The following is a 576,716-nucleotide window of genomic DNA, read 5'->3' on the forward strand; positions in this document are numbered from 1 at the left end:
TCCATTCTTTCACAAAACATTACTTTTAAAACTGTGTCCATAGAGTAATTATCATTGACGTAATTAGTCGTAATATTTCTAACTGTGTTACACATGCACTAAGTTTCAGCGATGGTTTCCTGTTAGGAATACGTCAGTGAAACATTTAAAACAGCTCAAACAGTAATGGTAGGAAATAAACAAAACTTCAAATATATCAAAACAGTATACACTTTACATAAACAGCAATAATTAAAACATTAATTTATTATATTTACATAAGATTATCCTTAGTTACACGTTGGAAAACTTATCATCATAGGAATGAAATTTTCTGTTACACATTGCGTTGTATAACAGTGGTAACAACCACATGAGTATGAGATGTATATAACAGAACATATAGTGGTATCGTTAAGAAGCTGAAACTTATGTAAATACATTAACAATATTTTTACAGCAAGTCTTAACAACAGTTGGTAAGAATAAGCTTTATATAAAACAGTGCAAATTATTGAGTTCATACACTCCTGGAAATGGAAAAAAGAACACATTGACACCGGTGTGTCAGACCCACCATACTTGCTCCGGACACTGCGAGAGGGCTGTACAAGCAATGATCACACGCATGGCACAGCGGACACACCAGGAACCGCGGTGTTGGCCGTCGAATGGCGCTAGCTGCGCAGCATTTGTGCACCGCCGCCGTCAGTGTCAGCCAGTTTGCAGTGGCATACGGAGCTCCATCGCAGTCTTTAACACTGGTAGCATGCCGTGACAGCGTGGACGTGAACCGTATGTGCAGTTGACGGAGTTTGAGCGAGGGCGTATAGCGGGCATCCGGGAGGCCCGGTGGACTTACCGCCGAATTGCTCAACACGTGGGGCGTGAGGTCTCCACAGTACATCGATGTTGTCGCCAGTGGTCGGCGGAAGGTGCACGTGCCCGTCGATCTGGAACCGAACCGCAGCGACGCACGGATGCACGCCAAGACCGTAGGATCCTACGCAATGCCTTAGGGGACCGCACCGCCACTTCCCAGCAAATTAGAAACACTGTTGCTCCTGGGATATCGGTAAGGACCATTCGCAACCGTCTCCATGAAGCTGGGCTACGGTCCCACACACCGTTAGACCGTCTTCCGCTCACGCCCCAACATCGTGCAGCCCGCCTCCAGTGGTGTCGCGACAGACGTGAATGGAGGGACGAATGGAGACGTGTCGTCTTCAGCGATGAGAGTCGCTTCTGCCTTGGTGCCAATGATGGTCGTATGCGTGTTTGGCGCCGTGCAGGTGAGCGCCACAGTCAGGACTGCATACGACCGAGGCACACAGGGCCAACACCCGGCATCATGGTGTGGGGAGCGATCTCCTACACTGGCCGTACACCTCTGGTGATCGTCGAGGGGACACTGAATAGTGCACGGTACATCCAAACTGTCATCGAACCCATCGTTCTACCATTCCTAGACCGGCAAGGGAACTTGCTGTTCCAACAGGACAATGCACGTCCGCATGTATCCCGTGCCACCCAACGCCCTCTAAAAGGTGTAAGTCAACTACCCTGGCCAGCAAGATCTCCGGATCTGTCCCCCATTGAGCATGTTTGGGACTGGGTGAAGCGTCGTCTCACGCAGTCTGCACGTCCAGCACGAACGCTGGTCCAACTGAGGCGCCAGGTGGAAATGGCATGGCAAGCCGTTCCACAGGACTACATCGAGCATCTCTACGATCGTCTCCATAGGAGAATAGCAGCCTGCATTGCTGCGAAAGGTGGATATACACTGTACTCGTGCCGACATTGTGCATGCTCTGTTGCCTGTGTCTATGTGCCTGTGGTTCTGTCAGTGTGATCATGTGATGTATCTGACCCCAGGAATGTGTCAATAAAGTTTCCCCTTCCTGGGACAATGAATTCAAGGTGTTCTTATTTCAATTTCCAGGAGTGTATTTGTAGACACTACTACTTTTCATTCTGCTGTGTGGGCGGATGTTTCAGGTCCACTATATTAGGAACACAAAGCGCCTTCTTTGAGTTTAGATACACCAGATAGTATGCGTTGAAGTGAGGAGTTCCTTTCACTTCAAATGGGCCCTTGTGTACATATATTTGGAGATTTCGTTATTTATTTCAATTGATTTTTTTATGCTTTTTGATGAGATCATAAAATCAGTTTTGAAGATCTCTTCTATTGTGATCTGATGGCAATATGATGATAACTTCAAAATTCTGAAACAAATCTGACATTTGCCCTATACCTGTGGTGAGAGTAAGTTCTGCATACTCTGATTAGATCACACATGTAGCATTCAAACCAAATATTTGCTGGGTTGTAGGCCGAAATATATTTCACTTGGACAGCGTACTGGTCCATACACTCTTTCCGAATCCTTGGCACATTACCTAGTAGCACTGATTTGGGTTCTCCTATTGCCTTAAACTTTACTGCTATCCTGTTGAATACCGTTAGCTGTTGTCTTTTTGATAGGGAAAAAGTCTTATAAATTTTGGAACTACTTATAATACTACTAAAATATATGAACACTTTTCTAAATTTTTTCGGAAGAGGGATGTACAAATCCACTAACACTAAACCCATTGTATCGATATCTTCGATTTGCTGCCTTTGTTCTTTGGCAAATGTAACACTACTTCCTTCGTTCGGTTACCTTCTTTGTCACACTACTGATTACACTTTAAAGCTTTACGACAATATTTCCTTTCATCTGAGTCCTAAAACTGGGTAAAGTGGTGTATCACCTCAAATTCGGATTGAGATGGCGAACATACTTTTCAATCGTATCGATATTTTTCTATTTATACAAAACGCCTTGGAAGATCCAATAGTATTCAGCAATTTGGAGTTAATTTACGCTATAAAAATTAGCTTTTCAAACTTTGACTTCATTTTGGTAACGCCTCAGTTTTTACATATTTGCCCAATTTCAGTTTTCTCTATTAATTCTATAATTAATGTCATTTGGAAAATTTCGACTTCATTACTTTCTTTTTGAGCACAATTTAGATATTTTGGTAAGCTCTATGGATTGTCCGCTACGTATTTGTCAGTGCCTTTGATATACCATATATCGTAATCCATCTGTTTAAAATCCAGTACCCAAAGTATTAATCTATCGGTTAATAGGCTAAAATTTTTCAGAAATTTTAATGCCTTATGGTCTGTATGGGTAACTCTTTTATGTCCCTATAAATGTTTTCTGAATTATTCAAACGCCGTATATGTAAGGGTCCTTTCTCTTATTTTGTGTTTTTAGATAAAGTCCTACTTGCGAAGGCTATCATTTTGTGACCTGATTCTTCTGCAATAATGGTAACTTGAAAAATTGCAAAACAGCATTTCTCGCTGGTTCACTTTTAAATCTTTTGAAGTTATACTGACATTCTACAGTATACATAAAAACACTATTTTTTAAGTGCTTTGTTTAAAAGAAGACTGTTAAATGCTTGGTCCATAGCAAATTTGCAGTACAGCGTATGAAGGTCAAGCAAGCTTTAAAATGCCTTTTGTTCTGAAGTGATTGTATTTTTAAATAGAATTTAATTTTGGTCGGTCTCTGCCAGACCTTGAAGAAATAATGATACATCCCATGAACTTATTCTGTCTTTTAACGAATTCACTTTCTTCAGCTTTGATGTCATTTCTCTAGCTATAAGAGCAGAGAAACCTTTTTTAACAATTCACGGTTTTCTTGTCGTTCTTCTGTGGTGATAAACGAACCATCTACATATACTGTCAATCTAGCTCTTTGTTTCCAGATGTCCAAAAGGGACAAGTTTCTACTGGTAGCACTTTCTGGAATATGTAAAAGCTGTATATTTGCGAGATTCTGCATTCAATGGTGTCTGCCAGTATGCAGTCGTTAAATGAAGTCTGGTTATGTACTGCACATTATGAAATTTTTGTGTCTCATCAAAATTTTCGGGATGATCAACTTCGCTTATGACAATCTTGTTTAAAGTTCGTTCACCACTTGTGAAACCTCGTCTTTCTTATCTACAATAAACCATTCTATCTTTATCTTCATGTACAGCTTGTTTTTTAGCCAACAGAACTGAATAAGTTCTCAGGAAAAACGATTCGTGAGTCAATGCTTCGATACTGTACTCAGTGTTCCTTAGAAGCCCAGTTGTGACCGGAAATAAATCCTAGTTTCTTTTTAATACGTTAAAGAGTTGAAATTTTATTCTTAAGATATTTGATTTTAGTTCTCAATGAGTTCTTTAAAATCACCCTTCTCTAGATCGGCTTAATTAAACTTTTAATATGGTACAGTTCGAAAATGCCAGAAAACCTTCATTCTCGTTTCTAATTGCATTGATTAAAACTTAATTTCTCGTGAAGCTTCAATTTCTTCAAATCTTACTTTCAAGACTACCAGATGTACCTGTAATTTTCACAACTACTTTACCACAGTCAATAATTACTTCTTCTTTATTTGACTAATCGATCCCAAAGATCATTTCGGCGCTGAAATATGGAACTCCCAGGAACGCAAGTAAAAGTTCTCATTCTTTGGTTCTGAATTCTGCCGTTACTTACTTTTAATTGGCTTACTGGTTTTACCAAAAACCCCTGCGACTTTGACGCCTATTATAGACATCATTTCTTCCGATACTTACTTTTAATTTTCTTATCTGTTTTACCAGGAACCCCTACGACTTTGACACCAATTCTTGACATAATTTTTAATCCGGATTAGTCTGAAGTGTACTCAAAAATGACTATGAGATGGCACTGCTTTCTGATCCAAACTCTAATAGGACTTGTAGTTTAATATTCTAAATATTGACATAAATTTAGATAAATAATTTAATAATGTATTTACATAGATGTTGAATAAAAGAGCTTGATGATGCAGAGGACCCATTAAGCAAAAACACGCAAGGAATTTAGATAAGATAAATATGCGTGATATAGATAACAGTCTTACACATTATCACCTTCCTTGTCTATAAGTTCTTTCACACAGGAGCGATGTGCAAAAATAAACTGAAATATCGCCAACATTCTTTGTTCAGATTTCTCTTTCAGGGAAAAGGATGCTAACCTAAATTGAACTATTCAGAGTACTGACCTGAGACAATGGATGTTGAGAACAATGCGTGAATACAGGGGCTCGCTTATACGCATGCAGTTCCCAAGAGATGAGTTGCGCGGAGGTCGTCACAGACTCAGATCCCTAAATTGAATTGGGGAAGGAAGCCTCGTCTCAACACTGTCTCAAACGAATGACAATATTGCATTGTACCCCATGGTGAAAATACTGATTTTGTGAAAAGCTGGGCACTTGTGGTAATGACAATACCTTGAATCACTATGTTTCGACCATGGTGTGAAGTTGTTTTCATTTATTTTCAAAGTAAACAGGTCTCTCTTTTTTATGTTTTTGACGGACGAATCACAATTGACACTGTACGTGAGAAATGTTTCGCTTCAGTAACCATGTCTAAAATTAAATGTTCGTACTTGATTTATTTCTATGGACCAGGCTGACATCGTCAACCGAATTAGACACATGTTTTTGTAATCGAAATAATAAATAATATTTCAAGCTGAGGAATACATGCAAAGTCGTACTTTTAAAATCTAATTACTGATCTAGAACTATTGATTAGTGAGTTTAGTGAACAACATGGGTTGGTTTGGGGTTTATTATTAAATCTTCACGTCCTCAGTCAACAGATGTCGAATGTAATACAGTGTACTGAAGGAAATGTACGTATGTTTGTGTAATCACTCATACACGTATCCTAGAAAATGCCTTGTTGATGCAACCACTCTCTTGTGTTGCTTGTTGTTGTTCGTTTTAGTTTGATGTAACTGTCACATCTTACCATTTTCTCGATGCCTTACAAATACACCTTAAGGCAAAACAACCATACACACTACGAAGAAATTATTCGAATGGGACGGAAATCTGCAGATGTGGCGTACATGTAGTGCCAAATATTTGAAGAGAATGCCAGAAAATCTGTACGATTTTCTCCAGAGAAAGAGCTTACTTAATAAATCGAGCAAGCCAGCGACGCAGTGGTCCATCTCTGACCCTCATGCAAGCAGTTTTTCCGGCAAGCCATTGATCGATAAGTTGTTCCCTGTCCTCCATAGAGAGACCGTGCCAGATTCTGTGGGATTCTCGCATTATGTCGTCAAAATACCGAGCTGATTGGGGGGCACTGTCCATAATGCTCCAAACGTACTCATCTGGGTTGAGATTCGGCGACTTTTCTGGCCAAGGTAACGTTTGGAGAACACGAAGAAAATTGCATGACGCTCGAGGTGACACTATATTATTGAAATGTAAGCCCAGGATGGCATACCGTGAGGCGAAACAAAAGAGGGGTGTAATACCATCGACGTACCGCTGTGCTGCACGGATGCTGTGGATGAAATTCTGTTATGAAAAAGAGGTAGCTGCTTACATCATTATTCCGACGGCGGGCGACAGTCCGACAGGTGTCTCTCCACTGTATCAAGACATGTCTCTGCTGGTCAACAGAGATCTGTTCAAAGCGAGACATCGGTGGAGACCATTCTACTCCAATCAATTTAATACTAGACCAGTTGTGTACGAAGCACTGGAAACGGACTAGTTGGTGAACAGAAGTCTGCGGTAGTCGGCGCAAGGGGGACCGTGTGATCAGCCCCCTTTCTGCGAGCCTTCTATTAATGGTCCTCGTGGGTCCTGAAATACCAGTTGCCAGCAGGATCGATGGTAATAATGAATGTTGGGCTCTAAGGGCCTTACATTCTAACGCCAGTCGCTTCCTCTTCGACACTGTGTCCACCAATGATCGTCCCATTCTTGCCAGCGTCATCGAATAATATCGCTCCAATTCAAATGTCGATCGATTCGTTGATAACTCCAGCCAGCTTGCATGAGCCCAACTACACATACCGTCAGCGAGTCATAATTACTGATCAGCTGAGTACACAGAAATAAATTCACAAAGACCTCGTGCCCTGGTATCGACATATCTCCTGTTAACAGTACTTGCCATCTGTAATGTTATGCATTAATCCATCGGCCGCCAAACTTTACACTTTCTTCATTTTCCTCCGTGGAGCATCTTTTTCTCTTTCTTAGAGTGTACTTCATCCTAAGCCGTCCTCCTCCTTTCCTTCCCAACACTTTCCCTTCAAGTATATTAATAATGATGTTATTGGGTCTGATGGCATTTTCAAAAATTTCTGTTTTTCTCGTCGTTATTTTCTTTAATAACTTTCTCTCTTCGATAACTTCCCTCAAGAATTCCAGTTCGGTTTTTCTTTCTTGTAGCTCGTACTTGTCGTTTTTTGCCGTATAAACATTTCAGTATATTCAAGCTGGCTTCTTCTCAATTCAGTCAGTCAACTTCCACTTTCAAAGAGCAGTGTGCTCAGATCATTTTAGAAATGATTTTCTGAGATCTATATTAACATGTTTGCTGGTTAAAATATTTTTCTTCCTCACAAATGCCTGCATTATCAATGCTATCCTTCTTTTCACTTCTGTTAAGCATGTATTGTTCTCAGTGGTTAAACTACCACTTCTGACACCGTCTAATGTTATACTGGTTTAGTACCTCCCGTACCTTTCCGTATCAGCATTACTTTTCTTCTCCTTTAGTTTCCACAGTTGAAGAGCGTGTGGGAAGGTTTGCAACATTCTGTTCATTGCTTTTTTCGGAGTCTGCAACTATCACGGTGTCATCAGCAAATCTAGCATCATTTATGCTCTCACCATTGGCCTTAGTTCCCTTTCTCTTCTCCTTCGTGATCTGAACTTGTTCCTCAATGAACACCTTAATAAAATTTGGGGATATTGGACAACCTTACGTAATTCCTTGTCTACTCGTCGCCCCTTTCTCTTTGTTACTGATGTTTATTTTTGCGAATAATCTAAGTTTCCTCTTAGAGAAGTTTTATTTCCCGGATTGCATTAACTATATATATGGACTACTCGTTTCCGCAAATTTTAATTCTGACCTGCAGACCATCTACACTATCTAACATTGTACCAATCCGTGTCGTACACTTTCACCTAATCATGAACATACAGTAGCTCAACTAGCGTCATACGTCAAATAATAAAAATATAACTGTGATAAACACGAAAATGCCACAATAATTGCGGACGAAAGGCATCACACAGGCATGCGCTCTCGAAAAGCTCAAAACATTTTAGTGGACTCCTATTCCTCATCCAACCTACAGCCCGGCTACATCACATTCCAACTCCCACCTCTTTGGCCCATTGATGCATCCCGCGGGGAGGAGTTTGTGGAGGACGGGATGGTTATTGATGCAGCGAGATGTTGGCTCCGATGTCGACCAGTAGAGTGGTACCATGGAGGCATAAAGGCCTCCGTTGTAAAGTGGCGTAAGGCCGTCACACTGAATGGAGATTATGTTGCAGATAATGGTTTAGCAGCCAGATGAATTGGGAGCAATATGGTATGCTGGAACCCTGAATAAAGGAATTGGCTTTTAGAAAACAAATGTGTTGCGTTACTTATTGAACGTCCCACATATTATAAACTGGCTTAGACCAGTAGTTGCCGAGAGGAGGGTGGATAATTTGTATAGCGAACTCCGTACGTAACACCAAATCACCAACATATTAAGCGATAACACGCTCTTCACATCCAAAACAAAATTTCTTCGTTTGCTATGTTACTTGATGCTGTAGCTCCAATGGCCTTCAGTATAAGATATGGACCCCTTAAGCTTATGTTCCAGTTTTACTATGAAATCGTTCCCTCCACTAGTTTTCAGTGAGAATACAGTCTGGGTCCACCATAAAGGAAGAAAGCTAGATGTAGCGAGATGTCTTGGAACACAGAAATGAGCGGGGGTGCTTACTGATCTGTTTGGACGAAAATAGGGTCAATATTAAGCGCTAAACTTCTTGAAAGACAAATCGCTACCAGATTTTAGTTTACGGTTTGAAACATAATCGTAATATGTGTTACTCTCGGTAGGTTTCCTGTTCCAACGAGATCTGTACGCATGGCCAGCGATGACGAATTAGGCAGGCAGATAATAGGAAAGTGATTTTTTTGTTTGCGGTGTAATAATTTTATGGTGAATATATATTATATATTAATACTTATTGTTTTCTGTCCGTTAACGTACTATTCCTAGTTACCAACCAAACAGAAATACCCTAATCTAGTGCTCATGTGAGCGCCAGTTCCTTGCGTTCCCCTATCTGGAATTTAAATGGGAACACTTTTTTGCTGAACATTGTTTTGTTATCTCAGGTTATTTGGTGTCTTCAATCCGAAGAATAGTTTTCTGAAGCTCTTAGCGCTTGTCCGTCACGTGTAAGCGTCTTTCTGTCTAAATCGGTATGAATCTGCTTACTGTATTCTTTCCTTGGTCTCCCTTTAGAATTTGTACCCAGCACCTTTGCCTGCAGTACTACACTGCTGGAATTTTAAAAAAGAACACATTGTCACCGGTGTGTCAGACCCACCATACTTGCTCCGGACACTGCGAGAGGGCTGTACAAGCAATGATCACACGCATGGCACAGCGGACACACCAGGAACCGCGGTGTTGGCCGTCGAATGGCGCTAGCTGCGCAGCATTTGTGCACCGCCGCCGTCAGTGTCAGCCAGTTTGCCGTGGCATACGGAGCTCCATCGCAGTCTTTAACACTGGTAGCATGCCACGACAGCGTGGACGTGAATCGTATGTGCAGTTGACGGACTTTGAGCGAGGGCGTATGGTGGGCATGCGGGAGGCCGGGTGGACGTACCGCCGAATTGCTCAACACGTGGGGCGTGAGGTCTCCACAGTACATCGATGTTGTCGCCAGTGGTCGGTGGAAGGTGCACGTGCCCGTCGACCTGGGAACGGACCGCAGCGACGCACGGATGCACGCCAAGACCGTAGGATCCTATGCAGTGCCGTAGGGACCGCACCGCCACTTCCCAGCAAATTAGGGACACTGTTGCTCCTGGGGTATCGGCGAGGACCATTCGCAACCGTCTCCATGAAGCTGGGCTACGGTCCCGCACACCGATAGGCCGTCTTCCGCTCACGCCCCAACTTCGTTCAGCCCGCCTCCAGTGGTGTCGCGACAGACGTGAATGGAGGGACGAATGGAGACGTGTCGTCTTCAGCGATGAGAGTCGCTTCTGCCTTGGTGCCAATGATGGTCGTATGCGTGTTTGGCGCCGTGCAGGTGAGCGCCACAATCAGGACTGCATACGACCGAGGCACACAGGGCCAACACCCGGCATCATGGTGTGGGGAGCGATCTCCTACACTGGCCGTACACCTCTGGTGATCGTCGAGGGGACACTGAATAGTGCACGGTACATCCAAACCGTCTTCGAACCCATCGTTATACCATTCCTAGAGCGGCTAGGGAACTTGCTGTTCCAACAGGACAATGCACGTCCGCATGTATCCCGAGCCACGCAACGTGCTCTAGAAGGTGTAAGTCAACTATCCTGGCCAGCAAGATCTCCGGATCTGTCCCCCATTGAGCATACGATCGTCTCCATGGGAGAATAGCAGCCTACATTGCTGCGAAAGGTGTATATACACTGTACTAGTGCCGACATTGTGCATGCTCTGTTGCCTGTGTCTATGTGCCTGTGGTTCTGTCAGTGTGATCATGTGATGTATCTGACCCCAGGAATGTGTCAATAAAGTTTCCCCTTCCTGGGACAATGAATTCACGGTGTTCTTATTTCAATTTCCAGGAGTGTATAAATATTAATGATTCTTGACTGCTACATAATTTATCCTATCAACCGATCCATTTCATATGCACAAATCTTAATCCCTGCAATTCTTACCTCCTCACTATTTATTCGATCTATACATATAATCTTCAGCATTCCTGTAAAGCACTTCCCATAAAAGTCTTTCTCTTATTGCCTGAACTGGTTGTCGATAGGGTCTCAACAATCGACAGCTTTACACTAGGCAAATACCTTCAGAAAATATTTCGTAAAAGTTACATTTTGTTTCCAAGTTCGATTCAGTACTTCCTCATTCATTATCTGATTTACTCATGTGATCTTTAGCACTCACGTTTATCACCAAATTCCAAAAGCTTCTTCCCTGTTCTTGCCTGAACAGTTTATTCCCCAACGTATCTGTTTCCACAAGGCTGCAGTAGAAACAAATGCCTTTAAAGAAGGACATCTCAACACTAAAATTTGTAGGCGATGTTTAGTAATATCTCGTTTTGAAAAACCTTTTCATGCTATTGACAGCCAGCATTTTATTTCATCTCTACTTTTGACATCGTCAGTTACTTTGCGAGACTCATTCACTTGTTTTATCATTCTCTCATATAATTTATTCTGCATAGCATGATTTAATGACACTACATTCGATTACTTTTGTTTTACTTTCGTTAATATTCACCTTTTAATCTGCGTTCAATACACCATCCACTCCTCCCAGTCGCCTTTCCCAATCGTTTTCGGTCTCTACTAGAATTACGAAGTAATTAACAAAAATTACAGATTTAATTTCTTCTTCCTGGACGTTAATTCCCTTTTGTAGATTTAGCCTCCGGTTTCTTAACAGCTAGCACCAATGTATAGACTTAGTAACATTTGGGATAGGCTGCATTTCACTCTCTTCTCGACTACTGCTTCCTTTCTATATGCTTGACGCGACAATTGCAGTCTTGCTCCAATATAACATACAGATAGGCTGTTCCTCCCCACCGAGCGAAGTGGTGCAGTGGTTAGCACATTCTGGATGACGACGGTTCAAACCCGTCTCCAGCCATCCTGATTTAGGTTTTCCGTGATTTTCCTAAATCGTTTCAGACAAATACCGGGATGGTTCATTTGAAAGGGCACGGCTGATATCCTTCTCCATCCTTCCCTAATCCGAGCTTGTGCTCGGTCTCTAATGACCTCGTTGTCGACGGGACGTTAAACACTGTTCTCCTCCTTCTCCTCCTCCTCCTCCTCTCCCTATCCTTAGGTCGTTTTATTTTGCGCAAACTTTTTTATTTCAAGACATACCTCATAATCGCTTCGTATGGGAACTGCTTTACCTACATTCTATCATACATTACGGTCATTCACGTAGAAGGTTCGTGTAATTTAACAAAGGTAGCAGGAATCAATGACGAGCGTATAAACGGAATTCCCGTAACATTTATCTAATATAGTGTGATTGTTTCCTTATGGAAGAGAGCCGTGTGCGTTTTAAAAGCATCAACACACGATGCCGAACAAGCATACAGTCTAAATAATGGTGTTAGATTTATTTAAAGTATTTTCCAGGAAAAATCTCAGATATGGGTCCGAAATTTTACTTGTTAAGTGAAAAATAAAATTGGCTGGTAGAACAATGTCGGATAATGTCATTTTCGGAGCCTAATTTCCCATGCACCACACACTACGTCCATTTGGTGTTGTCGCTCTGGTGGTATTTATTTTACATTTAAATTAGGAGGGCTCTTATGAAATCAACTTCTGTCAAATTATAAATGCATCATTAATCTAAACAGTCTGTCTGTCTCTCTATCTCTCTCTCTCTCTCTCTCTCTCTCTCTCTCTCTCTCTGCGCTCGCACGCGCGCACCTTTGTGTGTGTGCGTGCATGCGTGTGTGTGTGTGTGTGTTTTTCTTGCGAAACTCACTTTACTGAGGCAGCACTTAGAATGTCGTTGAAATTCCTGCCTGACCATCGGGATATAGAATTATATTTGGTTTTCATATAGTCTAAAGGAAATATTGGTACTTAAAGAGCGACATAGTTTCCATCAAGGATTTACTCTAAAATAGTGGTCTGCGAAGCACTACTTGCTAATTTTAAGACTTTGTCATATGCATAATAGCCGAGTAAAATATTCCTCGTAAATAGCATAAAACTATATCATGCTTAAAGCCGCCATTACCTCACTAACATTTAACCTGTGAATACAATGCATATCCTATTCCAGATTTTAATGCCTTCAAGCTCTCCTCAGTTACACAAAATTCTAGCCGCAAGTGAACAACACTGTAGTGAGGGTATTTGCATTGAAAGAAGAGTTAATGTAAAAAATTTTAAAACTCAATGGACCATAAAGGGGCCTTTACAATAAGTTACATCAAGATAAATTGCAAACATGGTCTTTTAAGTGTTATAACACACTCTACTAGTATAAATGTATCCTTCCTTTATAGGAAAAATAAGTGCACTGCAGACGTAACATCATACGGTGTATTGTAATGCCCAACGAATGGTAAATAAATAATCTGTAAGCAAAGTGTCCAATTGAATTTTCTCATTTTGAGAGAAAGGATGGGCGAACTGTTTACTTATTGAATGCCACGCAACATCCAAGGTCGCATAAAATATTTACTGTAGACAACCAGTTTTAACAGACTATGCTCTGATTTTCAGGTCTTAAAATATTAAAACATTTTCTTACAACAAAAGTATTTTGAGATCTGAAGATGAGAGCATAGTCTGGTGAAACAAGTCTTAAGTATAGAAATATTTTGAATGATCTTGGCTGTTGAATGTCTCCTCCCAAAACGGTTCAAATGGCCCTAAGCACAATGGACATACGATCTGAGGTCATCAGTCGCCTAGACTTAGAACTACTTAAACCTAACTAATAATAATATCACACACCTCCACGCCCGCGGCAGGATTCGAACCTGCGACCGTAGCAGAAGCACGGTTCCGTACTGAATTGCCTAGAACCTCTCGGTCACATGACAGGAGAATATTTCTTTAACAAAACGTCAGTACATTCTTCGTTCCAGCACGTCCTTTGAAGATGACAGAAACTTCCTGTTCAGTTACCTGAAAACTGAGTATAATTCAAGAAAATATCGCAGCTCATTCTAGCGAATGCTTTGTGTGTTGCAGAGAGCTCAGCCGAAGAACATTTGAAATACATTTGAAATACATGAAACAGCTGAAATGAGCTACTGTGTTAATAAGCATTAAATCTCCCCCATCAACCATGGATCTTGCCACTGGCGGGGATGCTTGTGTGCCTCAGCGATACTGATAGCCGTACCGCAGTTGTAACCACAATGGAGGGGTATCTGTTGAGAGGCCAGACAAACGCGTGGTTCCTGAAGAGGGGCAGCAGCCTTTTCAGTAGTTGCAGGGCAACAGTCTGTATGATTGACTTATCTGACCTTGTAACATAAACCAAAACGGCCTTGCTGTGCCGGGACTGCGAACGGTGGAAAGAAAAGGGAAACTACAGCCGTTATTTTCCCAAGGGCATGCAGCTTTACTGTAGCATGGAGAGCTACATCAAACCAGTCTCAGGACTGAAGACCACAGCAAAACAACAACACAAGCATTAAATATCGAAGGACTAGAAAATGATATCGCGAAGAAAGAAATGCGTGAGAGACATGCTTTTAAGTTGAGTTATTCTTCAGAAAATAAACACAGAGGCTCATAATTAAGACTTTCATTGGAGCACTTATGACTAACTTACAAAAGATCTATATTCGCAGTAAACCCCTAGTATTACATAAAGAGCAAGAAAATAATGAGTGAAATGCCTGATATGCTCGGTGACTCATCGAAAAATAGATGTTAATCCACATGTGTTCTAGCATCATGGGATTCTAACAGAGACTCATCATCCCTCAAGCGAAACTACAATTCACTAGTAGGGGAACGGAGCTGGTTGTCCCGTTCCATATTTTTCTCAATAAATTTCGGTACAGGAAAATTCCAGAAAGAGCGTTTTTACACTGAAGAGGTAAGTCTGTGAGTAACAAGCAGAAGAGAATGGACCAAGCGCTTTTTATTTATTTATATTTTTATTTATTTATATTTTTTTATTTCGTGTGCGCCACGTTTCCTTGCATCTTTTCCCTTTCTGACCTTGGATTGTATGAAAAAAATGGTTCAAATGGCTCTGAGCACTATGGGACTTATCTTGTGAGGTCATCAGTCCCCTAGCACTTAGAACTACTTAAACCTAACTAACCTTAGGACATCATACACATACATGCCCGAGGCAGGATTCGAACCTGAGCCCGTAGCGGTCGCACGGTTCCAGACGGTAGCGCCTAGAACCGGTCGGTCACCGCGGCCGGTGGACTGTATGAATGAGATATTAATTGGTCAGAGGTCGTAGCATAGCATGATGAGAGAGGTTCTGTGGTAGCATAGTACCAACCCCTAAATACGAACATGTTTGGCAAAGATAGTGTGCAAGTCAGGTAAGAGAGGTCGCGAAGGCACGAGTATTGGCTCTGTCAGGTTGTAGAACCATCCCCTCCACCACGTTTTGAGCGAACAATGGTTAGGCGCGGTGTGCACAGGCCCACTTGTTTCAGGGTAGCGGCACTGGACAGAAGTGGAGACGCAGATCTTGATTTAGGTAATGTTAACAAAGGTATCAGAATATCCAGATGTTGAAATCAGGTGTGAGATTACCAACGAACCCCCATAAAGGAGTTTAATTTCATAATTTACTCCAATTTCATTAATATCTTTGGATTTGTGCTATGGCCAGCCCACGCGCAATGCGCCTTAGGCTCGAGGTCGTATTATTTCTCGTTGTTTAATGGAAGTTTATTCATCTACTGTATTTTAATGTAGTATTTCTCTTACAGTAATATTTTGAGGAATTTTTATTTATTTTTCATATGTTCTCTTTGTGTACTTGCTTTCCCGCCACGTGGTTGGTTGGAACAACTGCCACATTGGTAAATGGCACTATCGGTCTAAAAATGTACAGTAGACGAGTGAATAACCTTAGTAGTGGGAGAGTGTAAGACAGGGAAAGAGTAATCTATTGTGCCTGTACTTTTCTGTATTTCTGTTGGCTAGCGCAACTGGGCTACATGTGTGGAACAGTATTAATGTGATAATTAGTTAATGTTTACATCCCCCCCCCCTGCATAACTAATACGTGTTAAACTCTCGTAGCCAGAACAGTTCAGGTTTTAATGGCTATTGATGGAATAAAGACATGCACAGTTTTCCTGCCATAAGATAGTACCTGTTCTTCCCTGAGCTCAGTAACGTGGGGTTGTTTCTGAAAGATAGATTCATTCATAGTTAAGTGCACCACTTGCAACCGATTCTTCAGCGTAACGTTTAAATCAAAATTGAAATATTTGTGCAAATGCTCTTCCACCCTGACCGAGTTCACTGGTAGTGTCTATGCTGAACTTTATCTGTATGACCTTTAGTAATTGGTTGCAAGAAGCATGAGTTTAGTTATAATTTTTTCAGCATAAAATTACATTGCAGTCAGGTCTGCGCTCCCCTTTCGCTTTACATAATTATGTGTCTAAAGTGAATCATGTTTACTGGAGAGACCAGTTGTGATTATGTATATTCCAACAGACACACGGCTAGTTATTAAATACCATCGGTATTGAATAAATATCAATTAACCTATACCCTATGACTGATTATTTCCTCCTTTCATCGTAAAGAATAGGTGGCAGTCAGTACCACAGTTCAATGCTGGACCATGAAAGTAAATAATAGCTGTATGCTCCGTGTTAAGCCCTGCTTAGGTGCCTTCTATAGTGATTACTAAAAAAATTGTGTTATCCGTTGTGTTCAAATTTTTACCGGCTGGTTAAACCCACTGGCTATAATTTACTTGTACCCCAGCAGTAACTCGCAGGGGCCTGTAATTTTGTGGACCATACAAATTTGTTTAACCATTACTACAGAGGGTAGCTTGAAGCAGCTGTAGGACATGACAAGCGACGGTAATCTTCGTACCATGTTGAGTTATAACTTTAACTATACCACCACCAGTATGAAGGTTACTTTGCAGTAAACTTTAACTATACCACCACCGGTATGAAGGTTACTTTGCAGTAGTAGCAGGCAGAACAATACCCACAGCAAACACGCGGAGTGGCCTCGCAGTTACAGACGCCATGTCACGAATTGCGCGGACCCTCCCACCGGAAGTTCGAGTCTTCCCTCGGATATGGGCGTGTATGTTGTCCTTGGCGTAAGTTAGTGTGAAAGTCTAGTGACCGATGACATCAGCAGTTAGGTCGCTTAGGAATTAACACACAACATTTGCTGCCCACAGCGTCAAGGTCAGAGATGAAAACAGAATGAGAGTAAATGTGCAGCAGACCTCGATGCCCAACTGAACACAAATCCCTGGCACCTAGCATAATGGCTGGCCAATTAATTAAAGCCATACATTACACTACTCAGCCAAATATAAGATTTGCATACGAAAGCACTGACTAGAGAGTCTTTGAGTCATACACATGCTTTACAACACGCATTCTGGTACATAAAATGAAAGTCCCTTCTGACAGATGACTTTCAAGCCATGCACAGTTAAACTTAACAAGTATATCACATCAGTGTACTTTCGGATTAAAGTGCTACGTTCGGTCGATTTAACTGCGGTAGTACTTGTGCCTACTATTTTTACTATTTGTGTTATTCATATCTTTCCCTCGAGTTGCTTAATAGCATACCTTATCATGATAATAAACGCTGCACAAAAATTTAATACAGCAACGCGATAGGGTCCAACAATGTATTTTATACCACTGTAACAGTCAGCTCTCATTCATACGAAATGGTTGCGTAGCCCGCACAAGGTCCTTTTGGACAGAAAAACTTACTGCCATCATCTCTACGTAACCAGGGTGGTAGTCTGCACTTGGTAAAAATACAAAGAGCATATGATAAGTGTGCAAACTGATTTTTGAATTTTGGATCGATTTGTGGGTATCCAGGTCAAGTGAATGTGACATTAATTTACATTTTCCGTTGTGATACTAAACAAAATGTTCTCGAGTTTATAACCACGTCAAATGATTAAAATTAGACCAACTTTCGGCCACTCTATGTCCATTGTCAAGTGGTATGACTGCCAGCGGGCAGCTGTTAGACCCGTTGTAAACACTATCTGTGACATCATCTGTGCATACGTTTACTCTGCGTTCAGCCGGCCGTGGTGGCTCGCGGTTCTAGGCGCGTATTCCGGAACCGTGCGACGGCTACGGTCTCAGGTTCGAATCCTGAGTCTGGCATGGATGTGTGTGATGTCCTTAGGTTAGTTAGGTTTAGGTAGTTCTAAGTTCTAGGGGACTAATGACCACAGCAGTTGAGTCCCATAGTGCTAAGAGCCATTTTTTTACTCGGCATTCAACGCGTCCGCTTCAACAGCATGATCCCAGCATCCCACGCCGTGCTGAGATACAGGCCCTCGTCTCTTTTTAGGGAGTTTCCCGTGATTTTTATTTCAGTGGCTTCTGTAATTGCACAGTAATAGAGGCCGTTACTGCGAGCAACCGAGCATGTTTCGTGAAATATTATCGGGTGACCGTTTTCTATAGAATGACCAGCTACAGCAAATTTATCGTGGTAGCGAAAGCAACAAAACTTCTCATTCCTTTCCGGCGTTGTTCCACAGACTGTACTGTTTGAGTGAAATAAGATTTTCCACGCTCACACTGTTGTAGACCAAGGGTTTTCTGAGATCTGTTACATCTTTAACAGGTCTCAGTAGTTGACGAAATTTTATCAGAGGCTGAAAGATCGATTTCGTTCTGTGTCATTTGTGCACGCTGCTTATTTCACCTGATATGGAGCTGCAGAATAACAATAAGGCAAGTTTCCTTTCCTTCTCTTCCTTGGTGGCTTTATTGTGATTCTTGCTTGAATTCCCTTCACTGATTTGAAGGACTTTATAGCCATCGTTTCTGGAGACGTAACGTAGGTGGTACAGCTCATGGGGTAGGTATCAGCGTCCAATAACATTCTTGAATGATGCACCAATATTTGCAAAATAGTGCGGTTCTGTCCCGGATGCTCACAGCTCATGGGGCAGTTATCACCACCTACTATCATTCTTGTGTGCTGCACTAATGTTTGTAACATAGTAAGCTTCTGTGCTGGTGGATTATGGCTGATGACTTGCAGGTAGAGATCGTTATACACTCCTGGAAATGGAAAAAAGAACACATTGACACCGGTGTGTCAGACCCACCATACTTGCTCCGGACACTGCGAGAGGGCTGTACAAGCAATGATCACACGCACGGCACAGCGGACACACCAGGAACCGCGGTGTTGGCCGTCGAATGGCGCTAGCTGCGCAGCATTTGTGCACCGCCGCCGTCAGTGTCAGCCAGTTTGCCGTGCCATACGGAGCTCCATCGCAGTCTTTAACACTGGTAGCATGCCGCGACAGCGTGGACGTGAACCCTATGTGCAGTTGACGGACTTTGATCGAGGGCGTATAGTGGGCATGCGGGAGGCCGGGTGGACGTACCGCCGAATTGCTCAACACGTGGGGCGTGAGGTCTCCACAGTACATCGATGTTGTCGCCAGTGGTCGGCGGAAGGTGCACGTGCCCGTCGACCTGGGACTGGACCGCAGCGACGCACGGATGCACGCCAAGACCGTAGGATCCTACGCAGTGCCGTAGGGACCGCACCGCCACTTCCCAGCAAATTAGGGACACTGTTGCTCCTGGGGTATCGGCGAGGACCATTCGCAACCGTCTCCATGGAGCTGGGCTACGGTCCCGCACACCGTTAGGCCGTCTTCCGCTCACGCCCCAACATCGTGCAGCCCGCCTCCAGAGGTGTCGCGACAGGCGGGAATGGAGGAACGAATGGAGACGTGTCGTCTTCAGCGATGAGAGTCGCTTCTGCCTTGGTGCCAATGATGGTCGTATGCGTGTTTGGCGCCGTGCAGGTGAGCGCCACAATCAGGACTGCATACGACCGAGGCACACACGGCCAACACCCGGCATCATGGTGTGGGGAGCGATCTCCTACACTGGCCGTACACCTCTGGTGATCGTCGAGGGTGCACTGAATAGTGCACGGTACACCCAAACCGTAATCGAACCCATCGTTCTACCATTCCTAGACCGGCAAGGGAACTTGCTGTTCCAACAGGACAATGCACTTCCGCATGTATCCCGTGCCACCCAACGTGCTCTAGAAGGTGTAAGTCAACTACCCTGGCCAGCAAGATCTCCGAATCTGTCCCCCATTGAGCATTTTTGGGACTGGATGAAGCGTCGTCTCATGCGGTCTGCACGTCCAGCACGAACGCTGGTCCAACTGAGGCGCCAGGTGGAAATAGCATGGCAAGCCGTTCCACAGGACTACATCCAGCATCTCTACGATCGTCTCCATGGGAGAATAGCAGCCTGCATTGCTGCGAAAGGTGGATATACACTGTACTAGTGCCGACATTGCGCATGCTCTGTTGCCTGTGTCTATGTGCCTGTTGTTCTGTCAGTGTGATCATGTGTTGTATCTGACCCCAGGAATGTGTCAATAAAGTTTCCCCTTCCTGGGACAATGAATTCACGGTGTTGTTATTTCAATTTCCAGGAGTGTAGTTTGGTTATCACTTGCATGAATATCAAGAGCTCAGGTAGAAACCCAGTTCCAAACAAAGAAGGGAAACCAGGTAGGTGGAAGGAGTATACAGAGGTCCTATACAGGGGCGATGTTCTTGAGGACAATATTATGGAAATGGAAGAGGAAGTAGATGAAGATAAAATGGGAGATATGATACTGCGTGAAGAGTTTGACAGAGCAATGAAATACCTAAGTCGAAACAAGGCCCCGGAGTAGACAACATTCCATTAGAAATACTGACAGCCTTAGGAGAGTCAGTCCTGACAAAACTCTACCATCTAATGAGCAAGATGTATGAGGCAGACGAAATTCCCTCAGACATCAAGAAAAATATAATAATTCCAATCCCAAAGCAAGCAGGTGTTGACAGATGTGAAAATAAACAAACTATCAGTTTAATAAGTCACAGCTGCAAAATACTAACACGAATTCCTTACAGACGAATGGAAAAACTGGTAGAAGCCGACCTCGTGGAAGATCAGTTTGAATTCCGTAGAAATGTTGCAACACGTGAGGCAATACTGACCGTACGACTTATCTTAGAAGAATGATTAAGGAAAGGCAAACCTACGTTTCTAGCATTTGTAGACTTAGAGAAAGCTTTTGACAATGTTGACTGGAATACTCTCTTTCTAATTCTAAAGGTGGCAGGGGTAAAATACCGGCAGTGAAAGGCTATAGACAATTTTCACAGAAAACAGATGGCAGTTATAGTAGTCGAGGGACATGAAATGGAAGCAGTGGTTGGGAAGGGAGTGAGACAGGGTTGTAGCGTCTCCCAGATGCTATTCAACCTGTATATTGAGCAAGCAGTAAAGGAAACAATAGAAAGGTTTGGAGTACGTATTAAAATCCATGGAGAAGAAATAAAAACTTTGAGGTTTGCATATGACATTGTAATTGTGTGAGAGACAGCAAGGGTCTTGGAAGAGCAATTGAACGGAATGGACAGTGTCTTGAAAGGAGGCTTTAAGATGAACATCAACAAAAGCAAAACAAGAATAGTGGAATGTAGTACAATTAAGTCGGGTGACGCTGGGGAAATTAGATTAGGAAATGAGAGACTTAAAGTAGTAAAGGAATTTTGCTATTTATGGAGCAAAATAACTTATGCTGCTCGAAGTAGAGAGGATATAAGAGGTGGACTGGCAATGGGAAGGAAAGCGTTTCTGAAGAAGAGAAATTTGTTAACATTGAGTAAAGAGTAAAGTGTCAGGAAGTCTTTTCTGAAAGTATTTGTATGGAGTGTAGCCATGTATGGAAGTGAAACATGGACGATAAATCGTTTAGACAAGAAGAGAATAGAAGCTTTCGAAATGTGGTGCTACAGAAGAATGCCGAAGATTAGATGGGTAGTTCACATTTCTAATGAGGAGGTATTGAATAGAAATGAGGAGGAGTTTGTGGCACAACTTGACCAGAAGAAGGGATTGGTTGGTAGGACATGTTCTGAGGCATCAAGGGATCACTAATTTAATACTGGAGAGCAGCGTGTACTGTAAAAATCGTACAGGGAGACCGAGAGATTAATACACTAAGCATATTTAGAAGGATGTAGGCTGCAGTTGGTACTGGGATATGCTTACACTGGATAGAGTAGCATGGAGAGCTGCATCAAACCAGTTTCAGAACTGAAGACCACAACAACTACAACCTACAGACCCTGTGGCCATGGTATACATTACGTTTGCCCCGGAGGAGGAGTCCGAGGGACGAAATGAAGAACGTATTCTCAACGTATCGACAGAAAGAACTAGGTTTTAATGGCTCCGTGTCTACGGCAATATTCTCAAAATTCTCCACAAAGACAACCGACGAGGTGCTGGAAAAGGTATTTGCTTTCTGGCCCTTCTGTGGATCTAAGTAGCACGATATAAAACTCGTGCTGAGTGACACGTTAAACTGATAGTTCTCGGATGGAAATTCATTAGTTATTGAGACCAGTTAATGATGCAGGAGGTATCAGGACAGCTGGTTTTTAGAAGTACCTGAAGAGTGTGGCCAGTCTTACGTCGGACAAACAGTACCCGCTATAGCGCAACGACAGGAGGGAGCATGAGAGGTTTTATCTACAATGCTTCCCAAGCAAACCCGCTTCCTTGAGTAGGTTTTGGATAACTGTTACCGGATAAAATTCGGCGGAACATCCGTCGTGGCTCTCACTAACGGCTTCTGTGTAATGAATAAAGCCATTGAAATAAAATCATCGATGTTACTCGAAACAGAGACTGTTGTCAGCAGCTCAGCTTGGTTTCGGATACAGCGATCGTGCGGTTGAAGCGGGCCCATCAGACACTAAGTCAACGTTTGTGTGCGCCCACATATGACGATGCCGCGAGCACCAGTGTTGCCACAGGCTGTGGATAACGTACATAAGGAGTGTACCAGCAACTCAATGGGAGTTATACAATTTGACAGTGCCCAAGGGGAGCTTGCCCGAAAACAAGTGTAATTTTAATTACTTGATGCACTTGAAAATCTGATAACGTTTCATTTATATTTCCATCCCGAGCCTCTTCATTCTTAAATTGTGATTTTACTTACTGGATCTGCAGGTGAGTGAATTGTTTACGTGGGAACTTTAGGATTATTTTCCTGTCTTGTCGGAATAATCCAAACTCACATCTGACAGTTTCAGTAGGAACCGAACTAAATTAAGCGATTACTTACCATCACTGTTTCTCTTTTATTTTCTTTATAGTACTCTGCCTAACATTAATGTTTTTCTCAGGCCTTCTCCACTCACATATTTTGGAAGCATGGTTACTCTAAATCCTGTTAACCTGAGCAGGGAAAGAAGACGTATCAGATCAACTTGTTTGGTGCACCCGCAGGTCTGGTTTGAAACATGTCTGTAATTAGGATGTTATTACATTGAAGTATTTCAGATTTTAAAAGACTGCGCGACTGATCAGTGAAAAACCATGTTATTTGTTAAATCCCAGTGCCACCAATCTATCATTCTACAGTTAAACACAGCCTTTCCGAAACCAGTAATTTGCAGTGACTTTGAATAACAATTGCAATTACAGCACATTTAAAGTATACTAGACCTGTGGGGATAATCTCAGTGCATTTTTTATGTTTTTTTGATTCGTCAGTCTTCTAACTGGTTTGATGAAGCCTGTCACGAATTCCTCTTGCAACTACCTACTTCTTCAATATTTTCGGGATTTAATCCAATCTCTGTTTTCCTCGGTAGACTTTACGCTCTACAGCTCTGTGTTGTACCATGGAAGTTACTCTGTGATGTCTCAAAATATGCATTACCTCTATGCCTACATTAACGATAAGAGCTACTCTGTCGTTGTTAAGCACTCCGTCTTCAGGCCACGAGTGGCTCACCGCGACCATCCGACTGCCGTGTCATCCTCAAGGGAGGATGCGGATAGGAGGGGCATGGGGTCAGCACAGCACTCTCCCGGTCGTTATGATGTTATTCTAGACCGAAGCCGCTGCTATTCGGTAGAGTAGCTCCTCAATTGACATCACTAGGCTGAGTGCACACCGAAAAATGGCAACAGAGCTTGGCGGCCTGGACGGTCACCCATCCAAGTGCCGACCACTCCCGACAGCGCTTAACTCCAGTGATCTCACGGCAATCGGTGTATCCACTGCGGCAATGCCGTTGCCTGTCGTTGCTAAGGCCCTCACAAAATTCTGAGTAGAATGTTGAATACATAGGGATGCAACGGACACTAAGGATCCATGTAGCAAGGCACTGAAGTATCGTCTGACACATAACCAGATTTCAAGATAACTACCAGTCGTGTTAATAGGAATGTAGGAAAATTAACATTAATACTGACATGTAGATGTTCCACACTCGGTTACATACATACAATATATGCAGAATCACTCTGTGAGCATCATTGTTTGCTAGTTCAGATCGGGAGAAAGTCTACGTAAATAACTGCCACGGTGTGTCATTAATACTGATTTAGCGTTCGTATCAGTGGTCCACGAGTGCATCCACGTGAACTCTGTTTCCTGGTCACGGCACTTCGTTTACCCTTCGTCCGTGCTGAGTGGAATTTTGTTGGTAAATAACGCATAGTCGTCTGCAAACTCGATGCTTGCTTGAATGTTTGCGCAAATAGCCCGAGTGTGTGTACTTTCTGAGCAGTCTAACACTGTTTGCGTTTCAATGCACATTACGCATTCTGGTGTTGGAACAAGTCACTGCTTATCTTTGAATGTGTACAGCTGTCAGGAGTTTTCCTTGTGCCACCGCCGAATAATTGGGTAGAACAAGCGAAAGCCAAATATTTTTCATGAACTGTTTTTTCGGAAGGTTGTAGTTATGACCAGTTTATGAATATCACATCATCTAAATTTATTTGTAATAGTGAATACTTACGCTGGAGATGCACCTTTACTCAGTATCACTGATCGTAGCCTGTAATTGATGTTAAACCAAAAGTGTTTCGCAGAAAGGTTAATATGTAGGCCAATAAAGTAATGAACTCTTTTTTAGAACAGTTTTTAAGGTCAAATGAAGCTTCTCTGTTACTCCAATGCAGTTGGTTCATTAGAAACATGAATGGATTCGCAGATTGCGAAAATTATTACACATCAGCTGCACCATTTACTGCAAACACTTGAAAATCTATGCCGAACCTGAACTCGAACACGGATTTCCACTTATCCCCAGCAGTCGCCTTAACCACTTCGGCTATCTGTGCACACCTGAACCGATAGGAACATCCAGTAGTAGCCGACAGAGACAGACACAGCAACAGGGAAGTACCCGCATTTGTCATTTACGAGTTCCTAACCAGGAGCGAATTTTATTATATCATATGCGTGCTTTAAGATTTCAGTTTCTTTTGTTTCTGCGTGTAAATTTTAATATCTAATAGCCACAGTTCTCGAGTTTCCGTTTGCATCAGAAAGTAAACCGATTTTGTGACATATTGCAAGTTCCTAACCAAGGGCATTTTGTTAGTTACAGATTATCAAACAGTTCACTTTGTGATTTTTGGAAAAAAAGGAATTACTGACGATTTGCTGATCTGTGTTTCCTCACATCTGGTATAGAAGTCGCACTACCACTTTTATCACTGCCATGGCTGGTGTTCGTTCTTTCCACGTGCTATACAAGATTTGAATGATAGAGAATTGTGAAGGTAGTTCGATGAACCCTCTTCCTGGTACGTAAATATGATTTGCTCAGTATCTATGTAGATGTAGATGTAGGTGTACACTCACATCCTATGTTTCTAATATTGTCAAGAGAGCACTGGCTTAAATATTAATTCTGGGTTAAATTTCCTGAAGCCGACCAAAAATTCAATTATTTCACTTTTCTGCAACCAAAAAATCACTTTGCCTGTATAGGAAAATCTAATTTCTACATACATATAACTGAAATAAACGGAGTTGAGCTATTTAAAAAACAGCATAGAAAATCATAGTAAAGGATATCTTAGTTTGAGTAATGAAAAATATCAAATTTAATAACAAATGTTCATTATATGGTCTTTGCTCAATATGAAAATCTAAATTTGCAATGTTGTCTAATTCATCATGATCATTTATAAAGATTTTTATATATTGATCTGGATGAGTAATTTTTTATTTTTGATCTTAAAGTAGTTAAATTTTTTCTCCAAATACAGTTTATAACAGTTCAGCTTTTCAAATTAAATAAGATTTATATTTTCTACACTCAGTTAATTTAGTTAATACTTCTGATTAACCATTAATGTAATTGTTAAGTTCGTTTAATAGATTTTCACTGCTGTTACTGGACATTATTATTCACATTGAAAAAATTTTAATAACGTTCTAAATTTTCAAAAGCTTAATTTTGCAGTTTTTATCTTCCCTAGTCTTATGAAAATATTTCAGGAGGAAACAAATACAAGAAGTAAAATTATATAAATTTATTTCTAATTTGTAATTCATTTACACAAACAAAAATTTTCAGTGAGCACTCTATGTTGTGTTGTCATAAGCTAAATTCTTTTTACCGTACGTAATAACATAAGCAGTTGCATCATTTGGAATGTTTTCATTAAGGAAAGAACATAATTTCATTGTTGTTCCTTAAGTAGTTAAAGCATTCATTCTTCTTGTCATATTAATTACATAGAGTGGATAATTTATAGTAAAATTAAATGGCACTACATTTACGCATGTACTTAACTTGGTTATTCTTTAAAAATTTCTAAAAGAGCAATAAACCTTTAAGAAGTTACTTGGTGGATCACCATTCATAATTCTTATGAAAAGACTTCAAGTCCTCCATTTTTAACACAGACATTTTATATTTTAAGACGATCGAATAATGAAGAATCAAGCAGCTGATTATTTTTTCAATTAGTCTGAAAAACTATATAAAGAAAGGCATATTAAATTGGTATACATTAATGTGACATATTTCAGGGTTTCGTTCACCAGTTTGAATATCTTTTAACGAAATTTTGAAGTGGGGATGAATTACAAAAGGTACATGCAATGAATGATTATAAATTTGAAATTCTATTTTCTGACCCTTAAAAGATACAACTCTTTTTACTTTCTTTTTTATCCACAGCCATTTTCAAGAGTGCTTAATTTTTCTTGCAAATCAGTATATCTTAAACATCTGTCACAAACGTAAATCCTTCAGTTGTGTTTTTGTGTACTAATTATCTAAAAAAACATTTTAACCAACAATAATTTGAATTACTTACATTTTGAATGAAACAAGGTTAACATGTTTTTATTGCTTATTTTGTGTATGGTAAAGATAATATATAATTTTTTCTTCCTTAGTGATTTCATATACATAAACATTAATTGAAATATTTTATTTCTTTTCCAACTTTGGAATATCTCTTAACTGAAGAAAAAGATAATTTTGTCTTTTTCAAAAATTTTGCCTAATTACAGACTAGTAATTTTATAATTACTAACTCTTTTTAAAGGATATAATGCACATTTTATGGCCCACAATAATTTTTTTCTGTACTTCTTACATTAACTACAGATCTTTTGTCTTTAATAACTTTTGGTATATCGATATAAGAAGAACCAAAAGTTGCATTGTGTCTATTAACATTTAAGTGTAAACTATCTGTATAAATTAAGGAAGAACCAGATTTTTTCCTCTGCATTTCTTCCATTTCAGGTAATAGTTTATTCATTGATTTTTGATCATATCTTCTAAATCTGTTATTATTAGTAGTACCTGATTAGCAGCTTTAAAATTAAATAACTATATTTCATGTTGTATTTTAAAATTACAATAAAATTTCAACTAACTTTATTTGCACATCTTTGAATTAAATATTCTGGTGACTATACCTTCTTAAATTTGATTAAAAAATTCTTGTTGTTCCAGAATATTAATTATATTTTTAAAGGCATAAATTATTTATCATAATTTGAAAGCAGAAGCTTTTCTATATATGTGTTTATCTGATTTGCGAAATCTTTAACTTGTAGAAAATTGAAACCTGGTAAATTTTTCTGACAGTATTTTGTTTAATTTCTTCATATTTATCTACAGGAAGTTTCTGAAAATAAGTTACATTACCATTATTGTTTTTAATATTTTACTCAGATTAATGGATTAGGTTAATTCTTTATTCAGATAAGAATAATTTTTTAAAATTTTTTATTTTTATTTTTTATGAAGTTCACTTAATGAATTTTTACTCAGATCGTTTTCATTATTAATTTTACCTTAAGATTCTTAATAAGATCAATTAATTGAGTTTTTTTTTTAAATTTTGAAGAATTTTTGTTTTCTTTTCTGGTTTCATGAAGTTCTTTCACAAATTATTTACTGAATTTATTATCATTATCACCATTGTTAACATTGTCAAGAGGTTTTACAATAAGATCAATTAATTTTTGTTTATTAAGTCATGAATAATTCTCCAATTTTTCTACTTTAGTAATTGTTCATTATTCATTTTCTTCCTATAAAATGAATCAATAAATTCAAACAGACCTTTTTTAGTTACATTTGACTATCTATTTACTTTATAATTATTATCTAAATCTTAATAACTAAAACCAAATATGTTTGCAATAATTTAGCAAGCTTCTAAATGGCACAGCATTGTTTCTAGGTTTTGTCCATTGTGATTGTAGAGACAGAAATTAAATTTTTGTTATTTTAAACATTTTTGATTGAATGTACCTTTTGATATGTTACATTAGGAGGTTCTTATTTATAAAGATTAAATTGTGATACAATTGAAAATTTTATAATGAGAAAATCAGAATTTCATTTTTTGATGTAGGGAAATGAGATTTTTGTTCTAATTTCTAAAGAATAACTGTCATTAAATTTCAATATTTTTGAATGATAAAATGAAAATTAGTTTTCTACAAAACAAGCAAATCAAATTTTTTGGTTCTTATTTGTAAAGAATGAGCTCCATTAGCTACAAAAATTTTAAAATGAGAAACTGAGAAATAGATTTGTACAAAATACGCGAATGAGAATATTTGGCTGGTGGAAACAGAGAAACTGGATTCTTGGTCCGCTCTGAGAAATACTCTTTGTAGGAGATCTCTCTTAATTATGATGGCCGTAGTTTTGTCTTTCTGTTGTAGTGAAATACAAGTGTTGTGGTGTCTGCGTAGTTAGATGCAAATGTCCTTCAGATATGCCACCGATTAAAGGTTATGGAATGTGCTGAAGAAGCATATTCTACTGGAAGACATTTTCATTATAATGGCCTCTCCATATGTAAAGGAATTCGCATAAAGATCATTTCCGAAGGATTTCTCCAGTCCTCAGTCTTATGCAGTGGAAAAGACATCACAGGAATTCAGAGGTGCGCTGTCAGAATCTCAACAGGTGGTTGAAGTCGACTGTAAGTCAGTCGATATATTGGTGAAATATCTTCCAATGCAGAGACAATTTTTACGTGAAGGACAGGTGGATATGTTTACGGTATTTGGGGAGTACTGCATGACAGTTCTACTGCCTTCGACGTGTTTTCTGTGGGAGTTTATGTGAACAACATATAAATAGTTAGTGCACATACAAAGAAATGGAGTAAGTCAGTTTTCCCCATCTCAAATAAACGAATGGAACAGAAAATACTATTACGAAGTACGTGGCTTGTGCTGTATACACGTAGATGTGGATGTAGTCTTTGATAGTTCAGTAATCGATAGTTACATCACATTACAGAAATCAAACATTTTAGTGTTCAAAACTATTATTGATGAGTTGTAAGTGTTCATACATAAAACGAAGTAGCGGATACCCAACAGATGACGCTATGGGACCCAAAATTCTGCTTCGTATCAATGACATTTGTGTATGGTAATGGCTACATTTTTAGACGTCAATAAAAGAAAAAGACCTAATAGACGGCAAGTCGCTATAGATACACCCAAAATACGACCCTAGCACTAAACGTCCCCGCTATTATCACATCATTACCACGCTACTAAGCGATTTTGGAACAGCCATTGTGCTTTGATCAGTGGCTTTGCAGTATAACAGAGAACCAACAGATATGACGCATATGGGAAATGCAGCACGACTTCTCAAGCTTTTCCGCTGTGACCCACTTATGAAACAATTTATTTTATCCCCTCCCCCCCCAAAGGGCACTTATCATGCCTGTCACCAAAATGGCACACAATATTTATTTATTTATTTCCCTCTAATTAATTCCACTATCATTTACAACAATAGTATGTATGTGGATTAAATCCGGGAGAGTTGTACTACTTGGTGAGACAAACCAGTGGTGTAATTCACAAAGCACAGCTAGCGATTAGTTCCAGATACTAACGACGAAGCTCTTCTGTGAGCGAACGTTGATCAAAAGTGTTGCTGTTATTTCCACGTTAATTCTGGAGGAAATCGTATTCGCTGTTGTGGTAAGCCAAAAAGTTTATTATGTTGATACGTAATTTTAATTTTTAAATGTTAGTTTACTCTGTATGGTTGCACCTCTTTTTTTGTACTGCAAGACTGACGAATGTAAAAGCATGAAACTAACGTAAAATGGCCACTGACTTCGGTACATGCAGAAGTCATAGGTTGTCAATGTCTCCCAAACAATCAGGACAGATGTACCCATGTTATTTGCGACGGATGTACCATGTAACTGTATGTGAGAAAGACATGGAGCACAATGAAATTTAGTTTAGATAATAATGGAAGTTTAATGTATATTTTGAAAAAGCGCTGAATGACATGTGTTTTTTTTCGTGGATGGTACTGGTATTGTTTAAAAACCGATTTAACGCCCAGAAGCCAGCTGGAAAATTGGTAATTGTGCTTGATAACATACGTCTCACATAAGCTGCTTGAAAACATTAGAGTCTGCAGAGGAACGAGGCAATAGTTTAATTTAAAAGCCTTGACACATACATTCGACTGCTTGCCGCTCCCTGGACCACTTATTTTTCCAAAAATGGAGAATTTATTGTTACAACTTTACAATTTGTACAGAAACCAGATGGCAGTTATAAGAGTCGAGGGACATGAAAGGGAAGCAGTTTTTGGGAAGGGAGTAAGACAGGTTCGTAACCTCTCCCCCATGTTATTCAATCTGTATATTGAGCAAGCAGTAAAGGAAAGAAAAGAAAAATTCGGAGTAGGTATTAAAATCCATGGAGAAGAAATAAAAACTTTGAGGTTCGCCGATGACATTGTAATTTTATCAGAGACAGCAAAGGACTAGGAAGAGCAGTTGAATGGAATGGATAGCGACTTGAAAGGAGGATATAAGATGAACATCAACAAAAGAAAAACGAGGACGATGGAATGTAGTGGAATTATGTCAGGTGATGCTGAGGGAATTATATTAGGAAATGAGACACTTAGTGTAGTAAAGGAGTTTTGCTATTTGGGGAGCAAAATAACTGATGATGGTAGAAGTAGGGTGGAAATAAAATGTAGACTGGCAATGGCGAGGAAAGCGTTTCTGAAGAAGAGAAGTTTGTTAACATCGAGTATAGATTTAAGTGTCAGGAACTCACTTCTGATAGTATTTGTACGGAGTGTAGCCATGTATGGAAGTGAAACATGGACGAGAAATAGTTTGGAGATGAAGAGAATAGAAGCTTTCTAAATGTGGTGCTACAGAAGAATGCTGAAGATTAGATGGGTAGATCACACAACTAATGAGGAGGTATTGAATAGGATTGGGGAGAAGTTTGTGGCACAACTTGACGAGAAGAAGGGATCGGTTGGTAGGACATGTTCTGAGGCATCAAGGGATCACCAATTAGGTATTGGAGGGCAGCGTGGAGGGTAAAATTCGTAGAGGGAGACCAAGAGATGAATACACGAAGCATATTCAGAAGGATGTTGGTTGCAGTTGGTACTGGGAGATGAAGAGGCGTGCACAGGATAGAGTGGCATGAAGAGCTGCATCAAACCAGTCTCAGGACTGAAGACAACAACAACAACAACAACATTGTTACAACGCCTGTAGCACGTTCATAATGAATAACAAGCATGGAATTTTATTTTATTTTCTCTTTTTTTATTTGCTCTTCTCCTGCGCAAACCTCTTCGCCTCAGTGTAGCCCTGACAAACTGCGTTCTCAATTATTTAGTGAATGTATTCCAACCTCTGCCTACCTCTACAAAGTTCGCCCTCTACAGCTCCCTCTAGTACTACGGAAGTGATTCTCTGGTTTCTTTACACATGTCCCATCGTCCTGCACGTTCACCTTGTCAGTGTTTTTCTCATCTTCCTTTCGTCTCTTATTCTCCACAGAACTTCCTAATGCTGTACTTTACCAGTCAACCAAATATTCACCATTCGCCTGTGCTACCACATCACAAACGCTGTGTGCTCTTGTTTTCCCACAATCCAAGCTTCCCTACCATACTACGCCATGCCCCGAACGCTCATCCTCAAAATTTTCTTCCAAAAATGAAGGCCTACGTTTGAAACCAGTAGATTTCTTACGGTCCTTTCGCCGGAGCCCGTCTGATTTTGATGTCTTCCTTTCGCTGTCTGTAATGGTTTTTTTGCTGCATAGACAGTAGAATTCCTTAATTTCATCTACTTCGTGACCATCAATCTTGAAATTCAGTTTCCCGCTTTTCAATTGTGCTACTTCTCATTACTTTCTTCTTTCGTCGATTTACTCTCAATCCATATTCTGTACACAGATCATGTAATTCGTCTTCACTTGCACAAAGCATACCAAAGCGAATCGTATCATTGATATACTTTCGCCTTGAGTTTTAATTCCGTTTTAGAACCTGCACTTGATTCTTGGTCGTCGACTCGAATAGTACCGTCTTGGTTCTAATACATGTTGTATATTAGCCGTCTTTCCGCACAGCTTACTCCCATTTTTGTCTGAGTTCTGAACAACTTGCACCATTTTATATTGTCGAACGCTTTTTCCAGGTCGACAAATCCTATGAACGTGTCTTGATTTTTCTATACTTTAGCTTACATTATCAAGTGCCTCTCTCGTGCCTTTGTCTTTCCTAGAGACGAGCTTCACATCCTTCATTCCATATTCCATTTTTCTGTATATTTCTCTTGTCAGCAACTTGGATGCATGAGCTGTTAAGTTGAGTGCGCCATAATTGTCACATTTGTCAGCTGTAGCATTCCTCGGAATTTTGTGGATGATATTTTTCCGAAAGTCGGACTCTTACACTCAGCACACCAACGTGAATAATCGTTTTGTTACAACTTCCCCCAATGAATTTGGATATTCTGATGTAATATTATCTACTCCTTCTGCCTTATTTGACCTTAAGAGCTTCAAAGGTATCTCAAATTCTGATTCTAATACTGGATTCCTTGTCTCTTCTAAATCGACTCCTGTTTCGTCTTCTACCACATCAGACAAATCGTCACCTCCATAGAGACTTCCAGGCTACTCTTTCCACTATCCGCTCGCTCCTCTACATTTAAGAGTGGAATTCTTGTTGTGCTCTTAATGGTAACAACGCATTTAATGTCACCGAAGGTTATTTTGAACTTTCTATATGCTGAGTCATTCCTTGTGACAGTCACTTCCTTTTCGATTTCTTCACATTTTCAATGCAGAGATTTCGTTTTAGCTTCCCTACTTTTACTATTTAATTCATTCCTCAGCTATGTATATTTCTGTATTCCTGGATTTTCGTGAAAGTTTCTGAACTTCCTTCTTCCAGCGATCAACGTCTTCTGTTCCTTGCGTCCATAGCTTCAGATAATTTGAAAAATGGTTCAAATGGCTCTGAGCACTATGGGACTTAACATCTGAGGTCATCAGTCCCCTAGAACTTAGAAATAATTAAACCTAACTAACCTAAGGACATCACACACGTTCATGTCCGAGGCAGGATTCGAACCTGCGACCGTAGTTGTCGCGCGGTTCCAAACTGTAGCGCCTAGAACCGCTCGGCCACACTGGCCGGCGTCAGATAACTTCAATCTCATCTCTTCATTTCATAGCACCTCCAATCACTCTTCTTTGAAAATAGATGCTTCCTGATTAATCTCTTAAACCCCAGGGAAATTCTATTTCGAATACCACGGAACTCAGCGTGGGATAGGCCAGTGGCCAATGGAATAATAATACCGAATATGGCCGCAGTCGCTCACCATGCCCATTTGCTAGAAGATTTGTACGAGGCAGCAAATGGAACAGCTGAATCTCACACACAGCCAGCCAACCACTTCAAAGCTGATCAAGAGATCTAGTGAATATAAGCACATCATAACAACAGAGTTACCTGGATAAGTCAAGTTCCTTCATTTACACAACTTCGGACTCCACTCCTATTAAACCTAAAATTTCCAAGATTACAATTTCGAAACTGACTGTCCTTAAGCCAACATCTACAAAGCGTTTGGGACACATGTCACCGGTTCCTATTGTTGACACAATTACTAATTTTAAGAGGAAGGCAACAACTGTATCCAGAGAGCCAAACTGCTCTGAAAACATTGAAATGGTAAGGAAATGGAGGTATTAGAAAAGAAAGGAAGCGCTAACAGACGCTACGAATATCACCAAAGAAAATTACTGGAGAAAAGAAAAACAAAGCGAAGAAGCTTAAAAAAGAAAAATGTCGCAAATAATTCATCGTGATCATAAGATATTGAGCTCTGATGACATGGTGGAAGGTAAAGAATATAGTCTTGAACAGTGGAGTGAAAACTAATGTGTTGGATGTAGTGATATCTATTACTGAACTAATAAAAGGGACGACTGGATTCAGTGTTTTTCTACGAGTGTTGTCCAATATTTGGTAATAAACATAATTGCTGTGGCAAGAGGAAGAGAGGCTACTGCTTGAACAAAATCAAAAATTCATTAGGAAAGCCAATGATCACTCAAGCTTTACAATAAACTGATAAAACTGTTTTTGGCTAAAATATTTCATAGTATAATTCTGCACTCATTACAATAAATAACAAATAGAAATATGTAATATTAATTGACGCATTTATTCATGTATTTAAAAAAAACTACTAAACTCGGCCCGAAAGGGCCACGAACGTCCGAACGGCACCGACTAGCCACCGTGTCATCCTCAGCCCACAGGCGTCACAGGATATGGATATGAAGGGGCATGTGGTCAGCACATCGCTCTCCCGACCTGTGGCTGAGATGGAAAATACAAGAATATTTTCATACTCTTGCATTTAAAATGGCAGTTCCTCAGTAACATATTACACATAACTATATGTGACACTCAGTATGAGCATGCTGCCGGAGGTCAGGATATTCCCAAGGCCTTAGGCTATCTGAGTGGTGCCTGTCCAGTTGAAAATGTCCAACAGAACAGACACCACTCAGACATACTGTATGCACTTCTGGAAAAGGAGGAAGCAACCTGTCGACATTTGTTTCAATGTGTATACACAAATATCAACTGAAGTTCTGTAGGAGCCAGATTCGTCGGGTAGAGAGTTTAATGGATTGTGGACGCTACACTGCAGTGCGATAAATTGTAAATTTGAGTTGATCAGGGGCTATACACGGATGGACGAACCATTAGTTGGTACGGTAGCTCAGTGTGTTCGGTCAGAGGTATGCCTGTCTTCTACAACAAAAATAAATAAATAAAAATAGAACGAACTAAGTGCAATATTTGTCTGTCAATTTAAAGAAGTGTAATGTGACGTGCACTCAGATAAAGTGATGAAAAAAAACGTGAACCAAATTGAAAAAAAGCCGTTAAGGTAACCACTCATGAGAAGCGTAAATACGGGTTCGTGTCTCTGCCTGGCATATATTTCCAACTTTCCCCAACGCCCTGTGCAGCCAGCCACCACTATTAACCACCAATTCCTTTCTCCCCTTTCCTACATTTCGACAACAATACCAATAATAATTAGGGAACGTCAATGAAACAGATAAGATATAAGCTTTAAAATTAAACTGTCATACATCTCCTTTATTCAATGATTATGAATAGACACGCCTGCAGGTGCAATTATTGGAACTATGAAGCTGTGTGTATTTAACACCTTACTTTTAAAAATTAGTTCAGTAAATGTTTCACAAATTAGATAAAGTTTAACTACTTCCTTGTAAAATTCTTTTAGAATGTTTTGACAATTGAAAGTTCACATTGAAAATGCGATATTAAAATCTTTTTCATTCAAACCGATCGTCCAAAACGGAAATAAACAAAAGTAAAAATGCACATGTTTTAAACTTGGGCTATTTCCTGACATTCACACAATTATTGCGATGCGTGTGCTTGAATCAGTGAAGAGAGCTGATCCAGACTTGCTGGAACTTTGAAACGGTAATTCACAGATTCCCTTGCTGCTGCAGACGGAACTGATGTGTAGTTTTGATTACTCGCAATGCGGGAAACACAATTTGATGCGAAGGGTAATAATACGTCGAATTACTTGCACGCTGAATTGGCATTTTCTTTCCGAGTCTGCGTCCAAAAATTTTCAACAGTCTTCGATTTAAATTCATTTCGAAATGTTCTGTTACTTGAGACTTCTATTAGTTCCTCCTGTTCTACTGTTGACATGTGGGCCCTTATGATAGCGTCGAACATAATGTGGATCCCATCATACCCTATTGAAAGATCTACAAATTTCTACTCGAAATTTTGACAAAGATTTTAGAGACGAATTATGTGAATTCTACTTCTCATTTTACCTGCATTAGACTCATTTAGCGTTACGAAATCAATCAAGAAATAAAATATTTTTCAGTTACACTTCTACATCTTGGTTTTGTCTTGAAATGGAAGCAAATTCTCGCTTAAACATGTGATATTACTATTTCGACTTTCAAGTAATACTTAAAGATCATGCAATTTCACAAAATCGCCGACCAAGTAACGCAATAGTGGAGGCCAATTTTCATTCAGAAAGAGAGCTGTGAATGTAGGACTGCCACTCTGTAGGAAAGACGAAGTTCATCCTTCAGCTCCACAAGACGCTTAAGAACCTTACTGTAAGACAACTGTGACAACTTCCTGTGCTATAGAACAGAATCCTGAGTAGAACCCATCTCCTCACAAAGAATGGAAAATGGCCTACCGGTTAAGGCTCACGCTTTCACGAAAGCCACCTACGATCATGGCGGGAAAAACGGACCTGTCTCGGCCTCCAACTGGCTTAGCTAATATTGGTAAGAGAAGGCGTTCGCTACGCTTTCAACCACCTAGTTTCAACTACTTTTCAGGACCAGACAGCTGAGTTTGAATTCTGTCTTGCGCTTTTACTACCAACCTACCAAAATTGTAGCAAACCAAGCTCACCACCACTAATCTAAGCCTTCAGGGCGCAACCTCCTCGTAGGGGCTGCTGTTAAAAGGACTCATCCCACACTTGGCTGATGAAGAGAGGGAGGAATGTACATTATTTATTTGGAACCATTTTATTTAGGGGTGGAGTATATGTATCTCAGAACACACGCACTGCCGTGCCCCACAGCATACAGACCTGCTAAACACTCCTACATAATTAATATATAAGGCTCAACACACATGCTTCCTAATAGTAAACCGTCAAAAATAACACATTGCGCAGCCTACAGACATGCAAAACACTTCTAAATAATGCAATGCATTTACATTGAGACAGCCAAACAACTCTTAAATTGTCTAGCTAAGAATCCATCTAAAAGATTCTTCTTGCTATTCATCAGCTGTCGAAATCATACACCAGTCCTTATTTGAACAATTAGAGGCAGCACCACCACCAAATGTATTCGACACTGAGACCAAAGCCCAACTCACTCATGGCATGTAGTGTAGTGATGCAAGTACTGTAATCTAAGATGGCGTCAACTAGTGGGTTCTCTACAAGCTCCAGAACCCAATTGGCTTATTACATTTCGTCGCCATCAGAGGACGCCACCATGACACCAGCTGATGACACAACTACTGTTATCCATGATGGCGGCAGAAAATATGTTCTCCACGAGGTCTAGTAAACCAAGATGGTGAGGGAAAACGACTCAGCCTGCTCTGTGCTGCTGGGGAGAGCAACGAATGACTGCACTCTATTTTCGAACATTTTATTTAGGCATGGATTATATTTATTACACTGTCACAAAACACCTACCCAAATGTGCCTGAGGCCATATTGCACAGCCCACAGATGCGCAAACAACTCCGTATTTCAGTACACTATAGCAAACTGCTCCTAAATAAGGCAGTACACATATTTGCAAACATGCTCAGTACCCGTAAACTGTCCAAATAACGCATAGATCTGACTATAGGGCCGCTCACAAAACAATGCAACAGACGCGCACAAACACTCTCTACCACACTCTGCCACCCTCAAAGCCACACGTGCGTCAGGTGTCAAACCTTGCACAGGTCCCTGCTCGGCTTCCGCAAACATGATTTGGTGACAGCCACCTTCATACTTCACACTCGTGAAATTCCTATACAAATACGTGTTCACCTAGACGCCTTCGATGACGCGGGTGAAGCTGGTCCAGAAATGCACCATTCCTCAAGAAGTCAGGCAGCCGCAGTTCTGGTTCTGCAGCGTTGTCGATCACTGGTGAAAGTTGCATACCTCTATACAATCACCATTATACATATGTCATAGCATTCTAAAGTGCGTTCACAGCAGTCACATATTTGAGCCATCTCCAGGCGCAACTTGTCTTTATCATTGAAAGCAGAATAGCACAGAGCGTGTTGACACACTTTCAATTGCAGGTAGCTGCCTCAGCGTGACGGACTCAAGAACGCCAAGTGCACACCTATAATTACAAACTCATCTAACAATGTTCCCAATCTTATTCTTACGTCATATCACTTTGTAACAAAATAAGAGCCACGTCGACCTCTTGGGAGTTGTATAGTATCCCAGAAACAGTTAATGCTGGGTTTCTTGATACCTCCGCTTGTATGGATGGAAATTTTTACCCTAACAGAACCTGTTTATGAAAATATCACCGAATGCAGTCTCCCCATATCTCCTAGCGTCTTACCCTTCCAGATTTCAATATACACAAACGTTCCCTCCGCTATGTAGAGACTCCTATATCACAGCACAAACGATGTCAATGAATCAAGCTTTCTGATTGGCTCTTACCGACATTGCACTCGGAATTACTTATGCCGTTGATATCGAAGTACTATCCATCTATTCTTTTTCAGACTTCGAGCAGTTATTTTACACAGATCTCTATATTGCACTGCAGTTAAACCCGCAAAATTGTCTCCATCTCATCACATACATACCACATTGACAAGAGTATTCAAAGCTCCGAATATACTTACCAATGTAACTACAATTAAATATCACCATTCCTGCTACAGTCTGACACCAATCATTGTACACGTAACTTCTCCCCTTGACAACTGTGCATCGCTATCTTTAATGCTGATAATTTTCCACCTAAACACTCTGTGTCATACCGTTTTCTTTATCCTTGTGCCCAATCAGTAAGTCCCTGACGATGGAACACACAGTCACCCTCTCTAGTCATGCCTTAACATAAACAATATTGACTTTACAATGCAATATATACATATTTTGAACAATGTAAGACACATAAACTTTACACAACGAAATATACACATTTTACTGAAACAATGCAGTTCCCTTTTGTACCTCTATAGCACCCAAAGAATTTTATATTTCGTGAATAAGTGTTTGCCTACGATACGAAATAATACTAACCCAAAATCAATGATTCGTGTACATGTGTCTTACGTTATTCTTGCCAGTCCTACCACCATGTCATAGACGTAATCGACTAGATGTTAAAGCAAAAAACTCTATCCCAGAAGCAGCTACTGCATGTTACTCTCACAAGTGCTCCTCGTTCTACAGTTGTGTACAAGTATCCATGTTAAAAGTTATATACTTGCTTTACAAATCTAGATACTACATTACCTCCGAATGAGGTTGTGTTTTCCAGGCAAATACCGAAACAGTAATAGTAGGAATGTGTATTATCAGACCAACACGTAACCCACGATGCAACCTCGTGATAAAATCGATGAATTTTGAAAGGCCTTCTGCTAAGGAACGTTGTATCTGACCTGTATTGGCAACTCCCTCACGCCGCTAGATATTTATCCAGTTTGTATGACGTGTTCTGTCTCGATACCATGCCAGAGGTTCCGTTGTATATCAACTGATTGAGAATGATCATAGCCACACGTTAATCATATCTCGAAACGAGTTACCTTTCTCGAACCTATTTGCTACAGGAAAGATCCAACTTGGTCTGAGTTAGTGCCTACACATCTTGCAACTGCTTCCATTTCTACAGCTTTGCGCATGTGATCATTCAGTTTTAAGTCGGAACTGAGCAGAAGTCAGACAAAGCCGTATCCACAGCCTTCTGCAACGCGTCTAGAAACATAGCGAACTGAGTTAGTGGGAAAGTACCGTGTTTTGGCCATTCAGCGGAAGTACTACACATCCACGTCCGTTCAAATCTATCAGCCCAACATTCTATCATCGTTATTCTCTACCCCACAACAGAGAAAAATTAACGACTATAGAAGCTCAAATTACTTCATCTGAAATAAAACTCACATAGATTCGATTAAGTGTGCGATGACTCAAAGCTGTATTTGGGGCCCAGTGCAGAGATTGAGAGAGAGAGAGAGAGAGAGAGAGAGAGAGAGAGAGAGAGAGAGAGAGATGTCGCAATGCTTCCCAGAACAGCACAGCGTGCTGCCCCCCAAGCATTCCTAACGGCATACTTCGTTCCTCATTGACTTTAACTGTCAAACTGCTGTTGTGATTGTGTCGAACGACCTTATTAAATACACGTGTGTTGTTTAATGTTTCATCACCTCTACTCTAGCAGAATGATCATATTCCACGTACTACACCGTATATCGCAGGAAACGCCCACTGTGGTCATGTTTACTTGTCTGAAACAATGTTTTTTAACACGCTTTCTACACTGCCTAACATTTCGTTTTTATGCCACGATTTCGAGGCCTGCACCAGGTTCTAAACTGACATTAAGAACTTCAGATCCACGGGCTTTCGTAGGAAACTAGACGTAGCACTGTGTAAATCATGTTCTAAGGGCTGATACTATAACATGCCACACATCGGATGATTTTAAATAAAAGAAAGCTACATCATAAGCAAAGTAGAAGACTCTGGCTGCGTTGTGGAGAGTTTCCAAACTAATGTACGAAACATATTGATGATCACTATATTTAAACGCTTCTGTCACACTGACGGAGTAGCTTATAACTCTGTATTTTATTTCGAGTAAGCCCTCATTTTGCACACATGTATGCGATCTCTGTTCCGGTGCTAACCTCCCCAAAAGGTATAACCCAGCCACGAAAACTCTCTCTCCATCTCTCCAACTCAAACAAGCATTGTCACTCAATCTCTGATTCGTAACCAGTAGCATGTCAGCAGACGGATGGGATGGAAAAGACACCATTGATATATATTCTAATAATAAGCATGATAGTTGATTGTGTACAATTTTAATACTTTTGCTCTAATTTCAACACCGACCATTGATGTGATAGCATTTTGCCTCAATTTCGATATCATAGCTAAACAAATGCTTCTTTACTTTGTGAGTATAATTGCGAAGATGGATACATCATTGCTCATCAGATCCACTGACTCTTAATTCTCAAACACATAAATCATCAAAGTAAATCATACAAAATTACATATTTTGTAACACTTTGATCATAGTGTCTCATTTACGATCTATCTCTCAGCATATGGGAGTCACAGAGCATTCTCCCCGTCTTAGGGTAAAAGACCAACTTCACACAGTCATTGACCAACACACCCTGCAGCACCATTACAGAATTAATCAGAAAGCGATCAGAAGTAGAGGGCTACACTCCCCGTCTCAATTTATGAATATAGCGTCCCAAGTCCGAACCGATTCTAGTGCACAAGATTTCTCGAGATATGACCATGTCGGGGAACTAAACACTCCTTATCCACGTATACTAACAGAATTCAACGTGCCGTAATGCAACAGCGTACAGTTAAGAAGAGCAAGAAAAGAATTATTTTTTATACGCGATGGAGTTCAAAACAAATTGAGCTGAACACAATTTTACCTAAATCAACTAAGCTATCAACTCTAAATTATTGTTATAGAGTCTAGGATCTGTACCTGGAAGGTACTGGTAAGGTAGAGAACATAAACACACACACGCATTCCTAAGACTACAACGTTCTGCATTTAAAACGGACTATAATGTTAGATCTAATACCTTTCCGGCCTATCAGACATACATCCTTCCTCACACTTTCTCTACGCTGAACTATTTTATCGATTGGTAAAAGATTTCATTTGCATGACACGAGAGCAATATAGCTTTGCAGAGACGTATAGTGTCCACTGTTCATATCCGATCACGATTCAGCAATTATATGATGCCTGCATAAGGCCTACATAAAATGATAGTTAGTAGCAGGGCTTACATCCTACAGGCAAACAGATAAATGCATAGCAGCAGCGTACGACATGTGAAAATGACAAGTCATTCCCTCACTAACTCTGTAAATAGCGCATCAGTTGGGCGAATGTGTACACAGGGATTGCAGCGCATCATAAGCTCTTACCGCAAAGTTACTTATGGCCTTGAAGTCTCGATGTTACACCCAAGATGCGATAGGGGTGATCGCATAAATCAAAACACCTTTAGAGGAGTTTGTCAAATTTCTTGACACATGAGATGGAAGTCCTCTGATGACCGACAGGTTTACCGTTAACGATCGCAAGTAGACAGTGCTTTAAACCGCATACGGAACTGTATTCGAGTAGAATGCAGGCTTTGTCACATGACTGACGCAACCTAAATCACTGGTACCTCAATAGACATACAGTATAATGCAGACTCAATGGGAGAAAATTGACTGCCTCCTTTATTCCCTTCGTTTCGATGTCAACGTTATCCATGATGCCTCCTGTTGCAGCATACTTGGTTCCATACACAAATTGTTCGTCATGAACCAGATGATGGCAAAGTACTTCCTCAATTTCACCGCATTACGCTACATATTCGGTCAATTTATAACTACTGTCTCGTCACTTTTCGCAATTCTATCCATTTGAGTTAAGATGTATGTATGCGACTGTGACATAACATCTCGTTCTGTGTTCTACAATTGATTGTAAATGTAGCACAGCTGCCACCAATTAGCCCAAATGCATTGATCGAGATGTGTAACACAGCACTGCACTCGACTGTATCCAGTCACCTCCACATTCGGAGAGCGATTGCTCTGCTTTCTGTATGTCTGATGTCTGTGGCAGGCTGAGACATTCGCAAAGCATAGTTGTGCCTAAAATCTCATTAACTAAAGTAGAATTATCTTCGTCCCACTTCGAACTCAGCCCCGACGACAAGCGAAGGAGCGTCTGGAGAAGGCCCAGAAATGGAGAGGAAGTGACGCGACTGTTGCCCGCCATATGGCCCGACAATCATAAGCCATTTGATTTCGTAGCAGGACGCTTTGGCCATCGTCCACGGCACCCTTACGACGCAGCTGTGTGTCGAAGGTATTCTACGTCCTGTTTCGTTGTTTCTCATGGCAAGCAAATTTGGGATGAAGCTTCAACAAGATAAAGCCCGCCCGCATATGGGGACAGTTTCTGCTGCTTATCTTCGTGCTTGCCAAATCCTACCTTGCCAGCAGGTTCGCCGGGTCACTCCTCAAATGAGAACGATTGAAGTATTACGCTCAAGGAACTCCCCTCCAAGGAATCTCTGTATGTTTACGATATTGAGGCGCCAACAGGACAGAATTTGGAATGATTCCCTGAGGAGGCCACCCAACAACTCCATCAATGCCGAGCTGAGTAACGGCTTGCATAAGTCGCCAGAGGTGAACCATCGCGTTATTGACTTGCTCAATTCGTGAAGTTTTTCCTTTGAATAACTATTCCCGTTTTTCTAAAATGGTAACGATATTTTTTTTGCACATGTATATCACGCCCACTGACTTCCGCCGCATCCGGATTATTCCTTTGTGGTGCATCGGTCCTTTTTTTCCCCTCAGAGTAGTTATCACAGATGGTTCTATTATAAAGAATCACCGAGTAGAAAGAGTTGCCAGGTAACCGTATATTCTAGGTCCACCACTGGACTCTCCATCTCGTTAGAAAAGAAATCTAAATTGGTATTGTGCCATACATGTTCGATGCTGTCCTAGATATAGGGCTGTACTGTACGTTCGCTTTTGGCTCAAGCCCGACATTTCTAGCTCGGTGTACAACGCCACTTTTTAAAAAAAGAAAGTGACGTCAGTAATTTTTTCCTTTACATATTAGAACCTTAGGGTGGGTCGAATCAGATTAATAGTGTCTGACATGTAATCTCACTTACAGACAGTCAATAATCGATCCACTGCCCATTTTTTTTTTTTTTACTCTGTTTAAGTGTATGCAATTCCCGATATTCAACCCAACGATTTTCGAAACCGATGGGGCTGTACTGTCCGTTCGCTTTTGTCTCGAGCCCGACATTTCTAGATTGGTGTACAACGCCACATTAAAAAGAACAGAGATATCAGTAATATTTTCCCCTTACATATTTGAACAGTAGGGTGGGTCGAATCGGATTAATAGTGTCTGAAATGTGACTTATAGACAATTAATAATCGAACCACTGTCCCAATTTTTTGACTCTGTTTAAGTGTATGCAATTCACGACACCGACCAGACTAATTTCGGAACCGTACTGGTCATAGTCTTCAGTATTTCCCACTAAACACATTGAAAACTTAAATTTCCTTGCATATTAAAACTGTGTGCCGGACCGAGACTCGAACTCGGGACCGTAGCTTTTTCGTGGGCAAGTGTTCTACAAACTGAGCTACCCAAGCACGACTCACGCTCGGTCCTCACAGCATTACTTCCGGCAGTACCTCGTCTCCTACTGTCCAAACTTCACAGAAGCTCTCCACCGAACGTTGCAGAACTAGCACTCCTGAACGAAAGGATATTGCAGAGACGTAGCTTAGCCCCAGGCTGGCGGATGTTTCTACAATGACACTGTCACTTTGAAGCGTCCAGCACACAGCTTTAATCTGGCAGAAAGTTTCATATGAGCGCACACTCCGCTGCAGAGTGAAAATCTCATTCTGGAAACATCCCCCAGGTCGCGGCTAAGCCATGTCTCCGCAATATCCTTTTTTCCAGGAGCGCTAGTTCTGCAAGGTTCGCAGGAGGACTGCTGTGAAGCTTTGAAAGTAGGAGACGAGGTACTGGCGGAAGTAAAGCCGTGAGTACAGGGCGTGAGTCGTGCTTGGGTAGCTCAGTTGGTAGAACACTTTCCCGGGATTGTGAGGGTCCCGAGTTCGAGTCTCTGTCCGGCACACGGTTCCAACTTGCCAGGAATTTTCATATCAGCGCACACTCCGCCGCAGAGTAAAAATCTCATTCTGGAAGTTGAGAATTTTTTGACTGAACAGTTAAGACTGAATGTAAGCTGGTTGAATCTGATGCATAATCGTGCGTGATTTCTAGGTCAACTGCTAGCGTGACAAACTCCAACAATGCGTTCACTGCCTGTAGAGTGAGGCACTTCAGATAACACGAACTCTACGTTAATCAAAGCGAATATCTGACAGCAACGCAATTGTCTGCCGAGTTTTCCAGTAAACTGACCAGGTTTTCTGCTGGTGTCATAACACCCACCAGCAATAGTACAAGTCCATTCCTGGATATTGATGTATCTCGAGATGAGTACTAAATTGTACATAAAAAATACTTATAGGGAGAGTATCTTCCATTACTGAACAAAAGTTTCAGTTAATGCTCTCATACCTTAGTACTTAAGAGTTACTGTAATGCTGATACAGTACTATGTAAGCACTATCGAAATCTGTATACTCAGTTACAGTATAGCACGCTGATCAGGGAAGTGTAGAGTTCGCAGTACAGTGATTTAGAATTTAAGAACGTACGATAAGCATGAAATCAGGTGTAAATGTCAACTGACGTCTCCAGTAAGGAATCGCGAAAGAGCATTTAAAGCAATTTAAAATTAAACTCTTCCACCATTATACTGTATATGAATGCCGTTTGCTACACACATAGACACAAGGAATTTAGAACACTGAACAGGCAGGTTGCCAATTATGAGACTACTGAGTTAGAATTATTTCCAGAGAGAAATCCTACGCAAGATCGTATCTCAGAAAAGCATGCTGTTATTCCAATGTAAACTAAGATTAATTTCACTGCCTGCAGAAGATTATAATATAGAAACTGTCGGTTTGTATAAAAAATTATAGAAAAAGGTAGGAATATTTAATAGTTCCCATGACACTGAAGAATACGATTCATATTGTTACTGGTCAGCCATATAGTGTAGGAATATGTGTGGTGTGTTGTAGAAGAAGACCTAACTACTTGCTACAACACGACAGGTAGTGAGACTCGCTTGGACCTGAATACACTATCGTCTGTGACGTTTCCCCTTTGAAGCTTACCTTTGTTTCCTGTTCTCAAGTGTTGCACCAATCTGGAGCAATAGCCGTCACACGATCTACCATGCAAGCATGTAATGAATGACGCAAAGGTCGTAGCAGCGGGAAAGTCGTAAGAATATACAGAGGCAAATTACAAGTTTGGTGTGACATATTCAGATACATTGCGCCATTCCTAACCACAGAGAACAGGTCATCGGCTCCCACAAAATAACTATTCGGGCAGTAGAATTTCAAGAGCACATGTGGGTTCTTCTGGAAAGAGAGTCAACAGTACCCTCGAAGTTGCCCAGTTATGCACACCTCCTATAATACACCATGGAAGGAACTGCTGGATCACTAATTACACCAGTCCCTAACGTTTATATAGTTGAAAAGTAAACTTTGTTGATTTGTACCGCCGCAACAGCCGTATTGCAGCTAAGAAAATACATGAACCACGCTGGTCTCTGAGTACCGAATATATTATTCTTTGTCTACATACGGCCTGCAGTTCGACATGTACTAATGGAACGTTACTCACCGCCATCATTTTTAATGCACACGCTGTCTGGCGTTTATTCAGGATATGCTGTGTTTGCCGGTTACTATAGCTCTATTTGTCAACGTAAGGACATAACTTCAACGTGACATTCACCATCTTACTATTTCACCAACTTACTAACTTACTACGATGTTAATACCGGTAATTAATTAATGAATATATACCGCTATTACTAACTTGGGATCAGACGTCCTGTAGAATTATCAGTCATTCCTCTGATCTTTATGTAGATTCTCATAGAATGCTATTGGGTTTGATGAAGTGTTTAGTATACAGAAGTACAGTGGCATCTCTAGAGTAGCTGATTGTCAACGACTGGTCCACTTCACTGCTTACACTACAAACAAAGGTGTTGAAGAGACTGAGACAAATAATAATCATTTTTAACACATGCACAGAGACTGCAGTACATAGTTGTGAACAGTTGCTGTGAGCTACAAGAACTAAAATCTTTATGTTAGCAAAAATCTAAACATTAATTTTTGACTATTAGTTTCTGTCTGAATGTGCTCCAATTCCTATTCCGAAGTATTGGTATAAGTTTTACCCTAAATGTTCGTTTTACCACGAGTAGCTGCCTGCGTACAATGTAACGACTCTTACAATGTTAATTTATTACAACAAGTCTTCTAAAATAATTTGTATAATGTTTGAATATAACTGTACTTAGCTATGTGTGCAATTATGTTACCACTCTTTGCATAGTGCTTTACGTTTCCTTTTCAGCTTCCTTCTCAACTTCCAGTGTTGCTCTAGCTGAGCAGCAGGTTCCCAACTCAGCTCCTATTTTGTTTTTTCTTAGTTTAACTCTGAAACCCCATGCCTGTTTTCTTATTCAATAGGTACTGTATCGCGTTTCAGTAACTGTAAACTTTAGATCTGCGCAGTCTGTAGCAGAGTGGTCATTTCTTCTGACGGTCGTCTTAACCACACTGTAAGGGATTAGCTTACGTTAGTGGCATATCAGGGGAGCCAAAGTGAAGTATTTAGCTTCCTCTGTGTGATTTTACAGTTACTTCATAAGTTAGTGGTACTAATGTCAATAGCATGCGTGAATGTTGCCTGCGTACGGAGAAGCAAATGGACGCAGTGCGCTAACAGCTGAGACGCTTTCGACCCCAGTCACCTGGTGTAGCGGTGGTGGAGAATCTGCACATCGTATGGTACACTTCAGGTATCACCCACAGGGTCTGCTTCCAAGGCACTTGCTATTGCACCCGACGGGGTGGGTACGTCTTCACGGCGGGGTGAACATCGGTTGGTAACGCGTTCGCCTTGCTAGAGGTTGTTGGCCAATGTTGAGGCTGGCCGATTGACCTTGCCCTTTCAAGCTGAGTGGGCAAGTGGCCCTCCTTCTGCAATGTCCTAGCAGGAACACTGTGGGTGGAGTTTGCTAGAGGCCAGTAATTCCGATGTTATGGAACCTCTTAGGGAAACAGCGACCTGGGCAGGAAAGAGATCCATTGTGCCCTCGGTGTGTCTGCAAGAGGCCCTCACGCGGGATGTGGAGGTGTTACCGCCTGCGGCTATCGAGTGTGCAGAAAGTAACATTCTGCAAGTTTTGGCTTATATCGGCTCCAATGACGTCTTTCTTTTTTGCGCTGTGAGGCATTCTCATTCGATCATGGGGTCCCGGCAGAGACCACAATCTGCAGTATTGTCCCACGACATGATCGGTGTCTGTCAGTTTGGAACCAAGTGGAGGGTCTTAACCAACCTGCGTTGTGAGGTGGAGAACATTACAACTCCCATTGGTAGTTCAGGGAACTCTACACAGAGGAAGGAGTTACTCGAGTAGTAGAATAGTTGTGGAGTACACATGGTTTTTCTTTTAGGATAGACGTTAGCTTGAGGTCCTCTGATGAACGTCCTCTAGTTAGTTCGTAGAGATGAAAATTAAAGTTGAAACACTTTAATCCTCAAAATTTGTACGCAAAATATCTAAGTATTCGTAAAAATGTTCCTGAACGTACTGCCCTCCAGGAAAACTGTCGTGCTCAGTTACCTTCGGAGATGCGAGTTGCCTGAAACCATAAGTAGAAAACTCTGACATATTTAGCGAGGTGTGGAAGGTATATCACAAAGACAGATTCGACGTCACGGGACGGAAAGCGTTCACTGCTTTCGGAAAAAAGAACTCTGTTAATTGAGGTTGAACCAGTGTCTGACTGTGGAGTTAACTGGACGAGTGCAAAACTCCTAGGTCAAACGAAGTTATTATTCAGATGCTTTTACTGGCCAGCCGAGTTTGTGGTGAAAGTCTTAGAATCACTCAAAGGAAGTCTATAGTTAGTAGCGTGGAGATACCCCACATGATGCGCTATCAGCTGGAGGCGGCTTTGACCTGTGGAATATAGACTGGGACGTCTATGGACTCATTGGGGGCTATCTTGTGAAGTACGTTTGAACACAGGTAACGAAAACTGTTCTGAGCAGAAATTTCGACAGGCCTCACGCAACAAATATGTTTTAGACGTTGCACTATGTAGCTTGAAACAGTGTAAGTATAGAGACGTGGATTGGTGACCATAACATCTTCATAGTGTCGATGGCACTAAAGGTAATAATTCTATCGAGAAGGCAAGAAAGATATCGTTGCTAGAAAGAGCAGACACTCAGTTTTTAGCATTCCATGTAGACAATGAATGGACATCATGTACTTCCGGTTTGACAGCCGTAAAGGAATTATGGGCAAAGTTTAATAGGATGATAAATCACGCTAAGCAAGTGGGTTAACGATGGGAAAAAATACCCACCGTTGGTTGATAACAAACTTGGAAAATTCTGAGAAAACAGAGACGGTTTACTCTTGGTTCAAAAGAGAACACACAATTGACGACAGACTAAACTTCATACAAACACGTGGGGCCGTATAAAAATTGTTTCGCTAAGCTTTAAACAGCTATCACAATCATATATTAGGAAAAAGTCTAGCAGAGTACGTGAGAAAATTCAGAATCGCCAGGCGCGCCGAAGGTTTCGTTGACGAGTCTGGTGAGGAAATGGAAGTGAGAAAAGGAAGGCTGAATATTTAAATTTCGCATTTCGGAAATCATTGACGCAGGACGATAGTGCATAATATCGTTTGACTGTCCCACTGACTCCTGTGTTGCGGACATAGTTGCAGGCATCTCTGTCTCTGAGAAGCAACGGTAAAAGTTGAAAACAAAGCAGTCTGTAGGTTACGATGGGATCCCATTTCGGTTTTGCCACTTCTGAGTATAAGACGGGCCAAATCCTTGTCATAGGTTTGATGCACAATTGATGACCGTATTCCCAGTTCGTTATTAGAAATTTCCTTTAGTCTGGAAGGTTTTTCTCTACGAATCCGCATGGAATTCAAAAGCTTAGCTCGTGCGAAACTCAGCTTGTCCTTTTCTTGCACTATATTCTTAGAAACATGTTGATAATAACAGGCAGTTTCCATATTCCTTGATTTTCATGACGCGTTTGACATGGTTTCGCAAAGCACACATTTGGCGTAGGTACGGACGTACGGTGTAGGTTCCCAAGTATGTGAGGATCTCGAAGATTTCTTAAGTAACAGAACGCAGTACGTTATCCTCGATGGCGAGTTTTCATTAAGGACGAGGTTAAGTCAGGCTGCATTGCTCTTATTCTTTGTATATATAAATATTTCGACAATCAATGTGAACAGCAATCTACGGTTGTTTGATGATGACTGTGCAGTGTGCGTGAAAACGTCGTTCTTGAAACTGTAGGAGGATGCAACATGATTTAGGCGAAATGTCTTGTTCCTGTGATGAATTGCAGCTTGGTCTAAACGTAGGAAAAATGTAAGTTATTGCACAACAGTAGAAAACACAATCCCACAATCTCCCAGTACAGCATTGTTAGTGTGTGAGTTGCTGACTCACGTCAATTACGTATCTAGACGTATCGTTACAAAGCGTTATGAAATGGAACGGGAGTGTAAGGACTTGTAACGAAGGGGAATTTTCGACTGGGCTTTATTGGTAGAATTTGAGGAAAGTGTGGTTCACCAGTAAAGGAGACCGCGCATAGAACACTAATGAGGCCCATTCTTGAGCACTGGTCAAGTGTTTGGGATCCCCATTAGCTTGGATTAAAGAAAGTCATCGACGCGATTCAGGAGTGGGTTGCTAGATTTGGTCCCGTTGACTGTAGAATGATTCTCCTGCTGCCAATTTACATTTCGCTTAAGCACCACAAAAGTAAGCAATGAAGTTTCGTCCTGAGGCGTACAGACAGCCGTTTTTTTCTCGCAGTGTTTGCGAGTGGAACAGGAAAGGAACTTACTAGTGGTAGCAGAAGTTACTCTTTCCCATGCACCGTATGACTGCACGTATATTGCAAGCTGTAACGCCACAGGGTACGTTATAATTTGTATCAGCTTTCTTGTCAACGTCCGTTGCAGTTTGTGAAAACACACAGAACATTTTAATATATCCTCTGTCTGGTCAGAATGACTAAAATCGTCAGGTACTTTTTGTAATACAGAAAGGAAAATTTATAGATTACGTTCACCAAATCACTACGGTTCATCAACACATAATTACTGTTGAAAATAAGAACATCAGAGTAGCTGACGACTTTCTGTCTGGGTCCATCGTTCAGTAACAGTACTGACACCATTGTGGAATGGTACTCACCTATACACATTTAGTACTTTCGTTATGTAGCAGGAAAATCCTGTTTCTTGCTCTGAGCACTATGGGACTTAACATCTATGGTCATCAGTCCCCTAGAATTTATAACTACTTAAACATAACTTACCTAAGGACATCACACAACACCCAGCCATCATGAGGCAGAGAAAATCCCTGACCCCGCCGGGAATCGAACCCGGGAACCCGTGCGTGGGAAGCGAGAACGCTACCGCACGACCACGAGATGCGGTCTTGCCTGCATACTTGTAGGTTTTACTGTCATATGTGTGCGGCCTGAGAAACAATTTTAGTTGTGCACATTATTATTCAGTTGGTATAACAGTCGCTGATATATAAAAACACTTTCATAGTCTCCTCACACATAATTATTTGTGTCACGTAATTAATCTAGAAAAGAGATAAGCGCATTTAGAATGGTAGGCGTTTCTGCAGTGAACAGATATTTTCAAGAGTATTTACTGTCTACTGTTTGCGAGACCAGACTTTTACTATAAAAGACTGTGATATCATAAGCATCCCGTTAGATGTATACGTGATGCCTCGTTGATATTTGTCAACAAAGAGTTCACACATTCACGTTCGTTACAGTTCACTGTTGCGAGATTCCAGTACCTGCCGAGCGAGTGGGTGCGCAATAAACAGATGCTGTTATCATCGACGTAAATCAATAACACCGTGAAATATAATTAGCACGTGCAACGATGACATACTGATGCATCGCGTAGTGCGTCAGAGCATATTAAAAGCGGAAACTGTGTACAACACAAACTCAGATCAGAGATACTTGCTCATGTCACCTGTTTACTCGTACGCGACGTTATGCACGATGAACCACGCAGCCTGAGCACACACAATATTCAGTAACCGATTCTAAATATGGAAACAAAGCGTTCGGATAATCATAGTACGCAAGATGTCTAGAGATTTTATTTCACTAACATTTCCTTTCTTCTTTATTTAATGAAGTATTGTCTACGGCTGAAAAGTGAAATTTTCTGTTGTTGGAATTAGCCTATTCATCTCAGAGACGTACATTCACCCAATATCCTGAATTATGTGTTGTATATGTTACAAATTTTATCCTCTAAACTGCCCTCAAGTACCAAAGAAGTGTTTTGTTAATGTTCTGTCAACCCATCCTCAACTGTTTTCAATGTTTACCATTATTTCCTCTTTTCACGATTAGAGAAGCACATCATTTTTGCTAGTCAGACTAATTTTCAGCATGATTTTACAGTATCGCATTTCAGACGCTTCGATTCTCCTTTTTTCAGTTTTCTCTTAGCCCATGATTCACCTTCACACAGTACAGGGTGATTCAAAAAGAATACCACAACTTTAAAAATGTGTATTTAATGAAAGAAACATAATGTAACCTTCTGTTATACATCATTACAAAGAGTATTTAAAAAGGCTTTTTTCACTCAAAAAAACGTTCAGAGACGTTCAATATGGCTCCCTCCAGACACTTGAGCAATATCAACCCGATACTCCAACTCGTTCCACACTCTCTGTAGCATATCAGGCGTAACAGTTTGGATAGCTGCTGTTATTTCTCGTTTCAAATCATCAATGGTGGCTCGGAGAGGTGGCCGAAACACCATATCCTTAACATACCCCCATAAGAAAAAATCGCAGGGGGTAAGATCAGGGCTTCTTGGAGGCCAGTGATGAAGTGCTCTGTCACGGGCTGCCTGGCGGCCGATCCATCGCCTCGGGTAGTTGACGTTCAGGTAGTTACGGACAGATAAGTGCCAATGTGGTGGCGCTCCATCCTGCTGAAATATGAATTGTTGTGCTTCTTGTTCGAGCTGAGGGAACAGCCAATTCTGTAACATCTCCAGATACTGTAGTCCTGTTACAGTAGCACCTTCGAAGAAAAAGGGACAAAAACTTTATTGGCTGAAATGGCACAGAAAACGTTCCCCTTAGGCGAGTGACGTTCATACTGAGTTGTTTCCCGCGGATTCTCTGTGCCCCATATACAGACATTGTGACGGTTGACTTTCCCGTTAGTGTGGAAAGTTGCTTCATCACTAAACACAATCTTTGAAACGAAAGATTCATCTGTTTCCATTAGAGCAAGGATAAAATCACAGAAATCGATTCTTTTAATCTTATCAGCTGCAGAGAGTGCTTGAACCAATTTCAGACGATAAGGTTTCATAAGTAACCTTTTTCGTAGGACTCTCCATACAGTTGATTGTGGAATTTGCAGCTCTCTGCTAGCTCTGCGAGTCGTTTTTCCTGGGCTGCGAACAAATGCTTGCTGGATGCGTGCTACATTTTCATCACTCGTTCTCGGCCGTCCAGAATTTTTCCCTTTGCACATACACCCATTCTCTGTAAACTGTTTATACCAACGTTTAATACAACACCTATCAGGAGGTTTAACACCATACTTCGTTCGAAATGCACGCTGAACAACTGTCGTAGATTCACTTCTGCCGTACTCAATAACACAAAAAGCTTTCTGTTGAGCGGTCGCCGTCTTAGCATCAACTGACACTGACGCCTAGTCAACAGCGCCTCAAGCGAACAAATGTACAACTAAATGAAACTTTATAGCTCCCTTAATTCGCCGACAGATAGTGCTTAGATCTGTCTTTTGTCGTTGCAGAGTTTTAAATTCCTAAAGTTGTGGTATTCTTTTTGAATCACCCTGTACTATGGTCCAAGGGTACATTATCAGAACTTTTTGCCCCGGCTTAAAAATTATTTTACATACATGTAAACTTGTTTTCCGGCGAAATGCTCTTTTATCCTGCGCTACTCTGATTTTTATGTCCTCATTGCTTCTTTATCCATGTGTCATTTTAGTTAGAAGGTAACGAAACTCATTCACTTCTTCTAATTCGTAGTCCCAAATTTTGATGCCAATTTTGTCGGTAACTGATTTCTCCTAATGTGCATTATTTTCATCTTTATTCTGTTCACTCTAAATCCGTTTCATGTGGTAATCATTCAATTAAACTGGTAGTATGTCTACTGCGAAACCTGTCACTAATACTTTTTCCCACTGAATTTTCATCGCATTTCTGAACTCTTCCTTTGTTTCCTTGTTGTGCTGATTGAACAACAGAGATGAAACACTACAATCGTGTATCCCAACCTTATGCAGTATTGCATTCTAATTTTTTCGTCCTGTTTCTTATAAGTATTATGCATTACCAGTATTTTCGTTTAGAGCACATCTATTTCTCTGAAAAACTGATTTTTTCTACAAGTCCTATGAAAGTATCTTTATTTTTCTTATGTCTTGCACCCACTAGCAAGTGAAACATCAAAACTACCACTCTGCTGTGTTTACTTTCCCTGGAAACAAAGATATCAAACAGATCCTCAGTTTTTGTTCCCTTTCTTTTGTGTATTATTCTAGCCATCAAGTTAGATGTATCAAACGTTAAAGAGATCGTTCGAGAGTTCTCGGAGTTCCCTCCTCTTTCTATTTTCAGGTTTGTTTGGACTCCGTTTTCTGTGTCTGGGGGCATGTTTCCAGATTAACTGACTACACAAAAGAGCTTGAAATTTCGCTTGGGTAACGTTTTCCCCAAAGTTTCTCTTAAGTATCGGCAAACTTGTCCGTCTCCCAAACTGACTGTCTGCGTCTCTGTCATCTGGAAATATGAAGATTAATTTCCGGTACAGCCAGGCTGTATTCAAGGATGAGAGAACTTACCGAGGCGTTCTCAGCCACGTGTTGCCACGTAAGAAGCCAGCTGAAATTGAAGTAGGGCCACTTAAGAAGCCAGCTGAGATTGAAGTAGTGTCTGTAAGGTACAGGACACTGATGACGCCTCTGAGAGCTGTGTGCCATTTACGTGCAACACGACACCGCACCCAAATCAGGATATTGGCAGAGGACGACAGGAGCATGATCGTGAGGTCTCCAGCACCATAGTGTATAGCTATTTTGTGGCAGCAAACTTTGATATTAGAGGAAATTAGTGCGCAAAAGAAGCAAGAGAAGTCGCCTGCAAGACGCATTCTGCAGCACAGTGTATACATGTCATTTATCGTCTTGTTCTTGAGGCAGTCAATCATCCGTAAGAGGAAAAGTAGTAATAGGTGAGAAGGAATTAGGTGCAGCCTCGGCATACATTTCTTAAACCGCTGGACTGAAATAAGGTTACATTGTCTTTAGATCTGAGCGCAGCAGTAATTTTCGTGGAATTCTTCTCCGAAGAAATTTCCTACTGTATGCGTGTAGCATACAAATTTCATTAGGCATATCGTAACTACACATGCTTTGCAGCTTGATCCAAGTGTGGCAGTCGGGTTTATCAGCTGATTTGCTCATAGTTTGGTGACACCTAGAGAATTTAGTGGGTGTTTAACACTGTCTGTTGTGTGTGAGGCGTCCTTCCAGAAGTTTTACGTAGAAAATTGAAGCGAATGGATCATACAGTTTTTGTAAGACTAATTATAGCACAATGTTGACTCTTCTTGCCGTGCATTTGCAGTTAAAAATATACTTTATGACAAAGAGCTCCGAACTGTTTTGAGGTTTGTAAGCTAGAACGTAATGACGTGCTAGTGAGACGACTTGTTGAAAAAAAATTTTGTTCGTGGATTGAACTCGTTGTTGGCTTCTTAGAACAGAAATGTTGGAAGACTTTTTGCTGAGTCTACTGCATTCAGTTCGATATAAATGTCCAAAAAAAAGAAGTCTTCTTCATCTAGTTTCTTTTGATATGTTTTCTATGTTTCGATCAATTACATCATTATACGTAATTGCCTTTTTCCATAGTTTCGTGAGCACCTAGTATTTTCCTAAAAAGTCGGTATTTTTACTATTCTTAATTTATATAAATAATATTTTCATGCTAGACTTTCGCTTGTATATTTTTACTTTAGCAGGTTAGACAGGCATGTTTTGTTGTAAAAGTTTCTAGTTACATATGCAAATTCCCATTTCTCGTATCCTTTCTTCTACAGCAGCTTTTCTAAATCATTCTCCTTGATTATCTCCCCAAATATTTAATTTTTTGTACCTTGCAAGTGCAGACAACGTCTGTCTTGGAAGACTGGGTACATTTTTGATCTTTGTATACTACGTGGTATTTTTCTACTGAAATTCTTATGCAGGTCCTACTAGCTTCTAATTGGCTAATTCTTTTAATCGATTAGTTATCATTACAGCGGATGCAGATGTCACCTTTTGAGAAGATACACGAAAGTCGTATGCCGATATGAGACAGTTTCTTCCAGTTCCTTCATTTCCCATTCCGAACCATAAGAGTGAACCCCTACATTCATTCAGTTCTTAAGCCCTATTTATAGCAGTTTTTTCTAGAATGCTATTAAAAAGAATAGGGATAGGCTGTACACCTGGCCATACACCTCTCTTTATTTCGAAGGTCTGAGGCTTTCCCTGACAAATTTCACCTACGATACTATGTCCTTAAGTTTTACACAAAACAGATTCGCTGCTCTAGACTTTCCTCATATTTATTTTATCTATAGTCCGCCGAAACGCTCAATTAACATTTGTGATATCATCATGTTACTGTGATATGTCTTGAATTCGGTAATCTATGGCGGATGATTGATGTGAGATGAAACATCTGTTCAGAATATGATCTGCCCTTCGAAGAAACACCTCGATATTCACCTAAATGATGATGCAGCGTAGTTTCTGCTCTGTTTAGCGAATTCATGGAAAATATTTTATAAGATATTGTTTGCAAGTTTCTAAGTAATTAATGCGCAAAGGAACTAGGCTGAAGTAGGTGTGACACTTTTCTTAAAAATTCATTACACTTTCATTTCAAAAAACGTCAATTACAACGAAACAACTTTACTCATAATTCTTATCGAATCAGTTTAGAAGAATATATAATTTTAAACAGTTGAATATATATACCTCCTCGGCATTTGAAAAATTTGACTACAATAGTTTTGGTAAAGGCAAAACAATAATTTTTTTTTATAAATACCCCGTCATCTGTGCAAGAAAAAAACTTCTGCGATATGAATGGCGTACATCCTTCCAACAGCAACGTATTTTTCATAACGTGCGGTACCAAAGGGGGCGAGGGAGGTTCAAATGGCTCTTAGCACTATGGGACTCAACTTCTAAGGTCATCAGTCCCCTAGAACTTAGAACTACTTAAACCTAACTAACCTAAGGACTTTACACACACGCATGCCCAAGGCATGATTCGAACCTGCGGCCGTAGCGGTCGCGCGGTTCCAGACGGTAGCGCCTAGAACCGTTCAGCCACCACGGCCGGCGGCGAGGGGGATTCGGTACTTTCCGCCCACAATAAAAAATATTTGTCTAAAATTTCTTTAATTGCTGTTGACCTTTGTTAACTAATTATTGTATAAAGAGCTACTGATGTGATGTAAATGTACAGAAAGTGTAGATTTCTTTTAGTAGTATCTAAAAAAACGTATTAATTATTTTTCATCCTTCTCAGTTTAAGATTATTTAGGTTTATTTTTCTTGAGTACTATCTCTTCACATCGACGGTAAAAGTCATTACAAAGTAATGTAATATGATTTTATTATAATTGAAAACATATCCTTTCTTTCAGAAGTGCTAGTTCTGCAAGGTTCCCAGAGAGCTTCTGTAAAGTTTGGAAGGTTGGAGATTCGGTACTGACAGAAGTAAAGGTGTGAGGAGGGGGCGTGAGTTGTGCTTGGGTAGCTCAGGTGGTACAGCAATTGCCCAGGAAAGGCTAAATTCCCTAGTTCGAGTTTCGGTCCGGCACACAGTTTTAATCTGCCAGGAAGTTTCATATCAGCGCACACTCTGCTGCAGAGTGAAACATCTCATTCTGAAAAAAATATTACATTTTGTTCGATCGTGTCAACGCCGCCTTTCGTCTCATTCTGATACAATTTATAACTTATTAGTGTCAGTAGGCGAACCCATCGTCATAATGTTGCGTCGATAGCAACAGATGGATTTCACTGAAAGCAAATTTATTAGAATGCATTTATATTCTTGTGAAGTCTTTCAGACTTTGAGGTATAACCTCCTATTATATTTTAGTGTCATCACCAGAGTTAGCTTTTGTTTCCTCCACAATTCTTCGGCCTAATCAACTAAACTTTCTTTCTAACTTTCTAACGTGTAATCCTGGAATCCTAAGTGGTGGTGGTGGAGGGGGGGGGGGTGTCTTTGGTTAACCCTACAGGTATTAAATAAGTTTACTGACGAAAAATTACAACATTCAAAATGGTTTATGTATTTTAACTAAGGCATCGGTTTATAAACATTGTTAATTGTTATAAATATTGAATTGAGTGAATAAAAAATTGACATATTGCAATACAAAATACAGATGTGTTCACATTCAATAGACTACTCTGAGTCCTCAATTTCAAGGCAAGGGAAACACTTCACAATTTTTTCTGAATGTGTGCACACACATTTTTATGACACTGTCCATAATACTGTTTTGTTTTACTTGGATTGTTGTACTTGTACTTCTTTTTTTTAGCTTTTCTTACACAAATATGGCACCGACCTTTCCCTGCAGGAGGCTGTGTGCTTGTGTTGTCACTTCTTTGATTTTCTTTTGTAGAATAGCCTCCATTGATTGAGCAGTTTGGTTAGATAACCCTCTTGTACGGGTACTTCTTTCTTCTACCTGCAATTTCATTAGTTCCATCCCAGCATGCAGAAGATAAAGCTTCCATTTGTTGTGTTTCATTTCATTCCATCTTGGATGGTGCTGGATGTATATGGTGGTTGCATTGATAGCACAAATGTCAGTGAGAGAGAAAAATACAGATAGAGGCCATCTCTTTGTTCCCCTCTTGCAGGTGTACATACGCGCCATTTGATCAATGGTACCAATTCCTCCAACAGTGCCTTTATCTTGGTGCGCTGTTGCCAAACATTAGTAATTTTTTACTTGGTTTCGTTTTTGCTGTGTAGGACACCAAAGTTACTGGAGGCCTACGTGTTGGGAACTGCACTAACTCACTGCAAGTTTACAAGATAAGTAACAGCTGACTGACATCAACAATCACTTCCTCTGAAAGTAAACCGATAGTTGTGAATATCAAGAATACCAACCAACAAGAAACCAACTTGCATTGTTGTAGAGATGAGAAATACGAAATCCTACTAAGGGAAATTTTCTATAGCATGGAAGCCTAAGGGGGTGGGGGGGGGGGGGGTTTGTTGGACCCATAATAAGTTTATTTCTTTTTTCGTTCAAAGCAGGGAATTTCTCTAAAATATACTGACAATAACGTTTCATAAAATAGCTAACCAATAATAACTCAAAGGGAATAGGTAGTATGAAAGTTACTTTGGCAAGAGCAGGGGGCAAAAACATTGTGGGTTCAACGAACCCGCCCTCCCCCCCCCCCCTTAGGCGTCCTAGGGTTAAGTGTGTAAGAATACGTCTGTGGTAACACTGCGCCCTAAATTATGTACACGAACAACCAGGGGTTTCACTATAGCTGTTGCGAAATTTGACTGTCGTGGACAGTCATTTTTCTCTCCTGAATAAGGCTCTATGCTGAGGACACAGCTATTTTTAGAGTCTGCGTGCTTTCTTTTAAGTATACCATATATTCCGTTTCTTCATTCATGAAGACTTTGAACAGGTGCCAGCCACAGAACACTGACAACATTTCACCAGTAGCAGTTTGCATCACAGCAGAATAATATTATTCTTTCAGTAATTAATTTATTTCAAGAAATACTTTTCGTATTGCAGAAAACGTGTTATGTTCCCAGCGCTGAATTTACGTCTGTCTGACATCCAACCTTACTAGTTTTAGTGAGATTACGGAATCTAGCTCTACTCACAGTAACAGTATAAACAAACCTTCCTGAACCGTTAGACCATAAATGAGGGAAAAGTTACTTATTACCGCACTCAATCCCCATAATAGTGAGTAACCCAATACATGCCATGAATTCAAGACGGTTTTTGGTAACAGCATGCTGTCCGTTAATACAGTTTTATACTCTGCTTATTTAAACTCAAATAGTCTCTCAATTAACACATCCTTTAATTCTTCACCTATGTCTACGATCTGTTTCCTTAGATTAGCTGGTAAATGTTAAAGATGATAAATTAGAACATTGTTACCAACTTAACTAGTATCATTATATTAGAACAAATAAGCCTTCGGTAACAAATATTAAGTCAAAATTGACCAGGTTTGGACGCTACTATGAGCGTCTTCTTCACAATTAAGCTAACTGTTCTAATACATAGTAGGTATATAAGACATTAATGATCTAAGGTGTGTACTGACTGAAAAGAGATGCAGACCTTAAAAGTCATATTCTAAAAAGAAATCTAGACCGGAAAGGCCACGTCACGAAAAGTTGTAAATAAGATAAGATAGTGAGCCGCTAAGGGCCGCTCGTACCTGAGTGAACACGGGTCTTATCTTATTTACAACTTTACATGACCTCCCCTTTCCGGCTTAGACTTTTTGTTTGAATGTGACTTGTAAGTACTGCATCACTTTCCATTCAGTACACACTTTAATTCATTAACGTCTTATATACCTATTATGTTTTTGAAGTCAGTGTAATTCGGAAGACGACGCTCATAGTAGCGTCTAAACCTAGACAATTTCGACTTAATATTTGTGACCGAGGGCATATTTGTTCTAATATAATTCTGATACGGTCACTGAACCTTAGCAGCTATGTTCAAATGAATTAGTATCCTTGTTTTGACGTCATGATCTTCCATTCGCTGCCTGATTATGAAACGGAAAAGACTTTCATCCGTCAAACTCATAATAAAACTTTCCCTCATTCCATTGACTAACTATCCGAACGTTATAGATGAAGTCAGAACCTGAAATGGACAACAAATACAGATTATGTGTCACTTTAAAAACTTGGAATTTCCACGTAATAACAGTAATTTGAGTCTTTAGTAGTGCCCAAAAATCGGCATATTTGTGAAAGTGGGTAACTTGCAACACTAAGCCCCACTGTACAATCCCAAGATATTACAACGCTATCGCCAAGCGGATGCTCAGTCATCACAGAACGTCCATTGTCGAGAAGACCACGAATGGGCTCGTCACCTATTGTCAACACATACAAACGTGACCGTATCACTAGGAATAGCAATAAACCTTCTGCAATGAGGCCTCCTCCCGGAATTTCCCTTAATTCACCGTGAGATATCGCTTAAGCTTCTCAGACCTATAAACTTCCTTTGTGTGTGCCCAAGCCCTTTGCACCTGAAACATTTTATTGTTAATGAATTCTGACGCCGGCTTACGTTACTACCTTCTGCTGTGTGCTACTTAAGATCAATATCCTCCTAGGGTTAGTAATCGAATAGCAAACTCTTTTAGTGCCCGAAGCATCATGGCTGATCACAAAAAGCACCCTGGAGCTTTCACAAGGACGCGTTTCTTCAAGGATATTTTCGACTGTTTTCCTTTACTATAATCCAAACACAAACTTCTAGAGCTTTCTTTGATTCTGTAATTTACTTTTCTTACTGTTCCGGCGCTCAGATGATATCGACATATTAGCTTGTTGTTGGTGTGATCTTCAGTCCTGAGACTGGTTTGATGCAGCTCTCCGTACTACTCTATCTTGTGCAAGTTGCTTCATCTCCCAGTACCTACTCCAACCTACATCCTTCTGAATCTGCTTAGTGTATTCATCTCTTGGTCTCCCTCTACGATTTTTACCCCCCACACTGCCCTCCAATATTAAATTGGTGATCCCTTGACGCCTCAGAACATGTCCCACCAACCGATCCCTTCTTCTTGTCAAGTTGTGCCACAAACTTCTCTTCTCCCCAATCCTATTCAATACTCCCTCACTTGTTATGTGATCTACCCATCTAATTTTCAGCATTCTACTGTAGCACCACATTTCGAACGCTTCTATTCTTTTTTTGGCCAGACTATTTATCGTCCATGTTTCACTTCCATACATGGCTACACTACGTAAAAATACTTTCAGAAAAGACTTCCTGACACTTGAATCTGTATTCGATGTTAACAAATTTCTCTTCTTCAGAAACGCTTTCCTTGCCATTGCCAGTCTACATTCTATATCCTCTCTACTTCGACCATCATCAGTTATTTTGCTCCCCAAATCGCAAAACTCGATTACTACTTTAAGTGTCTCATTTCCTAATCTAATACCCTGAGCATCACCCGACTTAATTCGACTACATTCCATTATCCTCGTTTTGCTTTTGTTGATGTTTATCTTATATACTCCTCTCAAGACACTGTACATTCCGTTCAACTGCCCTTCCAAGTCCCTTACTGTCTCTGGCAGAATGACAATGTCATCGCCGAACATCAAAGTTTTTATTTCCTTTCCCTCCCTTGGATTTTAATACCTACTCCGAATTTTTCTTTTGTTTCCTTTACTGCATGCTCAATATACAGATTGAATAACATCAGGGAGAGGCTACAACCCTGTCTTACTCCCTTCGCAACCACTGCTTCCCTTTTATGCCCCTCGACTCTTATAACGGCCATCTGATTTCTGTACAAATTGTAAATAGCCTTTCGCTCACTGTATTTTACCCCTGCCACCTTTAGAATTTGAAAGAGAGTATTCCAGTCAACATTGTCAAAAGCTTTCTCTAAGTCTACAAATGCTTGAAACCTAGGTTTGCCTTTCTTTAATCTTTCTTCTAAGATAAGTCGTTAAGTCAGTATTGCCTCACGTGTTCCAGTATTTTTACGGAATCCAAACTGATATTCCCCGTGGTCGGCTTCTACTAGTTTTTCCATTCGTCTGTAAAGAATTCGTGTTAGTATTTTTCAGCTATGGCTTATTAAATTCATTGTTCGGTAATTTTAACATCTGTCAACACCTGCTTTCTTTGGGATTGAAATTATTATATTTTTCTTGAAGTCTGAGGGTATTTCGCCTGTCTCATACATCTTGCTCACCAGAGGGTAGAGTTTTGTCAGGACTGGCTCTTCCAAGGCCGTCAGTAGTTCCAATGGAATGTTGTCTATTCGGGGGACCTTGTTTCGACTCAGGTGTTTCAGTGCTCTGTCAAACTCTTCACGCAATATCGTATCTTCCATTTCATCTTCATCTACACCCTCTTCCATTTCCATAATATTCTCCTCAAGTACATCGCCCTTGTATAGACCCTCTATATACTCCTTCCACCTTTCTGCTTTCCCTTCTTTGCTTAGAACTGGGTTACATTCTGAGCTCTTGATGTTCATACTAGTGGTTCTCTTGTCTCCAAAGGTCTCTTTAATTTTCCTGTAGGCAGTATCTAGCTTACCCCTAGTGAGATAAGCCTCTACATCCGCATAACTAATAGATTGTGGTCAGAGTCCACATCTACCCCTAGAAATGTCTTACAATTTAAAATCTGTTTCCTAAATCTCTGTCTTACCATTATATAATCTATCTGATACCTTTCATATCTCCAGGGTTTTTCCATGTATTCAACCTTCATTCATGATTCTTAAACCAAGTGTTAGCTATGACTAAGTTGTGCTCTGTGCAGAATTCTACCAGACGGCTTCCTCTTTTATTTCTTAGCCCCAATCCACATCCACCTACTACGTTTCCTTCTCTCCCTTTCCTACACTCGAGTTCCAGTCACCCATGACTAGTAAATTTTCATCTCCCTTCACTATCCGAATAATTTCTTTTATTTCATCATACATTTCTTCAATTTCCTCGTCATCTGCAGAGCTAGTTGACATATAAGCTTGTAGTACTGTAGTAGGTGTGGGCTTCGTATCTATCTTGGCCACAATAATGCGTTCACTATGCTGTTTGTAATAGCTTACCCGCGTTCCTATTTTCCTATTCATTATTAAAACTACTCCTGCATTACCCCTATTTGATTTTGTGTTTATAACCCTGTAGTCACTTGAGCAGAGGTCTTGTTCCTCCTGCCACCGAAATTCACTAATTCCCACTATATCTAACTTTATCCTGTCCATTTCCCTTTTTAAATTTTCTAACCTACTTGCCCGATTAAAGGATCTGACATTCCACGCTCCGATCCGTAGAACGCCAGTTTTTTTTCTACTGATAACAGCATCCTCTTGAATAGTCCCCGCTCGGAGATCCGAATGGGGGACTATTTTACCTGCGGAATATTTTACCCAGGCCGACGCCATCATCATTTAATCATACAGTAAAGCTGCATGCCCTCGGGAAATATTGCCGCCGTAGTTTCCACTTGCTTTCAGCCGTTCGCAGTACCAGCACAGCAAGGCCGTTTTGGTTATTGTTACAAGGCCAGATCAGTCAATCATCCAGACTGTTGCCCTTGCAACTACTGAAAAGGCTTCTGCCCCTCTTCAGGAACCACACGTTTGTCTGGCCTCTCAACAAATACCCCTCCATTGTGGTTGTACGTACGGTACGGCTATCTGTATCGCTGAGGCACGCAAGCCTCCCCACCGACGGCAAGGTCCATGGTACAGGGGGGGGGGGGGGGGCATATTAGCTTACAGAATTCATATTAGCTTACAGAATTCATTAAAAGAACCCGCCACATGGCTCAAATAATGCCTGCTCCTGCTAACTGCCCACTATTGCGCTTAACAAGTGATAGATGTTCAGTACTTCAGTTAAATTATTACCCTCAATCCCGTAATGAAAGAAACATTGATAGAAAGTACAAGATGCTATTCTAATGAAATGACAGTTTCTGAGAGCATACTGGGTTCATACAGATATCATTTTATGTATATAGACTGAAACGGAGAGTGAAAATTTGTACCAACGCTGGGACTCGAACTCGCGTCTTCTGCATACTATGCGTCTGCTTTAGCCACTGAGCCAGCTTGGCGAAAAGTTCACATCTTGCGCTGATTACGCTGCCACTCCTCGCTCCACGATCCAAATTCTCACTGCCGCCCCATCAGACTGAGAGGCCGAATGCATCGAAACACTAGCAACTTTTGACCTTCGCAGTTTCTTGCGTCTTATTTAGTGCCTTTCTTTTGGAGTGGATGTAAGAACGCTACCTATCACTACCGTGCGAATTTTTGTGTTTCCCAAATTTCCTCAAAGATTTATCAGACCTCACTTTTTATTTTTGTTAGACATGTGTAGAAAAATTTCTCCACTATTCTCCACTAAATTAATTGACTATTAATGTTCATATTTTACGTTTTTGTTTGAAACTTATTAAATTGTATTTTATTTTTGTGACGGATTTTGGGATCACCGGTTTCCTATCTGTAGGTACCATCTATCGGAAATGTTTTTGAGCAGGATATGCAAAATCTTCCTTGCTATATTTTTACTGTATTGAGGCCCAAAAAGTATGAATTATAAGACTTTACCAAAACCGTCTCCACTGAATGAATTAAAATATCCCTTTTCTTTCCGTTAGTTCACAGTTTAGTCTGTGCAGCCATTGTAGATGTAGCTATTGTGGAAGTAGATCGGGGATGTTTGGCATCTACTGTAGGTGATGGAACTGGGTTGCCAAATGTCACTCCCCTCCATGGATTGTGTAATAGTGGAAAGAGTGAGTGTGCTCGCTTGTCGTCCAAAGTTTCATTAAGATGAAAACAGCACTTTTAAAACTATCACGTAGTCTTTAGCAAATTTCAGCAGTCGTGTGATAGTTTGGAGAAGCCAACGCCTCAAAGATGCGAGCTATACATGGTTAGTGAAGAAATCCTATAGCCAGCATGCATCTCGATTTCTCTGTCCGCCTGAGGCGTCGCATGGCCGTGGAAATGGTAGTGAAAGTGAGTCAACAAGGACCTTGCTTTCGGCAGCGGATGGCAGCTCACGATGACGCACCGAGGGGGAGAGGGGGGGAGGAGTGGAGAGTGAAGGGGTTCGCAGAACCACCATCCTAGAGAAGGCCCCAGGCGGCACTCAGTCCCTGTCCACGCCAACTGAGGTGGACAGAAAGGTGCTTGAACTCACTGGCGATAGCAGCTGAGCAACTGCTACGTGCCGACCTGATGCCGCTTGTGGCTAAATTAAGCCTTCAACCGACCCATCAGTCCCCATTCGGAGCTGGTGGCTGTCAGACTCCTATATACTCCTATATAGAAATTAGGTGGCAAAATCTTGTACATAGTTGCACGTTCAGAGACCGTGAATAGTTACAAATGAAAGAAAATCAGCCCTCGGTCACTATTTTTAACAAATTAACCTGGTTTCGAGAGTGCTGGGAGTGTCTCCCTCAGAATTTAAAACAAATAATGGTCTACTTTATATAACATGGTCACAAAATTATGACTAAAATGTATGATAGGGTATAAGTACGGAAAAACTGTCAGCACTTATGTGTCATTTATAAAATAATGAATATGTCAAAAGGGCATTAGTCACAAAGATATTTAAGATAAAGGAAACTATGATGGCGAGCCACTAAGGGCTGCTCGTATACGACATAACATTTTGACATGAAAGCTTATAATAGTAAGATAAAACATGAAAACATCATTATGAAAATGTAGACAGGACTGAATGACAACTTGTAGAAAGCAGTTTTGACGTGAAATGCAGCCAACAAACATTTGATAATTGAAAAACATAGGACTACCTTAGAAGGAAAAGAATATTTCCACAATCTGCACAAGAAGACCCGAAGTCAGATATCGAGTAACGGCTTTATAGCACTGAAAAAATTTTTGTTACGTAGCTGTAGCTGTTCGTTAAGATTGAGGCTATCCTTTCGAGCAAAATGCTTGAAAATCTCTAATTGTTCTAGAATATCTAGTCTAAGCTATTTTCTTTTCGGTGTGCAAAATGTTGTTATCACAGATGGCTTTAGGTGAATGAAACCAAAGACAGAGCTTTGTCTTCTTTCTAAAGCGGTTTGTTCTTGCGGCGGAGCCGGGCGGTGTGGCCGAGCGGTTCTTAGCGCTTCAGTTTGGAACCACGCGATCGCTACGGTCGCAGGTTAGAATCCTGCCTCGGGCACAGATGTGTGTGGTGTCCTTAGTTAGGTTTAAGTAGTTCTAAGTTCTAGGGGACTGATGACCTCAGATGTTAGGTCCCATAGCGCTCAGAGCAATTTGAAACACTTGAATCTGGCAGCGTATGTCGGTGATTCTCCTGGATTTACGCATGGTTTACGACGCTTATGATCTTCAAAATACGTATATCCATTTTTTAGCACCTGTCACTATTCGATGGAGAAAAGACTTCATTTAATACCTGGGGAGCAGCATTTCACAAGTAGTCTTTCGATTTGCTTGCTGTCTTTCATTCAGTTCATACGGAACCTTTTTTTTCCACTTTCTGAACGTTTCCCATGATAGCTTTCAACCAAAGAGAAACGGCTTTCAGCGTCACATTCAGTTGTTCTGCTAGTTTCTGTTGCGTTTGAGTATCATCTTCATCCATTCATCCAACAGGGCCTCCAACGCGTTGTCTTCGAACTTTTCGTTGGTTTCCCATGCGCGTCGTTTCTCACGTCAAAATCAGCACTTTTTAATATTTTGAACGACTCGAAAGACTGTGTTTTCCGAAGAGCATGTTCGCCGAAATCTTCGACAAGCGTTTGATATTATTCTGCTGATGTTTTGTTCAAATGATAACGGGAAACAAATTCTGTGCACAAATCGTAGTTTGTAGGGAAAAAATATACATGTTAACGGGTTTGCAGCAGATACCGACATACAGAACTTGGGTTATTGTTAATTGGCATTCGTCGTCAGCCGATACAGGAAGCATATGGCGTTGTAGAGCCGTCTCACGGGCCCGACATTGATGGCTAGCACCATCTATAGGAAAATTCCGGTTGCATACTTCTACACCTGCTAAGTGAGCTTGAACGTGACGTTATAGTCGGAATACGAGCGATGGGACACAGCATCTCCAAGGTAGCGGGGAAGTGGATATTTCACGAGTATACCGTTAACATCAGGAATCCTGTAAAACATCAAATCTCCGATATCGGTGCCGCCTGAAAAAGATTCCGCACGGGACTTAAGACGAATGAAAATCGTTCAGTGCGACAGAAGTGCAACCCTTCCGCAAACTGCTGCAGATTTTAAAGCAGGGCCATAAACAAGTGTAAGCGTGTGAGCCATTCAACGGAACATCATCAAAATGGGTTTTCGTAGCCGGAGGCCCACACATATACTCTTGATGACTGCACAAAACTAATATTTATGCCTCACCTTGGCCCATCAACACCGACATGGGACTGTTGATGACTGGAAACATGTCTGGTCGGCGAGTCTCGGTTGAAATTGTATCGAGTGTGCACGGATACATAGACAACCTCATTAATCCATGGAACCTGCATTTCAGCAGGGGAGTGTTCAAACAGGTGGAGGATCTTTAACGGTGTGAGGCGTGTGCAGCTGGTTTGACATGGAATCCTTGACAAGTCTAGATACGACTCTGACACATGACAAGTACGTGAGACTCCTGTCTGTTCATCTGCAACCATTCATATCCATTGTTAATTCCGACGGACTTGGGCAATTCCAGATGGACAATGCGACAACCCATACCTTCAGAACTGCTACAGAGTATCACCAGGAATACTCTTCTGAGTTTAAACAGTTCCGCTGGCCACCAATCTGCCCAGGCATGAACATAGTTGAGTGTATCTGGGATGCTTTGCAATGTGCTGTTCAGAAGGGATCTACACCTCCCTCGTACTCTTACGGATTTATGGACAGCTCAGCAAAATTCAGCACTACTTCAGACATTAGTTGAGTCCATGACACGTCTTGCTGCGGCACTTCAGAGTGCTCGCGAGAGCCCTACACGATATTACGCAGGTGGACCAGTTTCGCTGAATCTCCAGTGTATTTAACCATCCACTGAGGTGGAAAGGTCTTTCCTTGGAGCCAGTACTGGTTGGAATACGAAGCACAACACGTGTCACATGATGAACTTTAGAGAGTTTACATGTAGGTTACCCAAGCCACTGTAGTTACATTCAAAATTACACTAACACGGTTTAATATGAATGACGTATTCCACATTACTAAACCTCTAACTTCACCTCGCGATTCTAAAACTTCCAAAACGAATAAATTACATTTAGATCAAAACACTCGACATTTCGTTTTATGAGATGAAACTTATGGGAAGCATTGAAAAGGGACCGGGAAGGATTAATTTCCGTATCACTTGCAGTTGCGGAGAGTAAAAGCTTCAGGAGATGAACTCTGAATATATCAAATAAAGTAGTACTTTGGACGCTCAGATGAGGCACAGGAGAAGAATGCGTGATGGGTCCCTAGGAATTACTGAAAACTGATGTCTCCTCATTGTTCATTGAAAATCACACTTCAGTTTTCTGGGGAAAGCCAACCGGAAGTTTTTAATTGAAAATAGCAACGTTTTTAAAGCATTCCAAATATACCTCTGTTCTCTGAAAGTGACCTCAAGAGATATGGTGGAGGGTCCTTCCTCTTTCCTATCCTATTCCATTCATCAAGGCACGTGAGAAGAACGACGTTTCGCATATGATTGGTGGCGAAGATCGATATGAGCTTTGTAAGCTCTTTGTATGTATCAAAACATGTGGTGTGTGGTAGAAATCTTCTCAGTGACATATCCAAAGTGTTCAGTGAGAACAATTTACGTCTGCAACCATAAGAATGCAGCGAGAATGTATCTACATCTGCTGGACGAATGTTACGAAAACAAACACTGCACACCGACGTTGCACGACAATTAATCTGTAAAAAACACACCACATGTCATAAAGAAAGCGAGAAAACCGTCTGAGGATGAACCCCAATGATTCGAAACCGGTAACTGTAAACTTACAATAAAGGAACTGAAAGTAAATTTGTGGCTGGTTGCTGTCCTAACAACATCAATATTTGTCTTCAAACAACATCCGCGGTCTCCATCATGTCATCATATTACAAAATTGCATTTACACAAGAAATATTCTAAGAAGATCTTTTGAAGCCCGTTTTTCCGTGGGTTACTTAAATTTTCTTCATTATCCCAATGCATTCTTCTTAAAATTTGTTCCAGTTTAAGAGCAACGTGTGTTCAGTTTGCTACGATGTCTTGATTCCACTCATAAATCTAGACAGACACAAATTACCTCTGGTTTACTGAACGGCAATGTGGAATTGTGCCTAATGCCTTTCCGAATTCTAAGAATACGACATCAACTAGGGCGCCATTGTCTTCCGCATTGGATCTTACTCATAAATAGAGTGATATGCGTTTCCCTTGAGCTGTTACCGTAACGCAAGTTGATTTTTGTTGCTTTAACATCAATGTGTAACCATCAACAATGGTCCATAATTTTCGAACAGATTAACGACAGTAGTCCGATAATGAGAATCCGTCCGACAAACTTTCAAAGCGGCAACGAACTAAGCTGTTTTCAAATGTAGGTACCGTTTCTTGCTCTAGCGAACTACAGTGAACGACTGATAGAAGAAGAACAAGTTATTTCACGTAACCTGTCTGATCTACGTGCCTTTCTACTGTTCAGCAATTTATTTTACTATACCGCTTTCTCTTATCTTATTGCAAAATTGTTTCACAGACGTTATGACATCTACTGTGACCATGGTACCTACTGAAAATCGAGGTAAGACTGCAAACTATCTTAGACTCTACCTAAGCTTATGAGCTTCTATCTATCGTTTCCTAGATACCAAACACGTAACGTTACAGGATATGGAGTAGACTGGCCGCTTCTCATCCATGCGTTTAAATCCGCAATGTAATTTTTATGTTTTCACGATTTAATCCGCGTTGACTTGCCCGTGCTCTGGTTCTATGGCAATTGGGACAAAGTTCTTCAAACGCTTTCGGCTCTCTAATCCTGTACTTTAATCAAAACAATTTCGAGAGACGTATGGAAGATCCTAAAACCCATGAAAGTAGTGCTGGTACCTATCAAAATGGCGGGAACCGACCTCTTCTCCCTCGTTGGCAGTCTGAAACACGGCGTGACCAGAACACAAAATCAGTGGCACTGCCGTACCTTTCTAAATAATACGTCGACACATTACATATTATTCTGAAAGTAATCCGATAATATCGAATTCTGCACGTCTGATCATAATGTTTACCCGAGCTCCTACATAAATTACGTTTCGGACAAAAATCTCGGCATTAAATTATATGAGTTTTCCCTGTTATCTAATATTTATTCTAATTCAGTCTACTGATACACTCGCTTCGTGATTCGAGCGAGCCTTACTGTCATGCTATATATATATATCGCTGTAGTCCTAACTTATTTATTTATAGACACGGACCGTTGCGCAGCATTTTAGCTGCAACATCATTTGCAATAAAATCAAGCCATGTTCCCATTGAGAAGAGAGACTGGGATGATCCAGCGTTCGCTGCCAGTTATTTTTGCTAAGTAGGTGACGTCAAACAGAAAATAACATAGAACACTCCCGTAATACCGTGAGTAACAGCATCCCGGAAGTAATGGGGTCCCCATGTATCGAAATAGCGATCAAAGCACCGACTGTATTGATCATCTACTGGATAATGTGAAATCTGAGCAGATAATGGTCCCTCATTTGCCCACAGCAAGAGCGGTCACAGGATTTTGTTCTTACAGCTTGCGTGTCAGGAATAATATATATTTCGCTGAAAATACTCATACGAACGTATTCCACCGCGTGGGTTCCTAATCTGATATTCGTCTTCCGTATTTCTAGCATTCTTCTTCTACTAATTAAAAACGACTGGCGGGCTACGCAGTAGAAGCAAACGAAGCGAGAAGTACTGGAAACATCTAGAGACCTTGCTAGTATTTGCTACATCATCTGCGATAAAATTGACAATTTTAATAATTCGATGTCGCAAAGAATTATTAAGTTATTTTGAGAAACAATTATCACGTTATGAATATATTTGCCAGAATAAGTTACATCACAAGGAAATTTAATACTCATGAAACACAAATCAGAGGCTTTCACTTGTAAATACCTGAACCACTGCGTGTAATGTCATTCATAACCGATTTAAAATATTACTCAGCTTTCTGTCAGTACTGTCACAACTAGTATCAGATCCTTTTTTATCATTAGTGTTGCTGCGTACGAGGCAATGTACTAGACACTAGTAGTGCCGCACGAAATGTTCACTAATTTTTATTGCAGCTGTCACCACTATTCTTTTCCTGTTCACATAAATGTTAGCAAATCCGACACACGGTACTCGTAAACAGCTCCCTTAATAAATTATTACCTTTGTTCGACGCCACGAAAAATTTATGGATGACGCGGATTGTAAGAAATTTTCATTTTACCAACAGGCAATTGATCTGAACACACTATTATACAGGGTGGTCCATTAATAGTGACCAGGCCAAATATGTCACGAAATAAACATGAAACGAAAACACTACAAAGAACGAAACTCGTGTAGGTGGAAGGGGGAAACCAGATGGCGCTATGGTTGGTCCGTTATAAGTCGCTGCAATAGTCAAACGGATATCAACTGCGTTTTTTTTTAAAAAAAGAGCCCCCATTTTTTATTATTTATCTCTATTCCAATTTTCAATACAGGTTCCTAAATTCTCGCAACCGAGGTGATGGAAACCATTTTCTGATGTGTGGAGAATAATATCTTACGGTGGTTCTAAATATTCGTAGTTAATGTCTTTCTTTAAATTTGTAACCCATATTTCTTATACGTTTTTAAGTTTATGAGACTGCCTATGTCAGAAACGTACAGCTTTGTCCCAAGTATCTAGGCAGAGACAAAGGCGTAAAAGCTTTTATAATGTAGCCATGCTTCACTCTTGAAGTCACAAAATATTGTCACTTCTTCCTGTCAGCTACATTTGGATCCAGAACGCTTACTGTATGCAGTGAGGAGCGGAAGTACGTATCAGCACTTGCATAGTAAATATTTTTCCACTCCTCGATTATTTGCACTTGTCAGATTGTGCTTGTCTTCATATTATCAGACTGCCGTTTCAAATGGAAAGACGTGTCACATAACTGTTTCTTGTTTAGTACAGTAACGACTGCCGATTCCTTTATTTCGCCCAATCTCTGTACATTTCCCCAAACTGTGTTTTTTTTTTGTTTTTGTTTAATAGGCACTTAGAAACTTAGACAACAGCGGATACAATTTCTTCATCACATCGTTTTACGTGCAAAGTGAACGAGATTCAGGTGATACCTTCTTGTTATTATTCGTTGGATGAATAGAACATATATTAGTGTTGTGATAATGTCCGTAAAATTAAAACTTTTGGAAGAGTATGAGAGCCACTCACAATTCGTACGAAATCGACAACTGGGTTTAGCACAGAGGAATCCTACAAATTATGACTGAAGTAACCGTAGAGGAGTTCACACTGAAGAAAATGCTTGCCCAAACACTTGAAGAAGATGAGCCTATCAGCATGTTGAAGCAAACGGCCTCGCCGCAGTGGTAACACCGGTCCCCATCAGATCACCGAAGTTGAAATCTTGTTGGGTGGGCTACCTATCATATGGATCGTCCAGTCTGTCGAGCGCTGTTGGCAAGCGGGTTGCATTCAGAAATTATGATTCAAATTGATGAACTACTTGATTCAGAAGGGCCGGACGCGGTGGACGAGCGGTTCTAGGCTCTTCAGTCCGGAACATCGCAGCTGCTGCAGTCCCATGTTCGAATCCTGCCTCGGGCACGGATGTGTGTGATGTCCTTAGGTTAGTTAGATTAAGTAGTTATAAGTATAGGGGACTGTTGACCTCAGATGTTAAGTCCCATAGTGCTTAGATCCATTTGAACCATTGATTGAGAAGAAGCGGCTCCAGTCTCGTAAACTGATATCCGAAAAGGAGAGCGTTGTGTTGACAGCATGCCCTCCATATCAGCATCCGGTATCGCCTGTAGGCTAAGGATGACATGGCTGCCGGTCGGTGCCATTGAACCTTCATGGCCTGTTCGGAAGCTCCGTAAGTAACAGCCGCTGCGGAACTTTAGTTACGGAGTGAAGAATAAACTCACAGGTAGATGTGTACTGAAACGCACATTGGCAATGAATCAAACCTTAGACAAGTATCGGAGCAAAATACTATCAACGAACCTGAGTAAACTTCAGAAGGTTGAGTTACAGAAGAAGCAGAGTGTTGGCTCCTTTCTTCATAGAATTTCCATTAGTTCCTTTGAGTCTGGGATATATTTTTTGAGATTTGAAAAGAGCAGAGGTCAGACCTACTTACACAAATAAAACCGAAAGTGACCCACGAGCTACCGTCCTATACATCACATTTACTTGTAAGAGAATATTCGAAGATGCTCACAGTTCATACACTATGAATAATGTGGAACAAAACAGCTTTCACCGTGAAAATCACTATAGGTTACAGAAACATGAATCACATGAAACTCAGACGAGCTCTTTGCACCCATACTGACATCAGTAATATAGCACATGGCATCAGGTTGATGTAATGTTTGTAGCCTACAGAAAAGTTTTCGATGCGGTACGCATCATCCATTCTGAAGAAATTCGTACCCAGGTTTGCGACTAGATCAATACTTACCGACAAGCAAGACGCACATCTTTTTTATGGGCGGCGGGTCTTCTAAAGGCAGTGAAGTGATGTCAGTTGTGTCCCAGTCCTGGCGTCCTTAGCCGCGAATGCGTTGCTTGGATATTAATGAACGCAGCACAACAGGTCAAATTTGGACCTCTAGCTCTTCTGAATTAGCCTTTGTGAGTTCCTTGCTCCTACTTTTATTTATCATACATTACACTTTTATCCTACGAACTTCTTTACTCAAAAATTTAGAGTTTTACAGATGTACAAGATGTGTTAGCACTATTTTTTTGGAAATATTATTTGGTCTCCCTACTTTTTATTAGCTGTAGCGATGACGCTGACGATGCAGTTATTCGAATTTCCTTCTGAACCATGTGCAATTCGGCAGTGTTTTGCCTCCATGTACTGTCAACTCTTGAAAGCTAAGAATAACAAAGTGGATTGTATCATTGAGGTACCTATTGCGCTATGTAATTTATAACAAAATGCAGTATCGTGATTGTTTATTTCAAAATGCAGTGTTAAATACATCTTTGTGCAATAGCCGAGCGGAGTGGCCTTGCGATTTGAGGCGCCATGTCAGGGATTGCGAGGCCCTTTCTGCCGGAGGTTCGAGTCCTGTCTTGGGCATGGGTGTGTGTGTTGTTCATAGCATAAGTTAGTTTAAGTTACTTTAAGTAGTGTGTAAGTCTAGGCATCGATGACCTCAGAAGTTTGGTCGCTTAAGAAATCAGACAAAATTGAACATCTGATTTTGGTCCAACACAGGAATCACGTGAAAATCATCAGATATGGTTGGCGATAATGTAGAATGGAGAGATTATTAGCAATGTCACATAAAGTTGCTTCGGAGATTCCAATAGTAGATCCCCTTTTTAACCCTGTCTTCACCAAATACCAAGTTATTCGTATCAGTTCATAATTTTACCTTACATCGGTTGTAAATAGAACCTAATTATCAATAAATTATTAATTTAATGATCACTTTCATATTTTGTTTATGGGTGTTTCTAACGGTGGGCGATGTATGGCCGAACAGGGTTAAAATTAAAAATGTGAACTATAACAGATATTACACACATCACACACTGGTCTCCATTGACGGAGGGTAGTTTTCAACAAAACACCATTTGAAATTATGTCATCAAAGCACATTCATGAATATGTTCTGCATGTGTTACTTTCGTGCGTAACTTACGCGTATTGATTTCAAAACCAAAGTTACACGTTTCACCCTACGCTAAAACTATTATGCAATAACAGTGATGTCTTGCCAGGAGAGAGTACATGTGCAAGATTTCTCTCAGCCTAAGTTCTGTTCGTATACAGATGACGGGTCTGTCACAGTGGCTCAGCGATTGGCCACATACTCCAAATGGGAATCCACGGGCCACTACGATTCTTGTTGGTAAACGGTTCCGCGTAAAATAGAGATCAAATTCAAACCCATTCATCCGTCAGGTGGTTCCAACAATTTGCCCTAGGGCGCACGGACATAGATGAACCTCATCTAGAAGTCCAGTTATTTTCAAGTGTTTGGCGATGTGGAAGAACATCCCGGGAGGGAGTGGGATTGGGTGGGGGGGTGGGGGGGGCTGGAATACATTTACCAGCAATGAGGACGTTCACAAAGCTGCCATTACATGACTACATGACCAAGGGGAGGATTTCTACCGTAGAGAACCCTAACGATTAGTAGTACGTATCCATCGTTGTTTACAAAGAATTGGTTACGATGTTGAAAAATAGTGTCACATTTCTTTATCTTTTTGAAGTGTAGTGCAGCAGTCATTAAAAGTTAATTGGTCCGCCATTATAATGTGTAACTTACTATCTGAAGCACTTCGGACATCCAGGCAGAATACCTGTACGAACTATAAAGCGCTTATGTAGCGGAGAAGGTTAGTGTTTAACACTCCGTCGACAAGGAGGTCATTAGAGACGGAGGACAACTCGGATTAGGGAAGGATGGAGAAGGAAAGCTTACGTTTCGAAAGAACCATCTCGTCCCTTGCCCTAAGTCGTTGTAGCGAAATTATGGAAAACCTAAATCAGGATGGTTGTTTGAAATGTCGCCCTCCGAATGTAAGTCAAATGTGCTAACCAATCTGCTGCCCCGTTAGGTGCGTATGTAGCAGCAGCATACGTAGCACCAACACTGCACTAATAAGACTGAGCCTGTCGGCAAGCGCCCCCCCCCCCCCTACCAACCACCAGTACACCTATACACCTAGCACTCCTTATACAGCGCGAATCAAGGAGACCCCATATGAATGGAATATTGTACGTGAAATTCATTGAAATTTAGCATTTACTGTTTTCTACTCCATAATGTTCTATGAACTTTCCTGAAAATTTTGGTATACAATACATTAAAATAAGACAAGTGTGAGACTTTGAAATAGTACTTTGAACGTTGACGTGTGACTATGAAATTTCGTGGTTACACATATACTTCACAGTTCAGCAGTCATGCTTTGCAACTACAGTTTAGAAGGCTGTGAATTGCTTTGCTTTATCTCTCCGCAAATAAGGCACTCTGTCTCAAAACTGTACTCCCTTCTTATCCTCCCTTCATCATAGTTAACAAAGACGAGCTTTCGTTTTGGCAGCGTCTGTGAAGTCTTCTCTTTACTTTCTCTATTTGAATCAGTAACTCGTTCCTCTCTCTTGAGTTGTTTTCTCGCTTTCTTTTGTTGTCGTCTGAATCGTATGGATATCAATCTGTCACTTCTTTCTGCTCTTCTTCTCCTTTTAACGATCTTCCTCTTTGAATCATTAGTCACCTGCACCAAACACTTGGTGTAAATATAGGCAACCTGAATTCTCTGGGACCCTGCATGAATTTACACATAAACATTGTCTTCCTTTGGCAGTAATGGAAGCTACAAAACCTATTTACAGAGATTAGACAATTCCTGAGATACTAAAGAAGTGTTTACATGGGAAGACCTAAAATGTGAATGAGACCTTAAATAATGTTGTGTGGTGCCGTGTGCCTAAAAATGTATTTTTTGGCCTTATTACTCTTAAGATATCAATGTCTGATGCTGTAATAACTTTTAATGGTGGGAAATATGAAAGACTTAAGGTTCTAGAGAAGCTAAAGGAACACAGCAAATGACTCTGGGAAATGATGGATGAGCTTCGTGTACGTGAAGCAGAGTTAGCATCCCAGCAAATTACAAAAGACCCAAGAAAGAAAAGGAGGGAATAAGTACTGGGCTGTTATGACACTGAAGAAGACACAGACTGTGGGCCAAGGCAATTCCAGTGAATAAAAGACGACGAAATCCAAGTTTGTATTAGAATTTGTAATGAAAAAGTTTTAAACCTCAATATCTCTAAACTAAATTTTTTGCGATAAATAACCCATTTTCTAAAAAAACTACTTATGGTAGAAACTTGGTGTTTTCATAGCATACCAAGTGTGAGATTCAACACACATGGAACCAGAATAATTAAAATATCCTTAGCTGTTTTGTTTTTATCTTCATTTATTTACAAATTTCTGTAATCAATTGAGTGTTTTTTTAAAAAAAGATAACATGCACCATAATACAATTTTAGTAATAATCTAGTTCAGTGAATGTAGGAAACTACATTCAATGATTATCGAAAACTGTAAATTGCTGTCTTAAATGTTTCACAGAATTCGATAATTTAAGTTTCGAGGCATAGGACATACAATGTCCCCATAATAATACACCATGCGCTCCCAACGCCACAACGGCCGACGTTATTCTGTTTGACGGAGAGTGAGTGAGTGAAAGAGAGAGAGAGAGAGAGAGAGAGAGAGAGAGAGAGAGAGAGAGAGATCGTGATCGTCCAATCAACATTTGTTCGTGACAAGGAAATGTTCAATGAATACTATTGATAATGCAGCTCACACTGCAATCAAAATCAGTGTAAAAAAAGGATAAAAGTTCAATTACAATACTGTAGTACACACTGTGACAACTACACACAATTTCCCAATTAAACGTCATCTGTAAAGTTTTTTCTCGTAACTGAAAAGCTAATCTAAGCTGTTTAAATCTCTATCACAGCTCTAATGTTCCGTGACGTATGGACTGTCATCTTTCTGCACAGGTTGGCACAGCCACTACCACAGCAACCACCTCCACCATCCGGACCACCAGCACCATCACCGCCACAAACAGCACGAGCACCATTACGGCCACTTCCAGCCGCCTGTGCCGGACGGCATCAGTCACCGCCTCCACACTGGGGACAGCGACGGGGGCGGCGACGGAGGCGGAGGTGGAGGCGGAGAGCTCGTTAAGAGCAAGCAGTGGTGGCCGCCGGACAACGCCATCGTGCTGCCAGCACCACGCACGGCCGCTGAATCTCCGACAGACGAGAAGGACGGCGGATCCGGCGGGGGCGGTAGCGGGGGCGGCGGAGCCGTGTTCCTCTCGGAGAACTGCACGGTGGTGCTGGCGCAGACTGGCACCACGCCGCGACTCCACTGCGAGGTCGCCGACGTCGGCGAGAGCGTCGTAAGTAACCCCCAGTTTACATAGTCGACTAATCATACAGTGCTTCATTACAACTGTGTGATTGACAAGAAACGTACAGTGATAATTAGCGAATTCTCAAACAGAGACGAGAGTGCATGCATGAAGGAGGCATAGTAGGCAGTCGAAGGAGGCATAGTAAGAACCCACATGTCCTTAGCATATCTAAAAATTGGCTAGATTCAAGAACGGTATTAGACTTCTTGCTAACGATTCTGCTGTCTGTAGTACTGCATAGCCATTCGGACGATCGCAAAGAAGGTCAATAAATGAAAGACAGTATTTTTAACACACAAAAAGATCCCGAGAGTATACAATAACAGGATAAGTGACAAAAATTTCGAGCACTTCACAGTGTTTAAACTGAGCTTCGACATGAAATGACACAAAAACATAAAGCCAGTAACAGAGAAGGTGAATGGGACACTTGGGCTTCTCAGAGTGCTTCTGCGAAAGCCAAGGCATCTGTTAAAAGAACACTTATCGATTTCCTCATGCGATCAGTTTTGTTATTCTAGAATTTAGCGCATTCATCAGAAAAGCATGACAATAGACATCGAAGGAATTCAAATTATTGCTGCTAGGGTTATAATAGACCGTTGCATCCGACAAAAAATTACTGTGTAACAGAATCTGGTTGAAAATACGACCGAAAAATGGAATCTTCGAAAGAAATGCGATATTTTCCGTGTTGGCTCAGTTCAGAGAACCTGCCTCCGTGGGAGATGGTGAGTTTGCGACAATTCTCGTTCCTCCATCGTAAATCTCGCTTCCTGATAATAAGAGTAAGATAAGACTGCGACATTTTTGACAGACACCGTTCCCTCACTTAATAAGCAAATACAATAGGACGATAAATTCCTATTATAGGTACGACGAAACTATATCCGAAAGGGACACCAAGCGGAGTCCGCAGCTGTGATACATATTATGTAAACTGAAACTGGGGATAAACGAGAGGAAAGGAACTATTGACGTCAGCCGCATCGGAACTTTAATCTGCGCGAGGGGTGACATTGTTTGCAGGATCGGAATTCGAACGGGGGATCCCCTGCTTACGAGGCAGTTGCATCAGCCTCAGCGCCACCTAGAGACAGTGTTTATCGCAAATGCAAGCAGTATCCCGGCACGCCTATGGGCATACTTACACTCCCACCCAACTGCTATCACCATCCATGTCCTCCATGCTAGCTAAATTTAGATTCCCCGCTAGAGGTCGAACTTCTATCTCTGCCGAAAGTGGTGGATTCATTTCACATGCGTAGAGATTGTTCTTTCGGACGTGTCCGAAAGGACCCACACCGCACTTTCATATTATTCATAAAGTCTGCGCGAGTTAGACAATTTTATTAGCACAGTATCAGCCCAAGCATAGCTTATCGTTAAATCATGATGGAGCCGCACTAGGCACAAATCCTCTGGTTTTTCCTTTTCTTTTCTTTCGAGTTATTGCCTTTCGGTTCGTGTCGATTTAGCCATTTCAATGGAAGGACTATATGACAGTGTATTGAAGACGATAATCTTCTCAGTTAAAACTACGATAGGAAAGTAAGGAAAGTACTTCTTCAGCGGAAATAATCTCCAGTCTGCCAGGGAATCGAAGCACCCCCCCTTCGGTTACAAATCTGCCGCACTGACCCTGCACCTACAGAGGCAGACCATCCACTGTGCCCAACTACTGAGTCGCGTCTCTTCCAATCATGGCTCGTCGCCCCAATGCCCAAAATTTTTGGTGACAGTGATGTCAGTCACTACAGTTTACCAAATATGGTCTGTTCATATTGATACCACTGTCAACGTTTCCATGAAATCGAGACAAGCTCTAAACGGTACTGATATGGATCTTCTGAATTCGCTACTGACCACCACGATATAATATAAGGTGGACTATTTTTACAGTTACCGTATTCAGATGAAAGACTGGTCTGCAGGAAACAAAATGAAGGGGGTGTCCTCCCCATGAAGCTACGACTTATCTTCGAGTTCTTTCTCAGTATCCTTGCACCTACTTGTACGCTCTGCAGATCCCGCTGGCTACACCCACCATGCTGCCTGGCGATACTGAGGTCTGCTAGCCGGGTTCACCTTTCCACGTGCCTCTTCTCGTTCAGTCACCTCTGATTAAATTCTGTTAGGCTCTCTGATCAATCAGCAAGTTTTCCTACTAATTACTTTCCTTAATTAGTATACTTTTGTGAAAATGTTTATTTCATATGTGTTTGAAATCTTATCGGACTTAACTGCTAAGGTCACCAGTCCCTAAGCTTACACACTATTTAACCTAAATTACCTTAAGGAACAAGTACACGCACCCACGCCCGAGGGAGGACTCAACCTCCGCCGGGACCAGCCGTACAGTCCATGACTGCAGCGCCTGAGACCGCTCGGCTAATCCCGCGCGGCTGTAAATGTTTACTTCGTTTAATTATCAACTTGAACTTGCACAGTGTTACGATATTGCACAGCTGTCTCTCATGACGCTAAAATTTCCAATATGTCGCTTCCTCTACACTCCTGGATATTGAAATAAGAACACCGTTAATTCATTGTCCCAGGAGGGGGAAACTTTGTTGACACATTCCTGGGGTCAGATACATCACATGATCACACTGACAGAACCACAGGCACAAGGACACAGGCAACAGAGCATGCACAATGTCGGCACTAGTACAGTGTATATCCACCTTTCGCAGCAATGCAGGCTGCTATTCTCCCATGGAGACGATCGTGGAGATGCTGGATGTAGTCCTGTGGAACGGCTTGCCATGCCATTTCCACCTGGCGCCTCAGTTGGACCAGCGTTCGTGCTGGACGTGCAGACCGCGTGAGACGACGCTTCATCCAGTCCCAAACATGCTCAATGGGGGCAGATCCGGAGATCTTGAGGGCCTGGGTAGTTGACTTACACCTTCTAGAGCACGTAGGGTGGCACGGGATACATGCGGACGTGCACTGTCCTGTTGGAACAGCAAGTTCCCTTGCCGGTCTAGGAATGGTAGGACGATGGGTTCGATGACAGTTTGAATGTACCGTGCACTATTCAGTGTCCCCTCGACGATCACCAGAGGTGTACGGCCAGTGTAGGAGATCGCTCCCCACACCATGATGCCGGGTGTTGGCCCTGTGTGCCTCGGTCGTATGCAGTCCTGATTGTGGCGCTCACCTGCACGGCGCCAAACACGCATACGACCATCATTGGCACCAAGGCAGAAGCGACTCTCATCGCTGAAGACGAAACGTCTCCATTCGTCCCTCCATTCACGCCTGTCGCGACACCACTGGAGGCGGACTGCACGATGTTGGGGCGTGAGCGGAAGACGGCCTAACGGTGGGCGGGACCGTAGCCCAGCTTCATGGAGACGGTTGCGAATGGTCCTCGCCGATACCCCAGGAGCAACAGTGTCCCTAATTTGCTGGGAAGAGGCGGTGCGGTCCCCTACTGCACTGCGTAGTATCCTACGGTCTTGGCGTGCATCCGTGCGTCGCTGCGGTCCGGTCCCTGGTCGACGGGCACGTGCACCTTCCGCCGACCACTGGCGACAACATCGATGTACTGTGGAGACCTCACGCCCGACGTGTTGAGCAATTCGGCGGTACGTCCACCCGGCCTCCCGCATGCCCACTATACGCCCTCGCTCAAAGTCCATCAGCTGCACATACGGTTCACGTCCAAGCTGTCGCGTCATGCTACCAGTGTTAAAGATTGCATTGGAGCTCCGTATGCCACGGCAAACTGGCTGACACTGACGGCGGTGGTGCACAAATGCTGCGCAGCTAACGCCATTCGACGGCCACCACCGCGGTTCCTGGTGTGTCCGCTGTGCCGTGCGTGTGTTCATTGCTTGTACAGCCCTCTCGCAGTGTGCGGAGCAAGTATGGTGGGTCTGACACACCGGTGTCAATGTGTTCTTTTGTCCATTTCCAGGAGTGTATAATATTCCATTCAAATTTGACGTTAGTATGAGTAGCGGTTAGGTACTCGCAACTTCGTTTTTGCAGTGTGTACCTGGAGACAGCTCAAAGAAATGCCGCTCCATTCGACAGAGAACATTTGTTTTCCATTTGAAACGATATGATTTGTCAAGGTAAATTTCATGTGCCAATTCAATATAATAGCCAGAAATTACTTTAGTGCGATATTCGAATGGCGTGGAAATCGGTAGATGTGACGTATATAGGGACTACATAGACAAATTAGATGATTAATTCAACAGAAAGAGCTTTATAAATTGATCAAGTCAGTACCGCGTTTGTTCACCTGTGGCCAATATGCAAGCAGTTATTCGGATTCGGGGTAATTGATAGAATTATTCGAAGTCCCCCCGAGGGATATGGTGCCAAATTCTGTCCAACTGAATGGTACTTCGACGATATTGTATGCTTCGTTTTGTTGCCCTTCACAACAAGCCATCGTGGGCTTACAGTTTGATCAAGATAACGTCCGTCCGCCCACAAGCAGACAGAATTCCTACTTCTTGTCTTCGTACTTGCGAAACCCTAACTCGGCCAGCAAAGTCGCCAGATCTCTGCCCAGCTGAGAAAGTTCCGAACGTTATGGGTAGGGCTATCCGACCAGTTCGAGGTTTTGACGATTTCACGCGCCAATTCTACCGAATTTGCCTAGATGTCCCACAGGAGGACATCCAGTAACTCTACCAATCAATGCCAATCCGAATAACTGCTTGCGTAAGGGACTGAGGTGACAAACACTTTATTGACTTGCTCAGTTTGTGAAGCACTCGATCTTGAGTGAACCATCGAATGTTTCAGAAACTGTAATCATTAGACTGTACATTAAATCTCATGTACCTGTTTCCGTCCCATTCGGATAGTTACTTCATTGTGTGCTTTTTTATGTTCTGGAGTGCGTCGACAGGGACAGTTACATTGGAGAAATGAGCTGCACTCCAGTGGCGACCTAGTTGCACTGCCTAGTGGCGATAGCAAACAGCGCGGTACTGAGCGGATTCCAAATAGCTGCTGGCGTAATAGTTACTCTTCCTGCTGTTCTTTAAATGGAATATCGCACTAGCCTAACTTGGGGACGTATTTTGATTGTATATGGAAACAAAACCATATTTCCCATTAACACTAGGCGTCACGTCAAAGATCTGATGAGCAGTATGTGTCTGCACTCACGCCAGCTACGTATTACAAAAACGAAGTTGTATACATACGAGCACCAACAGCTTTCCAATGTTCTAATTCAATCCGCTCCAGCAAAGTGCTTTCACAACTACACAGAACTACAACTACGATGGCAATATACGTTCGTAGTCAAGCACCACAGCTCAACCCGCAGAATTAGCTAGAACCTTCAGTTACGTTACGTTTAAGTTGGCATTTCTCGCAGTTTGTTCATACTTTTGTCAATTTTTTTCCCTTTATAGGGTTGCGCTGTTGCACTTGACCACAACAGAATTTATACAGTAACCTCAAAACGTTGCTAGCGTAGTTCTGGTTATTTGTAGTTGTGAGTGCGCTTTGCCGGAGCTGAGTGAATTCGAACACGGACTAACTGTCGGTGCTCGTATGGTGTGTGCTTCCGTAACCAAGGTAGCTAAATTGTTTGGTGTTTCAAATTGCACTTTAACGAAAATCCTCTTCTGCAAAGTCATAACACTAAAGAGAGTGTTAGTTGAGTGATCATGACTGACGATTATCGAAGAAGATTGTGACGAAACATAAGAAGACGACAGCTGCAAAAGTCACTGCAGAACTGAATGTCTCTGTTTACCTGAGACCCCGCTGTCCACCGAATGTTGCCTGGGGAGAGGAAGCACGCTTATGACGTTTGAGCTAAGTACAGCTAACGACATGGTACTCACGTACCGTTTATTTTACATTTTATGCGAGTCTTTTCCTCATTTTGGTGCTGTGTATTAATGTTGGATCATGCTTCTTTAGGCAGTTTGTAGTTTTAGTGTGCTCCAAACAAGGCGTTGTTATCCGCGCTGAAACCTAGGTCAACATCCGGTTTCTATTTGCAATCGTGGCGGATTCTTTATAAACATTAAATTATTCACGATTGCTGAGGCGCTACAATGTTAAAAGTTCTCAATATCGAGACACACTGACAACTGTTGTTGGCCAGCTTGCCACGCGAGATGATAGAAAGGCTTTATGCAACTCTTCCAAACCAATCGAACCAGTACACCCATTAAAGTCAGGGAGAGTGTACTGACATAGGATACGTAGGCTCATGCTTTATAATTCTTAACTAATCTGACTAATTTTTGAAATCACTGCAACAGCATCACACATTCTCTCAGCCCAAGAAATTTTATTCCCTATTCTCTCCGTCCCCTGTGTGTTTCGCTATTTTTATCCGGCAGAGTGTGTTAGAATAACTCGAAGCTATCGTTCATTGAATGAACGCATCAATGGGAAGTCAAGTACATGAATTTTTCAATTTGAGTTTAAACAGGAGCCTTAGTCGACCGCAAATTTAAGCTTATGCAAAAGCTGTACAAGCAATATGAAATACAGCGAAGTCGCATCCGCTCTTTAACACTCACGGCATGGGACTGTTGTAGAGCGAGGTGGAAAAAATCATGGGATAGCTCTTGATTTCGTGTTGGACCTCCTTTGGCCCCGAGTAGTGCAGCAGTTTGACGTGGCATGGATTCAAGAACTACTTGGGAGTCCCATGCAGAAATGGTGAATCTGCAGTCTCTATACCCTTCCATAATTGCGAAAGCGATGCCAGTACATGATTTTGTGAACGCATTGACCTCTCGGTTATGTCACAAATATGGTCTATGGGATTCATATCTGGCGATCTACCTGGCCAAATCATTATTCTGAATTGTCCAGAAAGTTCTCCAAACTAATTGTGCACAATTATGGCCCGGTGACATGGCGCATAGTAACTCATGAAAATTCCATCGTTCTTCGAGCACTTGAAGTCCATGAATGGCTGTAAATAGTCTCCAGGTAGCCGAATATAACCATTTCCCGTTAATGACCAATTCATTTGGACCAGTGGACCCAGTCCATTCCATATAAACAAATTCCACACCATTAATGAACCACCACGAATTTGCTCAGTGCCTAGTTGACAACATTGTTCTATGGCTCCGTTGCGTAGTAGCCACACTAGAACCCTACCAACAGCTCTTAAGGAGTGAAGTCGGGACTCATTTGACCAGGCCACAGTTCTATAGTCGGCTCAGGCTCTGCAGGCGATGTCGTGCTGTTAGCAAAGGCAGTCGCATCGATCGTCTGCTGTCATAGGCCATTAACGCCAAATTTCACTGCACTGTCGTAACAAATAATTACGTCGTATGTCCCACATTGATGTCTGTGTTTATTTCATACAGTGCCCCTTGTTCGTCAGCATTGACAACTCTACGCAAACGCCGCTGCTCTCGGTCGTTAGGCGAAGGCCGTTGGCCCCTGCGTTAACCGTGGTGAGAGGTAATGCCTGAAATTTTGTGTTCTCTGCTCACTTTTGACATTCTGGATCTCGGAATATTGAGTTACTTACTAATTTCGGAAAAGGAATGCTCCAACTACTATTCCGCTTTCAACATCCGTTAATGCGCGTCTTGAGGCCAAACTCACATCGGACACATGTTTACATAAAACACCTGAGTACAAATGACAGCTCCGCCAACGCACTACCCTTTTATATCTTCTGTACGCGATATTACTGCTATCTGTATACATGTATATGTCTATGCCATGTCTTTTTTCACCTCAGAGTACCATATCTATGTGTTGGAAAGTAGATGCCATTTCGAAAGTTACTTCAGTTGAATTTATCAAAGTATTAACTCTGAAGATGCCAAGTGCAAGAAAACTGATTTAAATTATTTTTCTTTCTTAATTACTGTCAAGTACTTTCTGTAGCGAATCACATAACAACTAGGAGACAATTACCAGACTACGTAAACCCCAGTGATGATATTGTCATGCTCAAAGATTACAATACTTTCTTTCCATTGTAAATGTACTGTTTTAAGTTAATTTATTTATGGCTTTATTACTATTCCGCAGTTGTCATACGACTCCATGCACGTCTTAAAATGTGTATACATTTCCTTTGCACGTGATATTTATATCGTTATAGGACACTTCAGACACTTCAAATTTTCACTTCTCCGTTTTAATGGCGTTACTTCTTTACCGTGTTGTACTTCAAGTATAAACAGACAGGTTTCCGCGGCCGGTGACAGTCACATTTAATTTCTTCCACATGTGCCGCTGCGTCATCTTATGAACCACTTAATATTCGAACATAAGAAAATACTAAAAGTCCTTCATGGCAAAATAATAAGAAGAAGTACCATGTTCAACAAGAATCCAAAGACAGAAAATGAAACAAAAGAACAACTCGGTGGGTATTAGCGTTCCAATAGGTAGGGTTCTTCCAAGAGGAAGCATCAAACCAATTTTCCGGATTGCCCGCAGGATCCACAGTGCAGCATATTTAATTACAGACGTAGTAGAATACATCAACATTGATATATTGTGAGGACGTGGCTGCCTTTATTGGGGAAACTGAAATGGATGTTGGTAGCCGCATAGCAGAGTATCATCGCTACGTGAGGGCATCACACCAGCTATGCACAGGCGATTACGACCAGCTCATAACTTTCCAGGAAGCACGAACACAAGCTAGACGGACGTGGATGCGTGCACGCATTATAAGACAGGCAACTTACATCCAGAGCCAGCCAAAAATCACCAGAGGAAGGACTATAATCTCCCGTCATCCAGGTTGCCAGAAATCGCAGCAAAACAAGAAGAGTTAGACGGCAGGGCTACGGTCTCATTGTCCAATGCCGCGACAGGCTTAACAATCGGCGGCTGCGTAACTAGCCCTGCCGCCGTTGGATAAGCAGCTGCAGCAGCAAGTCGTATAACCCTAGCTTACTTATTTGTTACATAGTTTAATTAATTTCTTTGCGTGTTTTTGGGTACTTGCATTGTTTAATTCGTATATTTCGGGCGTATTATAGTATTTGAGGGTTGTAGCATCGCGCCTTAGTACCTGAATAGTGCAAATTTGCGTAGTCGTCTGTCTTCTGTTTTTGTTGTGAACGGCCAGAGTCGGTTGGCCAGTCAGTGTGCTCCCTGCCGCCGTTGGATAAGCAGCTGCAGCAGCAAGTCGTATAACCCTAGCTTACTTATTTGTTACATAGTTTAATTAATTTCTTTGCGTGTTTTTGGGTACTTGCATTGTTTAATTCGTATATTTCGGGCGTATTATAGTATTTGAGGGTTGTAGCATCGCGCCTTAGTACCTGAATAGTGCAAATTTGCGTAGTCGTCTGTCTTCTGTTTTTGTTGTGAACGGCCAGTGTCGGTTGGCCAGTCAGTGTGCTCCCTGCCGCCGTTGGATAAGCAGCTGCAGCAGCAAGTCGTATAACCCTAGCTTACGTATTTGTTACATAGTTTAATTAATTTCTTTGCGTGTTTTTGGGTACTTGCATTGTTTAATTCGTATATTTCGGGCGTATTATAGTATTTGAGGGTTGTAGCATCGCGCCTTAGTACCTGAATAGTGCAAATTTGCGTAGTCGTCTGTCTTCTGTTTTCGTTGTGAACGGCCAGAGTCGGTTGGCCAGTCAGTGTGCTCCCTGCCGCCGTTGGATAAGCAGCTGCAGCAGCAAGTCGTATAACCCTAGCTTACGTATTTGTTACATAGTTTAATTAATTTCTTTGCGTGTTTTTGGGTACTTGCATTGTTTAATTCATATATTTCGGGCGTATTATAGTATTTGACAGTTGTAGCATCGCGCTTTAGTGTTTACTTCGTAGATTCTTATTCAAATTGCGTGTGAGTTTCGTATAGGAGGTGCAATTTCGAGTTTTAGTTACTGTAATCGTAAATTCAGCAGATTGTAGCGCAGTCGTTAGGCATTTGTACAGGTTAGTTGATACATTCTTTGCGTGTTCCGCTTGCGTTATCTAGGCACCGACTCGTGTTTCAGTAACTGTTGTTAAACATCGATTAGAATGGACAGGGACTGCGATTGCTGTGTTCGGATGAGGGCTGACTTGGCATCCCTTCGCTCACAGCTGCAATCGGCGCTGACTTCGGTCGCGCAGCTTGAGGCTGTTGCCAATGGGCACCACTGTGGGGAGCCGGACTCGGGTATCACGGGGATGTCAACCTCATCCCGTCTGTCCCCAGATCGGTCTGCCGCTGTGGTTGCCCCGGTTGCTGCCCGCAGTGGGGCTGAGCCCTCGCCTGTGGTTGATTGGGAGGTCGTTCCAAGGCGTGGCAGGCAGCGAAAGGCGTCCCCGGAAGCTGACCAGAAAGCCTCCCCGGTGCGTCTGACAAACCGGTTTCAGGCACTGTCTCTGGCTGAGCCAGATGCAGCTGCCTGCCCTGTTTCAGAGGATCATTCTCAGCCTTCAAGGTCCGGGCAATCGCAGAGGTTGGGCTTACTGGTAGTTGGGAGCTCCAATGTTAGGCGCGTAATGGGGCCCCTTAGGGATATGGCGGCTAAGGAGGGGAAGAAATCCAGTGTGCACTCCGTGTGCATTCCGGGAGGAGTCATTCCTGATGTCGAAAGGGTCCTTCCGGATGCCATGAAGAGCACAGGGTGCAGCCAGCTGCAGGTGGTGGCACATGTCGGCACTAATGACGTGTGTCGCTTTGGATCTGAGGAAATTCTCTCTGGATTCCAGCGGCTATCTGATTTGGTGAAGGCTGCCGGTCTTGCTTACGAGATGAAGGCAGAGCTCACCATCTGCAGCATCGTTGACAGAACCGACTGCGGACCTTTGGTGCAGAGCCGGGTGGAGGGTCTGAATCAGAGGCTCAGACGGTTTTGCGACCGTATTGGCTGCAGATTCCTTGACTTGCGCCATAGGGTGGTGGGGTTTCGGGTTCCGCTGAATAGGTCAGGAGTTCACTACACTCAGCTGGCGGCTACACGGGTAGCGGAGGCTGTGTGGCGTGGACTGGGCGGTTTTTTAGGTTAGAAGGCCTCGGGAAAGTGCGGGATGGGCTGCAATGTCAAAGGGTGCTTGGCAATTACAGGACGTGCTTGGATCAAGGAACAGTCGGAATTATAGTTGTAAATTGTTGTAGTTGCGCTGGAAAAGTCCCTGAGCTTCAAGCGCTAATAGAAAGCACAGAAGCTGATATCGTTATAGGTACAGAAAGCTGGCTAAAGCCTGAAATAAGTTCTGCAGAAATTTTTACGAAGTCTCAGACGGTGTTCAGGAAAGATAGATTAGGCAGAATTGGTGGTGGAGTGTTGGTGTCTGTCAGTAGTGGTTTATCTTGTAGTGAAGTCGAAGTAGATACTCTGTGCGAATTGGTGTGGGTGGAGGTTATACTTAACAGCCGAATTAAGTTAATAATTGGCTCCTTCTACCGACCCCCAGACTCCGATGATACAGTTGCGGAACAGTTCAGAGAAAGTTTGAGTCTCGTAACAAATAAATACCCCACTCATACGGTTATAGTTGGTGGGGACTTCAACCTACCCTCGGTATGTTGGCAAAAATACTTGTTCAAAACCGGTGGTAGGCAGAAAACATCTTCCGAGATTGTCCTAAATGCATTCTCCGAAAATTATTTAGAGCAGTTAGTCCACGAACCCACGCGAATTGTAAATGGTTGCGAAAACACACTTGACCTCTTGGCCACAAACAATCCAGAGCTGATAGAGAGCATCATGACTGATACAGGGATTAGTGATCACAAGGTCATTGTAGCTAGGCTCAATACCATTTCTTCCAAATCCATCAGAAACAAACGCAAAATAATTTTATTTAAAAAAGCGGATAAAGTACCACTAGAAGCCTTCCTAAAAGACAATTTCCATTCCTTCCGAACTGACTATGCGAATGTAGACGAGATGTGGCTCAAATTCAAAGATATAGTAGCAACAGCAATTGAGATATTCATACCTCATAAATTGGTAAGAGATGGAACGGATCCCCCGTGGTACACAAAAAAGGTCCGAACGCTGTTGCAGAGGCAACGGAAAAAGCATGCGAAGTTCAGAAGAACGCGAAATCCTGAAGATGGGCTAAAATTTACAGACGCGCGAAATTTGGCACGTACTTCGATGCGAGATGCCTTTAATAGGTTCCACAACGAAACATTGTCTCGAAATTTGGTAGAAAATCCGAAGAAATTCTGGTCGTATGTAAAGTACACAAGCGGCAAGACGCAGTCAATACCTTCGCTGCGCAGTGCCGATGGTACTGTTATCGACGACTGCGCCGCTAAAGCGGAGTTATTGAACGCAGTTTTCCGAAATTCCTTCACCAGGGAAGACGAATGGAATATTCCAGAATTTGAAACACGAACATCTGCTAGCATGAGTTTCTTAGAAGTCGATACCTTAGGGGTTGCGAAGCAACTCAAATCGCTTGATACGGGCAAGTCTTCAGGTCCAGATTGTATACCGATTAGGTTCCTTTCAGATTACGCTGATACTATAGCTCCCTACTTAGCACTCATATACAACCGCTCGCTCACCGATAGATCTGTACCTACAGATTGGAAAATTGCGCAGGTCGCACCAGTGTTCAAGAAGGGTAGTAGGAGTAATCCATTTAACTACAGACCTATATCATTGACGTCGGTTTGCAGTAGGGTTTTGGAGCATATACTGTATTCAAACATTATGAATCACCTCGAAGGGAACGATCTATTGACACGTAATCAGCATGGCTTCAGAAAACATCGCTCTTGTGCAACGCAGCTAGCTCTTTATTCGCACGAAGTAATGGCCGCTATCGACAGGGGATCTCAAGTTGATTCCGTATTTCTAGATTTCCGGAAAGCTTTTGACACCGTTCCTCACAAGCGACTTCTAATCAAGCTGCGGAGCTATGGGGTATCGTCTCAGTTGTGCGACTGGATTCGTGATTTCCTGTCAGGAAGGTCGCAGTTCGTAGTAATAGACGGCAAATCATCGAGTAAAACTGAAGTGATATCAGGTGTTCCCCAGGGAAGCGTCCTGGGACCTCTACTGTTCCTGATCTATATAAATGACCTGGGTGACAATCTGAGCAGTTCTCTTAGACTGTTCGCAGATGATGCTGTAATTTACCGTCTAGTAAGGTCATCCGAAGACCAGTATCAGCTGCAAAGCGATTTAGAAAAGATTGCTGTATGGTGTGTCAGGTGGCAGTTGACGCTAAATAACGAAAAGTGTGAGATGATCCACATGAGTTCCAAAAGAAATCCGTTGGAATTCGATTACTCGATAAATAGTACAATTCTCAAGGCTGTCAATTCAACTAAGTACTTGGGTGTTAAAATTACAAACGACTTCAGTTGGAAGGACCATATAGATAATATTGTCGGGAAGGCGAGCCAAAGGTTGCGTTTCATTGGCAGGACACTTAGAAGATGCAACAAGTCCACTAAAGAGACAGCTTACACTACACTCGTTCGTCCTCTGTTAGAATATTGCTGCGCGGTGTGGGATCCTTACCAGGTGGGATTGACGGAGGACATCGAGAGGGTGCAAAGAAGGGCAGCTCGTTTTGTATTATCGCGTTATAGGGGAGAGAGTGTGGCAGATATGATACACGAGTTGGGATGGAAGTCATTACAGCACAGACGTTTTTCGTCGCGGCGAGACCTTTTTACGAAATTTCAGTCACCAACTTTCTCTTCCGAATGCGAAAATATTTTGTTGAGCCCAACCTACATAGGTAGGAATGATCATCAAAATAAAATAAGAGAAATCAGAGCTCGAACAGAAAGGTTTAGGTGTTCGTTTTTCCCGCTCGCTGTTCGGGAGTGGAATAGTAGAGAGATAGTATGATTGTGGTTCGATGAACCCTCTGCCAAGCACTTAAATGTGAATTGCAGAGTAGTCATGTAGATGTAGATGTAGATGTAGATGTTTCCTGCGACTACGAGCAGGAAGCCGCGACTCCCACAAGCTGGTCGCCTATTCGTGATGGGCTACCGATTACCAGGAAGCACTGTAGCCCACAAACTGTCCGCTATATATCCTTTGGCTCACTCCTAACATGAACGGTGTTATTCTAGGATCAATAAAGAATTTAATTGTGACAGAGCTCATCAAATAAACACATATACACTCCTGGAAGTGGAAAAAAGAACACATTGACGCCGGTGTGTCAGACCCACCATACTTGCTCCGGACACTGCGAGAGGGCTGTACAAGCAATGATCACACGCACGGCACAGCGGACACACCAGGAACCGCGGCGTTGGCCGTCGAATGGCGCTAGCTGCGCAGCATTTGTGCACCGCCGCCGTCAGTGTCAGCCAGTTTGCCGTAGCATACGGAGCTCCATCGCAGTCTTTAACACTGGTAGCATGCCGCGACAGCGTGGACGTGAACCGTATGTGCAGTTGACGGACTTTGAGCGAGGGCGTATAGTGGGCATGCGGGAGGCCGGGTGGACGTACCGCCGAATTGCTCTACACGTGGGGCGGGAGGTCTCCACAGTACATCGATGACGTCGCCAGTGGTCGGCGGAAGGTGCACGTGCCCGTCGACCTGGGACCGGACCACAGCGACGCACGGATGCACGCCAAGACCGTAGGATCCTACGCAGTGCCGTAGGGGACCGAACCGCCACTTCCCTGCAAATTAGGGTCACTGTTGCTCCTGGGGTATTGGCGAGGACCATTCGCAACCGTCTCCATGAAGCTGGGCTACGGTTCCGAACACCGTTAGGCCGTCTTCCGCTCACGCCCCAACATCTTGCAGCCCGCCTCCAGTAGTGTCGCGATAGGCGTGAATGGAGGGACGAATGGAGATGTGTCGTCTTCAGCGATGAGAGTCGCTTCTGCCTTGGTGCCAATGATGGTCGTATGCGTGTTTGGCGCCGTGCAGGTGAGCGCCACAATCAGGACTGCATACGACCGAGGCACACAGGGCCAACACCCGGCATCATGGTGTGGGGCGCGATCTCCTACACTGGCCGTACACCTCTGGTGATCGTCGGGGAGCACTGAATAGTGCGCGGTACATCCAAACCGTCATCGAACCCATCGTTCTACCATTCCTAGACCGGTAAGGGAACTTGCTGTTCCAACAGGACAATGCACGTCCGCATGTATCCCGTGCCACCCAACGTGCTCTAGAAGGTGTAAGTCAACTACCCTGGCCAGCAAGATCTCCGGATCTGTCCCCCATTGAGCATGTTTGGGACTGGATGAAGCGTCGTCTCACGCAGTCTGCACGTCCAGCACGAACGCTGGTCCTACTGAGGCGCCAGGTGGAAATGGCATGGCAAGCCGTTCCACAGGACTACATCCAGCATCTGTACGATCGTCTCCATGGGAGAATAGCAGCCTGCACTGCTGCGAAAGGTGGATATACACTGTACTAGTGCCGACATTGTGCATGCTCTGTTGCCTGTGTCGATGTGCCTGTGGTTCTGTCAGTGTTATCATGTGATGTATCTGACCCCAGGAATGTGTCAATAAAGTTTCCCCTTCCTGGGACAATGAATTCACGGTGTTCTTATTTCAATTTCCAGGAGTGTAGATTGTTCTAAAAACATTCACAACATTCAAGTTTCTACGATGACTGCTAAATCAGCTTCCTTTACTAAGCATTCCTCATTTATTTGTTTTCCTAGTCTGGTAGTAACTGCCCTCCTGTGCTATATTTCATCATATACAATAACAGAACTATTATTCATTATGTTTCTACAATACCGAACTTCTTTAACGATGTAGTATGTAACTTTTTGATTGTGATAAATTGTTGACATAACTAACCCACAGAACTGTTGTAGTGGGAAACAGAGAAATTTAAACCACTTTACTTTACTGAGACGAATGCGTTTAAACCACTGCACTGTGTTAAATGCAATGAAAATCTATGACACACTCATATGTTGTGCTGGGAAGAAACAGGTTCCCCTTTGCATAACCACACGAGAACTATTTTCGTCCCTTATGTTCTATACTTCTCCTAAGCTGAGGATTTGTGTACAGACCCATTTGCGTAGACATAGCTTTAAAATTCGAATCCAATACCATAATTTTTTTCTAATTATACACTTATCATCTCCAAGCTATGTGCCAAGTAACATTCAAAAAGCGAACTAATAGGCAGTCTTGAGCAATGAATTAGTAAGAGTTGTCGTATTCTCAGAATCCATATCCTCTGAGAGTCCAAGGAATATCTCTTTGTTCCTTAGTATTTCCGTATCACTCTTCTTTGGACTTAGATTCTTTCCGACTAGTATCTTAATCTTCAGCTTACTCTTCATCATTATCAGATTGTGATCTGAGTTCATACGGGCTCCTGGGTACGCCTTACTGACCAGTACCTGATTTCTGAATCGGTGCCTGAGCATGTTATAAAGAAAAGTGAATCCGTCGTATATCTCCCTACCTTCCTTTAGTGTACTTCCATTTCTTGCACTCTATGATAAAGTATTTGGTTCTACAGGTGGAAATTACTTTCAGAACTCAGTCTTTCTTCTCTTTCATTCCTATTCCCAATTCCATGTTCCTCCGTAGCAGTTTTTCTATTTCTTACTGTACAACCGCGTTCGATTACCCCATTACAATTACATTTTCATTTTCCCTTATGTACTGACTAGCGGTTAACGGTCCTCGTACAGTTTCTCTATTTCTTCATGTTCTGCTTGCCACGTAGGCATGCATACCTGTTGTCGGCGTTGGTTTGCTGTCGTTCCTCAGAGAACAACCCTATCACTGAACTGTTCAGAGTAACACACTCTATTCCCTACCTTCTTATTTATAAGGAATGCTATTGCTGTTATACTGTTTTCTGCTGTGTTAATAATACTCACCTAATCAGAAATTGTTATCTTCTTTCCTTTCCGTTTCACTGACCCCCACTACATATAATCAGAGCCACGACTCATAGGAAATTATCTTGTCGTGGATTATTCAATCTTTTTGTGATGGTCACGTCCCTTTTCTAGGGGCAGTTTCTCATCCCAATGGCAAGTGATTGCCCTCCGCATCATTTATCGTAGCTGTTGGCGGACTTAGTATGACTTCTTATGGCGGTAGTATTTGGCCATCATTGCTGATGGTTTGTATTCGAAATTTAACCGTTCCCGAGGTCTAACCAGGGAGTGAAAGTCTGTTGATTAGTAGTGCCCCTCTCCAACACTTTTCTTTTTTCTTGAGTCATCTGTATTCTGGCTGGTTTGGTGATTCTCGCCACGATTTCCTGTACCCACCCTTATATCTCAGAGCAGCACTTACAATCTGCGTTCTCATATATTTACTGAATCTCTTGCTAACTCTTTCAGTCTCTGTTTTTAACCTCTACTTTTCCATCTAGTACAATGGAAGTTATTCCTTGACGTGTTACCAGACGCTCTATCATACTATTCCCTACTTCCATACAGTGCATTCCACATATTCTTTCTTCGCTAAATCTGTGGAAAACCTCCTGATTCCTTACTCTGTGCGTCCATCTTATCTTCAACGTTCTACTGTACTACCACATCTCAAATGTTTACAGTTCTTATATTGTAATTTTCCCACAGATCATGTCTCACTACCTTACAATGCTGAGCTCAAAACGTATATTCACAAAAATTTCTTCCGAAAATTGAGACCGATATTTAATGTTACCAGACTTCTTTTGGCCACGGATGCTCCTTTTGCCAGAAATGGTGTGCTTTTTATGTGCTCCTTACTCCGTCGGTCATAGCTTATTTTTCTGCCTCGGTACCAGAATTCTTTAATTGTGTCTGTTTCGCTGTCACCAACTCTATTGTTAAGTTTTCGCTGTTCTCAGTTCTGCTACTTCCCATAAGTTTCGTCTTTCTTCGTTTTACACTCAGTAAATATTCTCTACTCATTACAGTGTAACTGTTCTTATGTCTCACTGAGAATAGCAGTGCATCAGCGAATCTTATCATTGATGTGCTTTTGCCATGAATTTTAATCCCACTCTTGAACCTTCCTCTTATTTGTCCTTGGTTCTTCGACGTACAGATCGAGCAGTAGAGGCGAGAGACAACATCCTTCTCTTACATCCCTTTTAATCAGAGCACTTCTTTCTGCATATTCCACTTCAATTGTTCCCTCTTGGATCCTGTACACACATTGTACACCTAGGAGGCTACAATCGTTTACTTTATCTCACATCAAGACCTCCGAGGCAGCTATCCCGAACTTGTTTGAAAAACTAGCAACTGCATCCCTTCATCTCACGTTTCAAATTTGAAGTGTTTCCCAGCAACATTTTCTCCCTAAGTACCCCTTAATGTTGGAACAGAAAACATGTAGCTGGATCGTGAAGCCGACCAGTCGGGGCTCACGTATGATATAGGCATCGATGGCATATTAACGTCTTATCACCTTAAATTGAAAACTCAATTATGCCTGTTTTCCATTTCAAACATATTTCTTTGTGTTTCAGAGAAGAACAACTTAGGTGTACAACGGATTATATTTGTAATTTGGGTGTTCCCTAAACATGGAAAACTTGTAGGACAATAGAGGAAGCTTGAAATCTACGAGATTTTTATTTGCTCTTTGCACACTCAATTCACATAACAGTGCAGAGGGCAAAATTCTATAAAATGATTTCAACAGGAATTACACAAAATGACACCAACTTTGTTGTGGGACCGCAAATTCTATGGAAGACAGCATGGAGAAAATAAAGCAAGATTTCCTCATATGGGCAGTTCGTGAAATTGAAGTTAACTATACAAAAGAGGTCAAAACTTATAAAAAATGGCCTATAAAACTTGAAGGGCAGAGCAACTAATCTGTGAACTTCTCCGAATATGGATCATGCTACCACCACTGCGACACTTACATTTCCCTAGTGGCCGGGAGACGAACAGTACAGCAACTTCCTGCTCCATTTTCAAATGTCAACTTAAAAAAAAAACTAAACTAAATGAATATAAAATAAAAAATACCTCCACATCAAGCGGCTACTCAATGATTTTGTCAGTAAGATACATATCACGGAAAAACGGTGAAACACACCAGAAATTTGTCACACAAAGCTTACCGAATGCACATTAACAAACAAGAGTTTGGTACTGACCTAGATTTGTATCCCATCGCTTGTCAAGGACGGAGGCCGGAGAGACTCATTCAGTCCGATAAACCAAAACTTTCTCACGCCGCTCAGGCCCCTAAACGGAGTCCCGTCCTTCGGTGACCACAAAAAAATGGCTGAAATGACTTACACATTAATTCTCTGGGGACTGCAGTCGTGGCAAGGCTGTCCGTGTCCTAAGGGGCAAGCGGCGGCTCTAGCCAATAAACGCCCACAGTGCGCCACGGCCTCATTTCCGCGAAACTGCTCAACTCCGTGTGGATGGCTGACCCTCCTAATAAGACTTAGGGTACTCCGCTCCCGACAGACTGGCACTCTTAACCGCACCGATAGTGCATGTTGCCAGCTAGAAAACCGTAAATCTCTCCTCCCAAGCAAACATGCACGGTACTGTCACTAAAGCAACCACAGAATAGCGGCGGGAAAGTGGAACAATACTACACAGTGATGTTTGACAATTACGTCACAGATTTATTGGGCACTGGTCTCTCTGTATGGCGTGTGGGTCGTTAACAGAATGTAAAGCCGTTTATAAGTGTTGTACTAGCCACATTCCAGAGCAACGATCAAACATCTGTCGTTTTCAATCATCCAGACGAAAGGCGTTCTGTGGAATGGTCATTGTCAACAATAATTCAGGAAAAGGCTCACATTATCGGCGAAATAATGTAACGACAAAGTAGTGGCCATTTCATATGGAAGGACTTACATGGTGACCTACCATCACATCTCATGATTTATTAATACATCTTCTTTTTCTAATTGCTGAGTACGCCTGAAGGATGAGTAATTTACTAATGTACCTAAAGCAAGTGGGTACAAGGTACAATTAATTGTATGAAAAAGTACAAAAATCCATACTTAGAGATATAAGAGCTCAAATTGTCAACAGTTATGCCCACCATAAAATGATAACAAATAAAATTAGAAGTGAGTTAATCAGCTGTGATTTATCAAGTGACATCATTACGGTTACTACATCACCAGCAAGACACAAAATTGAGAAACACCTGCAATTCAAACCTACAGATTTTTCCCAATACTGTTAAGGAAATTGAAAATCACTTAATAAGGTCTCATGTCTTTGAGAAACAAAACAGATGCTCATTGAGGAAAATGATATCACATGCCCAGAAATGCCTTCAAATTTCCAGCCCGTCACGGTCAAATTTGGGACACGAAAAGGAGATGTGGCTTACATCAGCTACCGATTCAGAACCACATTCACGTGCGGGAGGACTGTAAATGTTGATTCGATGTAGATGGATGGGAAAAGAGGCGCCGTTGAAGCAGTGCCGAATGATGGTGGATATCACTGATCGGTCCAAATCCGTAGACGTAAACCACAGCTTTACGGGAAATAAAGGTTGTAGATACCTTTAATTTGGTGAACATTTTCTGTATCTCTTGTGACTGATGTTTTCGTGACTCTGTATACGACCATTTTCTTAAAAGACATCTGTTATCTTCTTCTTGTCAGTGTTTCCCATATACTGTTGTCCTCGGCGATTCTGCGGTGGACCTTCTCATAGCTTACCTACTTTTCAACCTTCCTTTGCAGCACCACATATAAATCGTTTCGATTTCCTTCTGTTCCGATTCTCCCAAAGTCCATATCTCAATGCCATACGATTCTGTACGCCAAACGTACATTCTCAGAAACTGTTTCCTCAACTTAAGACCTATGTTTGATACTAGTTGGCTTCTCTTGGCCAGGAATTCCCGTTTGGCTGGTGATAGTCTTATTTTTATGTCCCCCTTTCCCTTCGATCACGGGTAATTTTGCTGCCTAGACAGAGCTTTCCGTAACATCATCTACTTCGTTATCACCAATTGTGATGTTCAGTTTGTCGCTGTTCTCATTCCTGCTACTTCTCATTACTTTCACCTTTTTACATTTACTCTCAATCTATATTCTGTACTCATTACACTGTTCGTTCCATTCAATTGAACCTGTAATACCTCCTCACTATGACTGAGGATAGCAATATTATCAGCGACTCTTAACATCGAAATGTTTCACCTTGAATTATACTCCCACTCTGGAAACTTTTTTTTATTTCCATGACTGCTCATCCACATTTTGTATATCATCCATCTACCCCTATAGATTTTTCTCAGAATTTCGAATATCTTGCATCACTTTACTTTGACGAAAGCTTTTTCCTGGTCGCTATATCCTATGAATTTGTCGTGCTATTCCTTCATTCACGCTTCCATTATCAACTGCTACGTCAGAACTGCCTCTCTGGTGCCTTTACCTTTCCTAAAAGCAAATTAACTGTCATCCAACAGATCCTTTAATTTCATTTCCATTCTTCTGCATGTTATCGCTGTCAGCAGCTTGGATGCATGAGTTGTTAATCTGACTGTGTGACATTTCTCGTACATATCAGCTCTTGTAATCTTGCGAATTGTGTGGATAATTTTTTTCCTGAAGTCTGATGATATATAGCCAGTCTCATACATTCTACATATCAACGTGAATAATCGTTTTGTTGTAACTTCCCCAAATGATTTTAGAAATTCCTATGAAGTGGTATCTATACCTTCTGCCTTATTTGATGTTAAGCATCTCAAATCTTTTCTGAATTCTGTGCTAATACTGATTCTCTCCCTTATCGACGCCTATTTCTATTTATAGCACGTCATAGGGTAAGTCGGCCCCCTCATAGACGCTCTTTGTCTACTCTTCTCACATACCCGTTCTAACATCTGCTTTCAAAAGTGGAATTCACATTGCACACTTCATGCTACAATCCTTGCTTTTAATTTCATCAAAGGGCCTTTTGATATTTCTGTGTGGTGTTCCAGTCCTCCCTACAATCGTTTCTTTTTCGCATTCTTCACGTTTCTCACCTTAGCTTCCCTGAACTTTCTGTTTATTTCATTGTCACGTGACTTGTATTTCTGTATTCATTAATTTCTCCAAACATCTGTGTGCTTCCTTCTTTCGTAGCTCAACTGAAGTATTTCTTGTATTACACATAGTTTCTTCGTTGTTACCTTCGTTATAATACGTTTTTCTCTTTAGTTTCTGTGACTGCCTATTTTAGAGACGTCCATTCCTCTTCATCTGAGCTGCTTCCTGAGCTATTGTTTATCGCAATATCTACAATTTCGCAGAACTTCAATAGTATCTCTTTATTCATTAGTATTTCGGTATTCAGCGTCTTTACCCTTTGATTCATCCTGGCTAGTAACTTGAACTTCTACTGAAGCGTCCCTTAGAAAAATTAATGAATTAATGTGCTGATTTTCAAACTACTGATCAGAACTGAACTTACTCAGACGTTTCACTCTTTACTCATTCTGATCACCACTAAACTGACACGCAATATTTTTAGCGAACCCAATCTGAATTTCAACGATCCCTACAACAGAATGGCCCTGACTAACAATAACCTATAACTATCATGAATCACTTACCTCACAAAAATCTTCATTACTCGAACTACTGCAACAAGCGAGCGCCAATAATGCCAGCTAAATGACGGATTCTATCTACTAAAGACACTAACTACTGATAGGCATAGTTAACAAATGAAAGATTTTGATACAGAGCAAACCATGTATTTACCTTAATATTGTCGAAAACTCAAATTTATTCTTTATGATGATCCCACGTTCCGACCGTCCGCTCTCAAAATTCTGCCATCTCTCTCCCGACATCCACCACTGCTGGCGAATCACCTCCAAATGTGCAACGCTACGCGCTGTTCACATCCAACTGCCCAACACTACAATTATGAAAAGTCCCATTACAAAAATTAGTGAATTACTGTGCTGATAAACCTCTTACGTTATTTGATTTTCAGACAGCTGAGCAGAACTGAACATACTCAGACATTTATCTCTTTACTTATACTGATCAACACTAAACTGACGCACAATTTTTTAGCGCAGTGTAATGAGACTTTCAAAAATCCCTACTAAAGAATGGCCCTGACTAACAATAACCTACAACTTTCATGAATCATTTACCTCACAAAAATCTTCGTTACTCGAACTACTGCAATACAGCGAGCGCCAATAATGCAGCTAAATGAAAGATGCTAACTACTAAAGTACCTAACAACTGATAACCATAGTTATCAAATGAATGTTTTTGATAGAGAACAAACCATGTATTTACCTTAATAATGTGCAAAAGTCATCATATATATCAGTTCATGATATCGCATATTACAAATTTATTCTTTCTGATGGACGCACGTCCAGATCGTCCCCTCTCAAAATTCTGCCGTCTCTCTCCCCACATCCACCACTGTTGGCGGCTCACCACCAACTGCGCAACGCTACGCGCTGTTCACATCCAACTGCCCAACACTACAATAGCAAATGTTCCAACAATGAAAACTAGCCACAGACTTCACACAGCACAGTCAGTGATTTCCATATACGGTGCTACGTGGCGTTACCAACATAAAAACCTAAACAGCCTACTTCCACAACCTACTCTTTATCATTACCGAATTGTGTTGTCAGTCTATATGTGCCCCTGGGTACATCATACAATCCAGTACCTGATTTCGGAATCTCTGTACAACCATGATGTTATCTAACTGAAATCTTCCTCTACCTTCCGGCCTTTTTCTGCTGCACCTTTCACTATAGTGGTTCTTGAGCACAGAATTCGCTATTACCATCTGAAACTTTCTTCAGAACTCAACTAGACTTTCTTCTCTGTCATTCTTTCTACCAAACCCATGTTGTTGCGTATCCCTTTCTTTTATTCCTTCCCCTACAACCGCATTCCGATCCCCAGTGACTATTAGATTTTCATATTGTTTTAGGAACTGGATTTCACGTTCAGTATCCTGATATACTTTCTCCATTTGTTCATCTCCTGCTTACGATGTGGACATTTCTACCTGGACTGTTGTTGTCGATGTTGGTTTGCCGTCGACTCTGATGAAACAACTATATCAGTGAATTGTTCACGGTAACTCACTCTGTGTTCTACCTTTCTATTCGTAACTAAACCTACACCCGTTACACTGTCTTCTGTTGCTGTTGATACTGCTCTATGACTATAAGATGTGACCAGAAATCCTTGTCTTCGTCCCATTTACTTCAATAACGCCCACTATTTGTGGATTGAACCTTAGGATTTCCTTTATCAGGTTTTCTAGATTCCCTATCATATTCAGACTTCTAACATTCCACTCCCAGACTAGTAGAAAGTTGTACCTTAATTGATTATTCACTCTTTTTCTCATAGTCACCTCTCCCTGTGCGGTCCTCTACTGGAGATTCGAATTGGAGATTAGTCCGGTGACTTTTGCCACTGGAGAGTTCAGTACGACACTATTTCAGGCAAAGGCCCCAAGTCCTGTGGATGATTTTTATTAAGCAATGGTGGGGTTCGAAACCGAGACTGAGGATGTCTGGAGCGCGAGTGGCCTAAAAATACAAGCGTCTAACAAATGCTGCTTGTATTCAACGAAATAGTGTTGTGATCAGTTGAAAGTATCATATCGAGTTAATAAGAGGTCTTACAGATATCCATTGGTACATAAAACAAGTCAGAAAAGTATTACATAAGTAACGAGGAAAGGACATCAGATTGAAAAAAATACGGAAAATGATAAGGATTGTCGATGTTTTATAGAAGCCCGAAACTTGGCACCGACTTCAGTGCGGAATTCTGTCAGTAATTTCCGCAATGAATCTCTGTCTCAAAATCTGGCAGCAGAAAATCTAAACACATTCTAGTCGTATGTAAGGTACGCCGTGACAGGACACAATCACAGTCTTCATAGGACGATATAGATGTTACTGACTATAGGGCCACTCAAGCAGAATTACCAAACTCAGTTTTCCGGTTCCTTTCACCGAGAAAAATGTTATCAGTTATCCAGAATTCGAATCAAGAACAGCTGCCAAAACAGATATACTTGGTGCAGCGAATAACCTAAATAACATAATAAATGCAAGTTTTTCAGTCCAGATTTTATAGCATTTAGGATCATTTTACAGTATGCTGTTACAACAACTACACTTTTGGTAATAATATGCAACCGCTCTCTCGACAGGAGACTCGTATCTGAAATCAGAACAGCTTCACGGCTCACACCGAGTGCACATAAAAGGAAACAGAAGTAATCTTCTGAATTGTAGTATAATTACACTTACAATAGTATCCATAGCCGAGGTCGTAGATGCACACTTAAGCGAGATAAGCCGCTTCGAATCCTGGAAATTTTTCCCTACTAATATTTGGCCGGCAAGATGAGTGGGGTACACTTCCTGATCACAAGTGTTTGCACCGAAGTCCTGGATCCAGCTCCAAACCTCTATGCAAGTACTTAGAACATGTGACACTGTTGACGGTGATCTGCACGTCGGATATGGAAGTTAAGCTCATTCGACCCCTTGGGGCTAATGTTAGCAGTAGGCTATGTGGCGGCACGAGGCTTTAACCTTTCCCCTCCTTTCAGCCATAACAACTCAAACTCATCACTACACCTTCAAGTCATTCGTAATATGCGTTCCCAGAAGATTTTTGACTGCGTTTCTCACAATTCGTATCCAATCAGACAGCTTATGGAGTATCTCAGTGGTATGACAGAGATCGTAATTTCTGAGAGACAAGTGTTATAGATGATCCGCAGTTATTAATCTACATACGCTGTTTAGTAGACTATCTGAGGAGCCATCTTAGATTTTTTTCAGACGATGCTATCGTTTAGAGTCTGGTAAAGTCATCAGAAGGTCCAAACGAAATCGACAAAGATTTAGGCAAGATGTATGTACGATAAGAAAGATGTAATTCAACCATAATAAGGACTGTGAGATATTCTACACATGTACTTATAGAATCCGTCGAATTTCGGATATACGGTCAACATACAAATTTAAGGATTGTCGATTCGTCTTAATATCCAGGGATTAAAGTTACGAAAAAATTTAAAGTGGACTGCAGAAAGTTCTGATTTAAATTAGAACTAGCACAAAGAAATTTTGTGTGGAAGGTGAACCGAAGACCTCGTTATATTGGCAGAACACTTAAAGATGCAACAATTCTGCTAAAGATACTGCCTTCACTACGCTTGTCCGTTCGCTTCCGAAGTACTGCTCCACAATATGGGATACTTAACACTTAAGATTGACGAAGGGCATATGAAACGTTGAGAAAAAAGCTGTGTGTTTTGTATTATTGCGAGAATTGATGCGTAGGTGTCAAGGATATTATCTAGTTGGGGGTGCAGTGATTAAGACAAAGGTTTTCTCGTTGCTACCGGATGTTTTAAAGAACTTCCAATTTTCAATTTTCTGTTCCGAAGCGAGCACGTTTTCTTGACTCCTACTTGGGTATGGCGAAATGAATGTCGTAAAGAAAAGAGAAATCACTACTCGAACAGAAAGAGCTTATTCCTCCCTCGTGTTACTTGAGAACGTAAAGCGCAAGAAAAAAAAACTCCAAGTGGTTCTATGAACCACCTGGCAGGAACGTGAGTGAGAGTGGCGGAGTAATCATGTAGAAGTAGCGAAACTCATGCCCCACAATTGTTTTATGGAAAAATATTGCTCCTTAACCACTCTACTACATTACTATGTTTCATATATAAGATTCGACGGATCTGTGATATAAAACCATTTAAATTAACACCCGAGTAATATACGTCATTAATTCGGGGCTAATATTACCTATTTACATCAACAGCATTCGGACGTACGAAGCCCCCATTCACCTGACTTGTTTGTGAGTGTAAAGTTTGTACATCCGTACTGCATAGCATTCAAACCTTCTCGCATGATGTGCGCTGAGTTAATTTGCTCGCCGGAATAACATGGCTTATTACAGTGCGGTTCAAAATAAACACGAGAATCCATTACGCACGTGGCTACGTTTATGACAACAGTGTAGCAAATGCTTTCACGTGTAACATAGCTCGGAACTTATGTAGTTTGTAGCAGAGATCATCAATCACCGTAAAACAAATTAGCCAGTCCCTTTGGCAACACAGTGTGGAGTTAAACCAGAGAATCAGTATAATTGTATAGCCCTTGTAAACACGTGTAACGCTATTGTTTATGCCCTGGTAGGAGGTAAATTACTTAACGGCCTGTTAACTCTAAACTACTATTGCTGGGTCCGTGTACCCTTGAAAATCTGTTCCATACACTGGTAGCACCTCTTAGATTACGCATTTCTTAGCCGATGAAAACCGTCTATAAGTAATTCTCTTGTGTTTTGTGATTCCCCACTAACAATTTCTTTCTGTCCCTTGTTTCTTCATTCGCTTCTGACTGAAATGGTTCAAAATGCTCTGAGCACTATGGGACTTAACATTTGAGGTCATCAGTCCCCTGTATCTTAGAAATACTTAAACCTAACTAACCTAAGGGCATCACACACATCCATGCCCGAGGCAGGATTCGAACCTGCCACCATAGTGGTCGCGCGGTTCCAGACTGAAGCGCGTTAGAACCGCTCGGCCACAGCGGACGGCTAGCTTCTGGAAACTATTTGCCGATCTGAAAATTACTAAGGCTCACTGTGTATCTGATTACAGTTTCAAATATGGGTTTTCCGGTAACTGACCGTCGAAAGAAGGAAACTGCACTATGCATAGTACAAGTACAGTGGTGTTCAACCCATCCTGCTAGTTTATTACAGTTTCGCCTTACTCTACTGTAGAAAACAAAAGGCGAAAGTTCTGTTTAATGTAATTCATTGTCGATGACCACGTCACTAACAAATGTACCAGGAAGCGTTCCGTCCTGACTTGTAAGTGCAAAAATGTTGAACTTCCTGAGTGTATATTGTGAACAGCTTTTCAACGTACCTAATATTTACGCGAGCACCAATTTGGTTCCTGCTTAGTCCCAGTAGTCATAGATCTATTATGAATACTACTTTAGAAAGCATGTAACGAGAATAATGAAAACGCTTTACATTCTAGAGTTCTCGGAATAGACTGGACAGACAACAATTGAACTGCAAAGTCTCTGAATGCGATTGCGTCATAAAATTTTTTATTCACAGGCACAGTCATGCAAAATTCCAAGAGAAATTTGGGGTTTCAGTTGTCTTCAGCTCAAACGTAAAAAAAGCATATAAATCACGAGCAGTTTAATTGAAATTACATTCTCGCAGATAATGATGCAATGATAATAAGTGGTTCTTAACGTTGTCATTAATGTTCTGTTGCCTCTTCTGTATGGCATAAAGGGGGCCGCTGATACCCATAAACGGTAAGCACTATTGAAATTTTTTACGAATATAATAGTGAATAAACACTTCAAAAACTAGTTTCGTCAACTATAAAATTACCTTATTATAACAGTAGTACAGTAAAGTCACAATAGTATCAGGATGGTTGTGGGCACAATTTATGATTCCTATCGTACAACTCAATCAATTAAAAAGATCATCAGCATGTAATAAAAATTCAGTACTTGTACGAAATCCTTTTAGATTTAAGGTCCCATCCAGTGGGCGACTTAAATAACAACTAAATAGCCGAAAGCGGATGTTTCGACTAGACAGCTGTTGACTTTGGAGCGAGGATACTGAAAATGGTCCCTGCATACATTGAGTCCTAATTTGATTGTCACTTTGGGCTCTAGCTGCCTGCTAATTAAGGGCAGGAACTGTTGAGGGAGTACCAAAGTTAATCGGCACCAAAGTTACCAGAGCGCTTTGGGAATTCAATGGTCCGATACTTGTTGGTAATAAGACGTGTCCAGAATTGTAAATTTGCTTCTGGCACACTGAATGCCTGTGACAGCATCAACAGCAAGTTTTAGCAGGATGCGTTTTCGACAGATGGCACGATTCCTTTACGAAACGGTGGGACAGGTCCTCAACAGTCGTAACCTGGTATTTGTGTCCGATACCCAAAGTAGTGCCAAGCAAAGATGATCAAGGTAACCGACACCTGAGGAGTGTAGGAGATATAGGGATAATAACAAAAGGTACAAAAGTAAAGACGAAAGCTGCGAATGTGGTAGATGAGGGTTAGCTGCTTTCGGGAGTTAAGGGACTAAAGAGACTGTTATGACGTTGCGCTTGATACTGGAAACACGACTGAAGAAAAATGAAGATACGTTTGCAGAGCTTTTCAACCTAGGGTAATCTTTCAACAATGTAAAATGGTGAAAGTTCATCGAAGTTCTGAGATAAATGGAAGCTACAAGTAAATAGGGGAAATATGCAATATGTACTGGAACCAAGCGAAACAGACTGGAAGATGAAGAACAGAGAGCACGGATTAAAAATCTGGAAGACAACGATACACTCTTTCGCAATTTCTGTTCACTTTTTCATCGAAGAAGCAATGCTGAAATTAAGAGAAATTTCTAAGAGTGGGAATGAAATTTGGGAAGGATATCAATGACACGACCCGCTGAAGACATTGCTATCCTCAGTGAAAGCGAAGCGGAATTACTGGATCTCTTGGAAGAAATGAACAATGTAGTGGGTACAGAATATAGATTGGGAGCAAACCGAAAAGACATGAAAGTGATGAAGAGTAGCAGAAATGAAATTTGCGATAAAATCGACTTCAAAAGCCAGCCGGTGTGGCCATGCGGTTCTAGGCACTTCAGTCCGGAACCGCGCGACCGCTGCGGTCGCAGGTTCGAATATTGTCTCGAGCATGGGTGTGTGTGATGTCCTTAGGTTAGTTAGGTTTAAGTAGTTCTAAGTTCTAGGGGACTGATGACCTCAAATGATGTCCCATAGTGCTCAGAGCCATTTCAAAATTTTTTTTGTACATCAAAATTGGTGACCACTAGGTAGATGAAGCAAAGAAATTGTGTTAAAATGAAAACCAAATAACAAACGACGAAAGTAGTAAGGAGGGCATAAATAGCATTCTAGCATAGCAAACGGTGCATTCTTGACCAAAAGAGGTGTACTAGTATCAAACATCGCCTTTAAATTGAGGAAGAGCTTTCTGACTTCGTTTGTCGCACTGAATTGTATAGGATTCCACGACGTACTATGCCATGGCCAGAAAAGATTGATACCGAAGCGTTTGATATGAAGTACGCTAGAAGAATGTTGGAACTTATGTAAGGAATGAGGCATCTTTCCTCAGAATAGGAGAAGAAAAGCACACATGAGAAACACTGACAAGAATGCGGTATAGGATGACAGAATATGTGCTAACAAGTCCGGAGTAGGTTCCATTGCACTAGAGGAAGCTGCAGAGGGGAAAGACGGAGAAGACAGAGAATGGAGTTAACCAACTTATAATTTAGGACGTGGGGTGAAAATGTTAATAACAGATGAAAAGATTGGCACAAGAAAGAAATTCAAGGTCGCCATCATCAAGCCAGTTACAAGACCAACGCAAGAAATAAAAAAAAAAAAAAAACAGTCAACCGTAGGTCACAGACTGAACACTAAAGGAAATGCAAGGAAAATTCCGATGAATGTGGTATTCAACAGCTGTCGGCCAAACATTTCCACGGCTGCTGTGTCTTGTCATATGGTAACTAACGTCGCTTTTCAAAGACTATATTGTTGTACTGGTGGTCTACTCTCAAGAAACTGGTTTGATGCAACTCACCGCCTCACTCTAATCCGTGCAAGCATCTTGATCTTAGGTAACTAATGCATACGACGCCTTTTTGAACCTGCTTACTGTAGTCGTCTTTTGATCTCCCTTTGCAGTTCCACCCCACATCCCTCCATTACTAAATTCCTTAATGTCTCAGAATGTATCCCGTCAGCAATCCGATTCAGTACCTTCTCATTAATCGCAGTATCTGCACTTCTAATCTTCTATATACAGCAACGTATTTCGAAAGCCTCTATTCTCTTCTTGTCTCAAATGCTTATCGTCGTCTTTCACTTCTGAGCAACGCTACACTTCAGAGAAATTCCCTCAGAAGAGAGTTCCTGAAATTTAAATTTGCATTCAATCGAAGTAGATTTGTTTTCTTCAAAAACGCTTTTCATTCCAGTACTCCAGCCATCGTAAGTTACTGTACAGTCCAAATAGCAAAACTCATCTACTATTTTTAATGCCTAAGTTCCTAATGTAAATTTCTCAGCATAACCTTATTATAGTCCATTACGTTCCACTACCTTCGCATTGCTTTTGTTAATTTTCACCTTATATACTCATTTCAAGGAACTGACCGTTCGTTGAACTGCACTGCCAAGTCCTTTGCGGTCTCTGGCAGAATTACAATGGCGCTAGCTAACGGCAAAGATTTTGTCTTTTTCCTTACTTTTAATTCACTTTCCACATTTCCCCTTGCTTTCCTTCACAGGTTGCTCAATGAACAGATTCAATAACTTCTGGAATAGGCTATAGAAAAGTCCAACTCCTTTCTTAACCAATGCTTCCCTTTCATGTCTTATAAGAGCTGTCTGCTTACTGTACAATTTCTAACTAACTTCTCACTCCCTGTATTTAACCCATGCTGCCATCAGAAGTTCTATGTACTGACTTGGCAGAAAATCCTAAGAAATTTTGGTCCTATGTCAAAGCTGTAGGTGGATCAAAACAAAATGTCCAGACACTCTGTGACCAAAATGGTACTGAAACAGAGGATGACAGACTAAAGGCCGAAATACTAAATGTCTTCTTCCAAAGCTGTTTCACAGACTGCACTGTGCCTCCTTCTCTAGATTGTCGCACAGTTGACAAAATGGTAGATATTGAAGTAGACGACAGAGGGATAGAGAAACAATTAAAATCGCTCAAAGGAGGAAAGGCCGCTGGTCCTGATGGGATACCAGTTCGATTTTACTCATAGTACGCGAAGGAACTTGTCCCCCTTCTTGCAGCGGTGTACCGTAGGTCTCTAGAAGAGCGAAGCGTTCTAAAGGATTGGAAAAGGGCACAGGTCATCCCCGTTTTCAAGAAGGGACGTCGAACAGATGTGCAGAACTATAGACCTATATCTCTAACGTCGATCAGTTGTAGAATTTTGGAACACGTATTATGTTCGAGTATAATGTCTTTTCCGGAGACTAGAAACCTACTCTGTAGGAATCAGCATGGGTTTCGAAAAAGACGGTCGTGTCAAACCCAGCTCGCCCTATTCGTCCACGAGACTCAGAGGGCCTTAGACACGGGTTCACAGGTAGATGCCGTGTTTCTTGACTTCCGCAAGGCGTTTGACACCGTTCCCCACAGTCGTTTAATGAACAAAGTAAGAGCATACGGACTATCAGATCAATTGTGTGATTGGATTGAGGAGTTCCTAGATAACAGAACGCAGCATGTCATTCTCAATGGAGAGAAGTCTTCCGAAGTAAGAGTGATTTCAGGTGTGCCGCAGGGGAGTGTCATAGGACCGTTGCTATTCACAATATACATAAATGACCTGGTGGATGACATCGGAAGTTCACTGAGGCTTTTTGCGGATGATGCTGTGGTGTATCGAGAGGTTGCAACAATGGAAAATTGTACTGAAATGCAGGAGGATCTGCAGCGAATTGATGCATGGTGCACGGAATGGCAATTGAATCTCAATGTAGACAAGCGTAATGTGGTGCGAATACATAGAAAGATAGGTCCCTTATCATTTAGCTACAAAATAGCAGGTCAGCAACTGGAAGCAGTTAATTCCATAAATTATCTGGGAGTACGGATTAGGAGTGATTTAAAACGGAATGATCATATAAAGTTGGTCGTCGGTAAAGCAGATGCTAGACTGAGATTCATTGGAAGAATCCTAAGGAAATGCAATCCGACAACAAAGGAAGTAGGTTACAGTACGCCTGTTGGCCCAATGCTTGAATACTGCTCAGCATTGTGGGATCCGCACCAGGTAGGGTTGATTGAAGAGATAGAGAAGATCCAACGGAGAGCAGCGCGCTTCGTTACAGGATCATTTAGTAATTGCGAAAGCGTTACGGAGATGATAGATAAACTCCAGTGGAAGACTCTGCAGGAGAGACGCTCAGTAGCTCGGTGCGGGCTATTGTTAAAGTTTCGAGAACATACCTTCACCGAAGAGTCAAGCAGTATATTGCTCCCTCCTAGGTATATCTCGCGAAGAGACCATGAGGATAAAATCAGAGAGATTAGAGCCCACATAGAAGCATACCGACAATCCTTCTTTCCACGTACAATACGAGACTGGAACAGAAGGGAAAACCGATAGAGGTACTCAGGGTACCCTCCGCCACACACCGTCAGGTGGCTTGCGGAGTATGGATGTAGATGTAGATGTAGATGTAGAAGCTTGAATAGGTTTTTCCCGCCAACATTGTCAAAATCTTTCTGCAAATCTACAAATACTGAAAATGTTGGCTTTTCACTCCTTAATCTATAATCTAAGATAATTCGAGGAAGGTCAGTAGTAATACATGTTTCAACATTTCTCCAGAGCTCAAGTCTTCTGTGAATAATTCGTATTAGAATTTTACAACCATGACTTATTAAACTGTAAGTTCCTTAACATTCTCATCTGTCATCATCTACTTATTTCTAAATTGGAATTACTACATTTTTTTTAATCTTTGGTTATTTCCCCTGGCTCGTAGAGCTTCCACGTCAGTTGTAATAGTTTAGACATGGCTGACTCTCCTAAAGATACCAGCATTTCTGAATGAATGCCATCTATTCCACGGTCTCTGCTTCGGCTTAGCTCTTTCAGCGCTTAGTCGAATTCTTTTTTAAGTGTCATATCTCTAATCTGATATTAGTCTTCGATCTGAGTTCTTCATTTTCATACAGCTGCTTCTCTTCCTCGAAGGTGCTCTTTACTTTGCCCGTAGGCGCTATCTGTCTTACACCTAGTTATCCATGCTCCTATTGGGTTACATTTGTTCTCTATCCTTCCCTACTTAACCATTTTGCTCTGCCTGTCATTCTACACTTATTAAACGTTTCTATACCCTTTCGTCTGCTTAGTTAGCTGCATTTTTTTTTGTTTCTTCTTCCATCAATTTTGATGAATGTATCCTGTGATATCCAAAGATTTCTACGAAGCCTTATAAGTTTACTTGTTTGTCCTCTGTTTCGTTGACTATTTCATCCCTCAAAGCTACTTAATTTTCTGTTTTAATCTACAGTTTACGATGAGTAAATTATGGCCAGAGTCCACATCTGCCCCTTACAGTTTAAAATCTCGCTCCAAATTCTCCATCTTGCCATTATATACTCAATCTGAAGACTCCCAGTGTCATCAGGTCTCTTCCACAAATACGGTCGTCTTTCATGTTTCTTAAACCAAGTGTTAACGACGATTAAATTAATCTGTGAGCATAATTCTGCCTGGCAGTTTTCACTTTCATTCCTCTCCCGTACTAGTTTTCAATCTCTTACGCTTCCTAATATCGAATTCCAGTCACTTATAATAATTAACTTTTCTCCCCGTTAATACTGTAATTGATATCATCACGCATTCTGTCAATTTCTCCATTATCTGCAGAGCTAGTTGGCATATAAAGTTGTACTACTTTTGTGGGTGTTGGTTTGGTTTCTGCCTTGGCTATAATAATACTTTCACAATGCTCCTCACAGTATTTTATCCGCGTTCCTATTTTCTCATTCGGTATCACAACTAGTCCTCCATTACTTCCTTTTGATTTTTCATGTATAACTCCACACGCACATGACCAGAAGTCCTGTTCATCCTACCACTAGATTGCACTGATGTCCACTGTATGTAACTTCAAACTGCAGATTTCTCTTTTCAAATTTTCTAACTACTTACCCTTTTAAGAGATATAACACTCCACTCGGTGACTCGCAGAATTCCAGGTTGGCTGCTCCTGGTAATGACATCCTTCTGAGTAGCCCAAGCCCAGAGATTCGAATAGGGGACTCTTTTAACACCGAATATTTTACCCATGGGGATGCCATCGTAACTGTCTGCATGTTCTCGGGAGAACTGATGGATGCAGCATCCCCTTGACTTCAGTTATTCGTATTACGAGGAGAGTGACACCAGGTTTGATGATATTACAGCCCATATCTGTCAATCAACCAAACTGTTGCTCTGCAGAAACTGAAAAGTCCACTGGTACTCTTCAGGCGTCGGAAATTACATCCCACTTCTCTGTTCATATTGCCGGAAGCTTAAGTACCTTTGCGTCCTGTCTTATTTTCTGCCCGTGTGTCTATGATTACCCGAAAGCTCAGTGACCTCTTGGAAAATGATGGCGATGCAGTGTTACTGGTTGTGTGTTGTTCCACACAATTGCACGTAGCGCTTGTCCTCCGTTGGGCAATTGCTTAAAGATCTCTCCCTTTCGCTAGTAGAGACACCACGGAATTAATGCCCCAACCGTAGTGCATAAATAGCCTCTATGGTATATTTTTTGTTGTTCCGATAGGTATCAAACCTTTCTGGATCTAAGAGATGATTCTTTTGTATTTTCATGGCTTATACTTGCAAGAACATTCGCTGCCACACCTAGTACAGAATTTTGTCTTCAACTCATTCACTCCTCATAAGAAAGAGACTGGTGTTGCTGAGCGACACATGTAAGGACGGATGCAACTGCCTCAAGTTGTAGATGTGGCAATATCGAATTTGATATTATAACCTAGGATCTCACGTTTGAAATTAATTTTTGTGTTCTCGAACTGCACCGTGTCTTTCGTAACGTCAGCTTTTGTGGCACCTTTCATGTGTAGTTTACAGAATTATTTGCTCCCCATCGCCAAAATGTATTTCAGTCAAACACAGATTTCCCCTAAAAACTACGAACATCCCGTAAAATAGGTATCCTGTTGCACCCAGCTTTTAGTTGAATATTTTTCCTGTGCATGTATTTAATGCTTAATGGCTGTTATTCGACTGCACCAACGTTATTGTCAGATCGCCGACCATTAGATTAAACGTATTCCTTTTCTGAGTCCCTGGTTGCAAATAAATTTCGACTTATGCGTTTCACAACGAATTAAGATATTCGTAGTCCATGAACAGATCTCATTAAGAAAAACAAAAAAAAAAAACTAACAAAAAAAACGTACGCAAGGGGAGATTTAAAGTTGTCTAGCCACTATACGAAACAGAACATCACATCTCCCCTTTGTTACACAAAGATTTTCATTGTATACAATCAGTCCATTGGCGATTTTTTGTTATCCACCTGTCACACTAAAGTAGCACGTAGAGCACCGATAAATGTACGAAATGTCACATGTTTGTTGCTCAAAATCTACTGTAGTTTCATTGCGGTATTAGTTTAACATAGGATATTCGAAAAACAGGTAGTTCTGGCGGCCAGACTATTTGCACCATACGACAAAATGAGAAATTAAATTCTACCGAGAAGTCAACGAAGAAGTTTCCTGGTATGTTTCTATGCTTCTTAGTTCTTCCTACGTTTTAAAATTGTGAAATTCTTCTCACATGTTAAGACACCAGAGCATATAGTATACTATTTTTTAAACAATGTTTAATACAATACTACGAGACTCGGATGACTCAGTTGATTACGCTTTTAAAAAATGGTTATGATTTTGAGTTTAATTTTGATATAAAAGCAAGGTAAAAAACTTGAAAATATCATATCTATAGGACAAATAAATGTTTTTAAAGTGACCCTACTAGTTTGCCATTTTCAAATGTTTTTGGTTGTAATAAAAATTCACTCAGGTACGAGATAGCTGGAAAAAGTAAAATTACTAAACGGCATTGTATGTTCTAGGTTTTTTCCGTTTTTCCGAAATTAAGTACTAGTGTGCATTAACAACACAAAATACTTTTTCTAAGGACATCAATATATCATGGTGATTCTATCTAGTGTTGGATTTCGACTGATAAAAAGTCCCGAGAAATTAAATGCTACCGAGAAGTCAACGAAGAAGTTTCCTGGTATGTTTGTATGCTTCTTAGTTCTTCTTACGTTTTAAAATTGTGAAATTCTTCTCACATGTTTCGACACCAGAGCATTTAGTATAGTATTTTTTAAACAATGTTTAATACAATAGTATGAGACTCGGATGACTCAGTTGATCACGTTATTGAAAAATGGTTATGATATTGAGTTCTATTTTGATATAAAAGCAAGGTAAAAAACTTGAAAATATCATATCTATAGGACAAATAAATGTTTTTAAAATGACTCTCCTAGTTTGCCATTTTCAAATGTTTTTGGTTGTAATAAAAATTCACTCAGGTACGAGATAGCTGGAAAAAATAAAATTACTAAACGGCATTGTATGTTCTACGTTTTTCCGTTTTTCCGAAATTAAGTACTAGTGTGCATTAACAATATAAAATACTTTTTCTAAGGACATCAATATACCATGGTGTTTCTATCTAGTGTTGGATTTCGACTGATAAAAAGTCCCGAGAAATTAAATTCTACCTAGAAGTCAACAAAGAAGTTTCCTGGTATGTTTGTATGCGTCTTAGTTCTTCCTACGTTTTAAAATTGTGAAATTCTTCTCACATGTTTCGACACCAGAGCATATGGTATACTATTTTTTAAACAATGTTTAATACAATACTATGAGACTCGGATGACTCAGTTGATCACGCTTTTAAAAAATGGTTATGATTTTGAGTTCTATTTTGATATAAAAGCAAGGTAAAAAACTTGAAAATATCATATCTATAGGACAAATAAATGTTTTTAAAATGACCCTACTAGTTTGCCATTTTCAAATGTTTTTGGTTGTAATAAAAATTCACTCAGGTACGAGATAGCTGGAAAAAGTATAATTACTAAACGGCATTGTATGTTCTACGTTTTTTCCGTTTTTCCGAAATTAAGTACTAGTGTGCATTAACAACACAAAATACTTTTTCTGAGGACATCAATACACCATGGTGTTTCTATCTAGTGTTGGATTTCGACTGATAAAAAGTCCCGAGAAATTAAATTCTACCGAGAAGTCAACGAAGAACTTTCCTGGTATGTTTGTATGCTTCTTAGTTCTTCTTACGTTTTAAAATTGTGAAATTCTTCTCACATGTTTCGACACCAGAGCATTTAGTATAGTATTTTTTAAACAATGTTTAATACAATACTATGAGACTCGGATGACTCAGTTGATCACGTTTTTGAAAAATGGTTATGATTTTGAATTCTATTTTGATACAAAAGCGAGGTAAAAAACTTGAAAATATCATATCTATAGGACAAATAAATGTTTTTAAAATGACTCTCCTAGTTTGCCATTTTCAAATGTTTTTGGTTGTAATAAAAATTCACTCAGGTACGAGATAGCTGGAAAAAATAAAATTACTAAACGGCATTGTATGTTCTACGTTTTTTTTCCGTTTTTCCGAAATTAAGTACTAGTGTGCATTAACAATATAAAATACTTTTTCTAAGGACATCAATATACCATGGTGTTTCTATCTAGTGTTGGATTTCGACTGATAAAAAGTCCCACTTAACTCAGCGTGCAGGCGGAACATTACGTAAGGCAAATCTTGCATGATAGTCGAAACTGACAGACACGCTTTTAATAAAGACATCTGACGAATTCACCAAAAGGAACCAGTTCTGCAGTAACTTGTGTCCAGCTCTTGTAGTAGCAAACAACGCTTTTCAGGAACTTGTAAGTCTTACATCCAAAGGTTATCTTAAGATGTACTGCCATCAGCCTGCCCCACAGGGTCAACGTTTCGTAAAAATTATGTGGATTAAATTTACGCTGACGTATTGCACCGATATCGAGAATATATTGGGGAGTCTTGCTTATGGATTTCTGATGCTGAAACTATTGGCCGTCTTGGCCGATACAATGCCAGTCTCATTGTTGGCAAGTTGGACCCACATTGCCGTCTAGGGCTTATTTCATTTGTTCAAAGACGCTCCCAAGGACTAACCATCAAAAGAACCAACTGTACTCTTTGTCAAAAATGGGCTGAAGGTACTATGTCCAAATGGTGTGGATGAAACCAAGGTGTTCTACTCTTCATAGATGCTACTGATTATATGGTTGCAGCGATTCAGTTGCTTCTATTATACCATCCTTTCATGCTTCATGTAATTGTTTAGAACATGGTATCAATCATACAACAGTGCAAATAACGATTTTCCTAAACAAAAGGAAATAAACGTCTACGGCAAAGAAAGTTGCTACAAAGACACCATCTAAGATACAGGGATTGAAACACCAACTTCAACATATCCCTTACCAAGTAAACCTGTTGTTACCCGCTACAGAACGTTGTTAGCAGCAGTGGAATTCTACAGTAAGCATCTGCCAGAAGTCCTGAAGGTAACTGAAAATCCAACAGAGGATGCAACAAAACAGTTGTTGCAAAAGTCCCTCAGTCCAACGTGTCTAAGCTTATATTAGGTCCAACTGCATATTTATGGGACGAATTACTTTGGCTACGTACGATAATATTTCTTTACTGGAGGAAGAATATTTCTTTACTGGAGGAAGTTAAAAAGAAAGTTAATGAAGTGCTAGATCAGTTTCGAGAAAATTTACGGGGGAAAGTACAGCAGTTTTGCAGAACTACGGCCTGAAGGACGGTTGAGCAGCAACATTCAGTGGAATTACCAGCTTTTCGTATTGCCGAATTACTAAAAGTGCCACCCTTTACTGTATAACGTTATTCAACATATACATTTATAGTGAATGAGAAGCGACATAGTTTTACTCTCGTAAACTGTAAAGACAACTACGGTCTAAATGCTTGAAACCATTGGTTTATTCGGTATTTACTAAATTAGCTATTACAAGTCTTTCATCACGTGGCTATCCGTTATTTATATTGGAAAAACTAATAAAAGGTTTGGGATAAGTTTGAACATTAAGGTAGTACTACCTTTGCCTTCCTGTGCTACTGTGCTTATTTTCCTTTTCCTTTTATTGAATGAATATCAATACTCTCATATGTGAAGACAGTGTATTTCGTATTATGTATAGCTTTCGTGCTAATTTTTAGGCCTGTATAGATTCGTATAACCTACATGGGGCACTGAAAGCCTGTTCTAGGCCCCTGAAATTCTCCTTTAACGATCTAAAAATCTGCGGTCCAGTTACTAGGTAGCCATTTTTGTCACAATCATCTTCTTTTATTTTCTTCCCCCCAGCCTGTGACTCTTTTTCTCCCCCAAACCGTTGACTTTAACCGCATCTGCTTCTTGCGTATGACTCCATATTGTCGGGGTTGCAGGTACTTCTTACCTGGGGATAAATATCAACCATCTGTTCCAAAGTAAACCGTAATGCCTTTTACGAGAGACAGAATGAGTCATTCTACAGTTCTCTGTCAATAAATGTTGAGTGTGATTCCAGTTCTCCGAAAAGCATGGAGTAGCACCTATACTTGCCTCGTTAGTCATCTCCAAAATCATCACCACTTCCCCAACAGAAAACTAATACTTAAAATCAGAGAAAACTAACCACTAATGCAATAAGGAATGTGGTCTCTTGCCTTACACAAGAAAGTTTGTGATATAGCTGAACGTACGGGCGCTTTGTGTTAAATTACATTTATACAGGGTGGTGAATTGATAGTGACTGAGCCAAAATCTCACGAAATATGCATCAAACGTAACAACTACAAAGAACGAAACTCGTGTAGCTCGAAGGGGGAAACCAGATGGCCCTATGGTTGACCCGCTAGATGGCGCTGCCATAGGTCAAAGAGATATCAACAGCGTTTTTTTTTTTTTTTTTTTTAAATAAGAACCCCCATCTTATTGCATATTCTAGTAGTACGTAAAGAAACATGAATGTTTTAGTTGGACCCCTCTTTTGCTTTGTGATAGATGGTACTTTAATAGTCACAAACAAGTACGTGGTGTCACGTAACATTCCGCCAGTGCGGACGAAATTTACTTCGTGATACATTACCCGTGTTAAAATGGACGGTTTACCAATTGCGGAAAAGGTCGATATCGTGTTGACGTATGGCTATTGTGATCAAAATGCCCAACGGGCGTGCGCTATGTATGCTGTTTGGTGTCCTGGACGACATAATCCAAGCAACATGGCCCTTCGCGGAATACTTACGTTATTTAAGGAAACAGGAAGTGTTCAGCCACATGTGAAACATCAACCACGACCTGCAACAAATGATGATGCCCATGTAGGTGTTTTAGCTGCTGTCGCGGCTAATCCGCAAACCATTAGCAGACAAATTACGTGGGAATCGGTGTTGAGAATGCTACGTCAACATCTGTTGCCACCGTACCATACTTCTACGCTCCAGGAATTCCATGGTGACGACTTTGAACGTTGTGTACAGTTCTGCTACTGGGCATAAGAGAAATTACGGACGATGACAGATTTTTCGCACGCATTCTATTTTTCGACGAAGCGTCATTCACCAAAACCGTTAACGTAAACCGGCATAATATGTGCTTTAGGGCAACGGGAAATCGACGATGGCTGCGGCAAGCGGAACATCAGCGACCTTGTCGGGTTAATGTATGGTGCATTATTATGGGAGGAAAGATAATTGACCCCCATTTTATCATTGGGAATCCTACGTAATTTTCTATCGATGTTTCTATAAGATATTTTACTGCATGACAGAATGGCGATGTACTTCCAACATGGTGGATGTCCGGAACATACCTCGCGTGCGGTTGAAACGGTATTGGATAGCATATTCCTAGACAGGTGGATTGGTCGTCGGAGCACCATACCATGGCCCGCACGTTTACCGGACCCTACGTCCTCGGATTTCTTTCTGTGGGGAAAGTTGAAGGAAATTTGCTGTCCACCGACAACGCCTGACAACATGTGTCAGTGCATTGTCAATGCATGTGCGAACATTACGGAAGGCGAACTACTCTCTGTTGAGAGGAATGTCGATACAGGTATTGCCAAATGCTTTGAGGTTGACGGACATAATTTTGAGCATTTATTGCATTAATGTGGTATTTACAGGTAATAACGCTGTAATAGCATGCGTTCTCAGAAATGATAAGTTCACAAAGGTGCATGTATCACATTCGAAACAACCAAAATCAAATGTTAAAACGTACCTACGTTCTGGATTTTAAATTAAAAAACCAACCTGTTACCAACTGTTCGTCTAAAATTGTGACCCATATGTTTGTGACTCTTAGAGTGCCATCTATCACAAAGCAAAAACATGTCGTCCAACTAAAACATTGATATTTCTTTACGTACTGCTCTAATAAGTAATAAAAAAGGGGGTTCATATTTAAAAAAACGCAGTTGATATCCGTTTGCCCAATGGCAGTGCCATCTAGCGGGCCAACCTTAGCGCCATCTGGTTTCCCCCATCAAGCTACACACGTTTCGTTCTTTGTAGTTTTTTCGTCAGACGCTTATTTAGTGAGAAATTGGGCCCGATCACGATTTATGGAACACCCTATATACGACCGATATTTCTTGGGGACTGTGGAAGATCATTTGACAATATTCTGCACGGTAGTCATTGAATACTGGCAAACACCTTTAATTCAACATCTCTATACGTACAACCCTATGCGTCTTTTTATATGTACTATGCAGTAATCTATGTTTCTTTAGAGGTTTATTTACAGTGACCCTATACCGTGGAGGGTCTCTAGCACTATAAACTGTTCTAGTGGGTACATATCTATCTAGCGCATGGTCAACTATTCTTTTAAGCTTGAGTTATAGTTTCCCTACATGTTCAAGTGCAATGCTAAAAATTTCAAGTTCCTCATTGAGATACCACACTACTTGCTAGTTTACTAAACACACACACGCACACACACACACACACACACACACACACACACACACACACACATATATATATATATATATATATATATATATATATATATATATAGTATCATTTCATTTGCGTTATATCACTGTCATGATTTGGATTACAAACTATCTGTTCTAATTAGTATTGATAGACGTCATTTAATAATGTTTCACAGGACCTTTTGTCATGACCGTCACTAACAAAACTGCGATTTCCCCAACAGTTTTTCGGATGATTATAGTCTTCATATTTGATTACGGCACGATTGGAGAACTTAGGTACCAGAGGATTGAGGTTTTCTGTGAAATTTTCGATTTATTAGGAGGCGAGATAGATGAAGTAAGAGTTTTACCCAAACCTGGTAGTGAGTCTTGCAAAAACAGTCTCCCGTGAAGCTTCAGTTCCTATCTCAGTGGATTTAGGTGCTTCTTCTACTGCGGTAAATGCATCTCCTCCAAGGCCTTCGGCATACCCCTTCGACATACACTTAAATTGTCCCCGAAAACTTCACAATTATCGGTTTCTGTTTCTAAGTGTCTTTGTGTACATATTATTATGTGAGTTTCATTGCTGTCCAGGAACGGTCCACACTCTGACACTTTGCAACGAGAGCTTCGGGTGTTACCTTTTAAGTTTTTAAAGCTTTCGCCTATGGAGGGCATTCCTTTTGATACGTCTGTTTACCCTTCAGCTGTCTTTATCTGGAATGACTGGAGAGTCACCTAATTTACAAATTCTTGCTCGCACCCCAGATGCAGTTAGCTTCCTAGGCAGCGGCCTCTGAAGCGTAAAACACACCTAACCCATGTAACCCTACATTTCACAGTTCTATTACCCAAGTCCAGAATGTCGCAATCTATCTTGTCAATTAACGTTCGCAGTCTCTCTGGTCCAATCCTTACATTCGACACAGAACCACTGGACTGTGATCAGTTCAGGGGACAATGCAGCAAATTGTGAGCTTTGTTGGAAAATGTGTGTGCAAGGCTGGTCTTCTCTCCGTCGCTCACTGGAGTTATCAAGTATAAAGTCAGAGCTTAGACGACTGGCATCGTTTGTTCGTTACGTCATAAATGGCAGTTGGTTGCACCTGTTCCCTCAATGGTTGCAGGAAAACGTCTTCAGCATGTTGAATGAGTGCTCCAGGCGTACTCTTTGACTGCAAACTGTGTTCCTTCCTCTCCCTTACTGTCATTTCCCTAAGGGGTACCGTTATTCATAGTACGGGTATTACTGAACTGCCGACAACTATAGTAGACGCTACTCTTTTGAATCTACCTCCTCTTGACACAGGAAAGAGCAGGTGACAACTATAAATGGCTTAGTATCAGTATCATTGAAGAGGCAGCTTTTCTAACTAGTTGGTTATAGGGATCGATACAACGCCCTTACTTCTCCCTGGAGCCTGAGGGCGTCTAGCCCTACCATTGTGACGCCATTCACAGTCAAGTGGACGAGTATTAACAGATTCTCTAGTTCCGGAAGAGGAGTCAGGATCGACAGGAGAGGTCAGCCGTCAGCGTGATCTAAAGTTGCTTATTGTCTTCAACTAAATTACCTAGTGTTCGGTAGAAGCGTTCACAATGGGACTGCATTGTGACTGGTGCAGTGTTTTGCAGGACAGTGAACAAATAATTTTGAACTAAACCCGCTGATTATCTTTTAATCTACTGAACTAAAAATATTAATAATTCCCTTTAATAACTGAGGCAGCTAGGACAGAAAAAGAGATTTCTGTTAGGGCAACAAAAGACCAGCGGGGAAAATTACCAGTTTTCTAAAACTTTTTGAGATTTACACTCCTCTTGAAAGGGGAAAATTAGATGTAAAACGGTATGTTACTTATAATACATGCAGTAACTAAAGCACAATCGCATATTTACCGTTAAATAGCTTTTGAACACGACAATATAAGTTCCAAAAATTCTCATATAGTTTGGTTCTTGACGCAGTAATACATTGATAGCCTAGGTGAACTAGGTTTTGGTTGACCTAAGTTTCCATATTTCTAAAAATATCTTTTTCAGTGGGAGTGAGCCTTGTTAAATTGCATGAAGGCACATTAGGTTACCTGAAGCTCAGCTGCTCCTGCCATCTACAACAGTGGTTTCCAACAGGTGGTCATCGGACCCCAGGGGTCCGCGAGCTATGCCAGTGGGGTCCGCAAGAAGCTATTAGAATAAAAAATATATTAAATACATTTCCTATGATAACAGATTTCTTGTTTTGGCCGCTCAATACGTCAATCTTTTTTCCCAAGTACCAAAAATAGAAAACGTATAAATAGAGTCTCAATTACGCTTTTTTAAGTACTTTGTTCTGTGATATGACAAGGCACCAATCATGTTCGATGAGGGGGACCTCGAGGAAATTTTGTTGGGAAGCCCTGATTTACAACATAGACTAAAACAGATATTATCCCAAGCCATTTATTTAGATAGCTGCTAGATTACACTTAGCGTGCTTCAGAATTTCTGCACAGTGGTTAAGGTTTTGCACCTCTGTTCTCGGACTTTTGGAACCTCCTAATTTATTTGTAAAGAAACATGCTAGCTGGACGGATATTTTTTTACAAAGCTGATTCGGTGGCGTCCTTAAAATGAACACTAAAGCGTCAGTGTATCTTAGTCGCAATGGAAAAGATTCTGCAAAACCAACAGATCCTCAGCATCTTGCCGGTCTGCAAATTTTTCTCAGGGCATATCTTTCAACAGTGGGGATATATTTGACGTCTCGCTTGTTTGTGCTCCAAAGCTAACATAACGTACATGACTATCCAGAGGGAGTATAAGGCTATTGTAGTGTCTTGTTGGAGACACCCGCTCCGAAACCTCAGTATTTGGTCAGAAGCATTTATCACCAGCCTCCAGTCTGGCTTAACTTTATATTTCACTAAATGTGAGCACTTGCTTCCGCGCGGCGGTTGTCACAGTGAATTAAATCCTTCTGCGTGCGTTACTCTAAAGTCAATGTGCAAAATTCTGTTACGTTCCGGACACTATTGCAAATGGCCTTTCTCTGGCTGTTTTGGAAGATTTTGTTAACTATGTTATACTAGTCTGTCAGATATCCACTAAAAGCATTGAAAAAAAAATTCGGTAATAGAACAAAAATGCAGTCGTCACAGATAGTAAGACTAAGGTTCACAGATTTCACATTAAGGATATCATGAATAGAGACAACAGAGCAAGTAGTTGGAGAGGAGAAAGTAAAATTTAAACGTCATAATTAAATAATTAAGACTGTGTAACAGTTACGTTGTATAAGAATCAGGATACCCCATGGGAATTAATACCAGCTAAAATAATTTCAACGGAAGAAATATTCTATTAAACTGGTGAAGGAGTTACGGTGATTTTTTGTGAGACTGTGCACCAAAAGTTCCTTATTGTAACCAAGAACGTGTACTAGCAAGTGATGAAAGAATGTGTACTAGCAAGTGTTGAATTTCACTGCTTCTGTAAAAAGTATCGTGATACTACAATTTTAGTCTTCTGAAACCGTGAAGTTAAATAAAGTAACGGTAGTCTACCATGAAATACTTCTTACAATGTGTGCGTTTATTACAAAGCAATAATGCTCTTCATCTGGAAATGATATCTCATCTGTAAAGAACACTGTAAATTGTTGAAGGCATATTCATTTTGATTACAATATGTCAGTATACATTATTTCTCGTGCATTAGAACAATGACACGCACTTTATCCTATCTGGACGATGCACTCATGCATGAACACAGTGTCTATGACAGTCCCTAGGTAATGGTTCAGTTGGGATATAAATCGTGTAGGTGTGTTATTGTCCGTTCATCAGATTATCAGCTCAGCAGAAAGATGTTACACTCGTCTACATAACAAACGGTTGCTTTATCGTTAACAAACATACCCCTTCATGTGTCAGTGCAGGATGTAGCTATGATGTGCAGAATTTAAACACTACCTGTCAGCGATCACAAACGGAAAGCAGTTCTGTTCTACTAGCAATCATATCCCGACGGGAAACACTGATTCTACACCTGTCGATTTACGGTCAGCAGCTGACGATCGTACTAAATTTTCACGTGTAGTCTATATGACTGTACCGGATAACCTATCATCGGATGATGCGTTCTGTTGCCAGATTCACAGCATGAATTATAGATACTGTGGTTGTTGGAAACCTAAGGCTATTGTTCGCCATATGACAAAAATTGACAGGGAACTGTGGCTAAAGAGATTATATTAACACTTATTCTCTTTAGAAGTAGGTACGCAACACTGTGTGATAGGTCTGGATAAAAGAGGAGAATATGGTATTTGTCATGTTGTATATTCAACATTCTAGACCGTAATTTCTCTTTACAGTCAGTAAGGAAATGTTGTTAATTGATAAAATGTAAATGATGTTTACTGAGTAACGGACTAAACAGTCCTCATAGCGAATGTAGTAGAATCATCTAATAAATGCGTGGTAGGTTTCGAGACATTAAAGTTTCAGTAGCATGTTGGAATTAATTGCTTGCTGCCAATTATAGTCACTTTCGTTTAATACTATAAAGTGGAATTGCCTCAACTGACGTACATTAAATAGTGACAAGATCTCCACTAGATGTTGTAAGCAACCTACTATTAATATTTCAGGTTTCCTGGATTCGGCGTAAGGACTACCGACTCCTCACTGTGGGTCTTGCCACGTACAGCAGCGACGACCGATTCTTCACAGCACATGTCAGAAGTCAGCAGGTAATTCCTATCTTTGCATTGAAATTATAGCTGTATCTGGTCAACTTAAACGTAAATTTGATCAACAATATGTTGATACAGTTTTCCTTATTTGGGGCTCATCGAATTTTCATATTATTTGAAGTCGCGCTATTCTGTAATGATTGCAATCTATAGCTGACTCTCTTCAAGATCTCGTCCTCGTTAGTAATACAGTAAGCTACATTTGACGCTATCCACAATTTGTGTCACTCTGTACAATTTTTACCAATAAGACAGTTTCTTGTGATCTACTAACAGTCTGCTCCGAATGAAAATATTTTACATTAAGCGTTTCTGATAATCTCTCTCTTCTTGCACATCCACTCATCATAGTTATTATGACCTGTCTTTCACTAAGTTCGTCTTCCTCAGTGGATTGTGATTATGCAACACTTTTTTTCTAAAATTACTTTGGTGTTATCCAAAATTACAATATACCATATTATTCCCTTCCCTTTCCACTACAAAACCCTGTGTTTCTACACAATTTGCAATCAGTGGGACGGCCTAGTTGGAGGACCTATACGCCGCAGGGGTTCCACTCCATTGGTCGACGATGGATCCAACGTCATGGTACATCATTACCCTCCCCATTATCCACATACTGCTCCTAAGGAGTGTATCCTTCAGTAGGCCAAACATATGGGAGAGGTGCTAGATAAGGGCTATAGGGTGGATGAGGAAGGAAAGTCAAATGAAGATTTGTGACCTCCTCTCGGGAGCCCAGAGTTGTGGGAAGCCTTGCGTCGAAATGGAGAAGAAAAAGTTCGTTTGCAATTCTATGGCGACGAACAGGCCGTGGATGTGTCTCCAATTTTGTTAGTGTACAATATAACACTTTAGAGCTGACTAACGCACCATAAAGGACGACTTCAGAGTAAAACATTTACAGTCCCAGAAGACCGTCGCCATGAATTTACAGTCTGATAGTGCTGCTTTTAACTTTTCCTTTGGTTGAGAGGTGGTGTGACGCTACTTCGTGAATTGGCACTTTCTTTGCAGCCAAAGTACGAACCCATGTTTCATCGCCTGTGACGATGTTTGACGAAAGTTGTCACCATCACCCTCGTAACGTGCAAGCAGTTCTGTAAACATGGTACTTCGTTGCTCTAGGTGCGGAGGAACCCAGTGGGCATATACTGGGCCAGTCACTAACTAGTGCCACCAACAATAACTCTGATAGTATGACAGGATCCGAAACGTTTGTTGGACAAAACTTGCATGAGACAGCATGGACCATAATATGACGTTGGTTTCCTGTAGCTAGATTCAAAAAATGGCTCTAAGCACTATCGGACTTAACATTTGGGGTCGTCAGTCCCATAGCCTTAGAACTACTTAAATCTAACCAACCTTAGGAACCACACACATCTATGCCCGTGGCAGGATTCGATCCTACGACTGTAGCAGCAGCGCGGTTCCGGACTGAAGAGCCTAGAACCGCTCGGCCACATCCGCCGGATCTTTTGCTAGGTGGGGTCTCTTCAGACGTATGAAGGTAAACTTTCCTTTTAATGGGACTCTATAGTTTGGTACTTATTTTCTTATAGCGGCTATCGAGACGAGTCCAGTGATGTGTAACAGTAAGGCCTTTGAACGTCAACGAAGGTCACAAACGTGGCATAAACGTCCTTTTACAGCAGGTGTTCGAAGTGATGACCATTGTTATCAATGCAGTGCTGCAATCATGTTATCATGGATTGAGTGGTAATCCTTATCACATCGGCGCTCATCGAAGCACATGCTCTCACAATTGTTTCTCGCATATCTTGAGGTGTCGTTGGAACCTCGTTATAAACAATGTCCTTTACGAATCCCCGCAAGAAAATATCCAGAGGTCTTAAGTTTGGCGAACGAGCCAGTTAATGGTTGGTGGAAAGTGATATGGTAAGGAATGATATTTATGATGATGCAGAACACGAACAACACTAATCTGGCTCACGCCAGATGCCCTTGTGATTTGACGTGAACTAACACAAGGCTCTCGAACCACAGTAGCAAGAGTACCAATTTCTGTTTCCTCGTTAGTAACTTTCCTTTGACGGATATGTTTCCGGGGTGTTAATGATCCATGTGTTCTCAATTTATAATACACATTTTTAAATGTACGACGTATAGGGTGACTACTACGAGAATATCTTTCAGCATATGAAACTGCCAAATGGTGTTTACATGTCAATGGCTCATTAGATGGATACGCCATATTCGGCAAATATTTACTATTTGCACGATATACGAGAGAGAACAGTGAGAGAATTTGCTTCGATTAGTGCCGAAGTGATATGAAATGTCACTCAATCCATGATAAGAACATTGCACCACTGCATTGATACCAGTGGTCATCACTTCCAAACACCTTCTCTGAATGGACATTCATGTCCCCTTTCTGATCTTCGTTGACCTGTTAACACCTTAACGTTACACATCATGGGATATGTCTCGATAGCTGCTATCAGAAAATAAGTACTAAACTGTAGGAAACCATTTAAAAAAACAAAGTTCACCTTTATATCGCTGACGCGACCCCACCTAGAAATAGAAAACCAACATCAAATTATGGCCCCTGTTGTCTCATGCAACATTTGTCCCACAAACGTTTCAGTTACTATCATACTTTCGCAGTTATTCTAGGTGGCAATAATTAGTGACTCATCCTGTATATTCGAGTACCCGACTGGTGGACGAGTGATTTGGAACTACAAACAGAGACGTCCAGATGAGCAACGTGGTATTACGTTGTGATCTGTCGATCACATCGGACGGAGTGTCCGCGCCTTCCAGCACTGCTGGAGTCACTGCCGCGTGAGTCCAGCCAGTACACGGGTGGTATGGCACGTTTGCGCGACTTTGTTGAGAGTATGAGAGGCACCTCTCACTACGACTTGCCGTGCTTTTGTTCACTGTCAGGCGTCTGTAGACGCTCTACAAGGACTCATGAATATCAGCAATGCTCTGGTTCTCCGCCAAAGGAACTCGATGACAGCTCTTTGCATTGAACGCCCCTCTATTACAAACACCATTTCAAGGCTACGTATAGAGCCGCGACCAATCGGAACTTCAAGAAACTACAGGGACTCAAAATCTGCTTGTGGAGTCCGCCGATTTCGCCGTATTTTTGTTTTTCTTACTGAATAACAGAAATCAGTTCAACGTTCATAGCGTTGATCTGCAGCACATCATTTTTTCCTATGTATTTCTATTCACACGCATTTTTCCCTTCTATGTTCTTGTAACTTATGCTGAACTGGAACTTCCTGGCAGATTAAAATTGCGTGCCGGACCTAGACTTGAACTCGGGACCTTTGCCTTTCGCGTTAAGTGCTGTACCGACTAAGCTAACCAAGGACGACTCACAGTTTCAATTCCTCCAATACCGCTTCAGTAACTGAAGATTGCAATGTAAGAGACGAGGCACTGGCAGAATTCAAGCGCTGAAGACGGGTCGTACATTGGTAGCTCAGTCGATAGAGCACTTGCCCGCGAAACGCAAAGGTCCCGAGTTTGAGTCTCGGTGCGGCACACAGTTGCAATCTGCCAGGAAGTTTCATATCAGCGCACACTCCGGTGCAGAGTGCAAATTTCGTTCTGTTTATGCTAAACTTTTGCCCCTCATTTTCAAAGTAACTAAATCATTTCGTGGATGAGTAGTTCTTGCACTCGCAGAATGGCTCTAGTCACTGACAATGGACGATCATCTTGATCTTTGACCATTTTGGTACAATGCATCAGTCATCACGGTATTCTTCATCAGTATCATGAAAATGCAGGCCCACACCTGTATCCGAAACTACATTGCCACTAGCAGAAACCCCGAGTTTATAATGATCTTCAAGATCAATGCATTTAATATTCCTATGGTTCCGTCACTAGGCGGTCCAACCCACTTTGTCGAAATCGTGTTAGCGGTAATTGTGACTCACATGTAGGGGACACCGTCAAGCTGAACTTCTTTGGTATGTTTTGTACACTATTACTTGAGCTTCAACAAAACCTGCTACTCATTAATATTGAACGATCTTCGACAATAGAATTAAAAGTTGAGCTGTTGTTGACGTGAACTTTGTTGTATATACCTTAGTGTTCTGCTGAGTGCCCTCACACGGGAGAACGCACCCACCATGTCTTCCCCTTATGCTCAAGGCATATCAAAGCATGTGCTATTGGCGGACATGCGTGTCAGTACAGTTTCAACCCCACTACCACACAAACTCCAGATGTCAACTTGAAAACGCCAAACTGTCATGAGTTAAACATTTTAATTTTCTAGGAACGATCAATTCAGCATGTCTATCAGCTAACACTTTATAACTCTTAGCATAATACATGCTATGATAACGCGGTGTTTGCTTACGGGGGATTTATGTGATGAGGGGTAGAGGGAGAGAAGGAATAAAGTCAGCCGTGCGCCCCCAGAAAGTAGGTTCTTCAGCGTACATATGATGGCGACATCCCCCATCGCCGAAATGTTGTGTACGTTGGACTATGAACTGGCAGAAAACCCGTGAACTCTTCGATTATAACGCCGTCCCCATAAACGGAAAACTTTCGGAATCTAGGCTGAAATGGTACGGACACAAATGACGCAGACATGAAGGACATGTCATAAAAAGAGACTTTACATGGCTACAAACCGGAGAGAGAAGGATGGACCTCAAACATGCTGGTTGAGAAGTATCCAACGTAATATGATGAAGCTAATCCTCAGTGAAGATGACGCTTACTAACGGTATAGAATGAAAGCCGACCACTGTTTATAAGATGTAGAGAAGATCTAAATACTGATTTTTCCGTGGGATGTACTTTTTCGTATAGACTTTCAGCTGGTCTTTCGTGATATTTCTCTGGGCCCTAGACGGAGCTCAGCGTTCTGATGTATATCGGCCAGGTAACTAGTATGACGTCAAAAATTCGTTCCTTAAATCTCGTGAGTCCCGCATCAGACAACAGCACAGTGACTACCCGGCGATTCCCAGCTCCACATGAAGTCCAACCTGCCTCGCCTCCGTGAACAGAGACTGCAAATGATGGAGATGGAGAACAAACCGCCGGCCGTGGTGGTCTAGCGGTTCTAGGAGCTCAGTTCGGAACCGCGCGACTGCTACGGCCGCAGGTTCGAATCCTGCCTCGGGCATGGATGTGCGCGATGTCCTTAGGTTACTTAGGTTTAAGTAGTTCTAAGTCCTAGGCGACTGATGTCCACAGATGTTAAGTAACATAGTGCTCAGAGCCATTTGAACCATTTTTTTTTTAGAACCAACCAACAGACGACTGGTTTTAACATAAGCAGTTTAAACAATGCCAGGTTCCATTTCCTCAAAATTTTCATGCAGTTCATTCTCTAACATTTGAGTACGCGGTTGAGTCCCCTGTGGGTCTGCGGGAGTCAATCGTGTGTCCACACGTAGAAAAATCGAAGAAGATCAATGATTCAGCAGAGTGGTGCACCAAGCCAGCTTCACATTTCGAACTTACGTCTATTCGCAGGCTCTGCTGCAAGGCTGATCCGAGCAAGTACACCAATAATCGTTAACGTGAATGCGTTTGTAATTACAGGACCGTACATACGCTCTGCCACTCATCCACGATTAGGAAAGTAGGAAAAGTACTTGGGATGCCAAATATCAACCGTAGCAATAGTGAAAGTAAAGCTCACGTAACTCGGTTCTCAGCGTGGTGTTCTCCACTGGCATGGTAAAAATATGAGAAAACACAGAGAGAGAAAAGACGCTCTGCAGATCTTGGTAATAATAGATGTTCTCATGGAAGGTGTGTTTACTCGAGCCCTTCAACATTACGCCACGTGATTGGCAAGGCCTATCTCGAGTAACGGGGAAAGGCGAGTAAAAAAAAGACGACTGAAGGAGAGTACGGAAAGCGAGATACTTACAAAAATCAGTAAATCTACTTTGTCTTATTTTTCAGGTACATATGTTTCTTAATCAAATGGTTCAAATGGATCTGAGCACTATGGTACTTAACATCTGAGGATAGCAGTCCCCTAGAACATAGACCTACTTAAACCTAAATAACCTAAGGACATCACACACATCAATGCCAGAGGCAGGACCGTAGCGTTCGCGCGATGCCAAACTGAAGCGCCTAGAACCGCTCGGCCACTACGGCCGCCGTTTCTTAATGTTATAAGTTGCATCCTAGTATTTCAAGAGCCAAAACGTAGAGGGTTAACATGTTTAACTCCAATAAACAACAATTTCACCCCTTGAAAAATGTCGTTACTTAAATGCTATCGAATTTGGCAGATTAATCTTTCACTATCTGGCATTTTAATGTGGACAGACACGTGAATAATGTCTGCATATGGGCGATTAACAGTAAGAAATGGATGGAAAGTAATGAATGACGTTGTGGTAAAGCAGCATTCATCACACGGCACTCTGAACACCTCTTCTGGATATCACTAGCATAAAATCTTTATAGGTATGTAGCAGGTAAACTTTCCACCTGTTTCATTTTTGTCACAGGAGATAGTTTATGTTTATCTCTTGTAAACACTTTAAAGTTCTTTATTCATAGTCTCTTTTTCATATCCCTTGACATTGTTTATTTTTTTCATAACTTAGTTTTGTGCATTTTTTTGCACAGACAGGTTTTACTGATTCCGTTAATTTCTCACCTTTTTTCTTCCTAATTAAATTTTTGAGCTCTGTATGACTGTAGTTCATCGTCTGAATTTTTTTATTACCTTACTTGTACCAACTCTTGTTCAAATCCTTGTATTCTTTTAAGGCCTTCCATTCCGTATGCCCTAGTTATGTTTCTGTATTTCTTTGGTGCAGATTCCATCTGCGGTAGCCATTCATCCTAAATAACTGTAGTTAACACCTTTTTCTTTAACAGTGGTGATGGACTGTATTGCTATTTCCGTTACTTTTGTGTAACTGAAATGACTGCTCTGCTTTTCTTACTGCCAGAGTCATTACCTTATAATCTTCTTCAGATAGTAACACTTGTTTAGTAGTAATACTTAATTAGTTACAGACTTAGTAACTCCCACTCTCCATCCATCTATAATCATTCCACATTTTTTATACAAGTCGTCGTCTACACGTTTGTCTCCATCTACATTAGACTAGGCAAGAAAATGACAACAACGTGGTCGCATATTTCTTTTAAACACTTCTCTTATCCGTCTCTCTGTTTCATATGCACTTCCTGCATCAATAACCTTTCCTTCCAGTCTCCTGTTGCTCAATGTAACGTTTTGTATCTAGTCGTCCACTTCACTTCATCGGAAGTACACTCCTGGAAATGGAAAAAAGAACACACTGACACCGGTGTGTCAGACCCACCATACTTGCTCCGGACACTGCGAGAGGGCTGTACAAGCAATGATCACACGCACGGCACAGCGGACACACCAGGAACCGCGGTGTTGGCCGTCGAATGGCGCTAGCTGCGCAGCATTTGTGCACCGCCGCCGTCAGTGTCAGCCAGTTTGCCGTGGCATACGGAGCTCCATCGCAGTCTTTAACACTGGTACCATGCCGCGACAGCGTGGACGTGAACCGTATGTGCAGTTGACGGACTTTGAGCGAAGGCGTATAGTGGGCATGCGGAAGGCCGGGTGGACGTACCGCCGAATTGCTCAACACGTGTGGCGTGAGGTCTCCACAGTACATCGACGTTGTCGCCAGTGGTCGGTGGTAGGTGCTCGTGCCCGTCGACCTGGGACCGGACCGCAGCGACGCACGGATGCACGCCAAGACCGTAGGATCCTACGCAGTGCCGTAGGGGACCGCACCGCCACTTCCCAGCAAATTAGGGACACTGTTGCTCCTGGGGTATAGGCGAGGACCATTCGCAACCGTCTCCATGAAGCTGGGCTATGGTCCCGCACATAGTTATGCCGTCTTCCGCTCACGCCACAACATCGTGCAGCCCGCCTCCAGTGGTGTCGCGACAGGCGTGAATGGAGGGACGAATGGAGACGTGTCATCTTCAGCGATGAGAGTCGCTTCTGCTTTGGTGCCAATGATGGTCGTATGCGTGTTTGGCGCCGTGCAGGTGAGCGCCACAATCAGGACTGCATACGACCGAGGCACTCAGGGCCAACACCCGGCATCATGGTGGGGAGCGATCTCCTACACTGGCCGTACACCTCTGGTGATCGTCGAGGGGACACTGAATAGAGCACCGTACATCCAAACCGTCATCGAACCCATCGTTCTACCATTCCTAGACCGGCAAGGGAACTTGCTGTGGCAACAGGACAATGCATGTCCGCATGTATCCCGTGCCACCCAACGTGCTCTAGAAGGTGTAAGTCAACTACCCTGGCCAGCAAGATCTCCGGATCTGTCCCCCCTTGAGCATGTTTGGGACTGGATGAAGCGTCGCTCTCACGGTCTGCACGTCCAGCACGAACGCTGGTCCAACTGAGGCGCCAGGTGGAAATGGCATGGCAAGCCGTTCCACAGGACTACATCCAGCATCTCTACGATCGTCTCCATGGGAGAATAGCAGCCTGCATTTCTGCGAAAGGTGGATAAACACAGTACCAGTGCCGACATTGTGCATGCTCTGTTGCCTGTGTCTATGTGCCTGTGATTCTGTCAGTGTGATCATGTGATGTACCTGACCCCAGGAATGTGTCAATAAAGTTTCCCCTTCCTGGGACAATTAATTCACGGTGTTCTTATTTCAATTTCCAGGAGTGTATGTTCCCAGTCGGCGAAGTAAACCTGTTACTTCTTACTGTGTAGAATTTCAAAGATTTGGTATACAAGGTGTCATCTAGTAGTCATTATAAACGTTAACCAGGGCTGGACATATGTAACAATAATGTAGCGAACGTCTTAATTGCGGATTTATTTGATTTCTTATGTTGAAGTCTCCGTTTTATATATCCTCCCTTTTCGGTTCCTATTTTTTTAATTAAATATTTCAAACTTTACTATCCGTTCAAATTAACCTCAAACATTCTTCTGTTCAGTGAAACAATCATGCATCTCAGTTTTGCAGTGAACATTGCACATTTGGTGAACAATACGTCTTCTACCAGTCTGCCGTCATACACTTCGAATATTGTTTTCTTTCCTCTAGAACTCTCAGACATAATTTTCTTCCCAGCTATTGTATCGTAATTCATTATTTTAGACTATCATCCAGCTTCCCTTGATCAAAAGCACTATTCCTATTGAAGAAACACGCATCTCCATTTGCTACAGAATTTCACAAATTGCTCATATTACAATGTCATTTAGACTAGTTCCCGCAGGTATTCGCTGGAGCCGACGAAGTCCCTTCTTCGCACAGTCCTCCGAGTATACTTTACTATGTTACCGACAGAAAGCCCGTTTCTGAAATCGCACAGTAATTACGCACTGCGGCAAGTGGCGAGTCGTTACGGCCTGATACTGCGACACACGCCGGTCGTTTCTATTACTGTTATTCCTTGCGCAATATCTCGCAAGCTTTATTGTGTCGGACGCATGGCTGTTTCCCGCCTAACGTCCCCCACGGGGGCAGTTGTACGTCCGTTCGAAGCACCCGCAGCCCTGCTCCACGAGAGACACGAGTCCTGATAAGATCTCACCGACTGTATGCCGTTCCGGCGAGATTCCATTCCGTGTCTGCCGCCCCCTTCGTCATGTTACACACAGCTCGCGCGTCGCTTGTCTCACCACAGGTATAATAGCGCGCACTCCTGTTACTGCTCATATCCATCCCTCTGTGCCTAGTCCACAGGAAGCTACGAATGCTGTGGCGTTACCTACGCTGGTAATCTCAGCCCCATTCAGTACACCTCAAGTACCCCACAAATCCAAGTTGTGTACTTTAGCTGTGTGGTATGACGAATTTGATTGAAGTAGTGAGTTCCAGGTTATGGCCATGAAGTTCACTTGTACTGTCAGATCTCGTTACTACGTGCAATGTGAACATTGGTAAATCAAAACGTATCTTCACGGATCCATAAGTATTGTGTAATCAACCCTCAAACGTGGCTCCTTAGTGACATCATACATATTTTTACACCTTTCCTAATTTACGCTTAGTTGACATAAACAGATATTATAGGTATTTCCATTCCAATTGGCGTACGAAAACATCAAGTCACTCGCTAGTGAATCGTGACATGTATGTAAACAAGTCCCTCGCCCCTTCATTTTAAAGGGCGTCATGTCACAAAACAAAGTATAAAAAGTCTTTAACAACATAATTAAACAGCCTGATGGCAAACTCTATTTGTAACTGTATCAGTTTAAGTCTTCTGTTACACATTAAATTTGTCTGTATGTATAACGAAGTGGTATCAACCCTACTTTCGTCCACTACTACATCAACAAACCGCTCTGCCATTTGGAAAGATAAAGTAAGGGATTTTTTTACTCTATTTAAAAGGATTGAATTGTTATGTGTCTGTCTTCTTAAAGTAATTATTCACCCAAAAGTGCTGTCAGATGGCGCGTGTGTAATATTTCTGAAGTTATGGGAATTTGAGGAGATGGGACCTGGATAAACTGAAAGAACCAGAGGTTGTAGAGAGCTTCAAGGAGAGCATTAGGGAATGATTAACGAGAATGAGGGGAAAGAAATACAGTTGAAGATGAATGGGTAGCTTTGAGAGATGAAATAGTGAAAGTAGCAGAGGATGAAGTAGGTAAAAAGACGGGGGCTAATAGAAATCCTTGGGTAGCAGAAGAGATACTGAATTTAATAGATAAAAGGAGAAAATATAAAAATGCAGTATATGAAGCAGACAAAAGGAAATACAAATGTCTCAAAAATATGATCGACAGGAAGTGCAAATATGGCTAAGGAGGGATGGCTAGAGGACAAATATAAGGATGTAGAGGCGCATATCACTAGGGGTAAGATAGATACTGCCTACAGGAAAATTAAAGAGACCTTTCGAGAAAAGAGAACGAATTTCATGAATATCAAGAGCTCAGATAGAAACCCAGTTCTGAGCAAAGAAGGGAAAGCAGAGTCTATACAGGGGCGATGTTCTTGAGGACAATATTATAGAAATGGAAGAGAATGTAGACGAAGACGAAATAGGAGATATGATACCGGGTGAATAGTTTGACAGAGCACTGAAAGACCTAAGTCGAAACAAGGCCCTGGGAGTAGACAACATTCCATTAGAATTACTGACAGCCTTGGGAGAGCCAGGCCTAATAAAACTGTACCAGACATCAGAATAGGTAACCAAAACTTAAACATAATTAAAGAAGTATGCTGCTTTGGAAGTATAACACCCACATTGAAGGAAGCAAGGAGGATATAAAAAGATGATATCCCTACAAAACAGGGCATTCCGGAACAATAGAGATCTGTTATTATCTAAAGTAGAACCAAGTTTCACCAATAGTCTTTTGAAAATGTAATTTTGTAGCTCGGTGTTGTATGTAGGTGAAACATCCACTGTGGGGGAAGCGGTACAACAAGACAACCGAAGCACTTGAGATGTTAATAATTTCTGACGTTATTGACTAATCACAGTGACCTTTCTTCACATTTCAACAATAAATTCTGTGCTGATCACTATTAAGTATTGATTCTTTACTCCGGTAACTAGTTTGACTCTGTACGGTCATCTACAGACCAAAGGCTCTTAAATTTACTTGTATGACATTCATAATGAGTCATGTATGACACAACGTATCTGTCTAAAAACTGACATAAGTGAAATGATAAAAGAAAAAGGCGCATTATACAGATTAGGTGTGCAGCCCGTTTACAGAGTCGATGTGAAGCATCTTCTGGCGCCTGTCACACAGAAAGTGTATTTCAACCAATTCAGCATGAAATATGTGGACAATATTCGCAGTAAAAGGTATCAATATAAGTTATGTCACCAGAAATGCTTTAGAGATGAAACAGAAACAAACTTAGCTAACCAATGACATAATTTTTACCATCCGGTATTCACAATATTCACTTTTACATCTGTGATAAACAGTAGAGGGACAGATACACCGCAGTTTCCTTATCTGGTTCAGGAACGTACCACTGACGTAGCAAGAAGCAAAGCTATACAAAGTTAGCACCTTTTCAAAGTGAATATTCTGTAATCACAATAAATGACATTTAGAATTATTAGATAACCGTCAGTAAAGTATGTTAATGTGTACATCAGATGACATAGAAATTCAAACCTATCTCAAGCGTGCGCCTCAAAATTTGTTGAATGACCACGTAGGCTTCATTTACATGTTGTTGTAGTTTTGACGTACAGCCCCTTTGTTTTTACATTTTACGTGTTGAACACCGTTTGGGATGCAAATGGTAGGACAAGTGAAAGAAAAGTGGTTTTCAACTATACTTTGATGTCAGTTTTAGTACATCATAGTTTTATAATGAGGTACTATTCTGCTAAATTTATAGATTGGTTCGTTGATTCGCGGGGAGGCGACCATACAACGAAGTTTGGGGAAGGAAGTCGGCCGTGCTCTTACACAGAAACCTTTCAGGCATTTACCTGAAGCGATTTAGAGGAATCATCGGAAACCTAAATCAGGATGGCCGGACGCGGGTTTGAACCGTCGTCCTCTATTATGAGTCCAATCCGTTAACCTCTGCGCCACATCTCTCTGTGCTAAATTTATAGGGAATGGTTAAGAACGGATAGTATAACCCTTAGAACCGTCATCAAACCACTATATTTGTTTATTATGTTTCGTTGGAGCCGTAAATATTTTAGTATAGTAGCATTTAATGAAATTGGGTAGAATGGTAGCGAGTATGAAAGTTTTAGGTAGACAATGCAGTGGAACGGCGTTCGCAAAGCGAAGCACTGGGTTTCAGCATTGCTACACTGGCCCAGTAACGACGGTATCTGCTACTTTGTTACGTGACACATAGCAATATTTCTGTGCGACAGTTATTATCTTTCACTGTAATATGATTCTAACTTTGTTTGTGGCACTTATAATTAGTTGACTGTCTTGAAACTTCCTGGCAGATTAAAATTGTGTGCCCAACCGAGACTCGAACTCGGGACCTTTGCCTTTCGCGGGCAAGTGCTCTACCATCTGAGCTACCGAAGCACGACTCACGGTCGGTACTCACAAATTTACTTCTGCCAGTATCTCGTCTCCTACCTTCCAAACATTACAGAAGCTCTCCTGGCAAAGGTCCCAGGTTCGAGTCTCGGTCGGGCACACAGTTTTAATCTGCCAGGAAGTTTCATATCAGCGCACACTCCGCTGCAGAGTGAAAATCTCATTCAGGAAACATCCCCCAGGCTGTGGCGAAGCCATGTCTCCGTTATATCCTTTCTTTCAGGAGTGCTAGTTCTGCAAGGTTCGCAGAAGAGCTTCTGTAAAGTTTGGAAGGTAGGAGACAAGATACTGGCAGAAGTAAAGGTGTGAGTACCGGGCGTGAGTCGTGCTTCGGTAGCTCAGATGGTATAGAACTTGCCCGGGAAAGGCAAAGTTCCCGAGTTCGAATCTCGGTCGGGCACACATTTTTAATCTGCCAGGAATTTTCATATCAGCGCACACTCCGCTGCAGAGTGAAAATCTCATTCTAGTTGACTGTCTTGTCACTGCATAGCACGAGCCAGAGACCAGTTTTTAATAATTCGGCTCTTCTTATCGGCCCATTACATGTTTTTTCATATATTGGTAGGCTTTGTGGAATATTGTACTACATTTTCATTTGCAGCATGATGTTTTTCTGTTTACAAATACATGTATGTGAAATTTAATCGCTTTTGGTAAGGATCTCGTAAGAAATAGCGGGCAGACATTTCCCTCTATAACGCCTAACCTTCCATAGCTAGATTTCGCAGCATTTTATAACACGATCATCTCAACGGTTTGCTATTCTGAACTGCAGCAAATTTTCGAAAATCCCACATTTCATCAAATCTCTCAAACTCTCTACCGATACCTCCCTTTACCGCATCGTCAAACTCACCTCTCTGCTTAGCAAGTCCTCTGAGTCCGTATTTACCGACGAACCCACCAATATCTGAACCAACACAATCTTCCTGTTAACCACTGTGAAGACCATCCCAATTTATCTTCTGTTAACCATTTCCTGCACCTTTTCCCTATTCCATCAGCTCCACACCCTAAAATCCGCCATTTCTGTCTCCCTCAACCTGGAGAAATCCGTGACCACGTATGGCATTCCGGTCTCCTTCTCGAACGATACTGACATGGAATGCCATTGTTCACATTCAAGACAATATAGGAGGAAGGCATCAAGGGATCACCAATTTGATATTGGAAGGCAGCGTGGAGGGTAAAAATCGTAGAGGGAGACCAAGAGATGAATGCACTAAGCAGATTCAGAAGGATGTAGGTTGCGGTAAGTACTGGGAGATGAAGAAGCTTGCAAGGGATAGAGTAGCATGGAGAGGTGCATCAAATCAGTCTCATGACTGAAGACCACAACAACGACAACGCATAAATAATGATTGTTACTTGGCAATATGTTAATATAAATGCGTACTTCGACGCGCCTCCTTAAATCTGCCTCTGCTCAGTGTATAACAAAATGTCTGGTCTTATGGAACTATGATAAAATGCGTTCGTACAGAAACAGATTATCTCACGATTTGGATTAGCGCAAGAGGAGTCAGAGCTGAAGTAGAATATTAAAACATTTGCTTTTGTTTATCGACAGCGCTTCATATCATGTCTTTGATAGTGAGAAAAACTATATTGTCGCTTTCGCATGCAGATGAGCCCTCGCAGAACAGTCAGTAAATAAGAGGCTGAAGTTCATTTCGACTCCTCAGCTTTCCCTCCTCGGGCCCTTCACGTCAGCTCTCTTCTTTTGAGAAGTTTAAAGTACAATTTGGAAACAGCAATGGAACTGTACCTGGTTTCAGATGTGGTTTTCTGGAGTGGGTCATTTACTAATTGCCCTGTCCTTTCAACCGAAATTTGTGTTTCATAAAGAACATCATCCTTTTGAAAGTGAATGTGCCTTACCTCATCATAGAATGCATAAATAATGAGAACAGCACAACCAGGTGTTTTCATCAAGGTTGATATACTTTTTAACAGATTTAACAGAATACTGCAACATTCATCCATGAATGATCACCAGATACTTTATAACTGTGTAATTGCTCTACACAGAGAAGGTTAATGTGAATCTCAAGAAAAGAACGATAAGAAAACACGACTCTCACTTCAAACCCAGGGAGATACTGAAATATACTGAAATGTGAATCATGGTTAAGGGACACAGCTACTCCATAAACTATAGAAATTCAAATATTTGGTCTGGGGAATAGTCTCTACTAAAAAACTGAAAACAACTGGAAGACGAAACAATGTGACTTGTCTTTAACGAAATTACTGGTATTCAGTATACTAAAGAGCCAAAAAATTGTAAAATAATGATGCAGTTAAACAGATGTAATACACACACACACACACACAAACACAACCTCTCCCTTTCTCTCTCTCTCACACACACACACACAAAATCAAACACAGTCATTAGACAGATTCAGAAATATGCCATAGGAGCCCTGTGGTGAAATAAACTAATGTAATTACTAAAAGTCGGGGAGTTGTGTAGCAGTCAAAAACGTTGGTGTACCCTGTTTGACAATGAACTATTTAAAATGATATTGCTTTTCAACAAATATCAGCAAATCCCTTTTAAATCAGCAGCAACATACGTATACTGTTATTTTAAAACAGTTTAATTGCGTATTTACAAATGAACTATAAGGGACTTGCATGTATTTTGAAATTCACAACAAAGAATTAACGGAATTTTCAGAAACAACTGACAAGCTACACTTTTAACTTTTTTCACATGGGTTCCCTGATTAGTATTTTCTTTGTATATGGTGACTGACTATAAATAGGTATAAGAATTTTTACTTTCTACTTAGCTATATTTACATACTCATGCCTGATGCATTTATTCCTTTTTCAAACATATATTTAAAGATGTATAGTTATTTAAACATTGTAAGTTCAGGAGTGTTTTTCGCTTAGTGTGTTGTGCCACGAATTACTAACAGGGATTTTGAACATCATGTTTCTACATACACATTTGCGAAACAAGTACTGACACTGTAACTACTTTCAATTTTTTATTTACTTTTGATGTTGTGGGATGGATCCACACAGAATTTTTTGCATTCTTCAACAGACAGCTCACTGAAAGTTTCTGTAGCAGAAACCAGAACTGAATACTTCAGCTAGTTCGTGCGTATACCACACTTCATCATCATCATCACTATTATTATAATAATAATAATTATTATTATTATTATTATTACTAACTTTAATTCCCTGTAAGGGAAGGCCCTATGGCACAAACAGTTTTCGTGGCATTTTCTGTCTTTTCTTCTAAAAAACCTCTCACATATTGACTGTGTTGTTCTTCCTCTCTTCTATCCAGTTCTTCCCTTTTTTCGTCTCTTTGGTGTTTGCCAAAATTTCTGTTTTCTGATTTTCTTCTCTGTATTTTTCCCTGTGTGTCATTATTCTGTTGAGATTTTCAGTTTCTTGAGTCTTCCATGGTTTCCCTAGCTGAGTTAGTTTTCACTTTATTGGTTGTCACTATGTACAAATTGTCTTGGTCAATCTTTTCGTTCATCCTATGTATATGTCTGTTGAGCTTTGTCCTTTTCCTGATGTTGTTTCAAATGGTCTCTGTCTGTTTGTACAGTTCTTTTGTCGATCATTTTAGTCAGGTCCCCTCTTTCTGATCTGCCCATAGAATATTCTCAGTATTTCATCTCTTGCTTCTCTGTCTCCTTAATTTTGGTTCGTATCTTGATTACCAGGCCTCTGGTAAGACTACTGTACTGTAATTTGGCATTGATGGAAATCCTTACTTTGTTGTAATGGTCCCATATGGGTTAGTATACTTTTATTGTTTTATAGTCCTTTCTTCATTGGATTTGCGCTTAGTCCAGTTTTCTGTATAGTCTCCCCTGTCTGCTTGTGTTATCTGTCCATACTTGGCAGTGGGTGTCTGTTGTCTGTCTGTGGATTTTGTGTGCGTATATTGAGTTTTTTCGTTCGAGATTTGTAGTCCTGTTTTGGCTGAGATGTCGTGTATTGTCTCTAGAACTTCGTTGTCTTCCTTTCTGTTATTTGTTATGATGGTTATATTATCACCAAAGACCACGTTTCTTATGTCGACAGTTTTACCCCTTTGTCTCCCCAACTTTACCCATTGACTCCTTTGTCCAATACCCTGACTATTTTCTCCATACCCGAAATAAATAGAATGGGTGATAGCTTACCTCCCTGCCCTACCCCTGTCTTGATATTCAATGGTTCCGGGACCTCACCAAAGAATTTCACTTTCTATGTTGTAGTTGTTAATCTTTCCTGAATTATCTATGTCTGTGCAGTTGTAGGTTTTCCTGAAATCGATGAATGGTATTTTGGTGTTCCTGGTGCCAATATTTATCTCAGGTACCATACCTATTCACTACATGATGTTCCCTTTAAACCTTCCTTGTTATTCTCCTTTTTTCGGGTCTACTAGTATTTGAGGCTCTAACCTATTTAATAGTGCTATTGATAGAATTTTGTATGTCAGAGGCAGTAGTGGAGTCTGTCTCTAGTTGTTATGGTGTGTTCTCTCTCCTTTCTTACGGATGAGGTGTACGATCGCTGACGTCCGTTCTTCTGGTACCCTTTCTGTTTCCCAGATGTTTTTGATGATTCTGTGTATTTCGGGTGTAATGTATTCGTGGCCTTATATGCACATTTGTGCAATCAGTCCATCTCCTCCAGCTGCTATGTTATTTTTGAGTGAATTTATTATTTTCACTATCTACTCATGTGTTGGCGGTTTGGAATCGATGTTGCGTTCTGGCTTCACGAACTGTAGGTTCTGCATTGGTTCATCAGAGATCAATAGTGTGTTAAAGCACTGCAGTAATATTTCACAAGGTCTTTTTTGGGTTGGCCCCTGTTTTACGTCTTGTCTTTTGAAGCATAAGCTCAATGGTAGGTATCCCGTCTTATTTTCTCTGAATGTTCTGTAAAAATTTCGCGTGTTTCTGTCAAAGCCGTATTTCATTCAATACATTGTTTTCATAACCTCTTTTCTCTACATACTATTTACGAAGTGGTCCTCTGCATCATATTTCATTTTTCCCATTTCTCGGGTGTTCTTTGACTTGTATTCTTTCTTCCGCGGCTGCGTCACGCGTGATGTTCCACCATCTGTGTTTCCCTTTTCTCGGTGTTTGTTCCAGTTTTATCAGTTTTCTTTCCTTTAACATTTTCTGACAGTTCTGTCCAGTCGTTACTGTCGGTTTTCTTACTTTTTCTATTGTTGCTTTCGTGTTTCTTTATAGGTACTCTGGGTATGTTTGGAAATTTCTGTTGATTCTCTAGATCTGTCTGATGGGTATGAATTTTGCTTTAATTTGGAGTAGGTGGTGATCCGATTTCAAAAATCCTTTCCTTGTTCTTACATTCATAATTTCTCTGGTATTTTTCATGGATGTCGCAATGTGGTCTACCTGAAATTCTCCTGGGGTGTTGTTGGGGCATTTCCAAGTTCGGAGTTTCTTGTGTAATTTCTGGAATTCCATAGACAGGATTTTGAGGTCGCAAATACTAGATTTTTTTGAGAGACAACTCTGTTCACCTGATTGTCCAAATTCTTTCACGTCGTCTCTCGTATTTCTTGCCCAAATAATCTTCATTGGCTGCTGCATTAGATGTCGAATTGTTATTGTAAGCTAATACTAAGGTAGATCTGCGTCATGAGAACAGAAATACGAAACAGTGTGTAACAGAAATACGCGGTGGTGTGTGAACAACGGGACAAATTGAAAATAATTAGTAAAGTACTGAGAATCATTGAGAGTGGAGAATAACGAGGAAATAAAAGTGGTAGACCATAAGAGAACTTTACAAAATTACCCACTGTATTGGTGTAGAACTAAGACAAAGTTTTGTTCCTTGCGGGACAGTGATTGCAAAGCTGGTCATGGAACTGCAAAAATAGGTTTATTTCATGTAAGTCTGCAGACGTTCGTGCACGTTTTCACTGAAATTAAAGTATTCATAGTTTTTAGGCCGCGTCATGTTTACTTTGCTTCTCATGGCATTAGACAATGCCTCGCTACAGTAAAGTTAGTTTACGAGTAGATGGCATGTAACATCTTCTTGTAGCATCCCGATACGGTGCCTCTGATCCGTTAAGCACTGGTATAATGAGAGGGACGATACGGGAGAGATGTCCAGAATATTGGTTATCGAGAGAGGTATTTGCATCAGTTACCGGGGAGCTGCACCTATAGTTGTCTGCCCAGAAACGCTCACTGGCATAAATGCTCTCTAAAACATGTTAATCTCGTAGTTTTAGTGTGGGCATGAATAATTTACCTTTTCTCCTCAACGACATACAACAACGCCGGCGTGGATGTTGCGGCTATCTTTGAGTTGACTTCCTCTACGAAGAGCTGAATTTTAAAATTCAAGTCCACCTCTCTTGGGGAAAAGAAAATTAGGATGTGGCTCCGTTTTAGGATGAAAAACATGAGACTCCCACATGTCAGAACTTTTACTTAACACAATACTGAGACAACTCGATTACATACATCATTCTCGCACCAGCTCAGAAGGCTGACTGACAGCGAGCTCGCTGGAAAAATACAAATCAGGCACATAAAATAATCGCTATTTTTATTCTATCACTTTTTTGTCAGTGGAGACATAATCACACATCCAATCGATATCTTTGCCGTTCGGAGACGGCGCGAATATTTATTTATATGTGTAGGCCATTTGAAGAACCTACACACTAACTGTTGGGAAATATATTCATCTAGCAGTGGAAACTATTATATCTTCTTCCTTCAGTCAATCTGTGCCGAGTCCACTTAAAAGTTTGCCATGGAGGATCTAGGCTTGTATAACTTGTGACGAAGTACTTGTATAATTTTCTATTATTCCCTGCACAGTAAAATTTTCATTCTCTGTTTTGGCATCAGTCTCCACATGGACACTGTGAAAGCCAGCGTAGACCGAAGAATTGACGTGTACAAGCGCTACATAGGGACGCAAGAGGTCGATTCCATTGATAAAACGGCGGAAATTGCAGACTATCTCAGCGACTCCATAGCTGAAAAAAATCTATGAAGGGGAAGAGAATTTCTAGAAGGCTTTAATAAAAAAGCATTAAAGCGGGTACGAAACTGGAGTTATAACAACACAGAGTTATTAAAGACCGTTAGATGATACTACTCCTCCAGGTAAAAAAGGTTTCGAGGAAAGTATCTGCTTACTCAGTTACAAACAGATCGACGGCTACACCACAATGGATGTAGAATACGCATAAACTGCCGCCATACGATAACCCAGGTGCAAATCAACCACGACAAAGACTAATCAGGTACTCTCTTGACGAGGATAACGATACTGTCCATTATCATTACATGCGAATGCATCCACGTCGAAGTCCTGCAGGAATTAGCCCTGTGGAGCATACCTTATTTAACTAGCATACACTGCTGGAAAACAATAATACACCCTTTTAGAGGTTCCCAAATCAACCAAGATTTATTGTCGCAACAGTGCATATGGGTACATGTAATGGTTACACTTACAAATCAATAGAACAAGCGGTTCTCAGGAGCAGGTGCCGGCCAATCCTAAAACACACATATTAGTACGTGCTGTAGACTCCACGTGCGGCAATGCCGTCACTCAGTCTGGAATCCCTTCGGTTATACAGAGGGTGCCCCCATGAACCATACACCTACCTGCTAGTGAGGAGGCTTCCGTCCCTCAGTGATACAGACAGCCGTACCGTAGGTGCAACCACAACGAAGGTGTATCTGTTGAGAGGCCAGACAAACGTGTGGTTCCTGAAGAGGGCCAGCAGACATTTCAGTAGTTGCAGGGGCAACAGTCTGGATGATTGACTGATCCGGGCTTGTAACACCAATCAAAACGGCCTTATTGTCCAGGTACTGCGAACGCCTGAAAGCAAAGAGAAACTGCAGCCCTAATTTTTCCTGAGGATATGCAGCTTTACTGTATAGTTAAATGACACTTAAAAAGGTAAAGGAGTTTCGCTATTTGGGGAGCAAAATAAGTGATGATGGTCGAAGTAGAGAGGAAATAAAATGAAGACTGGTAATGGCAAGGAAAGGGATTCCGAAGAAGAAAAATTTATTAACATCGACTATAGATTTCAGTGTGAGGTAGTAGTTTCTGAAAGTATTTGTATGGAGTGTAGCCATGTGAGGAATTGCAACATGAACAATAAATAGTTTGGACAAGAAGAGAATAGAAGCTTTCGAAATGTGGTGCTACAGAAGAATGCTGATAATTAGATGGGTAGATCACATAACTAATGAGGAGGTATTGAATAGGATTTAGGAGAAGAGGAGTTTGTGGCACAACTCGGCTAGAAGAACGGATCGGTTGGTTGGACATGTTCTCTTGTATCAAGGGATCATCAATTTAGTATTGGAGGGCACCGTGGAGGTTAAAAATCGTAGAGGGTGACCAAGAGATGAATACACTAAGCAGATTCAGAAGGATGTAGGTTGCAGTAGGTACTGGAAAATGAAGAAGCTTGCACAGGACAGAGTAACATGGACAGCTGCATCAAACCAGTCTCAGGACTGAAGACCACAACAACAACAACACACAGAGTGTGAATACGTATTGGTCTACGTTATGTCATGCTCACTAGACCTGTTCACGTAGTTCTGCAACAGTTGTTGGTTGACGAGTCCCACGCGTCACTTTTCATCCCATCGTCTGTCACACGTGCTCGGTTGGAGACAAGACCGAATATCGAGCTGGCTACGGATGTTGCTGTACGTCATGCAGAGCCCGTTGAGATTTACGGCCAATGTGTGGGAGAGGATTATCCTATTGGAACAAAGCATCACCTTCCTGTTGCAAGAACGGCAAAAGACCGTGCCTAACAAAATTCTGCATGTACCTAGCGTTGGTTAGCGCCCCTCCAGAAACAAAGGTGAACATGAGTTGAAGCTTATCGCAAGCCAGACCATAAGGCATGGGATATGAAAGTGTGTTTTGGACGAATGCCCACTGCGAGACAGCACTCAACAGGTCTACAGGCGTAAGCACGAACGACAATCACTTAGATGCAGGCACAATTTGCTTTCATCGCTTTAGACCGTGGCGCTCCATACCGTCTTCCGCGTGATCCCCTTACGCTACAAGTCGAGCCGTGCACGCCGATGCTGTGGCGTGAGTAAAAAACGGGCTAGATGAGTGCATGCTCGTAGTCTCACTACCACTACTAGTATTTGGATTGGAACAGTTCGTGTTGACACATGTGGGCTGACAAGCCGTCTCTGTTATCCACGCTTAGGTAGCAGATGATCTGCTCTTACAATATAACGACCCTGGCGGGCATCTGTGCTACGCAGACGACTAGAAATGCGTGCACAGCTGTGAGAATGTTAACGTTGGAAAGTTCTTAATAAGCCTAAATACTTAGCCGAAGCATGAAAAGGAAATGCACACAAAACAGGAGTTATCCTGTACCATGTTGTAGCTGCATGTAGTGTGTTATTCTGTGTTATTGTTGGCAAAACGTTATAGGAATTGATTGGACAACGCAACTCCCGGTACCAATAAAGAAATACAGTCAATGCAAAATGCATTCAGCCCCTTAGCTACTGAATCCTCTCTCCCTGCTCAAAACTGATAACTTTGGTCTTTGTGTATGTAACAAATACGAGGGCTATTCTGAAAGAATGTTTCGATCGGCCACGAAATGGAAACCACTGTGAAAATTCGATGCAGCTCTGCACATATGTGCAGGGCAGTGTCTCTAGTACGCTCGTCGATCGCGTCATGTAGCTCTTTTCAATTCTTAGCGCACGCTGAGCACGTAAGGATGCCTCGAAAACAGTATGTCCCACCCTTTATGAGCACCTGACGAGATGTTCCCTCATGTCATGCAACCCACACAACATACCTGTCATGCAGTTCCTTCTTCGTGAGAGTTATCCGCTACACTCTGCAGGGGCATTGAAGATGTTCCTGCAGCGTTTTCGAAGGGAAGTTTTTGGTCAGCCACAATACAGCCCGTAATGAGTTTCATCCCTGCTCATATGTACTGCTGACTATTAAGACGCCGTTTTGGGAAAGGCAACGAGCGTAGATAATTGGTCGAAAGCACTGGCGGCTGCCTCCTATGGCGGGGGTATTGGAAAGTTAATACAACGCTACAACAAATATCTAAGTTGGAGGGGTGACTATGTAGAGAAGTTGCTGTATGGTGTAGTTAGCTGTTGCAAACAAATAATTTTTGGTATTAACAGTGATTTCCATTTCGCGACCGACTAGAAGTTACTTTCTGAATAGCTCTAGTAAATAAAGTTGTCTTACCTCTAATGCAGCAACGGTGGATCGCGATCTACAGTATTCTGCTCTCATTAACAAGAATAAAATATACTAGCTGCAGAGTCAGTGGTGTGCAATGTTGACTGTAACACTTTGAAACTTACAGGAAATTCTTGCTGCTGGTAAATGAAAACATTTAAGAAAAATTGAATGTCCTTTAAAACATATGACCGGGACAGGGAGGTGGTAGTGCTGTGGGTGAATTACTAACACTGACCTTTTCAATAGCGAAGTTGTGTTCGAAGTTTAGTTTGGCTTTTCAAAACATCTGACAACTGAAGTTACATCGTTCAGAGAAATTACACACTTTTTACTGAATGAGAATCTTCCTCTGCTGACGTAGCCACAAACAATGCGATTAGTACAGCAAGTTTTATCTAATATCACTAAAAAGCATAAAGAAAAATCATGAAATGACTTATACATGTGTTAACAAATCTTAGAGACATTACGAAAGGGAATATCCGACTATCCTATACAGCAAATCTGTTTACGTACATTCTGGGGTTACTCAATATATAACTCACTGTTACGAATTATCCGCCAACATATTTGCCGTTACGCGTTGGCAAAAGGAAAGTAATAAAATTAGCTTCTTTACCTTAACTGCGAGAAGACTTCAGCATCCACATCTATATTTCCTATAATACACGTGCTACTAAAGCTTCTTTGTAATATCAGTCCAGTAGTCGTTTCTTGTAAGAATTTAGTTTTAATTTCATTGTGAAGTCTCTCATCATTTCTAACTACCTATTTTACGTGTGGTGTAGCAAAAAATTTTGGAATGAGAAAACTCCTACATTACAATCTAACACTTGGTGGCTTTACAGAGCACACCACGAAAACTGCCTACTGCATTATCTTTCACCAACAGACCGACACACACACCGTCCGCAAAACGTTCTATTTCTTCAACGCTACAGTCTCAGACCATAAGCTGTATTGTTGGCTCTGTGGTCGTGCAAAGGCAGTGATCCACTTTGTAGAACTCATCAAAGACACACGTCGTTTACAGTATATTAGTTTCATTTTAATTTACATTAGTATCATTACATATTCGGGTGCCACTCATAAACGTACCCCAGTAGACTCCTTTCAACGAGACTATTGATACCAGTATCGCTGCACAACTTAGGCAGCGCGTCCAACTTACTTGACAATTCTCTTGAAAGTACCAGCTCTCCGCTCCGAAGGCCACAAATTGAGCCCTTTCTAACCCATTGAGTTGGACTGTAAGACGCACGTTGAAAATGTTACACCATGAACCAACACTCAAAAATTTTTAACTTTCTGTTGGTTTGGATGGCATAACAAATATTAAATGAGTAAACTTTCATTCCATTTGGATCTGATATCAATAGTCAATACCAGCATACTATGTTGTATTCGTCGCGGCCTGAAAGCAAACAGTCTCTGACTTTGTGGAGTATTTTGTCACGCCAAAAACAAATGCTGTGTTACTTTATATACTTTCCTATCTGGAGAATGGTATGAAAGTGGGTGTTTTCGAATAGTATCACGTATCTGTTGTTGACATATTCGGGAACTGGGCAGGTCTCAAGAATCCACATATTCCTCAGAGTACTTCTTATGTGAAATGTAGTGTGGATGATCTTACTGGAATGTGCCGTCGCTTACCCTCGAGGCGAAGGGCACGGAAGCACTCAAGCTGCATACTGCCGGGTATCCCGCCTCCCTCAACAATGTACCAAATCAGTCCAGTGGTGAAACCCGTAACGTTGAACACCGCGATGTCTACAGTTCAAGACTTGCTCGTTTTCAATCCACGAACTGTGTCATCTACAATCACGTTGGCTTCGATATGACACAAACAAAATCCACACAAATTGCTGAACGCCACAAAATGCCGCTCAATAAATCTGATGACTACACCATACACGGCTCTGTTGACTGTTTCATACTTTCAGTACTACACGGCGCATGAAAACTCTAAACCGCAAACCAGCTTCCAGCAATGTGAACCCAACAGTTCGTCGTGACATTCTGCCTGTAACGCCTACCTGGATTTCAGCTGTAGCGATCCATCTACTCGTCGCAGCAGGTCGAATAACACTACTGTTTTGTCGTGGTGTATTCATTCTGGAAGGACCGGTACATAATTTTATTTCCACACTTCGTGATTCCACCTGGTCAACACTCGTTCTGCAGCCTCTGTACCACAGCCAGCTGTCTGCTATATATCTTTGATGTTCCCCGTTCCCGATGAGAATGATTCGACCTTTCTGAAATACTGAACAATATTAGGAAGCTGGGTGTGCTGTGTAGCGATATCTATCTGAAAAGTTCCAGTAACACAGGAACAACATTAGAAAGGCCTAATCAGATACGCACTCCTTTATTCACCACTACAAAATGAAGTTGTTACTTTGCAAGTGCCGGACGCTGTGGCCGAGTGGTTCTAGGTGCTTCAGTCCGGAACCACGCTGCTGATATGGTCGCAGGTTCGAATCCTGCTTCGGGCATGGATGTGTGTGATGTCCTTAGATTACTTAGGTTTAAGTAGTTCTAAATCTAAGGGACTGATAACCTCAGATGTTGCTTAGAGCCTTTTGAAGCATTTGAACTTTGCAAGTAATACACGATCATGCCACAAATTCCGCGATATGGCTTATTATAATTACATTTAAGGAATGTGGTGCCGAAGGATTTTCTGGCAATTCCCTCCGGATCTTTGTGTGCGTCTGTGGAGCAGTCCCCCTCTCTATCCCGTTCGCAAGCACGCGCGCGCGCGGCCTACCACATCCTCCCCTCCCCCCCCCCCCCCCCCCCCACCACCACACACAAACTTGAACTGCTATCATTGTTTTTATGCTGCTCAGATACCCGATTCTAGAAGCTACCACGTTTCTTACACAGGTCAGTTTTCCGCTTCCCTCTGTATATGGCGCGTTTCGTACTTACTGATCTGTAAAAATACTGGGCCTTTGGGGATTCAGGCCTTATTTTACTGGGAAAGCCTGTCGAAGTTGTGGCAAGGGCGCTGTGGTTCGCGATACTGCTCCGATTTCCGCCAAAGCTCTGTCGATGAACACTGACTCCTACAGCATCTCTGAAAATCCTGAGCGCCCCTTGCGTGAAAGGCTTGTTGGTATTGCTCTCAAGAATATGATTTGAGCCAGGGGTTCCACTTCAGTAACGCTAGCTCTATTAGCATTTTCATCGCCCATGTTCATTCGTCAAAGTATATACGTTTTATGCTGTCTCAGGTAGTTTCCCACACTATCCCTTATAGTGATGTGCTGTAAATGACTAAAATAGGACCAGTTCGGATTTTTATCCGACTGCGCAAGTCACGGAAATTTCAAGAAATCCTCAAATTTCAAGGAATTTAACTTATAGCAGATCTACTTGTATATGTATATGTCCTCAGTACACTGCGCAAATTAAACTGTCAGCTTAGTACACTGCGTAAACGAAGTAAAACGTTCTATGCACCTCATTAGTTCAGTGAAAACCGTAGGCAAAGTAGAACTGTCAGAACTTCCTCTCCTCTCCCAATTTATCTACCTCCCACTATCGGGTCAAGTCCCCCAGATAATTCTAAGGCTGCGTGGTACTCAATCTTACATGAAGTTTCGTCGAAATAAATTAAACTTTGGCAAGGGACCATACAGGATGCGGTGGAACCACATGCTGCTCACTGATGAATGAGCCGATCCCCGTACAGAATCGTCCACTCGACCATATTTCTGATATCAAATACAGTCAGTGTGCCATGAAAGGCTAGCAGGCCGGTGTGGCCGTGCGCTTCTAGGCGCTTCAATCTGCAACCGCGTGACAGCTACAGTCGCAGGTTCGAATCCTGCTTCGGGCATGGATGTGTGTGATGTCCTTAGGTTAGTTAGGTTTAAGTAGTTCTAAGTTCTAGGAGACTGATGACCTCAGAAGGTAAGTCTCATACTGCTCACAGACATCTGAACGATTTTGAACCATAAAAGGCTACCCTGGCCTAGACACTGTTGGCTTTCTTCACTGGCCAACAAACAGCAGCGACATAGGCGTCCGCCACATTCATTGACACGGGAAAGGATCCCATTGTCTCGTCTGGGGCCCAAGCACTAATTCGCCGTATATTTATAGCGTTACGGAAGTTCCTTGGCACTCTGGAATCTCTCTGTAGGAATATGACAATCATAGAATAAGTTTCAGTTGCCCCTCACAAAACTTGTTTACGTCTCGTGATGGCATCGCTTCGCCTCATCCGTCCTGTTCGGTTCAGTTGAGTGTTCCACGCATTATCATCAAACAACTCTGAACTAACCAGCTCATGGTTATCTCTTGTGACTCCCCGTAGCAGTTGTCAGGTATTGTAGTTCCCATAGACCAAGAGCTTTATGCAGTGCTGTTACTATGTGGTGTTACTACAAATTCACAGTCGATCATTATTCTACCTCTTCTGATCTGTAGTAAAATTGAACCCTTTATCGTTAATTGTTCTGCCGTAACATGTAAGGGAAAAGAACTATAAATATCATAATACATTGGTCACATTGTCATGGTTTGCATATCATAACCTCTGTTAGATTGCCCAAGTGTGAAGAAGTCCTCCGTTACTGATACTCGAAGAATAAATGTTTCCGGATGTAATAATTAATTCATTACTATAGTAAAGCTAGCAACACGGCTGAGTGATGTAATTATGAATTTAAATATGTTGGACCACTCTTAACCAGGCAGATTCAAACTGTGTGCCGGACCGAGACTCGAACTCGGGAACTTTGCCTTTCGCGGGCAAGTGTTCTACTAACTTTTTTTAAACGTTTTTTTTATTCACCAGGAACAGGGTAAATAAACAGAAGATCATTATTGGTACTAACTTAAATGCAACAAAAATGCCATTCTTCCGACGAAAATAACACAAGACATGATACTCGTACAAGGCAGGCAATTTTTTTATGAACAAGGTGAAGGAAATATAACTAACAATACTGATGGAAGCTAAGAGGTGTAGAGCAATATACAGTTGAGTGAGGGAAAAACCAGTGTTTTCTGGTGTAGTGTACAAAAGAAAGGAGGCGCGTGTTCATGCGTCTACTCCACTGTGGGTTACAATGTAGAAAGCAGCGCTAGGGGTCTCAGATGTCAGCAGGAGGGGGGCGGGAGTACTGTCGGCGTGTGGCACCATCCAACTGAGCGGGGGTGACGTAAAGATCGCGTGTAGGTAATTGGCGAAGAAGGCGAGGTAGCGCGGTCGTTGTTCGACTTCACTGTGGGCGGTTTGTAAGTACTGCCAGAAATCAAGGCGTGACTTGTCGCCATAATTATACATATAGATGGTGGTCCACCCCTTGACCCATACAATTACATGATTTTTGGTAGCGGGGAAATGAGTATTCTCAGGATGGATAAAAGTCCATGGGTCAATCCAGTCCGGCAGAACACGGAGGTAACAGGCAACGAACTGTCGGGCAAGTTTCCAGACGTCACTGGTGGCAGCACAAGTCAGTTGATGGACATCGTCATCCATGAGGTGGCAAATGGAACAGAGTGGAGAGTCCTTTAGTCCGATGGCGTGAAGACGATGATTTGTGGCGAATTTTTTTCATTTGCGACTTTGTACCACGTTGCACGGACGTTGGAGGGAAGAAAAGGCTGGTGGATGTGACGCCTTATAGTGGGCCGCCGCGTGGACGGATGTCGCAGTTCGATATTGTTGCTGGATATGGAACGAAAGGGTGGGATGTAAAAATCTTTAGGTCGAGGAGAACGCGTGGTCGGTTAAGTGTGTGTGAGCATAACTGAAGTCGACAATGAAATCAGGAATGTGCGTCTGATGGTGCTAGATGTGTCCGACTGGTACTGGTGGTGTTATGGTCACGGGCACAAGAATTTCCAGCAAGCTCCGCGTAAGGGAGCTGCCGCCGTGCCACTGCTTGTGCATGGTGGACAAGTACAAGGACACCGTGCGGAGTCGCACATTGACAAGGCCGCGGCCCCCCGCTAGCGGGGGAAGGATGAGCGTGTCGTAGCGGACCTTAAAGAGCGTACCGGTCGTAAGGAGGTATCCGAAGGCAGCCTGGAGGCTGTGTCCAATAGTTGATGGCAGCGGGAGGACCTGTGCAATGTGGACCATTCTGGACGACACATATTGATTGAGGTATTGGACACGTTGTAAAGAATAGAGTCGCCGGAGAAGATTTTGTCGCACCGTCGTGCGGATAGCTTGGAGAGCACGCCGAAAATTGATGGCAGGGGAGAGGCGCACGGTGGAGGTGAAAATGATACCAAGGTATCGAATTTTTTGTACACACGGGAGAGGTGCTAAGTCGTCGTGGGAGAGGCCGCGTCCAATGGGCATCGCCGCGGATTTAGCCACCTTTATGTTACTTCCCGCTGCAGTGCCGTACGTTGATATCAAAGCAAGTACCGTGTGTGTTTCACCCCGTGAGCGGATCTAGAGGAGGAGGTCGTCCGCATACGCACGACATCGAAAACTGTGCTGTCGCAAAGTGAGACCAGAAAGGTGGCTCGTCAGAATCCCGATGAGTGGCTCCAGGCTGATGGCATAGAGTAGGGTCGAAAGTGGGCAGCCTTGCCGTACGGAACGTCGGATCGCCACTGGTCCCGCTACATGGCCATTATCCTGAATAAGCGATTCGGCGGTGCCGTACAGGCGCCGGATTACGCCGATAAAGGCTGGTGGAAAACCCATGCGATTCATCACTGAGAACAGAAAAAGATGCCGCACTTTGTCGAATGCGCTGTCAAAATAAATGGCAACCACTGCGGCGCGGAGTCGGCACTCCGCTGCCAGTGCAACTACATCGCGACATTCTCCTGTGGCCGTTTGTATATTAACTGAGCCGCCCGTAGTTGTCTATTCCGGGGACAGAATGCTAGGCACGACCTTGCGGCATCCCGTTGCCAGGAGGCGTGTAAAAATTTTACAGTCTGCGTTAAGCAGAGTCAGGGGACGGTAATGTGCTGTCGTCACACCTGGTGTCGGTTTGTGGATGGGTATAATAATTTCCATGACGAAGAAAGGCGGTACGGCGTTCCCCATCTTCAGCAGTTCATGACACATCGTTGTCCACCGTGACGCCATTAGTGTGAAGAAAGGGCGATAAAATTCTATCGGCAATCCGTCGACACCAGGTGACTTATTCAGAGCAACGTTTTTAATTGCATCGTGAATTTCGTCACACGTAATGGGCTCCATCAGCTCCTCCGCTTCGTCGCTGGCGAGAGTGCGAGTTACGTGTGGTAACACAGACTCTTCCGCGTGGTTGTTGGTAGTCTCCTCCTGGTACATTGTGTGGTAGTGGTCGACAAAGGCACTGACGATTTCGGCCTGGCAAGTGACGTGCTGGTGATCTCGGTGATGAGTTGTCGCCGATGTTTCCTATCGCAGGCGATATGATGCATGGTTGGATGTTCCTGTTCCGCCGAATTTTGATATCGGGTTCGCACCATAGGCCCCTGCAGTCGACGGCGTGTCAAAGTTACAATTTGCCCCTTAATCCTGCTTCGTTCCCTCTGGGTGTCGAGCGTGGGCGGTTGGGCGTCCAGGTTGCGGAGAACGGCGTACAAATAGTCGGTAGTGCGCCGAGGCCACAAAGCAACTTCCTTTCCATACTGAATCAAAGTACGTCGAATGGCAGGTTTGGCACATTCCAGCCACCAGGTCAAGGTCGTGCAGTATTTAGGTAGGCGACGTTCACAGGTGGCCCATGTCGGGTAACACGTTCGGGATCATGAAGATGGGAGGTGTTTAGCTTCCACGACTGCGCCAGACCACTTGCTTGAGGAAGAGAATGTTGCAGATGTAGGCACAGTGGTCCGAAAAGAGCAGGAGCCAAAGTTCTGCACCTTGGACTGCAGGTGTGATTTCCCGAGAGACGTAAATTCTCTCCAGGCGGCTCGCGGAGTGACTCGTCTGGTATGTATGTCCAGGTGCGTCACCGTGCTGAACTTCCCAAGTGTTGAGGAGCCACAGATCTCGGACGACAAGACGCATTTCTTGACAGGTGTTGTAGTGGGGCACTTGATCTTTAGGGTGCAAGACACAATTAAAATCACCCCCAAGCAAGTAATAGTCGCAGCGTGCAAGAAACAAAGGAGCGATTTCTTCTGAATAGAAGATTGCCCTGTCGCGTCTGCGGGTGGAGCCTGACGGAGCGTAAATGTTGACGATACGTGTCCCCATAACGGTGACGGCCATGCCTCTGGCAGATCGAAGGTATGTGATATCGGTCCCTGGAATGCCTTCTCTGGCGCAGATGGCTACACCGCGTCCCAGGTGGTCACCAGGAGAAGAATAAGTGTTATATCCCACGACGTCTGGAAGAGTGGCCAAGTGTACTTCCTGTAGTTGTGCGATATCGACGTTCGACGCCCATATCATCTCTCACAGTTGTTGAAGTTTCACGGATGAGCTAATGGTATTAGTGCTGATAGTCGCTATTTGGTAGGTTTGGAGCCGTTCCCCTCCGTGGAGGGGAACTCCACCGGCGGAGGATGAAGAGGGGCGAGGCAATGGCGAGTCGTGCCGTGCGCCACCTGACGGCGTTATCAGCGGCGTAACGATGCTTCCGTCTGGGGTAACTCTGTCCCCAACGTGTGGTCCGGGTCCTCAACGACGTCCTCACTCCAGATCATTGAGGGCGCTGTCGTTGTGATGGTCGTACGTTCCACTTCAGTCGTCGGGGTGGAGGACGTCTCGGCAGCAGTCGCATCGGTGGAGTCCATTGGTTCAGGAGCACTTGAGCGAGCCGGTAGAGTTGGCATCGACACATCCACAGTCGGCGTCCTGTTGTCGTCATTCGTATCGTCGTGTAGGTTCTCTAAGGCCTCGTCGGGTCGGACGGCCTCTGGAGTATCAGGGGGAGGTGATCCGTCTCATTCCGAGACCGACGGCGCCTCCTCTTGCGCCTCTTAGGTGAACATTCTTTGAGGATTCGCCCCTCTGTGTCAGAAGACGGAAGGGAGTCACGTCGGTCTGAGAGGAAGGCCGTCGCGGGAACGTCAAATGAAGGGGTGTCCACATGTTCATGCGGGTGGGTGTCGGAAGTCGTCGCTGTTGTTAGTGGCACCGGAGTAGTGTCTGGCTTTGAGCGCGACGTGTCGGCCCCGGCGGTATCCGTAGCACCTGGAAGGGTCACCGGTACGTAGTCCGATGAGGTGGCCTTCTTTTCCGCACCAGGAGCAGGTCTTGGGTTGGCCGTCGTATATGACAACAGCGCGGCACCCCCTAATTTGCAGGTAAGATCGCACGTGGCGATGGAGGTCGATGGTGATCTGCCGTACACCGTTAAGAACGGGGTATGTTTGGAATTGAGCCCAGCGTTCGGCAGTGTGACCATGTACAGTGCCGTAGGGGCGGAAAGCCGCGATACCGTCTTCCGCCGGTAGCTCGAACGGGAGTCCAAGAAAACGTATGGTGCGCATTCCTAAGCCGGCATGGTCGACAGTGACCGCTCCCACAATGCCTTCGTCATGGCAAAAGCGTAATACATGGTTGGTGTCACGAAGTATTCTTTCACATACCGCGTCATTGACGACTTTCACATACACAGTACTGCTTAATATGTGCAAATGGACGCCCAAGACGTCGGAAGCTGGGATCTTAGCAACGTCGCGTTGGAAGCGTTCCACTTCCAAGGCCTTTGGTCGTACGTATTCGTTGCAGAAGTTGAATCGTAAAGTTGATTTTCAAAAACGGTTGGCCATGGTTCTGCACGTAAGCGACACGTAAGTGACGGCCGCTGAAATGTAAACAACAGCGAGCACGCGCGCTCCGCAGGTGGAAACAACAACACGTCCGCACTGCACGGCGGCGAAAGCCGGACTGACCAAGTGAGCTACCAAAGCACGACTCATGCCCCGTCGTCACAGCTGTAGAGTGAAAATTTCATTCTAGAAACATCCCCTAGGCTGTGGGTAAGCCATGTCTCCGCAATATCCTTTCTTTCATTAGTGCTACTTAACAACATTCGTAGGAGAGCTTCTGCAAGGTTTGGAAGGTAGGGGACGAGGTACTGTCAGAAGTAATTCTGTGAGGACGGGGTGTGAGTCATGCTTGGGTAGCTCAGTTGGTAGAGCACTTGCCCGCGAAAGGCAAAGGTCCCGAGTTCAAGTCTACGTCCGGCACACAGTTTTAATCAGCAAGGAAGTTTCATATAAGCGCACACTGCGCTGTAGAGTTAAAATTTCATTCCAATCTTAACCAATTTCTTTAAACGAGAATGCCGTCCTGTACTACAATTCATTTCAGAAAACCTTCCCTTATATACACCCCTCTTTTTTAAATCATCAGTCTTCTGACTGGTTTGATGACGTTGCTGTGCCAAACACTTCATCTCAAAGTTACTGTGACAGTTATTTTACAAGGCTTGGAATCACTCAAGAAGCGACAGAGACAGGCAGACCAGCGAAAGTCATCAAAAACGTTTCACTGATAAATGGAAAAGCCGTGTGGCTACGGCCTCCCGTCGGGTAGACCCTTTGCCTGGTTCAAATCTTTCGAGTTGATACCACTTTAGTGACTTGCGTGTCGATGGGGATAAAGTGATGATGATAAGGGCAACAGAACACCCAGTCCCTGAGAAGAGAAAATCTCCGACCTAGCCCGGAGTCGAAGGTCGGCCATACTGGCCAAGCGGTTCTAGGCGCTTCAGTCAGGAACCGCGCGACCGCTACGGTCGCAGGTTCGAATCCTGCCTCGGGCATGGATGTGTGTGATGTCCTTAGGTTAGATAGGTTTAGGTAGTTCTAAGTTCTAGGGGACTGATGACCTCAGATGGTAAGTCTGCTGAGAGCTATTAGAACCACTTGAACCTGAATCGAACCCGGGTCGTTAGGTATGACATTCCGTCGCGCTGACCACTCAGCTAGCAGGGACGGACTACGATTTGCTCCACGTGGACAGGAGGGCAGGGATAAGAGGAAGACGGACGGTGCAGATGCTACACCAAATTAATAAGTCTGAACGGGAATCCAAGAGCGAAAATACAAAGCGCAGCGTATCTAGAGATCAAAAGAACTCTGTATAGGGACAATGGTAGAAGGCTGCAGAAAAATCACAACTTCAGACAGAGCCGCCGCTAGGTTTATAGTGCGGCTGTGGGCATTAATTATCTGGCAAGATAGGCATGGCTGTGCACCCAGTGCTTCATTGGCAAGGCTTTCGTTTCCATTTGTAACTTGCCACGTAACGGCCGTCCGGCGGGCTTTAAAAATAAACAGGCTGGGAAACCAGAAGTGTAGTACTTGCAAGTCACATCCTCATTTGTTGGATATATTCTAGGATCATCTGTTTACCTATACATCTCCATCAGGTATCATGGAAGCTATTCCTTTGCGTTTTATCTCCTATCACCTGTCCCTTCTTGTTGTAGGTGTTTTCCTTATATTCCTCTCCTCGCCAATTCTACGCAGAACCTTGTCATTTCTTATTTTATAGCTCAACCTAATTTTCAGTATACTTTCATAGAACAAAATTTCAAACGCTTATATTCTCATATTTTCTTTTTTCCCTACAGATCGTGACAGACATACATTATTCTGTGGTCAAAACTTACATTATCAGGTAGTTCTTCCTCAAATTAAAGCCGCTGATTTTATACTGGCGGTGTCATTTTGGACTTAAATGCCCTCTTTGCTTGAGCTAGTTTGCGTTTTATATCCTCCATGTTTCGCTCTCTATGTATTATATTTCTTCTACTGAAGAAGAATTCATTCACCTCATCTGCTTTTTGGTCGACAGTTTCCAAGTTAAGTTTATCGCTGATCTTATTTCCGTAACTCCTCATTCCTGTCAATTTTCTTTGGCTCACTCTCAACCGGCATTCTACACTCACTAGAACATAGTATTTAACATGTCCTACAATGTGTCCTCACATTCACTGATGACTGGAAAATCATTTGCGAGTTTTATCGTTAATGTACATTCAACATAAGTTTTAACGTCACTCCTAAGCTACTCCTTTACTTCTATTACTGCTTCGTGATGAACAACTTCAACAGTAGGGGTGAATTACTAAATGGCTACATTCCATTCTTACTTTTCCCTCTTGGTTCCTGAACTTGTTGCATATCACCCTTCTTTCACTACAGCGTAAACCTATTATCCCCAAACGTCTCAAGTCTTGTACTATTTTACGTTGTCGAACGTACTTTTCATCGTTCGAAATATTCTATGAACATGCCTCCAGGTTTTTAAGCATTGCTTCCACCATCAAGCATTAACTCAATTACACCTTTCACGTCCTTTACTTATCCTAAATTCTGATCGTCATGTAACAGATCCTCGTTTCCATTTTCCATTCAATCGCATGTTAATATTGTCAGCAATTTCGATCATTGAGCTGATTACATGATATTTGTCGCACTTATCTACCATTGTTATTTTCATGACTGTAGTGATATTGTTCTAAAATTCTGGTAGTATATTCACAGACTAAGAGATTCCACAAACTAAGTTAAGGACATGCTAACGTATTCTGTTCTCGGTACTATGATTTACCACCACAGTGGTTTCTCGTCGTGGGAGGTACAATGAATGTAAAGCAAATACGCGTTTACCTGTGAAGTAACACTAAATAAATATTTGTATATGGGTTTGTGTCATTCGTATATCACGTAATTTTGATATTTTTTTTTCTATGAGTTAAGGTCATGTTTTCATCCTGTGCTGAGGAGGTGGAAGCATTTTATTCAGAGCACGAAATTAGTACCTACACAATGTGCTTGTGTCCTACATCCACATTTCATTATCTCACGAGAGAAGTTAATGTTCATTTGTCCATACTATTCTATCTCTGAAGTTCGCATTAAGCTGTGCTGAAGGACGGAAATCAACTGTTCCAAATTGTTTTCACTGCTTAGGAATTCTGTAAAGTGCTATAAGTTATGCTGCTGCATATACAGGGTGTTACAAAAAGGTACGGCCAAACTTTCAGGAAACATTTCTCACACACAAAGAAAGAAAATATATTATGTGGACATGTGTCCGGAAACGCTTACTTTCCATGTTAGAGCTCATTTTATTACTTCTCCTCAAACCACATTAATCATGTAATGGAAAAACAAAGCAACAGAACGTACCAGCGTGACTTCAAACACTTTGTTACAGGAAATGTTCAAAATGCCCTCCGTTAGCGAGGATACATGCATCCACCTTCCGTCGCATGGAATCCCTAATGCGCTGATGCAGCCCTGGAGAATGGCGTATTGTATCACAGCCGTCCACTATACGAGCACGAAGAGTCTCTAGATTTGGTACCGGGGTTGCGCAGACAAGAGCTTTCAAATGCCCCCATGAATGAAAGTCAGGAGGATTGAGGTCAGGAGAGCGTGGAGGTCATGGAATTGGTCCGCCTCTACCAATCCATCGGTCACCGAATCTGTTGATAAGAAGTGTACCAACACTTCGACTGAAATGTGCAAGAGCTCTATCGTGCATGAACCACATGTTGTGTCGTACTTGTAAAGGCACATGTTCTAGCAGCACAGGTGGATTATCCCGTATGAAATCATGATAACGTGCTCTATTGAGCGTAGTACCGGGGTTGCGCAGACAAGAGCTTTCAAATGCCCCCATCAATGAAAGTCAGGAGGGTTGAGGTCAGGAGAGCGTGGAGGTCATGGAATTGGTCCGCCTCTACCAATCCATCGGTCACCGAATCTGTTGATAAGAAGTGTACGAACACTTCGACTGAAATGTACAACAGCTCCATCGTGCATGAACCATATGTTGTGTCGTACTTGTAAAGGCACATGTTCTAGCAGCACAGGTAGAGTATCCCGTATGAAATCATGATAACGTGCTCTATTGAGCGTAGTACCGGGGTTGCGCAGACAAGAGCTTTCAAATGCCCCCATCAATGAAAGTCAGGAGGATTGAGGTCAGGAGAGCGTGGAGGTCATGGAATTGGTCCGCCTCTACCAATCCATCGGTCACCGAATCTGTTGATAAGAAGTGTACGAACACTTCGACTGAAATGTGCTAGAGCTCCATCGTGCATGAACCACATGTTGTGTCGCACTTGTAAAGGCACATGTTCTAGCAGCACAGGTAGAGTATCATGTATGAAATCATGATAACGTGCTCCATTGAGCGTAGGTGGACGAAACTAAAATGAGCTCTAACATGGAAATTAAGCGTTTCCGTGCACATGTCCACACAACATCTTTTCTTTATTTGTGTGTGAGGAATGTTTCCTGAAAGTTTGGTCGTACCTTTTTGTAACACCCTGTATATATTGCAATTTTAGTAATGTACTTGCGAAACAAACAGCATAAAAGCCGCTTACTACTTGTTTGACTTTTGCCGCAGAACGTAACTGGTATGAGTTCTGTATTAATGCCCTGAAAATATTCCACTAGAGATGCAAAATTTTGACCTATAAGTGAATGAAACGCACCTAACTGCTGTTAATGTAATGTTCGGTAGAGGACAAAGGTTTCATAACACAATGCGAAATAAGAGTGTTGTGTAATTTTTGGAAGTGTTTAGGTTATGCTAAATTACGACAAAGATTTTCACTTATTCGTATGCAATCTGAAATGTTTAAAATCATTTTATCGTTTAAAGAAAACGCATTTTTGCATATGAAGGTTACACTTTGTGCATGAGTCACAAAAGCCATCATCAACATATTCAGTGTCGCAGCACGTACCTCGAAGTCCTCTACAAGTTAAAATTATGTTTCATTGATGGTAAAATGAACGTGAACAAAGAAAAGTTTTGTCTGACAATGGTGTTTTATAATGGTAGCAGTCCACTGAAGGCAGAACATATTCAGTGAATTGTACTCCATTCAACTACGAAGGTTGGAAGTTCTTAACTGGTAGAACCATGTTAGATTTAGTAGCTTTGGGTAGCGTCCACCCACAGAAGCAGAGTACAGCCAGGCCCAAGGGAAATCGGAGTACCACCATTGTGTGCTAACCCACATGGTCAACCGAACCCATACTTAACCACCATGTTATCTGAATATTTCTTTCTGATGTCGTAAAAACTGTAGCTTACTTCATGGGACCCATTATCAGTTCCTTTTCTGTGCCAGCTTCCATCTCAGAATAGCACATGCACAAAATGTCACCAATTATTTGTTAGACATACACGATTTTCGAAAATACTTTTACAGAATTTAGCAACAGTTTCCTAACGTAAAAAACAAAAAACAACCATATAAATATATGTCCGAAGATGAAAGGTGGCGTTCAACAGGTCTCCAGCTGCAACCCAAAAACCTCATTGTCTATACATCCTTTTGATTCATTGTATCCTAGATTATGTTTTATTGGCATGAAGCCTTGTCTGCATTCGGTGTTATTCTGTCTTCAGCGTTTCTATTGTACACATATGCTAGAGATAATGAGTTAACTGAAACTGCTCCGTTAAACCATCAAACAATATTCTTTTTTTGAGTAGGCAGACATAATTTTCTGCTCCGCCGCGCGAATGGTAATGGACACTTGTTGCACGGCTGTATCAGACAGCGTTTCGGCATTTGCGTACCGAAGACAGACGACTAATCCAACGTTTGTCGACGAAAGATGAGACCATCCAATTGCAGTTGTTGAAAAGCCGGGCAACGTGTGGAGGAGATGGAATAGAAGATTTCCACAACCAACACATATGGCCGAACGCAATCCTCGTTCTACAGTCTAGACTTCAGCGTCAGTTTAATGAGAACAATGGAATTGTAGTGGAATATTTGGTAGGGCCATGCGTCCTCACAACACATCTTGCAAGTGTTGTCCACAAGGATTTTATTCAGTACATTTTCTAAGACTTACTAGAAGATGTGCCTTTGGCACTAAGAAGTATGCATGATGGAGCTCCAGCACTCTTCAGTCTCAGTGTTAGAGGTACACTGGATGGTACCTACAATGACAAATCGTTAAAGAGTACCAGTTCGATGGCCTGCACATTACCCTGTCCTCAATCGTTTTGACTGTTATGTGTGGGGCACCCTAAAAAATTTGTCAATGCAACAGACCACCCCGACGCAGAAACGTTTTATCTGTGTTTCATTGTAGCCTGCAAAACCATTTTCAACCGTCAGAGAGATTTTCAGTGGATTCAATAGTCCAAGATGCGATGAGTACATGGGTGTTTAAAAACAAGGGGAGAATATTTCCAGCATTTATTATGAATTTATTTGCTGATGGTTTCCATTCACCGGAACTAAAATAGCTCGAAAACGGATACATTTTCGGACATGGATTTATACGAACTTTTCTTTCTTTTGTTGTCAGGAACCTGCCCGCAAAGTTTGAAAAATACTTTTGAGACACCGTGTATCCAAATCTTACTCTTCGTCTATAGTTTTTGCCTTCTTACCCGCCTTTAATACAGAGGACGTTAATACAAAGGATGTTAATCCTGGATACCTTAACTCATGAGATAAAAGTTTAGCAAAGGAAAGGAAATTGTGGCGGGCAGCATCAAACCAGTCAGAAGACTCATGACTATTTCTTCTATTGTTACATGTGGAATCTATTCCAGAAGTTATGGCATCGAGTTTTAAAACACCCTGCATAATACTATATGGCTGGCGGACTTGCTGCAGTGGTCACACCGGTTTCAGACAGATCACCGAAGTTAAGCGCTGTGAGGTTTGGCTATCACTGGGATGGGAACCGGCTGGGTCTGCCGAGTGCTGTTGACTAGCAGGACGCACTCATCCTGTATGAGGCCAATTGAAGAGCTACTTGAGTGAGAAATATTGGCACCCATCACTAAAAGTGATAACGACCAGCAGAGTGGTGTGCTGACCACATGCCCCTCCGTATCCACATCTGGTGACGCCTAAGGACTCAGGATGACATGGCAGCGGGTCGGTACCGTAGGGCCTTCAAGGCCTGTTTCGGACGGTGATTTTGTACAGAATTAGATAACACCCCTCCCCTCAACGGCGAAGCCTGTGTTTTTACTTAATCTAGTCCTCTACTAGACCATCTCCTCCTGTCCCCTCTATCTATCAGTCTCTTCCTGCCCCTTATCACAGTCTAGCTCGTTCTCTTCCCTCTCTCTGTCCATGATATTTCTTCTCTTCTACTAGTCTCTCACCTTATCCCTCTCTCTGTATATCTCCTCTCCCCTGCTTATTGTTAACCCCCTCCTATTCATCATTCTGCTTCCTTTTCTATCCCATTGCTCCCTATTTACTCCTCCTTCCTCTTAGTACATCTATTCCTTCCCATGTCCTCTCCATCCCTCTTCCCCCTACATTTCGCCAGCTTCATCTCTCCCACACATTTGTCAATATATTCAGGCTACTGTCTCTACCCATCTCTTCCTCCCACACCGTTCTTGTCCCTATCACCACTCTCTGTTCATCATCTCCTTCTTCCTCACCTTCTCCTCCCCCTTTTCCCATTCCATACTACCATTTCTACTTGTCGACACCGTCAACCACCTTTTACTATTCATCTCGTCTTCCCCTCTCTCTATACATGTCCTCCTCTCCCACTCCAAAACCACTCTTCCTCCCCATTTCACTTTCCTACTTACCTTCACTCACTGTCTTTCCCTCTTGTGTCAAGTTTCATAGCCCTTGGAACTTTTTTACTTAACACATGCTATGTTTAACCTTTAAATGTAAAGCGAATGGAAGGGCTGACCCAATAAAGTGAACATTTCAATTCCACTGTGTTTATTAACTACCAAAAGCCATCTCATATAAAAAGTGACAGACGCAACTCTGGCAAGATTATTTATCAAACACTCATTACATATGCAAGTTAATAAACCATTAGCCAACGACCTCCCACGAACATTGAGAAAAGCCATTAAGGATGAATTTGACCATAACTTTAACAAAACAACTCTAGTTAAGACAAGTTATTTAAGACCCTTTCAATTCGAATGATTTAAAATTATATGTAAAATAACAGTATATATACAGCCTCAATTTTAGTACGAGTACATGGAACATATTTATTAAAACGTAACTTAAGCAATATAGCAAATTACTAGACTAGAATACATTGCAGAGCGAACCACGAAATAATTCAAATGCCCATTGCCTTGTAACACCGGCTTTTAGGGCATAGAAGGTTACAACTTTGCACAATCATGAATGAGTAGCAACAGAAGTAAGGCCCAAGCTTGCAAGACCGAAGTTTAACCACGAACGATGGAGCCGACTGAAGAAAGTAATACTTAGTTTGATCCAAGACGTGGCTCCGTTTGCCACCCCACATCGAATAGGTCACCGAAATGTGTAACTAGCAAACGCTACCGAAGAGGAACACACGAGCTCAGGCGACGTCCACCGCCCGTAAGCGAAAGTTGTAATGTAAAAGGAAGCTCTGCGCTTCGGTTGCCCGCTGCCTCAGCTCACTGAAACACAGACCGCACCCGACTGTAGGAGGCGCAAAAAACTTTTCCTAACCTTAACATTCAAGATTGACCAGTAAATTAACATTATAAAATCAATCCGAAACAGGAACTAATTTCACCTGCAAGTTCTTTCTTTAAGTGAAACACCTCCTGGAAAACAAACGCTACGAGTGGGAAATGAACGGGCTGACGAGAATTGACACTCACTAGAACTTAATGACACACGTATTGGCCACCTTAGGTGGGCCTGCAAAGCTTAACACGGTAACCTCTAAAAAAAAAAAAAAAAAACTCAGATTGCCGGTAGAGGGCATATTGACATGGATTAACCTATACCGTAAGTAAATTAAACACTTGCTAACAATAACTAATGAACTAACATTCTCCAAATACGTCAACATTATGCGGGAGCAGAGCACACGCTTAGTAAGACGCATAAAATGAAATCGAACACATATAACATCATGCGTCCGGCAACGTCTTACTATACCAAGAGCGAACAGAATCACAGTTAACTAAGCGCTCTTAATTATTAGAGTACTTACCTAAGTGTCTTGAACCTGGGGCGATTTTGTGAAGATGTCAGACCATCACTTCTCAAGACCTTAACAGCAAGTCCCTCCAATGAAGCGGGCACATCCACAGCTCACGAGGTTGTCGGAGAACGCACAGCAGCGAACAACTCCCGCCGCCTCCAGTATAACCACGTGACAACCGCCGCCCGGCCTCAGGTGCGCCGTCTCCGTTTCTGCCAGCCAGCCAATCGCCGCCTTCCGTTCTCAAAGCGTTGTTCCATTACTCGCGGTCGGCTCTCACTTATATCCCGACGTTGTGCAAGCCCCAAGACAAAACTCTGAACTAGGAAATCGATTTCTTTCATGTCACAGATACTACTGGCGCCGGTCCCACCATGGCTCAGCCCTACTCTTTCCATCTCCTCCTTCCCCTCTATGTCTTATCTCATCCTCCTCTCTCAGCCGACAACTTCCTCCTTCTTTGTTGTCCTTCTCCAAGCTCTCTCTCTGTCCTGCTCATCCTCCCACCTACATCTGCCCATCACATCGTCGCCATTTTTCCTTTTCTCCTCCCCCTGTCGCAGTCAATCTTCCTTCCACCTCTCAGTATCCATCTTCCTTCTCTCACTGCTCAGCAGTGCCCAACCGAATGAATACTGCCTAAAAGACATTCTAATACTACATGCACAAAGTGCCTGTCATCCAGGACAGCCTAGATGTCAGGTATTATCAAAAATTACCACCCCCACCATATTCCTACGGGTGTTAAGTGGTCCTTGCATCTGTAGTATTTCTTGCCAGACAGTAAGTAGTATGTGTTCTTCCAAATCACGTTCAAATCCATCCTGTAATTTTGGAGAATGTGTAGATTATATAAACAGGTACAACTACCTAAATCTATGCAGAATGGCGAACTAAAAGTTTCGCAGCTCTGTTACTCTCTATATCTTATCTTCTTAAAATACCGCTTAGAAAAACTATGTATGATGTTAATTATAATTGTTTTGATATTTATGATTAATTGTTGTAATTATTTTAAAATATACTACTATTGCTGATGGCAAAGTAGTGGACGCAGTACCAATTGTATTTTGCCCACTGCAAAGCGCAGTTACGTGCAAATTCGTCTGACCAGCAAAATGATGACAAGAAATTTAATTAATGTATAAACTGGGTAGAAAAACCCATCATTATTTTCAAAACGTGAAAATGTGGTTGGGCGCAATAGCACACATAACATTAGTGGTCAAAGACCTGTGGTATTATCTCTCTCTTCTTAGACTCCCTCCCTCTCTCCTCTCTCTCTCTCGCTCTCTCTCTCTTTCTCTCCCTACCGCCCCCCCCCCCCCCGCTCACACGCACACACACATCTACATATCTCCATAGAGAATGTTAAGAATTTATATATTGTACCATTCATGTGAGTTTTTAGTCAACATGTTCTATACTGACCATCCAAGCCTACTCTCTTCACAAGCTCACAAAGAACACAACTCCACATGTGAGACACGCTTTAAAGTCATGAATGAATCCGTGTAAATCTCTAATTAAAATGTAACTATAGGAAACTAGGAAACACGTAAACTACCCAATTTCTGTGAACGGTTAGTACACTCTACATCTATATCTACAACCATACTCCGCAAGCCACCTGACGGTGTGTGGCGGAGGGTACACTCGTAGTGTATATTTGCCCATCGCCTGCATCTTACGATACCGTTGGATTCCACTGATTAGTTGAAGCGGACAACCCAGGCAAGACTTAAACTAGACCGGTTATTATGTGCTTTAAAGACGCTGACCATATATAACAAAACAGTCAGCTGGGACAGGAAGTCAAAGAATACTTCTCGAACACATTACAGACTCTATCGTGTTCGCTCAAATCGATAAGCAGGTACAGAAATATATATTTTTAGTAAAGCTGTGAGTAATTAATACGCAAATATATTTATATCTGAATGTTACAAAGGTGACACGAAAATGTGTAACTTGTTTTTGTCCTATTCTTCTACTTATTTAACTAGGAAAAAAACGAATGCCGCAATAAAGTAGTGGATAATTGCTTTCCAGCGTAGGTGCCCTCCCAGTACAAGCAGTGGTTGTTTACCTTTGTAACCTTCCAGCAACTTTAAGCCCTGGTTGTAATGTGCGGCTGTTACAGAGGGCTGGCCCATGCGGGGACGCGGGCAGCTAGTCAGCGGCGACCACTGTCGTGTTATTTACTCGCCAGCCTAGCAGCTCCCACGGACCACCCTGGCTACTGCGGTCTTAAGCGGATTCCCCAACCACCGCGTTTGCTGCAGACGGCAGTTGTGCCCGACTATTGTCTCAGGCGGACCGTAGTCCAAGCTTCTGTCTGTACGAGCGTGTGTGTATGTGTATGTGCACATTCCAAGCGCAGGCGCTACATGCAAAGTAAGGTGCCAGGGAAACCAGTGACTCGTTTTGTACTAAATACACTGTTGTACTGCTGCCAGGTTTGACATTCCAAAGCTAATCAAATTTTCTCGTAAATCTGTGACACAAGAAAATTGATGCTTTTTCGATAGATTTTGATGTTCATTTATAGTTGCAGACTATTATACGGTAATTTGTAATTACTTTATATCTTTTTAGTATTGATGGCATCATACTACTACAGTTCCTATAATGACGTCACACATACTTTTCACCGAGTATTCATTCTCCGTAACTGGCATGTTTGAGGACTACACGAAGGTGTTTTTATCGTTGTTACCTAATATACAATGATATTGTAACTAATGATAAGAGTATATCTAGAAGTCGGCTATACATTAATTTAAGGTCCAAATAAATCCTGCTATCTATCACACATGTGTAACAGAGTCTCGCCGTTAGAAGTAAAGTTTAGGAAAAGATTAAAAGAAGCGTTTTCTTGCTTCTTCTTCTAGTTTCGTTACGTGTCAGCTAAGAACCAAACTTAAACCACTAAGAAAGCTTCACATTTTTCCCAATACATCTTCATTTCTTCTCTTTTCTCTTTTCTACGTTCTGCTTTCCAGTTTCTTCCCTGGATTTCTGAAAATGTCTTGTCTTGTAACATTCCTACCTCTTAATTAAATTCGTATATATTGTCCCGCGTTGAACATGCTGCTAATTTATACCAAGCTCTTGTAGGTCTTTATGCAGTAGGGGAATGAAGTGGCGGGAAATGTTGATACCCCCATTCCAGAACAATAATATCTGAATATGTTTACTTGTTTATCTCCAGTGTTCTAACTGGTTTGATGCTGCCTGCTGTGATTTCCTCTCCAGTGTCAACTTCATATAGGAGAGGAAGTGGCATCAAACGCCTTCAGTTATGGGGGTTCTCAGTTTTTGGGTGTAGGGCAACCTCTGTTTTCCCCAATAATTTTGACCACCTACAGCTTCGGAAAAGTGAGGAGGCGACTGAAGACTGGGTTAGGAACTGGGAGTGGTTTCTGGGCTCGGGTGGCGCTAGTCAGTTCTGAGGTATTGACTAAAGGATGTCGTAATGCTTATGTCGTTTTTTATGCTGCCTGTTTCATCGCTTATGAAAAGAGTTTGAGAGCGTGCAGCACGATAAATTGATGCAAATCTAAAGTGGGGCTGGATGGTTGTGACGACGTTTTAATCGTAAAGTACTGATGTTCGAGTCGTTAGTCAGTTGTCACAAGAAATATCGCCTTGAATGGAGTTCGCTAGAGTTGCATACTCTCCTATTTCTCCCCATCACTTTTCAATACCTGTTCTGAAAAGAATTACCGAGGCCCTCTTGACGGAAAGTATCAATCAGCGGTGGCATCAAGCAATAGTGTTTAATGAGATATGAACATAACGTCAGTTACGCTGACGATGCAATATTACTTAAAACCATGCTGGAAGATCTACAGAAGAACTGCTGGACCCTAATACTGTAGAGAGCAGCAACATACGGTTAAGTTGAAAGTTTAGGAACACAAAGTCAATGACTTTCAGCACAAACCAAGACCAATTTCAGGCTACTCTTACACTCTTAAATGATAACATCGAAAAGTATTTCCATGCATTTGGTGTGTCAAAAAATGGCACTATGGGACTTAACATCTGAGGTCATCAGGCCCCTAGAACTTAGAACTAGTTAAACCTGACTAACCTAAGGACATCACGCACATCCATGCCCGAGGCAGCATTCCAACCTGCGACCGTAGCAGCGGCGTGGTTCCAGACTGATGCTCCTAGAACCTTTCGGCCACACCGGCGGGCGTGGTGTGTCATATCAACAGTAATTCCTCTCAGGAAATTCATTGCAGAATTTAAAAGCGCACAACTTACGTTAGCTTTCGGCCTTTCTCAGACGTTGCCATGGAAAGTCAACTACGTCAGGTCGAATTTTTTCTACACCATCGATGTTTCGTCTTCTCTGCTGGATGAGCCTATGGTGTTCATGGTTAGTTTAATATCGTCCAGGGACAGTGCCACTTTTACTTACAAATGGAAGCATTCCCTCGGTTATGGTCAAAAAGTGGCGTTATTGAATATTGTTTATTTCACGGGCTGGATAGAAAGCGAAACACGCAGAACACAAACTACAGTATTAAAATACTATAATCATTCCATAGAGGATGCTTCCCGGTAGTTGTTTGTGTACCTCATGCACTGTGCCCGCATATTTACTTTCCCGATGACGCGAACCAAGAAGCTAGAATCCCGTATTCATCTTCCTTGTTCAAGCTACAATGGTATAGTCACTCCGACTTTTCTTCTATGCAGGGTGATTGAAACAGGTATGCAAATGTTTTAGTATGTTATTCTCTAAGTAAAACTATTGAAAAATGTTCATTTAAATCGCTATTAAAATATATTGCATAAAATTTAGTAACTTCGCTAATATGAATCCATCGCAAAACGGTACGAGGTTAAAGTATAGCTGGACTCTCGTTTATTAGTTTATGACTACAATGTCAATACACGTGAGGCATTACTTTATGGCATTATGAATGCAGTAGGCGAAATTAAGAACAACCTGTGAAACTAACAATATTAACAACATCTGTCATACACGTGAAGCTAAATGCGTTGAACTCAGTGGAGACATTTTTGAACATTTATTATGAATGTATTGTGAAATTATATGTATATTGTATAACTTCCTTAACACTGAGCTTTGTTTTTTCTGGATTACCATCAGTTCACATGTGCTACGGTATGAATAATAGCAGATTATCTCACATATTCGTACAGATTCCGTTAATGCTATTACCATCATTTTTCCAAAATTAAATTCTGTACAGCTTCTTTAGAATACTTTGTGCAATTGTCTGGAATTTAAGGAACGCCTGCCTAAAAAGGTGGTCACGTGCTTGCCTGCCATGAAAGCAGGCCCGGGTTATATTCCCGGCCGCGTTGGAGATTTTTTTTTTTCCGCTCGGGGACTGGGTGTTGCGTGGTCCTCGTCATAATTTCATCCTCATCACCTGCGCGCAAGGCTGCCAACGTGACGTTGACTAAAATAAGACTTGCACTTGGCTACCAAACTTCCTCGGATGGGGCCTCCCGGCCAACGATGCCATACGCTCATTTTCATTATTTTGGGCCAAGAGATTAATGAATCAAAAATTGTACCAAATTACATTCTGGACAACTACTGCAGATAAATGTGGGGGACATGTTTTATTAGATTCACCAGATTACAACAACAAAATATATCGAAGTCGTGCTCCAGCCTCGTACAGCTTTGCGATAGATTCGTATTAGCGAACCTGTTAGATGCATGAAAATCTCTTACTAGCCGTAACTCCATAAATAACATTTTCGGAAATGTGTTTGTATGAACATATTAAAATACTAGCATATCTACGTGAATCACCCTGTATATGCTGATTGCCTTGAGATGAACATGTACGTTGTTGAAATCAATGTCTTGGCTGCAAGTCTCCTGATGTTCTATTACCCCTGATTTCAAACACTGCTTTAGCAGTATGTGGCGTTTGTGTTTGTTAACACGTTCTTCTACCCGAGCTCTAGGGGCAGCGTCTGCGATTAGAAATCAAAAAACGTCCTCGAGACAAAGTTCGAAAATCATAACTCATTAAATTCTGAATTAAAACTTTCAGCAGTGGCAATCAAAAAGATCCAGGATAAGAAGTCATTTGCTTCCTGTCGAGGACCGTGTCAAAGAGGGTGAATGGGAGGACAGAGGTTCAGGGCATTCTATTGCCCTTGGAGCGGGAAACTTCCCCTAAGAGACGGAAGAATCAACAATGATCAACAACATGAGTCACCTCTAGTAACATGGAAGTCATTCCAACAAGTCTTAACAGATGTTCTATTATACTGTCCCTTCTCCTTATCAGTGTTTTCCACATATGCATATACTCTCCTATTTTCTGCAGAACCTCCTCATTCCTTACCTTATAAATATACCTAATTTTCAACATTCGTCTGTATTACCACATCTGAAATGCTTCGATTCTCTTCTGTTCCGGTTTTACCACAGTCCATGTTTCACTACCGTAAATGGTTTACTTGAGACGTACATTCTCAGGAAGTTCTTCCTCAAATTAAGGCCTGTGTTTGATACTAGTTGTCTTCTATACACCTGGAATCAACTTTTCGCCATTGCTAGTCTTCTTTGCTCCACCCGTGATTGGTTATTTTACTGCCTATGTAGCTGAACACTTTAACTTCTTCTACTTTGTGACCATAAATCATGATGTTAAATTTATCGCTGTTCTCATTTGTGCTACTTCCCATAACTTTTGTCTTTCTTCCGTTTACTCTCAGTCCACATTCTTTACTCGTTATATTGTTCAATCCATTCAGTAGATGATGTAATTCTTCTTCACTCAGGATAGCCTTGTCATCAGCGAGTCGTTTCATTGATATCCTTTCACCTTGAATTTTAATTCCATTCCTGTACCTTTCTTTTATTTCCATGATTGCTTTTCGATGTATAGAATGAACATTAGCGGGTAAAGACTACATCCCTGTCTTACACCATTTTTAATGAGAGTTCTTCGTTCTTGGTCGTACACTCTTATTATTCGATCTTGGCCCTTGTACATATTGTATATCACCCGTCTCTCCCTATAGCTTACCCATATTATCCTCAGAATTTCGAACATCTTGTACTATTTTACTTTGTCAAATGCTTTTTCAACGTAGACAACGTGTCTTGATTTTTCTTTAGTCTTGCTTCCATCATCAACCCCGACTTCAGAATTGCCTCTCTCTTGCCATTACCTTTTCTAAAGCCAAACTGATCGTCGTTATGACATCCCCAATTTTCGTATCCATTCTTCTGTACATTATTTTTGTCAGTAACTTGGATGCATGAGCCGTTGAGGTGATTGTGCGATAGTTATCGCACTTGTCAGCTCTTGCAGTCTTCGGAATTGATTGGACGATACTTTTCCGAAAGTCATATCGTATGTCGCAAGACTGATACATTCCATTGCCATTTTTCCGAGTGATTTTAAAAATTCTGATGGAATGTCATCTATCCCTTATTGGATCTGAAGTCCTCCAAAGCTCTATTAAATTCTGATTCTAATACTGGAATCCCTGTCTCTTCTAAATCGACACCTGTTTCCTCTTCTACCACAGCTTGCAAATCTTCCCGCTCATAGAGGCTTTCAATGTATTGTTTCCACCTATCCGCTCTCTCCTTTGCACTTAGTAGTGGAATTCCAGTTGTACTTTAATGTTACCACCCTTGCTTTTAGTGTCACCGAAGGTTGTTTTGACTTTGCGGTATGCTGAGTCTGTCCTTCCGATAATCATTTATTTTTCAATTTCTTCGCGTTTTTCATACAGCCATTTCACTTTAGCTTCCCTGCACTTCCTATTTGTTTCATTCCACAGCGAGTTGTATTTCTGTATTCCTGAATTTCTCGGTACATTTTTGTACTTCTTCCTTTCATCAATCAAGTGAAGCCGCGGTGGTCTAGCGGTTCTATGCACTCAGTCCGTAGCCGCGCGACTGCTACGGTCGCAGGTTCGAATCCTGCCTCGGGCATGGATGTGTGTGATGTCCTTAGGTTGGTTAGGTTTAAGTAGTTCTAAGTTCTAGGGGACTGCTGACCTCAGTTTTAAGTCCCATAGTGCTCAGAGACATCTGAAGTTTCTTTTTTGTTTTTTTTGTTTTTGTTTTGGATTCCCGTCTCCCATGGCTAATAGATTTTTGTCTCCCTTTAGACCTTTAGATACTGTATTCCCCTCTCAAAATCCTCATCTACTTTCTCTATCTCTTGATCTTCAGATTGCGGCGGTGGCATTTATACCTAAACTATCGTTGTTGGTGTTGGTTTGCTGTCGATTCTGATAAGAACAACCCTATGACTAAACTCTTCAGAGTAACACACTCTCTTCCTTACCTTCCTATTCATAACCAATCCTACTCCTGTCATACTATTTTGTGTTGCTGTCGATATTTCCCTATACTCATCTGACCAGAAATCATTACCCTCTTTCCATTTCACTTCTTGACCCGTACTGTATTAACATTTAGCCTTTGCATTTCCCTTTTCATATTTTCTACACCCATTCTCATAAATTAATGATGACTGCAGACTGTGGTGCCACATAACGTGGCAGTAAACAGAACTGGCGCTAATAGCTTAGGCACATAGAGAGCAAACACGACATATATGTACAAGTCCACGGTATTGGTTGTAAGTTGAGACAACGTCCCCGAAATACATGTGCTACAAAACGCCACTGTTTCCTGCGCATGTACCCCGACATCAATATGGTATCTGATCACCATGCACGTGTACACATGCCGCACCACGGGTTGGTATACTCTGGATCAGGTGAGCGAGCAGCTGTCTGTCGGAGCTCCTGAAGTGTCGTAGAGGTTTGAAGACTTGCAGCGATACGTCGACCGAGAGCATCCCAGACGATCTCGATGGGGTTTAGGTCTGGAGAACAGGCAGGCCACTCCATTCGCCTGATATCTTCTGTTTCGAGGTACTCCGCCACGATGACAGCCCAGTTGGCCCGTCGCTATCATCTATCAGGAGGAACGTGGGACCCACTGCACCCCTGAAAAGGCGGACTTACTGGTGCAAAATGACGTCCCCACACACCTAATCTGTTACAGTTCCTCTGTCAAAGACATGGAGGGTTGTACGTGCACCAATAATAATCCCACCCCACACCATCAAACGAAGAACTCCATGCAAGTCCGTTTCAAGGGGGCTGTTATTTGGTTCCTGGTTTACGCCAGATGAAAACCCGGCGAGAAGCACTGTTCAGACTATACCTGGACTGGCCTGAGAACATAACCTGGGACCACTGTTCCAATGTCCATGTACTGTGTTCTCGACACGAGGCTCTACGGGCTCTCATGTGACCAGGGTTCAGTGGAATGCCCCTTTCACATATCTGGGTGAATAAACGATGTCTGTTCAGTCGTCTGTAGACTGTGTGTCTGGAGACAACTGTTCCAGTGGCTGCGGTAAGGTCCCGAGCAATGCTACCAGCAGTACTCCGTGGCCGTCCGCGGGCCCTGATGGCGAGATATCGGTCTTCTTGTGGTGTTGCACACTGTGGACGTCCCGTACTGTAGCACCTGGACACATTTCCTGTCTGTTGGAATCGTTGCCATAATCTTGAGATCACACTTTGAGGCAAACGAAGGGCCCGTGCTATGCGACCTGCTGTGTTTGACCAGCCTCCAGTCGCCCTAGTATTCTATCCCTCAAACGTCATCAATATGTGTTCTTTGAGCCATTTTCAACACACAGTCACCATTAGCACGTCTAAAACGACTGCACACTTAGAAGCTGCACCGTACCCTGACATGCCCCAACACACCTCTGCGTATGAGGACTGCTGCCAGCGCCACCGTGCGACGACTGCAGGTCAGATGCAATGCATGGTCATACGCCGAGGTGATTTAAACCCGAAAACCGCCCTGCAGAGCGTTGTTTCACCATGTATCAGCATTAAGGTTAATTTATGAGCATGAGTGTACTTTACCTACCAAGTTCAAGCTTCTGACATTCCACGCCCCGATTCGTGGAACGTTATCATTCCGTTGATTTTTCAATCTTTTTCTGATGGCCACCTCCCCTTTGGCAGACTCCTCGCGGAGATCCGAAGGGGGAACAATCCTGGAATCTTTGGCCAGTGGAGAGATCGTCATGCCACTTCTTCAATTACAATCCATATGTCCTGTGGATACACGTTACGTGTCTTTAATGCAGTTGTTTCTATTGCCTTCTACATCCTCACGCCGTTGATCATTGCTAATTCTTCCGACTTTAGGGGCCGTTTCCCACCACAAGGACAAGAGAATGTCCTGAACCACTGTCCGCTCCTCCGCCCTCTTTGACAAAGGCTTTGACAGAACGAGGGTGACTTCTTAGGCCGGAAGTTTTCGGCTGCCACAGTATTAAAGTCACATAATGTGTAGCCACAGGAAATGTGCCCTATTATTAGAAAAGTGTCATTATCGTCTCTCCATTGGTACAGAATTGCGCCCGCAGCTCGTGGTCGTGCCGTAGCGTTCTCGGTTCCCACGCCCGGGTTCCCGAGTTCGGTTCCAGGCGGGGTCAGGGATTTTCTCTGTCTCGTGATGACTGGGTGTTGTGTGATGTCTTAGGTTAGTTGGGTTTAAGTAGTTCTAAGTTCTAGGTGACTGATGACCATAGATGTTAAGTCCCATAGTGCACAGAGCCATTTGCACAATTTTTTAAAGAATTGCACACTCGTCCGCCATTGGGATCTCTGGCAGCGAACAGCCGGGGCGGAGTTGACCATGTCAAAATGATTGAAAAACAAGGGAAATGGTAACGTTCTACGAGTCGACGCGTTAAATGCCAGAAGTGTTAAAGTGATAGAGGAGATATAAAATTAGAAAATGGAAATGCTGTCCATCAACGTAGATTTTGTGGTGGTCAGCGACGTGAAATGGAAGGAAGACGGTGATTTCTTGTTGGAAGAGTATATTTTAATATCAACAGCCTCAGAAAATGATATAACGGGAGTAGGACTTGATACAAATAGAACGATAATGCAGAGAGTGAGTTACTGTGAACAGTACAGTAATATGGTCGTTCTCATCAGGATAAGCACCAAACCAACGCGGATAGCGATACTTCAGTTATACTTGCCGTTGCCGCTAGCATATGGTAACGAGATTGAGAAAATGCGTGAGGACACTGAACGCGTAACTCACTAGGTAAACGGAGATGACAGTCAGTAGCGGTTGTATCGGGAGGATTCTTAATGGAGAAGACTAGGCTGAAATACAAGAAACTAGATAAGAAGAAACAATGCACAAGGAAGTTAGATAAGTAAGTATTAAGTAACGAAGAGATACGCTTTAAGTTCGCTGGGGCTATAAATATTGCGTTAATGATTAACTAAGTAGACAGTTCATTTGAAGGGAAATGGACATCTCTAGAAAGGGCAATGACAAAAATAGGAAAGTAAAATAGGACTGCGAAATAACTTCAAAGAAACCATGGGTAATAGAAGAAATACTTCAATTGATCGAGAAAACGAGGAACTACACTAACTTCCAGGAAATTTAAGCAGTACAAAAATGTAAGGCGCTGAAGAATGAAATACATAGGAAGTGGATGAAAGATAAGGGGGAATGGTTACATGAAAAATGTGAATCAATAGAGAAACAAACGAGTCGAAACAGCCTCCGAAGAAACTAAATGCAACGATGGTGACATTAAGTGTGTAATGGATATTCCACTATTTAAAGCAGAGGAGAAAGCGGGTGGACGGAAAATAAATTTACATCTACGGCGATGGTGGTTGGGGGAGGGGGGTTGGCTTGTGTGATAACGTGATGAACGGAACACGAGACGACAGTGAAGAAACAGAGCATCCATTCTTTGATTAATAAATTTAAAAGAGCTTTAGATGACTTAAGCCCGAAAACATTATAGGCGATAGATAACACTCCATCGGAATTTTAAAAAATCAGTGCCGGAAGAGGCAACGAAACAACTATTTACATTGGTGTGTGCAATGTGTGTGACTGGCGGTATACCATCAGCGTTGCGGAAAACCATAATCCATACAATTTCGAAGATAACAAGAGCTGACTAATGCGAGGATTATCGTACAATCAGCTTAACAGCTCATTCATGCAAGTTTGTGGTAAGAACAATATAAAGAATACTGGGAGAGGTAATAGAGAATTTGTTGCATAACGTCTGGTTTGACTTTGGGAAAGGTGTAGGTGCAAGGTTTCCCACACTTATTACATAACCTCAACAAAATTTTATTATAATTCAGATGGTCAGCTTGACTAGGTTATTTAAATTAAGAATTCCACCAGATCAAATTACAAAAAACGAAAAAAAGCACAAAAAAACCACAAAGTGACGGATGATGTTGGTGACTGGTAAAGTTATTAAAGGGAACGGGTCAAGCTAAAACGATACCTGCCTCAAAATAACAACGCTTTGTAACTATATGCGAGCTAGTAACCAAGATTGTAAACTACTAGCTGAACGTCAAAACGACATGTGATGCTTGAAAAGAATAACTGTAGATTAGATGGACTTCCTGCATTGAAGAACAAATCATCAAACAAAGTTTGCTAATAGGACCGCGTTGCCGATATGCTCAGCACTGAACTTCCGAATGGGTGATATGGCCTGCGTACGTTCTCACCGGGATGTGCTGAGAAACACGAAAGCACGACTGGCGCGCCGGAAAAGCAAAAACTGACCTATCTGGCGGTTCTCCGCCAGTTTGCCGATTCTGCATCGTATCTCCACCAAAGAGCCCGACTATCCTCCACGATGGACATCCAACGTATCCCACAAAAATCTGTCCTCTTTTCCTTCCTGTGGCGCCTCCTACTGCTGCCTACAGGCACTTTCGCTATCAGAAAAGGTGTAATGTCGTATTTCTATGTGCAATGAGTATTCTTTACCTTGTCGAGATACGTGAAAGCGAAGAGACGCAACACTATCTGCCATTGCAGTCAATGTTTGTTGATAAATAATTTTAAATTCAAATTATTACCATCAACTAGCTACGTTGTTTAGCGGTTGCCGCCAAAGATAGACATTAACAGATACCATGCGGCCGATTCGTGTTTGAAAACGTTGTGATATCTTTGATATTGGGTAGCACATGTGCACCGAATTATTTCCTTCAAAAGTCACAGGGTTCATTTAACACAGTTTATTTGATATGATCCACTACGATGGGTAGTCACACTTAAGCCCCATAATAAATGTCTAAACAGGGTCATCAATCGAAAGTCAAAGAAATTTACTTTTAAGTAGCTCATCTTCCAAAGAGGTTAACTATTCCACGCAGTGGCCCATGAACTTAAGAGTCGCGAATATTCAGAAAAACGACGATGAAAGCTCGGACACTAAAATCTCGAATATAAAGACACACAGATGCCAAAGGCGTTGGCAATAAATGTGTTGAGTTCACATAATAGTTCGTTAGAAACTGTTTGAATAAAGCCCCTTGCTATTTTGCGTGTACGAGGGTTGTCCAGAAAATTAGTTGCGATCGGTCGCGAAATGGAAACCACTGGGAAAATCCGGTAAAGCTTTGCACAGATGTGTTAGACAGTGTCTCTAGTATGCCCGTCGATCGTGACGCGTCACTCTTTTCACTTTTGAGTGCACAGTGAGCACGTAATGATGCGTAGGGAAAAGCGTCTCCCACCAAGTATGAGGGCCTGGTTACAGATTTCGCCTGTCTCATGTAGCCCACATACCACAACTGTCGAGCAGTTCCTTCTTCATTCCAACTCTCGGCCGCACACTGCAGGGGAAATGAAGACGCGCCTGCAATGTTTCCGACGAGAGGTGTTTCATCACCCAAAATAAGAACCACTGGCTATGAAGACAAAATTTTCCCACAGACAACGAGCTGCAGACTAGTGCAGATAACTGGCCGAAAGCACAGGCGGCTGCTTTCTATGACGAGGATATAGGAAAGTCGATGCAACACTACGACACAACTCGAAGTTGGAGCGCCCACTATGTAGAGATGTAGGTGGAAGGTGTACATAACTGTTGCAAATAATACGTTTCTGGTTTTCACTCTGGTTTCCATTTCGCGACCGATCGGAACAGGCTTTCTGGACAAGCATCGTAATACCCTAGGCCGTTGGCACTTAATATTCTGTTATTTACTTTTTATGCATTAAAACGAGACTTCGTGATTTAATATGAAATATGAGAAACTTTCAAGCCCAGTTCGTATATAGCTTCAAAAAAGACTCGAGATGTCACGAGAGGTTTCGCTCCTCGACACCAAAATCAACGCGGAGTCGCCATAATCTGTCCTCTCCTATGGCCAAGTTGCCCGCGGAAATTGCGCCAATGGCATACTTATAACACCGCGCCAAAACTACCGCTATAAAAGCCGTAGCCGTATTCCTTCAATGAGAAAGTTTTCCGCCGTAATCTAAACTTGGCGCCAGAGAAAACCTCGCGCATTCCACGCTTGCGGTGGACAATGCACTCCCTTCCAGAGCAAATCATAAAGCTCGGCGCCCGTCGTTCGGTCTCAGACCCGAGATGCACAGTACTCCCCCTTAATGCAAGCCTCTGGTCATTATCCTGTGCAAACCGGGCCGCCCTTGTGGTCCAACTTAATGGTGAGGTGCCACCACCTGCCTTCACAAGCAAAGCGGGTACGCTTTTATAGAAACCGGAATGCTTTCCTAGAATAGCATGCGGCTCCTTCTTTGACTTCTGCAGCCCTCGACACGATTCCCTGCTGCCCTGGCCCACACAGATAAGACCTGGTCACACAACTATTATTGCAATGGCAATCAAACCGTGTCACTCGCACTCGTACCTGCAATGGCCTGATGGCTCGCTACGGAACTAAGATGGGTACACTGCCTCTGCAGGTATTACATAATTAACAATGCTTGAAAAATGGCTTTCCCAAAGAGACTCCACCTTTCACTATCTCCTACTGGCAGGAATTACTTCTCTTACAAAGTGTCACAATAGGATGATACGGAAAAAGGAAAAAAAATAATAATGTCGTACTACTAGTCTTGTTCGGTTTAAGTAAAAGCGGAAAATGTGGGGAATGCTTTGCTAGTCATCTGATTCTGCATTCTTAATACTACCCTATAAAGTTACACACGCAAGGAGATCAATCGACTCATTACTGTCACACTTGTCGTCTGAATACAAGGGCCTAAGGCAATGTAGGAATCTGCAATGCATCAATTCATGCACGTTTTGGTCATAGTGAGAACTTCTAATAATTTTTGTTGTTGACAACCAGAATTAACATGGAATCGCAAAGGTGTCCAGGGAGGAAACACTCACTCACTTATTGAAGCCAGTGCTACAGTTATTCCAATACGATCAGACATATTACGTCTACGAAAATATTAATCCGCTTTGAAAATGATTTCCCTTGAAAATCAAAATCAGTACATAATTTATCCATTTCATGCCAAATACCTTTGACAAAGACGCTGTTGTAATTCAATTTACCTTGCCATAAAATAACGAAGAATAGCTTGCCTAACAGTGCAACAAATATTGAATAGTTCATGTGAACATCACCTGTCACTGTGTTGTATGTGAGAAGGAAAGCATAGAATGACAGCTACAGAACAGGATTTACATGAGAGACAACTTGGTTACATTATAAGTAATGCAGACTCTTCCAAAAGCTGACACGTTATCGCTGTCACATTGATGCAGTAGGCATGGAGAGAAATGTTACCGACTCAAGAGGTTTCCGTCACTAATTCACACGTCACACAACACTTCTTTGCTTCTCACTTACTTACAGCTTTCGACGAAATTTGCCCCTGGATGCGATGTTGAAGGAAGAGTGCAGATCTCACAGGAAGAGGCAGTACTGTCTGCGGTTCTACCACAGAGTGTGATGTATTCATAACGGTGCCGGACCACCTTTCTCCAGTCGTAGGAGTAGGCTCAAATTGACCGTGTGGTTCTCGGTGGAGGCGGGGCCGCACATGACGTCAGCAAACAGCGAGGCCGACACTTTCCTTGGCACTACAGGGGTATTTGACAATTATACGACTGAGAGCTTTTCATTTCATGTTGAAGTAATTGGTCTTGTCTGGGAGGTTGGTGTTAATTTTTGCTGTCACATGGCAGTGAGAAGGAATGTCTTTCGGGTGAGTGCATACGCTGTAGGTGACTGGAAAAGTTCTTGAGGTGTCAGAACACTACCATACGGTTTGAAAAATATGTTGATAGTAGTGATCGAAAAGGACTTCAGTAAGGCTGATAGTAAGTCTTTGTAGACCCAAGGACAAATTGGGATTCGGTAAGAAGTCTATTCCTAGCACAGATCTGTGTAACAGTTTCAGTCTGGCAAAGTAATCACTTGCATATACACTTAATGTACGGATGTTGTGCTGTGTCCTTCTTCACTGTAGTCGAGCCAGTGGTCCTGCAGTGGGCCTTTAGCTGAGAAACCAGTCTACATCAGGGACTTTGTAACGTAGCAAGCTATAACTGAATAACATTTATAACAGTAGAGCATGCAACCGTATGGCTCGGTGGCTACAGGATTTTGTCTTCCCTATGACTCACAGTGCAGCTGACACTACTAGCCGTCAGAACAGTCTGAAGTAGTGTCTAGTAGGAATGTAAATTCATACCCCCTACGGATCTAAATAAACTATAATAATTATCATCCGATTCCACCATCTTTTGTTATTAAGTAAGGGATCCTGTAAAATTTTCATACTTTTATCTTTTATGGTTCCAGAGCTTGAGAAATTTACTTAAATATCCAAATGTTTCAAAACTCAGAAAGGAAGAATAGCAGTTTGTCTTTTATTATCATCTAAAAGTCATAAACAGTGTTCTCAGTGCATAAGATTACTTAATTGGAATTATTCTTTCGAAAACTTTTACACTGCAATTTCGCAGCGTACAAATCATTCAAAATTATTATCTGCTTATTATTTTGTTGCGTGTATACATGGGAGTGAATGAGAGAGCGTCTGTGGGACATACATTAAAACTTAATATTGTTATATGTAAAACCTGATAAAAGTGATATGTGGGAAAATTGTGGTGCAGCCACGAAGTTGATGACGTATGTCGATGTGTGCTTGCTTTGGTCAGACAGCAGCCGGAATAGAAGTCGGGAGTGGAATAAGTTTCAAAATTAATTAAAGATTATTTACCATTTCGGTCTATTTTCTTAAATAATTATATTAGAAATTGTCATTGGAATGACGTAAATGATTTTCTTATTAGTGGTTGGCTCAGGCAAGAATTGTTTTCATTGCTGTTAGGAAGTGTCGTGACTCCGGCAGTTTAAGTTACGAACATTTTGATGACAATTGGATTAATTAATTGTTGTGTGATGATCGTGTGATATTTTAGTATTAGTGAAATTTCGCGTGGCGTATTCCGTATACTTTATGGAATACTTGGGCGAGAACTTCTAACTTTGAAAACCACTGATACGACCAAAGTTTCAATTCTCTAAAGTAGTTGGTCAATAACTGCCCGATCGAATATTAATCCGGTCCGACTGGTAGGTATTCTGGCTGTTTCCTTCGTGTGATAACATTTTGTACAGACTGTGAGATAGTAGAGCAGTTAAGAATAGTAAATTCGGACTTGATAGCATGTTTATGTGCTTCCTTAAGAATAAAAACATGTTTCCTAAGATTTCCGAAGGCATACTGCAGTTGACTGCATTTACCCACCACCCGAAATTTGTTAAAATGAACTTACAGGAACAGATTCTCAACTAGAGTTAGGCGGCCTGTGTGTGGTAGATATTAGGTCGTGGTTTCATCAAAGCTGCTTTACACGGCCTACTGAGTAGCTACTACTGCAGAGTGAAGGGACGTCGTAAGAAGCCGTACTCAGGTTGTTGGAAATGAATGTTAGAGACTGTACGAACAAACAACGACGACCAAACCCTTGTTGTGATGGGTGTCCCATCATTCTCGCGTGTGTCATTCCACCTCGCGTCGTCTTAGCTGCAGAGCCGGTTCGGCTCGTGGCTGCGAACGTCTCTCATCATGTCGGCCAGGGATAAGTGCTGCCGTCTCCTCAGCAGGAGTGCTTCTTGTCGTGGAGGCCTCCTGCACTCTTTAGCATCCCTGCCTTGCCCGTCTCTATAGTAAACTGGTCGCGTGTTGAATTCTCGTGTCGCGAAACTCCCGGACGCCGCCTGGACAAATCTTCGGCATGCCACATAAGCGATAGGTCTCTTACAGCTAATGTACATAAACCAGATGACTGCATGTCTTACGCTGACGTATAAATTCCTTAAGGGAGATTCAAGTACAAGCCTCCATGATTTAACTTATTCCTAGTAATACCTTGTAGGATTCAACTGGTGCACATGTGCAGGCTTTATGCCATACAAATAATAATAACGTCGTGGGAGTAGCTATGAGTGGTGTACGACTTCAGTAATTGGTTTAATCTTAAATATTCATTCTACTAGGCCAAAATGAGTCGAAATGACCTCAGTCTCAAATTTCAGTAACCTACCCACCACAGTGCCTGCACCTTAAATAAAAGAAATGTAGTTCCGTTGAACACTAAGCATTGCGACTTAGCGTAACTTGCACAACACCAAATCAACGTAATATTAGATGGGATCCCACCTACTCTAAATGTATGGGGCACCTAGGCAACCTGCTATCTCGGATCTCTAGACAACAGTTCAGGTACTACGTATTAGCGAATTTTATTACAAAAAAGGAATGATTACAATATATAACTTTGTGTTAAACAGATGGTTCGCAAGCAAAGGGCGACAGACCAAATAAGGAACCTCAGTGTAAACAATACCACATTGTAGAAGCTAAATGACTAGTCTTGATGCTAATCTGGAAGTTGCTGAATTAAATTGTCGTAAAATTCGCTTGTCTGTTTGGGGCGCGGGCAGGCGGCGGGGCGTTTATGTCCTCTTCGCGTCGAGGGCGCTGCCGTCGGGTTGTCGTCCTAGAGATGGATCGGTCCGCGTGCAGTTGGCTGACGTCCTCTTCACAGCCCTCTCTGATCTAAAGCTTCCGACCGGCGTGCCGACGCTTGGCTTTACGCCGGAAAACCAATTACACAGGTTGCACCTCTGTTCCCAACTAATCGTTGTCTTCCATGGGCAATCCCAGATGATTCCGTTCCTCTGTGAACTAAATAGGCTAAAAAATTGTAAGTCCGAATATCGTACTTGCCCTCATAGGTTCTGGTCGACATTCTACTCCTACCTGTTAACCTTCAGTACATAGTTACCGACTAAGAACTTTCATGTGCCTTGGGTGGCTAGGTCACTGAAGTGCCCATTTGTATGTAAGTTGATGACTTGCTCACCATGTCTTGTTTCTGAAACCCACAAAGCTAAATTAGCCAAATGCTTCACAATTTAATTCAGCAATATAAAATGACGGTGTTCATTTGTGCAATGCAGTAAATGCTGATCCTCCCATGGGAACCAAACCATCGTACTCCTATTAATAGAAATATTTTTCTGTCGTTCGGTTCATGAACTCAGAACTAAAGGCGCCCTCCCCTCAGTGTGCGATAAACGACGTCTACGAGTATAGAGAGAGAGAGAGAGAGAGACCGACAGTGTGCTATCCTTACGCAGGTACTGAGACTTGGGGTGTTCAAAGATCTGTCTTGTCCGAGTGAGGTGTCGCAGTGGTAGCAAACTGGACTCGCATTCGGAAGGACGGCGGTTCAGTCCCGCGTCTGGCCAGCCTGATTTAGGTTTTCCGTGATTTCCCTAAATCGCTCCAGGCAATTGCTGGGATTGTTCCTTTGAAAGGGCACGGCCGACTTCCTTCCCCATCCTTCCCTAATCCGACGAGACCGATGACCTCACTGTTTGGTCTCTTCCCCGAAACAATCCAACCAATTAAATCCACAGTTCTCTCGCATATCAGCAAAAACGCGGTCTGACCACTATTGTTGCGGTAATCAAGCCCCGTAGGCTCGCCTCGAGTAATACGTGCTCCCGCGGCGCTGATCCATCAACGCATCTACGGTGGAAAAAATCAGCGGCACAGTCCCTCAGCGGCGTGATCACATTATCACAAAACGGAGTACCAGCTATTCTATCACCCATAAATGAGGAAGCAAAACCCTTTGTGCTCATCTCGAATAACATGTGCATCCTCGTAGAAACTGCTGAAACACACATGAAAATATAAAACACAATATTGAGTGGCATGGCCAGACGCAACGACACGAACGAACTCAACGCTGTCTCTCAGCGGAATTACGACAAAGTCATGGAACCTAAACAGTTTGAAACACGGAATGTGTGTCATGGCAACGAATTCCCTCATGGAACACCCGTTGTGAGTAAAATGTAATTGTCCATCTCACTTTCCTGAATCATCTCTCCGGAAAAGTAACACCAATGACGTCTGACTATGATTTCTGCACGATAACTGTTTCTCGATTGATGTAGTTAGGCACAATGTACAACTACCGTGGTGAATTTAGTGCACTGGATCAATACCCAATCTCTTAATAACACAATTTCACACTGTGATCCATAATACACTGAGGAGCGACCTCAAATTTTATTTAATCCCATAGAATTTTGTTGAACAGTAATCTATATCATACCTTAAAACTATTAAATCTAACACCATAGCAAAAAATAACATCTTTCAGCTTCTCCTTCATTCGATGAAATTTTTCATTTCGTTGACATGGTGGAATCCTATAGTCTTCCTAGATTTTCATGTTTCAAGTTCAACAGTATCCTGGTGGGCAATTCTTTCGATGATTTCTGGTATATTGTAGACAGTAAAGACTTTTTCATATAGCTGCGTCTGTTTGTTGGACATGGGAAACTTTTTGTTCAATGACAATTTCTTGTTCTCCAGCTTCCCTTTCGGAGCGTTCCTTCCTTCCCCTACTTGCAGTCTGTTTCCTGTGCAGTGCATCACTACCTTCTTATGCTATTCTCGGTTTCCTATGGAGAGAAGGCAATGACTTCTCATATCAGTTCCTTAGGATCAGAATTCTTCAGTAACTGGGGACAAACTTATTATTCCTTGGGGTCCTTCGTCCATAATATTTTGAAACTCTTTCACGAAGTTATCGCACAACGTTTTTTCTCTCTCTCTCTCTCTTTTTCCCCTAAACGTATCTGACTAGCTAGCTCAATTCCTTCATCATGCCTTCCACCAGGTTTGAGCACCGATGATGTAATCATATTTAGGGCGACTCGATCCGATGTCTCTTAAGCACCTCTTGCCACGTCTTTGATCGACATTGCGGCCTGTTCTCGGGAATTAGGCTGTCCGAAAACCTCACCTCAAGCAGAAAATCTTTTTCAGAAGGTCCTTGCCACCGCTAGTTCCGTTTCCCTGCTCCAGCAGCAAGTCATATACTCCTACCTCACTCATTTGTTACATAGTTTAATTCTTAATTTCTTTGCGTGTTTTTGGTACTTGCATTGTTTAATTCATAAATTTCGGGCGTATTATAGTATTTGAGAGTTGTATCATAGCGTTTTAGTATCCGAATAGCGTAAAATCGCGTAGTCTCCTTCCGCTGCCGAGCAGTGTGTCAGCAGTGCGCAAGTAGCAGCATTACTGCATTTACTAGGGAAACTTGTATTTTAATAACCGTTTAAATTATGTGTCGATTTGTTTGAGCTCTCTGTACATTAGTTCAGACGTTCTTTGCACAACAGTTTTGAGCATGGATAGGGACTGCAACTGCTGTGTTCGGATGCAGGCTGAGTTGGCATCCCTTCGCTCCCAGCTTCAGGCAGTGTTGGCTTCGGTCACACAGCTTGAGCCTGCTGCCAATGGGCATCACTGTGGGGGTCCGGATGGGGGTTTGCCGGGGACGGACAGCTCGTCCCACGCATCCCCCGACCGGACTACGACTGGTTGCCCGGGACACTGCTCTCATTGAGGCTGATCCCTCACCTGTGGTAGAGTGGGAGGTCGTCTCAAGGTGTGGCAGGGGGCGAAAGACATTCCAGAGGACTGAACGGAAGGCCTCTCCAGTTTGTCTGACGAACAGGTCTCAGGCTCTATCTCAGGCTGATACTGATCTTTGGCCTGACATGGCTGCTTGTCCTGTTCCAGAGGTTGCCCCTCAGTCTGCAAGATCCGGGCGGTCGCAGAGGGTGGGCTTATTGGTAGTTGGGAGCTCCAACGTCAGGCATGTAATGGGGCCCATTAAGGATATGGCAGCAAGAGAGGGGACAGAAACCAATGTGCACTCCGTGTGCATGCCGGGGGGAGTCATTCCAGATGTGGAAAGGGTCCTTCCGGATACCATGAAGGGTACAGTGTGCTCCCATCTGCAGGTGGTCGCTCATGTCGGCACCAATGATGTGTGTCGGAGGAAATATTCTCTGGCTTCCGGCGGGTATCTGATATCACTAGGGGGATGAAAGCAGAGCTCACTATCTGCAGTATCGTTGACAGGACTGACTGCGGACCTTTGCTAAAGAGCCGATTGGAGGGTCTGAATCAGAGGCTGAGAGGGTTCTGCGACCGTGTGGGCTGCAGATTTCTCGACTTGCGCCATAGGGTGGTGGGGTTTCGGGTTCCGCTGGATAGGTCAGGAGTCCACCACACGCAACAAGCTGCTACACGGGTAGCAGGGGATGTGTGGCGTGGGCTGGGCGGTTTTTTAGGTTAGATGGCCTCGGGCAAGTACAGAAAGGGCAACAGCCTAAAAAGGTGCGGAGCAAAGTCAGGGCGTGCGGGGACCAAGCAGCAATCGGTATTGTAATTGTAAACTGTGGAAGCTGCATTGGTAAAGCACAGGATCTTCAAGCGCGCATAGGAAGCACCGAAGCTGAAATCGTTATAGGTACAGAAAGCTAGCTGAAGCCAGAGATAAATTCTGCCGTAATTTTTACAAAAGTACAGACGGTGTTTAGAAAGGATAGATTTCTTGTAACTGGTGGTGGAGTGTTCGTCGCTGTTAGAAGTAGTTTATCGTGTAGTGAAGTAGAGGTGGATGGTTCCTGTCAATTATTATGGGTGGAGGTTACACTCAACAACCGAGCTTTCAGACAGTCATTCTTCCCGCGAACCATACGCGACTCGAACAGGAAAGCGGGGTAATTACAGTGGCACGTAAAGTGCCCTCCGCCACAAACCGATGGGTGGCTTGCGGAGTATAAATGTAGATGTAGATGTAGGTTAGAGGAGTCAGTGTGACTTACTATCATGTCAGCTCGACGACTACATACATAATCCTCGTCAGGTCCATGGAATGGGTCCCATCAAACACGTCGCGGCTAACTGCTTCAATTATTTGGCATTAGCTGATATATCAGGGGTAGGAACCTCACCATGGTCTGCTTTGCCTTCTGGAAAGACATACATTTCGGCCACGTTTCTCTTGTCGTTATTTCCATGCTGATAAAATAGCACAAAGACCGCAGCTTTAGGTAACATTTTTTCTGTGTTTTTAACGGGCTGCAAATTTCTTATAAAAGTTTATAATTCCAAGAATACCTCTCGACAACGTTTTGTTAGAGGGCCATGCAAATTGATCGATATTTTAATTTCTTTCCGTGTTTGGTGCTACACCTTCAGTGGAAATGATGTGGCCGAGGAATTATACCTTCCCGGACCAAAAACTTACATTCTCTATATTAGCAGTCTCAGCATGTTCCCGAAATGTCCACATAACACCCCTCAAGGCTCTTTAGTGTTCCTCCCAATTTCTTTGGGCTATTAGCAGACCGTTCACATAACAGGTGACTCCTTGTTTAAAATGTTTGTGGTCGAAAATCAGGTCTTCAATTACGTCTTTCTGTCCACCAGTTGCCTCCATACCTCTTTTGCTTCGTCTGCTTGCCTCTTGTACGTAGATACCTCTCCTATTAAATACTTGGTTCTTTGTGTTGACCTACCTCAACATTCTACCAACGCTCATCTTGTTTCCTCTGTTTCTCTGCGCTACTCATCTGCTTCTCTTCTGAAAAAGTCAAGGATGCTGTTCGTCGCACTGCTACTTGCGATGTTTGTTCTCAGAGATGGGACAGTCTTTCCACCGTCAGCCACTGACATGTTTCGCTTCGACATGACATGTATCTTCCATACCTTAGTCCTTCACTGACGGCTTTAGAGTCCTCTAAACGTGACTCTTAACCGTGCCTATTAGCTGCACCTAAATTTGATTGTTCCATGAAAAAACGAATCGCCCCTTCTTCTGATTCGTCCCAATCTATACTCAGATGGTTCTCGATGTTAAGAGAGCCTACTACTTCTTGCTTTGCCTTAACGACTCTCGCCCTGCTCCTATTTATCATTCAGACGTCAAGCAAGCATCTGAAAACACGAACCTATAGTGAACACAATTCCTCTATGTACCTCCGCTATTCAAAGCACATCAGGAAATTAGCCCTCCCAAAATTCTCGACGCCATTCTAAAGTACATTAATAAAACAACACAGGAGGAGCAGAAACCGTAAAACACAAACATACAATAAATTAAACACCTGAAAAGAGAGTAGATGTATTAATACAAATCGTGCCAGCAACTTAAGATTATTGCGAATGTAATTTGTTCCCAATCTTTTTCTGACATAAAACATTGAAAAGCGACCGATAGCTACCTGACTGCACACCATTCGATTCTAGCGGCAACATCCTTGCAGGCGTCGCCAATTTTTAAGGTTTCGTGTCCTTAATACGTACCCTCAGCTCACAAAAATTTATTACAATTGTAATGGTCAAGATGAGCCGGTTATAAAATTATATATGCTCTTTCAGGACAGTCTATTACAAATCTAAGATGTTCATTCAAAGAATTAGAAAATAGTTAAAATTACAGAAAAGTGCATGGAAACAGGTAATGCTGATGTTCAGCAAAGTTATTTAAGGTGAAGGACGTCAAGTTAAAACGATGCCTCCCTCAAGATAACAGCAACAACGCATTATGGTTGTAGGTGAGGTACTAACTGAGATTGTGAACTGCCAGCTGAAGTCAATACCACATACGTTGGCTGCAATACAGAGTTGCACAGCAGATGGTCTCACTGCAGTGATGACTAAGTCTTCAAACAAAGATTAATAATCGGCCTCGGCTGCTTATATGCTTACCTCTGAACTGCCAAATGAGGTGTATGAAGACTGGACATAGGTAACGAAAGTGCAACCGAACTGTCGAGACCTTCCTCCACGATCGACAACCACGGAACACCACGAAAATCCCTCCTCTCCTTCTTCCTGGACACCAAACCATTGTGAAGTCACCAAAAATTGTCCCCTCCAGTGGCAAAGCTGCCCACGCAAATTGCACCAGTGGTTTAGTTATAACACTGCGCGGGAACTCCCGCCTAGACACGCCATAGCGGTTTTTCCTGCAATGAGAAAGCTTGCCGACAAAATCGATGTTCTCCTCTACTTAACTTGGCGCCAGAGAGACGCACACACATTCCAAGCCTGCTTTGGACAATATGCCATGTTCCAGAGCAAATCATAAACCTCGCCCCTGTCTGTCACTCACACACCCAAGATGGACAATACGCCTCAGGAATGCAGGCAGCTGGCCACTGCCATATTGAGGGCTGCCCTCGTGGTCAGACTTTATGGCGAAATGCCACAATATGCGTTCGCAGGCAAAGCAGTCACGCTTTTGTAGAAGCCCAGATGTTTTCCTGGAAGAGCCTGAGGCTGTTGATTTGATTTCTGCCACCCTGGCCACGTCTCCCTGCCGTTCTCGCCGACATAGAAAAAAATCTTGTGAGAGAACTAGTATTTCTGCCACCAAACAACTCTGTCACTCCATGTCATACCTGGAAGTAACCGTCCTGATGGCTTGATATGTATCTGAGATGGCTGAAATGCCTCTGCAGGGACTTCTTAATTAACAAGGGGAGATAGATGGCGTGCAGTTGGAGTCGCCACCTGTCAGAAGCACCAGAGAGGCAATTCTGTTGTTTCCACTGAAACTGGAAGCAAGACTGAAGAAATAACAAACGGCCTTCATAGGATCAGTCGACCTGGAATAAGCATTCGACATTCTACAATGGTGCAAGATGTTTGAAATTCTGATGAAATATGGAGTCTCTTTAGGGAAAGACGGAAATCTACAATACATACAACAATGAAGGTGGACAAAAAGAGTAGAAGACCAAGATAGATGTGCTTGGATTAAAAACAGTGTCTGACAAAGAGGCAGTGTTTTGGCTTACTGCTCAAACTATACATCTTACCTTCTACACCCTGAAACACTACCACTAATCTTGTGCTGAAACGATAAGTGCCGACTGCGCAAGCAGCTCCCAGTGCTGGAGCCACAATCTCATAGTACAATGTAGAATCTTTAAATAAGTACCGTCAACTTAATAATGGCAAGTTATGTAAGGTTCAGAGTGGTCAGGCATAAATTATTATTTCAAGTCATAACACAGCTCGAAACACTTGGGAGAAAATTGTTGTTTTTACATGAATCAAAAAATGTTTGTGACTTCGTAACGGACCAACCTACTGAGGTCATCGGCCCCTAGACTTACACACTAGTTAAACATACCTAAAGTAGCTTATGCTAAGAACAAGATACACACCCATGCCTGGGAAGTACTCGAAATCCCGGCGGGAGGGCCGGCCGTTCATGCCGAAAGGTTCTAGGCTACTTCAGTCTGGAACTCCGCTGTTGCTACGGTCGGAGATTCGAATCCTGCCTCCGGCATGGATGTGTGTGATGTATTTAAGTTAGTTAGGTTTATGTAGTTGTAAGTCTGGGGAACTGATGACCTCCGATGTTAAGTCCCATAGCGCTTAGAGCCATTTCGAACAGGCGGGAGAGGCCGCGCAGTCCGTGCCATGGTGCCTGAAAGCGAGCGGCCACTCTGCTCGGTTTACATGAATCATGCGGCATTCTGTACATCACAGAAGGGACTTACTCACAAAATATCCAATAAAGTAACGAAGATACCAAGAATATATAGCCGACTGAAGAATGGATTCCAGAATTTGAAACACGAACAGCAGCTAGCATGAGTTTCTTAGAAGTAGTTACTTTAGGGGTTGCAAAGCAACTCAGATCGCTTGATACGGGCACGTCTTGAGGTCCAGATTGTATACCGATTAGGTTCCTTTCAGATTATGTTGATACAATAGCGCCCTACTTAGCAATCATATACAACCGCTCGCTCTCTGATAGACCTGTACCAGCAGATTGGAAAATTGCGCAGGTCGCACCAGTGTTTAAGAAGGGTAGTAGGAGTAATCCATCGAACTACAGACCTATATCATTACCTTCGGTTTGCAGTAGGGTTTTGGAGCATATACTATATTCAAACATTATGAACTACTAAATTCAAAATTAACAGCCTCAGTTGCGGAGTTACCTAGATTTACCTAGGTTTCAATTGGGATAACCCAACCTTCTTTAGAGTTACACATACTAATGTTTGTCCATAATGGACATTGTCAAACTAAAAATACAAATGCACCAAGTGTCGTCATATTTTAAAAACTTAACTGAAGCTACCTCAGTTCCACTTCCCGACCGCGATACGGCAGCCACGAGTGTTGTACTGGAACTGACAGTAACATCATGAGGCCCGTCTAAGCGGACACATTACTTCGGGCCTGCGCATAAACTGTGTGATGTGTACGTTTTGGGGCAAGAAGCAACCTAACTCTTAAATTAGAATTTACCAAAAAAATGTAATAAAATAAAGGTGCAAGTGAGGAAAAGGGCGTATATATTAACCTGTGCAGAACGTATTTGGAACTACTGTCTTAACATTTATTGATTATTCTTTGATCTTGATATGAAAGGACATCACGTGTTTACAATGTGTGACCTGTCTAGGACAATATTGTGCTTAAGCACGAAGTTTAATAACCCAATAAGATAATGGGTGTGGGAAGGACATTAGAATGCCAACATCCTCATTATTATGCCTAGGTGCATAATTTTTAAGACGTAAAGGTTAAGCATTTGCTTAGCTATAGTTACAACGCATGGACATCCTATTGACTGAGCACACAAATGGTCATGAATGAACTTATGAACAGTGTACATCTAATCTGTAACAGCCGGAAATACTGGCCATATAAAATAGTCACTATTCAAGATTAGTATACTTGACCTGATGGGCCAGAAACAAGCCAAAACAATCTTATGTACATGCCAGATTGAGCTTCAAGAAGTTATGGTTATAAGTTGCAGAAGAGACTGAAGTTGGAGAAAATATGGCGGCAATGGGGCACTATTTCCATGAAGGTAATCCACACACGTACTATAAAAGCCTGCGTGTGGATTACTGCCGTCATAATTCAGGCCTGGTGACCTCTGCCATTGAATTTAGGACATGACAGCGGGAATTATTTAAAGCTAACGTGTAACTTTGCGAACATCGCTGCAGTCAACACACTTAAACTATTGACCAACAAAGGTAAATCATGCTCGAAGCTAAAGTGTGACTTGGCGTACAGCGCTCCAGTCAACACACTTAAAATAATTGACCGACAAAGTTCAATATGTACTTAAAGAACTAGTCTAAACTATGGGAGGATGACGAGAAATTGGTTAAATTGTAATGTGATTAGGTAAGCATCGCTCCAAAGGAAGTCATTAAACGTCATTGAGTAAGATCAATTCCATCTGATCTAGCTAGTCTAACCAAACTTACGTATCCAGTAGATTGTGGTGGGATGACGTTATCCTCCCGAGATACTTATATCGATACGACTGCCATTAATTAAGTTAGTAATTTCCGGTCATATTGAAACACTAAGTGGTAGCACCTATATTCTATACTAGAGTAGTGACTTGGTGATCGTCATTCCGGTTACTACACGTACACGCTGTTGGTCGATTAAGTTATTATCCACTACTTAACTCATGTGGTGACACCGTTCTTAAATCTAGAACGTACATACCGAATATCGGTTAACCATCTGTGTGCAAGTTCAACGTGCTCGATACGCCAAATTAACCATTTGCGCTGCTCCTTACATAATAATGAAAATTAATTAGGTAACTGAATTTTTTTTGTAACTAATAGACACCTTCATAGATGGGTCCCAACTTTTACGGAGTCAAACAAATACACTTAGCTATTCAACCTACGGGAGTACAGGAGTACAGACATATGCTGCCACAGGTAAAGCATATCCCACTTTAACATTACGGTAGATGAAATAATGGTTGTAAACCTTCAAAGAAGCTTTTATTTCGCAGTTGTAGTTGGTCATTAAGAAGGTTGTTTTTGTCATGTAGTAAATGTTTAAATATTGGCATTTCCTCTAAAATGTCTAACCTTCCACCTTTTCCTTCACAAATAAAGAGCTGAATATTGTGTGTGGGGTTGGGTGCATGAGCCAATTGCACTAAATGTTCAGCAAACGTCGAACCGCGTGTGCAATCCCCAGTTTTAGTTGGAATATGCTCCTTGTACCTTGTTAATAATGCTCTTCCTGTTTGGCCAATATAAAATTTCGGACAGTCGCCACACGTGATCTTGTATACCCCGGACAATGACATTTTATCTTTAGGATTTTTTAAACTATGAATCAAATTCTTATGAAGACTATAATTAGTGGTAAAAACTGTCTTAAATCCCTGATTTTTCAAGAGACGCCCAATTTTATACGAAATTTTGCCTATAAAAGGAATAGGTACTATGGCAGACGTAGTAACATCTGGCACGGTAGCTAACGTAGAAGCTGTCATCCCTCTGTCATTGTTCACTTTCATGTTATACAGCCGTCTCACCATTTCGGGCTCATATCCGTTATTCCAAGCTATTGCTTCAAGAGTTAACTTTGAATTTAATATTTATACAGTTGCGGACAGGGCCGCGAAATGATGAAAGTATTGATTATGAATTACCTCGATGGGAACGATCTATTAATACGTAATCACCATCGTTTCAGAAAACATCGTTCTTGTGCAACGCAGCTAGCTCTTTATTCGCACGAAATAATGGCCGCTATCGACAGGGGATCTGAAGTTGATTCCGTATTTTTGGATTTCCGGAAGGCTTTCGACACCGTTCCTCACAAGCGACTTCTAAACAAGCTATGGGCTTATGGGGTATCGTCTCAGTTGTGCGATTGGATTCGTGATTTCCTGTCAGGAAGGTCGCATTTCGTAGTCATAGACGGCAAATCATTGAGTAAAACTGAAGTGATATCAGGTGTTCCCCAGGGAAGCGTCCTTGGACCCCTGCAGTTCCTGATCTATATAAATCACCTAGGTGACAATCTGAGCAGTTCCCTTAGGTTGTTCGCAGATAATGCTGTAATTTACCGTCTAGTAAGGTCATCCGAAGAACAGTATCAGTAGCAAAGATATTTAGAATAGATTGCTGCATTGTGTGGCAGGTGGCAATTGATTATAAATAACGAAAAGTGTGAGGTGATCTTCATGAGTTCCAAAAGAAATCCGCTGGAATTCGATTACTCGATAAATAGTACAATTGTCAAGGCTGTCAATTTAACTAAGTACCTGAGTGTAAAAATTACGAATAACTTCAGTTGGAAAGACCACATAGATAATATTGTGGACAAGGCGAGCCAAAGGTAGCGTTTCATTGGCAGGACACTTAGAAGATGCTACAAGTCCACTAAAGAGACAGCTTACACTACACCCGTTCGTCCTGTGTTAAAATATTGCTGTGCGGTGTGGGGTCCTTACTAGGTGGAATTGACGGAGGACATCGAAAGGGTGCAAGAAAGGGCAGCTCGTTTTGTACTATCGCGTAATAGGGGAGAGAGTATGACAGATATGATTCGCGAATTGGGATGGAAGTCATTAAAGCAAAGACGTTTTTCGTCGCGGCGACATCTATTTACGAAATTTCAGGCACCAACTTTCTCTTCCGAATGCGAAAATATTTTGTTTGCCCAATCTACATAGGTAGGAATGATCATCAAAATAAAATAAGCGAAATCAGAGCTCGAACAGAAAGGTTTAGGTGTTCGTTTTTCCCGCGCGCTGTTCGGGAGTGGAATGGTAGAGAGATAGTATGATTGTGGTTCGATGAACCCTCTGCCAAGCACTTAAATATCAATTTCAGAGTAGTCATGTAGATGTAGATGTAGTTCGCCAAATCTTCAGATGCATAACACACAGAAAACGAATGTTGGTACTTGTAAATCGGAACTTGGTACCCCACAGTACGCAACGTGTTGAATTGTGCCACTTGTAAGACCTCAGTACAATTGTGAATTCTTTGCACTGATATAATACCTGGCAAGCTGCACAATGCGAAGAGTTTCGTCAATTCTTTTATCTTGTAACCAGAGAATGCAGGAAGCAAACGTCATTGCAGGTTTTCACGTACAGACCCACTCTGGCAGGGCTTATCTCCTTCTCCGTCTACATTCATCCGACCAGCAATGGACCAAGAATAAGACGAGATGAAATGTTCCATTCGAAAGCTTTCTTCACTATAGGCACACATTACCATAGCAGAATTGCTAACGAGTTCACAGGCGGAAAACTGACTGCTTGAAAGTGACGAATGTAATAGGGAACTCTCAAGTTGAGTAATCGACACTGACTGCAGTATTAGGTAAGAAACTGGTGGCCTTGGATACGTACGCTTATCGAAAGATGTAACACATACCGTGGATAAAATAATGTCGTGAATGTGGCAGTAATGCGGCGTATGAAAAAAAAAAATTAAAATTCCCAGTACCAACAAAAGAAGATAACTCGAACACTTTGTCCATACAATGCACAAAAGTCAAATGCCATCTGTTGCAACTAATACATCAAAGAGAGACTTGATGGCATATGTGCTTCATGACGTAGAAAATTACCCTAGTTAATAACCTACAGCCCGTTGTTAGGCTTGAGCACAGAATCGCCGAGCAGCAAACCAACTGACTGATTGCCAACTTTCCTGGAGGATGAGAGTCTTATAGAGGGAGATTGCTTCTTCTAGTAACATAGAACTTATTGCTTGATGTCCTTATGTTCTTTTTGCGCACCAACTCTGCCTCATTCCTTGCTAGTCTATATAACTTTGAACACCTTTGTAAAGAACCACATCTTTTCTTTTCCATTTTCTTCTTTTACGACTCTCGCACTGTCCTTAATTCAATCCCACAGAATGCTGTACGCCAACCATATATTATCAGAAAGTTCTTTCCCAAATGACGGCCGATTTTTGATACTAATAGACTAATTTTGGGTAGGAATACCATCTTCATCTTTACTAGATACCTCTTTCTCCTCCTTGCTTTGTCCATCATGTGTTATTTTTCTTCCACTTTAGCAGAATTCCTTCACTTCATCCACTTTATTGTCATGAATTTTGATAATAATTTTACCACTGGTCTCATTTCTGCTACGTCTCATCTCTTTTAACATTCTTCAGTTTATTCATTAGCCTTAGCGTGGGATAATTACAATGTTAATTCAACAGGACCTGTAATTCTCCTTAACGTTGACTGAGGATAACAGTAAGTGTACAATGATGATGCTGTCAGAGGAAGCATGGCAACCAGATTGATGCAGAAGTATTGTACAGCATGATGCTGCTGCAGTGGCTCAGTAGAAGCCCAGTTATGTTGCAGTGTTGACTTGACTGGGACCACAAGTACAGTGGGAATGCAACCTGGTGGAAGTGCAGATAGAGTGGCAGCACTAGCAAGAGCTAGTGGCGTTGGCTATAGGAGGTAGTGGCTGATTGGTAGTTACGCTTGACCAGCAGCAGATATGTGAGAATTGATGACATTGGTGGGTAACTGAAATGTGTGTTGCAGCGGTGTGGTGAAGCCAATGACCTGGCAGTAGCACTTGCTGGTGCCAACTGCCAATGGCGGATGTTGCTCAACCGACAGTGCCCATTCGAAAACTGGCTATGCTGATGGGCCAGCAAAGCAGGTGATAAACAGTCGATGATGTGCCACAAAATATGCCCAGTCAAAGCCCAGAGTGACACCTGTCTCGGTCCTGCCAGTCGTAACACTTTGTAAATAGGAAGGTGGACGTATGACTGCATATGGAAGAAGAACCACCTGCACTAAGAATGGTTCCATGATCACAGTTGGTTTTGCGTGTGCAGCTAACAGAGAAGAGGGCACCTCTGGTGTGGAAGTGCACGTCACTCATGCAGCTAGACTATCTGCAGGTCACAGGTATAATGCTGACACCTGCAGTGGACAGGCAGATGTCCACACAACCTGCCCCTCTCCTCCCCAGGCCTTGAGGGAAACATGTAGGTCAAATCTGAAGATGACAAGAAGGGAAGGACATGTTCAAAGGCCAGACATGTATCCCTAAGCAAAGGGTGAATTAGGAACAGTATGTGAGATGAGTTCAGGTCAGAATGGACCTGGTGGGCGATGGGACGTAAGGTTCGACCAGTGGGGGCCACCCAAGACGTGACAACTCTCTGGACGGCATGACGTGCATGGAAGACTGCAGGCAGGAATAGAGAGGGAACTGGTGGGAAAGATGGGCAGCATAAGTAGGAACATGGGAAGTACAAAGCATCAGGATATGTACATCAGAAAGGGAATGAAGTGAATAAGTACATTTACCAGGCATCCAGATGAGAGGAATGGACAGGAATATATAGTGCTCCTTGAAGGGTGCACAGTTAATTCAGAATGTAGAAGTGCTAGAGATGGCAAGGTCACATGGAGGAGCACAAGAAGAACCAGTGGAGGTCCTTTGTCAGCGATGGCATGGTAATGGTGGCCAATAGAAACCTGGGGCTCTAACAATGGCGGTCACCGAAGGTGCAGCAGTGCAGCCAAGATGGAGAGGCCATTATGGGTTTGTCAGTGGCTACAGTGAGGGAGAACTTGCCGAAGGGCAGCCCCCTGCCGAGGCAGCAGAGACAGAAAGGCATCTGCTACCGATTTGAAGCATGACCTCGATCAATGACAGCTGCCGAACATCAGAATCTGCCAGCACAGCGTGACAACCGGCGTTATGGTTGTGACTGCCCTGTCATGTACCGACAGTCAGGTGGGGCATCAAACGCGGTGCAGATGGCCTCAGCTGACTACGGATCGGCAGAGCCCAGGTAACAAAATTGCTGCAACTATATGTGGATGCACCAGATGAAGAGTCTAAGAATGCTGACAGAAAAGCCTCTGAGCAACTTTTGTGTACTTCTATAGTCGCAAGGCCACCTTCAAATGACAGCTGTTACCAAAAATGGCACGTAGTTCAGTATTGCACAGCCAGAGGCTACAGCTCATATAGTATGACATATGGTAAATACAACTGTCATCTGAAAGGCAATTCTGGTGGCTTCAGTGTGAGCTTTGCAGAAAACAGCACAGTGCTGCGGCATGGGTGCAACTGCTGCCCACTGTGATTCACAGCATGTGTGCAGTTGGCACCCAAAGTGACTATTTGGTGTCGGCGTTGCTGGCGCCACACTAGATGCTCTGGAGTGTGCGATGCCAGTATGATGCTGAGGCAAGTACATGGCTGGCGCCTTGAGGGAGGCTGTGATGTTGGCTTGACAGGACCCCTTTAATGGTTGGCTGAAAATCGACATGCAGCACCGGTTAATGCAGTGGAAGCTCAGCAAGAATAGCAGCACCATGGAGGCCAATGAGTCAGCAGCACTAGCGAGATGCGGTGGCAGCTGATGGGAGATAACTCTCGACCAATATTGGCTGCCCAAAATGTAATGATACCGACTAGGCGGCGAGTTATTCAGTGTGAGGGAGCAGTGAGCTATTGAGCCAATGGCAGTGCCGACAGGCATTGGAGGATGATGGGAAAAGATTGACGACCAACGGTAGCTACAAATGACGCGATGATGATGATAATGCTGACGGGCCAGCAAAGTGGGTGATGTGGCTCTGATTGATGGGCCTTACGATGAAGCCAGCGTAGAGCCGAAGTCGGAATCTGTCTGTCTACTGGTGGTCATGCCACAGGCTATGTAGAGGGCAGAAGGCTACTTGCATGTGGTAGCATGTAACCCCAGATGGAAAAGAGTTGCCGGCTGTGATGGCCGAGCGGTTTTAGGCGCTACAGTCTGGAACCGAGCTACCGCTACGGTCGCAGGTTCGAATCCTGCCTCGGGCATGGATGTGTATGATGTCGTTCGGTTAGTTACGTTTAGGTAGTTCTACGTTCTAGGTGACTGATGACCTCAGAAGTTTAGTCCGATAGTGCTCAGAGCCACTTTTTTTTAAAAAACAGTTCCATGATCTCAGAGCATGTGTAGCCAGCAGCGAAGCTGGCATCCCTGGTGGGGAGGAGCTATCAGGTCTCGGGTATTGTGCCAGCAGTTGTAAAGTCCAGGCGATAGTAGAGGCTATAATACTTGTTGTAAATAACTCGAAAATACATAGTATGGTGCTTGCTGATTTCTGTGAGAAGAAGGTAAAAAAATTATAGTTGTGTAAATTTATACTTCTGGAGCCACACAATGAGTTGTGAGAGACTGCTGAAGATATAATTTGGAATATTAATTGTTACTTTCACGACCACACTATTGTAATTCAGAATGTTTTAGGTATTTTGGTTATAGAATGCGACAGTCATGTGCCACCAACAAGATAGGTCTGTGGAACATCCATAACAATATGTTAGTTACCTGGGAGCATTTAGAGTACGAAATATTTTTCTAGGACTCTGCATTTCACCATAAATATTATATCCTTGTGGTAGAGCATATGAAGAGGGTATCTGTTCTTTCGGACATATCTGAAAGAACAGATAATATCTTCATATAGTTAAGGCAAACCAGTCATTAGGCATCTTCTCTGCGGATGCACACGTATTGCCCAAACTCTTACAGGACGCAGTAAGATTGTCTGACGCGAGTAATGAGTGTAATGGGCAGGGGCACTACGAATGTAGTGTGCGGACATTAAGTTGGGAATGTGGATCGCACCGCGAGCGTGCAAGTGATCAGTTCCCGCAGTCTCACTACCCTCCTTGCACAATGTGGCTCAGATGGATAGAGTGTCTGCAGTGTAAGCAGGATATCCCGTGTTCGAGTCCTGGTCGGGGCACACATTTTCAACTGTCCCCGTTGATGTATATCAACCTCTGTCGATAACATAGGGTCTCGATTTAATTATCATTTCATACAGGTAGAGTGGTTGGCTTGGCCAAAATATCATGATAGTATCTCAGACTTTCAAATGAGTGAGAACGGAACAAATATTACGTGTTTTCAATTACGGTTTGATCGTATTATGGCGTTACTCCATTTTAAATTATTGGCTGTATTCGCCGAACATGTTTTACTTTATTGGAAGAACATCATGTACCACTACATTAATGTTTACACTGTAATCCAAGTACGTTCGTATTACTGGATTTTATATACTCAGTTCAAAATGGCTGCAAGGCTACAGCCGTTTTTCACTGACGATTGCAAACTAATAAGGAACATTTAATGAAATCAAATAGAGCCAATGTGACAGATTTTAGCATTCATAAAAGTTATTTTCGATGTGAAAAATTTGACAACCATCATACATGAGGCTGCACTAGTAGTGGTTAAAGTTTACAGCTTCTTGTTACACAATATAATGTTTGTTACCGTTTTCAGCTGTTGCTAGGTATGGTTTTAGATAAGAATCATGTTTTCATGCATCCTGTCGGTGTTTCTTTAACAGTATTTGGATTTTTCCACACTTCCCTTTAATTTGGTAAGACTTGAGAAAAAAATTATTTCATAAAATTCTGCTGTACCATATCCTTTATATTTTTATATAAATATGGAGCAAATGGTAGCCATTGAAACAAAAGTAGATCGTACAACTTAATTGAACGTTATTTACACTGTTTATGGTTCTACCAACGTAAAACACTTCCTGATAACCGGTGAATTTTTTTGTAAAGGTTGGTTTTGGTGTTCTAACAAGTATTGCTTTGCATCATGGCATGCTGGCACTCGTTTCTACACTGTTAAAGCACAAAATTGATGTATCTGTAAACATTTGAAATAAATAATTCCTTAAAGTATATAGAGCACAATAAATATACGAACACTGCAGTCTACATGTTGATACTATGCAGAAAATACATGCAAGACCACTCAAGAAAATAACCCACAGCACCGATGGCAAAATACGTAATAGCAGCAGTTATATTTCGTGTAACACTAATTTCGAATGAAAAGAGTAATGCACATAGAACGCAAATACAAACACTATGAAGATATTTTTTACTTCAACTTCCGCTGACAATAGAGAGAAAAATCGATTTTTCAGCTAGAAAAATCGATTTTTATCCGTTAGTATGAAAAACAATTTACCAAATTCTGTAAAAAGAAACTAGCAGAACGTAGCCCATTAAGAAAATACAAATGTTTTCACAATATGAAAACTGAATTGAGTAATATTTTAAAAAATTCTAGATTTCTACATAATCATCACTCAGGTTACTTTGCGTAGACACCAAAATGCTTCTGCTTTGCACCGGCAACATTTTCAAGATCGCTTAGGACACATAATAACAAAATAATATTTGATTGTCTAACGTATCCACAAAATTCGCTGTCTAAGAGTAGGGCGTTTGTCTAATAATCAAAACCTCCTTGGTCTCGGGTTTCCAATGGCACCACTGCTTCAAGTTTAAATAAAAATCAACATCAGTGGCAGCCGGATAAAAAGTAACCCTCATTCTACCAACGGTATTGCCAAAGAGGGCAGAAGAACGGACAGGGGTTGAAGGCCCTCTCTAGCCTTTGAGGTGACAGACAGCGTCTGAAAGGTAGAAGAATCAGGAGTGATCACCGGCATGAGGAGCAGAACATAGTACAAACCGCTACATTACAGTCGCCTTATGTACACTGGCAGTCCTGACCTGTAATTAAAATGGTATTATTATGATCTCTCAACTGGCAAAACATACGGGTCTGCCAAGGGGCAGGAGACCATAAGAAAAATATTCAAATACCAGCAGGATAAGACTTTGCAAGTCAAGAAGTGGAATGTTAGAAATTTGAACTTTGTAGGGAAGCGAGAAAACCTGAAAAACGTAATGCAGAGGCTGTTTAGAGATAAACAGGGTGTCGGGGAAGTGAAATGGAAAGAAGACAGCAGCAGAAAATGATGTAACGGCAGTAGGCTTGGCTATGAATAGGAAGGTAAGGCAACGAATGAGGTACTGTGAATATTTGAGTGATAAGATTGTTCTCAACACGACTACAACACTTGTATACCAGCCGAAATCGCAGCAGATGATAAAGAGACAGATATAGTATATGGGGATGTTCAACGGATAATTTGGTACATAAAGAGAGATAAAAAGGTATTAGCCACGGACGATCGTAATGCGTTTCTAGGAGCCGGAGAAAAAGAAATGGTTACGGGAGAATGTGGGTTTGTCAGTAAGAACGAGGAAAGAGACTAATTGAGTTCTGCAATAAATATCAGTAATAGCGGAAACTCTATTCATGAATCAGGCTGAAGTTTATGAGACTCCTGAGGAACAAGTACTGCTCAAAGAAATTAATTGCGGAAGTACTAAGGTAAGGAGAGACACAGTTGATGTTATGTGAGGTTACAGATACTGCCATAATGGACAACGCAATAGGTGGTGTAGCTGAAAAGGAATGGACGTCTCTAAAAAGGACAGTCACAGAAGTTTCAAAGAAGGCCTTACGTCCAAGGAATGCAACTGCTAAGAAACGATGGATAACAGATGAAACAGACCTGCTGGTCAACGATAGAAGGAAGTACCAAACTTTTCCGGGATATTAAGGAATATTGAAATGTAAGTCAGTTAGGAATGAGATAAATACGAAGTACAGTGTCAGTGAGAGAAATGGCTGCATGAACTGAAGAAATCAAGAAAATATGAATGTCGGAACGACTGACTCAAAATATGGAAAAGTCAAATGCAGCTGTGTCGAAATTATATTTAAGTAATGAAACATTAAGAGTACAGTTGGAATTTTACTGTTAAATGCAGAGGAGACAGCGAATACTCGGATAAAGTACACTGAGGACGCTTACGAGGGGGAAGATTTGTCTGATGATAAGTTACAGGAAGGAACAGTGGTCGACAGGGAAGACACAGGAAATCCTGTGTTGGAATCAGAATTTAAAAATGCTATGGAAGTCTTCAGATCTAAACAGGCAGAAGAGGTAGATAATGCGAGACATGTTCACTGGATTCATCTACCTGGAAAAAGCGTTCGACTATGTTTCACGATGCAAGACGGTAAAAAAAAAGCTGCAATAACAAAACAGCTCAGTAGGAAGTTATCTTGAAGACGAATTAACGTATCTAAAAAGGGCAGTCATGGAATTTGGCACGACAGACATAGGTACATCGAAGGGTACTGCGAAGAATGGAACTATCTCTGCAGAACTGCTTCACTTGTTCGTCGAAAAAGGAAGCATAAAATGGTTGAGGGAAATTCAGGAATAACTACATGTAAGTCAATTAGGTATGAGACATATACGAAGTGCAGGGATAGTAGGGCAAAATGGCTGCATTAAAAACGTGAAGAAATCGAAAAAGAAATGATTGTAGGAAGGACTAATCAGCATATAGAAAAGACGAAACAACCTTAGCTAAAATTTAAAGCATGGCTGATACCATTAATAAGAGTACAATGGGAATTGCACTATGACATATAGAGGAGAGAGCTGGTAGGTGGAAAGAGCAATAGCCTCTATGAGGAGGAGGATTTGTCTCAAGACTTGATGGAAAAAGTAACACGAGACGACAAGGAAACGACAGGATATCCAGTATTAAAACCAGACTCGGAAAACACTTTGGATGACTTTAGGTCATACAAAGGAAAAGGTACATTTAAAACACCGTCAAGATTTCTAAAACCTTTGAGGGAGGTGGCAACAAAACGAATTTTTACTTTGGTTATGGAATGTATGAGTCATGCGATATACCACCAGCCCTTCGAGAAAGTATCATCCACACAATTTTGAAGCCGTCTAGAGCCGACAGCTAAAGGAGATGTCTGTCAGCTTAACAACGCATCCATCCAGTCTGCTGACACTCTGCACAAGAACACCAAAGAAAATTGAGGATCTTTTAGACGACGATCAGTTTGGTCTTTGTTATTGTTGTTCTTGTTGTCTTCAGTCCTGACACTGGTTTGATGCAGCTCTCCATGCCACCCTATTCTGTGCAAGCTTCTTCATCTCCCAGTACTTACTGCAACCTACATCCTTCTGAATCTGCTTACTGTATTCATCTCTTGTTCTCCCTCTACGATTTTTACCCTCCACGCTGCCCTCCAATGCTAAATTTGTGATCCTCTGATGCCTCGATGTTAACAAATTTCTCTTCTTCAGAAACGCTTTCCTTGCCATTGCCAGTCCACACTTTATATCCTCTCTACTTCGACCACCATCAGTTATTTTGCTCCCCAAATAGCAAAACTCCTTTACCACTGTAAGTGTCGCATTTCCTAATCTAATACTATCAGCATCACCTGATTTCAATTCGACAACATTCCATTGTGCTCGATTTGCTTTTGATGATGTTCATCTTATATACTCCTTTCAAGACACTGTCCAATCCGTTCAACTGCTCTTTCAAGTCCGTTGCTGTCTCTGACAGAATTACAATGTCATCGGATAAACTCACAGTTTTTATTTCTTCTTCTTGGATTTTAATACTTCTCCAAACTTTCCTTTTGTTTCCCTTATTGCCTGCTCAATATACAGATTGAATAACATCGGGGATAGGTTACAACCCTGTATCACTCCCTTCCTAACCATTGCTTCCCTTTCACATCCCTCGACCCTTATAACTGGCATCTGCTTTCTCCACAAATTCTAAATAGCCTTGCGCTCCCTGTATCTTACACCTGCCACCTTCAGAATGTGAGAGTATTCCAGTCAACATTGTCAAAAGCTTTCTCTACAAATGTTAGAAACGTAGGTTTGCCTTTCCTTAATCTTTCTTCTAAGATGAGTCGTAGGGTCAGTATTGTCTCACGTGTTCCAATATTTCTACGGAATCCTAACTGATCTTCCCCGAGGTCGGCTTCTATCTGTTTTCCCATTCGTCTGTAAAGAATTCGCGTTAGTATTTTGCAGCTATGACTTATTAAACTGATAGTTCGGTAATTTTCGTATCTGTCAACAACTGATTTCTTTGGGATTGGAATTATTATATTTTTCTTGAAGTCTGAGGGTATTTCGCCTGTCTCATACATCTTGCTCACCAGATGGTAGAGTTTTGTCAGGACTGGCTCTCCCAAGGCTGTCAGTAGTTGTGATCGATTTGACGTGCATTCTAAATGCCGTCTGTGTCTAATTTGAGAGATGTCCAGGCATTAGTCCTAAGCAACTTGCTCTCTGAAACAAGTAAGATTTATTGCTACTGATGGTGGCGGCAATATACCTCATCAATCTTACAAAATCTCTATTACTGCTGAGATACGAGCTTCGTGCTGTTGAACTGAGTTATCCGGAGACAAGTGTGGACTGAGAAGTAATCATGCCTATAAATTATTGTCGATTCCAAGAACCAGATAAGTTTTCAGCACTTCTATATCACTCTGGTGCTATCATATCTTGTTGGTATAGGAAATTTCTTTCATCTACATCAGTCATAAACAATGGATTCTTCTTTTATCCCATCAGGAACACGTTTACTGGAGGTTCTTTTAAAACAGTAAAAGGCCCATTTTATTACGGTTGTAATAGTATATCAATGTCAACTCATCACTTCTTTTCATCAGATATCTTCGCTTTGAACTAACGTTAATCTACGGATATTACGCTTTTAATGCGTGGTTACCCAGACTTGTGTATCTGGACAACGGGTGCAAATAACAGTGCCTATGAACAGTTTGCGATAATGAGTCTCAATGACGCTGTTGGATTTACCAGGCGTCTACATCTGGACACCTAGATCACCCTGATGACGTGCAACATTTATATCTGACAACTAGCTCTCCTCGGCCACTGCATCTACATATAAATTCCTCAAACCATTCTAATGTATGTAACTGAGGGTTTTTCATACCAGAATTTATGAATTCCTGTTCCGTACCCACTACGTATTGGAAAAGGTAAAAATATATGTGCATCTGGTTTAGTCTCTCTCTTCTTATTCTCGCTTCCCTAAGCGGCGATGTACTATGATGGTTACATAAATGCTGACGTGTCTATCTCACCTCTTCACCTCTCTCGGTGTCTGTCTCCGATTATGTCTGTTACGCTTTCGTACCGACTATACTGATCTCTTACGATCCCAGAAAAGCGCTTGTAAATTCAGTTTCTGCTCTTACAAGGTTTCCAAACACTTGAGCAGCTTTCTGGAAATGGTCATCCTAGTGAATGCAAAGTTCCGTGCTCATCTCAGAGAATTGAATGTTTGCCACGTTTTCTTTCTCATGATCGGTATCTGTAAACCGTGGCTGTTGCCTTTCTCTGAAAAATGACGTCTGGCTGTACCACTCTTAGTGGTTCATTCCGACGTATTCTTTTTGAAAATGATTGATTGTGTTACAAAATACAGTGTTACCTTAAGGGATGTCTGAACTTCAGTTTTAACCGTTTCTGAATTTTCAGTTCTCTCAGAAATATTTTTCCTTTTACCGCTAGCAGATCTGATGTGAGTTACTTGAACTGCTCGGTTACTCTCTGAGCTGAGGCACCCAGGCAACGCAGGTTTCTTTCAGATACTTTCCGATAGTAAACAAAACTACACGAGTGTTCTTTTCCTAGAAGGTAGTTGCATCTTCTGTTGCAGAAAGAACTACAATGCTAAGTCCTATGTCATACTATAGTATCCGCTGGTAACGATGAGGTTCGTAAGGCCTCTAAGTCTGGTCTCATCAGTCATGGTTTCACCTTCATGAAATATGAGAGCACTGGGCAACGTCGACTTAGATTGTTTCCGACGATGCCATTTAGGTGTCACAGAAAGGGCAGGCAGATTAAAACACGAACTAATTTCTTATACACTTTCTTCCTGTATCTTTTTATGCTGTGGTCGACATAAAGTTTATCAGTCCAGCTATTTATCTGTGGCAGCTTCTAATATTCTTTATTAGTAGAGGTTACTGGCCCCTGGGTTAACCTCAATTCCTAGGACAGCGAAATCTGATCTCGGCTGTTCTTCCCCTAGAGAAGCAGCTTTCACAACGGCTGACGAATCTTTTCCAGCCGTTGTACTCCTGTCTTCGAAAAATATCACACAAATAAGAGGAAATGATTGCTATATGTAGATATAACTGCATAAGGTGGCTATCATAGGAAAGTTTTGCAAGATATTCAAAATGGTAAGGGATGTTAGTAGACCCAGGAAGCGGTGGAGCTATGACAGTGAAGCCGGAACAGATTCCTCGAACCTTATCCACATATAGATGATTGTAATAACTAATTTCTAATCAATAAATATTCCTTCTATGAAACACATGACACGTTCATAGGATGTTTTGACATATGAAAAGCGTTCGACAATGTAAAATGGTGCAAGGTTTTACAGATTCTTAGGAGAATGGGTGTAATGGGAAACATAGGAATGGAAGACCAAGAGAACAAAGAGCTCTAATTTGAAAGTGTATAAACAGGGATGTAATCTTTCACCCTTACTATTAAAACAACAAGCCGAACAAGCAATGACGAGAATACAAAGAGAATATTAGGAGAGTGACAGAAATTGCAGGGAAAAGGATATCGGAGATGAGTTTCGCTAACAGCATCGTCATCCTCAATGAATGTAGATAACAACTACAGGATCTCCTGAATGAACAGTCTAATGCTAGCTTGAAAGTAACGTAACACATGACGTACTCCGCAAGGACGACACTAAAGGCACGAACGTACCTGCTTTTTGGCGTGTTCTTAAGTGTTAACACTTATGCTTGAAGGTGTATTTTGTGCATGATTACAGGAGTCCACTAGACTTAGCCTTGCAATGAAGATGATCACACTGTGGAACGAATTGATACAGAATAACAAAAACGGTTTAAACTGTACGTCCAATGCTAGAACTTTTGTTGTTTGTAAAGGCAGACTAGTACAGGGGAATATGGCATTACAGCACAAACAGGTTTCTTGGTATCAACTGTTGGCCTTTATTTGAGGAACAGGTCTACGTGAATGGACGTTTCAAGTACTTCATCAGCTGCAAAAGTATTATGGGCTGGGGGAAAACTGGAAAAGAGGGTATCGCACAGTGTGAGATGTGGTGCTATATAGAAGTAAGCTGAAAACTATGTGGTCTGGCAGGAAATGGGGCATAGGAGGGGACTTCGTGGCGGGACGCATCTAACCAGTCAGAAAACTTATGACAAAAATAAATAAGTAAATAAATAAATAAATAAAAATGGGAAGGAGGAGCTTCTTCGCAGAATGGGCGAGGAAGGGACCATACGCAGAACACTGACAGGAAGAAGAGACGAGATGTTAGGAAATGTATGAAGACATCAAGAGGGAATAATTCTTATGTTTGTAGTAGGAGAAAGCGGACTGGAAGTGTGATTTTTAAAACTGCTCCTATCATGGAGCACAAACGCCATTGGCTGGCCACTCCTCAGAAGCACAGACGCCTCCAATGTTGCTGTTTTGATCCACCCAGGCAATTTCGTTTTCCCGGTGCCACCCACATCTGGGAGGCTTTGCCGTTCCGCTATCTGGGGAGGCGCCAAATGGGGGATCTAAAAACCTCGCACGGGTTGAAAATGAGAGCTGGATTGAACTGGCGATGGGAATCTCTAGATGGTAAACCCCACAGGGATCCTACACCGCACGCCCCCTGAAAGAGCCCACGTCATAAGGTGATCGAACTCGCCGATGATTTTTTATATATTCCAAAACTAATAACTTCAGATATTGGAGACGAAACAGCTGTCTGATGCAATTTATCACTTAATGAAATATTTAGGATTGCATATAATTTGTAGTTTCATGATCGGCTTCGGCCTTTATGCAAGCGATGTACAGATAAAGATGCCATATGTCTGAAGTCGATGGTGCACAGAATAACTGCGTGATGCCACTGTCACTTACAACTCACAGCAATGGCAAGCATGAAGTGTGAAGCCGGTCGTCATATTTAAATAAACGATTATATGCGATCTTCACTGTCTCATTAAGGATTCATAAATAGTATCTACCCTTCTCAAAGATTTCGGGCGCTGGTTTCCCTTTGGTGCCTTTAAGTGGGGAAAGTCAAGGATGGGGTTGTCAGGAGGAGGACATATGTGGCTAACAGTTCACCTATAGAGGATTGGAACGTCAGAAGCCGTACGATCTGAAATGGGTGATGGGCTGGCTAAAATTAAGCTAGATAAGGATTAGTTCCCCTCCATGAACCATGGACCTTGCCGTTGGTGGGGAGGCTTGCGTGCCTCAGCGATACAGATGGCCGTACCGCAGGTGCATCCACAACGGAGAGGTATCTGTTGAGAGGCCAGACAAACATTTGGTTCCTGAAGAGGGGCAGCAGCCTTTTCAGTAGTTGCAAGGGCAGCAGTCTGGAGGATTGACTGATCTGGCCTTGCAACATTAACCAAAACGGCCTGGCTGTGCTGGTACTCCGAACGGCTGAAAGCAAGGGGAAACTACAGCCGTAATTTTTCCCGAAGACATGCAGCTTTATTGTATGATTAAATGACGATGGCATCCTCTTGGGTAAAATATTATGGTCGTAAAATAGTCCCCCATTCGGATCTCCGGGCGCGTGCTACTCAGGAGGACGTCGTTATCAGGAGAATGAAAACTGGAGTTTTACGGATCGGAGCGTGGAATGTCAGATCCCTTACTCGGGCTCGTAAGTTAGAAAATTTAAAAAGGCAAATGGATAGGTTAAAGTTAGATATAGTGGAAATTAGGGAAGTTCGGTGGCAGGAGGAACAAGACTTTTGATCAGGTGAATACAGGGTTATAAATACAAAACCAAATAGGGGTAATGCAGGAGTATGTATAATAATAATGAATAAAAAATAGGAGTGCGGGTAAGCTACTACAAACAGCATAGTGAAAGCATTATTGTGGCTAAGATAGACACAAAGCCCATGCCTACTACAGTAGTACAAGTTTATATGCCAACTATCTCCGCAGAGGATGAAGAAATTGATTAAATGTACAATGATATAAAAGAAATTATTCAAGTAGTGAAGGGAGACGAAAATTTAATAGTCAAGGGTGACTGGAATTCGTCAGTAGGAAAAGGGAGGGAAGGAAACATAGTAGGTGATTATGGATCGGGGTTAAGAAATGAAAGAGGAAGCTGCCTGGTAGAATTTTGCACAGAGCGTAACTTAATCATAGCTAACACTTGGTTCAAGAATCATAAACGAAGGTTGTATACATGGAAGAATCCTGGAGATACTAAAAGGTATCAGATAGATTATATAATGGTCAGACAGAGATTTAGGAATCAGGTTTTAAATTGTAGGAGATTTCCAGGGGCAGATGTGGACTCTGACCACAATCTATTGGTTATGACTTGTAGGTCAAAACTGAAGAAACTGCAAAAAGGTGGGAATTTAAGAACATGGGATCTGGATAAGCTGAAAGAACCAGAGGTTGTAGAGAGTTTCAAAGAGAGCATAAGGGAACAATTGACCAGAATGGGGGAAAGAAACACAGTAGGAGGAAAATGGGTAGCTCTGAGGGATGAAGTAGTCAAGGCAGCAGAGGATCAAGTAGGTAAAAAGACGAGGGCTTCTAGAAATCATTGGGTAACAGAAGAAATATTGAATTGAATCGATAAAAGAAAAAATAAAAAATGCAGTAAATGAAGCAGGCAACAAGGAATACAAACGTCTCAAAAATATGATCGACAGGAAGTGCAAAATGGCTAAGCAGGGATGGCTAGAGGACAAATGTAAGGATGTAGAGGCTTATCTCACTAGGGGTAATATAGATACTGCCTACAGGAAAATTAAAGAGACCTTTGGAGAAAAGAGGCCCACTTGTATGAATATCAAGTGCTCAGATGGTAACTCAGTCCTAAGCAAAGAAGGGAAAGCAGAAAGTTGGAAAAATATATAGAGGGTCTACACAAGGGCGATGTAGATGATGAAATAAGAGATACGATACTTCATGAAGAGTTTGACAGAGCACTGAAAGACCTGAGTCGAAATAAGGCCCCCGGAGTAGACAACACTCCATTGGAACTACTGACGGCCTTGGAAGAGCCAGTCCTGACACAACTCTACTACCTGGTGAGCAAGATGTATGAGACAGGCGAAATACCCTCAGAATTCAAGAAGAACATAATAATTCCAATCCCAAAGAAAGCAGGTGTTGACAGATGTGAAAATTACTGAACTATTAGTTTAATAAGTTACAGCTGCAAAATACTAACGCGAATTCTTTACAGACAAATGGAAAAACTAGTAGAAGCCGACATCGGGGAAGATCAATTTGGATTCCGTAGAAATGTTGGAACACGTGAGGCAATACTGACCCTACCACTTATTTTAGAAGCTAGATTAAGGAAGGGCAAACCTACGTTTCTAGCATTCGTAGACTTAGAGAAAGCTTTTGACAATGTTGACTGGAATAATCTCTTTCAAATTCTGAAGGTGGCAGAGGTAAAATACAGGTAGCGGAAGGCTATTTACAATTTGTACATAAACCAGGACGCAGTTATAAGAGTCGAGGGACATGAAAGGGAAGCAATGGTTGGGAAGGGAGTGAGACAGGGCTGTAGTCTCTCCCCGATGTTATTCAATCTGTATATTGAGCAAGCAGTGAAGGAAACAGAAGAAAAATTCGGAGTAGGTATTAAAGTCCATGGAGAAGAAATAAAAACTGTGAGGTTATCCGATGACATTGTATTTCTGTCAGAGACAGCAACGGACTTGGAAGAGCAGTTGAACGGATTTGACAGTGTCTTGAAAGGAAGATATAAGATGATCATCAATAAAAGCAAAACGAGGATAATGGAATGTAGTCGAATTAAGTCTGGTTATGCTGAGGGAATTAGATTAGGAAGTGATACACTTAAAGTAGTAAGTGAGTTTTGCTATTTGGGGAGCAAAATAACTGATGATGGTCGAAGTAGAGAGCATATAAAATGTAGACTGGCAATGGGAAGGAAAGCGTTTCTGAAGAAGAGAAATTTGTTAACCTCGAGTACAGATTTGTCAGGAAGTCATTTGTGAAAGTATTTGTATGGAGTGTAGCCATGTATGGAAGTGAATCATGGACGATAAATAGTTTGGACAAGAAGAGATTAGAAGCTTTCGAAATGTAGTGCTACAGAAGAATGCTGAAGATTAGATGGATATATCACATAACTAATGAGGAAGTATTGAATCGGATTGGGGAGAAGAGAAGTTTGTTTCACAACTTGACCAGAAGAAGAGATCGGTTGGTAGGACATGTTGTGAGGCATCAAGGGATCACCAATTACGTATTGGAGGGTAGCGTGGAGGGTAAAAATCGTAGAGGGAGACTTAGAGGTCACTACATTAAGCTTATTCAGAAGGATGTAGGTTGCAGTTGGTACAGGATAGAGTAGCATCAAACCAGTCTCAGGACTGAAGACCACAACAAGAACAACAACTGTATTCAAATATTATTAATCACCTCGAAGGGAACGATCTATTGATGCGTAATCAGCATGGTTTCAGAAAACATCGTTCTTGTGCAACGCAGTTAGCTCTTTATTCGCACGAAGTAATGGCCGCTATCGACAGGGTATCTCAAGTTGATTCCGTATTGCTACATTTCAGGAAATCCTTTGACACCGTTCCTCACAAGCGACTTCTAATCAAGCTGCGGGCCTATGGGGTATAGTCTCAGTTGTGCGATTGGATTCGTGATTTCCTCTCAGGAAGGTCGCAGTTCGTAGTAATAGACGGCAAATTATCGAGTAAAACACAAGTGATATCAGGTTTACCCCAGGGATGCGTCCTGGTACCTCTGCTGTTCCTGATCTATATAAATGACCTGGGTGACAATCTGAGCAGTTCTCTTAGGTTGTTCGCAGATGATGCTGTCATTTACCGTCTAGTAAGGTCATCCGAAGACCAGTATCAGTTGCAAAGCTATTTAGAAAAGATTGCTGTATGGTGTGGCAGGTGGCAGTTGATGCTAAACAACGAAAAGTGTGAGGTTATCCACATGGATTCCAAAAGAAATCCGTAGGAATTCGATTACTCGATAAATAGTACAATTATCAAGGTTGTCAATTCAACTAAGGACCTGGGTGTAAATATTACGAAGAGGTTCAGTTGGAAAGACTACATAGATAATATTGTGGGGAGGGCGAGCCAAAGGTTGCGTTTCAATGGCAGGACACTTAGAAGATGCAACAAGTCCACTAAAGAGACAGCTTACACTGCACTTGTTCGTCCTCTGTTGCAATATAGCTGCGCGGTGTGGGATCCTTTCCATGTAGGATTCACGGAGGACATCGAAAGGGTGCATAAAAGGGCAGCTCATTTTCTATTATCACATAATAGGGGAGAGAGTGTGGCAGATATGATACGCGAGTTGGGATGGAAGTCATTAAAACAAAGACGTTTCTCGTCGCGGGGGTAATCTATTTACGAAATTTCAGTCACCAACTTTCTCTTCCGAATGCGAAAATATTTCGTGGAGCCCAACCTACATAGGTAGGAATGATCATCAAAATAAGAGTAATCAGAGCTCGAACAGAGAGGTTTAGGTGTTCCATTTTCCGGCGCGGTGTTCGGGAGTGGGTTGGTAGGGAGGTTCGATGAACCCTCTGCCAAGCACTTAAATGTGAATTGCTGAGTAATATTGTAGATGTAGATGTAGATATACCTGAACTATCGTAGTCGGTGTTATTTTGATGTCGATTGCGATAAGAGCAATACTATAACTGAACTGTTCATAGTAATACATTCTTTGCCCTACCTTCCTCCTCATAACGTATCCTGCACCCGCGATTCCCATTTTCTGCTTTTGTTGAAATTACCCTATACTCATCTGAACGGAAATCCTAGTCTTCTTTCCACTTCACTTCACTGACCCCTATTATATGTATATTGAGTATTTGCATTTCCCTTTTCAGATCATCTAGTTTTCTTACCACTTGCCCACTTTCCACGCCCCGACCCCTAGAAAGTTATTCTTCCGTTGATTATTCAGTCATTTCTCCATAGTAATCACCCCCTTGCCAGTCTCCTTCCAGAAATGCGAATGAGGGACTATTCCGGAATCTTTTGGCAATGGAGATATTATCAAGGTACTTCATCAATTACAAGCCACGTGAGCTGTGGATACAGGGTACCTGATTTTAATGCAGTGGTTCACAATGGTTCAAATGGCTCTGAGCATTACGGCACTCAACATCTGTGGTCATCAGTTCCCTAGAACTTAGAACTACTTAAACCTACCTAACCTGAGGACATCACACACATCCATGCCCGAGCCAGGATTGGAACCTGCGACCGTAGCGGTCACGCGGTTCCAGACAGACGCGCCTAGAGCCGCACGGCCACACTGGCCGGCTTAATGCAGTGGTTTCCATTGCCTTATGCATCCTCATGCCATTGATTATTACTGATTCTTCTGCCTTTAGGGACAGTTTCCCAACCCTAGGGCAAGACAGTGCCCTAAACCTATGTCCGCTGCTCCGCCCTCTTTGACAATGCCGTTGACAGAATGAGGGTGACCTTATGCAGGAAGTCTTCGGCCGCCAATGCTGATTGTTAATAAAAATTTAAGCAGCGGCGGAATTTTAAACCGCGACCAAAGACGTTTTGACTATGAATCAAAGAGGTTACCCCCAGACCACAGTAGCTGGAAAAGTTAGTTACACGTTACTTACGGTGTCTATCAATTTAATGCATAGTCGTAATTGCTTATAGAATATTTTATTTTCCCTTCCACGTGGGTGAATACATCTATAATCCGCAAATCACCTTACGGATTGTGGCGGTGTGTACTTTCTGTACCAATGTCACGTACCCTTGCCCTGTTCCATAGTCTTACATTTCGCAGGAAGAACCGTTGCTGGAACGCCTCCGTGCGGGCTTTTAATATCCCTAGTTTTGTCCTCATTGTCTTTTCGCTAGGTATGAGTAGGAGTAATCAATATATTGGTTATCTCTATTATTTATGTACGCTGACAGAACCTTAATAGTAGACCATATAGTGATGCAGAAAGCCTGTTTTAAATCTTTCGCCAGTGTAGCTGGCTCAGCATCTCCGTTCAAAATGGTTTAAATGGCTCTGAGCACTAAGTGACTTAAATGATGAGGTCATCAGTCCTCTAGAACTTAGAACTACTTAAACCTAACTAACCTAAGGACATTACACACATCCATGCCCGAGGCAGGATTCTAACCTGCGACCGTAGCAGCCGCGCGGTTCCGAACTGAGCGCCTAGAACCGCTAGACCACCGCGGTTGGCAGCATCTCCGTGGTCCTTTCGCTTATACTACATGAACCTGCCGCTCTTCTTTGGAGATTCTCTATCTCCTCCGTCAGTCCCATCTTGTACGGATCACGTAGTGACTCGCATTATTCAGGCATCGGTGGAATGAGTGCTTTGTAAGAAATTTCTTTGGTTGATGGAGCAAGTTTTCTGAGGATTCTTGCAATGAGACTCAGTCTGGCAGTTGCCTTATTCAAGATTTATTTTATGCGGTCGGTGCATTTCGAATCGGTCTGTACGCATACACCTAGATATTTTATGGAAGCAACCGCTTCCAGTGATTGTTGTGCAGTTCAGTAACCATACAATTAAAGGCATTTATCTCTGTATATTAACAATACGTTACAAATTGTTTCTGCTGAGGATCAATTTGCCACTCCGTGCACTAAAGGTTGTTCCCCTGCAGGTCTTCCTCTGTTTCACTACAACTTTCTAGTGTCGCTACTTCTCTCTATACAAAGAGCCGTGTCCCTTCAGAATGACATGCTTTGCTCTCTTTGTTCCGTTCACACAGTTAATATTCCGTACGCTTGTATTTTGTTCATTAGGTGGCAGAACGAAATTGTATGAAATGCCTTCAGGAAGTAAAGGAAAGCGGTATCTACCTGGACTTCCGTAGATACAGCTTTCTGAGTGTAGTGGACAAACACAGCGTGCTTTCGGAACCAATTTTGATTTCTACTGAGGAGATTTTCGGTCTTTACAAATGTCATAATACGCGATCATGTTCCACAATGCTACAGCTGACAGATGTGAGGGATAAGGGTCCATAGTACTGTGCGTCTGTTGGACGACAAAAAAAAAACAGTAATGATCTGTTCCTTTTTCCAATCATTAGAGAGGCTTCGCTTCTCAAGAGATTTACGGTATACTGCTACTGGAAGAGGGGCAGGTTCTTCACCTTTCCTGTATAAAATCGGATTGGCATTCTGTCGGCTCCCATGGCCTTTCATCTGTAATTTTTCTACCTCTTGGTAACTTATTTGGATATCTGTCACGTTGATGTTTGAGCGGCTATTTAATGGAGGAACTGTAGTGTTGTCTTCTTTTGAGAAACAGTTGTGGAAAAGACTTTTCTGCGCCATTCTCTGTTTCCGTCTCGGTATGGACACCGAGTGTCTGGAGATTAGATTAGATTAGATTCGTTTTTCGTTCCATAGACCCGTGTTGAGGAGATCTTCGTGGATGTGGAACATGTCAATTTTTTTTAAAGCTGAAATAACAATACAGATAGTATGAATATTTACAACCCATCATTTGTTTCTATTAAAACTTTCGTGAATGGAGTAGAAAGAGTTGGCTACTAGTAAGTCTTTCAGGCTCCTTTTAAACTGCTCTTTATTTGTAACTAATTTTTTTACGTTTGCTGGCAAATTATTGAAGATGAGTGTTTCTGAGTAGTGGACCCCTTTTTGAACTAAAGTAAGTGTTTTTAAGTCCTTGTGCAGATAATTTTTGTTCGTGGTATTGTATGCATGAACTCAGCGGTTTGTTGGAAAAAGAGATATATTATTTAGGACAAATTTCATTAAGGAGTAAATATACTGAGAGGCAGTAGTTAGTATACCCAGTTCTTTGAAGAGGTTTCTACAAGATGTCCGTGAGTTTACTCCACAAATAATACGTATTACAATCTTTTGGATGCTGATAACTTTTGTTTGACTTGAAGAGTTACCCCAAAATATTATACCATATTACATTATGTAATGAAAGTAGGCAAAGTATGCAAGCTTTTTCACTTTTATGTCGCCGGGTCTGCTAATACTCGAATTGCAAATGCAGATTTGTTAAGGCGTTTCTGCAGTTCTGTGGTGTGCTCCTCCCAACTGAATTTATTATCAAGTTGTAATCCCAGGAATTTAAGACTGTCAATCTCTTCTAAATGCTCTTCTTCGTACTTTATGCATATGCTGGGTTGAAAGTTGGCTTCGACTTATTTACTGAGTTACTATAGGACCAGAACGTTTTTGGATTTTTTGTCGAGTTAGTAGTTAGAATTTCACTTTCGTGTGCGTTCAACGCTTCACACTTGGCGAACTTTATGGTAGGTTTTGCTTCGTACGATTTTTCTTTATCTGTGAAGCTTTGACTGCTCTTAAACTCTTTGCCTTCGTAGCAGCTTCCAGAGATGGTTGTCTAAAACAGTTAAGAGGTTTTTCTGAACAAAGTGTTGAATAAGGAACATAAACGTGGGTTAGTATTTCGGAACAAAGCCACATCCCATCGTACCGCGAGAGACGTTAGATTTCGTAGGTATTATCACCAGTCATTCCAGTAATTCTCCGAAAACTGTGAAACCGGCACTGTAATTCACTTTCACGAATACCTACATTCCACACGATTCATATTTGTACCCCATTTCCTACGGTACCAGGAATTGTTTAGCCACAGAGTACATTTTCCATGGAATAAAGCGTTTCGCGAACTCGTTTAACAGAAACCGCTTTCGGAACAATGTTAAAGCTTACGCTCCTGCACGCATACATACATACACACACGCACACACACACACACACACACACACACACACACACACACACACACACCCACACACACAATGCGCGCAACCGCAGATGCACTCACATATCAGCGGATATCACGCACATTCTTGCTTATACATGTACGCATAGCTTCTTATAATACCTTACTCAACATATTGAAGTGTAGTCCGTGAACTGTTCGAACTACACTACTGACCATTAAAATTGCTACACCAAGAAGAAATGCAGATGATAACCGGGTATTCTTTGGACAAATATATTATACTAGAAGTGACATGTAATTACATTTTCACGCAATTTGGGAGCATAAGTCCTAAAAAATCAGTACCCAGAACAACAACCTCTTGCGTAATAACGGCCTTGATACTCCTGGGCATTGAGACGAACAGAGCTTGGATGGCTTGTACAGGTACAGCTGCCAATGCAGCTTCAACACGATATCACAGTTCAAGAGTAGTGACTGGCGCAATGTGACGAGCCAGTTGCTAGGCCACCATTCACCAGGCGTTTTCAATTCGTGAGAGATCTGGAGAATGTGCTGGCCAGGGCAGCAGTCAAGCATTCTCTATACCCAGAAAGGCCCGTACAGGACCTGCAACATGCGGTCGTGCATTATACTGCTGAAATGTAGGGTTTCACAGGCATGGAATGAAGGATAAAGCCACGGGTCGTAACACATCTGAAATGTTACGTCCACTGTTCAAAGTGCCGTCAGTGCGAACAAGAGGTGACCGAACATGTAACCAATGGCACCCCAAACCATCACGCCGGGTGATACGCTAGTATGGCGATGACGAATACACGCTTCAAATGTGCGTTCACCGCGACGTCGCCAAACACGGATGCGACCATCATCATGCTGTAGCCAGAACCTGTATTCATCCGAAGAAATGATGTTTTGCCATTCGTGCTGCCAGGTTCGTCGTTGAGTACAACATCCTGTCTGTGATGCAGCGTCAAGGGTAACCGCAGCCATGGTCTCGGAGTTGATAGTCCATGCTGCTGCAAACGTCGTCGAACTGTTCGTGCAGATGGTTGTTGTTTTGCAAATGTTCCCATCTATTGACTCAGGGATCGAGACGTGGTTGCACGATCCGTTACAGCGACGCGGATAAGATGCCTGTCATCTCGATGGTAGTTATACGAGGCCGTTGGGATTCAGCACAGCGTTCCGTATTACCCTCCTGGACCCACCGATTCCATATTCTGCTAATAGTCGTGGGATCTAGACCAACGTGAGCAGCAATGCCGTGATACGATAATCTTCAATCGCGATAGACGACAATCCGACCTTTACCAAATTCGGAAACGTGATGATACGTATTTCTCCTTCTTACAGGAGGCATCACAACAACGTTTCACCAGGCAACGCCGGTCAAGTGCTGTTTGTGTATGAGAAATCGGTTGGAAACTTTCCTCATGTCAGGACGTTGTAGGTGTCGCCACCGGCGCCAATTAAGTGTGAATGCCTTGAAAAGCTAATCATTTTCATATCACAGCATCTTCTTCCTGTCTGTTGTACTTCACGTCTGTAGCACGTCATCTTCATGGTGAAGCAATTATAATGGCCAGTAGTGTATCATGATCACTTAGTTGGGTACATCTACATACCATTTCAAAGCTGAGTGTGTCTGTAGATCTCAGTTCAAAATATGGGAGCAGCAGCGAAAATTTACTTCGCTGACAGCCACGTCGACTTGCTGTCACTGTCATACTTATTAACGATGAGAAATAAGTAAAAATGTTACGGAACATGCAACCTAAATATTATACATGATAGGTCGATAGTGTACAAACTGTGACCGGAGGCAGTTGATAAAAAAGATGACTGAGTGAATTATGCATAATTTCCAAGACGATATGATGAAAGGTGTAATCAGTTAGCAATTTCTTAAATGTTGTGTAGATCACTCTGGAGTATACTCACCGTATACTGTAGCTCATAGCATACAAAGAATATTGAGAAACCAATTGTTTGTCAGGGTTAAATTTTTGTGCTTTGCAGCTCAATGCCGAATAGACTTGTAGCACGTGCTTGCGGTCCACTTGTAAAATTATCGGAGTATCCTCTGTTTAATACACTTCTTGTTTATTGGGTATAGTAATAACAACGGTTATTGTTGCTTTATTCATCCGTGGACCATTTTCAGGTGGATATTGAACGTTTTATGGTGTTGCTATTTAAAAACAACAGAAAAGGTGGAGATATTAAATAAATATATATGCATTTACATATCTGGAATTGGTGGAAAATGTAGTCGGACCATGAGCTTGTAACTGGGTAAACCTCGGCTTTTGTCGGCAATGCACGACACACTCATCAAAATACCTTCTCCTGACTTTACACGCACTGTAATTTAATAGTCGACATAGGGATATAATCTAAGTACCTGATGATAATAGAATGCTGCCAGTACTCGGCGTGCCAATAAATATTGTATAAAAAAGGTGGTACATCAGAGATATTATATTATATACGTTATAAATTTTAGGAAACCACATTTAACTTAAATCAGGATGGCCGCACGCAAACTTTATCTCTATCTCTCAGAACACGACGCCAACCTCATTAAAACAGCACTGTCTTTAAATACGTACAGGACCACCACCTTCACTTGATCTCGCCTGCTCGCTTTGGCAGGAAATCAAAGTCGTACGGGTAAATGACATTTAGATGTGTCTAGTAGACCTCTAATGCAATCAGTTCTTAGTTGGTTTATGTGTCTTGTCTCTCCAGCGGCGCAGCGTTTTCTCCATTTGTATTTCACAAAGTGCCCCTCGATCCCCTTGTGGACACCTGCGACGCCGCATTTTTGTAGAACTATTTACCGCCATAAAGTGACCATTCGAACTCGCATTTCTTGGAGAACAGGGGGCCAGCTTTGGCGCGCTGGTGCGAGGCCGGCCGGCGGGCTGGCACGCACGCCTTACCTGGTCGAGGCGACCGCCCTTTGCAGGAGATTTAATTAAAAACGCCCCACGGTGCGGCGCTAGCGCCGGGGCCGTAAATAGTCGGAAAATGAGCGGATGCGGGCGTAATCCGGCCGCCGCGCCGTACCGGGTAGCGGGCGGGATTTTCAGGAGCCGCCTGCGTGCGCTGCCCGGCGCCCGTGTCTGGCTCTGCCGGGGCTTTAGGACGCGCGCTCCTGCAGAGGCCAGCGCGCCGGCGAAAGCGTAATGCGCCAGTGCGTCTGTGACAGGTGGCTCCCTATTATATGACATTCCACACGGAGGATCTTACACACGCTGTAGCGCCACTAAGTCTCTCTCTCTCCCTCTCTCTCTCTCTCTCTCAGCCTCGCTCTCTCTCTCTCTCTCTCTCTCTCTCTCTCTCTCTCTCTCTCTCTCACACACACACACACACATACATACCAGTAATTAGACAAATACAATTTCTGAAAGTAAATGCACAGTTGATGAGTTATTTTCCATTATCATAAATACACACAGTGCTTCACGAAGGTAGCTTGCATAATGATTCTAAACGCGCATCTACGCCTGTTCAGTTTGCGGCTAGTTACCATGCGGCTGTGCTTGCGCCACAAAGAGGTACATGCGGGTAGGTGCTTGCCTTTCCCACAGCAAGTGAATCCATTCACACCTGCCCTTGCACTGGGCACCTCTACTTGCGTGTTGGGAAAGCACATCCGCACGGCGCTAATCGCAAGGGGCACATATGTAAACGCACCTTAAAAGTGGTGGAAGAGATGCAACACTTATACATCTACGAGAGCAGCTCAGTTAAGTAATGCAGTATATTGCCGGTTGCTTTTAGTCAGGTTTCCGATACGCCGTGTTATTCCCTACTTTTCTGGCTACAAGTTCCTATTTTTCAATGCTACGGCTTACGCCACCTTGCTGAGAGGGCCTCTATGCCAACGTGTTACCACTGTACTGGTTGCTGCCCAATAACATTCCCATAATCCGAGTACTACTCTCCGTAGAGTGCTTGCTTCATTGGGCCACACAGATGGAGGACGACAGGTGTGAATCTGGGCTGGATGGTGGGTGATAAAGACGACTCCAATGAATTTTTGTGAGCTCCTCTCGCGTGTGCAGACTTGGGTGAGGCCTTGCGTTGTTCTACAGAAGGAGAAAGTTTTCAGTCTTGTGGTGACGAACAGTCTGAAGTAGTTTTTTTTCAATATCCTGTGGACAGCACAATGCATTCCATAGTTGATCGTTGCAGCATGATCGAAGGCATTACACAGCGTAACCCCTTCAGAACTCTGGAACACTCTCGCCATGACTTTACCGACTGAGGGTGTGGCTTTGAACTTCCTCTTCGATGTTGCGGTGGTGTGGCTCCACTTCATGGACTGTTATTCTTTGACAGTGTCACTGGAGGGATACGTGATATGTTAATTTCGAACATTCCTCGATAAAAACCCTACGTCACGTTTTAGATTGAACTGATGACGGCTCGTCAATGAGAGAGAACAGGCAATCAGTAAAGAGAATTTGTGATCTTGACAAACGCTTTTTATGCGCACATGTTTTACTCTATGGATTATCCGTTTTTTTTTTCTACTCAAAGTGTTGAATCTGCATTTCACCGCGTGTGACGATGTTCGACAATAAATTGTCACGATAAGCGTCGCAAAGCGCAAGCAGATCCGCACAGATGGTCCATTGTTGCTCTTTATAATCTACTGTTAGGCGACGAGGAACCCAGTGACACACACCTCTACTACGTAGACGTGCATGTAAGCTGAAACTGCAACGCGCTCAGCAGAGCTCCCCACTCAGTCGCCGATTTTTTGTGATGCTCTCCCAAATCTAACGTACTTAAATCAGCCAGCCGATTAGTTAAATGCGCCAACTGTGATCGCACCCGACCCAGCTGACTGTCACTAGGCTCCGTTCCTTTTAGAAGACCAATAGTATCCTCAAGATCTTTAAGGGCCTCACCAAAAAACCGTATGGCCGCACCTGTCTCACCGGTCACTGCCGAGATGACGTCAACCTTCTGCAGCACGGCAGCGCGCAAACGGGCTACGAATTCTGGATCCCGGCCCTCCGTCGTTTGACGCCTTAATGCCAACTCGTGAGCGAGATGGTCTCTTCTCAACAGGCCGATCCCCGGACACTGTCTGACTGCATTATTTAACACCTGAAACAATAAAAAACAAACAATATAATGCCACAGACACAATCGAAACAAGAGTGGAAGTGACCGTCACCAAGTTGGTAAGCATATGCGTAACCACGCTCTGCTATCAGTGAAACACCCGCTAAACTCGCTGGTAAGAAAAGGTGGTTAGGATTGGGGAAAGGGCCAAATATGGTGTCTATCAGTTTCACCTCAACATCATCATCATCATCATCATTTAAGAGTGATTATGCCTTTCAGCGTTCAGTCTGGAGCAAGCCCCATTATAAAATTCCTCCACGGTTCCCTATTCCGTGCTAATATTGGTTCCTCTTCTGATGTTAAACCTATTACTTCAAAATCATTCTTAACCGAATACAGGTACCTTCTCCTTGGTCTGCCCCGACTCCTCGTACCCTCTATTGCTGAACCCATGAGTCTCTTGGGTAATCTTGCTTCTCCCATCCGTGTAACATGACCCCACCATCTAAGCCTGTTCACCGCGACTGCTACATCTACAGAGTTCATTCCCATTTTTTCTTTGATTTCCTCATTGTGGACACCCTCCTGCCATTGTTCCAATCTACTAGTACCTGCAATCATCCTAGCTACTTTCATATCCGTAACCTCAACCTTGTTGATAAGGTAACCTGCATCAACCCAGCTTTCGCTCCCATACAAGAAAGTTGGTCGAAAGATTGAACGGTGCACAGTTAACTTATTCTTGGTACTGACTTCCTTCTTGCAGAAGAGAGTAGATCGTAGCTGAGCGCACACTGCATTAGCTTTGCTACACCTGGCTTCCAGTTCTTTCAGTATGTTGCCATCCTGTGAGAATATGCATTCTAAGTACTTGAAACCGTCCAACAGTACTAACTTTGTTCCTCATATTTGGCACTCAATCCGTTTATATTTCTTTCCCACTGACATTACTTACGTTTTGGAGATGCTAAACTTCATACCATAGTCCTTAAATTTCTGATCTGGATCTGAAATATTAATTAGCAAACTTTCAATAGAATCTGCCATCACAAGTCATCCTCATAGGCAAGACTGCTTATTTTGTGTTCACATGTCTTAATCTCACCCAGCCAGTCTATTGTTTTCAACATATGATCCATAAATAATATGAACAGCAGTGGGGACAGGTTGCAGTCTTGTCTTACCCCCGAAACTACTCTGAACCATGAACTCAATTTACCGTCAACTCTAACTGCTGCCTGACTGTTCATGTAAAGACCTTTAATTGCTTGCAAATGTTTGCCTCCTATTCCATAATCTCGTAGAACAGACAACAACTTACTCCTACGAACCCGGTCATATGCCTTTTCTAAATCTATAAAGCATAGATACAGTTCCGTGTTCCGCTCATAACACTTCTCCATTATTTGCCGTAAGCTAAAGATCAGGTCCAGACAACTTCTAAGAGGCTTAAACCCGCACTGATTTTCATCCAATTGGTCCTCAACTAATACTCGCACTTTCCTTTCAACAATACCTGAGAAGATTTTACCCACAACGCTGATTAAAAAACTACCTCTGTAGTTGTTACAATATTTTGTGTTTTCATGTTTAAAGATTGGTGTGATTACTGCTTTTGTCCAGTCTGATGGAACCTGTCCCGACTCCCAGGCTATTTCAGTTATCCTGTAGAGCCATTTAAGACCTTCCATTCCACTGTATTTGATGAGTTCCGACTTAATTTCCTCCACCACAGATGCTTTATTCCACTGCAATCTATTGACCATTTTCTCCACTTCCCCAAATGTGATCCTATTTCCATCATCATTCCTGTCCCATTCTACCTCGAAATCTGAAACATGGCTGATCGTATTTTCACCTACTTTTAGCAACTCTTCAAAATATTCCCTCCATCTGCCCAAGGCATCAACAGGATTCACCAGCAGTTTTCTTGACCTGTCCAAAATACTTGTCATTTCCTTCTTACCTCCCTATCGAAGACTGCTAATTACACTCCAGAATGGTTTTCCAGCAGCTTGATCCATAGTCTCCATCCAGTTTACAAAGTCTTCCCAAGATTTTTTCTTGGATGCTGCAATTATCTGTTTGGCTTTGTTTCTTTCTTCAACATACTTTTCTCTGTGTACCTGAGTTCTAGTATGTAGCCATTTTTAATACGCTTTCTTTTTCCTTTTACAGGCTGCCTTGACTGTATCATTCCACCAAGCTGTTTGCTTCATCCTACTTTTACACACTTCTGTTACAAGACATTCTTTAGCCACTTCTAGTACTGTGTCCCTGTACCTTGTCAATTTTTTTCCGATGACTGTAATTGAGTACATTCAACTAACTGGTACCTTTCTGAGATCGCTGTTATGTACTTGTGCCTGATTTCCTTATCCTGAAGTTTCTGCACTCTTATCCTCCTACATATGGACCTGACCACATGCACGTTCGGCCTCACAATCCCAATTTCACTGCAGATTAAATAATGATCAGTGTCATCAAAGTATCCCCTGAATACACGTGTGTCCACGACAGCCTTCCTGAATTCCTGATATGTTATTATATAGTCAATGACAGATCTGATTCTCCTACCTTCCCAAGTATACCGGTGAATGTTCTTATGTTTAAAAAAGGATTTAGTGATTACTAAGCCCATACTGGCACAGAAATCTATGAGTTGCTTCCTGTTCCTTTTGGCCTCCATATCCTCTCCAAATTTACCCACAACCTTTTCATAGCCTTCTGTTCGATTTCCAACCCTGGCATTAAAATCACCCATCAGCAGAACACTGTCCTTGTTCTCTACTCTAACTACTACATCGCTGAGTGCCTCATAAAAACTATCCATCTTATCTTGATCTGTCCCTTCACAATGCGAATATACTGACACAATCCGAATTTTCTTGCTAGACACTGTCAAATCTATCCACATCAGTCGTTCGTTTACATACCTTACTGCAACTTTGCTGGTTTCCATTTCTTTCCTATGCCGACGACCTCCAGCTCTACCTCAGCGTCAGACCTGAAGACGTAAACACTGCAATCGCTCTGATGAATGATGATCTGTCTTCAGTAGTGACATGGGCGAAAAACCTGGGGCTTAAATTAAATGCAAAAAAGACGCAAGTAATCTTAATAGCCCATCAGAAATTAATAAGTTCAGATTTCCGCGAACGGCTACCTCCTATTCTGCTCGAAGGTACTCCAATACCATATCAGAAAACAGTGAAGAACTTGGGTGTAACTTTGGACGAGCATCTCAAGTGGGCGGAGAATACAGTCGCAGTGTGCCGAAAGACGTCTGCTTGTCTCTATGCTCTCAAAAAGTTTCGGAACATATTCCCACAGGACTTGAAACGCCAGCTCGTGCAAGCACTCGTTCTACCGAACCTCCACTATTGTGATGTGATTCAACAAGGCATGAGTAGTGAAAACAAAAGACGGCTAGAGCTAACCATGAATGCCTGTGTGCGTTACACCTGCAACATTCGCCGATATGATCATGTTAGCGCTTCATACTCCGAGCTAGGGTGGCTGCGGCCGGACAAACTGCGTGACTACCACACTCTATGTCTACTTCACCGACTCCTCATCGCGCAAGCACCCCAGTACCTAGCTTCAGAGATTAAAATCCTGTCATGCCATCATAATCGAAACACGAGGTCACTCTTATCTGGTATCCTAACTGTACCCACTCACAAAACAAAAACTTTTGCAAACTCCTTCTCAGTTGCCGCTGTCCGCCTCTGGAACAAACTGCCCCTTACATTGAGGAAAATTCAGTCTCCTGTTGCTTTTAAGAAGAAGTTGAAGCATTTCCTACTATCATCCGCATAAAATTCTCCACAAAATTAATGTGCAAGGCCAATCCTCTCATCTGTCAAATAGCAAAGCTAGTGTCTCCTATCTTGCTCCTGAGATGCCTTCCTCTTCATCTATCTCTATTAGACACGCAGTCTCCTTTTCCTTTATATTTTCCTTAATTATGTTTCATCATGTCTCTCTATTCTTCTCCTCGCTTCACCATGAGTCTCCCTCATACTCCCTGCTGCCAGCACTCCTATCTTAAATCTTTCTCTTCAATAATGTATTTTTCGAGGTGTACCTTTCTAATTGTTTATCTCACTTTTTGTATTAGATGTAGTTTAACATGCCTACTGAAACATATGACTGTAAAATAAGTAGAATGCCTGGTTACATGTAAGAGAGGGCCTGATGGCCCTAATCTTGCCAGGTTAAATAAATAAATAAATAAATAAATAAATAAATAAATAAATAAATAAAGTCCTACACCCCATTGTGTTATTCCTGATTTGACTCCTGTCAGGTACACCTTGTATTCTCCCCCTTCCTCTTCTTTCTCACCCCTTACCCGAATGTTACTAACAGTTAAAACGTCCAGCCCCATCCTGTAGTCATGTCCTAGTTCATGAACCACGGGCAACGTATGAGTGGCCAAGTAAGTGGACCCGACAGTCGGGATACCAGTTACTTTGGAATAAGGCAGGCCATCTCGGACATATTTGTGGTCACCTATGTGCTCATACGGCAAAGACTACCAAACCCACCACTTAGTCCCTCAACTGTTACCGTAAATACCCAATGGGACTCGGGGCAAGTAAGGCTAGCAACGGGCGTCCCTGGTACTTCAAATATGATGCTGCTAACAATCAGAGCAAAATGCCTCGGACCTTTGGAGGTGACGGAGTCCCACCTCTAACTGACAAACCAGGGATTCTTAAGATACTACTTGGCAAACAAATGGTTATGAGATGGGGAGCTACTAATATCAGTTTCACCTTAAAATTGTAATTTATTGTAATTTAATAACACTTTTAAACCAAAGCAGCAAATACCTCATCTTAAGAACTACGAGTTTCAAAAGGCAATTATTTCACTGCTGAAGGCCACCAAACAAGAAATCTTAAACCAACAAGATAACACTCAAGTGGTAAAAACATGCATTTAAAATTGTAAATAAAAATTTAATATTTACCTATATTTGTACATATATACAGCGAGGGTGAAAGCCTCAAGGCAATGGTGAATAGACAAACATAAATAATATGCAATACGAACGGCTGATGCCCCACAATAAAATTTTCAAGATCTTTAAATAGATTACCATAATAATTCAATGGCAGAGGGCCGCAATGTTTTTTGTTGTTGTTTTCTTTCAGAAACAGGATTTAAGTGGCTGAAGGCACACACTTGTTTTTCCGGAATTCAAAAGTACATACAAACCAGAAGAAATAAGAATTTTTTAAATAATTGCCAATGATAAATTATGAACGGACAATTACACACCGATGAGAAGGACACTCAGAAGACTCCAGGGAGGTCGTTCTGCCCTCGTTCACTTACCTGAGACAGATGGTGACCTCAACTGTACATGATCTGTCGGAATCCAACCAGGGGACAGCCAGGGACCGACCGACAAAACGACTTGCTTGCCACCAATCGGTACATGAGAACTCAAACCCAAAATGTTACAAACGTGGTTATACACAATGAAATATGTGTTAGCTGACAAAACTACACACCATGTTGACAGCGACAACAGGTGAGGAAAGAACGCTTCCCGAAATTCCGTTAGTGACCAGGGCAGGTAACCGGAATATGTTTCGTGCTCTGTACGGAATACTTTGGCGGGCACTTCTTTCAAAGAAGACATCTGAAACGACCGAATGTTTAACTCGCGTATAGTTTAGGGTCGGTACCTGGCACAACGTGAAAATTAGTCGGGTTGGACTTTCAAAAATTCTGGCTGCTTTCGAGTGAAACTATGTTGTACAGACAGTGAACTTTGAGTGATAGAGCATTATCATATTAAATAGGGACTTGATAGCCATTTCATGTGTTTCCATATGAATAAAAAATCTAATTTTAAATGCTTTCTGCATGCTTAGAACGCAAGATTTTTTTTAAAAAAATGAACATTCACAAAATGACTCTCAACTCGAGTTACGCGATCTCTATGACGTAGGTATTAGGTAGCGGTTTCATCAATGCTGCTTTACACTGCCTATCACGTATCTGCCGGTACAGAGTGAAGGGACGAAGGAAAGAAGCATATCGAGGTAGGTGGAATTTCGATAAGTGAAAGAGAGAAAGCAAACGACCGACCCCGTCCCGCCACACCATGCTGCGTGGTGTGACGCATCCTGTGTGGACGCGACGTCAAGGCACTAGACCAACGATAGGTGTAGCACGTGATGACGAAATATTACTGGCGTGGATACCTTATAGTTTTATTTATATTTATTAACAAGCCTTTAAGATGGATAATGCATATTTGGCAACTCCTCATACAACTTACTTCACCCACAGGCTCACTCAGACTTATTGCAGATCTTGTGGAGAGACAAGCCAGTAAGTTAACATATTTTGTGTAATTTAACTAATAAATATGGCGTTGAATAGTCTTCTGGGTAACTAATGTTTTTAAAAGATATTATTCTTTACTCAAACACATGCAGCAAGTATATTATATGATGTTCACAACACGATCATCTCGTAAACATCTTTTTTTAAGAGTCGGGCACTTTAATTACCACTTAAACTTAATTTTTTCTCTCATGAACTTTGTTAAAATAACCTACTTGAGTTGCAACGAAACATTGATGTATGTCGTTATAGTACCAGAAAACATGGCATCCAATATTCCACGTTAAAATTGTCTTTTGCATGAAAAGAGGTGCACAGTGCTGCCACCAAATGTTTTCTTCACATATCCAAATACATTACTATAAAATGTTAGAGGGTCAGTAAATTTATATTTGAACATATACTGAAAGATTTCCTCCTCGGCAACTCTTTTCTGTAGAAGAATTTATTACCTTCCTGTAATGTGTAAATGGTGGTAATACGGATCTGAATATGAAAAAATTAAAAAATACTATTGTAAGTGCTCAGTATAAAGCGATATTTACATATGAATGTGTAATGTGGATTTACAATGACTTTTTTCTTATTCCTACGATATATCGTACAAATGATCTAAAGAACACGAAACTAATTAACTCTTTTTGTCGTCTATTATTGAAAAAAGAAAAAACAGCGAGTAATTTCGATTACTTCTACGTCAAAATAATTTTACCCATGATAGACGCACATTCACACACACATATTCTCATTTTTTTTTTTTTTTTTGAGGCAATATACTCCAATCAGAACTGAAACTGAATACACTCCAAAATTACCCTTTTCTCCACTCCTGCCTTACAGGGATAATCTAACCAATCCACTTTGCTCTAACGGAGAAATAAGGAGAGAGAAGACCACATACTGCTCTAAGCTACAGCGCTTGTGCCACAACAAAATCTTGTAACGTAGATTTAGAATTTTAGTCCTTGTGGCTAAGATCAATCCGTTCTGTTCCTGCAAGATGGCTCACTACTTAGTATTTTGTATAATAACTACAGACATGGTAATTTACTAAAAGTCGTTCTACAGTTTCGTGTTCACGGATTGGACGCCACAATTCATTTAAATAAATCTATTTTGTTTAATCACAAATACCACAAGTGAGTATATATTTAAGATACAACCTCGAAATGCTGTGACAAGGGTGGGTATAAATTTTTCGTGTTGATATTGTACATCGATTTGACTTCCTTTAGTTTGGCTGCTATTTAGCAACGGGCTGAGCTCATACTACAGGATATGAAACAACCTAAGAACTGAGAATGAACATAATATGGAGTTTCGCTTTCAATAAAGTTCCATTTACTTACTGTAAATATTACTGAAGGCCGTTATTCATAGAAAGTTTTGTACTGGTGTTCCGTCTCTAGAATTAGATACATCCGAATTCCCTTATTATTTATACACAGAGTGACAAATAAAATAAAGTTCCTGAAAACTTCCATGCAGTAATGTTTATAAAATTTGTTTTATTGCAAGAAACTGTCAATCAGTTTCGTGTCACACACAAGCTGACATTATCCACGTTATTTTCTAAGTAAATTGTACAACATTCCACTTCTTCTTAGTGTAAAATTTGGGAAAATATCATACCAGGGTAAGACTATTAGGTTTCCGCCTTACGTGTTAAGAGAACAAGTGTGTAACTGATGCAAAGGAATGCAGGTACTCTCGACTGCATTCCGTTCCAAAGGAAGCGTAGCAACCTAACAAAATTTAATCACAATACAAACTAATTTAGGGAAGTACGACGATAGCTAAGAGTGTCTAATGTAAAGCGGATGCCATCATTTTAGTTGTTTGAGCGGCGAAGGCTTCTTTAGGAGTCTGCTTTGACCACTAAAATCGCTGAGGCAATAACAGCACGGCTGGTGAATGTGCGGCCACGTAGAGTGTCTTTCATTGTTGGAAAAAGCCAAAAGTCACTAGGAGCCAGGTCAGGTGAGTAGGGAGCATGAGGAATGACTTCAAGAAGAAGCTGCTGCGTAACGTTAGCTCGATGTGCGGGTGCGTTGTCTTCGTGAAACAGCTCATGCGCAGCCCTTCCCGGACATTTTTACTGCATTGCAGGAAGGAATTTGTTCTTCAAAACATTTTCGTAGGATGCACCTGTTACCGTAGTGCCCTTTGGAACACAATGGGTAAGGATTACGCCCTCGCTGTCCCAGAACATGGACACCATTATTTTCAGAAAACGAATGATTGCACGCTGTTCAAGTAAGGGAAACGTCGCCATTTTAAGTATTTAAAACAGTTCTCATTCTCGCCGCTGGCGGTAAAATTCGATCTGCCGCACGGTGTTGCCATCTCTGGGACGTATTGACAATGAACGCGGCCTCATTTTAAAACAGTGGGTAAGTTTCTATCTCCTTCGAGTCAGGAGAAAAAATATCGGAGGCCTTAGAACATGAATGCACCTCGTAAGTGCAAGACTCTGAGTGCAGTGCAGTTTAGTTTTGCGTTACCTCCGGTCTTCTGTTTGATTTCAAACCACTCGTCACATCGTACTACTACGTTCCTACATCACTTACCGCCAATATTGTGAATTATTTCATGCATATATTCTGTTCTCTGACCTGTCCTAAGATTTTTGTCTTTGTAACGTGATCGCTACTTCTGGATGCAGTTTTGTGTGTCGGCACGGAGTACGGAATGCAAGAGCCATTTGTACTTCCCTTATTGTCTGACGATTCGGTACATCAACAGTGGTCGGTGCAACAACACAGCTGTAGTTCTCAACATCCTTACGGTGTAATGCTGCAGGTGTGCAACAGCTGCTGCCATTGCAGCGGCTTGATGATCCATTAGCTTGGCAATGAAATGAAATGATCGTGTGGCATAGTAGGCCGGGAGGCCCCATATGGGGAAATTCGGTCGCTTAGTGCAAGTCATATTTCAGTCGACGACACATTGGGCGACTGGCGTGCCAGTGATGAGGATGAAATGATAATGAGGGCAACACAACACGCAGTCCACAAGCGGAGAAAATCTCCACCCCGGCCTGGAATCGAACCCGGGCCCTCTCAGATAAGCAGGCGGACAGCGTCGCAATTCCCCAGTGCAACAGAGGAGCTGCTGTACTGTACGTTAACTGCAGCTTCTTGCGTAGCGTAGTGCGCCCCTTCAGTGCCGTATGTTTAATAACTTGTCCTTACACCGGAAGTTAGTCACTACTATGAACTGAGTTGCTTCGGAGAGAATGTCCACTTATGACAATATGTAATTTTGCTTAGCATATGATTTTGATTATGGCTTCGTTGTCTTCTTTGTAGGCGTGATACGTCGTATGTTGCTTTCTAGTGCCGGGAAATTAACTGATGGAATAATAGAGCAAAATGGGTGATCCTCCAAATTATTAATGAAGTAAAGTATCAGAATTTTTAAACGTCTATTATCTGCAACAATTCACATAGTATGGCGCCAAAATTTGCTTTTTCAACCTCACTATGCGACTCAACTGCTGTTCACAACCCATTCCCCAAAAGCCTATACACAATGGGTAATGGGAATACTATAACGGGTTTCGATCTTTCCCACAGATAAACCTGGTACATATTTAGCAGCATTAATAGAATAGCATATACAATATTTATGTTAAAATTTGAATATTATTTTAAATAAACCCCGGTTTCCAGAACTCCTGAAAATAGACGTTCACTGTGAATATTGTATCACAGACACAACACAATCCCTTTGACTGTTCAGACATGTCATTAAACCCGCCCAAAGATGTATACAACCATGCATGAGAAACGCCTATTAGACGGAGGGGTCCGACAGCCGATCATTTCGTCGTTCCATCAGGAAGGAGGTACACGGCTTGTGTTGTCTGTTCAACAATGGTTCAAATGACTCTAAGCTCTATGGGATTTAACATCAGAGGTCAGCAGTCCCCTAGACGTAGAACTACTTAAACCTAACTAACCTATGAACATCACAAATATCAATGCCCGAGGCAGGATGCGACCGTAGCAGCAGCGCGGTTCCTGACTGAAGCGCCTATAACCTCTCGGTCACGCCTGCATGCTGTTCAATTATGAGCAGAACGTTAGTACGGTAGTTCGATCGCGTCCCCATTGATACTCGTGCCAGGAAGTGCTTCCAACAATGGAAGAGCAAAAGTATCTCGGAGTGAACCAAAGCGATGTTGTTCGGACACGGATGAGACACAGAGAGACAGGAACTGTCGAGGACATGTTTCGCTCAGCCCGCTCTAGGACTGCTGAAGCAGTGGATGACCGATACCTACGAATTATGGCTCAAAGAAACCCTGACAGCAACGCCACCATATTGAATCATGCTTTTCGTGCAGACTCAGGACGTCATCTTACGACTCAAACTACGCTCAATACGCTGCATGATGCGCATCTTCCCTTCCGATGTCGATGGTGAGGTCCATCTTTGCAATCACGAAACCATGCAGCGTTGTTCAGATGGGCCCAACAGCATGCTGAATGTACCGCTCAGATTTGGCATCACGTTCTCTTCACCGATGAGTGTCGCATATGGCCTCAACAAGGCAGTCGTCGGAGACGTGTTTGGTGGCAAATCGGTCAGGCTGAACGCCTTAGACACACTGTCCAACGAATGCAGCAAGATGGAGGTCCCCCGCTGTTCTGCGATGATATTATGTGGGGCCGACGTACGCCACTAGTGTTCACAGAAGGCGCCGTAACGGCTGTACGATACGTGAATGCCATCCTCCTATCGATAGTGCAACTATATCGGCAGCATATTGGCGAGGCATCTGTCATTGTGGACGACAATTCGCACCCCCTTCGTGCACAACTTGGAAAAGACTTCCTTCAGGGTAACTCGACTACAGCGACCAGCATGTTCTCCACACATGAACCCTACCAAACATGCCTGGGATAGATTTATAGACAACGGGACACATCAACCACTCTGAGGGATCCTCGCGTAATCGCCATTGACGAGTTGTACAATTTGGACCAAGAGTGGCTTGATGAACCAGTGGACAGTATGCCACGACGAATACATGTATGCATCAAAGGAAGAGGTCGTGGTACTGGGTATCAGAGGTACTCGATCGGTACTCGACCACCACCTCTGAATGTCTCGCTGTATGGTGGTACAATATGCAGTGTGTGGATTTGATGAGCAATAAAAATGGCGGAAATGTTGTTTATGTTATCTCCAATTTTCTGTACATATTCCGGAACTGTCGGAACTGAGGCGATGCAAGAAATTTTTATGTGTATATGGCATATACAGTGACGGGAAGAAATCGCAAATTCAAGAAGGAGCTGTGGGACGCAGCGATAGTTTATAGGCCACATTCGACTTCTGAAGGATGATGTTTATTCCAGTATCATGCTAGTCACACAAGGGCGGTGCTAATAACACCACTATGAGGCTGCAAATCAGATTAGAGCGAGGTTGTGTAATAGGGCTACGTGAAATCGGATGTACCTTCTGCGATACTGGAGGCAGATGTATAACGACTGTACATGGTTGGTGGCAGTGGTTGTGGCGAGAATGTACGGTCGCAAGAACACAGGTCTTCTAATGATCACGTGGCATTACCGAGAGGGAAGACCATCATGTCTCGCCAATGGCTCTGGTGCGTCGTGCTGCACTTGCAGAAGCCATTTGAGCAGCATTTTCCATCACAAAAGCCAGAACTAACTATTTCAAATCGTCTTTGATTCCATCACCAACCGCTTTGCACAAGACCTTCTGCCTGTACGTCAGTAAGAACATATGGTGACATGAACTGCCATGAGTTTGTTGAATTGTAGCAAAAATACGCTGAATAAGGCTATTTATAGCCGAAATCTAGATTTACAACCATCATAAAAACTAACTCAATTGCGACTGACTACTGTGTTCCTCTACTCCGAACAAGAAGTCCTGCATCGTGCATTCCCCTAACCCCAAGCCACCACAAATGGTACTTAGATGGTGTCATGAGAGAGCTCATAGGCGAGCAGGATTTCTGTAGTGTTCTCTGATGAACGGTGATTCTATCTCGGTTTCTGTGATGGCAGTGTGTTTGTTATCTGCGTGCTAGACACATTGGCCCTGCACCTGTAGCTGCTGCCTAGGGAGTGATTTCTTATGACGGCAGGATCACTCTCGCAACTATCCGACGCATCCTGACAGCACATATGTACGTCCATCTGGTAATTCAATCTGATCAGCTGCCATTCACGAATAGCTCTGCAGGGCATGTTTCCCAACAGGATAACGCTCGTTGACATCGTTGTTGCAGTCCGAAATGCTGTACCGAGAATCAAAATATTGTCTTGGCCTGCGTGATCACCAGATCTGTCTCCAATCGAGCACATAGGGGAAATGTTGGACGACGACAGCAGCGTCGTCCACAAACAGCATTAAGCCTGCGGGGTAATGACCATCAAGTGTAAATGACATGGAACACTGTGACACAAGGTGACATCCGGCACCTGAACAACATAATGAATACACGTTTGCATGTTTGCATTCACATTGTGGTGGCTACACGTGTTATTAATTTTCCAGCATTTCACTAGTAACGGTTTATCTCTCGTTTCCATTGACCGGTGCTCTTGCAGTGTTAATCGCTTACATATGTTTCTTACAGACACGTAATATGAAATTTGCATTACTCTACTTTAATAATTTTTGTTGTTGTTGTGATTCAATATTTCTTCTGTTACCCAAGGATTTCTAGCAGCCCTCGTCTTTTTACCTACTTTATCCTCTGCTGCCTTCATTACTTCATCCCTCAGAGCTACCCATTTTTCTTCTACTGCATTTCTTTCCCCTATTCCTGTCAATTGTTCCCTTATGCTCTCCTTGAAACTCTGTACAACCTCTGGTTCTTTCAGTTTATCCAGGTCCCATCTCCTTAATTTCCCACATTTTTGCAGTTTCTTCAGTATTAATCTACAGTTCATAACCAATAGATTGTGGTCAGAGTCCACATCTGCCCCTGGAAATGTCTTACAACTTAAAACCTGATTCCTAAATCTCTGTCTTACCATTATATAATCTATCTGATACCTTTTATTATCTCCAGGGTTCTTCCATGTATACAACCTTCTTTCATGATTCTTAAACCAAGTGTTAGCTATGATTGAGTTGGCTCTGTGCAAAATTCTACTAGGCTTCTTCCTCTTTCATTTCTTAGCCCCAATCCATATTCACCTACTATGTTTCCTTCTCTCCCTTTTCCTACACACGAATTCGAGTCACCCATTACTATTAAATTTTCGTCTCCCTTCACTATCTGAATAATTTCTTTTATTTCATTGTACATTTCTTCAATTTCTTCGTCATCTGCAGAGCTAGTTGGCGTATAAACTTGTACTACTGTAGTAGGCATGGGTTTCGTGTCTATCTTGGCCACAATAATGCGTTCACTATGCTGTTTGTAGTAGCTTACCCGCACTCCTATTTTCCTATTCATTATTAAACCTACTCCTGCTTTACTGCTATTTCATTTTGTGTTTATAACCCTGTAGTCACCTGACCCGAAGTCTTGTTCCTCCTGCCACCGAACTTCACTAATTCCCACTATATCTAACTTTAACCTATCCATTTCCCTTTTTAAATTTTCTAACCTACCTGCCCGATTAAGGGATCTGACATTCCACACTCCGATCCGTAGAACGCCAGTTTTCTCTCTCCTGATAACGACATCCTCTTGAGTAGTCCCCGCCCGGAGATCCGAATGGGGGACTATTTTACCTCCGGAATATTTTACCCAAGAGGACGCCATCATCATTTAATCATACAGTAAAGCTGCATGTCCTCGGAAAGAATTACGGCTGTAGTTTCCCCTTGCTTTCAGCCGTTCGCAGTACTAGCACAGCAAGGCCATTTTGGTTAATGTTGCAAGGCCAGATCAATCATCGAGACTGTTGCCCCTGCAACTACTGAAATGGCTGCTGCCCCTCTTCAGGAACCACACATTTGTCTGGCCTCTCAACAGATACCCCTCCGTAGTGGTTGCACCTGTATCACTGAGGCACGCAAGCCTCCCCACCAACGGCAAGGTCCATGGTTCATGGGGATATATATATATATATATATATATATATATATATATATATATATATATATATATATATATATATATCCACTATTTTACACATTAGGGGGCGTATGGTTTATGGTACATTGCTACTACTCTGTTTTGGGTCTGTTGGGTGGGTAGACAACTGACTTCGCCGACAGGATGTATAGACCAAGCTTACGCTTCCGAGTTCGACACCCCCATACTGTTACGTACCCACAGTGGTATTGCAGAACAATCTGGAATAAATGTTCTGAGTGAGTACGTCCATTCTACACTGCTAATAATCAGTCAGTGGGACTAAGCAAAACTGAAGAAGGAGAACTGAAGGGTAGTTTTATGTACGTTAGGTCCTTGGCTAGCATGTTTGAGAAAAGAGCAGCGTGTAACTAAAAAGTCGGATAAGACATATCACACTGAGTTCCATTTAACAGAATCGCTATCTTCCGTAATTTTGATCTTTCCGTACTCTCTGAGCATCCCGGCACGTAGCAGATGATGATAGCGGCGAATGAGTCATGCACTGAGTACGTCCGCTGTTGTCCCTGTTTCTGATTAAATGGGTGGGTAGAAGGGTGAGGCTGGATATCCCGTGGGCATCAACCTGTGTTTCTTCTCACGAGGCCACGAGGTGTGACTACGCGGTTTAGGACGCCATGTCACGGATTGCACGGCCCCTCCCGCCGGAGCTTCGAGTCCTCGTTCGACATGAGTGTGTGTGTTGATCTTAGCATAAGTTAGTTTAAGTTTGTTTAAGTAATGTGTAAGTCTAGGGACCGATGACATCAGCAGTTTGGTCCTTTAGCAATTCGCACACACTTGAACATTAATTCTCACGAGGAACAGTTTCACATGTCCTTATAACAGTTTCGACCATCACAGAGAGGCATCTCCTCTTGTTTTCCTGTTTCCATTAGGACAATGAGTCTTCCCAACTGATGCATCTAACAGTTCTACTTCGCATTAATTGTGAGCATCTCCCTCTTTGTAAGGTGGTCAGACATCCGTAAGGTCACACATTTTATCGAATATGGATCTGTTACATGATATTGTTATCTGTCTTCAGCGCCTGTTGAAGGTGACCGTTTCAGTACGGTGGGTTGGGCGTGATCAGCGCTCAGATCCACTGTTGCGAGAATTTAGTACAAACGCTGGGAATGAAGTTAGGAAACGTCGCCTCAGCAACATTCTGTTAAAGACACTGTAGCACAATCAAATACAGTCTGCCTAGGTTGGTGCAAGTGCAAGATCGAGACCTTTTTCTTATATTCAGTCTTCTGACTGATCTGAAGCAGTGCGACACCATTTCCACTCCCGTGCCTATTCTTTTACCTCTACGAAGAAGTTACGGGCTATCTCTTCTGTAATGTTGAATATACGTATTATTTATCTTCCATACACTTCTTATCTGCAAAGGTTCTTCGTAGTATCACATGAATTAACTGATGAATTTTTAAAAGTGGAACCATCCTGTCCTTTCCTTTAGTTCTCGTTCCCCATTTCTGAACCCTTATTATTAGTGGAATCATCATGTCCCTACCTCTAGCTATTGATCTCCACATATTTCGTTTCCTGGTAATTCTTCAGAGTATTTGTTCATTTCTTGTTAGTCAAACTTCTGCATCTTATACCAAAAACGCTTCGCAGCTTTCCTTTCAGGCCCCCTCGTCATCCATAATTCTTTAATCTGTTCAACATACCTTGCAATCCTTTCTGCCTTTGATTGATGATTGCTGAGTTACAAGTGAATGTTGTCATAGAATCTCTCTTACCTTGACTTTTAGGCACAATATTTTCTCAGCTATAGTTCCACTTTATTCATTCACTGTTCACATATAACAGCTATATGGCATTCAGTAGCAGTCAACTGTCAGTCATCAATGGTTATAATACTATATACATGCAGACTAAAGCGACGGGTGGGACTTTGTACCACGACCTGGATTCAAACCCAGATCTTCTGCTCACCAGACAGATCGGCTAACGACAAACCACCCTGAGACTGTGACTTTTCACATCTGCACTGACAACCCTAGCACGCCTCCCTCCCCAATCCCAACTCCCGTTCACATTGGAACACTATAGTTTCGTTTGATTAAAGTTCCTAGCCCTGACATAAGCCAATACGTCCCGTTTCTTTCAAAGTAAGATGCTATCCAAATTGAGGTGGAGAGCATCTGCAACGATGTTTGAGTTGAGAGGGCTGAGGCGTAAAAATGAATTTGGATTGAGGAAGGAGGCGTGCTAGGTCGTCCGTGCAAAGGCACTGTGTGAGGGTGGCGTAGTGATTGGCTGATCCGCCTAGTAAGACGCAGACCCAGGGTAGAATCCCAGCCTGGGTACAAATTTTCGTTCGACGCTTCAGTTTGCATATGACTGCTACTGTGTGCCTTATCAGTACTATTCAGGAGCAACGACCTTCATCTTGTGCTGTAAGACGCACCATTTCAAACAAGTGAATCTTACCAATGGACTCGCTCATTGTAGCTGTAGTTTGTGGTCCTCACCTGGATGTAAATACATATAGTTCCGTACATGAACTAAGAATACAGCACTAATATAAAATACCCCATCAATTCAAAGCAGCAGCATGTTATGAAACTTGGAAAAATATTCTCTTAAGCTGCTAATTGGCCCAGTTGACTGAAGACAAATATATTTGATTTCCTCTGTTTAGCAGACCTCCGCATGCTAACCGCACACTCCAAGTTGAGCTTTTAAAGCAGATTATACATCCGCAGATTATCCTGTTAAGCGGATCATTCTTCCAAAAGAAGGAGACAGTCGCGCTCTTTTCAGGGAAGGAGCTGGGTGGCGCTGCTTGCTCACTGCCTCGTTAAGATGGCCATCTGTGTCATGCACACGGTTTACCCAGCGCCCGCCGTTTTAATTAAAAGAGCGGGAGCCCCTACGTTTCTGCTAAAGGAGACCGTGCGTAATTACTTGGCGCATACAGCTGAACCACATGCCAGATGAAATCTTTTGAGATTGTTTATTGACACACAGCTCTTTACACGCCAGAGATAATATTCCGTACAGAAAAAAATAAATCTTTGCAGTAGCAACCATTGTTTACTTATGCTAATATGATTTTTAAAAATGAGATACTCTTCGTGCTGTGTAGTCACCTATTCAGTTTACGACGCAAGGCGTCTGGTCATGACTGATTCCCTGCCGGTCCTATGCCGCAATGCTGAGACACTCAGCAACAACGAGCCAAAGAGACAGCACCGACCGTTTCATTTTGCAGTATTTTAGAAAAACGAGCTGTTTGTTTCCTTTCTTTTGTGAGCTGATATACACTGAAGAGTCAAGAAAACTGATAAGTCTGCCTGATATCGTGTAGGGCCACCACGAGCACGCAGAAGTGCTCCAGCACGACATGGCATGCACTCGACTAATGTCTGAAGTAGTGCTGCAGGGAACTGACACCATAAACCCAGCGGGCTCACCCTAAATCCCTAAGAGTACCACGGAGAGCAGCTCTGAACAGCACGTTGCAAGATATTCTGGATGTCCACAATAATATTCACGTCTGTGGAGTTTGGTAGGTAGCGGAAGTGTTTAAACTTAGAAACGTATTCCTGGAAACACTCTGTTGCAATTCTGGACGTTTGGGTTGTCGCATTGTTGTGCTGGATTTGCTCGTCTGTCGGAATGCGCAAAGGACATGAATGATTTGAGGTAATCAGACAGGATGCATACGTACGTGTTCCTGTCAAAGTCGTATCTAGTGGTAACAGGGTTCGCATATGACTCCAACTACACACGCCCCATACCACTGCAGAGCCTCCACCAGCTTGAACATTCCCCTGCTGAGATGCAGGGTCCATGGATTCCTGAGGTTTTCTCCGTACCCGTACACGTCCATCCGCTCTATACAAATTCAAATGAGAATCGTCCGACCAATCAACGTGTTTCCAGTCATCAATAGTCCAATTTCGGTTTTGACTGGCTCAGGCGAGCCCTAACGCTTTGTGTCGTGCAGTCATCAAGGGTATACGAGTGGGCCCCCGCCTTCGAAAGCCCATATTGATGATGTTTCATTGAATAGGTTCGCACGATGACACTTGTTGAAGACGCAGCATTCAAATCTGCAGCTATTTGAGGAAGGGTTGCAATTCTGTCACGTCGAACGATTCCCTTCAATCATCGTTCGTCCTGTTCTTGCAGGATCTTTTTTCGGCCGCAGCGATGTTGGATATTGGATGTTTTACCGGATTCCTGACATTCACGGTACACTCGTGAAACGGTCGCACGGGAAAATCCCAACTTCAACGCTGCCTCGGAGATGCTGTGTCCCATAGCTCGTGCTCCCCGTGTAACACCACGTTCCAATTCACTTAAACCTTGACAACCTGCTATTTAAGCAGCAGTGACCGATGTAACAACTGCGCCAAACGGTTGTTGTCTTATATAGGTGTTGTCGAACGCAGCGGCGTATTCTACTTGTTTACATATCTGTCTTTGAATACCCATGCCTAAACCAATTTCTTTAGCACTTCAGTGTGTGTTCCAAATCTGGGTATATGAAAACTGCCACAACTTTAATAAGTTACACTAGAAGGCACGCATCATTAAGTCAGCAGGATTAACTCCATACCCGAATGCCATCCGTATCAAATTCATAAATAGATATTACCCTCTTTGGTATACCGAAGATCCGAGACTCCACCGACCAAAGTCCGGTGGTTGTTCCTTAGTGCCATTTGTCTCTGTATCTGTTCTACTGACAATATCTCCTTAACAGTGAAAAATCAACTGTATCAACTGAGTGTCTTGCCTGGAAACAAAGTAGTTAGAAACATTTTCTGTTGACGACAGTGATACCCGTTCTACTGATCGAGCAATAGCGGACTGTGTGGAGAGTTCTTATTCCATGCCAGTTCGGTTATTAGACCTATATCTCTAACGTCGATCAGTTGTAGAATTAGGGAACACGTATTATGTTCGAGTAAAATGACTTATCTGGAGACTAGAAATCTACTGTGTAGCAATCAACATGGGTTTCGAAAAAGACGGTCATGTGAAACCCAGCTCACGCTATTCGTGCACGAGACTCACAGGGCCATAGCGACGGGTTCACAGGTAGATGCCATGTTTCTTGACTTCCGCAAGGCGTTCGATACAGTTCCCCACAGTCGTTTAATGAACAATGTAAGGGCATATGGACTATCAGACCAATTCCGTGATTGGATTGAAGAGTTCCTAGATAACAGAACGCAGCATGTCATTGTCAATGGAGAGAAGTCTTCCGAAGGAAGAGTGATTTCAGGTGTGCCGCAGCGGAGAGTCATATTCACAATGTACATAAATAACCTTGTGAATGACATTGGAAGTTCACTGAGCCTTTTTAAGATGATACCCTGGTGTATCGAGAGGTTCTAACAATGGAAAATTGTCGCATGGTGCAGGGAATGACAATTCAATCTCAATGTAGACAAGTGTAAAGTGCTGCGAATACATAGAAAGATAGATCCCTTTTCATTTGGCTACAAAGTAGCAGGTCAGCAACTGGAGGCAGTTAATTCCATAAATTATCTGGGAGTACGCATTAGGAGTGATTTAAAATGGAATGATCATATAAAGTTGATCGTCGGTAAAGCTGATGCCAGACTGAGATGCATTGGAAGAATCCTAAGGAAATGCAATCCGAAAACAAAGGAAGTAGGTTACAATACGCTTGTTCGGCCACTGCTTGAATTTTGCTCAGCAGTGTGGGATCCGTACCAGATAGGGATGATAGAAGAGAAAGAGAAGGTCCCACGGAGAACAGCGCGCTTCGTTATACGATCATGTAGTAATCGCGAAAGCGTTACGGAGATGACAGATAAACTCCAGTGGAAGACTCAGCAGGAGAGACGCTCAGTAGCTCCGTATTGGCTTTTGTTAAAGTTTCGAGACCATACCTTCATCGAAGAGTCCAGCAGTATATTGCTCCCTCCTACGTATATCTCGCGAAGAGACCATGAGTATATAAAATCAGAGAGATTAGAGCCCACACAGAAGCATATCGACAATCCTTCTTTCCACGAACCATATGAGACTGGAATAGAAGGGAGAACCGATAGATGTGCTCAGGCTACCCTCCGCTTGCGGTGTATGGATGTAGATGTAGATGTAGACTTCTAAACACTTTTTCTTCTGGGGTCACGTTGTGAGTGAATTTTCGGAGACTCCGGTTTATACTCATGTGGACCTGGTTGCTAGAATTGTCTCAGAGGCGCAAATACTACGCCTAACCTCTGCGTTTCTTGAGTATGTAAGACGATTGACGGTAAGTCGCTGAACAAAGTGCCAAGCCATGGTGATCGATAATTTGAACAACATCTGCAAGACAGAAATTCGACCTTTGTTTCGTATTGTACTGTACGCTGACAGGACTGTAACCTGTTGTAATTTTGTGCTTGTCTCGTATGAAATCTGTTGTATTACACTGTGATTTGTGTGGTACCTTAAAGTTTTTTCGCTGAAGAGAAGATATTTTCACTGGAACAACATTATTTAGGCCACAAAAATCCCATAAATCATATTTTTATTATTGTCCAGTAACTATCCACAAAGATTACTTGTCTCTTGTACCAAAACACTCAGAAAATGTCTCCAAGCAGCAGACCAAATTTGGTTGATAGAGTTTTGTTTTACACTGCGTTATGCTCGCTTCTCATTCCCCAGCTTCAAATGCACACAGCAGAAGGCTATAGAGAAGATATATCCTTAATTGCCACTGAAAATAATACTGTTTGAAAAATTTAGTTTGTACTGATGAGATACTTTGTGCTATTATGTGCGTTAATCTGCTGTGGTCCGGACTTATGTGAACTTGTCTTGCCATCCACTGAAAACGCAATTGGTTGTTAGCGCATGGCTCACTATTGACAATCATTCCTGGTGTTAGTTCTACATTCCAATGATCTAGGCTGATTTGGCGACATGGTTCTCCTATGAAACTTAATTTACTCAATTTTGTTGTTGCATCTTTTCAATTGCAATTGTATGAAGACATGTGTTTCATGATGGAAACGACAAAACCGGTATGCATAAACAACGATGCATTTTTAAGCGTCACTTAATTCCAATATGTAATAACTTGGATCTCTGGGTGTACCTATGTTCTCATTAAAAATGCAATCTTTTATATCACTCTCAGTCCATCTTTAAAATAATGCCAGCTTGGTTCACAATCTTTCCAGAAACGACACTATGAGAGATATGTTCACTGTTTAAATTACGATTCTACAGGTGTCGTAACCGTTATGTCTTAATTAAAACATTTATTGATTTCGATACGGGCTTGTTTGGGCCTGTAAGCCATTGTCAGATGTTACATCCTTACACATGTCAGTGTGAAAATCTTGATATCGTTCATGGTTTTAATCTTATCAAAATTGTTATCAACTGTAGTACAAAAAGAAAGTAAACTCCGAAACAGAGATAATGCTGTTAACACTTCAGTTTTGTTTTCTTGATATTTGTACGTATAGCATATATTAGGTACATCAAGCGCAAGCAATGTGTTGTGTATACTCTCATTCTGAGAGATATACTCTACAGTATGACTTCAAATGATTGATTTCTTGGTCTAGTGGCTAGCGTTCCTACCTCTGGATCAGGTGATTCGATTTCCTGTCGGATTGGGGATTTTCTCTGTCCGGGGACTGTGTGTTTGTGTTGTCCTCATTTTTCATGAAACTTGCTAGACTGGCCTGTGAACAGATTAGGAATTTGTATGGGCGCTGATGAGCGAGCAGTTGAGCGCCCCACAAACTAGACATATTCATCACTCATTATTTACATGGTCTGTGAAGTTTATAAGGGATCGACTTCTTTCAACAGATAAACAATAGGTTTGCCATATGGAAAAACGATGTTATATCACGCTAATGAAGTACAAGAAATAGCAAAGCAGCAATGACACACGAAAACATCGACAAAATGCATCATTCATTACTGATTGGAAGATGATCAACAATGTATCAAATAGTTGACATCACACGAGTACCAGATGACAAAGTATGGTAATATTTTGCTTTAAGAACTATTCTATGACAGCTTTGCGTAAGATAGACAATATTCCCCTTATATCAGATGTATTAAAATGCTAAATAAACATCGCAGCCATGCCTAAACTAGCGGCAAACATTCACAAATTATTTGGTGCGCTGGTTTGCTGTTTCGTTCGAGTTATTGTTTTATTATTTTTACACGCAGCATTAAACGGTTGACAACGAAGTGAACGGAAGCAACACCGATGAAGATGGAGATATTTATGTCTAACGGAAAGGTATTAGTAACTGCTTTCCGAAATGTAGGTATGATTCTCTTTATTGAATATGCCCAATAAGTTTGCATAGGAAGGTCACAAGATAAACTTTTCATCATTGATTAGCATAACGGATTAAACTTTAGCAATTAGAAAACTGTAGATTTTAGACTAGGATTCTCTTTATAACCAATCCACTTATTCATGCATCTAAATACGATGTGAGTAAATGAAGAAACTGAGGGAAATTTCATATGCTATTTTTTTCAGAAGAACCTGAATGGCCATTCTTGAAAGATATCTTCACTGGAAGAATATTAGAGAATATACTAAAGTATAGTTTGAAGCGAATATTCGCCGAAATAGTTAAAAAGCAATCGTTATTTTATCTTAGTATTGTCAGAGTGGAACAGTTAACAATTTGACGTTCTATAAATGTGTTGTCGATTCTTTTGAACATGTGTGCAACAGTAAATGCCTTATTGATCCTCCAGTCACAATGAATCTAAACAAAGATGACTTAAAGACACTGTTATTGAACATAGATTTATATCATGGGGCAAGATGAAAATTTGTACTGGAGTGGTATTCGAACCCAGTTTTCCTGCTTACTAGACAGGTGTGTTGCATACAACTCCATCCAAGCATAGTGGTCATCTCAATGCACGGACTGTCCTAGCATGCCTCTTGTCACAAGCTGTTTCTCAACTATGTTTATATACATACCATACACAAACTTGCACACCCACAATTAAAATGAAGTGGATTATGAGCCTAATGAGCAATGGTACTACATAAGTAATGTGTGATATAAGCAGTGGATTTTGATATGCCAGGAAGCATGCTAAGATAGTCCATACAGCTGAGCTAATCACTGTGTCCGGAATATCTGCCAATTTAGTAAGAGGCCGAGGTTCGGATACCAGTCAGGGCAGAAGTTTTCAACTTGCCCCACTGATAGAAATTAGTGACCACTGCCATCTAATTTCTTTAATCCCTTTGTTTAATTTCGGATTCAGTATTAGAATTTTCGTGACTTGGAGTACACCAATAAAGAATGCCAAATATCTTTTATTAGCCTACAACTGCTTTCCTTACAGCGTTCCTTATGAGGCTGACGTGTTTCACAGGACTGGGCCCTGCACGTGCGCTTCTCGGAGCCTAGCGACGCTGGCCTGTATGAGTGCCAGGTGTCAACACACCCGCCCAGCAGTCTCTTCGTGGAGCTGAAGCTCGTCGGTAAGTGCCTGCAGATAAACACCAAGTACGAGCGGGTGCTAACTAGTGCTCAACAAAGTATCAAAAGAGCAAACTTCCAAGGTACGTCTCAAATTCGATTCTCACCCACCATTCTGCCGGCGGTGTCAATTGTCGCTCATGCTTCAGGCGATTTAATAGCGATCGTTCACAGAATGTAAATATGTGATTCGAACTCCCCCAGCATGTAACCGAGACATTGTAGTGTCAAAAATGGTGTAGACGTCTGGTTAGTGTGATTGTCGGATTCCCTTGCGAATGATTTGCCGCCGTCACCGCAGCGTGATTGATAGATAACTTGTTGAGGGTATTTACCGTCCACGATATTTGCAACTTGTTATATGTGAATTTTCTGTCATTCAGAAAACACGGTGGGACAAATAAAGTGAAGCGCCCAGAAGACATGGTACTATCTCAGTGTACCTTCATACATGTACACACCATCACTGGGTATGTAAATGATTATAGAGTTGCAGTCCTCTGCGACAGGTATAATGGTCATCAGAGTGCATTAGTTTTCTCCAAATGCGGTGGGATTAGCATACCTTGTTGGCTACATAAGGTCCATGCACCACTTCAGATTTTGAGTGATCACTGTGAAGAACACAAAGAAGACCCATACTTCAGTGAGACAGTGTAATCAGCATCTGAAGCGATTTCAAAGTGGCATCCTGTTGGGTCTCTATTTTTCTGGTTGCGGATCATGTATTATTTAGATTTGTGAGGCAATCTGATGTGATAGTGGCCCGATGTTCGAATGAATTGTTAACGTCAGAGCAGGCATCATCCCCGTCACGGTTCTGGTCTACCCCATCGGATCATCACAAAGATACGATCGCCGTTCGACGCACCAAGTACTTTGATACCCCATCACGTCTGTGCCCGCCATCTGAGAACAACTGACAGACCCTGTAGCTGTCGGTGTCGTCACATACCACTGGTAGAGGACCTGTAGAAAATGGTTCAAATGGCTCGGAGCACTATCGGACTTAACTTCTGAGGTCATAAGTCCCCTAGAACGTAGAACTATTTAAACCTAACTAACCTAAGGGCATCACATACACCCATGCCCGAGGCAGGATTCGAACCTGCGACCGTAGCGAACGCGAGTTTCCAGACTGTAACGCCTAGAACCGCTCGGCCACAAAGACGTGTAGAACGGGTGCTTTTGGAGTGATGTGGTGTCCGGGAAGCATCGAGTACTGCTGAGCTGAATAGTATTATGTTAAGTAGTCGTTTGGTTCTGCACCACTCCAGGTGAACATTATCGGCGAGCATGGCCACGACCCGGGGGGAGGTCCCGTTCTTCCCATTTTTGCAGAGGCACACTATTATGCCTGGCTTCATGGTGTGGGCAACCGTCAGGTATGACATCAGGTAAAGGTTAGAAGTGATTGAAGAAACTCTGGCACAACGGTACGCTGCGGACATACTGCGTATTTAAGTGTTACCTCTTATACGACAGTATGGGAGAGCTACTTTTCAACTAGGCAATTCTTGTGCACTCTTGGTATGTGTTTCTGTAAAGCGTCTGGGTGGGGTTGAGGTACTTTCGAAGCCATACTTCCGCGTCACCTAGACCCTCAGACCTGTCACCAGTGTATGGGAGCAGCGTAGACGTCATCTCTGCCGAAGTGCCAGTAACCAAGATGTCAAGGGTCATTTGCAGCAGTAAAGTAAATGGAACACCACAACCGTATTTTCGAAGTACGTATTATCCAGTCGACAGGTTTCAATGCTGCCTTTGCAACATCTTCATGACCAGATTATCCAAAAACCAACTTATGTAGTTGTAAAGCCTGTACTTCATAACTTAACTGATGTAAAATGTAGTATACCACAATTGTTGTAACGTCATTAAAGGAACAAAATACAACGAATGTGCCGTATGAGTGAACACATCTATACATGGGAACACTTTGCATATATAACTTCTGTTTTTATGGACACCTGATACATAAAATCGATTAAAGTAATTTAACATGAATACATGATAATGCGGAAAAAGGTGGAACCTTCTGAGGTAACTTAGCTTATTTTATAACAATGGTGGTATACAACAATGTAACTTGCAACAATTGTAAATACTGAAAAGGCAAAATATCGAACTTGATCATACAGTATTGGACAAGAAACATGAAACGTCAAGGTTGGTGGAAGTGGCTTACGGTACGGAAAACGGTAGCAAGCGACCCACGTGCTGCAGGTAAACTGCAATCATATATAAACGCGTAACATTATACATCAATATGACGTTTGTGGTAGACGACCTGCAGGAAAAATAATCATGTAAAAGATCTGTAAATAATTGTGAATTCTGGAATCTCAGGTGCCATGTGCACTACGTTTTCAATAACTAATAAAGGAACTAAAAATGGAAAACTAATATTACTTGAAATTCTGTGCTTAACAGACACCAATCAAAAAATCCTAACCTGTTCCTTAACGACCGAACACAGTTTCATTGCTCACCTTTATTAAAATAGCAGACAGTTATTATTCCTCTCACCATTACCTAATAAGCTTGTCATAACTGTTCCATAGCCACATTCCATAAATATCTTTCTCCCTTTATTCTGTCTGTTCATCACATTCACCAGTTTGTCTATATGAAATGGTAACCTGTACAATTACTCACTGGTAGAATATTGTAGAATATTGCTGTTTTGTACACTCCCACCATTTTAATATTTGAATATACTGCAACGTTAGATTTATTTGTTCAGTGTCTCCTTAGATATTACGTCAAGCTTGTGTTTAGAATCGATGCAGCCAACAAACGTGACATATTTTTGTACATCATTCTTTGTACAAATATGAATTCTTCATGTTCAGCATTAAGTTTTCTGACGATGCCTTAAGAAGCAGAAAACCGGTTTATAACGAACTAATAAATATTATTGTGGGACATTAATACGTTGTATTCAAGTTATCAATATGTTTATGTTCCTCCAAGACCTGACGAAATATTCCATAAATATTGAAGCAAAGGCTCCTGATTTGTAAGGGAAGTAAAACAAATATATCCAAAAACCATGTATTTCTATCTAATCTACATTTAATAAAAATCATTCTTCCTAAAATTGGTTGAATAATCACACAACCTACGTACCTCCTGTGGTACTAGGGAGGCGTATACCTCTGTATGTGTCTGCCCATAACCAATGTTTGATCAAAACTGGGAGCCAAGTATGGAACACTATCCGGTAACGCATTTAACTCTTACCACAGATGGCAGAGACAAAACTGATCAATCTTATGTGTTACAGCATATTATACAAGAAAGATGTAGATGGTAACAGAACAAAATACTTTGGGAAGTTCCACATGGAGGAACGCCTTATTTATAAATGTGCAAATGTGTGCAACAAAAACATAATTTCAAAAAGGTGGTAGTAGCATTATATGTGCTGGTGGTATGGACATTTACATACAGGTAATCACAAGGAAAAAGAAACGAAATTTAGACCTAGACCCTCATGAAACCAATAAGAAAACTATACTGAGAAACGAAGGAGAAAAAAGTGTAGGAAGAGTTCACAAGATTGGGAGGAGAATATGGTCTTCTGTTTAGAGTCATATTGGCTCTATTCTTTTGATGTTGAAATTACAAGTACTTTTAACACAGATTCTTGGATGTGCTGCTCTTTTGGTTTATTTGTTTCATTATAACAGTGATCTTAATAACTACCTTAATCCATCCACCTACCCCCATCTTCTTAATTACATTTTCGTGACCGTGTTTTCTGGATTAGGTGAACACTGGCATGTGAGTTCCTTTCCTTTACGAATATGGAAGTGTATTCATATGTGTTATGGAGGAATGGTTGTACGTGTTATTCTCTGTTAAAATTCTACTTTAAGATAGAAGGTTAGTTTGTTCTTTACCCGGTCAAATAATTATATGTAGCATAAACTATCGTGGTCTTGAATGTTTCTTTTTATTGTATTTTCCGCTGTTACTTTAATGTTGCCGCTGATGCAGAGGTTTATGTGCTATGTATTTGCTTAGAGTTTATCAGATTTTGACGATTTTGCATTAAACGTGATACAATAATTTTCTCATGTTTCGCTTAAATACTGTTAGGCACATTTTGCATCCCAGTTTTTTCTTCATTTGGCTTTGCCATTTCGATTTGTATACCATAGACATGGGCTCATTTTGTCCTTTATGGTTTCTATTTTCGACGTACCCACATTTGATCTTGAAATGTGCATTAATTAGCATAATTTATTCTTAGCTCCTTATGTATCTTTTACACAAACATTTTTTGCTTGCCGGTCGTCTACCCCATAGCTCATATTTACGTATAATGTTACGGGTTTATACTTTGCTTGCGGTTTGCCCACACCAACTGAGTGCCTTGCTCATGTTTTCGTACCGTACGCCACTTCCACTAACTTCTAAGTTTCATGTTTGTGGTCTATCATTGCATATGTTTCAGTTTGACAAGATTTAATATTTAGCCTTTTCAAAAGCCACAGTTGTTGGAGACTACATTGTTGTAGACCGTCACAGTTTTAAAATAAGCCAATAGTAGTTTCCAGCATTTTCACAAAAGCCAATGACCACACGTATGATTACTCTGAGACGTTTATCTGCTGTGTACTTTTACTTTCATTTATTTTTATTCATTTTAAGTATCAGGTTGCAACTGTATAGCACCTGAAGATAACGCAAATTTTGCGTAGAAACTAGTCATATGAACAGAAAACACTTTGAAAATACAGCTGTGGTGTTCCATTTACATTACTTATATTGTCAGCCGCTGTCTAAAGTCCACAGGGGGACGGAATTTCACGACTTACAACAGTGGTGGGCCCACTAGCGTAAGGAGACGACACAATGGCCGCGTGACACTCATTCCTGGGGTATGAGTGCACGCATCTAGGCAAGAGTGTGTGAAAGATCTTGCTGATAAGGGATCGCATAACCCCTATGTTCTATGGAAATTTTACTCAGTGTGGTAATAACTGAAATAATGTAGCGTGCCCTCCAGCCCTAAAAATTTTCATTTCGTTTCCTTCTCCCTTCTTGGCGCTTCACATTATTGTATGCCGGCCGCAGTGGCCGAGTGGTTCTTGGCGCTTCAGTCTGGAACCGCGCAACCGCTACGGTCGCAGATTCGAATCCTGCCTCGGCCATGAATGAGTGCGATGTCCTTTGGTTAGTTACGTTTACGTAGTTCTAAGTTCTAGGGGACTGATTACCTCAGACGTTAGGTCTCATAGTGCTCAGAGCCATTTGAACCATTCTAAATTCAAGGTCGTAGACAGCAACATCATTGGAATATATTCTTTTTATTTCTGTGTATAATTACGAAATTTTTGGGTCTCAGGCTATAAGTTTGTGTCAGCGATGACCGTCGTCAGTTTTGTTTTTAAAAGTTTTAGTGTAACTATGGCTTCATTACATTAGTACATATTTTGAGACATAGCTTAATGTGGTCTTCACTGACCGAAACGGTTAGTCTAAAGCCCAAAAGTTTCGTGCTCATATAGGGATGTCAAGGAACTCAATTCTACACTTTCTGGACAAAAGTTTTATTCCCGAATGTGAAGCAACTTGAGAAAGAAGTAATATTTTTTTCTGGTGATGCTGATATATACAAACCTAAACTTATGGTATCAGAGTAATGTTTTTTTTGTTTACATTTATTACATTTCTAAAAGACAACTAAAAATCCATGATAATAGCCATTTTCAAAAATTGCTCACTTATACATTATACTTAGCACAATACATTTAGCCCGTCTTACATGACATCCAAATAAGATAAAATCCATCATACATCACTGCTGTCAATTCTAAAAAATATCAACACTGTCACATACTGCAGCCAGCTTCCAACTATTCGTGTGAATTACAAGTTTGGGCAACCATGTAATTAAAGGCACTGGTAAAAAGTAAGACCACATCGAAGTTGAGTAGTAAATCCGAATTGCTAAGCCTAGCTGTCTTCAACCGATTGACAAAATCCAGCACTTACCCATATAGAACTTGAATAGAAAGTCCATATTTTAGCAATAGAATAGGTCGAGGCACCAATATTACGCACTATTAATAGTAGTGGGACACCATCCTTGTCAATCTTGGGAAAACTAAATAGTCTTGGTAGTACTGCATTGTGTAGTCTCGGCCTCTTGGCAACCACTTACCGCACAATCTAAAAGGACTCAACACGTCGTATGTCACGAGAAACTACTACTCATCTGAACAATAGTTCTCTAACTAAACAAGTTGGGATGAAGTTGGGACGGTACGGTGCAGTACCACCGGGACTATACGGTATTCCCACGAGTCACAACGGAGGCGTCCCACTACGATTAATAGTGAGTAATATTTGTGTCTCTACCTATTTTACTGCTAAAAATTAGGCATCTCTACTACAGCCGTGTACGAGTAAGTGTTGTCAAAATGTATGTAATTCTGTGGATTTTGTCAGTCGCTTGAAGACAGCGAAGCTTTTCGTCTTCAATTTACTAGATAGCTTTGATGTGATCTTATTTTGGTCAAAGTGCCTTGAATGAAAACGTTACATCTTATTGGTAACTTACTCAGCCCCGACCTGGCGGCCTTATTTGAACATACTCTCTTATCAACCTACTTATCCAATAACGAGTTCTGTGAACAAACAGACGGCGTCGCCATGAGGAGACATTTTTCACCTGTGGCGGCTAAACATTTTATGGGTAACTTTGAGGAGAAAGCCCTTTTAATGGCCATGGTTTTCTGGTCTTATGTAATTTTATTGGTTAGCCCAATTGCAGACAAGAACTGAAGAAATCCCTTTAACAGTTAAACTCATTGTGTGAGAAAATTAATTTTATGATGGAGAAAGATGGGATTTTTACCTTTCTAGAGATGCTATGACGCCATGAGAAAGGTTGCTCATTGGGGCATTCAACGTACAGAAAACGATCGCACACAGATCCCTCCAGACGTCTAGCTGCCATCCACTCTTACAAACCGCCGCTGTTCTCAGTTCCTTAATACACCTAGGGCACGTAATATCCGACAGTGAAAACCTCCGTGCAGAATTAGAAACCTTGGGAAAAAGTTTTACAGAGAATGGCTACAGTTCATTGCAAATATGGAAGGCCACGCACAGCTATAATAACAAGAAGCAACGCACAGAGGACACTGATAACGACTGTAAATCTACTGTGTTCCTTCCGAATCCCGGGAATGTGTTTCCTAAAATAGGAAAATTACTTAGGAAAAAAGTCTGGGTTACCTTCCCTCCACGAGAGAAGAAGTTGGCCCTGGTTTAATTCGTTGAAGATAAGAAACCGGCCGTTTACTAAATTGTTGTTGCATATATCGGCCAATGCGAACTGCCCAGGAGCGTTGTACAGAACAGAAAGACACATCCGTCTTCGGCAACGGTTGAAATCAGCAGTAGCAAAACGCTGCAGTCTCACGGGACAAAAATGTTGCTTCAGATTTCAAATTTTGGTATTCAGTAGTCAAAGAATCAGTGGAAATACAGCTTGCCGATAATTTTGCAAATCATGAGAACGGCTTTCCTCTGGATAAAAACTGAAATTCTGTAACTGAAATTATCCAGTCACAGCAGAACTGAAGGGGTCATTGGACAATTAATGAGTAGATCACCTCCCACTTCCAACACCGATGGCAGCACTCACAACTTGATCTCACACGCCGAAAGACAATAGCACATTTCACATGCTCGACATTCGGCATAAATACCGTAAATGTACCTGGGCTCTACAGTAGTTTTCTAATAATCTGAAGATGGCGATACGTTTCTGAGCTGAAATATCGAGACAGAATGTCTACGGGTTCCGCCTGTACACGCGAAAATTATTATAAAAACATAAGGTTTAATGAAATACCGGCTATGAATAAACAACATTAGGTTCAATCAAATATTTACACATAATGATAAAATTTCAATTGTGAAACCGGTCGTGCCTTTAATGAGGTATTTGCAGCACCCACAGCACGTTTCATTCACATTGGGGAAGTTTGGACGCCCGTCCAATAATTTTATGTTAAAGACTGCCAGGCTCGGCGAAAAGTGCATTTTATAAGTATCTGAATTTCAAGAAGGCTGTTGCAAGAGTAGCAACAAAAATAAAGTTTAACAATGAAGTAATTTAAGTTACGAAACCGGTCCTGCCTTCAATAAAGGACTGACCACAGTTGCAGCGGTTTTGATTCAACTGGAATAAACAATCACTTATCAGCTACTCATGATGGTATAAATATGATGTTTCTGAAATACTTACAAGATATCTATTTCGCACAATGATTGAAATTTATCCATTTGCGCATATGACACACACACATCACGTGAGGATTGTGTTATAACTCTCCATTACATCGAAAACAATGTCCAACGTAACGCTATTCTTTGTATTGTTCAAGCATTCAGATATCGATAGTAATAACCTGAGGGCGGAAAACGGGAGCGTTATTCTAAGCATTGTTGTGAGACGAGGTCTGTCTGCGAGAGTGGGAGAGTAGTGTCGGTCGAGATCTCGAAGACAGAAGACATTCCAACCTACCCTCACTTCGGTGATGGTAGATCATACCACTCTCAAGGCCTGATTTCAATTATGTAGTCAGGAGGGATTTATATGGCTTAACTACGATTGAAGATGGAATTCAAAGGTAAAATTAGCAACCATAGCACAAACGCGATTACAATTTTAGGATGGAGATTGTCAATCCGAGTTTGCCTCCTTAGTCTCCAAATAACAATAATTTTTCTCCACATCTAAATAATATGCTGTTTTTACTAAATGTTAATGTAACTTTTAAATTGAAATATTTTATTAATATGGCATTCAAACATTATTGAACCATATTTTATTTGTCTTTGTCATTATCAATCCTTGTTTATAACGATTCTGAAGTTTTAAATAGACTTAATTAATGAAATACCTGCTCAAAGGTTGCTTAGTAGTTAACAGGACCCCAAGCAAACTCCTTTTTATTAAATTCTTTATCAGTAACAGTAAGCTCTAGCCGCTGCTACTGCATGCTGCTGCGCATTTATGTAAACCACGTCGAAAAAGAAAATTATCTAAAAGACTTAGGGTCAAAACAGACACACTGATACACAACAACATGTCATGTACTCTGTTAGAGATTAAATTCCGTTTCGCAAGTCAGATTCTGCATCATTTGTAAATTATTGTTCAAAGACGCAGTCTGATAACTTATCCAAATGTTACTTTTAAGTTTTTCAAGTACAGGTCTGTTGGAGGCTTAAATGACAGTGAAACTGACACTCATACAATAAGCACTTAGTGTCATGCAGGTTAGATTCCTTTTACTGATAACTCAGGTTGCTTATGGACTCTAGTTTAACAGGTGAACATAGGCAGTATTGGCTGTAGCTATGTTACATATTCTTTGCATATACAATTATTTGGGATATTTCACTCCTTAACCATCTGGCATCATCAATAGTTACAGTTCAGTCGGGAGAATTCTCTAGTTTCCAAAATAATTGCACAGGGAACGCTAAGAAATATAATTGGCCAGTAAATACAAACTTCAGGTTCTTCCTTATGCAAGGGTTTTCACTGGGGATAAATAATCAGACAATAATTAACACAAAAACTAGATAAAAACTCAGTAGTTAATATATATGTAATAAAGAACATCGACAATTCATATTCTTCTTCGGGGAATCAATGAGCAGTGACGTGATGTAGCGCGATATTTACTGAATATCACTATGCATTCTGATTTTATTTGCTATAGAAGATTTTCGAGGTAATAAATGGTCTCAATCGATACAAATGATTTCAGCAAAATCTAAAGTCACTTTGAGATTTAGAGACCAGGTGACATTATGAATTCCCGTTATCGGATTTTTTGTTGAATCACTGTCAACGCGAGCAACAGATTTATTGCTTGCTAGAAGAAAGAATCTGGAGCAAACGAGCTTTCAACCGCTGCGAATGAGTCATGGACTTGGCATCCCTGCTTAGGATTCAGGCCACCTCTCGGCCTTAGCAGAGAGGGTGGAGTCTGCAAGAGGGGCGGCCACTCCGGGATGAGGGAAACTGCGCGCCTCGTAAAAACAGCCAGCCAGCCCAGGGCCGAGCAACAGTCCCCCGCAAAAAGCAGTGCCTGCTCTAACAGGAGCTGTAATGGCGCGGCCAGTCTCAGCGTCGGCTAACGACTGATTACTTTATTTACAATTTCGGTTCTTAGGTATAGGCAAAGGGTGAAACAAAACACAGTGAGAGTTTGTGAAGTGAAATGGAAACAAGTTTAGGCTTTCCAGTCAGGCGAATGTAGCGCATTATCAACAGCAATGGAAAGTATCATAATGGCAGTATAATGGGCATTGTATTACGTTGAACGATTCAGAGGAAGGTTTGTTTTTAATAGAAGCGATAACGTACTTCCGCCAACGTGAATAATTCAGGTACGCATGCCCACATCACAACCAGAAGATGAAGATACGAGTATATAAGGGTTTTGACTAGCAACACAGTATGAGAAAGGAAATAATAATCTAGAAATCATATGGGACTGAAACATTTTGGTCGGGAAGGAAATTGAGACTCCATTAATTGTAGAATATGTGCTTACTAGTTGCCTGACAATTGACCACTTGGGTGTGAGGTCGCAGAAGGCCAGTGATGCTTGCGGCCCCACACACTGTCTTCCATAAAACCGCAATGTTGGCTGCTAATGGCAACAGTGAGCGGGATTGAAATTATCTAATGGTTAGTACTGTACGAGGCTTTGGACCATAGATGAACTGCGCAGTCGACAAGTAACTCACAACAATGGTACAGAGCAAGTGGTGTTGATACAAAGCAGGGTAATGGCAGCTATAAACACAGAATATACTGCAATATATTTACAACAATAGTTACCGAAGTTGACAGTTCGTATGGAAGAAACCCAAGGAATCTCACAGAGTGAGAAAGAAGTGGCAGATGAAACATTAGCCTTTCTGCAAGTTGAGTCAGTGCAAGGAGCTCGGCTGTGCGGATAATGTACGTGAAGAATACACTGATGACGAGACGAGATTAATAAGTGAAAGAGATAATGAAACAGGTGTCGATCCACGTAGTTCATAATCTTTGTCGGACAGGGGCCCACAAATGTAGTTTCCAGTGAACCGTACTAAAGGAAAATCGTTGGCCAAGGAGTGGGCAATAAACATAACTACGTACATTGAAGATCCTCTGCAGTATATTTAGAAATACACTCCTGGAAATGGAAAAAAGAACACATTGACACCGGTGTGTCAGACCCACCATACTTGCTCCGGACACTGCGAGAGGGCTGTACAAGCAATGATCACACGCACGGCACAGCGGACACACCAGGAACCGCGGTGTTGGCCGTCGAATGGCGCTAGCTGCGCAACATTTGAGCACCGCCGCCGTCAGTGTCAGCCAGTTTGCCGTGGCATACGGAGCTCCATCGCAGTCATTAACACTGGTAGCATGCCGCGACAGCGTGGACGTGAACCGTATGTGCAGCTGGCGGACTTTGAGCGAGGGCGTATAGTGGGCATGCGGGAGGCCGGGTGGACGTACCGCCGAATTGCTCAACACGTGGGGCGTGAGGTCTCCACAGTACATCGATGTTGTCGCCAGTGGCTCGGCGGAAGGTGCACGTGCCCGTCGACCTGGGACAAGACCGCAGCGACGCACGGATGCACGCCAAGACCGTAGGATCCTACACAGTGCCGTAGGGGACCGCACCGCCACTTCCCAACAAATTAGGGACACTGTTGCTCCTGGGGTGTCGGCGAGGACCATTCGCAACCGTCTCCATGAAGCTGGGCTACGGTCCCGCACACCGTTAGGCCGTCTTCCGCTCACGCCCCAACATCGTGCAGCCCGCCTCCAGTGGTGTCGGGACAGGCGTGAATGGAGGGACGAATGGTGACGTGTTGTCTTCAGCGATGAGAGTCGCTTCTGCCTTGGTGCCAATTATGGTCATATGCGTGTTTGGCGCCGTTCAGGTGAGCGCCACAATCAGGACTGCATATGACCGAGGTACACAGGGCCAACACCCGGCATCATGGTGTGGGGAGCGATCTCCTACACTGGCCGTACACCTCTGGTGATCGTCGAGGGGACACTGAATAATGCACGGTACCTCCAAACCGTCTTCGAAACCATCGTTCTACCATTCCTAGACCGGCAAGGGAACTTGGTGTCCCAACAGGACAATGCACGTCCGCATGTATCCCGTGCCACCCAACGTTCTCTAGAAGGTGTAAGTCAACTACCCTGGCCCTCAAGATCTCCGGATCTGTCCCCCATTGAGCATGTTTGGGACTGGATGAAGCGTCGTCTCACGCGGTCTGCACGTCCAGCACGAACGCTGGTCCAACTGAGGCGCCAGGTGGAAATGGCATGGCAAGCCGTTCCACAGGACTACATCCAGCATCTCTACGATCGTCTCCATGGGAGAATAGCAGCCTGCATTGCTGCGAAAGGAGGATATACACTGTACTAGTGCCGACATTGTGCGTGCTCTGTTGCCTGTGTGTATGTGCCTGTGGTTCTGTCAGTGTGATCATGTCATGTATCTGACCCCAGGAATGTGTCAATAAAGTTTCCCCTTCCTGGGACAATGAATTCACGGTGTTCTTATATTCAATTTCCAGGAGTGTATTAGTAACATATAAGTCTACTGATATATGTCAGTGTAGTGCATAAGCAAAATTATGGGTGTTCAAGGGAGGACAAGGCGCACTTGATACAGAACTGGTGTTTACGAGTTTGAAAAACGTTTGATACAATTTACAGGACATGTTTGATAGTGAGCCACTACGTTATGCGCATCACATTCCGCAAAGTAGATCGCAGTGACTTGAGGCAAGCAGAGGATGGCTGAATAGCTTAAACAGTTTTACAGAATTGGAAGACGTTAGATAACGAAATTTCAAACGAAGCGACAATTTGACAATGCACAGAATCGTGAGGAGTTGACCCTAAAGTTTGTGAATCAGATAAACTAACTTATCCTATAGTTCAAAAACTCCAATCAATCTTTATTTGAACAGGGAATGCATATGAATCAAACCCCAGAAATTAGATTCTCCAAGAGAGTTACATCAAGATCTACTAACATCAATGTCTCAACGCATTTGTATACAATTATAAAACTAAACTAAACTTCTTCCGAACAGGTCAAGAAGGCTCAACGGTACCGACCGGCCGCCGTGTCATTCTCAGTCCATAGGGGTCACTCGATGCTGGTGTGGAGCGGCGTGTGCTCAGCACACAGCTTTGCCGGCAGTTCGTCAGTTTCCGAGACCAGAGCCGCTACTTCTCAATCAAGTAGCTCATCAGTTTTCCTCACAAGAAGTATAACACGAAGGATAAAGAGAAAAACAGTCTGTGCACCGCTACGATTCTAGTACAAAATGAGGCACTGATTATTTCTGTGTGTCGTTCCCTTACTTCTAAAGCTGGTTAAGTTGAAAAAATAAATTTCTCCCACAAAATAAGAGAAGCTATATACGAGTACGCTACTATTTTTTACTTAACAAAGAAGGAAGAATCCGATTTTAGCTGAATTTGATTTACCCTCAGACATCTTGGCACCCTATAACCATCGTCTGCAGTCTTAAATTGGATCAATAAAATACTGTCTTTGGTAATATTGAATTTCTGATACTGAAGATGTGAAATAGGATGTAGAGATGAAAGAAGTGCTCGTTAGTAGTGACTTCACTTTCTTCAAGACGATTGAAGAGTTGTGATCAACGGTGAGGAAATTGCATCACATGTAATGGAGACCAATTTTCAAAGCAACACAGTGTGATGTAAGAAACACTATTGTTACAGATGTATGATAATCATTAGCTAATAAAGTGAATTCATGCCAAATTCACACTTCGTCTCTAATGAAGTCGCAGTCGATGTAACGTTTAACCCTAATCTTCCTACCTTCCTTCTTTTCAATTCAGTTTTCGGTTTCATTGTAATCAGGTTTCCTCATAATTTGAGCTGTCCTCTGTCAATATCGCCGTTCTTGCAATTGTGGCTTTCTAGAGTACCCAGAATTAACCTTCCACTATTCATGGAAACTTAACGCTTGTTCCCTTGGTTAAACTCTGCTACTGCTATTCTTTCTCCGCTGTTCTAATATCTATTAACTTGAAAATACGACAAATCTACTGATGAATATCCAAGCGACCTGAGATAAAACGGTGACAAGGAATCAAAAATATAATAAAGAGTAAGTAATTTCGTTAGAATTCAAAATTACAACAAGGTGAGGAAACGTTCCAAAATAACTTCCCAATATAGTTGTAGGTCTTGTACTTGAAAACAGCGATTTGGTAGTAACATTGACAAAAGTGAGCAAGTTTCATCACTCTTCCATTACAAAAGGAATCGTATTGGTAACTGCAACAACACTAGATCGAAGGCAAGAAATTCTGCTGTGTTCGATTTATTAAGACGTGCTTATGTCTTCTGGTAAAACGTACAACCACATAATCCAGTGGTTTGATTTCATTTCCCCTTCTATCCTGGAGAGAAATGAATATTAATCTAAAACTATTTGTGCCATATACCTTAAAATGTGAGTTACTATTTCACTTTCACTTTAGTTACTTGCCTCACTTATTGGATATAACTGTTGGTATCTGGTTATGACTCGCACACACGACACCATACTGTAAATAGTGTATACACATATTTCTCTGTAATCTTTGTGTGATGACTAAATGTGAAGATCTTGTAAGGGTGATGGCTATCCATCAACAACATATAATATATATACCTGTATATTTAAAAATGTTTATACTTAAGCATGTATGTAAGTGAACACCTCAAAATTGTATTAATTTTTGTATATACGTAATTTAAGGTGTGGCTTGTCTTATATCTATGTGTAGCAACATAACGAGATTTCTCAGACCAGCAACAGCAGTTCCCGTCAGGTTACTGAAGTGACGTGCTGTTGGTCGTGCCTAAAACGAGGATGGGTGACCTTCCAGTAAGACGAGCGCAGTTGGCAAGCGGGATGCACCCTGTCCTTGCGCAGCCAGTTGAGGAGCTAGTTGAGGGGGAAGCAGCAGCTCCGCTCACGGAAACTAACAACGGCCGACCACATACCCCTCCACATCCGCTCCCAGTGACATTTGGGGGCTGAAGATGATACAGCTGTCGGTCGGTACCGTTGGGCCTTCAAGACAAGTACAGAGTGTATAGTTTAGTGTTGGAGGATAGGGGCACTTGTTTCACTGCCTTAATTATTCATTCCCACATAATGGTTCACTATTACCGCGCAAATAGCCGAAATGATTACAACTGAAGTACTCAGAATGAGGCGTAATATATTTAACAATTATTTTTGAAAATATTGTTGGGAAAATTCAGTGATCACAATAGCATGTTTTCCATTACTGATAGGCTAGGCCAGATTGCAAAGGCACGTTCATTATGATGTGGCAGGTATGGATTACCACATGATCATCTTCAGCCCTTCAAAACCACATTGATGAGCAACGGCTGTACACGGAGCAGGAACCGCTGAATGACGATAATCAACTCTTGCTTAACAGTCACCCAATAATAGATACTCACCCAAGCGCAGACTAAGGACTGATATCAATGTCTTCTCTCTCCTTTAAGCATAACACCGGTCATATTGATGGTTCAAAACTACTTGCATCAGATAAGAAACACCTGCTGTGCGTCAACACATTCGCACACCTCAAGATTCTGCCCTGATTCGAAATTTCCAACAACCAGCGGATACATAGTGGTGTATACCAAAAAGCGTTTGGCATGCCACAATTCCTCTGTTCAGACACACATTCCTCTTATCGTCACCGACTAAACTAAGGCGCCTCCTTTGACCTACAATGTCCTACCTATTTGCAGTTTGGTTGTGCTCTCGGGTCCCTCTCATATTATTCGCTCGGTCGAACTCCCAGTTCTTTCCTATGTGTGCAGTAGATCTATCACAGCTACTGGTGTCAGTGCTGGCGTCATAACGCACTCACTGACAGCGCTGTGATGGAATCATGCTGCCATAGCCACAACTTCCTGAGCGTTGGAGTTTATCAAACTACCACGACTGAGTGTCACTTTATAAATGTAAATCATCTGGAGATGGGCACAAGTCTCAATCCGCTCATGCGTTAAATAAAAGCACCCTTTGTGGTCATTGATAGCAGTCAATGGTAGCAGTTATTATTCTGCATCCTAAGCAGTTACATTATGCCTAGGTAACCATCTACTAGAAGCCACCCCTAAATTGCTTTGAGATATCGTTTAATTTTACCCACTGTGTCACGGAAACCATCACGAAGAGACCAAATTGAAACTTAAAAATATAATCGAGTACTGACGTATTAAAATGGCCCTCAGATGTATAATAAACACGAATGTATCTCCGAAAAGCGCGGTTCCTACTCTGCGGTAATTATAATTGGCCACCAAAATGCACGTGTCTGCCCACGGCGCTAACGAGTAACAGTATCAGTACAGCAAACGAGATTGTGTGCAGCCGCCGAATGTTTGTTAGCTGATGTGAAGTCAGGAATCGGTGTGTAGCAGTGCACAACGAGTTATCATTACGAATTACGCAACCTCTCAGTAAAAACAAATTCACCGACATTTCAGCAACACGCTACTGCCTACGGCAACATGGAGGTGTATACATTCGTCCATGTATCGTTTAGTAAGCTAAAATTCTGTTTGTTCGTTTCCTGATGATTGAACCAAACCCGCACTGGATTCTTGGGCATCGTTTGAGAGATTTTGCTCAAAGGTAACAAAATTATCAAGTGTAGTGCTTTAGTTTACTGAAACCAACAAGTAACTGTGGCACTGTGTTCTGCCCACACATATGTATACCACGTGAGACAATAAAGTACATTAAATAATAAAGAAAGCAAAGGAGCTGTAAGACATAACGTTAGACGTTATATCTTATTAAATACAGGGGTTGAACAAAAACAAGGTAACACTAAGAGTGGAATGGGAGTACCATTGTTAAATCCAGATGAGAGGGTCGATAGTTGGAAAGAGAATACTGAAGGCCTCTATGAGAGAGAGAACCTGTCAGAAGACTCGACAGAAGAAGAAACAGGAGTTGATATGAAAGAGGTAGGGGACCCAGTTTTAGCAGATGGGATGGACAGTACTACTTGGGAATTTTTAAAATCTGTGCGGAAAATGGCATCAAAACGACTATTCACGTTGGTGTGTAGAATGTCAGACTGGCGATATATCATCAGATTTTCAGAAGAAAAACACATCATCCACACGATCCCCAGGATAGCAAGTGCCAACAAGAGGGAGAATTACCGCACGATCAGCTTTACAGACAGGCATTTGTGTTTTTCGTAAGTGTAATATCCACAGAAATGGAAAAGAAAACTGAACATCTGTTAGATGACGATCAGAGTGGCTTTATGAGAGGTAAAGGCACCAAATGGTTCAATGTCTCTGAGCACTATGGGACTTAACTTCTGAGGTCATCAGTCCCCTAGAACTTAGAACTACTTAAACCTAACTAACCTAAGGACATCACACACATCCATGCCCGAGGCTGGATTCGAACCTGCGACCGTAGCAGTCGCGCGGTTCCGGACAGTAGCGCCTAGAACTGATCGGCCACTCCGGCCGGCGTAAAGGCACCGAAGAATTGTACTGACATTGTGGTAGATAATGAAACGAAGACTGAAGAAAAATCAGGTCACAGTCAAAGCTCTCAACAATGTAAAATGGAACAAAATGTTAAAAATTGAGAGGGAAATAGTCGTAAGCTTGAAGGAAAGATGGGCATTATATATGTACAAAAACGTAACGGGAATAATAAGACTGGAAGTCCAAGAACGAAGTGCTCTTATTATAATCGGTGTAAGACAGAGATGTAGTCATTTGCCCTTAGTGTTATTTTGTACTTCAAAGACGCTATCACGGAAGTAAAAGAGAAGTTCAAGAGTGGGAATAAAATTATCGGTGATAGATTATCATAGATAAGGTTCGTTGATGACATTGCTAGCCTCAGTAAAAGCGAAGAAGAATCACAGGAACTGTTGCACGGAATAAACAACCTAGCAAGTACAAAATATGGATTGAGGGTAAATCGAGGAAAGACATAAGTAATGAGAAGTGGCAGGAATGAAGACAGCCATAAAGTTACCATCACGGTTGATTATCACAAAGTGGAAGAAGTTAAGGAATTCCGCTTCCTAGGGTGCAACAGAACTCACGACGGACGGAGCGATAATAAGCAGACTACCTCTGGCAAAAAGGGCACTCCAGGGCAAGATCAAGGATGGGCTAAAAACTGGGAAGAAATATCAGATAACTTACGTATGGATCATGGCATTGTATGGTGTAAACGTGGACTATGGCACAAGTGGAACAAAACAGAATTGAAGCATCTGAAATGAGGTCCTACTGAATAATGCTTAAAAATTATGTAGACTGACAAGGTAAGGAATGAAGAAGTTCTTCATAGAATCGACAAGGAAAGGAATATATAGAAAACACCAACAAGAAGAAGGGATAGGAAGACTGCACATCTGTTACGACAATATGGAATAATAGCAATAGTACCAGAGCAGGGTTTCCCAAGAAGAGTTCTGTGTTTCTTAACGAACTGTTTTGATTTTCATTTACGAAAACGACCTTTAAGGAAATGAGCTACCGATAATTTTGGATAGATTATAAAAAAAAGTTACGAATTACTATAGCCGAGACCACGTTAAAAAGTTTACTGGAAGCAACTGACATTTTACAGCGATGCGTTTGATGGAGATTAATATTGAATGTTTACATTTTCAAGAAAAAATACTAGGATATATTTAATTAAATTTTAATATTTGCAATTAAGTAATAAAGTAGAACATGCAGCTGCTGTGTGGGTCAGTTGGATGGGTGGCAGCTTGGGAACGGAGGGAGGGGGTGAGCTGGGATGGCGCTCGCTCTGCTATTTGATCCTAAACCAGTACGAAATTGCAGTGTCCTTGTTATTAAGAATTACGACGCAGTGTTCCTTCGCAAATGCCAAATTTTCATAACGAAGGATGGGGCCCCTCCACGCCCACACCAACGTGGTGACCAATCCAAAAGTTCTACTGTCACCTCCGTATAACATGTTAGTTTTTGAATCAGGAGTCACAAGATGCGGGCTGTGATGTTATCAATGCGTCTGGGTAAGATTACTCATTAACATGGTCCATCAGGAGATAGAAAGTGGACGAAAGCGATAGAAGGTAGCGGCTGTAAGGGCAGAGAAAAAAGTGCCAAGGCACGCGCCAGGGGAAAAAACCTCTGCGACAGCAGGACGGGTAGTAAGGGCACTAGCAGCTTGCTATCTGCGACAGTCCATGCAAGGTGTGGTTATGTTAGTGCGAGGTATCATGCATCGTTACCTTTGTGGTTGCTGGAGCTCGTTGCGAGGCTTGCTGCAGTTGCTGCGTCCCTGCAACAGTTCAAGTTCGTTGTACGTTAGTGGTTGATCGTTCATAGATTGGTTCACACACGTTGTAGGGGGGGTGTGTGGTTGGTTTGCGTGCTGCGTACAATACGGTTTCCCTGCAGTTGCCTGTTTTTCGACTGCTCGAACATCTGGGGTTACCAGTAGTAGATGTGTTGCAGGGGCTCGCCAGTACTGTCGTGTTAGCGTGCTATGGACCATAGATGTTTAGTTCCTGGCCAATAGTGTCTTTGGTCTGTTATGCTTCCATCTGTGGTTGTGGTCGTAGTTATTTACAGAAGGGATAAACGTGTTGCGCGAGTGTCTCGTGTTATTGTACAGTCATGTGGAGAGTTTTTGGAATACCTGCAAGATGGTATTTAGCCAATTTTACCGCCAAATTTTCATAGTCCCCATTGTAATGCACAGCCGGTTCATATTCGCAACGGCAAATACAAGATAGATTTCCTGTGATTGTAAACAGCCCGCTGCTGCATAATCTTTGACATCTAGGTGTCCCGAACGCGTACAAAAATGGTTTTTTATTTACTATGGGTTTGCTTAACGAGATAAACACGAATATAATATTTACTACAGCGAAAAGTCTTGCAAAGATACTTCATACTTTCAGCAAGTGTTAAAGGAAACATACGATAACCTAAATTATCTGGAAGACATCATTGCAATGGAGACAGTTGCGGCTCATCAGGAGACAAGTAATTAACAACTATGAACTTTGTTAACCACCCTTTCGCCCGTAAAAACCATAAACCACTCAGAAGTTGTAGAGCTTGTGTGACTGTCGTTTGACCATCACCATTATTGCGAAATAGCTCCAAAACGAGTGTTCACATTTCGGTATACGAAGGAAGGAAAAAGCGTAACAGGGGAAACAGCGGTATGCATCTCGAGGAACACATAAATGATGTGAATGTACTCGTTACTATTTGACTTACTATCCCAATTTTGAATGTGCTATTCTGTTGTCAGAGAATTTCTCTACTTAGTGGTAAAATAAATTCTTCATATCGATAGTCATGGCGATCAAATCGCTTGATAATTAATGTATTTCAAATTTGTTTACGCGAGCTGTTGTACTGTATATATTATAAATGCCTTCAGTAGCTATATATATAAAGTTGAAGTTAAATGCGAAAGTCAAATTACAATCGGGTTCTTTAAGTACATTTACATTCGAAGTAAGTCTAATAATCCATTGTCGAGCAAAACACTCATGTATATTTCCCAGATCCGAATAATTTAGTTTTTTCTAGTAACTCGGAATTGCCTAATAGTGAAACAGAACGAGCATTCAAAACCTTGCACTGACCAGTCTTTACAATCTATTCCGTCTCGGAGACGAAGAAATGGGAAGTGGTGTTACATGTAACTGTGCCAGCGTTTCTAATTACAAGTGTATACATTTGAGATCACTCACAGTTACTTCTAAAACGATGGTGATAGTAAAAACGGCACAGCGAGTAACTGTTATAGCAGTGTGCCAATGTAACACAAAACAGCCCTCGCACGCATAAAAGCATTGTAAACGTAAAGCTAGAAAAAAGTAAAAACAGGTAACCAGTTTAAGGGCGTCTAATCACACAGCTATCTCGTTATCCAGAAATGAAATTAGCTCTATGAAAGTTGATAGTAGCATGAATTAGGGATCAGCGATATTAAACGCATGTACAACAATTACACTATACCTATTTCTTAGCTATTAAGGAAATAATAGCTTGTACGCTTAATCCTATCAAAATTTTTATAGGAAATAATAAACGGCATGCTGGGATGCCCGAGCGGTTCTAGGCCATATAGTCTGGAACTGCGCTACCGCTACGGTCGCAGGTTCGAATTCTGCCTTGGGTATGGATGTGTGTCATGTACTTAGGTTAGTTAGGTTTAAGTAGTTCTAAGTTCTAGGGGCTGATCACCTGAGTAGTTAAGAGCCACAGTGCTACAGTGCTCAGAGTCATTTGAACATTTTTTTTTTTTGGATAAACCAGGAAACATAAGTTATCTCCATACAAGTCGACCCCAAAGTAAATGTTAAAGCTATTTTTTGTATAACAGTATCTTCCAACTTCCTGTTAAAATTTCAGTAACTTTAACAAATTAATATCATTCATGATTTAACAGCTAGACTCTTCCTAGCCATAACTGACAGATTTAACTTTCCCACTATAAGGAATCTAAGCCATGGTATTCACCAAGTTATCTCTGATGATCTCTGCCACCATAGGTCCTGAGACCAGTGATACAACCGTGTGATCGCCAGGTTTGGCTTATTTTTGATGCTGTCCCTTACCTAGCTTATTTCCTATTCAGAATCTCGAATAATTGCACCAGTATTACCTATTTCAACATGGCCATATGGCAATAAATACATTGCTACCATCCGCATCCAAGCATTACTTATGGTATGCATTCAAATCTTTATTTCGGATTTCATTGACTAAGGAGAATTACAGAAATATAAATGATAGGAAATACCACTAAAATACGACAGTGTATCATTCAGAGACAAGAAATTTACAATATTTATTGCACATATACGTCATATAATGGAATAAATACAAAATCTGGCAGTTAATGAATGAAAGTGCTTATCGAAACTGTAAAATATGTTACAACAAGTTAACAATATATAAATTGAGAAAGGTCTATAAATTGAAAACTATGAAGCTGTAGGCAAGCAAATTTTAGGAATGGGATTGAAGTTTAGGGCACAAAAATTTCAGTGGCAAGATTCGTTGATGACATTGCTTTCCTCGATGAAAGGTATAACTGCAGGACCTGTTGAACGTAGTGATTAAGCTAGTGGTCACACACTATGATTAAATGTAAACGGAAGAAGTGTAAAAGCAGTGAGTAGTAGCAGAAATGACAGTTACGATTATCTTCTCTTCATACTGGGGACCACAAAGTGGACAAATCGATAGAATTATACTTGTACTAAAAATCGGCCTTAATTCAAGGAAGACATTCCTGAGAATATATACTTTTGAATCACAGGATTGTATGGAAGTGAATCACGGACTGTGACTAAACCGAAAAAGAGAGAATTGAATCTCTTTAGAATATGGTGATATAGAAGCATGTTAAAATCAGGTGGACTGATAATAGAAGAAATGCGGAGGCTCAACGCAGAATTGTCGAAAAGAGGAACGTGTGAAAATTATTGACAAAGAGAAGCGACAGACCATATAACATTTCACTTGACGGAGGTTTTGAGGGTAAAAACTGTTTATGACGTTTGGTGCAACTGCTGCTCTGAGAAGAGGAGTCCGCCAAAGGAGAGAAACTCGTGCTGGGCCAAATAAGACCAGAGGACTGATGATATATTTCCCCCCAGTCCACCCAAAAAGATTGGGACATTATACAAAACGCCAAGTGAGACATAAGTTCAAGAAAGTGTGAGAGGATAGTTAGAAAAGTTTGAATCAACAACAAGTAAACCAGTTTAAAACCTAATAACTATATACAGGCTGGTCCGTTGGTGTGAAACCACCTTTTAAACAAAGAGTAAGTCAAGTAGTGTGAGATGGGAGTGGGAGCAAAATGTAGAGTTGAGTTACCAACATGTTCGGCCTTTTAGCAGCTGCAATCTGGGATGCAACCGAAATTTTCACATGGAAATGTGTTACGTGGTATACAGCCTAAGAAAAACAAATGAAGCTCCACGAAGGAACTATCCGTATGAGACGAAAATCGGTAGATGTGATTTACGTGAGCAGATAACCATATTACTACAATTTTAGGAAAATTGGTGATAGGTTCAAGTGCAAGAGCTTCATAGACTGAACCAACCGAGCGAGGTGGCGCAATGGTTAGCACACTGGACTCGCATTCGGGAGGACAAAGGTTCATTCCCGCGTCCGGCCTTCTTGTTTTAGGTTTTCCGAGACTTCCCTTATTCGCTCCAGTCAAATGCTGGGATCTTTCCTCTGACTTCCTTCCCTAATCCTATGATACCGATGACCTCTCTGTCTGGTCTCCTCTCCCCAAAAAGCAACAGACTGAACAAATCAATAACGTGTCCGTCCACCTCTGGGCCATACGCAGGCAGCCTTTCCGCTTGGCGTCGACTGACAGAGTTGTTTCATATTCCCCTGAAACATGCCGTGCAAAATGCTGTCCAATTTTAGTTACATCGTCAAAATTGTGATCTGATTGAAGGGCTCTGCCCGTAAAGCCTCCAACGTTCTCAGTTGGGGAGAGATTCGGCGACTTTACTGCACGAGATAGAGTTTGACAAGCACAAAGAGAAGCAGCAGAAACCCTCGCGGTGTGCGGGCGGCATTTATCTTGCTGAAATGTATGCCTAGGATCCCGGTGTGTAGAATATCGTCGATGTATCGCTGTGCTGTAAGGGTGCTGCGTACGACAGAGGACGATGACCTGGTTATGGAAAGAAATGACACTCCAAACCATCACTTTCGGCAGTAGTACCATATTGGCTGGCGACAGTAAGGCTTGGCTCTCACCGCTTCCCGTGGCTTCCCCATACACGTCTTCGACCAGGAATCTTATTGACTGGAGTAGAACTGTCTACAGTGATGAGTCATGCTTCGAACTGAGACACGATAACCAGCTAATAATGGGGTCTTCCCTTCACGAATACTTTAATTCATTTAGGAATTGAACGATGATTCATTCTTGCAATTAATGTGAAATCTGATTACCTTAACACAGTCCGAACAAATCTCGTCCAGATTTTAGGAGCGAAAAACCGCTATGCTGCTGAGTCAACCCAATACTCACAGCGTGGAAGTGAAACATCTCAAGGAATTCGACTGTTTGCCAGATAGAGTGAAAACCGGACGATCGAAAACGTCTGTGGATGTAAAACCATCAACCTGTCTTTTAGCATCATTCAGTATCAGTCCAGTGCAGTACTGACTGCATCTCACAGAAACCTGGCGCCACTCGCACACCAGTGACGTTAATTTTGACCATACAAAAATGGCACGGTTACAAAGTACTTATGTTACATGATCACACGAAGGACGACCCAGATCGCAGGGTTCAGTCAACATAAAAGGTGAGTCGCAGGCTAGACGAAGACCGTCGCTTCGCCCATGACGTATGAAGCTAATTTCTATGTAAACGGTGGGCTACGTATACAGGGAGGTGTTAATCGTCGATGCAGAAACCCACGGAAGTTAATGGAAGTGAGTGAGTGTTGGTGGAATTACACCAGTCTGTCATCTTCAGTTGTCCCATAAGTATGTGATGCCATCAGTGCGTCTGAAGATGGCATGATTCCAGCATTATTTCAATAAGACTAGGCCGCACATCATTAATGGCTAGCTTTACGGTCATACCTGGATAACCAGTTCCCCCAGAGATGGACAGGTCTCAGAAGTCCTTGTTGACTGTGGCCATGTTGCCTGGGCTTAAGTGAATTAGGTTTTTATCTGTGGAAGCATGTGAAGACGATTATTTACGTGGTGAAGATAAGAAATCTTGCAAGGGAATGGACTGATTGTAATTTCTTGGACTCGAATTCAGCTATGCGTGCTCCTTAAGGCCCATGAGGAACAGATGAAGCCAGTAACAACCACCTAAAAACGTGCCACACAAGACGTCAAGTATATAATGTAGCCTCTACGTGTTAACACTAACCTTTGCCTTGTACACAAAGCGACTAGCTGGACAGTGTATAAAACAATGACAGTATGGAAGACGCCATTATTCGTCTCGCGCACTTCTCTCACCTTCTGGTATGTTACATGAACGCCCTCTTATTTGAGACTAAAAAAATGACTGTGAGCACTATGGGACTCAACTTCTGAGGTCATTAGTCACCTAGAACGTAGAACTAGTTAAACCTAACTAACCTAAGGACATCACAAACACCCATGCCTGAGGCAGGATTGGAACCTGCGACCGTAGCGGTCTCGTAGTTCCAGACTGCAGCGCCTAGAACCGCACGGCAACTTCGGCCGGCTTGAGACTTACAAGTTAAATACAGACTGGCAGCTTCTACTATGACAGCCATGTTAATATATCCTCATAGAGTTTATCCCCGTCCCATTATAAACTTATTTATCATCCTGTCTTTGCATTAGAAGGGTGGCCCCACACATGTAAACAGCTCTGTGCATTTGATAGACACCAAATTCCATCATTTAAACTAACTGATGGCACTGTAACTGACAACAGAAGAATACATTTCGTCAGTTTCTTCCTGAATACGATCAGATGATAGAAGCCAATATTAATTGAGCAAGTCTTGACGGTTTTCTGAAATGCTTCTTGAAGAGTCCGGTAATTTTGCTCAGAGAGCCATCGTACGAATTTAGTATTTGAAGACTGTGACGAAAATGACTACATCCGGTTACTGCTGTCTTATGTTCATTCCTGTAAATAACAAACAACAACAAAGAGTCAGACACCATTTGAACTGTGGAAAGCGTGAATATGTGCAAATAAAGCAAGCCAAATTTCTTTTATTTTGAGGAAACAGAAGATAAGATGTAAACCCATAGCTACTGCAGATTTATTTTTGTCTCTTTATTTATTAGAATCTGTAAATAATTGTATCACGGCACTGATCCGCTTTCTAAATATATCATATTCAAGTACACACATCAAAAAAGTTTTGCCTCACATCCGATCCTAGAGTTCCGGAACCTGTACAGAAAAATGGAATAGACATCAACATAAACATCATTTCTGCCGTTTCTATTGCTCATGAAAACCACACATTGCATGTTGTAACACCATACAGCGAGACCTTCAGAGGTGGTGGTCCTGAGTGCTGTACACACCGGTACCTCTATTACCCAGTAGCACGTCCTCTTCCATTGATGCATTCGTCGTGGCATACTATCCACAAGTTCATCAACGCACTGTTGGTCCAGATTGTCCCACTCCACAGCGGCGATTCGGTGTAGATTCCTAAGAGTGGTTGGTGGGTCATGTCATCCATAATTAGCCCTTTCAATCTATCTCAGGCGTTTTAGGTAGGATTCATGTCTGGAAAACATGATGGCCACTCTAGCCAAGTGATGACGTTATCTTGAGGGAAGACATTCGCTAGATGTGCACGACAGGAGCGTGAAATGTCGTCCATGAATGCTTCGCCAATATTCTGTGATATGGTTGCACTATCATTCGGAGGATGTATGCACGTTTTGTAAAGCCGTTACGGCGCCTTCGATGACCACCAGCGGCGTACGTCGTTCCCACAAAATGCCATCCCAAAACAGCAGGGAATCTCCACCTTGTAGCATTCGCTGGACAGTGTGTCTAACGCGCTCAGCCTGACCGGGTTGCTGCAAACGCGCCTCCGACGATGGCCTGGTTGAAGGAATATGCGACACTCATTGGTGAAGAGAACGTAATGCCAATCCTGAGCGGTCCATGCGGCATGTTGTTGGGCCCATTTGTACCGCGCTGCATGGTCTCGTGGTTGCAAAGATGGATAGCGCTATGGACGTCGGGAATGAAGTTGCGCGTCATGCAGGCTACTACACACAGTTTGAGTCGTAGCACGACGTCCTGTTGCTACACAAAAAGCATTATTCAACATGGTGGCGTTGCTGTCAGGATTCCTCCGATCCATAACAGCGGCCATCCACTGAAGAAGTAGACCTTGGGAGGCCTGAGCGAAGCATGACATAGACATTCCCTGTCTCTCTGTGTCTCCTCCATGTCCGAACAACATCTCTTTCGTTCACTCCGAGACGCCTGGACACTTGCCTTTCGAGAGCCCTTCCTGGCACAAAGTAACAATTCGTGCACGATCGAACCGCGGTGAAGACCGTCTAAGCATAATTGAATTAAGGCAACACGAGCCGTGTGCCACCTTCCTGGTGGAATCACTGGAACTGAGAGGCTGTCGGTCCACTTCCGTCTAATAGGCGCTGCCCATGCATGGTTGTTTACATCTTTGTGCAGGTTTAGCGACATCTCTGAACAGTCACAGTCAACTTCTATCTTCAGGAGTTCTGCGGACCGGGGTAATGGAAAACTTTCTTTGACATGTGTATATGAGCGCGCGGTGTCTGTTCGTACGGAGATGTACGAAAGCACAGAAACTGCACAATTATATGACTGATTAACCTAGATGGTAAATGGATCCACCTTCTTCCATGCAGATACACGTCCGAACTCCTGAAGGAATCTGAGAGTAACATGCCAGGAGGAAATGGACGGGGACTGGACCTAGGTGGCGCTCGTTACGAGTGTGAGGTGCCGTGAGGCTTGCCGAGATATTTCGTGCAGTTGCGAGAACACTGTGTCCCTGCCTAGTAAGCAGTAGATCTTGGGTTCGAATCCCAGTTCAGCTCAAATTCTCATTATTCGCCGCATTTCACCACTGATTCTGCGTAATGCCCCGATGCAGCTGATATAAGTAATCTCTTCCCTTTCCTTTCCTCTCTCCCTCCTCCCCCCCTCTCACCATCAATTTGTATAAAACAGTTGTAACAATCACAACCAGATCACATTAGAGTGTAACAACGGACATTGGTAATGGTGCACAGAAAGATAATGGAAGCATTTGCCCATGAACAAGAAGCTAGAAAAACCTGGAATGAAAACTGAGTTAACTGAAGAACAAGTGAGAGGAAGCTGTATGTGGGTGCTTTAGAGAGTAGCCAGGAACGAAGGAAAGTATTCCAGAAATAAGAAGGAAACAACAGGCGAATGTGAGATAACCGAAGCTTGCACCATTCGCGATGATTTTGATGAGGATTACTACGATAAACAGTGTAATGGTACATTGAAGTCACTAGGTACAAATAGAAAGAAATGTAATGAGTGATGTTGTATCTGTGGAGATACATGTAGCCGCGCGGGATTAGCCGATCGGTCTGAGGCCCCGCAATCATGGACTGTGCGGCTGGTCCTGGCGGAGGTTCGAGTCCTCCCTCGGGCATGAGTGTGTGTGTTTGTCCTTAGGATAATTTAGGTATGTAGTGCGTAAGCTTAGGGACTGATGACCTTAGCAATTAAGTCCCATAAGATTTCACACACATTTGAACACAGATACATGTAAGGACATATAATTGTGATACACATGTGTGTGTACTGCAAAGGATATCCTAATAACATGGCGATGATAGTGTAGCAAAGAAATACACATTCTAACAGTTGATCTAACAGTCTGCAGGTGTAGTGCAGTTTCATAGCGTCTAGCGGGAACAATGTTTTGTGGGATTAGACATGTTATTTAACATAGAATACGGCGCTGACGATATCAGGCTGTGGCGTCACGCCCCGGACTTGTGCTCCCCATCAACCGCGAGCCGTTTGTTACGTAGTGCGCTTCCGAGGGCGCGTTTCTGCGGCCGCACAGGCGATGGCTCTGGCGTCTGCGGTAGCGTAGACGCAGTTATTCTGTCCACCAGATCGTTATGTTTGCTGAGTGTCTCGTTAATTACACACAGTGTGAGTCGGACGCGCGACTCTAGTAGCTCTGTTCCTTAGCGCACCTGCGATTGTGACATGTGTGATCGGCGATTTACCGCGCCTATCGTACCCTATAAACCGAAAGTACAGCCATCGACAGTTTCATCAACAAATCGACTGGAAAAAGTTTGAAGAATCACATCTGAATTTAGTTCAATAGTTTATGAAAGTGAATATGTATTCCATGTTGCAATGTTGTTGCAAAGAAATGTGTTTCTGCTTTGAACAAACTCAACCAACTCAAATATAATCATAGCATGTAAGCTTTCACGTTTGGCGTCTTCATTAATTCAAACTTCCGGGCCGAATTTGTGGAATTTTTCAAACAACAGGTGCTGCAGTCTGCCAAAAAAAAAGCTGTTTCAAATGGTATCGATACGTGGATGACACCTTTGTGATATGGAATCATGCTGAAGAGGAACTGAGTGATTTTTGGTGCATATAAACCGTTTCAATCCAAGGATACAATTCACCATGGAGAAAGAGAGTAATGGACAACAAAATTTTTTTGGTGCATTGGGTATTGAACGTGCAGATGGGACTTTGGGGCACAAGGTACATAGGAAAGACACAAACACCGATCGTTACCTACACAAGAATTCGAATCATCGTCCTAGGCAGAAGAGAGGAGTCATAAAAACTTTAGTGGACAGAGCTAATAACATCTGTGAGCTAATTTACTTGCAAAGATGAATTAAGCCATTTGCGAACAGCTTTCAAAGAAATGGTTACACTGACAAGGAAATAGATCGAGCACTCCACCCTAGAAGAAAAGTGCCCGAAAACACACGACAACAACAACCGTCGGCTGGAAAAGATTCCTTCCATTTATTCATAACATCACGGACCGTATTGGTAACGTTTTGGCCAAGTTTCAAGTGGAGACAATCTTTCGACCTACCAAGAAAATTAGTGAAATTTTAAGATCGGTGAAAGACGCACGACACCTGTTAGCTACCCAAGGTGTGTATAAAACTTCATGTAGCTGTGGCATGGTTAAATTGGAACAACTAAAAGAAGTGTTAATACCCGCCTAACGGAACACAAAAGGAACTGTAGATTGGGACAGATTGAGAAATCAGCTGTAGCGGAACACGTTTTCAAAGATGGTAATCACGAAATAAGATGTATTGAGACAAACGTGATAGCTAGGACCTCACATTATTATACTCGCATGTATAGAGGAGCTATAGAGATCTTCAAGCACGGAAATATTTTAATAGCAAAGAAGAAGGATTAAAACTAGACAGGATATGGCGTTCGACTTCGTACCAACGAAGTGACAATCGATTACCTGTAATCGAGAGAGATGGCACTAGCCAGAGATAGTCTTAAAGTCGAAAGCACGTGACGAGTGGTGGCGCCATCTAAGCGCCTGGCAGCCAGTCGACGACTCACCTCCGAAGATGTTGCCCGCAGCCGGCAACGAAACGTCAGGAAGGAGAAGTTTTATATATGGACCACGGCAATTCAGCCAGGAAGTTTTAATTAATCAAACAAAATATTTCAGAGAACCTTCACTGGCTCATTTACTCTCCGTTAAATAACATGTAGAGAAATTATGCATTATAATACGTAACAGGTTTTGAGGCATTAGTATGAACATTAGTGAAGAAATTGACAAATATATCATCATCATCATTTAAGACTGATTATGCCTTTCAGCGTTCAGTCTGGAGCATAGCTCCCTTATAAAATTCCTCCATGATACCCTATTCAGTGCTAACATTGGTGTCTCTTCTGATGTTAAACCTATTACTTCAAAATCATTCTTAACCGAATCCAAGTACCTTCTCCTTGGTCAGCCCCGACTCCTCCTACCCTCTACTGCTGAACCCATGGGTCTCTTGGGTAACATTGCTTCTCCTATGCGTGTAACATGACCCCACCATCTAAGCCTGCTACATCTATAGAGTTCATTCCCAGTTTTTCTTTGATTTTCTTATTGTGGACACCCCCTGCCATTGTTCCCATCTACTAGTACCTGCAACCATCCTAGCTACTTTGATATCGGAAACCTCAACCTTGTTGATAAGGTAACCTGAATCCACCCAGCTTTCGCTCCCATACAACAAAGTTTGTCGAAAGATTGAACGGTGCATAGATAACTTAGTCTTGGTACTGACTTCTTTCTTGCAGAAGAGAGTAGATCGTAGCTGATCGCTCACTGCATTAGCTTTGCTACACCTCGCTTCCAGTTATTTCACTATGTTGCCATCCTGTGAGAATATGCATCCTAAGTACTTGAAACTGTCCACCTGTTCTAACTTTGTTCCTCCTATTTGGCACTAAATCCGTTTATATTTCTTTCCCACTGATATTACTTTCGTTTTGGAGATGCTAATCTTCATACCATAGTCCTTACATTTCTGATCTAGCTCTGAAATATTACTTTGCATACATTCAATCGAATCTGCCATCACAACTAAGTCATCCGCATATGCAATACTGCTTATTTTGTGTTCACATATCTTGATCTTACCCAGCCAGTCTATTGTTTTCAACATATAATCCATAAATAATATGAACAACAGTGGAGACATGTTGCAGCCTTGTCTTACCCTTGAAACTACTCTGAACCATGAACTCAATTTACCGTCAACTCTAACTGCTGTTTGACTATCAATGTAAAGACCTTTAATTGCTTGCAAAAGTTTGCCTCCTATTCCATAATCTCGTAGAACAGACAATAACTTTCTCCTAGGAACCCGGTCATATGCCTTTTCTAGATGTATAAAGCATAGATACATTTTCCTGTTCCACTCATAACACTTCATTATTTGCCGTAAGCTAAATGTCTGCTCCTGACAACCTTTAAGAGGCCTAAACCCACACTGATTTTCATCCAATTGGTCCTCAACTAATACTCGCACTTTCCTTTCAACAATAACTGAGAAGATTTTACCCACAACGCTGATTAAAGACATACCTCTGTTGTCGTTACAATATTTCTGTTTTCATGTTTAAAGCTTGGTGTGATTACTACTTTTGTCCAGTCTGATGGAACCTGTCCCGACTCCCAGGCCATTTCAATTAACCTGTGTAGCCGTTTAAGACCTGACATTCCACTGTATTTGATGAGTTCCGACTTAATTGCACCCACCCCAGCTGCTTTATAGCACTGCCATCTATTGACCATTTTCTCCACTTTCTCAAATGTGATCCTATTTTCATCATCATTCTTATCCCATTCTACCTCAAAATCTGAAACATTGCTGATCGTATTTTCTCCTACATTTAGCAAATCTTCAAAATATTCCCTCCATCTGCCCAAGGCATCCACAGGATTCACCAGCAAGTTATCCTGACCTGTCCTAAATACTTGTCATTTCCAACTTACCTCCCTTTCGAAGACTGCTAATTACACTCCAGAATAGTTTTCCAGCAGCTTGACCCATAGTCTCCAACCTGTTTTCAAAGTCTTCCCAGTATTTCTTCTTGGATGATGCAATTACCTGTTTGGCTTTGTTTCTTTCTTCAACATAACTTTCTCCGTCTACCTGAGTTCTAGTATGTAGCCATTTTTGATACACCTTCTTTTCCCTTTTACAGGCAGCCTTGGCTGTGTCATTCCACCAAGCTGTTTGCTTCATCCTACTTTTACACACTACTGTTCCAAGACAATCTTTAGCCACTTCTAGTACTGTGTCCCTGTACCTTGTCCATTCCTTTTCCAATGACTGTAATTGATTACATTCAACTAACTGGTACATTTCTCAGATCGCCATTATGTACTTCAGCCTTATTTCCTTACCCTGAAGTTTCTCCACTCTTATCCTCCTACATATGGACCTTACCTCCTGCACTTTCGGCCTCACAATCCCATTATCACTGCAGATTAAATAATGATCAGTGTCATCAAAGTATCCCCTGAATACACGTGTGTCCACGACAGCCTTCCTGAATTCCTGATATGTTATTATATAGTCAATGACAGATCTGATTCCCCTGCTTCCCTAGTATACCGGTGAATGTTCTTATGTTTAAAAAAGGAATTTGTGATTACTAAGCCCATACTGACACAGAAATCCAAGAGTTGTTTCCCGTTCCTGTTGGCCTCCATAGCCTCTCCAAATTTACCCATAACCTTTTCATAGCCTTCTGTTCGATATCCAATCCTGGCATTAAAATCACCCATGAGCAGAACACTGTCCTTGTTCTTTACTCTAACAACTACATCGCTGAGTGCCTCATAAAAACTATCCATCTTATTTTGATCTGTCCCTTCACAATGCGAATATACTGACACAATCTTAATTTTCCTGCTAGACACTGTCAAATCTATCGACATCAGTCGTTCGTTTACATACCTTACTGCAACTTTGCTGGTTTCCATTTCTTTTCTGATGTAAATCCCTACACCCCATTGTGTTATTCCTGCTTTGACCCCTGACAGGTAGACCTTGTATTCTCCCACCTCCTCATCTTTCTCACCCCTTACCCGAATGTCACTAACAGCTAAAACGTCCAGCCCCATCTTACTTCCAGCCTCTGACAGCTCTACCTTCTTCCCAAAGTAGCCCCCTTGATATTAATAGCTCCCCATCTCATTAACATTTGTTTGATAAGTCGTATCTTTGGAGTCCCTGGTTTGTCAGTTAGAGGTGGGACACCGTCATCTCCAGAGGTCCGAGACATTTTGCTCTGATTGTTGCCAGCATCATATTTAAAGTATCGGGGAAGCAGGTTGCTAGCCTCACTTGCCCCGAATCCCATTGAGTTTTACCCCTAACGGTTGTGGGACTAACCAGTGGATTTGGTAGTCTTTGCCGTATGAGCACAAAGGTGACCACGACTCAGAATATGTCCGAGATGCCCAGCCTTATTCCCAAGTAACTGGTATCCCGACTGTTGGGACCCCTTACTTGGCCACTCATACGTTGCCCGTGGTTCATGAACTAGGAAATGACTACAGGAACCCACATCATTAACACTTCCAAATAAAAAACATATTTAACAGAACACTAATCATCCTGAAAGACCAAAAACATGTTCTACAAATAGAATTTATATCATGTTTCAACACAAACTCACTGAAAGGAATTACGATCGTTAAAAAAATTGGAATATATGTTTTAATATTGCATAAATAGATATAGGGCTACTCTGCCTCTTCTTTAAAAATTATTGTTTTGGCTCCAGTTCATCAGTGTATGGATCTCTGTTGTAAAGCATGTTATAAATAATTTGTTTATTATTCCATATGATGACTTCTGAATACTAAACCTCAATGTAATTTCTTTGGAATCATACCAAATTTTAAACTTTTCTATTTAGTTTTGGACTAATCAAAATATTCTGCAGATTACTGATGATTTCCACTCCTTGAAAGTTACATCTACAGGCCCTATGCTTTGGTTTTATTTATTTCTGCATTTCTGCAAAAGGGAATTTTTTAACATCTGATATTGATCTAAATGTTCGAAAGTCTTTTCTGGAAGTATTTGTCTGAAGTGCTGCCTTTTATGGAAGTGAAACATCGATGCTAAACTGTTCACACAAGAAGACAACAGAGGCTTTTGAAATATGTTCCTATAGAAAAAATGCTGGAGATTAGATGAGCAGGTTGAATAACTAATGAGGTGCTACTGAAGCAAACTAAAGAAAAAAGAAATTTATGGCACAACTTGACTAAAAGGAGAGACTGGTTGATAGAACAAATCCTGAGGTATCTAAGAATTGTCACTTTGATAATGGAAGGGAGTGTGGGAGGTAAAAATTGCAGAGGAAGAACTAGTTTTGAATATGGTAATCAGGTTGAAATGGATGTAGGTTGTGCTAGTTATGCAGAGACAAAGAGATTCTCACAGGTCAAACCTGCTTGGAGACCTCACTACACCAGTCTTTGATGACTACAACAAGTATAACAACAAGAAAGTTTATTTTAGATCAGAATCATAAATTAATTAACAGCAACAAAACTGAGACTGGATAAGTATTAGTAAGGTGTTTAAGCAATGCTGATATGCTCAGCTTTCACTTAGGAAATTTAGTTTGGTAAAAAAGGTAGATTTTAAATATCAAGTGTACCTCAGACATATGTGAAATTATGTAAAGCCATTGTATTTTATCGCTGTCGGGCCATAGCTGAAAGTAAAACATGTAATAATAGACAACATGTTATCCAATGTTCCACTGAAACAAAGTACTGTCAACACCTTATTAATAGTTGTTTACATTTAGCACCAGCCATACATACCTCCATCAGTTGACTCCTTCTGATGATGGAAATGTCTTCTCGGGTTGAAAATATATTCATAGATCAGACCAGACATAATACATCCAAGTATTGGACCTAACCAGTCAACCCAGTGATATATTCTGACAGATATATTGACAGGAAAATTAATTAGTACAACACACTGGTGTTAATTATTGACTGACATTTTATCATCTGCAACTAACAAGCGTTTATCGCTTTTTAGCCAAATTTTAGGCCTGCTGTGATGCAAATATTACACAATGACTCAAACAGCAGTATGTAATACTAATGTATATATTTACCTTATTAAACAAGGGAGAGCACCGAGTGAGGTGGCGCAGTGGTTGTCACACTGGATTCTCATTTGAGGGGACAATGGTTCAATCCCGTGTCTGGCCATCGTGATGTAGGTTTCCCAATGCCGGGACGCTTCCTTTGACAGGGCACGGCCGACTTCCTCCGCCGTCCTTCCCTCATCCAATGAGACCGATGACCTCGCTGTCTGGTCTCCTCCCCCAGTAAACTGCATAAATTTCTGTGAGGAAACGTGACCAATTTTAATGCTGTCAGAGACTTAACGTAGTAAGGATCACAGTATTGATTAATTTTTTCCGCCACATGCGTTTCGACTGAAGCCATCTTAAAAGGTTACGATATACCATAGACACAAATTATCTGCAAAGTTTTAAACATGGCTGCTTGGTTCAGTGACCGTTTCTGAATTAGAATTGAAATTAATGGACTACTTCAACTCCACTTTCGTAAGATAAGTTCAACGACGAAGTCAATTTACTAAAAAACGATAGCAGTCAATAACGAGTATAAAGCTAGCACAGTAGATGACATCCTTACAAAGAAAACTACTAAAAGAGTTACTACGCTCGGCACCTCTATCATTGAATCTAGCCAACAAAAATATTTCTGTTTTCCCTTCGTGGGGCCCATTTCCTGTCAGAGCCAACGCCTTCTTTGTAATAAATACAACTGCAACGTTGCATTTTCTTATTTGAAAAAAATCTTCATTCATAATTTAAATTCGATTCGTTCCCCTATAGAAAGTTCTGGCGTCTATAAGATTGTCAGCGATACCTGGTCTTCTTACTATATAGGACAAACAGGACGTGCCTTTACAACCAGATTTAATGTTACTAGCCCCCAAAATTCGTCTTTTGCGGACTATTATCTAATTACAGGTCACGCGCCTAAAGCTATTTGCGATATCAACATTCTTCACACCGTGAAGAAAGGACGTAAATTAGACATTCTGGAAGAATTAGATATTTTTAAAGATTTAACTCGAAGAGATAGTCTCACTGTCAATGAACGGCTGCAGTTTCTTTACAAAAATTTCTTCAACGGTATAAAGCCGTTACTTGTCATTTAGTTTCCCGTCTCCCATTGCAGTTTACCGAAATCCATTTTTCCTTCTAAGTTAACTCACAATTTTTCATTTTTTAAATGGTTTATTGGCTGTATTTCATGTTATGTCGCTTCTACAAGCTGTGTCATTCAGCTCTTCCTGTATTTTTTATAATGCCGTTTATATGCTTCAAACTGCATTTCCAAGCTCTGATGCAGACAAAGTGTTACTTTACCTGTCGCTGTTAAACAAAATATTATTTTTTACATTATGTAGCGAACAACATTCATTATAATTTACGTCTGTCTACGCTTGAAGGTTAAGTAGCCAAGTTGTACTTGCGGCTACCAGATGGCACTCTCGATGCAATGTCCAGTTCACCTGCCCGCACTTGGTAATGCGGGCGCGTCAGTCCGTTGCAACCTGTGGCTGTATAGGTACGAGCAGCCCATAGTGGCTCGCCTTCACGCTTTCGTTTTTTACATATTTTGCGACTAAAGCCCTTCTGGCCTGTTAATTATTCTGTATGTCACATGAAAGTTCTGCCTCTGCCCTTTATTGTTAGTCAGTACTTACACTTTTTATGTAAAGATATGTCTTATTCCATAAATTTGTAACTATGTTACAGGTCATTTATTTATTTAGAAGTGTTGAAACTTAGACAATAAGACTTAAATAATTGAGACCAAAGGCTCATGTGTTTCAATACAAATTATCTGGTCTACCTTGGATAATGATATTAGAGTACACTCAAATGTCATCACGTCATATACTTTGCATCAACGTTCGATAAATCCGCTTTGGCTTCTACTCAAAATAGTATTATAAATATTTGAAGTCTACGAAAATGGCGTGAGCCACAATTCGTTAGGCAGAAAAAAAATCAGTAATATTATCAATAAGAATATAAGCTTTAGAGTTCAGTACTTTAGTTTCAAACAGGTATTGGCGGATAATTTACGTGGTAGTTATCTTCATTCAAATATATTTCATTTACGTTTTCCCTTTTCAAGCACACAAATCCCCAGCCGTTGCGGATAGTTGACCATTTGTTTAGGGTAACGTTCGCAATCGCATCTTAGTGAGCCGGACAGGGTGGCCGAGCGGTTCTAGGCGTTACAGTCTGGAACCCCGCTGCCACTACAGTCGCAGGTTGGAATCCTGCCTCGGGCATGGATGTGTGTGATGTCCTTAGGTTAGTTAGGTTTGAGTAGTTTTAAGCTCTAGGGGACGGTTGACCTCAGAAGTTAAGTCCCATAGTGCTCAGAGCCATTTGAACCATTTTTGAACCTCATCTTAGTGATATCTGGAGCTAAATTTCCTTATACATTTCTAAATTTAAATTGATTACGCACAGTAAAAGTAGGGAAACGACGGGAATCTTAACACAGATGATTTTCCACTGCTTGACAACTGCTAACGCAAGGCCGTCGATTGCTGCGGAATATCCAACAACTTTTACGGAGCACTCGACCAATGAAAGTGAAAGACGATGTAGAGGATGAGACATTTTAGCTGTAGCAAGTCTGGGTACGAACACACTGAATGCTTTCGACAGTTCACGCAGTACAGTGTTTGGCGAAAGTTATTGAGGAGGCGGTTAGTGCTGCATGCCGTATGGTACGGCAACATGTCTGCAAGACATCATTTGAATGCTTGCGACCGTAGAAGACGTTGGACGGCTCAAAACCGGTAAAATTGCCATCACTATGACCACCTTAATGCGAGTACCGAAAAATGTCGTCCTATCGTTTAAAAAAGCCGCTGAGGGTGTGAATGCTATGTGAAAGTTTTCCGTTGGATGCAGGTGGATCACCACACCGGAAGAGGATATACATACGTAGCCCTAGTGCCGAAAAGGGAAATTTCAGTCTTAGGGGGATCGCTGCAGACCTCGCAGCCGCTACCGGTGAAAGTATCTCTACAAAAAACGAATGACGGCGATTTAATCAGGCTGGTCTGGACGCTCGAGAGCTTGTTAAATGCATCCCACTTCAGTTACACAATCGCCGAGGAAGGGGCATGTTCGGCAGTGTGGAGAGAGAAAGAGGAACACGTTACACATCGCAGAATGTTCATGAATGTCATCGGTATGGCGTAAGCGTTGTGCAATGGGCAAGCGCTACGTTCAATGGCTCAATGTCGTTGCATATATTTGCGCAATATACCGTTACAGCACAGCTGTATTGAAGGGAGATTATTCAGAACAATGTATAGACGTGAGGTAGGTCCAGACTGTCTAGTTGCGGATGACAATGCTCTTCCACACAGGACTCTAGAGGTTTCGGACATACTGAAAAGTGAAGGTACTGAACATACGAAATAGCTTCCGAAGCCACTCGGACATAAACGCTATAAATAGTTCGTGGGATAATTTTGGCAGACATTTTACTGAACGAACATCCCTCCCTCAACCGTGCACAATCTGATAACCGCCTTGACATAGGAATGGGACAATACCACCATGGACTATTTACCCGTTTTTTATTCATCAGGCGCAAAATGTGCTTTGGTGCCCAAGGAGGGCATATTCCTTACTGAGGATCCAATATCAACCTTTATGTTGCGATTCCGTCCTATATCAGGCATGGAAGTTCTATATATATGGTATCCTGCTTTCGCACGTGGTGAAATCTTTACCGTTTTTCGTTGTAAGTACAGAATCCACTAAAAATCCTCTTACAAGCTTCTAGGGTATTTAGAACGGTCTGAGTGGGAGGTATTTTCTGCTGGAACACACTGCCGGAAAGCTCTCGTCTCGGTGCTACAGCCATTTCAAAGTATGGGGGTAATGCGACCAGTTTTACTAGTAATTTATTAGACGTGACCCAGCATATCACTTGTTTTACAATTCAACTCCTTTAATAACCAAAGAAACAAAAAGGAAACTTTGATTTCACGAATGCTGTTGTTTACAGTTGAACGTTTTCTTCCATTTCACAGGAAGATTAGGATTCTGATCCACTACAAGCAAGTTTCTGTGTGGCGAACACCTCGTTCTGTGCATACGCTGTACCAACGAATGATGTTGTGATAGAAACACTCTTATCACATTTGGTATCTCCGCAATCTGCCCTTCAGCGACTACCAACCGTGGCACTAAATCATCTTCTGTTTCTGTAAGCTCTCATAAACCAAACTCTTCATCTCACCTGAGAGGAAAAAGTCCAACGGAGTCATCTCCGGTGATCGTGGAGTCCATTTGACTGGGTCTCCTCTGGCCATCCATCTGTGTCCCAATTGGTTTTCCATACGTTCACTAACATGAACTGAAAAGTGAGACGTGAGCTGACATTCTGAAACCCTGTGTCTTGACGGACGTTCAATGGCACAGCATCCAACAACACGTCTAATACTTGCTGCGGAAAGGTCCAGCTGCCGAAAGGCACGCGATTTAGCTCATGCAGGCTGGCGTGAGGTCTGGAACAGGACAAGGTAATTACAATGTAGAAACAACGGACGTAGCTGGTGGAATACTTAACTTTAATCTATTAATGACGAACGTCGCTTGATGGTACAAGATTCACAATATCTATAGTAACTGAATATGGCGCCTTGCTAGGTCATAGCAAATGACGTAGCTGAAGGCTATGCTAAACTGTCGTCTCGGCAAATGGGAACGTAAGTAGGCAGTGAACCATCGCAAGCAAAGTCGGCTGAACAACTGGGGCGAGTGCTAGTATGTCTCTCTAGACCTGCCATGTGGCGGTGCTCGGTCTGCAATCACTGATAGTGGCGACACGCGGGTCCGACGTATACTAACGGACCGCTGCCGATTTAAAGGATACCACCTAGCAAGTGTGGTGTCTGGCGGTGGCACCACATCCCCCCCCCCCCCCCCCCGCAAATCGCCATAAGGTTGTGGCATTATGCTTCCGCCCGACGTGGGGAGGACCCCATGTTGACGTAAGCGACGAGGTGAGGAGCCAAACAACAGGCGAGGCTGTGCCACCCGCACCCTGCCATTCGGACCGCGGGGAGCTAGGAAACGCCTGAAAACCTACTCCAGGGTGCACGCCAACATGCGGTGTATTCGCCCGTAGAGAGACCGGAGGGGCCTTCATCGGGCCGGGGCACCCGACGGACGGAGACGACATATGGTCCGGAACGGGTAGCTGGTCACGGGAAGCGATCGGCGGCGCGTGACCCAGGGATGCGCCCGGCGGTCGCAGCGAAGCGTCCACTGCGGGCGTCGCCGGCGGGAGAACAGGCGGCGGCGGCGGCGGTGGCGGAGGCGCGTCACCCTGGGGCAAAATGGAAGGCAGCGTAGGGAACACCTGGGGCTGAGGCGACCCAGTAGATGGGTCCCCGGGGCGCTGACCGGACGGCACTGTCGCTGGAAGCAGACGGCGAGCGGCAGATCCCGTGCGATGACAGAGGCGCAGCTGATTGAGATGCCGATGCACCTCACCAGAGGCCCCCAAAACCAGATACATAGCGCTGCCGAGGCAGCGAAGAATGCGCCCTTCGAGTCAACGCCGTGAACCTCGATATTGGCGATAGTAGACAACGTCGCCTGGAGCAAAAGCAGGTGTCTGCCGCTGCACAGGAACCTGATGCGGCGGATGTCGCAAATACATCAAGGTTCGATGATGACGACCGTGGAGCAACTCAGCTGGCGAGCGACCATCTCGGAGCTGAGAGCGATGCGAGGACAAAAAGAGCAATAACGCGTCCTCCCGAGAATGCGACTCTTTCAACTTCAACATCTGTGACTTGAAAGTCCTGACCAATCGTTCAGCGGCATCGTTTGACAGTGGCGAAAACGATGCGGATGTCAGACGTTGAATATCATTTGCCTTGCAGAATGACTGAAATTCTGCGTACATGAATTGTGATCCATTGTCGGAAACAATAGTCTGTGGTAGACCTTCAATGCAAACGATAGCGGATAACGCTTGGATGGTGGCAGATGACGTGGTGGAAGACATCCGGACAACAAAAGGAAAATTACTGAATGAATCTACCACAACCAACCATCGAGCATTCAAGAATGGACCAGCAAAATAGGTGTGTAAGCGTTCCAAGGGGAAGTGGCTTTTGGCCATGCAAAGAATTTCCGGGGTGGTGCTGTTTGTCGTTCGGCACACACCGTGCAAGGAGAGCACATACTCGTAATCGTGTCATCGATTCCGAACCAAGTACATTGCTGACGAGCAAGTTGTTTCGTTCTCACTATACCCCAATGTCCTTTGTGGAGAAGCTGTAAGACAGAGAACTGTAATGAACGTGGGACCACGACCCTGGACTGATCATTATCAGAATGCACTAGCAAAACACCACGCCAAACAAAAAGTCTCTCCTTGTGAGCAAAAAATCGGCGAACCAACAGGTCCCCGATCCGTGACTCTGACAAGGGCCATTGCGTAGCAACAAAGCGCAGAACGGGAGAAGGGACAGTGTCGGTAGCTGTGGCTGTAGCTACACGACGAAAATCAATCAGAAATGATTCGACCACTCATCGGTTTCCGCATCAATGAACGTGCAAGCAAGTGCGGAGGAATCGAATGCCCTATCGTCAGCAACAGGCAAGCGGGACAACGCATCGGCGTTTCCGTGCTTATCAGTGGACCGATACAAGGTATCATAGCAGTACTGCGAGAGGAAAATACACCAGCGAATGAATTTCTGCGCTGTAGGTGGAGGTAAAGGCTTGATCAGATTAAATAGCGATGTCAAAGTTTTGTGGTCTGTGATTATGGTAAAGTGACGACCATACAAGAAATCATGATACTTTGAACACCAAATACGAGAGCCAATGCTTCTTTCTCGATCTGTGAATAATTTCTTTGCGCAGACAAGAGCAATTTGGACGAATGGGCAATAGGGCGATCGTGAGATCCATCTTTGTGCGCAAGCACAGCACCGATCCCAAAATCCGATGCATCCACCGTCAACAAGAGGGGCTTCTGGGGATCGAATGGCGTAAGGCAAGTATTGGAAAGCAACGCCGATATCAACGGCCGAAAGGAGCGTTCGCATTCCGTCGTCTAGACGAACGGAACACCCTTACGGCGTAAGCGATGAAGCGGAGCTAAAATGGAAGAGACATGCGGCACATATTCATGGTAATACATATTTTTTCCGAGCACACTCTGTAGCTGCTTCAAATTCCGCGGCGAGGGCAAGTCTTGTATGGCACGAAGGTGCGTTGGACTGGGATGTATGCCTTGGGCATTGAGAAAATGTCCGAAGTAAGGCAAGTCCCGAGCAAAAAACACACATATATCATTCGCAAGAGAAGAACATTTTGTCTCAAGACCTGAAATAATGTTCTGAGATTGGCCAAATGTTCTTCTTCCGACTTTCTGGAGATCACAATATCGTCCAGATAATTTGCTGCAGTAGGGACCGACGCACAAACAGTTTGTAGATATTGCTGAAACAATGCAGGGATGGATGCACACCCGAAATGCAGTCGTTTGAATTGATACAACCCAAGATGCTTGTTAACCACCAAAAGGCGCTGGGATTCTCCGTCCACCGGTATTTGCAAGTACGCATCTGTGAGGTCCAACTTCGAAAAATATTTACCAGGGCACAGTTTGTCAAAAAGATCTTCCGGGTTGGGGGGGGGGGGGGGGTTAAGGAAAAGTTGAAATCACTAGTTGTGGATTAACTATTGCCTTGAAGTCCACATAAAGTCTCAACTTTCCGGAGGTTTTTGGCAAAATGACTAAGGGTGATGCCCAGAGAGAAGCCTGCACACGTTCAATTACACCTTGTGATTCCAATTCGTGTAATGTTTTTGCGACCTCATCACGCAATGCGAGGGGAACATTGCGCGCTCTGAAACGTTTTGGTTGGGCGTTTACTTTCAGTTCCAAATGTGCTTTATAGTTCTTAGCGCAACCGAGGCCCGGTGCAAAAATGTCTGCAAATTCTTCACATAGAAGAGAAACACTGTCTGAAAGCACAGTCTGGTTCACTGATAGGACCTGATTTAGTATAGACAAGTTAAACAACTGAAATAAATCGAAACCAAACAAGCTCACTGCAGACGAAGAATGAAGGACGTAAAATGACACAAGTTTTGTTTGTCCTCTGTATGTTGCAAGAAAGCTGCACTGTCCTAACACTGGGATGTCTTGGCCTGAATAGCTAGTTAACTTAAAATTTGCGGCACGCAACGGAGGTGTGCCCAGCAGTTTTTAAGTGTCTTCATTGATCAGTGAAACTGCACCTCCGGTATAGACCTGGAATGGTATCACTTTGCCTGTAATGTCCAAGTCTCCGAAAAGTTTATTGTGTTGCTGACGGCAAGAGCGACTGTCTGGTGGAACGGGAACTGACACTGGTACATAAGCACTTGCGACTTGACGGGAGTTCCGGCGATGCCGACGTACAATATTTTTGGGACGAACACAGTCACTGTGAGAGAGAGTGGCACTGCGCGGAGTGGAATGAACTACATGAATTTCCACGGGCGAAGTTTCGCGAGCCTGAGTATCCTTCGTTCGAATCCGACACCGGCGCGAAGTAAAGGGCCTGGAACGGTGTTGAGCTTCCGATCTGAGCTTTTTCTGGCTCAAACTCTGAATATGTCCTTTTTTATTATAATAAAAGCAAATAGCTTGGCGTGACGGGAAAGTCTCACGCGAATGTTTAGTAGCACACCCCGGGCATGATGTCATCACTGCATTTGCCTGCCTGCGAGGCACACTTGGCTGAAAGCCTGGCGGCAGCGGCGCGGGCGGGCGCGAGGGCTGTTTACTGCTCCGTGCAGCCCGCCCGGCGGGCCGGTTAACCTGACACACTGCTGGCGAAGTTTCAAATGATTCCTTAGCAAAGTCAAGTGTGTCCTGCCGATCCAATATGTCCATCACTTTGAAACGTCCCCTTAGAAGAATTATACACGAGTGTGCTTAAACTGACACACAATAGTTTTTAGCGCAACGCAATCTGACTTTCAATAATCCCTACAAGAGAATGGCCCTGACTAACATTAACCTATATGTTTCACAAATCGCTTACCTCACAAAAATCTTGCTTACTCAAACTACTGCAATACAGCGAGCGCCACTACTGCCAGCTAAATAAAAGATTCAAACTACGGAAGGCACTAACTACTGATAGGCATACTTAGAAAATGAAAGATTTTAATAGAGAACAAACAATGTTTTTACCTTAATAGTCGTAATATATATATCAGTTCATGACACCAATTCTTACAAATTTCAAAACTCCGCCATCTCTCTCCACACGTCCACCACTGCTGGCGGCTCACCTCCAACTGCGCAACGCTAAGCGCGGTTAGAATCCAGCTGCCACTGCCCGACACTACAATGGCAGACAACAATGCAAACTAGCCACAGACTGCGCACAGCACAGCCAGTGATTTTTCATACAGAGCGCTATGTGGCGTTACCAATAAGAAAACCTAAACAGCCTACTTACATAGCCCCCATGCTCCCCACAAAAAAATTTACAAGTTCCAGAATGAGATTTTCACTCTGCAGCGGAGTGTGCGCTGATATGAAACTTCCTGGCAGATTAAAACTGTGTGCCCGACCGAGACTCGAACTCGGGACCTTTGCCTTTCGCGGGCAAGTGCTCTACCAACTGAGCTACCGAAGCACGACTCACGTCCGGTACTCACAGCTTCACTTCTGCCAGTATCCGTCTCCTACCTTCCAAACTTTACAGAAGCTCTTCTGCGAACCTGGTTCGCAGAAGAGCTTCTGTAAAGTTTGGAAGGTAGGAGACGGATACTGGCAGAAGTGAAGCTGTGAGTACCGGACGTGAGTCGTGCTTCGGTAGCTCAGTTGGTAGAGCACTTGCCCGCGAAAGGCAAAGGTCCCGAGTTCGAGTCTCGGTCGGGCACACAGTTTTAATCTGCCAGGAAGTTTCAATTTACAAGTTGTTTTGGGCAGTGGCCAATACAGATTTTAAATTTTTTTTCATAATTACAATAACAAAGAAATGAAATGCACACACTTATCGATACAATGTTGGTCAAAAGCTAAAATTTTCTCACAGTCCATCATAAAGACAGTCCTGATCATTCATCAAAGTAAAATTGCAGTGTTTTTCTCAAAGTCTGAGTAGTAAGAGAAAATGCACACGGAAGTAGTGGATTTCCATGCAGTTTTGAAGAAGTAGTGTTGTCCTTCCAACGGAAAGACAGTGCTGACTCTTGACATGCAGACAGGTAATGGGCCACAACAGACCAAACCCACAGCAGAGTCAGTCGAAGTTGAAGACTATTGGTAGGTAGGTCATCACAGAGCAGACCTACTGTAGTCCTGGTAGAAATTAGGGTATTGATGGGCCACCAGAGGTGCAGACCCACTGCAGTACTTGTAGAAATAATGGTATTGGTGGGTCATCGAAGGTGTAGACCCACTGTAGTCCTTGTAGAGATGGCCAGCAGCCATCTGTTTGACTGTGCAGGCGCACAATCACCATTGAAGAGTCTTGAGGATAATATAGCAAGTCCATAACCACCAATTGTGCACTCACAAAAATTGTTTTTGAAATGTTCTTAGAACCAGCAATGCTGTTATCCAGTCCCTTACTGAATTATTAACACACGTGCAAACACTATCAGTCCCTACTTCTCACATATTTTCCATATACTATGACCAACAGAAATGTGTGCAGTGAAATGTAACTTACAAGTTACTTAATTTGATGAACAGGTGTCAATTACAATTTTATAACATGAGAATACAATAACAAAGGTACAAAATATATCATTGAAGAACATAATAGTACAGATAACATTTGCAGTAATACAGGCTTTACAAAAGAATCGAAATAACATATACATCAGTGTTACAGGAATTGTGACAGGAGCACATACATAAAAAATCAGAATAAATTTCGAAACATCAACTTCACACATGAGCATTAAAACAAAATAGAATAAATAATGTCTAAACATCTTTACAAAGTAAATAACATATTATTTATGTAAATTATATTTGAGGATAACAGTATTTCTCATCATAGTGAATGTAGCTTAGTATTAGAACAGAAAAAAATTCTATGAAACAGTACACAGAGACAGGAAGAAAATAAATACACAAGGGTACACAAACACATAGTGGGATGACACAAATGAAAGCACAGGGTTTTTTTTTTAGGGTAACATTTGGAACTGGAGTTCAACCTAAAACTTCATTCCATAGATCGCCCCTCTTATTTCAACATTTGCTCCAGCCAAAAAAAACATCCTATCTAAGCATGCTTTCTGTATTCTGTTCTCATCCTCTTTGAAAAATAGTTTTCCTCCACTGTACACTACTTTTTTGGCCAAACCATTTTCTTATAGCTTCTCAATGCTTTTCTTCCAATTCATCATACTTAGTTTCTTATATAGTCTACCCCCTCTTAAGCTAACTTAAACCTACTGAGCTCAGATGCTGAACTAAGGGACGACGCAATGCAGGAGCACAAAACAAATTAACACAAACAGCAATGACCCAAAAAAAAATGCAAATTTGCCAAGCAAGCAGCAGTAAATGTAATAACTTATATCTAAACATGAAAAACCCACAACTAGAAAAAATAGTATACTAAAAACAACAATGCACATAAGGGAAAGTTATAATCACATCTTAAGGTCTATGTAATTAAAGTGGTGCACCACAAAAACTAATGCTACAACAAATTATCAAGTACTTGAAAAGAAAATTATATATACAGTTACTGTTATTAGTCGCTTCTTATTGCTCTTTCCATTCCAAGAGCTCCTTTTTCGAAGAATGTGGATCATAAAATAATTATTTAATAGATCTGTCGACAGAAACTGTTCACATTAGCAAATGCATTTAATTTTATAAAAACAATGCTGCAACACAGCTGGAAAACAGATATCAAATGAAATAAGCAACTAAGGACAAAGCATAAAAATATCATTCAATAGTTATGTGACATTTCATAAGTTAGTAGAATTCTCTCAACTCTCGTAGAAAGACGTTTCTTATAATCAAGTGTCAGATGTAAGTATCTTTCTCAGTAATGAGCGTGTCGTATTTGCGGTGCTATCTACAAAGGAATGTCAATAGCGAGGATAATGGCCTCCTTTTTTTTCACCTGCGCCTCTGAAAGGCACACACTAATGGCTTTCTTTTGTCAGCTGGTTGTCGCGCAGCTGGGTGCCCACGACGCATCACATGCAGGTGGTCACTTAACTGTCTTATCGAAATATTTACGACACCAGTTTCCACTATAGTGGCAGTCTCATATAAAAATATTTCACAGGTCAAGAATTTGCGTTACAAATCTGTAGAAACAAAATCCTATAAATATAACAGTGTCCAAAAAATTTTCGTTGGCATTGTAATACATTCACGCATTTACATACATTTCATAAATCTTAAAGTATGATTCTTGGTTTCCTACAACCTTTTTCACAAACCAGAGTCCCTAACCACTACTCATAATTCCTTACCTTATTCGTCGACACTTTTTCAATATTTCATCATAACAGATACGTAGCATAATCAAATAACTCTTATACCATCAGCTTATTGATCATAAACATACCGCAACAGCATAATACACATTGTCATCGTCAAAATAACATCATAAAAACTCAGCTAAATCTCAAAATCATCGTAGCTTTCTGCAATAATTTCAAAGCCTAAAAAATATTCTCTGCTCGTTTCAATAGTGTCATTTACCTCAAACGTACATTAAAAATCATGATCCCATACCAAATACATCATTCAAAGCTCTCATAGTATCACAATGGTTCCGAAAAAATATGAAAATTTCACAAAGTACAGACAAAATAGAATTTCATAAGTGTGAAATTATCCAACTGTGTGATTGCGTAAACATGTGTCACTGACGTAATAAAAAAATTTTTGTCTCTCAGTTAAATGATCAGATAGCTGTGTAATTTATGTGTTAGAGAAATATGGTACCGATGTGTAAAGTTGTATAAGCAAATACCATATTAGCTAGGGCTCCTTGTGCTTGCCAAACACATGATACACAAAGTAAGCGTGTACCACCCTGAGGATTAATGTAATTATACCCTCAGGTGTTACAGATTACAGCAATGGAATGAAATGTATCACGAAAAACTTTCTTTTTAATTCCACAATCTTGATAAATAAATGGTTTAAGTACTAAATTAATCACTCAAATGCTTGCCCTGTAATGCTAAATGTGCGTTTTGCTGTAAGATAATTCTGTGGAACTGTCGTAGTTATCGTCCTCTGTAGGCAAAGTTCTGCTGAAGTCAATGTACTTACCTCATCATAAACGAAAGTGAAATGCTTTCCGTATAGATATCGTAGTTATTACGTACCTTACCATGATCAAGAAAGTACTATAATGTAACATATTGTTGTGCTACGATAAAGGCTGTCTCATTGTAGCTATACCACAAAAGTTACTACTAAAACATGTTTTACTTTCCAGAATAATACCGAAAAACTGTGCAGATATAAAACAGATACACCGCAAAAGCAACAATGTAAATCGTGTCACATATTAGTCGCGTCGTGATATGATGGTGTAGCTGTTACATAAACTAACGACTGTGTCATCTGTTATCTCACAGAAAGCACTTTAAATCCGTAATGTATTTTCAAGTAAACCAAAATTTTGCGTTGAAGTTTCATTAGCAGTACTGGTAAATGATCGAAGTATGTGAGCCTTATAGACGTTACGTAATCGCACAACTAACAAGCAAGAATGTACACACAATAACACTGTGTCGTCTGTTCGCTGCAACCATGCACTCATAATTTCTGTTTAGATAAGTTCTCTTGGTTCTTGATTGGATATTTAACTTCAAAACATTGTTGCATGTTAACAGTTTCTCAGTGTGAAAAAGCATACTAGAAATGTGAAGTGAAATGTTTTGTGGCAAAGACAAAGTTAAAAGGCAGATTATCTTTCAATAAACGGTTTTATATGTGAAATGTAGTACAATCCTTTACTCTTCCTAGTACACAGACTGTCAACTGAAAAGCAATTATCATGATTTATACGTCGGTAAGGAATGCTAAATCTTTTCTCAAGGTTAGTGTCTCTGTTATTTTTCTCTGAGCCAGCAGGCGCAGGTGGCTGCCAGCGGTGCGAGTCATTGTCTGTTTCTTTGTTGGCGCGCGTCGTTATTGGGATTGGGAGACCTAACTTCTACAAATTCACCTTGACGAGGAGGCCCTGCCCTGTATGAAGCTCTCCAGTTCTGATGCAGTTCAGATCTGTCGTTACGATCATATCTTCTGTCGTCATGTCGGTAGATTCCAACTTTATTTCTTGTCGGCCACGTGGTGGAGAATTTCTCCCTGAATCGTAACTGCGCGCTGGACCTTTGCGTCTGAAGTTATTCTGTCTCCCGTGATAATAATAGTTCTGGTTGCTAAATTGTCTGTTTCTATGATTCTCTCTGTCATGTTCATTACTACGGAAATACGATCTTTCTCTGTAACTATTACTCTGCCAGTGGTTGTCATATGGGTGGTGTCTGTTTTGGTCACGATTTACGTTGTACGAATAGCCCTGTGGTGTATTATTTCTGTCATCGCGGAATTGTGACAGGTGTGACCTGTAATTGTTGTGCTCCTGTTTTCGCGTTCCGCTATTGTCAGTGTCAATTTCCAGTTCTTGTAACAGACCCTGAAAAGCTTCAATGTCGTCTTTGCATCGTCCTGCTAAAGTAATCTGTCCTAAATGTTCAGGTAATTTGATTAAGCAAATGCGGATGACTTCTGAGGGGCTGTATGGGTTTGAAAGATACTGATTCTTATGTAACATGTTTTCAAAATATTTGACAAGACTGGAAAATTCAGATTGTTCGAAATGTTTCATCATTATGATGCCATGTTTTACTCGGTCTTGTGTGGCTTGAGACCAATATACTGAGAGGAAGGCATGATAAAATGTTCCTTCACTGTGACAATCGTGAATGACCGATCGCATTCTTACAGCTCGTTCATTCTCCAAGTAGCCACACATAAATTCTAATCTGTGCTCTAATGACCAGTTGGGAGGAAAACAATGAGAGAATTGATGGAGCCTCGCTTGTGGATGAATGTCGTTGCCAGAATTCTTAAATGTTTTGAGTTTACGTGTAGTAATGAACAGCTTATAGTCAAAATAATCGTGTCGGCGAGTAGCATATCGGTCATTGTTACGTCGTGTCGGCGGTTCCATCTCAAAATTCGGTGCACCTTGCCAATTTCTTTCATAATTTCCGAAATTCCCTGTGTTATTATTTTGTGGCTTTTTCGTATTTCTAAGTGCCTCTTCCCGTGTTGGAGTGCGAGTGTCCTCTGAAATACATAATTCTTGTATTACCTGTGTCAGCTGATCTTGCACTTCCCGGATTTCTCTTTGGTGTTGTGTATTAATTTGATTCTGATTTTGTTTGAAATTCCTAATTTGTTCGCACTCTTCTGTATCATTCAGATCATCATCTACCTTTGTAGATAAGTTAGTGAACTGATCTGAAAGTTTTGCTACTTTCTCCGATAGTGAACACATTTCCTCAGTGTGTTTTTCTGAACCAAGTTTCAGAGTGTCCATTTGTGTTGAAATCGAATGTACTGAGACCTTTAAGTTTTCCTGAGTTCTTGCAAGTTGCGTAACCAAATCGGTGGATGCAACTGAGTCCATTGTAGCTTGGAAGGTGTCGTGATTTTCACGAACAATAGTTTGCAGTTCTTTTATGGCTGCTTCATGATTCTGTAATGCATTTTCATCCCGGGAAAAAAGAGGTAGAAAATGCTCTCAAATTTGTGTTTTTACCTCTTTACAGATTTTTTGGCATTTTGATTCAATGTTATGTAACTCAGTAGTTAAATCTTCATGTGTTTGTTCAAGTGTGGTGTCTAAATTTTGAAGCTTTTGCTGTGTTTGTCTCTGATTTTGTTCCATTGTGTCTAACTGTTCCTGTGTTTGTCTCTGGTGTTGTTCCATTGTGTCTAACTGTTGCTGTGTTTGTCTCTGGTATTGTTCCATTGTGTCTAACTGTTGCTGTGTTTGTCTCTGGTGTTGTTCCATTGTGTCCAACGTTTGAAGATTATGTTCCATTGTGTCTAACTTTTGAAGATTTTGTTCCATTGTGTCTAACTTTTGAAGCTTTTGTCCCATTTGTTGCATTAATTGTAATAAAAATGCACTGGTGTCTGAAACATGTTCCTTAGTGCTATTGGGCAATGCATTTGAACCGGCAATATTCGCAGTTTGAAAAACAGAAAATGTCTCTTGACTTATTTGAGGAAACGGTGAGGACGCAAAACCTGAATCTAGAGTATTTGCAGGACTGTGTCCTGTCATTTCGGAATCCTGAGGCGAGCTGTTGCCGACAGATCGATCGATAACGCTTCCCTGTTCACCAATTGTTTCACTGTCTACACCATTATTTGCAACCTGCTCCATTTCCCTATGCACAATTATCAAATTACTACTTTGAACATTAGTTAATTGTTTACATGGTGGCGCTAACACACTGCTTTCGTCTTCACTGTCATTTCTCAGTTTACTTTGGAGCCTAGTATTACGTTTTTCACACGCCACTATTGTCACAATATTTCACACGACAACACAAAAAAAGCTCAATTTGAAGAGCAAAAATAAGAGAACACATTAACATATCACTGAAAATAATATCTGGTTAATTGCAAGCACAGCTGCGAACTACTTCGTGCAAAACTACATGTATGCCACAACTATTTTACTGTACAACAATGAAAGACTGCAACTACAAAGGAAATTCTCTCTATGATTATGTGCTAGCAATAAACAAAGGCTACACTAACTACAAAAACTACAAGAAAAAAATCAGAAGATTCCAGTGGGGTATCCTCGGCTAAGGGTCGACATATGACACGTCCCCTTAGAAGAATTATACACGACTGTGCTTAAACTGACACTCAATAGTATTTTTCTCAACGCAATCTGACTTTCAATAATCCCTACAAGAGAATGGCCCCGACTAACATTAACTTATATGTTTCACAAATCGCTTACCTCACAAAAATCTTGCTTACTCGAACTACTGCAATACAGCGAGCGCCACTACTGCCAGCTAAATAAAAGATTCGAACTACGGAAGGCACTAACTACTGATAGGCATAGCAAATGAAAGATTTTAATAGAGAACAAACAATGTATTTACCTTAATAGTCATAATAGTTCATGACACCAATTCTTACAAATTTCAATGCTCCGCCATCTCTCTCCCCACGTCCACCACTGCTGGCGGCTCACCTCCAACTGCGCAACGCTACGCGCTGTTAGCATCCAGCTGCCACTGCACGACACGACAATGGCAGACAACAATGCAAACTAGCCACAGACTACACACAGCACAGCCAGTGATTTTTCATACACAGCGCTATGTGGCGTTACCAATAAGAAAACCTAAAGAGCCTACTTACAACTTGCTGATTGGAGGTTTTGACTAGTTTCAAAATCTGTTCCCTTATACGAACGTCAGAAACGTTCTGTGCAATTGCATCACGTACCATAGTATCTGAATAAGGGAGTCCACATTGACACTCAAAAGCACAATCTCTAGTAAGGCCTTGCAAGGTTGCAACCCACTCCCGATTAGTCTGACCTGCCATACGTTTTATACTAAAGAAATTAACGCTGCAATCAAAACTGTTTGTTTCTTGAAGTTCTACAGGTGTTTAATGGGAATTTTGGAGCACTCTATATACAAGTCGACCTGTATTCCGTATGTACAGTGTTCCATGTCGTTCATCACTTCCCGTAATTATTCCTGACCAACAATGCCTCTGTTCCTTCGCAGTTGTCAAGCAGTGCAAGATACTTGTTGGAAACGTGTCAAAATAATAATTGCTGTTTAAGTGCGCTCTATCAACCCTCCAATCCTGCCCCCCTCCCCCATCCCCTCCCCCCTACCAAGTCCCCACCGCTTACAATTGTCGATTGTTGGACACCACCTATACAAGTTCTTTCAGTTACCATAAACTAACAGTGGATTAAATCAGCAAAAGGGCACCCCTACCCACCCCTCATTATGCTTTAGTTGCCTTACGGCTCTACAGCACGCATTCTGTGCATGTGCGAGCTGCTCGGCCACGCGGTCACTTCTGCCTGGTTTACTTGAAACAGACTTGATTCTCTGATCGTACTGAATAGATCATTGAAATGTTTACGTTCGGCCACTTTGTGGCAGTATTCAGTCATAATCTGACTTAACGTCTTGTCACTGGGCCAAAGTTGTTCGCCACTGTTATGAAGAACATTCTGGACAATTCGAGAGAACGATTTAGCCATCCGGATCGCCCAACATGAGTACCGTCAAACATTTATGGGACATAACAGAGCGGTAAGTTCGTACACAGCATCCTGGAATGGCATCATTTTTGTAACTGTGAATGAATATTGACGTAGCATGAATTAATATTTCTGCAGGAGATTTCCAATGGCTTGTAGAGTCAATGGCATATCGAGTCGCTAAACAATACCGGGAAAAAGGAGGTCCGACACGATATTGGGAGGCATTCCATTACCTTTTTCACCTCAGTGTATATTACGTAAAGACATTTAGTTATGACACACTGCAACAAGAACAGTAAATGGCTGGTCGCTCCCGAGCTGGAACAGCCGGGTTTAAATATTAATTTTAGAGAACTTATGCTGCTGGCGCCCCTTTTGAGATTAACCACCTGCTGTTGCAGAGGCGCACGCCGAGCTGCTGGGCGGCCCGGACAAGCTGGTGAAGCGCGGCAGTGCGTTGCGGCTGGTGTGCGCCCTGCGCGGCGCCACCGAACCGCCCGTCTACGTGTTCTGGTACCACGGCGGCCGCATGGTCAACTACGACGCTGCGCGCGGCCTCCACGTGCGCCATGCCGCCTTCTCCAGCGAGCTGCTCGTCCAGGACGCGCAGCGACACCACTCGGGCAACTACTCGTGCGTGCCGTCCAACGCGCGGCCCGCCAGCATCAGCGTCCACGTCATCAACGGTACGCTCTACCCACTCCGTGTTCTCTTCCTGGGTTTGAGAAACCTGCAAAGTCTTATTATGTTACGTTAACCGGGGACCTAGCAACGACGGAGGGGCTCCATCCGCCGGCCGATGTGGCCGTCCGGTTCTAGGCGCTTCAGTCTGGAACCGCGTGACCGCTACGGTCGCAGGTTCGAATCCTGCCTCGGGCATGGATGTGTGTGATGTCCTTAGGTTAGTTAGGTTTAAGTAGTTCTAAGTTCTACGGGACTGATGACCACTGCAGTTAAGTCCCATAGTGCTCAGAGCCATTTGAACATTTTTTTGGCTCCATCCCCGCCGCAGCCGCAGTGGTCAGCATCTCCACGACGACTACCGCAGTCCACTTTACCCCTCCCTCGCCTTACACCCAAATGGTTGAAATGGCTCTGAGCACTATGGGACTTAACATATATGGTCATCAGTCCCATAGAACTTAAAACTACTTCAACCTAACTAACCTAAGCACATTTACACAACACCCAGTCATCACAAGACATAGAAAACTCATGACCGCGCCGGGAATCGAACCTGGGAACCCGGGCCCGGGAAGCGGAACGATACCGCACGACCACTAGCTGCGGACCCCCACACCAAACACAGGGTTATTGTGAGGTTCGGCCCCCGGTGGAGCCCCACAGAGAACGTCTCACACCAGACGAGTGTAACACCTATGTCTGCGTGGTAGAGTAATGGTGGTGTACTACGCGTATGTGGAGAATGTGTTTGCTCAGCAACCGCTGACATAGGGTAGCCGAGGAGGAATGGGGAGAACCAGCTCGCATTTGCCGAGGCAGATGGAAAGCCCCCTAAAAGCCATCCACAGACTGGCCGGCTCACCGGACCTCGACGCAAACCCTCTGGGAGGATTCGTGCCTGAGACTGGCGCTCCATCCCGCCCGGAAAGCCGTGTTACAGACCGCACGGTCAAACGGACGGGGCTGCACTTAGGGGAGGGCGTTCCTGAATTAGACTGGAACTGCCAATTTACAATCTATTTTTTATTTATTAGTATAACTCATAGATAATATGTGCCCAAAGTTTCAATGATGAAATTATATCCAATATTATTGCTTAAAAATTATTAAAAGAGTGACGCAATCTTCCTGCCGCACCTAGTCTTTGAGACAACACTTCAAGTCTACACTGAATATACAAAGAAACTGGTATACTTGCCTAATATCGCGTAGCGCCCACGCGAACACGAAGAAATACCGCTACATGACGTGTCATGGACTCGACTAATGTGTGAAGTAGTGCTGACACCACGAATACTGCAGGGCTATCCACAAATCCTGAAACGTCCCCTTAGAAAAATTATACATGACTGTGCTTAAACTGGGACACAATATTCTTTGAGCAACGGAATCTGACTTTCAATAATCCCTAAAAGAGAATGGCCCTGACTAAATTAACATATACGTTTCACAAATCACTTACTTCACAAAATTCTTCGTTACTCGAACGACTGCAATATAGCGAGCGCCACTACGACCAGCTAAATAAAAGATTCAAACTACGGAAGGCACTAACTATTGATAGGCATAGTTATCAAATGAAAGATTTTGATAGAGAACAAACAATGTATTTACCTTACTAGTGTTCAAAAGTCATAATATATATAGCAGTTCATGACATCCAGTCTTACAAATGTACTGTCTCTGATGGACACACGTTCAGATCATCCGCTCTCAAAATTCCGCCATCTTTCTCCCCACATCCACCACTGCTGGCGCCTCACCTCCAACTGCGCAACGCTACGCGCTGTTCACATCCAACTGCCGAACACTACAATGGCGAGTATTACAACAATCCCAACCAGCCACAGACTGCACACAGCACAGCCAGTGATTTTCATACAGAGCGGTACGTGGCGGCGGCGTTACCAGTGTAAGAACCTCTACAGCCTACTTACAAGTAGTGCTGACATCATGAGTACTGCAGGGCTATCCATAAATCCGTAAGAGTACGAAGCGGTGTGGGAGTGGGGGAGATCTCCTCTGAAGAAGACGTTGCAAGGTATCCGAGATACGCTAAACAGTGTTCTTGTCTGGGAAGTTTGGTGGCAAACGCAAGCTTATAAGCTGAGGAGAGTATTCCTAGAGGCGCTCAGTGGCAAATATGGACACGTGGGGTGTCGCATCGCTCTGCTGGTGTTGCGCAAGTCTGTCGGAATCCGCTATGGACATGAATGGATGCAGGTGAACAGACAAGATGCTTACGTACATATCACTTGACAGTGTCGTATTTAGACTCACCATTACAGAGCCTCCAGCAGCTGTAACAGTCCCCTACTGTCGTGCAGGGTCCATAGATTCATGAGGTTATCTTCATACCCGTAAACGTCCATCTTCTCGATACAATTTGCAAAGAGACTCTTCCGACCACTAACATATTTTCCAGTCATCAAGAGACCAATGTTGATATTCACGGGCCCAGAAGCGGCGTAAAGCTTTGTGTAGTGCATTCATCAAGGATGCAGGAGTGGGCCTTCGACTGAGAAAGTCCCTATCGATGATGTCTGCCCAGCACTAAAATCCGCAGTAGTTTGCGGAAGGGCTGCACTTCTGTCACGTTCAACGAGTCTCTTCAGTCGTCGTTGACCGCATTCTTGCAGGATCTTTTTCCGTGCGCAGGTTTGATGTTTCCCGCGTTCCTGATATTCACTGTACACCCGTACAACGGTCGAACGGGAAAATTTCCACTTCATCGCCATCTCTGAATACTGTGTCCCATCGCCCGTGCGCTAACTATGACACCACGTTAAAACTCTCATAAATCTTGATAACCTGCCATAGTAGCAGCAGTAACCCGTATAACAACTGCGCCAGGCACTTGTTATCTTACATCGGCGGCTTTGAATACCGTTGCTGATACCAGTTTCTTTGGTGGCTCAGTGTACCTCAGTGAACAATAACTGAATTTTACTTTGATAGCTTTTGCTGTATCGGGCGCTCTTGTTCCGTTCACGTCACCCAGAGATACGGATGAGTGACTGTCAAGTGACAAATGAGTGGCATCAACAGTCAGTTTTGTATACGCCGCTTGGAGTGCTGTATTATTGTTGATTACTTCTTGGAGTCGTGTTTATTTTGTTCTCTGCTACAGCAATTGATTCTTTCCCTTCTGTTATTTCGATTTCATAAAGCTGTTCAAGCCCATTCTCAGCATGTGACGGTCCACGTATTAAATACGGGTAGCACTATACGATCTAACATTCCCGTCACTTTCAACCAAAATTGCACTGGTCCCATCTAGTGTTTGTCGTCTTTCTGTGGTTGAAAGGCAAGTTAAAGACTGGGTAAGGGAATACAGGCAGAAAACAAGAAATCAGAAGATAAGCCTTCCAGGAAAGTAAGAGTCTTAGTGCAAAACTGGGGACTTCTGAACGTAAGGGGTGACATAAGAGGAAACGTTAGAAGGAACTTTAAATTGCATTTTCTAAAAATGGTCATTTTTTAAATTTGACGTACCCTTTTCTCAGAATTTATGAAGGCTATACTCATGAAATGTTGTACAGTTATTTCTATAAACATCATGAATGTTGTCTCAAGAGGAAATTTTGAAATTCTGCTTGTAAACTCAGATGCAGAGCAAAGTGCTTCGAATTTCACATAAATTCTATATTATACTCCCGGAATTCTACTACTAAAATTGTTATATTCTCCTACTCTATACATTCAGAAAACCTCATGAGAGGACCTTACGACATGCGAAGAGAAAAGCTGGTAGAGATTTCTTGAACAGTTTCTGATAGAAAGACATATATTGTTGGTACATTGCAGTACTTTCGATGTTGTGGATTTAGTGCCTCTTTTAAGTAGCGTGTGTTTTGTATGAACGGCTGCTCTTAATGCTGTCAATTCGCGGACAGTACCTTGGAACGTTCAACGTTGAGCCTCGCGAGCGGCAATCATAGAAGTCCGGTCCTCACCAAGAACATCTTACGTCACACTAGTGGTGGTGTCCGCAAATCACTGGGAATTCTCCGCTCCGCACAGGGCCCACAGAAAATTCGTACGCCAATAAAAGAGTACCCACCAATAGTCTTAACTTTGCCGTGTGTTATCGATAGTTAGCATATGTTTAAACGCTCTGATAAGGAGTGTTAAATTCTTCACAAACACTAACTCTCTCCCGGCCGGAGGCTGTCGCTGGTAATAGAAGACCTGTCGTGTCATGGTGTGACGCGCCTCGCAGTGCCCGTATACCTCACTGATCCCGGTGCCAAGCGGTGATGTCACAGCGTTTGAAAAGCACATCGGGGAGCCTTTTCGAAGGTGCAGAGCTATACCTAGCATGTCAGATATCCTGAACGTGCTTGTAAACGTACGCCAGCGGCATCGGAGAACTCCACCTACGTCACATGACGCCATTTCTCTTGAGTACAGAGCCGCGAGACGCACCGCTGGCTTTCAGTTGAAGCCGATATGTACCGGGTAGTCGTAGTTACGATTTCCTTATTTAACATGGAAACTAATTACCTTACGATTACCAAATTTGGTAGCATCAATGTCGACAATATGGGGAAGAGAAATAATCAAGATTCAACTGTAAAGGTGCTGCTACGGTACGTCATACCTTTACATATCGACATAATTACTGCTACAAAAGATGCTCAACATCACTCCCATCAGTGTCCACAAGAGCCTGAGAGCACAGGATTGCATCGTGCACAGGAGAACGACGCATGTCCGTAGGAATACTGGCTACCTGTGTTTACACGGTGCGCTTCAAATCAGCACATGTGTGTGTGTGTTCCCCTGGGAAACAACTCCCTTCAGGTAGCCTCACAGTGAGATCACGTGATCGTGCCGGCCAACCATTTTGAAACGATTGGCTGATAGTTCGATCGTTTCCAAATGAAAGCAGGTGAACAGACGAGCGATGCGCCGTGCGGCCTCATCTTTGTTGAGTTCAATGCGTCTCTCTCAAAATAAAAATGTTCAAATGTGTGTGAACTCCTAAGCTACCAAACTGCTGAGATCATCGGTCCCTAGACGTGTACACACCAACACACTACTTAAACTAACTTACTCTATCTGCGCGGCGTCTCTCTCTTTTAAGGCTGGTATGACATGCTGGCGGAGCATATCGCAGTACCTCTGGCCAGTCACAGTGCACGTCTTTCATCCTTTAGCGGAAACATGTTCAGAAAAGAGTGGGTCAATGATGAACGTAGCTGTGAAGCCACACCATATAGTGACACGTTCGCCATACACAGGATCTCCATGCACAGAGATTGGAGCAGAAGATCCCCCACACACGGCAAATCTTCATCTCACCCGTGAGAGAAAAATGAGCTTCGTCCGTTCATAGAATGGTCCAGGGACAGCACTTGTCAACTTCAATCCTTGCAAGGGACAGTGGAGAGTGAAATCAACGCATCATTGTGCGCGTTATGGTGCAAGATACTGTACCATTTGAGAATGGTTCGGTATTTTCCATACAGTGGAACAAGGGCTGTTCAACTGTCGTGACACAGCACGTGCACTGCCTGAAGATTGGGAATTGTGCCAAACATTATCTGCCACAGCAACAGCAGTTTTATCAACTACCTGTGGTGCAGTTGGTCGTCAGCCTCTTCCGGGAACGACTCTCCGTCCTGCTATTGATTCAACCGTCTATGTCATACTCTACACAGCAGTTGGAATGAGAGGACCCTTCCGTAATCCTTTCCGCCGACGATGTTCTCCAGGTGCAGCTGGAGCATTACTTTTATTTTTGATGGTGTATCTTCGGCAGTAAGGTCCTGCTCCTTTTGTCCAAGCTCTTGTTGTCACATCAACAAGTGCACTGAGACTTTAATCACGGTGACTGATCGCAGCACGTAATGGCCACAGTTGGAACTGGACAGTGATGCTGTGACACATGGAAATCATGCACCCCATACTCTGGACATTAATGCTATGAGGTTTTGTATTCGTACGGTAATTAGTCTCCGTGTTACAACGTGTTATAGGGAAAGTTTAATTGTAGCCACCCGGTATGCCTGCCCTTCCAAAACACTAGAAAATTCAGGATCTTTCGAAAACCAGTCGTTAATTGACAAAACTTGTTAAAGTAAGGGAACGTCAAATTGATGTCTAAATAATTATCGTAATTCGCATATTATGAAAGTAAGCCGTTTCAAAGCAACATCACACCATAAACTCATTGTTCTTGGTACAATTTGTTATAATTGTACGTCAGTTAATAAGATTCTTAGGGTTAAGGTGTTGAGTAAATGGTAATGTGCAATGTATGGGGTTAGATGATTCGTGTATTCGTTGGCGTCGTGAGCAAAGATGAAGATTTGTAACATAATATATGTTGCTGGTTCGAGTATTGCTGGATCCTAATACTCCATATTAATCTACCCGGATTGTAATAGGTTACGATACTTTCTTATTATTTTGAGAGAAGAATATATGGTAATATTCGATGTTACGTAAATATAACAACGCTCTTTCACAGGAGTGAGATTCTTCGATCAGCTCTACCTTTAAGACAGCTTCATTACTTGCAATAATGTATGATCCACTGTCTCATTGCAAGGTTTTTTCACAAGTTATAAAGATGTTGTTAATAAATAAGAACGGTGATGAAGTAAGAGTGATCTTAGGATTTTTTCCAAACTGTGGGAATGATGATGTAAATTTTATCTTATGTGGAGAGATATTGTAAACTTGTATCGCACTGTTTGTAATGGAACTTTTATGAACCGAACTCCTTACTGGTACTTTCCTTTTCGCGTCATAACATATTCATGGATATGGAAGCGCCATTTGTGGAGACCACAGTAAAAACGACATGACCAGAGTATAGACAAGGGAGGAAATGCGCGCTTTAGTAGACGTAACACAGGAATTTTATGCCCGTCCATTTCGTAAACAGCGTGATTGGCGAGCCATATACAGCCACCAACTTCCGCTAGAGCACGCATTGATCGCATATACCGATAGGGCACACTTACCGTATGCAGAATCCGAGTCGTTTACGAGCATACTGCACCGACAACGCGGAATACTGGTGTTCGGAAGCGCCGTCCGTGTGATGACGACTTAAGCACTAGCAAGTATAGGATCTCTATGAAAATCGTCGCTAACTGTGTGATTTGTTGTAATAAAGCGGCGAGAAACGTCTTCTGAGGGTTAAATTGTTTTCTAATTGTGACTTGTGTTTTGGAGATCGAGCAAAATTTATTATTCTTGGTGCAGTGTGATATAACTAAATGTCATTACTTAATGTGCACGGAGGGGGGAAGGGTCGTGGGATACCTCCTAATATCGTGTCGGAGCTCCTTTTTCCCGGTATGCAGCGACTCGACATGCCATGGAGTCAACAAGCCATTGGAAATCTCCTGCAGTAATATTAATTCATGCTGCCACAATATCCATTCACAGTTACGAGAGTGATGCCGGTCAGGGTTGCAGTGTAAGAACTTACCTCTCGTTTATGTCACATAAATGTTCGACGGTACTTATGTTGGGCGATCCGGATGGCTAAATCATTCGCTCGAATTTTGCAGAATGTTCTTCAAAACAGTCGCGAACAACTTTGGCCCAGTGACAAGACGTGATGTGAGATAATTTCTGCACACTGCCACAAAGTGGCTGAACGTAACCATTTACAATCAACGATCTATTCAGTACGACCAGATACTCAAATCTATTTCATGTAAACACAGTCCACACCATTTTGGAGCCGCCACCAGCTTGCAGAGTTCCATGTTGACAACTTGCGACCCTGGCTACATGCTGTCTATGCCACACTTCAACGCCAGCATCAGCTCTTACCACCTGAGATCGGGGTTCATTTGTTCAGGTCGTCGTTTTCCAGTCGTGTACGGTGCAGCTGATAGTATGGGTTCTAGGCTAGTGCCACCCCACTGACGTCATCCAAGATGGTGGCTATGAAGTCAGCTAATAATGCTGGTACCGTTATCCAAGATGGCGGCTTTGGGCAGCAAAGTGCCACAAACCATTGCCATGCACTGCCTCGCGGGAAGTTTGAATTTTGATGGGAAATTAAATTATGTGCTTCTAAGGGTCCCTTGCTCCTTCTCTCCGACATTCTTGATGATGGTGCTTCATGCTCTTGGAAACTGGGCGGTAATTAATTGCTCTAAGACTTTACTCCTGCAGCTGAGTGGAATTACTATGGTGGTGGCCCCACCAGAGGTTTCTCATGATCTTATTCATTTCGAATAAAACTGACTTAAATTTGTATAAGTTTGATTAAATTCGTTGTAATTTGTTTTAATTTATTATCTACCTACAATAGTGTTGGCTTAGTTTGGTATTGCCACCACCACCAAAATATCAGTTATCAGTGTGGAAAGAGCGTGAGGAACTGTTGGTGCCAAATAGAGGGAGTCCTAATAACTGTATTACATGCACTCATTCAGCTTAGGAGTGCATCCACAGCTCACTGCATGAAGAACGGAAGCAAACGTTAATGCTTGAGCATATGAAGAGGAAGGATATGGTCCTGCAAATAAATGCTTTGCATAGCACAATGCATTGAAATATCTGTCTCAGCTCCCACCACACAAGAGACAACTTCCTCAAATCCACTAGACCAAAGAACTGAGCTAGTTCTCAAGTTCACCGCCAGAGGGCGCCGCAATAGGTCACGTGATCGTGCAGTTAAGTCCATAGGAGCAGAGTATTATAATGACATCAAGTGTCTTCCTCAGCTCAGTTTGTGCCCCAGCCTGCTCATCATCCCCAACGGTCTCGAGTTGGAAATTGGTAGAGGAATCAACCTGTTCAGGGCCACCAGAGAGACGAAGGAGTGTACTTCATTTATTTTTTGAACAACAATATTTAGGGACGAATTTTATGGAGTTTATTCATTATGCTGTTAGAAAACACTCACCCCGACGTGCTTGGGGTCACAATATACAGTTTACAGAAATGGAAACAACTCTTCAATAATGTGTTACACCTATGTGCAGAGATGCAGACAACTCGTAAATTACCGACGTAATTCAGTGCACAGCATACAGATGTGCCACTACTCGTAGATCACCGAAATAATACATGCACACATGCTCACAACGGTTAAACACTCAAAAATAATAGAGTTCAAAAATTCTCAGTGCATGTATAAAACAAAACTTATCAGTGACTCGCACCCTGATTCTACTAGATGGAAGGCCTAAGTGCACCCCATAACAAATGGAAACCGTCCAGATGTGGGTTAGGAATGTTAGGTTAGTGTACTTTATTTATTTTCGTCAAGAACCGAACGCAAATATCCATGCTAATCACATTATTAATCACAAAGGTCGTCCTAATTACACAACTATACGCATAGCACTGCACGAGAATGGTTTAAAATTGCAAAAACTAACGATACCATACAACTGGTGTTATCCTGCCTGGAAAATAATCTCGCAGTACCACTCGATACCAGACACAGAAACTTTACCCTACACCTACCAGCTATGGGGAAACAGGCTGAGGTGTAAGGTACAATCTTTATTCTTTTTTGTTGGAAATACATTCAAGCGAATAGATGCTGATCTACGTCTACATCTGCATCTATACTCCGCAAGCCATCTGACTGTGTGTGGCGGAGAGTACCTTGAGTATATCAATGGGTTATCACTTCTATTCCAGTCTCGTGTTGTTCATGGAAAGAAAGATTGTCGGTATGCCTCTGTGAGGGCTCAAATCTCTCTGATTTTATTCTCATGGTCTCTTCGTGAGATATACGTAGGAGGGAGGAATATACAGCTTTACTTCTCGGTTAAGGTATGTTCTCGAAACTTCAACAAAAGCCCGTATCCAGCAACTGAGCATCTCTCTTGCAGAGTCTTCCACTGGAGTCTATCTATCATCTCCGTAACGCTTTCGCGATTACTAAATGATCCTGTAATGGAGCGGACTGCTCTCCATTGGATCTTCTCTATTTCTTCTGTCAACCATATCTGTTACAGATCCCACAAAGGTGAGCAGTATTCAAGCAGTGGGCGAAAGAGTGTGCTGTAGCCCATTTCGTTTGTTTTCGGAGTGCATTTCCTTAGGATTCTTTCAATAAATCGCAGTCTGGCATCTGCTTCACCGAAGTTTCATTATATATGGTAATTAAATATTAGATCACTCCTAATGCCTGCTCCCAGATAATTTCTAGAATTAACTGCTTCCAGTTGCTGACCTGCTACATTGTAGCTAAATGATAAGGATCTTTCTTTCTGTGTAATCGCAGCAGATTAGACTTATCTACATTGAGATTCAATTGCTATTCCCTGCAACATGCGATAATTCGCTGCAGATCCTTCTGCATTTCAGTACAATTTTCCTTTGTTGCAACATCTCGATACACCACAGCATCACCTGCAAAAAGCCCCAGTGAACTTCGGATGTCATCCACCAGTTCATTTATGTATATTGTGAATAGCAACGGTCCTATGACACTCCCATGCGGCATACCGGAAATCACTCTTACTTCGGAAGACTTCTCTCCATTGAGAAAGACATGCTGCGTTCTGTTATCTAGGAACTCCTCAATCCAATCACACAATTGATCTGATAGTCCGTAAGCTCTTACTTTGTTTATTAAACGAGTGTGGGGAACTGTGTCAAACGCCTTGCGGAAGTCAAGGAACACACGGCATCTGTCAGGGAACCCGTGTCTATGGCCTCTCTGAGTCTCGTGGACGAATAGCAAAAGCTAGGTTTCACACAACTCTTCTTCGAAACCCATGATGATTCCTACAGAGTACATTTCCAGTCTCCAGAGAAATCATTATACTTGAACATTTGGACGAAGAGCACTTTTAAAAAAGTGTATTATCTGCAAGCATATAGCATCTATCGCTCTTTGACTTCAGCTTTCAACCCAGTTGACCACCAAACATCACCCTACACCCAAGCTAACCGAAGCCAATACATGCTATCACAGGTGGTGCCAAAAAAATTCGTCACTATTATAATTACACTTTAATTGTGGTTAAAAAAAACAGCACTTGTAACGAATGGGTCACTACGCAGCACATGTACTGGGGAAAATCTTCGTTCTATATGACTGCAGTTGAACTTGCTGTCTCCTCAATGTACAATCACCAACTGCCCAAAATAGAGCTACGGACTGGAAGGACTGAGCGAACAACTACGCCAGATGCCTTGCGACATGTGCTGGTCGCCGCTTGCCTTATACGATCTCCCTTCGACAACACAAAAACAGGTATAGTTAACTAGGAGATAAAACGGGGGCTTTCCCATATGAATCTTAGCCGTTTGAAGCATAGTGGCGGAGCCACCCCTACTAGCTAGGAGACACCGCTGCACAGTCCAGACAGGCACCCAAACACTCTCGTTCTTGGCTGGGGTACAGATGCACTCTTGTAGTGAACTCGCCTGCCGTTCTGAACTCAGTTATTTAACATCTATTCGAATCCTATAATGAAGCAACTATTAAAACATTCCCCACGATAATGGATCACCTATTTCCACAGATGTCCAGTTTCATTTAGTTTTATGAGCAAATCAGTATAGCTCATTACGTTAGACTGCAACTTGCATCTCACTATTTTGTGATGTCCAATGAAGTGCACCGCCACCGATCATAAAGGATCGGCAGAGAGAAACGTATCCTGTTTGCGAAGACCTTTAGGTGGAAACTCAAAAGACGAAACTAGAGAAAATTGATATTTCCACTCATGGATACCAATGTCGGTGATGTAACAGATCCAAATCACCCCTATGATTTACAATGTCAAAAAGGTGTTTCTCCGGTCTAGAGAACCAGGAAACATGTCTTCCAACTGCTAGATGCAACCAATACAAACGATGTTGTCTCAACCAAACAAAGACGGGAAATGAGAAGAAGCAGTCAACCGAACAATTTACATTGGGGGGGGGGGGGGGGGGGGAAGTGGGGAATAACGGCTCAGCACAATTACACATCCATATTGAATGTTCTCAAATTTTCCCTTCATCACGAGAGCAGTCCAACACATACTAAGTATTGGTTCGCTATTATGCCGTCTCGAGGACTTCACAGTGAAGTCAATTATATTCGTGCATGGCAACAGGCCTCCAGATTTGTAAGGCTCCTGCCTTTAGCTGGGAACGTGAATCTTTTCCGTGACAGAATACAGCCGCACCAAGCGTGCATAAACAGAATCAGCCTACTAAATCGTTGCTATACCTACATTTAAATGTTGCAGTTTCAGTTGAATGGCATCCAAAAATGAGCGAAGTATTGGATGTACACCCTGACGATGGCTGTGGCCCTGGAAATAGAAATATCACCATTCTTATGGCTTGACATTCTCCTCCCTTAGCTCTCACAGTATTCCGCGTCAAATCCATACCTTCCATATGACTGGACATAGTCATTTCCTGTGCACATGCCGAAACACAAACATATGCTTTATAAGCCTGATGCAAAAGGTGAACTTGCCACAAATCCCCTACTACTAACACACATCTTCAGTGACTGATTGCCATAGAGACGAATTAATACTGTCTCAAAATCAACGATGGGTGGACTTGTCCATAAGTTTCTTGCTAGTGGTGCCACTGTGTCCTAGAAAGAGAGGCGTAATCGTCTTACCAATAGTGAGATGTTAAAAAACATAGCCATATTACCATCACAATCGGTCTTAGTACTACAGGTGCAATCAATATCCATGTTGAAAGCTATAACCGCCTTATAAATCTAGGTATGACATTACCTCTGAACGAAGTGTTTGTTTTTTCAAATACCGTGACACTGAATATAGACCCTGAACCTTGGAATGTATGGTATCAGACCAACAGTGCGGTTACATGTCGTCGACAGTGCAACCTCATAATAAAATTACCGAATTCTGAAAGTCATTCGGCTAAGTTGTGTGGTATGAAACCGGTATTAGCAACTCCATCACGCCGCCACCATTAGATATTTCTCCAGTATTTGTAATGCATTCCTTCTCGATGCCATTTCAGAGATTTGCTGATATGTCGACTGGGTTATAGGCAATGGTTGATTGAGAACGACCACAAACTGTAGTAGATGATTTGCTCAATGTGGTTGTAAGAAATTTACACTAGCGTTCCAGATCTCTAGTGCTACGCTTTCAGTAGAAAGGCTGCCTGGGATTTGGAATCAAGTCTTTCCATTGAAGCACACACTTGCATTGGATCCTATGCAGAAGTTCTTTAATAATATCAGCCACTAGTGAATCATATTTCTGTCACTGTCATATCTGGAAACGAGTCACCTTTCTCGACCAAATATGCTACAGTAAAACCACAAACACATTTTAAATGGCCACTATGCATCCTGCAACTGCCCCCTCGGACTCTGCGCTTCCATCCCTGCAGCTTTATCCATATGATCGTTGAAATGTTAGACGGAACTGAGTGGAATTTAAAGAAAACTTTATCTGCCACTTCCTGCATCCCGGATAGATACAGGCTAAGCTGCGTTACTGCGACAGGACCGTGTTCTGTCCTTTTGATGGGAAGTGGGGAGATATTTGCTAATGCTCTGTTGTGTGTCCCCAAACCACATACAAGTACCACACATCCACCCACGTCCCTCAGGGCCCATTCAGATCCATCACCAGTCATGCAATCTTCGTTATTCTGTAACATCCGACAGAAAAAAATTACGAATTATAAAGGCCCTACAAACTTCATCTGATAGAGATGTTGATAAGATTCTTACAACATCTCCCTCCTTACATATATCTAAAAGAAATACTGCATGTGTGCCAGTATCGAGTACATGTGACGATCCTATTAAATATACGGGTATTGAGCAACTCCACAGACCAGTTTAAAGTTCTATTACCTGCACTGTACGAGGATAATTCTATCCCACGAACTATACTGTAAGTCGCGAGACGATCGTGTGAAACCCAGCTCGCGCTGTTCGTCCACGAGACTCAGAGGGCCTTAGACACGGGTTCACAGGTAGATGCCGTGTTTCTTGACTTCCACAAGGCGTTTGAGACAGTTCCCCACAGTCGTTTAATGAACAAAGTAAGAGCTTACGGACTATCAGATCAATTGTCTGACTGGATTGAGGAGTTCCTAGATAACAGAACGCAGCATGTCATTCTCAATTGAGAGAAGTCTTCCGAAGTAAGAGTGATTTCAGGTGTGCGCAGGGGAGTGTCATAGGACCGTTGCTATTCACAATATAAATAAATGAACTGGTGGATGACATCCGAAGTTCACTGGGGCTTTTTGCAGATGATGCTGTGGTGTATCGAGAGGTTGCAACAAAGGAAAATTGTACTGAAATGCAGAAGGATCTGCAGCGAATTGACGCATGGTGCACGGAATGGCAATTCAATCTCAATGTAGACAAGTGTAATGTGATGCGAATACATAGAAAGATATGTCCCTTATCATTTAGCTACAAAATAGCAGGTCAGCAACTGGAAGCAGTTAATTCCATAAATTATCTGGAAGTACGCATTAGGAGTGATTTAAAATGGAATGATTATATAAAGTTGATCGTCGGTAAAGCAGATGCCAGACTGAGATTCATTGGAAGACTCCTAAGGAAATGCAATCCGACAACAAAAGAAGTAGGTTACAGTACGCTTGTTCGCCCACTGCTTGAATACTGCTCAGCAGTGTGGGATCCGCACCAGATAGGGTTGATAGAAGAGATAGAGAAGATCCAACGGAGAGCAACGCGCTTCGTTACAGGATCATTTAGTAATCGCGAAAGCGTTACGGAGATGACAGATAAACTCCAGTGGAAGACTCTGCAGGAGGGACGCTCAGTAGCTCGGTACGGGCTTTTGTTAAAGTTTCGAGAACATACCTTCACCGAAGAGTCAAGCAGTATATTGCTCCCTCCTACGTATATCTCGCGAAGAGACCATGAGGATAAAATCAGAGAGATTAGAGCCTGCACAGAAGAATACCGACAATCCTTCTTTCCACGTACTATACGAGACTGGAATAGAAGGTAGAGCCGATAGAGGTACACAAGGTACCCTCCGCCACACACCGTCAGGTGGCTTGCGGAGTATGGATGTAGATGTAGATGTAGAGAAGCTCCCTGCAACACTGTCTCGTTCTTTGAAATATTGTTTCTTTTCTGTGTTAACATGCTTTGTACATTGCCATTCATTTTGTTTTCCCGCCACTACTTCGAGGACTTTGTTATGTTTTAAACTGAAATTAACACGTTCTGATCCAGGGCCTCCCACAGAAAACTAGACATGTAAATTATAATTGCAGCTACCAGTCTTCCTATTTTAAATTTTTCAATGAAATCAGGGTGAAGCCCAATCAAAAGGGACTTACATACATTGCGCATAAATAATAGTGCATTGAAAATGTCTGGCTTCTAGCCGAAAAATCGACCTGTAAAAATAAATTTAAAATAGGACGACTGATTACAACAATTTATAATTTACAAGTCAATGTAACACTCACGGAATACAACAGCTTTCTGAATGGAAGGTAAGCTGATGGAGAAAACTAGACATCGGACAGTGTAAATCATGTTGCTACTGATGCTACCATACACACAACACACACACACATTGGATGATTTTAAATAAAAGTCAGTTACAACATAAGGCAACTGGAAGAGATTTGTGGCATTGTGTAGAGTTTCCAACATGCAGTCTGAAGGTGATTGATGACCACTACTTTTAACAAATGTGGCACAGACACAGAATAGATGATGGCTCTGCACACCACTTCGAATGATTTCCACAAATTGCATTCATGTACAAGATCACTGTTTCAGTGTTAGCCATCGGCAGAATGTGTTGCCCTACACAAAACATTTTCGATAACTCAAACAAGCGCTTTCAGGCAATCAATATGTGGTAACCAACAACATGCCGGTGGACAGAAGGGAAGGAAAAGGCACCATATATGTACTGAAATAACAAAGCATCACAGTTGAAGTTCATCAATTTTTACAGTAATTTCGACAACAACAAATGATGTGAAAGAATGTTTCCCAATTTCAGTTTCAAAGCTAAACCACCCCTTCTCCAATTTGTGTCATTGGGAATGTAGGTAGATGACTGCGCAGTCATTGTCAATTCTCGAACTTATACATCATAAAAGTATTCCAGACCGCACTCTACATATTTCTGACACATCGAGCACAGTGCTTAATTTACGGTCTATCTCTCAGCAGATTAGAGTCACAGAGCATTCTCGTAGTCTTAGGATAACATTAGAGACTGAAAGACCCCCCCCTCACATTGTCATTGACCTACCCGCCCTGCAGATCCATTACTGATTTCATCTCAGCCGACCAGAAGTAGATTGCTACATTCAATGTCTCGTGAAAGAATGCAGCTTGCCGAGTCCTCGCCTGTCCAAGTGCACAATATTTATCGAGATGCGTCCATGTCGAGGAGGTTAGCACTTCTTATCGATTTACTGTAACAGATTGGAAAGCGTTGTGATGTAATAGCAGACTATTAAGAAGAACAAGAAACAGGTTATTTTCATTCGTGATGGAGCTCCAGGTGAATGGAGTTCGAAGCATTTTTATGTAAATGAACAACGCTATTAATTTCAAAGTAGAGACAAGGATCAGTACCTGGAAGGTGTTGGTAAGAGAAAACATAAACATCCGCACTCCTAAGACTACAACATTCCACACTTAAGCCAGGCTATAATGTTAGATCACTTGATTTTCTGACCCATCAATCGTGTGTGGTGCAGTGCTGCTAATATTCCAATGTAAGAAATATATTTAAAAAATATGACATACATCCGTCTTCCCTGTTTCTCTACGATAAATTATGATATTGAATTGTAAAACAAAAAATCTACTACCTCAAAACATTGTATCTGTGTCATAAGAGCACAATATAGCTTCCCACAGATGTATAGCTTCCACTGTTCACATCCGTTCACGGTTCAGAAATTATACACTCCTGGAAATTGAAATAAGAACACCGTGAATTCATTGTCCCAGGAAGGGGAAACTTTATTGACACATTCCTGGGGTCAGATACATCACATGATCACACTGACAGAACCACAGGCACATAGACACAGGCAACAGGGCATGCACAATGTCGGCACTACTACAGTGTATATCCACCTTTCGCAGCAATGCAGGCTACTATTCTCCCATGGAGACGATCGTAGAGATGCTGGATGCAGTCTTGTGGAACGGCTTGCTAAGCCATTTCCACCTGGCGCCTCAGTTGGACCAGCGTTCGTGCTGGACGTGCAGACCGCGCGAGATGACGCTTCATCCAGTCCCAAACATGCTCAATGGGGGACAGATCTGGAGATCTTGCTCGCCAGGGTAGTTGACTTACACCTTCTAGAGCACGTTGGGCGGCACGGAATACATGCGGACGTGCATTGTCCTGTTGGAACAGCAAGTTTTCTTGCCGGTCTAGGAATGGTAGAACGATGGGTTCGATGACGGCAAGTGTAGGAGATCGCTCCCCACACCATGATGCCGGGTGTTGGCCCTGTGTGCCACGGTCGTATGCAGTCCTGATTGTGGCGCTCACCTTCACGGCGCCAAACACTCATAAGACCATCATTGCCTCCAAGGCAGAAGCGACTCTCATCGCTGAAGACGACACGTCTCCATTCGTCCCTCCATTCACGCCTGTCGCGACACCACTGGAGGCGGGCTGCACGATGTTGGGTCGTGAGCGGAAGACGGCCTAACGGTGTGCGGGACCGTAGCCCAGCTTCATGGAGACTGCTGCGAATGGTCCTCGCCGGTACCCCAGGAGCAACAGTGTCCCTAATTTGCTGGGAAGTGGCGGTGAGGGTTCTACGGCACTGCGTAGGATCCTACGGTCTTGGCGTGCATCCATGCGTCGCTGCGGTCCGGTCCCAGGTCGACGGGCACGTGTACCTTCCGCCGACCACTGGCGACAACGTCGATGTACTGTGGAGACCTCACGCCCCACGTGTTGAGCAATTCGGCGGTACGTCCACCCGGCCTCCCGCATGCCCACTATACGCCCTCACTCAAAGTCCGTCAACTGCACATCCGATTCACGTCCACGCTGTCGCGGCATGCTACCAGTGTTAAAGACTGCGATGGAGCTCCGTATGCCACGGCAAACTGGCTGACACTGACGGCGGCGGTGCACAAATGCTGCGCAGCTAGCGCCATTCGACGGCCAACGCCGCGGTTCCTGGTGTGTCTGCTGTGCCGTGCGTGTGATCATTGCTTGTACAGCCCTCTCGCAGTGTCCGGAGCAAGTATGGTGGGTCAGACACACCAGTGTCAATGTGTTCTTTTTTCCATTTCCAGAAGTGTACTATGCCCACAGTAGTCCTATATAAAATGATCGTTAGTAACAACTAGGAAACAGATAAACGCATGAGAGCAGCGTCTGACATGTGAAACTACAAGTCATTCCGCCACTAACTTTGTAAACAGCACACCTGGCAGGCAGAATTATACACGAGGATTGCAGTGCTTAACAAACACCTACAGCTAAATTAGAATCACCTTAGTTATGAAGCTGAAGTCTCGATTTTACAACCAAGATGCGACACTCTAAATCAAACACAGAACACATAGTTGTATACGAGTCGAAAGCAGGCTACGTCATGCGACTAATGCATCCTGACAGACACTGAAAAAAATTGACCTGCAGAAACTTCTCTATCTCTAGACTGTATCATCAGTCTACCATTAAATCCAACCTCGTTAGAGCTCCATCTCACTCAGTCACCCGATCCATTCCCTGCTATCCACTAACACAGAAGCACGTACGTTTACAGGCAGATGTTTCTCTGTCTTGCTCAAAAGCGTGAAATACAGCAGTAAACTCGCGTGTATCACTGTTACCTCAATAGACATACTGTAAAATGCTGCCTCGACGGAATAAAAACTGACTGGTTGCCTGGTCCCCTTCCCTTCCATGTAGACATTTTCTCGGATTCCTCTTGTTGTTGCACACTTTTTCAAAAATGTTAAAATGTGAAGAAGGATGTATATCATACTTTTGAAATATATTTCTTACATTGGAATATTAGCAGCACTGCACCACACACGATTGATGGGTCAGAAAATCAAGTGAGCTAACATTATAGCCTGGCTTAAGTGTGGAATGTTGTAGTATTAGGAGTGGGGGTGTTTATGTTTTCTCTTACCAACACCTTCCAGGTATTGATCCTAATCTCTACTTTGAAATTAATAGAGTTGTTCACTTACATAAAAATGCTTCGAACTCTATTCATCTGGAGCTCCATCACGAATAAATATCACCTGTTTCTTGTTCTTCTTAATCGTCTGCTATAGCATCACAACGTTTTCAAATCTGTTACTGTACATCGATGAGGAGTGCTAACCTCCTCGACATGGACGCATCTCGATAAATGTTGTGCACTTGGAATGGGCGAGGACTCGGCAAGCTGCATTCTTTTACGAGACATTGAATGTAGCAGTCTACTTGTGGTCGGCTGAGATGAAGTCAGTAATGGATCTGCAGGGCCGGTAGGTCAATGACAATGTGAGGGGGGGTCATTCAGTCTCTAATGTTATGCTAAGACTACGAGAATGCTCTGTGAATCCCATCTGCAGAGAGATAGATCGTAAATTAAGCACTGTGCTCGAAGCTCTCTGGTATACTTTGATGATGTATGTGTTCGAGAATTAACAGTGACTGCACAGTGATCTAACTACATTTTCAATGACACTCGCCAAGTAGAGAAGGTGTGGTTTACTTATGATACTGAAATTGTGTTACATGGTGTCGCTCCATTGGACAGTGTTGAAATTAGCGGAAAATAGCTAAAATTGTTCGCACTGTCAACTGTGACGCTTATAGTTTCTGTACATCGATGGTGTCTTTTCCATCCCATCTATCCAGTAGGATGATTTTGACTGCCGCATAATGACTGACAACGCTATTTTGAGTTGGAGAAAGCCCTGTGTGTTGTGGCAACACCCTTTGGTTAGGGCCAGCACTGAAACAGTGATCGCGTACATGACTGCAATTTGAGGAATCAGTCGAAATAGAATGCCCAGCCATCCGCTATTCCGTCACTGTAACAGATTAGCTTAAATACTAAGGTTGTGAATCACATCCGCACTGTAATTTGGAAACCCTCCACAACGCTGCAAAACTCTTCCAGCTTCCTTATGATGTAATTGACTTTTATTGACAATCATCCAGTGTGTGTCTTGTGGTAGCAGCAGTAACAACACGATATACACCAAATGACGTGTGGTTTTCTGTGTGATGCCATGAGTCAGAATGTGTAAATATCAGTTTAGAACCTGACACAGATCTCGAAGTCGTGGCTGAAAAATAAAATGTATGGCAGTGTTCAAAGTGTATTACTATAGAAAAACATTATGTTTCAAGCAATGAGATAGGATCACAGGGAGCGTCTCTTAGGACTTACAGTGTAGTTCGTGGTATAGGATCATCCTCCTACAGTGCAGGTGATGTAAATGTACACTGGTCTTTGCAGTTGATCAAGACCTGTTTATTTAATAGGATCGTCACATGTGCTCAGTGCCAGCACACATGCTGTATTTGTTTACCCCATATAGGACTAGAGAGATACGGCAAAAGACTTATCGAGTTCTCTATCAGATGAAGTTCGTGGAGCTTTTATAGATCGTTATTTTTCTGTGTTGGATGGTACAGAATAACGAAGATAGCATGCTGGGCTGATAGATATGAATGAGCCCTGAAGAACGCAGATCTGTGGTACTTTCATGTAGTTTGGGGATGCACCACAGTGCATTAGCAAGATCTTCATCCTTCTCGAAGTTCCCACTTCCATCAAATAGACGAAACACTGTCCTGTCCCAGCGACGCAGCTTACCCTTTTTCTACACGGGATGCACACTGTTGTAGATATAGTTTTTTTCAACTTCTGCTCAGTCTCGACTTAGATTTGAACAATCACATGCACAAAGCTGCAGAGAGGGTAGCGCAGAATCTGAGCGGACAGTTGGAGGATGCATAGGGGCTACCTTAAACGAGGCTGGAATTTTACTGTAGCAGATAGGTTCGAGACAGGTGACTTCTTTTGAGATATGAGAGTGACGGAAATATGATTCAATAGTGGGTATAACCATTAAAGGACGTCTCCGTAGGATTCAGCGCAAGTATGTGGTTGATTGGAAAGACTTGATTCCTAATCCCAGACAGCCTTTCTACTGAAAGCGTAGCACTAGAGATCTGGAACGCTAGTGTACATTTCTTACGACCACATTGAGCACATCATCTTCTATAGTTTGTGGTCGTTCGCAATCAGCCATCGCCTATAACCCAGACGATATATCACCAAACCTCTGAGATTGCATTAAGAGAGAATGCATTACTAATACAGGAGAATTATCCAGGGCGGTGGCGTGAAGGAATTTCCAATACCGGTTTCATATCACGCTCCCTAGCCGAATGTGATTTTATTATAAGATTGCACTGTTGGCGACGTGTAACCGCACTATTAGTCTGATACCATACTCTCAGGCAATCAGTATCTATATTTAGTGTCATGCTATTTGACAAAAAAAAAAAAAAAAAAAAAAAAAAAAACAATTCACTTAGAGGTAATGCCATACCTCTATTTATAATGGGGATATAGCTTTTAATATGTATACTTGTATACACCTGTACAACTAAGACCGCTTTTGATGGTAATATGGTTGTGATTTTTAACATCTCACTGTTTATAAGACTATTACGCCTCTCTTTCTAGGACACAGTGTACCATTCGCAAGAAGACTTATGAGACATGTCCACCCATAGGTGATTTTCAGACAGTATCAATTCGTACCTTCGGCAGTTAGTTATTGTTGACATATGATAGTAGTAGGGGATGTGTGGTTGGTTCAGCTTGACAATCAGGCTAATAAAGTATATGTTTGTGTTGCGACATGTGCAAAGAAAATGACCATGTCCAGTCGTAAGGAGGGTATGGATTTGACGTGGGGTGCTGTAAAATCAAAGCTAGTCATAAGAATGGTGCAGATATTTCTATTTCCAAAGCCACAGCTTTCAGCAAGGTGTATTTACGATACTTCGGTCATTGTCGAATGTCATTCAACTGAAACTGCAATCCTAACATTTAATTATACTTATTATATGTGGGACAGCTTTCATGATCAAATGAAAATTTGAGAAGATTCAATATCAATGAGTGTTTGCGCTGGGCCATTAGTACCTACCATGCAGATTGTTCGGTTGACTGCTTCGTAATATATGGCGTCTTTATTTAGTTGAGAGAACGTCGATTGTGGTGTGTGCATCTAGCAGGTGAAAGATATTTTTCTGGTTCCCTAGGCATGAAATACACCTTATTTGACTTTGTAGATTATAGGGGTATTTTGGAATCGGTTACATCACCGACATCGGTATTCGTGAGTCCAAATATCAGTTTCATCTGTTTTCTTTATTTTAGTTTCCACATAAAGGTCTTCACAGACGGGAGAAGTTTCTTTCTGCTGACCATTTGTTATCTGTGGCGGTACACTTCGCTGGACGCCACAAAATAATGAGATGCGAGTGCAGTCAAACGTAAATAACCATACTGATGTTGCCCATAAAACTAAATGAAGATTGGCTTTGTCTGTGCACGTAGAAATAGGAAGTTTATTGTCATGGTGAATGTTTTCCCTTTAATGGTTGCTTTATTGTAGAAGTCGAGTTAATGTTAAATAATCGAGTGCAGAACGGCGGGCGAATCCCTACAAGAGCACTGTTTTGCCGCTGCCCCTGCTGGAGTGTCCTTTATGACGTTAAACCAGTTTTACATCCCAGAACGAGAGGCGTTGGGGGCCTGTTTAATCTGTGCAGTGGCACCGGCTAGACATTAGGGGCAGCTGCGCCAATATACGTAAGAAGACCAAGATGCGTCTCGGAAGCCGCTCTTTTACGTCCTAGTTAACTATGACTGCTTTTGTGCTGGCGAAGAGCAATCGTATAAAGTGGACGGTGGCCAGCACGTGTCACGAGGCTGCTGGTGTAGTAGCTCCCTCAGTCCTTCCATCCCGTAGCTGGATTTTGGACCGTTTGTGATAGTACATTGAGGTGAAAGCAAGTTCTACTGCTGTTGTTTAGGACGACGATTTTCTTCAGCACTTGTACTGCATAATGACCTGATCGTTACAAGTGATGGTTTTTTAATGACAATTTCGAAGTGTAATTATATCTGTGACGAATTTTTTCTCCATCAGCTGTGATAGCCTGTATTGGCTTTGGTTAGCAGGGCTGTAGAGTGAATTTTAGTGGGCATCTGTAGTGAACTCTGACGTCAATCAGCGATAGATGCTGTATGCTTGCAGTAATACATTTTTTCAATCTCCTCTCTGTCCAACACCAGCATCTAGCCCTAAAAGAATAAATATTGTAGCTTACAACTCAGCCCCCCCCCCCCCCCATACCTTGAAGGTGTAGGGTAGAGTTTGAGTGTTTCTGTCGCTGGTTTGGAGGGGTATTGCGAGATTTTTTCCCAGTAGGATAACACCAGTTGTAAGGTACAGTCAGTTTTTGACATCATTGTGTAGCGCTATGCATATAATTGTGTGATTGGGTCCGATGTTTGTGATTAATTACATAATAAGGATAGATTTTTGCCTAAGTTTAGAGTGATATTGCAAGAAATTTTTCCTCGCAGGATAACAGCAGTTCTATGGTATCGTCAGTTTTTGCGGTATATTGTGATTTTAGGCTGTCCTTGTACAGTACTGTGCATATAGTTGTGTAATTAGGACCGATCATTGTAAGTATTTACCTAAGTAGGTTCGATATTTCCTTCAGTTTCGAGTGGTATTGCGACATTTCTTCCCAGCAGGTTACACCAGTTGTATGCTATCGTTAGGTTTAGCAACATTTTAACCCATCCTTCTGAAGTGTTATGCATACAGTTGAATAATTAATAGAGATCTTTGTGATGAATTTTGTAATTTTGATAGATACGTGCGTCAGTTTCCCGACCAAAATAAATAAATTACACAAACCTAACCGTCCTCTCCCGCCTCTGAGTGGTTTCCATGTGTTGGGGGTGCACTTAGGCTTCCCATCCAGTAGAATCAAGGTTAGAGTCACTGATCACCTGCGGTTTTTTTTGTTTGTTTGTTTTTGCGTGCACTGTGTGTTACGGCACTGAAATATTTTCGCGTGTTTAAGTGTTGAGATCGTGTTTGCATGCATTATTTTATTGATCTATGAGTAGTTGTCACATTTGTATGCAGTGTCCTGGATTATTTCGGTAATTTACGAATTGTTTGCGTCTCTGCACATCAGTGTGCTGTATTATTTACGAGTAGTTTCCACGTCTGTAAACTGTATATTGTGACACCAAAGAAGTAAGTGTTTTGTAACAACGCAATATATCAACTACGTGAAATCCAACCGTAAATATTGTTCAAAAATAAATGATATACACTTCTATCTCTCTTTGGAGGCCTAGAACAGGCAGAATCCTGTTCCTGCCAATTTGCCCATCCGGATCGCCAGAGGGGGGGGGGGGGGGGGGGTGATGAGGTGACTGGGGCACATGAGCAGCTGGGATATACACGTTATGTCATCATGATGCTGTGCTCCTATGGACTGAACTGCATAATCGTGTGACACATCATTGCGCCATTCAGCATTGAAATCGAGACCTATGTCAGTTCTTTGGTCTGGTGGATCGGAGCCCACTTGCCACCCTTGTATCAGCCGTGTAACGCAGGTCTCTAGAGGAACGGAAGGTTCCAAATGATTGGAAAAGAGCACAGGTAGTCCAAGTTCTCATGAAGGGTCGTCAAGCAGATGCGCAAAACTATATGCCTATATATCTGACATCGATCTGTTGTAGAAGTATAGAACATGTTTTCTGCTCACTTATCATGCCAGAATCTACTGTGTAGGAATCAATATGGATTCCGGAAACAGCGATCGTGTGAGACCCAACTAACTTTATCGGTTCATGAGACCTATAAAATATTAGATACAGGCTCCCAGGTAGATGCTATTTTCCTGCATTTCCCGAAGGCGTTCGATACAGTACCGCACTGTTGTCTGATAAATGAAGTAAGGGCCTACGGAATATCAGACCAGCTGTGTGGCTGGATTGAAGAGTTTTTAGCAAACAGAACACTGCATGTTGATCTCAATGGAGAGACGTCCTCAGTCGCTAAAGTAACCTCAGGCTTGCCAAAAGGGAGTGTTTTGGGACCATTGCTTTTCACAATATATATAAATGACCTAGTATATAGTGTCGGAAGTTCCATGCGGCTTTTCGCGAAGATGCTGTAGTACACAGAAGTTGCAGCATTAGAAAATTGCAGCGAAATGCTAGAAGATCTGAAGCGGTTAGGCCCTTGGTGCAGGGAGTGGCAACTGACCCTTAATATAGAAAAGTGTAAGGTATTGCGAATACATAGAAAGAAGGTTATTGTATGATTATATGATAGCGGAGCAAACACTGGTAGCAGTTACTTCTGTAAAATATCTGAGAGTATGCATAAAGAACGATTTGAAGTGGAAATATCATATAAAATTAGGCGGGTGCCAAGTTGAGGATCATTGGAAGAGTCCTTAAAAACTGTAGTCCATCAACAATGCCCTCCCTCGAGGTGGCTTACAAAACACTCGTTCGAGTGTGGGATCTATACCAGGTTGGGTTGACAGATGAGATAGAGAAAATCCAAAGAAGAGCGGCGGGTTTCGTCACAGGGGTATCTGTTAAGCGTGATAGCGTTACAGAGAAGTTTAGCAAACCCAAGTGGCAGAATCTGCAAGAGAGGCGCTCTGCATGGAGTTGTAGCTTGCTGTCCAGGTTTCGAGAAGGTGCGTTTCTGGATGTGGTATCAAATATATTGCTTCCCCTACTTAAACCTCTTGAAGAGATCACTAGTGTAAAGTGAGAGAGATTCAGGCGCGCACAGAGGCTTTCCAGCAGTCGTTCTTCCCGCGAACCGTACGTGACTGGAACTGGAAACGGAGTCAATGACAGTGGCACTTAATGAGCACACCGCCCCACTCCGTTGGGTGGCTTGCAGAGTATAAATGTAGATGTAGATTTAGATGTAGGTCATACCACTCACTCCTTTTGGCTCTTTGTCTTTTTCCTTACTAACTGCACTCGACCTGTCCTGTCCTCCTTCCTCATCTACCTTGGACTCAACATTAACTGTCACCTCACCTGGATCCCTCGTCTCCATCCCATCCAATGCAAAGCCCTCAACTGTGTCCATCTCCTTAAACTCCTATCTGGCTGGACATGGGGGGTTGCAACCCTCTACCATCCTCCACACCTACAAATCATTAATCAATCCCCTCCTCTGTAATGTCAGGACCGTCTGAATATCCACCTCTCCCCCCACAAAAAATAATTATCTATGTCCCTCCAGATCCTCAAGCGCCATGCACTCGATCTTGGCTTCCATATATGCTTCCCATCCTACATGCAGATGTTCTGTGACCTTTACCCCATCTGATACTTTTCCTCGTGCATGTCCGCATCCATTACACCTCAAACCAACTTGATCCCTCTCATCCCCTGGTTGCTCCTATACTCTCCAATTCCCACCCACTGATGCGCCTTCACTGTTGTGTCCCCCCTACCCTCAACCTATACCCCTTTCATCTCCTTTCCCAAGGTGACTTCCATCAACTCCCCCTCCCAGATGACAACCTTTCTCTCCCTCCATTTATCCCTCCTATCAACTATGATCCTCAACCCCCCTCCCTTGCTCTGTCCTTTTCCTGGGTTCCCTTTAATCCAGCTTTTTCTCCACCTACCCGCTTCTTGACTCCATTCTCTCTCACTGAGTCCTTTTTATTTCCCCTTCACTTTCGCTGCTCCTTTCTCGTGTCCACGCTGCTCTCCCACTTTTTCTGTGTCGTTTCCATCCGTCGGATCCCCCCTTTCCCCGCTCCCTTGTCTGTTTGGGTCCTCCCCACCCCTCATACCATTATGCTTTTTGTTCCCTGTAGTGCATTGTTTTCCATGAGTGTTCAGTGATGTGTATCCCCATTTTAATGTGCTGCAAACAGAAACCAGACTATTGCCAAGTTTTCTAATTGTAACTGTCTATTTCCTACGTTGTTTTCATCAGCATCATTGACCTATTTTCTATGTTTTCTTCTCAACTTTTTCGCCATGTACCTGTTTTAAACAGTCACCGTTTTATCACCTCTTTATATTTATGTTTATTATGTTGTTGTTTCTTTTTTTTTTTTTTACTTTACCTGTAGGCTGCAGAACGGCGTATTACGCTGCCTCTAGCCCGCCCAACGCCCCTGCAAGAAGAAAAAAAAATTACAGAACACTGACCACTTTGAGTACTTAAAAGTTAATAATACTGTAGGACGCTGTCAACTTTTGTATCGTGAAGCTGTCAGGAGATGCTTGGAAGCAGTTGGTCACCTTTCTACATCTTCTACAATTATCGCAGCAGTGTTTTACCCACGTTATAAAAACAGCTAGGTCCCGTGTATTGCTGTCTATGACCAACAAACAGCAGACATATAGCAGACAAAGAAATTCCTAGAAATCGGCTCACGAGTTTCAAATGATAATATGACTTTGAAAGAAGATTTCATTTTGAATGTGATTTGGGAGGTGGAGCTAACGCGGATTCACAAATTTCACACAACCACAGCGGAAACTGGGGTTTCTTAGCTTTTCCTGGGGAAGATTATTAGTTAAAAGTCACACAGCGACGAATTCAGGAGATATAACGGACCGATATCCTTTTAGTACATGTAGGACGTATTTTTTAGTGTCACAACGGAAAAGTTTCGAAAATAAAGTACATTTTCTGATCGGATGTTTGAAAAGAAGAGTTGTTTTGAAAACTAATTTTAAACATGCAAAAAGTACATTCGTTTTTATAAGTGACCCAACGGGAACAGTAAATGTTATTGAGTTACATATTTATCTATTATTCATTGCACCTTTTCTTTACATATTACGAAGAAGTATTTTACTTGTGAATAATGTTTCTAAATACACTCCTGGAAATAGAAAAAAGAACACATTGACACCGGTGTGTCAGACCCACCATACTTGCTCCGGACACTGCGAGAGGGCTGTACAAGCAATGATCACACGCACGGCACAGCGGACACACCAGGAACCGCGGTGTTGGCCGTCGAATGGCACTAGCTGCGCAGCATTTGTGCACCGCCGCCGTCAGTGTCAGCCAGTTTGCCGTGGCATACGGAGCTCCATCGCAGTCTTTAACACTGGTAGCATGCCGAGACAGCGTGGACGTGAACCGTATGTGCAGTTGACGGACTTTGAGCGAGGGCGTATAGTGGGCATGCGGGAGGCCGGGTGGACGTACCGCCGAATTGCTCAACACGTAGGGCGTGAGGTCTCCACAGTACATCGATGTTGTCGCCAGTGGTCGGCGGAAGGTGCACGTGCCCGTCGACCTGGGACCGGACCGCAGCGACTCACGGATGCACGTCAAGACCGTAGGATCCTACGCAGTGCCGTAGGGGACCACACCGCCACTTCCCAGCAAATTAGGGACACTGTTGCTCCTGGGGTATGGGCGAGGACCATTCGCAACCGTCTCCATGAAGCTGGGCTACGGTCCCGCACACCGTTAGGCCGTCTTCCGCTCACGCCCTAACATCGTGCAGCCCGCCTCCAGTGGTGTTGCGACAGGCGTGAATGGAGGGACGAATGGAGACGTGTCGTCTTCAGCGATGAGAGTCGCTTCTGCCTTGGTGCCAATGATGTTCGTATGCGTGTTTGGCGCCGTGCAGGTGAGCGCCACAATCAGGACTGCATACGACCGAGGCACACAGGGGCAACACCCGGCATCATGGTGTGGGGAGCGATCTCCTACACTGGCCGTACACCTCTGGTGATCGTCGAGGGGACACTGAATAGTGCACGGTACATCCAAACCGTCATCGAACCCATTGTTCTACCATTCCTAGACCGGCACGGGAACTTCCTGTTCCAACAGGACAATGCACGTCCGCATGTATCCCGTGCCACCCAACGTGCTCTAGAAGGTGTAAGTCAACTACCCTGGCCAGCAAGATCTCCGGATCTGTCCCCCATTGAGCATGTTTGGGACTCAATGAAGCGTCGTCTCACGCGGTCTGCACGCCCAGCACGAACGCTGGTCCAACTGAGGCGCCAGGTGGAAATGGCGTGGCAAGCCTTTCCACAGGACTACATCCAGCATCTCTACGATCGTCTCCATGGGAGAATAGCAGCCTGCATTGCTGCGAAAGGTGGATATACACTGTACTAGTGCCGACATTGTGCATGCTCTGTTGCCTGTGTCTATGTGCCTGTGGTTCTGTCAGTGTGATCATGTGATGTATCTGACACTAGGAATGTGTCAATAAAGTTTCCCCTTCCTGAGACAATGAATTCACGGTGTTCTTATTTCAATTTCCAGGAGTGTATACCTGTTATCCACGAATAACGAATCATAAATTATATTTGAATTCTTACCCTCACAAATTTCGCCCAGTTCTGGTTTTAAGCGATCAGTTTTATGCATGCGTACACAGTAGATTCGCACCCTATGTGCAAGTAAATGCAGGCAAGTGAAACTTGCGTGACTGCGAGAAAGCTCTCATGCCCAATGCCAGCCACCAATTTCTGTCAATATCCGCGAGAATGATTGACTCTCGTTTCCTCTCTCTGCCTCTCTCGCACATCGTAGACACGCGCCGGCCAAGCGGGTTGGACACGCGCTTTCAGGGTTCTCGTACGTGGCAGAGGGTATTTCCCACTCAGCAGTTACGCTGTCTTTCCATCCTATTCTCGTACAGACACCGGGCAGAGTGATTGTTTCAACGACTCCCTGACCTGCATTAAAACCGCCTCGAGGACTCGTGAACCGGTCAGCCTGCATTTCTTAGCCGATTTTCCATATACGTGGTCTAAAGAACTTCTTCGTTAATCCAGTGGGTTCGTCCCCACCTGTGGAGGACGTCTTCAAGAAGTGGGTAGAAATAAATTTCGATTTCTAGTGCCCCCAAGCAGGGAAGTCATTGTTACCTGCCTTCCCGAAATCTGCGGGACCAATACGTGAGTGTCTGCAGTATATTCCTAGATTCAGCACTTAAAGCTGCTTCTTGGACTTTTGGGGGCTAGTCCATGTCTGTCTTCATGCGCTTCCGAGATCAATTTCATCAGCATCTCTGTGTCACTCTCCTATGCATCAAATAAACCTGTGACCATCCGTATTCTACTTTTTTGTATACGTTCAGTTTTTCTTGTTATACCTACTGATAAAGGTCTTACGCATTTGAAAAATATTCTACGGGGGATCGCATGACTGTTTTGTTGGAAATCTGCTTCGTACACCGTTTCCAACTTTGTGGTACTTCACCCATAATCTACGTGTGGCGTCTTTAATTAGTAATGGAAAGGTATTCGGTTCCGGGTTTGAAAGGCACCCCGCCTAAAACCTCGAAAAACGATCATCAACATTATGCGGCCGCAGATTTCCGGCATATGAAGGCACCTTCATTCTACCAACGGCCTTTTCTAAGAAAGCGAAAGAGGTGACAGAGGTTCCACGGCAATTTGTTGCCACTAGGTTGGGAAACTGTCCGCAAAGAGAGAAGAATCAATGGCATGAGGAAGCAGAGCGCAATGGAAACCACTGCATTAAGAGCCCCTAATGTGTACTCACATGTTGCCTGTATTTGTAAAACTGTCACCATGATCTTCATCATGATATCTCGCTTGACAGAAGATTCCAGAATAGTCCCCCATCTGCATCTCCATGAGGAGACTGCCAACAAACTTATGGTCATGAGAAAATATTGAATAACTAACAAAAGGATAGCTTTCTACTATTCAGGATGTGGAATGACAGAAGCTTGAACGTGGTAGGGAGGCTAGGAAATCTCAAAAACAAAATGCAAAGCCTAACTCTAGATATAGAGGGGGTCAGTCAGATGGAAAGAAGACAAATATATCTGGTCGGATGAGATTGGGTGTAATGTGGTATAACGGGAGTGGGATTAGTCATGAATAGGAAGGCGGGGCAAAGAGTGTGTAACTGTGAACAGCATATCAAAAGTACCAGAAAGTGGTCTAGAGGTAGTAAGATTAGTTATGAACAGGAAGATAGGGCTGAGAGTGTATTACTGTGAACAGTTCAGTTATAGGACTGTTCCCATTACAATCGACATCAAACCAACAATAGCAACATTAGTTCAAGTGTAGATGCCGACATCTCCAACTGAAAATGAAGAGGCAGAGAAAGTAGATGAAGATACTGAATAGGTAACTCAGTGCATAAAAGGAGACGAAAATCTAACAGTCATGATAGTCCTTAATGTCGTTGTAGAGAAAAGATTAGAAGAAAAGATTACAGGAGAAAGTGGGCTTGGTGGTAGGAGTGAGAGGGTAGAAAGTCTAATCGACCCCTGTAATAAATTTCAGCTAGTAGCAGCTAATATTCTGTTCACATTGTAACAAGTTTCTGCTATTAACAGCGAATACTCTGTTCAAGAATCATAAGGATAGGAGATGTACTTGGGAAACTTCGAGATACGGGATGATTTCAGTTACATCATCGTAAGATGTAAGGACTAGTCACGTTTGTGAATAGAATGCATGATTCTGGCGATACACCGCCTGACCTTCGGAAAAATGTCATCCACTCAATTCCGAATTCTGTAAGAGATGAGAAGCGGGAGAATCGTCGCACTCCAGAATCAGATACTGGACTGTAAGGCATACCCAGGCGGAGATGTTCACTCAGATCATGATGTAGTGGTGATGAAAAATAGGCTGAAGTTTAAGAGATTAGTCAGGAACCATTAATACGTTAATAAGTGGGATACGGAAGTACTAACAAATGAAGATATATACCTGAAGGTCTCGAAGGCTATAGATACTGTAAGAAGCAGTTGCTCACTAGGGAGTACAAATAAAGAGGAATGGAAATCTCTAAAAAGGACAGTCACAGAAGATGGAAAAAAAATACGTACAAAGAAGGTAATTGGGAAGAAACGATGGGTAACAAAAGAAATATTTTAGTTAATCGATGCAAGAAGGACACACAAAACTGTTCATCGATATTCAGAGATAAAGAATTAGAAGCTGCTGAAGAATGAATTAAGTTGTAAGTGCAGCGAAGATAACACGAAATGGCTGAATGAAAAATGTGAATAAATGGCAAAAGAAATGACTGTCGGAACTACTGACTCAGCATAAATGGAAACAGCATTCGGTCATATTAAAATAATGGGAAGGAGCATTAAGAGTTGAAAGGGAATTCGATTGTAAATGCAGAGTAAAGAGCGAATAGATGGAACGAGTACACTGAAGGCCTCTTTCAGGCTGAAGATTTGTCTGCTGTGATAGAGGAAGGGACCGGAATAGATTTCAAAGACATTGTACCCAATATTAAAATCAGAATTTAAAAGAGCTTATGAGACTTAATATCAATTAAGGCAGAAGGGACTGATAATAGTCAAAGAGAATATCGAAAATCATACGGGGAAATGGAAACAAAAGGAATAGCCACGTTGGTGCTTAGAATATGTGAATTTGGTGTTATACTGTCTCACTTTCGGAAAAATATCATCCACTCAGTTCCGAATTATGTAAAAGATGAGAAGTGGGCTTAACAGCTTATGCATCTAATTTGCTGACAGGAATAATATACAGAATAATGGAAAATAAAATTGGGCATGTGTTACATGATCATCAGTTTGGTTTTCGGAAAGGGAGGTACTCCAGATGGGCAATTATGACCTTACGGTTGATGTTGGATGCAACAGTAAAGAAAATCAACACATTTTCATAGGATTAGCCGATCTGGGACACGAGTTTCACAATGTTAAATAGTGCAAGATGTCCAGAACCAGGGATAAGCTGTAGGGAGAGACAGGTAATTACAACATATACAAGAGCGAAGAGAGATTAATAAGAATGGAAGAACAAGAACGAAGAGATCGGATTCCTAACGGAAATATCTTTCGAACCTACTGTTGAATCTATACATCAAGGCAGCAGTGACTAAAACAAGAGGAAGTTACAGGGGTGGAACTGGTTGGTTCAGATGGCTCTGAGCACTATGGGGCTTAACGTCTGAGGTCATTAGTCCCCTAGAACTTAGAACTACTTAAACCTAGCTAACCTATGGACATCACACACATCCATGCCCGAGGCTGGATTCGAACCTGCAACCGTAGCGGTCGCGCCGTTCCAGACTGTAGCGCCTAGAACCGCTCGGCCACCACGGCCGGCTGGGTGAAATTAAAATCATATGATTTGCTGATGACATTGCTATCGGCAGTGAAAGTGAAGAAGAATTACAGGGCGTGCTGAACAGTGTAATGGAGTAGGAGTAAATCGAACAACGACGAAAAACACTGAGAAGCAGCAGTAATAAGAATAGTGAGAAAATTAATATCAGGATTCATGGTCATAAAATAGATGAAGTCAAATAATCCTGCTAGCTAGGCAGAATAATAACCAATGATGGACGGAGCAAGGAGGAAATCATAACTCCCTTAACACTGATGAAAGGAGCATCCGTAGCCAGGACATGCCTACTAGTATGAAACATAGACCTCAGTTTGATTAATACGTTTCTGAGAATATATATTTGAAGCACAGCGCTGTGTGGTAGTGAAATATGGACAGGGAAAAGCGGAAGAGTAGAGAATCGAGGCACTAGGTTTGTGGAATTACGGAAATCGATGATTAGGTGGACGGTTAAGGTTCTATGCAGAAACTTGGAGGAAAGTTATATGTGGAAGACACTGTCAAGAAGAAAGAAAAGGACGATAGAACATCTCCGGAGACGTGAGGGATTGACTTCATGATATTAGAGCGAGCTAGAGAAGGTAAAACTGTAGAGGCAGCGAGAGACTCGAATACATCCAGCATATAATTGAGAACGTAGGTAGCAAGTTCTATTTTGAGATGAAGAGGTTGGCACAGGAGAGGAATTCTTGGTGAGCCAAACAAATTAGTCACAATACTGGGGAACACCTGATATCACTTCAGTTTTACTCGATGATTTGCCATCTATTACTACGAACTGCGACCTTCCTGATAGGAAATCACGAATCCAGTCGCACAACTGAGACTATACCCCATAGGCCGGCAGCTTGATTATAAGTCGCTTGTGAGGAACGCTGTGAAAAGCTTTCCGGAAATCTAGAAATACAGAATCAATTTAAGATCCTCTGTCGACATCGGTCATTACGTCGTGCGAATAAAGAGCTAGCTGCCTTGCGCCAGAACGATGTTTTCCGAAACCATGCTGATTACGTATCAATAGTTCGTTCCCTTCGAGGTGATTCGTACTGTTTGAATACAGTATATGCTGCAGCAAACCGACGTCAGTGATATAGGTCTGTAGTTCGATGGATTACTCCTACTACCCTTCTTAAACACTGGTGCGACCAGCGCAATTTTCCGATCTGTAGGTACAGATCTATCGGTGAGCGAGCGGTTGTATATGATTACTAAGTAGGTTGCTATTGTATCAGCGTAATTTGAATGGAAACCTAATCGGTATACAATCTGGACCTGAAAACTTGCCTGTATCAAGCGATTTGAGTTACTTCGCAACCCCTAAGGTATCTACTTCTAAGAAACTCATGCTGGCAGCTGTTCGTGTTTCACATTCTGGAATATTCCATTCGTCTTCCCTGGTGAAGGAATTTCGGAAAATTGCGTTCAATAACTCCGCTTTAGCGGCATAGTCGTCGGTAACAGTACCATCGGCACTGCGCAGCGAAGGTATTGACTGCGTCTTGCCGCTTGTGTACTTTACATATGACCAGAATTTCTTCGGATTTTTCTACCAAATTTAGAGACAATGTTTCGTTGTGGAACCTATTAAAGGCATCCCGCATTGAAGTCCGTGTCAGATTTCGCGCGTCTGTAAATTTTAGCCAATCTTCGGGATTTCGCATTCTTCTGAACTTCGCATGATTTTGCCTTTGCCTCTACAACAGCGTTCGGACCTGTTTTGTGTACCATGGGGGATCAGTTCCATCTCTTACCAATTTATGAGGTATGAATCTTTCAGTTGCTGTTGCTACAATATGGAAAGCAATGAGCTTGCAGTAGAAGAGATTTGTTTCGCTGTAAAGAATATTAAGATGTGCCCGCAACTCTTAAAGAATATATTTTAGAGCCCGAGTTTAATAGATTTTTTCGTCTTGTTGTATGAAGAATCCCTTACTGAAGTTTTTCATCGACTCTGGAACACCTATGAGCTGCCGCAAATAGTCTCATGTTTTTAATAATATTGTCTGCAAGGTAATAAAACTCACTGTGAACAGCAGGGATACCAACACTCTTGGCAGGGACACATCTGAAGCTACATATACATCTATCAATTACTGTCCGTCCAGTAAAACACTCTTTCTTCTTCCTAGCCTAATCACTAATTCCGCTGAATTATCCGTATGATTCATCTTTTGATAAAAAGCATAGGAATGATACTGAGTCAAATGGTTATCGGAAATCAAGAAATACTGCACCTGCGCACTGTCTTAATCTTTGCTTTCAGAAGAATAGGGGCAAAATAGCGCAAATTCGATTTCGTGTGACCTTTTTCTTTCGGAATCCACAGCGGTTGGTATGGAGGGTGTAATTACGTTTGAGATACGCCGTTATGATTGACCTCAAAACTACTTCTATGACAAATCAGCAAACCTAAAGTATGCCATGTTTAGAGGTTTCATGTTATCTAGAATACTATTCTAATTGTGCGTATGTGAAAAAATTCAAACCCTTTCATGAAGATCTTAATCACTCAACAGAAGAAACAAAAAATGAAGAACCAGAATCTAAGAAAGTAACACTGAATACATAGAAACTACAAACCGAACTGTACTGTTATAAAGTGGTTTTCACTTTGTGTGCACTCACTTATGTTACGTTATTTCCCTACATTCTGACGTTTTAATTATTTGTCTTTTATGTGTACTTATGAGAGTTCTGGTTGGAATATAAAATTTCTTTGCACATACAAATAATTCTAACAGTAAGTTAGGTTTGTTGGTTCGTCATCTACATCTGTTCTTCTACATCCACTTCTACGTGGATAATCCACAGATCACACTCAGGTGCCTAGCAGAGAGTCATGATGTGTGTATTTTGGTTTTCTAAATGTTTCAGTTCATGAAGTAGTTGTCTTATGTCACGATGATTTATTAGGATTATGACTTATATTAAAACTGATTACGGTGTGAAAAAGTAAGTTCCTATTACACTGTGCAAAATATTTTCTTTAATAAAGCAAATTTTTTTGATGACACAATGGCCCTACTTTTGTTTCATGTTATGTCCAGACAGTAGGATAAGATCTGTGAGCAACTGAAACTGGTTGTATCGGACGTGTTGGAGTAATACGGTTGGGTACAGACATGATCTTTTAACATTCAGATCATGGCCTCTTTAAAATAATTCCTTCCTTCGAATCTGGTGTGTTGATGCCACAAGCCTACTCAGTGAGTAACCAACAACAAAGACTGTTTCCAATTACTTTGTTCTAAACCAGCTCCCTGCAGAGGAGACTGTTTACATCTGGTACCATAAATTTCACATAAATTTCCTACCTCGGTGCAGTTCATTGTGCCCTCGTAGAAAAGTGATGACCATGGTCCGCCGGCCACCAGGTGGCACCCAAGTGCCGCCAGGGGTCACCATCCCCGTAGACCCTTCTCCTCCGTCAGCCTCATAACGAAACGCGTTACCTGCCGTGTCCTAGTGCTCGGGCGGTGTTCAGGATGGCGGCTGGATTACACTCAAGCAGTTCACTCCTGATGAGTTTCCTGGGCCAGATGCCGATTTTGAAAGCATTCCCTCAATCAGGACTCCACTCTGGAGCCGCCATTATGACGACGACGCAGTCTACGCCGAGCTTCATGTCCAGCAACTGCCAGCTATGGATCCACACCATTCATGAGCTCCTCTACAGAGAAAAGACTGAACTTTGTAATATTGTCTTTTTCATCGGCAAAATGTCGAATGTAAGCTTTCATATGTCGCTTTCGGACTTAAAGTTTCGCTCGTCCACTAGGGACCTTAAGTGTTATACGTCTGGTCCCGACTTCGATTGTGGCATGATTAATTTATAGAAAATGGATTTCACAAGTGTCACTTCATTGCGACATTTTCAGACTTTCCGCCTTGGTATTTTGTTGCTGTTCATTCAACATTCAGGAAATGACACGTTTTCAATTTTTGCGTCCCAAACTGACACCCGTGACACTAGACTGTTCTTGTGTGGTACAATAAGCTTCACATTCATTTCCTCCCTGGGTGTTTTTACTGCGCCGCTTGCGGCGAACAATTAGTTTTGCTACCTCTGTTTCAAGTTCCTGGGTCCTCCATTTGTGTCTGTACACTGACTTTGGTATTAACGGCAGCCATTACATATGAACGCATTTTATTTAGATTTTATGAGAGATCTTTCGGTAATATTCAGCTGCTTCAGTCGATCAAGTCTTCAAGCATAGCCATTTTCATTGCCCAACTTGTGTCATTCAGCATCCCTTTGTTTATAGCACTTTATGTTACGAGAATTATTCAGTACACTCTGTTCCTTTAAAGATTTTGGTTACTGTGACTGTATGCCATGCAGAGTACCTCAAATTGTCCATTGTCCTGCGGCACACTTATTTATCCACTGCATGCTAAAGAGTTCTTTCAAACTTGAACCATCGTCGTTGATACCAGTTCCAGTATGAGTAACCTCGAGCAGGTTATTCCTGTTTCCATCAGAAATTTGCTCCTTAAATGTTCTGTTTTCCAATAATGCAATTCGTATGGCTGTGTTGGATGTCTTGTCACGATTACCATTTACTAACCTAAGTATTCCAAAAATGCGAGAAATTGTATTAATATCCACACATTTGTAGTAAATAAACGATGAGTACTATTTGTTCGTTAAATAATACAAAAGAATAAAGAACAAGAAATACTGTAAATAATGAGAGCTATTTGTTCGTTAAATAATAAAAAAGGAAAAAGAACAAGAAGTACTGAAATGCAGGGAGTTTTGTCCAAACTGGAGACAGTACTTTACATTAAATGACGGGAAAATTAAAGAACATTACTGATAAAAACCATAAAATCGTAATATTGAATATTAGAACAAAATAAATTTTACCCCGAGGTGTAGGTGACAAATGCAACAAGCTCGGTAATCGGATATGACAACCAACACTAGTACAACAAAACCATTAAGTGTTACAGAAGATAGAACGTAATACCGAAAGAGAATATTTTTATAAAAGTGACCTTTCCTCGTTTTAGGTAAGTTATTTCATATCATTGACCACATAGTTTTGTCTTTTTTTTGAGTCACCTTTGTCCCATTATACTCATATGATTTTTTTTTCATTTAACTAGGGCAACGTATCTCTAAAGATCGTACCACTGTACCCAAAACCTGGCACCACTGAATGTGTGGAATAGATAACAGCAAATATAAAATGAGAGGAAGCATCAACACCGTTATCACAGTGAAACGATGCGTCACTTATTAACAGATCAGGTTCTATTGAACATTTAGTATAACGATTTTGCATCCGGTTGGTAGTGCAGATAGTTTGAACTGGTGTGACAGCTTGCTCTGAACGCTATGTGCTTTAGTGCTGATACCAACTGTTTACCTTTAAGCTTACCTTTTGACAGCAGACGAATCAAGGCCGACTTAATTGCTCACTATGTATTTATAAATACTCTAGAAATTCTCCATTAACATCAGACAAACTCATGTACCTGTATTCACAGATGGCTCTAAACAGGGGGACACTGTAGGTTGTGCTGTTATTTTCCCTGATCGAGTCGTCAAGTTACGGCTTCCTGCGGTGTTTACCATCCTCGATGCCGAATTGTTTGCAATATTGCGGGCATTGGAGCAGATGAGATGTGTTCCCAGTATTAAGTTCCTCATCTATTCTGACTCCCTGAGTGCCCTTCAGACCATTCAACACTTGTACCCAGCGGATACGGTCGTCCAGAACATCCATGATGCCCTACTCCACCTGCAACGGCAGGGGAAGGAGGTTTCTTTCTGCTGGGTGCCGGGGCACGTGGGTATTAGGGGAAACGAACTGGCGGATGTGGCTGCCAAAGATGCATGTTCCCTCCCTCACGTTGTTGAATGTGCCGTCCCCCTCCATGCTGTAACCTCCCTTTTGCGTTCTCGTGTTATGCATCAATGGGAAGAGGAGTGGTTGGCAGTTTCTGACAATAAGCTGCGTCTGGTAAAGGCCACTACGCGACCATGGCGTACGTCCTACCAGTCATACAGGCGGGATGAGGTTCTCCTCACTCGCCTCCGCATTGGACACAGTCCCTTCACGCATGGTTTTTTACTCCGGCGGGAGGACCCCCCAATCTGCAGTGCTTGTGGCGTCCAGATTACTGTCCGCCACATTTTACTTGACTGTCTTTTATTCTCTGACCAGAGGGCGGTGGTTTCCTTGCCACCAGATTTGCCCTCTATTTTGCAAGACGACGCAGCGACTGTGGTTAAGGTTTTACGGTTTTGTGTCCTGTCCAATCTGTTGCCTCGGATTTTAGGGAGAAGGTTTTAATGTGCTGCTGGGTGACTGGCTCACCCAGTTTTTAGGTAAGAGGTCCGCCAGTCACGATTACCTCCTTGTTTCACTTCGGTATCTGTTCTCTTTTCCTTGTGTTTCCTTTCCTTTTTTAGTGTGTTTCTTCTCCTCTTGTTTTGCCTCTGTATGTGCGCATTTGGAACTGCGTCAGGCCTGTGTCTTTTAGCCGTTCTCATTGTTCGGCGTCCGTCTTCGTCCCTCCACCGCCTGTGTTCCTGTTTCTATGCGCTTGGGCGCTGATGACCACGCTGTTTAGCGCCCGTAAACCTCAAACACACACACACACTACATTTTGTCGCCCCGTGATTTTCCACCTGCTTCAAATTTATAAGTGCGTAATAATTTTTTTTTCTTTTTTGTACCGAATGTGTTTCGCAAAGTGATTTGCGTTCCCCGCTGTTTCACAGTGTAACATTCGTCCTCAGTGGAAGCGGATATAACCGGTCGCAAAAATTTGTTACTGGTGAGAGTTGTGTTTTTCTCGTTTTGTAGCGTTCTCAGCTTCGTTCAAGCTGTTGCCGTTTTTATAACTGTCATAAACTGTGTAGAGTTTTCAGTGCGCTGTACTTGTAATTGCCGCACTGTTCGTATTTCACGGGCAAACTAAGTTTGAGAATTTGTATTCTAGAATGCCATAGCACCATTGATACTTCTTCCTTCGTATCTCATATTCCGACTTTTATGCACACTATTTCGTGAGCGGCATACTCTTCCACTCAGTTTACCTTAACATCCTGCTCCGCTATTTTCAGTACTTCTTGAAGGTTTATTTATATTTCCTTTGCTTGAAAGGAGTACTACCGGTGATACTCAACAAATCTTCCGTCTGGAAAAGGGAGTGTCACTCATCATTACTTCTCATTCTCCAATAATTACTCCGTAGACTTTATTCAGAAGAAATCACTTTTCGCCATACAAGACAGGATAGGAGCTAGGGAAAAGAAGAGGTTTAAATCATTCTTCCGGTTAACGTTTTTTCGTTTAGCGTCTTTTAATATCTCCCTTCCCCCTCCGTTCTAAATTTCATTTTACTCCTTCCGATTTCATTACCAAACAATGATATGTTATAGAATTCATTCATTAGTCTGATCAGTTTCTCTTTTGTAAAGGTCAGTACTGTGCTCCTAATATCAGCAAACTTATTTTGGCTTAATTACTCGTATGAATAATGGACAAGCACAGATCTTAGTAATGGCCACTAGGACGGTTCTATGTTAGCGGCCTTATTAGTAAATTTCACGTGTGGATATACATCTATATGCATACTACGCAAGCAGCCATAAGAGGCATGGTTGAGGCTATCTTTTACCACTACAAGTCACTCCCTTTTACGTTTCAGTAGTCAATGGAGGGAAGGAAAACGATAGTATATAGCCCTCCGTACAAGCCCTAATTTCTCTTACCTTGTCTCCGTTGTTCTTATGCGAAGAGTACGTTATCGAGAGTAGAATCATCCTTCAATCAGCCGCAAATGGTGTTTCACGAAAAGAAAGTCCCCTTTCATCCACGAATTCCCATTGGTACATCACCGTAATGCTTGTGTGTTGGTCTAGTCTACTGGCAACAACTCTAGCATCACGCTTTTGAATTCCTCCAATGTCTTTCTTTAATCCAGTGTGATGGGATCCCCAATACTCGAGCAACACTGAAGAATGGGTCGCACTAGTATTCTAAACGGCGACTTCTTCGTACATGAGCTACACTTAACTACAATTCTCAGAGTAAACCGTGTACCCTACTACTGCCCTCACGTGCTCATCCCATTCCATATCGCTTTGCAATGTTAAGTCAAGATTTTTAATTGATGTGACTGTATCAAGTAGCACACCACAAATAATATAATAGAACATTGTATCTACGTTAACTTTCGTTTTCTGCATTTTTGTGCAATTTACCACAGCAAATACATATTTTGTCTACGTCCTCTACCGGCCTAGAGTCATTCAACAGAAACCAATTTTCGTACACCACTGCGTCAACTGCAAAGTTTCGCAGGTTACTTCACACACTGTATGTAACACTGTATACAGAGAACGTAGCATTCCTATCACACATGAGTCAGAATCGGCATACATGCTCCAACCGATTATATATAAGATGCAAAGCTGCCCTAGTGGTCGTCGATGCATGCAAAGTGCACACATGATTACAGAAAGTAATTAAAATAGGGTTATTTTGAAAGTACAGTTGTTTAAACTATTCTCAGTAGTATGCAAGAAAGCAATTCTCTTAACCATATGAAAAATCAGTTTGTAATTTGAGAGTTTAAAACTGATCAAATTTTAACAAACTGTTCTGTGCCAAGAACTAATAACATAAATCAGTCTAAAACTGAGTAAAATGTGTTGGCTCCAGAATTAGTCTTATACAGAAGGGATATACTTTGAGGACATATATATTGGTCTGTTTATCATACTCCTACTGATATTGTGATTAGAGCAACATATCATAACAATGCAAATGGAAAGAAGATGGCCAGAAAGTAAAAAGAAGTAAATTGCAACAGCATTTCAGTAAAATAAATGTAACATGGCATAATTTAAAAATATCTAAATTTTTCAGCAACTTACTTCTTTACGAATTCCTACTGCGAAGTGTAAACATTGGCCATCGAAAGCTCGCAGAGGTAAACAGTGCCATTGTCGTCTATAGATCGTTGTGGACGCACGATCCCTGCAGGATCATCCGCTTTGTTCAACAGCACAACAAGAACTACAGCCAATACAAACGAACTTGGAACTACCAGTAGTCAGTGCCATCGTGTAAGGATAGCTGCATTTCACTAATTTCCCACTACAAAATTTACTATGTCTCATTTATTTCATTGAAATGCAATTTTAATTTTACTTCCCATTTGTTATTTTATATCCCATTTCTTTCCATTTTCGTTTTTATTACTTGTTGCTCTAGTCACTATATAATTTGAAATATGAAAACCAGACTAATATACATGGTCTCCAATTTTATTCGATGTTCCATCTTTACAAGAGTAGTTCTATAGGCATCACATCACGAATACAAATCCTTTACATCTCCCACAAACTGGATCCTCCCCACCCTTTGAGTTCTCCCATCCTCTCCAACCCCAGCCTGGTGCCACACCTGTACCACAGTGTCCCACCTGGTCCTCTTCACATTCTCCATATCCTCACCCAACATGGCTTCCGTTAACTCCCCTCCTAGATAAAGTCCCCACGCCTTCCATATAACCCTCCTACCAGATAAAATCCCCCGTTCTTCTCCCCTCATCCTCAGAGTTCCCTCTCTCCCTCCCTCCCCCATTCCGTTATTTCCCCTTTCCCCCCTGCTGCCAACCTTCTTTCTTCTTTTCACCCCTCCCCCAGGCTTTCCTTTCTTTCTCTCCTCCACCACCCGCTGCTTCCCCTCCTGGTTTCTACCTATGGCCTCTCCCCCTCCTATTTCTTCTCCCACCCTACCCTTCAACCGGTGGTAGGTCCCCCAATTGGTGCACTGATTTTCATCGTTTTTGTTGTGGAGTCAGTGTTTGTCCAGTGCCATGTCCAGTGCTACCTTTCATCGCCACCATCAGTGTCACCAGTGTCACCCATTTGTGTTCCTGCTGTGGTGGTTCTTTTTTTTTCACTTCAGTCTACAGTTGTAATTCTCTGCATGTGTGTGTTGCTCTCATCTATGTTGTTTCTTTTTTATATCTACCTTTTATACTCATCTGTTTTTGCTATCATTTATTCACCTATTTTTACCATTCTCGGTTATGTATTCCTTTCTCATGTGCTTACGTTTTTTTTTAACTCTCTTGGATGAAGAGTGGCGTATTTTGTCACTGCCAGCCCAAACCATTATGGGGAGTGAAATAACAATAAAAAACTATCACAACGTATTCACTTTTAGAGTGGCTTCTGTAATCAGATTTTATTGCAAAAAAATCTGTTAAATTCTGATTAGCTTTAAACTGCCGAAAGACAAATAAATTATTGTAGTGGTTAAGGACAAAGTCTTTTGCTTATCTGCATAAAACTCAGAGTACTTTAAATAATTGTGCTTTCAAGATAATACTCTTTTTAATTACTTACTATCATCATCTGTGCACTTTGCATGCATCGACGACCTCTAGGATAGCTTTGCCTCTTATATACAGCCAGATGAAGCATGTACACCAATTCTGACTCCTGGTATCTTCACATGTCTATGAATTGTAGCACTGCAAAAAAATGAGAGCTATACTTTTTTTTTAATTACGCTTCCTGACCCTTGTTTTCAGTCTCTTAAAATAATAGCTAGCAGTTTAAATTCATTCATATATGTAGTAGATCCGAAACCGGTAATACTGTTCAGCAAATTTTGTGATTAAGTTAATTAAATAAAACGTGATGTACATAATATGAAAGCTCTCCAAATTGCCTAAAGGCTTTTATATGTTCATACGGAACTTTAATTTCTTTTCGCAATTTCTTCTTCATTTCTTTTATTGCTGACCTCGAAGTAGAGGTTACATAGCATCGGGGGATGACCACTGCACGTTGTCACTTACTCCAGAATTAATTCTTCGCTTCCTAGATGTCTCCTCAGTTACCTTCACTGCTTACTTCAATGTACAAGTTAACAGACTCGGAGGAATGCTGGAAATCCCTCCTACTCCTTTCTTAACAGCTGATTACATATCATTCCGTTCCACTCTCATAACTGCATTCTAGTTCCCTTAGAAGTTGTAAATAGTCGTGGTACTATCTTAAGAAGTTTACAAGAAACAGCCATATTTGAAGGAGGAAGGTGCAACACAAAAAAGTGATAAATGCAGACTACTAAAGTTTCGGAGATATATTTGTCTAGGTAACATACTTAAGTGATTATCAATGCAGTAATACTGGTTCATTTAAGCTTGGGACTAGCTACTGCAGGTTTAAGACGCTGATAATTTAATAACAGCCAGAATGTTAAATTTTTGTACTTCCAACATTGCAGCACAGACAGTAATCGTGATAATCTAATATGTAAGAAAATATCAGCCTCGATTGCAGTAATGAAACCCACCTTTACCTAGGTTCCAGCCAAAATAATTCAGCCTTTTTCAGAAGATATACCTGAATCTATAATTTGTCTAACAGGGCATGATGTAGAAATAAAACTAAAACAGCCTGAATAGGTGTTGTCACATTTTAAACATGTGGTACAGAAGTACTAAGTCAACACCAGGACTTGACTTAAGCTCTGGCGTGCGCCTTGTCTCCATGGACGCCGTGCCGTGGGCCTCGGGAGCTCACGTGGAACTAAGTAGAACTAGATAACGCGCTGCAAATCAACATGGCGGGGAACACTGCGCATGTCTAACTGAGACCATGACTTTCAAAGATAAAAGTCCAATGCAGTTATATCTTTAAACTAATAACTTACAGAAACGTTGAAAATCTGAAACACAAAGCCTCTGCACCACATTATGACTAAGATGCAACAAACTATGCGTAGGCTTATCAGTTAATACAGATATACTGCTTATTGCTGACATGCACTGAATGAATGACATTATCAATATCATTGTGTTTCATATTATTACTAAAAGTAATGCGTGAGTGAACGAAAAACGCACCTTATCGCCATGTAATAGCAAAGGACCAGCTTAGGTCAAATTATGTTTTACGTGTGAAAAATATGGTAATTGTCTGAACGGACATGCAACGCCCTTCCATCGCCCTTTATCGACCGACAGAGGTCAATTTCACTACTCGCTACAAAAGAGAATTATCGCCTTTTACATTAAAGGCTATTGTTAAATATATATATATGATAAAGCGTGCTTGACCCGAAAAGACACACATGGACACTTGACATAGGGAAACGGCGTATTCTTCACAAGGAATAATTAAAAAGAAATAAAAAATAACTGCTAATACGCCCATGTGTGTGCCATAAATGGACAAGGAAGAAGATGTCTCTGAATTTTAAATTCCATTTCCAGGGGCAGATGTGGACTCTGACCACAATCTATTGGTTATGAACTGTAGATTAAAACTGATGAAACTGCAAGAAGGTGGCAATTCGAGGAGATGGGACCTAGATAACATGAAAGTACCAGATGTTGTACAGAGTTTTGTGGAGAGCATAAGGTAACAATTGACAGGAATGGGGGATAGAAATACAGTATAAAAAGAATGGGTAGCTTTGAGGAATGAAATAGTGAAAGCAGCAGAGGGTCATGTAGGTAAAAACACGAGGGCTAGTAGATATCCTGGGTAACAGAAGAGATACTGAATTTAACTGAAGAAAGAAGAAAATACAAAAATGCAGTAAGTGAAGCAGCCAAAAAGAAATACAAACGTCTCAAAAATGAAACTGACAGGAAGTGCAAAATGGCTAAGCAGGGTTGGCTAGAGGACAAATGTAAGGATGTAGAGGCTTATCTCACGAGAGGTAAGGTAGATACCGCCTACAGGAAAATTAAAGACAGCTTTGGAGGAAAGAGAACCACTTGTATCAATATCAAGAACTCAGATGGAAAAGGATGTAAATGAAGATGAAATGGGAGATATCATATTGCGTGAAGAGTTTGACAGAGCAATGAAACACCTGAGTCGAAACAAGGCCCTGGGAGTAGACAACATTCCATTAGAACTACTAACAGTCTGGGGACAGCCAGACCTAACAAAATTCTAGCAGATGGTGAAAAAGATGTATGAGACTTGCGAAATTCCCTCAGACATCAAGAAGAATATAGTAATTCCCTCAGACTTCAAGAAGAATATAGTAAAAAGATGTATGAGACTTGCGAAATACCCTCAGACTTCAAGAAGAATATAGTAATTCCCTCAGACTTCAAGAAGAATATAGTAAAAAGATGTATGAGACTTGCGAAATTCCCTCAGACTTCAAGAAGAATATTGTAATTCCCTCAGACTTCAAGAAGAATATAGTAATTCAATCCCAAAGAAAGCAGGTTTTGGCAGATGTGAAAATGACCGACCTATCAGTTGAATAAGTCACAGCTGCAAAATACTAACGCGAATTCTTTACAGACGAATGGAAAAACTGGTAGAAGCTGACCTCGGGGAAGATGAGTTTGGATTCCTTAGAAATGTTAGAACACGAGAGGCAATACTGATCCTACGACTTATGTTAGAAGAAAGATTAAGCAAAGGCCAACCTACGTTTCCTGCAATTATAGATTAAGCTTTTGGACAATGTTTACTGAGTGTGGCAGGGGTGCAATACAGGGAGCGAAAGGCTATTTAGAATTGATACAGAAACCATATGGCAGTTATAAGAGTCGAGGGACGTGAAAGCGAAGCAGTGGTTGGGAAGGGAGTGAGACAGGGTTCTAGACTCTCCCTGATGCTATTCAATCTGTATATTGAGCAAGCAGTAAAGGAAACAAAAGAAAAGTTAGGAGTAAATTATAAGATGAACATCAACAAAAGCAAAACGAATTAAATCGGCTGATGCTGAGGGAATTAGATTAGGAAATGAGACACTTAAAGTAGTAAAAGTGTTTTGCTATTTGGGAAGCAAAATAACTGATGATAGTCGAAGTAGGGAGGTTATCAAATGTAGGCTGGCAATGGCAAGGAAAGTATTTCTGAAGAAGAGAAATTTATTAACATCGAGTATTGATTTAAGTGTCATGAAGTCGTTTCTAAAAGTATTTGTATAGAGTGTAGCCATCCATGTATGGAAGTGAAACATGGACGATAAATAGTTTAGCCAAGAAAAGAATAGAAGCTTTGTGAAATGTGGTGCTACAGATGAATTCTGAAGATTAGATGGATAGATCACATAACTAATGAGGAGGTATTGAATAGAATTGGGGAGAAGAGGAGCTTGTGCCACAACTAGAATAGAATAAGGGATCGGTTGGTAGTGCATATTCTGAGGCATCAAGAGACCATCAGTTTATTATTGGAGGGCAGTGCGGAGGGTAAAAGTCGTAGAGGGAGACCAAGAGATGAATACACTAAACGGATTCAATAGAATGTAGGTTGCAGTAGATACTGGGAAATGAATAAGCTTGCACAGGACAGAGTAGCATGGAGAGCTGCATCAAACCAGTCTCAGGACTGAAGACCACAACAACAACAACATGTCCTATGTCATATTTCATTAATAACGACTGGTGTGCTATGCAGTATTCGTTGTGAAAGGACCGATATATTCTAATAGTGTAAGTCAGGTTAGTGTGTTTGATATATATATAGTTTCATATTAGTCATAACCTGGTGCATAGGCTTTCAACCTTTCCATAAGTTGTTTATTTTAAGATATAACTGCGTTGGTCTCCTATTTTTGGCAGTCATGGTCTCCGTTAGATATACGCAATATTCTCCTCCATGTTGATTTGCAGCGCGTTATCTAGTCCTACTGAGTTTCACGTGAGCTCCCGAGGTCCACCGCACGGCGTCCATGGAGACTTATGTACCGTATTTTTAAAACGTTTTAGGTTTATTTTAAGACCTGGCCCTCTTCGAAAAATTATACATTCATGTATAACACCTGAAGAAGGCTCAATGACTTGGGTTGAAACCTTGATAAAGGTTGGTTCCGTTACCGCAAACGAGGCTTATAGTTTCTTAAATATTAAAATGTTAAATGGAAGGATGCAAACGTGCATTCATTGTTCTTTACAGGTACCGATGTCAGTTTGTGACATAGAGTTGCACGCCTGTCGCACATGGTCGGTCAATGCAGGAATATGGGTGTTCCATTCGTGCTCTATTGGAGACAGATCTGGTGATCGAAGAATTCGAAGTAGCACGCCGATACTCTGCAAATCATGTTGGTCAAAATAGCGATATGTGGGAGGGCGTTATCCTATTGGAAACAACCCCTGGAATGCGGTTGATGAATTGCAGCGCAACAGTTCGAATCACCAGAGTAATACACAATTTTGCAGTTAAGATGCGTGGGATTACGCGAGAGTTTTCCTGCTGTCATTCGAAATCGCACATCAGGCCATGACTCCAGGTATACGTTCAGTGCATCCAGCCAGCAGACAGGGTGATTGGATTGAAGAGTTCCTAGATAACAGTTCGCAGCATGCCATTCTCAATGGAGAGAAGTCTTCTGAAGTAAGAATGATTTCATGCCTGCCACAGGGGAGTGTCGTAGGATCGTTTCTATTCACAATATACATAAATGACCTTGTGGATTACATCGGAAGTTCACTGAGGCTTTTTGCGGATGATGCTGTAGTATATCGAGAGGTTGTAACATTGGAAAATTGTACTGAAATGCAGGAGGATCTGAAGCGAATTGACGCATGGTACAGGGAATAGCAACTGAATCTCATTGTAGACAATTGTAATGTGCTGCGAATAAATAGAAAGAAAGATCTCTTAGCATTTAGCTACAATATAGCAAGACAGCAAGTTAATTCCATAAATTATCTTGGATTACTGATTAGGAGTGATCATATAAAGTTGATTGTCGGTACAGCAGATGCCAGACTGAGATTCATTGGAAGAATCCTACGGAATAGCAATTCGAAAACAAAGGAAGTAGGTTACAGTACACTTGTTCGCCCACTGCTTGAATACTGCTCAGCAGTGTGGGATCCGTACCTGATAGGGTTGATAGAAGAGATAGAGAAGATCCAACGGAGAGCAGTGCACTTCGTTGCAGGATCATTTAGTAATCGCGAAAGCGTTACGGAGATGATGGATAAATTCCAGTGGAAGACTCTGCAGGAAAGACGCTCAGTAGCTCGGTACGGGTTTTTCTTGAAGTTTCGAGAACACACCTTCACCGAGGAGTCAAGGAGTATATTGCAACCTCGTACTTATATCTCGCGAAGAGACCATGAGGATAAAATCAGAGAGATTAGAGCCCACACAGAGGTATACCGACAATCCTTCTTTCCACGAACAATACGAGACTGTAATGGAAGGGAGAACCGATAGAGGTATTCAAGGTACCCTCCGTCACACACCATCAGGTGGCTTGCGGAGTATGGATGTCGATGTAGATGTAGGGTGGTTGGTGGCGCTCACCTGCCCTCCTTCTAACCAAAAAAACGGCGTCGCTGGCTCCGAGCCCAAATCAGCTTCCATCAGAAAACACAACAGGCGTCCACCCTTGTCTCCGATGAACTCCCGCTTGACGCCAGTGAAGCCGCAAACGGCGGTGGCTCAGCGTCAGTGGAATGCACGCTACAAAGCACCTTGCGCGGAGCTCTCTTTGAGGTAACCTGTTGTAACAGTTCTTTGTGTAACTCTGGTTCCAAGTGCTGCGTGCAACGTGCGCTGCGCCAAAGCCATATACGGAACACGGCGGTAGTGCCTCGCCGTCCTATCTTCTCACTACAGTACAGTCATATGAACGCGGCAACCAGTAGTGAAGTGCTGCCAAGCCTTTCAGCAATATCGCTGAAGGAATAGTCACCTTGTCGTAGACCTATTACATGGTCTCTTTCAAACTCAATGACCTGTTGATTAACATCAACTCCCCACATCCAGTCTCAAATTTATGTAACGCTCATGACTCGTATGCGACTGGTGCGAAATTTGAATTGCCATCATCTTGTAGAGACACGCCTACAAACTTTAGTTTATGTTGCAAAACTCCTTGTTTGTAGAGAATTTTTTTTCCATTAGTGTATTTCACATTTGTGTGTATAAAAAAAAGCAAGGTGTTGTTTTTAGTCATGTCTCTAAACTCCTTATGGTTACTGAATTTTTTCTCGTGATTGAGTCAATTCTATTTTCGTCTCCCAAAGGCACAGTCATTCAGAGATTAAGGTCATTGGCGGCTGTCTTCTGTTCTTTCTACACAGGTGAGGAGATTATAAAGGGTTATAATGCCGAATCTAATGTAATCAAGAAGGAGTTCCCATAAATACAGTAAAAGCGGTATAATGTCTGAAAATTGTTCAAATAGCTCTAAGCACTATGGGCCTTAACATCTGAGGTCATCAGTCCCCTAGACTTACAAGTACTTAAATTTAAGTAACATAAGGACATCACACACGTCAAAGGCCGAGGCAGGATTCGAACCTGCGACCGTAACAGCAGCACGGGTCCGGAATGAAGTGCCTAAAACCGCTTTTTTTTCTCTGCAAAAACAAAAACAAAAAAAAAACATTGTAAAACAAATCACAAATCTAAAGGAACAGGGATACAGGGATGTTGTTTTTATTTATTATATTTATTTATTTTCCACAATCACCCTGTTAAAAGGAACATGTAGATCATGTAGATCATTTCATGGTATAGTGTGTGCATTACATATGGAGCGGTAAGAGAAGCGTGAGGTTCATTATCAGCTGTCAAATGTGCTCACCGACTGCACCCGGCACATCCCACCTGCGTGGGGGGTAGAGGAAGACTGCCCGAAGATAGTTGGCACAGATTTTCCGATAGTGTGACCATCTATGAACCTCATTGTGGGCTTGCTGTAAGAAATACCAAAAGTCGAGTCGCGACTTGGCAGCATCCTCATAGAGGTACGCGATCGTCCAACCTTTGACCCAGATGATCGACTGTGATTTAGTCGCCAAAAAGTAGTCACTCTCCGGATGTAAGAAGGAAGCAGGTGTAATATGTTGCGGGGTCACACGGAGGTAGCAAGCCACCATCTGTCGTCCTAGGAGCCATACATCCTCCACCGCGATACAAGTTAAGCGGTTATGGTCGTCATCCACTTGGCGACATTTCGGGCACTACCGCTCGGCCACAACGCTCGGTTATAAATTCTGACTTAATTTAATAGATTCATTGCTGTCATGCCTAATGTGACTCAAGATACCAATTAATCGTTAAATAGGGTTAAATATTCTGGTTTAATCTGCTACTGTTATCCAAGAGGTACCATTAGGGAGTACTGCCAGTGCCGAACAATCGCGCTTAAGTCCTGGCTAAGTCAAATCTCAGACTCCCTAAGAGCACGTTTCCTGTTAATAGTCACAGATTAGCCGTTCCCGTTCGCCTAATTGGGTATACAAAAACGGACAAGGTGTTGTTTTGAGTGACGCAATAGCAGCGCATCGGGCGCATGCTTCAGCGCTGTCCAGATTTATTCTCTGCACGGCTGCCCCTAAACAGGCGCTTGGCCCTGTGACGTGATTATGGGGCACTGCTGCGCCTCGCGAATCTGCCCTGTGACCGAACGGGGCCATAACCGAGTTCCGGCCGTCCAGGGCGGTGTGCGGTGCCTCCGATTAACTTCGTTCCGCTCTGACGGCAATGACGGCGCGGCTTCCGCATTAGCCGCACAGAATGGTGCCACTCACGACGCTTCCGGCACCGGGGTTAAATTTAGCTTCGGTGGCGGAGAGGCTTTACACAGCTGGCAGCACTCTCTAAGAGCATCTTTGCTGTTAACAGTCGCAGATCAAGATTTCTCATTCGCCTAAGTTAGCAGTTAATAAGCGTCTTCTTGATAATGGGAAACTCTGCCTTAAATTTATGAAATGAAGGCCGCATTTTTCCTCTCAGCCTTTATTTATTGAGACCTCGCTTTCTTTATACAACTGATTGACCCGTAGTATGTCAGCATTACTACATGATCAGTTACCAGCCCCTTGTTCGCCTGATATTTGCCAATATGCTGCGAAATCCAATTACGTGGTGAGACAGATTTAAAGGCGCCAGTAATTTGCTTATTTATCACCAGCCAATTTTCGTAACCAACCTTGAAACTGGAGGGTGGTAGAGTGGTCTTCGTTACAGCATACTTCCACACATTGGCGTCCTCCACCAACTGGTCCAGCTTGACACTGTAAGCAAACACTTACATCAACTGAGGCCAATAGAAAGGAGATTTCAATACGTCTTGTTTTCTTCTGCAATGTTTGTTGTAAAATTGCCGGAATTCGGTAGCTCTTTTCTCCAGTTCATATTGGGGGTTTGGTTGATTGTCTGAGATTAGACGCAGCCGGGCCTTCAGCAAGATTTTTCGACACTGGCAGTGCTCTCTAATGGTACCTCTTGCATAACAGTCGCCGATTGAACCAGAATATTTAACCTAATTTAGCGATTAATTTGTATCTTGAGTCACAGTATGCACAACAGCCATGAATTTATTAAATGAGGTCAGAATTTATATCCGGCCGATGTGGCCTAGCGTTTCTAGGCACTTCAGTGCGGAACTACTCTGGTGCTACGGACGCAGGTTCGAATCCTGCCTCGGGCATGGATGTGTGTGATGTCCTTCGGCTAGGTAGGTGTAAGTAGTTCTAAGTCTAGGGGACTGATGACCTCAGATGGTAAGTCCCATAGTGCTTATAGCAATGTGAACCATTTTCAGAATTTATACCCTTTGACTGTAATTATGCTATGTCCTGCTTTATTACACAGAACTCTTCCTTTTAACCCGTTATAAACTCCTCAGCTGTGTAGAAAGCACAAAAGTCAGCCGCCAATGAGATAAATATCTGGATGGCTCTGCCTTTGGGAGACGAAAATAGATTTGAGCAGAAGACAGCCACGTTGCATAGAGAATAATAACTGCCATTAATGAAGTAATATTTTAATTTTGTTACATGGGTTAAGGGTTCCGTACTCAGTGGGTAGAAAAGGAACCTGTACAGCGCCTCTTTTTTCATGTCTGTCTCTCCGACTGTTCGAAACCCTTTCACTCTCAAACGCGTACTCGAGTTAGTTTTTATGTCACGCATTAGGGTCTAAAAACACTTGCCGCTGTAAAAAAGTGAACCTTCTAAGTCGGTGAAATCAAAATATACTGTCATTACTGCCAGAATATGTTCTCCTCGATGGCAAGTGTTCATTAGAAGAAAGGGTTTCGACACGAGTGCCCCACGGAAGTGTGATAGGCCTCCTGCTGTTCCCTATATACACAAACGAATTGGGAATGGTGGGCGCGGTTGTTCGTTGATTATGCCGTGGTCGAAATTGAGTGACTGTAGGAAGATACAAGATGAGTTAGACAAAGTTTCCAGTTAATGTGGTGAACGGGTGCCAGCCCTAAATGAGGATTAATGTTATTTAATGATGATGACTACGGAGATCAAATCGGTAATGTTCGGATATAGTAGTATTTGTGCCCTGCTTAACTCCCTCATGTCGTTTAAATATCTGGGGGTAACGTTGAAACATGAGGTGGAGCGAGCATCTGAGAACTGTGCTTTACCATGTCGGATTGAAGCAAGACATCGAAGCAACTCAGAAGCGGCCTGTAGATTTCTTACTGGTGGGTTAGAACAACACGTAAGTGTTACGGAGATGCTTCTGCAACTAAAATGTAAATTCTTGGATGGTAGGCGATGTTCTTGTCGAGAAGCACTATTGAGAAAATTTGGAGAACAGGCATTTGAAGTTGACTGCTCATATGGACCATAAAGATAATATACGAGAAATTGAGGCTCACACGGAGGTGTACAGACCATCGATTTTCCCTCGCGTTGTTTGCGAGTGGGACAGGAGGGGAAATGGAATATAGTGTTGCAGGGTGCAATCCGCCACAAGCCTTGCTTTGGCTAGCGGAGTATCTATGTAGACGTAGGTATATTGATACTCGTGCACTCAGTCATACAAACCTACAGGTTAGTTGCCGTTGATCTAGAATCATTAAGTTTACCAAGAAGCATGGTCTAACGCTACAACCAAATGAAAAAGTGAGTAACATTGTAATTTGTAATTATATAATAAGAAAAATTATGTATTTAGTCATTTCTTATCAAACTGTCTTCCTGTCTGCTAAGACTCCTTTTTATCAGGAACAGATTGACCTATCAAGAAGATATTTTGTGTTACAAAAAGAGATATTTTATCTTCTAATGGTATAACAACTTAAGCCCCCATGTCAACGCAATAAAATATACGGCAAAATATGCCACGTATTTAGGTACTCGTAAACCCACACATGAAAACCTGTAGGATAGTTCTCCTAGACGTAGAGTCATGCAATTAGGCGAAAGGTTTCACAGAAAAAAGTCTGAAAAAAATGGTTCAAATGGCTCTGAGCACTATGGGACTCAACATCTTAGATCATAAGTCCCCTAGAACTTAGAACTACTTAAACCTAACTAACCTAAGGACATCACATACACCCATGCCCGAGGAAAATCTGAAAATATTTTATTTGTATTTAGATCACATGAAAACTGTTGCTTTTGTCGTTTGTTATGGGACATCAAGGGGAAACGTTGTCGACGGTCTTGGTATCTCTGTAACCGATATCGTCCCGGTATCGATGCCGACAACTCACAAAAATCGTGTAGATACTCGATTCTCAATACTGATGAACTGTGCATACAGATGATTAAGTTTGTACGGAACCCTCAGTACCTGAGTCCTCATTGCACCTAGGCAAACTATAATTTACGAACTAACGAGGCAAGTCATCTAAAGCCACTGCTCAGTAGAAAATATCAGTACTCACATCAGAAATTAGTATCTCTATTGCATGGCCATCTGTTCGATTTCATCAAACAATTTTTCCTGTTTCGTAGTTTAAGAGTGTAAAATAGGAACAGCTCGTGCAAATTATTCATATATACCTCCTACGTTTAATTTTTCTTTGACAGCGTTGCCTGCTAAATCTGTTTTCTTTGCCAACATGGACGTCGCGTTTTATCTTTCACTGATGTCAGTTTAGGATTCGTAAACTGAGAATCAATAGGAGAGTCTTTACTTAAATCTCTGCGTTCAGCACAAAATGGTGTTCCAGTTTACCGGCCTTGACCTCTGACACTGTTATCTGGCAAAACGAACATCTCTCTGTGCAAAAACGAATTCCTCTTACCACTCTCAACCACTCTATAATCTCCCTTATATTTGAGCTATTTAGAATACGAACGATAATCACTATGTTCCTTATAAAATGTTCCTCCCTGAAGAACAGGTGTCACATTACTCGGTATGAGGACGACTAACTGTCTGCTATAGTCTAATTTAAATTAGTTGTCATCTAACGTTTAAGATCAAGAGCTGCAATGTTATCGTGACTTTATTACATGAGGGCGACGCTTTACTGTCCATGACGATAGAAAATTGCTTTAAAGTATGTCTACCACAAAACGCAAATAAAAAAATTGAAATTCAAGTATGATATAAATCTCTACATTGTCTCTCTAAGTGCTTAAAAATTTTTCTCCTTGGAATTACAGCAGCCGCGGGATTAGCTGAGCGGTCTAAGGCGGTCTAAGGCTGGTCCCGGCAGAGGTTCGAGTCCTCCCTCGGGAATGGGTTTGTGTGTTTGTGCTTAGAATAATTTAGGTTAAGTAGTGTGTAGGCTTAGGGACATGACCTTAGCAGTTAAGTCCCATAAGATTTCACAAACATTTGAACATTGTTGAATTGCAGCAGGAGTTTTGTTAATTCTTTTGAAAAAGGTGAGATATTCCCGTCTGATGCACAGCCAAAAAATTTGGAAGCTATAGACCTCTTTGAAACACTTTTTTTTCATTGTTATTAAAATATCTCACTTGACTGTGGATGCTTCTAAAGTGGTGCATGTTACAGCTATTTCTATGTGTAAGTTCCAGAAAACTCGTATGCAGGATGTACTAATAGTGTGTCTCTTAGGAAATATGTAGAGCTGAAATTCAGAAATGTGTTGCTAAGGGTATCAAAACTTGTTATAATTTCAATCAAGTTTTCTTTAACAGTTTAAGTTTTCACAACCGGGAAATTTACTACTAGAGAACTGGCAAGCAGCTTGCTCCGCGCGGCATAAGTGACATCACATTGACAGGCTACAATGTCAGACTTCCGTTGGTGTATTTTAGGCAGGCGAACAACAGGCTGCTCGCTGTCCAATGCTAGCTAATTTAAAGTGGAGTGTAACTCCTGAATAGAGCGTTATCAATGCGACAAGAAAGTTTTGCGTTCCAAGTCGACAAGTGTCGCCCTAAAATTTGAGAAATCTGCGAGCCGCATAGACACCACATTCAGTTCTTCAGCGACGGTAATATTTCTAACACAAAAGCATAAAAACTTAAATCTACTGAAATTAGCTTTATGTTTCGTAACGAAAATAGTTTTAAAAATGGTTGAAGACTCAAAATCCATAAAACAAGAATATTAAATCAAAGAGTAAAATAAATTTGATATGATGGTGGATCACACTCCTAGATGAGCGGATGTACAGTGAGCTTAGGACTTACGTGGAAAGCAGGACAGGCATGGGTGTTCTAGATGTCTGACGAGGGGACATAATTTTAGCATGGTACATGGGGAGGGTAGGAGAAGGTAATTATGTGGGGTGCACGTCGTTAAAGAATGAGTATTCTTATGATGTATACTTGCAAGAACACGTAGTGATCTCGAGACCGGTTTCATAAATTTAGGGCAATCGTCAGATTTTATTTTATTTTTATTTGATAAAACAAGTGAATAGCGATGACGATTTTGTGGCTACCCCTCTGCCACACTCCCAGTTCGTCTCACGAAACGGCTGCGATCGAAAAAGCAGAATATATCCCGGTGTGTTTGTCATGCTGTACCATATCGACATGAGCCACTCTGAATGTCATTAGCTTCATAATGCCGAAAAGGCCCGCTAGTAACCACGCAGATTTTCATAACTCTTGATGTAGGTCTACTTACAACGTATGTTCAGAATTGGCGTTGTTTTCATTCTATAGCTTCAGAGCTTCATATTTTATTGTATTAGTGGTTATAGCTTCGTAAGATCTTGTCATGACCTAAGAATATCTTAATATCTTAATTACATATCAGATCATAACGATACAACTGGTCCCTCTGAGCAAGCCGACCAAAGTACGTGGCAAGATGGAAAGGTCAACAGCATATGTGGGAAAGATAACGTGTTCAGACGTAGCGGTCCCTAGTTGTCTCGGTCAAAGCGCCAGCATAAGGCTAACACTCGTCACCTCGACAAATGAGCCGACGTTCAAAGTCAAAATTGTGCAAGCAGTAATCTAGAGACGAGTGACTGGAAGCAAGCAGATTTGAATCAGGACTGCTTAACGAGAATTAAGGCCATCTCGTGTGAATTGAATCTTCCGGAAAGATGATTAAGAGGGTCGTGTGAAATCAGAGCCAAACGAAAACGACATAATAGGGTCTGGTACTCAGAACTCAGCTTTCATTGATCGGTGTCAAGTGTTGAGCATCCAGCAGACAGTGACACCCTGCAGCAGGTAACAATGGAGTCTAAGAAACGTCGACTGCACTAAGACGGAAACAGCCTCTGGCAGACACAATTGCATGGATCACCAAATCTATAATGGTGGATTGTAGCTGTACCAGAATGTGACAGACCACAAAAGGTGGTACCGGGGGATAGCGCTGCGTGGTTATATACTGTATGTGTAAGTGTGTGTTTACGTGTGTTTAGGGGTGGCAGTTAAAGAAATCCAGAAATCAGGAGAAAAATTATCAGTTGTGTCACAATTATCAATACCTGAGAAAAAACGATTACCAGTAGAACTGCTGAAGGTTAGAAGAAGCTGCGCACAATATATTGAGCACCCAGCAGACTGACTTAAAAACATGACATGTTCCAGTAATGATAGAAGCTTCACACATAACGAGGATTTGTTGGTATTGAATCCAAAGACTTTTGAGTGTAACGATAGGGAGCTGCTAGAATTCACTAAATGTGTGAATGTAGCATGCGAAGTGTAGTAGAAAAAGGCGAGGATGCGACGTTATTGTTCCACTATGTCTAATACAAAATAACGAGAGGTGCACATGACACGTTGTCAACAAGGCATCAGATAAGTAACTGGCCAAAGGGGTGAATTTTATTTATTTATTTATTTTGCGTTTTGTGTTTCAAGCTAGATTGTATTGAGGGGATCAATAGCCTCATGTGGAAACAGACAAGTTATCCACATCATTTTGCCTTGCCATAATGCAAGAAACAGGAAGAGAACAGTTACAAGGAGCGGTGTAATTAATTTATGCACTAAGTTACGGATTCTTCATTCAGGGAATGGCAAAAGAGAAAATGCAGATTATTTTCTCATTAGGCGCGAAGTCTTCGGCCTATGCAAGGGTATTGATATAGTGCAGCAGGGGGTAGTACTACAACTTCCATGAGAGAAAAGAATCCAGTTCGTAGGGGAATATGTTGGCAGGGTAACAGTAATAATAATAATAATGGAAATACGAAAGCGTCGGATCCCGCCCGTCTGCTTTGACCCATGACGTCACAAATATGGCGGAAACGACCATAAACGACGATTCCAATGTGGCGCATATAAAGTCGTTACGTACACATTATGAGGACAAAAATACATCGAAAAACAAACACACACTCTTTCCACAAAAAGCCTAATGACACCAACGGGACAAGCGCATGAAATGGAGTGTTTTTGGGTTGGGGCAAACTAAACATAAAAAAATTAAGACTCCCATCTTTAGAAAACCACACAAAACGACGAAAATAACCGACATCACAAAACTCCCCAAATACCACTAAACACAATATCATCTGGAATTGGACACTTCCCTTGACCTACATAGCTCAAAGCAGTTCCCGATCCCATAAATTAGGATCAAACACTTCCTGGGCCTATATAGCTCAAAAACATCTCCCGATACCAATATCAACATACACAGCCACACATAGGGATCCACCACTTCCCTTGACCTACGCACAATTAATTTTATCCGTCATATCCATTCCTGAACAAAAACAACAACCGTTTAATTTTTCTAAAATTACCACACGATGTACAGCGAACAACACTAAATTAACCTTCACACAAAATTGTTAACTCACTGAAACGAATTCCACTACGAAAACAGCCGACACACGAACAGTTCTGGATAATGAGCAAAAGCAAACTGAGCTCATTACACCACACAAACGAAGACCCTGAACATACCACTAGACAGCACAAAAAACCACAGCACGACTACATCTACGAACACGACACGCTAAGACGGGTGCAGACCCCAACAAGGGTAGAAGGTGCCAGGAATTTCCTAGGGTTTTGTTAAAACTGCAATGAGCCAAGGCATACAGTTGCCAAATCTACCAAAGTAATAATATATGAACATTGTCACAGCCGTGAACGTAATACGAAGGACTTAGAACGGCTAAAAGTTTTTATGTAAAAGGTACTAACGTACTCCATATCATTTTCTGGAAAATCCCGAGAAACCTCGAAGAAACGAAGTGGTAAACAAAGCAGGTGGTAGACACAGCAACCAGGCGCCACCATCATCAGATGGCCCACGGTTCGGTACTGGGCTACAAGGCAGAAAATGATGAAATGACGGCCGATTGCACAGAATTTGGTAAAGAGTCGAATTTCCTAATAGGTGCAATATCTTACATTAGTCTAACCAAAGAAGAATTTGTGATTACCAATATACACTCCTGGAAATCGAAATAAGAACACCGTGAATTCATTGTCCCAGGAAGGGAAACTTTATTGACACATTCCTGGGGTCAGATACATCACATTATCACACTGACAGAACCACAGGCACATAGACACAGCCAACAGGGCATGCACAATGAAGCCACTAGTACAGTGTATAACCACGTTTCGCAGCAATGCAGGCTGCTATTCTCCCATGGAGACGATCGTAGAGATGCTGGATGTAGTCCTGTGGAACGGCTTGCCATGCCATTTCCACCTGGCGCCTCAGTTGGACCAGCGTTCGTGCTGGATGTGCAGACCGCGCGAGATGACGCTTCATCCACTCCGAAACATGCTCAATGGGGGACAGATCCGGAGATCTTGCTGGCCAGGGTAGTTGACTTTACACCTTCTAGAGCACGTTGGGTGGCATGGGATACATGCGGACGTGCATTGTCCTGTTGGAACAGCAAATTCTTTTGCCGGTCTAGGAATGGTAGAACGATGGGTTCGATGACGGTTTGGATGTACCGTGCACTATTCAGTGTCCCCTCGACAATCACCAGCGGTGTACGGCCAGTGTAGGAGATCGCTCCCCACACCATGATGCCGGGTGTTGCCCCCGTGTGCCTCGGTCGTATGCTGTCCTGATTGTGGCGCTCACCTGCACGGCGCCAAACCCGCATATGACCATCATTGGCACAAAGGCAGAAGCGACTCTCATCGCTAAAGACGACACGTCTACATTCGTCCCTCCATTCACGCCTGTCGCGACACCACTGGAGGCTGGCTGCACGATGTTGGGGCGTGAGCGGAAGACGGCCTAACGGTGTGCGGGACCGTAGCCCAGCTTCATGGAGACGGTTGCGAATGGTCCTCGCCGATACCCCAGGAGCAACAGTGTCCCTAATTTGCTGGGAAGTGGCGGTGCGGTCCCCTACGGCACTGCGTAGGATCCTACGGTGTTGGCGTGCATCCGTGCGTCGCTGCGGTCCGGTTCCAGGTCGACGGGCACGTGCACATTCCGCCGACCACTGGCGACAACATCGATTCGATGTACTGTGGAGACCTCACGCCCCACGTGTTGAGCAATTCGGTGGTACGTCCACCCGGCCTCCCGCATGCCCACTATACGCCCTCGCTCAGAGTCCGTCAACTGCACATACGGTTCACGTCCACGCTGTCACGGCATGCTACCAGTGTTAAAGACTGCGATGGAGCTCCGTATGCCACGTCAAACTGGCTGCCACTGACGGCGGCGGTGCACAAATGCTGCGCAGCTAGCGCCATTCGACGGCCAACACCGCGGTTTCTGGTGTGTCCGCTGTGCCGAGCGTGTGATCATTGCTTTTACAGCCCTCTCGCAGTGTCCGGAGCAAGTATGGTGGGTCTGACACACCGGTGTCAATGTGTTCTTTTTCCATTTCCATGAGTGTATAATAAATAAGCAAGGGTCAATTAGCTTCAAAGTAGTGACCATGGAACAGTGCGAAACGGTGGAAAGGCGGCAATGAATTTGTTAGTAGACAGTAAAGTGTTAGGAGAGCACAAGTTACATATTTATGGAAGGGAACACACGTCCTATAGAGTGGTTTGATACGGATTTCCTACTAAAACAGAAAGTAATCAGTGTCTGTAACATGATACGACTGGATTTAAATGGGTGTGACGTTCCGTTGTTGTCAATACCTGGATTAAGGTACCTACGGGAAAGACAGAACCACAGGACGCTACTGTACAGATGGGGGGCACGAGAAGTCTGTCAGATAGGTAAGGGTACGATAAATGTGTTCTATGAGAAGTAATAGTGGAGCAGGAACTTAAGAAGGACTGCCCACTGGCAGTGGCAGTAATGGAGCGAAGCAAGTGTCTAGTTAATGAGAGTAACGTAGAATAACGCCCGGTAAGGAAAGGAAAATTCATGATCAAAATTAAACACAGAGGAATTCTCCCAAAATAAAATGCTAACAGCAGGCAAATTGGTTACAGCACTGAAACGAGACATATTAAAGGATTTATACGTTCCAGAACCTCTAGTACGAAACACAAATTTTTATGAATATTAAAATGTTAAGAACTGAATGTTCAAACAAATTTCGGGCTTGTAGCCGGCCACTCTTACATTCAGCCCACCATATTTCACCTGGGCACCTGCCAGTCATCTTTAGGTTGGACTTTGATAGTTTCCTAATCGAAATATCGTCGGATGGATTGAATAATGACCAGATGCAACCATGAAATTTCGTTGGGCATACACAATTATCAGTATGTGGAACAATTTTTAGGTAGGCGGTGAAGTTGGTTCTATGTGTTTAGTTACTAAAACCTTAAGCTGAGAAGCAATAGTAAGGCGAGCACTAGAGACGTAAGAAGACGCTCAGGATTACAATAATAACGTAGCTCAGGTCAGATATGCTTTGCGAATAACGCAACTCATTTGGGAAAAGAAACATAATCTAGAGGAACTATGTAGTGCATACTGTGCTGTGTTCAATTTGAAGGGTGACATTGTTAATTATTGCAACAGAAAAGCAAACGATTCGTATATTGCCCGCGTATAAAGGCAAGACTCTAAGTGGCAGGCCATATTGGATCCTGGAATCACAGAGGACAGTCTTATTAAAGTATATTGGACGGATGTTAGCTGAAGACATTGTGGAATGTCAAAGTCTATGGAATGCATCTTTATTTTTCGTTCTGAAGGAAGTAGAATAAGTAATGTAACTCATTTTTGTCGTGGATTACAATATATCATATTATTCTCCGTCTCTGAGGTTACAAAATCCTATTTCTCGGCATACTCTCCGTTCAATGCGACGGCCATATCTTCCACATACTACTTCCCACAAAGTGAGACCTTGATTGGGCAAAACAGATAGTAGGAAGGCGCGAGATCTGAGATACGTGGTAGATGAGTATCCCAACTGGTAGATGTGTTTGTCAGACCACCAACAAAGACGTCCAACTGTACGCCAACGTGTTTCATTGGGACCCGTAGATCACCTGAAATGAGAGTGTTGGAACACTGCAACATTTCCGGAGTGACAGCTGTGTGGGACCAGCTGACGCTCGAGACATCGGACAGGTTTTCCTGCCGATCTTCTTGCGATGATGACAGGCACCTCTCTTAGTGACTCCATGACTTTCTTCATCGCCGTGTCCCCGTAGACGTTCTGGAAATACGTATCAGTATCTGTAATGCTTTGATATTGCACCTCCATTACCGACGCTATTATAAAGGCTACATATAGCACCACAACCTGCTGGAACTTCATGATACTAGAAGCTGAAGTGAGAATATTCCACTATCTTCCACAACAAATTCCGAATGTTTTCAGCCGAAGACGGCTGAGAAAAATAAATGTGTTGCATTACTTACCGAACGCCTCTTGTAAAATTGTATGTCGGTGACCAATTACCGTAAAAGTAAACGAGATTTCAGCAGGATGGGCATTCCCAGTCAACAACATATTGAAAATTCTGGGCTACCTAGGAAAAGGCAAGTATTTTTAGAAGTTGTATGTACTATTTATCAGCGCTACAAGTATAAGAGTATACCAGTGGGACTGAAAGAGGCACCTAGTGCATTCGAGAGATTGATGAACGTCACACTAACAAGATTACAGGGAACAAAGTTCTCTGAGTATTTAGATAATAATATTTGCTATTATTCTTCCACGCAAGAGATTTAAAACAGGCTAAGGGAATATCGGCTAAAGTTTCAACCAAATTTGTGTGGATTTCTATGTGAGGTATTAATATTTTTAGAACATAAAGTAACAGATACCAGAGAAAAGTGTGAAAAACCTGAAGATATTCCCATTTACAAAGACAGCAATAGAATTAAAGGGATACCCAGGCTTAATAGGATACTGCCGAAAGTTCATTTATGATGTAGGAGATATTATGCTTCCTTCATATTAGCTGCTAATAAGCAAGGAAAGTTATGAGTAGGGAGGAGGGGGCGGCGGAACAAACGAAAGCGCGGTTCGAAGAATGAATATCAAAGTTAATTTATTCTCCCATTCTACAGTATCATTGCGACAGATTCAAGTGTAGAGGCAACTGGGGCAGTTTATCACGAAGAAAGTGACCTACCTATACCGTATTCCTCAAGGTCAATAAATAATGCAGAGAGAAATTATTCAGTCACTTAGCTGGTGTGTTTATCATTAGTTTTGATAATGGAACTTCTTTGGACCATACTTAAATGGAAGGAGATTAACGACAGTAACTTACCACAAGACATTATTTTGGATATTTGTGTGAAACATCCATTCGCACGTTTGTTAAAATGGGGATCCAACCGCACTCTTATTAAAGTGGGACTAAATATTGAAGAATATTCTTATGACACTGTTTACAAGCAAGGGAAATGTCTTCCAAAGTGGATGTGACAAGTTGATTTAGAAGATTCTATATAGGAAATCAAAGAGCAAATAAGTCTAGTAACCATGCATGAAGGATTAGATGAAAATCCGGTAAATCCCAGTGATGAACAGGGCGCCGAATTTATGGGAGAAGTCCACAGCAAACCATTGGGTGGTCATCAAAGGACACACCATTCTACACATCGTTTCAAGAAATATGGTTCCATGTAAAGGAGTGAAAAGAAATGTCGAGAGGTACGTCAGATGAGTGACAAATATCTACGAAATAAATTAACCGAAAACTAAAATAAAAGTCCATTAATAATTACAGATCTTGCAAAAACTGTTTTTGAGAAATGTTACTTGCATGTAGTAGGGCTGTTGGACATGGCATCAAAATGCAACATATGTATTTTATCATTTCAGGTTGGTTTGAGCAAGTTTACAGTATATGCCCCTTTGGAGAGGCACGACACAATCAAAAGTAGCATCTAAATACATAGAAGAAACTATAACGCGGTATGGTATTCCTTCAGTATTGCTGACATATCAAGGGTCAGACTTTCTAAGTGAGGTGTTGAAGAGGGTATGCAAAACATTAAGTACTAAGAGCATGTTTCACACCGAGACAAATTGAGCGTTGGGGAGGACACACCAGATTATAGTGGAATACATGATACACCTCGTAAATTAGGATCACAGGAATTACTATATAGTTCTTTCGTTTTCAATACCACACCACACAGCAGCTTGGGTGTACCCATCTGGAAGTAATAATTGGGATAATAATAAATTCACGAGGATTATTACAAATTGAGACAGCTACGAAGTATATAGTAATGATGATTATGTGAATCAGTTCAAACCTTGGCTGCAGGAAGAGCGACTAATATGAGATAATAAAGGTGGCCAAAGAAGCAAGCAATACAGGCAGATTGTTACTGTATGTTGAGACAGTGGGACTTGGGAGATCAAAGACGCTCGATTCCAGGTTCAGGGGCCTATATGAAGTTGCAAAAGTAGAAGTGTCTAATATAGCAACTATTAGACATGAGAAGTACGAATTGAAAGTTCATGCAAACAGACAGGAGCCACATTATAAACATAAATTTAAAAATTTTAAGGCACTAAGATAAGGATTTCGCTTGCAGGCCCATCATAGTGCTATGAACAGCGATAACTTGTAATTTGATTCTCACTGATGGGTGACGGATCTACTGTTGTCAAGTGCATGGAGAGTTCAATAAGACCTTGGAGATTCACAAGATAGTGACTTCCCCAAGAGCAGATTACCATCATGAAGGAGAAGTCAACATTATGAATACATCATCAAGGTTTGTAACCCATGTGTAACTTAAGACACTAGATGACAAATTTCACGCCATAAAATGGGTAAGATTGACGGCAGTGTAACAGTGTAAATATAGATTGGAGCAACTAAAAATTATCGAGATGGAATATAACAGGCAAATTGATGGAGTTACGCACAATGTAGAACGGCTGCAAGAAACCAAGAACCTAACATCATTTAACAAGACAGTGGGGGGTCCGAAAAAGATAATTGTAAACATCCTAGGAGAGATTAGTGAAATATTGTTTTGGACCTTGGACGAAGATGATTGTATTATAGTACACACATTCATAATATTGAACTCCAGGTCAAAGCAGTTGTAGAAATGACACACAGAGCAAGTGACTGTAGCCAGGGCCACATCATTTGATTTGGATCAGACAGCAGATTAGATCGCCATGAGTGCGATGTTTCTCAAGAATGGAATAACGAAACTGGAGCAATTCATTACATACACTCCGTAGACTACAGACCCTCGTCTAAGGAGAATCGCTACCTTCATGACGATTAATGAACAGTTCTACAGGATACAATGAAGTAAGTACTCAGTATGAACAATTAGTAAGTGCAATACTTCATGCACAGAAAGCCGTTCTAACACCTCAGAATGAAAAATCCACTTCAGGTTTCAAATATCTAAGACCAATTCAACATGACTAAGAGAAGTAATGTTTACGATATCTTTAATAGAAGACATTTAAAACTATGCACCTTGATGTATTTGTAACCAGTGGTGTGTTAGGTATTTTAATTAGTATTCGACTAATTGAGAATAAGCCGTTTAATTTTGCTGAACAAAAGGGTAAGTACTAATAAATTATTGATTGTAGTAGTTAAGGAGGAAGACATGACTTGTCTGTGAGTTACATATCCACATACAGATACTGAATGAATGAAATGGGAATAATCAGATTTAAGAAGAACTGACAAGGGTATGGATCAATCGTATATATTCCACCAGTCAAGTTGGTCGAAACTACACCTCTTGAGATGTAATATCAAATGTAGCTACGAACGTAGATTACTGTAAAGAAACTAAAACGAGAAACAATATCTGAGAGGTACTATTTTATTTACCTTTAAAACCCACCACATTTGCCTTAGGCGTTGCTAAGATCATAGATAAGGAACGGCCACAATTAGAATGAAAATAGAACATCCGAACCTAAATTCTTACATATTTTGGTACATTTAATTGTAGTTGTTATTGTGTTGTTACGCTGTTCAAAATGAAATTGCTGTGAATATTTGTAACAATAACTCTTCACTGAACCTGGAGGAGGCAACTGCTGTTCTTCCATTTGCGTAAGAACAACTGTGTGAAAACACTTGAAACAAGCCTTTACGAACGGGATACGGAGGCAACGAAGTAGTTATAACTGACATAGATACATATGGCAGAGTGCTCATACAAAATAAACGTTTATATCGTCTTTTCTTTCAGGTACAGTACAATAGTATATAATACAAAGGTCTTAAAATCCAATTCTATTAATGATACGTTTTTAGTTCAAATTACTGCACTTTTGGAGTGGGAGGGGGTATTGTTGTGAGCTTAGACAATTTTCATATTTTAACTACATGTCTGATCTGAAAGAGGAAACATGGCTCTCTATACGTACCAGACCGAGTACATGACCAGATGGAAAGATAGACAGGTTATGTGAAAATAAAAACGTTTTTGAATAATCTGGGCACTGGTTACCTCTTGGAGGGTTGTCAGTGCACCAACTTAATGCTAACAGTAGTCACCTCACCAAATCAGCCAATTGTCGAGATCATACAAATGAGAGAAAAATATTGAGCTTCGTGTCAGGAGGAAGGCAGTGGAATGTTAAACTAGACTTAAGGGAATCTCGTGCAGATGGAATGTTGGTAAAAGGTAATGAAGAGGGTCGTCTGCAACGAGAGCCAGTTAAGAGCGATATATAACAAACCAGGGTTCAGTATTCACCACTTACCTTCCCGTTTCGAGTGCTGAGTATCCAGTGGACAGTGAGACATTGCAACAGCTGCTGATGGAGCTTTAGAAACTTCGATACATGAAGACAGAGCCATACTCTGGTGAAGACAACTGCAAGCGTTTAAAATAGTAACTGTACGGTGATTCTGTTATTACCAGGAACGAGTCACTGTTCAATACCTGTCTCCTGTTAAGTAGGCCTAGACGTTATTGATACAAAGGATTGAAGCCAAGAGATCAGTAAATTATTCTTTAGCCCAAGCAGCCAGTAAATCAGTTTTTCACAGAACAGGTAGAAGTAAACGCTGTTGTCTGTGACAGATATCGTAGACGGCTTAGGTAAGTTGCTTTGTTAGGGCTGTGACTGAATCTATAGGAAATTATTTGACTTTATATGTACATCAAGGGCTAGTTAGTCGGACATGTCACATACCAGTATGGTTATAGAGAAATATGTTTCAACAAAATTAACAACTTGCTACTTCGGCAGACCGTTCCTGCCAAAACGAAATCTTTGAGAGCAGTCGCCTACACCGAAGCAACCAAGGTGGTTTTACTCCCTCACATCTCTGTCATAAAGGTTGCCGAAAATAAATAAAACATCTCCACAGACCTACACTGTCGAGAATGTCGCGATTGCGACACATACCTTACCAATTTACTAGTTGTATTGGACCTGTACCCGGACGCGACGGCCTGACTGGGTTTTGATAACTTGTAAGACATCATTTCATTAGCAGTGATGTACAATTGAAAAACTAAGTAAAAGTGTCACCTTTCAAAGTTGGAACAAAGATCAACGTTATCTAGTTTTTGGCTTTTTCTAGACAGGATTATTTTCAAAAAAGGTTTTGACAAAATTACTATTTTTTAATTATTACATATGCTGAACATACTTAGGACATCAAACAAATTCTTTGAACTGATAGTGTTTTACTCTTAGCGGAGAATATAATGATTTTGACTTGCGCAATAGTGATTGGTTAAAGAGGTATACTGAGAAAGTTTGTCTTCACCCCATGACCTTCCTATTATGCCATCTGAGCACCTTTCATGGATCAACTGTAAGCTGTTTCCGGAAACTACCTTGTCTCCACACTTTATAACATGATAATTGGAATAGCACTGTTTGTGGAAGTTAGATGCCCGTGCCTGACGCACCTTTCTAAATTGTTATATGCATTAAATTACTGTTTGCGATCTAACAATGATACTCCTGGACTACAGATCGTATTCAATTTCAGGAAATTCTGACTGTGAAATTCATGTAATTTTCGCTACTAGAGAGGTGAACTACTAGTAAGTGTGAGATAATAAGTTGTTTTAGGAAATACATGTACAATATGAAGACCCATTAACTGAAACTAGTGAACTTCGACCTAGTGTCCTTCATTTACAATGGTCGTTAATATTTCATTTCCATTTATTTAATGTTGACAGGTGCCACCGAATGTTCAAATGTGAAGTTTTTGATTGTAGTCTTGCTACATGGATGGCAAAAAATTAATAAGTAAACAAATAAATTATTGGACGTTGTTACCTTATGTTTTGCCAAGTAACTATAATAGTTGTCGTAAAAATGTATGAAAATGGTTGTTTAATCACTCGAAACTGGTAGTGTCCTTAATAAACGACACTGTGATATTTAAGGATTTTAAGTATACATTTAATGACTATCAAGGCTACGTCACGGCAAAACATGAGTAAGCAGTTGTTACAGTATAGGAAACGTTGCAGTAAATGCAAACGAGAGTTACGTAGGACTATGTAGGACAGCGACAAATTCCTTAGAATAAGGAAAATGAAAATTAACTTTTGAACATCACTTGGGAAATAGACACTACCGACGAGGGTGCCCAAGTTGCAGTCCCGAAAAAAATGGAAATTCCGCACACCGTCTCCCAATTTTATTCGTCATTATCTCCATGCGAGTACTGTGGCTTTCGCTACCCCCGTTTAATTGTCTTTTTAGTCAAATGAGAGTCGCAGCCTAGAGGGCATAAGCATCCATTACTCGCAATCGTTTAAATTAACAACCCGTCCCTTGTCAGTCGGCGGGAAATTTGACGAAATTTACGAAGATTAATAAGCAGACGGACTGCATCGAGACCAAACTGGTACCGTAGAGCCATTTCTCACTATTCCGTTCGATGCGTGAGCGATTTCAGTAATTATGCAATTCTGTTTTCCAATTTATTTACAGTTTCCTCTTCCTCTAACTGTACGTAATCGTTCTGACTTCGTAACGAAAATAATGTAGGGCTGAAATCCCAAACGTAAAATAAATGAGACTATCCTTCGCTCTAGATTAATACAATCATAGTAGAAAATCAGTTCAGCTCGTTAGAGGGAGTTTAAGGGACAACTTTCGATATTATGTATACTTAATATAACTTCGAAACTATTACTCAAAATCAAAGCATAATTTTTACGACAATGGCTGTAGGTAATAATGATTACATCAGTGTGGTGTATTTTTTTCATCGTTTAGCTGACTTGTTTAATGCAGAATTCCACGGGTTTTACTCGAGTGCACGTGTGCCATCCCCTTTATTTCAGAGTAGCACTGGCATCCTATGTCCACGTTTACTTGCACGTTGTATTCCAATGTCTGTCTTTCTCTACAGTCCTTACCCTGTGCAGTTCTCTGTAGTGCCGTAGAGGGTCTTGCCTGATGCCTTAATACCTGTTGTTTCATCACTGTAATACCTTTTGCAAAAAAATCCGTTGCTTCAATATGGCGTATGTAAACACTGCACTAATTTTCGAATAAAAAGTTTGTTATCAGCATGGAATATGTAGTAAATAATCTTGTACCTAAATCACTAGAACGGTTTATCACAGAAATGGAGACAACTGGATGCTACATAATTCTCAAAAATATTTAGGTATCACACTTGACCGCAATCGCATCATACAAGAAGTATTTCCCCAACACAGGGCAGAAAGAGGACCCAAGAAATAATGTCCCAAGGAAGTTAATCCTCAGTAAACGAGAATATCAAACACAAGCGTGAAAAACGATGGCATGCGGGCTTGCTACTGGTTCACTGAACTCTACCCTTGACTTCCGTGAGACTGCTACCAGACTGGAAAGAATTGACCAGTTCACCAAACCTTGTCATCCATTACAAGAGTACGCACCAAGCGTCCAAAGATTGTCGCACAGGAAAGGTATCCTATAAACCGTCAACAACATTCACATAGCTTCTTTTAAAGCAAGAACCGAAATGATGAAAACACAGGCTTTTGTCGACTGCAATGAACACTGCACTTCCAACGACGCCTAATTTGTCTTTTCCTTGCGCGTTAAATATTTCGGAACTGCATACTTCGGATCTTATCCACCTCTCGGTTCCGAGAATAATTTGAGGGCGACAACTTTTCTGGTGGGCAGTGTATTTAAGAACGTTGTTACGAATCTTTCGGCCATTTAGTGTTACCATTTTGTCTGCCAAAGTATCTATACTTTGTAGGCGTTCTGAAAGCTACGCTAGATAGGATTCTTTCACTCCTCCCACAAACGTGTTTTCCCAGTTGCGATCTTCAGCGTATTGCTATTGTTCTTTCTGCAGCTCGGCAGTATTTTCATAGTTTTGTCTATCCTTACACTCCATAAGCCACACTGTGTGCTAAGTGTGTTGTCGATTTATTTTAACACGTCGTCCAAGTCTTACTTACTTTCAGGTGAGCTATATCAACTGTGAAACTTACAGTTTTCATCTGTTCTATTTCTCTATTTTCTCTAATGTAAGCTTTGAGGTTTAGCGGCGCAAGCTGCACCCTTGAGGTACAGCTGTTATTACTTTACGTACTTTTGCAAATAACGGTTTTTATTGTATCCAGTTGAGATCGTAGAAATGTAGATCACCCATCTACACAATTTGGAAGACGCCCGAAAATCATCTAAACTCTTCTGCATCTATTCCTGATTTTTATTCCTGTTTGATTTCTTATTTTTCGGCTCACACTTTTGTCACATGCCTTGTACCTTAGATTATTAGTATGACTCTTATCAATACCATGTAGAGATTTAATATATTCCAGTTCCATCGTAAGCTTCTTTATTTGAAGTCCCTATGAAGTTTATTGTGTTTGGCGCAAGGAATTCTTTTTTAAAAGAAGACAAAGTAAACAAAAGCGCATCGGAAACTGGTATTGAAATTTACAGGTTTCCTTTTTAACGTTCTTCACGTTTAATATCAGCAAAGGAGGAGAAGTAAACCAAAAAATTTGGTGCAATAAAGCAGGATATAAAACAATTTAACATAATATATGAATGGAGCTAATTCCAGCTATAAAAGTTAACTTGTAACAAATCCACTTAACAGTAATGTATAAGCAATCTGTTACTGCTTTTAAAACTATATAACGTCCAAACAGTACAGAAGTGGTGAATATGCAGTAAAAACTGTCAACATTAGCTGTAATCTTTCAATTACATTCATTCATATTGCGAGCCAACAAGACTATGACGTTATGCAGTTACAAACGTCATCGTGAGTGTTTCAGGTTGTAAACCTGCAGAAAAAATTTATACCTAAACCCAAGTAAAATTGAAAATAATAAAAATAACTATGGGATTAAGTCAAAATTACAGGCTTGGAACAGTTTATTGTCGACCGGCAATGTGTAGTACATAGGAAACAATTCGTAGACAAGTATCAATAATTGAAGTAAAAAATACCACAACTATAACAACGGAAAGAAGTTAAAATTATAAACCAGGGAAGCTGCCTTATATAGTTAACTCGCAACAACCCATATGTAAAGGGCAAATGTTATGCGACATTCAAATAACAAAAATGTCGAAGTAGAGGATAGCGATAAAAATGTGAATAACGTACCATAATCTCACAAAACGACGAAGCCGAATGGTTCATTTTATTGCTACAAACCTGAGTGACAACCAATTATATGCAGTTTTCGTCAGGTGTTATTGTGATAACAGTATAAGCAAAGGATACCAGAATTATCAGGTGATCTGTAGCCATAAATATACCAAGCAGGTACTACATCCTAATTTTATAACGGAATCTATTTGATCATTCCTCATTATATGCTCGTTCATATTATATTTAACTAATTGTTTTTTTGTGATTATTTCTTTACAAGGAGGAAATTCAATCTATGTTTCAAAGAAATTCTTTGGTTTTATGTTCTGTGACAGTTCTTCTCTAGTGAAATCTCTTTTAAGGAAGTCATCATACTCTCAAAGCCACCTACATACATAGTGCAAGACTGTGACTGATACAGCAGTACATATGACATAAACTCTTTATCTTAAGCATATTTATATTCACAGGGTTACTGCCTGAACTATATGCTGAAATATACATAGTTTGGAATGGATTTCTTAGCCATTTCTTCTTTCTATAATTTTCAACAAAACTGTGTGCCATTGTCAGATAATTTTTTTTTGTATCCCATGTTTACAAATCAATCTCTTGGCAAATTTTGTACACTGCTTTAAGTATCCCTTTTTGTAATGTGTACAGTTTGATGTTCGAAAATGTATGTAATTCCACGAATACACAAATAAAATTTTAGAGGCTCCTTCTTACAATGGTACATACAGGTCCACAGTAGTTACTTTCTTTATGGAATGGTTATGAGGGTCCGCATAGGTCTTTCTTTAGTAGAATCTGCGTCTTTTTCCACTGAGTATATCACAAGATTTCTTTCTTTCTGCTGGTTTCAACACTAAATTTTGAATAGTATTTAATTCCAAAATCTCCTCTGTGGGTTTCGTCACACAGCAGTGCCCATATGATAAATGAAAGTGATCAGTCGGTTCGTTGATATTATGGGAAGCCATACAATTTCTACAGATTTCAGAGCATTACTCCTTCCTCAAATGTAGAACAACTCTATTGATTACTAAAAACTTCCTTGTTTTATAGGTTTTGTGTCAGCAAACACTTTGTTATTACTAATTCCAGATAATCATCTGCATGCTGACAGTTTTGTCCTTCTCTTTCACATCCTTGAAATAAGTAATTTGGAGAGTGACTTCCATTTCATCTTTTCTACCAGGGTTGTTAATAACATTTTGGAGGTAAGAAAAACCATTCGATGAGATCTGTAACTTTTTTTACATTCTCCAGATCGAACTGTTGTAAGGAAAGTGTGTACTAGTTAATTGATTATTTAGCAAATGTCAAATTTTGGGAAAAGTTAATGCTTCGCAAGCAGTGTGGATAATATTCTTTCGCAGCCCCCCCCCCCCCCCCACACACACAAACAATGTTTAACTGTATAAGCCCTTTGGTCCCATTAACGCCACTTTTTCAGAAGGTATGTGGGTTTGTTATAATTTTTTTACAGACATACTGGCAAAAGTACTTGGTTTATGAAATATCTACCCTCTTTCTTGATATTCTTAAAAAATCTTAATTGTGAAGAAAAAATCTGAACTATATGTATTCATCTGAAACTGTTAATTTAAGCTTGGATAGTACAAAGATAGGTTTCAGATAAGCTATTTTTATCCGTTCTATGCCAGATTGCCCTCTTAGGTTCATGTGAATGTGCTATTTTTTTTCAACATGCGGTTTAAGTAGAGATCATCAAGTGCTGGTACAGTCACATGCTTATACACTCCTGGAAATGGAAAAAAGAACACATTGACACCGGTGTGTCAGATCCACCCTACTTGCTCCGGACACTGCGAGAGGGCTGTACAAGCAATGATCACACGCAAGGCACAGTGGACACACCAGAAACCGTGGTGTTGGCCGTCGAATGGCGCTAGCTGCGCAGCATTTGTGCACCGCCGCCGTCAGTGTCAGGCAGATTGCCTTGGCATACGGAGCTCCATCGCAGTCTTTAACACTGGTAGCATGCCGCGACAGCGTGGACGTGAACCGTATGTGCAGTTGACGGACTTTGAGCGAGGGTGTATAGTGGGCATGCGGGAGGCCGGGTGGACGTACCGCCGAATTGCTCAACACGTGGAGCGTGAGGTCTCCACAGTACATCGATGTTGTCGCCAGTGGTCGGTGGAAGGTGCACGTGCCCGTCGACCTGGGACCGGACCGCAGCGACGCACGGATGCACGCCAAGACCGTAGGATCCTACGCAGTGCCGTAAGTAACCGCACCGCCACTTCCCAGCAAATTAGGGACACTGTTGCTCCTGGGGTATCGGCGAGGACCATTCGCAACCGTCTCCATGAAGCTGGGCTACGGTCCCGCACACCGTTAGGCCGTCTTCCGCTCACGCCCCAACATCGTGCAGCCCGCCTCCAGTGGTGTCGCGACAGGCGTGAATGGAGGGACGAATGGAGACGTGTCGTCTTCAGCTATGAGAGTCGCTTCTGCCTTGGTACCAATGATGGTCGTATGCGTGTTTGGCGCCGTGCAGGTGAGCGCCACAATCAGGACTGCATCCGACCGAGGCACACAGGGCCAACACCCGGCATCATGGTGTGGGGAACGATCTCCTACACTGGCCGTACACCTCTGGTGATCGTCGAGGGGACACTGAATAGTGCACGGTACATCCAAACCGCCATCGAACCCATCGTTCTACCATTCCTAGACCGGCAAGGGAACTTGCTGTTCCAACAGGACAATGCACGTCCGCATGTATCCCATGCCACCCAACGTGCTCTAGAAGGTGTAAGTCAACTACCCTGGCCAGCAACATCTCCGGATCTGTCCCCCATTAAGCATGTTTGGGACTGGATGAAGCGTCATCTCACGCGATCTGCACGTCGAGCACGAACGCTGGTCCAACTGAGGCGCCCTGTGGAAATGGCATGGCAAGCCGTTCTACAGGACTACATCCAGCATCTCTACGATCGTCTCCATGGGAGAATAGCAGCCTGCATTGCTGCGAAAGGTGGATATACACTGTACTAGTGCCGACATTGTGCATGCTCTGTTGCCTGTGTCTATGTGCCTATGGTTCTGTCAGTGTGATCATGTGATGTATCTGACCCCAGGAATGTGTCAATAAAGTTTCCCCTTCCTGGGACAATGAATTCACGGTGTTCTTATTTCAATTTCCAGGAGTGTAGTAAGAAGATCACATGCCTAGAACTGCTTTTTATTGTTTTGAGAACTTCGATACAGGACAACAGCTCTTTACCTCTACTTCTTTAATGATACTTCATGGCATATTTTGTCACAATGACATGCCCCAGCAACCTGATTCTAATTTTCATCTTTTTGATATTGGTGTCATCCCTAGTTTCATTAACACTTTGAATCATTTATCCACATTTAATCAGTAAAGCACCTGCATATAAAGTAACGTTGAACTTATTTCATTCTCTAAAGTGTTCTTATAAACACCAACAAAGTAGTGTTTAATCTAAGTTCAATCTGAGAAGCAATGCTTTGTAACATTCACATTCCCCAAAAACTAAATTGAATTGAACGTTTGTCATTGACGGTCCAGATCCACCTGCCATTAGACTATAGCCATACTCAGACTTGTCACACATTGATCACTGTATAATTTTTGAAACAGTTTATCTAAGGTCTCAAGACCATCCACGTATGCTGTCCATTTTGGAGAAACAGTTCATTTTAAGCCACATTTCTTTACTTCAGCATTCTGTGATGTAGGATTCAATAACGTGGCACAACAATTGGTTCATGTAAGGAGTTGTCTAATTGATATTAATATTGTACAGTCCTTCTTGACTTATCTGAAAATACCTTCTCACATTTTTTCAGCTCTTGGTGTACTTCTCACGTTTCTTTGTAATGACAAATCCTCAGTTACATTTATATTTCCACTTGAACTGTGTACTGTAACTAGTTTCTTAATAGGTTGAACGTGGTGTTATTCTGAATTGTTTTGTAAGTCATCGTCTTTTCTTATTCAGTTAATTTTAAGGGACCACACTGACATAATTGATGATTTGCGGTACACAAAATCAGTTACTGACCCAAGTTAACATTCACTCATTGCATTATCATGGAGTCTATTCCCAAAACATTTTCGGCATTCGATTTGGATACCACTAAAACTTACGGACAAAATTTTCAAAACAATGAAAATTGGATTTTTAATTGTGTAGCTCACACTACTGGTAACTCTTACCAATTTGATCTCTGTCCCTGTCTAATTACTGCATGAGGTTGGTTCCTAAGCATTTAAAAGAAGATATTGGAGATTAGACTTATCTGTGCAGCTGCGTCCACAAGAAAGATCAAATTACTTACATAAGTATTTGTTGGAATTAAAGTCGGCCTGTGAGTATTTTTTCGTTAGTTCTCATTGCTTTCCCATAGCAAGCTCTTCTGTACTGCCAGACCACTCAATGAAATGTGTCCTACGTCAAAATTTTCTCTTTATCTGGAGGTTTTTCTTCTTATTGACCTGTAATGGTTCAGCAACTTCCTATATATGCTGAAGATACACATCGCTACCAGCCTTGGTATTGTTTGCTTTTACTTTCTGTAGTATTAAATCTTCCACAGCTACAGTAACTTCTGGAAAGATACCTTTCTTCCCAGCCTGTTTGCTGTCATTGAATGAGAAAGTATCACACTCTCAATGACTTCTGAATTGGATGCAAACTTCGATCTTACCTCATGAAGATTGTAATTTGAATGACTCTCAAACAGCTTCATATATGGATTGTGCTCATTATATTGAGTAGTTACCTCCTCTGCTGAATCTCACATATGTTCATATAATAATTTTGTCTCTATTATGCATTTTTGTGTGATGTCCTATCTCTTTCCCAACTTCTCTTTGCTTTATTTCCAGGTCACTTCCTTCGTTATACCTCCTTAAGTTGCTCTGTTTCTAACATTCTCTAAGATTGTCATGCATCTGACTGAGCTCCTTATCAAATTTATAAATACCTTCTGACTCATACATTTTTGGCAAATAATACTAATCTATAGAGATTTTCAAACTCTTTTTGTACTCACCACTAACTCCACCTCCTGTACTGCCATGTCTGATGACCTGCTCGTGTATCTGTATCTTGCATACTCAAAGTTTTCTTTGGGTCACACTTCACAAAACTTGCGTCCATTCGTCAAGTTAATTTGGTGTCCATTTTAGCCACCTCGTAAAATTAGATTAACATTACGGAAAATTCACTGGCTGTGAGTCTCTGAGCATAGGTCGTCATTTCAAGGTATAATACAAAGTCGGTTAATGTTTTGCGGTTGTTGCACTGGTATGTTTTCGAATCATGATGCTGTTCTTTCCATAACTTCTACAATATATACTATTCTGTCTTCTTCTCAGATATTGTACATTCGAAACAAATTTTCACAACAATCCTTCATGGCTTTCTTTGTACAGACCAAAATTCTCCAAGGAATTTTTCCTTAAATTTGAAAAATGTCAAATTCGATTTAATCGCTGTGTTGATTTTCACTTTGACACTCTTTGCATCAGGTGATATCCTTCTGAAACCCACTGGGAGCCAACTCCCTTGTTGGTCGCAATTTTCTTCCTTGCTTAAGAGTTACATTTTGTCTACTACTAATGGTAGAGACTTTGTTCCCCTTTATAACCGTTACCACAACAATTCCACATCACTGCGATTTTCTAAAGTAGTTTCCCAAGGTCTTTCTACAGTTTCCGCTAGCTGCTTTTTACGAGAACCTGCGAAAATATCCATTTCAGTTTTTAATACTGAAGTATACTACCGTACCTCACTTTCCATAATCAGTTCAACAGTCTCCTTCAATCACTGTACTTACCAGCTAAACATGTGTCATATGCAAACACTGTACTTATCAGTCAAACGTGTTAAATGAAATAAACTGTGTCTTAAGTTTAGCTATTTCAATCATAACAAAACCTATAGATTTACAAAGTTCTATAATTCTTGTTCTGTTTATTCAGGACAGATAAATTAGGTTCTATTTTTTTATTAACGTTAATCTCCACGTTACTACATTAACAGCGCTAGTACTATTGTTGGAGTCCATTTTAGTATTAAGGTTACCCTCTATTTTGATAATATAGACTTCCATCTCATTTGTAAGACAAATTCATAGAATTCACATGTTAATTTTCATATTAATATTACAATTCAACAACTCACTTTTTTGTTTTCTAATAATTACCTCATATCAGAAGTTTACGACTGCTGATCTAAACTTACATACTGATTATGTTCAATTGTGCATATTCATAATCATCCGGTTCTGTTCTTATTTCGACCCGAAATGGATTGCGTCTATTCCTGTCTTCCTATTACGTGAATACAGTCCAAAATAATTTTACACAAAGTTGTTAGATATTTGCTGTTGGGGTTTTTACTAAATTCTAGTATATCACTACCATTCCAAATGATGTGTGTAACCACAAACACTCTTTGAATGTATTGTCAAATCTTTTGTACCCCTATTGCCACATTAGTCGTTTTTCAGCTTTTACAATTGCCCACATCGTATCTGTTTTTCGACCACTATCTGACATACTGTAAAAGATCAAGAGCGTTGGAATTATATGGAGTTTCGTTATTCCCTTACAACCTATAACCACAAACACATCGCTACACTGTCTACCTGCGTCATCGTATCGATAACTTAGCTGTATTCAATAAACAACAGTGACAATATTGAGCTTAAGGATGAGAGCTGAAGCTAACCTATTGTTTGTATTTCCATCTGAAGCAAATTTGATAGTCTAACGGTCGTTATTCTGGCTGAGGGGAAATTCTATAATTTGCTTTTGTAATTCATCGAAAGATATTATTCGAGGCTTTACTTTTAATGTAGTAGACTTAAGATCGAGATGGACGCAAGCACGTTTATCATTTCAAGGGTGTTTAGCTATGATTTTTGACAAAATACTTATTGGAATATTTACTAAATCTTATTAACTACATACCTACGAAACTGGATTTAAAAGCGAAAATAATCATTGATATGTGAATGATGAAAACTACTATTTATGTTATTTTTGGTACTTACTACAGATATTTAAAGTAAAAGGCATGTTACCAATGTCGTTTCAATAAAAACACTTACTGAAATCACAGCCCATCATTAAATAATTCTGTTTAAAGAGGTAAATGGGAATATGACAAATAAATATTTGTTGGTAAAATTAAGAAAAAGAACTGCTTGGAGTTACGTAACCAAGTCGTTCAATTTCATCAAACTTCACACACGGTTAAAAACGAAATCACTCTCCACTCAGTTCTAAATAACAGAACACTTAGAAGTTCACGTCTTGTTACAGATGAGCAGAAATAATCAGTGATGACGAAGAAAATAAGAATTTCTTCGCATCTTCGTTAATACAGAAAATATGACTTATCGTGATGTCTTCCAAAGATGTAATTCTTTGCCTACCAGTGACGAAATTACTTCGCCACAGTTTATGTTCAACAAATTTTGCATCAAAGGAAAATACTTTATTGAGACGACATATTTCCTAATCACTTCCTAGAACTTGTTAGTGAAGTTTGGGAGCACTACAATGAACATTCTGTGATGTATGCTACAAAAAAATCCACTGTACTGCTTTGCAGCCCACAAAAGAGTCCCCCGCTGTTCAGCTCTGCCCTCATCTGTTAAGTGCGTCGAGCTCACAAAAAAAAGAAAAAAAATGCGTGGAAGGAAAAGTCTCTGTGGTTCCATGGCTTACATGCTGGATGAGTTTCCTGAGGGGTCATGCATCTAGAACACGTAGATAAGCAACTTCGTAGATAGTGTCACAGTTTTATGTTCTTTCTTGTCTGCTTACTATCGATCAACAGTGTCATCGATCTTAAAAGTCGTGAAATATTTTAGGAAAAATTTTAAATTTACAGTGTCCTATCATTATACAATTTTTAAAAACTGTCAAAGCCACTCAAAATCTACACTATGAGGTAAACATATTAAAGCATTAACTCGTTATTGAAGATTTTTTTATCTTGCGTTTATAAAGAATTCAGGATGAAACAAAAGAAATACTTGGTGCTGCCACATCCTGATTCCGCATTTTTCTCCTGTCTTCAAAATGAAATCTAAGTGAATTCCAAGCCTCTTGAACGCCAGTCTTTAATTTTCATTCATGCAACTGAGATGTAAAGCATTATGATTCATCGGCAAGGGTTCTAACTAGGATTTTGAATGCCAATGGAACTGTAGCAGTAATACGGCAGTGATTATAGTGCTTTCGTCAATTTGGTATCGCTATAGTGAAGAGATATAATTTCTGTGCCACTCTGTTCAGTGTATGTACAAATCTGAGTACATATTTCATAAGACACTTAAGGCCATTTCCGTTAGTAATCAGTCCTTCAGCTTAGGAAGTACAGCGACTTAATGCTGCTGCAAATGTCATATCCTCTCCATCCTATTGTTTGAGAAACTTCGTATAATAATTTCAAAATTTTATAGATATACACAACGTAGTACGGTGAGGAGAACGTCATACCTCTCCCAATAAGACCTAGTACACTTGCCAAGAATTTGAACAGGAAACATGATGACTGAACGGTTACAGGATGCTAACATGAATAAAGTTATATGACTTTTTTAATAAGGTTCCTTGTCTGTAACTTGCTTGATCTAGCTTGTAAGACACAAATTGCTTCCGTGAAGTAAGCGGGTGAGATGAAGTGGTAAAGCAGTGGTCACTCATTTGGAACGAACGGAAATAAAATCCCTGTTCGGCCATCTTCCCTAAATCTGCATGCGAAATTCCCCAATGGTTCATATAAAAAACGGCAGCGACTGTCTTCCTTACTATACTTTGGCAATCTAGATCCCCATTTGTAATGACCTAGTTGTAACCTATCTACTTCCTTTCCTTCAACGAAGCGTCATGGTCTCATGTTCCACAGACACTGACTGTTATTTCACTGATATTACAGGGACTAAAATACGTATTTGCACAGAGTTCTTTGTCTGCGGCCTCCCAATAGCTAACGAGATTAAGCAGCATGGCGATACGAAGGCAGATCTGTCCGTATGTGCGATGTCACATGTAATTCGCAAGTATTCCGAAGCGAGTCCCGTTTGGGCATCAATTACTTGCGAAGCGTGCGCAGATGGAAACTACTGGGCAGAATGCGCCGTTCACACAGACCAAACACACTGGCTGGCTTAGCGTGCCATCGATCCCACAAACACAGCAGAGTGAGTCCATCGCGGGCATCAAACCGATAGCCACCCAGATCGGTAAACACCATCAGCAGAGCCTGCAATTAGCTTGTTGCTGCCAGTAATTGCTGGATGGGCTCCCTGTGGTGGCCATGCGTCTAACATTACAGCCACGCGCCTAGAAAGGCTCTTTGTAATGGGACAATTGTCGCTATTACAGCCTAGAGCTCATGTCAGATACGTTCAGAAACTTCGTTCATTCGTCCATTCATATCTGGTGCTCATTTATTGTATCATCAAGAGGTATTCTTCTATATATGTGTTGATATTGTCGACCAACAGTCGCTGAAAATGAGAAATATGGCTTAGTAGTACGAAACTTAAATTAGGTTTGGGAAGGTGGTGTTTGAAATTCCCGTTCGTTGCTAGAGATTAAGCATTCACAATGGTTTCGATAAATTGCTATATGAAGCTTGTGCTCCGTTACTAGTGACCTCGTCGCCGATCAAACGTTAAGGGCACCACACCGTTGTTCAGGTCATAAAAAATATCGATTTTCGGTATTCATCATATTTCTAAAAATTAAGGTTTTATTTAAAGTACTCTGAAAAGGATTTTGCAGATTTTTTTTTCGAGCATTTACAGAGCATTTTCCTACCACGTATGTTTATGTGCCACTCCCACTTTTCAGCCACCCACATTTATGCATATATTTTAGATCTTTGTATACCCTACATTGCACGTTATTAATTTTATTTTTACTCCCGAGTGTGTTGGCTATCCTTGGAATGCAACGGTCGGTATTCTTTTGTTTCTGCTGCTTGTAAACAACACACTTTCAAACACGCGGTTAGTTTTGTTCAAGTGTGATTGCGAGTAGTTGTTATAGAAAACTTGCAGGTACACTGTGGGCAGGCAATTAGGAGAAATAAAGAAAATCTGGAGGCAATGAAGAGAGATGTTTGGACCATATTCTTCCAGAAATCCTCAACTGATGATTAGCCATGTCATGGACTGTGTCCATCAGGAGAAAATTCGTGGTGGAAATAAAATAGGGCTCAGGCAACTGGAGAATCTTATTCTCACCATCATTCTCTTCCTGATGCTGTTAATTCAGTAACTAAACCTATTTTCAGAGACTTGACTCATGCTGACCTTCTAAGAAAATGTCTAAATGGGCAGACACAGAACCCATATGAACGTTTCAACAGCATAATTTGGAACCGCCTTCCTAAAACTGTATTGGTACGCATGAATACAATGAAACTAGGAGTTCGTGATGCTGTTATTACATTCAGTTGTGGTAATATTGGAAAGTGTTGGATACTGAAAAATGTGGGAATTAATCCTGGTGAAATTATGATCACTGAGCTGCAACATTGTGATAAAATGAGGATAGCCGATGCAGACCGGTCTGCATCCAATATGGCCAAGAAAGCAAGACAAACATCAAGGAAGGTGAAAAAGAAGCTGGAAGATCTGCTAGGGGCCAAAGAATGGTCATCATATGCAGCAGGACAGTTTTAATGAACTTAAGTAACAAATTTCAAAAGTTTTCTTCTTTAAAGTCAATTTCCCACAAACCAAAATTTTCAGTACATATGCCCCATTATATCAGAAACTACCATAGATAAATGACTGTAATTTTCAGAGACTCTGTATAATACAAACAGTCATCTCTGGTATTAAATTCTTTAATATTCCCCTATTAAGAAGGTCACAAAAATATTTTCTACATAATAAACATATTTTTTATAATACATTTAAAAAAGTATTTCTTAAAAACTATAAAATGGATCAAGTAGATTTTAGTACAGTTGACTCTGTTAGCTTCATGTAACATACATTGTAAATATTAAGGTCCTGCATCAACTAGTTTCTTACAGAAATGGGTCAAATACTTGCCTAAATTAACATGTTAGATAGGCAGGGTGTGGTCCACTTTAAGCTCAACATTCCCTTCCAACACAATTCTCTCCTTGATTGAGTTAGTTGGTTCCGACGGTTCATATTCTAATGGTAGATAGGAAGAAACATAGTAGGTCATGCAAGCAAGGCTTTTCTGTTCTTGCGTTAAAATATGTAAATTGTTAAAGTTCATTGATTTTCTGTAAGGCACAGTATAGCGAAAATTGTTACTTTGTAGAAGCAGTAATTCTGCTACCGGTGTTTCTTCTTTATTGTAGTTATTTACCTTTGGACTGGAAATTCCTGTATTGTACTTAAAAAGATGAAACAGCTGGTATGAGAGATTTTCTGTATTTAGTAAGAGTATGTTCTGTATCATTGGTGGCATAGACACGCTCTGTCCCTTTTTAGTTCATGAAGCAACAATTTAAATCTCTTATGTATTTTCGTACTCTTCTTGCGATGTCTGCTTCGTGGTTCATATCTCAGCCTCCTCTTTCGTTTTCTCTCACTGATCATTTTAGTACTACTCTCCTTCCCTAGCCTTACGTCCCAGCACTCACCATCTGAACGATTTTTACATAAACGTGTGACGCAACAGGCACTGCGGCTACTAAAGCCCTCATGAAATACAGTCTGTTGTATAATGGAGTGACGATAGTGAAAATATGTGCCACACCGGATCTCGAACCAGGTATTCACCCTTATCGCAAGCTCTCGGCTTAACATTTGACCGTCCGAATACGACTCACAGACGGACTGATGAAGTATACGTGGTTAACGATATCTGAAAGTTTATATCTAGTAATCAGTCGCGCTCGGATAACCTAATGTTCATCGTGATTGGAGGGAAATCCAGGTGAGTCTCACGGTCCGCCATTGATTTTCATTGTCGTCATTCCATTATCCAGTTGATGGTCGTCCATATTCGCAACTGCGAATTCATTTCATGTACTTTTTTTATATTCTACCTCATAATCTACACTTTTTACAGGTCCATATTTGGTGCTGGGCTCTCCTATTCCCATGGTAATTTCGACATTATGGTTTCACAGTATAAACGTAAATTCAAATACAGCGTTACTTTTATCACTGTTGCAACAACATAGTTGTTATTAATATTAAAAATCTCATTGAGAAAATTACTTACGTTGGTCATGTTTCATTCTTTTACCTACGTAGTACGTTATTTGTGTTTCACGTACGGATATATTTTGACGAATATTCCATTAGATGTGAAGGAAAGTGGTAGAAACTGAAATGTGAAGGTGTATTATTTCAAGGATGCTTTGTTAATACAGCTATGACGAGAATTATATGGTGCCTCATTTACCCAACGAAAGTGTCAGCCAATTAAACGTAGGTCAATTAAACAGGACGGTTGCTGTTACAGAGCCTGGAAACTGCAATCCGAAACCCGCAGTCCCATCACCCATTTCAGTACCCAATGTATTTGGTATTAATCTTGCGTTGTGTTATCCTTTTCTGAACGATTTCTGTTTATGGGCAATATTGTATTTTTACAAAGAGTACTGAAGTTCGACATACAGACTCGACGTCGTAATAAGTTACAGAACGTTAGAAGAAAATGTTCATATTAACGATATCGTCCACTGCCTTTAGCTTACGTTATGGACAAGAAACATGTAACGCAAAATTAACTTTATAACTATTCGTCAGTGTTAAATAAAGTTATGCACAAAAATTATGAACTTAAGCACCAAAATGGTGAGATCGCAGTGGCGTAGGCTATAAACTATCGATGACGTACATGATACTATACAAATTAGTATGATTATGGGATTGTACACAAGCTACGACTCAATATTCAGTATTTTGTTAAAATGGAGTCTCCATACAGGTTGGCCTGGGGTCAAAGAGCACCTGGGTATGTTCCTGTATCTCCTTTTTTCTCGGCTTTTGTGAGGCCACAATGATTCAACATTAGATGTTGGAAGAACTTTATACTTTTCGTATTGATGGTGAAAGAAATGTTAGAGGACATACTCTATAGCGTGGAAAATACTTGATCCTCTGATCCATTGATCCACTGATTCATTGATCAGACAAGACACAGCGATCACTGTCTACCAAGAGTTTGGATACCACCTTGTGGAGGCACTGGCATGAAGCGCCATAGTGAAAGTATGCAGGATAAATCGCTTAAACCTTCCACAGCAAGTATTCCGAAAATTGGAAGTGCTATTGACGCGAAATTTTCACAGAAAGGATTAGTAGTCGTGGGCTCGTATTGCTATCCAATAAATAGATTTTAATAATACTTACGAAGTGTATTTTTTGTGTCAACATAACTTTTTTTTTAAAATGAGCAGTGCCTATTGACATTAACAGACTAAAATCAGAGTTCAATACTTTCAGCATTTCGCGGTCCTGTCAGCAACTGTAAAAATATTAAATTCAAAATTAACAACCTCAGTTGCGGAGTTACCTAGATTTACCTAGGTTTCAATTGGGATAACCCAACCTTCTTCAGAATTACACTTACTAATTTTTGGACAAACATTAGTAAGTGTAATTCTGAAGAAGGTTGGTTTATCCCAATTGAAACCTAGGTAAATCTAGGTAACTCCGCAACTGACGCTGTTAATTTTGAATTTAATATAATCAGAGTAAAGTAGAATGTCAGGGACACTGTTGCTCCTGGGGTACCGTCGAGGACCATTCGCAACCGTCTCCATGAAGCTGGGCTACGGACCCGCACACCGTTAGGCCGTCTTCCGCTCACGCCCCAACATCGTGCAGCCCGCCTCCAGTGGTGTCGCGACAGGCGTGAATGAAGGGACGAATGGAGACGTGTCGTCTTCAGCGATGAGAGTCGCTTCTGCCTTGGTGCCAATGATGGTCGTATGCGTGTTTGGCGCCGTGCAGGTGAGCGCCACAATCAGGACTGCATACGACCGAGGCACACAGGGCCAACACCCGGCATCATGGTGTGGGGAGCGACCTCCTACACTGGCCGTACACCTCTGGTGATCGTCGAGGGGACATTGAATAGTGCACGGTACATCCAATCCGTCATCGAACCCATCGTTCTACCAGTCCTAGACCGGCAAGGGAACTTGCTGTTCCAACAGGACAATGCACGTCCGCATGTATCCCGTGCCACCCAACGTGCTCTAGAATGTGTAAGTCAACTACCCTGGCCAGCAAGATCTCCGGATCTGTCCCCCATTGAGCATGTTTGGGACTGGATGAAGCGTCGTCTCACGCGGTCTGCACGTCCAGCACGAACGCTGGTCCAACTGAGGCGCCAGGTGGAAATGGCATCGCAAGCCATTCCACAGGACTACATACAGCATCTCTACGATCGTCTCCATGGGAGAATAGCAGCCTGCATTGCTGCGAAAGATGGATATACACTGTACTAGTGCCGACATTGTGCATGCTCTGTTGCCTGTGTCTATGTGCCTGTGGTTCTATCAGTGTGATCATGTGATGTATCTGACCCCAGGAATGTGTCAATAAAGTTTCCCTTTCCTGGGACAATGAATTCACGGTGTTCTTATTTGAATTTCCAGGAGTGTATATTGAACTACCACTGACATGTACTTACATTATCACGCAATTTGGGTGCATATATCCTGAGAAATCAGTACCCAGAACAACCACCTCTGGCCGTAATTACGGTCTTGTTACGCCTTGGCATTGAGTCAAACAGAGCTTGGATGGCGTGTACAGGTACAGCTACCCTTGCAGCTTCAACAGTTCATCAAGTGTACAGACTGGCGTATTGTGACGAGCCAGTTGCTCGGCCACCATTGACCAGACGTTTTCAGTTGGTAAGAGATCTGGAGAATGTGCAGGCCAGGGCAGCAGTCACACATTTTCTGTATCAGGAAAGGCCCGTACAGGACCTGCAACATGTGGTCGTGCAATATTCTGCTGAAATTTAGGGTTTCGCAGGGATCGAATGAAGGGTAGAGCCACGGGTCGTAACATATCTGAAATGTAACGACCACTGTTCAAAGTGCCGTCAATGCGAACAAGAGGTGATCGAGACGTGTAACAAGTGGCACCCCGTATCATCACGCGGGTTGATACGACAGTATGGCGATGACGAGTACACGCTTCCAATGTGCGTTCACCGCGATGTCGCCAAACACGGATGTGATCCTCATGATGCTGTAAACAGAACCTGGATTCATCCGGAAAAATGACGTTTTGCCATTAGTGTACCCAGGTATGTCGTTGAGTACACCATCGCAAGCGCTCCTGTCTGAGATGTAGCGTCAAAGTTAACCGCAGCCATGGTCTCCAAGCTGATAGTCCATGCTGCTGTAAACGTCATCAATCCGTTCGAGCAGTGGTTGTTGTCTTGCAAATGTTCCCATCTGTTGACTCATGCATCGAGACGTGGTTGCACGATCCGTTACAGCCATGCGGATAAGATGCCTGTCATCTCGACTGCTAGTGATACGAGGCCGTTGGGATCCAGCACGGCGTTCTGTATTACCCTTCTGATCCCACCGATTCCATATTCTGCTAACAGTCATTGGATCTAGACCAAAGTGAGCAGCTATTTCTCGATACGATAAACCGCAATCGCGATACGCTATAATTCGACCTTCACCAAAGTCGAAAACGTGATGGTACGCATTTTTCCTCCTTACACGAGACATCACAACAACGTTTCACCAGGAAACACCGGTCAACTGCTGTTTGTGTATGAGAAATCGGTTGTAAACTTTCCTCATGTCCGCACGTTGTAGGTGTCACCACTGGCGCCAAAATTTTGTGAATTCACTGAAAACCTAATCATTTGCATATCCATGTCGGTTAAATTTCACGTCTGTATCACGTCATCATCGTAGTTTGGCAGTTTTAATGGCCACTTATGTATCTATAAGAACACAGCAATTACAACCGATGACATGCAACGACGTATTACTGTAGCTTGCTCGGACATCCCCTCTGAAATGATAGGACGTGTGCCACATTCGTTGTATACTAAACACGAAATGCCAGTGGTCATTTTGAACACAACCTGTGATGGTCAGTTGTCTCGTTACTGGTCAGAATCCGCATAATAAGTGTATGCACTTGTGTTGCGTTTTATTGTGCACTACCACAGGTACGTACATATGTTTGTGTGGGAATCTTTCAAAACACGATACCTCGTAAACCGACTCGCACTACAATTCTTGAACAGGCGCCACGGACATTCCAGTTTACCTTATGTTTATTTTATTGGTGTTAATAGGCGTTATTACGTTTAAAAAGTGTTTGTCTGCACAAAAATACAATTTCAAAGTGTTATTACAAGCGATTAGGTAACAATACGAGACTCCAACTACCAAACCATTCTGTGAAAAGCCCACATCCATAGCACTTTCCATGTCCGCGATATATTGGTACAAGTTTTAGTTGATTTTCCTTGAATACGCGGAATAGAGACGAGTGTGTAATCTTTCCAACGACGATTTGGGTTGGAAATGGAGAAATTCACTTACATAAGGACTCTGATAAAGGGCAGACTGTAGCCTGTTGTCTGGGAACGATCATCTGCAAAATGGTGAACTGGCCACCCGTTGGCATGCAGCTGTAACAAGCGTGTGAGGCAAGTGGTTTCAGGAGGCTGAGACTACGAGCACGAGTCAGCGATAGCGTCAGAGAGGTAATGTCTCGTCGTGTAGAGGTCGGAGATTTGCCCATTCTGGAACGTAGGGTGAACGGCGATTGTCGGCAGATCTGAAGTCAGGGGAAAATGCTGGTGTAGGTACAATTAATACTGAGGACACTGTTCAGTGCACGACGCAGTCAATTCGTACGAAATCCGTATTTGTAAGACCCTACCAGAATGTTGGATTCTGAAATTTAAACGAAACGTGGTGTGACGTGTTTCCTGAAGCAAATGGCTGTTCACGTGCCAGCTTTGGCATGTCTTGCTAAAAATTCTGTGAAAACACATTGTCCTCCACATCTCAGACGAGACTTATTGGCAATCATATTGAGTGAACACTGGGTTCCTTACACAGTCCTTCTCACATTTTCTTATGGTCTACATTACTCACCTAACGTTGAAGCTCCAGCGACTAACACACCGACCGTCTATTGACGTCTTGTCTAATAAGGAAAATCGTCCATTGGCCCGTTTGACGAAGCGTCACTTCGTATCTTAAATTTGTTACCAACCCAGACAGAGGTACGAAGCCACCTACCATTTCAGCAATATACGCAATGCCCCTACACACACACGCACGCACACACACACACACACACACACACACACACACACACACACACACACACACACACACACACACACGCTAGCGCGGGCGCACACGCCCTTACACAGAGTACGCGCAAACCGTTCAGATGCTACGGTTGGAAAGACTGACTTTTCATAGAGTTTTTGCGGCGCAGTAGTGTCATGGCTTCCGCCACAGTTTCTTCCAGCCGTTCATGAGCATCGGCCCATTTGCTACGTATCTGTATAAAAAGAAACACTTTTCCTATCCTTTTCCTATGGTAATTAAATCATCCAGAAAGTAATTGAGTGAGTACAGGAGGAAAACAATAAGAGACAATATTACCTAAGTGCGTGATTGCAGGTGGTACAAATATGCAGTATCAATATTACGATACGCATTAAATATAAAGAATAAAGATTAAACCCAATGTTAAAACTAATTTTAAATAATGTTGGTTCCCAGGATACCAGAGATTGAAAAATAATTAAATTCACAGAAGAAAATTAATATTACAGACAAACAGGTAGTCACCTCTACTTCTCAGAAACACTTAAGAGTACTACCAGACATAACGATGTAAATAACTAGGTACTAATAGTCCTGTACTGTTGAGGTCCCCTCTCTAACGTACCGTACTTCGGTACAAGCTTAAGAAGAGACTATACGTGATTAAGGGTTAGAGTCAGAAATAAATATATATTTTCTTGCTCTAAACCTTATATCATTGACTGTATCAGTGTCTCAGATTGTCCCCAATCTGACCATCACAATACCGCAATACCTCAGTCGAAGACACAAGAAAACCGAGAATAACGTCTTCCTTCAGGCAGTGACTATATTTCAGCAAAAGTTACGAAAACTTCAGTGTTAGTAAGGCATTTCATGTCTTTTGTATCTTTAGCGTCTAAGTCTTGGAAAAAATTTACATACATTTTTAACGCTAGTCGTGAAAGCCGTTCTCTGTCTCCAGATGTATGTGGATCTGTTGTCAAATAGCATACTGAAGGCTGTAATCTTTCTCGAACTCGATTTTTAATAACCTGTAGAGAACATGTCTCTATGGCAGTGAGGTGCAATATGCGCTGAAGTCACAGGATGGCTAGATGAACTCGTACAGACGGCGGTATATAACATAGAAGAGGTACAAAACCACAGTGCATTGTCGGTGCTCTCATTTGCTCTGAGGTGAATCATGCGAAATGGTTTCCGATCTGATTACGGCCCAACGGGAAGGAATTAACGGAGTTTGAACTTCGAGTAGTAGCTCGAGCTAGACTCACGGGTCACTGCATTTAGGAAATAGTTGCGGAATCCAAAATTTCTAGATCCATAGTAACAAGTGTGCCGAGAATACCCAATTTCAGACACTACATCTCAGCACGGCCAACGTAGTGGCCAATGACATTCACCCAAGGACTTAGAAGAGCTGCGTTTGCGTAGAGTTTTCAGTGCTAACAGACAAAAATCACCGCGTGAAATACGAGCAGAAATCAACGTGGGACGTGCGATGAACGTATCGGTTAGGATATTGCGACATCGCCTGTAGCACCTCACAGGGTTCGTGACCATATCGGTTGGATCTTTTTTTTTCGGTCATCAGTCTACTGACTGGTTTGATGCGGCCCACCACGAATTCCTTTCCTGTGCCAACCTCTTCATCTACGTCCTCAATTATTTGCTTGACGTATTCCAATTTCTGTCTTCCTCTACAGTTTTTGCCCTCTACAGCTCCCTCTAGTACCATGGAAGTCATTCCCTCATGTCTTATGAGATGTCCTATCATCCTGTCCCTTCTCCTTATCAGTGTTTTCCACATATTCCTTTCCTCTCCGATTCTGCGTAGAACCTCCTCATTCCTTACGTTATCAGTCCACCTAATTTTCAAAGATTCGTCTATAGCACCACATCTCAAACGCTTCGATTCTCTTCTGTTCCGGTTTTCCCACAGTCCTTCTTTCACTACCATACAATGCTGTACTCCAGACGTACATCCTCAGAAATTTCTTCTTCAAATTAAGGCCGGTATTTCATATTAGTAGACTTCTCTTGGCCAGAAGTGCCTCTTTTCCCCTTAGCGAGTATGCTTTTGATGTCTTCCTTGCTCCGTCCGTCATTGGTTATTTTACTGCCTAGGTAGCAGAATTCCTTAACTTCATTGACTTCGTGACCATCAATCCTGATGTTAAGTTTCTCGCTGTTCTCATTTCTACTACTTCTCATTACCTTCGTCTTTCTCCGATTTACTCTCAAACCATACAGTGTACTCATTAGACTGTTCATTCCGTTCAGCAGATCATTTAATTCTTCTTCACTTTCACTCAGGATAGCAATGTCATCAGCGAATCATATCATTGATATCCTTTCACCTTGTATTTTAATTCCACTCCTGAACCTTTCTTTTATTTCCATCATTGCTTCCTCGATGTACAGATTGAAGAGTAGGGGCGAAAGGCTACAGCGTTGTCATACTCCCTTCTTAATACGAGCACTTCGTTCTTGATCGTCTACTCTTATTATTCCCCCTTGGTTGTTATAAATATTGTGTATGACCGGTCTCTCTCTATAGATTACCCCTACTTTTTTCAGTATCTCGAACAGGTTGCACCATTTTATATTGTCGAACGCTATTTTCCAGGTCGACAAATCCTATGAATGTGTCTTGATTTTTCTTTAGCCTTGCTTCCATTATTAGCCGTAACGTCAGAATTGGCTCTGTCGTGCCTTTACTTTTCCTAAAGCCAAACTGATCGCCACCTAGCGCATTATCAATTTTCTTTTCCATTTTTCTGTATATTATTCTTGTAAGCAGCTTCGATGCATGAGCTGTTAAGCTGATTGTGCGATAATTCTCGCACTTGTCAGCTCTTGCCGTCTTCGGAATTTTGTGGATGATGCTTTTCCGAAATTAGATAGTATGTCGCCAGACTCATATATTCTACACACCAACGTGAATAGTCGTTTTGTTGCCACTTCCCGTAATGATTTTAGAAATTCTGATGGAATGTTATACATCTCTTCTTCCTTATTTGACCGTAAGACCTCCAAAGCTCTTTTAAATTCCGATTCTAATACTGGATCCCCAATCTCTTCTAAATCGACTCCTGTTTCTTCTTCTACCACATCAGACAAATCTTCACCCTCATAGAGGCTTTCATTGTATTCTTTCCACCTATCTGCTCTCTCCTCTGCATTTAACAGTGGAATTCCCGTTGCACCCTTAATGTTACCACCGTTGCTTTTAATGTCACCAAAGGTTGTTTTGACTTTCCTTTATGCTGAGTCTGTCCTTCCGACAATCATATCTTTTTCGATGTCTTCACATCTTTCCTGCAGCCATTTCGTATTAGCTTCCCTGCACTTTCTATTTATTTGCCCGCATCTCATGGTCGTGCGGTATCGTTCTCGCTTCCCACGCCCGGGTTCCCGGGTTCGATTCCCGTCGGGGTCAGTGATTTTCTCTGCCTCGTGATGGCTGGGTGTTGTGTGATGTCCTTAGGTTAGTTAGGTTTAAGTAGCTCTAAGTTCTAGGGGACTGATGACCATCGATGTTATGTCCCATAGTGCTTAGAGCCATTTGAACCTTTTGAACCTATTTATTTCATTCCTCAGCGACTTGTATTTCTGTATTCCTGATTTTCGCGGAACATGTTTGTACTTCATCTTCTCATCAATCAATTGAAGTATTTCTTCTGTTACCCGTGGTTTCTTCGCAGCTACCTCCTTTGTACCTACGTTTTCCTTCCCAACTTATGTGATGGCCTTTTTTAGAGATGTCCATTCTTCTTCAACTGTACTGCCTACTGCGCTATTCCTTAGTGCCGTATCTATAGAGTTAGAGAACTTCAAACGTATTTCGTCATTCCTTAGGAACTTCGTATCCCACTTCTTTGGGTATTGGTTCTTCCTGACTGATGTCTTGAACTTCAGCCTACTCTTCATCACTACTATATTGTGATCTGAGTCTATATCTGCTCCTGGGTACGCCTTACAATCCAATATCTGATTTCGGAATCTCTGTCTGACCATGATATAATCTAATTGAAATCTTCCCGTACCTCCCGGCCTTTTCCATGTATACTTCCTCCTCATGTGATTCTTGAACAGGGTATTCGCTATTACTAGCTGAAACTAGTTACAAAACTCAAATAGTCTTTCTCCTCTTTTATTCCTTGTCCCAAGCCCATATTCTCCTGTAACCTTTTCTTCTACTCCTTCCCCTACAACTGCATTCCAGTCGCCCATGACTATTAGATTTTCGTCCCCCTTTACATACTGCATTACCCTTTCAAAGTCCTCATAGACTTTCTCTATCTGTTCATCTTCAGCTTGCGACATCGGCATGTATGCCGTAACTATCGTTGTCGGTGTTGGTCTGCTGTCGATTCTGATTAGAACAACCCGGTCACTGAAGTGTTCACAGTAACACACCCTCTGCCCTACCTTCCTATTCATAACGAATCCTACACCTGTTATACCATTTTCTACTGCTGTTGATATTACCCGATACTCATTTGACCAGGAATCCTTGCCTTCCTCCACTTCATCTTCTCATCAATCAATTGAAGTATTTCTTCTGTTACCCGTGGTTTCTTCGCAGCTACCTCCTTTGTACCTACGTTTTCCTTCCCAACTTATGTGATGGCCTTTTTTAGATTGATCCTTTGCACTTCCCTTTTCAGATTTTCTAGTTTCCCTACCACGTTCAAGCTTCTGACATTCCACGCCCGGACTCGGAGAACGTTATCCTTTCGTTGATTATTCAATCTTGTTCTCATTGTAACCTCCCCCTTGGCAGTCCCCTCCCGAGATCCGAATGGGGTACTATTCCGGATTCTTTTGCCAATGGAGAGATCATCATGACACTTCTTCAACTTCAGGCCACATGTCTTGTGGATACACGTTACATGACTTTAATGCAGTGGTTTCCATTGCCTTCTGCATCCTCATGTCGTTGATCATTGCTGATTCTACCGCCTTTAGGGGCAATTTCCCACCCCTAGGGCAAGAGAGTGCCCTTAACCCCCATCCGCTCATCCGCCCACTTTGTCAAGGCCGTTGGCAGAATGAGGCTCACTTCTTATGCCGGAAGCCTTCGGCCGCCAACGCAGATTATTTATCAAAATTTTGGCAGTGGCGGGGAACGTACCCGGGACCGAACACGTTTTTGATTATGAATCAAAGACGCTGCCCACAGACAACGCTGGATCCTAGACGATTGGAAAACTGTGGACTGGTCAAATAAGTCCCGATTTTAATTAGTGATAGCTTACGGTAGGTATCGAGTGTGTTGCAGACCTCTCGAAACCGTATACCCAAATCGCCCACATGCACTGCGTTTGCTGGCAGTGGTTCCGTAATGCTGTTTGTATGGTTTGCTCTGGGTTCAACTGAACCGATTATTGTCTGGACATACACTCCTGGAAATTGAAAAAAGAACACATTGACACCGGTGTGTCAGACCCACCATACTTGCTCCGGACACAGCGAGAGGGCTGTACAAGCAATGATCACACGCACGACACAGCGGACACACCAGGAACCGCGGTGTTGGCCGTCGAATGGCGCTAGCTGCGCAGCATTTGTGCACCGTCGCCGTCAGTGTCAGCCAGTTTGCCGTGGCATACGCAGTTCCATCGCAGCCTTTAACACTGGCACCATGCCGCGACAGCGTGGACGTGAACCGTATGTGCAGTTGACGGACTTTGAGCGAGGGCGTATAGTGGGCATGCGAGAGGCCGGGTGGACGTACCGCCGAATTGCTCAACACGTGGGGCGTGAGGTCTCCACAGTACATCGAATCCATGTTGTCGCCAGTGGTCAGCGGAAGGTGCACGTGCCCGTCGATCTGGGACCGGACCGCAGCGGCGCACGGATGCACGCCAAGACCGTAGGATCCTACGCAGTGCCGTAGGGGACCGCACCGCCACTTCCCAGCAAATTAGGGACGCTGTAGCTCCTGTGGTATCGGCGAGGACCATTCGCAACCGTCTCCATGAAGCTGGGCTACGGTCCCGCACACCGTTAGGCCGTCTTCCGCTCACACCCTACCATCGTGCAGCCCGCCTCCAGCGGTGTCGCAACAGGCGTGAATGGAGGGACGAATGGAGACGTGTCGTCTTCAGCGATGAGAGTCGCTTCTGCCTTGGTGCCAATGATGGTCGTATGCGTGTTTGGCGCCGTGCAGGTGAGCGCCGGAATCAGGACTGCATACGACCGAGGCACACAGGGCCAACACCCGGCATCATGGTGTGGGGAGCGATCTCGTACACTGGCCGTAGACCTCTGGTGATCGTCGAGGGGACTCTGAATAGTGCACGGTACATCCAAACCGTCATCGAACCCATCGTGCTACCATTCGTAGATCGGCAAGGGAACTTGCTGTTCCAACAGGACAATGCACGTCCGCATGTATCCCATGCCACCCAACGTGCTCTAGAAGGTGTAAGTCAACTAACCTGGCCAGCAAGATCTCCGGATCTGTCCCCCATTGAGCATGTTTGGGACTGGATAAAGCGTCGTCTCACGTGGTCTGCACGTCCAGCACGAACGCTAGTCCAACTGAGGCGCCAGTTGGAAATGGCATGGCAAGCCGTTCCACAGGACTACATCCAGCATCTCTACGATCGTCTCCATGGGAGAATAGCAGCCTGCATTGCTGCGAAAGGTGGATATACACTGCACTAGTGCCGACATTGTGCATGCTCTGTTGCCTGTGTCTATGTGCCTGTGGTTCTGTCAGTGTGATCATGTGATGTATCTGACCCCAAGAATGTGTCAATAAAGTTTCCCCTTCCTGCGAATGAATTCCCGTTGTTCTTATTTCAATTTCCAGGAGTGTAGTTACGTTCGGCTACTCGGAGACCATTTCCTACCTATCATGAACTTCATGCTCTCAAACAACGATGGAAATTTTATGGATGACGGTGCACACTGACTAGGCTGAAAGGAGACAGGACCGGGAAGAAGACTTACTTCAAATGGCAATACGTTAAAGTCGTCTGCGAATGTGGACAATGTGGTCAAAATTCTTCAGCTTTAGATACTGACGTAAGAGCCGTAATGCGTCAGACAGATTCAACCGGTTCAGATTCAAATGAGCCGACCGGTGTGGCCGATTGGTTCTAGGCGCTTCAGTCTGGAACCGCGCAACCGCTACATTCGCAGGTTCGAATCCTGCCTTGGGCATGGATGTGATTGATATCCTTAGGTCACTTAGGTTTAACTAGTTCTAAGTTCTAGGGGACTGATGACCTCAGGTGGCCGGCCGCGTTGGTGTCGCGGTTCTAGGCGCGCAATCCGGAACCGTGCGACTGCTACGTTCGCAGGTTCGAATCCTGCCTCGGGCATGGATGTGTGTGATGTCCTTAGGTTAGTTAGGTTTAAGTAATTCTAAGTTCTAGGGACTCATGACCACTGTAGTTGAGTCCCATAGTGGACAGAGCCATATGATCTTCAGATGTTAAGTCCCATAGTGCTCAGAGCCATTTAGATTCTTATGAGCGCAGCATACAGGGCTCGCCTATCTGTGACAAATGACCGGTGTCTGTGGAAAAATGACAGCATATAGCTTAAATGTTGATGTTTCACTGTGCAATGTTGCCTTCTGTATCTATTATTCCATGAACACAAACTGGATGCATATGTCTGTTAAAGAACCCTATGATTCCTTATTTTTATTCGAAAAGGTGCAAAACTGATGGTTCTTCTTCCATTGATTAGTATTTATACTGGAACCTACCTGGTTCGCACATACATATTGTGCTTCATGGACTTAAAGAAGAAACATTTCACGGATGACAAGCGGGTGGCACAGGAAAAAGCGGTAAGGGCCTCCGAAGTATGGTGGAGGCAGCAGAGCGGAACGAAAGCGCGTAGCAGCCCCTATTTTCCGCTTCCTGGCTGGGGGAGCGAAAGGTCGTAGACCGGGGGCAAAGGACGGCCGATACGTGCCGTTTGCCGCCAACAGGGCGTGACCCGCCCCTAACGGCCCAAGACGCCCACCTACGGCCCTATCAACGCCGCCAAATTGAGTGGAGGCGGTAAAGTTGCCTACCCGCTACCGACTTCCCACGCTCAGCCAATCGTGAGAATTTAGCATCAAGATGGGCAAATATCGTGCCTGTCGTAATACCAGCACTTCATACTGTTAGTAATTTTCAACTGTTTATAGGTAATATTTTACCCCTAGTCTAGGTATCCTTTGTTACTATCTATGTTTACCCAGGATTTTGCGCCAAATAGGAAAAAATCCTACACCTTTTAATAACCTGAGAAATATTATATAGTTTACTGAGCTATGTACATGATGGACAGAATTGTAGCTTTGCGGCAGGAAAAGCTGGAGGAAAACATCTTCGTGTTCATGGAGCAAAACTGCGCCAGTGGAGACGTGGAGGGGAGAGGAAAACTTGGATACAACGGATCATTCAATTATTAATCATCAGACTGAGCACATAGCAGCGATGATACGATGCCAAATTAACCACAATACCAGGGATTACAGCCTCGGCAGAATGTAGGTTAAAACATGTAAAGATTTCGACTGACATTATTTCGCCTCTTGGCAGTTGAGAATACTTCAAGCTATGTCTGCTCTATCAATTTGATAATTGTCGAAGTCAAGACAGTGCTTCATTTCCTCGCCTCTGCACAAAGTACTGTTTTCTTTGTATTGTAAAAACACGTGGGTCACTATCTACGGGATTCTGGTCATGTTGCTTGATATGCTCTGCTAATCCCGCAGGACAGGACAGATAGTATAAATTGTGGAAAGAGGCAGAAACCAGGGCTGTCAGTTACAGGATCAAACAATTTTTTTTAATGACACAGCTTTAATCGTTGGGACGTAATTACTGGCTAAAAGCCACTTGAATTTAAAAACGGCTGAATGCCAATAACTTAAAATGCAAGCATAATCGGAAATTTCGCAGGCAAGCCTTATTTAAACCAGTTCTTTAGTTAAACAAGTTAATTCAAATCGGCCGAAGGCCTAACTCTTAAAACTCTATAATAGTTATGTTTTAAGTACTAAAGGCCTTACGTGAAACAGTTCTTTAATTTAGGCTCAAGGCCTTAAGAGAAAAAGAACTCAAACTGAAAATCGGCTGAAGGCCCAAGACTTAAGTTGAACAACATCTAAATTTTTAAAACGCCAAGGGCTTACGTGAAACAGTATGTTACACTAAGGTGAGGGCCTTTAGAGCAAACAACTGTAATGAAAATAAAATCGGCTAGAAGCCATACAAGTACAAACAACAAGAACAATTTTTTTTAATAATAGGGCAGTACCCCTAAGGGCGCTCAGATGTTCGAGGGTAGGCCTGTAATTGAAATACTAACGCTCGATTAGGTGAGACAGGCAGTCGGGCCAACGATTCACGATCAGACGACAGTCCAACCTACCAACAGTCAATGGGGCCACCAAAAAGGTAACTTCCACTTCACCGGACCAGAGCCCAACAGGGAGTTCAACGGAACAACGAAAAAGGTATTGGCGCCCACAAACAATCATACATGAAGATGTCAAACATCACGCCGTGCTGGACTGCAACAAAATGCTGAGCAAACAACGTTTCTGAAATTTACGTTAACAGGCGGGGCAGGTAACTGGATCGCTAACAGCCACAATGAAGAAGATTCCGCTGGTGAACTTCAGTTTAAATATCCAGATACAGTAAGACACCAACGGAAGGGGACTACAATTTTCCAACTTGAAAACCACGTTTTTTCTCGCGGGAATATCCCAACAGCCGACAACGAACTCAAAACGACATAATGTGAACAGTGTTGACTTGCTGGTAGGTTAAAGCAAAAACTCAACTTTTTTCGTGTCCAGGATTGATGAGTCACGGACCTCGTGCAAATGGGGACAGCGCCACACACTCCGACACAGCGTAGGGACCGCCAGCGTGCTCCGTCAAACTAGACCCCGCCGAGAATTCCTCACTGCCCCACGCCAACCAATCGACTGCTGCACATCAGAACGGAGACAGCACTAAAATAACTGTGCAGTCAACATCACACGCTACACACAATTTCACAAGCACTTAGACGAAGAACGCGACCAATGCTAAAAGCAGTGACTGTGCAATCACAAGGACCAACCACGAGTTGAGACACACACCGCCAACGCATAAGCGATCTGCAAGCAAATACATGTCGTCCGGTAAGACGACCAACCGACAATCAACCAAGACCGTCCCCACTCAAGACATATGAACCGTGAACTTTCGGGCTAGTCATGGCTATCCGAACCTCACCGCCGCTCCAACACGACCGAACTTCTGCCGCGTCCCAACTGGCCGACTGCCAAGTCCGAACACCACTACTGGCGCGTTCCAACTGACTTCACTGCACACGACGACCGGGAAGTAATAGCAGTGCCGCAAAGGTAATACTGCAGGGCTTATATCGATAAGCGTTGCCTCTGATGCTCACGGGAAAATAAAGCAGAAACTCAGTGACACAAGTAATTGAAAATTAACATAACGAGGTAGCAGTACGGCAAAAACAGGATGTTAAATAAGAGATGGCACAACACGAGCCACGCACGGCTCATTGCTGAAATACGTGTAGCAATCTAAAGAAGAGCGACCACCCGCCACAATGCGATCTTGGAATATTTCGATTCAAAAGTAATCACCACACGCGATAAGAGATTTATCCGACCAGTAGACGAGACCATTACTTTTTGTTTCGTATAACTCTGGCGGCCGCTGACGGATGAACAACCGCAGCCATTCTTGCACTTCATCGTACAACTGTAACCGATGTCCACGTATGCCTTTCCTCAGGTCTCTAAAGATGTGAAAACCACATGGGAAAACGTGCGGGCCAAATGGAGAATACTGCATTGTTCCCCGATCAAATCGGCGAAGCGTACCCTTCGTCCGATTGACAGTATGGAGGTGGGCGGTATAGATCTACAGGATGATTTCGTCCGACAGCCCGAGGGCGAACCGCCAAGTCACGAGTGGAAGCGTCCCACATCTCCACACCGTACAGGTTGCGGTAAGGTCATGGTGACGATGTTCTTCAACTGCATGCTCTCCCTGCTCATCGAGTTCCTCGAACTCCGAGCGCCTGCTACAAAAATCAATTAACCGCCTTGTCGCACAGTGGGATAAATACCTTAACAATTGAGGTGACTACTTTTGATCGGAACTATTCCATAAACCTCTCTAACTTACCGCAACAGAGACATAAAGTTTAGTTCATGGTTCAATGAAACTTAAAAATGTTTCTGTTAATTTCTTGAGCACATTTAAAATAGAATCTGACTTTCATAAATAGTGAAACATTCCTTCTAAAACATCTTGCCTCTGATATTTGGCATACAGTTAAGATAAATGTTTAAATCTTGTTTAGCAGTTCTTTGTTTTATGTGTGTGCCCAGAATATTAACTCACATGTATTTGTGCTGACAGAACATCGGTGTAAGGAAAGCCAAATAGGGTAGTCGTATGGCAGAGTTGACAGGATGGTGCGGAAATGCAGATCTGCGGCCTTATTGGAAAGCTTATCTGTCATTCGCTCGGAATGAGAGCTTTTCTTCGCGTAGTGTGAGAGTTCTGTTTTTAAGCGTATCTGTTAAGTATAGGTGGCTGTGACGGGTGATTGCAGTGGTGGGTCTTGTGTGTGTCGGATAAGGATGAGAGAGGGGAGAGCTTCCTCCTCTGCAGTAGCACAAGTGGGTAGTCTACTTTAACGTCGCCATCTGACGGACAGTTCACCATGAACAGTGTAACATCCCCTCACTTTACAAGACATTAAAGAGTAGTTTGTAATTTAATGCAGGACGTTGGCGCCAAAACTGGTGATGAGCCAGTTTACGGCACCAGCCATCCTCTTCTTTGCCGTAAAGGCAAATTGAAAGCATGCAGCAGCACGGGGCGCAGCCGAGCAGTTACCCATCCAAGTACTGGCCACGATCGGTGTTTTTTTGACTTAACTGATATGGAGAGAAACGGACTGTTCTACGAGCAAGGCCTTTGGCTGCTAACCGCGTAACCCTCCAGGCTAACTTCCATGTTGCTTTACACAGAACCAACTTGGATATTCTCGTAATCATTAAGCTGAAGGAGTAATGTTAGAGAGTATCCCACGAAGAAAAACTAAATCAGTAGTACAGTGGTAAACTGACTCTATGAAATAGATTTCTCCTGAAGCAGTTAGTGAAGAAATCCGCTTACTTCTTGAAATTTTGTATGTGAAGATTACAATTGCCTTGCTTAGTAAAACGTAATACTGAATGATTTCGCGACCTTAATGCTACCTTGCTACAACTCGTAACAACATGCTTGTGTCACCTAAGCGAATTTTTTCGCAATCAGCATTCTATTGTATAATGAATATGCAGTGTTTCGGACGTTATAACGTTAATTATCGCTAGTAAATTTTTGAAGGTAAGTATAAATTTGATCTCTTTGAGAGCACCAAGAAATTGTATTGATATTATCTAGAAAGAGTAGGCGTCCTCAGATGGAGGTAGGGAAAGCAGGGTGGGTCATAAGCAGCTCGATGACAGTAGAATCCCTTTGTTTACATCCAACAGTTTGCGTTAGGAGCTCATACCCACGTGCATATAACCCATGGACCTCAGGGTCGAAGTTTGTCGTGATGATGCCAGTAGCTCCTTGTTCCATCTTGGTTGATGGTGGATCGACGTTACAACGTTGTTGCCGGACTGTGTGACTGAGATTCATCAGCAGCTGACACGCGAGAGAAATACGGTCAGGAGGAGAATAAAAAATACCGAGAGCCGTCCTCAGATGTGGCGTGTGACGGATGAATGGCCATCCGCGGTGATTACACTGGTCAAGAGTCCGGCGGTTGGCATCTGGCTGGCGACATCTGGTGCTGGCGGATGTGTCAGCACTGGGACTGGGGGAAGGGGGGGGGGGGGGGAGGGCACTTCAGTTCGACCCTCGGCCCTTGGCCCATTAGTGCTGTGATCGAATGACGAAGCAGATGGTCCTCTCAGAATGACGATTGAATGGTGGGAGTCTCACGGGAGAACGGTGGAAGCCCACACTCTAGTGGACGCCGACTTTATGAGTTTTTTTTTTTTTTGGTCATCATTCTTCTAGCTGATTTGATGCGGGCCTCCACCAATTCCTCTTCATTGCCACCTTCTTCATCTCCGAGAAATACTTACAGCCCACGTCCCCAATTATTTGCTGGATGTATTCCAATGTCTGTCTCTACCTAAAGTTCTTGCCCTGTAGAGCTCCACACAGCACCACTGAAGTAATTTTCTGCTTTCTCAACAAATGTCCTATCATCCTGTCCCTTCTGCTTGCCATTTATTCCTTCCTCTCCGATTCTGCACAGCACCTCTTCATTCCCTACCTTACCAGACCACCGAGTTTTCAATGTTCGTCTGCAACGGTTTTCCTACACCCCATAATTCACTAACATAGAATGCTGTGTTCCAAATGTATATTCTCAGAAATGAGCTTGTTATATGGTGATCACCACAAACGTAACGAGCTGAAGTACCCTCATTACAGTAACTCGCTGGTCACCGACCAAACAGTTGAACTGCAACGCTGAGGCGGGTGTCGTTACTTAATGCTGCGCCAGCATATCGTACGGGAACGATGCCCTTGCTACTGGCTAGCTTCCTTACAGTATATTTCAACAGATACCATTTCTGTTAGAGAGACTGAAACATCCAACTTTCGGGTGATTTATTTTTTTGATTGTAATATCTCACCATTTTAATCTTATTCCATCACAGGCCACCAGGTATGAGAGAGGCATGTTGATTAAAATGGGAGAAATTCTGCCGATGTTGTCTATATTGCCCTCAGTTCAAAGACTGGTTTCATGCTACTCCCAGTGAATGATCTTTGCAAACCTCTTCATCTCTGTATGATTACTGCAACCTCCATCAATGTGAACCTTGTCATCTGTAGTCAAGCATTGACTGCCATCTGTAGCTTTTTCTCTTCATAACCATGACGACTGTTCCTTGACATCTCAACCAGCCGCTTACCTCCTTTCAGTAAAGTTGTGGCATAACAGATAATTAACTCTTATCTGTCCCTCTTACCAGTACTATTCGTCCCTGAAGTCACATTTCAAAATCTTCTACACACGTCTGCTCTATAAGTATTGTTGGGCATGATTCACTTCCATGTAAATCTAGGCTCCTGATGCAGAAACGACTTCGTAATATTTATATTTAAATTCGATTTTAACTAATTTCTCTTTTTCAGAAACACTTTCGTTACAGTCTGCATTTTAAATAGTATCTAATTCCACCAACATCGGTTATATTGCTGCCAAAAACGCGAATCCTATACACTGAGTTCATCGTCTCATTCCAAATCTGATTTTTCACCGTCATCTGACTTACATTTACTATATTCCATTATCCTTAATTTTATTTTGTTGATGTTCGTCTTGTAAACTCGTTTTAGGATACTATCCATTTACGCCAACAAGTCTTCATTGTCCTTTGACGTCCCTGTCAGTATTAGCATGTTCTCACTAATCTTAAAGTTTTATCTTCTCCCTTATGCTTAGAAAAATTCTCATACAGATTATATCACCAAAGAGCATGCCATCAACATTCAAACAAACAGACGAGTTGCATGTACTTAAGGAATGTAACGACTATAGTTCATGCTTGATATCAGCCGTTCCAAGTATCACCTAAAAAAGCCATGTTGGCTGATGCTGCAGAGGTGGAACAGTCAGTAACGTGGTCACACTCCTCTAACGCGACTGGAAAAGTGCTATTCAGGAACCATATGCTATTGTAGATTCTCCAAAAGTACGCTTCCGCCGAGGTCACGCCAATGTTGTCTTTGAGATACTCATGTCACTCGACCGAGGCAATGTGTGTGGTTCGTTTCCTTGTCATTGATAGGAAAATCTCTTCCTTTCTGTCAGCACCACTTCATACATTACAGAAAAACTTGAAACCAATCTACAATGGGAATGTCACAATGGTATTAACATTTCGAGTTACACTTCCTCAGTTGCTACTAGTTTATCTTGTAAGTACGAAAGCCATTAGTCCTTACCAGCTGAAGTCTACTTTTTATTTTGTAATGAAGGATACTACATTTAACAGCTTCTATGGTATTCATTTTCCTTCAAAGTAATTGACTATTATAGCTTTTATTTGTACAAACATATGTATTTCGTATACAGTCATTTAGATTTAGACATGGTTTTTTTTCATACCATCCAGTGGTTCCTCTAAATCTATTTAAGAAAAATAAAAGTACACTTTCGTAAAAACGGTCACTCCAGTGCTTTGCAAAAAAACAGAGGGAATGACATTCTGAAATTTCATAAAGAGCATTTACCACATAGGGCCATAAAGAAAACAGAGCAAATGCACAATGATCAAAGAAGCACCCATGGGACAAAAATTATTTTAATAACACATGCAAACAGACACACATATTCTCAAACACACACACACACACACACACACACACACACACACACACACACACACACAGAAACGATCAACGCAATGGTACTCCCACTATAAGACGTCCATTCCCAAGAGGCGTATTACTGCTTCCCAAATTAAACAACAGCCATTATCTTCATCCCCTTTCCTTGACTGTTGGTAAGCTATGTAATGTAACAGAATTTTAATTGCCAAATATTGTCACGTAGAGGAAGCTGTAATTAGATGACTGACGAAGACTAACTTCATTTAAAGAAGGTTGATTCAGCAGTTGCACACACAAGATCGCGGAGCGAACTGCCTCCGACCAGAACACATAAGGTATATATACAGTTACAGAACAATCCAGTACAATTATTCTTGACAAACGTGGATACTTCTGGAATGTACTCAAACCGAATATAGAAATTAAAATTTTACACTTCACGTGAATTTAGAACCTACGACCCTCCAGGAATGAGTCTAGTTACATAATCACTACACCTGGTGACTTTCCTACACAGCTTCTTCTGACACTATTTTCTTTATTTTTTCTTTTGTCATTATTACTACTATTATTATTATTATTATTATTATTACTATTACTGGTATCACGTAATTCAGCTATTCCATGTTAGTCTTCCAATGTGATGCGTCGTAGATTTTACGTGTTGTGAGAGCGTCATATTGCTTGTAGAACTATCTAGTGTATTAAAGGAAACTTATTTCTGGTATTGTGTAAACTTTTTTCCCGTCGTTGATGATTTTCCTTCTATGAGCGTTATGCCCTGATCGGAAACATGTTTAACTGATTAACGTTACAACTTCCATTACAGAAGGTATCATCAGAGGCTATGAGTCAGACAACAGGTCCAGTCTCAGATAAGCTTACCAAAGGAAATTCTTTATACTTGTAACATTCTGGGTGGTGTCCGTTTGTTCTATATCGTGTCTCCCTACCACTTTCGCGCAACGACGCTCTGACCGTGTTTTTTAGGGTATTGACTAGTTTGAACCTGGGACCTGTTCCTGGCAAGGAGACGCCAGACCACACATGACATGTAGAATACAGAAGAGTTCAGTGGGACTAGCGATGATATAACCAAATACTTAACGATCTCAGCGTCAGCTCAACTGCACTCTCGGTAAAAGAATCTTAATACTAACTAAATTCAGTGGAAGGGCTTCAAGGCTTTCCTATTTTTAGTTAGCTGGTAAAATAACTTCGAAAAAGCAGTTAAGTTTGCCATTGGAGATTTTATTCTACTCACAAAACATTGTTTATAAATTGCACTATTACTAAAAAGAGATGTTTTAATACAGGATGGTAAAAACCAACTGCGTTCAACAAAAATGTAAACTAATATTCCCTGAATGGGTTTCGAAGTTCTACAATCGATCGAAGAATGACCTATCCCATATCACATCTATAATCTAGGTTTAAATTAAGTTTCACAAAAGAGAAAAACTATCAAAATGGTCTACAGTGACCCTCAGTTATCTTTAATACCTATTCTAACTTGTCGTAAATTACAGTGGCTGATGTGGCTTCTCAATAACTATATAACAGAAACATCATCGCGTTTCAGATTTTTACTTCAAATGGCAAATGTGAACACCATGAGCTTTAATTTAGATCGACACTAGTATTACGCTAAGAAGGGGGTGTAACAGATGAGACTTCTGCAGTTCTGAGTGAAGCCTAATGCGCTGTTATGAGGCATCGCGTGTGTTCATTACCTCGTCGGTGTTCTTCAGGGGGCGCCAGACAGCACAGCTCCGCTCACCTCGCTGTCTCGGAAGCAACTCTGCCCTAACTTCTTCTTACTACAATTTACCGATGTTGGTTTACAAAAAACTATCTGGCTGTTTCTTCATCTGACCAATCAAGGTCTCAATGTTAACCTTTAGTTCCGCCTACAAAAACTCTGTCTATCCAATGGGAAACGTTATACTTTTCGTAGTGGGGCAACGTTTTCAAAGTTTGCAACGTAACAGAGACGCGAAGTAGTCTCACGCTAAAACTTCCAGCTGGTGTGGCCCTTTTTGAGTTATCGTAAGATCTATACTGTTTTTCTGGAGAGCTCTAGCTTTTAACATGGGCTGGGGGTGGGGGTGGTCCTTGATGTAACAGTGACGCTAAAAAGTCTCACGCTAAAACTTGCAGCTGGCGTTGTCCTGGTGGTTAGCTTTCGACGTGGGTGTCCAGTCCATCCCTTATTGTAGGGCCTTCTAGCTTAACACGGTTCTGCTCTCGGCTTCTGTTCTCGTTTCTCCACTAGGAACTGCGTCTGTCTCACGGTGGGAAGGTATGACATGCATTTAGGCATTCTTGCGTTAGTCTGTGGTATTCCATTTGCTCACTCGTTACTCGTATTACTTTGGTTAATTTAATGTCACGATTTATTCGGAGCTATGTGACATACTACTGGATTTGCTTATCATGTCAGGGTTTTCATGGAAGGTGTTGGATTTGCCTGACACCCTACATACTGTTGTGAACTCGAGAAATTGTTTGTGACGTCACAGAACATGAAAATTCCTATGAGATCACCCAACACTGGGAAACAATTATTGATTGACATCAGCAATTAAATGAAGTGAAAGACGAAAACGAACGACATTAAGGTGTTAGTGTACAAACTGAATAGATTGCTTAGGTGATTAAAACATGTAAAAAATGTGTTTATTTCTGTACCGTTTACACAGACCGATACAAAAGTACTAATCTCACGACCACTTTTCACTGGCCATGGACAAGACTCACTTATCAAGGGAAAGGCCGGTGAGATGAATCGTCTCGCCATTATTCGTGACCATTCTTCATGTAGTGCTATGGGCGGCAAGGGGTGCATGGGTATGGCAGGTCGCCTCGGAGCTGTGCGGCACGAGTCGGCTGCTCTCATCGACAGTCGCTTTCTCGTGGCCAGGGCCGGGGATGGTCTCCACATGGTCTGTCCGTTCTGGTTTACGCGGCCAAGGCTGCGATATCGCGTTGTCGAAAGGCAGATGTTGGCGGTGGATTGAAGAGCCTCAATGTCCTGTTCCTTCCGCATTGTCTCACTGACTTCATCTACACTCGTCATCCCACTCTCAGCTATACGGTTCCTCGAAATTTACTCCTCTCGCGCCGTTATCACTTGCGGACTCAATTTGCAGTGGCGTCGAGTTACTAATCGCTGTTCTACGGACACGAATCTCAGTGCGGGGTGAAAGCTCCATATCTTGCTTGGGCTGGAGTGTGACTCGGAAACTGGCGTCTTCCTTATGATTTCACCAACGTTGGAGGAAACATCTTCCGATGTTTCTCCACATTCCAAAGTTGTGAGAGCAGCCACGCAGCACATCTTCGTAACTGCTGTCTCTACATGAGGGCTGGGCGGACTCATGTATGTGCTTTGTCTCAGAATCTGCCGGCGTCTGTGATTTATATGGAGAATAATTACAGTAAAAAAAATTTATTTTTAGGAAGGCTCCTTATTTCAATCGCCTCCCTATGAGAATTCTGCTCGCTTTGTGTACGCTCCTCCCAGTGACTGTGGGGTGCTGATATTGTGGACTCATTCTTGTTTGTTAAGGAAGTTAAAGCGATAGAAGCCAGGCCAGAAGAAATTACATACTTCCGTATCTTTGACGTACCATTCTAGTGACTGCAGGGATCCATCAGGTTTTGGCACCCTTGTGACTGTGTATCAAGCTCTTCGCAGCGTGTCCATTCTTAATTGTGGCTGCAGAATGTCTCCAATGTCAAGTTATCGAGCCCTTGCCGCATGGGGTTCCGGCCGGCTTTTTCCTCGGTCGCTGGTGGTATGAGTGAAACAAGGAGGCCCCGTGTGGTGGTGTCACAAAGTTCCTTTTCATGACTGTGAAGCTTTTGCTATAGAAGATTGAGACTCTTGGCAAAGTAGCCCATCTCTGTTCACTTGACCCGTAGCCCACACAATCGAAAACTTAAACAAAAAATTTTCATTCAGTAGTAGTAACACTAACACCTCACTCACTAACGTGGCTTTTGCGGTAAATTTTGCATTTTGAATTGTGCCCTAACATGTCATGTCCGTTCGACTATTTACACATATGGTTGCCCTTAATAAATACACTCCTGGAAATTGAAATAAGAACACCGTGAATCCATTGTCCCAGGAAGGGGAAACTTTATTGACACATTGTTGGGGTCAGATACATCACATGACCAGACTGACAGAACGACAGGCAAATAGACACAGACAACAGAGCATGCACAATGTCGGCACTAGTACAGTGTATATCCACCTTTCGCAGCAATGCAGGCTGCTATTCTCCCATGGAGACGATCGTAGAGATGCTGGATGTAGTCCTGTGGAACGGCTTGCCATGTCATTTCCACCTGGCGCCTCAGTTGGACCAGCGTTCGTGCTGGACGTGCAGACCGCGTGAGACGACGCTTCATCCAGTCCCAAACATGCTCAATGGGGGACAAATCCGGAGATCTTGCTAGCCAGGGTAGTTGACTTACACCTTCTAGAGCACGTTGGGTGGCACGTGATACATGCGGACGTGCATTGTCCTGTTGGAACAGCAAGTTCCATTGCCGGTCTAGGAATGGTAGAACGATGGGTTCGATGACGGTTTGGATGTACCGTGAACTATTCAGTGTCCCCTCGACGATCACCGGAGGTGTACGGCCAGTGTAGGAGATCGCTCCCCACACCATGATGCCGGGTGTTGGCCCTGTGTGCCTCCGTCGTATGCAGTCCTGATTGTGGCGCTCACTTGCACGGCGCCAAACTCGCATACGACCATCATTGGCACCAAGGTAGAAGCGACTCTCATCGCTGAAGACGACACGTCTCCATTCGTCCCTCCATTCACGCCTGTCGCGACACCACTGGAGGCGGGCTACACGATGTTGGGGCGTGAGCGGAAGACGGCCTAACGGTGTGCGGGACCGTAGCCCAGCTTCATGGAGACGGTTGCGAATGGTCCTCGCCGATACCCCAGGAGCAACAGTGTCCCTAACTTGCTGGGAAGTGGAGGTGCGGTCCCCTACGGCACTGCGTAGGATCCTACGGTCTTGGCATGCATCCGTGCGTCGCTGCGGTCCGGTCCCAGGTCGACGGGCACGTGCACCTTCCGCCGACCGCTGGCTACAACATCGATGTACTGTGGAGACCTCACGCCCCACGTGTTGAGCAATTCGGCGGTACTTCGACCCGGCCTCCCGCATGCCCACTAAACGCCCTCGCTCTAAGTCCGTCAACTGCACATACGGTTCACGTCCACGCTGTCGCGGCATGCTACCAGTGTTAAAGACTGCGATGGAGCTCCGTATGCCACGGCAAACTGGCTGACACTGACTGTGGCGGTGCACAAATGCACAAAGGCCTGCACAGACTAGTAAAGATTAAAACAACTAAACAATGCATCCGGAACACAAATCGTGTTAAACGTTTTGATAGCGTTACAGATGTAGGTAAGACATATGCAAAATAAAGAAGTAAAAATCTAGATGTGTGAAAATCAAAAATAAACTACTCACATTAATATTTTTCATCTCATCTCACATGTGGATACTATAAATCGAGACAACACACGGAGTTAAGACATATGAAACAAATCTGAACTTTACACTGGAATGATGCTTATCAAAGTACTCCAGTCACAAATGCCAGCATGGGTAATACGCAAGACACTTAGAATTAAAGCACGCGACACAAAAGTTAACTTTACCCCGCAATTGTATTTATTAAAGTGTTATGTGCCAGAAATGCTAACATGGTAAACACTAAAGACACTCAAAATTAAGAAAGTGGACATCAATTTGACCTTATAAAGTAGTACTATCCACGAATGAGCTGTATAAAATGAATACAAATAGAGTGTCAGTTCAAAGTCTTGGTCACACAAAACAATAAGTTTTTGGTGACGTAAATTACTGGACTGTCTTGATCCAAGCCGGAGAGGACTGTATGAGTAACGCCTCAACATTTTCAACAACGGTGCACTGTGTTCCTTCTCAGTGAATTTGTTTTCTTCATATGAAACACATCCAAAAATAAGATTAGCACCTTCTTTCCTACCACAGAAACTACAATCATTATGAACATGGTAGGCATCTCTGAGCACTGTTCGCGTATCTAACTTGGTATACCCTTAACTTCTAACATGAGAAATAATGTTATTCACTAAGCTTAACAGTGTCAGCTGTGTCAGCCATGTAAATGAACTAGAACGTCAATAATATAAAAACTATCTAACTTTGCACATCCGAGTGATTTTAACATGCCCTATTCGAACATCGAAAATAATCCCAACACGCTTCAATCCACATTTCATGGACTATTTTGCAAAGATAAAATTGCTACGACTGCAAACGCACGGTACCTTTGGTGTGCCTCTATTCACAGCAATACAGCAGCAGCAGCACAGCACTCCGTCTTCAGGCCACAAGTGTCCCATCGGGACCATCCGACCGCCGTGTCATCCTCAGTTGAAGATGCGGATAGGAGGGGCATGTGGTCAGCACACCGCTCTCCCGGTCGTTATGATGGTTTTCTTTGACCGGAGACGCTACAATTCGGTCGAGTAGCACCTCATTTGGCATCACGAGGCTGAATGTATTCTGAAAAATGGCAATAGCGCATGGCGGCCGGATGGCCACCCATCTAAGACTGCAATACAAATCTCATCAAATATATGGTTTCCGCCCATCACGCTAGCTTCATTATATTGAACACCTGGCCAGCTAATACAGCAAAAGTTGATGCAATACTCTGTGTTACAATTACGTGTATACAGCAACAAAGAAAGCATACGTGGAAATCGCAATGCGCTTCCGGGAATTGCATGATAATTCCTCCTATTGGAAGTAGCACGCTTTCGAACGCAGTCGGCTCCTATTATTCTCGTACTCCACGTTGCGACGGCGCACGTAAAATCCAGGTACACACACACACTCACTTGCAACCGTGATATTACCTCTACACATTCACACAGAGTGTCCCACAGTCTAGGGAAACACAGAAAGTGACTACCTAGACACAATAAATACGTACTAATCAGTACAACAGAGAAACTATTCACAAAATACAACGTGTTGTTAACAGCCTTCTTCAATTTTAGATACCACTACTGGTGTACACTACTCTATTGAGCCGCATTGCGGACGTTCGGTGCCTGAACCTCGCTGTCATCGTCATTAACATTTTAAGCTTTCGGTGTTGTATTCAGTGTCCCCTGTTACCGTGGGAGACGTCTTCAATGTTTCTCGCCACTTCCACCCATGGAAAGACCTCACAGTTCTCCAATGGCTGTCTGACTTCTGCACATTTTGCGACCGTGTACGGAAGAATATTGTCTTCGCTTTTGGTGAGTGGGCGTATGGAACGCCATTACTTTCGTGGCGCTCCTTGCAGTGCTTCGCAGCTGCTCGACAATCTCTTTCGCATTCTTCCCAGTGCTTCGCAGCTACTGTGCAAACCCTATGTATTGTCCGCTCCACATGAGCCTCTCTCTTGCAGTCTGAGCTTCACATTCCAATATTTTATTGTCTCGACGCACCTGTCGTCATGGCATTTAACTATCTACATCTTCATCTACATTTATACTCCGCAAGCCACCCAACGGTGTGTGGCGGAGGGCACCATACGTGCCATTGTCATTACATTCCTTTCCTGTTCCAGTAGCGTATGGTTCGCCGGGAAGAGCGACTGCCGGAAAGCCTCCGTGCGCATTCGGATCTCTCTAATTTTACATTCGTGATCTCCTCGGGATTTATAAGTAGGGGAAAGCAATATATGACTATGGGCTCTCTCTCGATATTATTATGTGGCCTTCTGAGCATGTCTTCCGTACTCACATGGGTGGTTTGGGGCGTCAAGGAAGCATACTCATTTACGGTCTGTGGCCCTTTGAACCCTAATAGTGCATGTGTGAAGGTCTCCAACTGACACGTTACTACCCTTAAAAAGAATAAAAATATCAGTTATTTAATACAAATTCAAGGGAAATGGTAGCTGTTACCACAAGGTGGTTGCATGTATTGTCGTCTGCAGTACCTACGGCTCACCTCGATAATACAGCCAATGCTTCGTGCCAATTTCGGCCCTAATTTGACAATGATGCGTGTAGGTTAACCACTATCAAAAACTAAATGTCCGCTGGACGTGTTACGAATGGTGCAAGCCGCACAACGACGTCACTGCTAGTAGAGGAATGACCGAATCATTCTTTACACAGATTGCGTGAAAATCCTGCAAGATACGAATTACCGGTCCAAACATCTCAGGGACGTATAACGTAACACGCAGTGAAAAGTAATGACAGAAGGTGTTCGATCATGAACGTCAACTAACGATGTGCCGTCAACGCCTGATTTTTGTTAGGAATAAAAGGCAGAATACATTTAACTTCGTACTATATTATGAAAACGTAATACTTACATAAGATCTATACAATAAGCACAGCAGAATGGCGCTCGTACCTTACGAGAACGAGACATCAAAAGAAAAATAACTTACAGGAGATAACAAAATAACCGAAGTTCAATGTCAGACGAACGAAGCTAGTCAAGGTATTAGACATGAGATTATATGAGTCGATTCACTCACATAAATGCGTAAGTATGAGGTATTACGGAGTTACTTCACGAACAGTTCAGCCATACAAAATATGCTGAAACAAAAAGTAAAAATAGATGCCCCCCCTCGAAGGCTTGAAGGTATACAAGATGGCAAATACTTTCAAGTCTTCTACCAACGTTAGGGTGAAAACGATTACACAATGAGTTGCAATATTTTCATTCTACAAAGCATTTCAACACATCACGTAAGTTGAGATACAGGCTAATTGTGCATATACCATAAGAAATTTAGAGCGTATTACATACAGTAGAGTCAGAAAATGATTTTGATTTCGTTAGCAAAATATGTTACAGTTATTTCATTAAATTATAATTCAAAATCAGTCTTAAAGTAAATGCATCTTTGTAAGTGATACACGGATCCAGAGATAGATGATAACTTCAAGGATTAAAACTTTTCATAGGAGTACAATGTTTTACAAATCAAATACTTCTCATCAACTCGCTTAGACAAAGATCTCATGTAGTAAAGTTGCTTAGTTAAAGATTTCAAGTAGTCTATGGTGTTCCAATGATTTCGTAAAAGGTCCATGTTTCACAAATCAAATATTTCACATCAACGTAGTTAGTTACAGATGTCATGTAGTATCATATATTTCAATGATTTCATATCGTAGATTTGCGAAGAATGAATTTTTGAATGATCGTGCTTCACATCACTACTATTGCCTAGAAATTTTGCTCGATACAATACTAACTAGAATCGACGTCGACATAGAGTGACAGCCAGCGACGGACTGAGGAAAGTTTAGACCTACATAGGCACAATGTAGACTCGTTTTCCTTCGTGGCTGGATCAGGAATTTCGTTTTACGAAAAGTGATACTTGTGTAAACACGAATTGGTTCACATAGTTCAAATGGCTCTAAGCACTATGGGCCTTAACATCTGAGGTCATCAGTCCCCTAGACTCACAAGTGCTTAATCCTAAGCAACCTAAGGACATCACAGACATCCATGCCTGGGCCAGATTCGAACCTGCGACCGTAGCAGCAGCGCTGTTCCAGTCTGAAGCGCCTAGAACTCATCGGGCACAGACGCCGGCTCACATATGGGAATCGTAGCCTTCTGGCAATGGCTGACGTAGAAAAGTTCGGAGGAAATGGCTTTATACAAAGCAAAATAGACTGGAAGCCTTCTAGTTGTCCAAGAAAATATCTAAATTTTAAGAAATTTATGTAGATCTAAGTAGACTAGTGATCATCTTATGTTGAATAACGTCAGAATCGTCTGGGAAAATGAATGTATGTAATAGCGAATTAGGCTCGTGGTCATCTGGTGGAGTGGTTTATGGATCTGCTTAATGATGTGAACTGACTGTATGCTTGTTATTCATATTTTGATCCTGTGCATCAGCGTCAGAGTTCTGGGTGGAGAGGAAGAGGAGGGAGGGGGGGAGAGCTAGATGTACCCTCCGGTGGATGGTTGATGACTGCTAGTAGATCCATCCACCGACACCGCAAGTGCGATGGCGTGCAGGAACAATGAGACTCGAGAGAACAGGCGAGTCCTGGTAGGCTCCGGAGTGTTGCCAACTATTTGCTCAGTACTTCACATGGTTCATGAAGCAAAGTCAGATCCCAGCATCAGTGCTTAATGAAGACTTGTTCACGCATTGCTACCAACTCTATGTCCTGACCCGATGTCCTGGTGCACTCTCTGGTTTTACACAAAACTTCGATCGCGATCCACTTCACTGGCTACTCGATCTATATTTAGTATACGTATATTGGTACTATAAGCCCTATTTGCTGACTCAACAATTACTACTGTTCAAAAGGTTTAATCCAAACAAAACAACACTGCTGTAGAGAGCATAAATATCACTTAAATTCATATTTATGTTAAAATGACACCACATGCACTGCTGGAGCGTTCATGTATGGCATAAATGTAAATTCTTGCTGCCATAACCGAAAGTTTTAATGTTAAGTAGGGTACACATCGTGACAGTAATCAGATTTACATTTGAGGTCATGTCCGTCGGCTAACGTGTGCGTGCAGGCGACTCTTGAGTTCTCACGGTACTAGATCCGTGACAGTGTTCGCGAAGGCTGCACCATCCGCAGGATCACAGCATTACAGTATCTAAGGGTTTCACAGTGCTTCAGTACATTACTTCATCGTGGTCGAGCAGGGGTGACTAAACACCACTACTACATACATGCTTCTGTTTCTTGTTTATTGACTTCACACAGAGGGGGGAAAGTTTTGCATTGCCAAAGTGTTTGCAAGTTTCGTCACTTCACAGAGTTAGTATCGATCATTCTTCGTCACAAGATTGTCTAAGAATAACTTGTGCACAAGAACTGAGCTAAATATTTGCACTGCAGACCTAGGATCGTGGCAACAGTCTTTTTAAGATTCTTTTCGTAAAAGCGTACTTTATAGTCAATTTCAAATGGTCAATAACAAGTAATTAGCGATTCTCAAACAGAAAGCGTAAGTAAAGGTCCGCTGTATTTTCCAAGTTTGGAATCTGTCAGTTAGTCAGACACTTGCACATTTGTCTAACAAATAAGTGAATATAGATAAAAGTTTGGGATATCAAGTCTCCTAAACCGGAACATGACAGAAAGCAAAGAAAAACGACCAAAGCAAGAAAAACAACAACAGTCGTGAACGCCAACAAGATAGTTCAGGTAGTCCCACATGACGCACTTTAACCTTCTACCTATTAAATAAAGTTCTGTATCACGTTCGGGATATAGACAAAATTCATGTACATACATATACTCAAAGCATAAATACGTATTCACTTGAAAAAAGCATATCATGTAATACATTATAGTAAACAGATATATCGTAGAATTTAAAACTGAGTATTCGAGAGGCACGAGTAGACTTTGTGATGTATAGATGGATGCTTTTAGAAAACAAATTGTGTATCCAACCAAATATTTTATACCTCGCTTCCTTGAGGATGTGGAGCCTTATTGTCAATGGAGGCGAGTTCTCGAGGCTTAGTTGTCAAAATCGTACGCAAAGGAATTTTACTGGGTGTGCTCATGAAGCTATTCTTCTGACAGACAATGTACGCTCGCAACAAATGATGCACATGTCTGTGCCGATTCCGCAAGTAATGATATGTGACAATTTTCCGTTAACGCTTTTCAGTTCGACAATACCCCCAACCTAAGTGCATGTACCAGACCAAGTGATCCTGGTATGTACGTGGTACATACACGCGCACACACACACACACACGCACACACACACACACACACACACACACACACACACACACCACAATTCATGGTCTGTATTACTTGTATGCAACAACACATATATGCAAGGTGTAATACAGACTCAGTCCGTGATTTAGCTGAAGTACCAAAACACGTTTAACTTTTGACCACTTAGCATCTGCATCCTATTGTGCTTTCGTATTATTACACACTTCTAAATAATATCATCAGTGGAAAGGGTCCTTCAGAAGCAACACTTTCTAAACTGTCATCTGTTCCAGAAGTTGATTAAACTCGAGCCAAAGGGTAAGCTGGAGAAGGCATCAGCGGCAATGGTTTCACTGCCTTTCATATAAACAGCTTCTAAATCACATTCTTCGAAGAATAACACTCACTGCATTAGCCTCTTGTGGAGTAGCGTACAGGTTAAAAGGTAATTTCAAGCTCAGTGGTTGCATAACACTTTAATATGCCGGCTGCAAATAAAGTTATTTAACTTCTTAAAATACCAAACCACGGAGACTTCCGGTGATTACATGGCCAAATATGACATTTCATTCTCTGTAAGCACCGTAGTAGCAAAGCTGACGACAAGAACTTCCATTTGTCATTCACCCTCGACTGTCTGATATAAACAACATCCAACATCTGAGTATGACACATCTGACGCGCTAGAAAAATTCTTCTCCATATCAGTATGATGCAAGATTTCAGCGTGGACTAGCACATCTTCAATTTTATCAAAAGCTTCATGTCACTGGGAAGACCAGGACCAGGAAATATTTTTCTTTATCAAAGTCAGTAGGTATTGCTGATTTGAGAGTTGAAGCGAATCGAGCTGCATAAAGATTGACACTTTAAGAGTGTTTAGGACAGAGCAGGTATAGTACCTGATCCAAACAAGATAAAAGCTACAGTAAAATGTCTTCCACCAACATCCCTAAAACACCTGAAAGGGTTACTGCCTAGGAAATCTTTCTGCTGTTTCAGTGACGTTGATGTCAGACACTTGGCTATAGCTTGTATCTTGTTTGGATCAGGTACTATACTAACCGGACGTATGATGTGTCCTAAACACTTGACCTATTGTTTACCAATTTCCGATTCCTCCAAGATCGTAGTCTTTCGTGACTCTGGAAACCGTTTCTAAACGCCGTAGCAGCTGTATGTGCTCTTCCAAGGAAGCTGTGGCTGTTAACAAGCATCTTCAGAGACGGAACCCTGTCCAGAGGACGGAGTGAAGGGCTGTAATAAAACACCAGAGTTGACGTTCAAATTAAACAGTATCATCTTAGACTGGATCGACCATCCAGCGAAGACAAAAAAATGTAGAAATGTGTGTGAATTGCTAAGGTGCCAAACTGCTGAGGTCATCGGTCCCTAGATTTAAGCACTACTTAATCTAACTTATGCTAAGAACAACGAACAACACACACACCCATGCCTGAGGGTGGACTCGAATCTCCAGCGGGAGGGGCCACGCAATCCGTGACATGGCGTCTCAAAGCAGCGAAGACAGAATCAGTATACTTCATAGAATACTCTGACAATGGGATCTGCTAGTACGATGATCGGAGATAGAGTGTCATTAAAAAGTTCATTCCCGAAAACTTTTACAGTACCTCTTCGAGTGCTTTCGGACGATTTGGTAAGAGCATGATGATTTTGTTAATGTAATGTCTGGAACTGACCACAAGTCACGTTCTGGCATAGCTATGGCTAACAAGGTACTGCAGTAGGGAGAGAACGAGGTCTCAGTAATGTCCCATACGAGCATCTTGCGTGATTCTTTTTTCACCATATCCCTCCTGGTCCACGAGATATCTTACGTGATTTCAGTAATTGTCATGGGGAACAACATTCATGTGATAGACGTATCCCTTTTCAAAACCATATCCCTTTGCAATACCAGGCTTTTTAGAGAAAACACGTATCTTCGTCATCAGCAAATGCATAAGTTCACTCTTTTGTTGTACATCAAAGCATACAGATTGCTGAACATTGCTACGAAATTTGTGTGCATTGGGTAGATTATCACTCACATTGATTGACGCTGTTTCCGTTTCAGTATCGATAAAACGACTGTCTGGTGACAGTACATTTAACAAACTAATTTGATTGACTGTTTCTCGATTGATACGCTCTGACGTTCCTTAGTGTGTATTAATTTTAGCTTCACGTCCTTCTCATTAACAAGTAGTGTGCCTGTTGCATGCTGGAGGTTGACATATGCATTCCTCACTCTTAGGAACTCCATCTCCACCAAGCAAGTTGCGGTTAAACCCCCAACCAAGAAGAACGTGCACTCAACTGCTCCGCTCTCAAATTCTACTAAAACCAATACTTGCATCTTTACTCTTTGTGTGCAGGCGCGGTTCTGCACCAGTAACGTCGGAACCTTAGTTTTTTTTCCAAAATTCCATTTCAGCAATTAGTGTCCATCACACTCATACTAGCTCCAGTGCCAGTCAATATGGTGACGGCAATACCTCCGACTACAACATTCACAGACGCTTGTACTTGATGTACCTCGCTAGAGGTTGACATATGCATTCCTCTGTCTTGGGAACTCCGTCCCCACCATGCAAGTTGCGGTTAAACCCTTACATGTGCCCTACGTGATATCGCTTCACTACAGAGTCTGTAAAGGATATCTTGAATACCATGATAAAGTAGCAAGTTCGTCGGATTGAAACAAGTGTTACCCCCCCATTATTTTTCACGATCACAATCAAGGAGCATGATGAGACTTTATTCAGTGCGACGCACTGTTCATGCGGTCATTCACGCACTCCACAATCTGTGTTGTCCCATTTCGAGGGGTTTGTGACCATCCCGTTTGTGGTCTTGGCTCGGAAACAGATTGATTCCAGCTGTGATTTCCGTTTGATGGATTACCATTCTGTGGGTAGTTACATCTCCACTGGTTACCATGGTTCTGCCCGACGACCACTGCCCAACATGTGACCTATTCCTACCATTCTCGTAACCAGGGTGGAACCCATTATTTCTGTTTCTACGCTGGAATCTGATATGTATTTCTGCGTAGAAACCGCATATGTATATATCAATGCAAGCGGTTAACTTAAATGAACGCTATCTGAGGAGAGGTGTCACCAAATCCATCTAAAATATTGTAACTGTATTCCAGTTAACTCTTATTAATAATAATTAAAATGCCTAATACTGTATACTAAAGAAATTATTATGTGAAACTGTGTGTTATGCAGTGCAGCGAACAGTACTAAAAGCGTGACGTCACAGTACATATCTTGCAATGCTAACATGTAAAACTAAAATTACTAACTGAGTTTTGAAAGAATAAAAGCCCAAAATGCTTCAGTTAAAATGACCAGAAAATGTGCGCACCCAAACTGAGTACAGTTCCGAACAATGAATTGCACGCAGGTGAACATGCAAAACAGCTCTGTAAGAGTAAGAATATGTGGAAGGAAATGAGATCTGAAGAACTAAACCGTAACTGAAGTGACTATGATGCGAATCTGTAGAGCAGCGCTCGGCTGTAAATAACGTTACTGCGTCCTAACATTGATTTTAAGCTGGCCCTAACAAACTTTCGTGGCTTATCCTGTGGGAACGGAGACTCAGTACTGCTCGAAAGTGCCAAATGTTAGAACGCAACACAGCAGCAAAGGAGCTGAGGAAAACCTTCTCAAGCGCAATTTAAGGAAAACCAACTATGTTAACCAAATTTTAGATTAAGCTTTAAGTTTTTTTATGTACAAAATGCACTTTAAAAATCAGCTGTTTATTGTCCCATTAGTCACCTACCGGTTTCCATTAGTAACCGTCATCCAGAATGTAGATGAGTAATGGGAAGCCGGCCGCTGTGGCCGAGTGGTTCTAGGCCCTTCAGTCCGAAAGCGCGCTGCTGCTACAGTCGCACGTTCAAATCCTGCCTCGGACATTGATGTATGTGATGTCCTTAGGTTAGTTAGGTTTAAGTAGTCCTAAGTCCAGTGGACTGATGACCTCAGATGTTAAGTCACATAGTGCTTAGAGCCATTTGAACCATTTGACTAATGGGACAATAATAAGCTGATGGTTTGAAATAGATTTTATAACATAATTAACAGCTGGTGAACCACACATTATGGAAACATTACAAAGCGTTAAGTAACTGTCTTCCGCTAATTGCAGTATGATGACACTCGAAAAAAGATAAAACTATAGTAATTGGACGGTGACAGGAACTGAATGCATTGATAGATGTAGAAAACTGAATTATGAAACTGACTTTTAAAGATCTTTACTAAATTCACAAAGAGAGTAACTCCTCCACGTAACTCGATAATGAAATGGTAGAGGAGTGGTGAATCTACAACTCAGAGTCGAAGCCATTTGAGAAGATAATCTTGTTTAATCTCGTTTCTACAAGTAAACTAAATATCCCTAATGAATAAAGATGGATTATAATGAAAACATGCCTTGCTCAAACTCGTTATCAATTAAGCGCGAACGAACAATGCAGTGGCAACATTACCTGAGTATCTTCGCAATTGTAAAGTCAGTCTTTACAAAACCATATTTCCAACTTTGTCCTCCCTACTTTGTGCTGTCACTACCTGATCTTCGCCACTAAGTAGGAAGAACTTTTAATTTATGATAAAGAAGTTAGTGGACATATTTGAACGGGACGGGATTAGAGTAAATATGAGCGAAACAGAATATGTAGCAGCGGGAGAAGATGGAAGGGATGTAGTACTCGAGAAGCAGATGTCGATGCAGAAGCCAACGTGCTAGAGGAGCAGTTAACATGGTAAATGGAGTTCAGTGCAACCGGACGATATGAAAGGAAACAAAGGAGAGGATTCTGAAAATAGTAGAAGAAGGTACACTATTACAAGGTGCAGAAGGATGGAAATGGGGGAAGAGGCAGAGAACCAGAGTGCAGGCAGTAGAGATGAATGGAATGAGGACTGCCACGATACCCACTACAGAACGGAGAAGAAATGTGAAAAATAGGGAGATAATGGATATGGAATAACCAGTCTCGAATTGTATAGCCATTTACGTGAAATGGAGCAAGAACGTTAGGCAAAATCTATTCTGGAATGGTAACCACCAAGAAGGATGAAGCATGGACAGCTGTAACATGGAGATTGGAAGTAATTGGAATGATAAGAAAGGTAAGTCTGAAAGAGGATGATTGCTACCATTGTAGAAGCTGACGAGTGGAATCAGGGCGACCGCTGAAGAGTAGAGAAATCCTTAAAATTAAAAGCAAGTAGCTATTTTGTCTAAAACTGACATGGTGAGACCCTGGCTGTATACAGTTAATGTAGGTTCATTCTTACAAAGAAGAAAACAGCAAACAGCTTATTTAAGTAAATAGCGCCGTAACCGGTTTCGAACTGAAAAGTTCATCTTCAGACGGCTGTTCACAATATTTATAAGACGCACTTTACGTTATTATCAGTTTTTGATATTTACGCTTCCACTGCAGCGAAATATTCTTGGTGTGTTGGTGCCATCGAAAACTCCGAGAAAATTTTTTGCGAAGTTGCAGGATTGCATTTTTCAAATATTGTATAGTATATGTGGCACTTATTTGATTTGCAAATGACCATATTGTGCAAAGTAACACACACACACACACACACCAAAAAGTATTTGCCACATGTGTTGACACAAAGATTGAAGGTTTACAAACACAACAGTGCCAGAGAATTTTCGATGGCACCAGCACACCATGAATATTTCGCTGCAGTGGAAGCGTAAATATCAAATATTGATAATTATGTGAAGTGCGTCTTATAAATATTGTGAACAGCCGTCTGAAGATGAACTTTTCAGTTCGAAACCGGTTACGGCGCTATTTACTTAAATAAATAGCAGTATTAATAGTGGCTGGTTGCTATTTTCTTCTTTGTAAGAATCAACCTACATTAAAAGCAAGTATATTTCGAAAAACCGACGTTCTCTGTGTCCACATCTGTTCGCTCAAGATGGCTCTGAGCACTATGGGACTCAACTGCTGTGGTCATCAGTCCCCTAGAACTTAGAACTACTTAAACCTAAATAACCTAAGGACATCACACACATCCATGCCCGAGGCAGGATTCGAACCCGCGACCGTAGCAGTCACACGGTTTCGGACTGCGCGCCTAGAACCGCGAGACCACCGCGGCCGGCTCTGTTCGCTCAGCTGGTTGTTTTACTAAGCTGCTCAACAGCAGGTCAGGCACCAACCTATGGCACTTAATTCACGTCTGCACCTTGTGCTATAGTGGTATGACAAACTACTTATAACTGAAGATCGCATTGCTTGTACCCAGAACCTCTGTGGCGTAAGATATAGACCAGGCTCATCCAAGAATTACGCCCGGCCGACGCACCCGCGACGCGCGGGCGCAAGACAGTGTAGTTCAGCGCCCCGTCCGCGACGGTGTGTCGCTAGTGTCGCGATAGGAGCGAGAGAGAGAGAGAGAGAGAGAGAGAGAGAGAGCGAGAGCTGCAGAGCGAGTGAGACCGCACACCACAGTTCTGCGCTGGACTGTCCTTCGGTCAGATTTAACGTAAACAAAATATTCTATTTTAGTATTAATTTTATGTAAGGGATATAAGAGTCTCATTCTTACTGTTAGTAGTAACAAGTAAGTTTTTTTTGTTATACTTCGTGCCACAATTTTATGTATCCCTTTTCAGAATTTAGAAATCGGATCCTAAGTTTGCTGTTTTTTACGAAATAATTTTAACTAACCAAATTTGAAAACTTATTAAAATAGAATGAAGGTTATGAAGCTCTTTAATTCTGACAGTAAACATTGTTAAAGAAGACAATTGATGTTCTACACGTTTCTATTTTTCGAGGAAAAGATTTGGTCTAGGCTTGGGACAATATTCCGTGATACTGTTAACCTCAAAGACTTGGTCAAATTATTATCGCCAAGGAATGAAGGGTTCTATGTTTTAGCAAGCTTTAAAAGAGATAAAAAGCGCTAACTAATAAACGTGGAACCAAACATTGATAGAACTTTGGCAGCGTGCCTCTGCAAAAGATGATATTTCTCTCGTGGAAGAATTCTGTAAAAGTCATCCAAAGTTTTACATATAAGAAAGCGGTCCTTCAGGCGGATATGGCACTGTAGGTCAATCAACTCTAGTTGAAGCACTTGTGAGACGTCCTCTGCCCGAAGGGAAAACGGGCGAACAAATATTTCTATCGGCCGGCGTTCGGGCGGTCCGCATGGCCAGCTGAGCGAGACGGCACGGCCACTGCAGCAACATATGAATTCGCCGGTGGCGCTGGCCGCGGGCGATCGCGGGCGCTACCGCCCCAGGGCACAGTTTGGACGAGCCTGATATAGACTATTGCATACATCGGCCTTAAAAATATCGAGTATTCGATTATGACTCATCGGTAAAAACAGAGCTCACATTTCTCTCTTCGACTACAAAAAATAAACTGGAGATCTTACATCACCTTGCACAATATGTTAAATAGTGTATGAAGTGGAATCTGCAGGAAAGCAAATGACGTAAAATAGAATAAATGTTTTCTGCTGTTCGGACAGGCCGTAAACGGATCCACACGGCGTCGCCCTCATTCAGTGACTATCACTCTTTGCAGGAGATTTTAGTTTTTGACCGGCCAGGGTAGCCAAGAGCGCTAACGCGCTGCTTCGTGGACTCGGGTAGGCGCGCCGGCGCCGGATCGAAAACGCCCATCGGACTGACGACGAGAGCCGGTGTGCTGGCCACCCTGGGTGTGGTTTTTAGGCGGTTTTCCACATCCCACTGGCTGAATATTGGGCTGGTCCCCACGTTCATCCTCAGTTCCACACCTCGCAGACATCTGAACACATTCACACTATTTCATGGATTCCACTGGACAGAGACAGTTGGGTGCACTAATTCCGCCCGGAGGGGGGGGGGGGGGGTTACTTGGTGGCGGCAGGAAGAGCATCCGGCCACCCCTTCAACTTAACATGCCAAAGCCGATTAACCATGACTGACCCTACCTAACCGCAGGACAAGGCGCAAACTGTAGATTTTAGTTTTGTAGAAAGTTTTCCTGTTTTGAAAATCTCTATGGGAATGGACCTGATTAGTTCTCTTCGGTCGCTCGCAGTGCGTGATACGGTGTATGCTCTTCTTTGCAGGAGAGGAGCCGGCCGCGATGCAGCACGGCAGCAAGGGCCCGGCGGCGCGGCCCGCCGAACTCCGTGCGCTCCTGGTTGCCGCCTGCGCCTGGGCGCTGCTGGCCGCGGCGACGCGGTGACGCTGTGGCCCGGCTCGCTTCTAACTGCCGACTGCGCGTGCGCGTCGCCTCCACTGGCTGGCTGGAAGACCGGCTAGTCGCCGCGGCTGCCCGAAGACATTCCAGGAGGAGGGGCGCCTTATCAGCGTCCACAGGCCTGGTCTCCGCTGGCGGTCCTCGAGTTCCCAGCTCGTTATGTTACCGCAGCGACAGTTAACAGTGCATCGCGCAGTTCGTCCTACCGTGACCAGCCAGTATTTTCAGTATTCAGATCCTTGCGTTATGTCCAAGGACAATTTCCAGAGGACAATGTGCAGAACGTTATACCGTTATAAAGCAAAGTATTTTCTGCCGCTTGAATATTTGAAGCATTGTATTTGATCTATTGGTATTTGCATTATGTACGGAAAATAGCATTTGTTAACAGAGGTAAATAACATGACAAATAAATCACATGTCCTTTATTCCTCACTTTATTTAAGCATTTTGTGACACTATATCTGTATTTTAACGAATGCCTTACGACAGAGCAAGTAGAATTATTGGTGGAAGCCGAAATAGCTCCCGATATGAAGTCTACTGTCAAAAGGAGCCCAAAGAGAATGTAAAGGGATCCCTAATTATAAGAAATCATTTCAATGAAGCATGCTAGATACAGCATGGTAGATCTAAGAAAACGTTTCTTTGAGTACTTTCCACACGCTTCGTTAGTTACCCATGGAATGTCTAAGCTGTACAACATTTCTTTCCTTGTCTTCGCCAACATCTCTTCTCGCCTCTACGGCGCCTCGTATTCTTGACGACAGAGTCTGCGCATCAGGAACCAGTGAACGTTCTTATCCATAATGCAACACCACAAATAACTCAAAAGTAATTAATTCTGGCGAATGTAGTGCAGATCAATTTGTCCAGAGATGGTTAATTCAAGAACAGGCGAAAAATTAACACCCACTCTGCCGGTGCAACAATGTATGGGAACATGACCCATGGTTGAAATATCTGGGCCTGAAGTACGACACCATGTTTCAACATATCCACGCAAACTGTTGCCGTAATGTGAGCATCAGCGACTTTTTTTTTAGTTTACTGAATTTCAGGTTGCACCCATACAGCCATCTCACTATTGTAACGTCAGTTATGACGATAGGCATGTAACGGAAACACAACATCCAGTCCCCCAGCGGAGAAAATCTGCAGCCCGAGTTGTCCCTTCAGTTAGCAACCTACTGCAATGATCGCGCCACGCGGAGGCGAACTAAAAACGAGCAGTCCAGTAATATCGTGCTGTGCGTCAAGCCACACCACATTTTCTCTTTCAGGCAGTACCTTACGACGATACATCGATTCTCCGACTCCCATATTCAGACGTTATGCCTGTTTAATTTCCCGGAAAAGCGAACAATTTATTTATAGGGAAAAGAACCCTTCTTAAGCTAACCACTGCCCGCATTCTATCTTTCAAGCATTTTCCTAGGAAACTCAGTACGTCTTTGTCTTTTATCTGTCCGCAAAAGTTGGTGCAGAGTCAATTTGTATGCACTGAAATACATCCGTTTCTGTAAAATCTTCACTACATTGCTCTGAGGTATACCTACGATACACTTATCCTAACCGTCGACCGCAAATCATGAAACCTCATAAGAAACTGCCCTTTTACTGCACAGATGACAGTAGCACTCCTAACAACACTACTAGGGAGAAACAGAAAAGAAGTCAGACTCTAAGGGAGCGCATAGAAATGTGTCCAGGAAGCTACATGAGCTAAGCTACCATTCGCTATAACCTGCATATGCATGAGGGAGGGATCCATAAAACCAACAACAACAACAACAAGCTGCATATCTATGTGTAGTATTCTTCCCTGGATATAAATTTTGTAGTCACAAAAAGACTTTACACTTACCCTGCACACTATAGACTTCTCTTAGGGAAATAAAATAAAATAATCCGCAACTCACAAAACTTACACGAACGTCGGTAAGGTGAAGACAAAGACATTATCAAAAACAACCTGACAACTTTTAATTTCAAAGGATTCTGGGACCAGACCGACGTTTCTGCAACAGTTGTAATAACCGTATTACAACTGTTGCAGAAACATCGGTTTCTTCAGTTGTCCCACACCCAGAAAACAATCATCTTAACCTAGCAACGCTTCCGTCCCCGTCAGAGGCACAGCAGCACATGCAGTGGAGTCCTATAGCAGACTTAACCAGGTGGAGCACAGGTAAGGCACTGGAATCGTATCCGGCAGGACGAGAGTTTAGGTCTCCGCCGGGTTACCCTGATATAGGTTCCAGTGACTCCCCTATATCACTTCCGGCGAATGCTGCGGTGTACCCTACGAAACGGGTCTATCGATTTGTTTTCCGAATCCTACTCTACCCGTATCGACTTCAGGCGATTTTATATCCTGATCATTCTTCCTTCCTTCCTTTTTTTCATCCTTCCACCCTTCATCCCTTCTGTAGCTGGACCTGTAACGGAGTGAGGGAGCACAATATCATAGCACATAACATGAAACCTGAACTTTGTCTTTTGACTTCTTCAAAATATAGAACGAATTGTTATTCTGAACAGTGCAGAAAAGTAAAAGATGCACACAATTCAACGTTATACTCAAGCATCAAAACATTAAATGGCAATGATATATGCTTAAATTGGCAAATGGAAATACCGCATAAACGACAGTACTGTCAACAACATACTTGGTAGTGGGAGATTAGGATCAGAGCTACAGAAGGCACAAGGAATGAAAAAAAAAAATTCAAATGAAGCAAACTGGTATACCTAGAAACTTACCATACTTTAAGGCCTTGCATGAGAATTAAGACTATGGCAAGATCTTCCTACAGTTATGTGTAAACACCAAATTTCATCTACCAAGGACCCGCCACTCAGAAGATGATGGGACCATGCCGTCAAGAAGACGTTAAGCTGATAACGAATTCTTATAATTAGTGGCCTGGTACAACTTCATCCACCTAACCACATTGTTTCCATTTCGTTTCCTTTGCCGGGAGGACGGTCTTCAGCTCGTCCTGTCGGACTGACCACTACTTAGACAAGAATTCGACTAGCCACTGAGTGAATGAGCTAATGTGACACAGTGGCGGAGCAAGAAAACTCGCCCCTCATCACTGCACACTGTAGCGACATACGATAATTCTATGTCCCTGACGATCAGCATCAAGAGTAATCTTACATTGTCTGCCAACATGGGCATCTACAATAATATCAAACACATAAAATCATTCGGGAATTCCCATTGGTTATGCATCCGATCGGGTGAGTGTGAGAATGAAACACGCATCAGCACCAAAATTTTGCGGAAAATACTCAAAACTTTCCGTATCTCAAATGGTTGGGAGGAATTCGCTCAATATTTCTTAGATTGCCGTCATAGCTAACTGGTAGGGATATTTCGCTGGTGAATGCAAAACAAACTGATCTGTTTTATTAATATGAATATGAGTGAAATGTCATCCATTCAGTGATCAGAAACTACATTCAGCTTAAGATAATTGAAGAATATTCAAGAAATAACTGAGAAACAGTATTTTTATTCGTATGCTAGCACGTATCCCTGGACATTGAAAAATAAATTCTGAAACAGATAAAAATTTCGTAAACTGTGGGAATCATACTGAATGAGAACCTAAATAACTGCAGAAAATTGCACATTATTATTTCTTGCAACTGAGTAACACAAAATAAACTTTGATAAACGCATTCTCAAATTCGATGCAATTTGTAACATGTTGTGAAACCATATATTTGATAATGCTAATGTAAGTATAGCTTTATTTTCATGTCTTCTCTCCTTAACGTCGACTGGCATAATAAAAGTTAAAGGAAATGTAATCTGAATCGACATTTGTCGCTATGATAAGGAAAAGTGTAGCTCAGGACTGGGATTCGAAATCTGCAGTTACCTATCTCAGATTGTCCAGTAGAAACGACATCTAACACCCTGTAATGGAGCTAAAAAAGTCTTCGGCTCTCCTGCTGCCTCTCGCGCCGGATCACTTCGGTTATATAGTTATCTAGATTCACTCTCCTACGATATACGGGTAGTATCGACGCGTTCTTAACAGCAAAATAGCTCTGCGTTGTAGAGATGACTGTAGACTGAGGAAGTGGCCCCATGGAATTATTTTATCAGTTTGTTGGAATCCACCACGAATTCGTCAATTGTATCTATGTCTTCATTTCAGAGCAGCACTCGAATCCTTTGCCCTTTATTACTGGGGGATGCATTCCAGTCTCTTGTCTTCCTCTGCAGTTTTATCATCCACAGGTTCCTCCAGTGCCTCAGAAATTACTCTATGATCTCTTAACAGGTGTTCTGACACCTTTCATTTTCTTCTTTTCAGTCTTTTTCACGTGATATGTTCTTCGCCGATTCTGCATGAAAGCACCATCTTCCATAACTTATCAGACTACCTACATTTCGGCACCTTTCTGTTTAAACGTTTTGCTTTCCTTCTTTATTTTCCTCCCAAATTTCACTTTCCACTACCATAAAAAGCTATTTTGCGAACATACATAATCAGGTATTTCTTTCCCAAATTAATGCTTATGGTGGTACTAAATTTCCTATCGTCAGGAATGTCCTCTTTTATACCAGTCTGCTTTGTATGTCCACCTTGCTTCTTCCATTCTGTGATCCAGAATGAAATTTTCAGTCTAAAAAGGAGTGTGTGCTAATATGAAACTTCCTGGCAGATTAAAACTGTGTACCGAACTGAGACTCCAATTCGGGACTTTCGCCTTTTGCGGGCAAGTGCTCTACCGACTCTGCCGAAGTAATACCCACGACCTGTCCTGACTGCTTCACAACTGCCAGTACCTCGTCTTCTGCCTTCCAAACTTCAGACGGTATTACACTTTTCCGTGAAAAATAAAGGTCCTAAGCTAGAGTCTTGGTCGGGGACACAATTTCAATCTTCCAGGAACTTTCATATCAGCGCACATTACACTGCAGAGTAAAAATTTCGTTATTGTAACATTCCGAAGGCTGCGCAAAGCCATTTTTCCGCAATATCCATTCTTCTAAGCTTGCTAGTTCTGCAAGTTTCGAAGGAGAGCTTCTGTGAAGTTTAAAAGGTAGGAGACGAGGTACTAGCAGAGGTACAGCTGTGAGGACGAGTCCTGGGTCGTTCTCGGGTGATTAAGGCGGTAGAGCACTTGCCCGTGGAAGGAAAAGGTCTGGAGTGCGAGTCTTGGTCAGGCACGCTATTTTAATCCGCCAGGAAGTTACAGAATGTGGTACCTTCTTCCCAACTTATCTTCATTTCATCACACCGTCTATTTCGATGACACCATTTCTCAAGTTAAATTAGTTAGCAATCTCGATTCTGCAACTTCTCATCAATTTCGCCTTAATTCAGTGTACTATTAATACATAACTGTAGTCATTCATCTGTTTATTCCATTCAGAGGCTAATCCGCTGGTGTGATCGAGTTGTGCAACAGGAGGAGAGGCACCCATGTGTAGACTGGGATGTATTGCAGATAGATATACTGTAGCTAAGCCGTGCTAGAAATTGTCACTGAAATCCCGGTAACAGTTTGATAAAGCTGATTTGAACTATAGCTCGAGAAATATTGATGGACGCTGCAACACAGAGAAGCCTGAGCTGTGTTCTATGAACGTTCACATAATATTTGACTCGAGGACAACTCCTAAAACGCCGCCACGTCGAGAAGATGCACAGTTTGTCATAAACAACTTGACAACCAAACGAATATGACTGACGGCTAACGCCATAGTATTTCTCCCAAACTCCCAAAGGGTCGAGTACCATCTATTGAAATCCCCATCGCCCGTTCTCTGACGCGAGGACAACTCCGAAAGCGCCACTGCGCCAAGAAGACGGCATAGTTTTTGGGAAACAACTTGGCAACCAATTAAATATGAGTGAATTCTAAAGCCCTAGTATGTCCCTAGACTCTTGATGGGGAGAGTGTCACCTGCTGAAATACCCCCCCCCCCCCCCCAGGTCTTTAATCTACGGGCGCCTATGCCTGTGAACAAATATCAACGCATGCACAGACTTTAATGGATGTAATACTATACAAATTCACATGATCTACAATAATGTAGAATACAACTCTCACTGTCTTGCGTCATTACTATTCAGTTATGTGATCATGTGCCACTTACAAATCTGTTGGTCTCATACACGTCAGGAAGAATACAGAGGGTACATTATAATTCAGGAAGACTGGAATGTTTATGACATCAATCATATATTAAGATCTGCATTTCATTTCAAGCTAATAACAATGCATCTGCGAACAGAGCCAGTTCTGGTGGCAAAGATACCATCAGATTGGCATTTATCTGGGACAGAATATCGCACAGGTGTGACGTGCAGAAATACAGATGAAGTACAATGAAGAATTATGTCAAGTAATGTCTGTACTGTGGCTGTTGATTCCTGTTCAGCAACAAAAGGAAGATGGATAATGTCTCTTCGGGATCAACTATATTAACACTTAAGGGGCATAGTCCCCTAACTCTAAGCGGTGTTCCTTCGTAAGTTGGTAATTATGTAAATAATGGCAGCTAAAATCTATATTTTATGTATGTATTATGTAAATTTCAAACATTCCATGAAGTTCTGATGCACCACGCAGAGAATTTATAGTGTTTCAACATGACTGCACGTTGAAAGGAATGGTGGGAGTGGACAGTGGCTGAGGATTGTGAAGGAGTAAAGCGTTAACAGAATTTACATACGTTTGTTAATCAAATTTAACATCGCCCAGAGCATGTGCAAGGTGATCAAGTAATTCAACAGCTCTCAAATTACTGAAATATAAATATCAATGTCTATAGAACTAAGCATATGTTAGAATAATTTGCTGTTTAGATCTCCTAAACTGCGCAGTAATGAAGCATAAAAGAATATACCACCAGGAACTTATCCAAAAATACTGTATCCCAAAGTGCACTCCACCAAAATTAGGTATTATAAACGGAGACTATCTAATCATTTAAGGAGAGAACGGAATATAAGTAATATTACACACCTACTCATAGTACCTGGTGCTGATGACAGTCACAACGAATCAGGACAGCAAATCAGTGAACATCAGTACTAGAGACGGATCACAACCCACCGAACACAATAAATAATGAAACACATGTTCTCAAGATCTGTCACACTTGTCATAACAATGACCTCGCCATGGTTGGATTGTGACCTCTTGCACAATCTAAACTGGCCAAAGAAGACACAGTGTTTTGCATGAAAAAAATTGGTACAGAACACAACCAGCACAATCTCCTCTAACCTCTATACTTGACCATGCACCACAACAAATTGTATTCTGATAGCACCGTGCTTTCTGAATCAATGAAGACAAACGCCGTTCTTTCAGCCAGACTACAACTGAAGCCCTATGTTCGTAGCAAGTCACCACAAGTTAGTCTCAGAAGTCCATTAAGACGCTTCCAAAGCTTTGTTGCAACGAACACCCTTCTGCCTCTCGTCCGGTCAACTGCCGTGCTAGGAAGCTGCAAGCTGCCATGTCTCCTTTCCGGCTGCCTTACCGTCTTGGTACTACCATCTCTCTGCTGAGGCTCCGTGGGGTGATGGTAGCCGCCACCGTGTCCGCCATATACGCCTGGATACAGTCACAGGCCAACTACCTGAGTCAGTCACGCTTGGACATAAAAAAGCTCTGGCCGATGCACTCACGAAGCGTAGAAGTACAGGAAGACAACTGAGGCGCTGAGATCCAAAATGGGAATGTCACAAAGTTGATGTTCTGAGATATATTTAAAAACTGTACAATTCTGAATACCGTAATTCCTAAGCCTTGTAGTTAGTCCCACACACTCGTGAGGAAGAATGCAATGTTATACCAACAATCTGTAACATAGGATGAAGGCAACTAGTAAAAAAAGGTAACAGAAAATGACTGACATATCCCCTTTTTTATTTAAACAACAGCCATTGTACGAAATATGGTATAACGAAACAAAATACCACATATACAGGCAAAATATTATTTTTAACCATTTCAACGTGGTCATACACATGTAACGTGGGAGAGTTAATTCCACATGTTTTACTTTTTAAGCAACCCTTTTCATATTGACAGAGATATATGTTCATAAAATGTCACTCTTAATCACTGTCCCAAACTTCAGTTCCAGATTCATTAGCGCCCTCTCGACCAGACAGTTTAATAATGTCGCATTGCTTTATAAGGCCATCAAAATACTCACGAAAATGCAAAGGTATAACGTCAATCATGCTTGCAATATCCTTCAGTTCCTCGGGTTTCAGAAGAATGACGACCATATATGCTCTTCGCACATCATGGAAATGAGTGACTGTCCAGGCCTTACCCAGACGAAAATCATGTTTCACCATCCACTACTACTAGGAGGAACAGGACGCATTTTGACTAGTCAGTGCACTCAAATTGTTTGTAACTTGTAACAGCCCATTTTCCTCCTTTCACAATTACAGACTTCTTAGAAAATGAGTCTAGATGTTCGTGACAGTCAAGAAATGCGTCTTGTGTGCAGAGGTCAATATGAAAGCGTTTCTTTGCTTTCTGTAGTACTGTGAATAATTGGTGGAGAGTACACACAGTGTCCTTTTTCCCTTTTCCGTAGTTCCAGACTTGTAAAGTCCCTATCAGAGGCATTGCAGGAATGCCCACGGGTTCAGAACATGTGAAAAAGGTATGAAAATCTACAACTATGGACTAAAGTATTTACAGTACATTACATAAAAATCATTCCAGTAGTTACTTCAATCCATAAGCACGATTTAAACAACATCGTTCAAAAGATTCATATAACTGAAATATGTATACGCAGTCAAAGAATTTCCATGACAGATACAACATTGTACATAAGCAACACTACAAACTGACATAGAAATATCGATACAGACACAAAATAGGTAGAAAATAGGCGTTACAAACTGCCGACATGTTCGAAATATTTGCGCTCAATCAAAATGTAATACAGTTTGTGAACTATACTTACTATATGGTCAGCTAATAAATCGACCGTACATTCTGAGAACACACTCTCAGAAAAAAGGTGTAAGACTTTGCTATTGGTATATTTCACATAGAGAAAAGTACAAAATTATAACAGAACAGTCGTTTCGAAGTTTCCAGAAATTATTGTTACAATTCACCATTTGTTTCATCCATCGCTTTTTATTTTCCATTGACGGATTCAAATCGCCTAACGATGCATCACCATATGGTAAATATATGCTTGATATTCACAGCTTCATGCGAGTCTCTTGGTGTTATTAGAATCTGTTATTTTGTTCCTGGTGCACAGGTTATTCTCGAAACCATGACGTACGTCTTCGACTGACATTAATTTCATAGTACTTCGAAAATATAGCCACAGGGAACAGCTACCATTCGCTTAGAAAAAGCACGTGTAAGGTGTCACCTACCGCTAAGTTTGTTAAGTGATGTGAAATTAACGTAGGAAATCAGTTTTCGCTACTCCATGCGACTGTAACATGAATGTGCGCAACAGAAAATACTGAACGCCAAAATTAAGTTTTGGCTCTATCTGACAACCACCTGAAGCAGATCTTAGGATATTTCAATGCTGATATTATCTTCTCCGGCTTAACATATGAATTACCACATAAACATAAATGAATGACTAAGGGAACTAGTAGCTACTACATGATAAATGTTGTTCCTGTTAACCATTTATTGTAGATTAAAGCCCCTTTTGTACATTACAAATGTTTATATATCAATGTCCAATGGGCATAAAGAGAAGCAAATTAATTTCCCAACTAATATTACAGATCAGTTCCCCAAAATGTGCCTCTTTTTATGGCTATGGAAGGTAATATAAATACTGCAATATGATTGACATCATTTATGTACCAAACACTACAAGACACTACTTTCAAAGATGCTCTACAGTGGTGTGTAACCATAGTGGAAATAAAACTCACGTGATCACAGCTGTTTAGCTTTATGGCCCTAATGTGCCGAAGCAGTTAGCAATGTCACCATATGTACTGTATCCAGTATGTCGGAATGATGGTTCTCATGCACGTCTGTGACGATGGAAGAACTCCAGCCACAAAATAAAACGTCTTTAAAAACACTAGGAAGGTCCTTCGACTAGATAATCTAATACTTTCTTCTACTGTCTGTGTTCTACAGACAAGGAACGCTAACTCCCTGGCACAAGTGCGGAATTCATATAACGTCACTATATGAGTACAAACAGAAAAAGTGCTCTCAATCACTGAACGTACCTTATTAAGTTCGAAACGGTACAGTGCGTAACCGTCTAGCTATAAAATCTCCTGAAAGCAAGATATCAAGTCCATCTGTACCAACTAAGTTGGTACTGAGAGACCATCACACTCGGGCACTCATAACGGAAGAACTCTTTCTCTTCACTGCTGGCTTCCTAACAAAGCTGCTCTCCAATTCCCCCGTAACTGCAGAAGGCGAACCATATTATCGGAACCACGGAATATTCTTCCCTTCTACAGATTCTTCCGAACGCCGACTACCATATTTTAGTCTTTTGGCGTCCGGTGCGAAAGTTAGCGAGGAAATACGTATAGCCGTTAATTAGGAATTCATACAGCGGTAGGCTTCTCAGAGTAAAGATCCTCGGAAATAACCCATCCTTGTTACTTTCTCCTTCGTCCAAGATTATCAGAGTTTTCGAAGTATTATCAGGTTATCCTTTCGTCCCCGCTACAATACTGGCGCCGCCGCTGTATTCTGCTTCAGTGCTCAGGTGCCCCGACCGTCCGTCTTGGGTTACTTCATGAGTTAAGCAGGACCAGCACACCTGTGTGAGTCTTCCACGCCGGGGTTGAGTTACGCCCGCCGTTTCATTTCTACTGGCATTCCAACCTCTGATAGTATAGGCAGTGATACATTACACTGTTTAAATAACAAAGACACTCCATCACCTTTCATTTAATAAGCCTGAACAACTATTTAGAAGGTGTACATGACAGTGTCTTCTTTAAATATTGATATATGAGATGTATAACCTAGCAATTGGTACCTAATTCCGATTGTAAATCACGGAAAACTATTTTGTACTAGGATGGGGTAATTCTTACAGTATTATTTCTTCTAGTATAAAATAATCTTACCATCATTTGTCTGTACAACCTAAGTAATAAGATTATGAGGGCAGAGGAACAATTTAATCACGACATGTTTTTCTACAGTCATTCTGCTTTCATTCATGGGCTTACTGCCATAAATTTATTTACTGCATATTTGTTATTTAATCTAGCTGCTCCTTGTGTTTGAAATCTTTTTCGTGCAATGACAATTGGAATACACAATACCACACAACATAACCCATGTTAACAAACGAAATTTGACCAACATTACTAAATTTTATGCTCTTTCAAAAATGGCAGTTCTCATCTTTCTTTAGACTTAAGGCCCATGCTCCCTATCATTCTTCCATCCCTAAGACGTAGGTTGAGGCAAGAAATACTAAAGTACAGTAATTTTAAGAAGGCAGTTGTCCAATAAATTACATGTGCTTCATTTAGCCATCAATGTGCAAAACATGTAGTTACGTCAGTTTTTCTAGAGGTTATCTACTAGTCATTATACAATTATACAAAATTCTGTGAAACATCCTTCATTAATTTTACATGGTCATATTTATGCTCTTGGCTTTCATTTAAAAAAGAAATATCATTTCACAAACTGGTTGCCCAAGTCTAGTGTCTCTGTACCGCGTATACTCTTTAAACAATCCGACAATCTTATGTTCTAAAGTATTATTTGACAAACCGCATTTACATTTACTGTCACAACTATTATTTGTAATACGAAATCGGATCGACCAACAATGTTAACAAATGTTCTTGTCCACAGAATATAAAAATGTAAAACATTAAAACTTTGAAACCCCTACCATCTTTATCAAACAAAATGACAAACAATAATTTTACATAAATAAATACACATGTATTTAGAAATTTTGAAATGGAATGGCGAACTGTAATTTTACATGAATAAATTCACAAATATTATCTTAAGACTACCATGAAAAAAATTACAAGATGTTTTCAAAAATGATAAATATATAGGAAACAGTTTGAGGTTGTAACTGTTCAATATTCATCAAATTATATGCCCCTGTTTATCAAGAGTCAGACACTAATTCGGATTTCACAACGCACATCTTCATTTGCGTACAAGGATGGAAGCTACAGTTTTTGTGAACTTTAGGAACCAAAGACTGGTTCAATAACTTGTTTGAGATCGGTCAGGTCGGCTTTTCAAGTCCGCCTTTGTACCCTCAGCCTATTGTTGATCCCGTCTGGTTACAGGTCTCTCATAGAGTTGATGATGTGGAAGATCCTCGGAATATGCAGCAAGGTAAGTCGGTGTCTGTTTTGAAATAGCCAAGTTTTACTCGAATTTGCACACAGTATGAGAGAGGTACAGTCAGCTAGGATCTTTATAGGTTACCTAAAATTCTTCTGCGTCAGCTAATAGAGGTGTAATGGTATCTAGTCCTCTGTTCTACATGTATCTTCTTTTTACTGTGTTTGAGTTCCTACTCTTCTGCTCTTCATGTTGGTTCCTTTTCTTGATATAAATATTGTATTTTGCATTAGGATAACGGTAATTGTGGGCAGTAAGGTTATCTGTTTGGTGACGTTATACATGGCAATTCAGGCCTTGAGTGTGACTCAGATTCCTCAGAAGTCAGTGGCAGGTGACTGGCAGCTGCAGATTATGATGTGTATCAGTCTCTGTCTGGCAGAGAACAGTGGAAGGAAAAGCAAATGATGTTCACCGTTCCATACAGCTATTAGCAGTTGCACTGTAGAATTTAGTGAGTGCAATTTGCTTATCTCATCTTCATCGTGTAATACAAAAGTGGAGACAAGTCTTCAGTGGCCGTTTAAGCATCCATTTTGACACGACCCAGCAGGTCTGCTGCAGTCATCTTCTGTCGCCCAAGGTCTTCAAGTTGCCCTATTTGAGTATGCCTGTTGTTTGCCCGCCTCTGCAACTTGCTTTGGCTTACTGATGGTGTCCCTTGCTTCTCCTTTTACCTGAAGCTGTGCCGTTAGCCTCCTGTTCCATCTGCACATCACGTTGTTGCTTCCAGTGTGTCTTGCAAAAGTTTCTTTCCTTGAAATCTGTACTCAGTATTACATACAATTAGTTTTCGATTTACACGAATACTATACAATATACAATACATAGCACACAATCATTGGCGTGATTCTGATATATATATGTATATATATATATATATATATATATATATATATATATATATATATATATATATATATATATATGTGTGTGTGTGTGTGTGTGTGTGTGTGTGTGTGTGTGTGTGTGTACTCACTCTTGATAACGTTTCTCTTTACCTTTATTATTGTTCGAGTTGTACAATCAGCCCAGATGTTCACGTATTTACTTTTATTATTATGATCAAAATTTCATCCACAAAGTTAACAGTAATAATAAGAGAACACATCCCTCAACCTATGTAATTTAAATGTTAAATATCTGTTAGCACCTGTATACCTATGAAAAAATACACAAAACACGAGAATTATGATCATCACCTGATCCCACTGTTAATAATTGAAAATACTACTTGTTAAGATAATTGTTGAACTACTGGCCAGTATGATATTTATACTAGTCTAACTACAATCCTGTTCAAAGTACTACACTGCCGTTGGGCATCACAAGAGCACCCCGTCTCATGGCTCTTGGTTTCGTTGTGGATATCGTCGTGAACATCTGTGAACAACAAAGTGAATGTCTGCAGTAAACATATATGAATGAATGATTAGGCGGCCCTCTTCTTCATTTCATGTTTAGGAGTGCTTCTTGTGGACAATCAAAAACTACATAGCAAGTTTAGTATCAAAGTACTGGTACTTTCCTTAATCACACTGTTGTATAGCTTCTTTCACGTTTTTATTCAGTAATGCCTTCTCTGTCACTGTCAATCTGTAATTAACTCTTCCTTTTATGTTACTAAAGTTAGATGTTGTTGTACTAGTGGTACCAGCAAATGTAAAGATTTTAGTATATAATATAAAATAAGTGCTCATTAACATGATTGCCACACCCTTATGTATTACCTACGATGTCATGTGCTTTGAATTTATAGCATTTCTTTCTTTCCTCTTTTAATTTTTATGTGTCTATATCTACTAATTACACTTCCATTTCATGTCGGTATAATACTCAAACAATATTTTCGTGTGCTCATACAGTATTCCGCAGAACTGGCCACCATTTACACAATTATTCCGTCCCTTCCATATACAATTAAAGGCGCGCTCTCGCGTAGCTACATGGAGCAGGCCACCTAGTGAACTCTAGTTTCTCTGAATTGAGACAAGCTATATTTGGACGACACATCTGCGTGTCACTGCAAACCACTACTAGCAAGTTACTCATTTGTGACCACATTGCTAAACATGGAAAATAGATACCCATTTCATGAAGTAGTTCTAAAATACTTTCAAAATTCACACATTCTATGCTAATACGTTCCACATAAATTGGATAACAAATTTACCTATTGCAACATCTTTTGTTTCTTTTTCCTTTTCATTTTGCAGTTCCATACGTTTCTCTTTCATTCCTTCATGGACAGATAGTGCAACTTAAACTCCTAACACCTTTTAAAATGTACACTCAGCCTGCTGTGCACATAGTTTAAGCATAACCATAGAAACATATCCTAATTTTCTCACTCTCAACATCCTGCCCCATTATGCACTGTAATATATCTTTTAACATGATAATAACAGAGAAAATATTGATAAATCAACATATCCCACCAGTAGAATAACTTAAATTAATTGCTAAATATATACAGTATACTTTATTTCCACTATAAAAGCTCCTTTTAAGCAGGGACAAATGTAAGGATGTAGAGGCTTATCTTACTAGGGGTAAGATAGGTACTGCCTACAGGAAAGTTAAAGAGACCTTTGGAGAATAGAGAACCACTTGTATGAATATCAAGTGCTCAGGAGGAAACGCAGTTCTAACAAAGAAGGGTAAGCAGAAAGGTGGAAAGTGTATATAGAGAGTCGATACAAGCACAATGTACTTGAGGGCAATATTAGGGAAATGGAAGACGATGTAGATAAAGATGGAAAGGGAGATAGGATACTGTGTGAAGAGTTTGACAGAGCACTAAAAACCTAAGACGAAACTTGGCCCCGGGAGCAGACAACATCCCATTAGAACTACAGACAGTAGTAAGAATTAAGATCCATGGAGGAGAAATAAAAACTTTAAGGTTTGACGTTGACATCATAATTCTGTCAGAGAAAGCAAAGTACTTGGAAGAGCAGTTGAACGGAATGGACAGTGTGTTGAAAGGAGGAAATAAGAAGAACATCAAAAAAGCAACACGAGGATAATGGAATGGAGTCTAGTTAACTGGGGCGATACTGAGGTATTTAGATAAGGAAATGAGACACTTAAAGTAGTAAGGAGTTTTGCTATTTGGGGATCAAAAAACTGATGATGGTCGAAGTAGAGAGGATATAAAATGTAGATTGGCAATGGTAAAGAAAGCGTTTGTGAAGAAGAGACATTGGTTAACATCAAGTATAGATTTAAGTGTCAGGAAGTCGTTTCTGAAAGTATTGGTATGGAGTATAGCCGTGTATGGTAGCGAAAAATGGACGATAAGTAGTTTGGACTGGCGAGAATAGAAGCTTTCGAAATATGGTGCTACAGAGAAATGCTGAAGATTAGATGGGTAGATCACGTAACTAATGAGGAGATATTGAATAGATTTGGGGAGAAGAGGATTTTGTGGCACAACTTGACTAGAAGAAGGGATCGGTTGGTAGTACGTGTTCTGAGGCATCAAGTGATCACCAACTTAGTATTGGAGGGCAGCATGGAGGGTAAAAATTGTAGAGGGAGACCAAGGGATTAATACACTAAGCAAATTCAGAAGGATGTAGGATGCACTACGTACCGGGAGATGAAGCATCTTGCACAGGATAGAGTAGCATGGAGAGGTGCATCAAACCAGTCTCAGGATTGAAGACCACAACATCGACAACAAAAGCTCCCTTAAATCTTACTACTTATTCTATGTCATTTTCCCATACTCTCTCACGGTTAGGTTGTCTAATTGATTGTTCCCGATTCCTGTTGTTATTCAACCACCCCATCCTCGGTCTTACCTCTGGCGAGTTTCTCTATTGTGCGCCATTACTTCGTGGCTCCCATTAGGGTTCATTTTGTTTTCTATATTCTGTGCCATACTTCTTCCACTGGACATTGTTCCCACTAAGATATCTATGGTCCATTGTTCTCCCTTATTTCAATTTCACTTCTCGCTGCCTACGTTTTTTGGTGGCTGACGCTTATTGGAAGCGAACTCCAACTCTCTTAGGATGCCCTTGAATGTTTCTACATCACTTCCACATCGGCCGACGAGCGTTTGCTGGTACTAAACAGCAACTTCATGGAACACAATCTTATGATCTCAGCCGGTGTGCTTGGGTCATCCAATACTGATTCTTCTTAATACTTTTCTGTGCCACGTTTTCGAAATACTTCACCAGACTACGGAACCGTGAAGTCTACAAGTCACTGCTCATCATTATCTCCTGTTTGATCCAATCCTGTGACTCCTTGGACCTGTATATGTTTGAAAATGCGTCACGATAATCTTCGTATGACGTGCAACTTTTTGCTATGTCTTCCATGCATACGACCGATGTTCTCTCGATATGTGAACATACGAAGTCCATTTTGTACATCGGAGTCCAGTGAGGAGGTAACGATAAATCAACATATGCAACAAAAATTTTTGGGTGTAAAACATTACCCTCGTCTTTGTAATGCTGGAAGTTTCGTACTGAGATAAAGTGCTTAAAATCGAAAATTTCATTACAATATCTTCCCAAACAGCCCACCATATTCTCACTTGGCGCCAACGTTTCCTGTCTACCATTACCTTGTGCATCCTCTCTTCTACTCCCTGCCACATTTACATCACTGGAAAAATGTCCCGTTATGCGCGTTACCGTGTAACAATTATGCATACGAAATATCTCTAATTTCTGTTGTCTGTATTCGCAATTTGCGACCCAGTCGTGCCCTGTGTAGACATGGGGACCATATCTCTAGCGATATTTCGTTGCTCTGCAGACACGCCTTCAGTTTGTAGTTGACGAGCAACTCTTACGTTCGAGCACATTGTATTATAGTGTGAGCGTGGACATGATCGTGCTGATTTTGAATTAGCTCTTACGGTTTCTGTTATTTCCAAATTGCCTACTATTTCTTTTTTGAGATGTGATTTTTGACTAGTTTGCGACCTGACTTCCTGTGATAATTGCCTAATTTCGCTTTCTTTGTTTTGTGTAAATAGTGCCTTATTTGCCGCAATTTCAGTCTTTTGTAGTTGCACTATTTCTACTTTTTTCACACCACTCTGCAACTTCGTTAAAGCACTTCTACCTACCTTTGTTGTGTTTTCTGTCTTCTCTAATGTTTCAAGAGCAATTTGTTTTGCCGTCCTTGCTAGTAATAGCGCCTTATTCGCGGTTCTTCTGATCACCGCATTCTCTCGTTCAAGTTTTCTTCGGAGAAACACTACCTAATTTTTCACTTCCCTCGTTTCATGTTTTATCGACTAAATCTCGAAACTAACGTTTTGAATTTTATTTCCCATTTCTGCACTAACTTTCTGAATTTTACTTCCTATTTCAGCACAAATATTTTGAATTTTACTTCCCATTTCGGCACTGAAGTTTTGTTCCTCTTTTTTATTTGATCTCCCAACTCAGCGTGTACTGCGTCAATCCCTCCTTTTATTTGGGTTCCTAATTCAGAGCTCACATTTTGAATTTTATTTTCCATTTCACTTCCCATTGCTTTTAGATATGCAAGGATTTCCAACACACCTGTGTTATCGAGATCTTCTCCCCTGTTGTGACTTTCTTTTCCTCTAGTCTTATGTGATCTCCTGCACATTTCCCTTTCCATTTCTTGGTACTCAAGAAAGTCATCACCGCGCGCACGTGATATGCTGCCCTTTGACGAAGCCACTGACGGCGATCTACCACCATTCTAAGTTGTTTTGCGTTCGCTTGGACTCCCTACATGACAGTCCCGTATTTTTATGATTCCCTCAGTGTGTCTCTGTTATTCATCTTCACTATCAGATTGCCGAGGCTTGGCTGTGTCTATTACCCTCAAGATGTTCCCTTGGATCGATATTCTCATCACCACTGCCTTGTGCTGCTAACAAAGATAACTCCTTCTCATCCCATAGGCTTTCTTGAGCGCCCATGCATCTGCCATTTCTGTATGGTTACAACTAGTTGTAAGTAGGCTGTTTAGGTTTTCTTATTGGTAACGCCACTTAGCGCTCGGTATGAAAAATCACTGGCTGTGCTGTGCGCAGTGTGTGTATAGTTTGCATTGTTGTCTGCCATTGTAGTGTTGAGCAGTTGGCTGTTAACAGCGCGTAGCGTTGTGCAGTTGGAGGTGAGCCGCCAGCAGTGGTGGACGTGGGGAGAGAGATGGCGGAGTTTTGAAATTTGTAAGAATTGGTGTCATGAACTGCTATATATATTATGACTAGTGAGGTAAATACATTGTTTGTTCTCTATTAAAATCTTTCATTTGCTAACTATGCCTATCAGTAGTTAGTGCCTTCAGTAGTTTGAATCTTTTATTTAGCTGGCAGTAGTGGCGCTCGCTGTATTGCAGTAGCTTGAGCAACGAAGATTTTTGTGAGGTAAGTGATTGTGAAACGTATAGGTTAATGATAGTCAGGGCCATTCTTTCGTAGGGATTTTTGGAAGTCAGATTGCGTTGCGCTAAAGATATTGTGTGTCAGTTTAAGCACATTCGTGTATAATTGTTCAAAGAGGACGTTTCACATAGACCAGTCGTGTATAAGTTTTACAAAGGGGACGTTTCATAGTGAACTGTTGTGCTACTAAGCGCGCTTTCGCCCTACTTATCAAGGTAGTGATTCCTGGCAACAATTCTCTTTTAAAAGTACACTTAATTTACAATACCTACATTTATTATGTAATGGGCACGGAATGTAAAATATTTACGACAAACAAGCTAAACTAATGGCAAAGTCGTGAACGAGCTGTGTCATTAGAATACAAAACAACCTAAACGGCAAATGACGTAAGTATCAATAAATTGCAACCAGCGGGCTGAAGACCAATGCCTCTGAAAATAAATACATTAAACTCAGAAATATTATTTTTAGTGGTATCTCGTGACTTTTAACACTGAAAACTATACAAACCGTCTGGTGATCACTGTTAATAACACCTAAACTTTATAAATGAGAAAAAACTTTTTTTTTTAAATTTCGGAGGTTTCATACAACTTTATGACTACCATCAAAAAACTCTAAGTAGGATCCAGGTAGGGTAAGCCATATCCAACATGCTACTCCAGGTGGGTATACAATGAATGTGCACAATGGATATTACTAATCGCAAAAATGAAGATCTGGCCCTGTCTGGCTACCACCGGAAGTAGATCTTAGGGTCTCTTAATGATGATATTATCTCCTCCGTCTTGTTCTTTAACATGTAACTTACAACATAAACATAAATGAATGATTAAGGGAACTAGTAACTACCAAATGATAAACGTTGGTTCTGATTATTCATCTACAGTGGATTAAAACCCCTCCTTTATATTACAAACGTTTATGTATCAATGTCCAACGTATATACAGAGATAGCAATGAATTTCATAACTAATATTACTGATCAATTGCCCAAATCTGGCACTTTTTATGGCTATAAGATCTAATATAATTACCGCGATGTGACATCATCAACGTACCGAACACTAGAAGACACTACTTTCAATGATGCTCTACAGTGTTGTGCAATCTCAGTGGAAATGAAACTCACTTGATCACAGCTGTTTGGCTTTATAGCCCTAATTTGCCGTAGCATTTAACAGTGTCACCATATGTACTGCGTCTATATGTCGGAGTGATGATTCTCGTACATGTATAAGACGATGGAAGAACTCCAGCCACAGAATAAAATCGTTTTCAAACGCTAGGAAAGCAGAAGGGGATCTTCTGAGTAATATAGTATAGTACTGTCTTCTCCTCTCTGTGTTGTGCAGGGAAGAAGCACGAGCTCCCAGCCACAAGGGCGGAATTTAGATAACGTCTCTATATGAGTGTAGACAGAAGAAGTGCTTTCAGTCACTGAAAGTGCATACTCAATGACGACTCCCTACCCGGAGGCGAATTTCAGAATCTTATAAGTTCGCAACAGTGCAGTTCCTAACCGTCTAACGATAAAAACTCCTGAGGGCAATGAGAGAAAGGCTGTCTATACCAACAAAGCTGGTACTGAGCGATCATTAAACACGGGCGCTCAAAACCGAGGACCTCTTTCTTTCCACCACTGGATTTCCAGTAAAGCTCGGCTCTCCTAACTCGTAACAGAAGAAGGCGAATCATATTTTCGAAACCACGGAATATTCACCCTCTCTACAGAGTCTTCCGAAAGCCGACCAAAGATATTTTAGCCTTTTGTTGTTCAGCGAGGGAAGTTTGCGAGGAAATACCTATACCCGTTAATTAGGAATTAATACAATGGTACGCTTCTCAGAGTAAAAATAATTTCAAGTAACCCAGCCTGCTTGATTTCGGAAGTAACGCTTCCTTGATCCTCTCTGTTGTGTCCAGGATTATCAGAGTTTTCGAAGTATTATTTAGTTATCCTTCTGGCTCCGTTACAAAACGGGGCAATCGCCGCTGTATTCTGCTTTAGCCCTCAGGTGGCCCGACCATCCGTCTTGGGTTACTTCCTGTGTTAAGCAGGACCAACACACCTGTAAGAGCTTTTTCACCCACGGCGTGAGTTACCCTGCCGTTTTATTTCCACTGGCGTTCCAACCATGCTAGTATAGGCAATCATTCATTACGCCGTTTTGATAATAAAGACACTCCATCACCTTTCATGCACTAAGCGTTAACAATTATTTATTTATTTACAAAGTGTAGGTGGCAGTGTCTTCTTTAAATATTCGTGCATACGATGAATAACGTAACAACAATACCTAATTCCGATTGTAAATCACGGCAAAGTATGTAAATGAGTGCTATAAGGTGCTAAATTATAGCTACATTACATATTAATTAGTCAGGGCAGATGGCACACCAATGACACTCACAGTTTGTAGGATGTTGCAACCGCATCGAGTATTAACATGTTAGCCTCTTATCGATTCTGCATTCAAGAATAATCCAGTTATTCCTCCCTCTTTAGTACACACTGTAATTGTGTAGAAGAAATTTTGATTAAATCAGTAAGCATGGGAACTAGGAAATTAGCTGCAAATAAAAAGATACAAGCAGCAATGAAGCGTCAATTCCTATTGACAGGCCCACTGTCATCTTTGAGTATGCATCTCCAGGTTACAAATTATTAATTACCAAAGCATTTAAGACATTTGTATTTCATTAATGCTTCCTTTACGAGCCATTACGGATACTTTTTTTATGACATGTTAATCGTTAACTTCAGCAGGAAACATTTATTCACTAGAGAAATAAACTATCCAATCATTAGCAATTTATAAAAAAAACTACCACAAGCTATTTGAAGTTAGAAAATATTTAAAATTGTAGAATAGTATGTGCCGAAACCTTTACTGCCATGCGAGGCTTTAAAAACAGATTCTACAAGAAACGTATTTGCACACTTCGACCCTATAGAACTGGAGAAAAAGTCAGCACTTAATACTCTGAACAAGAGGCCAGTCTCCCATTTCTGTGTGTTAATAGTGAAGACCAATTATCCGAAATACTCGCAAGTGCAAATCCATACTTTAGATTACTTTACCCATTTGGTTAAAACAGTGTTTAACTCAACAACGCCGACCTACCACCGTGCTAAACATCGACAAAATTAGAAACTATATTTGCACACACAGGCAACAGCCACTTTCTACACTTCCGACATGTTACCTCTGTGTAATTATTCGCTAGTAATAACCTCGAACTCTTCAGAATCTGTTTCAGGCACCGGAGCAGTTTCCGAAAAGCGATATCACTTTGAAAAATATTGTACCAGCTTAGAAACGATCAATGTAAGCTTGGCATTCATGTACATGACCTACCACTATGACATTTCGCTGGCGATTTGTGGTTATGATTGCACCATCACCACATCTGTTACCCCTTCCTGCTAGAAACATGATTCCTCTCAATGAGTCACGTTAAATATACTCAGTTTTGTAAAGGGGTGGATCTGTATTAAATCTAACGGAGGCAACACATTCATGATGTTATGTTCTAAGTTAACTTTTACAGTATGTTATTGAATTAAACAGTTCTTAACGTCTTTGATATCCCTAGAAAATACCACACCCATCTAAATTTTGGTCACGTTAACTCAAGCATAGTATATTACTGCCTGCAGTATTTAATGTCCAAGGGTCCACCTCGATGACGTCGTTTCATGTGCTCTATCTTACGTGACTATTATAATTTAAGACATCATTAATTTACTAAAATAAAGCGATTTATCCCCGTAATTTTATGGCTTGCATGATTTCATATCTTTTTATTTAGATGTAGTCTTTTCCGCTATAATAATTACCAGTAATTGTGACATGAAATAAAATAAAACAAAACGAATTGGAGACGTTTAAACAGTACTAAGCAATGTAGCTGAAATATTGCAAACTGTATCGAGCATTCCCAATCCTGGCCACAAGAAGGTGAAGGATTGTTAATAGTGAGAATCTAGAGTACACCACACATATTCAATGAAGCTTGCTCCAAACGAGTTACCAGTGTCCCAGATCAACATAAACACTTGATTTTGTTCAAGTTACAGTACATAACTGCGTAACTAGAACACTCAGTTGTGAATAATTGCCAATTTTGGAAATGCATTCTAATACCTAAATGTTTTTGAAATCATATTATAGCGTCACAGTTAAAATGTCTAAAAGTGTCTCATTATAGCCCTACAACTAACGTACCCTGCCTAATTTAGCTGCCATTAGTCAGTGATATAGTTGTTGATCTGGAAAGCAGCATCATGAACACTAGACGCTACCTGGCTCAGAAATGAGCCGAACCTATTACTAGTTTACCCTACGACTCCAGTAAATTTACCTTTCTTTGCAGTTCCTTGAATTTCACTTCCCGTTAATGTGGAACTATGCACACCCATCTTATTCTCAATCTCTTTCGTGTGACTGATAGTTGATAATCTCAGGAACGTTCACAGAGTCGTATTAGTACTAACAGAATAAATTCAATAAACATCATTCTGGCACTATGTAGCATTGTCAGTTTATCGTATAATAGATTCAGCACAAAGGAAGAACCGTGATTCTGCGCTGATGATATAGTTGAGATCAGTTCATGTTGTTGCGCTTTAAAAAATGTTTTGGAAAAGAATTCCGCTTTGAGTAAACAAAATCTCCTTCCGTTTCTACGCACATACGCTTCAGCGATGTTTAACCATCTGCAATTCGTTCCTCTTTACCTCCTTAATAGTGCATAGTAGCAGCTGCCTGTGATATGGATTGTATTTAGTTACACTTTCTGCTCAGTAATAATCCGTGGTCATTAATTTTTTTACGAGAATTTCTTTCTACCTCATTCTTTACGGGACAGTCCGCAGCTCGTGGTCATTCGGTAGCGGTCTCGCTTCACGCGCAACGGATCCCGGGTTCGATTCCCGGCGGGGTCAGAGAATTTTCCTGCCTCAAGGTAACTCGGCGTTGTTTCGTCCTCTTCATCATAATCATCTTCATTCATCCCCACTACGGTTGGAGCAAGGCAATGGCAAACCACCTCCACTAGGACCTTGCCTACTACAGCGGTGAGGCTGTTCCGTCTATGGCGCTGCACTCATGGACTTTGCGGCTGGTCCGGTGGTGGTTCGAGTCCTCCCTCGGGCAAGAGGTGTGTTTTGTCCGTAGGATAGTTTAGGTTTAGTAGTGTGTATGCTTGGGGACTGATGACTTTAGCAGTTACGATTTCACACACATCTGAACATTTGGGTTTTCCGCATCGTCCCCTACGCTCCCATCATCACTATGGGATATGAACATCTACATAAAAACATTGCAAGCCACAGTAAGGAGCGTCGCAGAAAGTATCCTGCGCCATTAACAGTCGTTTCAGTTTCTGTTCCACTCACAGAGAGAGAGAGAGGGCGGGGGGGGGGGGGGGGGGGGAAGAAAAGGCATATTTACATGCCTCTACATGTTCGTGGTCATTATGCGAAATACCAGTAGACGGCAGTAGGATCGTTTTGCAGTCAGGTTCAGATGCTGGTTCTCTAGATTTTCTCAGTTGTTTCCTTCAAAATAGGGTCGCTTCCCCTCTAGGTATTCCGTTTGAGCTCCCAAAGCATTTCCGTATCAATTGGGTGCTGTTCGAACCTGCCAGTAACACATTTAGCAGCCTGCTTCTGAGTTGCTTCGATACCTTCCTTTCATCTGATATAGTGTGGATACCAATTATTCGACCAACACTAAAGAATTGTGTACTATATGTTATCTCCCTTACACTTGAACCAAGCTTTCCCTAAAACTCTCCAAACAAGCCGAAGTCAATCATTCACCTTCCCTATCAGAGTCCTTAAATGATCGTTCCATTTCATATCACTTTGTAACGTTAACACAGATATTTTAACGAAGAGAATGTTCGGGGCAGCACGCTACTAAATCTGTACCCGAACATTCCAGGGGTGTTTTTTCTAGCCGTGCGCATTAAATTACGTTTTTCTACATTTAGAATCAGCTACCGTTCATCTCATCAACACGAAATTTGGTCTAAGTCATCTCGTATCATCCCAAGATCACTCATCTTCGACACCTTCCCATACTCCACAGCTTTATGAGTCAATAACTGGAGATAGCTGCCCAACATGTCTGCCACATCATTTATGTGTACAGAAAATAATAGCGGGCCTATCACATTTCCCAGCGGCAGTCCCGATGACTGCCTTGTCTGATAAATACACGCCATGCTGGGTTCGGTTAGTTAAGGACTTCTCCGGGAGCGAGTTCCTATGCTCGTACGTTTGTCAACAGTCTGCATTGGGGCAACGTGTCATATCCTTTCGGAAATCTAGGGATATGGAATCTGCTTGGTTTTCTTCATGTCAGAAAACGGCATGCTGGGTTTCAGTAGAGCGATGCTTTCTAAAACCGTGCTGGTTTGTTGTCATGATATTCTCTGGGAACATTATTATTTTCCAACTTTGAACATGTTCTAGAATTCTGCAGCAAACTGAGGTTAAGGACCAGGGTCAGTGATTTTGCAGGTTCGTTCTTTTATCCGTCTTATACACACGAATCATCTGCTCTTTCCTTCAGTCGCTTGGGACATTCGCGAAAAATGCAAGCTTAGAAAGGGGCCACTATCGTAGAGTACTTTTTGTGAAACCATTCGGACCGGACGATTTACTTCTTGTCGACTGTTTTCGTTGTATATGGCAGAACTCTTATTATTATGTGGTCCATACGGGGCTCTGTGCGGCATGCTCCATCCGTCAGGGTGTTGGAGACACTCCTCCGCCACTGTATTGCCCCAGCAGATTTGGTTGCTTCCTCCCGAAGTCTGCCGCAACCTCTGCCGTGGGCCACATCCAGCCCCTTCTCGCCCTTATTTATGCCGTCCACGACATCGCCGGCGCCCAGTAGTAGGTTCCGAGCTGTGTCGGGCGCCTCACTTATTCGCGAACATCACGCAATTTCGAGCGGACCAGCCGGTGGCTGCGCGTAATAAAATAGGCGAGGTGCGAGCGCGCCGGCCGTCGCGACGCGCCCACGGGCCCAGGGCGCCGGGACGTCGCGTGTTTCTCGCTAAAGCACAGTGAGGCAGGGCGCCCTGAATACTGAAGCCGTCCGGTCCCCGGCCGCCCGTGTTGAATATGCGAGGCACGTGACGCCGCACGGCAGGTGTAATCGCCACGGGACCAGCCGGCGACTTCCCCTACAGCCCCCCCCCCCCCCCACCCCCAGCCCCACCTACCGTCCTCCCCCCTTCCCTTTCCCATCCGTTCGCTCCCGCACGCTAACCCTTCCAACCTCTCCGACACCCTCTCCAAGCTGCACACGAGCCCAGCTGCCACGCCTCCCACCCCCTCCCCCTACCACTACTGTGTGTGTGTAACTCTCTCGCTTCGGACTGCTGCGATTCCATCGCACTGGGACAATATCGCCAGAACGTTCTGCCGGTCGGGATGCAAGGGCCGTTCAGAGGCGAGCTTCGTATCCCCCTGCCTTTTGCCTTCGCTCCACCCACCAAAACTCACTCCTGTCGCGAGGGCACCACTTACGAATCTAGTTACCCAGTTCCTCAAGATTATGTGTTCTGACATCGTTGTACTTCATCTCAGTCGTTGGAAGGGTCCTAACGACTAACAATGCTGGATGTCGATGAATTAGATTTCAGGTTTTCATTGCACATGTATTCCAATAATATCCTAGAGCTGTTGACAGCTTGTTATCGCTTTTATCGTCAAGAACTACTAACAAGGGAACCTCCTCATCGCACCCCGCTCAGATTTAGTTATAAGTTGGCACAGTGGATAGGTCTTGAAATACTGAACACAGATCTATTGAGAAAATAGGAAGAAGTTGTGTGGCACTATGAAAAAAAAAGCAAAATATACAAACTGAGTAGTTCATGTGCAAGATAGGCAACATCAAGGATAATCTGGGCTCAGGAGCACCGTGGTTTCGAAGTTAGCGTGAGCAGCAGCGGAATGAAAGGTCCTTCGTTCAAATTTTCCCTCGAATGGAAAGTTTACTTTCTTTATTTTCGCCAAGTTATGATCTGTCCGTTCGTTCATTAACGTCTCTCTCCACACTAATAAGTATAATATCTGTGTTTTGCGACCGCACCGCCAAACCGTGCGATTAGTAGACGAAAGGACGTGCCTCTCCAATTACAACCGAAAACATTTGATCACAGGGTCACAGGTCAACCGACTCCACCACAGGAAAACACGTCTGATATACTCTATACGACAATGGTGATGGCATGTGAGTCACATGACAGGAATATGTTGTCCACCCACCTAATTTGTACACTTGACGGATGGCTAAAAAGATTTTTCTGCCTAGTCCGATTTAGGTTTTCTTATGGATGTGATAATCACTCCCAAAAAAGACATGAAAACATATGACTTTGTCACATACACTGCGGCAAATGAATGCAAAAGTTTCACACTCGCACAGTTTTCCCTGTCCTCTGTCAAAACATTTGCTTTTAACGTTTTCAAATTTTTCCGTGTGTTGACCTTCAAATCCTGCATAGATTCAAGCTAATCTGAACATTTCCTCGAATTTTAGAAAGCGGAGTTGATTATGTGTGACTACCTGAACTTTAATAATTCTCTGAAAATAAAAAAAATAAACTTTTCACTCGAGGGAAGACTTGAACTAAGGACCTCTCCTTCCACAGCTGCTCACGCTAACCACGGGATTACTTTGCTCATGATCTCACACGCTTCTTGATGTTGCCTATCTTGCGCATGGACTACTCAGTTTGTATATTTTGCTTATTTTTTTCATACTCCCACACAACTTCTTCCTGTTTCCTCAATTGATCGGTGTTCAGTTTCTCAAGGCTTATCCATTGCGCCAACTTATGACTAAATCTGAGGGGGTTGCGATGGGGAGGTTTCCTTGTCAGTATTGGGTTTTTCGTGTGCTATTACTTATAGATCAGACTCCGGAATCAAGATTTGCAGACCGTCGTTGGGAATGCCCAACACCTGAGCACTTGGTCCCCGAACAGATATTAGGCTGACAGTCTCGGTTATCGATCATAAAACTGTGATAACGGCGACTGTGACAACGGACTAAACTTCAGGCTTTTGTTTGATTTTATTACACTTAAAATTAGGTCAGGCATGATGGTATGACTGACGACTACAAGAACAGTTAACGGATACGAAATTTACGTTATTCTGTCTTAAACTGACATACTGCGACACTGACTCTATGAAAATACAGTTAAATTCTTACAATAAAACAAAACAACAACTATCCACTATTAATAATTTTGTCTATTAACAATTAGCATCGTTAACGATTTGGGACCGCCAAGTTCATCGTCAGACATCATTTCTCATTTAAAACGACGTATGATTAATGGCACGAACGTATGCCTGTGTGACCGATGTGTTAAGATGAACGTGCAGTTTAGTAAATAGAATCAGTCTTAGGACTTCAGAAAATTTATTATTGCTGACTACTCGGCGAAACATGTAAGTGTATTCAGCACTGCTACAATAAGCATCTTAGATGTTACTAACTGCATCGTCTTCTGTCGTAGGGCAGCACCACACCAGAGGACGATTGCCACAATAAAAATGAGATAATATCATATGCACAGCATAGCGCAAGCTATGTACACAGCACAAACTCGTTTACCTGGAATAAATGAACAAATAGATAATGCGGATTATCGAAAATTCGGATAATGTGCCGTAAACATACGCTATACACTGTACATTTATTATTACTTAAACATTCAAATTGTACATTGTTTTCCACATAAATTTTGAGTACATACTGGAAAGAAAAATACAGTGAGTTTGCGAGGTGCCGGGTCTAGCAGTGTATGAAACACTAAATTCTTGTAGAATCTTCATATGGAAATGATGCTCTAAGCCCCCCTCCCCCTTTTTCTAACTCCAACTTTTGCTGTTGCACATGAATTAAGAAGTAAAGCGAACTGACTCTAATCGACCTTGCAAGTGGAGTAGAAAAGAGTTTCGCACCTGCTATAAATTAATTTGATTGAAATTAATTTGATACATTAGTTTCATTAGCGTGGTGAGTAATGAAAGGGTTGCTCTACCGATCTACAGAATGAAAGTTCTGTCCAAAATATCAATTTGATTTATTATGACTAAACTTAAAATTATGAACAGAACACATGAAACATTTACTTTACATCAAACTCTGTACTCAAATAAATGCTGTGAAGGTGAAGTTGTCCATGAACTAGCTTGTGACGTTTATGACCATGTGGTATGTGGAGCCAATTCCTTGCAACTCAAATCTTAAGACAAACACCCAGCCAACCCTACATTAATTGCTGTTAAAGTAATGAGAACTCAGACAATGAACACTCAAGACTGAACCTCGTAAGAAAAGACGGGAACAGGCGCGCTCTGCTGAGCTCTGATTATAACAGAGCAAAATTCCCTAATCTTCCGGTGCTGCGGACATACATTACCAAACTGTCTTCCTAACTGCACGATCTGGTGTACCGGAAGCGATGGCTGGTTGCCTCGACGTCCAGTCGTGGTGACGATAATGTCGCGAGTCTAGCCCGAAACAAATTATCCTGGTCTGGTTGGCCCAGACTAAAGACTTACTATCAATACAAATGCGCCTCTGAGGGGGACGAAGAAGGCTCGCCACACAATCACTGACGGTACAGTGATTGATTTTAACAAGCGAAGTCACACAGTAACTCCGATACAGTCAACTTTAGCCGAAATAGCTCAAGACGAACAACATAGGCCGCTTGTATGCCGAACGCGCAATTGCCATCTGTACTCGGAAAGTTACGTTGAAGTCGAAACTTCAGCAACTTCGTCAAACAGTTACAAGTAAATGAAAGTATATTAGACAGCTAACAGAAGGCAGGCTGTCCTGAGTAGCGAGAGCTCAGTCTTCCATCTACTCCGACCAAAAGGCGAGAGCCGACTCTCTCAAGAGCACCCGTACAAGCCGAACACAGAACATTCCCCCCCCCCCCCCCCCGACATGGGTCGTGGTTAAACGTTCCAATCAGAAACTCGACAACTGGAGGAAAATTCCACTCTATTGCTACACACTACTATTCCAGCCATGGAGACACTTGGCGCCAATTTCTGCGCCGGTTTTGCTACGTCACGGAGCTATCCCCTGAGCAAGCCAATTACAGATTTTGCAGAAAACGCGGGAATAGGACCGCCGAGACTGCCTGGGGACATAAGTCATTCCCACGCCTCGCTGGTAGCCCGTCAGAGAGTGTTCTCACTACGTTTCTGCAACGTAACGGAATCTCTAGCCCAACCGCTACGTCAGGACCCTGTGGGTGTGTCGCTCCCGCTCTTATGACAATGTCGGCGTCTGGAAAGCATCCACCCGACTCCCTCACACCCGTCGGCTTAACCCTTTCAAGATCAGCAGAACCCGCCTGTCACCTGACCACCCAGCTAACGAGAGACGCTGCGTGGGAAGCCGCGTGTGAAGCAATAGCAACTTTTCACCATCGAATTACTCAGAGTAAGATAGAAATATGAGATGGGGGTCATGCCACCTCTCATAGCCCATACTACATTTTAGATTGTAATTGGTGAGTGGTTGGCTCACTTAGGAGCAAGGTAGTGAGTCTACTGCCCAAGAACAATCGGGCAAACTGACTGCACATGCCGCACTCTACAAACGTTTTGTCCATAAATAATCAGTAAGTTTCTTTATCGCCAATATCTAAGTCGATTACGAGCAGCACAAACAAGAAGAAATTTCAGCAGCGTTACTTCTGCAGAAGTTGGCCCCTCCTTGGGTTCCAACTGAACCATTCCAATTGAGTTGCTAACTACATACAGTGAAACGACGACAGTCATAAAATAGCGATATGAACACACAGAATATTTGAAAATTCCCATTAGAAACATATATGTCTTGTAGCGTGGAGTGAGTAGACAATAATGTGAATGTGACTCCATGTCTGGAAATGGTACGACAGTTTCGAATCAGATGTTTAGCTCACCCACTTCTGTTTGAGAATGTAAATTACCGTTGATAGATAACAATTGGAAAGGGAACATAAGCAAAGAACCATTTATCCCATAGAAAATTTTTTTCTACTAACAGTTAAACATTACTGATTTCCATTATACCAAAACAAAAATGAACCAACTCTACTGCAAGTGCATAACATTACTGATGCAGCACAACAGTGCCTTGACATGGGCGATGGGCGATGTAATTGTGTTTGCCTTGTGCCCCACCCCTCCAAAAAAAGCACAACTCCCATGGCAGAACGGAAGTTATTGGTGATGGTTTGCCTTGCTGATAAGTGTGTATGTTGTGGTGCGATTATATACAGTATGGCGACGTGGGGACTGTATTATTGTGCATTTCTGGTGTCAAATAATTTTCATCTAACTGTGGAGTGATAACTTCTCTTTCCTTCCGTCATCGTATCTCACGTGGATTTTTCTGCATCTTGGTGTGCAGCAGTTGCTGTATCGCGTAGTATCTCTGTTTGAAATGAACCTCAGGTATGATAACTATCGCTTATCTGTGTAGACAGTAAACATAAAGGAGCGAAGAAGTAACCTTTATTAGTACATATTGCCGTGAAACTATGCTCTCTTATAAGTAAAATTTGTTTGCAGGTTTATCTACATTTATATGGGTACGCAGGATATCACACTTAAGTGCCTGGCAGAGATTCACCGAACAACCTTCACAATAATTCTTTAATATTTCAATCTCGAACACCGAGAAGGAAAAACTAACGCATATACGCCACTGGCCATTAAAATTGCTACACCAAGACGAAATACAGATGATAAACTGGTATTCCTTGCACAAATATATTATACTAGAACTGACATGTGATTACATTTTCACACAATTTGGATGCGTAGATCCTGAGAAATCAGTACCCAAAACACCTCCGGTGTAATAAAGGCCTTGATACGCCGGGGCATTGAGCCAAACAGAGCTTGGATGGCGTGTATACGTACAGCTGCCCATGCAGCTTCAACACGATACCACAGTTAATCAAGAGTAGTGACTGGCGGATTGTGACGAGACAGTTGCTCGGCCACCATTGACCAGACGTTTTCAATTGGTGAGAGATCTGGACAATGTGCTGGCCAGGCAGCAGTTGAACATTTCCTGTATCCAGAAGGGCCCGCACAGAACCTACCACATGCGATCGTGCATTATCCTGCTGAAATGTAGGGTTTCGTTGGGATCAAAGGAAGGGTACGTTCAAAAATGGTTCAAATGGCTCTGAGCACTATGGGACTTGACATCTGTGGTCATCAATCCCCTAGAACTTAGAACTACTTAAACGTAACTAACCTAAGGACATCACACACATCCATGCCCGAGGCAGGATTCGAACCTGCGACCATAGCAGTCGGGTGGTTCCGGACTGAAGGGTAGAGCCACGGGTCGTAACATATCTGAAATGTAACGTCCACTGTTCAAGTGCTGCCATTGCGAACAAGTGGTGACCGAGACGTGTAGTAATCAATGGCACCCCTTCCCATCACGCCGGATGATACGCCAGTATGGCGATGACGAATACACGCTTCCAATGTGCGTTCAGCGCGATGTCACCAAACACGGATGCAACCATCGTGATGCTGTAAAGAGAACCTTGATTCATACGAAAAAATGACGTTTTGCCATTCGTGCATCCTGGTTCGTCGTTGAGTACACCATCGCAAGAGCTCCTGCCTGTGATGCAGTGTAAAGTGTAACCGCAGCCACGGTCTCCGAGCTGATAGTCCATGCTGCTGCAAACGTCGTCGAACTTCATGCAGATGATTGTTGTCTAGCAAAGGTCCCCATGTGTTGACTCAGGGATCGAGACGAGGCTGCACAATCCGTTATACCCATGCGAATAAGATTCCTGTCATCTCGAGTGCTAGTGATACGAGGCAGTTGGGATTCAGCACGGCGTTCCGTGTTGCCCTCCTGAACCCACCGATTCCTTATTCTGCTAACAGTCATTCGAACTCGAACAACGCGAGCAACAATGTCGCGATAAAGTAAACCGCAATCGCGATAGGCTACAAGCCGATCTTTATCAAAGTCGGATACGTGATGGTACACATTTGTCTTCCTTATACGAGGCATCACAACAACGTTTTACCAGGCAACACCGGTCAACTAACTGCTGCTTGTGTATGAGAAATCGTTGGGAAGTTTCCTCATGTCAGCACGTTGTAGGTGTCGCCACCTGCGCCAACTTTCTGTGAATGCTCTGAAAAGCTAATCATCTGCATGTCACAGCATCTTTTTCCTGTTGGTTGAATTTCACGTCTGTAGTACGTCATCTTCGTGGTGTAGCAATTTTAATGGCCAGTAGTGTACAATTTTGTGCAACCTCTGACTTCCTTTATTTAATTAGGATGATCGTTCCTGCATATGTAGGTCGGCGTCGAGAAAATAATTTCGCATTCGGAAGAGAAAGTTGGTGATCGAAATTTCTTGAAAATTTCTTCCGCAACGGAAAACGCCTTTGTTTTAATTATGTCCACACCAAATCCTGTAACATATCAGTGGCACTGTCACCCCTGTTTCTCAATAATACAAAATGTGCTGCTATTCTTTGAGGTTCCTCGATGTACTTCGTTAATAGTATCTCGTAAGGATCCTAGAGAGTGCGGCAGTACTCCAAAAGAGAACGGATAAAGGTAGTGGCAGTCTCTTTCGTTCAACGGTTACATTTTGTAGGCGCTCTGCGAATAAAACTTTGTTTCCAGCTCTACGCATATTTAATTCCTAGGTATTGAGTTGAATTTAGGTCCTTTGGATTTGTCTCATTTATTCGGCAACCAAAGTTTAACGGATTCCTTTTAGCACTCATGTGGAAGACCTCACACTTTTGATGACTTGGGGTCAATTGTTAATTTTCGCACCATAGCGATATCTTTTCTAAAACGTCTTGCAATTTGCTTTTATCTTTGGATGACACTGCTAAACTATAAACGACAGTATTATCTGCGAACAGCGTAAGACGGCTGCTCTGATTGTCTGCTAAATCGTGTACATTGATAAGGAGCAGCAGAGTGCCTATATCAATACCTTGGACAAAGGTCAGAAATAACTTCTGTTTTACGCGATGACTTTCCGTCAGTTACTACGATTTGTGACCTCTCTGACTGGAAATCACGTATCTTGTCATATAACTGAGACGATATTCCTCAAGTACGCAATTTCACTATAAGCTGCGTGTGTGGTACAGTGTCAGAAGCCTACTTGCAATGTAGAAATACGGAATCAATTTGAAATCCCATGTCAGCATCACTCGAGGCTTCATGTGTGTAAAGAGCTAGTTGTGTTTCACCAGACCTATGTTTTCTATATACTTGTTGATTGTGTGTCAATAGACCACTTCCGTTCGTTAATATGTGTTTTAGGTCTTGCTGAGCCATATGTCCTATATTAATATGGTTTTAAATTCATTAACGAATGAATTACATTGTAGTTCTGCATTTTAGTAATGCTATTGTGATAGTGTTACTTTCGTTAACTGAAAATTTAAGAGGTAAGAGTACAGAGGGGGCCTGTGTAGAAAATTATAATACAGGGCTGTGTGTATATAGAACGACTGGGAGTACACGAATAACTCTGAGCTCGGCTTGTTTCGGAGCCATATTGTCCTGTTAGTATTGTGGAGTTCGTATCACTGTTAGTTGTGAGATACCATACACGAATCGAAGAAAGTGTTAGGAAAACAGTGTGGCGTTGCTTTCGAATGTAAGGGGAGCTGAGGCATCATAAAATTTGTCTTTCTCAAACAGGTTATTTTTTATAAATTGTTCCTATTCCAGAACATAATGGTATTGTCTCTCCTACGAAGATTTTGTTATAAAGAGTTTGGTGACGTACTAGATACATGTAATACGAATGCTTCATAAATATCACTCTGTATTCATTTTCCAAATTTAACTACAGTAGTTGAAGTGCCACTGCACAGTGGTAAGCGCCAACTTTGCTAGGGTTAGTAAACCAATGAAGCATGTTCTGTTTCGTACAGTCCACCCCACCCGGTGTCTTTTCCATTTCCAGTGCAACGACTAGAACTCATGCCTGCAGATCTTCCTTTTTATCAACAGGAGACTCGTAACAACGCAAACGTTAATGACATCAAGTGGCCATTTGACGCAGTACACGCCATCCTGTCTACCCTGCTGCATACCACAACAAGCAGCTCTCAAACTTTTCTCTTTCCTTCAGTAGACGTGAACTGATTGCACATCTGAATTTGAAACCATCGTAGGACGGAAAGTGTATATGGGATCCTATAAGAAATATTATGTCCTCGCACCCCTCTACAAGTACCAGCTTATTCTTAAAGGGAATTTCCAGACACCCTGCATACAGATGGCGAAGTATCACGTACACAAGACACAAAAAGGGCAGGGCGTTGGCGAAGCTATCACACGTACACTACTGGCCATTAACATTGCTACACTAATAAGAAATCCAGATGATAAACTGGTATTCATTGGACAAATATATTATACTAGAACTGACATGTGATTACATTTTCACGCAATTTGTGTGCATAAATCCTGAGAAATCAGTACCCAGAACAACCACCACTGGCCTTAATAACGGCTTTGATACGCCTTGACAATGAGTCATAAAGAGCTTGGATGGCGTGTACAGGTACAACTGCCCATGCAGTTTCAACATCATACCACAGTTCATCTAGAGTAGTGTCTGGCGTAGTGTGACAAGCCAGTTGCTCGGCCACCATTGACCAGACGTTTCCAATTGGTGAGAGATCTGGACAATGTGCTGGCCAGGGCAGCAGTCGAACATTTTCTGTATCCAGAAAGGCCCGTACAGGACCTGCAACATGCGGGCGTGCATTACCCTACTGAAATCTATGGTTTCGCAGGGATCGAATGAAGTGTAGAGCCACGGGTCGTAGCTTATATGAAATGGAACGTCCACTGTTCAAAGTGCCGTCAATGTGAAAAAGAGGTGCCCGAGACGTGTAACCAATGGCACCCAATATTATCACGCTGGATGATACGCCACGGATGCGACCATCATGATGTTGTAAACAGAACATGGATTCATCCGAAAAAATGATGTTTTGCCATTCGTGCATCCAGGTTCGTCGTTGAGTACACCATCGCAGGCGCTCCTGTCTTTGGTGCAGCGTCAAGGGTAACCGCAGCCATGGTCTCCGAACTGATAGTCTATGCTGCTGCAAACGTCGTGAACTGTTCGTGCAGATGGTTGTTGTCTTGCAAACGTCCCCTTCTGTTGAATCAGGGATCGAGACGAGGCTGCAAGTTCCGTTACAGGCACGCGGATAAGATGCCTGTCATCTCGACTGCTAGTGATACGAGGCCGTTGGGATCCAGCACGCCGTTCCGTATTACCCTCTTAAAGCCACCGATTCCATATTCTGCTAACGGTCATTGGGCAGCGTTCTCAGGATATGATAAAACGCAATCGCGATAGGCTACAATCCGACCATTATCAAAGTCGGAAACGTGTGTGTACATATATCTCCTCCTTACATGAGGCACCACAACAGCGTTTCATCAGGTAACGCCGGTCAGCTGCTGTTTGTGTATGAGAAATCTGTTGGAAACTTTCCTCATGTCAGCACGTTGTAGGTGTCACCATCGGCGCCAACCTTGTGTGAATGCTCTGAAAAGCCAATATTGCGTATCACAGCATCTCCTTCCCGTTGGTTATATTTCTCGTCTGTAGCACATCATCTTCGTGGTGTATCAATTTTAATGGCCAGTAGTGTACTTTGGTGATTGATGTGAAAAATAAACTTTTGTTGTAACACAGCAAGGAGTGTATCATGTGTTTATCCCACACGGTAATAGGTTCCCGATGTGATCATAGCCGGAATGGTAGCTGGAGCTAGACGCATGGGATTGCCTCGGCGCGGTAGAGCACTTGTCCACGAAAGACTTCGAATCTCGGCCGGCGCATTGTTTTAATCTGCCAGGAAGTTTCGTAACAGCGCACTCTCTGGTTCAGATTGCAAATCTCATTCTGGACACATGTAAATTGTTAAAAGAAAAACAGCAACACTATCCGTGGGTTTAGAGTGGGGACCCTTGGTACGACGACCTGACGCTGTACCAAATCATCTACCAGAGATATCCAGGTCAGCGACTCACAGATAATCTTTTCTTGTACTCCACAGTTCTGGTTTTACTTTTAATCATTGTTTGTGCACGTTCTACCGGACGACACCACACAGCATGAACTAAATCGGTATTTTGGTTGATACTCAATCGACAGAAAACGTTTGGCACCAATCTCAGGGTCTGACATCTGGATGTTCGTCTGTAAGTAAATGTTCTGTAACACTTCCGGCATGTCCTAAAGTGAGACTTGTGTCAGAAAGCAAGCAGGTTCATATCAGCACCTGCTGTGTCTGTAAACTTTTTCTGTCCTGTACCCTGTCGTTCTTAGGTTCACTCGGTACTGTTGTTGTTACCGAATGTGTGGTTCATTCATGTGTACTGTGAATTGCTGTGTTGTATATGAATGAATTCCTTGTGTATGTGAGTGCTGGATTGATAACTTAGACATTAGTGTGTATAGCTGGTAGCAGTCAGGCAAGGCTTAGCTAGTAGCGATTTTAAACAGTTTTCTATCATTATAGATAGGTTAATACATTTATCAGCTAAAACATTATGGCCACCTACCCAACAATCGGTATTTCCAACTCAGGAAAGCATAACAACGGCGACATGTCGTAGCCTTGAAGCAATGATGCCTTGGTAGGTTGCCGGAGGGACTTGGCAGCACATGTACACACACAAATCACATTATTCCCGTAAATTACAAGGAAGGGCTGATGAGTTCTGAAGCTACATTCAATCACTTCTCAGATGCGTTCGATTGGGTTCAGATCCGGTGAGTTTTAAGTGAAACTCGCCACTGTGTTTCTCTAACTACTCCATCCTACTCCTGGCCTTGTGGCTTGGCGCACTAACTAGCATAAAAACGCAACTGCTGTTAGGAAGTTATGAAGGGCTGTACGTGGTCTGCGACCAGTGTGCGATACACCTTGGACGTCATGCTGCATTGAAGAAGGCCCATTGGACCCATGGCTGCCCACGTGAATGTTCCGCAGAGCATAATGGAGCCACCGCAAGCTTGTCCCCCTCCCGCAGTACAGGTGTCAAGCACCTGCTGCCCTGGCAGACGACGGATAGTCACGTGCCCATTTCAGTAATAGTTGCCGATGTCGTTGGAAGATGCATGGGACGTCTGCTGTGGGGACCCATCGTTAGGAGTATTCGGTGCAATGTGTGTTCAGTAATACTTTGCCCTGCCTTAAAGTCTGATGTCCGCCAAAGTTTGCTGTCTGTTCTGTTTTGCCAGTCTCCCCAGCCTACGATATCTGGAATGAGGTCCCTCACGACGATGGGGCCTGGGTTCACCTCGGTTTCGCCATTGGTTGAAGACACTACCACAGCACTTCTCGAACCCACGACAGGTCATGTAGTTTCCGAAATGGTCGTTTAGAGCCTCCGGGCTATCGCAGTCTCCCATATGTAGCCGCCTACCCCACGGCACACATGGACAGAAAGCCCACTGATACTACTGGCACAGTACGTGTGTCTGGCTAGCAGTCATTCCTCGCCAAGTGACGCTGCTATCACCTGGACGCTGGTCAGAAAATTCTGGATGATCAATATATTTGCCGGTATAATAAATTACTGTTATCACAACCATTGAAGTTTTAAGGCATTATGTTGTAAAATGTTGTTACGTGGGGCAGACTGAATTGTTTTGTATTAATTATTATTATTATTATTACTCTAAATGACGTTTTGTGTTATTCAAGCACTGTTTAAGTTTATTAATGGCTTAAAGAAAGTAACTGCGTATGTTTCCGCGGTCAGTCAGTCGACATAATTGTTTTCTGGGTTTGGTACCGCGTCATAACGTATAAAAGTACTCCTGATGGAGAAAAACCAATGTTTAGGCGGCTGCAAGCTTGGCCGAAACATTAGATTTGCCCCAGCAGCAGTAATTTTATATATTATGACGCGATATCATATTCAGAGGTATGCAGGAGTAGGTTAAATAATGAATAAAAAAACTGACGTCCGGATAAGCTACTACAAACAGCATAGTGAACGCCTTATTGTGGCCAAGATAGACACGAAACCCACGAATACTAAAGTAGTACAAGTTTATATGCCAACTATCTCTGCAGATGATGAAGAAATTGATGAAATGTATGATGAGATAAAAGAAATTATATAGTCATGGGTGACTGGAATTCGAGTGTAGGAAAAGGGAGAGAAGGAAACGTACTAGGTGTATATGGATTGGTGGTAAGAAATGAAAGAGGAAGCCGTCTAGTAGAATTCTGCACAGAGCATAACATAATCATAACAACGTAAATCGTATTAGCTAAACACACAAAGAAAGGGAAAACATAAATTCACAAATGTCGAAATAAGAGGAAAGATCTACAGAATGAAGTTCTGGGTTGGACTGCAGTACCAAATGTCACACTGAAAACAAATCCTGTCCTGTACCATTGTGTTATTATGCTATGTGAATTTGTGTTTTTCCTTTCTTTGTGTGTTTAGCTAATAAGTTTACGTTGTAGAATTTTTTGATGTTTAGACATTATTTATTCTGTTTTGTTTTAATGCTTATGTGTGAAGTTGATGTTTCAAAAGTTATTCAGATTTTTTATGTATGTACTTATGTCATAATTCCTGTAACACTGATGTATATGTTATTTCGATTCTTTTGTAAAGCTTGTACTACAAATGTTATCTGTATTGTTATGTTCTTTAATGATGTATTTTGTACCTTTGTAATTTTATTCTTATGTTGTAAATTTATAATTGTATAGGCACCAGTTCTTCAAATTAAGTTACATTTCACTGCACACGTTAATGTTGGTCATACTATAAGCACCATATGTGGCAAGTTGGGACTGTTACTGTTTGCACATGTGTTAATAATTCAGCAAGGGACTGGATATCAGCATTGCTGGTTCTAAGGACATGTCAAAAATTTTTTTTTTTTTTGTGCACAAGTGGTGGTTCATGGATTTTCTATATTGTCCGCAAGAGTCTTCGATGGTGATTGTGCACCTGCACAGTTGCAAACAGATGACTGCTGGCCGTCTCTACAAGGACTACTGTGAGTCAGCATCTTTGATGGCCCACTAATACCATTATTTCTAGAAGGACTACAGTGGATCTACGTCTTTTATGGCTCACCAATACCATTATTTCTACAAAGGCTACAGTGGGTCTGCATCTCTGATGGCCCACCAATACCATTATTTCAACAAGGACTGCAGTGGTTCTGCACCTCTGGTGGCCCATTAATACCGTAATCTCTAGTAGGACTACAGTGGGTCTGCTCTGTGATAACCTACCTACCAATATTCTTCAAAACTTCGACTGACTCTGCTGTGGGTTTGCTCTGTTGTGGCCCATTACCTATCTGCATGTCAAGAGTCAACAATGTCTATCCCTTGGAAGGAGAACACTAATTCTTCCAGACTGCATGGAAATCCACTACTTCCATGTGCCTTTTCTTTTACTGCTCAGACTTTGAGAAAAAAACTGCAATCCTACTATGATGGATGATCAGGACTGTCTTTATGGACTGTGAGAAAATTGTAGCTTTTGACCAACATTGTATCAATAAGTGCCTGCATTTGATTTCTTTGTTATTGTAATTATGAAAAAATTCTTCAAATCTGCAACGTCCACTGACCAAAGCAATTTGTAAAATATATTGTGGGTAGCATGGTGGCTATGTAAGTAGGCTGTTTAGGTTTACTTATTGGTAACGCCACGTAGCGCTCTGTATAAAAATCACTGGCTGTGCTGTGTGCAGTCTGTGGCTAGTTTGCACTGTTGTCTGCCACTGTAGTGTTGGGCTGTTGGCTGTTAACAGCGCGTAGCGTTGCGCAGTTGGAGGTGAACCGCCAGCAGTGGTGGATGTGGGGAGAGAGATGGCGGAGTTTTGAAATTTGTAAGACGGGATGTCATGAACTGATATATACATTATGACTTTTGAACACTATTGAGGTAAATACATTGTTTGTTATGTATCAAAATCTTTCATTTGCTAACTATGCCTGTCACTAGTTAGTGCCTTCAGTAGTTTGAATCTTTTATTTAGCTGGCAGTAGTGGCGCTCGCTGTAATGCAGTAGTTCGGGTAACGAAGATTTTTGTGAGGTAAGTGATTTGTGAAAGGTATAGGTTACTGTTAGTCAGGGCCAATCTTTTGTAGGGATTATTGAAAGTCAGATTGCGTTGCGCTAAAAAAAATTGTGTGTCATTTTAAGCACAGTTATGTATAATTGTTCTAAGGGGACGATTCACAATTTAGCATTGGAGTGCAGCGTGGAGGGTAAAAATCGTAGAGGGAGACCAAGAGATGAATACTCTAAGCAGATTGAGAAGGGTGTAGTTGGCAGTACCTACTGGGAGATGAAGAAACTTGCACAGGATAGGGTAGCATGGAGAGCTGCATCAAACCAGTCTCAGGACTGAAGATCACAACAACAACAACCATATCCAGGAAACTTTTATGTCGACTTAAAAAATGTTTTGTTTGTAGTAGAGATTTCTATCTCGTCAAATTGATCTTCGCATGGTAAATAAAGTAATAAACCTACAGAAACCTCCATGTTCACAAATTCCACTCCGAAAGTTAGTCACCTGAATCCTACGTTCCACAATGCTGTACAGCACATTAACGCAAGAGATATGATCAGTTACTGAAGAACTTGCTTCTTTCAGTCGCTTAATGAACTGTGATATAAACTGCCGTGTCAGAGTCGGGAGTCATACATTTCAAAGAGTACCAGCGGCAACATTCTGTGTTATTTGACCGTGTTTACCTTAGTGAAACATTCATCACGCTGCTGACCTCTAGTTTTACGAAAGGAATTTTGCTGTAACTGTGGCGAAATAACGACGGAACAACCAGTCGCAGACCGCAGCGACGGAGACCGGGGGCCTAATTGTATCGGGACACGGAGGATGGCGGTATTACTGTCCCAAAGAGCTGGTGCAGCCATTAGCGCGGCGATGCACGGAATACGCGTTATGCACGTTATATTCGGCCAGATACTCGGAGCCGGCAACATGCACGCAATCTCCTCGTTAACGTGTAGCGGGGATCCGTGCTAGCCGCCACGAATACAGGTCGCGCCACCGCAAGCCAATTGGCATCCAAAATTACGCAACTTACTGGGGTGGAACCGCAGCAATCAGCGGCGGAGCAGTAGTGTACCCAATATAGGTAACCACAGGCCATCGCCAGGCTGCGTCTCACGACGAAAGCTCCAGCGGGGTCCTTATTGGTGAAGTCAAGAACGGCTTTCGTATGCTGCTGAGGAGGCGGCTACACAGAGTGAAATACGGCAAACAGGGCAACTGAATAACTTGTGTCAAAAGCAGATGGTATCCGTAAACCTTTACATATCGTCCTGAAAAAATAAGGCTAGGTAGTTTAGATTTAAACTCTGCTGCAAGAAATCTGCGCACGACCAAGGAATTATTAGAATGAGACGAAAATACGTATATGTGATTAACATGTACGAACAAACAGTGATTGTAGTTTTAGATGCTATGTTCACAAACTGAGGAAGGCCATAGCATTTTCGCCCACCTCTGGCCCTTTGGCTAAAATCGCTCTGAGCACTATGATACTCAACATCTAATGTCATCATTCCCCTACAACATAGAACCACTTAACCCTAACTAATCGATAGTGGGCAACGAGATTAACTAACCTCAAGAGATCCCACACATCCATTCCCGAGGCAGGATTCGAACCTGCGACCGTAGCGCTCGATCTGTTTCAGACTGAAGCGCCTAGAACCGCTCGGCCACACCTCCTCTGGCCCTTATGCAAGCCGTTTTTCGGGTTGATAATGATTGACAGAGCTGTTAGATGTCCAAATTCTGCCCAATTCTAGCTTCAGATGCTCAGAATCAAGAGATCGTTGGAGGTTCAAAAATGGCTCTGAGCACCATGGGACTTAACATCTGAGGTCATCAGTCCCCTAGAACTTAAAACTACTTAAACCTAACTAAGCTAAGGACATGACACACACCCATGGCCGAGGCAGGATTGGAACCTGCGACCGTAGCGATCGCGCGGTCCCAGACTGTAGCGCCTAGAACTGCTCGGCCGGCCCGGCCTGCATCGTTGGAGGCTCTATCCATAATGCTCCGTACGCACCCAACTGGGGAGAGGTCCGGAGTCTTTTACTGATCAAGGTAGGTTCCGGCAAGCACGAAGACAAGCAGTACAAACTCCCGTCGTGTGTGCGATGGCTTTATCTTGTTGTATTGTAAGTCCAGGATTGCTTTTCCATGAAGAGCAACAAAACGTGCATTAGGATATCGTTTAGGTACTGCTGTGATGTAAGAGTCCCACGTATAGAATCAAAAGAGGTGTTGCCATGAGAAGGAATGGCCATCAGGGCTGAATTAGAACCAGACGTCACAGTTCTACTACACAGTTCTACTACATTCCAGGCCGAAGAATTGGTTGGAGACGCATTGACACATGTGGGATATCAGCCTGACTGTTGCCCGCCATAAGGCCTGAGAAACAGGAGTAATGGTCTGAGGCACTGTTTCTTTTCATAGCACGATTCCTTTGATTGCCAACCGCGGCACCCTTACAACACTCACAGTTCTGTTGCCCTTCATGGCAACTCCTCCTGGACCTACTATTGAGCAATAGGATGCCCGCCCGCATACGGCGAGAGCTCTACTGCTTGACTTCGGGATTGTCAAAGACTACCTTGGCCTGCAAGGTCGTAGGACCTCTTCTTTACTGCGAAAGTTTTGAGGCAATGGTCAGGGCTCCCCACTCTTCTCGGGTTTCTGACGAATTCAGGCGGCGCCAATTGGACACATTTCGGCACGACATCCTTCATGACATACCAGAAGTCTGTATATCAACGACAAGCCGAATAACTCCTTGCATATGGGTCACAGGTGGACGAAAGCGTGACTAAATTGCATTGCTTCTGCATCTCCTTTTCGTGAACAAATCCTACAGATTTTCTGAAATATTAATCGTTTTGTTGTCTCTACATGTACATACACCAATTTCGGATAATTTCTTCGTGGTGCATTTCCTGTGGGTGTTGCAGTGTAGTTTGTTTACACGCAATTGCCCGTACCTCTGGTACATGTACTAGACATTGAAATGCCTGCACCACATTCTCGTACAAGAATGAAAATAAGATAGCGCAGGCTAATGGTAAAATCAATTATGAAGCGGTAATTTGTTTCCGGAACCAACAGAAATGCTGCAGCCATGTCATCACTTACGACTTCTTCATCTTCCTAACTTTTCTTCTGCTGAAAATGAATTACTGCATGATACTCCACTCTATTAAATGGAAGCATCATTTTCTTTGGACTTCTGCAGCAGGGTGTCATAGAACCTTGACATGGGGATTCTAAAGTATACTACGACATGAAAACACACAAAGCTAGCTGTACAACTTAATTTGAGGATCGGACGGGGTGGCCGAGTGGTTCTAGGCGCTGCAGTCTGGAACCACGTGACCGCTACGGTCGCAGATTCGAATCCATCCTCGGGCATGGGGGCGTGTGATATCCTTAGGTTACTTAGGTTAAAGTAGTCCTATGATCTAGGGAACTGATGACCTCAGAAGTCCCATAGTGTCCAGAGTCATTTGAACCACTTTTAATTTGAGGTAGGTGATAAATAAAAACCGGACTACAGATCTTACATCATTACAGCTACAGCAGTTTCCCTTTCACATCCTGAAGAAAAATACAACCGTTAATGGATGGGCACAGTAACCAAAAGTAGCGAAGAGTCACACATAGATATAGTTTCTTTTTTAAGTTGAGTATTTGTATCGTGATGGGAACACTAATTATGTTTAAGTGAATCGGTGTGACATCTAGGTTCTAATACACTAGTACGCAAAAGCGTAATGCAGAAAGCACCTACCGCATGATGTTCCACTATTCGGTTGAACGTAGTCCGTATACAGTAAGGAGAACTACGGTGTAGCACAGAAAGTAACTCACACATATACGGGATGAGGGGAACAGAAATAACAGAGGCCTAGGTCAGTGCTATTTATGACATTCCCCAAGACTCCACAAATGATGGGACATAGTTCTTAATAATGTGTGTGAACACCATACAAGTCAACGCATGCACTATATTCTGCACCGTGCTACCATGCTGGACATGCTCGTAAATTCATGTGGTAGTTCGTTCGTATCCTCTTGTTTACTGCTGCACTATCTGATGCGGTCCTTCATCGTCATCTACAAAAATGAAGTCAGAACAGAAGACAGCGCTAAAAAGACGCAATGTCACAATAACGTAAACCAGTGACTGTACCTCGTTCAAAGATTTGGAGGTCAGTACGCCCATGCAGCACTATGCACAATCATACCATAACTCCTGGACTGCATTAAAGATCGTTTTCTAGAGTACATCTGGATACATTAAGTGCTCCCATCTCCAATTATTTGAGGATAAGTCTAGAACAAGTACTCATGCTGAATCTGCTCATATGTGAGAATAGCACGCCACCCCATTCCCCGTTATTCCAGTACTTATGTGTACAAAGACATGGTCAGAGCCTATTATGGGGTCTTCCGTGGCCCACAAAAAATAAGAACAAACAGCATAGTGTGCACAAAAATAGCTCTGAGGCTCCTGCACCAAATCGTAATAAGAAATACTCTGCTGGCCGCAGAACTACCAAAGCTCGTCAATGAACTCAAACCTCATATATATCAGTAGAGGTTGGAGACAGTAAAGGGACTAATGATATCATCTCGTTTGGGACTCTATGGTGAATCAGTAGCAGCTAGTGAAAATATGTGGCAGATCAGGAATCGAAGCCAGAATCTCCAACTTTCCAGGCATTTGCATTAACAATGGCGCCATCCGGATGCAGTGTTTATCCCAAATGGGCGGACTGTTTGGGTACGATCCCCAGCTGACCCACATTCCCACCTAGCGCCAGCTATCCGAAGTCCCAGTCCATGCCTTCTATGCTCGCTAATTTTAAATCCCCGCTGCAGTTCGAACGATATTGTGCACCCACACTGAAGGTTGTGGATTGAGTACCCATCTAGGCGAATCAGTTACGTGTGTGGATCTTTCAGACATGTCAGAAAGAACAGACACTATACATTCGTATAACTGACATTCTATGTTTGCAGGAGCCGTGTGTGGAGAATGGTTAATTTACGTGTCTCCCAAAATATGCAATGACAATCACCGGAGACTTAATGCAAAGGCAGTAGTTACTGTTCTCAGTCGTAAAATGAAAGTCATCAAGATTACGCAACTATGCAGTAGACATCTTGAGTCAATTGAGCAGAGCATGGTGGAAAATGTGGATGCCTTCAAGTCTGCACGTTCAGTATGCACACTCCATTAAATCAAAACAGTAAACGTAAGAGATATAACACACTATACCGTAAATAAAAAGTTACTAAGGTGAACTGGCTACAATGCTAGATTAGTGCTCTGAAAACCGAAAAGATCTGCTGAGAGAGAATAAATTGTTCACGAGGCCATAAAGGAAAATAACTTATTTCAGTTATGTAAAGGGGAACTCATATCCCAGAATGATGGACGTCGCCATGAGTTTAACCAACGGCACAAACATTAGCATGAACATCACTTGGACAGTCGTACAACAAGCCATAACCAGCGTCCACAACATCATCATCATGATTGTTGTTCAACAGGATACATAGGACCATGCCATGTACGACTGACTCCTCCCTGAGTGAAGCTGATTGGGGTACATTAAGGACCCACATACTGTGGGACCTAGGATTAGATATTGGTGGCACAGGGCACATAAACTAACCTAGATAGTACAGACGACGCAACATGTTGCTATACGATGTGTACCAAGGAGACATAGGACTACAGCACCGTGGAGCACTGAAGTAACTTGACTAAGGCATGATACAAGTCGGAAAAGGAGACTTCAACAGAGGCCAATTACAGCCAGGGACAGGCATATCAGGCCACAGAACTGCAGAGATTCAAACGACCTATTCAAGGTCAGACTACAGGAAGATGGAAGAAAGCACTGGAAGGAATAAGTAGCAACCAACTATAAGCTGAAACGTTGGATGAAAGAGGCTGAGAAGGTAAAATCTGCTGTAGCTCTGGGAATTTTAAGGGACGATGCTACCATGACCCAAAAATGGAGAAAACTCGTATAATGTGTGCTTGGTGAATTACTCCCAGACGATGATCCCAAGACGGAAGCAGTACCACAACAAAGACTTAGAGAGGAACTATGCAGGTATTATACAACTGGAAACATTGCATACCCATCTGCATTAGAGGAGGTCGCATTGGCATTTGGCAATCTGAAGAAAACGGAAGCTCCCAGCCTGGACAACTTCTATATAAAAGCACTACACTCAAGTTGTCTGGACTAGGAGATCCACAGTGTCTATTTTACATCAAAAGTATAGATGAAGAGCCTTCGGAACTATGTATGTATCAGCACACTACGTAGCAAGCAACCGAGCATAATGATATGTTTGAGAGGTACAGGAAGGTTGTGTCACACATATTGCAGTGGGCGACATATTATATCGTTATAACATGTACCGAAATCTGAAGTAGTAGGAATAGTCTATTATATATCTATAGTGGAATCATGTTAGACACAAAGCCGAAAAATATACTAGAAAATAATATGTCTGTTCCACCATGGAAAGAACAGACATAGTAAAATAAAAAAAATTGTAAGGAAACGGGAAAGAGTAGCCAGCCCAGGAAGGCGAGACGTGATGGAAACAACTGATTCTCTACGACTCCTTTAAAGGTAAGGTGTTGGTCGAAACGCAAGAAAGGTCAGGCAATCAATACTGAAATCTCAAATGGTTTTCACGCTTATAAGGCACTACTTAAAGTAGCAAACATTCCCCTCATTAAGAGTCTTTATTTGATTTATCTAATATCCGGGAAAGTCTGGAATGGAAAATATGCATATCTCACTTTCGGTTAGGGGAGAAATAGATAAAGAGAAGTGTTAGGGAGTTCAAGTCAGACCAAATGTGTATCGCACAAAGTCTCTCAAGCTGTTTGCAAGTTTTGTTCAGTTTTTGCTTTTCGATCTGAATTGTCTTCACTTAATAACATTCTGGTAATCTGTGAGTTCACTTGAAAAAGACGAAAGAAAAACAAAAGAAGGAGTAGCGCAGTGGCTCGAGATAAAAAGAAAAGAAAGGGAAGTGGTTTGAGCTGATGTAATTGTGAAGATAGGAGAAAATGAAAGAGCTAATGACAATCTGAATTCGGAAAGCAACTGTTGTGTTATGAAAATCTGAGTTATAGTAGAAGAGCTCTACTAATATAACGGTTTGTACCAAAGGCAACGATATGTCAAATAAGATGAAATATTAGTGACTAAAATACGGGAACGACATTTGAAATGGCAATAAATAGGGGGTGAATCTCTACTAAAAAAATAAACGTTGCGACACAAGCGTGCTTAAAATACTGCCGGATACATTAAAATCATAGACTGGAAGAAGGTAGGTAGGAAAAAGCGTGACTGAATGGATTTAAATCAGGAAGATAGGGAACAGATAAAGAAAATGAAGGAGAAGGAAGAGATTCTGCTGGAGGAATGGTAGAGCTTACATTAACTAACTGCCACGAAGAAATCCAGAAGCATGCCGAACAGAAGTATAAGGAAGAAAGCTGATTTTCAGGAAACAAATGGTGTCAAAAGACGGGAGTTACTAATGAGAAATAGCTTATGAAAAGGAAATACATTTTTTGAGCGTTATTGGAGCACATAGATGGAAGGAGGAAATGTACTAAATAACAATCAAAGGCCCTAAATGTCAAAAGAGGAATTTTAGAATTCGGAGCAATTTAAAAACCTCTCGGACGGAACAGTTATGTTGCGTGGGTGCAACGAACTCGATCTGAAGTCATATCAACAATGAAGTCAAACACACTTTAGACACAAGGAGCGGCAGCTACTACAGTCAGTGAGAGCACTGAGAGACGGGAGGGGGGGAAGGGGGTATTTAAACATGAGGGTCATAATTTTTTATAGAACGTGAAGTAATCCAATTTCAGGGCCACTTAGGTTACAGTGAGAGGTAATATTTCAAGAACCTGCTGCAGCTTATCCCGAGTAGCAATAAGTAGTTGTATTAAAAAATAGAAAATAAGTATTTCAGTGGTAGTAGTAAAAACTCTCTACAAATCGACCGTGGCTGTTTGAAATTGGTTACTACTTTTCCAGTATTAATCAAGATCGCCCCCTAATTGTAACAATGTCAAGTATATGGAGTAAATATTTGAGCTACATAATCGGTGACGAATGGATAACAGCTACTATGGGAATAACTAATGCAGGAGAAACTAAACTAACATAGGAATAACTAAACCTCCGGTTTGTTGTAGAAACCAATACATTATGTTGTTTTCATTATTACATACTCCCAGTCAGCAGTTTTGAAACTAATCAAATTTGTCCAGTGAAAAAAATAGAGGTTTTTGCTTAATTTTCTATAAATACTACACAAGTACAAGGAAAAATTGCTTCTTAAGTATTAACTGTAGACTGTATGTTTAAAAAGAACGTTAATAAAGAAGGTGTTCGTATTAAACATAGTATGAACATTGTTTGGACGCTGTTCATGCTTCAGATGAAATGTAGATTTTTTTTTCTGATAGAACACGAGTCAGGACTTGTCCAGTTCTCGTAATAAAACTCTCAATTGAATATTTTGTTTTTAAAGGTGTGCTTGTCCACAACTTTGAAAACTTGATTTATTACTCAGCAGGCATTTTACCCTTGAATACACCTTCTGAGAAGAAATAGCACTTATACCTGCATCTATTGTGTGTTTGAGAACGACGGCGAAACAATGTTTGGTTTTAAAAGGACATCATTTATGCATTCGTACCGTTTTAAAAACAAGAAGCAGTGTTTGAAACAATGCACACTGTACTGAAGCAAAATTTTATTCGCCTAAAGACAGTAGCATAGCAGCAATTCTTCAAGGAGAAGTAACGTGGTGTTAGAAGCGGTAACCATATCAAGCGAATGCAGAGTACGTTATCACAGAGGAAAACGTGTAGGAGTGAAGATACCAAGGAATACTTGTAGGTAAATAGAAATCATAACAGTGACTTTTCCTGGGTCATATGGAAAATAATAGCGTCTTACAATACATTTTAGACTTCTGCTTTCCAGATGAAAGGATCACTGCTTGAAACACTTCAATAATGGTAAAATACTACAAATATTTTCTTATATGTATGACATGACACCAGAAATGAATGAGACGAATTTCTGCATTGCGTGATTGAGGCTGACCAGTGTACCAGAAACGTTCACGCCCAGAAACTTAAGAGGAATTATTTAAACCAAGGTCCACTAAATTTCTTTCTTATCTCTCCAGGAAAGGGTGTAGATTTCAAGTGTGTAAACGAGCTGTGATGTGTCTGTATAATATTTCTGCAAAGAGATTTCTTCAGTTCTCTTAGCTCTTGTTTCAGAATAAAGCTTGAAATAACTTAGGAGGAGAGATTGTCAAAAGTCACGCGGTTCCTGGTGGAATCTGTGACCTTGTGAAAGATGACACTGAATCCTTTCGAGTGAAAGAAACCGATTATGGTAACTTACATATGAAATATCTCCATGCACAAGAGTACACGAGCTATTTTTGTCACGACGTCCAGATGTAAGTGTAATTTCTGCGTTATACTATACGTATTTCGAAGATGAATATGGATACCGGTTTGCGGGACTACTAACCGACGTATATTCGAAATGTGAAGAAAAAAGAGTAAGGTAGAAAAGTACTTCATTGAATCAAATGGCTAGCTTGGCCAGAATGGAAGTTCATATAAAGCGTGCTCGAAATATCTATGCGAAAATCAAAGAAGTTAAGGAACTCCGTACTAAAACCCACGACGTGTGCGGAAGAATTGTGAATTATATGCAAAACTTGCCATTACCACTTATTCCAGTTCGGGAAATATTTTACTTCATGCAGCTATGGGTGAATGTAGTTGGAATTCCTAATCTCAAGACAGGAAATACTGTAGTATCGGTGTACCATGGAGGACAGGCCCGGAAAGGCCCAAATGAAGTATGCATCGTCATTCCATAGTATATAAATGGTTATATTCCTAATACAATACCTTCATGTTTTCTCAGTTGAGAGTTTGGGACGAGACCGTATTCACATTTTTTTCCATTTCTTTACGCTCGAACGGTTATTGGCAGATCCGAATCCGTGAATAAGCTATTTCCACTCTAGGGACAGACTTTCCTTCCAAGTCGTCGAAACTTCAGTGCTATACAAAGTTCTGTGCGAAAAATCGATCGAGTTTGCACGCCAGAAAAACATGCTAGAGAGATTGCAGAATGAAAATTATCTGGTAAATATAGTGTAACACTGATGAAAACTGAAGACATTAATGATTATAAACGATGGTGTACAAAATATAAAAAATATATATTTTGTGTAGAGTCCTTGGGCAATATTGTTCTAAAGAAAAAAAAAACTTTAGCAGTCAACCAATTTTCTCACTTTGTGTATAGCAGGGAAGTATCAGGAGTCACAGAGTCATACATGTACATGATGGAATTCAGAGGAACACAGTCAGAATGTTACAAACCTGTGAACAGGATACTGATAATATGCAGTTACAAACATCGAAGACTTACACTCAGAAAATACCCATCAATTCAAAACTACAAGACATCAGCAGGGTGACGCAATACATCCCTCAAAAAAATGAGGGTTTTGGAAAGGACATTCTGGCATGACCTGCAAATAATTGTGAACACTATCCTATTAAGTAGCAACAAATTGAAAAGCCATGATCGGGAAGAAGAATATTTATATAGGGATGCGTATTGTTGTAAACCAATAAATATTGATATCTGTACGCATATTATTATAAACATCATTGTGCAGCATATACTAATAGGAAGAATAAAGTAAAAAGTAAAAATAACTGTATGTCAAGTGTATATACACAGCTGGAAATTGAAATAAAAACGCCGTAAATTCATTGTCCCAGGAAGGGGAAACTTTATTGACATATTCCTGGGGTCAGATACATCACATGATCACACTGACAGAACCACAGGCACATAGACACAGGCAACAGAGCATGCACAATCTCAACACTAGTACAGTGTATATCCACCTTTCGCAGCAATGAAGGCTGCTATTCTCCCATGGAGACGATCGCAGAGATGCTGGATGTAGTCCTATGGAACGGCTTGCCATGCCATTTCCACCTGGCGCCTCCGTTGGACCAGCGTTCGTGCTGGACGTGCAGACCGCGTGAGACGACGCTTCATCCAGTCCCAAACATGCTCTTGCTGGCCAGGGAAGTTGACATACACCTTCTAGAGGACGTTGGGTGGCACGGGATACATGCGCACGTGCATTGTCCTGTTGGAACAGCAAGTTCCCTTGCTGGTTTAGGAATGGTAGAACGATGGGTTCGATGACGGTTTGGATGTACCGTGCACTATTCAGTGTCCCCTCGACGATCACCAGAGGTGTACAGCCAGTGTAGAAGATCGCTCCCCACACCATGATGCCGGGTGTTGGCCCTGTGTGCCTCGGTCGTATGCAGTCCTAATTGTGGAGCTCACCTGCACGGCGCCAAACACGCATACGACCATCATTGGCACCAAGGCAGAAGCGACTCTCATCGCTGAAGACGACACGTCTCCATTCGTCCCTCCATTCACGCCTGTCGCGACACCACTGGAGGCGGGCTGCACGATGTTGGGGCGTGAGCGAAAGACGGCCTAACGGTGTGCGGGACCGTAGCCCAGCTTCATGGAGACGGTTGCGAATGGTCCTCGCCGATACCCCAGGAGCAACAGTGTCCCTAATTTGCTGGGAAGTGGCGGTGCGGTCCCCTTCGGCACTGCGTAGGATCCTACGGTCTTGGCGTGCGTCCGTGCGTCGCTGCGGTCCGGTCCCAGGTCGACGTTCACGTGCACCTTCCTCCGACCACTGGCGACAACATCGATGTACTGTGGAGACCTCACGCCCCACGTGTTGAGCAATTCGGCGGTACGTCCACCCGGCCTCCCGCATGCCCACTATACGCCCTCGCTCAAAGTCCGTCAACTGCACATACGGTTCACGTCCACGCTGTCGCGGCATGCTACCAGTGTTACAGACTGCGATGGAGCTCCGTATGCCACGGCAAACTGGCTGACACTGACGGCTGCGGTGCACAAATGCTGCGCAGCTAGCGCCATTCGACGGCCAACACCGCGGTTCCTGGTGCGTCCGCTGTGCCGTGCGTGTGATCATTGCTTGTACAGCCCTCTCACAGTGTCCGGAGCAAGTATGGTGGGTCTGACACACCGGTCTCTATTTGTTCTTTTTTCCATTTCCAGGAGTGTAGTTATTTGTCTCTCCGGTAATGTAGATTCCTTTCGACAGGTGCCTCTTTAAAAACAAACAAGTCAGTAGTGGTATGTGACGTTAATCTGTACATTGTCCATATAAAAGTAGCAATAAGCGGAAAACTGATTTACAGAACTAATTTCATTTTCTTTTTTTAGCAACATTTATGCTTTTTATGCAAGTGATATTTGTAAATAGAAAATATTAACTATTGGCGTAAAATCAAGGACACATACCTTTTTGACAGAGTGTCTACAATTTGGATGGATGTCTGGATTACCTTTGGTGAACATAGAGCTTAACTGACAAAATGTAGCCCAGTGTTGTTGTAATTTACTGATTCTACTTCCATGTGGCCGCAAAAATATAACAGAATAGATGACTTCCGTCACGTTCAGGTACAGAAAGACGAACGATGCATGATTGCATGATTTCGTTTTCATGACTTAAAAAAAAAATCGCAAACCATTCGATGTATACTTGTGCAGATGTAGATGCAAGATGGACTTGGGGTACATTTGTCTGAGTCATTGTACATGTATTTTTATCCATTACATTGTAAGGAAGGAAGGAAGAAAGGATGAAGGAAGATTAAGGTTAATGTCCCGTCGATTATTAGAGACGGAGAGTGTGCTCGGTTTGGGGAAGAACGGAGAAGGAGAACGACAGTGCCTTTCGAAGGGACGATCCCGGCGTTTGCCTCAAGTGATGCAGGGAAATCACGGAAAATATAAATCTGAATGGCCGGACGCGGGTCTGAATTGTTGTCCTCCCGAATGCGAGTGCTGTGCGCTGATCACTCAGTCACCTCGCTCTGTACACATTGTGATAATAACATGCAGCACAGCTAGCTTCTTTTTTTTTCGGGGCTCAGTGTGCCTGTATAGGATGAAAAAATCGTTGTGGGTTGTGAGACATATGATGACACCTAAATACAGTAATATGACGTCTCTTCATAATGTTGTGCAGACTGCCAGTCTGTTGTTACAAGAAACTGCTAAGGAAATCTAATTGGTAGTGAGCTCCGATTTGTTAGTTTACCTCAATTTTTTAGTCCGTTGAATGTTGAATTGCTATTTTAGGGGATAAAATTTTGCTAGGGCAAACAGCAAATTTTTATAATGGGCAAGAACATGTAAAGTGTTGGCTTACCACACATAAAATGATAAAATAATGAAAGCAATTGATAAAGAGAACCTTTTCAAACCAGTAACTGAGTTCTTTATAAAGCTGCGTTTCCAGTAGTTTATCGACGTAACTGTATTATATCCTCGTCCTTCAGTGAATATTTTACAAATTAAAACTTTCCTGTAACCCGTATAATGCTCTGAATGTGTGTCGCATAAGGGGTAGGAAGTAACTAACGAGGCTTTCCCCCAAAAAGGAAATGCAAAAGACGCAGGAGGGACGCCAGTGTGATACCATTCATCCGGGCGACACTCTGAGACCGCGGCCTTGCGAGGGACTTTCAGAGATCCCCACCATCTTTGCTTTCCTCTTAACGTTCTTTTAATTAAAAGACTCCGCGGCTCTCCTTTTAAGAGAGGATGTCAGGGCTGGACGCACTCTTTCGCTATCGCGCCGCTCTCGGCGTTGCCGAACCAACGAAGCGTGAAGTGCACACAAGTTGAAAGCCACTGACTTTCCTACTACGCTGAAAAGTCTCCGTCCCTTGCACTCCACTGGAATCCCAACGTTCCGGATCCACTGAACGTAGCACTGTACTCCCGTTGAGTTATCGGAAGAATTTGAAGACGGCAGCTGAAATGGCATCCATTAACTTGGATTTTCATTCAGATCATGAACCTACTGGTGTGACTACTGTTCCTAATTTATGACGACGAGGTGGAAGCTTCTAATACTGACTGCAAATGGGTATTTTTATACAAATTTACTTACATCTGGAAATACATCCCTTCAAAAGCAGTGCACTGTGTCCTACATTTAACCAACGCGTAGGCTCCATCACTGAAGTGCTATCGTGGGAAGTTTGAAAATACGCTCCTGTGATGTCACAACATGTGTGAGGTGTTCAATATAGTTTCCCAACCACGATATTCTTTACAAAAAGGGCAACTGTCAGAAGGCGAAGGGCTGCAATTATAGTGAGAATAAAGACTTACAATTGCTACTGAGTCCATTAACAAGGCATCTGGCCCACCTTAAGTTTATCTTGGTGAAGTAAGGTCCTTAGTACCTTTCCCATGACATCAGGAGCACCGGTTTCCTACTTACAATGGTAGGTTGCGTGACGAGTGCAGTGACGGGAAAGGATGGGTAGCGCCCGTGCACACACACACAAATAGACGCTCGCGCACATGCATTCAGCTCTCTCAGTCCCAGCCTACTGTTTTACCGCCACCAACAATGAAAGCCCCAATAGTGTGTACATTCTAGAAGACTATTTTGTTGTCTGAACATTGATTAGCGCCCTAACACGACCATTGTTCGATCTTTGTACCTACAAGGGTGTAAGGTATAAAGAACTCTGAAATTAAATAAACATTCGCAAATACACCATCACTCAAAATCACCTAGAATAGACAACTTAGCTCTTTAATGTGTTATATAGCTCTTTTATGTGTTATACCAAGTAAGCTACACATTTTCGTTAATATACAATTATAACTACGACAGAAGTAATGCTTCACCTCCTCCAACACATTTTACAGGATAGAAGATAATGAATATATCCTACATCAGAAACGCACAGCTGAATTTACTGAATGCCACAATAGCTTTTCATTACTTTCGATCTTTGGTCAATTTCAGGTTGGCCTACTGATAGGATAGAGTTCAAACATTTGTTGCCTTAAGTTTTTATAATTTTAAAGCAGTTGTGTCCTATAAGCAAGGATTAAGGTAGTGATGTCTTCATTAGGAGGACATATTGTCTTTCTGTTTACAGACAAGTTACGAAAACATCTTAAGTGAACTGTCAGCATTATCAATATTGCACAATGAATGATGAAGCATCTTAGAGGTACCGAGACATACGTTTCTAACATATGCGTTTAGGTCGTAATGGCGAAATGCAACATGCTTGGAGGTAATAATAAAATTATAAGCAGGAAAGATGAATATGTAAAGTTTATGAGTTTCAGGAACAAGGCATAGGTGTCTTTTGTAATGTTTGCAGAAAGTGAATGCATGCTGAAACCAGTTGCCAAGAGGAATCATTAAGATTGTTGGTCATGTTCTGATCAAGCAAATGCACATACATCTTTCACTATAGCCTATGACTTGCCTAATCAACTTACCGATTTTAATTTATACTGGGTAAGTGATGTTACGAAATAATTCACAGGTCAGCTATATTTCATTGCTGTGACTGTGAATGGGCATACAGAAAAATAAATAAGTGGAGACCAGTTAAGAAGAAGAATTGGAATTTCAGTCAGCCAAGCCTTTTCATATTTGTCACGAATATTTTCAAGAAGGAGTAATAAAGTATGCTGATCACTGTCATAATGCTGTTAGACATTCTGCAAATAGAGCTAGTATTAAAGTACCCACTCTATTTCTCAACTTCAGCAATATGACTCCCATTTCCTTTATCACAAACGGATATGAAGATGTTATGACATATTGTGATAAAAATGATGAAAATGGACCCAGGATTGGAGGACTCCAGTCCGTTTCTAAGAACATTGCCATAAGGCACCAAAAGAACATTTTACCATGTTCTCTAGAAAATTGTGGATCATATTTCAGATCAGATGATCGCACGTTAATAAAAAAATGTTTGCAACTGAAGAAGAGTTTAATCTGATTTTGAGCAAGGTAGATTTCCATACGAATATGTCAGTAGTGGGTTTTTTAGAGAGACATCATATACATCCAACTGAGAATTTTAAGTATTCTGATGACAGGTGAAACAACAACAAAAAGTGAATGATGAAGAGCTCGCAGTGTATGGCATTTATTCAAGTGTAAGATACTAAGTGAGTATTCTGATCTGTATTTGAAAACTGATATGCTACCCGTTTCTGATATATTAGAATGTTTCCACAACCTCTGTCTTAAAACATATAAACTGGATCTTGCTCATTACCAGTGGTGGAGCTAACATAGGGCTAAACTGGAAGGTGACCCGCGGCTCACACGCTGAAGGAGCCACTCGGCCTCCAAGAAGGACGTTGTAAACAGTTATATAGCTAAATCAAGAATTTTCTAATTTTAACTTTTAGGACCCTGGCCAATAAATCTCGAACAGCACGAACATGAAACGCACAAATTTCTCCCAGCTCCAGAACACAGACATACAGGGTGTATTTCTTGTCCGCTAAGACGTGGACCAACCACCGTTAGGGTGTCGTCGGTAGAAATAGGAGTTGCCACGGCTGCAAAGCTTTGCGAGATAAGAGTGATTGGCGCTGAATTAGTAGCGGTGTGTTTGAATATACAGTGTGCGACCGCATTTGAATACGATGTGTTTAAAATATATTCTGGCTGATTGTTGCTGCTGGCGCTCGTCATTTTTAACGTCGAAAGCGATAAGCATTGCGTGCAAAATTGCCGGCGCTGCAAAACAAATGTTTGTCAAGACCTTGATCTGTGCTTTTGCAGAATTCTCCGTGGCAGCGAGGGGCCAAGTCATAGCGAACTAGCAACGATACGTCATTAAGCAGGCTAGCTCGACTGATAGTGTAGGAAATTCCTTAATTGAACGATCCTTAATCATTTTCTTTACCTGCTCCTTTTCTGACCTGACATATACTTTTCCTCCTTCGTGTTAAAATGTGTATTTCCAAAGTTGTACCGTATTTTAATTCATTGTCTTAAATTCAGTTAACAATTGTCGTTTTGTTGTTTCTCCGTCGGTCGTTCTTTCTACAAATTATCTGCTGGTTTTCCCATAGTTGAGTTAGCAGGCGCGACTCACCAGTCGCGCTGCAGAACATATTGGGGAATCAGGGATTGACCAGTCTGAGAATAGAAGTTCAAGCCATGCGGCTATGCCTTGTATAATAAAAGTTGACATTAAAGCAATAGCTTTTTAGTTGTCTTGTTTTTCTCTGTCATCGTAATTGTGCCGGTAATACTTGTGTGGTTGTGAGAATTTTTTTGGATCTCATTGGTGACGTTAAAGCACAACTTCTTTTATTATCGTCTCACTTGAGTGCACTCGGAAGGACGTTTAGTAAGTTCCACGTAGACAACAGGCCAAAAAGGTAATAGTAAATGCGCGGGTATAACGTTTACACGAGGAACGTTCTTAATAACGTACTATGTTACTTCAAGTTATTTCAATACAGTGAGTATTCGACTCGAGCACATACGCCTGACCAGGCATTAGGGCTGTTTATTTGGTTTGCAAAGTTTTTATTGATGCGAAATAATATCATAGATAAGAAGCCAAATTCATTGGTGCATTTACGCGAGAACTATGCCAGGAGAAAGAAGGGGATATAGAAATAATTGACCAAATTGGCGAAGTTTTCATTCAGTCTTTTCCAAGTACTTCCGGTCAAAGTATTTGTGTTAATTGTGACTTAAATAATATGATATCTGTTAAGAACCTTACTGAAGACGATCCGACAATAACTGCAGTTGAGATCACCGCCGGCCACGATAACGCCACTGATCGTGTGGACGACGTACTCGTGACATAAGAAACAGGGAAAGAAAGCCGATTTATAGACGCTTAAATAAGATACATGAAACTTCCTATGACTTTGGATACTTTCCAAACAAGACACTATGTGGTAAAAAAAAGTGTAATTTTTGGTAGGGGACACTCACAACCTTCAGGACCATTTCCCAAATATCCCCACCAGAACGAAAGGTGTTTCCCAACTTCATACCTGTGTTAATGCATGGACCGGTTAATCATTTTTGACTGTGAGATTCCCATATTCTACAAACTGTGGGAAAAGAATGATACTTTCGAAAAGGACTTTGGAAATGAAATTCGTAATGAACCGTCATTTTGAAAAATTGTTCATACAAGGTTATTCGATCTCATACATACAACAGCAAAAAGTTCTTTGGTTTTCAGAGGACATCGAGAGAACTTAATTCACGAAATTTTCTGTCCGTCATATGGCTTTTCGGCCGGTATGATCACGTTTTACGGCAAGTTTTGGATATGCCCAAAGGCAATCACTTTTATTTCAAAGATATTTTTTCGGATTTCTTTTTTTGTTAATTTTTTTAATTGCTTACATTCGAAAACATTTTTAAGATCACGCTGTACCTGAGTCCAATAATTTAAAATGGACTGATTGAGTGCTTAGGCAAGAACCTTGAAAATCTGTGAGTACAAATTAGAACATCAGCCTCTTTCGCCTTCATAACGGATACTACAAATGATATGTCGAAAGGGGATGAAATAAGCATTGTTCTGTTATATGCGACAATAACAAGATCTGAAAATGGACAACCAGTCGATACAGAAGTAAAATAACTTTTTTTAGGCTTGTATGCTACCATCAAAAATGGCGCAGCAGACTTAGTCAAACAGGTCACTAAATTATTTTTATTGACAAAAATATTGATTTACGAAAGTGTGTAAGTCATGATGGGACCAGTGTGGTGAGTGATGTTCATAATGGTGTACGAAAACAGATTAAGAATATTCAGCAAAATGCGGAATACGTACACTGAACCAGTCACACTTTTGAATTTAGTTACAAATGACGTCATATATGCAGTTGTTTGAAAGTGAAGATTTTCTTCCTAACAATGCAAGAGCTGCATAATGTTTTCGGATTAGCATTAAGCGTCGGAATCTATAGCCGAAATTCACTGACGAATCAGAAACTTCTCTAAAATTATTAACTCCAACTCGATGGTCTGATACAGTTAACACAGTAACTGCAGTAAAACTTCTTTTTGGTATAATCAAAACATTACTAGAGATGGTACTCAAGAGTTCCAGCGATGAGGAGTGTAGCGAAGCGATAAGTATTAAAACAAAAATGCTAGGTTTCGAGTTCATATCCCTTTGTGAATTCATGCAGCAAATGTTGAATGACATCAATTATGCATCAAAAATTTGGCAAAAACGCGATATCGAATTAGGTGAGGCAGGTAGAGCCTTAAGAGATGTTAACCCTCGAGCAGGCGCGCACGTGTAGTGCGCCAATCGTAAATACCATTACTCTTCACAGTCCTATTGCTGTTTTAAAATAGCAAGCCCTTACCTATTACGGCACTATTGTTTCAGCTAGCACAGTGAGAGGCTGTGCTGTCATAGGATCACGTGAGCTACAGTAATTTAAAATAAACTGCGAGTGTGTCATCTTAGTGTACTAAGTATGTCACGCGCCCGGTCGTGTAAGTAACTTTTCCTTCACTTTTATTTCGTACCTTTTTAATCTAATCAAAAGATAACACATAACGCGCCGGTATATCACTGTGCAGTGCGAGGTGAAAGCTGACAGTCAACGAGCTTGATTGATTGCTCAACGAGGATTCAGAGTTTTACTCTGTAGCAGGCAACGAAAACTATGACGACTCCTCTTCAGAGTAATTTATCACACGAAGTGGTCACGATTAAAATTTTTAGCAAGTTCACGATACAGGTGATGACTGTGAAGAGCCACTCTCCACTGTTCGAATTTTTATTCGGAAGGACAAAACGTGGAAATGGAATAAAGTATGCCCTAATTTAAATTCGAAAACAAAAAGGAGGAACACAGTGAAACTATTCCCTAGGCCTACAAGTGTTGCCAGAGGGGTCACAAGTGAAACAGAGACCTTATGGACAATACTTAGCCGGGAAATGATTGATGAAACTGAAAAATAACGAACACATACATTCAACCCAAGAAAGAATGTGTACAATATTCCAGAGGAAAGGGCACGAAGGAAACTACAAGGTTGGGATTGCTGTATCCCCTCCGCACTAAGAAAACAAAGAACATAAAAGTCGTTGAACTGTGGATAGCATATAATACTGGTATGGAGATTACGAGAGCCATGATGAGCTACAGAAAATTTCTGTTTCTTTTATGGTGTATCCGTTTTGGCGACAAGAGTACAAAGCAAGAAGGAAGAGTAGTGATATATTTGCTGCAAAAAGGCAAATATAGGATGATTTTGTGGTGAACTGCCAATATTTAGGTATTAGGAGATGCTGAAATATTCTTCACTAGTAATTTTGAAGTCGATTGTGGAAAACATCACAAAGGATCATACGATATTTTTAATTCTCCCTGTGATATCGTAGGAAGGCTAGTTACCCGCACTGAAGGCTCAGGAAGGAACGTTACAATGGATAACTGGTAAACTAGGTGCCCTTAGCCAACTTCCTTTTGAAAAAGCGACTAACATCGGCACGTTGAGAAAAAACAAACGCGATATCCCACGAGAATTTTTACCTGGGAAATGTAGGGCCATCCACTCTTTATTTGGTTTTCAGAATGATAAGAGGCTAGTTTCAAATCTGTCGAGACAAGAAAAGGCAGTTATATTACTTTCAGCTATGCACGATTTTAGAACCGTTGATGAAGTTACAGGTAAACCATACATAGTTTTGGATTACAATACAACAAAGGGAGGAGTCGACGCAGTCGATCACTTGGGAGGTGCGTATTCCATCTAACTGGTGACAAGAATATGGCCATTGGTTCTGTTCTATGCTCTAATGGATGGAACAGGAATCAAAAATTTTTGAAGCAAATGAGGCAAATCCAAAAAAAGAGAAGAATTTTCATGAAACATTTGGCACTGTCTCTTATGAGGCTTCAACTAGTGGAAACAACTAACATTCCCTCGCTTCTTGCGGACAGTGTAACTTTCCTCTTGAAATACAAATATCAACATGTTTGCAGAACTGAGAACCCTACCACCAAGAAAAGAGGCCTATGTGTGACATATGGACGAGCAAGAAACTTCTACTACCGTAAGATGTGACTCATGGCATAGCTATGTTTGCAAAGGACACGTAGAAACAGTTCATACTTGTGAGAAGTGTAAAGCATTTCCCGAAAATGTGCAAGACAATTAACTGTGTAGATGTAGGGAACTTTGTGAAAACTGATACTTCTTCAGCATATAAAGCCTTCGTCCTTCTTTATTGCGATGAAAGAAGGGGTTTTGTTCAGTATGTGCTTAAAAAGTGGTGGGATAGATTAATATGTCAGCTACGGCAATAAAATGATGTGAAAGTTTTTTATTTGTTTAATCAAATACTAAATTAGTGATGTAATAAAAGTATTTTGTATTGTTGTTTAAATAATGTAAAAGTAAACTGTGGTTTAGCTCATACAAGTTCCCCTTGGTTGCATGACAACAGATTTTGACTACATGTGTACAAAGTCCGCCGCGCGTACGCTATTGTTGCGAAAATCGGCGCCCCTGCTCGAGGGTTAAAACGGAATTGATATTTTAGAGAAATGTTTTCGAATCATTAAAGCGCAAAGCCAGTGGAATTGCAAAACATATGACATAGATCACAATTGTCACGAAAAAGCGATAGAGATGTTAAAAACATTTTCATTAAGTAGCTTCTGACCACTCAGTGCGAAACAGAGAATAAATATTTGAAGTAACTTTTTTTCAAAAACGTGCTAGGCACAGTAATAGTTCAGTTACATACACTCTGGTCTGGCACCAGTGTAGTCCGTCAGATACTTAATTTACTAACACCATCATCCTTGTTCGCTGTAGATGTGGCAGCTTCATCAGTAAAATGTGTGCAGTTCAAAATGAAGTAGTTTGACACAATAGGCCCAAATTTTTCACTCCAGTTTATTAACAGTTATCACCTAGTTTCATCTAAATTCGCTCTGACATGGACAGTTCACCAAATATTCAGTGTTAGAATAGGACATAACGGAAGTGTTTACCACAATTTCATTATTTTATACAATAACAGTCACATCTGCAACGGCCAAAAATCATTTCAGAAATTAAAATTAATCAAAACTTATTTAAGGAATAGTATGGGTCAATGTCGACTCTGATATTTCACACTCATAGAAGTCGAAAACCAGGCTCCATTAAGTCTATATTTAACGGTCTTATTGATGATTTTGCAAAAATAAACAAATAAAGAAATAGGAAGAGCCAGAAAACGATCGTAATATAAACTGAGAAAATAAAATTGTCTACTTCGTTTTATTGTCTACCTTTTATTATTAACCATATTGTACTAAACCCACGAAAACATGGCCACTGCCTCCGACACTTATCGACGATTACCGATCGGAAATCATTGCTCTAAACGAAATCAAGTTGATCGATACTGCGCACTGATCTACCATCACGCTAATTAAGCGAGACTGGGTTGCCGGTACACACAATAGCATACCCCCGGTACCTCCGGGCCACCACGGACGCGCAAATCCTGACTTGACCGTTCCCAGTATGCTTCGCGGCAAGGAGCATTGTTTCGTGGTTGAGTAACACTTCTTCATTGTTTATTTTTTACTAGTTTCTGCCCCGACTTCGTTCGCCTAGTAAGGACCAACACTGAAAATTATCTCACAGGGTCCTTTCATCAGTATGAAAGTACCCATGTCGTAACTAGGTCGAACCTTATCCGTGTGCAAAATTTCATTCAAATCGAGCCAATATTTCTTGTGTGAAACCGTGAGAAACGATTGAACTTTGACATTTACTTTATTATTAGAAAGTACGATTAAACATTATCTGCTGCGATAGACATAGCAATTTACTTAGTAGTAAGTAGGTTTGTCTTATAATGCCATGCAGTAGGGAGCAAGGGGCTGATGATGAAGTAGTTTTGCGTCTGTAAAACATTTAGTTTAGTTTAAACAGAATGCCAATTTTACTTTCGCTCCGGTGCCCTTCGTGACGTAGCTACGTCATTGCCCATTACATTACTTCAGCTCACTTAGAAAGGGATGCCCTACGGAAAAGTACTACAGCAGGAATAGCTTATAGGGCTTTTTGCTGATATTGAACAACTTCAGTTTACAGAAAGAAGCATAAGTGGTCCCTATACTTGTAGATGTAGATACGGTATTGCAATCAACAGATTTACGGCCGGTTGTCATAATCCAACCGTTGAATTTTACATTATAATGTTAATAGCCCTATAGTTGGGCGACGATGCAGTATCTTCGGATATCCAGTTTTCTAATGTTGCTAGAGATGTGAAAGAAATACCGGACAATTCTCAAGAAGCTTACATTTTAAAATATCGTGTATTCGTAATTTTTTCTGATTTGTTGATACGTTCTGAAAAAGACCTCAGCCTCATAACAACAAATCTGTTGTGAAAACTAAATTAATTTCTACTTCCATAACAATAAAAACTACAAAAAGGTTCATCGGAGGCCACTACCAGTAATAAAATTTGCTGATTTATTTCAATTATTTAATGAAGCAAAATCGATCCATGTATACACATCGTCTTTGGCTACATTGGCAATATAAAAATATACGAAGATACAGCAATTATTCGGTACAGGCTGGGTAACTGCTGTAGTTCGTCCTGTGGAGAAATAACAGAGTAAACCTGCTGTTCACATAGAGGTTCAAAGAATAAATAGGCATTGTTCATATGAAATGATATTGTTGTTCTCAATATGTCTTTGAAGAACAGATCTATGTATTTCACTACACAACTTTAAAACATCTTATGGATCATAAACTGGTATCAAAAACCTTTTATACAATTTCGCATTTTGACAATTCCCGTGGATGAAACCATGCACACAAGTTAATGGACAGATATGTACGAATGCAAGTAATGATTTCAAGACTATGCAGAACATGATATAAGACTTGAAGGAACATGGAGGTCTAGATACGGTGCTGTTGCACTTATGATTGGAAAAATAAACGTTAATGTAATACACTGGAATGTGAGTGAGAGAGAGAATTGTTCGTATGCGTGTATTTTATAATAGCGTTTTCCAGGCACTGTTATAAAATTTCGGCTACCATAGGAGTAGCGAAAACTGTGTTTTGTTTTCGAGTGCTAGTGTGCATTACGACAGTGACATTGGACTTTTATGGCGGCAGTTCGCAGTGGATTTCTTTTACTACTATAGGCTTTAATTTAGTCTGCTGATTATCTTCGACGTATGTACAATTTTCATATTCCATCATAATAAAATTTAGTCTCAATAGGGACTATGAAATTTTGTCTTTCCAATTATGATCACGAAACAGCGCATGAAATTAGTTAGACGTTCTTTTCAGATTATCTCTTTCCTGTATTAAATAACTCAGTGGTGAGGATAATTACTACTATGGTTAATAACAACTATCTGTGGCCTAATTCACAATAAACGTACGTAATCTTACAATGGATTCCTCCTACCAGCATATCAAAGATAAATTAAACTTTTGACTAGAAATGATTGTCAAGTTATACGTTATCTGATCGATTCAGTAAGCTCTGATGATAAAGTAAATCCTAAGCACAAGTAGGTTTCCACAGAAGTGAACTCTAAAGGTGAAGTGAGCCTCATAATATGGCAACTATGCCGTTTATATTTTCTAATAGTCAGCGAGTAGAACGAAAATTCTTACAACGCTGTTAGAATTACGTGCGGAAACATCTGTGGAACCTAACAGACCAACAGTCAAGGATATAGAAAACGTCTAAAATGATACGACATGGAATACTGTACAGTCCCTAATGGTAACAGAGTTTATTTACTGAGTAAACATGTACGTTGCAAATTTAATTTCAGTCGCCATTTATTTCATTTCATGGAATCTTCGTTAATTTCTGTCTCAAGTGTTCGTGATATTAATTTGGGAATTTTTATGTTCATTATAGTTTGGAATGTATCTTTGTTTTTGTTTATCAGGACACGGGTGCCATTTCTGGTTTACGTTTGTTTACATGCTTTTCTGCACGTACTGATGGAGACTTTATTATAAAGTTATTACCCCCGTGCGTTATATTGTGTGATTACATTTCATCGAGTAACAAGAACCACACATTAATATTTCTTTTCGTGTTTACGGTTATTGAATACAGTGCCCGCAGTCTATGTTGACAATATATCAACTTGATCGCTGTCAAGTTTTTACTATTGTAAAGTTGGAATTTAATTATACATGAACTCGAATTTATAGATCCTCCCCTGCCCCCATTTTTATTCAGGCATGGTCCGAGGAAAAGCTGGAAAAACCTGGAACGTGGCCGCAACCTAGAATATCATTTGTCAAGTCTATAATCCATGAAAGCTAACAGTAAGATTTTTATGAATCATAGATTTTTCAGTACAGTTCTTTTTTATCACGGATCGATGAACATCCCTTCTTTTCTGAAAGATATACAGGGTGAGCACAAAGTCTTGTCACAATAAGGTATTTCGACCTTTTTCTTCGCGGAAAAATCCATTAACGCTAACAATTACTTAGACGTTTTGCTACAGTTCATGGCCCACAGTTAGGAGAATAAAAACCATGGTTAATTTTCTAGCAAGATGGAGCCCCCCGCCCCCAACTCCTAGGCTTTGATAATGCGTGATTTCCTGGCTGAAATATTTCCGGATTGGTGGATTGGAAGGAACAGTCCAACGTCATGGCCAGCCCCACTCTCCAAACATTACGCTCGTTGACTTTTTTATTTTCAGGGATACATCAAGGACAGAGTCTTCGTCACACCAGTTGCTGATGTCAACGAACTGAAGGCTAGGAAACAAGCTGCTGTGGGTACTGGGACAGAACGCATGTTACGAAACGCCTGGCGGAAGCTAGAATACCACCTCGACATTCTCCGAGGTACCAAGGAAGAACACGTTGAGGTTTAGTATAAAAAAAAACTAACACTGACCTATGTAACAGCATCAAATGTAAATTATTGTGTCAAGCGGTTATTCTGTAATAAATTCTTATAATCAAGGCAAGACTTTAAGCTCAGCCTGTACTTCTATTGTCCTTTATCTTTCAGGACTTGGAGATAAAAACATGTTATGATAGGTTTCTCTATTTCCAAATGTGACGAGCAACTGTGCTAATGATAAAATGCTTCGTCGGTTGAAGCAGATGTTGCCACAGGCAAACATGCAACTCTTCTATCAGCAATTAGACCCTCAATACGACTGAATGTGCAACTTACAGACTCGATATCTAGGAAGGGATGGCAGACTTATGTGAATCAGTCGTAGAAAACCGTTGGCTTGGGAACTGCTAACATGCTAATAACTTCTTTAGACGGAAACGCGTGAATAGGCAAGCAAACTTAGTATGCCTCACACACAAAAAAAACGACTTGACAATAATAAGATGGATTAGAGAGGAACTGTCAGTGTAACGAGTTTGATAGCATGCACCATAACTTGTATTCTACATGTATCCGTCGTTCATGTGGTGCTCATTAGCTTCCATATATATATTCATCATAGTACATTCTCACTGTTGACTTAAATCTGCTCTGTCTGTTTTCCAAAAAGGCAGTGAATCATCAGCTATTAATAACTTAAAACACTGTCTATGGATGTTTCTAGCATACAGTTTGTCCTGCTTCGGTCATAGGTTCGATTTCTGCCTCGGACATGGATGTGTGTGACGTCCTTAAACTTGTTATGTATAAGTAGTTCTAAGTCTAGGGGACTGATAGCAAACTCCGTAAAATCTCAACACAGTGTCTAAAATTCTGAGCATTGGCTGCAACACTATATCTACAAGAATGAGAAGATACAGGATGTTTCCCCAGTAGTATCCCGTTTCCTTCCCCATACTTTTGTAGCTTTTGCCGTCGATCAAAGTATTTTCTATACATACAACTTTTTCAGTTAATGCTATAATGGCTTTGCTCACATTTTCATCACAATGTCATCAAACACGTGGAATGGAGCTGACATAACGACAGTAGGTTTCATTTAGGTAATGCTCGTATCAAATAATCGCTACTGTTCCCTCTCAAAATATTTTGCATAGCTCGACAAAGTACTTCCCCAGCTTCTGCATTGCTCATGGTTTAAGTAAGTACACTGCCCTGCCTTTTCTATGACTCCTCGTTCATATCAGTCACAACACTCAGTAACTGTAATTGAACATGTACCTAAGTTTTCTTTCTGCTTCTCATTCTGACCTTCATGCGCTGGAAATGTTTGTCGTGCCCTGCTTGAGATTTTAACACGTCTATCTGTACCATTCTTTCGTTAATAATCATTTCAATTAGCCCTTAGAAATGTCAATTGTTGCATCCCTTTCTCTGAGAAATTCTATGCCTGGGATGCGGTCCGCAAATAAAAATTCTAGCACTAAAATCGGTCATAGTATAGCTACATGTCCTCGTGTAAATGGTAAGAGGACCTGGCATTCCATGTTAAGTAACTTCTGACGTACCTCCAAGTACCTTACAAATACTCACAGGGAAAGGCGGTAGAAGCGTTTACCTGAATAGTCTCTTGTAAAAGCCATGCGAGAACCTGTTTATCCCATCCTCCTGTGTCCAGAACCACTGTGATTTGATTATTGCCTGTATACACTTTAAATGCTTATTGTGACACCGTCACATGTTTATTATTGCACTGGCAGTCATCAAAATACAACTCATTGCTAATGTAATTACCATGATCGTAGCGGATCAATTGCATACATTGATAACTGCCCCTACTCTACCCCTCAAACACTACTCTCCGTTTCTTGTAATCATAGGTCGTTTTCCTGAAATAGTGTGGACGGGTAGTCAACCGTATCTGTCGTATCACTAACCCGAACTATGCTATGCCACATTTGAATTGCTGGATAAATTTGTGAGTGTGGCTGATACTAGCTACTACCACGGATTAGCCATATCTCGGATTGAACCTGGTGTCATGACGCTTTGGTTTTCGAGCGTTCATGTTGCTGTTATAATTATTATGGTTGCCTGAATTTCCTCATTTTGCTAAAAACACTGTAAAGCCAAGATCAAATAAATATTTCTTTATTTGAAAGATTTGGCTTCGACAGATTTCACACTGCTTTGTTGTTGATGCAACGATTCTGTCAGTCTTCTGCACCACTTAGCAGCGTGCTCTGATAGAAACTGGATTTTGTTCCAAAATTGGACTGCAGCTTTCGCCATTAAATTTACCATTATTAGACGCTGCCTTTGCATCCTTATGAATTAGACCCATTGAGTCTAATACTGAGAGGACTCCCTGTAACTTAGATTCCGGCATTGTGGTAAGTTTCTCTCTTAAATGCGTTTATACCGTTGCGTTTAAATTCCGTAACAGATCCCCCCGATTCTCTGGATTGTTTTCTTAGTACAGTTTTCAATATATTTTCTAAGATTACCTTACCTTGCCTGAAACTGTACGGAATTTTAAACGTCCTTGCGAAACTGTTCCTCAACTCCACCAGACCAATACATTGCGAGAGAAGCCTTATCGAATCTTTATATGTGTTAAATTTTTCCACAGCCTCAATAGCCCATAACGGAGCAACACCCTGTTTAAAGCAAATGATTAGGCCTGTTTTCTTTTCACCTGCCAGGGTATACCATTACTCTTTTGAAGGAACGAAGGAAAATAACAGTGTGCGTCGCTTGTTTTCCTATGAAAGTCTTTTATCGCCTGCGGCGTACCCTATTTTCTTCTAACATTATCATATTTGTTAGCGTCACAGCCCAAATAAATATTTCTTTTCTAAGGCAACTATAGCAAGAATGACAACGATTGCTCGTATTTTCTGTGCTGCAAATGATTTAGTTTCGATTCAGGAGTGTGTCCCTTCTGTCATCGTGGACTTAACGATTGCTTATCTTGCATGACTTCTCTCATTCAAGCTATTTCTTTTTAGGTTCTCGATTTCTGCACTGATCTATTCCGGCCACCAGGAAAACACATAATCTAGACGTATTTTTTAAAACTCTTCTGACTAGTTCGAAGCGCCTTGCCGCGAGGAATTCCTCTCCAGTTCTATTTGGCGAATGTATTCCAATGCCTGACTTCCCCTACAGTTTTCAGCGTAGATATATAGTTCAAGCATCATGGAAGTTATTAACATGTGTCCTACCATCTAGCCCCTTCTCCTTGTCAGTGTTTTCACAAATATTCCTTTCCTCTCTGATTTTCAGAGAACCTCTTCACTGCTTACCTTATCAGTCCATCTAATTTTCCACATTACGCTGCAGCGGCGAATTCAGATCGGTTTCTCTCTGTTTCCATTTACCACAGGCCATGTTTCACTAACTCACAATATTACGTTCCAAACGTACAATGTCAGAAGTTTCCTCGTCAAATGAAGACTTGTATTTCATACTAGTTGACTTCTATTGCACAGGAATGCCCTTCTTGATAGTGGTAGTCTGCTTTTTAATTCCTTAACTTCAATATTTAAATTCGTGATCACCAATTAAGATGTTAAATTTCTGCTAATTGACATTACTTTCACCTTTCTTCGAGCCACTTTCAGTAAACATGCGGTACTCTTTAGACTGTTAATTACTTTCATCTGATCTTGCACTTCCTCCTCACTTTCTCTAAGGATAGCAATGTCAACAGCGAATCCTAATATTGACATTCATTCACTTTCAATTTTAATCATAGTTGAACCTCCCATCTATTTCCGGCTTCTTCCTATAGACTGACAGCTCGGACGAAAGTCGAATTCCGTATCTTACGCACCTTCTAATCTGTGCCCTTAATCCATCGTTTTCCACAATGAATGCACATGCCGGCTCTTCCAGTCTTCGGAGTTGTTTATGATGTTCCTTCGAGAGTCCGATGGTATATCATCAGTCCGTTACATTCTATACACCAGTCATGTTGGCGCCATTCACCCCAATCATTTTTCAAATTACGATGAAATGTTTTCTCTCCCTTTTTCCTTATTTGACTTTAAGTCTTCCAGAATTCTTCTAAATTCTGTTTGTAATAGTGAATCCAGTATTTCTTCCACGTCGTGCCCTTTTCCTTCTTCTATCACGTGTCTCCCCCTTCCCCCCTTCAACACCTCATCATACGGGACCTCAAAGTAATCTTTCAACCTGTCTTCTCTCTCGTCTGCATTTAACAGTGGAATTCCCATTGCACTCTTCGTGTTACCGCCGTTCCTTTTAATTTCACCGACGGTTGTATTGACTACTCTCTATGCCAGTCAGTCCTTTCAGCAATCCCTTCTTTTGCGATATCTTAACATTTTTCGTACATTTCGACTAACTTTCCTGTACTTCATATTTATTTCATTTCTAAGTGACTTGTATTTCTGAATTTCCCTGAAAATGTCGTAGATCAAGTGTAGTACTTCTTCTCCTACCCGCGGTTCCTTCGGAGTTAGCTTCTTTGTAACTACAGGTTTCTTCCAACCTTCTGTGATTGTCCATCTTGGAGATGGTCATTCCTCTTCAAGTCCCCGGCTCTATTTACACCGAACCTCAGCATTTCCCTTTGCAGTTTTTCTAGTTTCCCTCTCACGTTCAAAGTTCTGTTATCGTACGCACCTACTTATGGACCAGTATTCTTTCGATGGTTGTTCAGTCTTTTTTTTATGCTAACCTCCGCCTTGGGTTTCCAGTCCCAGAGATCCAAATGGGGGCTAGTTCGGAATCTTTCGCCTGTGGTGCGGTCATCATGACACTTTTTTCAGTTACAGGTCACATGTCGTGTGGATACCATATGTTCTCTGGATTCATATTATGTTTCTTTAAGGCAGTGGTTCCCATTGCCTTGTGCATCCTGATACCGTGGATCATCACTGTTTCTTCCACCATTTGGGACAATTTACCACTCCATTTCAGGAGAGTGCCCTAGACGTCAATGACCTTCTCCGACCTCTCTGACAAGGCAGTTGGCAGAATAAGCCCGCCATTGCTCATAATTTTTTAAGCAGTGGACGTACTGGTTACTACTCAAAGATGTTACCCTCCCTTTTACCATCTTCTGTTTCTTTGTTGTGGTCGTCATTGTTCTCGGTATTTAATATGGGTGGACTTTACATGACATCCATTCAAGTTAATCTTAACGTTTTCTTTCGTAATGTGGCAGCCAGTTTTCGCTGGAAGTAGGTCCGGAAACCAAGGCAGTAGGTTACAGAACACTTGTTCGCTCACTGCTTGAATACTGCTCACCGGTGTGGGATCCGTACAAGATAGGGTTGATAGAAGAGATACAGAAGATCCCGCGGAGGCCAGCGTGCTTCAATAGACGATCATTTAGTAATCGCGAAAGCGTTACGGAGATGATGGGTAAATTCTAGTGGAAGACTATGCAAGAGAGACGCTCAGTACTCGCTACGGGCTTTTGTTGAAATTTCGAGAACATACCTTCACCGTGGAGTCACGCAATATATTGCTCCCTCCTACATATATCTCGCGAAGAGCCCATGAGGATAAAATAAGAGACATTAGAGCCCAACAGATATACTGTACCGTCGGTCCCATGGATCACAGGTGTTCGTTGCTTAGGCTGTCTGAGGAGGTGTTTTCCATGTGGACATCTTTCACAATTTTACTGCCAACTTTTTGAATATGTATTTCTATATGAGATCTATGAGGGCATTGTTTCATATATTAACGTATTAATTTCTTATACGTGTCGCTGCCCTTGCTGTTCAAATTCATTCAGCAAGCATTTTTCCTCCCATGCCTCCACATTATCCATCCTTGTAGACAAATCATTGAAAATTCCTAATAAATGGACTGTGCCTGCCGGATTTATTGGCAAGTTATGTTCTACGGCTTCCGGAAAATGTCGTGCTAAGGCTAATTTTTAGAGTTCGGACGCGATAACTTCTTGATTTCGAGTCACAATTTCCCGATTTCGTCACATATTTTTCATCTCTGATGAGACTATCTCTTGCTTTTGTAGCAATTTTCTCAACTCGAATGACTTCGTCACTTGATTCTGTGGCAAGATCGTGAAATCCGATGCGACTTCATTTATCAGTAAAGACGTAGCTTCAGTCTTTTACATAAATAAAGCGATCGGATCTGTTGGTAGGTTTTCTCACGAAATGGGTTCGCCCACTGCAGATCCCAATTCTCGCGCGATTCCATCGATATTCTCTGAGACCTATTTCTTAGCATATAATTACCGCGGGCGTAGTAAATAAAATATCTATTCTGCAAACACACTGAATTTTCATACTTGATGTATTTCCACAAGCTGTTCACAACAATTGCTGCTATTGGAATCAATCAAGCAGCGCGTGAGGTAGAAAAGTGTGCTTAAGATTTTTCCCACCAAATTTTTCATGTGAGAATTCTTAAAGCCTTTAAAAAAAAAAATGTTGTTAACATTCTAGATCACCATCGTCTACATGTTTGCAGCTGTCACGAGACGTCTTCGAACTGTAGCGTGTAACATGGCGGTGTACAACGTAACGGTGTTGCTACCTAAGAAAGAGAGTGCTGTAATAGAGTATCACGAATTCTAAGGGTTCGGGCCAACATGAAGCACCCTCTCCTTCAGCGTGTGCTAACGCCAGACAACACATGAGTGCTTGGCGCTCTCCGAGTTCTTGGGTTCATTCTCATCTACCATCCTCCATTAAATCTCGAGAGCCGGTCATTGTGGCCTAGCGGTTCTAGGCGCTTCAGTCTGGAACTGTGCGACCGCTACGGTCGCAGGTTCGATTCCTGCCTCGGGCATGGATGTGTGTGATGTCCTTAGGTTAGTTAGGTTTAAGTAATTCTAAGTTCTAGGGGACCGATGACCTTAGATGTTCAGCCCCATAGTGCTCAGAGCCATTTGAACCATTTTTTCAATAAATCCCAAGCTGACTCTAAACGACTTTCATCCCGTACCGTAACTTAAAGAACGCATTCGAGGACTTCACGTTGATACTGATTAAGCGGTGTAAGCAGAGGTTAGGTTGCGGCTCTGTTAAAAAAGGCAGACGTTCTACAGGGACGGTATAAACAAATAGATCCCTCTCTGGGAGACATGCGTTGGTTGCCAGGGTGACTACGTTGCGAAATAAATGTGTGGACATGAATAATAAAGATGAATTGTTAATGACTTTTGTATTATTTACAAACGTTTAACAGCTTTTACATAAAAAGTGCGTAGGAACTACTTTCCTTCACGTCCTCGCAATTGTTGTGAGCAATCTCAAATTTCTGCAAACATTTCAAGAATTTCGTCATTGAATGTAATAGCACGCAGTCCCTATAGCAGGCTCATCCAAGACAGGGGCTCGGCGGGCGCGCCAGCGCCCCGCGGGTTCAACGCAGTGTAATTGAGCGCCCCGGCCGCGACCGTGTGTCGCTAGTCTCGACTTGGAGAGACAGAGAGAAAGAGAGAGAGAGAGAGAGAGAGAGAGAAGGAGAGAGAGAGAGAGAGAGAGAGAGTGAGAGCTGCGGAGCGAATGAGACCACACAGCACTGCTCTACGTTGGACTGTCCCGCGCTCAAATCTAAGGTAAACAAAATATTCTATTTTAGAGGTAATTTTATGTAAGGGATATAGAGTCTCATTCTTACTGTTAGCAGTTAGAAATAAATATTTTTGTTATATGTCGTGCTACACCTTTTTGTATCCCCCTTCAGAATTTAGAAATCAGATCCCTAGTTTGCTGTTTCGTGCGTAATAATTTTAACTGACCAAGTGTGAAAACTTATTAAAAAGAGAATTAAGGTTATAAAGCTTTTTAATTCTTACAGTAAACATTGTTAAAGAAGACAATTAGCATTTTACACGTTTTTCTCTTTCGAGGAAACGATTTTGTCTAGATTTGGTACGATATTCCGTGAGACTGCTAACCTCAAAGAATTAGTCAAATTTTTATCGCCAAGTAATGAAGGGTTCTTAGTTTTAGCAAGCTTTAAAAGATAGAAAAAACGTTCACAATTATACGTGTAACCAAACATTGAGAGAACTTTGGCCACGTGCTTGTGCAAAAGAGAATATTTCTCTCGTGGAAGACAGCTGTAAAAGTCATCCAAAGTTTCACACATAAGAAAGTGGTCCTTCAGGCGGATATCGCACTGCAGGGCCAATCAGCTCTACTTAAGCACTTGTGAGGCGTCTTCTGCCCGAAGGGCAAACGGGCGAACAACTATATCTAAGGCCGGAAGAAGCTCACTTATCTCCAAAACTCAGTTTTCAAACTGTTCTTATAATTCGCAAATGATTTGAACATAATCTGAAAAATCCACATCTTCCTTAACACTGTCTAGTGCACGAAAGTGTACACATTTATTCTCGCGCAACTGTTTTTCCCACAAAATAAGAAATGTTCAAAGTATTTAAATGACCAGTAAGGCCACTCAATAAAGCCAAATTCGCCACCCACTTAGGATCACAAAGTAATTTTTGTGGACGTCCTTCCATTTCCAAAAGCCGGCTGGAGTGGCCGAGCGGTTCTAGGCCCTAGAGTCCGGAACAGCGCAACCGGTACGGTCGCAGGTTCGAATCCTGCCTCGGGCATTGATGTGTGTGATGTCCTTAGGTTAGTTACGTTTAAGTAGTTCTAAGTTCTAGGGGACTGATGACCCCAGATGTTAAGTGCCGTACTGCTCAGAGCCATTTGAACCTTTTCCAAAAACGTATTTACGTCGGCCCTCAAGGAGAAAAGCCAATGAACCACCTTTCCTCTGCTCAGCCATCTTACTTCGGTGTGGTAGGGGACGTCCGGGTATTCTGATTCGATATCAGCCAGAAATTCTTTAACTTGGTGATGTGTGAGTCCATGGTGCAGCGGTCTGTCGTCCTTACGAAGCGCACGTACAGGGGCATGGCAAGTGCGCCGGCCAGTTGGGCGGTCCGCACGGCCTGCTGAGCGACACGGCTCGGTCACCGCGACAACATACGAATTCGCCAGGGGCGCTGGCTGCGGGCGATCGCGGCCGCTAGCGACCCAGGGGCACAGTTTGGACGAGTCTGCCCTACAGAGATCTACTCGTCGGGAATTTGAGTTGACGTAAGTAGTTCTCGGTTACAAGTCAGTCTGTAATGAAAATTGGAACTTAAGCTTGCAGTTTTTCAGCATCACCGCCCAATTCCACTCTCACCTCTTTTTACAATGTTTTAAACGTTTTCCGCTCGTACGTTTGTTTTGTTGGTGCGTGAAACATAATATACGTAAGCATATGGTTACACACCAATGAATCCCATACTATTTACGTCTTGACTCTAGGTCTACACTTTATAATAACGCTGGCAAGGTATTATTATAAAGTTTCGTTGACCATAGAAGTAGCGAAAGCTTTATTTCCGAGTGCTGGTATTCAATACGACATTAATGGTCAACTTACCTGCTTGCAATTGACAGGGTTCAATTTGTATAGGCTGGTATGTTGTACGTCACCATATCAAAAATTAGTCTCAATAGCAACTATACAGCTCTGTCCCTCCGGAAAATGTATAGAAACAGCTCATTAAATTAAAGCTAGACGACCTTTCACGAATATCCTTTTCCTGTTCTATGTAATTCGGTGACAAGGATAACTAATATTACTTCACATTTAAAGTTGATAACAACTATCTGTCGCTTTAGTCACAGTAAAAGTAAGCAGGTTTAGAATGAAAAGGTAATTTAAGTTATGCCTTGAAATAATTGGCAATATACAGTGTATAAGTCATCTGTTCGATTCAGTGATGAAGTATGTTCTAAGCAAAATCTGTTGCAGAAGTAAGTTTACACAGCAGTGAAATCTGAAGCTGAAGTTAGACTCTTAAAATGATGGCTATATTTTTTATATTTCCTAATATTCGGCGAATACAACGAAAATGGTAACAGCTGTGTTTGAATTACATACTGATTCGTCTAGGGAATGTAACCTGACCAACATTCTAAACATGACATACGCGTAAAAATTACCCGAAATAAGATGAGATATTATAGTGTATGTATGTATGTATGTGTGTGTGTGTCTGTTTTAGGTCAGGAGTTCTCTGGTAACTATGACATTTGGGAAACGGACGTGAAACGTTACTGCTCCTGTGGCAATTTTGGGCCAGATTTTCCTATGCAGATTTAACAGCCATTTGCGGCTTTCTGATGTCGTGCAGATAAGCTGCGCTAAAAAATATTAGTTTTTAACGTAGCCAATTTAAAAGTATTTACAGACGGGTCTCATAATTACGTTCAGTGAATGAATGCAGCGTACATCTCTATTAATCTAACAAATATCCAACTGACAAAGGATATTTGTTATTCTGTTGGATGATACTCATGTCCTGGAGTCCAGGGTTCTTTTTATGTTTTCTGACGCTATTGGTTAAGAAACCTTTTGTAATACTGGCCAGTATTTTCCCAGTTTGCGAGTTAGTAAATGTGAGGAAACCGTTCTGTTCCCAGGGAACACAATGTAACACGGTTTACTTCCCCTCGGTTATGAAACTAACATGTTACCGCAGTCTCATTCTCACGTTAAAAAGCAATCTACACATGTAACTTCACAGATTAATATACCATCATTATACAGGATGTTTCCGTAAAAGCGTGCAAAAATTTAACAGAACATAGAGGATGCTCCACTGAACGATCTGAGGCAGCCAAAGTGGGGTCGGAGAAACCAGCTTAAGGAGATAAGAGGAATAGAGTCACATTACTGAATACTGTTTTGTTTCTGTTACTTAAAGTTAACTGCAAATACCATTATTGACACAATGAACGTATCACTTGTACTGTATCTTAAGCTGGAACGGACAGATATCAACCTCAATGCAAGCGTGACATCGGAGATCAAGATTGTGACGCATCCTCACAAATATCAGTGGTGTGTTTCGAATCACATCACAGAGAGCTACGATCCCAGCAACTAATTCAGTCTCCGTATCCCGTGGGGTCTCATACTCTAGTGACTTTAGGTAGCCCCATACAAGACAAAGTGCATTCAGACCATGGAATAAGACATCCCCTTCCAATTCAGAGACCAGGAAATACAGCACTGAGATGACGTCCACATTGGGGTCAGGCGGTACACTGGCATGTTGTATCCACACCTCTTGACGAACAACTAAGGATAAGTTTTCCAAAAACTCACGTAGAACACTTTGCACTAACCTCAAGTACAGGTGGCAATTCAGACAGCCAGGTAGCAGATTGTCGCCTACAGTGCCGAGCCGGAGTTTTAAAGCAAAACATACTTGAGGGTGTGACTCTACCACAGCATGAGGGCTCTACTCATTCCACACATGGCTAGTCCAGTTGTTGGACATACCATCAAGATCAAACGAGACTTCGTCAATAAACAGCACGATATGGAGTAAATGTGGTCCATCAATCCATTGTTGAAGGAACAACTGAGCCACCCTTCGTGCAAAATGAGTCACAAGCATTGCATAGACATGTTGTGGGTAATATGGGTGTAATTGTGGTTTGTGGAGTACTCGCTACACGCTACTATGTGCAGCGCCCACTTCACGTGTAATACGAGTACTTGTAGTGGGATCCGCCGTAACACGTTCCACCACTTCCTCGTTAGAAATTAGGTGTGCAATTGATTCTCATGTTGCCAACTCCGTAGTTTCTTATTTATGATAAGTCAGTCTCCCACATTTCGATCGAGATCTACAAGCACTCATTGTGATGGATGACGCTTGTCAGGAAATCGTTCCCTGTACAGGCTTTCAGCAGCGAGACTTCCCCATATACAAGGTGCATGTCAGTGACTTCTGAGTAACAGTACCGGTGCTGCTCCATCGTAATGTACTCTGTGTCTCTGAGAAGCACTGACTAGTGAATGGGTCTGTCATTGATTCATAGCACTTTCTGTCATGGGACAATGTAAATAGGATACAAGAAACCCATATTATTGGCAAGTAAAGTAACTAAAACCTGCATCACGACTTCCTCGTAATCAGGCTCGTCCTGCTTGTTACCTTGCAGGAAATCAAGAATGTACGTGTAAATAAAAAGAGCACAGTACATGTAAACTTGTACACATGTTACTTGTAACTAAGCTGAAAACCAGTAATGCTAGACAAATTTACTTCCATATCCCCTTAACCCACTCAGACCTGGCGTCCAGTATATTAGACACTGACTTTTATACACATTTTATAACTTTAGATGATTTATTCAACATGGAAACCCAGTTGCCTGTTTACTAGACATCTATCGCGGTACGTCCCATGCATCTTGCTGCTCTCTGTTGCTGAAACTGTGTACTACATCGAAAAACAATGAAGATGGAGGACCCGTTGCGAAATGCTCCAGGTAAGTCATATTTCCGTCTTAAATACTGCCACATACACATTTTCTGGTGCTCAAAAAAATATCTTGGGAAAGAACCATCAGTAAACATTGCATGTAGCATAAGAGATGTGAGATTATGAACATAATTGAGCTATTATGACACTCAATTACTTCGTCCAAAGTTTTGGACATAACGATTCGTCGGTAATATTATTTTCCCAATGAGCTGCAGTGAAGGCACTGATATAATAGTTGTTTTTAACTTACTACTGTCTTATAACGTTCTTTCTTCTCTTTGGATTCATAGCATAATATGTTAGCTAAAAAATTATTTGATCTGTGGTATCCAGTAAGCAGCTTTGTATTTTATGACATTTTAATCTGTAACAAACATGGTAGTTTGCTAAGACTCGGTTTTTGTTTGTACATCACAGGAAGGTATACGACACAACAAATCTAGACCACATCAAGGAGATCCGGGACTTCTTAGCACCAGTAGATGTTTCTGATATCGAGATTTCAGATGACAAAGATCATCTTTAAAATATCCCAGCGCTGTTTCCACAACTCCATGAATAGGAAACGAGAAAATGAGAGCGAAAGATGATTTTTTGGTGACACAATTTTAACTCACAGAAGATACAGTGGAGGTAGCGTCACTTCATAATGATCTAGAAGGTGACGAAGAGACACATGAAATATCTGTGCTAGCAGGGACTGCATGTAATAGTGAACCAGAATAAGACCATCTCATTAGGAAACAAGAAATAAAGTATGGACGTCACCCCTGGTCGCCTCCTCCTATTCATTTTGAAAATCAGCGCTATATTCATCAAGAAATTGAAGAAGTCTGTTACTTTAAGAAATATTTAACTGAACAAGAATGGGAAATGTTTTCGAGAAACACACACACACACACACACACACACACACACACACACACACACATATATATTACACACATATATATTACAGTCTAATTATACAAATTTAAAACCAACTAACCCAGATGAAATAAAAACATTCATTGGCCTGCATATAGCGATAAGAAACTTGACATTTCCTCGAGTTAGACTTTACTGGGAAAGTTTGTTGGAATAGGTTTATTCTAGATTCTATGACTAGAGATAGGTTTTTCCAGCTGCGAAATGCTCTGCATATTGTCAACAATTTCGAAGGCCCTGCAAACTCTAGTGACCAACTGTATAATGTTCGACCTTTGCGCAATGCCATCAGAAGAAGATGTATAGAACTCTCCCTTAAATAAGCTATATGTATTCATGAACAGATGGTTCCATTCAAAGGTCAGCTTTCAATCAAGCAGTATTTGAAAGGTAAGCCGTGTCCTTGGGGAATTGAAATATTTGTTTTGGCTGGAACATCTGCTGTTGCTTATGACTTCCTAATAACTCCTCGAAATTGAAATACGAACACCGTGAATCCGTTGTCCCAGGAAGGCGAAACTTTATTGGCACATTCCTGGGGTCAGATACATCACATGATCACACTGACAGAACCACAGGCACATAGACACAGGCAACAGAGCATGCACAATGTCGGCACTAGTACAGTGTATATCCACCTTTCGCAGCAATGCAGGCTACTATTCTCCCATGGAGAAGATCGTAGAGATGCTGGATGTAGTCCTGTGGAACGGCTTGCCATGCCATTTCCACCTGGCGCCTCAGTTGGACCAGCGTTCGTGCTGGACGTGCAGACCGCGTGAGACGACGCTTCATCCAGTCCCAAACATGCTCAATGGGGGACAGATCCGGAGATCTTGCTGGCCAGCGTAGTTGACTAACACCATCTAGAGCATGTTGGGTGGCACGGGATACATGCGGACTGGCATTGTCCTGTTGGAAAAGCAAGTTCCCTTGCCGGTCTAGGAATGGTAGAACGATGGGTTCATGACGGTTTGGATGTACCGTGCACTATTCAGTGTCCCCTCGACGATCACTAGTGGTGTACGGCCAGTGTAGGAGATCACTCCCCACACCATGATTCCGGGTGTTGGCCCTGTGTGCCTCGGTCGTATGCAGTCCTGATTGTGGCGCTCACCTGCACGCCGCCAAACACGCATACGACCATCATTGGCACAAAGGCAGAAGCGACTCTCATCGCTGAAGACGACACGTCTCCATTCGTCCCTCCATTCACGCCTGTCGCGACACCGCTGGAGGCGGGCTGCACGATGTTGGTGCGTGAGCGGAAGACGGCCTAACGGTGTGCGGGACCGTAGCCCAGCTTCATGGAGACGGTTGCGAATGGTCCTCGCCGATACCCCAGGAGCAACAGTGTCCCTAATTTGCTGGGAAGGAGCGGTGCGGTCCCTACGACACCGTGTTGGTTCCTACGGTCTTGGCGTGCATCCGTGCGTCGCTGCGGTCCGGTCCCAGGTCGACGGGCACGTGTACCTTTCGCCGACCACTGGCGACAACGTTGATGTACTGTGGAGACCTCACGCCCCACGTGTTGAGCAATTCGGCGGTACGTTCACCCGGCCTCCTGCATGCCCACTATACGCCCTCGCTCAAAGTCCGTCAACTGCACATACGGTTCACGTCCACGCTGTCGCGGTATGCTACCAGTGTTAAAGACTGCGATGGAGCTCCGTATGCCACGGCAAACTGGCTGACACTGACGGCGGCGGTGCACAAATGCTGCGCAGCTAGCGCCATTCGACGGCCAACACCGCGGTTCCTGGTGTGTCCGCTGTGCCGTGCGTGTGATCATTGCTTGTACAGCCCTCTCGCAGTGTCCGGAGCAGGTATGGTGGGTCTGACACACCGGTGTCAATGTGTTCTTTTTTCCATTTCCAGGAGTGTATATCAGGGTAGTGCGACTGAGGTTGATGAACAGAACATGATACTATTTGGTTTAGGTGCGTCTGTTTTTCTCCATTGTGCGAGAAAATAAAAAAATGAAGGACACAAGATATATTTTCACAATTATTTCTCTTCTTATCTCCTCTCCAGGCACTAAAACACAAAGAAAAGAAATTGCTGCTGGGACAGTTCGCGTAAACAGGTTTTTTTCTCCTACGTTGATGAACGACAAAGATGTTACAAAGAAGGAGAAAGGATTTTCTGACCAGATTGTCAGTAGAGACAATTTCGTAGTCCTGACAAAGTAGCTTGATAACAGAAATGTGGTATTATGTTCAAATTTTGTTGAGATAGGTAAAGAAGACACTGTTCAACGATGGGACAAAACCTCAAGATCATACGCACATATCAGCTGTCCTGACGTTGTTAAATTTTTCAACGAATCAGAGGGTGGAGTAAACTTGTTTGGTCAGTTGATTGGACTGTACAGAATCTTTATTACATCCAGGAAATTGGCTCTTAGAACGCTGATGCATGCTGCTGATTTTGCTTTGGCCAACAGCTGGTTAGAATATCGAAAACACTGTACAGTGGAAAAAATTCAAGACAATGAAGTACTCGACTTACTGCATTTTCGAATGAGTGTAGCTGGAAGTCTTGTGAGAGCAGGGAGAAACACAAAGGGAAGAAGAGGTAGGCATAGCAGTGAAGAACATGGAAAAGAGACTGAACATAAAAGATCCAGAGCATAGAAACGACCTCAATCAAATGTACAATACGATGGTATTAACCGTCTCCCAGCGGTAGATCAACGCCAATATGGAGGTAGATGCAAAACGCACCATGTTAATGGAAATCAAAAATAATCTGTTCAAAATGTGATGTTTACCTTTGCCTAAAAATAGATGCAAAATGAATGTAAGGAAAACTGCCTTCTGTAAATGTTTAACTTATTAACTGTTTTGTAAATCATAATACCAGCTGCTAAAATTATTAATATAAGGTATAGTTTCCTGTATTATGTAAAAAAAATTCCACTCTTGAAAATATTGTGCAAAATAAGTATTGCTGTATAATTTGTAACTACTGACTTCTTATTTCACACCTCCAAGACCCAATGTCCAATTTATTGGACATTTAATTCTTTAAACCAAGTATGACATACGGAAATTTTTCTCGAATACACAATAAGTAGGTGCATATTGACAAGAAAAGTGAATATTTTTCTATTTTTAAAATAATTCAGTACTGAAGGGGTTACGCTGATCTCTCTGACCCCTTGGTCCCTACATCAAATTGCTCAGTTGGGGATTCCCTATGTCCTATTATATTTTTGGACGTTGTTCTGGAATTGCAGCAAGAGAATGAATAAGTGAAATCACACATCTGCCATCTGCCTGGGACGGTAATTAGTGGTATAATAGGAGTGTACTTCACTCTGCAGCGGAGTATGCGCTGATATGAAACATCCTGGCAGATTACAACAGTTTACCGGACCAAGACTCGAACTCGGGACCTTTGCCTTTCGCGGACGAGTGCTCGACCAACTAAGCTACCCAAGCACGACTGCCGACCTGTCCTCAAAGCCTCAAAACCACCAATACCTCGCATCATACCTTCCAGACTTCACGGAAGCTCCTCTTCGCGTCTCGGTCTGGTTCAAATGATTCTGAACACAATGGGACTTAACTTCTAAGGTCATCAGTCCGCTATAACTTAGAACCACTTAAACCTAACCAACCTAAGGACATCACACACATCCATGCCCGAGGCAGGATTCGAGCCTGCGACCGTAGCGGTCGCACGGTTCCAGACTATAGCGCCTAGAACCGCTCGGCCACCCCGGCCGGCTCTCGGTCCGGCACACAGTACGTATGTTAGTATAAGTAAAATTGCAACTCATTTGCAGTCTACAGACAGAACTGTTATTTACGTTAATAGAAATAGTTAGGCCTGTATCTAATGTTGCAGTATATTTTTATTCGGAGACTACTATAAGTTTCTCATTCTACGTTGTGAACTGTGACAAGTTGATGGTGTGAAGCAATTTGGGACCTGGTGTAGCTTTATTATTTTGAACGAAGAGGAATTTGTTAATAGTAACGACGAAATAAACTTCTTGATAAAAAGAAGAAAAAGTCATACTCAGGAAATGGTCATTTCTCAAGAATTTAGTAGCTGCCTTGATGCAATACATAGAGAAAGCTTCTAATTATTTCTATTTGTTAGCGTTTTTGAGTTACTTGTGCATTTTAGGACATTTAGTCTGTTTCCTTTCCTTACCCAGCCTACCAGTATTTAGATGTTGTTGTTGTTGTCTTCAGTCCTGAGACTGGTTTGATGCAGCTCTCCATGATACTCTATCCCGTGCAAGCTGCTTCATCTCCCAGTACCTACTGCAACCTACATCCTTCTGAATCTGCTTAGTGTACTCATCTCTCGGTCTCCCTCTACGATTTTTACCCTCCACGCTGCCCTCCAACGCTAAATTTGTGATCCCTTGATGCCTCAAAACATGTCCTACCAACCGTTCCCTTCTTCTAGTCAAGTTGTGCCACAAACTTCTCTTCTCCCCAATCCTATTCAATACCTCCTCATTAGTTACGTGATCTATCCACCTTATCTTCAGTATTCTTCTCTAGCACCACTTTTCGAAAGCTTCTATTCTCTTCTTGTCCAAACTAGTTATCGTCCATGTTTCACTTCCATACATGGCTACACTCCAAACAAATACTTTCAGAAACGACTTCCTGATACATAAATCTATATTCGATGTTAACAAATTTCTCTTCTTCAGAAACGCTTTCCTTGCCATTGCCAGTCTACATTTTATATCCTCTCTACTTCGACCATCATCAGTTATTTTACTTCCTAAATAGCAAAGCTCCTTTACTACTTGAAGTGTCTCATTTCCTAATCTAATTCCCTCAGCATAACCCGATTTAATTTGACTACATTCCATTATCCTCGTTTTGCTTTTGTTAATGTTCATCTTATATCCTCCTTTCAAGACACTGTCCATTCCGTTCAACTGCTCTTCCTAGTCCTTTGCCGTCTCTGACAGAATTACAATGTCATCGGCGAACCTCAAAGTTTTTACTTCGTCTCCATGAATTTTAATACCTACTCCAAATTTTTCTTTTGTTTCCTTTACTGCTTGTTCAATATACACATTGAATAACATCGGGGAGAGGCTACAACCCTGTCTCACTCCTTTCCCAACCACTGCTTTCCTTTCATGCCCCTCGACTCTTATTACTGACATCTGGTTTCTGTACAAATTATAAGTAGCCTTTCGCTCCCTGTATTTTACCCCTGCCACCTTTAGAATTTGAAAAAGAGTATTCCAGTCAACATTGTCAAAAGCTTCCTCTAAGTCTACAAATGCTAGAAATGTAGGTTTGCCTTTTCTTAATCTTTCTTCTAAGATAAGTCGTATGGTCAGTATTGCCACACGTGTTCCAACATTTGGACGGAATCCAAACTGATCCTCCCCGACGTCTGCATCTACCAGTTTATCCATTCGTCTGTAAAGAATTCATGTTACTATTTTGCAGCCGTGGCTTATTAAACTGATAGTTCGGTAATTTTCACATCTGTCAGCACCTGCTTTCTTTGGGATTGGAATTATTATATTCTTCTTGAAGTCTGAGGGTATTTCGCCTGTCTCATACATCTTGCTCACCAGCTGGTAGAGTTTTGTCATGACTGGCTCTCCCAAGGCCGTCAGTAGTTCTAATGGAATGTTGTCTACTGCGGGGCCTTGTTTCGACACAGGTATTTCAGTGCTCTGTCAAACTCTTCACGCAGTATCGTATCTCCCATTTCGTCTTCATCTACATCCTCTTCCATTTCCATAATATTGTCCTCAAGTACATCACCCTTGTATAAACCTTCTATATACTCCTTCCACCTTTCTGCCTTCCCTTCTTTGCTTAGAACTGTGTTGCCATCTGAGCTCTTGATATTCTTACACGTGGTTCTCTTCTCTCCAAAGGTCTCTTTAATTTTCCTGTAGGCAGTATCTATCTTACCCCTAGTGAGATAAGCTTCTACATCCTTACATTTGTCCTCTAGCCATCCCTGTTTAGCCATTTTGCACTTCCTGTCGATCTCATTTTTGAGACGTCTGTATTCCTTTTTGCCTGCTTCATTTACTGCATTTTTAAATTTTCTCCTTTCATCAATTAAATTCAATATTTCTTCTGTTACCCAAGGATTTCTAGCAGCCCTCGTCTTTTTACCTACTTTATCCTCTGCTGCCTTCACTACTTCATTCCTCAGAGCTACCCATTCTTCTTCTACTGTATTTCTTACCCCTATTCCTGTCAATTGCCCCCTTATGTTCTCCCTGAAACTCTGTACAACTCTTTCAGTTTATCCAGGTCCCATCTCCTTAATTTCCCACATTTTTGCAGTTTCTTCAGCTTAAATCTACAGGTCATAACCAATAGATTGTGGTCCGAGTCCACATCTGCCCCTGGAAATGTCTTACAACTTAAAACCTGGTTCCTAAATCTCTGTCTTACCATTATATAATCTATTTGATACCTTTTAGTATCTGCAGGGTTCTTCCACGTATACAACCTTCTTTCATGATTCTTAAACCATCTGAGCTATGATTAAGTTGTGCTCTGTGCAAAATTCTACTAGGCGGCTTCCTGTTTCATTTCTCAGCCCCAATCCATATTCACCTACTATGTTTCCTTCTCTCCCTTTTCCTGCACTCGAATTCCATTCACCCATTACTATTAAATTTTCGTCTCCCTTCACTATCTGACCAATTTCTTTTATTTCATCGTACATTTCTTCAATTTCTTCATCATCTGCAGAGCTAGTTGGCATATAAAATTGTACTACTGTAGTAGGTGTGGCCTTCGTATCTATCTTGACCACAATAATGCGTTCACTATGCTGTTTGTAGTAGCTTACCCGCATTCCTATTTTCCTATTCATTATTAAACCTACTCCTGCATTACCCCTATTTGATTTTGTGTTTATAACCCTGTAGTCACCTGACCAGATGTCTTGTTCCTCCTGCCACCGAACTTCACTAATCCCCACTATATCTAACTTTAACCTATGCATTTCCCTTTTTAAATTTTCTAACCTACCTGCCCGATTAAGGGATCTGACATTCCACGCTCCGATCCGTAGAACGCCAGTTTTCTTCCTCCTGATAACGACATCCTCCTGAGTAGTCCCCGCCCGGAGATCCGAATGGGGGACTATTTTACCTCCGGAATATTTTACCCAAGAGGGTGCCATCATCATTTAATCATACAGTAAAGCTGCATGTCCTCGGGAAAAATTACGGCTCTAGTTTCCCCTTGCTTTCAGCCGTTCGCAGTACCAGCACAGCAAGGCCGTTTTGGTTAATGTTGCAAGGCCAGATCAGTCAATCATCCAGACTGTTGCCCCTGCAACTACTGAAAAGGCTGCTGCCCCTCTTCAGGAACCACACGTTTGTATGGCCTCTCAACAGATACCCCTCCGTTGTGGTTGCACCTACGGTACGGCCATCTGTATCGCTGAGGCACGCAAGCCTCCCCACCAACGGCAAGGTCCATGGTTCATGAGGGGGAGGAGTATTCAGATATACGATCCAATATTAACCTCTACCGACATTAACGTATCCCCTTTTGTCATAGTCAATCAAGTGCCACATTTCTTCACATCTTAGTAGTAGTAGTAGTGGAGGGGTTTTGGGCGCACGACAGCAAGGTCTTCTGCGCCCGTTGAGTAACTTAGTGAGACGGGTGTCAAGAAAAATCCCAGAACAGGAATATAAAACGGAACAGAAAACATGGGTAACAATCGTAGAAAAACGTGTACACCAAAGCGTGGGATGAAGCAGAGCGTCAGCAGTAAAACATGGACAACACAGGAAGAAAATGATAGAGGAAGCTAAAACAATGTAGCAGATGGGAGTGGCTGGCTGACCGCAAGGAGAAAAGGGGAGGAGTCAGCCACTCTGCAATACACTAAAACCTCCAGCCTAAAATTTTAGGCCAGAATCCAGACACATCACAAAAGTTTGAAACCCTAGGCACACACGTCCCATCATTAGCTAAAACAGAAGGCAGATCCCCATCAACTTGTGCTTCTGCCCGTGCATCACGGTATAAAATGCAGTCTGTTAAAATGTGCCGGACAGAGATGTGCACACCACGAGCATCACAAAACGGTGGATCCCCCCACCGTAATAAAAAGCTATGTGTGAGAGGACAGTGCCCGATCCGAAGACGTGCGAAGTCCACCTCCTCCCGCCTGAGCAACCGGCAGGAGGAACGCCACGGCCGAGTGGTTGACTTTATCAACCGCAGTTTATTGGCCGTCACCGCCAGCCATTCGTCCTCCCACAACTCCATGCACTTCCTGTGGAGAGCAGCGATGACATCTTAGACAATCGAAACATTATTACTGATTTCTTCTCTGATGCAGTAATTCAGTTCAGCTCTTTTCCAAACGAAGGTTACCTAGTTTCAAACTGTTTCGTAGAAAAGTCAGTTGATACGACAGTTTTTGTTACACTAGCTCTAAATTTTGACATTGAGCACACTCACTGGTTTGAAGCTTTAGTGGTTGATTATGGTAGTGCATGCACACTCTGCTACACTCATACCTTGGGTATTCTCTCGACACTCATGTTGAATAAATACTGCTTCGTTGTCCCCTTACCATTGCATACAATTGTTTCATACTGACAAGAGTGCTCAGTGGAACAATAATCAGCTGTTGTGTAGGCTAAAGATGAATTCTCCAGTTCCTACACGGAGAGTAGCTTGTTATGGTGTCCAGTTTACTACTGAAAGCGTACTCTCTACTTTTTGTCCGGGTGAAATCGACCCTTAGACCTTCAATCGTGGAGCCTGTGATATTCACTGTGGTGTCTGTCTTCCACATTCGAAGATTTAAATATCTTCATATAGTTTTTGGCATCTGCATATTTTGACGTATTTGACACACATTATGCGTAAAATTAGTTTTTAATCCATACATGTTCGACTCTGTTTGTTACAATTCATTGCGAATTTCAAAGCAGAGATTTCCTGCAATTTCTCAGACAACTTACGCGTATTCGATATTGACATAATTCTTTTATTTTTGCAAAATACAGCGGTATGAAGAATTATTCACTTAATGGGTAGCAGTGTTGCAATTCAGATATGAGTAGAGGCTGACTTATGGTGACTTCAATCATGTGTTTACTAAGTGATGTTAATCTTCACCTGTCTAACTTACATCATGTACGTTTAACTGAAATACATATTTTGATTTACTCATACACATCAGAGACTGTAATCTGTGAGGTAGTTTACATGGTTAGCAACCAGGATAAGAGTTTCTACCTCCCAATGAATTATTACTTACTCTTTCCTACATCTCACGACACATAAATATAGGGCTATTCAAAAAGAAGGAATAAATTTCAACCTTTTATTGCTTCCTAGCTACAAAAGATAAAAACACAGTTCCATCGTACCTGCAAAGAACTAAGTTGAAGTTTCTATACGTTCAATGTGAGCGCAATTTGCTTAACGGCAAATATCATAACGGGTTCTTACTTCGTTCCGAACACGAAGCAGCTGGTCTCTCTTTATCGACTTCACAGCTTCAACAGTGCTATGTCCCAGACACTCAGGAGTGTAAGGAATACAATATGTGATCTAAAGTATCCGGACACCTCCAAAAGACACACGTTCTTCGTATTAGGAGCATTGTGGTGCCACCTACTGCCAGGTACTCCATATCTGCGACCTCAGTAGTCAATAGATATCGTGAGAGAGCAGAATGGGGGCTCCGCGGAGCTCACGGACTGTGATCACGGTCATGTGACTGGGTGTCACATGTGTCATACGTCTGTACGCGAAATTTTCACACTTCGAAACTCTAGATCCACTGTTTCCGATGTGATAGTGAAGTGGAAACGCGAAGGGAGACTACAACCCAACAACGTAGAGGCCGACCTTCTCTGTTGACTGACAGACACTGCCGACAGTTGAATAGAGTCGTAGTGTTAAAAGACAGACATCTATCCAGACAATCGCAAACGAATTCCGAACTGCATCAGGATCCACTGTAAGTATTGTGACATTTAGGCGGGAGGTGAGAAAACTTGGATTTCAAAGTTGAGCGGCTACTCATAAGCCACACATCACGTCTGTAACGGCAAAACGATGCCTCGTTTGGTGTAAGGAGCGTAAACATTGGACGATTGGACAGTGGGAAAACGTTGTGTGGAGTGACGAATCACGGTACACAATTTGGCGATCCGATGATAGGGTGTGTGTATGGCGATTGCCCGTTGAACGTCATATGCCAGCGTGTGTAGTACCAATAGTAAAATTCGGAGGCGGTGGTGTTATGGTATGGTCGTGTATTTCATGGAAGGGCCTTGCATCCCTTGTTTTTTTGCGTGACACTATGAGAGCACTGGTATACATTGATGTTTTAAGCACCTTCTTGCTACCCACTGTTGAAAGTGCAGTTCGGGGATGGCGGTTGCACCTTTCAACACGATCGAGCAAAATGGTTCAAATGGCTCTGAGCACTTTAAGACTTAACATCTGAGGTCATCAGTCCCCTAGAACTTAAAACTACTTAAACCTAACTAACCTAAGGACATCACACACATCCATGCCCAAGGCAGGATTCGAACCTGCGACCGTAGCGGTCGCGCGGTTCCAGACTGAAGCGCCTAGAACTGCTCGGCCACAAAGGTCGGCCACGATCGAGCACCTGTTCATAATGCACGGCCTGTGGCGGAGTAGTTACAGGACAGTAGCATCCCTGTAATGGACTGGTGTGACCTGAATCCTTGTAACGAACTTTGTTTTTTGTAAATTTATGAGAAAGATTACAATTACGTTAAATGAAGTCTCATCTGTGGTATGGATATAGAACTCGAATTGTCGTGTTGTAACTGCAAGAAGTGTGCTTACTCTATGTTACTGTTAGCAAAACTTTACACGAATCGATTGGGCAATGCAACTCCCAATAGCAATATCGGAATACAGTCACTGCAAAATACATTAAGCCCGTCGGGCCCTTAATCATCTGGCACCGTTCAGAAAAGATAACTTTGGTCCCTGCGCACACAGCAAATACATCAAATTGTCTTACTTCTGAAGCAGCATCGGAGTAATGCGAACTATTGTGGCCTCTCATAAAAATATGAATATGTTAACTACAATCTCAGCGGTATGCAATGCTGGCTAGAATACTTGAAATGCACTTGACATTCTTTTGCGTGATAACCGAGAACATTTAAGAAAATTAAACTTTTTTAAAAAGGTATATCACCTGGACTGGGAGGCGGTACTGACTGTGCTGAATTAGTAACACTGAGTTTTCTTACCAAAACTGTATTGCAATTTAAGTTTGTCTTTTGAAAGGCATCTGCGAATTGAAGCTACATTACTCACAATTGATTCAAAAACAATGAGATTTAAACAGCAAGTATTATCTTACTTCATTAATCCAATTACATACAGCTCTGTCCACAAATCTTAAAAACATTACAAAAATGAAATATCTAACTAGTCTTTTCCTCAAACAATTACAAATTACCTGCCAATTCATCTATACTAATGCACTGGCAAAAACAGAAATCATTATTATTTAAACCTTTACATTATTTGCCTGAAGACTTCTGCTTCCATGTTCAACAATATCGACATACATACAGCAATCTAACTCTTGGTGGCTTCACACAGCACACCACAGAATCTACCTACACTATCGTCTTTCCCTCACAGACAGCTACTCACAACTGTGCACCAAGCGCTCTCTCACTCCAACACTAGCAGTGCAGTATCTTTGGCTCTGTGGTCGCACACAGTAAGTGATTCACATTATCGGGCAAGTTTCATTTTTATTTATTAAAATTCTTATCTTATTCTGGTGTCATATATAGGTGTACCCCTGTATACTCCTTTCATCCAACAGAACGTTTTTGGAATGTTTTGGAAAGCCGACTTCGTGCCAAGCCTCACCGACCGATGTCGATACCTCTCCTCAATGCAGCAATCCGTGAAGAATGGGCTGCCATTCCCCAAGAACCTTTCCGGCACCAGACTGAACGTATGCCTGCGAGAGTGGAAGCTGTAATCAGGGCCAATGGTGGGCCAACACCACATAGAATTCCAGCATTACCGATGGAGGACGGCACGAACTTGTTAGTAATTTTCAGTCCGGATGTTTTTGATCACATAGTGTACGAGGGATAACAAACAAAAATTTGGTGAGCACGTTCTATATTACCCGAGTGACACCATTCCAGGACGTTGGACTGGAAGAAGAGGAGCAGAATATGAACTACATATCCGTCGGCTTCATAGGCCTCCACACCTCACTTCTTGGGACTTTTATGTGTGGGGTTACGTAAAAGACCGCCTTTTCATCCCATCTGCACCTGACGCTATTAAACCTCTACTGCATTTCATTGATGGATATGTGAATTTGATAACGAGGGATTAGCTGCTTCGTGTGTAGCAGGAAATGAGCCACCAGTCTGAAATTTGTGGCGTAACACGTGGTATTTACATAGAATGCATAGAAATTTGAACTTTTCTCTTTCCACGAACGTTAGAATTGTTTTCAATCCTTTGTGCTTTGTAAGCAATAAATGTCTAAAACCTGTTCCTTCTTTCTGAATAGCCCTGCACTCATGGTATGAGTATTCAGCCTTCTGGTGAAAGTACATATGTTACACAATATCCGTAAATTTCGCTTTGTTAGCAATGACATTACACTGAGTCCTTTACGTTCCAATCTTTTCGATCATTTGCTCAACGTTCTATCAAAACAATGATCCCAAGTAGTAGTCTGCATCATTTTTCTGACAATCGATGATTTTTAACGGATTTACTCAAAAGTCACTTTTAAAGTATTTGAAGAGTATTGTTCACACCAGTATAGTATGAATACAATATGTACGATGTTATACCATATGGAAGGAGAAGAAAAAATTATAGAACCAACATCTACGGAGAGACTGAAAGAAAAGATAACTCTGGCCAAAAACTCTGAATAGAATTGAATTCGAATTATTTACTTCCTATAAACTTTTCCAATTAGCAGAAAGTTTGGATCATGTGACGTAAAGAGGGCTCTGTACGACTTTTTCGCAGCGGCATCGTGTGATTTGATACATCGATGATACCAGTTAATATTGATCGCTTGATTATGTAAACGAAATGGACAAAATATGGCAATAAGACACTTAAATAGCCCAAAAGTTGCACAAATGCGTAAGATAAGGTCAGACGTGTGCGTAACTGGAAATGTGGTGTTACGATTCATGAATACAGTGTGAGGGAATCTTTTATGGCCTATTTACAATACGTAGAAAGCAAATCATAATTTTGGTCATTGGCACCCGGACCATTAATACATAAGCAATGTGACATGAATTTGCAAGATAAGGTTTCGACATGTAATGTGACATTAATCAAAACTGACTCCCGACGTATATAAACGTGAGAGAAGTGCTTGCATAATGCTACTGAGGTTGGTCGTATGCAATACTTCGAACACTTATACTTACCGTACCAAGACTTATGTGATATTGTATATGCTGTCAACATCATTTCCACAAAAAACAGTCTTCAGAACTTTACGTAACGATCTGTCTTCTCCATTGCTAACCGTCACACTCTTCGTTGAACAATGGAAGTGCAGCAGTAAAGAGCGAGGATGGACGCTATCGTTCTGCTGTCTCTTTAATCACCAAACTATGCTCCACCCACATCCGCACGATGTAAACTGTGATTATGACAGCTGTATCAGCTTTGAAGCAACGCCAACTATAATTTATGACCCCAATAATCGTATCCGTCCGAAGCCGATTCATGAAGAGGGCTCCACAAAATATAATGCTAACCGGAATTAATGAACAGTAATGAAGGACTGCCATTAAACGGAGCTCAGCCTACAAACACAATGAAGGGCTTATTCCTGCAAAGCCCCTAAACAGACCATTGTCCGTTGATTTACCGCTCGGTTGCTATAGTCGCAGCCTCCTGTTTTCAACCCAACGACACGCCACGTCGTTGGGGATTTCATCACACAAAGCGATGCGGCAATGATGGGCACTTGGTGTGAACGATCTCGCCCAGTCGACAAGACAGACTACTTCCATTCATCGCATAAGGACCAAACACGAAGTAAGTAGTCGTGTATTAGAGCAAGTAGAATGGTAATAAGCTGTTTAAAATGTTTCGACTTTGGTAAACCTCAGATATGAAGCTGACAGTTTTCAACGTTGCAAGGTTATTAACAATTTAAAAGTTGACGTTTGAATTTGATTTGTTTCATGGTACTGCCTACATCATTACCCAAGTTCGATATAGGCAACGCTGAAGTTCACACCACGCCACCGGTATTACGACAGTCACACTACGGCCTATCTTGGAAGTTACCAAAGAGGCTAACATATTTGTAGTACTTGTAGATTCACATGTAGAGAAAAGTTTTGGTTATATTACTACTTATCGCTCACAGAAATAATGAAGCGTGGTGGTATAGAACGCAGGATGTGAAAGGCTGTCTGTTACTTGAACGGAAACCACACTGTAAGTAATAAGAGTCGAAGGGCAAGAAAGGGTTGTGTTTCCCAGGTTGTCTCGGCTCAATTATTTAATGGTTTATTTCCTGCTTTTAAGCAGAGTCATCGTTTCAGTTTTATGCACAGTAATTCGCCGACAAAATCACTCGTCTTCTTCAGGTGTGGCAGTTGTGCTTTGATATGTTAATCTCTGTATGGACTCTAACCAGTTCATCAGTTTGTAGCTGAGATAGAGGTTGACTACCAGTTCCCAAGAAGCCCTTTGATGCTCTTTCTTTCTCAGAGTTCACACTGACATTCCGTGAAATGTACATTATCTTGGCGTTTTTCACCTTTGGTGGATGTTTTGGTCGACGAAAATTTAATAGATTTACTGCTGGACCTCAATGCACGTGTAAATTGAGACACCCGTTCCTCCTTTTTAGATCGTCATGCGTCTTTATTTCGATACACTCCCTAATTACACTCTCCCTAGAAGTTGGCTTTAGCACCGCGATACTGGTCCCATTAAAACAGAAACGAACTGTCATCCTAACACCCAGACGCATATATTCGTTGAGAATATAGATGTGTAAACTGTCCTCCATATAATTAAATCTGCCTATTGAGCAAGCAGTAAAGGATACAACTGTGAAAACTGGAAACAGACCTAATGTTCAGCTGGAATAAGAGAAACTTGACGGTTTACCAGCGACACTATAATTCAAGCAGAGGCAGCGAAGTACACTTGAATGGAACTGCTGGTACCTCGGAACAACTTTAATAGAATTTAGTGGAATTAAATTGCATAAGGATGCGGATATTAGGCTAGTACGCTATACACCGAAACAAGTAGAGTGATGGATTCTCGTTGGTATAATGCATTTCTGTGAGAAGTCTATCGCACAGGATAATAAATAATTTGATAACCTATATTTCAAAAGCGTAAGCTATGATCTTATTTAAAATTGACCAACTATTAGATATTAAGCCAGATCTTTTGTATAATACACACTCAAGGAAATATTTAAACAACAACATTGGAACGTACTTACAATTAGAAATGTAAGAGGATATATAATTTAAATTTATTAAGTGCTAAATTTCCCTTCGGTGAAATTATAAAACGATAACTCTCCATATCCATACAGACACAAATAATAGCGATAAGATAAATGAAACGGTAAAAGCATATTTCTTTTAATTTTTATATTACTTGAATTTACTTTTGTTGCAACTTTAGAAGTATTTTAAGTACGAAAGCGATGTAAAACAAAACGAAATGGAAATAAAGTATTGTGTACAAAACAATGCAGGACTTGGTACTCAGAATGATGATCTTTGGAATGCGAAAGAACAAAAACGAGATGGGAAAATTCTTGTAGTTAGGAGAAGAAAAAGAAACATCATTTCTTTATGTAGTAAATCTCTATTCTCTTATGTGCAACACAGAAGATACATGAAATGGAGATGCGAAAACTGACCAAGAGGAGGATAAGGGGAGAGCTGTCTGAAAGGTGTCGAGGAGTGTGCTGAAAAAAGAGGTGAGTACTAGGCCGGAGTGAACACAGGAGGATGGTGGGTAAACAGGACTAGATGGTGAGTCTTGTGTTCCAAACAGATGCAGTCTGGAGCTGGAAACTGCTCAACATGATAATGATTGAGAACGCAGAAGATTTACAATATGAAATATTTGGTACAGTTACTCACAACATGCTTACAAAAGAAGATTTTCCTGTAAAACACTAGCAAAAAATAAGATTAAGTTGAGGTACAAATGGTCACTAAAGCGTACCAGTGCACTGCGTCTCTTTCGGCGGTAGTCGGTTTTGAATCATGATGGTGGACGAAATTGTCACTGCCAATATTTGGATGGCAAGGAGAGGAGATGTGGCATAAAGTTCCTGAACACCCATCTAGGGTCCAAGTCCTGAATTAAATTGGAAACCTGCCCACACTGTTTCATGAACTGAGCTAATGCAAGAGATTAGATGGGGCTGTTAAATTCGCTGCTTTGCTTGATACTCTAGATGAGCTGGCTATGCACAGCTGCTGGCTTCAACGTAACCTAGCACCAAACTATACACGCTAGTAGTTGCATTCCATGCACAACTCTCACACGCTGCGGGGAAAGGAGTGATTGTGCGTGAATAAACAAACTCTTAACTAATACGTTAACTTGGTGAACCTATATTAAAGGAAGTGTTTGAACTAGCTCTGAAAAATTGAAAAACATCAAATCAACTGGTATAGACAATATCCCAGCCGAACTTCTGAAATCTGGAGGAGCAAAACTGAATCAGGAGTTGTATAATCTTGTTTCCAACATGTACAAGTAGTGGAAAATTCCTACAGACTCTGACAAAAACATTATGATCCCCATTCCAAAGAAGGCAAATGCTACAAGATGTGAAAATTATAGGACGCTCAGCCTAGTTACTCACGCCTCTAAAATAGTAACCTTAATTATCCTAAAACGCATAGAACAAAAAGTCGAAGCTACACTCTCCGAAGACCAGTTTGGATTCCGGAAAGATAGGGGAACCTGAGAAGCAATATTTGCTCTAAAACTAATAATAGAGAAACGACTAGATAAGAACCAGACAACATACATAGCTTTCGTGGGTGTAGAGAAGGCATTTGATAATGTTAAATGGGATAAGATGTTTGAGGTAGTCAAAAAAGTAGGAATGGACCATAAACATAGAAAAATGATATGGAACCTGTACAAAAACGAGACAGCAGTTATCCGTGGGCGGACAAAACAAGAAGAGGTGCAGACACGGAAAGGTGTCTGACACGGTTGCGCCATATCCGCTGTTATCTTTAATGTATTCATTGAAGAGGCGCTGAAAAATGTAAAGGAAAATTCACAGACAGGTGTAGTAATTCATGGCCAGAGAATAGATATGATAAGATAAGCCGATGATATAGCTGTCGTGGGAAAAAGACGAAGAGGAAGACCACGACTCAGGTACATGGATCAAATCGTGAAAGATGTGCGGTGCGATACATGTAAGAAATAAAGAGAAAATCTGAAAGACGCACAGAATGGAGACAAGCTGCCATTGTAGCTGTTGCAAACCAATCCTTGGATTGACCACTACAGAAGAAAACTAATAAGTGTTTTTTTTTTCTTTTATGGTAGTACCAAAAGTATTTTGGCCGTGGCGGCTGGAGCTAGATTGTTAGACTTGCATCGCTGATATCGATATTCGGCTGTCCTGGTATCTTTGACTGCTTCCCCGGCGGGTTTTCCGGGTGAACGTGTGACGAGTGAGTCTCCGGTCGGCGTAACGAGCCAACTTGTGTTGAAAACAAGCCCTTGTTTTTGGCGCGCTCCAGATGTACTGTGCCGATCACTGGGCGCCTTGGCGTGCAAAATTGTGGAGAGTTCGTCGTCTCGTCTCACGCTGAACACCTTCCCAGCTCGTAATTTTTAAGCTACAAGTTACGTATGACTTTCATGCTGTGTTTAACTAAGAAGATTTTTGAAACTTATTGTGGCATGGGTAGCTGCCGAAGACGATTCTGAACTTGGTTCCACAGTGGCTATTTTAAGGGGCTAATGTTTCTCATTCCGTTATTGATCATCCGTGCAGTGTGTGTTTTAAGTGGTTTTCATGCAAATTTTATCTTGGTTTACGGCGTATTGTCCGCTTCGGGTCTGGCTGCGGTTGTGTACGTGCCCGTCAGCCGTAGAGTTAATGGTTTAATCATTGTCATGGCAGCATTTCGTATGTTTATTTAATGTTGAAAGTGCCTTAAGGCAACTGGAAGTGATCTCTAAGTTTCCTGCTAATTTACTGGCAGACGAATAATGTTGTAGTATTGCTCCTTAAGAATATGCTTCTTAAGGGTATGAGGGCGTGCTTTTTATATATTCCAGTGTGTTTGTGATTTGACATAGTTTTCATTGCAATCTATTTGTGCTGTAGGCCATTTTTTAAGTCTGCTTGTTCCCTGGCGTTGGCGCTGTTATGACTTTTTGTCAGGACCGCCCACTTTGGGGCCGGTCGGACTATGTATATATAAATATATACCGCCTGCTACGTGATCCTGTGTACAAGCCGCGTGGATTGAACACTCTTATTGCCTGCCGGTCAGAGCGTTATTGGCTCCAAACACTGCTATCGGCCTTAACGCTGTTCTCTAAACTAAGTGCAATCTGGTAATCATTCTGTCATTTTGTCCGTTAATTAAGTGAGACACCTTATTAATATTGGCGTTTCTGTAAGTCATTTTATTGGTTGAGTTATTACTATTTCGTCCTATTTAACACTTATGTTACCCATTTGTGTTTCCTTAATAAATGTGCAACTGGTTATTATTCCTGTGTGCAAGTTTTTCGACGTTGGTTAGCCGACTTAGTATTTTTTGTTTAAGCCTGTTTCTCTGTGGACCTTTATGTAGTCAGTTCAGTTTATTTATGTTTTAAGATCTCTTGTTGTTTATGAATTTGTGGTATTGGGTGGCTGTGTAACTTTGGTAGGAAGTGTTCAGTCCTTTGACACATGGTTAATGGAGAACGATTGTTTGTGACTGATTGGTCACCGCTCCTACTAGCAACAATTTTGGTTGCAGATGCAAAATAATATAATTCTTATTCGTGTTTGTGTAATTCAGTCAAAGTGAAGATATGTATATTGCTTCAGTAACAGCACAAATGTCCGAAGTTTATAATAAAGTCTGTTTTGAGACAAATTTAAAATGTAAAACAATCACAAGCTTGACCATCACCAGTGATCCCGGGCTTCTTATTTCCTTTAAGAAACTGTGGTGAGATTTTAATTTTGATTTTCTAAGGAATTGGGCAGCACCACGGTTCACTATTAATTTGGATGGCGCACGTGTCAACTAAGCGAGACGTCCTACACATTCATTTCTTCGAGATCAGTTCCAAGACACCCAGAGTGAACGGTAAGAAAAAAATGCTTTTTCGACTGAAATCTTTTTCCTGTCCACTGTTGTGGAATAAAGTATTTCGTCATCTGAAAAACTGTTAGTAAGTTGAATTATTTCAACAATACTAGGCTGCTTGGTTACTTTCACTACTTAGGCACCTTGAGACCTTTCTTACATGCTGGCTGCTCCTACTCACAGAATTTTCTAATATTATCGACGATTTCTTTTGAGTCTGTAAGACCATATAATTTCTGTTGCCTGAAGAGATCAGTAGCTAATATGGGTTTCCTTTTAGGACCTACAGTATCTTTTTAATATGACACCTGCTTCCGATGCTATCATTCGTCGCCCATCGGAACACCTGCTCTTCAGTAAATATGCATCCCTAAAGCTTCCTTGTTCGTCGTAGTTAACCCACTTTTCGTTGATATTTTCATCGAACATAGAAGAAAATTCTCATAGTAAGCAGCTCTTAAGATCGCCTACTTTTGAGTCGGGTAGCTGGGGTCTTGTATGAACAGAAACATAGAGATACAAGTTACAGCAGTAATATACTCGGGGACCTAGTGGCTCATTAGGAATCTGAGCGGTTCCGATGAGCCGAAGTAGATGGAGCGGAAGTCAAGACAGTGAAAGTGCATTTGGAAGGAATTATCCTGAGCTCCATTCTAGTCGTCCCGATTTAATAAGTTCTTCTTGCTGTACAAAATCGCTCATTGCGAATCACGCTACAGTTTCTTTGAAATCGATGAATCGGAATTTCTACGCTACCTAGCTCTATTAGGGCTCATTATTTGCCTCTAATCGTCACTCATGACACATTAAGCGCTGACAGACCTTACTCCGCTACTTCTTTAAGACAGTGGCATTCACAGCAGTCGATGTACATGTAAGGCACTAGAAAAACCTTAAATTTGCCATTTCTTTGAGAGCTGGTGATAAACGTGGCTTCGTACACAATTTTAGCCCAGACTACGTTTACAGTCCATTAACTTCGCCGACCGTTTGAGAGAGTCTCTGCAGCCAATGGTCCGAAAACCAGTGATCATCACATTGCAGCTATGATAAACTGCGTCCACTATTTACGGAAGTAGTAAGTGAAAGGAAACCATTAGTTCCGATGTTGTTCCCGTTCGGCGGTGCACTAATATTTCGTTGAGATATTTTTCTCCAACACGTGCAGTTAAATAACAGCTGTTCTCCAAGCTGTATGCAACATTTAAAATGCTAAGTACGGTATAAATTGGAACTACCAGTTGTAAAGTTGTTAAATATATACTAAAATGAACGTTACTGTGCATCTTTTTCCGCTATGTTATCATAACACTGTAGTCATATACTCTCCGGTTCATTCACGCTGGGCTCTTAGTCTTGTGAATTCTTTTCTTCTTACCGAAAGCAATCCGGGCTCTTTCTTTAAATTTTTTTACAGAGTGAAGTGGGCGCCATAAGACAGTGGGCTCGTATTCTGGGGAAAGGCGATTCCATTACCTGTATGCTCTTTCAAATGTAGCTGGCGTGTGGCTTCTTTAAACAAGTTAAAGAAAATGACGGAATGATTTCATTGAGGAGACAGAGCAGATGCCAACTCACTAAAACGGGTCTGTTTGCCATCAATGGCGACAGTCGTTGACAGCACGTCAATCCCTAATGGTTCTTCCTTCCATCCAGGCCCTCGTGTGTGAGATAGACGGTGTTAATGTGCAAATCCATTTATATCTTTTTCCGCCCATTCAGTCGTTTCTTTCGCTGCATTAAATACAAAATATCGTCAATTTATTCCATAGTTTCAGTTTTCATGTATATGGTTTCCTTTTATATTCGTTGGTAATATGCTATTTTAGTTCAGTTATAAATAACATTGCAACTTATTTTCAATCATAGGTTACATATCCTACCAATCTCTGACGAAACTTATTTGCACTAGAGAGGGTAGTATTATGACATTTGCATTGTATAGGCGGTGTAGATATCTTAGTTCATCATCCCAACTTTTGAATCTGAGAAGTCTTGTAAGCTCTCCTGAAAGTTTGGAGGTTGGTACAGAAGCTTCTTTTCTAATTCCTTTTTCGGTTTTGAATGCTTCACTACCACGAGGAAGCTTAATGTATCTTACAACATTGACGAACAGCTTTGCTTCTTAAGGACTAATCTTTTAAAAACAAACTATAGTAATTTCTTCGTTATATCCTCTTCAAAACGAGCATGATTAAAACCCATTATTCCATATGGCTAGTAATTATTTTAATGAAATCATCTTTGGCGCTAAAGATAGGGGCTGACTGACTTTTTATCATATTTACAATGATCTGATTCCACAACGGTTGGTTGAATTAATGAAGAACCGCTGTAGCTGCTGTTGGGAACGTCATAATATATATATTACTTAATAGAATATTCCCCAACCACTGCAAATATTTTATGCATTTAGCAAATCATGAAAGTAAGTTTAGTCCTATATTTGTAGAAAATGCGGTTTCTAATTTTCGAATAAATCCTCTTTCGAATAAATCTTCTCAAAACCAAAGATTAGCTATAGGACAAATACTAAATTATACTGTGTTATACATTTCACACTGGCATATCGCGGGCGATATAAATGGCCCCAGAATATTTGAAATCCATCTCCCTTGTAGTGGTATCAATTGGACGGTGTTCCTCTGCGTCATAATGTGTTTTGTACCATGTTTGTACGTATATTATACGTATGTAAACATTGTTTTCTACCCTTCTGCGATATACAATGTCTGTGTATCTATCAGATTTTAAAATCCCCTTGAAAATAAGGTAATTTAAAGAGAAACTACCGGTAGGCTAATTATAGTTCTCAACAATAACCAGTGAGGTTTTTAATTCATTATTATTGAAGGACAGTTCGATACTTTTCTTGAACAGATTCGTTAAAGTGTACCCATACATATTTGTCACGACCATTTTAGATTTGTTATGAGCTACTGAACAGGCTGACTTTATTAAAAGAAACTCTGTATAATGAAAAAACTAGTGAGAATGAAAATCATGCTATATAACACTGTTAATTCTACGAACTGTGTGTAGAAAGCCAATAGCAATAGAGGCTCAATATAAAGTGCTACGAAATAGATTATTTATATCTGTGACTCTACTAGTTTAACATATGATTAGAAGCTCCATTATGATAGCATCGTTCTCCTTGACATCCTGTCTGGCGCTGTTCCTCTGACATTGTCGTTCTTATGAGATCGCCCTTCATCTTCCTGGTCTGTAAGACTGTATTGTGTGTTATTAAGTGTGAAATACATATTTAACTTAAGCTATTAACTAATGCTTTCATTTCGTGTGTCAAATAACGGAACACGAAGCAATTCTAGTATGCTGAGATGTAAAGACCACGTAGTTTCGCAGAAGCTACAAATTTGAATTTTAATAATATCCTTTACAATCGCACAACTGCTTGCGCCGCTGGTATAACATCTGTACTTCACAGGAGCCTGCGATTCTGGAGGGGATTTTATTTACAGCGAAACAAGTAGGTGTACAATAAATCATTGATTTTTCAGCTGGCCTGGTTAGGAACCAACAAAAACCTAATTACAAGTTATAAAGACAAATTGTGTGACTATGCACTGTTAAAACATTGTAACAAAATTATTTACAGTGACAGTCATTTATAATGGCATAGTTAATTCTGTGGTGCCAAAATAAGAACTTTATGTAGAAATTGTAGTATCAACGCCTGTATTTTATTCAAAATTATATTCCCGACAGTTTTCTATTTGTAATACGCCTGAAATTTGATGCCATCCACGTAATATTAATAAAAATGACTTCGTCGATAGTAAAGTAATAAATAATTATTGTCAAACAGATAATTTAATATTTGGCAAAAAACTGTATCAACTTCCATAACCATGTAAAAAGATTATGCAAATTTTTATTTTTTGTATCTATGATTTTGTAGAATAATCCTTCCTTTTCTTGTTCGAATCATTATAATCACAGGATGTGTTTAATGTCACGTAACACAGAGATCCGTAAAGTACTGTGGTATGTTGCTAACCGATGTTTGGATATAGTGTTTATGTGTAACTATAATGAATCTACTTTTCTTGGAGTTTTATTTCATTCTGATTCTCATCCTATAGAAATGTTAAGTTTTCTGCTCAGCTATCAAAGAGAGCAATTATTACCACTACTGATCTACAGCGCAATTTATTGGTAAATGGTGTATATTAATGTTTCTTGTAACACTCAGAGGTATTTTCATGTGTTAATGCATATAGTGAAAGTGAGAAAAGATTTGATAGATATATTTATTTTACAAATGAAACTTAGCCTGAAGCTGAATCGGTGATAGTCTTTATGTTAGCAGCCATCTTATTGAAATATTGCCGCGGCTGCATTAAACTGGTTTCCTGTACAGCCTTGAATGCTGTTGGCTGTAATTGCAGTAAAATGGTGTGTTAGTGGCCAAGGACCCACTCTGAGGTAATAAATTCCAGTTAGATTATGAATGCATTCAACTTCCATGCAGGCAACCAGCATCCTACGTGACGTAAATTCTTATCTGCTGATGTATGGAGACTGGTATTTTCGCAACAACTTTTATGAATCATATTGACAGGAAAATACATTAATGTTGTGTACGTGTGGTACTGTGTGACACAACCGTTCCTTTTGCATAAAGAAGAGGGTTCCCACCTCGAATAACAGTAGAGCAAATTTTGATAAACTGTCTGCAACTAGCTAAGAGTCTTTTAAATCATAGCACTGAAATTACCAAAAATAGTTAATCTTGTTTAGTTGAGATTACTTACCATACACTTAGTTTGGATGTTGGTTGGAAATGATTACTTTTGTGAATAAACTTACTGACATTTACGCTGTTTGTCAGTCAACATTGCTACACGTTAACAGGTGGAGGTTTAATTAACAAACTAACGTTCATTAGCCTAGAAAAGCAGTGATTAAATAAATCCTCATGTTACAATGATAATAAGTTACTAATTTTATTGTAATCTTGCTGAACTTCTACAACAATAGACATACATAGTTACACCACACATCACGTTGGCGTCAAGACGCGGGAGTGCAGCATAGACATCATTCGTTATAATCTCGTATGTATTGTAATTGTTTATAGGTCTACAGTACCATTATAAAATTTTAATAAGTGTCTTATTCTTTTGCCACGTTTGGATCCACAGGAACAAATAACACTGCAGTTAAATTCACAGCAGCCTCTAAGAACAGTGTTTAAATATTACGGCTGCAAGTGTATTATTTTCAATTGTGCGTGCTGACGCGGAAATGGCGTCAGACAGTCAAATAGATCAACCTTTGCACACTTCAGTGCAAGTCCTTCATACTATAAATATAGATGACAACGATTCATTACGTGATATTCCGAGTGAAAATGAAACTTAGTAGTTGTCAACACAGACGTACATTGTTTCAGTTAAACCTTTAGAAGTGAATGAAAATATTTCTACCCAGAAGGGGCAGAAATTAGCAATTCTCAATCTATTCCACTGCCGGATTCTAAATTGCTAACATTATTTTTTGGAAAGTTGAGTACCATGGATCAGGAAAAGGAAAAGTGTAGGTAAGAAATGGCTATAAAAGAACCACAACGCGAGCTCAGGGAGCAGTGGCGTGATAGGAAATTAATGTAACAAATAAACAATATTTTTAATCCAGTGAAATAAGAAAATTGAACAGAGAATTAAGGAGGTCTTAGTCCATCGCGATGCAGCAATTAATATTTTTTTTTTTTTTTTTTTTTTTTTTTTTTTTTTTTTTTTTTTGTCGTCAGTTGATGCGGCCCGCCACGAATTCCTTTCCTCTGCAAACCTCTTCATCTCAGAGTAGCACTTGCAACCTGCGTCCTCAATTATTAGTTTTTGCCCTCTACAGCTCTCTCTAGTACCATGGAAGTCATTCCCTCATGTCTTAGCAGATGTCCTATCATCCCGTCCCTTCTCCTTATCAGTGTTTTCCACATATTTTCCACATATTCCTCTCCGATTCTGCGAAGAACCTTCTCATTCATTACCTTATCAGTCCACCTAATTTTCAACATTCGTCTATAGCACCACATCTCAAATGCTTCGATTCTCTTCTGTTCCGGTTTTCCCACAGTCCTTGTTTCACTACCATACACTGCTGTACTCCAGGCGTACATCCTCAGAAATTTTTTCATCAAATTAAGGCCGGTATTTGATATTAGTAGACTTCTCTTTGCCAGTAATGCCTTTTTTGCCATAGCGAGTCTGCTTTTCATGTCCTCCTTGCTCCGTCCGTCATTGGTTATTTAACTGCCTAGGTAGCAGAATTCCTTAACTTCATTGACTTCGTGACCATCAATCCTGATGTTACGTTTCTCGCTGTTCTCATTTCTACTACTTCTCATTACCTTCGTCTTTCTCCGATTTACTCTCAAACCGTACTGTGTACTCATTAGACTGTTCATTCCGTTCAGCAGATCATTTAATTCTTCTTCACTTTCACTCAGGATAGCAATGTCATCAGCGAATCGTATCATTGATATCCTTTTACCTTGTATTTTAATTCCACTCCTGAACCTTTCTTTTATTTCCATCATTCCTTCCTCTATGTACATATTGAAGAGTAGGGGCAAAAGGCTACAGCCTCCTCTTACTCCCTTCTTAATACGAGCACTTTGTTCTTGATTGTCCACTATTATTCCCTCTTGGTTGTCGTACATATTGTATATGACCCGTCTCTCTCTATAGCTTACCCCTACTTTTTTCAGAATCTTGAACAGCTTGCACCATTTTATATTGTCGAACGCATTTTCCAGGTCGACAAATCCTATGATCGTGTCTTGATTTTTCTTTAGCCTTGCTTCCATTGTTAGCCGTAACGTCAGAATTGCCTCTCTCGTGACTTTACTTTTCCTAAAGCAAATGATCGTCACCTAGCGCATTCTCAATTTTCTTTTCCATTCTTCTGTATATTATTCTTGTAAGTAGCTTCGATGCATGTGCTGTTAAGCTGATTGTGCGATAATTCTAACACTTGTCAGCTCTTGCCGTCTTCGGAATTGTGTGGATGATGCTTTTCCGAAAGTCAGATGGTATGTCGCCAGACTCATATATTGTACACAGCAACGTGAATAGTTGTTTTGTTGCCACTGCCCCTAATGATTTTAGAAATTCTGATGGAATGTTATCTGTCCCTTCTGCCTTATTTGACCGTAAGTCCTTCAAAGCTCTTTTAAATTCCGATTTTAATACTGGATCCCCTATGTCTTCTAAATCGATTATTGTTTCTTCTTCTATCACACCAGACAAATCTTCCCTTCATAGAGGCTTTGAATGTATTCTTTCCGCCTATTTGCTCTCTCCTCTGCATTTAACAGTGGAATTCCCGTTGCACTCTTAATGTTACCACCGTTGCTTTTAATGTCACCAAAGTTTGTTTTGACTTTCCTGTATGCTGAGTCTGTCCTTCCGACAATCATATCTTTTTCGAGGACTTCACATTTTTTCCTGCAGCCATTTCGTCTGAGCTTCCCTGCACGTCCTATTAATTTCATTCTTCAGCTACTTGTATTTCTGTATTCCTGATTTTTCCGGGACATGTTTGTAGTTACTCATTTCATCAACCAACTGAAGTATTTCTTCGGTTACCCATGGTGTCTTCGCAGCTACCTTCTTTGTACCTATGTTTTCCTTCCCAACTTCTGTGATGGCATTTTTTAGAGACGTCCATTCCTCTTCAACTGTGTTGCCTACTGCGCTATTCCTTATTGCTGTATCTATAGCGTTAGAGAACTTCAAACGTATCTCGTCATTCTTTAGAACTTCCGTAGCCCACTTCTTACCGTATTGATTCTTCCTGACAAATGTCTTGAACTTCAGCCTACTCTTCATCACTACTATATAGTGACCTGAGTCTATACCTGCTCCTGGGTACGCCTTACAATCCAGTATCTGATTTCGGAATCTCTGTCTGACCATGATGTAATCTAATTGAAATCTTCCCGTATCTCCCGGCCTTTTCCAAGTATACCTCCTCCTCTTGTGATTCGTGAACAGGGTATTCGCTATTACTAGCTGAAACGTGTTACAGAACTCAATTAGTCATTTTCCTCTTTCAGTCCTTGTCCCAAGCCCATATTCTCCTGTAATGTTTCCTTCTACTCCTTCCCTTACAACTGCATTCCAATCGCTGATGACTATTAGATTTTCGTCCCCCTTTACATACTGCATTACCCTTTCAATATCCTTATACCCTTTCTCTATCTGTTCATCTTCAGCTTGCGACGTCGGCATGTATACCTGAACTATCGGTGTTGGTCTGCTGTCGATTCTGATTATAACAACCCGGTCACTGAACTGTTCACAGTAACACACCCTCTGCCCTACCTTCCTATTCATAACGAATCCTACACCTGTTATACCACATTCTGCTGCTGTTGATATTACCCGATATTCACCTGACCAGAAATCCTTGTCTTCCTTCCACTTCACTTCACTGACCCGTACTATATCTAGATTGAGCCTTTGCATTTCCCTTTTCAGATTTTCTAGTTTCCGTATCACGTTCAAGCTTCTGACATTCCACGTCCCGGCTCGTAGAACATTATCCTTTCGATGATTAATCAATCTTTTTCTCATGGTAACCTCCCCCTTGGCAGTCCCCTCCCGGAGATCCGAACGGGGGACTATTCCGGAATCTTTTGCCAATTGAGAGATCATCATGACACTTCTTCAACTACAGGCCACATGTCCTGTGGATACACGATACGTGTTTTTAATGCAGTGGTTTCCATTGCCTTCTGCATCCTCATGTCGTTGATCATTGCTGATTCTTTCGCCCTTAGGGGCAATTTCCCACCCCTAGGACAAGAGAGTGCCCTGAACCTCTATTCGCTCCTCCGCCCTCTTTGACAAGGTTGTTGGCAGAATGAGGCTGACTTCTTATGCCGGAAGTCTTCGGCCGCCAATGCTGATTATTTATCAAAATTTAGGCAGCGGTGGGGATCGAACCCGGGACCGAAGATGTTTTGATTATGAATCAAAGACGCTTTCCATAGACCACAGTAATTACAACTCATTTTAAAAAAGAAATCAAAGCAAGAAAGACTAGTATTAAGCAGCTGGCAAACATACCAACTAAAGTGAATAAACTTCCAGTCGAAGTATATAAGTTAGAAACGCATTGCAAAGCTTTGACTACTACAGTGAAGTCAGTACAAAATAATATCCACACAGGAGCACATAAGGAAGTCCGGACGGAAGTAGCCATGGCGCTGATCATTGAAAAAACTACTTTGAAACAATATGAACACACGGCAATGAGGAAGCTGGTACTGACAGGCAGAATAACATTGAAAATTTACCAGTTACCTCTATTGCAGTGCATAATAAACTAAGTTTTGGTTATCACCAATTTCTTTCACCAAGGAGCCCGAATTCCGAAGCCGAGTCTACTTGCAATAAGTCATTACACAGCCTGCTAACAACACCTCCATGCAGTTGAGTACATTAATGCATGAAAAGAGATTGATCAAACTCCGCCAATTACCGGTATTCAACGAGGAGAGGATAAAGAATATTCATCTTGCAGTTTTTATTATAAAACTCTCCAAGTGTTCTTTAAAAGTCGTGGACAGAGGAGCAGAAAATCCAGTTTTTGGTTTCACATATTTCCTGTGACGCATCGTTCTGGGCGTTGAACGCATCAGAAATATGCAAAATATTTAACAAACTTGAGAAACCGTTTTACGACCTATTCTGGTCAGCATCAACTAAACGACTGAGGAAGATTGTGTATGATGCAGAGATTTTTAACCCAAAGACAGGTTCTTTGAGAAAATACTTTGAAAAATATATTAATATGTCATGGTACTGGGATGAACCAGTAACCATTCGAGACCAGTTACGAGTACGGACGACTAGATAGCCAATAAATAATAGAAAGAAACTGTTAAACGTCAAAGGCAATTAAGTAATGAAATTGCCAACAATAATATTAATTCTAATTGTAAAAGACAAAACGAAAATAAATCGAATAGTCCGTACAAGGATAAACTAAAAAACATGCATGGCGCCAACGAATACTGGCAAAAACGAGGGCAAATTCATTGGCAGCCGCTACGAAATTTTATGAATCCGGGTGAGTCAGTAAATGATGTACAGGCTATGCCCTTGGCAAACAGCCACTATGCATAATGGTGTGACCCGAGCAGACCACCTCCGACTGTAGAACCAGAAATTGTGATTCGGATGCGAAACATATATGCCAAAGTCAACAAACTAATTTCTGTCCCTGTAATCTCCCGCCAGGCTACCTAGACTACGAATTGAGGTAACAGGTCTATGCAAGAGAATGTTAATATGATTCGCTATCAGTATGGTAAGAAAATCGAAGATGGACTGTATCGAGAATCTACCGTCGCTGACAGGGTAGAAAAAGAAAGTATTCACTCAAGTGTCAATGGAACCATCGATGGAGTAGTCGCCATTATGCTCCTTGATCCCATTGCGAGTGTATCGGTGATGAATGTTACGCAAATAAAAAGATTGCTGATTTTACCTGTTACGAATTGCGAAGTAACAGGAGCGCTAGGGAAGAAGGCACAAATTATAAAGCACCAGACAAGTTTGAGGCTTCTTTTGGAAATGATAGTGTTATATTCACGTTCCTAGTCATGGAAAATTTATCAATACCGGTGTTACTCGGCCTTGAGTTTTTACGGGATGTATCTCGCCCAGGGAACATGTGTACTAAAGTATTAATAACGTTGAAGTTGAATCGGGTATTCGGTGCGAGTCGTCCGCTGATAAAAGGATTAGACTTTTTTGTCGACAAATAAATATTGTTAGTCTTAGAGTATGATCACCGACAAAAGTGTCATACTAACCGAAACAATGATACAACCAATACCGTGAGTGACATCGGCGCAACAATAGAGAAGAAGGTGATAGAGGCATCTTGCATTGACGCTTTATAGGTTGGTCAATTAATACATTTGCTATCCAGATACCAAGAAGTATTTATAGAGTGACCAGGTACCATAAAATATTATGTTTATCACATGAAAGTCTAGCCTCAAAAGACGTATTGTAGAGCTTCGTACTCGGTACCCTGGACATAGAAAATGGCAATTATTGTCCGAAGGAACATTTAAAATAATCTCAATCGCACATGACGGGTGTTATGTGCTAGAAGATGGCAAAGCAGAGAACCTAAATGGACTATATTTACACAGAGACATACAGAAATATTTGCAGTAGGGAACCACTTTTGTGTCTCTGTAAAGAGAATAATACACGCCTGGAAATTGAAATAAGAACACCGTGAATTCATTGTTCCTGGAAGGGGAAACTTTATTGACACATTCCTGGGGTCAGATACATCACATTATCACACTGACAGAACCACAGGAACATAGACACAGGCAACAAGGCATGCACAATGTCGGCACTAGTACAGTGTATATCCATCTTTCGCAGCAATGCAGGCTGCTATTCTCCCTTGGAGACGATCGTAGAGATGCTGGATGCAGTCCTGTGGAACTGCTTGCCATGCCATTTCCACCTGGCTCCTCAGTTGGACCAGCGTTCGTGCTGGACGTGCAGACCGCGTGAGACGACGCTTCATCCAGTCCCAAACATGCTCAATGGGGGACAGATCCGGAGATCTTGCTGGACAGGGTAGTTGACGTACTCCTTCTAGAGCACGTTGGGTGGCACGGGATACATGCGGACGTGCATTGTCCTGTTGGAACAGCAAGTTCCCTTGCCGGTCTAGGAATGGTAGAACGATGGGTTCGATGACGGTTTGGATGTACCGTGCACTATTCAGTGTCCCCTCGACGATCACCAGAGGTGTACGGCCAGTGTAGGAGATCGCTCCCCACACCATGATGCCGGGTGTTGGCCCTGTGTGCCTCGGTCGTATGCAGTCCTGATTGTGGCGCTCACCTGCAAGGCGCCAAACACGCATACGACCATCATTGGCACCAAGGCAGAAGCGACTCTCATCGCTGAAGACGACACGTCTCCATTCGTCCCTCCATTCAAGCCTGTCGCGACACCACTGGAGGCGGGCTGCACGATGTTGGGGCGTGAGCGGAAGACGGCTTAACGGTGTGCGGGACCGTAGCCCAGCTTCATGGAGACGGTTGCGAATGGTCCTCGCCGATACCCCAGGAGCAACAGTGTCCCTAATTTGCTGGGAAGTGCCGGTGCGATCCCCTACGACACTGCGTAGGATCCTACGGTCTTGGCGTGCATCCGTGCGTCGCTGCGGTCCGGTCGCAGGTCGACGGGCACGTGCACCTTCCGCCGACAACTGGCGACAACATCGATGTACTGTGGAGACCTCACGCCCCACGTGTTGAGCAATTCGGCGGTACGTCCACCCGGCCTCCCGCATGCCCACTATACGCCCTCGCTCAAAGTCCGTCAACTGCACATACGGTTCACGTCCACGCTGTCGCGGCATGCTACCAGTGTTAAAGACTGCGATGGAGCTCCGTATGCCACGGCAAACTGGCTGACACTGACTGCGGCGGTGCACAAATGCTGCGCAGCTAGCGCCATTCGACGGCCAACATCGCGATTCCTGGTGTGTCCGCTGTGCCGTGCGTGTGATCATTGCTTGTACAGCCCTCTCGCAGTGTCCGGAGCAAGTATGGTGGGTCTGCCACACCGGTGTCAATGTATTCTTTTTTCCATTTCAAGGAGTGTATATCCAGTGCAAACGCTTAAATGCACAAATTTAAATATGTAAGTAGCAGTTATAGTGAAAATGTTATCATAAGTAACGTCATGAATTTATATATACTAGTCTGGAAGCTTACATGTCAGTAGTTGCACTGTAATATTCATGAAGTGTAAATCTCGTAATTGAAGAATAATTTTATTTAAAAAAATAATTATTCTGTAAAAGTCATTTACTGTATAGAATTTAGTGTAAATGCTATCTCAGTAAACATAATTTTCTTATCTATTCGATGTAGGTTATAAAAGTTGCCAATGTATGTAGATACTGTGTTTATTAATGTACGACGGTAAATGAGTCATGAATGTTCCAGTGAACCTCACCTATGTAAAAACATATATGCGATGGATGTTATTTGCGTGTTAGTTCGCGTCTTTTTCTGTTTCATCATTCTCTCTGTTTGGTACATTTAATTTTTTTGTGTACCGTTTTAGGTACGTTTTGCAAACGCAGTAGTCATTACCGATTGCTCTCGTTGAGTTTCTGTCTTGTTACGTGAACCGAGCATGGACATCTGTCCAATAATCTGGTAATAATTCTAAGAAGAATTAGAATGAATGAGTATAAACGAACATAAATACTATGTGTACCATAAAATATGGAAATGTATTGGTATCTATACAATACAGTGATGTTCCTGTGGTTAGAAGACTGTAGAGGATTCCAACCGTCATCTTGTCATATCTTTTTTGCCAGTATATGACTTTGTTATCATGTTACTACAATATGGAAGAACATGAACATTAACAAGAATCATTATTTTGTAACGTGGTAATTGCATAGAAGATTGTCTGTTGTGTGGTTTATGAAACACTAACTGCAATCATAGCAGTGACATGTGTCTCACAAGAACTGAGAGTCTATTGGACGCGTGAAAAACAATGATTATAGTTGTGATCGGTGAACAGGTGATTAATGTTAGAAACAACAACGTGGACGTTGAAAAACTGTTAACAGTATAAAAATTAATATAAAATTGCAGACTTTAAATAAAACTTTTACGAGTCATCTTCGTGTGTCAAATGTTACGAGACAGACTGTTCTGCCTGCCGCGCGGCAACGGTATAATGCAACGCTGGCTGTACAGAGCCTCGTGCAAATGTTTGCATACCACAGAAAATATACAAAGCACACGATGGACACCAGACCAAAAACGGTGCAGTACCGTACAAGTGCATAGCTAATTAAAGTTGACAGTGAATCACTACACTCAAATGAACGTTATTAATGTGCTGAACTCCATCGGAAAATAAACAGTATGAGTCCGTGTAAATAAAAGTGAATTCGAAACTAACACTTTTTCCGCACAATGAATTTCATAATTACCTTATTACTGACATGTAATTTCGACATTTCATGTACCCACCTAGTACGAGAGGAGCGTGGAACGAGGGTAGCAAGATCTGCTCCAGTAATACTTGCAGACAGCTACAGATCCAGACCAGCGAGAGGTCGACGGCAGCCGATGCTCCATCTGTCCGTCCCACCAGCGGTCTACAGCAGCCTTCGATCCGTCAGGGAATCGTATTAAGAACTTTTGTTATTTTGAACTAGATAAACTCTTAATTTTCATGTGAAACATCGTTGAAAGAATCGTTTGACCTCTGGTACAACTAAATACAAACGTAAACACGTGTGTTCAAAATTTTTCTGTTATAATTGTGTCAACCATGACATATAAGGATAGGTAACTGTATTCTCTTGAAGCCCCATATTTTATTCTCTGTACTTATATTATACGTATGTAAACCTTGTTTTCTACTCTTCTGCAATATACCACGTCTATATATTTCTCACATATTCAAAACTTCTTGAAAATGAGGTGATTTGAAGACAGAAACCCGCGGTACACTAATTATATTTCTCAACAATAACAAGTGCGGTTTACACTGATTAATTAGGACAATTGTATACTTTTCTTGAACACATTTGTTCTAGTGTTTCCATATGCATTAATGACAACAATGTTTTTATTTGTTACGAATTACTGAACAGACTAACTCTAATAAAAGAAACTAGCAAGAAAGAAAATCAGTCAGCATGGAAAAAAAGATAGTTAATTCTACGGACTGTGTTTAGAAAACTAATGACAATAGAGGCACGATATAATCTGCAACGAAACAGTATATTTGTATCTGTGACTCATACGGTTTAACATATGTAGAGAAGCACCAGTATGATAGCATCTGCGTCCTTCACATCCTGTATCTGGCGCTGTTCCTCTGACGCTGTGGTTCTTACAAGACCGCCCTGCATTTTCCACGTCTGTAAGACTGTGTAGTGTGTTATTAAGTGTGAAATAGTTATTCAACTTAAACAGTTATTTAATCTTTACATTACGTGGTTGTTATCAGCCTATGTCTAATAAAGAAACTCTTAAAACATTTATAGCCCGCTGAGAAACAAGACAACGCAGCGTCGCCGGAGCTACAAGATTTTCGCCATTACACGTCAGATTTGAATTTTAATACTTTCCTTTACAGTCGCACAACTGCTTGCACCGCTAAAATAACATGTACATTTCACAGAAGCCTGCGAATCTGGACAAGAATTTATACAGCGAAACGAGTAGGTGTACATCAAATCATTGATTTTTCATCTGGCCTGGATACGCACAAAATAAGACTTAATTGCAAGTATTGTTATAAAGGAAACTTGTAGGACTATGCACTGTTAAACCACTACAGCAAATAAAATATATTTACAGTGATAGTCATTTACTATGGCACAGTAAATTCTGTGGTGCGAAAAGAAGTACTTTACGTAGAAATTGTAATATTCACGCCTATCTTTTATTCAAAATAATATTCACGACTGCATTGTGTGCGGAATACGACTGAACTGCGATGCTGTTCTCGTAATAGTAATAAAAAGGACTTCGTCGTTAATAAAGAAATAAATTATTATTGTCAACGACATAATGTCATCTAAGGCAGAAAACTATATCTTAGACAATAGCCTTGAAAACGGATAATGAAAATCTTAATTTTATGTCACGAATGATATCGTACAAAAATTCTTGAGACTTGGTACGTAGAGAAAGGCTGGATTCAGTGTGGACTGCGCCGAACTCTGTTACCGTTTGCTCAGTCTTATTTTTCTTAAAATTACGTACACTTTATTTGAAAACAATTGTATATAAGTTTGACAATAGGGTATAATTGTCAAATGTAGCTGTGAAGACACGTTGCCTGGATGGCAAATTCTTAAGAATGAATTAAACTTCTCCAAGAGATACTAAAATATTATAAAAATGGATAATCATTAAATTTTCACTATTAAGAGACAATATCTAATACAAAATGCTTAAAACCATTTACATCCACTGCTGAAGGCCTTATGGACAAGAAATTCTAATTATTTGTCGGCTGAAGGCACCTGTAGTAATAACTCAAAAAATAATTTGATGGCTGAAGGCTTGGATAGAAAATTATTAAGTAGCAGTTAGCTTCTCCAAGAGATACTAAAATAGTATTTGAAAGAACACTCATCAAATTTTCACTCGTACGAGACAATATCTAACTGAAATTTCTTAAGACAAATTGCGTTCACAGCTGAAGGCCTTAATGACAATCATCACAATCTGACCAAATCAAGAGAGAAGTGCACCTCAGACAGTGCTCCACGGATCGACGTGGGAAAGTCGCACAACTTCGTGAACGATAGGACAGGCAGCCAAGAACTGTATTTACTCTACCGGATAGCAAACTAGTGACAGTTTAAACGCAGGCCAACACTCTTGCAACATTTACCAAACGTCTGATAACCAACAAAACGATGGTATAACCCAGGCAAGGCGGAATCGGCGGACATCACTGGATCTACAGAATCTGGGGTTTACAACATCCAGAAGCAGAAGTACACACTGCCACCAAAGTAGTCCAAAACAGACAAATATCCGAAACCCAATCAAGGAGGCTGTCGAAATACATGCCTTACCGAATAGCGGCGGAAAGGCGAGGAAAGGTACACTGCCGCGATAATACACTACCCTCCTGGGCAGGTAACTGGGGCATTAGCGGCCACTAGGCAGGAAAACACCGCTGGTTGAACTTCATCAATAAACACAAGGAATTCAATTATTAATAATAAAAGGTGAAGGATGGCTAATTAATTTCGTCAACTCTAAAATCCCACGTGTTGCTTTTCGTATTAGCGACCCTGCAAGCAGCAAACGCGCGAACAAATGGCGAGATCTCAAAAAAGTTGAGGTTACTCTACTGGGTTAATGTTCACTCAACACAAACGTCCAGGGTTCCGAGGAGAACGAGGTTTTCGCACTCGCAACTGCAGCCCCTCGATCAAGCGGGTGTCTGAGTGTCGCCAGCAGTCCCGGCATGTTTGTGCTGCCGGATGTCACTGCTGCTCTGTTCCAATCGAACTACCTGGCACAATGCGATCCAGAAAATACGTGAAGTCCTTCCAAAGATAGTACCACGCTACTAGATATCGATAACCATTGCCGCTGCCACTCGGGGACAGACAACACTAGCAAACGTAATGGGCCCAGTAAACACAAGCAGCAAACAAGATGCAACGATCCCTATTACACGATGGCAACCTACCAACGGCAGAAACTCGAGGCGAAACGCGACTCAACCTCTCCGTCTCAGAAACCAACTCTGGGGAAAACCAACAAATGGTCCAACCAAATGTAATTTGATTAAGATGGACCTGGTATTGCTTACCGGCGCGGTTGTCCATAACTAGAAGATTAACTGGGCTTAAAATGCACATAATACTACAGGCACCTCCCGGGAAAATTACGAACATATTCCAGGTCTCCTGGTTTACATCTAAAGACTCGTCGATTACGGATGAAAATGTCAGCTTGTGTATTATGGGCCCTGAGAATATTGCGCCTGGCACGATTCCAGTTTTCTTTGACGATCTGATGGGTAATATCCGCAGGGATTAGATCTTGAGTTCCCTATAGGGGGGGAATTAACACGATAAGCAAAGATCAAGAAAACCGGAGTAGCCTTCAAAGCCTCATGACTGGTGGTATTGAAGGCAAAACGAGGCCAAGGGAAACTAGTATCCCAATTACTGGGCGTCTTCTGATGCAAGGTAATCAGTGTGGTTTGGAGATTACGATTGAGCCTCTGTGCAAAAGAGCCGTGTGCGTAATACCATGTGGGGGTGACATGCTTCTACCCAATATGAAAGCAGAAAGCCTTGAAGGGAGCTGAAAGAAAGGTAGTCGCATTATCACTAAGGAGTTACTTTTTTTGTGGTCATCAGTCTACTAACTTGTTTGATGCGGCCCACCACGAATTCCTTTCCTGTGCTAACCTCTTCATCTCAGAGTAGCACTTGCAACCTACGTCCTCAATTATTTGCTTGACGTATTCCAATCTCTGTCTTCCTCTACAGTTTTTGCCCTCTACAGCTGCCTCTAGTACCATGGAAGTCATTCCCTCATGTCTTAGCAGATGTCCTATCATCCCGTCCCTTCTCCTTATCAGTGTTTTCCACATATTCCTTTCCTCTCCGATTCTGCGTAGAACCTCCTCATTCCTTACCTTATCAGTCCACTTAATTTTCAACATTCGTCTATAGCACCGCATCTCAAATGCTTCGATCCTCTTCTGTTCCGGTTTTCGCACAGTCCATGTTTCACTACAATACGATGCTGTACTCCAGACGTACATCCTCAGAAATTTCTTCCTCAAATTAAGGCCGGTATTTGATATTAGTAGACTTCTCTTGGCCAGAAATGCCTTTTTTGCCATAGCGAGTCTGCTTTTCATGTCCTCCTTGCTCCGTCCGTCATTGGTTATTTTACTGCCTAGGTAGCAGAATTCCTTAACTTCATTGACTTCGTGACCATCAACCCTGAAGTTAAGTATCTCGCTGTTCTCATTTCTACTACTTCTCATTACCTTTGACTTTCTCCGATTTACTCTCAAACCATACTGTGTACTCCTTAGACTGTTCAATCCGTTCAGCAGATCATTTAATTCTTCTTCACTTTCACTCAGGATAGCAATGTCATCAGCGAATCGTAACGAGTTACTTAGGAGGTCCAAAAATACTAAATACGTTAGTTAAGTGCCCTATACTAGTAGCATCAGTCACGTTACGATTCGGAAGAAGCCAGGTAAACCTCGAAAGCGCGTCAATAATAACCAATACGTACCGATGGCGTCTTCTACTGCAAGGTAAGGGCTCCACATAATCGATAGAGTTTGTTCATGGGGCAGGATTTTCGCTCAGGCCTCAAGGAGCCCCGTTTAAGAGCTGTCTTAGGCTTGGCCACACGACACGACCGACTCTGAGAAACCGTCTCTCTAACGCCTCGGTTCATAGACAGCCAAGTCAAATGCTCTTGAATTTTCTGCAAAGTCTTACAGGTTCCTAAGAGCCCGCCAAACAACGAGATGTTAAAGTAATGAAAAACGGGACGTACCGGAGTGGCTGGGAGGCAGAACTTCAACATCTAAGCACGTCTCATCCTTTTACACAAAATGCCTTTCCTGATGACGTATCCATCCAAAGGTATCCCCGCCGACAGCGGTTCCTTAACTAGTCTCCAAGTGGTGTCCAGACCCTGATGGTCGGCATCGTCACTAAACAAATGAGGAATGACGCCTAACACAACACAACAAAAATTGCCCTCCCCTGTTTCTTAGGCGCGCTCACAACATGGATATTCAGTAAACAGACGGCTGAGGACTTCCAGGAGCACATTTTCAGTCCCCTTAATACGTTCAACCTCGAATTGAAACGCTGAAATAAATACTGCCGACTTGGTTATACGGCCAATTTCATGCGGCATGGATAGAATCCAGGTTAGAGCTTGATAGTCGGTTTCTAGCTGAAATACTCTGTGCTCGAGATAAAAGCGATACTTCTCCAGCACGAACAAAACGGCCAATGCCTCACATTCGTAAACGGAATATTTAAGTTCGGCGCTGGTTAATGGCTGCCTTTGAACCCCGAACTCCTGTAGGAGAACAGCCGAAATCCACGCATTAGATGCATCGGTTTGTACAATAAATTTTTTTTACTAAAATGAGGCAATCTGACAAACGCTGCCTCACGGGTAGGTCCCCATTAAAAACGTACCTCTTTTCGACCCAATTCATTTAAAGGAGCCGCCAATTGAGCAAAATTTGGGACAAAACGACTATAATAAATCACCATGCCTATGAAACAGTAGAAGAGGAATGGGTAGCTCTGACGGATGAAGTAGTGAAGGCAGCAGAGGATCAAGTAGGTTAAAAGACGAGAGCTAGTAGAAATCCTTGTGTAACAGAAGAAATACTAAACTTAATTGATGAAAGGAGAAAATATAAAAATGCAGTAAATGAAGCAGGCAAAAAGGAATACAAACGTATCAAAAATGAGATCGACAGGAGGTGCAAAATGGCTAAGCAGGGATGACTAGAGGACAAATGTAAGAATGTAGAGTCTTATCTCACTAGGGGTAAGATAGATACTGCCTACAGGAAAATTAAAGAGACCTTTGGCGAAAAGAGAGCCACTTGTATGAATATCAAGAGCGTTCATGGAAACCCAGTTCTAAGCAAAGAAGGGAAAGCAGAAAGGTGGAAGGAGTAAATAGAGGGTCTATACAAGGGCTATGTACTTGAGGACAATATTATGGAAATGGAATAGGATGTAGATGAAGATGAAATGGGAGATACGATACTGCGTGAAGAGTTTGACCGAGTACTGAAAGACCTGAGTCGAAACAAGGTCCCAGGATTAGACAACATTCCATTAGAACTACTGACAGCCTTGGGAGAGCCAGTCCTGACAAAACTCTACGATCTGGTGAGCAAGATGTATGAGACAGGCAAAATACCCTTAGACTTCAAGAAGAATATAATAATTCCAATCCCAAAGAAAGCAGATGTTGACAGATGTGAAAATAACCGAAGTATCAGTTTAAGAAGTCACCGCTGCAAAATACTAACGCGGGTTCTTTACAGAAGAATGGAAAAACTGGTAGAATTCGACCTCGGAGAAAATCAGTTAGGATTCCGCAGAAATATTGGAACACGTGAGGCAATACTGACCCTACAACGTATCATAGAAAATAGATTAAGGAAAGGCAAACCTACATTTCTAGCATTTGTAGACTTAGAGATAGCTTTTGACAAGTTCAAGTGGTTCTGAGCCCTATGGGACTCAACTGCTGTGGTCATTAGTCCCCTAGAACTTAGAACTACTTAAACCTAACTAACCTAAGGACATCACACACATCCATGCCCGAGGCAGGATTCGAACCTGCGACCGTAGCAGCCGCACGGTTCCGGACTGCGCGCCTAGAACCGCGAGACCACCGCGGCCGGCGCTTTTGACAATGTTGACTGGAATACTCTCTTTCAAATTCTGCAGGTGGCAGGGGTAAAATACAGGGAGCGAAAGGCTATTTACAATTTGTACAGAAACCAGATGGCAGTTATAAGAGTCGAGGGGCATGAAAGGGTAGCAGAGGTTGGTAAGGAAGTGAGACAGGGTTGTAGCCTGTCCCCGACGTTATTCAATCTGTATATTGAGCAAGCAGTAAAGGAAACACAAGAAAAATTCGGAGTAGGTATTAAAGTCCAGGGAAAAGAAATAAAAACTTTGAGGTTCGCCGATAACATTGTAGTTCTGTCAGAGACAGCAAAGGACTTGGAAGATCAGTTGAACGGAATCGACAGTGTCTTGAAAGGAGAATATAAGATGAACATCAACAAAAGCAAAACGACGATAATGGAATGTAGTCGAATTATGTCGGGTGATGATGAGGGAATTTGATTAGGAAATGAGACTCTTAAAGTAGTAAAGGAGTTTTGCTATGTGGGGAGCAAAATAACTGTTGATAGTCGAAATAGAGAGGATATAAAATGTAGACTGGCAATGGCAAGGAAAGCGTTCATGAAGAAGAGAAATTTGTTAACATCGAGTATAGATTTAAGTGTCAGCAATTCGTTTCTGAAAGTATTTATATGGAGTGTAGCCATGTATGGAACTGAAACATGGACGATAAATAGTTTGGACAAGAAGAGAAGAGAAGCTCTCGAGATGTGGTGCCACAGAAGAATGCTGAAGTTAGAAACCTTAGCAGTCGTTTGCGCCGTTAACCCTTTCACGAGGGCGCCGTGATCGTTGGTTCGTGCGCTGTGAACGATCTCCAGTCCCGGCCGGCTTTGCCCTCTGTACGGCTCACATTTCGCGCTTACTGTAGCGCTAGTCTGTCCTGCTTTCACACTCGTAGCGTTATCGCAATTACTGGATTTTATACTAAATATTTATTCGGCAAAATATTTATACGAATCACACTTGTTTTTGGTATTGTATGTTGGTCCGTGGACAAATCCAAGTGTGGGGATATCAATGGAACAGCTGGAGTAGCACGTGTACCTGATGTAGAAGCAGCTAAAATAGGTGGTCCATGTTCATCGTCAGATTCGGACGATGATTCGCATTCATGTTCAAAGTCACTACCCAGTATGAGAGAAACCCCTTCCTCCACAGTATAGAGCTTATCTGCCGTATCACTTCTAGTAGAAACTAACTAAGGTCAGCAACATGTCACTTCACATTAGAAACAAGGCGGGAGATGAACAGTGCAACTCAAGCGAAACCAACGCTTCGAAACGGAATGCAACTCCTATCTAGTGACTCTGTTGTTAAGTACAGACTTTGAACAAAGCCGCTAGATGGTGCGTAAGTCAAACTTCCACAGAAGTCGACCGTACTGATGTAGAGAAATATGATGCGAGGCGGAATTACTACACAGTCCACCGGCTGGGCGGGACATTCGCTCCCGACTGCTACAGAACTTCACCGTAGAGAAAGGCTTAAAAAGTTCCATTTTTACATCTAGAGCTTTTTTCTTAAGTGCAAACTTTTACGCGACCGGTTGTCCCGGTGTGCTCTAGCCTCACAAGAGTACTAGCTACAAATAATGTACTAGTATATCAAAGAACGTGCTGAGTAATAGCAGATGCTTCATCGTACCTACCAAGTGGTATGGACGCGCATACCAAGCTGATTGAACAGGCTTCTGAGTACGAATGTTGCTAATTGGGGAACAAACACTCAGGCCAAGGTTGTTGCTGATTTGTAAGGACATTCCCCAATTGCAAAACTCAGATCCTATTTGGAATGATATACTAATAGCCTTATCCCAAAACCAACTCTGTGCCCAAAGCGAGCGCTGTAACACAGAAAATTCAGCCCTTGACTTGGAGGTACGTAGGAGCTAGTAACTTTGTGACTATCACTGCCATGCCAATAACCTTAATAGACAAGTACTCGTATAAAACGCAATACGAACCTGTGAAATATGCCACAAGATAGAGCGCGTGACAGGTCAAGTAACAACGTATTACATACGGTAGTACCAACTAATCCTTTGCCGTTAGTGTCAAACTGACACAGAAGGACGCTTACCCTGTGCAAAGGTTGTGTTAAGTATCTACTTGCTGAATACATTCAGAAAATATCTAAAATTTTACGCTCTAAAAACATCCGTAGCATCGCCAATAATCCCTAATATGGAGCAGTAGTACATACTAAAAGTACGTAAACTTCAGGCTATGGTCTGTCAATGAAGCTTATTTTACTGGGCTCTGACGGAAACTATACCTAAGGGAAGAAGGAAGTGAGATTACGTTTCCACCCAGGCCACTGTAGAGTAAAGAGCCTATGTACCCAATCAGCAAACTAAGTGGGCGGATTATTCCTCATTTTTTGAGAAGACTCATAATAATCTACCGCATGCCGCAACTGGGTACCCACCTGGTGAGGTGTTAATAGGTAGTGAGAAAAATAAACGAAAGGATTTTTCCATTACCTCGATTACCAAGGCTAGGAAAATCCACAGAACTCAGCAGTCTTGGCTAACTTATTCAAGTGTGCCAAGGCTAGGACATTAAAATATAACAATGTTGTGAGGAATGGACAGTCGTTTGAAGTAAATGATTTATTGTTGTTAAGGACTTACCGAAAGTCATCCATTATGTGCAAAAGACGCAAGAAATGGCAGTTGCTACGTAAAGGGCATTACGGGACCTGTTTAAACAACGTTTATTCAAAATGGTTCTGAGAACTGTGGAACTTAACATCTGACGTCATCAGCCCCTAGAACTTTGAACTACTTAAACCTAACTAACCTAAGGACATCACAAACATCCATTCCAGAGGCAGGATTCGAACCTGCGACCGTAGAGGTCGCGCGGCTCAAGACTGAAACGCCTAGAACCTCTCGGACACAGCGGCCGGCACGACGTTTATTAAGAAAATGTTCTAGTCAAATAAAGGAAGTAAAAGTTGCGTGTAATCTGGTTACTTTCAAGAACAGAACGAAATCGTCTTAGTGACCTGAAACTATGATTGGTAATATATACACTCCTGGAAATGGAAAAAAGAACACATTGACACCGGTGTGTCAGACCCACCATACTTGCTCTGGACACTGCGAGAGGGCTGTACAAGCAATGATCAGACGCACGGCACAGCGGACACACCAGGAACCGCGGTGTTGGCCGTCGAATGGAGCTAGCTGCGCAGCATTTGTGCACCGCCGCCGTCAGTGTCAGCCAGTTTGCCGTGGCATACGGAGCTCCATCGCAGTCTTTAACACTGGTAGCATGCCGCGACAGCGTGGACGTGAACCGTATGTGCAGTTGACGGACTTTGAGCGAGGGCGTATAGTGGGCATGCGGGAGGCCGGGTGGACGTACCGCCGAATTGCTCAACACGTGGGGCGTGAGGTCTCCACAGAACATCGATGTTATCGCCAGTGGTCGGCGGAAGGTGCACGTGCCCGTCGACCTGGGACCGGACCGCAGCGACGCACGGATGCACGCCAGGACCGTAGGATCCTACGCAGTGCCGTAGGGGATCGCACCGTCACTTCCCAACAAATTAGGGACACTGTTGCTCCTGGGGTATCGGCGAGGACCATTCGCAACCGTCTCCATGAAGCTGGGCTACGGTCCCGCACACAGTTAGGCCGTCTTCCGCTCACGCCCCAACATCGTGCAGCCCGCCTCCAGTGGTGTCGCGACAGGCGTGAATGGAGGGACGAATGGAGACGTGTCGTCTTTAGCGATGAGAGTCGCTTCTGCCTTTGTGCCAATGATGGTCGTATGCGTGTTTGGCGCCGTGCAGGTGAGCGCACAATCAGGACTGCATACGACCGAGGAACACAGGGCCAACACCCGGCATCATGGTGTGGGGAGCGATCTCCTACACTGGCCATACACCTCTGGTGATCGTCGAGGGGACACTGAATAGTGCACGGTACATCCAAACCGTCATCGAACCCATCGTTCTACCATTCCTAGACCGGCAAGGGAACTTGCTGTTCCAACAGGACAATGCACGTCCGCATGTATCCCGTGCCACCCAACGTGCTCTAGAAGGTGTAAGTCAACTACCCTGGCCAGCAAGATCTCCGGATCTGTCCCCCATTGAGCATGTTTGGGACTGGATAAAGCGTCGTCTCACGCGGTCTGCACGTCCAGCACGAACGCTGGTCCAACTGAGGCGCCAGGTGGAAATGGCATGGCAAGCCGTTCCACAGGACTACATCCAGCATCTCTACGATCGTCTCCATGGGAGAATAGGAGCCTGCATTGCTGCGAAAGATGGATATACACTGTACTAGTGCCGACATTGTGCATGCACTGTTGCCTGTGTCTATGTGCCTGTGGTTCTGTCAGTGTGATCATGTGATGTATCTGACCCCAGGAATGTGTCAATAAAGTTTCCCCTTCCTGGGACAATGAATTCACGGTGTTCTTATTTCAATTTCCAGGAGTGTATGTTGTAATGAAGAATGAACACTTCTTGGTAGAAAACAGTGTAATATCGAACATTATATCTTAAAACTTCGACTACGTCGAAACATCGCTATGAGTCGGTTGTCTCATAAAACCAAACTGTGTACAAAACCTCTGTGAAAGTGACAGTGAAAGCTGTATAGGAAAATGGTTACGTACGGTTAGGTTGAGGTTAGTGTGTTTGCGACTGCTATGATTCACTCGAATACAAGAACCTGCGCACCTCGCTAACCGATGGTGACGCGGTCCAGACAATGTACGACCGCAGCACTGAATGTTTTCAGAACGCAATAAATCAGCGAGCGTCTGTGCTCTGTGAATTGATAAACGATAGAAAAGTCATTCGACATCGTTCATTTACATACATAAAATTCTGCGCAGCGCAAAACGAGGCATGTGCAATAAATGTGTATGATGATTTATAATAAATCCCCAAGCTTAAAATCTGCATACCTGGTCGTGAATAAACAATAATAACGCATAATACTCATGTGTTTCATCCCGCAGCATTCAGCCTCTAAGTTAATCGCTGTGTAAAGCTGTACTTTAAACGATTTCATGACGTGCAGCGCAGAAAGCAGTCCAAGTTCCGGGAAAAGAGGTAGCGGAAAGTTGACGGCAGTAGCAGCAAAGCAGTCATCACCTGGGGATTCGAAGTTCAACCCAGTGCTCTTGCCGAACGTTTGTCAATGTCTGCACCACGACTAAAACGACGCGGTAGCGAAACTTCTACTACGTTGGCAGATTTCTTACGACTTAGATGATTTCCGAAATTTTCTTTCATATTTCATTGTGTAACTACAAAGACCAACACTTCGGAGAAATTCTGTAGAACTTTATGCTTGTAGCAAATACAGTTATGTATTCATGTTTGATCTGTATATTAATAGCTCTAAAATATTAGCATAATAGCTCTCATTTAATCAAATGTTTTACAAATCATAGACAAAATAATATCTCTGCAAATTGGGAGTATTTTCCTGGTTTTTCGAGCCACTTTCGAACGGCTTGGGCTAATAAATCTCCACTCCAAGAAAAGTAGTCTATAAGAACAGTTGCTAAACTGTGTACTTTCTGGCAGCCTTAAAAAGTAGATGCTAGTTAAACAGCAATAATGTACATAACAGGAAGCAGCTGCGAATATTAATATATATGTTTCAAAAACTTTAACTGCAATCTGTAAAAAGGTAGATAAGATGAAACGTCATGCAAATTTTCATATACTGCACCTTCATTAACGAACTACATATATGTTTTCAGAATGAAACTTTCTCTCTGCAACGGATTGTGCACAGATTTGAAACTTCCTGGCACGTTAAAACTATGTGACAGACCGAGAGTTGAACTCGGGAACCTGGCCTTTCGCGGGAAAGTGCTGTACCAACATAGCTACCCAAGAACGATTCACGATCCGCCATCACAATTTTACATAGATGTTATGTGTAAAAGTCTGTACAGTGGTCGTGACATGAAGTGCTGGTGAGTGTGAACCCAAACCGTTAGATACTATTTATGTGATGCGTCTGTTATAAAGAGCAGGACAGATAGTGGGACCAACATTACAGACAATGTTCAAGAAAAGATAACTAACGGACATGGAATATAAGATTGTTAATTCTACGAGATATTAGTTTGTAGAGAACCTCTGACAATACTCTTGATGTAATGTGCTACGAAGCAGTATATTTGTATCTTTGACTCTTAAAATTTAGTATATATATATATATATATATATATATATATATATATATATATATATATATATATATATATATATATATATATTCAGATGTCCAATGTGATAGTGTCTCTCTCCTTCAGTTTCTCAATTTGGTGCTATTTCTCTTGCGCTGTTGTTGTTATAAGATCGAAGTGCGTCTCCCAGGTCTGCACGACTGTATAATGTGTTATCAATAGTGAAATAGATCGCTAAACTGTTGTTGCTTTCATTTCGTGGTTGCAGTGTCAAATAACGAAGCATTTACAGCAACTCTAGTACGCTGGGCAATCGAGAAAACAGTAGCATCGCAGGGGCTGCAACGCAGTCGCGGTTACGCGGCAAATTTAAATTTTAATACTTTTGCACTACTGCTTGGGCATCTAGTATAACAATTGTACTTCTCCGGAGCCTGTATAAATGGAGGAGATTTTATTTTCATCGAAGCAAATAGGTGTACAATAAGTATTTGATTTGCCAGCTGATATGGCTACGAACGAACGGAGACCTAATTTCAAGGTTTATAAGTGGCATAGCTGATTTTGTGGTACTAATATAGACGTTTTACGTAGACATGGTTACGGAAACGTATCGTCACTGGATTTTTTTTCTTGGTTATTGCTTACCAGAGCATTCACGCTACGTAATCACAGTAATTAGAAGGAAGGCTCAATTCATGATAGTTAAAGTAAATGTGGCGAAGTATTTTCTCGTTATTTATGTCTAAAACGAAACTCCTAAGCTCAGAACCTATGGAATATTTTAGGAGCTAGCTTCCAAAAAATACTTGAATTTATGTAAAGAAAATCGTAAAAGTATTTAGTAACAAGAAAAAAAAAATATTTTCAAACTCGAGACACCACAGTGTCCCATCTGCCATGAAGTGAAAGCATTACGCCGTTGATAGAGATTTCGGGAGTAGTTTTCTTTTTGATATACATTGAAAATTGATGTATGATATTATTTATAATAACTTACTCCAACTTTAATAATCACTATTAGAAGAGAATATAACAATCGTGAATACACAGTATTTATTTTTCGCAGTAACTGTTACTTAACTGTTCATTATGGACCAGCTGTCGGCTTCTAAGCCATTGTCGAATAACATAACACAAGCTACACCTACATATATTCGATAACGTTTAGTACCAAGAACGGCGTATTTCATGCCCATTCTAGGAAACATTTAAAAAACAAAATTACCTTAACTGTTGTTGAGTACTACTAAGAAGACACTGCTTATATAGGTTCTGATGTGTAAGTACAGTTCAGAAGCTGAAAACGTCGTTTTGAACAACGTTAACAGTACCAACGCATGTTTCATAACTAAGGAGTAATTTTTCAAGACCACTATAAAAATTAGCAAAAACTTACAAATTTCGTTAACCGTCGGTCAGTTTCACTCAGAACATAATTTTAAAATACCTACTGACGTGGGAGATCTGTCCTGAAACTAAAAATACGAATATGGCACTTGATGTAAAAAGTTACGTCCGCTATAGTGATAAAATTTTTTGGTTGGCATTGTAGTGAAAAATTTAAAACTGTTATAGAATCTGTTACTAGAATTGATCAAAAATAATACATTTTAAAACGTAAGGTACATGACTAGATAACAATATTTTCAGATGGTGGGAGTAAAGTAACTCGCATTCGTGTTCCGAGGGTTAATTCTAAGTAAACAGTCCACACAACTTCAGCGGTAGTTTATTTCTGGTGACATACTGTTTTTCAAAGATATGCAAAAATTTACAAGCGTATAGCTGTATAAAAACACAAGTATTTGTAATACTCAAAGAAAACTCGCGCCGGGTAGCCACTCGTTCTACGGCACCTTGTCACGGCCCGCGCGGGTCCCCCTGCTGGAAGTTCGAGTCCTCTCTCGGGAATGGGTGTGTGTGTGCTGTCCATAGCGTGAAGTTAATTTACGTTAGAATAAGTAGGCGTAAGCTTAGGGACCGATGACCTCAGCAGTTTGGTCCCTTAAGATCTTATCACATATTTCCAAATTTACCAAAGAAGCTCTCAACAAAACGATCTAATATTAAACTATACTCAAAGATTAAAAGTATAGTAATGTAAGAGGGGAAAAAAGCTGTACAAGTGAGTAACGACACAGATTGCTATCTTGTATGGACAAACTGGAGAATGTGATGAATAGGCCAAAAGAAGAGGGACGGGATGGGCAGGTGGTTCTGAAATGTCAGTGTGAAACTGAGAAACACTGACTGATTGCTCTTACTTTAGTAAGGGTGAATAAGGTAACTGTGTTTCGTTATTAGGGACAATGTTAGATTTCTTTGACTGAAATTCATTAACGACTATAGTTTCGTGTGATGTCCTTTATCTGCCTGTAATTCTCTATGAAAGACATCATATTCAATATCTTAAGAATGACATTCATACCGAGCAAGTCCAACAAAAAAGAAATCTTCGCTTTTGAGTTTTCAGCAACTATCATGCTCAGTCAGTCTATTAATTATAACCCTACTTGAGTGACCTACAGATAGTATGCCACGCCTGTTGCTGGATATCTTACAATTTTTACTCTCTTCCAAAGGTGGAATACTACGCTTAGTGTTGAACAGAATATGCGCAACAGCATTCCCAAAGTAAAAATTTGGAGTAAATTTCCTTGATTTTAGGTTGCTGGCACATATTTGTGAAATTCTGCTTACATGTAGCATGGGCACCTATTTGTTATCCACTTGGCTTAGTGCTGTCGAAGGGGGACAGGAATGCTGTTATTGTGTGTTACTTCTTTCTACTGAGTATATTGTCAGTCAGAGTAGGACTATAAGCTTTGACGTACGCTATTTTTAATTCACTTTCAAAATCTGGTTTGGTTTGTGTTATAGATAGTAGGTGTTGCACCAGGGAGCGGAAGGCTACGTGTTTTTGTATTGTGGGATGCTGGGATCTGGCCAATATTAACGTGTCTGTAATAATTCCTGCCCTATATTTCTTGAATAAATGTTTTTGCTTACCAAAGTCAATGGAAAGGTCTAAAAAGTTGATGATATCTCCTTCCACTTCACTGTAAACTAGATTTTACTGTAGAATGAACTAAAACGTTAAAAAAAGTTATATCACTGTCTGGTGGTACCAGTCCACAAGTACAGTACATCTTCCCTGTATCAACCCCACTATTGTATCTTAGAACTTAGAGGTTATTTGTCTAAAAATGTTTGTTCAAAATTATCCATAAACATCTCAGTCAATAAGGGGCTGCATGGGATCCAGTTGCTTATCCATGTGGCTGACTGCACAGATTCTGTTGAAAGTGGATAAAATTTTACTTCAAGTATGTCTCAGTTGTGAATCTAATATCTTCCATTACCACTGCATTTGTGCGGCTTCCACATAACAATTGAATTAAAATCTCCATACCAGTAATATTGGAAAATAGCCTGCGTACATTAAATGAGAAGAGCTAGGCACAACGTGAAGTTGGTATATATTTTCATTTTTTCTTCCACTAATGCAACTGAATTTTTGTTCATATTTACTTTCTCTTTTAATTACTGAATCTATCTCTTTGAATAATTCATGGCGAAGTCCTGAAACTGAAGACAATACATGTTTTACTGAAGGCGAAGTCCTGAAACTGAAGACAATACATGTTTTACTGAAATACCCTTTTCGTTTTGAAGCTTAGGTTACCTACAATATCTGGGTGCTGTTGGTTTCATGTCTGTTAGGTGTTTCGAATTACTATCAGTAAAAATGTATTTGGAGGTTTTACTGATGTTCTTCACTTCCACAGCATATCAAATTATATGTGGGTCAATAAGGTATGAGACCCAAAAAGAAAGATTCCACCTTTGCCGAACGTGCTCTGAATGAATGTCAATCTTATCATTTTAAATGTGATGTCCTCCATAGAGGAACTGAAACAGAAAACAAATATTGCTCTAAATTCTGGCCATTAAGAAAACCATTGGTCATTAATAATCAAACACTGTTTCGCTATACACCCTAACCCAAGCAGCGGCCTGTCCATAACATTCTTCAGTTTTACCATATACCATAGTAATCGGTGCCATTACTCATTTGCACAACGTTTCTGTTTTTCGCTCGTACATTTCTAGACTTTTAGTCTCTGAGTAAACTGTACTATAAATTTTTTTCAGAAATTTTTGGGAACCAATCTATCCTTTTGCATATATATATATATGGGGTGTTTGTTTTACCTTCAGACTACTGAATATCTTGATTTATCCTAAGGAACAAATGTCGTAGGAGAAAATTTAATGCCAGTAAAGAGAGCATCTGTCTGTGCTGCAACTGGCCACCTCGTAACCACCCTCACGGCGTGTCTGGGATTAACTTTGTACTTTCAAATGGGAATCACCACCCCTTCCCATTTTTGTTCGATATGCGGACGCTAGGCGAGAAAATACGTATTGTTCAAGAATGCATTGTTTCTCATTCGCTGTAGATGATGCTGACAAATACCAAATGTGGCTGCTTGTGCAATTGAGATCCAACACATTTAATTGTACATTTCATTTTACGACATACACTCCTGGAAATTGAAATAAGAACACCGTGAATTCATTCTCCCAGGAAGGCGAAACTTTATTGACACATTCCTGGGGTCAGATACATCACATGATCACATTGACAGAAGCACAGGCACATAGACACAGGCAAGAGAGTATGCACAATGTCAACACTAGTACAGTGTATATCCACCTTTCGCAGCAATGCAGGCTGCTATTCTCCCATGGAGACAATCGTAGAGATGCTGGATGTAGTCCTGTGGAACGGCTTGCCATGCCATTTCCACCTGGCGACTCAGTTGGACCAGCGTTCGTGCTGGACGTGCAGACCGCGTGAGACGACGCTTCATCCAGTCCCAAACATGCTCAATGGGGGACAGATCCGGAGATCTTGCTGGCCAGGGTAGTTAACTTACACCTTCTAGAGCACGTTGGGTGTCACGGGATACATGCAGACGTGCATTGTCCTGTTGGAACAGCAAGTCCCCTTGCCGGTCTAGGAATGGTAGAACGATGGGTTCGATGACGGTTTGGATGTACCGTGCACTATTCAGTGTCCCCTCGACGATCACCAGAGGTGTACGGCCAGTGTAGGAGATCGCTCCCCACACCATGATGCCGGGTGTTGGCCCTGTGCGCCTCGGTCGTATGCAGTCCTGATTGTGGCGCTCACCTGCACGGCGCCAATCACGCATACGACCATCATTGGCACCAAGGCAGAAGCGACACTCATCGCTGAAGACGACACGTCTCCATTCGTCCCTCCATTCACGCCTGTCGCGACACCACTGGAGGCGGGCTGCACGATGTTCGGGAGTGAGCGGAAGACGGCCTAACGGTGTGCGGGACCGTAGCCCAGCTTCATGGAGACGGTTGCGAATGGTCCTCGCCGATACCCCAGGAGCAAAAGTGTCCCTAATTTGCTGGGAAGTGGCGGTGCGGTCCCCTACGGCACTGCGTAGGATCCTACGGTCTTGGCGTGCATCTGTGCGTCGCTGCGGTCCGGTCCCAGGTCGACGGGTACGTGCACCTTCCATCAACCACTGGCGACAACATCGATGTTCTGTGGAGACCTCACGCCCCACGTGTTGAGCAATTCGGCGGTACGTCCACCCGGCCTCCCGCATGCCCACTATACGCCCTCGCTCAAAGTCCGTCAACTGCACATACGGTTCACGTCCACGCTGTCGCGGTATGCTACCAGTGTTAAAGACTGCGTTGGAGCTCCGTATGCCACGGCAAACTGGCTGACACTGACGGCGACGGTGCACAAATGCTGCTCAGCTAGCGCCATTCGACGGCCAACACCGCGGTTCCTGGTGTGTCCGCTTTGCCGTGCGTGTGATCATTGCTTGTACAGCCCTCTCGCAGTGTCCGGAGCAATGTGTTCTTTTTTCCATTTCCAGGGGTGTAAATGTAAGGCTTTATGTGCTATCCGTTGATATTTATCTTCCAAATTTACTTTAGTGTTGCAAATATGATTTAGAGCATGATACGGTTAGACATTTCAGCATCCTGTTAGGACCTTGTTTATTATGATCCAGGAGCAATGGCGTGTATGTCACCTCTATGTTGACGTCGGAATACTTGATATCAATGAGTCCACTTCCATCTCACGATTGGCGTACTTGATTTCTGTTTATGCCCTTGCCTGTCACCATCGAGGTGCTTGATTTCGGTGAGTCTCCTCACCTCTCACCACAAATGTAATTCGCAATGAGTGCTTAAACACGAAGGTTAACATGTACATGTCAAATGAAACTTAGAACCCAATGTATATGTTCTTCATTACAAAATCAGTTACCCTTGATATTTACCTATTACGGTAAACCGGAATGCAGTAAACCGTATGTAATTTTTGGCGTAGATTTCGAATGTGTTTAACAAAAATTGAGGTGTCTCTATTTTAAAATACAAAGCTGACACAAACCACGCATTAGGAATGGTTAGAAGGTGACCAATTGTAGCTCTGGCAGATGTCGCCTATAATGTTTACTTTCTACGTAGAACACTCTTTTTTTGTATGATGCGTTGTTGTCGAGATAGGTAGGTGTCTAAGGTTAAAACAAACATAATGCTTATTTGTAATATGACACATACCTTGAAAGAAGAATCTTAGTAGAGAGACGAATTCTTGCTGAAGTTAGGTACACTATCTACTTAGTGTAAAGTTAACTGACGACGGCCTAGGAAGACGAAAATCAGTTTATAACGATCTGTTAAATAAATACTGCTGTGGAATGAAAAGACTGCGTATTCATTTGTGTAGTGTGTTCAAATGGTTCAAATGGCCCTCAGCACTATGGTACTTAACTTCTGAGTACAGCAGTGCCCTAGAACCTAGAACTACTTAAACCTAGCTAACCTAAGGACATTACAAACATTCATGCACGAGGCAGGATTCGAACCTGCGACCGTAGCGCTCGCGGTTCCAGACTGGGCGCCTAGAACCGCTCGGCCACTTCGGACGGTGTAATGTGTGGGTCTTCCTCCAAGTACCGACGCAATATTCCATAAATACTACCAGAATGGTGTGTTTTAAGTAGGATGTGCCCCCACCGGCTTTAGAAAAGCGTAATAGTCGTGATGGTTAGTTGGTAGGTGAAAAAAAAATTGTTTACTACCAGTTGATATTAACGATACTGAATTATCTATGTTAATTATGCTTGATTGCTATTTTATGTTTCCTCATGATGAAATTAGCTGTCAAAACTGGTAGTATTTTTTTCAATCAGCAGCTGAAATATTAGTCTTCTGTCTCCTGAAATGGCATCACCTCCAAAAGTATTTTCTTGCGTTAGTATACATCTAATCTGCCGCTAATTTTGGGATATCATTGTTCACAGCATAGTTGTTCCGATTCTACTCCATTATTGTCTACAAATGTTTAATGAAATATCCAATGACTGTACGGTATGCTCTATTGACAACGCTAACTGGTGTATTAGATGAATTTCTTTTTTTTGGGTGGGGGCGGGAGGGGGGGCATTATGCTCAGCTCCACAATGCATTTCCGTGCTAAAGTTTCGTGTTCTAATGTGAATACTGTACTGGAGTAACAGCTTGGAACTCAAACAAATCCAACAAGTACTATAATAACATTATAGAGACACAAAAGCATTGATTCTTTCCATTCTTGTTTATTTGAAGTTTATCCCTTTTTAGGACAGATACATTACTCTAACTGTAGAATATGTTATCTGTCTATAACAAGAGAACGACAAATGGGGTTTAAAACGTGTAAACATAAAAATGGCACTACTTAAACTTCGGAGTAATAAAGTCAGTGATAGAACCATTTTTGTAAAATTAATGTTCGTCGTTTGTCTGACATCATTCATCTTCTAATCCTTTTCTCCTTCTGACCCTGTAAAGTTAAGAATTGTACGTTAAGATAAGTGCGTTTCAACAATAATAACCACTAATTTATTTACCAAATTGTTTAACACTTTACATTTCATGTTGTTAACATCCTTATTATCTGTCATTAACAGCCTTCGTAACTAACTGCGGGCAAGTCTTCCTCCATGAGCGGTAATAACCGGCACGTAGAAAGTTTGCAAACTGACATTACGGCTATCTCTCTGAGACTACTACGAAGTTCAGTAATTACTCAGGACTTGCTAGCTGTTTAATCTGTTAAGACCTATTTGCTGATACGAACAATGGCGCACTTGACCTTCAAAGGTAGTACAGTTTTCAAAGATAAGAAACGTGGACAGTTACTCCACTGCCAATCAATATTTCGACCAAATGCAGAATTTTAAGTTACTTATCAATTTAGCTCTCAGGCTTTGGACAGTTAAACAATTTACTTTTAGTAAATAGTGGCTCAGCTGAGTTAGTTTAAGTTCAAACTGCTATCTGCGTCTGCAGACTGTCTGATGGTGTCTCCAGCATTATGAGACGTAATGAGAGGCACAGAGATGAGCTTTAGAACGCGAACTACATTGAGGTGACAAAATGTGTGGGGCATTTCCTGTTATGGTGTCCGACTACCTTTCCCCCGGCGTAATGCAGGTATTCGAAATTTCATGGACTAATCAAGTCGTTGGAAGTCCCGTGCAGAACACAAAGCCGTCCATAATTGCGAAAGGGTTGCCGGTGCTGGATTTTGTGCACGAACGTACCTCTCAATTATGTCTCGAAAATTTCCGATGGGATTCATGTTTGGCGATATCGGTGGACCGATCACTCACTCGAAATGTCTAGAAAGTTCTTCAAACTAGGAACAAAGGTGGTCTAGTAAAATGGTGCACCGTGAGTCACAAAGGGTTCATCGTTTTATGGGAACATGATGCAGCAAACCGTCTCCGTTTGTTATGTTTGACCAGAGGACTCAATCCATATCATGTAAAGACAACCCACACCGTTGTTGAGCCACCAGCAGCTTGCACAGTGCCTTGTTGACATCTAGAGTTCATGGCTTCGCAGGGGTATGCGCCAAACTCAAATCTTATCATTAGCTCTTACCAACTGTAATCGGAACTCATCTGACCAGCCCACAATTTCCACAATCGTCAAGGATCCAACTAACATGATCAAAGCCCAGAAGATGCGTTGCTGGCGTAGTCACGGTATTAGCAAACGCACTCGTTTCTGTCGTGTGCTGCCATAGCCCAGTAGTGCCGAATTTCGCTGCACTCCCCTAACGGATAGTTGCATTCTACATTGATTTTTGCGATTATTTCAGTGTCGCCTATTTGTTTGCATTGACAAGTCTACACAGATGTCGCTACTCTTGATTGTTAAGTGAAGGCCATCCACCATTGCGTTGTCCGTGATGAGAGGTAATGCCTAAAATTCGGTCTCTCGGTGCACTCTTGGTATTGCAGACCTCATAATATAAAATTATCTAACATTTTTCGAATTGGAATGTAACATGCATCTAGCTTCATTTACCATTCAACTTTCAAAACCTATTATTTTCCATCGTGCGACCATAATCACACACACACACACACACACACACACACACACACACAAACTCTCTCTCTCTCTCTCTCTCTCTCTCTCTCTCCTCTCTCTGTGTACAGTAACGAGAGGTAACATACTGCGCTGTTGACCGTTTTTCCAATTGGAATGCCGCATGAATCTAGCTCCATCTACCCTTCCACGTTCAAAGTCTTATCTGCCGTCGTGAGACGATAATAACGCCGGAAATTTTTCGACATTAATTATTCGAGTACAAATTACAGCTCCGCGGATGGACTTTGCTTCTGTATGTTGTGTACAGGATACTAAGGCCATCTCTACATGTGCACATTGCTATCCCATTACGTTTGTCACAACTTGTGTTTTGCGGAAAGACTAAGATGGTTCAGTTTATCCTGACAGTGAAAGACAATGCTGCTAGAGAGAGAGAGAGAGAGAGAGAGAGAGAGAGAGAGAGCGGGTGGGGGGGGGGAGAAAGATAGATAGAGAGAGGGAGAGACTGTGTCTAAAAATTCTTCGTCGAATTCTCAGTTGCATCTGATACTCGAAGCATAAACTGGAATGGCAGAGAATTAGGAGAGTGATTTCCTCTGGAATGAACTGAAAACAAGTGCAGTTGCAAAGATCTCGCACTAGCTCTGCTGCAGTTGCGATCCTAAGACCTTGACGGCTAATAAACGCAAGCTCAGAGCAAATACGTATCGTGGCAACGAATGTCGGAAAAGCGTAGTCTGGGGGAAGAGAAGGGTAAGACGACCAAGAGGTCGCTGCCGCTCGGTCCGAAACGGGCCCTGGAGCAACCATCAGAACGGCTCACACCTCACAGCTGTGGAGACGTGCCGTGCTGCGCGTTATTTCGCCGGCAGCGCGCAGCGTTCTGAGTCGCACGGTAACGGCCACACAGTGCCACACCAACAGGACTCCCTCGTTTCCGATTGCGACCCCCTACCCTCCCCCTCCCTCGCCCACACACACACACACACACACACACACACACACACACATACACACACACAGAGCAGTCGCTGCAGCGCGCTACTTCCTCCTCGTCCTTCTACGACTGGCAGCCTAGTATTCTTATTCTTTCTGTTTCCGTCTTCCCACGCAAGTAAATTGGATTTTTCCTCTCGGCCCCCCGCGGCCCGGCGCGGGCCCCCCTTTGCCGGCATCTCTTCCGCCTGCCGCCTGCTCCGGGTCCCCAGAACCGCTTCGCTTCTGCGCGCCGCCACCAGTGGTACATACCAGCCCCCTCCACCCTTCCGCCTGACCCCTCCAGCTTCGCGTTTCGGCACAGGCGAAGGGGTTGGAGTATTCCCTATTTCCTTCCGTCTGCGCTGGCCGTGATCCCATCGCGCCGCTTCGCCCCACTATAGAAATATCGCCCGCCGCCTCTGCCCGTTACTGCTGTCACACCCGCAGCACTATGTGCCACTCAGGCGCACACGATCTGTCAGCGCCGCTGAATGCCGCTACTACTGCTGCGTGGGACGGACGCTCACTACATTTCCTAGTGCAGAGTCTCCCCGCGTTAGCTGTGCACAAACAGACTCTGAAGGTGCACCGTAGTTTTCCGGAACTTACTAGGGCGACTAGACGACCTTCATAAAGCGAAAATCGCTGTAAGCGTTCTTTTTGCGAGATGTCATTACAGACCCCTGAAAATATAACGTCCTTATAAAAGATTGCTGATGGTCTAAAACCACGAATACTGAATATCGTTTGCACTTTTTCGAAGCCCAGGAATGGTTTGTCATTCCGACGAAGTTCTTTCAGATTTAGCTCAAATATGTCTACAATCTTTGTCTGTAGTGGTGCAATAGCATCGAGTCCTGTGACGTCACCTTCGGGATCTGCGATGCTTCAAACAGCAATGTGTCGAAACATGCGAAAAAAAAGGGACCTGTAAGGTGCATTAAAGGTGTCACATCGGCACTAAATATCACCATTACCTTGTCCAACGGTACCATGGAAGTGTCACATGATTGTGAGGTAGTCACCCAACATCTTACATAAGTTTCGCTCCTTCTTTTGATGCGGCTACGATGGAAGACAGAACCATGAAACGCAGCGTTGAAATCACAAGTTTTAAGTGGGAGTCCGCGGAAAACGTTTCAGACACGTCGCCGCTCAGAATCGACATGTAAAGGCTTAACGGAGTGGAATAAAGAGTTTCAATGGATTTTTCGTGCGCTTGGGGCGTTGCTTCCCACGTATTTCGTGGTCAAAGACAACACCTGCCTTAATAGAGCACGTTACAAATGTAGCTGCCAGCAACTTCGAAACACTTTCAGCCTTGCAGCGGTTCTAGCATCAGAGGGCTATGCAACCCCTTCAACACCTCTTACGTGGTGTTTCATGTCCATGGTGGCGTTGGGCAGAGTTGTGGTGAAATTTGGTGCTAGTGTGATAGCTTTAACCCGCCTTGCAGCTCGCATGAAAGGAGCTGTGAAAGTTTCTTTGCACTTGTTGACACCTTGCTGTCTGACTTGTCGCCAGGTCCGAGGGTAACATTACAGGGCGCCATGGTTTTCACCATTTCGGACAAGCGTACGGATCTTTCAGCCAAATTTCAAATTTATGCGTCGGAATGGGAGACAATCATGGGTTTCAAAAGAGTTACGGGGTGTATATTTAAGGTCTGTACTTCGAACGGTGAAAATCCGCGACAGAATAATAAAAAATCATAAATACGATATACTGCAATTCAAGATATAGCGGAGATGTTCAGTCGCAGGAATGCACAAAAAAAAAAAAAAGATTACTAAACACATAAGTTCTCCGCTAGAAAACCCCCTTCTGAATTACTCATCCAAAGACAGTGGTCATGTGTGGGTGAGCTGCGTTTGTGTGAATGTGTGTGAGTATGTTCTCTAATTCAGAAGGAGGCCTTTTGGCTGAAAGCATACGTCTTTAATAGTCTTTCTGTTTTATCTGTCTGTGACTGGACATCTCCACTGTATGGTGAGTAGCAATCAATCCCTTTCATAATATTGTCAAATCAATGCTTGAAATAGGTTTCCGTTGGCCATAGGACACTTTTACAACTCAAGCATACAGCCAGTCATTTCTTATAGGACACTTTAAGCAGGTCAGACACACTGCCAGTTAGAGTTTTACGTTTACATTTTACAGATACTCTGTACCCTACCTTCTTGAGTGTGGTGGCTGGTTCTTATGGTGCCTATGTCGCTTTCTCTTTCCATTGTTCTATCCTCGGATGGTGTGTGGAAAGAGCAACTGTCGATTGACCTTCGTTTGAGTTCTGACATCAGGAATTTCTGGTCGTAATCATTTCCAAAGGCACCAATGAGAGTAAAAGTGTCGGCCGTTTGTTCTTCATAAGTACGGCGCTCGCTGTTATAATATGTTTCCATGATCTGTATGGTAACGTTCTCACACTACGGTGCGATAGTTCCTTCGTGGATCAGTATTTTTTCAATATTTTTTCAATGAACGTAATCCTGGCATCAGCTTTTCCTAGAATAAGTTTTACGACGTGTGTGAGAAGATTAATGAGACTGATTTTGCATCTTCAAATGATTTTATTTTTGATTCTCAAAAAAGAGTATTATCTTCTTCAAAGTAGTTCCCTTGGCACCTTTACATAGGAAGAGTCGTTGTTCCCAGTCGTGGTAGCGTTTGTGAAAGGCTTGAACTGGCAGGGCACTTAACATCTCGGTCACATTCTTTTAAACTTTTTAAGGAGCCCACAAATGATGTTCCTCTAAGACTTTTGCGTTTTCGACATAAGAAAAAGGACACAAAGACTCAGATCAAGTGAATAGGGGTGGGGGGGAAAGGGGGAGGGGGATTTGCTGGAACAACAGGAAGACATATTGAGATAAAAAATTTCGTCGTGAAAGTGGCCTTTTGACATGCTTTGTTATGATGTAGCATCTACTGGTCTGCAAAGCCCGGTGTCCCTCGATTCATCTTTCTCCCGAGCCTTCCAAGGACATTTTATTTAAGTAGCTGTTTAGTTTTTTTTTATTGGTAACGCCATATAGGGCTCTGTATGAAAAATCACTGGCTGTGCTGTGTGCAGTCAGTGGCTGGTTGGCATTGTTGTAATACTCGCCATTGTAGTGGTGGGCAGCTCATATTAGTTGTAATGTTGCATTTGCTTTGCTAAGTCCTATATTGCTGCCTTTTTTTGCCAATTTGCATTTATTTGTCATTACTGTTTGTGTTAATTGTTTTGTGCTGCTGCACTGCGTCGTCCCTTAGTTTAGCATCTGAGCTCAGTAGGTTTAAGTTAGCTTAAGAGGAGGTAGACTATATAAGAAACTAAGTATGATTAATTGGAAGAAAAGCATTGAGAAGCTATAAGAAAATGGATTGGCCAAAAAAGTTGTGTACATTGGAGAAAAACTATTTCTGAAAGAGGATGTGAACAGAATACAGAAAGCATGCTTGGATTGGATTTTTTTTTCGGCTGGAGCAAATGTTGAAATAAGAGGGACGATCTATGGAATGAAGTTTTGGGTTGGACTGCAGTACCAAATGTTACCCTGTTTGTGTACCCTTGTGTATTTATTTTCTTCCTGTCTCTCTGTACTGTTTCACAGAATTTTTTCTCTTCTAATACTAAGCTACATTCACTATGATGAGGAATACTGTTATCCTCAAATATAATTTGCATTATTAACATGTTATTCACTTCGTATAGATGTTTACACACTATTTATTCTGTTTTGTTCTAATGCTCATGTGTGAAGTTGATGTTTCAAAAGTTATTCTGATCTTTTATGTATGTACTTAGTGTCATAATTTTTGTAACACATAACTTTAGTAAAGCCTGTATTACTGCAAATGTTATCTGTACTATTATGTTCTTAAGTGATATATTTTTTACCTTTGTTATTGTATTCTCATGTTATAAAATAGTAATTGACACCCGTTCATCAAATTAAGTAACTTGTAAACTGCATTTCACTGCACACGTTTCTGTTGGTCATAGTATATGGACAACATGTGAGAAGTAGAGACTGATAGTGTTTGCACGTGTGTTAATAATTCAGCAAGGGACTGGATAACAGCATTGCTGGTTCTAAGGACATTTCAAACATATTCTTTGTGATTGGACAAGTGGTGGTTTATGGACTTGCTATATTGTCCACGAGACTCTTCGATGGTGACTGTGCACCTGCACAGTCGCAGACGTTGGCTGCTAGCCATCTCTACAAGGACTACAGTGGATCTACACCTTTGAGGACTCACCAATACCATTATTTCTACAAGGACTGCAGTGGGTCTGCACCTCTGGTGGCCCACCAATACCATAATCTCTACTAGGACTACAGTGGGTCTGCTCTGTGATTACCAACCTACCAATATTCTTCAAAACTTCGACTGACTCTGCTGTGGGTTTGCTCTGTTGTGGCCCATTACCTGCCTGCATGTCAAGAGTCAACACTGTCTTTCTGTTGGAAGGACAACACTATTTCTTCAAGAATGCATGGAAATCCACTACTTCCGTGTGCATTTTCTTTTATGGCTCAGACATTGAGCAAAAACACTGCTATTTTACTGTGATGAACGATCGGGACTGTCTTTATGGACTGTGAGAAAATTTTAGCTTTTGACCAACAGTGTATCGATAAGTGTGTGCATTTCATTTCTTTGTTATTGTAATTATGAAAAAAGTTTTCAAATCTGTATAGGCCACTGCCCAAAACAATTTGTATAATTGCCTATGTAAGTAGGCTGTTTATGTTTTTTCATTGGTAACGCCACATAGCACTCTGTATGAAAAATCACTGGCTGTGCTGTGTGCAGTCAGTGGCTGGTTGGCATTGTTGTAATACTCGCCATTGTAATGGCGGGCAGCTGGATGTTAGAAGCGCGTAGCGTTGTGCAGTTTGATGTGAGCCGCCAGCAGTGGTGGACGTGGGCAGAGAGATGGCGGATTTTAGAAATTTATAAGAATGAATGTCATGAACTGCTATATATATTGTGACTATTAAGGTAAATACGTTGTTTGTTCTCTATCAAAATCTTTCATTTGCTAACTGTGCTTATCAGTAGTTAGTGCCTTCAGTAGTTTGAATCGTTTATTTAACTGGCAGTAGTGGCGCTCGCTGTATTGCAGTAGTTCGAGTAACGAAGATTTTTCTGAGGTAAGTGATTTGTGAAACGAATAGATTAATGTTAGTCAGGGCCATTCTTTTATAGGGATTTTTTAAAGTCAGATAGCGTTGCGCTAAAATAGTGTGTGTCAATTTAAGCACAGTCATGTACAATTTTTATAAGGGGACGTTTCACGTAGTACAACACTCTCTTGATATTGTTAAACATCGGTCTTATCTCACAAGAGCGCGCACAGGTACTGTTTTTCAAGCTGAATGTCTCCCTGATCGAGGTTCATCTTCAAAGTTTTCTCGCCTTTCCAAAACTGATTCGTTCCAGCGGAGAACTTGTTCTGTTAATAAGAAATGCACAACATCGATGTGTTTCAACTTTTCAAAGGTCACACTCGCGGATTCACCATGTTTAACATAAAACGTGATGGCATAACGTGACTTTACGTTCCGCTGTTCCATGTTCGTAACACAAGAACAAAGTAAACTACTGGCCATTAAAATTGATACACCACGAAGATGACGTGTTACAAACGCGAAATTATCTGACAGGAAGAAGATGCTTTTAAATGAATATGATTATTTTTCAGAACATTCACACGAGGTTGGCGCCGGTGGCGACACCTACAACGTGCTGCCATGAGGAAAGTTTCCAACCGATTTCTCATACACAAACAGCAGTTGACCGGCGTTGCCTGGTGAAACGTTTTTGTGATGCGTGGTGTAAGGAGGAGAAAAGCGTACAATCACGTTTCCGACTTTGATAAAGGTCGGATTGTAGCCTATCTCGATAGCAGTTTATCGTATAGCGGTATTGCTGCTCGCGTCGGTCGAGATCCAGTTACGTTTAGCAGAATATAGAATCGGTGGGTTCAGGAGGGTAATACGGAACGCCGTGCTGGATCCCTACGGCCTCGTATCACTAGCAGTCGAAATGACAGGCATATTATCTGCATGGCTGTGACGGATCGTGCAGCGACGTCTCGATCACTGAGTCAACAAGTGGGGACCTTTGCCAGACAACAACCATCAGCACCAACATCTGACGACGTTTGCAAAAGCATGGACTATCAGCTAGGAGACCATGGCTGCCGTTACCCTTGACGCTGCATCACCAACAGGAGCGCATGCGTTAGTGTACTCAACGACGAACCTGGGTACACGAATGGCAAACCGTTATTTTTTCGGATGAATCAAGGTTCTGTGTACAGCGTCATGATGGTCGCATCCGTGTTTGTCAACACCTGCCATGCGGATTTGTTAAAAATACTGGTGGCACATTTACCAGTTACTTCCACGTATCTAAGCGACATAGGATGGTGTACAGTCCTCGCAATTTCACTTCCTGTTTGTACAGAACAGACGAGCGTTGTTACCGCTACAGGAACAGTCGCGGGTTGGCCTCTAAGGAAAACACGGTGGAACCGAACGGGAGAAGCCCGCGAACAAACAGCACAGACAAACGGGAATGGAAGGAGAAGCATGACGGCAGACAACCAAGTAAGACACCAAAATGAACAAGAAAGTATGTACCAACGGGATCACAAGAGATAACCTCACGAAATCAAAATAACGTCCACTCGTAAACGGGAAGTAAGCACACGCAATGTAAACGTTAATATCAGACTGCCTCACTGAGAGACAGGGTATGTCGCTATTGGTCGCTGGGATCACGTGCTCCACAGTGGCGACCTTACATTAGACTCGGGGCCAGGAGCGCCACACCTTATGGCGCGATTGGTGCAGAGACCTCTAATAGTAATCGAGTTCCAGATGCGAAATCCGTGGTGCTCAGTACCTGATCCCTCCCCCTGAAAAGTGCACGTAACGGCGAAAACGCCCTGGACAATGCCACTGTGGTCGTCACATGGGAGAGGACACAGGTTCGTCCACTCCCATTGTCGGGAGGGAAAGGACGTCAGAGGTGTCTATGATTGCCGACCCAGAGGCCAGGGCATCGGAGGGAGCCTCCGATCCACCTGGGGACAGGGAGGGCTAGCTACAGGCTCGCAGGGAGGCAGCAACCGGGAGCAGTGGCATCGATTCGAGGAGCACGTCTATACCCGAAGGAGGTAGCGTAGGAGTTGGCGGCGGCCTGAGTCCCGCGGAGTTTCATGGGCGGAGCTGGTTATGATGGCGGCGTTCCAACCCTTCCAACGTCTGTACTGACGTCACACGCTGCCCATGGGCCGCGACACCTATGGCAGGCGTCAGGCGTCCACCTCTCCTTTGTCCCATACACATAGGCCCACATGGCCACGCCGGGGGCATAACGCTTAGAGGGCTGGGAACGTAAGTGGGAGGGTGAGGACAGGAGCTCTGCCCAGACTACGCCCATCGATTGGTGTGGTGTGATATGTGCTCAAGAACAGGGAGAGGCCCAACGTGGTTGGAGGTGTTTCGACTGCCTTTGTCAACTGTTGTTTAAATTTGCAGACAAGCCCCTGGGCCGCGCCGTCAGAGGTAGGGTGGAATGGTGGGCTACAGATATGTTTGACACTGTTGGCCTCGCAGAAGTCCTGGAAGGAGGATGGGGTGAATTGTGGGTCATTGTCAGAGAATAATGTGTGAGGCAGGGCCCTCAATGGCGAGAACCTAGGCCGGGGACGTGTGTGTGGCCTCTGCAGTGGTGGATTGCATTTCAGACAACATACGGGAATGTAGAGTAGGCATCAACGAGTAGCCAAATAGGCCGCAAAAGAGGCCAGAAAAATCGAGATGGATGCGATCCCAGGGCTGGTGAGGCAAAAGCCAGGGTGTGAATGAATGAGGGGGCTTGCCTGGTGATGTACATACACAGTGCACCTGCGGACCAGACTGCCAATATTACCATTGATACTGGGCCAATATATGTGCCAGGGAGCCAAAAATTTCATCCAGGACATACACCAGTTCCCACGGTGTAACAAAATAAGCATGTGATGTCGAAAATCCGGAGGATGACCACCCAATAGTCATACAACTCTGTGGTCAACAGAAGGACATCATCGACCACAGAGAGACTGTGGGACAGGTGCCGCCAGGGGCCGAAGTAGTCCACGTGGGACGGGTAATATAGGAGTGGCAACTACGGACCATGTACCGGAGAACCTGTCCCGGCATGTAGCCATGGCAATGTGTGCAGCCATATGGAGCACACAGTCCAGCGCATCCCAGCAGGCGGAATCAGTGTGAAAGGCAGAGGACCTCCTGTTGGTCAAACACAGGATCGGGGCCTGCTGGGAGATGTGACAAACTGTCCGCATTAGGATGGTGGGTGGTGGGCTTATACTGGATGGTGTAAGTGTAATTCCGCAAAAATAACGCCCAGCGCTGGAGACGTTGAGCCGTTCGCTCTGGAAGGTGAAAGTGGAGACCGAAAAGCGTAACTTAGCGTTTATGGTATGTCAGGAGGATGAATCTGGCCCCAAAGAGATAGATGTGAAATTTTTGGACGGCGAACACTATCACCAGAGCCTTCTTTTCAATCTGGAAGTAGTTCTGTTGTGCTGGGGCTAATTTTTTAGAGTCATAACCGATGGTCTGTTCTGAGCCATCGGTATTCCGACGTGTGAGGACTGCGGCAATGACGTTTGCCGACGCATCAGCCGCCACAACCAGGGGGCGGTCCAAAGAGAAGAGGGTAAGTTAAGAGGTGGACTTCAGCACCGTCTTTAAAGAGAGAAAAGCCTGGTCACAGCTAAGAGTCCAATCTAAGGTCACCAATTTGCGCCACAAGTGATTGAGAGGTTGCACAATGGAGGAAGCTTGAGGTAAGAACTTAAGTAATAACTAACCTGTCCCAAAAACATTAGAAGTTCATATAAGTCCTTGAGACGAGG

The 576,716-nt window shown here is 42.0% G+C and overlaps 1 protein-coding gene across 1 annotated transcript; it reads left to right on the forward strand.

The window, feature by feature from the left end:
- Nucleotides 1-70,789: 70,789 nt before the first annotated feature.
- LOC126273417 (uncharacterized) lies at nucleotides 70,790-305,761 on the forward strand. Its single transcript, XM_049976969.1, has 5 exons — nucleotides 70,790-70,811; nucleotides 78,826-79,235; nucleotides 126,434-126,535; nucleotides 251,260-251,368; nucleotides 305,406-305,761. The coding sequence occupies exons 1-5, from the start codon at nucleotides 70,790-70,792 to the stop codon at nucleotides 305,759-305,761; spliced, it is 999 nt and encodes a 332-aa protein (XP_049832926.1).
- The last annotated feature ends 270,955 nt before the right edge of the window (nucleotides 305,762-576,716 follow it).

Source organism: Schistocerca gregaria, chromosome 5 (assembly GCF_023897955.1).
Source record: "Schistocerca gregaria isolate iqSchGreg1 chromosome 5, iqSchGreg1.2, whole genome shotgun sequence".
Classification (NCBI taxonomy): domain Eukaryota; kingdom Metazoa; phylum Arthropoda; class Insecta; order Orthoptera; family Acrididae; genus Schistocerca; species Schistocerca gregaria.

Bases quoted from the DNA above. Each gene is read 5' to 3' on its own strand.
- LOC126273417 (XM_049976969.1), top strand. From the start codon at position 70,790: ATGGTACCTACTGAAAATCGAG. The intron at 70,812-78,825 runs GTAAGACTGCAA...CTTTCTGCACAG, and splicing joins GGTACCTACTGAAAATCGAG to GTTGGCACAGCCACTACCAC. The intron at 79,236-126,433 runs GTAAGTAACCCC...TTAATATTTCAG, and splicing joins CCGACGTCGGCGAGAGCGTC to GTTTCCTGGATTCGGCGTAA.